We start from the raw sequence: 513,019 nt of genomic DNA on the forward strand, positions 1-513,019 counted from the left end.
GGGTTATTGTGCTATTCTCCGTGGTTCCCTGCATCTACACATTTATCAGTAATCTCTTTGTAAATAACGCCCCCTGCCAATTACTCCATTTTGTCAAGTGTGCTATCTATTGTTAGAACGCTGATTGAGGGGCAGCCCTGGTGGCGCAGCACTTTGGCTCCGCCTGCAGCCTGGGGTGTGATCCTGGAGACCCTGGATCAAGTCCCACGTCGGGCTCCCTGCATGGAGCCTGCTTCTCCCTCTGCCTGTGTCTCTGCCTCTCTCTGTGTGTCTATGAATAAATAAATAAAATCTTAAAAAAAAAAAACCCTGATTGATGTTATGGCCATACAGGAGCCTGCACAGAAGTATATCCTGGCGACTAAGCTGCCAGACTGAGAGCCTATCATATCTTTCTTAAGCCTTTTAGATCCTCCTATCAGTGTTTCTTCCCTTCTAGCTTGCAACTAAAGAACTTTGTGAAGTAAGCAGGGCTATTCAGCCTTTCAACTCCTTTCTCTCACTCTTTGCCTCCATCCATCCTGTTCTTCCTCCCCATCACCACACACATCCAAACCTCTGTTTTCTGCCTAGATAAAATCACAGTGGAAATCATGTTTCTGTTTGATTTGGTTAAATTCCTTTATCATGTTTGAATACTTTAAGAGGAAATCAGTAAGGAAAATGACTCTAACCAAGAACCTAGATTGGGGAAAAGTATTGGGATCACAGATCTCGCCTCAATCAAACCATATAAGCCTAGTAGACCTTAGGCCAGGGCAGCTCCCAAAGAAAGAAGGGATTCCTACAGCAGCTTAGTTTCTGAGTCAGACAAGGGAGTGGAAATATTTGTCTTTAATTGCAGTTACCATTAGAGATTTGCTCTGGGAGACCATTTGTGGCCAGATGTGCCTTAAAATCACTTAGCCAGGCTTTCATCAAGCAATTGCAGCTTCTCTTTGGATATTGGTTCCTTCTCTCCACCTCAAAGTTTCTCTTGGTGTTCTTTTTCTATACAAACAAATGGAACAATTTACACGAGGACTCGATGAAGAAAGGAAGTTTGCTCTGACAAAGTAGTCTTCCGTGAAACCAGAGCATAGAGACTACAAAAGGAAAAATGCTCAGAAACGAAACAACTTTTAGTTTCATCCTTCTGTGGTTAAACCCCAAGAGTCAAAAAAAAAAAAATAGAGGGAAGAAGAAGAAAAAAGTTTTAAACTAATAGGCTGTCAGTTGTCAAGTTTTCCACCCACATGGCTGCCCAGTATTCCTGTGGGAAAATCAGTGGTACTGTCTAGAGAGAGGAAACCATACACTTCTTTTTTATTTCAATTTATTGTTGTCAACAATTCCTCAATACAATAATAATGTTTTCTACATGAAGATTCCCAGCAAATAGATGCCTAAGGAAAGTTACTTTAGGATAATGATTTCGGAGGGGGTGTGAAATCATAAGTCTAGCATGGACAAAACCACGAAGGCATTTGGAAGTAGTAATTCTCATTGACAATAAAGTAAAGCCAAGTGCATTGCAACAGATGGTATGCAAATCAAATCTTGGTATGATACAGTATGGGGGATGATTTTAATTAATCCACTGGAAGTTTATTGAACTGTTAGAATTCCATTTTAGTGAGTATATATTATAATATCCAGTTCTGTGTGATAAAGCTATTTTTTTTCATGTCCCAGCTGACAACCCAAACCATCCTAGTACTATTCAATACTGCTTGGAAACTGTGGATACAATGGATTCCACTGAATGAGAAATACTGTATGACAAAAGATTCATAATTCCTTGTCTGTGTAATAGTCAACGCATTTAACAGGATAATGTATTATGTATAAAATATAGCACCAGTAATTGAATTCCTGTGAAATGTTAACTATTCTAACCCAAATTTGACATATGTTTCAAAATGTTTGGGATATCATCCATTGATTTTTAAAAAGATGGTACTTCCTGGTAAGCAGCAGCTCAGAGTAGAAAGAGCACTGGACCTGGAGTCAGATGCAATGCAGGTTGTTTTCTCTAAACACTCTAATATCCTTTCCAGATCTAATGTTCTATTATCTTTTACTACTGAATCTTGAGAGTTTGATTACTTGAAGTAATCTTGAAATGGTTTTAAAGTTATCATCTTCAGGTATTTTGTTCTTTCTTTTTCAAGATTAGTTTTGAAAATTGAATTTGATAAGGACAGGGGTTGGGAGGAGACAGTTTTGTTGTTTGTATTTTTCACATATCTGCTGTCGAATATTTTATCACTTGTTAATAGAGGTCAGCTCCCTTCTACTCTGTTGACAAGAGTTGGAAAGTGGGAAGGAGATTCCAAAGAGCAGCCACAGTGCTTTCTGCCACAAATGAAGAGAAAAACACTATCTGAGAGACTAGATTGGTGTGGTGTGTTTAAATAACTGGCTCAAATTCCCCGAGATCAAATAGCTTAGAATTTCTTAAGAGAGTTCACTTAAGCAAATGTTGCTTTTGTTCTCAGATTTCCTTCTCCCCAACTCCACTTATGTTTACATCTCCACATGGGTGTCTGACCAATAGGAATCACAAGCTTTAAATTGATCACATCTTGCTCTCCAATCTTGCTTCTCTCTTGTATTCCCAGTCTTGATCAACAATATCACCATCACACCTGTTCTAGCCAAGTTCAAAACCTTGGATCCATTCTTGACTCCTTCTTCTCCCTCATTGCCCACTCCCCAGTCTTGCCCTCTTCAACCCATTTTTCACACTGTGGCTGCCAAAGTGCTCTTTCTAAAGTGTAAATATGATCACAGAGCTTCCCTGCTTAAAATACCTTGATGACACCTTTTCACCTACTGGATTAAATTCAAAGTCCTCTTTCAGTACCTGTACACCTTTCTAGCTCAATCCCCTGCCACTCCTGGCCATTCCTTTGAGCTCCTTACACTCTAGTTACATGAACTGCTCCCAGTTACCCAAACACACCATGGTATTTCGTATTTGTGACTTTGCATGTGAAATTTCCTCTGCTACTTTCTCAGCTCAAGTTACGTTTCCTCATGTTCCCATGGCATTACCACATACTAGTTTTATAACTTGTCATACTAGTTCATAGTTACTTCTTTGCTTGTTTGTCTTCACTACCAGACTGCCAGTTCCCTGTTTTGGGAGAAGATAAACATTGTAGAGGAGATTCAGACTCTGGATGCTTCTAGGTGGCATTTAAGCTTACTTTGGACCCTGAGACACTATGCAATGCTCTAATGCTCACTTTTTCTCCTTGTCCCAGCCCTCCCCCTGGTGGAGGTGTTAAGAAGCAGTGGAATGGTCGCATGGCCAAAGATAAGACAAAGCAGCCTGGCTGATCCACAACCTGGATCTCTATAGTGCTAAATTACTATCTGCCTCCTATCGTTTTCTAGGCAAATGAAACGCTGGCAGTGGGCCTTGGGTTTTGGGTGGCCTGGCAGGAGCTTTCTGTCTTACGATGGATCAGTAGGAAGAGACTGAGATTTCAATCCCCAGAGCTGTAGCTGGGGACCAACATGCCCATCCCTGATGATCTCAATGAACATTATACTGCTGTCAAGCAAATAGCCCAAGAATAATTAACAGGTGAAGATCTTCCTTGCTTTCTCCTTTGCCTGAAGTTGAAAGAAACCTGTGTGCAGGAATGTTTGCTTTTGGATGACCACACCTCAGAGCAAGGAATCAAATGCCAATCACATCCACATGGTAGGTATTCTCCCCAATTGCTGTGGACCCCACCTCCCAGAAAAGTCATAGGAAAGGTCTTCATTTCTATTCCAGAACAATATCCAGTTAGCACTGCTTTCTGGCCCAGTTGAAGATAACCTAGTCTTCAAATCAGTATTATTTAGTTGCCCATTTGAGGCAGCCAGTTCCTCAAGCACCCTTAGATATAGAGTTCTCTAGGTATGGTAGCCCTGAGTGTATTCCAAGTTGATATGATTGGTGGTTCCCAGGGAAGGAACTTGCCAGGCAGGTTGAGAAAAGAAAAAAAAACTTATCGGCCTGATTGGGAGGACTCTCACCTCTAAAAACAACAAAATTTTACAAAACACGATGAGTTTAAAATTATCATAGCAATTCTCCTTCATGGCTCTTGTGAATTTTATCAGATACTATGTTTACACTATGGTGAGACTTCTAGCAGCAAGAACGGGTTTTAGTTTTAAGTCGCGGGGAAAGGAAATTAACATCATCTATTTGTCATCAGGAGAGACTACCTTTGAAAAATCAATCCCACAGTATCATTTTATACATATGTCAAAGGCAAGGAAAGATGATCTGCTGTCTTAGGTGTCCATCTGGCTGTGTCCTGATCGAAGAAAAAGAATCCAGGTACTACCAGGGGTACATGAAATAAACAGAAACAGAACAAGCAGGAGGCCCCCGCACAGTTCTTAGGTTTCTATGTTCAGAGTAAAGATCACCCTCCCCACAAAACGATCATTGATGACATCATTTATGATGCCTTTGCCCTTCAGCTGGCACTGTACAGGCACTGCTTGGTTCTTCACCACGTCTGTAAAGTGCATTGCCACCAGCGGGGAGGTGTAGTTAACCTGTAGGTGGAAGAACAATGAATCCTAAGTGGGAAGAGGGGAGGGGGTGGAGTGGGTAACAGGATAGAAGCGATCAGATATTCAGTGCAAGATGGGATAATCCTCACACAGGGAACTGAGTGAGTCCTATGAGGCCAAGTCGCAAATGGCTAAAGCCACTGACATGCTCTCTCTCTGCTCTGGGACAGTGGGGAAATGGCATGTTTCTCCTGTAAGTCACTGTCAGATGTCTGATTGTCCTCTGGGGAAAACCAGTTCTAAGTCTATGTGATATGATTTTCTGGATATCAAACCACGAATGAAACCAGAACTAGTATCTTTCAAATGTTTCTGCTAAAGATGAAGCCTCACTCTATGACCCACCACCACTACCCCAAGGCTTCACCTGGGAGAAACAGGCAGGTGTGATTATTTGGGTGTAATGGAGTGCAATGACAGTGATTTGTCTGCTCCTGGCTCTGCCGCTAATTAGCTATGTGTTTTGGGCAAGTCACTTTCTCTGAAGCCTAAAATCTCCGTCTGTAAACTGAAGGAGTGAGGCCAGACCATATCTGGGATTCCTTCAGATATGGAAAGGAGCGTTTAAACTAGGAATTGGTAGAGGTAGCACCTGGTCTTGGCCAGCTGCTATTCATCCTGCTGTCTAATGCTGCTCCCTAATTCTCAGAGATTCCAGACAGCCCTTCCTCTGTCTCTGAGCCCTTTCTGACAGCAAAGACTGAAAAGGATACAGGCTTACGTGAGTCAGTTTGCCATAGTAAGGGTAGTAGCGAAGGTCAAAAGAAGCCGACTCTGGGTAGTAATTGATGGATCGGATGTCATTTTCATCGCCTCTCTGTAAGTAAAAGCAGGTGTATGTGGGATGCTGGGTCCCTCCGTGGGTTGAAGCCTGAGCTCAAGGGGCCTGTGCCCCAGGTGAACTCACCATGTGACCCACAACCAACTGTCCCAGGAAGACCCATGAAAGCAGAATGGGGCATAGCTTACCCCACACCTATATCCCCAGAGCATTTCCAGAGGGAGACTGTGCCTTGGTTTTCAGTTCCAAGAATATTGAATGGAAGGCCTAGACTGAGGAGGCCAAACATGCTCAATATAGTTCTGTACTGCTCCTAGGGGACCTAGACAGAAGGGCTCCAGAGGGCTTGCAGTAGCTGGTGCTGCTCTAGCAAGAGGGCCTACCATGCCAGCCCCTCTCCAAGAAAATCATCCTGGGGCTGGCACCCAGTCTTGGACTTTGAGGCAGGTATAAGTTAGAACATGTTTAGTAGGGGTACCTGAGTGGCTCAGTTGATTAAGTGCCTGCCTTTGGCTTAGATGGTGATCCCGGGGTCCTGGGATGGAGCCTCACATTGGGCTCCCTGCCCATTGGGAAGTCTGCTTCCCCCTCTCCTTCTGCCCCTCCACAACCCTTGCTTGTGCACACACGCAATCCTTTTCTCAAATAAATATATAAAATCTTAAGAAAAAGAACATGTTTAATAAATTCCATGCCACAACAACCTTCACATTGTGGGCTCAGTTCTGTTGGAAGTCAGACAGACCGATGCACAGGAATCTGATGTATAGGGACACATCCCATAAGTTTGGCCCACCAAAACTCATGTCTCTGACCACGTTCTCTATAGTGCTTAATTACTATAGAGGCAATCAGGGGGATGAGCAAGAGGGAACCAGGGCTGGAAAGATGAAATAAATAAGTCTAGCTTCATCATATCATGTCAGGTAGGGGACGGACCTTTCTGCCTATGAATTAGGCTTGCCTTATATGGCAGAGGTCTGGGGGCTGATAAGGGACAGACAGTGCATCACTACTAGCAAATCACTCACTGGGGTCATGTGATTACTTCTTTCAACACAGTGTAATCGTTCCTAGTATAATTGGAGCTCTCCTTAATTTATTCTAGTGATTACCTTATCCTGCTTTATTTCCACAAGTGGGTGTTGATTTTGACCAGTTGATTATTATAGAATGTATAAAGACTCTTAATATTTCTTGTTTTCGTTTTAAAGGACAGTTCTCAGCAAGGTTCTATGTCAGCTGAAAAATGGCTTCTACTAGAGAACTATAAGCAGGACTCAAGCTAATTAATATACTAGTTTAAGATTGTGTTGGTCTTTATGATTTACTTACATATTCTTCTAGAAAGCGATGCAGTTCACGTTTGTGAATAATCCGTGGAATCAGTTCCACTAATTTGTAGTCACACCTCACATGTGTGTATATTTACACATACTCATGTACATGTGAACAGAATGAATGTCCTTCGATCTTGTTCACAGGGCAAACCATATCCTGACCTTTCAACATTCATCTTCAGCGTCAGCACCTCCCATGTGGAACTAACCTTTCCCTCCTCAGTGTCCCCACTGCACTTTTCATAGCAGCTGTAATATTTGCCCTGATTTCAGAGACAGAGTCGTATTTATCTTGGCACCCCCAACACCTAGCAAAGTACCTGGTATATCATAAGTGATCAATAAATGCTTGCTGAATGAATGTTGCCTCTTGCTGCTTTCTGATCTAGCACCATCAAGACTGGAGTTTTGAGCTGTATTTCTAGAACTAAGAATGGGATTACCTGGCTTCACACATTAGTGAGACAACTGTCCAGGGCTGGGGGTACAGTGGATGTTATGAAACAGGAGGGAGCTACCACTTCCAGTTTGAGAAGCAAACCCAAGATCTAGGGCTTCTTCCTACAAAGGAGCTAATTGGTGCAGATGAGATAGGAGTTAATGGCCCCTCGAAGGGCAGTTGATTAGCATATTAATGGAGTTCTGTTTATACTTCCCTTGTAGTCATTTGTTATTGCAACACGCAGTGCCACTGGTCATTGCTGCAAAAAGTGAAATTCTGTTTTAAAAGCAGGGACTAATGGCTCTAATGAAATCTGTTTGTTTAGTTCAAAGAAAAAAGTAATTAGAGCTAAAAGCAAAAGTGTAAACAGAATCCCAATTAATGACGTGGCACATTATCATTCCCTGCTGTGGCCCCTAACAGGTTCATTGTTTGGCTTTCACAGGTATAAACTGGCGCGCGCACGCGCACACACACTACACACACACACACACACACACACACACACACGAATTGAATGCTTTCTGGCAAGAAGAAGGCCTGAAGGTACTAAAGGGACTTGTAGTTATGAAAAAATGAACCCTTTCCCTAACCCATAGCCAGTCAGTCATCCATAGTGAAGCCCTTGGAAGGGATGAACCACCTTTTTGCATAAAACCAATGTGCTAGCCATACTCACTCAAAAAGGCACCTTACCTGAACTTTGCAGGACACTTTCACAGGATCCCCAAGCTCAGGACGAAAGCCTACAATCTAGCAAAGGAAAACCAGCATTGTTGTTACTGTCGTCACATCATAAAACAAAACGGATTGGACAGTGAAAATGGGACTTTTCTAAATCCCCCTGAAGCCACCACTTCCTTAGGCATAAACGTAATCTATTTTGCCCTCATAGGAATATCACAAAAAGCAAAATATGCAAAATATCTTCAGAGTTGCGCAGCTCAGCTTACTCATTACACTGTTACCTGATGTTCATACAGAGAACCCTGAAGATGTAAAGAACTTTCTGGTTTGAAGAGGTATGTACTTGGGAAGGCTCTACCACACCTCAGGCATGGCAAGAGAGGAAGAAAATGTATTTCTTATAAGAATTGCCCCTCCCTACTGCCACCATGTCAGTCCCTTGTTGCAAACAGCTCAGGACCTCATTGCTGACAGAGGGCATCAAGGGCTGGTTTGGGATGGGGGAGAAGAGTGGACATAGGAAGTACTCAGGGAGAAAAAGGTATTATTGTTTGATAGGTTTGTCCCATTGTTTGTATTACCGATGCTGTCAGTAAAAGTGACCACACTTGCAGTGTGTGGAGACAGAGCCCAAGAGAAATGGAGTGGCCAGAGCCCTCCTACCCAGCTCATCCACCTATTATCACCGGAGTATCAAAGGCCAGTATACCCGGTTCATCTTTAGAAGGATGCAGGGCTGTCCCGTAGAGTAGCCAAAAGTAGGGTCCTCCAAGCCAGAGCAGTTCTTGAGGAAGGAGCGCTTAAACTGGCAGGCCTTCTTGTCTTCATCCTCATCGCCATCTTGGATGAAGTACTGCCCCGGGGGACAATCTACATTCATCTCCTCTTGAAGACTGTCATTGTAACCTAAGGTGAGCGTGTGGGTGGCAAAAGGGTACGTTAGACAGGTGCTACAGAGGAAGGCCACGTTTCCAGTAGTCCTCCTCCCTAGTTTCCTGTCTGCAGCTTGCTTGTACTCCTCTGAAAGCCCACTTGGCCTGGCCTAGGCTCTGTGACCCGGATCGGTGCCCAAGGCCCTCCATCAATCAGCCTCTCTCCTGGAAACCTTTTGGGCTCATCCCCCTTGGCCCACTTTGATTGCTTCTCCTTCCCTCTGCACTTGGGAATATCTATCGCCGGGTCATGTGCTGGCCACTTTATAACTGCCATTTTCCCTTATTTCTTTTCAGCTATGGCACATCGTAATCTTGGAGGGCTGCTCCTTCTACTCTTGGAAGAGGAATAGGCACGTAGCAGACAGATTTTGGAAGAGGGACTGAATCGTGTCACAGTGGGGCTTATATAAGGAAGTGAAGCTCTTGGGTGAAATCTCTTTAAGGTCAGTCTAGGACACATCTCCTGTGAGGTCCACAAGAGACACCTGATGCAAGAAAATGAGAAGTGTGTGCTGTGGGGCAGGAGGAAGGGAGAGGAAGAGAAAGAGGGAGAAAGAGAAGAAAAACCAGCTTCTGGTCCTTTACAGAGGGAAGTTAGCACCGCAAAATAGAAGCTTAGATTGAGAGACAGAAACCAACGATAAGATGTAGGGTCTCCCCCAAGAAGGTGAGAAGGTGAGATCTTGTCTGTCGAGACCCGAGGCACTCAGAGTTCACGTCACATGTGTCCAAGGTATACACATCGGGAAAGAGAGTTGAAGAGGGCTATCTGGGATCCCTGGGTGGCGCAGCGGTTTGGCGCCTGCCTTTGGCCCAGGGCGCGATCCTGGAGACCCGGGATCGAATCCCACGTCGGGCTCCCGGTGCATGGAGCCTGCTTCTCCCTCTGCCTGTGTCTCTGCCTCTCTCTCTCTCTCTCTCTCTCTCTCTGTGTGTGTGTGTGTGACTGTCATAAATAAATAAAAAAATAAAAAAAGAAGGGGGCTATCTGTGAGCTCACTCTTTGGACTACCAGATAGATGCCATGGAACTGGGCTTTGGAAATTACTACATTATTTCCAATCTGGTGTTAAACGACGGAGTCCAGTTAGTCCTGTTAGGTCCAGCCCTCCTGCACTCATGTTCTTAGCCACTTAGTTTATCAGAGGAGATTGTGTACCTATACGATTTACCAGTGGTGAAACTCCAAATGTACTGCTGGGTCTGCATCTAGACAGGTTGTGACTCCAGTTTAATATTATTAAGAAGCAACTGGGAATTTTAAATCAATTCTGATTATGGTTAAGTCTTTATTTTTCCTTCAACAAAGCTACATTTGATTCAAGGTTTTGTTTTAATTTTTTTTTTTTTAGCACAAGAACTATGTTCAAATAATAAGTTTCTAAATAGAAGCTCTAATCACGTGCTCGTTGTTTCTCTTGAGGTAGTTCCATTAAAAATAATGTGACATGGGCATGACCCTTATTGCAAAATCCCAGTCCTCCTGGGAATGAAATTGATACTCTGGGATGCTATTTCAGAGATGTGTTCCTTTTAAATAGGGCATGCTATCTACACGTAGCAACTAAAAACCCACTGCTTTCCCTAATGTTTTCCATCTCTGTCATTAGGTCAGAATTGGTATTTCTCTAGCTTCTCAGACGGATTTCCTCCGCAGAGATTCTGGCAACATGCTTGTAATAGTTCACAAACAGTTTGAAAGAAAAGAAGATATTGTGCTGGCTATGATGCCCAAAACATTTTTTGAGCTCAAAAAGGAGCAACATGGACTCAGAAAGGACCCAGCTCCCCTCATTTCACAGGTTAGGAATCTGAAACTCAGACTTACCCAAAAGGACACTGAGCATAACTGATAATAAAGCTGAGTTTCTAACTCCTGGTCATAGGGCAGCAAGCAATTACAAAAAGCAGTGTATTTCTCAAGCTTTAAAGTTTATACAGATCACCTGTGGCTGTTGTTCAAGTGCCAGTCCTGATTCCACAGGCCTTGGGGTGGGGCCTGAGAGCCTGCCTTTTTAATAAACTCCCAGGGGATGCTGTTGCTGCAGATCCTGGACTACACTTCCAGTAGCAAGGGTGTCAAAACCACGGATGTGGGTTTAAACACTGGTTCGGCTGCTGGGAGACTTTTATCATGTTACTTCCCCTTTCTGAGCCTCAGTCGCCTCGTTTGTAGAATAGAGATGGTAGATTTTTTTAATGTAGGCTCCACACCCAGTGTGGAGTCCAATGCGGGGCTTGAATTCACAACCCTAGGATGGAGACCTGAACTGAGATCAGAGGTCAGACACTTAATCGACTGAGCCACTCAGGCGCCCTGATGGTGGATTTTTCTATGCATGAAATGACAAGGGACGCCTGGGTGGCTCGGTGGTTGAACGTTTGCCTTCAGCTCAGGGCATGATCCCGGAGTCTCGGGATCAAGTCTCGCATTGGGCTTCCTGCATGGAGCCTGCTTCTCCCTCTGCCTATGTCTCTGCCTCTCTCTCTGTGTCTCTCATGAATAAATAAAATCTTTTTTTAAAAAGACAAAATTTATGCATTTACATAGCGCTTCCCATCACATAAGAGATTGTTTTTCTCTTAATTCAGTGCACATTCTACTGCCCCCTATGCCCCTCCTCCACTCCCCCACCCCCCCCAACGCCCCACCAATTCAGCCAGGAAGGGACAACCAAACCAATCCAACTGGCTTTTTTCCACAAATAATTGGTGCAGCAATGTTAATCCACTGGGGCTCCTCTCTGATAGCTGGATCGATACAGAGCCTGTGTGCTCCGTGTCAAACCTTAACCAAACTGCTCCCTGGTTTTCAGTCTGTGGAAGGGCTTCTCAAAAAACCACTCATTTGTCCTCAAGAGTGTGTCTGATGACCCTACAGAGATAGGCATCTTGCAAACATTTGTTATCAAAATATTGGAGTGACGGTCACCCAGAGATTCTTCCTCTAACTCCCTGCCGGGATGCTATTAAATCAAGACCCCTGTTCTCCTCCATCAAGATGGCCCATCTCTGAGAAAGGAGAAAGGAATTCTCTTACCTTGAAAGAGTATAGGAAGCAGGAATCTTCCCATGCTGGAGAACACTCTTCTTTTCTCATCACTACCCACTCCCATGGAATGATCTTTTATAATTGATCATCATTGAGCCATCTGGATGTGCCCGGAACATAACTAGGTGCCCGCGAATGTTTAAGAAAAAACAAGTTCTCTGCCCTGATGAACTAAGCATCTTAATGGAGAGTTGGCTTATGTGCTTTCAAGACAACATACGATCACAAGCTAGAACAGTTTTGATTGTGTATACAGGTGCTGAGAGGGATGCATAGTAGGGAAAGACCAGGATGGGCTGGGGTTAGTAAGAGTGGGATTTCTGGTGAACTGTGAATTTTGATCCCTCCCACCCCAACCCGTGCACCCAACCCATCACCTTTCCAAAGAGATTTCCCCCACTCAGAAGCACTTACTTACCCTGGAGAAAGCCATTTAGACTAATGACATAATGCTGCCAAGTGTCAGGTTCAGAAACGTTGAAGTTGAAGTTAAGGCTATGGGCGAAGGGTCTAATCATAACTCCTGGCAATGAAAACAAGTCTTGGATATATTAACCCATTCTTGGGATAATTTTTTTGTATCGATTCCCATGAAATCACTACCCGCCCCAGGCAATCAAAATAAAAAGGACCATAATTTGCCAAATACCATTTTACTTTTACTCTTAATGATTGAATCCCTAAGTCATTACTGGGAAGAGCCAAAGTTAATTGAGGCTGAACATGCGGTGCAAGCAGATTTCTCTCCAGCAAATTTGGGCAGCACAGGGCACTTGGGCACTCACCAGGAGGCTTCACCCTCTCGGTGAAGGGCGGCATGTAAGGACTGATGGTCAGGAAGAGCGTGTACATGCAGAGGGTAATCACAGCGGCCAGGGAGGCATAGAAGAAGAAGTAAATGACTAAGATCAGGCCTGCAGAATAATCAGAGATGAGAGTGGTCAGCGCTTGCCGACAAGCTCTGCCTGCCTCCTCACTCGAACTCATGAACCAGAATCCACCCCAACAAATGAGACAGCTTTTATTTTGTTTTTGTTTTTTCACACTCCCCAGATTCAGTATGTCCTTGCTTGTTCCAATTTCACCAATTTGGAATTCATGAGAATTTTCGTGTCGGAGGTCTGATTGCAGTGTGTACCTTTACAGCATCTCCGATGGAAGGGCTTGTGGAACAGATGATGGCCATGAGCAAGATTACCGGGGAGTGGAGTTGAACATACTGCAGAGGGCACATTGCTTGGGAGTCCTCATTAAAGCAGGTGCCCTGAAGAGTCCTAGCGGCTTGGCTCCAGTGATTATATGTGTTTGCAGGTGATGAAAACAGCATTTCTTTTTGCATAGCTTATAATTCAAACTTTTGATTAATTTCCGCTGGACTTGCCTCTACTCTAATCAAGGCAAAGTGAGTCCTCACCCTACTTATTTCAAGTCATATTCATCTTTAGCAAAAGTTTGAGTGGCTCATGCTTTCCATAAAGAACACATGACAGGGAAGGAAGGAGGAAGAAAGTGTACTTCATTATTGGTGCTTGCTACCTGTGAGCTCTGCCTGTGAGCTTGGGCCAGTTCTAGAACCTCTCTATACCCCACCAAGTCCTCACAGGCAAAATGGGAACAAGTCTAGTACTTAACCTCATAACACTGAAATACATCCCTAACAATATCTGAAATTCCGCTTCTGCTTGCATCCTATCCTGACCTTACCATTGCTTTGCTGTTTCATCTTGGACATGCTGCTTGCCTCTCTGGGCCTCAGTTTCCTCATCTGTAAAATGAGGACGACAGTAGGACTTCCTTCTTAGCATTGGACGATGCATCTAAATAGCATAGCACAGAGCCTGGCAGATACCAAGTGCTCTTTAAACGGCAGGACCTCACCACTGTTCTTATTAATATGATTACTGCTGTGGGACCAGAAGCACAGCAGTGTGAATCCCTCCTCCGTGGGCTGTATTGGAATCATGTTTGCCCCAAGATGAGGCAGTGCTGAGTAAGGTGAATGAGCACGAGGCAGCTGCTGAGGACTTTTCAAGTCCTCCTTGGGGCCTTCTCAGGCAACAATATCTGGCTCCACTCACAGCACTAACATGATGTTGGAACGACAGATTTGAACTGCATCACGAACCAAAAACCGGAACAAAGTACATAACTTTGCTGTACCCAAAACTGAATCCAAATATAAATTTTTAAATCGAACCATGAACCAAATAAAATTAACCAAAACGGGGGAGGGGAGAGGAGGGACGGAGGAAGGGAGAAAAAAGATCCTCAGGCATCCAACTGAAAATGGAGCCTTGATGTTTTATAAGGTGAACTGAGGCAGAACTGGGACATGGACACATGAACTCAGCTGGAATCCCTGGAGAAGAAACCGCGCCTGTGTGCCTGCGATACTTGGCTACTGCCCACCAGCTGCCCCAATGTGCTGTGTCCTGGGCCTCCTCCTCCTTCCTAAACCCCCATCCCTGTTCCTGGGGACAGGTCAATGGCTGGAACCCATCCTCGGGGACTAGAAGACTCAGTTTCAGGGATGAAAGGAAAGCAATAGAATACAGGTACATTCCATTGGGGATATCTTCCATCTTGCCTAGGATGTGTGGCTAGGAAGTGTAGAGGAGAGAATGGCACTAGCGGGGAGGGCCCTGAGCCTTACCCAGGAATCTGTGCCCTGAAGTCTGTGATAGGCTAACAAACACAGCTTCCCGACCCCCATCCCCACCAAGAAAGATCAAGCACCATACCTTTCGGAACCCATTGATCCCTCCAACTTTTTCTGCTCTGGATGTTCAGGTTTTACTTGGGTCACTCCTCTAGGTAATCCAGGGGTCTCTCCTGAATACTTTACCCAAGCTTGGATAGACCAGGGTATCTTAGCTATAGTAGATACCCACAATCCACATTCTTTATTCCTCCCACCGAAACATCCCATCAGGTTCTGAGACGCTACCCATCAGGGCCTCGCTCATCACTACGGTTCACGAAGACAGTGTGGTCTGGCAAGAGAACAAACCCCGGTGTTCATCTGACCTGGGCTTGAATCCCAGTGCTGCCACTTAATAACTGTGTGACTTTAGATAAATTACTTACCCTCTCTAAGCCTCAGTTTCTGCATCTGTAAAATGGGGATAATAATATTACTACCTCATATGGTTCTTGTCAGTATCCAATAAAATAACAGATAGTTCCTAAAAATAGAAGTTGCCCAGCTACCAAAGGAAAAACCCAGAATATAATCATAGGCTGGGTGAATATGTTGGTCATGTTTATGTGCAGGCTGGGATAGGGTTAGTAAATGCTCAAGTGGGCACCTAAGTTTCAAGCAAGAGGGCGGCAAAGCATATGCTCGGTGGCCTAGGCATTAACATCACCACATGACCCTTGCCCAGGCATAGCCCAATAGCAGAAGCCTGAGTTCCTAGACTCTCCTGAGACCTGCCATCCAGAGGCCTGGATATGGCCTACCATGCAGTGTCCCCACTGTCATATCTTCCCCAGGCACTTGAACCTTTCTCCTCCATCACTCTCTTTTGGCCTATGGATGATTCTCCACAGGGACAGTGTGGATCAGATCATCTGGTGAAGTTCTAATGGCTGGCTATTTAGGGGTTAAAGTATAGCTTTCTCTCTCTCTCCCAGAATCACACTTGCATTTCACAAGGCCTGTTTTCCCAGTCTTCTTTAGGCAAGGGAGAAACAGCTGTGCCCCCCTTTGGAGCCTCAGTGAGTGTCCAGCATTTGCAGCTTCCAGAACGTTGGAATGTTCCTTGAATGGTACATTTGTTCCAGTTGAGAGCTTGAAGGATAGGCAGGGGTGGGGCTGGGAACTGGGGAGGGGTGAAGGGAGGTGGGTGTTGCTCAGAGCCCCACACCTGCTATTCCTAATTCCAGGAAGGGAGGGCTGGCCGTTTCACCCTGATGGAGCTGAATTAGAAACATAAACTAGGAGGGAGAGAATTCTCAGCCAAAGGAGCCTTTGGAAGGCATGACCATCAACTTTAGCAGCCTAGACCGTGGACACTAGAGGACTCTTATTTCATCCATAGAGTCATCTATTTTGTCCTTCTCCTGTGGGCTAACTGAATGCCAAACCAGCAGCTGCTCCTTTTCTGAGCCTCGTAGAGTGTGGCAAGTGTGAATTTTACCACAGGCTAAATCTCCTGAGGAGAAGGCTCAGCATTAATTGTTCAGGAGGTGAGTAGGACCCAGAGAGTGGGATGCTGGGGAAGTGGTGAAGTTGAAGTGGTGGCAGTGTGTGGTACAAGGTGGCACAGCTAGGGGTGCCATTCTGCCATTGATGGAGCACTACGGGGGGCTCAGCCGTAATCACCAGAAACAACCGCTTTAAACCTAATTTCTCTGTGTACACCGTGGGAGCCTAAAACACACACAAGCCAGCCAGGGCCAAGGGCAGCCCTCCTGGCTTTCCTTTTCTGACATTACTGGGTGAAACGATGAGATTTTATAAACCCCACCCCCTACCCCCAGTCAAGTTAGCGGGGACTGGGGTCTCACATCCTAGAAATAGTCTCTTGCATAGTACAGTTGACCCTGGAACAGTGCGGGGCTTAGGAGTGCTAACCCCCGTGCAGTCGAAAATCTGTGTCTAATTCTTGACTCCTCCAAAACTTAACTAGTAATAGCCAACTATTGACCAGAAGCCTTCCCAGTTACAGAAATAGTCAATTAACTCGTATTTGGTACGTTGCATGCATGATATATGGTCTTCTTACAATTAAGTAAGCTACAGAAAAGGAAATCTTGTGGAAGAGAAAATATATTTACAGCACTATGCTGTGTTTGTGGGAAGAAAACAAACAAACCAACCGCCTGTGTGGAGCAGTGCCATTCAAACCTGTGTCGTTCAAGGGTCAACTGTGCTTTCAACTTGACAATTGGAGCATCTGACGGGGGACCTCAGGCTGATCATATGGGGAGAGACAAGGTAGGGACTGTTGCCCTCATTTGGCAGGTGAGGAAAACCGAGGCTCAGAGAGGGTCAATGATGAGCCCAAGGTCACACAGATAGAAAGTGAAGGGGGTGGGACTTAAGACACCAAAAATAAATAAACACATAACGAAACAAAACAAAAAAAACCTTGTGCTCTTTCAACTCATTCTTACTGTCTCTCTGCATCGCAAATGAAGTTGAGCCCAGTGGCTTTCAGCTCCATAATCCAGTTTGTTTACCTATTTTGGAGTTTCTTCCAAAGGGATCTGCCCGCAGTCCAGGCATTTCCCGAGGCACTGAGCCCTTCACGTGAAATCTAAGAGAAGTTTGCAGACAAGCCCATCCAACGTATGGTAAAGGAGTCCTGGACACCAAGCCAAAAGCAAAGGACACCCGACTGGGGCATTGGGACAACTGGGACTTACTCCAACTCTGACCTGTTCGGGCCAGAGACATCCTTTTCTCCGGGTCCCACAGGTATTCGTTCACGATCTGCCATTTCTGCCACCAGGCATTGCCTGTTGGCTGACCCTGACCCTTTTCCTCCTCCTTTTCCTCCTCTTCTATCTCCTCTTCCTCCTCCTCCTCTTCCTCCTCCTCCTCCTCCTCCTCCTCCTCCAAATCGGGTACCACCATCACCCGAGCCTCTTCTTCAGCTTCTTCCTCTTCATCTGCTAAGTAGTTCTGGTTCACTTCATCTTGATCGTCCTGGAATGGTGACAAAACACAGTCCTCCTTTTGAGAAAAATTTCCAATGGCACATCCCACCAGCGAAAATCAATGAAAAACGACTCGATATTCGGAGATGCTTCAAATTTCCGCTTCCCTGTACACACACCCATTGTTACAAGAGGCACATTTTCTTTCTCTCCACTCTTGGAGGAAATAGCCTCTCTAGGACCCATTTTGACCCAATATTCTTTCCACAGAGGTGTAAGTTTTATTCTCAGCTGCAGGCCTTTGGGCTCTTCCCCTAGGACTGCCTATGTCACCACTCCATCCTGGGGCCTCGACCTCCTGCTTAACTTTGGCTTGTCAGGGCGGAGCTGAGCCCAGCAGGGAGGACGGGGTTGTTTCAGACTCGAGTCCACCATGGCAAATTCTGAGTCCAAGCCAGCTCTTTCGTCTGTCCTGTTTACTTGCAGGAGCTCAACCTGACCATCCCAAGTTGTAGCCAAAAGTAGCCTGGGACAGACAGCAGGAGGAGAGGCCAGAGGCTGTACCCCTCCTCGAAATTTAGACTCTTTTCCTAGCAGAAGCAAATCATAGGGGTTTATTTGCTGCTTCTCTGACTGCTGCCTGAGCTGGCACCTCTGCCTGCCTTAAGCTGGTTGAACAGACTACCTGAGGTCTGGAACCTCAACTGATACTTCCTGAGTCTCCCTCACCCCCACCCCCACCCTATACCCTAGGCAAAAATCCAGGCACGCAGTTAGTGCTCAGCACATATTTGTTGATTGACTGATTGCAGCCCTTGAGATCTGAAACAGTAATCTTCTCTGAGTGGTTCTAAGAAAATTAAGCAAAAAAAGAGAAACCCAGACTTCACCGACGGTATTTCAAATGCGTCCTAGCCCCAGGCAGGAGAGTTGGAGCTTTGCTCTTTGTGGATCTGCCAAGGCTCACTGCAGCAGCAGAAAATGAGGCCACCCTCCCTTCTCTCTGCTGTCCAAATGTGAAGAGTGGCGGGGCCTATGCACCTGTTGGGGTTGGATGTGTCCAGTGCCAGAGGCCAGGGGCTCCATGCTGCCCCCTCCCTGCCTGATTCCTCAAAGGCCGTTTAGAGGACACTCAGCTAAAAATGCTGCCATTAATGGAGGAGGGGGGTGCTCAGAAAATTGGATTGTTCAGGATCAGTAAAAGTGACACAGAATGACAAGGCTCTGCTCTCGGCGTTCAGTCTGCCCAGCACTCTCTCGCTCTGGATCATCAGCACTCTTGAATTGCTCTCAAATTTGTATCAATGTACATCTTTCTTTTTTTTAAGACTTTATTTATTTATTTGGCAGAGAGAGAGCACAAGCAGGGGGAGCAGGAGAGAGAGAAGCGGGCTCCCTGCTCCTTGCTCAGCCCCACCCTGATGCAGGGCTCCATCCCAGGACCCCAGGACCATGACCTGAACCAAAGGCAGACGCCTCACTGACTGAACCACCGGGAGCCCCTCAATGTATGGCTGTCTATCACACACCGTATTAGAACTGACAGGAACCTTGGAGATTCCCTTGTCCATCTGAGGCCCAGAGAGAGGACAGGCCGTAGCTACAGCCACACCGCAGGTTTGTGATCAAGTTGACAGCCTCAGAACCTGTGTGTCTTGTTACCCCGGACCGTGATATTTCTCCTCTGTCACACTGAGCACAAGTGCCTCGAGGTGGTTAACAGATTTATGGAGCACAACACTGTTCGATTCTGTGTTGCTGAGAGATTGCAGGTGTTCATAATCAAGGATTTCTGACCCTGACGTGGACTCACGGTACCAGGCTCAAGAGGATAACCCGTATCACTCAGTGTTGAATGGACTAATAAATGCTCTTCAATCTCTTTCACTCATGTGCGAACACAGGTACACATTTGACCTCCCAGGCTGCACTCTGAGCACCCAGGGGGCAGAGCTGATCTTCCCTAACCCCCCAGCATGGGGACCCACAGCTAGCTAACCAGTGGAGACTGAACAAGCCCCGGTGATAACTGCCAAACTTAAAACCTGAACCCGGGCACCAGGGAAATTGCTCTCACAAAGCTGGGCGTCCTAACTCCAACAGTCTTGTGCACTGTGGTGGGTAATCCTCACGGCCCCCAAACAATCTACTGCAACTGGGGAGCTCAGAGAATTTGAGGTGGAACGGTTTTATAGTCCTTTTATATCTTCTGGACAACTTCCTTTTCTCTCCCTGTCGCCTGCGTGCCTGCCCTGCACCTCTGCTCCACAGGGGAGGCAGCTGGCCTCGGCCTCAACCTGATCTTATTTGTAGATATGAGCTTTCATGATAATCCCATTAAAGATGGCTTGTCATTAAAGCCTTACCCTCCCGGGAAGAATTAACCTTCTCCGAGCTAATTTCCCCATGGCTCTCACACTGCCTGAGCTTCAGGAACCTCAAATATTCTTTTCCCCTCTCCTCTGATTCCAGAGATAGGAGAACGTCATATTGTACAAGAGAGGCACTTTTGTGCAACTATTTAACAGAATCCTGTAGGGAATCCTCTGGTAATGAGAGGGTCTGTTTTTGCCCGTTTCCTAAAGTGGCAGTGCCCTCATGTGATAGCATGTGTGAATGTGCTGGAATATAGTAGTGGGTGTGTGCTGGGGCCATCATGTTGCCCTAAAAGGGAAGAGTCTGAAGGGCAGAGGGTGGCTCCATTTTGAGCACTCTAAATATACAAACATATAAACATATAAACAAACAGTATGACCCAAAGGATAAATTTGTGTCCTGCATTGAGTAACGCTCTGTAAACATTTGAATGGTTGGTTAATTTTAAAAGATAAATTAGCATACAATTAATCACTGCATTAAATAATTTTTAAAATTTGATCAGGTATTCCCTATAAAGGGCAAGATCACCTCCCACGCATTAAAAATCAAGTATTTCCCATAAAGGGCAAGCTCCTCTGATGCACTTGACAAATAACTGAAATGGAACACAACGCTTTAGCAACATTACAAAGAAAAGAAGCCAAGGAAGGAATAGTTCTATGTGTCCTACAGGTTGTGACTGCTCTGAAAGCTGGGAGGGACTCTGGGAATGTGGGGAGAAAAAAAAAAAGACTCTACACGGTGTGGCTGAGAAGTTAAGAGAAGCCCACTGTAGGTTGATGTGGGGTTAGAAGGATTGTGTTTTCCTCTGCTGGCTGTTGACAGTCTCTACTTAACTCCCTGGTTATATAAGCAGCCATTTCCAGAGAAGAGTGTATTAAGCTTTGTTTCCTCCTGGGGCTCAGATCACAGCCCTCTCTGGGGGAGATTTCAAACTACACTCCCTCCCCCACCCCACAACAGGACTGCATGTGGCATATATTAACGATTTAGAGCAAAGTAAATGCAAAGAAACTGTGGGTTCAGAGAAATCTGTAATGCACCCTGGAGATAAATGGCGACAGCAGAGGGGCGTGTGTGTGCACGTGTGCAGGCGTGTGTGTGCCCGTGTGCATGTGTGTGGGGGGTCAGAGTGGGGTGGCCGGCGGGCTGGCAACGGGTGGTGGAGGATCAGAGGGCTAGGGAGTTGCCTACTGCACATATAATAGAAAGAGCACAGGATTAGAAGTGAGGAAACTTGGCGTTCTCGCTGTGGCTCTTTACTAACTTGCAAGTCACTCCTGCGCTCTGAGCCCCAGCCGCCTCCTTTACATAATGAGGGCTTCTGGAGAGATGATGCCTAAGATTCCTCCCAGCTTCTATGATTCTATGATTTTCGCCATAGTTTGGAATTTCTGCTTTAGAAAAAGAGCAGCTGGGTTCCAAAGACGCTCCCACCCCAAGGGATTGAGACAGCTGGGTGGGCAGTGTCTTTCGCTCCTTCTTCCCCTTCCCCTGGCTCCTGGCAAAATCTCCTGCTATCCGACTGAAACCTCTACTCCCAGACTCCAAAAGGTCTGTTTGTTGAGATTCCAGACACCGCCCCCCACCCCACCCTCATCCCCCAAATTTTAGAAGGCGCATATTCTTTGGCATCTTCCCCTTTCCTGTCTTTGTTCCCTGGGAAGAGGGGCTTCCTCCTTCAGTGCAGCAGTTTGGAGTCCAATGGGGATGCCAGGAGCCACTGCTCGATCTTGAAATGATAGGCTTCCTTTAACCTTGCTGTTCCTGCCCAGGCTAAGGAGAAGCGGCCATCAGCCAAGACCTATGCAACCCCCGACCCACCCCACTCAAAAGGGGCAGCAGGATAGTCTGCTCCCCGGGACTCACAAGTCTGTAGCGATAACCGTAAGGAGAGGCCGGAGCCCTTCTGGACCGGAGCTGCCTTCTCATGGCTGTTCAGTGGGCAACGCCTTGGCAGCAGGCGAGGGGTGAGAGTTCTGGAGCTTCTGCTGGTACAGGAGACACTGGTTGCTGGGGACACTTGGCGCCTAGTAAAAGTGAACCCTCCTGGCATGAGCCCTTCCCCAAAATAATCTAACATGCCCCTTTCTCATTGGTTGGCCCATTCCCTGAATCAAAGGAAAGCCCTTATGGAAAAGCAAGCTCATCATTAGAGGGAGGGGGGAGATATTCTGGGTCACGAGGGTGAGAGGGTGAGCGACTCACCACCCCCCTCACCTCATGTCTCCACCCGCCCTCTGCCCTCCTCTAGCGCCCGAGGTACTATGGGCCCAATGGAAATCTTAGGTTGTGTTCTTTTCCATTAAGAGCTGAGTGTCAGCGTGTGCAGGAGGTGGGGTGTGGGTGGGCGTTGGGGGTGAGGGGACATGGCTGGGAATAACTTTCTTTTTTCATAAGACTGATCTCATGCAAAAGGATCTAGGGTGTCGGGAAAGATTCCCTTTGCTCTCCCCCCCCACACACACACACCGAACCACCTACAATATTCCTTATTTGTGTCAATGTAGGAGCCCCTTGAAATGTGGATTATGCATTCTGATTTTAGAGGCCAGGCTCCCGCTTTACCCCTCCCCTCCCCAAAGAGGGTCTTGGACATAAAGAAGCCTTTTGCTAGCCCACGTGACAGAATGGCTCCATCAGTCACTGCCCCTCATGCACACACCCCTTGGAATCCTGGCCACATTTCTGTAGTGGTTGAGATCTATATTTATCCCCTAGCATCAGGGCAGGGAACAGGCCAGAATTTTGCAGTGTCAGTTTCCCAGACATATATAACTCCTGAAGTCAAAGTGGGATCCAACAAAAGAAAAATTAGTAGAAAGAGCCAAAACAGCATATAGCATTTTCGGTCTGTTTGGCCCACCCCACCAGAGCCTGGGTGGATAAAAAGCTTGAATGGAATTTGTGAACAAATCACCCCACCACCACTACCATTATACCCAGGTGGCTGAGAATGTTGCAAATAATGAGATTCTGGGCATATACATAACCAAGAAAACCAGCACAATAGCTTAGATAGATTGACTTATTCATAATTCCAAGCCTAGGCTATTCTGATGAAGACAGCTTCAATAGTGGTTAATTTAAAATAAAGACTCCATTTACTAGAACGTTACTAATTAGGCCTGTTCCCTAACAGAGTCCCTCCCCCTCACCATACCCTTATTTGAAGAGAAAGAGGCCACTGATAAAAGAGAGAAAGAGAGAGAGACAGAGAAAGCTCATTCCTCTTTTCAGATTTTAATAAAAGCAAAATACATTCCAGGGGTTAACCTGATCTCAGTAGATATTGAGCTCTCTCTTTCTCCAATTAAGTCTTTTGTGTGACTCCTAATGTTAAATATGAGAATCCCGAGGCTCTTTGCAAGCCTCAAAAACCAGATGATAGATTAACTGGTCTTATCTCCCTAAAGTAGAAAAGAGCACAGTCATGTAAGCAAGATTTCAAAAAACAAGAAGGGGGAATAGCATTATTCACAATGGGCAAGGCCTGGAAGCAACCTAAGTGTCTGTCTGTAGATGAACGGATAAGGAAAGTGTGAGATACACACACACACACACACACACACACACACACAGGAATATCATTTAGCCATGAGAAAGAAGGAAATCCTGCTATTATCGACAACATGGATGAACCTTGAGGGCGTTTTATGTCAAGTGAAGTAAGTCGGACAGCAAAAGGCAAATACTGTATGCTCTCACTTATGTGGACTCTAAAAAAGCCAAATTCATAGAAACAGAGTAGCATGGTGATTGCCAGGGGCTGGGCAGTGGGGAATTGGGGAGATGTTGGTAAAAGGGTATAAACTTCCAGGTGTAAGATGAATAATTTCTGGGAGAGCTAATGTACAGCGTGGTGACTACAGTTAACAGTCCTGCCTTAGACACTTGAGAGTTGCTAAGAGAGTTGACTTTAAGTGTTCTTACCATAAAAAGGAAATGGCACATATGTGACGTGATGAAGGGTTTTGTTAGCTAACGCTCTGGTGATCATCATTTTGCAGTGTAGAAGTGAATCAAATCACCTTGTACACCTAAACTTGGACAATGTTATATGTCAATATATCTCAATAAAGCTAAAGGGGAAACCCCAATAGGGGGAAGACGAAAGGAGATTTGGAGTAAAGTGATCTCAGGTAACAAAATATTCCTTTCTCCAGAATCTCCCACGCCCGAGCCTTCTGGATAACTTGGGGTCTTGCTATACACTTAGTATAGTTGCAATGTATTTTGACTATAACTCAGGCTGCCTTCTGGAATGCCAGCTGTTGGGTGGGGTAAAATAACAAAATCCCATAGGACCTCAAAGACAGAAATCTGTATGAATTCATACTCAAAAGACTCTAGCTACAGGAGAAACCATTCCTGCCTATTCTAGGGGGTGTGGAAAGCAATCTGCTAAACAGTGCAGCAGGCTGGAGCCAGAAGTGGCCAGCAGATCGGCAAATGAACGGGGCTATGGAGGCAAGGAGAGGCTTTGACAGCAGATTCAACGACAAATGACTCCAGTCTCTCAAACTGTGCCCAGTCCTTGGGTGCAGGTGTGAGCAGCTGCTTCTATTAAGCCTCCTCTCCTGATTGCCTGCGCTGGTAAAACCACATGGTTACTGGGGTGCTGACGGGCACTATAAAACTATGGACTGGGTCCTCCTGTTCCCAAAGGAGGGAAGTGATGGTAGCATTCTTCAGAGAATCTTTGCCTTCACCACGAAGATGGGCTAGTGTCTGACATCTGTTCTGGTGGGTCACTTCCGCAGTGGTGTGTATGTACGGCGGGAGGTGGGGTCCGGAGGGGGAGGGTGTCCCAGAGCCATCAAAGGGCAGCTGTGTGCTTTCCTTACCTAGGGATTCGCTAAATGTTCATGGAGTCTCTGGGAGGTCACGTGCAGTGGGGCTTAAGAGTTTTTTGCCCCTGGAGTCACTCGGGCAGTGCTGGGCACCCTCAAGAACCCCAGACCCTTCCAGCATTAGGGACCTATGGACTCTGGAATCCTGGGTGCCGAAACTCCAGGCCAGCCGAGGGCCTGAGGCTGCCCGTGAATACTGCCCAGTGTAGGGTGTCATCTTCAAAGTGTATGGAGAGGAGGGGGAACTTATTTGGGGCTGCAGAGATCAGAAAAGGCTTCCCGGAATAGGCAGGGTGCGGGTTGGACCTCGAAGGGCTGTCCTTCAGGCTGGAACAGCTACTGCCCGACTTTGCTGATGCCAGTATGGTCCTGGGTGCCCAAGGCTCCCCCTCCCGAACAGCTAGCCTCTGAGTAGTGGCCAGCAGGCATAGCCAACAGGCTCACTGGCTAAGGCCAGAGGCTTTCCTTGACCTGAATGGTCCAGATAATGGCCCCAGATCCCTACTTCGCTGGGTTCCAGGAAGAACCCTTAGCGTATCACATTCCTGAGCAGAGTTTCCATCTGTCGAGTACAGTTGTACAGTGAGAGATGCTTTCATTTCGAGGGACTGAGGGCCATGGGTTTGTGACTCTATAAGCCTAGACCCCTAGGGGGTAAAAATGAAGGCTCAGGAAATTGTGAGGTCCTTGTGGAGATTCAAGCCTATTTCCAGTGGCTAAAAGGCACTAATGAGCATAATGCAGGCAGGAGACGTTGGTTCAAACAAACAACTAATTGGAATTAAGAGAAGAAGTGTGCAGAGGCCCCTAATGAATGGATATGCTAATTGGTCTTCTTTGCTAGCCCCTTGGGCTTTGGCTGTGACATAGACTAGCCTATTAGATGCCTGCTCTATAATAGCTGCTGAACGCTGGGGCCCTTTATCGCCATGGTAACATTGATGTCTAGAGTCTAGCTGAGCCCTGGATCTCTTAATTTACTACTCAGGCGGCTACAATTCTTTGGGTTTTATTATTCCTCGTGCCCCGGGTGCCAGAGTGGCAGTGAATCATGCTTATTCATCCCCTGCACCGCCCACGGTGTCTTTGAATAAGTCAGGGTGTCTCTTACTGTGTGTGATGAGCAGATTATTAAGTTAGAGCCTATTTCTGCTTTAGCTAGACTGGTGCCTCTCAGAAACCCAATGCACCTTCTCTAACTGCCTACTTACCTGCTGCATCAAATGGCTTTTGGCAAGCAGAGTGATGGTACTGCAGTGGACCCGAGGAGGCCCAGCTTCCCCGGAGCCTTGTACTTGCTGGGTGGGCAGGGGGGAGTGGAGCAATATAGTGGGGCAGCCCCGCCAACCAGAGAACGAAGCTCAGGGATGCATGCCCTCGAAGGGAGCAGTCGGAGGCGCAGCAGAGGCTCAGACAGGGTTCTGGCTCAAGGCTGTAGTGCTAGAAGTTTCAGTCCCTCTAGGGTCAGGGCTGGGGCCCAGGTGGCAAAGGAAAGCCCTTGCTCTGAGGAAGGAAGTAGCCCCCAGTGCCTAGCAGGTACCAGGAGGGCGGATTTCCCCTTGTTTTATAAAAGACCCTTGTTGAATAGAAGCTGGTCACAGAGGCCAGCTGCCTCTGAAAGCCAGGTGAGCAACTTTGTCACTGGAGCTGCCCGAACTTTGGTCTCTTGGCCAGGGGGTGACGAGTAGGATGGAGGGCTTTGCCGGGTGACCTCTTCGGAGTCCTCCCACTTTGAAATCTTCTGTGTCTATATATGACGCTGTTTTAACTTATCAGGACACACTAAACTTGGATGATACTTTATATGTACATGTGCTCACTTCAATAGCACATATGCTAAAATTGGGATGATACTCTATATGTGTTTGTCTGTGTCTATCTCCAGCCGTAGCTGAGACTTCACAACAGGTGCAGCGATGTTTTTCCGATATCTCTGCCGCTAGGAAATGGGCAACCTGAAACTAAAGATGAAACTGTGCAATAAACCCCCAAATTACAAGTGGCTTGTAGGAGACGGTCTTGTTTTTTTGTGGGTTTGTTTGTCGTGTCGTTTTCATTTCACTGCAGCATTTGACCAGGCATTCTCTCTTTTTTTTGAGAATGTATTTATTTGAGAGAGAGAGAGAGAGAGAGAGAGAGAGAGAGAGAACAAGTAGGGGGTGGGCAGAGGGAGAAGCAGGCTCCCCTCTGAGCTGAGAAGCCTATGCGAAGCTTGATCCTGGGACCCTGGGATCATGACCTGAGCCCAAGGCAGATGCTTAACTGATTGAAGCCCCCAGGCGCCCCTGACTGGGCATTCTCAGGGAAGAATTGAGAGACTAGGGAAAAGTGTGGGCTACACAAATGTGGAGCGCCTTCGCAAGGCTCGTTTTCTATTTATTGGGAATGGAAGGCGGAGGGCGGAGGGCAGGGGTGAGAGGTTTTCTGGAGCTAACTAGAGTCGAAGAGGTTGCATTTTTCCCCATGACAGGCTGGACAGAGAGCCGGAAACCTAAAGGCGGTCAATCACATGTGCCAAGCACAGAGGGGCTGTTAGGCAACATTGGTCTTTTCCACCAAACCCTGCAAACCTGTTTATGATCAAGCAGCAGCATTTCCCTGCACAAAGGACAGTGATATTAATCCAACCCGAACCTACTCTGGATTCAGCAAGCACCAGTCAGAAATCACAGTGGCTCTCAGCTGCCTCTTAAATCAAAATCAAATTCATTAGCAAGAGCGTACAGTCTCTCCATCAGCGGCCCTGTGCAGCTACTCGCTTGCTGTAAGACCACAGGAATGCCAATTGATTTCTGTGTCGCATCGCCTCTCCACCTTGAAAGAGAATAAGTCCGGTGCCCCTGCTTCCTTACTCTCAGGAATGCTGAGGGCCCAGAAGGCTTCAGAAGAAAATGGTGAGGGAATTCTGAAGTCAGGTGGAATGAGCGCTCATTAGGGAGTATAGCATAGTGCTTAAAAGTATGGGCTCGACAGCTGAAATCAGATTCAAATCCAGTTCCTCCCTGAATAGCTGTGCAACCTTGGGGGAGTTACTTCACCTCTCTGAACCTCAATTTCCCATCTGAACAATCATTGGATTGATATAAAGACCCTTTCTAAGGGCTCTTCTTCACAAAGCCAATGACCTCACCGGTAAAGGGAGCAAGCTCCCTCACGTTGAAAGCGATATCCCCATCTGGCCTACTAGTGTCTCTTGTGCTAGGAATTTGGGGCCAGGCAAGAGGGAGCGGCCACTTGGAGGTGGAGTGGGAGGTGACCAGTGAAGACACGCTCAGCTCAGGCCTAATCTGTATTTGGGAGGTGGACAAGGCCTTTGAGGACCTTCCTTCACATCAGGACATGCAAAACAGTGGTTCAAACTTTAGGGCACTCAAAACCAGTAGGAGCTTGTTAAATATGCACATTCCTAATTACTCCACGGATCACTTACTCATTTCAAAGGAAAAATGTACCTTTACAATGAAAAGTTCTAAGGGCACCTGGGTGGCTCAGTCTGTTAAGCAGCTGCCTTTGGCTCAGGTCTTGATCCCAGGGTCCCAGATGGAGCTCCACATCGGGCTTGCTGCTCAGCAGGGAGTCTGCTTCTCCCTCTCCCTCTCCCTCTGCCTCTCCCCCTGCTTGTGCTCTCTCTCTGTCAAATAAATAAATAAAATATTAAAAAAATTTAAAAATACAATGAAGAGTTCTAGAAGACACCCCTTATATAAGTGATCAAGTTTAGCATCACCAATTACAGGGCAACGGTACGTGGACCTCCCGATGTGATGCACTGGGAAGTAAGCAATATTCCTTCTAGAGTTTTCTTGCCAAAGACGTTGAATATGAATCTAATCATGAAGAAACAATCAGACAAATCCAGATTACAAATGAAACGACTGACCTGGACTCTTCAAAAACGTCGATATGTTTAGGGAAAATAGCCAAAGGTACTATTCTAGAACCTAGATTAAAGGAGACTTAAAAAAAAAAAAAAGACACAAGTGAAATCCATTATTCTTTAAGTTTTTTTTTTTTTTTTTATTGGAGAGAGCACGAGCAGGGGTAGGGGCAAAGGGAGAGGGAGAAGTAGACTCCTCGCTGAGCAGAGAACCCGACGCCGGATTCGCAGCTTGATCCCGGGACCCTGAGATCATGACCTGAGCCTAAGGCAGATGCTTAATTGACTAAGTCATCCAGGCACCCCGAAATCCATGATTCTTAATGGAATCCTGTGTGAACACAAACATCTAGGATGTTTTGGAGGGCTTTTGAAATTTTTCAATATGGGTTTGATACTGGATACTTTATCAATATAACAATTCTTGGATGTGATAATGGTATTATGATTATGCAAGAGAATGAGAGAATGCTCTTATTCTTAGGAGCTACATGCTGAAGTGGCATTTAGGTATAAAGTGACAGGATGCCTGCAATTTAATTTCAAATATGTCTCCAAATACGTACAGATGTGTATTACATATATGTATACGAAGAGGGAACATATGTGCAAATCTAAAACATTAACGATTTCTAGGTGAAGGCTATACTACGATTCATCATAGTTTACTTTCAAATTATTCCAAATGAAAAGTTGGGGGTAAAACATAAATCACTTCTTAGAGCTCCATCCCAGATGTGCTTTCTTCCCCAGCACCTCCGTGTACCTTAATTCTTATACACCTAATATGCCCTCTTTCTTTTTTTTCTTTTTTCTTTCTTTCTTTCTTTCTTTCTTTCTTTTTTTTTTTTTTTTTTTTTTGCCCTCTTTCATAACAACAGGAGATAGTGGGAGTTAAGGAGTCATGAAATCAAGGAAAGCTTCATGAAGGCAGCTACATCTGAACTTGGCCTCCAGGGGTGGGAAAGGATTTTGCTAAGCAGAGATAGCAGAGAAAGAACTTTCCAGAAAGAGGCTACAACTCAAGTGAAACTTGAAGAACATAGAGCAGAGGTCCTCAAGTTTAGTGTCCACAGAGTTATGTGAGGAGCTTGTTTACTGTGCAGATCCTCTGATCCCAACTCCAAAATTCTGATTCTGTAGGTCTGAAGCAGGCCAGGAATTAGGAGGCTTGGAAAGTATGAAGATTACTCTGATAACAGGGTTTGAAGAACATGACTTGGGAAACGCTGACAGGAGCAGTTGCCTATTTCACTCACACAGAAAACTGGCCCTGTCTCTCTCCTGGTCACTGAATCTGTCACAGAAAACCTTCAGAGGAAAGCCCTCTGTACCAGACCCACTAGTCACGGTGGCCCCATGTCCAATACCCTTCTCACCTCCTCCCACTCAGGAAGGCAAATCCAGCTAGTTGTGGCATGGAGGTGACCCTAACTGTGCCAGCAATGAGGCCCACAGTTTGGTGACAGATAAGGTAGCCAGGGACAAAGGGCTCTGCCTAATAGGATTGAGGGTAATAAGCAATCAGACCAGCAACCCATGGAACTGTGCCTATAGACTCTGGAGAGAATTTTCCAGTTAGTGGTAAGAGAAGAATAGAGCCGACTTCCAGTGTCAAGCAGGGACACTACACGAGAGGAGGAGAACAAGATGCTGATGACTGGAGCTGCTTTGGAATCTAGTTGTTTCCCAGGCTATGTGTACCCTCACCATAATCTTCCTTCCCTTGAGGTATCCTGAGTGGATCGACACCATTTCTGACCAAAGGGTGAAATTTATGCACCATCTATGAGGTTCCCAGTTCTTAGAGAATGTCCGATGCCCACACTTAAAAAAAAAAAAAAGAAAGAAAGAAAGCATCTTTAGGGTGTCTTGCTGCTCACCTGAGGAGCGGGCAAGACAGAAATAAGCCAACTATTTCCTTGTCTCTTGTCTCTTCAAGCCAACACCCGTGTCAAGAAAAGAAACCGTGAGCCCGCTTTCCTACGATCCTTTCTATCTTATGGATGCCTGTGTCCCAGAGGTCTCCCTTGCCTATCCTAGTCCTCCTCACATGGTTCGGGATGGTGGCAACCCCAACTTGTGTAGGCCTTTAATGAACTGCTTTCTTCCCGCCACCTCTGGCTCCAACACAAGTGGGGCTCAGCTTGGTAAATCTGTGCCCAGAAGTCAAGAAGTGAAACAATCATCCTCTATTCAGACAAGAGCAACAGCTGCTGGAGGGGGCTGGGGGAGGGATAGCTGAAGGCTGTAGGGAGGTTATTTCCACCACTCGAAACTCTGTCAGTGGGCCATTCAGCCAGGGGGACCAGCCATCTGGCTGGACTCTGGGAGGGAAGGACTAACCATCTCAGGCCTGAAGACACCTACACCATTACATTTTGGATGCAGGGAGATGAGAGACAAAATCATGATCGGGTCAGACTCTGAGACTGGCAGTCCCCAGTTCTTTGCTGTACACTGGTCCTTCCTTCCGCCACTCTTCCGCCCTGCCTTTGTGGAAGGAAGCGTGGCCTGGCTTGGCATTGACTTTGCCCGCCCTTTGTCTCCTGAGGTTCTGTCTTCCAGGCAGGATGACCAGAAGTTGTCAAAAGGAAGCATCCTCACGCTGATGTTCCTGCTCCTCTTCCTCTTGAAACCAGGGCACTGTCCTCTGAACTCACTAAGGTTCCAGGGCAGGGAGATGAGTTCTAGCCCCAGACCCACTATCAATGCACAGTGTGGTGTTGGAATGGACACTCACGCTCTCAGCTTTCTTGAAGGGCTATTATGAGGACAGCAAGTAATCACTTTGGTGAAAGGTGCTAGACACATCATCATGCCTTCTGGGACAGCAGCCCCCTGGGGCTGTGGTAAGTGGGAAAGGCCTCGCTCCTCCACAGCCTCCTGCTCCTCCTCTTCACGCCTGGTGCTGGCAGCTGTTGTTGTAGCCTCAGCGAACAGAGAGAGTGATTGTCTAACATCCCCATGTTGCTGAAGATAAAAAGAGTTTGTAAATAATGAGAACAAAGACCTGTATAAACAAAAGGGAGACTGCAGACTCCTGAGATTAGAAATCCCTACTGACACCACTTTATGGAAAGGGAGGGTTAGAATTCTACAGAATGTGATACTGGGATCTCACCACTGTACACCTCCTGAGCTGCCACCTAGGTGCCTTTGATACAGAGCTCTCAAGGATCCCCCAAAGAGCTAAAACTAGATGGTGATTTATGAAGTATCTAGGTGCTCTTGTTGTCATGCCCTCTAGGAATTCCTGTCCGTTGATAGGAATCTGCCGGACCGAAGCCTGGCTCCTGGGTCAGAGATCAGGGGCTTGATTTCTCACAGCGATACTAGTAGCCAGAGCATAAAGATTTTCTTGTGTCACTTCCCCTTGTCTCCAGATATCCCAGGAGCTTACTCGAAAGGGGCCAGGTGACACCTCTACCTGATGTGGGTTGTGTTGCAGGAGAGTGACACTGAGCTTCCTGAAGCCAAATCTTTTATAATGGGCAGTAAGTATGCCTTTCCTTCGATCCAGAGGGAGACACTGTCTCTTCCAAACCTGTTCACTACACAAATATCATTGAAAAAAATACTCTGGAACGGTGTCAGCTCAGGAGATGCGCAGAAACATGAGGGGTCCACGGGGCATGGTCTCACACCAGTGATCACGAGCAAGTTCTAACCTCTCTGCGTCTCATTAGTTTTCATTTGTAAAATGTAGATCGCAATAGTACCCACTCCTTGCAGTGAAGGGTAGATGAGTTTGTACATGTTAAAGCACCAGACACCCAGAAGATGCTCAGCAGATGATAGTTTCACTCTGCCACCCCGACTGCTGGAAGGCCCTGCTGTTTCACACTTCCTGTCCTGTTCCTGCAGCCATTCCATGGCTGCTGGTGAGAACTTCAGTTTCTTTCTCACCACCTTTTCTCACTCATCTGCTAGTTTCCATCCACATCCTGCCAGGCCTTAAGTCCCACTCAGTTCATTAACTCATTCTTCATTCATTTGACAAATATCTATAGGACACGTACTGTGTGTCAGAGACCGTGCTAGGGACCAAGGAAACAGCAGAGAATGAAAAAGACATGGTCACCACCTTCATATAGTTTGCCCCTCAGCTGGGGAGATGGACCTTAAGCAAACAAAACATTATTGGTCACCAGGGGAACATAATATATGGAAGAGAGGATCATCCCCATTTCCCTCTTGATTGTACTGCCTCATTGAGAGACACTGTCCACATAGGATCGTATCTCTTACCACTTTTCCTTGATGGAGTCACACTTCACTTCTGGGCCCTAACTAGGTGAAAGGTCAATCTAAACTTGTGGACCAGCTAGGATGTAGAACACGGTCCAAGGAGTGGAGTCCTATTACTTTCCAAGACAGGCAGAGACACTGATGAGAGAAAGGAAGGAAGGTCAGGGAAATAAGGCCTCTAGAATCTGCTGAGGACTTGAGAAAGAACAGATCTCCATTGACATTAGCAGAACCATTCTTTAAGAAGAAACACAGCTGCCAAAGGAACGTTTGTTAGCTAATCTGTTAGCCTTCACTCTTAAGGAACTACAGAGTGCCCTCATTTTTCACGATTAATTAGCTCCAGAACCTCCCTCCCTCTCTTCAAAGGTCAGCCTCACCTCTGGCAGGTAAAGAAATGATCATGCACTCCAAACCAGTGAGATACTTCATACGGTTTGCTACCATCCTTCCTCATCCTAGCTGAACAGTTTTTTGCTCCACTAGGATTGTAAGAACCCTGAAGGCAGAAGTCGCCTCCAATCCTTCCCTTCCCAGCAAAGCCTGCATCTGAACAGATGACACAATCTGTTCTATAAATAAATAAAAATTATATATATATATATATATGAATGATAGCATGGACTGGCATGGTGTTTACAAGCAGATTCATGGTTATTTTATTTATAAAATTCTCAGACTTCTCTGGTCAGTCAGTCGTAGGCTATCAACAAAAATATTTTTCCCCAAGTATTTTGTGAGCTTAAACTGGTCTCCCCAGTTTCCCAGATAGAGAGTCAGGTGTCAATTTGAACCAATCCCGTGCTAGTGCAGTACTGCTAGGAATAGAAGCAAGGAAACATTATCCCTAACTCTCATTTTAATCATTAGCTCGGCCTCTTTCTTCATCTAATCCCCTTGATCATGAGTCAGAGACCTTTCCGAGTGGTGTGCCAAGTCTTCTGTCCCCGTTCCTCCCTGGGGCAGGGGGCAAATGGCGATTAACTTCAAGGGAGAGCAGGAGGTCATTACCTCTCAGCTATTGCAACATGGTGGCCCAGGAACAGAGCAACTCTTTGGAGAGAGTGAGGTTGGAGGGAACTTTCAAACGTGGCAGCGAGGAGACTTTCCCAAGAAGGATCAATAGCTCTTTACTTGATTCTGGAGAGGAAGGATGGTGTAATGGGAAAAGCAGAATTTGGGCTTTGACAGTCCAGTGCGCTTAAGTAAGTCTAAAATTAACATATTGACATACCTGACATAACTCCTAAAGACGGTGAGAAACTTAGAGCACTGGAGCTGTAATCACTTCTTTCTGGATACTTCTCCATTTTTAAAAGTTGTGACATATACTTACAGATATTTAAATAGACTTTATTGTTTTAAGTCATTTTTAGGTTCGCAGAAACACTGAATGGAAGATACAGAGAGTTCCCATATATCCCCTGCCCACTCCCCCACTATCAGCATCCCACACCACAGTGGTACATTCGTTACAATCGGTGAACCTACACTGACATATCGTTATCACCCCAAGTCCATAGTTTACATTAGGGTTCGCTTTTGGTGTCGGCCTTTCTGTGCATTTTGGCAAGGGTATAATAATGTGCATCTACGCATTACAGTATCGTGCAGAATAATTTAATTGTCCTAAAAATCCTCTGTGCTCCATCTATTTATACCCTCTCCCTAACCCTTGGCAACTGCTGACCTTTTCACTGTTTCCATAGTTTTATATTTTCTAGAATGTTTTAGAATCATGCAGTATATAACCTTTTCAGATCGGTTTCTCTCACTAAGTACATTCATTTAAGATTCCTCCATGTCTTTCCATGGCTTGAGAGCTCATTTCTTTTTAGTCCTGATAAACAAATTTGACACATAGAATATTATTGTACAGCCTAATGAAAAATTTTTAAAGAGCTAAAGCTAACACCATAGAGAAACTACTACCCAGGTCAAGAAGTAGAAGATTGATGGCACTCAAGAAATAACCTTCTTCCCATGTGAACTTCTAAAAGACAACTAGTCTGGACTCTTCAAAATATCAGTAACAAAAAGAAAAGTTGGAAGGTTTGTTTTAAATTAAAGAAACCTAAAAAGACAAAGCAATAAAATGCTATATGTGAACCTTGTTTTGTTATTGTCCCTGCCCTCCCCCCACAAAAAAGGTTAATAGAAGACTTTCTTAGAGAAATTTGAATATGGAATGTTTATTAGATGATACTATAGAATTTATTCAAGAATGATAATAGTATAGTCAATATGTGGGAAAATGTCTTTATTTCGGGAAGATGCATGCTGAAGTATTTAGGGATAAAATTTCCTGATGTCTGCAATTTATTTTGGGATAGCTCAACAACAAATATATATATAGGAATTCCACTTCCAGCATGACAGTGTGAGGAGCTCTGTAAACCAGCCCCTGATGAAACTGGTGAAAATTATGGAAAAATACATACAATCATTAGAAGTCTCTAGAAATGGGACACCTGGGTGGCTCAGCAGTTGAGCATCTGCCCTTGGCTCAGGCGTGATCCTGAGGTCCGGGATCGAGTCCCACATCGGGCTCCTTGCGGGGAGCCTGATTCTCCTTCTGCTTATGTCTCTGCCTCTCTCTGTGTGTCTCTCATGAATAAATAAAATCTTTTTAAAAAAGTCTCTAGAAATGATCCTAAGGACATTCAGCAAATTAAGAAACATCTATTCAAGAAAGTCTGCTAAAATTTGGTGAGAACATGGGAGTATCTATGGTATTTGAACCAAGACCCATTTTGTCCCTCTCCCTTTCTTAGCTCTGTGAGGAGGAAACTCCACCCCAGATTCGTGCAGCCAAAAACATAAGGCTCTACCTTCTCGTAGCTCCCAGTTGGAGGGCTATTTTCTCAGGAGGGGCAGGAGATGAGCATTTCTCACGTGGCCCTTAGCTACAAGTTGCTGAGTCTAAGATCCAGTGAGTGGGAAAAGGTGCAGGCTTCCTTCCTTTATCTAGCCACCACCGTGGAGGGAGGCCTCTACCTTGGGCATGGCACCACTGAGGATGTGGGGATCCCAAACACCCTTTCCCTGGCTTGTAAGGTGGTGATTCTGTGTTGGGAGAAGCAAGCCTAGAAAACTTGAGAACTTGAGGCTACTGTTCCCTGTTCCACTGAGCACTAAGCTTCTAGAGTGGGAGTGCCACTCAGAGAGAAGTGCACCATTATCTTCACCCTCAGATCCAGAGCCACAACTCAGACACTTTGCTTGGGGGGAGAAGCAGGCCATAAACAGATGTTTCCTGGATTTCTTTCCAAAGGAACTGATTTCATTTGCAACAGAATGTAGAGAAGTTCTAGTTTATTTTATAGATTTTAAAATATTTTATTTATTTATTTGAAAAAGAGACAGAGAGAGCACACATGCACTCATGAGCAGGGGGGAAGGGCAGAGGGAGAGGGAGAAGCAAACTCCCTACTGAGCAGGAAGCTCAAGGTGGGGCTCAATCCCAGGATCCTGAGATCATGACCTGAGCTGAAGGCAGACGCTTCACCGACTGAGCCCCCCAGGTGCTCTGAGGAGTTCTAGTTGAAAGGAGCTCTCAAAAATCGTGGAGGTCAGGATCCCTGGGTGGCGCAGCGGTTTGGCGCCTGCCTTTGGCCCAGGGCGGGATCCTGGAGACCCGGGATCGAATCCCACATTGGGCTCCCGGTGCATGGAGCCTGCTTCTCCCTCTGCCTGTGTCTCTGCACCTCTCTCTCTCTGTGACTATCATAAATAAATAAAAATTTAAAAAAATCGTGGAGGTCATGGAGAAAAGGAATTGGTAGGAGACTGGTAAATTTGTTGAAGCTATATGGGCTAACTAACTATAGTGGAGAGAACCTAGGAAAGATACAGCTGGGAGGAGTGCTTCTGGTGTCAGAACAAATTTCAAAACACTTCCCATGGGAATCGTCCTTTCTGATTTTGATTGGATCGGTCTCTGGAGAAGTTTCTGGCCCTGGGCATTGTTGAAAACAGTAGAGCAGTCAGCTGACAATTATTAGAACTCAACAGCTAGATGTGGTTAGGGAAAGACATAAGGAGAACCCTGTGAAAACCACTGTCATCCCAAGGTGACTGTTTGAATACCCAAATCTGCACTTCTCTGAGGAGCAACGTCAGAGCCTTCACACTGTGGTAGTGGTGGGTGGGGGACAGTCCTAACTTAACTAAGCCAGATGGTCACAAAACAAACAAATAAATACATTCAAATAACAAGCCCTAGAGGGGAAACCAGTACCCAGAGTTTCTATAATATATGATCTAAAATGTCCAATTTCCAACACTAAAATTATGATACATCCAAAGTAATCAAGAAGTATGACAAACACCGTGGGGAGAAAAAGCAGGCAACAGAAAACTCTTGTGACAGTGTTGGGGACTGAACGTTTGTGTCCCCCACCCCAAATTCATAGGTTGAAGCCCTAACCCCCAATGTGATGGTATTTGGAGGTGTGGCCTTTAGAAGGTAATCAGTTTTAGAAGAGGTCATGGGAGTGGGGCCATCATCATGCGATTAGTGTTCACATAACTATTCTCCGCTTACCCCTACCCCTACCACACCATGTGAGGACACAGTGAAAAGGTAGCCATCTGTAAGTCAGGAAGAGGGCTCTCACCAGAACCTGACCAGCTGGTGCCCTGAACTCAGGCTTCCAGCCTCCAGAACTATGAGAAATAAATTACTATATTGTTGAAGCCACTCCATCTATGGTATTTTGTTAGCCTTAGCCTAAGCTAAGACAGATAGTGTGACCAGATGATGGATTGAGCAAAGACTGCAAGGTAACCATTCAAAGAATGGTTCAGGGATACCTGGGTGGCTCAGCAGTTGAGTGTCTGCCTTTGGCTCAGAGTGTGATCCCGGATTCCTGGGTCCAAGTCCTACATCGGGCTTCCTTGCGTGGACTCTGCTTCTCCTTCTGCCTGTGTCTCTGCCTCTCTCTCTTTCTATGTCTCTCATAAATAAATAAAATATTTAAAAAAAACCAGAATGGTTCAAAGAACTAAAGGAAATCATGATTAAGGGAGAAAAAGTAAGGTATGGTGACAACACCACATCAAATAGAGGACATCAGTAAAGAAGTAGAAATTATAAGAATGAAATAGGGACACCCAGCTGGTTCAGTCAGTGGAGCATGCACCGCTCCATCCAGGGCTGTGAGTTCGAGCCCTACTTAAAAAGAAAATCTTTTTTTTTAAAAAAAGAATGAAATATAAATTCTGAAGTTGAAAAGTACAATAACTGAAGCAAGAATTTCACTAGAGGGACTCAACAGTGGATCGGAACTGGCAGAAGAAAATATTAGTGAACTTAAAGATAAAACAATAGTTTATCCAATCCAAAGAACAGAGAAAAAAAAAGAATGATAAAAAATGCAGAGATCACCAACCTACATGCAGTGGGGGTAATAGAAGCAGAAGTAAGAGAGGAAGGAGCAGAAAAACTACTTGAAGAAATAATGGCTGAAAACTTCACAGATTTATTGAAAAACATTCATTTATGCTTCCCAAAAGCTCAATAAACTGAGGAAACACAAAATGAGACCACAGCAGGAAACAAAAGAAGTACAAAACAAGGAATATATAAGGAACTCTTAGAAGTCAATAATACAAAGACAAATGACCCAATTAAAAATTAGGCAAAGGATTTGAATAAATATTTCTCCAAAGAAGAAATGCAAATAGCCAAAAGCACGGTAAAAAAGATGCTTGACATCATGAGTGATCAGAGAAATACAAATCAAAACCACAATGAGATGCCCCTCACAAACATGGAGATGACTGTAATAAAAAGTCCAATCGCAACAGCTTTTGTCAAAGAGTTGGTGAAGTTGGAACACACATATGTAGCTGGTGGGAATGTAAGACAGTGCAGCCACTTCAGAAAACAGGCTGGCAGTTCCTCAATGGTTAAACATAGAGTCACCACATGACCCAGCCATTGAACTCCCAGGTGTATAACCCAAGAGAAATGAACACACATATCTAAACAAAAACTTGTACCTGTTTATAGCAGAGGTATTCATAATAGATAAAAGGTGAAAATAACCCAAATGTCTATCAATTGATGAATGGAGAAACTCAGTGCGATATAGCTATACAATGGAATATTATTCAGTAGTGAATAGGAATGCAGTACTGTCACAGACTGAACTTGTTCCCCTCCCCAAGTTTATATGTTGAAGCCCTGACCTTCAATGTGACTATATTTGAACACAGAACCTTTAAAGAGATCATTAAGATCAAATGGGGTCATACAGGTGGGGTGTCCATCTGATAGGACTAGCATCCTTATAAGAAGAGGAGGAGATACCAGAGATACTGCTCTCTCTCTCTCTGCAGGTACACGGAGAAAAGGCCATGTGAGGACCGAGTGGAAACATGGCCATCTGCAAGCTAAGGAGAGAGGCCTCACCAGAAACCAACCCTGTTGGCACCTTGCTCTTGGACTTCCAGTCTTCAGAACTGTGAAAAAACAAACGTGTGCTGTTTAAGCCGCCCGGTGTGTCATGTTGTATTATGGTACAGCGGACTAATGCAAGGACTGACGCATGTGACAACATACATGAACTTGAAAATGTTCTAGCTGAAAGAAGCTAATTGCAAAAAAACTACATATTATATGATTCCATTTATTTTTTAAAAGATTTTATTTATTCATGAGAGACACAGAGAGAGAGGCAGAGACACAGGCAGAGGGAGAAGCAGGCTCCATGCAGGGAGCCCGATGTGGGACTCGATCCCGGGACTGCAGGATCACACCCTGGGCCGAAGGCAGGCACTAAACCACTGAGCCACCCCGGGATCCCCTATATGATTCCATTTATATGAAATGTCCAAAATAGGCAAAGCGGCAGAGACAGAAAGTGTATTAGTGCTCGCTTAGGGCTGGGAGGTTGGAGGGATAGGGAGTTAATAGCTAAAAGTATGGAATTTATTTCTGAGGTGATGAAAACGTTCTAAAGTTGAATGTGGTGATGGCTGTATGTACCAGCGATCATACTAAAACTCACCAGTTGTACACTAAAAATGGGTAAATTGTAGTGGGAGGTTAATTATATCTCAATAAAGGTGTTAAAAACATATGTATGTATACATGGAGGAAGAGAAAACAAAATGCTAAAATGTTACTGTTACATCTAACTGGAGGGTACATGAGTATTAATTGTATTATCTTTTCCATTTTTCCTATATCTGTAAAAATATCCATAATAAAAAATTGGAAAAAGTAGAAAAAGCCCCCATGTGTGCCTCCCACCTTTCTTCTTCCAAGAAGTAACCGATATCCTAACTTTTGGATTAATCATGTCCTTGCTTTTCTTTTTAAGATTTTATTTATTTATTCATGAGAGACAGAGAGAGGCAGAGACACAGGCAGAGGGAGAAGCAGGCTCCATGCAGGGAGCCCGACGTGGGACTAGATCCCGGGTCTCCAGGATCACACCCGCTGAGCCACCCCGGCTGCCCCAGTCCTTGCTTTTCTTTAGAGTGCTACCACCTACGTTTGAGTCCTTAAACAGTGCAGTTTAGTTTTTCCTGTTTTTCAACTTTATATACATGGAGTCACATAGTACATAATATAGATGACCCTTAACACAGGATTAGGGGCCCCGACCCGCTGCGCAGACTCCCCCAAAACCTACCTACTAAGTCTAGTGTTGACTGGAAGCCTTATCATTAACCAAAACACATATTTTGTATGCTATATGTATGATATGCCGTATTCTTTTTTTTTTTTTTGAAGATTTTTATTTATTAGAGACACAAGTAGGCAGAGTGGCAGGCAGAGGGAGAGGGAGAAGCAGACTCCCCACTGAGGAGGGAGCCCAATGCGGGGCTCGATCCCGCGACCCCGGGATCACGACCCGAGCCAAAGGCAGACGTTTAACCAACTGAGCCACTCGGGCACCCCAATATGCCGTATTCTTAAAATAAAGTAAGCTAGAGAAAAGAAAATGTTATTAAGAAAATCATAAGGAAGAGAAAATACATTTACAGTCCTGTGTTGTATTTATTGAAAAAGAATCTGCATATAAGTGGGCCTGCGCAGTTGAAACACGTTATTCAGGGATCAGTTGTATTTGTTCTTGGCTCCTTTGCATCATTATTAGGTCTGTAAGGTTTGTTCATGTTGTTGAATGTAACTGTAGTTCACTAATTTTCGTTGCTGAATAGTGTTCCATCGTATGGATATATTACACTTTTTTTTTTCTTATCTACTGTCTGCTGATCAACATTTTGGGTGATTCAAGTGTAAAGGCTATTAAAACAATGCTGCTAAAAACACTTCGTATGTGGTTTTTTGATAAACATACGGAAACATTTCTGTTGGGTGTACACCTTGAAGTGAAATCACTGAGTCACAAAATGCATTAGCTTCAAATCTACAGGATAATGGCAAACTTTTTCAAAGTGGTTCAATCAGCCAGCAGTGTGTCAGAGCTCCTGTTGCTCTACAGCCCTGCCAAGTGTTGGTATTATAAGAATTTTTTTAAAATTTAGCCATTCTAGAGGCCCCTGGGTGGCTCAGTCAGTTAAGTGTCTGCCTTCAGCTCAGGTCATGATCCCAGGGTCCATGGATCAAGTCCCGCGCTGGACTCTCTGCTCAAAAGGAAGCCTGCTTCTCCCTCTCCCTCTGTCCCTCCACTCCAGCTCTCTCTCACTCACACTTCCTCACTCTGTCTCTCAAAAAAAGAAATAAAAAAAAGAAATTTTAAAAAAAGAAATAAAATCTTTAGAGACGCCTGGGTAGCTCAGCGGTTAAGCACCTGCCTTCAGCCCAGGACGTGACTGGAATCCCGGGATCGAGTCCCATATTGGGCCCCCTGCATGGAGCCTGCTTCCCCCTCTGCCTCTCTCTCTCTCTCTCTCTCTCTCCTGTCTCTCATGAACAAATAAATAAAATCTTTAAAAAAAGAAGTAAAATCTTTAAAAAAAATAATAAAATTTAGGGCACCTGGGTGCCTCAATTGGTTAAGTATCTGCCGTCCACTTAGGTCATGATCCTGGGGTCCTGGGATCCAGCCCCACGTTGGGCTTCCTGCTCAGCGGGGAGCCTGCTTCTGCCTCTCCCTCTGCCTGCTGCTCCCCCTGCTTGTGCTTTCTCTCTAATAAATAAGTAAAATCTTTTAAAAAACTAAAAATAAAGAATAAATAAAATTTAGCCAATCTAGTGAATATGTGGTGATATTGCACACAATGGTTTTAATTTGCATTTCTCTGATAAAATTGAGAACATTTTTGTAAGATTATTGGTCATTTGGCTTTTCACTTCTGTGGAGTAATTGTTTATGACTTTTAGCCCATTTTTCTTATTTCCTTATCACTTTCCAACAATTCTGTATATGTCCTGGGTCCTAGAACTTTAGTTGGCATATATATATTACAAATATCTTTTGCTACTGTATGGCTCAGTTTTTCATTCTCTTCATGGTGTCTTTCCATAAACCGCTTAATTTTATTGCAGTCAAAGTCATCAATTGTTTCCCTTTACAGCTAAGAGTCTTGTGTACTGTTTCAGAGGTTCATCACTATCCCAAAGTTATGAACATCATCATGTACATTTTAAAAGCATCATTTGGCCTTTTAAATTTAGACGTATAATCTACTTGTAACTCATTTGGGTGTATTCATTGCAGTAAGGGCCCAATTTCTTTCAGTTTTTCCATGTGGGCACCCAATCATCCCAGCACCATTTTTGAAAAGAACCATCTGTGCCGCTTGGCTGTTCTTTGAAGAAGAACTTGCCATCCAGCTGCCCAAGAGTGCAGTCGGCGATGGGCCCCAAGCTGCTTGCTGCAGCTCGCAGATCTGCTGAAGCATTTGAGCAGAAGCCAGGCTCTCCCCGGGCAGCCCCTGGCCCCTGACTGGGCACAGCAGGTGGACTCAGGCCCCATGCCTGTGGCCCCAGGAGCGATTCTTCTGATGAGCTCTCCCAGATGCCGAAACCCAGTCTGAGGTCCTCCGTTCTCTTTATCTTTCACAGAGATTATCTTCTAAGAAGCCTCTTGTCCTTACAACACCTACTCAAGATCTCCTCAGCAGAGCACCTAAGCATAGACACAAGGAGATGTAGCATCTGATCCATCGGGCGGTCAGATAGGAGTTTGAAAATGGGCATTGCCCACCACTAGGCTGTCAGTGTGGCCCCCATCCTCAGTGGTATGTGGGGTATGGACTGTCCCAGGCACAAGAGGGGGCACCCTGGCTAAAACTTTCATAGTCAGTGTCTCGAGGAAAATTTCATTGGGGGGTAACGCTGTGGTCAGTGCAACGATTCAGGGTTTGGGGAAATGGGGAGGGGGAGGGAATCATACAAAGATAGCAGAGTTGGCCAGCTCTTCTTTGGTTGCATTGATGCCCTATAGAAGGATAATGAAAAGGTGAAGGTCATGAAGGAACAGTTGAAATCTAACTGCCAAATCCAGAGTTTCTTTTTGGTAGCTTACACCAAAGTTATCTTGTGCAGTAAAGGAGCAGAAAAAAAAACATGAAGACCAGACTCGGGACGTTAAAGAATGGAGGAGCTTCAAGGATGATTGAATGCTCAGTAGAGACAGGTCCGTTATGCTGAAATCAGAGCCTTGGTTGGGAAGACTGGGGACACATGGGTGAATGACCCTGAACATTTTGGCTACTATCAGCCTGTTCGTGCTACTATAACAAAATACCACAGATTGGGTGGCTTATAAAAAACAGAAATTTACTGCTCACAGAGTTCTGGAAGCTAGAATTTTGAGAGGAGGCTGATGGCATGGTCAGGTAGAGGGCCTTGTTGCAGGCAGCAGACTTCTAGCTGTGTCTTCACATGGAGGAAGGGGCTAGGGAGCTCTGTGGGGTCTCTTTAATAAAAGTACCAACCCTGTCATGAGGGCTCCACTCTCATGACCTAATCACCTACCAAAGGCCCCACCTTCTAATATCATGACATTGGGCATTAGGATTTCAATATGTGAATCTGGGGTTGGGGGCACATAAAGATTCAGACCATATCAGCTTTCCAAACCAACACTGCCAGATTTAGCAAGTAAAAATTACAAATAAAACAATGTCTCATGGGACATACTTATACTAAAAATTTATTTATCTGAAATTCTAATTTAATTGGGCATCCCTCTTATTATCTCTACCCCAACCTCAAGCCCTCTGCCTCTGCACCCTTAGAACCTACACAAGGGCCTCATCCTTCCCCAGTTCAGGGAGTCAAGAGGATTAATACAGTATGGTCCTGAGGGCGAAATAGATAGACAGCCAACAAGGGTATATATATATATATAGGGTATACAGGAGTCTGGGCAAACTATGATCCCTTGCTGAGTCCCTGGATCTGAGAGTTAATTTTCTGAACCCACTGACTGGAGAGATGGCTGGGTCCCCAGAAGGAAGGACTCTAAATCACCATGACAATTATATATCATAATACTAGTTCCAGTTCTTCCCTAACGGGACATATGGCCATTTATGTGGGTGACTGTACACTGGGGAAAGGGGAGACATTTAGAAGACTACTGGACATTAATACCTACGTCCACTGAGCCTGTAGACCTACCAGGTGGTCATTTCCCTGGCCACTGAGTCTTCATTAGGATTGACATTCTTAGCAGCTGGAGTAACCTTTGCATTAGGTCTTTGTCCTGTGGCATAAGAGCTACAGTAGTAGAAAAGCCAAGTCAAAAGCTCTGAAAATGTAGCCCACGGCTGAGATAGTAAATCAAAATCAATACTCCATCCCCTGCCCGGGATTGGGGTATGGCATAGATTGTGTCACCCTTAAGGATTTCAATGATGAAAGAATGGTGTTCCCTATTTGATACACTGGGATAGACCCTGCAGAAACTGAATAGGACTTGAAAGAGGGCTGGAGATGACTGCAAGCTCAAGAAGGTAGAAGCCAATCACAGCTTCTGCGCAAGTCAGTGTACTTTTGCTAGAGCAAATTAATTTGGCTTCAGGTACATGATAGATGGCCTTTGATTGGGCAAATGTGTTCTTTACTATCTCGAGAGAGAATCAGAAAGCGCTCACATTCATATGGAATGTATCACAATATTTATCTAGAGTTTTGCCCAGGGATGTGTTATTTCTCCTGCCTTCTGTCATAACATAGTTCAAAGAAATCTGGTCTCTCCGGACATCCACAGAACATCACATTGATCCATTACATCGATGACCTCACTGTGCTGATTGAGCAGGATGAGCAAGACATGACTAGCACTCTGGAGGCCCTGGTAATCTGGTGCTCCAGATTGTAGGAGATAAAGCCTATGACGTTAATGACGTTTTAAAGAATCCAGTGGTCAGGAGCATGCAGGGAAATCCCTGCCAAAGGAAAAGACAAACTGTGGCATCTTATAATCCCTACCAAAAAGATAAAAAAGCACAGCACCAGGAAGGACCATTTGACTCTTACAGCAAGTCACCCCATACCTGGGAATACCTATCTACTCCATATACCCAGAGACATTGAGGTCCACCACTTTGGAGTAAGTCACAGAGCAGGAACTCTGGGTGGTAAAAGCAGCCCGGCTGCTTAACTCATATGATCTAGCAGACCCTTTGGGGTGGAAGAGTAAGGTGTGAGAAGACATGCATTGTAGAGTTTCTGGCAAGTCCCAGTGGGCTGCAGTTATAAAATGGGGACAGGGTGAAATAGGAATGGAGCTTAGGTAATCCATTTGGACAACTCTTGGTACTTCTTTGCCTTGCTCCATTTCGATTGCGAATAGGCGAGTGCAGAACCCCAAACCGAGGTGTATATGGTTACTGGGGCTCCGATCTCTCAGTAATGAGGGTTTTACTCACTTTACCAAGTAAGCCACTGGGATTAGCACAGGCAATAGCTGGTGGGGAGAGGAATTTAGGAGGGATAGTGGGGAGGACACCACGCATTCCAGTTGTAGTTCTGGGACCAACTGCAGCGACGGGGGCTCTAGATTTTTTTCCCATTAACTTCCCTCTTATAAATTTCACTCAGGAAGAGAGGCATATGGGAAAACTACAAAAACTTGTCCCCAAAGTGCACCTGGGTGGCTCCAGTGGTTGAGTGTCTGACTTCGGCTCAAGTCGTGATCCTGGGTCCTGGAATCAAGTCCCACACTGGGCTTCCTGTGCAGAGTCTGCTTCTCCCTCTGCCTGTGTCTGCCTCTCTCTCTCTCTCTCATGAATAAATAAATAAAATCCTTTTAAAAAAGTGTCTATAATACCTCTTGTATTTTTATATACATGTAAAATTCAGCTTTTAAGTCTCTCTCTCTCTCTCTCTCTGTCTCTCTCACACACACAAAAAAAACATAGGGGCAGTGATTGCAATTTCATTGAATCTATATTTGAAGGAATTGACATCTTTACAATATGAGTCTTCTAATTTATGAATAATATATATCTGTTTTATATAGATCTTCAATGTCTCTCAGTAAAGCATTATAGTTTTCCATACAGAGGTCTTGCATACATTTTATTAGGTTTATTCCCAGGACTTTAAAAAAGATTTTATCTATTTATTTGAGAGAGAAAGAGAGAGAGAGGCAGAGACACAGGCAGAGGGAGAAGCAGGCTCCATGCAGGGAGCCTGATGTGGGACTCGATTCCGGGTCTCCAGGATCAGGTTCTGGGCTGAAGGTGGCGCTAAACCGCTGAGCCACCCGGGCTGCCCCTCCTAGGGATTTTTAAAACTTTTCATTTTGAAATAATATCAGACCTACAGAAAAGTTGAACAAGTGTACTCTATACCCTTCACATACACAGATTGCCCAAATGTTAACAATTTACAACATTTACTTTCTCTTCCCCCATATATTTACTGAAACACTTAAAATTAAGTTGCAGTCTTGATGTTCCTTTACCTCTATACATGTATTTCTTATAAATAGAACTTCTCATATATAACTACAGAACAATGATCAAAACCAAAACTTAACATTGATATCATGCTATTATTAAATATACTAGTCTTAAATTTAAATTTCACCAATTGTCACACTTTAGACTTTTTTTTAAAATTTTATTTATTCGTTTGAGACATACAGAGAGAGAGAGAGAAAGGCAGAGACACACAGTCAGAGGGAGAAGCAGGTTCCATGCAGGGAGCCCGATGTGGGACTTGATCCCAGGTCTCCAGCATCAGGCCCTAGGCTGAAGGCAGCGTTAAACCGCTGAGCCACCTGGCCAGCCCGACATTTTTTTTTAATCTTGCATAATTCCTTATTCTTTGTCTCGACCTTGACTTTTTAGAGAGTACAGGCCAGTTACCTTATATAATATCCCCCAATTTGGATTTTTCTGAAGATTCCCTCATTATTAGATTTAGGTTATACATTTTTGGCAGGAATACCAAAGAGTGATGTGTCTTTTACAATGCATCACATTAGAGATACATGATATTGCTTTGTGCTGTTGCTCATAATGTTTATTAACTGTAACCATTTGGTTAAGGTGGTCCCTAACAGGCTTTTCCATTGTAAAGTTACGTTTTACACTTGGTAATTAGTATATATCTTATGGAAAGAAGCTTCAATACTATGTAGATATCCTTTTTCTGATTAGATTCTCATTCACTGGTTTTGGCATCCATTGATGATTCTTGCCTGAATAAAGTATTGTTATGGTGGCTGCCAAATCGTAGTTTTCTAGTTCCACCATTCCTTCTACATGTATTAATTGGAATTCTACTGTAAGAAAGTAGAATTTCGGGCACCTGGGTGGCTCAGTGGCTGAGCGTCTGTCTTTGGCTCAGGTCATGATCCCAGGTCCTGGGACCGAGTCCCACATCGGGCTCCCCACAGGGAGCCTGCTTCTACCTCTGCCTATGTCTCTGCCTCTCTCTCTCTCTGTGTCTCTCATGAATAACTAAATAAATAAATTTTAAAAGAAAGAATTTCTGTTTGTTTATATCAGTATAGACCCATCAACATTTGTTTTATTCTATGGGTTACATTTCACTACTATCATTATTTTGTTCATCAAATTATCCCATATTGGGCTATTGGAAGTCATTTCAAGCTAGCTTCATTCTTTGAATACCTCCCTATTTTCTGGCACCACAAGCTGTTTCTGCTATCCCAGCCTTGGAATCAGCCATTTCTCCAAGTAGCCCTGATCCCTTTTACTAAGGAAGAGTACTTAGATACCAGGCTCTGGGAATTAGATGTGTTCATTGTTATTAGGGCATTATTACTACTTGGCCTTCTCAGTTGACAGAACCAGAAAATATACAAGTAAAATATATTATGAACCATGAGTTCATACTGATAGCTCTGATTGAAATTCAATACCACAAAGTTCATTCTAGCTTTCTTCTTTTCCATGTTGTAGCTTCAGAATTTTTAACCTTAAAAAAACCCCTACTAACTAAAGTATAGTATTTGTTTACAATTATTTTGTTTGATGGTACATAGTAAAAAAAAATTGCCTTCAAAAGTTTCTGGGGTTAGTTCTCCCTCCACCCCAATCCCTAAAGTTGTTATGCTATTTATTGTTATATTCATTTGTTTCTGTTTATACTCCATTTTGGGTTTCTGCCCTGCACAGAGACACACAAAGAAAAAAGAAAGATTGACTCATACAAGGGGAAATAAGGCAGTCAATAGGAGCTGTCCCTGAGAAAGCCCAAATATTGGAGTTCCTAGAAAAACACTTTATTATTTTTTATAGATTTTATTTATTCATGAGAGACACAGAGAGGCGGGGGAGAAGCAGGCTCTCTGTGGGGAGCGCGAAGTGGGACTCGATCCCAGGACCCTGGAATCAGGCCCTGAGCCAAAGGTAGACACTCAACCCACTAAGCCACCCAGGCATCTGCACTTCATTATTATTTTTAAGTAGGTTCCATGCCCAAAATGTGGGGCTTGAACTCATGACCTCAAGATTGAGAATTGCATGTTCTTCTACCAACTGAGCCAGTCAGACACCCCAGATAAACACTTTAAATGAGATGTTTTAAATATGCTAAAATAAGGGAACTGAAGTCTACAGAACTAAAGCAAAGTCTGAAAATAATGTCTCATGAAGTAGCAATTATCAATAAAGAAATACAGATTATAACGTGAATGGAATAGAAGGTACAAAGGTAAAAAGTACAATAAGAAAATTAAAAATTCAATGAAAGGACTTGACAATAGAATAGAGCAGAGAGAAGAAATAATCCATAACTTTGAAAAGAGGTCAATTGGGATTTTTTAATCTGAGGGGCAGAAAGAAAAATCAACAGAGCCTCAGAGACCTGTTGGACATAACCAAGTGTACGCATAATGGGACACTCAGAAAAAGAGGAAAGAGAGAATGGAGCAAAAAGTATATTTGAAGAAATAATGTCAGAAAAGTTCCCAAATTTCACTAAAAAAAAAGACATGAATCTACTCAGCCAAGAAACTAAACAAAGTAGATTTTCCAAGTAAGAAAAACTCAGAAAGATCCATACCTTAGACACATCATATCAAACTGTCAAAAAACAAAGAAAAAGAAATCATCTTGAAAGCAACAAGAGAGAAGTGACTCATTAGATGCAAAGTTACTCAACAAGATTAACAGCTAATTTCTCATCAGAAACCATAGGTGCCAGAAGGAAATAAGATGACTCCTTAAAAGTGCTGAAAGAAAAAAAAGACTGTCAACTAAGAATTCTATATCCAGCAAACGTTTTCTTGAAAAATAAGGGAGAAACCAAGACATTCCCAGATAAAGAAAAACTAAGGGAATTTATTGCTGGCAGCCCTGACCTACAAGAGATACTAAAGGGAGACTCTCAGGCTTAAGTGAAAGAACACTAGATAGTAACTTGAATTCACATTTAAAAAACTGATAAACCTCATGACCTAGGTAAATATAAAAGACAATGTAAGTGGGTTTTTTTTCTTTATAAGTCCTTGTTTTAATCACCTCTTCTTTGCCCCACTGGTGAAGAATGGATTCCCCAGTGTAGAATTATGGGGATGGCTTAACACATGATATCTGAAAGGCTGACTATAATTTATTAGTCATGTGTACTCACAGTCCAAGGGAGGAGGACACCACCTGCCATGCACTTGAGAACAGAACGAAGGAACAGGGTCAGTGGGATGCAGACTTTCAAGTCTGTATCAAGAGGTGACCCTTGGTTCCCATAAAGGATGTGATTGGCTTGTTTGAATAATTCCACAGGCTGGCAGGGAACTGAGGTCTGGTACTCAGGGATCAGCAATAACTGTGCCAGGTCCCCATGAAAGGAAGTTTTTGTTTTGTTTGTTTGGCTAGGGGACCTTATCCATGGGAGCAGAGTGGGGAGGTAAACTTGTGGTTAGTCTATTTGAGGCTCTCCTGATTTTTACAGCTGTCACGGCAGCACAGAATATTAATTTTAGGACTGACATCACACCTGACCCCTTGAATGTCTTATCAATTTCAACCCTGGTTATGAATGAGATTTTTAGGTAGTAAAAGTGCTTCCCTAGGAAGTGAAATAAGTACTTGACCAGGAGGAAGAGGACCATATGGTGAAATGATGGTCAAAAAACAGGAACTTTAGAGGTATCCCCCTTTATGTCCAAAAAAGGCATTTGAGGGACCCGTGTGGCATTGGTGCAAGGAGTGCATGTCCCCAGAGGCCATGAATTTAGACAAATCAATGCCTGTGACAATAGTGACACCCAGTGGGGGGGGGGTCCATTTGCCACTCTGTAACTTAAATAAGAGTTATCTGAGGAGCCCATTATGCCTTTTGATTAAACCAACTTCCTGGGTCCTATAGGGAAAACTTCACTGAATGCCTTCTTTAAGAGCCAGCATGGTGTACTCAGAAATGAAATGAGTGCCCTTGTCACTAATGGCAATGTAACTCCAAAAGTGATAAGGAATATTCTGGGAAAGCCTTGTATTGTTTGTGGCCTTAGCATATGTAAAGACATGTGACTTTCATTTATATTTTGGATATCTGTGAGGGAAGAGATTCCCAGAGTTCTTTACTTCTAAAGGGGCAACTCTTAAGCAGTGGCCCTGCAAATGACGGGCGTCTGAGTGGCTCAGTCAGTTAAGCCTCTGCCTTCAGCTCATGTCATGATCCTGGGGTCCTGGGATTGAGTCCCGTGTTGGACTCCCTGATCACTAAGGAGCCTGCTTCTCCCTCTCCCTCTACCCACCCCCCACAACTTATGTGCTCTCGCTTGCTCTCTCTCATAAATAAATAAATAAATAAATAAATAAATAAATAAATACAATCTTTTTTTAAATGTGCAAATGATACTATTTGTTGGCCAGGCATCCAATGCTAAAACGACTACCTGAAGTATGGCCAGTTGTAATGACTCTTGGGTGCCATCCTTTTCAGGGACATTCTGGTTAAGGGATGAAAAACCATCAATATTCTACTGAACTCCATCGTGCACGACGGTGCAATGCCATCCACAAAGTGTATGAACTTCCATTATTGGTCACTTGGTTGATCCTACAAGGATCCCTAGGTAGCCAACGGTCTGAGAGAGGTTGACCTCCTCGATAGCATCATGGCATCTGGCGAGTAAGGATAGAGAAGGCCAGCCTCCATCCTGGAGCAAGGAGGTCTCAGTAGCTGTGATGTGCTTGTGGAGTGCTGTTTTCATGACCCAAAGCATAATGGGCAGCTGGTTGTAGAGGGTTATAGGCTAAGGGACTGTGAGGGCCTTGAGTTTCAGGAGATCTTAGTATGTGGCCAGCAAATTACTGCCTTAATAGTATAGTACAGGACTATGAAGAGCAACTTATTTTAGAAGCCTATGGACCACTTATGGTTATCATAGGTTCTCTAGAGATTCTAGGAGCCATGAAAGGAAGCCTGAAGGAGTCTCTGAAGACACTAATAGCAGTGCTTGTTGATCTCAATTTGGACAGATTCTGGAGCTTTTTGTTGGAGACCCATCCAAGGTGGGCCAATTTGTAAGTAACATCAATGAGATTAAGTAAAATTTGTAAATGAAGAACATGGTATCCTCAGAACCAAGAGAAAAAAAATCCTAGGAAATATTGGACTTGTATTAACCTTGTGAGTGCTGAAAGGGTCAACAGGTATGTTCTTAATTGTCAGAGATGGAATAGCCCTCAGTCTGCCAATGAATTTTCAGGAATGTAACAGAGATGGAGGGGCCTTGCACTATGGGTGGCAATGATCTGTCCCCTTTTTGTGAGTTCTTTTATGAGTATTTGTATGTTGTTAATAAATGTGTCAAATGAATCTCCTTGGAGGAGGATGTCATCAATGTCATGTCATGTCTGTGTTTCTAGAGAAAGGTGGGTACAGTTATGATCTGGCTGGCAAAGACTGTGTGTAATGACAAGGCTGCCGAGGCACCCCATGGGTAGCCTGGCAAAGGCGTATTGTGTCCTTTCAGAGGTGAAGGCAAACAGCAGTCAAGAGACAGTTGAAATAGACACTGAACAAAACATATTATTCAAAGCTATAATAGCAAAATATTTCCAAGTTGCTGAGTGGATGAAGTCAGTAATTCCAATAGTCAGTATTGGATATGGGGATCCTAATGGATGGGGCCAGAGCACTGATGTGCAGTTACTTACTATGAGGCACCATTCATTCTTTCCAGGTTCTAGAACAGGCCAAATTGGGATGTTAAATGGAGAAGCAATGGCGATAATCACCTCTTCACTAATTAGGTCTTCTATAATCACTTTTAATCCCTTAGGGCCCTGTTTTAAGTCACATCAGGCCATCTTAACTTTTGTAACTGAGCAATCAGGATGCCTGCGTGGCTCAGCGGTTGAGCACCTGCCTTCGGCCCGGGGTGTCCTAGAATCCCAGGATCGAGTCCCACATCAGGGTCCCTGCATGGAGCCTGCTTCTCTCTCTACCTATCTCTGCTTCTCTTTCTCTGTGTCTCATGAATAAATAAAATCTTAAAAAAATAAGCTGGGCAGTCTATGGCATCTCATTTAGCCAAGCCAGTTGATAAAAGTCGAAGACTTTATACGATTTTAATTTATTACTCACCTGGGTCAGAATGTCTGGGCCTACTAGAGGATATTTTATGGTAATGGGTGCTATGGCCATGGGGAATTTAGGCAAAATAACAATTCTGATCATTAAGGTGAGGCATACCTACTTGTCCTTTATTGTATCTTCAGTAACTCCCTGAAGATTCTAGAGAGTACCTTGTTTAAATTTAATGGGTCCCTAGGTATAACTGTAATTTGAGTCCTAGTATTGATCAAGTCCATGTAGGTTTGCCAATTGGTGCATTTCAGCAAATGTTGACGTTAATTCAGAGCCTATGTTGTAGAGGCACAAAAGTCAATCAGTGCCTTTTTGTCTTTTTGCTATATAAATTCTTTTAGTAAATTTTATATTTCCAATTGTATCATATTGTGTACCTTTATTTCAATTTATTTTTTTTCCTTTCAACCCTGAGGAGTGAGTTCTTTGTTGTCATCAGGGCATAAACAGCAGAATGGCATCGCAGAAGAGCATTGTGTCCACAATTTCGCTATGGCTCTACTCTTTTCCCCACAGGGGCCTCCTTTTTTCCCCCGTATTTTTCTATCTGTAAAAATTCCCTTATAATAATTTAGATTTCTAGGCAAGGAAAGCCTCAACTTTTAGTTTCTGTTTCTGCCCAGTCACCTGTGATGTGGATCTCTCGGTGGTTATGAGGAAAGTTTCAGGGGTTCTGGGGCCTGCCTCATTGGCAGCTGTCTCTTCCTCCAGGGAATGTCAGTCTTCCCAGGGTTGAGGTCTGCATCCAGCAAAATCATTTTGTCTATGGCCTGAATGAGATCCATCTAGTCCTATGATCATAAAATTAGCCCTTTGGCATGCTGGTGAGCAGCAGTGCTAGGCAAAGCCCAGACACCCTGGCCAGGGATTATGTATTGGGAAAGCAATTAAGTACAAAATATTTCTTCCCATTTTAATTTTTTTTAAAGATTTTTAAAATTTATTTGAGGGGCGTCTGGGTGGCTCAGCGGTTTGGTGCCTGCCTTTGGCCCAGGGCGTGATCCTGGAGTCCCAGGATCGAGTCCCACATCAGGCTCCCTGCATGGAGCCTGCTTCTCCCTCTGCCTATGTCTCTGCCTCTCTCTGTGTCTCTCATCAATAAATAAATAAAATCTTTAAAAAATAATAAAATTAATAAAATAAAAAAATAATAAAATTTATTTGAGAGAGAGACAGGGCACTAGAGAGAGAAAGAACAAGCATGAGTGGAGGGCAGAGGGAAAAGGAGAAGCAGGCTCCCTGGTGAGCAGGGAGCCTGATGTGGGGCTTGATCCCAGGATTCTGGGATCATGACCTAAGCAAAGGCAGGTGCTTACCCAACCAAGCCATCCAGGTGTCCTACCCCTTACCATTCTAAAAAATCAGTACCTGGGCCATGGGTTACCATGGATGTGCACCTCAATATCTTTAGAGGGTCAGGAGATCATACGTGACAGTAGCAAGGGAAGTAGCAGCACATTACAGAAACAAAGATGTTACCCTTGTCTGGACAACGATGACTATTAGGCAAACTGGGATGCCATGCTTAATTCTTCCTAGGATGGTGGTCCCCTTCCTTTCCTCAAACCTCACCAAGAGCTGTCTCTAGGCCCTTCCTGGCAGTGCACAAACAAGGTTTGCATGGCCACTCAAGTAGCCAGTGATAATAACCAGGCTAGACACAGTAACCAGAGAGCTACAGCCCATCTTTGGTAGTTGGGACTAAAGTGCCAAGTGATTAGGATACTGTGTGTGCTGCTTTCACAGTTAGAGGCCTCAGAGACCACCTGCCAAATCCAGGCCAAACCCAACAGTATGTCATGCTAGGGTATAGCCAATTAGCAACAATGCTTGTCATGAGGATTAGAGCATTTAGAGAGAGAAGAGCCACCACCAATACCTGGCAAAGACCACAGAGTGCCCCACAAGCCAAAGTGCAAATCCATCAGCAATTGGCAACTCTGTCCCAGACAGCATTTGCCAAATCGTGGAATCAGTTATTTAGCCATGAGCACTTAATTAAAACAAACCAGGTGTCCTTATCATGGTTGGTCTATCCGCTTCATGATGCCAATTGTTTTGATCTCCTCTTCTTCACCCCATTGATGAGGGAGGGATTCTTCCCTAGAATTGTGGAGATGATTGAACATACAACACCCAAAGCTGGACACAGGAGACTGATGGCAGTTTATTAACCATATATACTTAGAGCCTGAAGGAGGAGGGCACTGCATGTCACATAGAGCCACAGAGGGTTTGCACTTGGGATCAGAGTGAACAACCAAGCATTGTGGGAAGCAGGCTTGGTAGTATCAAGAGGAAGGGATGATCCCTGGTTCCCATGGGAAGACGTGATGGGCTAGTTAAAATAATTCTATGGGCTGGCAGGGAACGAAAGCCCACTACTCAGGGATAAGTAGGCACCATGTCTGGTGTCTGTGATAAGGAGGGTTGTTTGGTCAGAGGACCTTATCTGTGGAAGCAGAGGAGGGAAGGAAATTTGCAGTTTGGCCAGTGGAGGCATTCCCAATTTTCCCAGATGTCAAAGCAACTTGTAATATTAACTTTAGACTGTGTGACACATTCCTTTTTTCCCTTTCTGACTTAAAATACAACTGTACAAAGTAATCATGATAAACCTGTGTTGATGGACATATGGTGTCTAAAGAGGTAACTGGTTCGACAATCAGCACAAAGGAGGGAGGAGGGAATGGAGCTCTCTTGGAGCAAAGCTCTTAAATAATATTGGCATTAATTTCAACTTGATTTTTATAGGTTAATATGTTCATTACAGTCTCCAGGGAGGCCACTAAGAAAATAATAGAAAATATAGTAAAAGAAACAATAATGTAATCAAAATGGCAGACCAGAAAATAATCCATTTAACACAAAATTAGGCAGTAATGAGGGGATTGATGAACACAAAAGACATGGAATAGAAAAAACAAATAGCAAAAGAGCAGACATTAATTTCACCTTTTTGATAATTACATTAAATCCAAACAGATTAAACACAACTACCAAAGGGCAGAGATTGGAAGAATGGATAAAAAAGCATGATTCAATTATATGCTGTCTACAGGAGACGTGCTTTGGATTCACAGACACAATTAAGTTCAGAGTAAAAGGATGGAAAAGATGTAGTGAAAACAGTAACCAAAAGAGAATTAGAGTGGAGATTGTAATATCAGGCAAAATAGGCTTTAAGACAAAAGTTGTTAGTAGAGGCGAAGAAGATTTTATAATAATAATAATAATATCAATAATTCAGGGAGATACAACAACGATAAATATATACACACCTAAAAGCCCACCTCCGTATACTTGAGGCAAACAGTGTCAGAATTGCAGGAATGGGACACCTGGGTGGCTCAGTGATTGAGCGTCTGCCTTCAGCTCAGGGCATGATCCCGGGGTCGTGGGATCAAGTCCCACTTTGGGATCTCTGCAGGAGCCTGCTTCTGCTTCTCCTTCTGCCTATGTCTCTGACTCTCTCTGTATCTCTCATAAATAAATAAATAAATCTTAAAAAAAAAAAGACTTACAACAGTGAACAAAACAAGTCCTTGACCTTATGGGGCTTAAATCCTAATGAATGGATGAATGAGTCAATCTTTTAATACTTAAATCAGGCACCACTTCCTCCATCTCTCCTGCCTGGGTGAGGAACACCTTCTCAGTCCTTTCTCGATATCCAGCTTACACCTTTACCACTGCATTTAGTTTTCTGTGCCGAAATTATCTTTTTTTTTTTTTTTTAACAAATCTCTCTCCCCTACTTAATTGTGAAATTGTGAACTCCTTGAGAGCAAGATCTGAATCTTACTTCTTTCCAGTATCTGGCACATAGCAAGTATTCAACGATGGTTTGTTGTGTGCTAGTCATAGTGCTTTCTAACTTTGGATGCCATCTCTGCCCCCCGTGGTCCAACTTCACCTCCAGACATCCCCAAACACATGTACAACTTAATGTGGTTAGGAACACTAGTCAATTGTTTTTTTTCCTGGATTCCAGATTCCTTTCATACATAGGGCCCCAGGGTGGTGCCTCAGACAAAGCCTAGGAGTGTTTCTTTTTTGTTTTTGTTTTTTATTTTAGTGGGGGAAATCCTTGTTTTATTCTTTGGCCTTCCCCTTCTTTTCCTCGAGATAACTGTCTCTCTGTCCCTCTCTCCTTTAATCACGGGCACAGTGGGGATTTCCACTGCCCACCCTGCACATTGTCTCATCTGGGAAATCCTTCCCCAGGGCCAAGAGAAGTAGGAGACAGGATGGCAGCTGCATCCATCTCCAGTGAGGGCAGCTTTTTACCCCATACATGGTGGCGGGAGGTGGCGCTGACGGTGGCTGAATTTTTCCTGCTGCTTCTCTCTTGACCTCTTCTGTTTCTCGCTCCTCTGTCAAGGCCTGGGATTCATGAGGTACTCTCAACTACGCATGGGGAAGAGACTGCTCAACTCTTTCTTTGAGCTTAGAGAGGGCTTTGGGGGACACTATCCATTTTGATCCTCTTGGTCCTGAAAGGCTACCCTTTCCTGTTTTTTTTAAAGATTTTATTTATTTACTTGAGAGAGAGAAAGAGAGCACACAGAGGGAGAGAGAGAAGCAGGCTCCCTGCTGAGCAGAGAGCCAGATGCTGAACTCAAACCCAGGACCCTGGGGATCACGACATGAGCCAAAGGCAAGCGCTTCACCGACTGAGCCACCCAGGCACTCGCCCCCCCCACACACAAAGGTTACCCTTTCCAGTATAAGCCAGGGCCTTAACAATTCCCAGCACTGCCCTCATCCTGGATCAGATCCCCATGGTGATGGTAGAGTATGCTCTAGAGGGGTTGTATGGACATTTTTCAAACCAGGGAACAAAGATCAGCAAGAAATTGTGCCTGGCTCCTTCAACCTCTCTCTGCCACTGGGGAAGCATCTCATACCACAGATCCTGCTGAGGAAGGCCCAACGTCGTCAGCCTAGATGTAAAGCACACTGTGTCATTTGGATGATGGGACATGGCGGTCACCTCAGTCCCTGCTGGATTCCTACCTGTTAGAGAATGTAAGACGGACGACAGAATCGCCACATCAGCATAATAACCTCTGTGCTTCTGATGGAAAAGTAGGCCAAGAAGGGTTAATTAGACCAGGGGACTCCAGTCATTTGGTGAGGAGAGGCCGTTTTTCATTCCATTGAAGCCTGGAGAGCACCTCTGGTGGGGAGGAGAGAGATGGAGGAACATGCATACCTGTGAGTGTGTTGGAGGAGGCTGTCAGGGAAGGCCTGGAGGCTGGGGAGGGGGGCGCTGCGAGTGATGGATCAGAGGGACTCCAGGAATGGGTAACAAGGCGAGGAGGAACTTGAAGGAGCAGACAGGAAAGACCCTGGGGTATGAAGGAGGCTGACAGCAAAGGTCCTGGGAGCAGGGAGGAGCTGGCAATCTGACAGTGATGGCCTCGCATAGGAGCCAGAGAGGGGCTTGCTGGTGTTCACTGCATTTCCTTACTAGTTGATCCAGTGTCCTGGTTGGGGCCCCCTGGGCTGGACTAATAATGTACGTGCCCCACTACAATGCCAACACATCAAACAAGCCACCATTAGAACAGGATCATTTTCCTCCAGGCAGCTGCTTGCTGCAATCATTCTGCTGATTAAATTTCATTCTGGAAAGTACTGCACAGACATTAATCAGGTGTCACAGCCACTCCATCCTATAGAGCCAAAGCCTCTCTGACCTTTAAAAATACACCAAACAGTTGCTAGAACACATCTCCCTGGGGAGGACAGGTCCTCGGGCCAGCCCTCAGAAATCCATGTTGTCCTCGCTGCCCCCGCCCCCCTCCAACCCATCTTCCTCTCAGCTGGAGACAGAAAGGAGTAAGGGAGACCTTCCCGACATTTCTGCCTGGGGGCCTCTGCCAGTCTTCTTCCTTGGCCGTGCCAGCAAGCCCCTGCATATGTGGATTTGGAAGTCTGGAAGGGTTTCCCCCTCTCAAAATAGCCTCCCCACTGGCCTGCCCCACGGCCTGGACATTTTCGCTGGAATAAGCACTCCTCCCAGTTAAAGCACCGTAGTCTCCAGAAATCCCCGGTTTCAACAGAAACAAATCAAAACGGGCTTGTCTGGAGGAAGCATTCATAAATCATCACGGCACCTTTTGCGATCACGTTGCACTTTCCCCTGCTTTCGATGCGCTTTGCCACGTACGATCTCATCTCATGGCACATGAGCCCCATGGGGAAGGTGCTCTTATCGTCCCCATTTTGCAGATGTCAAAATGGAGGCTCTGAGCCATCAGTGTGGTCCAAGGCCCAGGGCTAGAAAGGGTCTCCTGAGGCCGAGCCTTAAGCACCGTCTGTCTGTCCCGCTAACACAAACGAATCCTGGCAACTGGGAGTTCGAAGAACAGACGGGCTTTGATGGTGGTGCAGGCGATGACTGAGATCCTCTCCAAATAAGGCTTCAAAGAAAAAGCCTTTCACGCCTCCAGAAGGCACAGCAGCGGAGACAAGGAGTACCTGGACAAGAGGGGGCACTTGGGGGACGGGGGTGAAAGGGGCAGAAAGCCACCTGATGCCCTTCAATTCGGATGTTGGCATTTGTGCTTCCCTATTTCTTTCCCTCGAGCCCATAGGTGGCACATAAAGTGCCTTACTCTCTAGTTGGGCCTTCCTGCCAGAAGTGGTGGAGAGAGGCTGGGAAGTAAGCAGAGGAGGGAAGGTCACGTATCTTGGTCCCTGGGTGGGGCTGCCCTGGGTGATGGTGCTGGGTCCCCCCAGCCTCTGGCCGCCCACTCTGGTCAGGCGGTGCCCGTTCAAGTGCAGAGCATTCGTATTAAGCTACAGCATCGTACCACTGTACCAGTAATGTAAGACAGTGCCCTGTCCTTAACGCATAATGTCGTTTAAAATGCAGAGGGTAGCAGACTGCAACTTAATTGGAAAGGATGCCTTGGACTGTTCGGGACGCTACAGAACATTTGGCATAGCCATTAAGAACTGTTCTCCAGAGCCCAGGAAACTAATTGCAAATGGTTAGGTAATGCACAGCTGATGGAAAGAAGATTTCCCCTTAAATTGATTCCATGGTATATGTACAGGGATGTTTACTGCAGTACTGCTTGTAACTATGAAAAACTGGAACTAAATTAAATGTCCAACCATGGGGGGTTGGTTAAATAAGTCTGAGACGTTCACAAGATGGAATGTTAGGCAGCTGCTGGGAGGGGGGAGAATGAGGTAAATCTGTATATACGGACATGCTTATCTGCCCATGAAATAGAATTGTTTTTTTTTTAAAGTAAGTTGCAGAATAAGAGTTATGATTCGGTTCCATTTTTGTTTGCTACCTATGTGTGTAATGTGCGTGTGTGTACACGTGTATACTTGCATATGCACAGGAAAAACGGAGAAGTCTGGGAAAAGACACCCCAGACTTCTAATAGAGGTTATCTCTTAAAAGTGAGACTGGGGGAAGCTGAGTGGGGAAAAATTAGAGAGGACGACAAACCATGAGAGACTCCTAGCTCCGGAAACGAACAAAGGGTTGCAGAAGGGGAGGAGGGTGGGGGGATGGGGTGACTGGGTGACGGCATTAAGGAGGGCACGTGATGAGATGAGCACTGGGTGTTATTATACTGTATGTTGGCAAATTGAATTTAAATAAAATATTTAAAACATTTTTTTAAAAGTGAGACTGGGAAGGGAAAGACTTTCACTTTTTAGTTTATACACACTTCTGTGTTGTTTGAGCTCGAGGTGCCTATTTCACTTCTGCAACTGCCGGCTGTTTGCTAAAGGGGAGCAGGCTGGGATCCCTGGGTGGCGCAGCGGTTTGGCGCCTGCCTTTGGCCCAGGGCGCGATCCTGGAGACCCGGGATCGAATCCCACATCGGGCTCCCGGTGCATGGAGCCTGCTTCTCCCTCTGCCTATGTCTCTGCCTCTCTCTCTCTCTGTGTGTGACTATCATAAATAAATAATAAAAAAAAACAAAAATTAAAAAATAAATAAATAAAGGGGAGCAGGCTTTCTTAGACAACCTCTCCTCGTTATAGCAGGATTCTGGGTTCCTGGTCAGAGCCGAGAGGCAGGTCTGGAGTTAGGTGCATTTCATCTTCAACAGAACTTCTTACAGCTCCAACTGAACTGCAAAGCTGTGTTTCTTCTAAACAGGAGGACGCTAAATTGCAACCTTACCAGAGGAGTCCTCGCTAATAAACAAAGGTGCTCATTTTCTCCCCCTCTCTCTTTTGCCTCTCCCTCAAATTCCACCCACCCACCCCAACCCAGGCAGAGTTCCTTTCATCTTCCCAGGCGGGTCAGTCACTCAGAAAAGCGGTTTCCTTTTAGGCAATCCACAGAGTAGACAGCCCCCTACCGGCGTACTTTCAGGGGCATGGAAAGAGCTGGACCAGAAAAAGTACTTGCCCACCTGCCAGCACCACCAAGCTTTACTAATCACACAATGAAAGAGAAGTACAAATTTCCTTGAAAGAGGTGACACACTGCCTGAAACTTGCACTCGGGCAAGGAAGATTGAAAGCAGAGCCGAGTGTGTGTGTGTGTATGTGTGTGTGTGTGTGAGAGAGAGAGAGAGAGAGACAGAGACAGAGACAGAGAGACAGAGACAGAGGGACAGAGACACAGGGAATCAAAGCAGGTAGGTCCTGAGCAGCCCACACTGCCCACACTGCAGGGAGGACAGAGTGCAAGTTATGAAACATTCACAGGTTTATTTAATCTGCTTACAAAATAGAATTTGGAAGGTTTAGGGGGCTAATTTTAAGAATACATGCTCACTGAACATATTTGAAAGACTCAGAAAAGTATAAAAAAGAAGGTAGTCATCTGTAGTTCCATTACCCAGAGTTAACTACATTATCTTTATGGCTTCCCTTCTCATCATTTTTCTCTGTGCATATATACAATTTTAAACAAAATTGAGATTGGGGCACCTGGGTGGCTCAGTGGTAGAGCGTCTGCCTTTGGCTCAGGTCATGATCCCGGGGTCCTGGGATCGAATCCTACATCAGGTTCCCCGCGGGGAGCCTGCTTCTCCCTCTGCCTATGTCTCTGCCTCTCTCTGTGTCTCTCATGAATAAATAAAATCTTTTAAAAAATAAACAAAATTGAGATCAAACTATACAGCCTGCTTTTTCACTCATTATTATGGATATTTCTTTGTCCTTAATATTTGAAAACACAATTTTAACAGCTACATAACATATGCACCATGTGGCTGTGTTATCTAGTTAATTATGTCCCTAATTTGGGGGCATTTCAGGGTTTTTTCCCCAATTTTTCCCTTATTATAAAGAACATTGCCACGAACATCCTTGCACATAAATCTTGGTCTAGATTTCTCTTTCCTTAGTACAGATTCCCAGAAGTGGAATTACTGGGTCACAGAGTGTAAACATTTTTAAAGACTCTGTGGAGCAGTTTGAACTGGGAGCAAATCTATTGATTCCCAGAAACTACTGAACACAGAAATCCTCTCCAGTTCAAACCTGAACCAAGCAGTGGGATGCACCTCCCCCCCAACCCTGCACCTGTGACAATGCCACATCTAATTAGGTGTTTAATGAATGTTTTTGATGGGGATACAGGGAAAGGATGTACTCAGCTCTGTAATTAATTAAAGAAAGGAAACAGGGCAGTTACAGCTTAAATGAAAGCTATTCCGCTATCCCCACCAACCGCCGTCTCTGGCAGGTGAACCAGAATATCCAAACTGTGAGAACCACCGACTGATCCCCCAACCCAGTCCTGTGGCCTTAAGACCACTCACTCTCATCCCCTGCCCTTTTTCCCCCTGATTAAAAAGTCATATGTATGGTGAATTTTTCTGTATGGATTTTCCTTCAATAAAGTTTACTGTATAAAATATGTTAATTATGTCTACCCATTGACCCGTCTCTCTCTAACCTTAACATTTGGTGAATATTAACCTCTGTTAAATTTATTCTACAATTCACAAAAGCATCATTTAGCCTTTTTGAATATCAAGATTTCCCTAGTGTATTCATTGATGCATGCATTATTATTCTCTGTTGCTGTTTTATCCCTTCAAATTAGGAACGTGTGAAATTCTGTGAAAAAACAGACTTTTATCTTAAAAGGAAACCCTCCCTTCTGTAGCAAGAAACAGATGTTTTTCTGAACTACTCTATCAAGAATTTACTGGAAGCATGTATACCTGTAGCATTTCAATGTTTTTGTTAATGTTTCGAAGCAATGTGCTTTGAAATCTGAATCATTTCTTTCTATTCATTGTCATAGAATTCTCCTGATGCTCTTCATCACACATTAGTGATCAAAAATGAGTTGTAATTTCCATTCCTTGCCCCTAAGAGCTAAATAGATATCATAACATAAGTCAAAGGGAGTTTTATTGTGTAAGAATGTTTGATTGACTGAAGATGGATGTTGATGAGGTGTATTTGAAAGCTATTAAATACAACTTACATAGTTTAACAAAAAATGTGTTTTATTATTGAGAAGTTTATTTTTAAAAAGGAGTATTTCATTCTCAAAACAAACCAACCAACAAAAGTATGCCTGGAGAAAAAAAATCAGGAAAATGTATTTCAACCCATAAATTGTTATCTCTGGGGAGTAGAATTGTGGGGGAGACAGTAATTTGCTGCATCATGTATCTCTGCAGTTTGGAGAATTTTTACAGTGTCATGTTTTATTCCAGTAAGCAGAAAAAAAGCAATAGATTAAAAGTGCCATATATTCAACAGTTATTTAAGTCCCTACTATGGACCAGGCATAACTATGTGATCGCTATGGACATTTTGAAAGCTATGTAAAAAGGAGACTTTGGGTACATGCAACAGAGAACAATGATGAATACAATAATGAGAACATCTAAGCAGCTGGAGGTTTCTAAGGTTCTCATGGACGGTGACACTGTGTTGTCTCCCTCCTGGCTCCTAGATCTGTGGTTCCCCCCAGGTGCCTAGTACCCAGCTGAACCCCGATCCAGCTTCCTGACTGGCCCTTCCTGCCTCTGGCTTTAACTAGGTGTGTGTCTTAAGTGCTGAAACATCTCCTTTGCAAGGTAAAGCCAAGAAGAGTGTGAGGATCCACACACATGCTGGACATGTTGATGGTGGGAAGGAACTTTGCCACAAGTATTTTTGAGGACAATCTGGCAATATGCATTAAAAGCCTCAAAAAAAAAAGCCTCAAAAATATTCGGACTTGGGGATGCCTGGGTGGCTCAATCCGTTAAGCGTCTGCCTTTGGCTCATGTCATGATTCCAGGGTCCTGGGATCGACCCCTGGGTCTGCTCAGCAAGGAGTCTGTCTGCTTCTCCCTTTGGCCTCCCCCAGTTCATGCTCTCTCTCTCTCTCTCATAAATAAATAAATAAATAAATAAATAAATAAATAAATAAATAAATAAAATCTTTTAAAAATATTCAGACTTGATGATAGAAATCAGGATAGTGGTTACTTCTGGGGGCGGGGTTACTGGCCGGAAAGGGGGTTCAAGAGAGCCATCTGGGATGTTGGAAAGGTTCAACATCTTGATCTGGGTGGTGGCTACAGGGGTGTATATATAAAAATTTATTGATATGTATACTTAAGACCTGTGCACCTTACCGTACGTATGGTGATAAAAATGTTTTGTTAGAAAATATGTATGTGAAACTTTTGAACCGATGGTTCCACTATAACATTATATCCTATGATAATAAAGATGCGAATATTTAGTTCATTGTGTTATTTATAAATGTTGAAAAACTGGAAACCTCTGAAGTATCCGATAACAGGTATTGGTGATTAAATGATGTTCCGTTCCTTTAAAATCATGTTACCAAAATTTTCTTACTGGTATTGAAAAACATAATGTTTGGTACTTACAGTGTTCGGTCACTAAGATAGGAAAAAAACAGTGACAAAGTAAAGATAAGTACCAAGCATTGTTTTCTGGTGCTGAGATGCTTTTTCCTGGTACCCAAAGAAAATGACCAGCCGACAATGGGAACCAGTCAAGCTCCTTGGGCAAAATCACACCATCAAACGTGGTTCTCCACAGTGAAGATTCAGCTGTTTGTGGCGCAGGTGCTGGGTAGGCATTGACCTAAGGTAGTTTGGAAAATGCAACCCCAACCTCAATTAGGGATGTTTGGACACTTTGAGGTTCTTCATTATGCTGAAGCTCCTTTCTATCTTCAGTCAACTCAAGTGTAGGAACTGAGAGAGGTAGGTGGTGATAACCAGGGTGGACAGAGAATGGCTGGGATGTGTGCGTGTGTAAGTGTGTGTGCTTTTGTGAATAATTGTGTGGCCATCATTCCAAATATGCATGAATGCCTTTATGTGTATGTATCCATGTGGACATGACTCCACCAGCCTACATTTCTCAAATGTGGAATCAGGGAGGCTCTACAATAATTTCGTCAAATTGATCATCAAAATAAGAAGGCGATGGAGTGCTCTGGCTATTCCCAGGGTGAATGTGTTAGAGACAGAACACCATCTGGCATTTTTCTAGTGGTCCGAAGCCTTCTAGGGAGCACTCTCATCATTGGTTTGAAGAAGATGGAGAGAAGCAGGCTGCAGAGCCCCATTGGCAAATGTTTCCTCGTGCTATAAAACAGTTTGCAACCTAGGGCAACACTGTATGCTTGATTAAGCTTGCAATGAAAAGGATTTATTTTAAGCCATTTTAATAATTTATTTTTTATCCAAAGCTAACCAAGCAGTTTTATAGTAGCCTTCGCTGGCTTGAAAGACCTGTTCCTTCATTTAGGTGGCTTTACTATTGGTAAATTTTACTACGAGCCTATTACTGTATAAAATCTACATGCATTTTGACATTAAAAAAATCAGGATAGAGCCCATGAAAAAACTGCCTCTTGCTTTTTAATTGTCCAGCTCATTCAGAGTAAAATACACTGTTTTTTTTTCTTTTCTTTTCTTTTCTTTTCTTTTCTTTTCTTTTCTTTTCTTTTCTTTTCTTTTGGGGGGGGGGAGGAAAAGGGGTCTTTGTGCCAGTCTTGTTTGAAATGTGGGTTGCTTTCTTTCTTTTTTATTTTTTTCTTTTCCAAGCTCCCATCCTAGTCCCTCCCCTTATCCCAGATCCTCTGTCCAAATAAGCACACTATCTCTGGGGAGAAGCCTGCTACTACTCACTGAGCTGCTGCAGCTGCTGCTATGGTCATTGCTCCTGGTCTCAAAGTCATTTTTAACTTGACTGAGAGCCTGCTGTGTTCCAAGTCCCATAAGGTACCCCCAAGAGACATATGAAGGAAATATACAGTATGCAGTTCTTCTAAATGGCCAGCTCCTCTCATACTTTTTCGAAATAGCTTTTAATTTTCACGCAGGATTTGGAAATACAGATGTTGCATAAAGCAAGCCCTCCCTCGCTCGTTTATGGCTTTGCTTGTAAAGGTCAAATTACATAGGCCCTCTGTATCAATTGATGGGTAATGCACCTCTGTCTGTCCATCGACACCAACATGGTAACAAGTTTCTATTTGGCTTCTTTAGGGATTGCGAGCTCTCTGGTTGCTAGAGGGGAGCCAAAATCTCTAAAGAATGTAGAAAGGTGTCTTTTCCAGCCTGTATAAACCCCCTTTTCTCCAAGGTTACTTTCACAGAAACAAAATCAGTTAGTTATGAAGAACTCCTGAAAAATTAATACTGGTTGCAGGAAGTCTTCACATTAAATATATGAGATATTTAGAGTGAAAGGGGTGGGGATAAGTAACCAGAATTGAAGACAAACATAGCAAAAGTATAAGTACAGGACTGCTCCCTGCCTTTGTGGAGCTTACTGGAGATCGACACATGAGCCAAGCATGCTTAAGACACACACCTCTACACCCGTGGGCATCTTGTCTCTATCTAGGACATATATCACAGATTTCTAAACCACATCTATAGTGTAAAGCTGCTAATAATACCTGACACGGCATTCAGCCAGGCCCCTGGGGTGCTCAAGTTCTTTACAAAGGGCTTCCTTTTTAACCTTCAGGAAGCATCTTTTTCTTCCTTTGGGAGATGGGAAAGGGCAAGGGCCCTTGGTTCCATTTCATGGATAATGAAACAAAGCCTCACAGTAGATGAGCAAGCCAGAGTTGGAAAGAACCAAGTTCTCTTCTTCATCCCATAGACTCTTAGGTGAATTTTATACTTGATTTTTTTTTTTTTTTTTTGGCGGGAGGACGTGGAAAGAGGGTTGCCACTACCATCAGGGGAGGTGGTTGGAAGGAGACCTGGCAATAAGAACCTGGGAGCTCTCACTGGGCAGAATGGATGCCTTCAAACAGGTAAATTCCATGGGATGCGGAGCCCACAGGGCTGGGTTGCCGAGGGAACTGCAGCCCACTGTTATCCTCTTCTTCACCTTCCACCTCATTCTGCTCTGCTACTGTTTTGAGGACTCAAAACCACCCTCTGGGCTGACAAGGTAGTGATTCCAGCCCAATATCCTAACGGGGTCTGGAAGGATCAGTTAGGAGGGACTTTGCTGTCCTCCAAGATCAAGAACGTTTCCCCTCTACCCTTCCCTTAGCAATCCACAGCAGATTCTGGCGGCCACAGCTATTTCATTCTTTCCAAAGCTACTTGTGTTTACATCCTGTTGCACCTCTTGGGGCTAATGAATTCCTTAGGTTTTCAATACACCATATAGAGTAATATGTCTTTTCAGCTGCCATGGCAGCAAGAGCACCAACCTGAGGGTCCAACAGATCTAGGTTCAAATCCCACCTCTGCCACTTACTAGCTGAGTGGCTACAGGAAATTTTCGTGCCTTCTCTGAGATACAGTTTCCTCATCTGTAAAATGGGATTATGATTCTTCCTCTTCCTGCCTTGCACGGCTGCTGTGATGAGAAGATGAGATCCTTGACATAAAAGCATCTTGACCAAAGCACAAACTGGGATGGTGCTGATGCAGAGTCATATTTGCTTTAGCTGAATCTCCTTCTAGCTCTTAGGGGGCCATTGGTTCTAGAATTCTCAGACCTGGTGAATAAGGCTGTGTTCCCTCTCTCCATCTCTGCATAATTTTATACACTCTGGTCACATCCCTTCCCAGCCTTCATCTTTCTAGACTAAAGAGTCTGCGTTTGTTTAATCTATCTTCATATGGCAGCCCCTCTACCCTCCCCCATCCCCTTGATTATAGAGTGGCCCTTCTCTGGATCATCTCCAGCTCCATTATGTCATTCTGGAAGCACTAAGACCAAACCTGCACAAATGTGTGTGTGTGTGTGTGTGTGTGCATGCGCGCGCGCGTGCCTGTGTGTGTGTGTTCATCAGCTCTGAACCTCTGACTGTGCCCCCTCCCCAATTATAAATCCTAGAACAGGATGCTTGCCCAAGACCCTCTCTCCAAAGTACAGAGAAGGCCGATTGGCCCCAGGCTGTAGCCTCCCCCTCTTTCTCTGCGCAGCCCTGGCCCCAAGGGGCGAAAACGGCTCCCTGTCTGGCTTGGGAGGCTGGGAGGTGGATAACTAGGATGGGGGGGCCGAGGGGGAGGGAGGGGGGGTCTTGCGCAAGCGCACGCCGCTGCTCGGACCGCCAATGCTGCTGCCTCCCGGAGCAGAGGGAGGCAGAAGACGAGGGAGGGAGAAGAGGGGAAGGGAGGGGGAGGCGACACTTGGGCTGCAGCTCGCAACCAGAGGCAGTCTCCCTCAGCTCTCGGAGGGACGGGGAGCGGCAGCCGCGGAGTAGGATGCTCTGCGGGGCGCCCTGAGCCGGGGGCGCGTGAAGCAGCTTCGGGGGCCGGGGCCACAGGGCAGCTTTCACCATGCATCAGTCCCTGACTCAGCAGCGGTCCAGCGACATGTCCCTGCCCGATTCCATGGGTAAGTCCAGCCGCCCTTCCTCGGGGCGGCGGCAGCTAGGGGTGAGTGCGCTGCCCTCTGGACCACGAGCGCCCCGGCCGCCCCGGGAGCCATGGAGCGGGAAGCGGGGCTAGGTAGGGGGTCCGCGCGCCCCAGCGTCTGGGTGGCCGACCGGGGCCCCAGGGGAGCGGCCCGGGGGGGCGGGGGCGACGCGCGGAGACGGGAGCGCCAAGCTTGCGTCGGGGTACCCGCGCCCCGGAGTGCGGGCGTGTGCGTGTTCGTGTGCGTGTGCGTGTGCCGACAGACTTGCAGCCGGTGGCAAATTCCAGCTGTCTGGGGATCAGAACACTTCCCTGCAACCTGCGCCTTCGCTTTCCATTCGACGCTCCCTGTTTGCAAAGTCCCCGTCACTTCTAAGAGCTCACGACTAACGACAATTAGGAGAAGCAGAGTCCTCGCCCCCTCCCAACTCTGTCGAAGCTGCCCAGAAATTCAGAGCTGCAGTGGGGGGGTGGCAGACTTGCACCTCGCTGATGGGGGGGTGTTGCGCAACCCTGGGGGATGGGTGGGGGGGAGAAGAAAGGAGGGGGGTTGGCGGGAGGGGAATTCCTAAGGAATCACTCAAGACAGCCCATCCCTGCCGTCTGCAGCGTCAGGATCCACATTCCTTGAATTTGATTCCTATTCTGCTCCAAATGCAAGGAATGTGCGTGAGTGTGGAAAAAAAAGTGTGTGTGTGGGGGGGGGACGACGAGTGAGAGCGCGAGAAAGAAAGAGCGAGCGCGAGCCCGCGCATCTTCCGAAGTCGCGCTTTCTCTCTCGGGGTGTATTGGAGGGGGAGGGGGGACCCACCAGCCTGATTAGGTTCAACACTTTTCCTCATCACATCTGGGCCACAGCTACCTCTAGACACCAACTTGGCTGTCCCTTGAAGCTGCTTTTTGGTAGTTACAAACAGAACACAAACCCAGTCCCCCTCAGCTGTTAGGCACCTTCCCAAGCCCTATGATTTCACTGGGCGGAGAAATTAATTTGGAGCCCAGGAGAGCGGGAGGGGATTGTCAAACCATGATCCCACCTAATCTTAAAATTCGCCTCGGATACACTCGAACCAAATCAAATTATGTCTTGCCAACATACTTTACATTCTGCAAATTTCCTCCGTCCCGAATTCCTGCCATCCAATCTGCTCAGGTCTTCTGTGATGAATTCGTGGGAACATCTCTAGAGGAGGGGGCGGGGAGAGGGTTGAACCCCCTATGTCAGCCTGCACAAGACCGAGTCTCAACAGAATTCGTTCACCGGAGGGGCCCCTGAAAGTGTCATCTCCTAGATGGTGGGAAGATCCGTATTTTCAATGGTTCTGCATATTCAGTATAAGAACTTGATCTTTTTTATTTTTAAGAGTGTGGTCCAAATAAGGCCAAGGACTTGGGTCCGAATCCAGAACCCAGCAGTACCAGACTCCCCCCAGCTGTCTAGCACAAGCGCGCGCGTACACACACACAAACACTCACGCACGCGCGCGCACACTTGCACACAGAATGCACTCCTCACCTTGGCCAGCTGTGGCGCCAGCGCAGCCCCAGGCTCCCCGACGCCAGACTGTTGCGCCAGGGAGGGCTGGTGGGGGGGGGGGGGAGCGCGAGGGCCCGCAGCGGGCCACAGCCACCCGCAAAGCCGGCCTCCCGCGCCGGGCCCTCTGCCTGCGGGGGAGTGCGCAGGTTAGGGGGCCAGGGCCTTAACTGTCGCTACTAGGCACACGGCTCTGTGGGTGGGGGAACACGATGAAGAGAGTTCTTTCTTGGGCTCCTAGGGGCCCTCGGCCAATCTTACGTTTCTAGAAAGGTCTGCGCAACAAGAAGCTGAGTGGGTTTTGCCCAGCCCAGACTCCACACTGCGGGCAAAGAATTGTAGATCCCTTATAGACGCGCGAGCCTGCTCCACGCATCCCGCTTTGTAAAGTCCGCAGACCGAGGGCACTAGCGAATTCCTGAGTCGAGTGGTAACCCTGGGTTTCCACAGTTTGGACAGGGGAGTCTCCCCGGAGTTCCCTGGCTCGGGTCCCGCACAACCCAGGCCTGAATCAGTGTCTAGGCTATTTAGGAGCTACTCCCACTTAACTCAGCTTTGGCAACACCACCTTCCCTTGCATGGCGGGGGAGGGGAGTGGAGGTGGGGGTAGTCTTACAGCCCCCAAGGGGCAGCATTTCAGAGGGGATTTCCTCCACCGGCAAGACACAACTGCAGCCCCAACAATAAAATTTAAAACACACAGACACACATTGCACCAAGGTGCCTGCGCGCTAGGCTTGCTGGCCGCCTGGAGAGGGACGGTCCTAGCGGCGCTGGGCAATATGAAGGTGGTAATTGGACTCCAGCGCCCCTACATCCCGCCTCCCAGCAACCCCCTTTTCCCTTTTGGCAACACCGCCCCCAGGCGCTAAGGCATCTCTACTACAGCGGGGGACCCCTCCTTCCCTCCCAAGTAACACATTTGTAATTCACCAGTGGCCTTGGAGGTCTTTGGTCAAAGAACTGCAAAAGGAGGGGGGTCAGGACACCGGATATCAGCACCTTTAAGGAAATGTTTGGGAGATTGGTAGAGCCTTGAGGGTCTTTTGTGGGCAGCCACCTGTTTCCACCTACGTGAGGCTGGGACTTCCTGGGACCCTCCCTGTGTGGCAAAGCTCACTCAGGTAAGCAAATCCTAATCCGTTGAAAAGATGAGCACCCCCCCCCATCCCCGTTAGCCAGTCATCGACAACATAGTGTACAGGACAGGATACTGGGCCCTGGTCCTTGCTGCCCTGTGACAGCGATTACTGCACCCTATTATTAAGGGGGTGACCAAGAACATGCACAGGGTAAAACATCAGTAAGCAGAGACAATCATCCCACCCCCTGGCAACCCACACCTGCATTCCTGTCAGATACATAATCCCCGAACTGGAGTTATCATATGGGTTGTGTACCAGACCCACAATTACAACGGTGATCGTAGCAGTTACAATTAATATGTGTATTGAGTAAGGTATATATAGGAGCTCTGGGACACGAGATAATGAGCAATTAGAGGAGAGTAAGTCTGGTAAGGAAAACTTTTGGAGGAGGTGAGTTTTGAGCAGGTTTTCGAGGGAGGGAGGGACTCAGATTCAAAGACCGCAGTGCAGGTGGGGGCTCTGACCAGGGAGTGGGGGGGGGAACCAGGCTGTATCTGGAAGGGTGGAGACAGCAAATAATTGGGCGCTTCTAGAGCTGAGCATCCTGGTCCTCACGAATCTGGGGTGGAGGTGGGGCACTGCAGAGAGAGAGAGAGAGAGAGAGAGAGAGAGAGGTCTGCAGTAGTTCTGCAGGGAAGCTGCTGGGGGCGGAAGGGGAGCAGGCGAAGCCCATGACAGGATTTCAGACTCTCCCACTGCTGTTGGTTGCAGGGGTGGTGGTGGTTGTTTAAACAGAAATATACTGGGTGCCAAGTTGACAGGCTAGTGAGAGACATCGGGGTTGTGTGACACTAGTTGAACAGAAGGATTTTAGTTCTGGGGACCCCTCAGGTGTGCCCTATTTTTAAAAATCCAGTCTATGAACGCAGCTTATATTTATTCACACAATTCCCCCGCACGCACACGCCTTTTTGCTTAGAAGGGAAGCAATTCTGATACGTTGCCTCTTGTTTATTCAACAAGTATTGACTGCACTCTAGATATCAAACACTGCGATAGGCACTGTTTTCAAGAACCTCCTGCTTTATTTAAATACCTCATGGTATCAGATGGAGGTTTTCGATGGATTGATTGAACAAAATCAGAATCAGATGTTCCTGGGTTCATGAGAACATCTAAGGCAGGCCCCACATTATACCCTGATAAGAACAGGGCTCCCTTCTGCAATGAAACAACCACCAGGAAAATATCCCAAACAGACAAAATGAGCTACCTTTTAGTAGCCTGGACCACGCATTCAGAGAGCAGGTGTGTCTTGCTCTAAGTAGATGAGATTTTAAGTGGAATTGACACTAAAGGGAAATGGAGACGTGATTCTTCACTTTTCAAAAGCATTCACCCCGAGGTTCCTTATGATGGTCAACTTCCCAAGTGCAACTAGGAATAATTTCAACTTACACAATTATAGTCCTTATAGTGTAAAGTAGGGAGTGACTTGGGGGAAGGTGTGAGGGGGACAGAGTAGACATTCAACCTACTGATGACAGAGTTTACTTGAGAATTTTCAAAGCAAATCCTATCTGGAGGAAAGGCCCTGGTAAGTGTGTAGGCTCTTTGCCTGGGCTTCTCAACTGACTGGATTTTCAGTTCAGGTTCTAAAGCAGGGGGGAAAAAATAGATTTTTCAAATGACACCATGTGGTTTGCTGAGTCACTTTTCTGACCTGGCTCCTGTGCTTTTAAGAGCTAGAGTGATATTTGCAAAGGAGACCCAAGAGCTGTGAATAGGATTTAAAGCCACTTGGCAGGAAAGGAGCAGGCAAGTGAGAGCGGAAAAAAATGAGGAAGACCACATGCACACTCCCCCAATTTAGTCTCTAAAGTTCTACGTTTTCCGTGTGAGGCGTTGCGACACTTTTCAGTGTCACAAAGATACCCGTGGTGTCTCCAGATGTTCCCTCACTGTCTTTTGCTAATCTGAGGCAGGGGAAGGCTTAGATGGGGCGAGTGACATCGGAGAAGGCAGGTGGAATGGAAGGCGATGGTGATGGTAGGTTTCTGTTAGAGCCCCTCAGTGGAACCAACTCAAAGATTCACTGCGAAGTGTCTGTCATCAAATAGACGCAGGGACCCTGGTTCAGACACTCATTTAGGGCCTCTGGAGATGCCACCGAAGGATAAACTAACCTTCAGGTGAACAGGAAATAAATCCTGCCCTCCTTTCCCCCTCCCCACCCTGGGCCGCTCTCCCAGCCCTGCTCACGGTGTTTCCTCCAGTCTGCTTGCCATCTGCATCCCAAATAGCCCTCTCTCACGGAGGGCCCTGATGTCACGGATGTCACTAGAGTTCCTTTATGCCCCTTCCCCGCGGAGGCTGGACTCAGGCCCCACTGGAGAGGAGCCTCATCTCCCAACTCTCCCTACCTCTCCTCCCAGGGCAAGGTCTGGCGCTTTAGGTCATAGGTCCCTGTCACCACTGCGGCCCCTAGTACATTTCAATGTGAAATAGTCTTAGAACAGGATCGCATTAGAAATGACCCTGATGAGTCATGTCCCTCACTTTGCAGGCTGACGTCAGGGGAGACCGCCAGCCCCTCCCACCTCCCTGGGAGCCCTCGGCAGGGCCCGCACTGGGCAAGACAAGATGGGTGGTGGAGCGAACCCAGGGTGGCACTCCTGGCTCTCTGCGTCCACAGCGGAGGGCACAGCCCTTCCCTCTGCACACCTGGCCCCCGGGTCTCCCCAGTTGTCTCGTCTCCCTCCCCCTTCCTTCGTCCCCTCTCCCCTCCCTCCCAGTGGTGCAGTCTGGGCTGCTTCAAAGGCGGCTGCTGCCTGGAGGCTGCAGAGAGGCCTCCCAGAATGATGGGGTCCTGGGAGCAGATTCTAGTGGCCTCTTTAGACCCATAAATGCCACTCAAGCCGCCTGGGTGGGCAACCCCATCATAAGGCTCCCCGCTGCTTCATCCTTCTCACTGGAGAACTGGACTCTCTTACTCCCTCCCCCATTGCTTATGTTTACCGAACTCCTAGGTGGGAACTCATCTCTGCTATTTCCTGCTGAGAACCCCTTCCCCTCGCCAGAGAAATGCAGGCAGAGTGTGGAGCGGTGCTTGATTCCTTTAAAAAAAATTAAATTCAAAAGCGAGTCTAGATGCCATTTTTCTATCTGACTTAATAAGCCTGTTTCCGAAAAAAATATTGGTTTGCGCTATCATGTCTGATAAGCACTGAGTAGGAGAACGGGTTTCTTGTCATTTATATTTATGTCACCCTCACATAAGCCCAAATGTGTGTAAGTTATAATCTTTCCCATCTACCTCCCCCGATACATATCTTTGTGGACTAATGGCTTCCAAACACTTACTTTATTACACACATTTGTTATGTGAGAAATCTTGCCAACACACCATTTTAAAGTTTATACATGAGGTGGCAAATGTCAGAAATAAATGAAAAAAAAAAAAATCCCAGTACCTGGCTTGGTTGTGATATTTACACTGAAAATGAAATTTCCTATCTCCAGCTTATGAAAAAACCCTTCTCGGTTGCTTAATGGCTTTAAAATATTTTCATTTAATACCTCCACACGTACACTTCCCATTTATCATATGCCTTATAATTTGGAGTAAAAAAAAACACTCTACTAAGTGGATATGACACATCTTTTATAGAATGCGGAGAGCACAAAAATTTGTTTTCCGTTTTTATGTAACTGGTAAGATTTCTTCTGTTGTTCATTTTCAAACTAGAAATATGTTTTTTTTATTGTAAACATGGCACCTGATGACTGCAAAAAAAAACGAAGCCCCATCCCTTCCCCATAGATAACCCCAGGTACCAGTTGGAGTAGGAAAGGAAGACCTTCCTTTTTTTTAAAAAACTTTTATTTATTTATGATAGTCACACAGAGAGAGAGAGAGGCAGAGACATAGGCAGAGGGAGAAGCAGGCTCCATGCACCGGGAGCCCAACGTGGGATTTGATCCTGGGTAAGACCTTCCTAATTTCTCCTGTAAGCCCATTCCTTCTCTGGCCATAATGAGCAGCTTCAGTTTTTCTGTGTGCTTTCAGGAGCCTTCAATCGAAGGAAACGAAACTCCATCTATGTCACCGTGACTTTGCTTATCGTGTCCGTGTTAATTCTCACGGTGGGCCTTGCCGCAACCACTAGGACCCAGAATGTGACTGTCGGAGGTTATTACCCAGGAGTTATTGTAAGTATAATGGGCATAGGTAGGTCCCAATGGCTTTTTGCCTACCATCTTTCGGGTTCTACTCTGATGGTTTTTAGTTCTGCGGGAGTTTCTAGTGTTTGCTCATTTTTCGTATTTCCCTATGTTTGTGTGTATAGAGGGGCAACTTCTGAGAATCAGAAGAATCCCGGCTCTGTCCCTAATTAGCAGTGTGATCCTGAGCAAGTCACCTCATTCTCTAGGACCTTGGTTTTCTGGTCGAGGGGATGGTACTAACTAGCAGTGCTAACCCTAAGCTAAGGTCCTTTTCTCTCTGGGCATCTGCTTTCCTATATATAATGGGGGTCACCTGATCTGACCCGAAATCTGACCACAGCTCGACACTGTGACGGACAGTACTGATCTCCAAAGTAGTCCTGCATTCCTATCGAGAAAGATATGTGGAATATTTGCTTCTAAAATGTGTGTATTTATTCACTTAGAAGTTTTCTACAGGTTCATAAAACATACACAAATGGAAATTCAAAGATTAGATTAAAATAAACAGTAATTTGCAATACCCTCATACTAACACTAACTAAAATTTCAAAGAACGATTCGCACTTCACTTGAAGTCTTGACATTAAAGGTAGTGGCTATATACATCCTTATTTCAAATAGCCCACTAGATAATTTTGAGTATTTTTGCCTGACTTATCAGAGATGATCAGATGATCATTGGCATCATTTTAAAAACGTTTTTGAGTACAGTTGACACACAATATTATGTTACTTCCAGGTGTACAACATAGTGATTCAACATCTCTATACATTATGCTATGCTCACCACAAGTGTAGCTGCCATCTGTCACCATACAACATGGCATCATTGTTTTTTAATGTTGATCCCACAATGTAGCTGACAGAAAGCTCATCCCAAGACAAGTGTCAACTCTGCCATTTTCTTGTGGCTGGCTTCTGCTTACATTATTAGGGGCATCATCAATTTGTGGCTTCTCAACAGGAGCCTTTCCTAACCACTTGTCCATTTTGTAGGGACTAGTTTAGTTAAAACTAGGTAACACAGTCCAGACACACGTAAAATGCCCCACCATCAACATCAACCTGTTGCTGCTTGGATCTCGCCTTCCTTCCAGCCAGACAGCCCACCTTGTCATCTGACATTCACGACCTGGGGGGGGGCACCAGTGACAGTCTGTTTACTGAATATTTGTAATGCTCAATTTCTTTATTACTACTTTAGATAAATAATAAATAGGAAACAAGTTTTCTTCCAGAGGTCAGTGGATTGCTTTTCACATCCCCAGGGTGCATGAAAACCACCGAACTCTCGACATACAAAACCTCATATTACATCAAATTGTTGCGTTGAGTACTTTAAACATACACAATTTTATTTGTCATTTATACCTCGATAAGTCTGGGAAAAAGAAAAGAAAAACAAAAACAAACACAAACCTCATCTGGATCTACACACGCTGCTGTTGAACCCAAAGCCTAAATCTAGAGGTTGGCTCATATCATATTTCATTTTCATCATATTTCACTATCATATGCATGATTTCCCAGTTCTAATTTGTAATTAATTGTAGAGAGCAGGAAGGAAGTTTAGGACAGTTCTTTTTTGGTTCTTTTCCTTTTTCCTTTTTAGTAGAGCAAAGAGGGCAGATGTATTTATGTTGCTGGTTTGGTGTGTTTTTGTGCTTTTGTGTTTTTGTGTTTTTGTGTTTTTTTTTTTTTTTTTGAAAGGTGGGGTTGGAGAGAGAAGTCAAGGGACAGGAAGGGATTAAAGATGAATGCCTTTCACAAGCCAGGCGCTGTGAGTGACCAAGCCTGACGCAGGTTGCCTAGGCCACCGGGTCCACCGTCAGCCTCCTCAATAGCCCTAGGGAGCCAGGCGAGCCCGCGCTGCGGCGCCTCCCACCTCCCAGGAGCCCAAGGCTGCGGCGCCCCGGGGAAGTTCCTTCGCAGATCTTGGGCCCGCAGGGCTCCCTCCAACCGCCAACAGCAGGTGTCCCACAGACACTGTGCGGTGCCCTCTGTTAACCATGTGACATGAGAACTCACCCAGTCCACTTCCTGTGGTGAGGCAAGAAAACCAGTTGTCAGCAGAATTGGGTTTTATTTTTAAACACAAGCAAGAGGGGTGGGGGTGGTGAGGAGATAAAGGGGAGGTAAGATTGCACTTTGGTGGCTTGGAAAGGCAATTTATAGGGTCTGTATGACTTTGCGTGCTTCAGGTAGCTGCATTTGGTAAAATATTTCTGACGGATGAGCAAAGGCTCAAGCCAAGATTCAGACTCCCCATGGGTGAGGAAAAGGTATTTTCCACGTCATTTCAGAGTAGGAACTCCTCTTCTGGAACGGTGGCTATGAACCCTCTCTGTAGAATATGGGCCTGTGGTTGGCTAGGTTGGAATACACGAACAAAGGATGGAGGGCTCACGATTGTTGTTATTCGGGTACCTGATGTTCAGCTAGCCCGGGAAGTTGAAGCAGTGGGGGTGTGTGTCTGTGTGTGTGCTTCACTAAAAGCTAATCTGGAAATGTTTTGTTTTTTTTTAATCTGGAAATGTTAAGAGGACAACCATCCCTAAAGGACAGTGTGCCCCATGCTTTAACCTTTAAAAATGTGCTCTTAGAGTTCCTGATTGTTTCTTTAAAATGCGTTTTAATTATCAAAAGCAAATGGGGAAGATTGCAGATTGAAAAGGAGGAAAATCCATTTGGGCTTAGAGGTCAGATTGTGTTGTAACAAATAGAGTAACGACCCATGCCTGAGAATCCAGATTTCCCCGGGAATGAGGAGCTTTCACTAATTGAATCATTTTCTTATTAGAGAGGTAGGTACCATATAAGCTCTAAGCCAGTGGTTTCTCCACCTTGGTGTGCACACCAATGACTGGTGGGGGAGCGCAGGGTGGGGGGGGATGCAGACCCCAAACTCCCTATCCCCAGAGATTCTGACTCAGCAGGTTCACGTAGGGCCCAGGAACCCGAATTTCCCTTTGATGAACTAATTTTGATTGAAAAATTAATACAAATTGAATTTGCATTTTAATAAATACCCCTAGGGAAACCGAATTCAGGTGAACCAGCAACCACGTGGAGAACTAAAACCCAATAAATAAAATATGCTCTGTGATAAAACCACAATGAGCATAGGTGGCATTTTCAGATTCCACACTGGCAAATTGGTCACTCCGAATATAAATGATCCTTGTATAGAAATGTGAAAAACTTCAGGCTACTTGGAACTCTGCTGTTTGGGCATTACCTCTGCTGGTTAAATGTGTTAACAGTATGTGAGAATTTAAAATTTCAGAACAGACAAATTAGGGAGGAGTTATTAGATTAAAAAAAGAATTATCATACACACAATCCATTTAAATATTGAGATCTCAGGGATTTTAAAATATAATTATATTTGCACAGCTCAAACTCGCGTGAAACTTTTCTGGGGCATATTTATTTTGCCAAGCAAGATGCCCTTGTATGGTGAGGTGCATTATAATAGAGCATAAGCTGCTCTATCCGAGCTGGAATGTGGTACCACCATTCTAAGACACATATGCACACATGCATCTTTAAAGATGTGGTCATCCATAAAAGCTGAACTGTGCAATTTTTAAAAAATGAAAACCGATAAAGAAAGACAACCTGGCTGGGGATTTTTACAGAAGAGTTTTTGGTGAGCTTTCTGCATAGGAGGCCTAAAAAACAAGAGGCTCGATTGTTGTATAAAGGGCAGGAGACCGAGCCTGCTCCTCCCCAGTAAACACTTTAACCTTAGATCCAGAAGAATGAGGCCTTTAAATGTGTTTCCCCAGCAACCCACAAGATGGGGTTGGCCACCTGATCAGCATGGAAATCCTTTCATTCTCGCACCTTCTCTCCAGCTAAGGCCCATACTAGCCTGGATTTTCTTTCAGGAAAAAAAAAAAAAAAAAGAGTTTCAGCCCCATCTCCGAGGTGGGGGTGTATGTGAGTTAATGGAAAAACTATATCAGAGGTACCGTGGGATGGTAGGAGACTGAGACAACAGGAATCGTTTAAGGCAATAGCACAGAAATTTTCTTTAGGCAAGTGTGGCTTCCGCTTCACATGTGAAGACTCTTGATAAACCCAACAAGTTTACATTAAAGAATTGACTGCTAAGGAAACAGACGGAGCTCTGGATAGTGGGATTTTGTGATTTATTATGAATTAGGCAGAAATTTTGTTCACCCCTTGTTGAAAATCTTTCTAAAATATAAGATCATCCTAAAATAAAGTTCTAAAAAAATAAAATAAAATACAGTTCTTACCTTCGGAAGTACATTTCAAGGATGAGAATCGAATCCAGGTTTGCTAAATAAGACTTCTCGTGCCATAAAGTTCTAACTTTCATTGGCTCCCTGTTGCCTCCTTAGCTTTGTCACTCGGGGGGATCTCTGAAGATGCCCTTGGTCCGGTCTCCCATTCCTCCTTTTTTGCCAAAATTGTCAGTTCCTGGCCCTGAACACACCTTGGGGTTTCCTGCCTTGCTGCTCTGACTTTCATTGTTCACCCTGGTCTGGAATGTCGTCCTTGATCTCTCTCTCTCTGTGTGTTGATCCAAATGCTCTATCTCAACTTAAAGACACGGCTGGGATGTTTTTCAACTGCGGGGTTCCACAAGTGGGGTCTACCATAGACTTCTCCTACTCATGGTTCCTGGAAAATACTTACATCCTCCTTTGTGGCGTCTGTTGGGCCATATTCTTTGGCTTGGTTTATGCAGGTCCACCATCCCTTATCTGAATCTTTGGATAGGATGTGTTTGCGAGTTTAGACTTTTTTTTTTCTATTTTGGAAAGATAATACGGTGCATATCTTATATTATCTAACATCCCAGTGGGGTCTTGAGAAAAACCTCATCATCAGCCCCTTATATTTCTCTAATAAACTGAATTTTTATACTAAGAGGATAAAGATTATAAAATAATCTCACATCAGTTCAAGGTTTTGCCACCAAGTTAGGTACAAAGAAAAAAAACCAAAAACCTTTTGGTTTTAACAGCTTTGTGGATGTCAGGATTATGGGGACGAATTGTGGACCAGTTTACCTAATTATAGCTCCTTGAGTCTCATTGGTCGGGGTATCATACCCCACCCCCAACCTCTGGCCTCCAAATCCCAGATCTAGCGCAGCGCCTGCCGCAGACTAGGTGTCCAACTACCATGTATTGAATGACGAATCCATCTGAACGTCAGCTGGGCGTCTGCAGCAGTGAATGGGAATCGGCAGAAGTTACAGGGCCCAGCCAAAGAGAGCCCTTAAATCTGACTTGGATTTCTAACTATTTGACTTTTTCTTCAACGCATGGAGGGCAGCCAAAACAAAGTAAATTGGTTATTTATTCAGGTAATGGGGAATCAAGATGGAGGTCCAAAGGTCTGCACTTCCCATGATTCCATGCAGTTCTCAGGGATGACCACAGAGCTTACCTTTCTGAGGCCTCAGGAGAGTAAACAGTTGATTAGAAGCAGCTGCCCACTTTCAGGAAATTCTGTTGATTTGTCCTTTTTTTAATTTTCGACCTCTCAGCTCTTCTTCAAATAGGACTTCTCACTCCATCCTTGCCAGGAACGTCTTTCCTGGAGAGGGAGGCGCAGTGATGAAGGCCATTATTCTATTAACACACCACAAATGCAGCAGAGTGGCTGAAAGAGCACCAGCTGTTGGTCAGGGGACCTGTGAACTAGTCCTGTCCCTGTCATTAACTTGCTTTAAGTGGGGATAACTCCATACAATTCTTGAGGCCACCACTTTCCTGTCTATCAAATGGAATGGTATCAGCTCCATTAAACTCCATAGCATTACTGTGACCAAAATGGAGGGCACATGCTTCTTTTTTTTTTTTTTTTGTATATATATTTTTTTACTGGAGTTTGACTTGCCAACATATAGCATAACACCCAGTGCTCATCTCATCAAGTGCCCCCCTCAGTGCCCGTCACCCAGTCACTCCAACCCCCTGCCCACCTCCCCTTCCACTACCCCTTGTTCTTTTTTTTTTAAGTTTATTTATTTATTCATGAGAGACAGAGATAGAGGCAGAGACACAGGCAGAGGGAGAAGCAGGCTCCTGCAGGGAGCCCGATGTGGGACTCGATCCCGGGACCCCGGGACCATGACCTGAGCCGAAGTCAGACGCTCAACCACTGAGCCACCCAGGTGCCCCCCCCTTGTTCTTTAAATTAAAATGCTTTTCAAATGTACGGTGGTTTCAGCAACACTAGTGAGTTCACCAACCTATCATCCAGGTGAGTGAATTCTTTCAGCCATGACTCAAAAGATATTACTTCCCTGCCTGATGAACTCTACCTGCCTTTGACCCCATGTTAAAATGTCTCCTTCTATGTGAAATCTTAGAACTACCATTTATTTAGCATCCTACCTTATGCAAGTCACAGTACATTATTTAAATTTTTTTAAATCTGAGTGTAGTTGACACACAATGCTACATTAGCTTCAGGTGTACAACACAGTGACTCAGTCTCTATACATTATGCTCTTCCCACCACAAGCGTAGCTACCATCCGTCACCATACAACACTATTACAGTACCATTGTCTGTATTCCCTATGCTGTGCATTTTATTCCCATGATTTATTCATTCCATTATTGGAAGACTCTATCCCCCACTCCCCTTCACCCATTTTGCTATCCGCTACTGCCCCCCTGACACAACCGTCAGTTCTCTGTGTTTATAGGTCTGATCCTGCTTTTTGTTTGTTTATTCATTTGTTTTGTTTTCCAGATTTTACATATGAGTGAGACCATACGGTATTTGTCTTTCTCAGCCTGAATTATCTGACCCAGCCTCATACCCTCTAGGTGCATCCACGCTGTCACAAATGGCAAGAGCTCATCCTTTTCTGACAGAGTAATATTCCATCGCATATATATACCACATCTTCCTTACTGTTGTCAATCAGCAGACACCTAGATTGCCTCCATACCTAGGCTATTATAAATAATGCTGCAGTAAACATAGGGATGCAGATATCTTTTTGAATTCATGTTTTCATTTTGGGGGCGGTAAATACGCAGTAGAAGTCACATTGCATACTTTATCTCATTTCATGCTCACGGCAGCCAGTAGTTACCATTGTGATTCCCATTTTATAGGTGGGGAATCACAAGCACGGAGTGGTTGAGGGACTAGCCCAAGGTCACACAGTTTACAGGTAGTGGGGCCAGAGATGTAATACAAAATGAATGATTCTCTTCTCCGATAGCACTGTGTTTCTTCCTTGCCTATGGTCCTTAACCCACAGTCTTGTCTCTCCTTCACTGAACTATAAACTCCTAGAGGGCAGGGGCCATATCTTATTATCGGACACAAGTACTTAGCGACTATTAGAAAGCCGAATGAATCAGACTGGATTAGAATGGGATGGAAAGAAAGAGAGGGAACTGGATGAAGTAACTGGCTAACCTGGGACTTCTAGTCCTGAGTGCCTTGTCTTTCCAGTCAATTCCATGAGGCTTCAGCCCACCTCTTCTGGCCACTACCATCAGGGAGTCATTTGAGACTGCTAGGAATAACCAAAGTCTTCGCTTCTGGTCTGAAGGCCAAGACTGCTTTGGGGGTTCAGGAGACATCAAGTGAATATCTGTGGAAACTGATACACTGCTCAGTCAAAGGACTTCTGTTTCGTGTCAGAAGCTGCCTCCGACTTTCTCTCAATCTCCCCAAGTGGTCCAGGGTACTAGGGTGCAATAAACACAGACTATAAGTAGAATTCTTCCTGAATAATAAAAGCTGTGGAATATATTGGAGGCAAAGCTAAGAGAAAACATGAAGGCCTCTTATGAGCTCAAGCAAACAATGATAGGATTTTCCAGCTCAAATTAGGTTAGAGCTGCTCAAAAGTGAAATGTCTTCAAAAATAGTAATAACCCCCAGAACGGTAATATTTACTGAGTACTTACTGTGTGCCAGGCACTGTGCTAAGTCCTTTGGATGTACCATCCTGGTTTATGCTTGCAAAAGCCCGATGAGATAGCCACTGCTAGATTCCCCATTTCCCAGATCAGGAAACTGAGGTTTAGAGAGGCCAATCAGTCTGTTCAAGAGCTCTTCCACAGACAGAGATGAAAGTAAGCTGGGGTAAAACGCCAGGCTAGTGAGAGAACCAGGCTTTAATCAGTACACTCTATGACAACACATTTCAATTACATTTAAAATACAAGCAGACGGGAGATGGGCATAGTTTAACTGCTGAGTGAGGATGTTCTCAGTAGAGTCCTGGAGGGCAAGGGACATACCCTTCCTTGTGCACTTCAGCTTCTATTTTCCCGAGAGGAGTGGCTGGCCGAGTGGCCCTGCAGAATGAGTCCTTGCAAATTTGCATTCATTCCTTCCCTTCGTTTCCCTTTCCTTCTTGGGTTTCTGAGCCAACTACCCAGTGCCCCTCCACTGCCCCACCACATTCCTGCCAGGCCCTCGGGTCCGTTAGATTTCCAAGTTCAGCTGGAAGGCTTGGGGGCCTCAGATGGAAATGGATGCCCCTGTTAGCCAAGGTAAGGCTGCAGATGGAAACCTGGCCCATTAGTGAGGCCAAAGAGACGTGTAACTACATCAGCGAGCTTGTGTTAAGATTTATTGGACCAGGTTCACCACTTTTTACTTCTTGCATTTTTACCCCCGCCGACAGCCGTTGGCTACTGATCATGTGCAGACGAGCCTGGCCCACTCAGTCCACTAATGGCAGAAGTGAGAGGAAAATGGGACCTGCTACATCGAGCCATCATCCCAGCCACTTAGACAGGGAGATTGTTTTTTCAGGGTTTTACACGGCCATTTCTCTTCACCCTCTAATGAATGCTTTCTGTCCATAAATGAAGCAGAGATGGAAGAAGAGGTGAACAAGTGCTAACGTAAATTGCAGTGGGTCAGCCACAAATACAGGCTTTCAAAAAATAGGTTTTTTTTTTTTTAAGTCTAGGTTAAGGTGCTTGCTGATTTCTAAAGTACTTCCTGGGTTTGATTAGTGTGCCGGATGCATCAGAAATTGCTATTTCAAATTTTTACTTTGTAATCCATGTACCAGAGAGTAGACGGTCTCCTTTCAAAAAAAAAAAAAGATAAAGATCAGAATATAATGCGTGCTTTTCACCGTTTTATGCCTCTTACTGACTCACCAGTCATGCGCTAGGTAATGGATATTGACATTGAAATAGGCAGGCTCTGCAAAGCTCTGGTTGACCTTTACTTTTAGTTTTTGGGCATATGAGTTTCTTTTTAAGTCTGACTCATTTCTGCAAGGAAAAATTGACAAATGGTGGGAGAAATACTCTTATTGAACAGGTCATAGCTGTGTAACAACTGCATGTGGCTTTAGCATCTGTACCCCCAGGTCTTTTTTCTTGTCCTGAATCGTATATCCAGGAGCTGGAATGATTGCATAGTCAGGCTGATCACCTTCCCACATGCTATGTTTGCCATGTTGTTTTGCAGCTCGGCTTTGGATCATTCCTTGGAATCATCGGATCAAACCTCGTTGAAAACAAACGGCAGATGGTAAGTTTGCATCACTATAGAATCACACTCTTCCTCTGACAGAGCTCAGTATTTATATGGATAAGTAACACACTTCTTAAGGTTTCCCAGATCAGAGCCATAAAAGAAACTGCTCCTTTGCCTTTTCTCCTCGGGCTCTAGGGAACTTGTTCTGAAGTGAACCTGTGGTATGGGACTTGTTCCCATCTTGCCTGATGCTCCCTCAGCACCCTAGTTAGTGTCCTTAAGTCAAAGGGATAGAATATTCTGGATCTTGCCCTTTGCTTTCCTCCTCCCTCTCTGAGGTGTAACCTTTGGGGGAAGTTTTTGCAGAGGGTTCCTGCCTTTTAGGATATTACAAACTAAGAGACTTCGATTAAGAGAACAAATACGCTTGGGGCCCGCAGAAGACAAAATAAAATGATGAGACCAACCTAAAGCATTTCCATTACCCAGAGTTCAAAGCTAAGTGTGTTGTAAGTTTCGAAGGAAGAATGAGCGTATAACCCGAGGTAAAACTTAGAAAGTTCTGTGTCCTAATGGGGGTCCCACGAGGGCAAGCTGCTGGATTTCCTGGTACCTACAGAATTGCAAGCACATTGCAGCTTTAGAGGCTTGTAAATCAAGATGCCTGGTGAGTGGTCAGATGGTGGACTGATTAGTCTCCCCTAGTACAAGCCTCTGTGGCATCTAGACTTTGATAATGGGGCCTATTTAACAGCAAGTTTAATCAGATAATGTAATAGCTCCAGGGACAGAGAACTCTAACCATATGTTCTCCCCCAGCAATGTGGGGAATCACCCTCAGGGGAGCGCTCAGAGTTCTCTTCTTCCATTTCACCTGGACTCCCTGCCTCCCCTGCCAGTTGTGTTTGCACTTTGGGCTTACATTATTCAAAATAACGGGGGAGTTTTGATTGTAGAGCTGATCATAGCATAGCTAATAATGCCAATTTCATGACATCGTTCATCCATTATTTACCAATTCTCTGTAGTGCTGTGAAGTGAGATTTATGGGGAGAGGCTTCTGAACAACTCCTGAAGGAGAGAAATATTTCCTCCTAGCCTGCTGAAGGAGAACCTTAGGGTGGCCTTGAATTGGATTTGATTTGGCCCTGGAGAGCAGCTTGATGCCATGCTCTTTCCCCCTCTTTACCCCAGACATCTCAAGGAACAAAAGGACTGATTCTGTCTAGTTCTGAGAGTTGACCCTGGGGCAGATGGTGGGCTTGCTTAGGCAGCACCTGCCCCTGCCCCTGCCCCTGCCCCTGTGAGCACCTTCCCCCACACCGGCTTGTAGCATCACCTTTGTAATGGAAGACAAATTATGAGGAAAATGTATTATTCAACATGACCAGAGTATAGGGCAGTCTGGTTCAAGCAAACATTTTTCTGACTTAAAATTTTTTGTATGTGCTACACATCGCTGATCAGTTCCAGAGGCTTCCACGGCCTTGTGAAATGTCTTTGATATTTAAATCTTAATAGGGTGAATGTTCTTTCTGCAACCATGCAGAAGGCCACGTAAGGTTGTGTGGGGCCTCCAAATCATCCCTGTCTTCATCACTGCCCACTGTGAGGGACTGAGAACAACACTGGACTGGGAGATGGTGGGCACCAGGCTCTTCTGTAGACTGGATGGTGACCCTGGGCACACCAACTTCCCCTCTTTGAGCCTCCACTCCCACAATAAATAAAGTAGGGGGTTGGGCTACATGATATCAAAGGTCCAACATCTTTCTGAGAATGGAGGAGCCACACAAGTCAAATTCCTTCACCGACCGTATGCTCGTTATCAGCAAGCCTCCCCTGGATTTGGTGCTCACAGACTCACTGAGTGAATTTCTTGGCTTGCCCTGAAAATGGAAAAAAATGCCTTCAGTGGCCTCTTCCCTGCCTCCCCCAGCTCCCACTCATCCTGCAAGATTTAAAAAATTTTTTAAAAGATTTTTATTTATTTACCCATGAGACACACACACACACACACACACAGAGGCAGAGACACAGGCAGAGGGAGAAGCAGGCTCCATGCAGGGAGCCCGACTTGGGACTCGATCCCGGGTCTCCAGGATCAGGCCCTGGGCTGAAGGCGGTGCTAAACCGCTGAGCCACCCAGGGCTGCCCTCATCCTGCATGGTTGAAAAAAAGCACCCCGTTGAGTGGCAGGCCAGAGTTGGGCTTTGGTGAGCATTCTCTTGGGGATCATCTAGTCTCCGGGAGCAGCAAGAGTGGAAGGCTAACACTTTTGTTCTGTCCCCCTCACCTCTCACCCCTGCAGCTGGTGGCCTCTATCGTCTTTATCAGCTTTGGTGTGATTGCAGCCTTTTGTTGTGCCATAGTCGACGGGGTCTTTGCTGCCAGACACATTGTGAGTACTTTCAGCCCTGGATTAAAGTGAATGTGCAACACAGCAAGGTTTCATTGAGTGTGTGCCAGGATGTGTGCTAAGCGCTGCAATGGGGACAGAAGAGGGAGAAAACAGGATCCCTGTCTCAAGCTGCTGATAGTCAAGGATACCGCTGGACACACAGTCATCTAGAGATGCCTGCTGGTGTAAACTCTTAAGTGTCAAAGTGCTTTATCTTGGACTCCAGTGGCCAGGGCAGGCTTCCCGGTGGTGGCAAGCACTGAGCCTTTGACATCTGAGTGAGATTTGGAAAGGCAGAGGCAAGGGCACTGGGGCCAGGGGAACGGAAGTGACGTTGAAAGCGAGGAGGTAGGGAGGAGCAGGAAAGTGGATGAGTTCTGGGAGCCTTGGGAGTTTCAACAGCAACAAGAACAGACCATGAGGACAGAGTCACCTTTTCTCAGATTCCTGAACTTTTCTGTCCCTATAACAGGAGTTGGCGTTTAGTGATGTCATTGGGATCCAGAGAAAACCCTAATGCTAGAAACTTCCACTCAGAGCCCAGTCCTGGAGTTTAGGTGCCAAATCCGCAAAGCTGCACCTTGAGAAAGGCCATTTTACTCCTGAAACCCAAACTTGTGCTCTGCTCTGAGAAAGCCTAGGATTCCGGGCATTCCCATGTGGCTCTCTATGGGAGCCCTCGCCCTTCTTTTAGCACTTTTCCATTTCATACTATTCCAGACAATTCTGCTAGGGCTGACTTCTCCATTAGGCACAATAGGCATAGTGCCTATGACCCATAGGACTTTCAGGGTTTCATAAAAACAGTATCATTTCCTTTCAGATGAGTAGAAAAGTGATGAGCTTTTAGGTCAAGGAAAAGTTTTTCGCGTATAAATATATTTGTCTTTAGATCAATGCAGTCATTGAATATAATTAAGATAAAGAAAATATAATTTTCATTTTTTTTTAATTCAGAGAGAGACCCACAAAAGCAAAAGTGCCTAGGTCCCAGGGAGGTCATAACATAGCCCTAATCTGGCCCACAAATCAAAATCCAAAGTGAGCCACTGCAACTTACTGGGCCCCTACAATAAACACAAGTACTCCTTTTATTCGTACTGAATCAGCAAGGAAAATGAAAACATCTCATGAGCTAACTGGAAATGTTTTGTTTTCCAAAACAGTTGATTTGGAGCAAAATTGTATCATCAGAATCTTCTGCGGATCAATGACATTGGCTAATAGTGCAAGTCATCCTGAGGGAATGGCATGAGTATGATTGGATCTGCAGAAGGAGGATCTGCATCATCATTATTTCAATTCCAGCTACCTCTTGGACCCCCCTCTCGGGCATAAGAGTCAGTCCCTCATTTGCCATGAGAAGAACTCATGTGGTCAGTGCTGCCCCACCAGAAGTCTCTGACTTGGTGTCTCTGGAGATCATTTCTGGGCAGGGGGCAGAGTCAGGGGAGGGAGAGAGAGGCTCTTTGCCCAATTTTCTTTTCAGGGCCAAGAATTTAAATGTAGGCCCCGATGTCAGAGCCATCCCTTCTGATTTTAGCCGAGACCAGCCATCTCCTTCATCTTTTTCTTCTTAAAAAGGCCAATGACACATCGGGAATTTGTGACATCCATAAGCCTACCACTCTAGCATAGCAAATCTGAGCATTTCTGCATATTACCCTCCGAGTACACACCTATTTGTGTAGTGTGGTTACGGCCAATCATTGCATGCGTGCTATTTTGTATTCAACAGGAGCCATCTTAATAACAATAATGCCTTGTTTTTATGTAGCGCATTTAGCTTTTCAGTGTGCCTTCCCATCTATTATCTCTATCGAGGTCCCCAGCAATCCTGTGAGATATGTAGGGCAGGCATTATAATCCCCATTTGACAAGGAGTATTCACTCTGAGGCAGTCTCCATGGTAACAGAGGCCTAGTGGCCAAGAAGCCTGCAGTAGATTTTGATGGCATCATGAGCTAAAATGGCTTCCTCCTTTGCCCTCCTCCTCCCACTCCTAATGTGTATTTTTTTAAAAAACAGCTTCATTGAGATGTAGTTCACATCCCATAAAATTCGCCCACTTAAAGTGAACAATTCAGCGGGTTTTGGTATCTTCACTGTTACATGCAAACCATCACCACATCAATTTTAGATTTTCATCATCCCCCAAAAGAAACCCCATATTCTGGACTCTCACCTCCCTATACCCCATTCTCCTCAGCCCTAAGCAACCACTAGGCTACTTTTCTTTCTCTACAGATTTCCCTGTATTAATTAACATTTCACATTAACTGAATCATATAACATTATTGTCTTCTGCGACCTGACTTCTTTTCTCAGGGTTCATCCATGCTGTAACATGTAACAGCACTTAATTTCTTTTTATGGCCTGAATATTCCATCATATGGATAGACCAGATTTTGGTTGTCCATTCACCGGGTGATGGACATTTGGCTTGTTTTCAACTTGTGGCTTTTATTAATAATGCTGCTGTGAACATTCATGTATCGTGTGGCCGCATGTTTTCATTTTCCTGGGGTGTATACCTAGAAGTGGAATTGCTGGGTCATAGGGTAACTACGTTTACGCTTTTTTTTAATGTTTACCCTTTTTGAGGACCTACCAGACACTTTTCCAAAATAGGCGCACCATTTTGCATTCCCACCAGAAGTGTATGTATAAGAGTTCCAATTTCAGCACATCCTCTCCAATTCTTATTATTTTACTTTTTAATTCTAGCCATCCGAGTGAGAACGAAGTGGTACCTCATCGTGGTTTTGATTCGAATTTCCTTGATACTCCTCATGTCTTTGATCACTGGCCTAAGCCAGAGGCAATGGGGAAAAATCCAGTTATATTTACTGGGAGTGTCCTGTAATGATCACCTACCTGTCTCTGCCTCCAGACCCTTTGTACTCCCTACAGTTAGTGGCCTGCAGTAGAGCATTTGATTCAAGGACTTAGAGTCACGCTGGATGAATCTTTAAGAAAAACCTTTCTGCTTACCCTGTGCCTATCCTATGACATCTGCCAGTCCTCACTAACACCCAGAGCGTTTTGAGGAAGAAGGCTTTATTAAGGTATGGCCATCTCTGTTGGCCTGTCTAATGAAAGGCATTTTGGGGCCCTAGCACCACTTTGGTGAGCTAAAGCCAGCCTTTTCTCTTTCTCTTGTTCTTTTTTATAAATAAAAAAAATATATATATATATATATATATATATATATATATATATATATATATTTTAAGTTTTTCTTTTACGTAATCTCCATATCCAACATGGGGGCTTGAACTCACAACCCTGAGATCAAGAGTCTCACGCTCTACCTGCTGAGCCATCCAGGTGCCCCTAAAGCCAGCCTTTTCTGTTGTTGGAGCTCTTCTGAACCATCTTGCCCTGTCCTTTGGCCTGGGGTCATGTGTGCTTCCTCTCAAGACCTACCCTTCTTACACATCCCTCCAAATGTGTCTCATTCCTTCTCTCTCTTGTCTCTTCTTCCCTTCCCTTGCCCTTCCACTAACGTGGCCACCAGCCAGCTGGGAAAGTCACTTTACCTTCCTGTGTCACCGTTGCCTCCTCCTCAGCTGGATGGCACAGTACCCTGCCTCCCAAGCCTAGTCTGCGGCCCGTATGAGATAATGGGTGGCAACTGCCTTAAGGGGGCTGGGCACAGAGTACATGCTTGCCATAAAGCAGTTTTCATTTCCAACTCTTTGCTCCAGAGTTGGTCTCCCTTCCAGATTAAAAAGGTTGCCGAACGGAGCTGAGTGACTTTTTCCCACCTCCCAACTGCCAGGGCTTAGGGCTTGTTCCTCCCTGGGGGTCTCAATGCAGAATAGCAGCCAGAGGCAGCACACGGGCAGCCCCCACGTGTGAACATGTCTGTCTTTGTTTGGGCCGTTGGAGGCTGATTGCTTTTTGCAGAAGCGGGAGCTTGGGAGGGCTACAAGCAGCACATCAAGCCTCCCCTTCCACAGGACAGTGAGGGCCTCTGCTAGTCCCCAAACACGGAAAATAAACCCTGCTGTGAACGAACACATTCCTTTCCTGCCAGACTCCAGCCTCGGCCAACAGGGCAATGTACTTTCAGAGCATCGTACAGACAGGAGGTTCACGTAGGAGCAGCTGATGGAAAGTCCTCGGTCCTTGACAGGGCTACAGGCTGGGAGGCTGGAGGCACTCAGGTGCCAGGAACGGGAGATGTTAAATCATGGGTGGGGAACGGCAGCCACTGGGATTATTGCAAATGGTGAGAAAAGTGGAGGCAGGAGGAAGGGGGCTTTGGCCGCAGACTGCTTGTCCCATCCTCACCTGCTTTTGGCCTCACCTGCTTTTGAGCCCTTACCACTCAAGGGATGTTTGGCATCACCCCAAAAGGGAACAACATCCCCTGACTGCAAGTGTCTGGGCAGCCCTGGATTGTGTCTGTTCTACCCTAAACCCCATGCCTGAGAGCTCCCTCACCAGGAAGTTGCCAAGCCAGGAGGGTAAGTCAACTGTCCTTGAACTCCATGTTAGTTTTCTGTGTTTTAGCAGTATTTTTGGAGTTCATGGTCCTTATCTAATCTGTGTAGCTGAGTGAAAAATAGTTCAGCTGAGTTAAAATCTACAACAGGCTCAGTCGCTGTTCATCCCCCTGGGGCTGGCTTCCTGAGCTCTTTCTTCTGGAAAAGCTGTGGCAGTGACAGAAGGGAGCACATGTCAGCCAGCCCAAGTCCTGTCCTCAGGTGATAACGAGACCTCCTTCTGGGACTATGTTGCAAGAGTTCTGCATCTTGTTCCCTGGGGCCTCTTGGGAGGAAGATGAAGACTAGAAATGAAAGCAGAGAGGAAATGTCAAGAAGCCCATTTCTCAATTTCCTAATTTCTCATTAACCAAGTGGCCCAGTAGAAAGCAGTTGTGAGGACATTTGTATCTAATCCTCAGATTCTCAGGCTCCATAGATGGGCAGTTTTCAGAAATTAACCCAACCCACAGCCTGCTCATGTGTGCGTGTGCACATGTGTGTGTGCGTGTGTCCATGTGTGTGTTTTCAAATCTTTTATTACCCATCAGAGTACTTGCTGCTTTGTTTTCCAAAACCCAAACTCCTTTGGTTTGCTGTTTCCCTTTCCAGGATCTGAAACCTCTCTATGCTAACCGGTGCCACTACGTCCCCAAGACATCCCAGAAGGAAGCTGAGGAGGTGAGCTGGGTGAGGCTGTGTGCCTTACCTTTTGGGAAAGTCTTCTGTTCTGCCTGAAACCCCCTTTCTTTTACTCCTTTTCATGGGCCTAAGGCTTGCTGCTAGGTGTCTGGAGTTGATTTGTTCAGTGGGTCAGAGCACAAGTGCTAATGAGGCCATGGTCATAGGTTGGAGCCTCATGAGACCTAATCAGATTTACTTTGCTCTGTGGCCACAGGCTGCCCCTCTGACCCCAGCAGGCAGCCTCGCAGTATGTGGTTTCAATCCCAAGGGGGACAGATGAGCACAGAGGCCACAGGGCAGGCCCCTCCTCCAGCCCTGCAGATGATGGTTTCGTTGCCTGGACTCGGTGCCCAGCTGGAAGAAAAGCAGGAACCCCAGCAAAGCACTGGGCTTGGACTAGGGAGGCGGAGCCTGGGTCTCCCCGCACCGCCCCCCCCCCCCCCCAGCCCACAAGAGGAACAAGAGGAGTCAGGAAGCCACATGAGGGTAATTGAGAAACCTGGTCCACTTTAAGGCTCTGGGGAGGCCTGTACTGTCGGCCTGGCCCCTCTCATGATGACCCCAATAGGCCAGGCTGCGGAAGCATGACAATTTGTCTCTCTCGCCCCACACAGCTGTCTTTGCGTTCTGTGCCACCTCACACGCAACTACAGGCAGTGGGCAATGAGGTGAAGCATGGCTCTGGGTCATTTTCAGAAAGCAACTCAACCCACCGTCTGCACCCCAACCCAGAGACCCCTTGAATATGAAACTACCATTTGACATAAAATACAATGAGAATGGTGCCCCTGGAGTTCGGCAAAGTGATGGCCCTGCTCCCACGGCACCAGGGCGGATACTTCTATTATGGCTCTGCCTGTCACCTGCCCCCCCTTCCCCTCGATCGCAAATTTACTGTTTTTCTAATTATACTCGGGTCTGAAAGGAGGAGTAGAAAGGTGCGTGTGCCAACAGCTTATCAGAAAGATAGTGCCCGTTTGCTATGAATTGTCTATAACACAGTGAAACACATTCACAAGCACTTCATTGCATCCACATGGGGAAGAAAGTCTGGAAAAGTTCTTAAACGCAAAAGACAGGTAAATGGAAAAATCGATGGTCTCAATTGTTTGCAAACTTGAGATGTGTAAAATGTCATTGCTGTTCTCTTGATTTCGTGGTGATCGCTTTCTTGTGTTAACTTGGTGACTGTAAAAATATTAATAATGACTTCCATAGGTTCACTTGTAACCCTGGTCCCCCTAACCCTATTTTTCCTATAAAAGGTCATAAGTTCCTCAACCAAAAATTCTCCTTCCGCGAGGGTTATGAGGAACCTTACCCAGGCAGCTAGAGAGGTACTATCGTACTTCAGAGTGCATGTGACGGCCCCTCTGTCTTCCTCCCCCTCTGATTCCCCCCCACCCCCTGAGTCCCCTCCCCCACCTGTCCTCCTGTCCTCCTTTCCTGCTGTCATTCGTTCTTCCGTCTGTCCTCCATCCATCCTTCTGCCTCTGCATCCCCGCCCTTCAGGGATGGGGCACCGAGGGCTGTGGCCGAGGCTGGACGGACCCCGGCTCCACGGTACCTCGTCTCAGGCACAAGTTCAGCCAGCCCAGGGCCTGGCCCCATCCCTCTCCCGCCTTGCTGTGTTCATCGGACAGCCATCCTTACCGTCCTCACCGTCTCCATCAGTCACGAACTCATATTTCCAGTCCCAGAGGGTCCTGCCTCCCATCCACTGCCAGCCCATCTCCTCACTGTTCTGTGCCCTCAGGTGAACTGCCCTCACCTCAGCCCTGGATTCTGCACGCCTCGCATCCGGGGCAACACCTGCTTCTGCTGTGACCTCTACAACTGTGGCAAGTACGTGCCGAGCACCCAGGCTCTGACCCCTCAGTGGGCACCGGGAGGGTGGAGCGCGAGGGCACACGGTAGGGATCAGAGAAATGCAAGACATTGGTCTGTCAACAGATTTCAGCTAATAAGCATGACATGCTTTCTCTGTGCCAGGCGCCGTGCTAAGTAAGTGCTTGGGGATATTGGATCTCCTTGACTTCATACCTCTGATGTACGTAGGGTTATCTCCATTTCACAGATGTTGAGAATGAGGCTCAGAGGAAACAGACACTTGGCCCAAGGTCACACGGAACTTGAAATGGTAGAGGTAGGGTCCAAACCCAGTTCGATCTAAGGCCAAGTTCAACAACACTCAACAAATAGTTGCTGAGCACTTCTTCTGGGCCTGGCCCTGTTCTGGACACTGCTGCCACCAGCAAACAAAATAAGTCTTTGGCCTCATGAAGCTTATATTTTATTAGGGAAAACAGTCGATAGCACATGAATATATAATATGCCAAGTGTTGATCAGAGGTCTGAGGAAAAAATGAGCCAGGACTTGTAGATAGATAGTGACAAGGTGAGGAATGTGCACGCTATGTGAGACAGTAGCCAGGGAAGGTCTGTTTGAGGAGGTAACATTTGTGCAGAGACCTGAACGAAGCCAGAAGGCAACCCAAGTAGATACCTGGGGAAAGAGTGTTTCAAGCAGTGGGAAGAGCAAGTACAAAGGCCCTGAGGCAGGAGCAGGGTTGGTGCTGGGCATGTCAAAACCACTTTGGCTCTCTGCCTTCTAATTGCAAAAACATCACTTATTCTTTCTTTTAAAACATATTTAGGTGGTAGGAATATAGAGTCTACCGCTGAGGAGCTCACAGACTAGTAGGCAAGACAGACATGTGAATAACTGATTACATATGACAGAGAGTGAGAAGTACAGTGGGGATCAATGGATATACTGGGCACCCCGGCGACCCAAGTGACTGAAGGTCAGAGTTGCTGGGGGAACAGTGTCAAGGAGGAAGTGATGTGGGAGGTGAAATTTAAAGGGTAAATAGGAAAAAAATAAAAAATAAAAATAAATAAAGGGTAAATAGGGATTTAGGAAACAAACCAAAAGGGAGATAGAGGTGGGAAGGGTATTCCCAGCAGTTGTGAGGTGGAGGCAGTTCTACAGGGGGTAGGAGGTGAGGGCTGAGCTGTAGTCAGAGGCCAGATCATGGCAGGCTCACAGGCCACAGGAATGACTTTGTACTTGACCCTGTAAGCAATTTGGATTTGACCCCATAAGCCACTGAATTGTATAGCATGGAAGATGAGGGCACTGAGAGCCTGGAGAAGGAACGGGGAAGAGAGGAAGTTGTTGGCAGAGTGGGCCTGGATGGAGGGGTCCTCACTCCCACCCCTTACTCTTGGTATTGGGGGCCCTTTCTCTGGTTTGAGGATCAAGATCCACCAGACTGGAGGCAGGGAGGAGAGGTGGGGGGACTCTCACCAGCCCTTTACCTTCTTCCCTAGCACCAGCCTCATTTCCTTAAAAGGTTTGGCGGCGGTGGAAGAGAAACTTAAAGCCTCAAATGAGGTTTGGGGATGATCTGGGAGGTTCAATTATTCATGTTGTAATAATAACTAACACTTGTAAAGGACTTCCCTCCTTAGCAGCGGTGATGGAGAGCTGGCTATAATTGTACTTCCTGAGCTCATCCTTCCAAAAATGATCAAAGGAATGTAAAATAGGTCCTAGGGGAATTGGGGTTATTTTGCTATCTTTGCTTTTGCCTCCCCTTCCCCTGCCTTCCCTGCCGCTGTCCTTCTCCATCCTTCCCCCCACTCCGCCCTCCCTCACCCGCTCACTGCTCTCCCCGCCCCCTCCTCTGGCCTGCTCTCCCTCTTTTCCCACATCCTGGCCTGCTGGGGAGGGGGGGTCTGGGAGCTGGCCAGCACCAGCCTGGCCTGAGATGGAGAAGAGGGGAGGCCCGCGCCGGGAGGGCTGCGAAGTGATTCCTTGCAGACACACCTTTCTCTCTGCAATTTGGTGTGTTTCTGGAAGAGGTTTGAATACAGTAATTCTACTTTAAATTCCATTTAGCTGAGTCCTTAGGTGAATTTCTTTTCCCAAAGTGGAGTCTCGAGCCCAGCTTATCTTCCTGTCAATCTGAACTTGATCTTAACTGACTTTCTTACTTTCTTCAAGCAAGTTAGACCAGTATGGTCTTCAAAGCTCTAAAGGAATTGTATGAGGAGCGGTGCTAAACTCTGGGCTCCCTAGAGGCAGGGAACATGACTCTGTCTTATCCACAGCCCCAGGCCCAGGCACAGGACCGGGCATGGGGAAAGACCTAATGAAACAGGAGCTATATTTGTTGGCAAGTCCCAAGAGGAAGGACGCCCTTTTTACCACGAAGATAAAATATTGCACTAGGCAACTAAGAGGGGTCACAGGGACATTGTCCCTAAAGATCTTTCAAGCGCGGCAATGGTTTTCACCTACCTGATGCCCCGAGACCAGCCCCGGGGATCAGTTGAGGCCCTGCCTGTAGTGCTAAGTTCCCGAAGGCAAAGCCACTGGGAAAGAGTCACTGAACTTTCCATCAGGGAACAGCCCCACTGGGGGTCCTAAACCAAGGCCCTGTGACTAAGAGGCAATAATCCTACAATAGAGGGAAAAGCTTTCCCTTGACCCGAGGCTTTTTCCAGCCAGCACCAAAGAGACCTGAACTCCAGGCCTAAATATAGCTAGCAACAAGCACTCTGACAGATGCGGGGACTTTAATTTTGCCGAGCGTGTATTTGTTTTCCTCACACGAAACCTATTTTTAATCAATTGCCAGCTCCTCCAGTCCATTTCCTGGAAAGGAGGCCAAGAGAAAAAAAAGTGGGAAGAAAAACATCAGGCAGTCATTTGTACAGTGCTATGGAAACAGAGTTCCTACTGTCCCCTCAAACCCACAAACTTTCTTTGACGTCAAGGCAGTGAGGTTTTAATACCAAACATAGATTCTTCCATTTACCCTTGTGCAGGACGGTGGCTTTCTCTAGGACACAGCTCCTCGGCAACTGCCTCTCAGAGTACTTCACTCAGCTCTGGAGAGGTCAAGTCAATATCCCCGGCTTCCGGTGGGTCTCCTCAAGGAAATGGAAGGATATGGGGTGGTTTGCGGACTGCTTCAACTGGTAGAAGGTAGCTTACTTTCAGTCATTCTTCCCTTCAACAAACTTTTATGGAGCTCCAAAAATGTGTGCCAGGGACTGTTCGAGAAGAACAGGTATGGAGAAAGCATAATCGTACCTTTAAGGAACTCATTTTACTGGGGGGGAGGGGTGTGTGGGAAGGATAGCTTAGACCCATACACAGATTCCCATGGTTCAGGCCCCTATGGGGGATGAGCAGGACGATGACCTTGTGCCTCATCCAAGATCTGTCGCCTCCTGCTTTGTTAAATGGGGACTGAAACACAGAGAGGGTATCCGTTTCTCCAGGCAAACCCAGCAAGTTGAGAGAGAGTGAAAGCCCATATTGGGTAATCAATCTCATGATCAATGCCACAATCCGCCTTTGAACTCAGTTACCCATTCACCAGGTACTTATTGATGACTTATAATGTTTCTACTACTGTGCTAGGCGGTGAGGGAGACACAAAAGAAATGTAAGAGATGACCCTCACCCTCAAGAGGTTACAGTTGAGGCCAGACGTTATGTCCACCTTGCTTATAGCCTCAGCCCCCAGCATGGTACTCAGCACTGAGTGGGCTCTCGCTAAACATCGGGTTAAATGACTGAGTGATTGACAGCTGCGAAGGGCCAAACTAAGAGGAATAGACTGTCTGAGGCTGTGGGAGCCCCGGGAAAAAGCCAATGAATGGGCACTGGATTCCTTGAAGAAGACACTAGAGGGATGGGTACGGAAGCTTCGAGCAGCAGGAGAGGTTTAGGAGAGGCAGAGAACAAAAGGCAGAGCCTTCCATGCAGGGAGAGAAATCTGAGCCTGTGGAAGAAGTACCCAGCATGGCCAGTTTTGGGGTTTCTGATGATTCCAGCCTAGCTGGAACGTGGATACCATTTTGGAGTTGGATTATGGCAGACTGAGGAAATTCCGGACCCCTTTTCCGGAAGGTAATGGAGCCATAGAAGGATTTTGAATAAATGGATAATTTAGTTTTAAAAATGTTTGAGGAAACTTAGGTGGGCAGTGGTGGGGTCTGGTAGGAGGGCCTTGCAGTCATGCAGACGGAACCAAGTGGAATTGTGAATCTCAAACAGAAACACACCGCATTACTCTGCTAAACCCTGAACCAGATCTAAGTACCAATGTTCTTTTGCTTCATGGTTAAGTAAAAAAAAAAAAAAAGATATATATATATATATATATATTCTACTGAATATAGCTGCTGAACCTGCTCAAACTAGAACCGAACATATCGTATCTAAAATTGTTGAATATTTTTAAACAAACCACTAACCTATCATGGTGGTGTGTGGTCTGTGCCTTTAAAGTGTCAACGCTTCAAGAACAAGATTTAAAGGTTCATTGCCAGAGGCTGGCTCTTAGAAGGGGAAAAAAAATAGCTACATGTTATGCTGGGGGGCTCTTACTCTGTGGTGGAATGCTGCTTTCATGCATTCTCTTATTAAATCCCCCAGGCTTGGAGAAGTTAAGAAAGTTGCTCGGGGTCAGATAACAAATAAGTGACACGGCTGGGATCCAAATGCAGTCCGACTCAAAAGTCGGCTGTGCTCTACTGCCTGTCCGTGGGTACTCCCAGCCTGCCCTCAGTGTGTTGGGAAGTAAACAAAGATAATTTGGGGGAAGTCAGAAGCTGACTCTCCAGCCTCTCCTGCGCCCCTACAACCCCATACCCACTCTTACCCATGGGGCCTGCCTTTGGACAGTCCTGTCTGTGCCACTTCGTGGCAGTAAGCTATCTTCCATTTCACTGCATAAATCTCTTTATTAATAAGTGATACTCTTGAGAGTGGTTATTACATGTGACTCCCCTCTTATAAGAACACTGGCAGTGAAAAAGGACAAAAAAAATTAAAGGTTAACGTCCAAAGTGAATCGAGGAGGGATTGTTCACACAGGAAGAGACTTTTAAACCTCAGAGATTTTAATGCCTTAACATCCCAATAAACACGGGATATGTTCATATTTTATAACAGAAACAAGAATTTTTGAAAAGGAAACAAATTTTTTAAAATTCTTGAAAAGGAGAATGAAATATGTCTTCTTTTTAAATCCCTCTTTAATGGATCATTTCTCCATCTAGTATCTGATATCCTGGGTGCTATGGAGTCGATGTTATTTTCTACTAAGTTCAGTGAAGAATAAAAGATATGTGCAAGTAATATGAAAAAAAAAGTAGCATGCAATATAAATCTGATTTGTTTGATCATAATTGATAATGATAGGGAACAGAATTCAACAATGATTTATGTCAGTGGCTCTCAGTTTTGATTTAGAGAGGCAGCAAAGTGTCATGGTTAAGTATAAACTCATAGAGGGTCTGAGTTCAGATCTCACCTCTGCTACTTAATGAATTTCTTTCTTTTCCTTTTTTTTAAAATTTAAATTCAATTAGCCATCATATATACTTAATTAGTTTCTTTCTCTGCCTTGATTTTCTCATCTGGATGTAACAGGAATAAAAATAGCCCCTACCATATAGGGTTATTATAAAGATTAAGTGAGTTGGAGTTTGCAAACTGCTTAAGATAGTACCAGGTAATAGTAAGTACTGTAGCACTTTTTGCTATTATAACTGTATTAGTTTTCAAAATTGTAGATTTGATTGACATCTATGATGATAGATATACATATTCTTAGTTAATATTATCAAAAAGAAAACATTTTCCCTGTCACGAGTAATGATTACTTTGGACTTATTGTTTGTTGATGTATGCAGAAAGCCACTGGGCAGTAAGCTTTCTGTGTATCCCTCCTGCTTATGGGTGGTCTGCAGCTATGCCCTTGAAATACTGAAATCCAGTTCAAATTCTGCTGAATTAAGACACTTTTAAAATTTCACTATGGAAGCTTACTATTTAAAACAGTGGGTTTGGGGGCACCTGGGTGGCTCAGTAGTTGAGCATCTGCCTTTGGCTCAGGTTGTGGTCCCCGGGCCGGGATGGAGTCCTACATCAGGCTCCCCGCTGGGAGCCTGCTTCTCTCTCTGCCTTTGTGTCTGCCTCTCTCTCATGGAAAATAAATAAAATCTCAAATAAAAATAAAAAATTAAAATAAAACAAAACTGGGTTTCAGGGTGCCTGGCTGGCCCAGTCAGGTAGAGTATGTGACTCTTGATCTCAAGGTCAAGAGTCGGGGGATCCCTGGGTGGCGCAGCGGTTTGGCGCCTGCCTTTGGCCCAGGGCGCGATCCTGGAGACCCGGGATCGAATCCCACATCGGGCTCCCGGTGCATGGAGCCTGCTTCTCCCTCTGCCTGTCTCTGCGCCTCTCTCTCTCTGTCTGTGACTATCATAAATAAATAAAATTTAAAAAAAAAAAAAAAAAAGAGTCGGAGCCCCAAGTTGGAGGCAGAGTTTACTTAAAAAATAATAAATAAATGAATAGAACAGTGGGTTTCAAATATCAGTGAACTCGTTAACAGTTTCCCATGTCTCACCCTCAGAGATTTTGCCAGATTCTGTGGGACTGGGGCTGGGCCTGGGAATCTGCATGTTTAAGCATCTCTTTCTCAAAGACCTATGCACACACACACAAGGCACTGACACACACCGGCAGGCACACATGCACACAAACACAGATGGTTCTGACGCAGTCTGTCCCATAACCACACTGATTGCAATTCCTCAGAAAAACATTGAAAGCACTGATTTTAAAGAATCCTAAGATAAAATCATCTGTGAGGTTTAAAAGTCTTTTCTTGTGTGAACAATCCCTCCTTGATTCTCTTTGGAGGTTAACCCCTAATTTTTTTTTGTCCTTTTTCACTGCCAGTGTTCTTATAAGAGGGGAGTCACATGTAATAACCATCCGGTGCCAAGGTGTTTGGTCGTGACTTTAATTTTAAGGACCACAGTGTTGGAGATTCATTAGCGATTCCAGTGGCCAAGTTGTAAACTAGTTTGCAACATCCAAGAAGACAGGAACTTTCATTTAATCAGTTCAACAGGTGTGTTTATGTAGCACCAGCTAGGAGTCAGGGACAGCAGTGAACAAAACAAACTGAGTCCCTGCCGTAGAGCTTACATTCAAGTCTGAGGGACAGACAGTAACGAATAAGTGCTAGAGAGCGATTCAAGGAGAACGATGTATTAGTCAGCTTGGGCTGCCATGATAAAATACCATAGACTGGGTGGTTTCAACAACTGGACATTCATTTTCTCCTAGTACCGGAGGCTGGAAGTCTGAAATCAGGGTGCCAGGGTGGCTGGGTTCTGGGGAGGGCTCTCTTCCTGGCTTGCAGACCGCCACCTTTTCCCTGTGTCCTCACCTGGCCTTTCCTCAGTGCGTGCAGATGGAGCGAGATCTCTCTCTTCCTCTTTCTATAAAGCCATCAATCCTATCGGATTAGGGCTCTGCCCTTCTAACCTCATTTAACCTTAATTAGCTCCTAAAAGTCCTGTGTCAGAATGCAATCATGTTGGGAGTTAGGGCTTCAATTTATGAATTTTAGAGGGGGATGCAATTCAGTCCATAGAAAGTAATATGGTAGACGATGGCCGGCCAGGTGGGGTGGGGGTGAGGGTGTCTTTGGACAGAGTAGCCAGGGTCGGCCTCTCCAAATAGGTGAGATTCGGGTTTTATGCAGTAGCTTGGCTTTAGTTCTTTACTGGGATGTTGTGTTTTGTTTCTTTGTTTGTTGCTGTTTTGTTTTGAAAGAGGAAATGCTGAAATCTTTGAAGCCTGAATTCAGAGCCCAGCTTTACCACTTATGACCTGGGCAGGTTCCTAAGCACTTTGTGCTTCAGTTTCTTCATCTGGCAAATGGGAATGGTGATAGTACCTACCTCATAGAATATCGTAAGGATTTGTGGTGCTGTCCAATAGAACTTTTGGCAATGATGAGAATGTAATCTGCTCTGTCCAGCGCAGTAGCCAGCCACTGGGGTGGCTCTTGAGCACCTGAAGTGTGGATGGTGAGCCTGAAGAACTGAATTTTTTGTTTTACTTCATTGTAATTAAACAGTCACATGACTAGTAGCTATCATATTCGACAGCACAGATTTCATGAATTCACATATGTAAAATGCTTAGTTAGCACCGTGCCTGGCATGGAGCAAGTGTCAATATATGCTATCTAGTAGTAAGGACTAAAGCACTTTTTACTATTATACAGGTATTATTTTTCAAAAATCGTAGATCTGATCTACATCTATGATCATAGATGGATAGGTATACATATTCTGTTAGTGATGGTGTCAAGTGTTTCTCTGGTAGGTAGGAGATGGTTTTTTAAATTTATTTTTTGGGTAAACAGCAATCACACTTTGATTTAGTATAGTGCCTTGCTCCCTCAGTGTATTCATGGCTATGGTGTCCCTTACCATAGCTCCCCGCCTGCTCACCTGTCTTTTCGCTGAGCTGCAAGGTAGCCAAAGCCCTAGGGGGGACAGCCTGCTCCCTGGGGACTGACTGGTGTGTGCTTCTCCCTGTCCAGCCGCGTGGAGATCACCGGGGGGTACTACGAATACATTGACGTCAGCAGCTGCCAGGACATCATTCACCTCTACCACCTGCTCTGGTCTGCCACCATCCTCAACATCGTCGGTCTGTTCCTGGGCATCATCACTGCCGCTGTCCTTGGAGGCTTTAAGGACATGGTAAGGAAGGAAGTGCCTTCCCATTCCAGAGGCCCCTGTCAGGGGCCAGGGTAGAGGCTGGGAGGTTGGAGGCAATGGGGACCCATGTTTTCCAGGGAGGAATCAGAAGCAATTGCTTTAAGAATGTAGCTGCCTTCATACATCTCAAGTTGAAGGAGCCAGGCAGTGTCATCAGTGCGCAAAACTTTGTTAACATGAGTTGCGTGTGTTCTTGAGGCACATTCTGCAGGTAGGGATGAGGAGCTGGTGTCCTCAATTCTCCCGTTCATGCTAGTTATGTAAACATAGCCTTTCATGCACCCCCGCCCCCACCCCCCACACAAACACACACTTTTAGTAGAAACCTTTCTGGATAGTTTTTCCCTTGACAGATTTGGGAGAGATGGAAGGAAAGAGGTTTTGTTTGTTTGTTTGTCTTGTTTTAGCTCAGGTAAGGGTAATGCTAGTTTCCCCCTCCCCAGGAATTTCATCCTGGAGTTTCTCCAGAAAGACCCTCTGAGCTCTTCTCTTTCTCCATGTGACGGGCCAGCCCTGGGCTAAGCTGCTTGTGGGGTTTTGTCCTCAACCTTGGCCTCCCTGAGTTCCCTATCCACCCTCTCCACTCCTTGCCATATTTGTGTGCACGCATGCATGCACAAAAGCACCGGGGACTCAGCACCCAGTAAGTGCTCTATAATAGTGGGTTTCTTCCTTCCTTTGCTTTTAAAGCATTTCTAAGCATTTATTTGCTTATTTTTAAAAAATTTTTTTTATTTATTTATGATAGTCACACAGAGAGAGAGAGAGAGAGAGAGAGGCAGAGACACAGGCAGAGGGAGAAGCAGGCTCCATGCACCGGGAGCCCGACGTGGGATTCGATCTCGGGTCTCCAGGATCGCGCCCTGGGCCAAAGGCAGGCGCCAAACCGCTGCGCCACCCAGGGATCCCGCTTATTTTTTTTTTTAAAGATTTTGTTTGTTTGGGAAGTATTTGCTTATTTAACAAAAACCTTGATCTCTAATTGTGGAGATAATAGCCTTAGAGCTATGGTTGTCAGCCTGGCTTCCTATTAGAATAGAATCACCTGAGGATCTTAAAAAGCCCAGCTGCCTGGACCCCTCCTCCAGAGATTCTAATTTAATTGTTCTAAATTGAAACCCGGGCATCAATAGTTTTAAAAGTTCCCGGGGCGGTTCTGCTCTGCAGCCAGGATTGAGTACCTCGGATTTAGGGAAGCGACCCACATGTGTTTAGGGAATTATTTTGTGCCTAAAAGGGGTTTTCCTTTGACCTCAGAAACAAGGCAGGTAGCCCCTAAGCCCCAGGCTGCTTCTGTCCCATTTTTGGGTCCCTGAGGAACAGGAACCTGAGAAGCAGTTTGTAATTTGACCTCGGACTGTCAAAAGGCTAAGCAATGGTAAGTGAAAGGTGGGGTAAACAAGGAAAAAGAAAACACTCAACACAGCAGGAGCAGGTGGAGAGGAAGTCACTGAGTGTTCCTGCCGGTGACTCCAAGTCAAGAGATTTCCTTCCCTGCTCCCGGCCAGTCTGTCTTTTTTCTCTTCCTCTCATACATGCTTTTTTTAAAAACTTTATTTATTTATTTATTTATTTATTTATTTATTTATTTATTTATTTATTTTAGAGAGAGAGAGAGTAAGAGCGGATGGGAGGTGGGTGCAGAGGGAGCAGGAGAGATAGAATCTCAAGCAGGCTGCATGCCCAGTGCAGAGCCCCACGTGGGGCTCGATCTCACGACCCTGAGATCACGACCTGAGCTGAAACCCAGAGTCAGTCAGCCCACTGAGCCACCCGACACCCCTCATATGCACATTTCTTTTTTAATTTTTAAAAGATTTTATTTATATATTCATGACAGACACAGAGAGAGAGAGAGGCAGAGACACAGGCAAAGGGAGAAGCAGGCTCCACACAGGGAGCCTGACATGGAACTCCAACCTGGGACTCCAGGATCCCACCCTGGGCTGAAGGTGGCGCTAAACCGCTGGGCCCATATGCACATTTCTCATTCCCGCACCTCTCCCGGAACTGAACCAGGGCAAGCCGATGCATTCATGAGTGGGGGGCACACCAGCATCAGTAGGACCATTGGAGGGAGGAGGCCCTGTAGGTTTGGGCCTGAGGGAGCTTAGGGGTGAGGAGGCTTCAGAAAAGCTGTTTCTGGGTTGAACAAAGAATGCCCTGTGTTCTTGGAGACTTTCCCCAGGGGACAGGTGAAAGCCGAGGCACTGCATAGAATGTGAGCCACTTTGGCTGGAAGAGAAGCTCTGGGGTTGGTGAGTTGAGGACATGGGACATCGGGATGGGTGTTAAGGGTTCTCTGGAACATTCCTAGTGCTTTCAGACCTCCGTGGCCAAGCTAGCCTGAGGCAGAAATGTAGTGGGCAGTGACTACTCGGTAGCCTGAATTCCTGCAAGGAATTCCTGCAAGGAATCTGTTGACCCTTGATGTACAGGTTTATTTCTGGGCTCTTCACTGTGACTTTTGATCTTTGGTGGGGAGGGGGTTTGTTGAGGGTCTGTCTTGAGAGGTAGCAGTGATGGCACTTTATACAAAGGGCTTTTGCACAATTACTTTCTTTTTTTTAGGATTTTATTTATTCATGAGAGACACACAGAGAGAGGCAGAGACATAGGCAGAGGGACAAGCAGGCTCCTCACAGGGAACCTGGGCGGGACTCGATCCCAGGACCCCGGGATCATGACCTGAGCCAAAGGCAGACGCTCAACCACTGAGCCACCCAGGCGCTCCACACAATTACTTTCTTCACTGCTCACCACTATTACTACCTGATGAGCTAAGCATTACTGCCCCCATTTAACAGATGAGGAAACAGCCAACAGAGGTCAAGTGACTTGCCCAGAACTAAGCAGCAGAGCTGGGACTGGAGCCCAGGTTTGTCAGATGCCAGAGCCTTTGCTCTTTCTACTGCATCCCAGTTGCCCGGACCAACGTTTGGATAGCCCTTTCCGGTTCTACAAGTGCTTCAACACACATTACCTCCTTTGTTTAGTTGCTTTAATTTAGAACAAGTAAAAGCGAGTTGTTTCCAACCATCCAGAGCTTCTTTAGGAGGAAAGGAGGAGGAGGGCCAGGGAAGTACAAATGCTGGGACTGGGAACTCGGTCAAAGGCCAGTGGGGAAAAGGAAAGATGAGAGCAAAGATCAGGGGCAAGGCATCCGGTTCATGAGATGGGAGAGCGAGTGGGAATGGAAAATGGGGTGCCAAAAGGGAGCCATTACTTTGATCAATTTATTAAAATGAGACATGGTGGGATGCCTGGGTGGCTGAGTGGTTGCGCATCTGCCATTGGCTCAGGTTGTGATCCTGGGGTCCTGGGATCGAGTCCCGCATCAGGCTCCCTTCAGGGAGCCTGCTTCTCCCTCTGCCTATGTCTGCCTCTCTCTCTCTCTGTCTCTCTCATGAATAAACAAATAAAATCTTTTAAAAATAAATAAAAGGTGACCGTATCTTACCATTTGCTCCTCATCGGGGTCCCTGGTTTGGAGTCAAATGGGGAGGAGTAAAAGAGGCAGTCTTTTCAAAGTCCGCAATCATCATCTAAGATTAGACTCTGTTTTGTCCAGGCAAGATTGCGTTCACCGTTTCCTGGGCCACCAAGGAACCTCTTGTTCTCCGGAGCTCAGAGTGCTACTGATTAGTAACGGGAGCCTCAGAACTTCGGCACCCCAGAGTTTTAACAGAAGTACACACGCAGCTGTATGCATGCACGAACAGACACAGAGCCCAAATTTGCTGTAAAGTCAGAGTTATCAGCTTAAGACCTCACCAGACATGTATTTGGAACCATCTCTTTTTTTTAAAAGATTATTTATTCATGAGAGACACACAGAGAGAGGCAGAGATATAGGCAGAGGGAGAAGCAGGCTCCATGTAGGGAGCCTGACGTGGGACTTGATCCCAGGACCCTGGGATCACGCCCTGAGCCAAAGGCAGATGCTCAACCGCTGAGCCACCCACGTGCCCCTAGAGTCATCTCTTTTGTTCCTTCCTTGCCCACCCATTTACCTCTTTGTTCCCTCCACCGCTCTTGCCCTGTCCATTCTGTCTATACCCTCTACCCTTGACTCTCCTCTCTTCTGTGGCTTTCCTGTGCTCATTCAATCTTCCTCTTGTGTTGCTCTCTCTGTAATAGTCAACTTCCTTTCAAAGATTATCCTGGGCCCCTGGCCTCGCTGAACACACAAAAATTTTTATAGATAGAGTTTACATTGCCTGATTGTTTCTCCCTGGGTAGGCTTAGTTTATTTGCATAGAAGGACTGGTTTCATTTTGCAAGAGCTGGAGGGCGTGTTTTTAATTGACAGAAGGCCAAGGGAACATACTTTCTGGGATTTCCTGGGGGATGAGGTTCCTTCTTAGAATTCTGGTAGGGAGGTAAGGGCGTTTCCTAGCACTTTCTCTTCTGTAAAGCGATCCAGTCCTTGGAATGGTCAAGAATCTCAGCCCTCTCCCCAACGTGGGAGGAGCTGACAAACATTTCCCTGCCTGTCTGGGAGCTGCATTGTGATGCCTGAGATTTGTAGCTCTTCAAACCTCCCAGAGATGTAAACAGTAGCCCACTCCCAGGAAGAGAGCAGCAGAACTGTGTTGAAACTTGTTAGGAGGAGGATTCCTCTGCCAACACCCCGGCTTGGCTGCCTGTAGCCACTGCCAAAGCCTGCCCACACATTTTCATCACTCCAGAGGAAGCTTCTGCTCTCCGCTAATGTGGAGTAGATACGGACCCGAATCAAGACGCATTGATTTTGCAGACCGTTCTTGGTTATCCACACAAATGGCAGCGGTGTCAATGACACGGAAAACGGGAAAAACATTTACCGTGCACTTTGACCCATATGGCACTCACAAGGTCCTGCTGGGGACAGTCCTGTTTGGGAACCAGTGAGCAGTGGTGACTTCCCTTAGCAGTGCTTTGGCCCAGTTGAGAGCAGGACTCCCCATCACAGCAAGATCAGCTTTGACCCTTGGAGGGCTACACACACCTGAATCATGTTATAAAAATGACATCAAATTCTTCCTGCGTTGTTTTGTGTGCACCCCAAGGGGGATCAATATGCTCCACCTCATCTTTCATGGTTTCTGTGCACTGCTGGGGTTTGTCCCCCCCCATCCCCCGCAGGGCCGGCAAGAAATAAATACCTTTGGCAGTCGCACAGGAGCTCCTTAGCAAGGTTGGAATCCGAAGGAATCCTCACATTTACAAACCCTTTCGATTCATTGCATTTCAGTCACGGCAAGCGCAGTAGCCTGTTCAGCCTTGTCTATGTGACATTTTGTATTTTGGGTCTTATTCTTTTCTGTCTTTTTGGTTCTCCGAAACCACGTAAATGACCGATTTCAACTTTTCTCTAGGTTTGAATTTTTCAAAATAAAAAATCGGAAAATCACACAACTAATTCATATGATAATACAAAAAACAACAAACAAACAAACAAACAAACAAAAAAACAGAGGGCTGCCCGCATGGCTTAGTCAACTAAGGGTCTGACTCTGGATATCAGGTCTCTTTCTTTAAAGATTTCATTTATTCATGAGAGACACACACAGAGAGAGGCAGAGACACAGGCTGAAGGAGAAGCAGGCTCCCTGTGAGAAGCTCGATGCGGGACTCGATCCGGGGACCCCGGGATCATGCCCTGAGCCAAAGGCAGACGCTCAACCATTGAACCACCCAGGTGTCCCTCAGCTCATGTCTTGATTTCAGTATCATGAGTTCAAGTCCCCCGTTGGGCTCCATGCCCATTGTGGAGCCTATTTAAAATAATAAATACATAAAAGAAAAGAAAGGGTCACCATTTACCTCCTGATACTACTCCCCTCCCCAGAGATAACCACAGTTGATGGTCTGTTGTCATTTACAAATACACACACACACACACACACACACATAGTTGTTCAGGTCTTTGTTTTTATGTAAGTCGGGAATCATGCTATATAACATAGTGGAGGTTTTTTGGGGGTTTTGTTTTTTTAAAGATATTATTTATTTATTCACGACAGACACACACAGAGAGAGAGAGGCACAGACACAGGCAGAGGGAGAAGCAGGCCTCATGCAGGGAACCCGATGTGGGACTTGATCCCAGGGCTCCAGGATCACACCCCGGGCCGAAGGCGGCGCTAAACCGCTGAGCCACCGGGGCTGCCAGTCTAGTTTTTTTAAGACTATATTTTTAATTTTTAAAAAAAATTTTTAAGACTATATTTTTTAGAGCAGTTTTAGTTTCACAGCAAAATGAAAAGGCGAGTAGAGAGATTTCCCATGCCCTCGCAGCTCCCCCTCCACACATAGCCTCCCCCATTAACTACATCCCCAGCAGAGTGGTGCACTTATTGTCAACGATGAACCTCCAATGACAAGGCATTATCACCCAAAGTCCATAGTTTACCTCAGGGCTCACTCTTGGTGGTGATTCTGTGGGTTTGGACAAATGTATGACGACATGCGTCCACCATGCTGCTGTTCTACAGAGCAGCTTCATTGGCCTAACAATCCTCTGGGTCCTGCCTCTTCCTCCCTGTCCCCAGCCACAACCCCGAGCAACCCCTGATGGCTTTATTGTCACCTTAGTTTTGCCAGTGGCTCATTGTTGTTGTTATTACTTAGCGATGTCTGCTGGACAACCTTCCCTGGCACTAGACACAGGTCCACATCATGGTCCATCAATAGCTGCATGGTATTCCACAGCATGGACGTGCCAGTTTGTTTAATCATTCTCCTGAAGAGGAACGTTGATGGTGTTTCTGATTTGTGTTCTTTTACAGAACCCAACTCTGCCAGCACTGAACTGTTCTGTTGAAAACGCCCATCCCACTGTTTCTTACTATGCTCGTCCTCAAGTGGCATCGTACAATACCTACTACCATAGCCCTCCCCACCTGCCACCATATTCTGCTTATGACTTTCAGGTATGTTTTGAGAGAAAAAGAACTCTCTCTTACTCTTGCTGCTGTTCATGCTGTCTTGTTCTCTCGCTGATTATGGAACCTCCCAACTACATACAGAGTAGCCAGGCTCTAACCCTGATGGCCTTCAGCAGCCCTGGGTACCAGCGCCTAGCTTAAAGACTCTGGCAAGGCAACAAGGGAGAGATGGGGAGGGTGGGAAGGACACAGGAAACGGAGAGCTGGAAGGAAAGGGGAGAGAAGGAGCGAGGATCGAAGTGTCCCAAATTGCCTTGACCAGCACCTAGGAGAAGACATACTCCTCTAGTACATTGGTAGGGACCCCTGTCCAACTGTGGCTTTTCCCATTCTTCTGCCACAAAAAGAGGCCTAGTCCTGCTCCTTAGCATAAGGGACTCTGGCCACACAAGGGACTGAATGAAATCTGCAATAAGGAAGAAATCCCTTGTTTTTCTCCAGACTTCCTTAACTAGGAAACAAAACAGAGAAACGTTTTTGTTTTTGTTTTGATTTTTTAATAACAGCCCTCTCCCCTTTTCTGCCTTGTGGGTCAGAAATAGAGTTACCGAATTTGTACTCTCCCCTTTTCCTTTTGAGCTGAGACTAAGCACAGAGAAACAGAACGAAGAAAGGCCCTTAATTAAAAGGGATTCATTGTGTGCCGAGCACGGGGCTAGGCACTTCAGGAAAACAAGCAAAATGGTCTTTTCAACATTTACAGTGCTCGTAAACCCTTGGCCATAGAAGAGTGGGATTACACTGAAATCTGGTTAATTGAAAAGTTGAGGACCAAAGGAAATACCTTTAAAAGGAGAAGTGCCCATAATGAATTTGCTTCTACTGACCAGGGGGACATAAAGGCATGACTGTTTGGGGGTGCTTCCAATTAGCCAGCCAGTTTACAAATACAAAGCCCTTGGGCAACCTAATTTCAGCTTTAGATTAACAAAATAATTGAACCCGGAAAACCCCATTTTGTTGAAGACAGCATACTTTTGTTCGGTTTAGATACCGCGTGCAGAGGTCTAGGACTGTATATTGCAATAGTAATATACATACTGTGAACACGGACTTGTTCGCTCTTATAAAATACAGTATCAGAACAAGGAGGTGTCCATCCAAGCTTGGGAAAAAATAATGCTAGAACTTGTTCTAAAGCCTATAGTATTGACAGATAGAACTCATTATCCAAATAGGTGCTACAGACTGGGAAACACAAATCTGTTCAAAAAGGGTGTAGATGGGATGCCTGGGTGGCTCAGCGGTTGAGCGTCTGTCTTTGGCTCAGGACATGATCCCAGGGTCCCAGGATCGAGTCCCACATCGGGCTCCCTTCATGGAGCCTGCTTCTCCCTCTGCCTGTCTCTGCCTCTCTCTCTCTGTGTCTTTCATGAATAAATTAATAAAATCTTTTTTAAAATAATAAAATAAATTAAAATAAATAAAAAAACAAAAATGGTGTAGATAATTTCAGCAGTGACAGAGGCAAAAGGAGTCCTTTAAGAGAATGCAGGGATGGGGCGCTTGGGTGGCTCAGTCAATTAAGCATCTTCCTTTGGCTCAGGTCATGATCCTGGGGTCCTGGGATCCAGTCCTGCATTGGGCTCCCTCCTCAGCGAGGGGTGTGCTTCTCCCTCTACACCCCCTTCATGCTCTCTCTGCCACACACTCTCAAATAAATAAAATATTTTTAAAAAGAGAGAGAGAAAATACAGGCACGTTGAAATTAACACAGGAATAAAAAGTCATCTTGGGGGCACCTGGCTGGCTCAGTCGGTGGAACACGCGACTCTTGATCTCAGGCTTGTGAGTTCAAGCCCCACATTGGGTGTAGAGCTAAAAAAAAAAGTCAACCAGCCCAAGAGGCTGCCTCCATTTATTTATTTATTTATTTTAAGATTTAATTTACCAGGCAGCCCGGGTGGCTCAGCAGTTTAGCACTGCCTTCAGTCCAGGGCCTGATCCTGCAGACCTGGGGTCGAGTCCCACGTCAGGCTCCCTCAATGCAGCCTGCTTCTCCCTCTGCCTGCGTCTCTGCCTCTCTCTCTCTCTCTCTCTCTTTCTCTGTCTCACATGAATAAATAAATAAAATCTTTTAAAAAAAGGATTTAACTTACCACTGAGCCACCCAGGTACCCTGCCTCCATTTAGTTTTTATCAAAGCAAATTATGCCAGTTATATCGATTTTAGGAATTTTCACCTTATAACAAATCCGCAAAGTAGGAACAGTAATCTCCCTGGTGATGGTCCTTGCACACTCTAAGACAGGAAGCCTCTCTTGAGGGCATGGAGATGTTTCTCTGTCCATCCTTCCTCATTCAAACACTACCCCCGGGATGAAAACAAGACTGACAAAGCCAGCAGTGACTCAGGCTCTTGGCTTCGGTTCAGTCACTGTTTCATCTGTGTTCCCATGTGCCAGGCACTGTGCTAGGAGCTGTGGGTGTAAAGATTGATTGCATTGAGAGATCAGTCTAGGGACTTGGGTAGGGGGTGGTCAGAGGACAGCCGTGGAGACAAAAACATCAACAGATGTTGAGTGCTGTGGAAACCCAGAAACAGAGTCCCTGTCCCAAGGAAGGCATCCAAATCTAGCTGCCTAACCGAAACCTACACTGTGGGTTTATAGCACGGACGTCAGGGGTTTGTGGAAGCCTTTACTTGTTAGTAACAGCTCCTATTCATTGAGCCCTTGCTATGCACCAAGCATGGTGCTGAGTGCTTCACATATATCATCCAATTTAATCCTTTGAGGGAAATATCTTGTCATTGCCAGTCTCTTGTCATTGGAGTCTGACTCTAGAATTGTCTTGAAGAATTTTTTGGAGAAGCTATAAATCTGAGCACAGCATAGATCTTTTCCCCAGTTAAGTTCAGGATATTTATATTTTTTACTGATTTAAATTATTGACTTCCTAACCATGACTCAGAAGGGCTCTCTAGGGAGTAAACTCTCTCCAATTAATTATTAAATTACTCCCCACTCCAGGGGCTGCTGGGACATTTCTCATCCCTCTCCCAGTTCTTTCTCTAGGTTTGAACTGTCTTTGTGTTTCCTTTTTGGAGACTTTAGAGTTGTGTGGTGTGGATTTTGAGTAATGTGGGTTTTTCAAGTTTTTCTAAGTTTTTATTTATTTATTTTAATATTTTTTTTAATTTTTATTTATTTATGATAGTCACACACACAGAGAGAGAGAGAGAGAGAGAGGCAGAGACACAGGCAGAGGGAGAAGCAGGCTCCATGCTCTGGGAGCCCGACGTGGGATTCGATCCCCCGTCTCCAGGATCACACCCTGGGCCAAAGGCAGGCGCCAAACCGCTGCGCCACCCAGGGATCCCTTATTTATTTATTTTAGAGAAAGAGAGCAGCACACGAGCAGGGGGAGGAACAGGGGGGGGAGAGAGAGGGAGATCATCTCCAGCAGACTTCACACTGAAAGCAGAGCCCAATCTGGGGCTCGATCCTACGATCCCGAGATCAGGACCTGAGCCAAAACCAAGAATTGGATGCTCAACCGACTAACCCACCCAGGCGCCCTAAGTGATGCAGTCTTAAATTATTTGTTTCCTCCCAGAACTTAAATGGTGTGTTAGAATTGCACTTTCTTTTGTTCACACACTTTCATTCCCTTATAGTTTCATAGGAGGAAATACCAATCTTTACCCAGGAAAGCCAAGAGGATGAGGGAACACCTGCTTGTGTTCCCAGATAAATAGAAGGCAATCAGCAAAACACACACCAACTCTGAGGATAAAACCTCCAGGACTACAGACCCACCCCCCGTCACCAAAAAAGCCAGAGCTTCCTTATGATCTTCTCAGATTGGAACAGGACCCACATTACAAATGACCTTTCTAGACTTTCTTCTGAATGACTTCCCCATTCGAATCATTTCCAAATAGGACTATATATGTGACTTTGCACTTGAAGACTACTGCTCCTTTTTACCCTGAGGTTGATAGAAGGGAGAGGAAAGAAATGGATAGGGTTTTGTTTTAACCCCTCCAAGTCGTGCCCTTACTGGGTAGCTGTCCAGTTAGGAAGATTGGGAAACATTCCTTGTGGTCAGACATGAGCGAAGTCCATGAGCGAGGATGTTGTGAGTGCTGAGCTTAGAGAAACAAGAATCATGCAAACATTGGATTCCAGGGCATCTTTGCTTCACAAGCTCCCCATCCCCCCAGGCAGGAAGGATAGAAATTGAGAGGATCTTTGCTGCTCGCTAGCCTCCCCACTCACTTCTGTTGCCTCCACGTTCACTTCCCTCCCACCTGTACTTCAGTTTTAGCCAAGTAGTCCAAATTCCGTACAGTGAAAAGCATCAGTTTCTACTTCCGCTGGGAAATTCAACCCAGGGTAGTTTTAAGTAAACCTTTCCTGTCCACCTGGTGAATTGCCACGTTTAGCTTAAAACACCAGTCTCAGCCTATGCAAAATGCAAATGCCTCTGTTTATGCTGTTTACTAATGCACATGAGGGTAGATGAGGTTTCACTTTAGCCACCAAAAATGACCCACTAGAAAGTGGGCCCATTTATTTATTTCTTTAAAAAAGATTTCCCTTATTTATTCATGAGAGACGCAGAGACATAGGTAGAGGGAGAAGCAGGCTCCCTGTGGGGAGCCTGATACGGGACTGGATCCCAGGACCCCAAGATCACGACCGGAGCCGAAGGCAGATGCTCAACCACTGAGCCAGCCAGGGGTCCCAAAAGTGGGCCCATTTAATGAAAGAGTTGCTTTAGTCCTGGGTGGGGGGCGGTGTATGGCATGGGTCGCTGAGAACCTCAGAAGGCTGTGGCTGCTCCACCTCAGCTGTTTCTCTGCATTTTCCCTCACCTACCAAGTTTGTCCCTTCTTTTCTCTTTCTTGTCCTTTCTTCTCTCTCATTTCTGATCTCTCATTTTCTTCCTCTGCCTTCCTTTGATCCACTCTTCTCTCCATCACCCCTTGCTTTGCTTTCAAAAGCAAAGAAACAGAGGGGGAACGCAAAGAACCAAGAAAGCCTGGATCTTACCCTGGGGACACAGCATCTTTTGCTGTAACTTCTATCACCTGGTTGATCCCAAAGGCGTGTGGGTCAGCAATCTAGCAGAGAGGGGGCAGGTGAGGGCGACAGATGAGAGCTGTGTGTGTCCTGAGAGGGTGGTCCTCCTCTGATAGTATCATCGGCCTCCTGCACTTGTCCCCCTTCTCCCCTCAGCCTGGAAGAAGCAACTCAGGAAGCTCCAGCTGACAGGAGGCCCAGCAGTAGGCTATTTAGATGCTTTTCATGCTTTGTGGTGTGCAAGGATTCAAAGCTCTGTTCTTCTGAGCTGCCTGTCCCATTAGGAAAGTCGACTCTTAGGAACCAAAACGCACCAGGCCAGCTCCCCAGCTGCAACAAAGCCAAATCCTTCCCAAGGTGCCTGCCTGTTGCTAGGAAACTACGTGCTGGTACTGTGGGTCTTGTACCCACCCCCACCCCCTCACCCCCCCGCCACTGGCCCCAAGGGTGTGTGGACTGCAACCAGTTCGCTCCCTAGCTCTGCCAGGAGCCCTTCAGTTTTATCCTTAAGACTCCAGTATCCTCAAAGGGAAGTGAGAATCATCCCACCCCCACCCTCCGCTTGAATACTTCCCAAACTTGAAAGCAAGAAGTGAGAACCAAAGGCCGTTGTGCCACCCCCTTTTACTATCAAAGTGTACAACTGCCACCCACAGCAGTGCTGCCCACAGAAGCCTTTCAGCACCTCCGGGACAGAACTGCCTCTTGCTGTGCTGCTGGAAACTTGCGCCTCCTGTCTGTGAATAGGAGCACCTCCCGTCCGTGGCTAGGAGCACCTCACAGCAGCCTCCTGATCCTCATTATCCTGTAGTGGCACTGAGATGGGCAGACTCCCACGTCCCCAGGGCACAGAGACTCTTGACCCCACTGGGGACGTTTGTATAGTGACTAGCAAGTCTTAAGGAAGCGTATTTTCCCAGAGGGGGCTGGGAAATTGAGATTTTAGGAGGGAACCAGGCTTTGTCTCCAGTCCACTGACTCAAGCTGTTTTGTCTTTCAAGGCTCTGCAGGTTCTGTGACCCTGTCATTCCTGCACTTGGGGCGAAATAATGGAAGGAGGGGTGGAGGGAATGATGGCAGTGACATCCCTCGTAGGTCCCAACATTATGTGGACAGATATTTCAGTGTCTCGGGCAAGACCTAGAAATCTGGACGGCCCTTTCTAACGAGTGCAGGGGTGAGGACTGGGGATAAGGACACTCAGCCAAATGGTCTCAGGCTCCAGAAAGCTCATGTCAAGCCTGACTCTCGATTGCCCCAGGCCTAGAAAAATGACATGTTCTACTCAGACTCTGGCCAGCTGAACAAAGTAAAGGCATGACCTCCCCCAAACAGCACTTGATCTCTTGAGAAATATTGGTGTGGTGTTGTTGTTTTTCTTTCTAAAAGCCATATTTTAAAGATTATTTATTTATTTATTTAAGAGCATGGGCAGGGGGAGGGGCAGAGGGAGAGGGAGAAGCAGACTCCCCACTGAGTGCAGAGCCCTACAGTGGGCTCTCGATTCCAGGACCCCAAGATCATGACCTGAGTCAAAACCAAGAGTCAACACTTAACTGACTGAGTCACCTAGGGTCCTTCTTTTTCTTTTAATATATTGGTTCCTCCTAAAGCTAAGACACACCAGAAATGTGCAGTTCTCCAGCCCTGTTTGTTGGCTTTATTGTGTTCACCCTTCCTGAGAGCCTAAAACTGGCCTCTGGCCTCCTGCCATCCCTGGGATCAAGTCCCACTTCGGGCTCCCTGCAGAGGAGGGTCCAGGGAGCCTGCTTTTGCCTCTGCCCTTCTCTGTCTCTCATGAATAAATAAATGAAATCTTAAAAAAAATTTTTTTTCAAGAAAATAGATTTTACTTTTAAAAAACATGGCGGGGATCCCTGGGTGGCTCAGCAGTTTAGTGCCTGCCTTTGACCCAGGGCATGGTCCTGGAGTCTTGGGATCGAGTCCCACATCAGGCTCCCTGCATGGAGCCTGCTTCTCCCTCTGCCTGTGTCTCTGCCTCTGTCTCTCAGTGTCTCTCATGAATAAATAAATAAAATCTTAAAAAAATAAAAATAAAAAATAAAAAACATGCCAAGTCCATCTTACATTCTCCTGAGGTTAGGGTCACTCATTCAACATTAATTGAGCACCTAATACGTGTCAAGCACTGTTCTGAGCTCTGGGGGCTATGGCAATGAACAAAGCAAAAACAAGTCAACTCTCCTTGAGCAGGAAAATCCTTAGGGTCAAGGGTATACATGAGCCAGAGAAAGAGAAGTAGCAAATGACTCGTGATATGTCAATTCATTGTTTGTTTTTTTAAAATCTATCTCCTCTCTTTTCAAAGATCACCAAAGTTAGACAATTCAGAGTAAAATTGAATCCTCAGTGTCTCTGCAACCTGACAAATTATTCCTTGTCCTTAACATTGGTATTCTCCCCTCCAAGCCGGTGTGCCTCTCTGCCCTCCCACTTGGGGAGTGGTGGGCTACGGGGGTGGTGGGCTACAGTTATGGTGAAATAGAAATTGTCGGGCTTGGAAGAGCCTAGGTCCAAGAAAGCCCACTTCACCTCTCTGACCTTAGTTTTTGTCTTGTGTTTTGGTCTGTGAGATGAGATGACATATTCTGGTAGCAAAGCCTTTCCCAGATGTTACTGGCTTAACCTCAGATGCTCTTAAAGTCCAAAGAACCCTTCCAAAGACTAGCTGGGATGCTGTTGACATAGCTCGAGGGAGAGGTATTGGAAGCTTGGGCTGTAAACGTGGAAAAGGGAGTTGTGGATTGAAGACACAACGCAGAAGTAGGAGCAACAAGAATCGAGAACTGGATGCAGGGCTCGAGGGAACGGGGAGGAGGATTCCATGCTATCTGCATGGGAGCTGTGCAGTTGGAGTGGCTGGGAGATAGTGGGACCAACCGGCTCATGCTCCTCATGAACTTCGTGAAGTTTAGGAGCATTCTATTGTTCCAAACAGGAGCAAACTTGGTCCATGTTCATTTTTAAATAACGATGGGCCGTGGAGGAATTGCAACCCGGCCCGCCTAAACTGACATTTTGTTTTTATTACACAGCATTCTGGTGTCTTCCCATCCTCCCCTCCCTCTGGACTTTCTGATGAGCCCCAGTCCGCCTCGCCTTCGCCCAGCTACATGTGGTCCTCGAGCGCACCACCCCGCTACTCTCCGCCCTACTACCCGCCTTTTGAAAAACCACCACCTTACAGCCCCTAAAGAGGAATACCTGCTGGCTGTTGAGATTACTGTGGCTTTTGTATTTCTGCTTTAGTGGAAGTGTGTAGGGTACAAAATTTAAAGTGTGATTCTTAATGCATAAAGTTTTACGAAGGCCTGCCAAGCTAGGGAAAGATAGGGATGAAGCTTATTACTTATCGGTGCAGAGCAGGGGTGGCGAGGCTGAACCCAGCACTTCCAAGGGCAGCAGGCACTCTCTAAGCAAGACTGGGGAGCCATTCCCCCATTCCCACAAGAAGCTTGTCCCCGTTTGGACCTGCATTGTTTCCCTATGGCACCACCTCTGTATTCAGCGGCAGCGTGGTTGCCACCTCTTTCACTTTGTCCTCAGACCCTTGGCAGATTGCCACCCTAGCACCTTGGGTGAAGCACCTGGCTTATATATAGGCCCTATCTTTCCCTACCACTAAAGTCAGTCCCTAAGGAAAATTTCCCAGATGGAGCTACCCGGTGGTTCCAATACAGAGAGTTCTGGCTAAGATTTTGTTTGCTTTTGTGTCTGGATGTCGAAAAACGCTGCCTGTATCTTGTACTCCTTTCTTCTCTGTATTGTAAAAATGGCTGTTGTGATCATTCGGCTCAGCTTTCGTTATCAGTACCTCCCAAAGGGAAAAGTGCAATATTCCCTCGAGTCGTGGGGAACAGGATCGATTGTTTAGGATGCACTGAAATACAAAGAGCAACGTGTGAGGTTTTTTGAGTTGATCTGTTACACATCCGTAACTTAGGAGACAGTGGTGGTGCAGTATTACAAAAGACATTTGCTATGGGAGATAGAAATCTTACAGTTAAAATTCGGAATCAAAAATGCTAGATTAGGTTCCTGGGTGGTGATACGAATTGTTACTAATCTTTGTGACTATTTAATCTTCAAATATTGTGCTTCAATCCCAGCAAACCGCACGTATCCCGCACCCCACCCCAAAAGAATCATCTGTATTTTAACACCACTGCTCTTATTGGTCCTTTTTTTTGTTGAGACCAATCATGACAGTGTTCAAGATTATCAAAGTGTTGCAATGCCGCTTTAAGTCTGCAAAACCTCAAAAGTAGCTAACTTGACAAATCTTAAGTGTTACCGTAGATTTAAAAATCCATCTGGCACATTGTGATAGGTGTTTGTTCGGTTCTTTTATTTATGCATAGCTTTAAACCATCCACCTGACGAATTTAACACTTTGGCACCCATGCCTTCACTTCAGAATGAACACTTTCACTGCGATCTTATGTTAACCTGAGAAATGATTGATTTAAAGGAAGACTGATAATCCTACACTTGTATAATGTAAAAAATACAGGGGCTACAGGAGGGTACCTAATTTGACAGTTCTGCAAACACACAGAACACATACTGGAAATTTTTCCGGCCAATTTCGCTACCTCCCGACTTGATGGAGTAGAGGTAGCAGGCAAATGCTGGTGCTCCCATCTACCTTGTAGACACCCAGCCATCAAGAATTATCAAGGCACAACAAGTGCACTCATTGTTCACAGTAAATGTCTGCAAAGCATTCAGTTTAACTTCCAGCATCATGAATGATGCCTCATCCAGAGTTCAAATCGGACAAACTACAATCTCTTTGTGTCATATAAAATTAACTCTTATTTTCTACAGTTCTGAGCATATTACATTCTATTGGATTTCAAAAAGGGACTAATAACCAATTGACTTACTATACAAATACCAACTTGTAATACTCGATGAAATTTTTTTTGCCATTTACACTGTACCTTTTGCTTTAGTGAACATATAGGAGTATTTAATTTTTTAAAAGGCACCATTACACAGTATATCCTACATTTATCACATTTCTTAAAATGTTAAGACTCTGACTCATTTCTATGTATTTTTCTTACTTTACAAAATAACTTGAAACAGAATAGATTTTGTAACACTTAGTTTGAGCAGCTTCTTTTTTTATTACATTGAATTATATAAAGTGCATGTTACCTTAGAAAAATTAATATTTGCTGCTTTACTCTTTTGCAAAACATTTGCTGTAATGAAGGAATTTGTATTTCCAATATGTACCTTGACTGCATTTTGTAATATTTACTGCTTTATTCCTAATTCTGCTTTACAGTATTGAACTGGGCATGAAACATTAAAATATTAATCCAGAACCTGTATAAACTGGATGTTGCTTAAAATCTGTATCACTGCCATGTTGGAAACCCAGACTGCTTTTGTGATGTTTCAAATTAATAAAACTATCGTCCTCCTTATCCACGTATGTGCATCTTCATGGAACCTACAGAAGTATTACAGACATCCTGAAGTAACGGACAGAAAAGCCCACCCACTTTTGACTATGAGCTCAAGGTACAATGGGGATGCAATTAACCAACATATAAAACCTGTCAGAAGATAGAAGAGGGACAGTAAAGTATCCTCCAAAGTAGGAAGGCATTTTGAGACCCAACAAGGAAGCAAGCGAAGCAAGCCATTCCATGCCACTCCACGTGGCTTACAGTTTTACTCAGGATAACTTATTGTTGGGGGGGGGGGTGGTGACGGGGGAATGGAGCAGACCACAATCCAGGCACTACACCGCTATTCTCCACAAAGTCCGGACCTTAAAAAAAAAAAAAGTCTGGACCTTAATCCACAGATTTTATAGAGCATTGTGGTGAAGTCAAAGTGTAGTTATCTAAAGTGTTGCCATCTGTATACCAGAGGGGAGGGGAAGAAATTGTTAACTCTAGTATAGTTGTTTAAACAACTTTAGGAAAGATCAAAACAAGCCTCCTTGTGTCCGGTCAGGGTATATGTTAACCTCCAAGCAGCCTGGAACATGTAGCCCCAAGGGAGGTCATTGCACAGACATGAACAAGATGGAGAGCCAAAGATGGAGTATCATTAGCACTCCTACAAAACTAGTAGGAAATTTCATTTTCTTGTCATCAGAAATAGCCCCAGTCTCCTACCACAAAAACGGAAAAACAACACAATTGTGAAGTCTGTATAATTTCTTTTTTTTTTTTTTTAAAGTAAGCTCTATGGCCAATGTGGGGCCTAAACTCACCGGCATGCTCTACCAACTGAGCCAGCCAGGTGCTCCAGGTATAATTTCTGAAAGATAATCTTATAAAAAATACACTCGAAAATCAGAATTATAACATTTTATTTTTGCCATAAGAAGCTCTACGAACTAATACCAGGTAAATGGTTAATGAAAAGTAGAACTTAAAGTCATATGACAGGAAAGATTGTACAAGTATGAACATTACAGTATTGGGTGGAAATGAACAAGGTTTCGTATGATTGACAGAGGCGAGGAAGCCAGTGCTATTGAATTCACATTGGATCCTTCAGAATACGCATGCCTTGACAATACAAAATACCTTGACCATTTTTAACCATTTATCTTTTTGGTACAATGGAAAAGAGACAACACGGATTCCTCATAGTAGTTGCATGTGGGGGATCAGTACTACCGAGATGATAATGATCATTTAAGATATATTTTAAAGTAAATTTTGCAAGATTGCTATGGCATTTTAAGATCTTTGCCTAGTTTAGCATTTTCACTTTCTGTCATCTCTTTCAACAAATTGCTATTTCAAACAGTTCCAATCCAGAAGGTTTACAGGTAATTTAGCACAGGAGCAAATTTGCAGCCAACTTGAAAGAAAAAAAGAAGGAATTTAATAGCTAGAAAGCTAAGTATGAAATAGGAAAACACCACGGTAAGTTTTAAACAGAATCTTGCTACAGATTTCCAACCCAATAAACAGTGGGAGTGAATGGTTTCAGCCCCAAAGGAGTAGTTCACAAGAATTCTGAACTTTGGATATAGAAACTTCTGAAAAAACTGAAGACCCTGACATACATGCAAGGAAGAGTCTTCTGGCAAAAATACAAGTTAATATTCCAGTTTTCCTTCTCCCAAAAAACTCTAGAAGATATCTTCATTGGGCACAGAGTTTAAGTTTTATACTCAGAATTTGCACAGCAGCAGCAAATAATTACATCCATATTATTCAGAATGGAGAGTTTTCTATTACAGACTCAATTCCTGGTTTGTCAAAATAGCCTGGTAGAAACTCTCAGGTTTTATTATAATCAACTAATTTCCCTAGCAATTAAGTTTGAAAGGTCTGGAAGCTCTGCTGGCCATCAGTATCACCCACACTTGCAGAAGTCCTTATGTCTAACTGGTGAGACAGCATTAATGAAACTCGAATAAATTTCCACTGAAAATATTTGAGTGCACCTTATAGTCAAAGAGTAATGTTGTTACTATCTACCCAGAAAGGAAACAGATATTGTGATTCCAGAGATCAGAGTCTTAAGTTATAAGGTAACTTAAACTTTTCCAAGGATTAGTTCACAAAATGGTTTGAATGTCCAGACTCACAGAACAGAAAACAGACAGATGCACATCATTCTAGCCCTCGGTAAGCCGAAGATTGGGATATTTTTCCTCCTTCTCATATTATTGCAAATACTGAGGCCTGATAACCTCACCTACCAACTGAAACACTGAAACCGTTATCTTCAAATCTAGCTTACCGTCAGAAGAATGATGTATACATGAGAAAATGTGATTAAAGCTTTAAGTTCAAAGTCAAGAAATAGACTATTCTTAAAAATACACAGAGAAAGAAAACATGTTGAATTAAGAAATATTTAAGCAAGGTTACAAAGGACTAGCAACTATGCACAACAATCTTTTTCAGTATCTATTAATTTTTTTTCCTTTGCAAAAAGTAATTTACAGAAGTTCAACACATTAATCCTGTTATAAAGGCTAGGCTATATATTTGTTCCAACCTGCTTCCTTTTAGTATTAGCACTTGAAGGAGTTTTGACTTTATTTTCGAAGTGTTTAAATAGGTGTCCTTTTAAAAGGAAGAAAGGTACACTTATTGTTCTCAAGATAAACAGGAATCGACAAGCCTATATAATATTTCCATATATAGTTTCTGATTGCTATAATATTGCAGCACTTTGCAGATGGAATGGAACTTACTTTAGAAGGGGTAAAAACATAAAACGTCTTGTGAAAGGAAAATACTAGATCACGGATTCAACTATTTCAAATGAAAACTTTTCCTATTAGAAATTCTAAGTAATATGAACATTTAAAAATATATACCAGTAGCCTCCCACCTAAAATATGTAGGAGTCTCATTTATGGAATCTATCATTTATAAAGATTTATACATAATGAAAGATTTATTTGGTGGCTTTCAGATTCAAACTTTGAAATTTCTCAAGGGAATATTTTTAACCATACAAACAAAAAAGGAACTCTCCATTCACTTCCACTCTCTATCGTAAGAACACAGAATTCAAAACAAACACAACAGAACTTTTCCTCTCCTCCTGTCTGCAATACAGAGATTTGTTTTCTATTAACATGTTTGCCCACAGAGACCACACTGCAAAGGTATATATACAGTAGTCCAGCCACCAAAGTCTTTTCCAGACGATGGCAATAAAAGCAAAACTTAACTCTAATTAGCCAAAACTCTTTCTTCAGATGAGACACTTGTCTGCACGGCCATTTTCATGGCAGGAGGGAGGCAGGAGGTTGCTATCCATTTGGACTAGCAGAATACACAATCAAGCAGAGACTTATTCTGAAATTTTCCAGAACAACTTTAGAAGTTCTTGTTTACTTTTTATGCCACATCCAAAACACAACACACATTTATAGTCTCAATATTAAGATAATTGAGAATTTAGCAGTAAAGTGCTAACATGGAAGGGGAAAGTTATAAACTAGGGTATGCTAATAACTCCAGTTATTTTCAAAGAACATTCAGACTGCTTCAAATTCTATTCAGGAAACTATCTCTCCAAGCTTCTTTTCTCTTTGCCTCTTTAAAACGAGCTGAAAGCTAACTATATAAACAGATACTCGTGGGGGGAGGGGGACTTTTCAATCTCTACTCAAAACTTTCAGAATAATTTTCTTCTAAAAATTATCAACAAATAATCCAACTAGACTGCCTTCAGATGACACAGCAGATCAAAGGAACTCATTTTCACCTTGTTTTACAGGTCTTTTGAAACCCCTGCCCCTGAACGCAAACCAAACTTTCTGAGATTTCAAAGTTCAATAAGATTCTGGTATTATAAATTCAAACTCAGTACTGCCATCTGTTACATTCTGTTTAAAAATTGAATCATTTTCCTGCTGAATAAAAATATCTTCCCAGGTCATTGGCTTGTTCTGAGGAGTAGATGTGGTCCCTACTGCAGGTTCTTTTCCAGCATCAACCTTATACCCAATAGCATCATCCTTCATTACAGGCATAGCGCCTGACCTATCAGAAAGATATGCATATTGTCTAATCTGTAAAGACCTGCATGGATGTAAACGGTAAAGCTTTGAGTCTCCAGAAGGATCTTGACTATGAACTGATTTTATGTGTGAAGACATAAACTGATAGTTGATGAAAGATTTGCCACAGGCCAAACACTGGTACCTTCGCTCCCCTGTGTGATGAATTTCATGTTTTGTGCGATATTCTGCAAGAGGAAATACCTTCTCACAGTAACGGCAAGGATACTTCTTCTCCCAAGAATGTATGTTAAAATGTCTCCGCAAGCTTGTCAGACAGACATATGACCTTTTGCACACAATACAGATATAATAGACCCTCCCATCTACTATTAACTCATAGTGATCGTCATGTTTTACTTTCATACGCTTGTTTGCAGGCTCACCACTAGATGTTTTTGGTATCTCATTCTCAAGTCTGGCCTCCCCTTCGTCAGGGTCATCCTTGACAGGGATCACTATGTCATAAGTATCTTCACCGATATTTGCATAAACCTTGCAACCCGTCGACAAGCCTTCAATCTCAGTAGCTGTATCTAAAGTAATGATCTTCTGACCCTCCATTAGATGTTTTGATCCTAAGCCTGCATCATTAGTGTTTCTAGTAATTATATCTGAAATTTTTAGAGAATTGGAAAGTGGTTCTTGCAGAAGTGTAGGAATCTGCATCTTCTGTACCAACGATCCATCAAAAGTGGCATTTTGGGGGATATCGGCCTGGGGGACCAAAGATGTATTACTGACCGCCGAATCTGGACTGGAGCTAATAGTGTCATCATCATCATCTATAATTTCCTCCTCCTCCTCTTCATTGGCCTTGTTTCCCGTTAAAACAGCACTGTTTGGTGTCTGCTGATTCTGCACAAGCAAATTGATTGAAGGAGACATATGATTTGGAAGTGAGGAAGTAACATTTGGTGGTGTAGTAAGTGGTGTCTGATTTAGCAAAATAATGTTGGGAGTCAGATGTGTCGGGGCTGAAGATACCAGCAATTTTTCACTTCCTTGCGTCTGGCTCAGAGTTGCCTGATTCACAGAAGTAGGAAGTTTCTGAGTAGGTGTGAGATTTGGCAAAGGGGGAGAGTTATTACTAGTACAAGGTGCAACATCTGAAATGGCAACGGAACCCGGGCTAGGCTGGACCTGAGCCACTGCATTGGTACTCGGCAAAGTATCCTTTGCAGGCAGAATTTCAGAGCAGAAAATGACGTCATCGTCATCATCATCTGAATCGGTAACAATAATCTTTTTTGTCTCGTAATCTTCAGCAGATAAGGAAAAAGACTCTGTTATAATAGGCATTATAGTGGCCCCGTTATCTTGGGCTTCATCTTTTGATTTTTGTATTTCAAGGTTCTTGTCACTAGAACCAGGAGGTAAGGTTTCTGCATTACCGTCCTGAGATGTACCTGAGATGCTTTTAACCTGTGACAATGGGACACCAAGCTCTGCTATAAATTTAACCCCTAACAGCTGCCCCGATTTAATCAACTCATCAAGTAAATCTGATCTAACACGAACAATTTTAGAACTATAGATATAATTGAGAATTTCAGCAAAGATCTCTGCTCTTATAAAGCTCAGTTCAACAACTTGCCCGGCAACTGAGAAGAGCTGATGGAAGTAAGTACTAGAAGCTGAAAGAATATTCCTGTGGGCCCGGAATTTTCGGTCTTCCACGATAACGGTAACATCACAGAAGAGTCCATGGCCACGTTGCTCATTCAAGGAGTTCAGTAGACTGCCAGAGTACTGAATGTCTGTAGCAGAAATCAGTTTTCTACTCTCCATGCCTGTAAGAGAAAGGGAGGAGGAAGGAGTAGAAGATTAGAAAAAAGAAAACCAAGAAGTACTCTATCATTCAGAATGTAAGCTGCGGCAACATTAAATAGTGTATTCAAGTTTTAACTGAAGTTTGGCATAACTTTTTGGCTTGTATGTCAATTGTTCATACAGGCTGGTTTTTGGACCATGCATCAAATCTCATGACTTCCCCCTGAGAAGAGACAAGCGAGTTTTTAATTGATCTACAGATTTGAACGGTAATCTCTTCCTCTGAATCTCAGATACATGCGTCACCACTGAGCAGTTTTTTTAAGATTAGAATTAATTTTCTTAGTTCCACTTTTGGGTTCTGTCCTCAAGAAGACTTGAGAGTTCAGTTTTAACGGTCTTAAAACTTTAAGAAAACTCTTCATCATGAACACACAGAAGTTATTTCACCTGTAAATGAATGATTTCAGTTCAGAAAAGCTTGCTGTGTGCAATATCTATCCTATACTCTTCCTAAATTTTATCTGGTCTTTAAAAATACATTCAGGGGATCCCTGGGTGGCTCAGCAGTTTGGCGCCTGCCTTTGGCCCAGGGCGCGATCCTGGAGTCCCGGGATCGAGTCCCGCATCTGGCTCCCGGCGTGAAGCCTGCTTCTCCCTTCTCCTGTGTCTCTGCCTCTCTCATTCTCTATGTCTATCATAAATAAATAAATCTTAAAAAAAAGAACATCTTTAAAAATACATTCAAAAGCTACTCCCTGCAGCCAATGACTGAATTAGTGTTTATAAACGCTGCCAATTATTACCTTTAGACTGTCAGTTTTCTTTCTTATTTAAATTGGGGTGCCTCATCTAGATAAACTCTGAAACACCTTTTTTACCCTCTCCCCTTTCATCATCTCCTTGCCCCTTCCCCTCACCTCTCTACTCTTACAATCTCCAGAGGTGAAATGTTAGAGTGCCAAGCGAAGTCAACAGATGGTACTGTGAAAAAAAATAAGACAAAGGAAAGGTCACCATTTCTTAATGCTTATTTGCACGAAAACACGAAACATTTCAATTTGTTGGTAAAGAATTAAGTAAAGAATTATGTGCACTGGTAGCAGAACTTTTTTATACCAGATGTGTTAGTGAAAATGAAAACATAAACTTATTGGAAGAGAACAGACAATTACTCTAGAAAAAGGGATGGGGATGTCAGTAAAGAGCAATGCAGTGTACCACCCCCAGAACATTCTATTTTTGGAAGTCACAGAATATATTCCCAGTAACAAGGCCGCTGAGTTGTTGAAAATATATACATATATTAAATATATACTTAATTTTTATATATCTAATTTTTATATTTTTTTACATATATATGAACAACTAGCTGATAAGTACTTTAAGTAGAGAAACACTTTAATTGCCAACATTCTTTCCCTTTAAAGTTACCAAAATAGTGGCACTGTCGTCACAGTGCTTAAGTTATATACACGTGGAAGGTGGGGCGTCTCAAGCATCTTCGAAATTTTCAAAACTGCAGCTTAAAAACAAAAAAGTAGGCAAAAAGTCTAGAAATGACGATTTGAAACATCCGTTAGAAGGCGTTGCTCGTTTAACAGTACCAAGGAATTCCAGGTTACCACCAAGGCATTCATCAGAAAGGGTGACCTTTGGACGGCGAGCCAGCAACCAGGGCTTCCGAAATACGGGGATTTCGCCAGAAGTCGCTTTTAAGTAGGTAGATAGGTTTTTTTTTTTTTAATGCAATTTTTGTCGTTTGCAAATGGACTCTCGGAACGGGGTAATGCAATAAAACGGACGCGTCCAGGTGACACTGGGAATTGGTTTCATTTTGTTGAGATTCCTCCCGCGTCTCCCCGTCAGGGTGGGCCCAGGAACGCCACGAAGCGCTCTGCACCCACCCCCGAGACCTGCGCCCTGCCTACGGAAAAGCCATTCCGCATCCCTGTGAGACAAACCCTTGACTGAGGGCAGGTGAAGGTGGAAAAGAGAGAAACGCCATCCGCGACCGAAGCGAACCGACACGCGGCTCCCTGCGGCAGCTGAACCCCATCTTCCTTACTCCACCCCCTCTTCCCCATTTGCACCCAGCCGGCTGCAGCCGAGGGCTTTTTTTTTTCACCCCAATTCACGCGAAAAGGCAGCTTCCTGCAAATCCAGATGGAGGTACGAACGACACGGCGAGGGCGGGGGTCCTCGGGCAAGCCGGGGAAAGTAGAAGGTGGCGAACGGGAGGGTGGGGTGCTGGGAGGGGATGAGGCCAAGCAGGCGGCATTGTTGTGCCCTGGGAAGGGGACGGGAGGGGAGGATGGGCCGGGCAGAAAAGCTCTAAATCAAAGTAGGGGCTACGAGGAGAAAAGGAGGCACAAAAAGGCAGGCGGAGGGCTAGGAAAAAGCCAAGTGGGTCCCCGCGGTGGGCTCCCCACGCGCCGGGCCTACCCGGGGCACCGGCTGCCCCTCGGCCCCTGACGGCGGAGGGGACCGCGGCGCGGCCCTCCGGGCTCGTCCCCTCCTTCGCTCCCGGGCCCACACAAAGGAAGGGCCGGAGGAGCGGAGCCTCCGACTCCGCCGCTTCCTGGTTCAAGTGAGGAGAATGCAAACGCAGGCGCGGCCCAGCGACGGAGGCAGCGGGCGCGCTCCCTCGCCCCTCCCGGCGCAGGGCCGGGTCCTCACCTGCTTCCCGGCGCCGCCGCTTCTCCTCGTCGGGCCGCGCGGACGGGTGGGAGCCCTCCAACAACCAGAAGCCAGACTCCGCGGCGATTCGGCTCCTTCTTTAAACGTCGCTCCAGTCTTGGTCGACGTCGACGCGGCTGCCGCCACCGCTGCTACAGCTGCCCCGCGCCGCCGACAGAGGGCACAGCACGGGGACGCAGCGCTGAAGTCGAAGGCGCCCTCCTCCTCCGAGCGCAGTTCGGGTCTTTCCGGAAGGGCCCGAGCTCCTAGCCGCCCCCGTTTCGGCGCCCTGCTCTGCCTTCGGCTCCTTCCGCAGGGGGCGGAGAGAGACTGGGAAGCTCTGGGAGCCTTTCGGCCCTTTCCGGAGGGCGAAAGGGTGGGAAAAAGGGAAGGGAAAGATGGGGTGATGCGGTCCGTCGCAGGCGGCGGGGACGGGAGGGAAGCGAGTCGCCTTCACCGAAATTGGGCGCAAGCTGCTAGGGCGGAAAAACTTTTCGAGACCATATGAGTTTCGCTACTTTTGCAAGTTTGAAACTGCCCGATTAGCCCGGATCTTAGACGATGAGCCACCTTGAAATATAACCGGAATAAATATAATCGGGTCGAACTGATCGACTCTGGATGATTCAAGTTAGACGATGACAAGTTAAACGACATTACAGAAACTATTTTTAAGAAATAAATCTAGGACACTAGACAGTTTTCTTAATTGAATACTAGGCGATGCGGTACTATCTTCATTCCTTCGCTTCGACCAGCGTTTACTGACCACGTGTCTGAGCTATACCAAATCTCCGGCTAGGGGCCGTGGAACACAAAAAAGAGTAAACCAGGGTCTCTCCCTTCCCAAAGAGCTCATTAGATGGGTACACAAATGTCGACCAAAGTGTTTTTGTGCAAGGCGTAGAACACAGAGAAGGAAAGCGCAAACTAAATGTCCCCATTTGAGCTGTATCCTGAAACAGGAATAAATGAACACTTGCACTGTTGATTTATTATTTTTACTTTTTACGTAACATTTCCTCCCCAGGGGGTTTTAGCATCTGACACATAGTCGGTGTTCAATAATTGTTTAATGAATGAATAAATGAGTGAGCCGTGGTAATTTTTTAAAACCCTCTGCTAATACACTTCTGCCTGAGTACCATGATAAATGAAGCAACAGAATGGGTGTTTGGAGAGCAAAATCTCTCCCTTCGGGCTGGTTATTTATCGCATCCAACTACGGAGCCAAAATATTAGCTTTTTTTCGTCAACAATTAAGGCCATCCACTACCTTCATTTTCTTAAAAAAAAAAAAAAAGTATAGGATAATATTGCATCCATTCCCCCAAACGTTAATTTGCATCTGTTTACCTTTCAGCCAGAATCCCTGTGCTTCCTTCCTACAAAAATCTTGCTGAAAATGTCCCTCAGGATATTCCAGAATGAAAAAATCACTATATCTAATGTCCTTCAACCTGAAATCAGACAAGAATGTCACCATCGAACCATTCCTAATCTATTTTACATTCTCCTCAATAAAGTAAAGCCACATAGAAAAATACCACAGTGATTGTATTTTCACATGGAAATAAGAAATACACACGAAATTCCTCAGGCTCTGCAAGATTTCGTATTGTGAGAAAACAATGTGAGAACTATTGCATTATTGGGGTTTTTTCAATTAGGACTTAAAATTATGAGTTTCATTGTTTGATATAAAGACATTTCCAGCAACCCGGGTGGCTCAGCAGTTGAGCATCTGCCTTGGGCTCAGGGCGTGATCCTGGAGTCCTGGGATCCAGTCCCACATCCGGCTCCCTGCATGGAGCCTGCTTCTCCCTCTGCCTGTGTCTCTGCCTTTCTCTCTGTGTGTCTCTCATGAATAAATATATAAAATCTTTAAAGAATAAAAGACATTTCACAGGAGACAGGAGTACACTGTTATAAAAGAAACTAAAGCAGATAGTAGTATTATCCTGGAACTGAGAACTTAAAACGAGTTAGCAGATTTAACCAAACGAGTTAGCGGATTAATGACCGTTTTCCTGAGTCAACCTCGTGCAAAATTTAGGAGGAAAAAAATGTTTTTAGAAACCAGGATGAAGTACTGCTTGAAAATTTAGGATCTATTTACCTTTCAGTAGCTTAGTTGGCTAAAACTAAAATGAGACATATCTTTGAAATACGGATCACAGTGGCAGTAGCTGCATGCTTGATATCAAAGGTTTGTTGATTACCTCTTAGTAAACTGGAAGATGCAATACCATTTCTTTTGTGCCAGCATTGCCAGCACCAGGGTCACCAAGAGAATTGCCTTGCCTTTTTTCTTTTCCTGAAAGGGCTTTATTTATTTTTAAAATTTATTTTTATTTTCTAGGCTTTATTTTTTTATGATTTTATTTATTTATTCATGAGAGACACAGAGAGACAGGCAGAGGGAAGAGCAGGCCCCCTGGGGGCAGCAGCCTCATGTGGGACTTGATCCCAGGACTCCAAAGGCAGACTCTTTGAGTCACCCAGATGCCCAGAATCAGTTAGGTTTTAGAACCCTACTGTCAGTGTTTGCTTGACTTGTTTGAACCAATGAATTCCTTGAGGGCAGCAACTGTCCTCCTCTGTGTTAAAGTGCCAAGATTCTTGTGAGTGCTTAATATATATTCAATTGATGATGATAAAATTTTTTTAACATGACATTCAGGGGTACCTGGCTGGCTCAATGGTTGAGTGTCTGCCTTTGGCTCAGGTAATAGTCTTGGGATCCTGGGATCGAGTCCTGCATTGGGCTCCCCACAGGGAGTCTGCTTCCCCCTCTGCCTATGTCTCTGCCTCTCTCTGTGTGTCTCTCATGAATAAATAAAATCTTTTAAAAAACCCAAAATCTTAAAAAAAATCCTGACACAATAAAAATCCATGTGTTCATATGTTCACTAAATACCTATCATTTAATACCTATTCTGTGCCTGGCAATGTTGTAGGCAGTGTGGGTACAGTCAAAAAGATGAACTCCCAGTCTTCATGAAACTTAGATTTTAATGGGAGAGACATATGATAAACATATGTGCATATGTTATCTAAGTGCATAATATCAGATAGTAATGAATGCTGTGAAGAAAAACAGTGTAAAGGAACAGAGAACGATGAGGGTGCCATTGTAAATAGTGTGGTCGGGAAAGACCTCTCTGAAAAGATGATGTATGAGCAAAGAACACAATAAACTAAGGGAAAGAGCTATGCAAATATCTGGGGAAGAACATTCTAGGCAATGGAACATGCCAATGCCCTTCAAACAAAGATCACCAGGAATACACCCACAGTTGGGTTTATTATTCTTTACAGGGAGGGAGAACAAATACCATAGGGAACTGTGGGGTGTTTCAGTAAAAGGATGTTAAAAAGAACCTATTGTAGTAAGTATTTGAGCTATTTAGCCCCACATCTAAGGAGAGGGGAGTTCACTCTAGATCAGACGCTGTCGGAAAGCAGGAGCAATTTTATGATCGGGCATCTCAATAAATCTTATCTATAGGGAGGGCAGAGGAGAGTGGGAATAAAGCTATAATTGATAAAATAGCAGTCACCTATTTTGGTGTTTTCTGAGTGACACAGTGACCTGTCTTAAAAGCTATGATTAGACAAAATTATAAATTGGTTTTGTTTTGCCTCACTTCATCAGTCTCCTAGTGACTTTGTCTTAGGTTAATGTTGTGTGAGTTTATGTCCAACAGAAGAACATGGCATGCCTGCTCTGCTACCTGCCAGATATCAGGGGCTGCCTCCTGCTTCTCAAACAGCAAGTGAACAGCTTGGAGGAGGCACATTAGTGGCCTTCTCATCTTTAACAAAAAAAAATAGTCATTTAATACTGCATTATTATTGTCATACATATGGGACATACTTATACTAAAATGTTGCTCATTGTTTATCTGAAATTCGAATGTAGGTGGGTCTACTCTTTTTTTTTTTTGCTAAATATGACAACACTAAAATAAACACACTGTCAGCTGTGTAGAAATACTTTGAATACTTTGTGTTTTTTCTTCCCATCCCCCATTTAGACTTTCCTTTTAATTCAGGATAGGCTCAGAAAAAAACATGTAACTCGACTCGAGCCATTTCGATATATGTGTACATGTACACACATATCTATGCATATAGTATGCAAACATACATATACACGCATACACATGAGGCACACTAAGCGCCCAATATTATGTAATATGCTACATACACACAAGCACAGAAAGGACCTGAAACACAAGCAGAATCGGCTGTGTTGTTGATATGGCCATTCTGTGAAATGTATCCCGTGGTCCGTCATCCTTCCCTTGCGGTTATTTCAAGTGTAAGGCTGAGAAAGACACGGTTTTCTATCTAAATGAGACCTGCCGAGCCCCCTACGGAACTGGAAGAATGAGCGCTCCGAGCCGCTGGCAGCGGCGGCTTATTTACACGGATACGCCACCCCTTTCACATGGGCTGGACGCCACGTAGCCCTGGGGAAGGATTTTGCCGACGTACCCGGAACGGTTTCCACGTTTTTCTCAGCTTTAGGGAGGTTGCGCAGCGGCCTTCTGGGAGCCAAGGCAACTGAGACTTTCCCAGGCTCGTGAGAGTGTTCCCTGCTTTCGCGGCAGCGATGGCCCCCCTGTCCCGGTCTGCCTCCGGAGACGGAGGCCTCGGGTTCGGGGGTGGGGAAGCGTCGCAGTTCTTTCCGGAAGAGAGCGGAGCGCAGCCGGCCCGCCCGCTCCCCGCGGGCCCGCTGCTGTCCCCCGCGCAGCTGAGCCGTCGGGGGGGCGGCCTCGCCCCAGGCTCCCCACACCGGTCCTGCCGATCCGTCCGCGGCCTCGCTCTCCAGGGCCCGCCCTGCGCACCGCGGGGCACGCCCTCGCCTCGGCCCCCGCCGCGGAGCCCGCGCGCGCCTGCGAGTTGGGGGCGACGGCGGGGCCTGGCCTCGGGGGCGAGGAGAGAGGGGAGGTGAGTGAGACGGACGCACCTTCGCCCTGAGGAGCCCGCCGGCCTTCAGAGTCGCCTCCATCCTTCATCCCGCTGCTTAGTGTTCGCACTTCTCTGAACCCTTCTTCCTGCCTTGCGCCCGTTTTCATCTTGTTCTTCAGTCCGCCCGCGGTGGCCGCTTATTCGCCCCTTGGCTCCCTTAACGTTCTTCTGTCCTCGGGTGCGCGCCTCCAGTGCCCTGGTCTCCCGCCGCCTCCCATCCTCTAGTGGACATGGCCAAGGGTCGCAGATTTATGTAAAGCATTTATATTCGCGTTAAGTTGCCATTCATGAGCATGTTTTTATACTCCGCTGGACTGAGTTCGTGGAAAGGAGGATTTTATTCATTACAGAATTCACAGCGTCTAGCGCATCCATTGCGTGTTGGATGAGCAGATCGGTTTGAGATAACAGGTATGTAAGTGGAATATGTAGGGAGTTTGGAAGGGTCGAGGTTACGGTTGTCGTTGTTAGTTTTTTGTTTTTTGTTTTTGTTTTTGTTTTGATGATCGCTGTGCCCAGTGTGGGGCTCCAGTTGACAACCCCAAGATCAAGAGTTGCACGCTCTACCGACTGTGCCAGCCAGGCGCCTGGAAACGGGTTTAAATTAGAAAGTAGAACCTTTCTCCAAGAGGTGATTGGATGAGTGTAGAAAAAGTGATGTGCTCTACTGGATTTGAGGCTACCTACAAAGGTTTTGTTAAAAGGGGTCTCACTCTTGGGCGCCTGGGTGGCTCAGGCTGTGATCCCAGAGTTCCGGGATTGGAGCCCCACATCTGGCTCCCCGCAGGGAGCTTGCTTCTCCCTCTGCCTGTGTCTCTGCCTCTCTCTCTCTCAGAAATAAATAAAATCTAAGAAAAGAAAAGGGAGGTCTCATTCTTGACCCAAGAAAGGAGGAGGGTGAGATCAGCTTTCCTCTAATGAAAGTGAGTATTGGAGTGGAAAGGTAGTTTAAGAAAGAGAAGGAAAAGAGTTTTAATTATTGCTGTGTGAGTGTTATGTCTACTGTTTATTGAACGTCAGATACCCCATACTGAGGGCCTTGAATGTGTTTTAAAAAATTAGAAATTTAAAAATCATTACAGGCATTGAGAGTTAGGTTGAAATTACAACAGTTGGGCCATGTCTTGATTATTCCTTTTCTTCCTAGCAGTGGGAGGTAATAAAGCATAGTGAGGAGGCGAGTCTCTGGATTCAGACTGCCGGAGTTTGAAGCTCTGCTTTGCCACTTATTACCTGTGTGGCCTTGAGTGTCAAGAGTTTAGCAAAGCTGCTCCACGGTACTGCTGTCTGGGCATCCATTTGGTTTCGTCAAGTGGCCTGCAGGGACCTTAAACTTACACTAGCCCTGCCTCATGCAAGCACATGCCCTAGATAGCAGCCCTCAAAATCACAGGCAAATGTTAAGTTCCTGGTATGACTTCCCCAATAGCCCTTGTGATCAACTGTTCCCCTGCCTCCCAGTGCCTGTTTGCTCTATAGGTCCCTTAGATAAGATCCCTGTGGGGCTTACCAAAACTCCACTCTTTTGGTTTAAATTGATGGATCTGGCCCTAACCTGGGAACTCCAAAGCCCTACGTCCAGAGACCCTAGTAAAGGCACTTGCCTCAGGTCCCTAGTCTCTATCTGCACTCTGCCCTGACCTCCTTGTGTGGCCTTTGGAGGCATTCCCTGTACTTCTTCCAGGTCTTGTGAGTAATTAACTGCTCTCTTTTAGTTTCTCTTGTGGTCTGGTGAACTTTGGCTCACCATCCTGCACCCTGTGTTCTACCTAACAAATGTTAATTGAACAAAGTCAGAGCATTGGGCAAGTTATTTAACCTCCCTAGTTTCATTTATTCACCTGTAGAAAGGGAATAAAAATAGTGCTGATATTTTTAGGGTTGTTGTAATGAGTTAGTGCCTGGAACAGAATATACATTCCTGTTAGCTACTAGGGTTTCATGCCTGGGAGCAGAAAGAGTAAAAGCAGTTCTGAGTTCGTTCACTGAAGACCTACATCCGAGTTAAATGTTTCAGAACAATGCCCCCAGTCTGTGTCAATCAAACCAAACAGCTTCTTATTTTAGAATTCTAACTAAAAGATGAAAGAACGATTTGCATTTGTGCATGTGGCACATAAATAATTTATCTTACTAGTGCAGATGAAACCAGGCAGCAGTAGAGACTATTTTAATGGTGTCCTGTTTACCTTGTGGGTGAGGGAGGGGTTTCCCTCCTGGCGTTAATGGGGAGGCTGAACACAGGACATCTGACACTGGACAGATGAGATCCATAGGCTGGCAGAGTACTGAAACCTACTACTCAGGGATAAAATCTGTAACTGGGCCCATCCCTTATAATAAAGAGGTTTTTTTTTTTTTTTTTTTTTTTTTTTTTTTGGCTAGGGGATCTTATCTACAGGAGCAGAGTGGGGAGAAGAATCTGCAGTTAGGCCATTGGTTTTCCCAAATGTCAAGGCAGTACATAATAATAGGCCTTAATTTTACGCCGTACACCACAAGAACTGTGTGCCTTTGCAGCCTGGCAAGCATCATTGGTCCCTATAGTCCTCAAATTTTCCAAGAACTGTTATTTGTATGTTTATTTTTAGATTGCTTCTTGAAGTGGGAGACCCTCTCAATCTAACTCTGCATTGTTCTGATTGATACCTTTCCCCCTGAATAAATAAAAATTTATTTAAACAAACCAAATATGTTTATTTTTTTTAAGATTTTTTATTTATTTATTCACAAGAGACACAGAAAGAGAAGAAGAGACATAGGCAAAGGGAGAAGCAGGCTCCATGCAGGGAGCCCGATGTGGGATTCGATCCTGGATCCCAGGATCACACCCTGAGCGAAAGGCAGACGCTCAACCGCTGAGCCACTCAGGCATCCCAAATATGTTTATTTTGTAAGGATTTTTTTGAAAAACCAAACAGACACAAAAGCGGCTAGATTTTGCAGAATTGTGCCCATTTTTTTTTCTTTTCAGTTTGCACATAACAAAAGTTGAAACAGAAGAAATGACAAATAGAGTAAGAACTTTAAAAATTATTTGTGTCCTCCAAAGAGCAACAGTGTACTACTCCTTTTCCAAAAAGAAGCTAAAGGGGAAGCATAGAGTGGGAACAAACTCTGAATCTCAATGAATACAACTTTTGTGACCTGGAACTTTTCAGAGCTCCCTGTACTGCCCTCTACTTCTAATACTTCATTTTTTTAAAATTGTCTTTACTAATTCTCGGGTTTCTGAAAACCAAAGCTTTAACCAGATTCAAATAGATTTCTTTCTCCTTTCATAAATATGTACAAACAAATGAAACTTGTTTCCAAATGTAAAACTGTGTCACATATTACAGAAGACAAATGAGCAATCAGGAACTATGTCATGCAGGAGGCAGAAGAGATGCACTTGACAGCCTCCCCAGGCTGCATTTCTAGCATGGCTACTCAGGCTGGCTGCAGTCTGTACCATTTGCATTATAACATCAATCCTAAGTGTTGAATTTACATTTATGATGAGTTTTTAATAATTTAAAGTTTAAAATGTAAAGGGAAAATAGGACTTAACTGGACCTATTGAATTGGACCTATTTATCTCCAGATAAATAGGCGCGCGCACACACACACGCACCCCATACACCCCACAATTTAGCCACTGAGTTATAATTTGGATGCCTGTATCTTCTAGGAGATTAAAGGGGGAGAGGATTGAAGATTTAGGAGCTCCTGAAGTATGTATATTGTCTACAGAGAATCCTTGTTATGGACTGAATTGTGTGTCTCCCTCCCCCCCCATTCAAATGTTGAATCCTAATTTTCAAAGTGACTGTATTTAGCAATATAGCCTTTAGGGGCACCTGGTTGGTTCAGTCTTGGGTTAAGCTTCTTTCTGCCATCTGTTCGGGTCATGATCCTGGGGTCCTGGGATCATGCCCTGCATCCAGCTCCCTGCTCAGTAAGGAGTTTGCTTTTCCCTCTGCACTCTCCCCCCCAATTCATGCTCATGCGTGGTCTCTCTCTCTCTCAAATAAATAATCTTAAAAAAATAAAGCCTTTAGAGAAGTAATTTAGGTTAAATGAGGTCATAAGGCTAGAGCCTGAATTCAGTAGGACTGGTATCCTTAGAACAGGAAGTGATACCAGATATCTCCCCACCACCTTCCCATGTGTACACAGAGGAAAGGCCATGTAAGGACACAGGAAGAAGTCGCCAGTCTACAGGTGAGGAAGAGAGGCCTTCCAGAAATCAGTCTTTTTTTTTTTTTTTTTTTTTTTTTTCAGAAATCAGTCTTGATGGTACCTTGATCTTGGTTTCCTAACCTCCAGAATGGCGAGAAAATAAATTTCTGTTGTTCAAGCCACCCAGTATATTTTGTTATGGTATTCTTTTACTTTACAAAACAAAAAAATTGTTTAAAAAATAAAAACATGGCATATATCTAAGAATTCAAACATGTTGCTGGTGGATTTTAGGATGCTAAGTGTTCTTTTTTTTTTAAGATTTATTTATTAGAGAGCACAAGCAGGGGGAGTGGCAGGGGGATAGGGCGAAGCAGGCTCCCCACTGAACAGGGAGTCCAATGTGGGACTCGATCCCAGGACCCTGGGCACTTAACCTACTGAGCTACCCAGTCACCCTGCTAAGTATTCTCTCTCTTTTTTTTAAGATTTTATTTATTTATTCATGCGAGAGGCAGAGACACAGGCAGAGGGAGAAGCAGGCTCCATGCAGGGAGCCCGATGTGGGACTCGATCCCGGGTCTCCAGGATCACGCCCTGGGCTGAAGGCGGCATTAAACCGCTGAGCCACCGGGGCTGCCCCTAAGTGTTCTCTTTAAATTATAATTCATGGGGTGCTAATTTCTTCTTCATAGAAGAGTTCAGTGTTAATGATACATTTATATTATTATTATTTTTTTAAAGATTTATTTATTTATTCATTCAGAGAGAGCGAGAGGCAGAGACACAGGCAGAGGGAGAAGCAGGCTCCATGCAGGAAGCCCAATGTGGGACTCGATCCCGGGTCTCCAGGATCACACCCCGGGCTGCAGGCACCGCTAAACCGCTGCGCCACCAGGGCTACCCACGTTTATATTATTTTGAATTTATTTTCTTAGCTAACCCAACGGCAGATTGCTTGCCAGATTTTAGCATTACAAAGGGATTTTTGTTTATTTATTAATTTTTAAAGATTTTATTTATTCATGAGAGGCAGAGACATAGGCAGAGGGAGAAGCAGGCTCCATGCAGGGAGCCTGATGTGGGACTCGATCCTGGGACTCCAGGATCACGACCCAAGCCCAAGGCAGATGCCCAACCACTGAGCCACCCAGGAGTCCCAACAAAGGGATTTTTAAAATGGATATATCAGTATGGTTTGGTTTAGTTAATTTTCCTAAAGTCAGTAATCTCTGAAGGCTTCTTTTTCCTTATTTCTTTCCTCTTTGCTGCTATTCATAAGCATTTTCTTTATTCTCCTTTATTTCTACCCCCTCTACCACTGTGATCTTTGTTCCTAACATGGTGCTTGAACTCACAACCCTGAGAGCAAGGATTGTATGTTCAACCAACTGAGCTCACCAGGTATGCCACCTCTCATCTATTTCTGTGTCTACTTGAGGTTGAGTTGAGATGATGTGCTTTGATGGGTAAAATTTGTGATTTGTGACAGGGTGAGAAAGCATTATCAGAAATTTGTTCTCAAGGGGCACCTGGCTGGCTCAGTTGGTGGAGCATGCAACACTTGTTCTCAGGATTGTGAGTTCGAGCCCCAGGTTGGGCATAGAGCTTACTTAAAAATAAAATCGTTTAAAAACAAACAAAAATCTTGTTTTTTTAAATGTATTTATTCATGAGAGACACAGAAAGACAGAGACACTGGCAGAGGGAGAAGCAGGCTTCCTGTGGGGAGCCCAGTGCAGGATTCCATCCCAGGACCCCAGGATCACAACCGGAGCCAAAGGCAGATGCTCAACCACTGAGCCACCCAGGTGCCCTCCCGCCAAAAAAACTTGTTTTTTAAAAGAAATGCTTTTAAGAACCTGAAATCATAGAATTCGAGTTGGAAGGAACCCTAAAAATAACGTTCTAGGCAATACTTAAATTGTTACAGATGTGATCTCAGAGGAAAAGATTCTATGAAATTTTTTAAAAAACATTTGTTTATTTGACAGAACACAAGCAGTGGGAGTTGGAGGCTTCCCACTGAGCAAGGAGCCCAATGCAGGTCTCTATCCCAGGACCCTGGGACCATGACCTGAGCCGAAGGCAGATGCTTAACTTACTGAGCCACCCAGATGCCCCAAGGAAAATATTATATGATATGGAAATTCCCTTTTTAACAATTATAGAATTTTAATACTCTTTTCAGAATTGTCTACCATAGAATGAAATCTTTTCCTGTAGTGTGTTAGGTTCTTTCTCTGGGGACAGAATGGTTGCTGCTCTGCCCTATGTGCTTTTTACACACAGAATAAAATCATGAAGTCTTCCCTCAGCCTTCTTGTCTCTAGTAATTTTTCATCTTTCCTTATAGTTTCCTACATTTACCCTGTGGCTTCATTCAGACAAAATAAATCACTTTATTTTCTTGAGCAGCTTAAGTTACAGCAAAATTGAGCACAAAATACAGAGAAATCCCATTACCCCCTTCCCTAAACACGCACAGCCTCCTTAGCTATCAACATCCCTCACCAGAGTGGTACTTTTGTTATAATCGTTGAACCCACACCAACACATCATAATCATCCAAAGTCCATAGTTTACATTAGGATTCACTCTTGGTATTGTATATTCTGTAGGTTTGGAGCAGATGTATAATGACATATACTCACCATTATACTATCATGCACAAGAGTTTCACTGCCTTAAAAAAATCCCCTGCTCTGCCTATTTATCTCTCCCTCCCCTTCAACCACTGATCTTTTTTTCTTAAAGATTTTATTTATTTATTTATGAGAGACAGAGAGAGAGAGAGGCAGAGACACAGGCAGACAGAGAAGCAGGCTCCATTCAGGGAGCCTGACAAGGGACTCAATCCCAGGTCTCCAGGATCAGGCCCTGGGCTGAAGGCGGCGCTAAACTGCTGAGCCACTTGGGCTGCCCACCACTGGTCTTTTTACTGTTTTCTTAGTTTTGCCTTTAATAGAATGCCATATGGTTGGAACCATATAGTACATAGCCTTTTCAGATCGGCTTCTTTTGCTTACCATGTGCATCCAAGATTCCTCCCATGTATTTTTTTTTTATTCAAGTATAATTAACGTATGGTATTATATTAGTTTCAGGTGTGCCGTATGATGATTCAGCAATTTTACTCATTGCTCAGCTCAGTAGTGTACTCTTTTTTTTTTTTTTTAATTTTTTTATTTTATGATAGTCACACACACAGAGAGAGAGAGAGAGGCAGAGACACAGGCAGAGGGAGAAGCAGGCTCCATGCACCGGGAGCCTGACGTGGGATTCGATCCTGGGTCTCCAGGATCGCGCCCTGGGCCAAAGGCAGGCGCCAAACCGCTGCGCCACCCAGGGATCCCTCAGTAGTGTACTCTTAATCCCCTTTATTTCATCCACTCCCCCACCCACCTTCCATCTGGCAACTACCAGTTTGTTCTCTGTATTTTTTTAATATTTTATTTTTATTTATTTATTTTTTTAAAGATATTATTCATTTATTTGAGAGAGCGAGAGAGACAGAAAGCCAAAATACCTTGCCTGGAGCCAAAGCTATAAAACACAGGGAGCATCCTTCTTTGGGTGTGTGTTGGTAGGACAAATTTCTAAATTAGGAACAGTTGGTCAGTGGGCATATATATGTAAAACTTTGTTTTTTTTTTTTTTTTTAAGATTCTGTTTATTCATGGGAAACAGAGAGAGAGAGACAGGCAGAGGGAGAAGCAGGCTCCTGCAGGGAGCCAGATGCCGGTCTTGATCTCCAGAGCCCCGGATCATGCCCTGAGCTAAAGGCAAATGCTCAACCGCTGAGCCACCCAGGTGACCCTAAAACTTCAATAGATATGATCAAATGTCCTCCCAAATGATTGTGTCTCTCCTGTGTGTCCCAGTACAACATAGAGAGCTAGTTTGTGCTTGCTTTTGCTCACAAGCTCTGTCTTGTGATGAGCACCATGGCTATTTCCCCCATTGGCAGACAAGAGGGCTGCTCTCTGTGCAAAACTTTTTTTTTAAAGATTTTATTTATTTGAGAGAAAGAGACAGAGATAGCAATAGAGAGCATGAGTGGGGAGAAGAGGGAGAAGCAGGACCCTGAGATCACGACCTAAGGCAAAGACAGACATCCAACTGACTGAGCCACCCAGGCGCTCCTTAAGATTTTATTTTTAAGTAACCTCTACACCCAACATGGAGTTCAAACTTACAGCCCTGAAATTAAGGTTGCATGCTGAGCCAGTCAGGAGCTTCTGTTCTCTGTATTTAAGAGTCTGGTTTTTTTGTCTGTCTCTTTTTTTCTTTGTTCACTTTAATTTCTTAAATTCCACATATGAGTGAAATCATATGGTATTTGTTTTTCTCTGACTTTTAAAAAAGATTTTATTTATTCATGAGAGTCACAGAGAGAGAGAGAGAGGCAGAGACACACAGGCAGAGGGAGAAGCAGGCTCCTTGCAAGGAGCCCGATGCGGGACTCGATCCTGGACCCTGGGATCACTCCTTGAGTGAAAGGCAGTTGCTCAACCACTGAGCCACCCAGGCATCCCCCTAACTTTTTTTTTTAAGATTTTGTTTATTGATTGATTTATTCATGAGAGACACAGAGAGAGAGGCAGACACACAGGCAGAGGGAGAAGCAGGCTCCCTACGGGGAGCCCGATGCAAGACTCAATCCCAGGACCCCGGGACCATGACCTGAGCCAAAGGCAGACTCAACCACTGAGCCACTCAGGTGCCCCTGTTTTTCTCTGACTTAGTTTCACTTAGCATTATACCTTCTGGGTCTATCCATGTTACAAATGGCAAGATTTCATCCTCTTTTATGGTTGAGTAATATTCCATTTATATATATATATATAATATATATAAAGCACATCTTTATCCATTTGTCTATCAGTGGATACCTGGGTTGCTTCCGTATCTTGACTATTGGAAATAACGGTGCAATAAAGATAGAGGTGCATGTATGTTTTCAAGTTAGTGTTTTTGTTTTCTCTGAGTAAAAATGGTAGAATTACTTGATCATATGGTAATTCTATTTTTTAGTTGTTTTTTAAGTAGACTCCATGCCCAGAGTGGAGCCCAATGTACGGCTTGAACTCACGACCCTGATATCAAGACCTGAGCTGAGACCAAGAGTCAGATGCTTAACTGACTGAGCCACTCAGTCGCCCCTCTATTTTTATTTTTTTGTGAACCTCCACACTGTTTTCCATAGTGAGTACCTCAATTTATATTCCTATCAACAGTGCATGACAGTTCCTTTTTCTCCACATCCTCACCAAAAGTTATTTCTTGTGCTTTTTATTCTAGCCATCTGACAGGTATAAATTGATCTCTCATTGTGGTTTTAATTTGCACTTCCCTGATGATTAGTGATGTTGACATTTTATCGTGTGTCTGTTAGCCATCTGGATGTCTTGTTTGAAAAAATGTCTATTCAGATCCTCTGCCCATTTTTTTAAAGATTTTATTTTATTTATTTATGAGAGACGCAGAGAGAGAGGCAGAGACATAGGCAGAGAGAGAAGCAGGATCTCCGCGGGGAGCCCGATGTAGGACTCGATCCCAGGACCCCGGGATCACACCCTGAGCCACCTAGATGTCCCCCAAGACCATTTGTCGAAGAGACTGTCAATTCTCCGTTGTATATTCTTGCCTATTTTGTCATAGATTAGTTGACCATAAAAGTGTGGGTTTAAAAAAAAAAAGTGTGGGTTTATGTCTGGGCTTTATATTCTGTTCTGTTGATCCATGTGTCTGGTTTTGTGCCAGTACCATACTGTTTTGATTACTATAGCTTTGTAGTGTATCTTGAAATCTGGGATTGTAACACCTCCAGCTTTGTTCTTTTTCAAGATTGCTTTGGCTGTTTGGGTATTTTTGTGGTTCCCTACAAATTTTAGGATTATCTATTCTAGTTCTGTGAAAAATGCTATTGGTATTTTAATAGTATGTACATTTTTTGTGCATATTTGTGAATATTTTTTCTTCCAATCCATGAGTATGAACTATCTTTCCATTTGTTAGTGTCATATTCAATTTCTTCTCAAAATTTTATAATTTTCAGAGTATAGGTCTTTCACCTCCTTGGTTAAGTTTATTCCTAGGTATTTTATATTATTTTTAGCGCAATTGTAAGTGGGATTATATTCTTCATTTCTTTCTGCTACTTCATTATTACTGTATAGAAATGCAATGGATTCCTGTATATTGATTTTGTATCCTGCGACCTTAATGAATTCATTTATCAGTTTTAGCCGTTTTGGGTTGGAGTCTTTAAGGTGTTCTTTATATAGTATCGTGTCATCTGCAAATAGTGTAAGTTTTATTTCTTCCTTACCAATTTGTTTTGTTTTTTTTTTTTGTAAAGATTTTATTTATTTATTCATAAGAAAGAGAGAGAGAGAGAAAGGCAGAGACACAGGCAGAGGAAGAAGCAGGCCCCGTGCAGGGAGCCCGATGCAGGACTTGATCCCAGGTCTCCAGGATCACTCCCTGGGCTGAAGGCGGCGCCAAACCGCTGAGCCACCAAGGCTGCCGACTTCCTTCCAATCTGGATGCCTTTTATTTCTTTTTTGTTGTCTGATTGCTGTCACTAGGACATCCAGTACTATGTTGAATAAAAGTGGTGAGAGTGGACATCTTTGTCTCATTCTTGATCTTAGAGGAAGTTCTCTGTTTTTCCCTATTGAGGATGATGTTAGCTGTGGGTTTTTCTTTTTTTTTTTTTAAGATTTTCTTTTTTGAGAGAGTGAGAGAGCACTAGCAGGAGGGAGGGGCAGAGGGAGAAGCAGACTCCCCATTAGCAGGAAGCATGACATGGGACTTGATCCCAGGACCCCAGGACCATGACCTGAGCCCAAGGCAGACACCCAACTGACTGAGCCACCCAGGCACCCCTAGCTGTGGGTTTTTCCACATATGGCCTTTATTATGTTGAGGTATATTCCCTCAAAACCTACTTTATTGGGGGTTTTTATTTTTTAATTTTTTAATTAATTAATTTTTTAAAAAAGATTTTATTTATTCATGAGAAGACACAGAGAAAGAGGCAGAGACCTAGGCAGAAGGAGAAGTAGGCTCCCTCCAGAGAGCCTGATGTGGGACTTAATCCCAGGACGCTGGGATCATGACCTGGGCCAAAGGGAGATGCTCAACTGCTAAGCTACCCAGGTGCCCATTTTTTTATTTAAAATAATTTTTAAAGATTTTATTTATTTATTTATTTATTTATTTATTTATTTATTTATTTATTTATTATTTGACAGAGCACAAGCAGGAAGAACAGCAGGCAGAGGGAGAAGGAGAAGCAGGCTCTCCACCCAGTAGAGAACTGGATGTGGGGCTTGATCCCAGACCCTGGGACCATGACCTGAGCCAAAGGCAGGCACCCAAACTACTGAACCACCCAGACACCCCAAGTTGAGGTTGTTTTTTTTTATCATGAATAGGTGGTGTACTTTGTCCAGTGCTTTCTCTCTCCATCTCTCAAAATGATCATATGGTTTTATTCCTCTCTCGTTAATGTGATGCATCCCATTGGTTTACAAATTTTTAGAAAGATTTATTTATTTTAGAGAGAGAGTGCATGAGCAGAGGGAGGGGCAGAGGAAGAGGGAGACAAGCAGATTCCCCACTAAGCAGGGAGCCTGACTTGGGGTTTGATCCCTGGACCCTGAGATCATGACCTGTGCTGAAATCAAGAGTCACATGCTTAACCAACTGAGCCACCCAGGCACCTCTGATTTGCAAATTTGGAACCACCTTTGCATCCCTGAAATAAATCCCATTCGATCATGGTAAATGACTTTAAAAAAAGATTTTATTTATTTATTTTAGGGAGAGAGAGAGAGAGAGAGACAGTGTGCACAGAGGAGGGAGAGAGGGACAGGGGGAGCGAGAGAGAGAATCTCTCAAGCATACTCCGCACTGAGCACAGAGCCGGACGTGAGACTCCTCCAACAACCCTGAGATCATGACCTAAGCTGAAATCAGGAGTTGGATATTTAACTGACTTAGCTACTTGGGTGCCCTGGTAAATGACTTTTTTAATGTATTGTTGAATTCAGTTTGCTAATGTTTTGTTGAGGATTTTTGCATATCTATTTCATAAAAAATATTAGAATATAGTTCTCTTTTTTGTAGTATCTTTATCTGATTTTAGTATCAGGGTAATACTGGCCTCATAAATGAATTTGGGGGATCCCTGGGTGGTGCAGCGGTTTGGCACCTGCCTTTGGCCCAGGGCGCAATCCTGGAGACCCGGGATCGAGTCCCACGTCGGGTTCCCGGTGCATGGAGCCTGCTTCTCCCTCTGCCTATGTCTCTGCCTCTCTCTCTCTCTCTCTCTCTCTGACTATCATAAATTAAAAAAAAATTTAGAAAAATAAATGAATTTGGAAGCTTTCCTTTCTGTTTTTTGGAATTAATTCTTTAAATGTTTGGTAGAATTCACCTCTGAAGTCATCTGGTTCTGGACATTTGTTTATTGGGAGTTTTTGATTACTGATTCAATTTCAATACTAGTTCAAAATTTTTTTAAAGATTTTATTTATTTTTTCATGAGAGACACACACAGTGAGAGAGGCAGACACAGGCAGAGGGAGAAGCAGGCTCCATGCAGGGAGCCCGACGTGGGACTCGATCCCAGGACTCTAGGATCACACCCTGGGCTGAAGGCAGGTGCTAAACCACTGAGCCACCCAGGGATCCCCTAGTTCAAATTTTCTATTCCTGATTTGTTTTGGAAAGTCATGTATTTCTAGGAATTTATCCATTTCTCTAGGTTGTCCAACTTGTTAGCATATAATTTTTCATAATATTCTACAATCCTCTGTATTTCTGTGATACTGGTCATTATTTCTCCTCCTTCATTTCTTTTTGTTCCCCTTCATTTCTAATTTTGAGTCTTCTCTCTCTCCCTATTTCTTTCCCTCTCTCTCCCTCTTTCCCTCTCTCTCTCCTTCCCCCTCTCTCCCTTGTTTTTTTTTTTTTTTTTTTTTCATGAACCTGGCTAAAGGTTTATCAATTTTGTTGACTTTTCCAAAAACCAGCTTCTGGTTTCATTGATCTGTTCTTTTGGGTTTTTTTTTTTAGTTTCTGTATCATTTATTTCTGCTCTAATCTTTATTATTTCCTTCCTTCTGCTGGCTTTAGGCTTCATTTGTTGTTTTTTTTTCCCCCAAGTCCTTTAGGTGTATGGTTAGGTGGTTTTTTGAGATTTTTCATTACTTCTTGAGGTAGGCCTGTATTGCTATAATAATTTCCCGTCTTAGAACAGCCTTTGCTGCATCCTAAGATTTTGGACCATTGTGTTTTGATTTTTCATTTGTGTCCATGTATTTTTTTATTTCCTCTGATTTCTTGGTTGACTCACTCATTGTTTAGTAGCATATTAGTTAGCCTCCATTGTATTTGTGTTCTTCCCAGATTTCTCTTGATTGATTTTTAGTTTTATACTGTTGTGGTCAGAAAAGGTGCATGATATGATTTCAGTCTTTTTGAATTTATTGAGACTTGTGTTGTGGCCTAACGTGATCTATTCTGGAGAATATTCTGTGTGCACTTGAAAAGAATATATATTTTACTGTTTTTGCATAGAATGTTCTGAATTTATCTGTTGGGTCCACCTGGTCCATCTGTCCTTCTAAGCCACTGTTTCCTTGTTGATTTTCTGTCTGGATTATCTAGCCATTGATGTAAGTAAGGTGTTAAAGTCCCCTACTTTTCCGCGCTACCCAGGGAAGGGTCCATATGGCGTTGTTTTGCGTTCCCATCATAACTTAAAGGGAAACTTTAACAATGTCCGGAGCCCTTGATGTTCTGCAAATGAAGGAGGAGGATGTCCTCAAATTCCTTGCAGCAGGAACCCACTTAGGTGGCACCAACCTTGACTTCCAAATGGAACAGTACATCTACAAAAGGAAAAGTGATGGTATCTACATCATAAATCTGAAGAGAACCTGGGAGAAGCTTCTGTTGGCATCTCGTGCCATTGTTGCCATTGAAAACCCAGCTGATGTCAGTGTTATATCGTCTAGGAATACTGGCCAGCGAGCTGTGCTGAAATTTGCTGCTGCTACTGGAGCCACTCCTATTGCTGGCCTCTTCACTCCTGGAACCTTCACTAACCAGATCCAGGCAGCCTTCCGAGAGCCAAGGCTTCTGGTGGTTACTGATCCCAGGGCTGACCACCAGCCTCTCACAGAGGCATCTTACGTTAACCTGCCTACCATTGCTCTGTGTAACACAGACTCTCCTCTGCGCTACGTGGACATTGCCATCCCTTGCAACAACAAGGGAGCTCACTCAGTGGGTCTGATGTGGTGGATGCTAGCCCGGGAAGTCCTGCACATGCATGGCACCATTTCCCGTGAGCACCCATGGGAAGTCATGCCTGATCTCTACTTCTACAGAGATCCTGAAGAGATTGAAAAGGAAGAACAGGCCGCTGCTGAAAAGGCTGTAACTAAGGAGGAATTTCAGGGTGAATGGACGGCTCCAGCTCCTGAGTTCACTGCTACTCAGCCTGAAGTTGCAGACTGGTCTGAAGGCGTGCAGGTGCCCTCTGTGCCTATTCAGCAGTTCCCTACTGAAGACTGGAGCACTCAGCCAGCCACTGAAGATTGGTCTGCAGCTCCCACTGCTCAGGCCACTGAATGGGTAGGAACAACCAGTGAGTGGTCTTAAGCTGCTCTTCCACAGAAGGAACAGAATGGAAATAAGGTTGACGGAAAATAAACAGTTTCTAAAAAAAAAAAAAAAAGTCCCCTACTATTACTGTATTACTGTCAGTTTTTTCCCTTATGTCTGTTAAGAGTTGCTTTAGATAGCATAGTATTTAGTATTCGGTGCTTCCGTGTTGAGTGCATAAATATTTACAGTTTTATATCCTCTTATTGGATTACCTTTATCATTATGTAGTGTCCTTCATTGTGTCTTGTCTTTTTTTAAGTAATCTGTATGCTCAAAGTGGGGCTCAAACTCATAGCCCCAAGATCAGGAGTCACACACCCTACCAACTGAGCCAGCCAGGCACCCCTGTTGTTGTTTTTTAAAAGATTTTATTTATTTATTTGAGAGAGAGAGTAAACACAAGTGGGGTGGGGCAGAGGGAGAGGGAGAAGCAGACTCCTCGCATAGCAGGGAGCCTGATCCGGGGCTGGATTCCAGGATTCCAGGATCATGACCTGAGCTGAAGGCAGACGCTCAACTGACTGAGCCACCCAGGCACCCCTAGTTGTTGTTTTAAAGTCTATTTTGTCTGGGGCCCGTGACTGGCTCAATCAGTAGTGTGTGCAACTCTTGATCTCAGAGTGATGAGTTCAAGCCCCATGTTGGGCACATAGATTACTAAGAATTAAAAAAAAAATTTTAAATAAAGTCTGTTTTGTCTGATATAAGTATTGTTACCCCAGCTTTCTTTCCACTTGTATTTCCACGATAAAGGTTTTTGTATCCCTTCACTTTCAGTGTGCATGCTGTTAGGTCTGAAGTGAGTATCTTGTAGGAAGCATTGAAAATACAGAGCACCTGGTGGCCCAGATGGTTATGTGTCCAACTCTTGGTTTTGGCTCAAGTCATGATCTGGGGGTTGTGGGATCAAGCCCTGCATTGGGCTCTGCATTAAGTGGGAAGTTTGCTTGGAATTCTGTCTCCCCCTTTCCCTCTGCCTCTGCCCCCGCTTCTCTCTCAAATAATAAAAAAATAAAAATAAATAAAAAAATAAATCTTTAAAAAAATACATGTTGATTTTAGTTTGAATAGGACTTTGTAAACTCTAGAGCTTTATGCAAACATAAGTGATTATTACATTATCATGAAGGTGGTAGACCCTCGAATAAAGTTATTCCAGTATTAGCTTTTAATGGTCCTTGGCCAATCGATATCATTACTGAAATTTTTTGATTCCATATTTTTATACTCCATGGTTCACATTTTATCACTTTTCTGATTCTTACAACTATCTTCTTTAAATTCAGCATTGATGAGCACACACCAGGAGAGGATGATGAGCCAAAGAAAAGCAGCACTTCAGCTTCTACTTCAGAAGGTATTTTTTAAAATACTACAGAGCTTCTTTATTGAGAAGTTAAAAAAAATGTTTATACATAGTTGAACAATAGACTATGCTTTTACTCAAGTTGCCTGTCATCTTGTTCTTTTTCAGTATTTCAAATACAATAAAACTGATCATTGTAATACTTGCTTAGAAGTTAATTTTATATTTGTACCTTGTGTAGAAGAAAAGAAGAAGTCTGGTCATTCGAAAGAAAAGTCCAAGAAAAGGAGAAAGAAAAAGTCCTCTAAAAGAAAACACAAGAAGTATTCCAATGACAGCGACAGTGACTCTGACTTGACACAGACTCCAGGGGTAAGAAGGCCAGCATCACTTTGCAAGCCTGGCTTCCAAACTCGTTTTGCTTGGTAAAACTTATTTCAGAGGAAGGTTAAACACAAAAACAGTAGCCGAGAATTGTTGAGCACTCACTGACTTTATGCCTGGCACCCTGCTCAGTGCTTGGTGTCCATTAGTGCTGTTTATTCCACATAGTAACTGCAGAACACATCTCAGAGTTGGGGAAATGGGGCACAGCAGGTTGCAAGTACTGCACTCAGGCTCACACAGCTGAGATTCACCCCTGAGCAATGTGACTCCACATGGGTTGTGTCTGGCTGTGTAAGGCATGTGGCAGCGAACCAAGGCAGAGTTGGGCTGTGAGACTATGTGGCAGCAAAGCAAGCTATACAGGGCTCCATCAGCCCATGGAGCAGTTCTCTTGTGTCATTCTCACACTTATTGGGCACCTCTGGGCCATTTTCAAAAAGGCACACCATAAAGGACACCCTCAGGCTGGCAGGTGATTTATGGAAGACACTCCCTGTGGGGTGGTGCCTCACAGAAAGTCACCTTTTTGTGCCTTCTGGCTGGTGATTGATAGAGGGTGCCGCCTCTGGGGACACATTACGTAAAGGTGTCTTTTCCTCTGATGTCACCTGGGTTTCCTGGCTCCTGTTGCTCCTTTTCTCTCTCACTGTTGGAAGAATGAACTTAAAAAAAAAAAAAAGATTTATTTATTTATTTATTTATTTATTTATTTATTGAGAGAGAAAGTGCACATGTGTGCAAATGGGGAGGGTGAGGCAGAGGGAGAGAATCTCAAGCAAACTCCTCACTGAGCATGGAGCCTACACACAGGGCTTGATCTCACAACCCATGAGATCATGACCTGAGCTGAAACACAGTCAGATAGTTAACCAACTGAACTGCCCAGGCGCCCCTGAGTGAACTTTCTTAAAGCACAAATGTGAGTACGTCTGTCCCCTACTTAAAATCCTTCAGTACTCTGTAGCTTTCAGGGTAAAGTTCAGACCCCGATTGATCTTTCTCTAATCACACATGCCCTGTCACTCTTGCAGCATCCTCTGTAACCTGAGAACTGCCTTCTGTCTCCTCAGTATTTCATGTTCTTTCTCTTGCTTCTGGCAGTGATACAGAGAGTCCATCTGAGTATAGTGCCGGTCTCTCCCTGCATATGGCTTGGCTTAACTCACTTCAACAATGGTCATGCAGTACTTTGTAATAAAACTGATTTTTTTGAAAGATCCCATTTATTCATTCGAGAGAGAGAGAGAGAGAGAGAGAGAGAAAGGCAGAGACACAGGCAGAGGGAGAAGTAGGCTCCACGCAGGGAGCCCGACGTGGGACTCAATCCCAGGTCTCCAGGATCAGGCCCTGGGCCAAAGGCGGTGCTAAACCGCTGAGCCACCCTGGCTGCCCCATACAACTGATTTTAAAAAGTACTAGCTTAAAGGACACCATTCCTTAACCACCCTCAAGCCAGCCTGATAATGAGACTTCTCCGTACGCCCAGAACACCTCATGTTTCCCTGTATCACTCTGGATTCTGTTTACGTCTGTCTCCTCCATTAGACTGAGCTCTTGGAAAGCATGCCCCCCACCCCAAAGACATAGGTTTTTTTCCCCTTTTCATCATGAAAATATTCAGGAAAGCAAAGGGAATAGTATAATTAATACCACTATTTAGTATTTGTTAACATTTTTTTTAAGATTTTATTTATTTATTCATGAGAGACAGAGAGAGAGAGAGAGAGGCAGAGACACAGGCAGAGGGAGAAGCAGGCTCCCTGCAGGGAGCCCGATGTGGGACTCAATCCCAGGACTGTGGGATCACACCCTGAGCCAAAGGCAGATGCTCAACCGCTGAGCCACCCAGGCGTCCCGTTTGTTAGCATTTTGACATTGTTTTTTCAGATATGGGATTTTTTCTTCTTTTTCTTTTTTCAAATATTTTATTTATTTACTTGAATGAGCAAGAGAGAGAGCACGCATACGAGCAGGGGCAAAAGGAGAGAGAGAAGCAGACTCCCCTTCTGAGCAGGGAGCCTGATGAGGGGCTTGATCCCGAATCCCGGGATCATGACCTGAGCTGAAGGCAGAAGCTTTACCAACTGAGCCACCCAGGCACCACCAAATAAGGGATTTTTGCTGAGGTATCCAAGGTAGATTACAAATATCATACTTTGATGCTAAATATCTCTGTTTGCAGCTCTTTTATTAAAAAAAAGACATTTTCCTACTTAACCACAGTACCATTATCTCACCCATTAGATTAGCCCTGGGTGTTCTGGGCCCCAGGGCCACCAGAATATCCATCTCCATTTGGGCTCCAGAACAAAAATGGCATTATAGGGTCCATCTAAGATTATGATGGCAACATGACCCTTGGCAACAGGGGACATATTTTTGAGAATTAAAACTTTCTGATGGGGATGCCTGGGTGGCTCAGTGGTTGAGCGTCTGCCTTCAGCTCAGGGTATGATCAGGGTTCCCAGATCAAGTCCTGCATTGGGCTCCTCACAAGGAGCCTGCTTCTCCCTCTGCCTATGCTTCTGCCTCTCTCTCTGTGTCTCTCATGAATAAATAAATAAAATCTTTAAAACAAAACACTAAAAAAATGTGTTCTGATGTCTCCAACACTTGGCCCTCCTAGTCTTCTTTTTGTTTTAGTTAAGAGTCTCTTATGGTTTGTCTCCCTTTCTGTTCGCATCTTATTTTATTTTTCCTGCCCTTCTATGTTCATCTGTTTTGTTTCTTAAATTCCACATATGGGTGAAATCATATAGTATTTGTCTTTCTCTGGTTGACTTATTTCGCTTAACATAATACCCTCTAGTTCCATCCTTGTCATTGCAAATGGCAAGGTATCATTCTTCTTTTTTTTTTTTTTTAAGATTTTGTTTGAGGACAGGGGAAAGAAAGAGAACATGAGCAGAGTGTGGGGGTGGGCAGGGAGGCAGGAAAGGGGACAGAGGGAGAAGCAGACTCTGCTGAGCATGGAGCCCCATGCAGGGCTCAATCCTAGGACTCTAGGATCATGACCCAAGTGGAAGGCAGCTACTTAACTGACAGAACCACCAAGGCTCTTCAAGATTTCATTCTTCATGATGGCTGCATAATATTCCTCTGTGTGTGTGTGTGTGTGTGTGTGTGTGTGTACATATATAATAGCCCAGATGTCCATTGACAGATGAATGGATATCTGGGCTATTGTGGCTATTGTGGACACTGCTGCTATAAACATTGGGATGTAGGTGCCCCTTCAAATCACTATATTTGTGTCCTTTGGATAAATACCTAGTAATATAATTGCTGGGTCATAGAGTAGTTCTATTTTTAACTTTTTGAGGAACCTCCATACTGTTTTTCATAGTGGCTGCACCAGTTTGCATTCCCACCAACAGTGTATGAGGGTTCCCCTTTCTCTGCATCCTAACCAACAACTGTTGTTTCCTGAGTTGTTAATTTTAGCCATTCTGACCAGTGTGAGATGGTATCTCATTGTGGTTTTGATTAGTATTTTCCTGATGCCCAGTGATGTTGAGCATTTTTTATATGTCTGTTGGACATTTGTATGTCTTTTGGAGAAATGTTCATGTCTTCTGCCTACTTCTTGACTGAATTTGTTGTGTTTTGGATGTTGAGTTTGATAATTTCTTTATAGAATATAAAGATTATAGTTCTTTATCTTTTTTTCTTTATCTTTTTTTAAGGATTATTTATTTATTCATGAGACATACAGAGAGAGAGGGGGGCAGAGACACAGGCAGAGGGAGAAGCAGGCTCCATGCAGGAAGCCTGATGTGGGACTCGATCCCGGGACCCCAGGATCAGGCCCTGGGCTGAAGATGGCGCTAAACCGTTGAGCCACCGGGGCTGCCCTATAGTTCTTTATCAGATAAGATATTTGCAGTTATCTTCTCCCATTCTGTAGGTTCCCTTTTAGTTTTGTTGACAGTTTCCTTTGCTGTGCAGAATCTTTTTATCTTCATGAAGTCCCAGTAGTTCACTTTTGCTTTTGTTTCCCTTGCCGCTGGAGATGTATCTAGCAAGAAGTTGCTGCAGCTGAGGTCACAGAGGTTGCTGCCTGTGTTCTTTTCTCAGATTTTGATGGATTCCTGTCTCACATTTAAGTCTTTCATCCATTTTGAGTTTATTTTTGTGTGTGGTATAAGAGAATGTTCCACTTTCATTCTTTGCACGTGGCTGTCCAATTTTCCCAGCACCATTTGTTGAAGAGACTGTCCTTTTTCCAGTGGATAGTCTTTCCTGCTTTGTCGAAGATGAGTTGACCATCAAGTTGAGGGTCCATTTCTGGGATTGCTGTTCTGTTCCATTGATCTGTGTGTCTGTTTTGTGCCAGTACCACACTGTCTTGATGATCACAGCTTCGTAGTACAGTTTGAAGTCTGGAATTCTGATGCTTCCAGCTTTGTTTTTCTTTTTCAACATTCCTTTGGTTTTTCAGGGTTCTTTTCTGGTCCATATGAATTTAAGGATTGTTTGTTCCAGCTCTGAAAAATGCTGACGGTATTTTGATAGGGATTGCATTGAATGTGTAGATTGTTTTGGGTAGCATTGATCCTTTGGCTGACACTCAACCACTGAGCCATCCGGACACCCCAATAATTGTTTTTCCAATCCATAAGCATAGAATGTTTTTCTATATCTTTGTGTCTTTCTCAATTTCTTTCATAAGTGTTCTATAGTTTTCAGAGTACAGATCCTTTACTACTTTGGTTAGGTTTATTCCTAGGTATCTTATGGTTTTTGATGCAATTGTAAATGCAATCAATTCCTTGATTTCTCTTTGTGCTACTTCATTATTAGTGTATAGAAATGCAACAGATTTCTGTACATTGATTTTATATCCTGTGACTTTGCTGAATTCATGTATCAGTTCTAACAATTTTGGGGTGGAATCTTTTGATTTTTTTTAAAGATTTTTATTTATTTATTTGATAGAGTGCACAAGCAGGGGGAGCAACAGAGGGAGAGGGAGAAGCAGGCTCTCCACTAAGCAGGGAGCCCGATGTGGGGCTCTGTCCCAGGACCCTGGGATCATGACCTAAGTGGAAGGCAGACTCTTAACTGACTGAGAGCCACCCAGGCACCCTTCCTCTTTTGGGTTTTCTACATGACCCATCATGTCATCTGTGAAGAGTGAAAGTTTGACTTCTTTGCCAATTTAAATGCCTTTTATTTCTTTTTTTGGTCTGATGGCTGAGGCTAGGACTACAGTACTATGTTGAACAGCAGTGACGAGAGTGGACATCCCTGCCATGTTCTGACCTTAGGGAAAAAGCTCTCAGTTTTCCCCCATTTAGGATGATACTCACTATGGGTTTTTCATATATGGCTTTTATGATTTTTTTTTTAATTTTTTTAAAGGTATTTATTTATTTATTTGTGATAGTCACAGAGAGAGAGAGAGGCAGAGACACAGGCAGAGGGAGAAGCAGGCTCCATGCACCGGGAGCCCGATGTGGGATTCGATCCCGGGTCTCCAGGATCGCGCCCTGGGCCAAAGGCAGGCGCCAAACCGCTGCGCCATCCAGGGATCCCTGGCTTTTATGATATTGAGATATGCTCCCTCTATCCCTATACTGCAGAGAGTTTTTATTAGGAAAGGATGCTGTTGGGATACCTGGGTGGCTCAGTGGTTGAGAGTCTGCCTTCAGCTCAGGGTGTGATCCCAGGATCCGGGATCAAGTCCCACATCAGGCTCCTTGCAGGGAGCATGCTTCTCCCTCTGCCTGTGTCTCTGCTTCTCTCTCTCTCTGTCTCTCATGAATAAATAAATTTTTAAAAAATCTTTAAAAAAAAGGATGCTGTATTTTGTCAAATGCTTTTTCTGCTTCTATTGAGAGGATCATATGGTTCTTGTCCTTTCTTTAATTAACGTAGTGCATCATGTTGATTAATTTGTAGATGTTGAACCAGTCTTGTAGCCTAGGCATAAATCCCACTTGGTCATGGTGAATAATCCTTTTCATATACTGTTGGATCCTATTGACTAGTAACTTGGTGAGAATTTTGGCATCCATGTTCATCAGGGATATTGGTCTATAATTCTTTTTAGTGGAGTCTTTGGTCTTGGGATCAAGGTAATGCTGGCCTTATAGAATGAGTTTGAAAGTTTTCCTTCCATTTCTGTTTTTTTAAAGATTTTATTTATTTATTCATGAGTGGCACAGAGAGAGACAGAGACAGACACACAGGCAGAGGGAGAAGCAGGCTTCCCACAGGGAGCCTGATGCAGGATTCGATCTCAGGACCCCAGGACCACGCCCTGAGCCAAAGGCAGATGCTCAACCACTGAACCACCCGGCGTCCCCCATTTCTATTTTTTGAAACAGCTTCAGAAGAGTAGGTATTAATTCATCTTTAAATGTTTGGTAGAAGTCCACTGGGAGGGCCATCTGGCCCTGGACTATTGTTTGTTGGGAGATTTTTTTTTCAAGATTGATTGATTGATTGATTCATGAGAGATACAGAGAAAGAGGCAGAGACAGAGGGAGAAGCAGACTTCCTGTGGGGAGCCCCATGCAGGACTCGATCCCAGGACGGGATCATGACCTGAGCCACCCAGGTGCCCCTGTTGGGAGATTTTTGATTACTGATTCAATTTCTTTGTTGGTTATGGGTGTGTTCAGGTTTTCTATTTCTTCCTGTTTTAGTGTTGGTAGTGCATAAGTTTCTAGGAATACATGCATTTCTTCCAGATTGCCTAGTTTGTTGGCATATAATTGCTCTTAATGTTGCCCTATATTTATATTTCTTAGGTGTTTGTTATTATCTCTCCTCTTCCATTCATGATTTTATTTATTTGGGTCCTTTCTCTTTTTGATTAGTCTGGCTAGGGGTTTATCGATCTTATTCTTTCAAAGAACCAGCTTTTAGTTTCATTGATCTGTTCTTTTTTTTTCTATATCATTGATTTCTGCTCTAATCTTTATTATTTCGCTTCTCCTGCTGGATTTAGGCCTCATTTGCTGTTCTTTCTCCAGCTCCTTTAGGTGTAAGATTAGTTTGTGTGTTTGAGACTTTCTTCTTTCTTGAGAAAGGCTTGTATTGCTCTTAGGTCTGCCTTTGCTGTATCTCAAAGGTTCTGAACTGTCGTGTGTGTTTTTTTTAAAAGATTTATTTATTTATTTATTCATGAAAGAGAGAGAGAGAGAGAGAGGCACAGACACAGGCAGAGGGAGAAGCAGGCTCCAGGCAGAGAGCCTGATGTGGGACTCGATTCTGGGTCTCCAGGATCACACCCTGGGCTGAAGGCGGCGCTAAACTGCTGGTCCACCAGGGCTGCCCTGAACTGTCGTGTTTTTGTTTTCATTTGTTTCCATGTATTTTTTAAATTTTTCTTTAATTCCCCGGTTGACCCATTCATTCTTAAGTAGGATGCTCTTTAACCTGCATTTATTTATGTTCCTTCCAAATTTTCTCTTGTGATTGAGCTCAAGTTTTAACGTATCATGGTCAGAAAATATGCATGGTATAATCTCAGTCTTTTTTGTGACCCAGTCTGATTTGTGACCCAGCATGTGATTTATTTTGGAGAATGATCCATGTGCATTCTGTTGCTTTAGGATGAAATGCTCTGAAAAATCTGTGAAGGGGACGCCTGCATGGCTCAGCAGTTGAGTGTCTGCCTTTGGCTTGGAGCGTGATCCCCGAGTGCCGGGATCAAGTTCCACATAAGGCTTCCTGCATGGGGCCTGCTTCTCCCTCTATGTCTCTGCCTCTCTCTGTGTGTCTTTCATGAATGAATAAATAAAAAAATCTTTTAAAAAAATCCATGGAGGCCACCTGGTGCAGTGTGTCATTCAAAGCCCTTGTTTCCTTGTTGATCTTCTGCTTAGATGATCTGTCCATTGCTGTGACTGGGGTTTCAAAATCCCCTACTATTATTGTATTATTATCAATGTTCCTTTAATTTTGTTGTTAATTGGTTTATATATTTGGCTGCTCCCAAATCAGGGGCATAAATATTTACAATTGTTAAATCTTCTTGTTTGATACTCTTTTATTATGAGTGTCCCTCTTTATCTCTTATTTCAGTCTTTGGTTTAAAATCTAGTTTGATAATAAGGATGGCTATTCCAGCTTTCTTTTGATGTCCTTTAGCATGATTAATGGTTCTCCACCTCCTTACTTTCAATCTGGAGGTATCTTTACATCTAAAATGAGTCTTTTGTAGACTGCATATTGTGATGAATCTTGGTTTTTAAAAATATTTATTTGCAGAGAGAGAGAGCACAAGCAGGGGAACAACAGAGGAAGAAGGAGAAGCAGACTCACTGTTGAGCATGGAGCCCTATATGGGGCTTGATCCCAGGACCCAGAGATCCTGACCTGAGCCAAAGGCAGCTGCTTACCCGACTGAGCCACCCAGGTACCCCTAGGTTTTGTTTTTTTAATCTAATCTGATACCCTATGTCTCTTGATTAGAGAGCATTTAGCCCATTTACATTCAGAGTAATTGTTGAAAGATATGAATTTAGTGCCATTATATTACCTGTAAAGTCACTGTTTCTGTAGATTGTCTGTTCCTTCTATTCTTAATGAGAGCCTTGCTGGATAAAGTATTCTTGGCTGCATATTTTTCCTATTTAGCACACTGAATATATCATGCCAGTTCTTTCTGGCTTGCCAGGTCTCTGTGGACAGGTCTGCTGCCAGTCTAATGTTTGTATCCTTGTACGTTAAGGACCTCTTGTCCTGAGCTGCATTCAGGATTTTCTCTTTTATCTCTGAAATTTGCAAGCTTCACTAATATATGTTGTGGTGTTGACCTATTTTTATTGATTTTTGAGAGGGGTTTCTCTGTGCCTCCTGGACTTGAATGCCTATTTCCTTCGTCAGATTAGGGAAGTTCTCAGCTATAATTTGTTCAAATAAACCTTCTGGCCCTCCCTTCCTTTTCTGGGGCCCCTATTATCCAGATACTATTTTGCTTTATGGTATCACTGATTTCTCAAAGTCTCCCTTGTGATTTAGTGGTTGTTTTTCTCTCTTTTGCTCAGCTACACTTTCTTTCTTTTCTTTTTCTTTTCTTTAAAGGTTTTTACTTATCTGATAGAGCACAAGCGGAGGGAGCAGCAGGGAGAGAAAGAAGCTGACTCCTCACTGAGCAGGGAGCCGGATGCGGGGCTAGATCCCAAGTGCCCAGGATTGTGACCTGAGCCGAAGGCAGTTGGCCAACTGACTGAGCCACCCAGGTGCCCCTCAGCTATTTTCCATCATTTTGTCTTCTACATCATAGACTCTCTCTCCTGCCTCCTTTATCCTTACTGTTAGAGCTTCCCTTTTAGACTGCATCTCTATAATACCATTTTTAATTTTGGCCTGATTAGATCTTAGTTCTTTTATTTCTACCATAACGGATTCTCTAGTGTCTTTCATGCTGTTTTCAAGCCCAGCTAGTATCTTTATAATCGTTTTTTTTTTTTATGATAGTCACACAGAGAGAGAGAGAGAGAGACAGAGACACAGGCAGAGGGAGAAGCAGGCTCCATGCACCGGGAGCCCGACGTGGGACTCGATCCCGGGTCTCCAGGATCGCGCCCTGGGCCAAAGGCAGGCGCTAAACCTCTGCGCCACCCAGGGATCCCCTTTATAATCGTTTTGAATTCTGTTCTGATTTCTTACTTATATCCATATTGATTAAATCCCTGGCAGTGAGTATATCCTTCCATTCTTTCTTTTGGGGTGAGTTTCTCTGCCTTGTCCTTATGTCCAGAAAAGAATAGAAGACAGAAAAGACAAAAATAACACCACCACCACCTGAAAAAGAAACAAACCAGAAGAAAACACAAACAATACAAAATAAGAAAAATCAAACAAGAAGTAAAACAGAACAAAACAATGAACTAGATCCCAAAATAGGAAAAAAAGGAAAAACTTATATATGTTCAAAAATAAAACAAAATATAATGAAAGGGAACCAAATATATATACATATACGTGTGTGTATATATATATACATATATATGAACACTTTTATATAAAAATTAAAAATAATTTAACAATTGAAAAAGTAAGGGGCACGTGGGTGGCTCAGGGGTTGAGCGTCTGCCTTCGGCTCAGGTCGTGATCCCGGGGTCCGGAATTTAAAATTTAACAAAAATCCCTTACCCCTGGACAAGCAGATCCCGGGGTCACATCGGGCTCCCTGCAGGGAGTCTGCTTCTCCCTCTGCCTGCGTCTCTGCCTCTCTCTTTCATGAATAAATAAATAAAATCATTAAAAAAATTTTTTTTGAAAAAATAATAGCTAAAAAGGAAAAAAAAAACAAAACTGAAAGACTAAAGGATAATAAAAGACCATGAATGCTGTATACTGTTTTCCCTGATCGCTGAAGTTCTACAGTCCTGTATGATCATTAACCTTGGTATTAGCCGGAAGCTCCTGCTGGTGTCTGGGGGCGGGGTTTGTTGCACTGATTCTCAGTTGTCCTTGCCTGGGCGGAACTGCACCTTCCTTGCCAGGGGGCCCGGCTCAGTGTAAGCGGCTCCAGATTGCACTATGTGGTGCTGTTTTGCTCTTTGCTGGCTTTCAGCACTGATGTGGGGGATGAATATGGCAGGGCCCCCATCTCTAGCCCCCGAGCTGAAAGTTTGCACCCCCCCACTCTTCAGTGAGCCCTCACGGAAAAGCAGTCACTCTTGTCTCCCTGGTTTCTGCCCACACTCTGTGTTCACCCAGCCTGTGACCAAGCATTTTTATCTTAGGCATGTGACCCAGTGTCGAGTCTCCAAACTTCACAGACTCCTATGGCACAGACCCACACCATTCCTCTCAGGGGAGGGCAGGGGTCTCTGGGCGCTTCTGCCTTTTGCCCGGCTCATGCCCGGGAGAGTAGTCCTGCAAGTGGGCAGCAGTTCTCTGTGTATGGCAACAGCAAGCAAAGTCCGCGCCTAGGCCCGCTCTTTGCACCCAGCTTCCCCACTCTGATGCCTGGGAACCCTGCTGCACTCAGGCACCACTGTTCTTGTGGCCCTGGGGATCCTGAGACCACACCGTCCCACCTGGGATTCCGCCCCCACTTCACTACCTGAACACCTTTAGGCCAGGGACGTCCCCCACAAGAGCAGACTTCTAAACGTTCTGATTTTGTGCTCGGCTACTTCTAATACTTTGTAGTAGCCTTCTTAAGTAGGCTTCTTCCCCTCCACCTAGCCTCCAGTATATCGCTATATCACCTCAGGTTCACATTTTGGCACCTCATACCTTCCAAAAAGTAGTCACTTTTCTAATTTTAGAATTGCAGCATTTCTTATCTCAGATCTCTGATCGATTTTGCAGGTATTCAGGTGATTTGATAACCATCTAGCTGAATTCCAGGGACCAGACACACTTAGGGTCCCCTATTCCTCTGCAGTCTTAACTCACCCCTGTTGTGCCCAAGATTGTGAATCCGAGAAACCACCAAGGAGCCGACACCGATGCAAGTACACGAGGGTTTATTTACAAGCTCGAGCTTGGGTTCAAGTATACTCCACACAGCAGAGCAGGGGCTTGGACCCCTAAGTGGGTTACAGCTGGGTTTTTTATGGGCTGGTCTAGGGGATTTTCAGAAGAGGTGGAGGAATTTTTTTTTCTTTCCAATATGGGGAAAGGGTCGGGGAGTTTCTTAAGATCTGATATGGGATTTCCTGCCGAGGACATTCTGCAGTTTTTCCTGTAAAGTTCAGCTCTTATTCCCAGGGGCCCAAGATGGCTGTACTTGTGCTAATGCTAAACTTGAGGTGGAATGGCCTTAATTTTTCTCGGCCTCCACAACCCCCAACAGTAACCCCTATCTCTGGTTTTGTATGCTTCAGCATTTCTCCCTATCTCGGATTTCTGTGAGCCTCGTCATGCAGCCCCTACCCGTGTCTCCCTTCCTAGTCCTGCATGTCATGGATGGACCTCCAGGGCATGGTGCTAAATTAAGTCAGTCAAAGACAAATATGGTATGATCTTACATGTGGAATCTATTTTTTTTAGAGATTTTATTTATTCATCTTAGAGAATGTGCACAAGTCAGGGAGAGAGGGAGAGGGAGAAGCAGGCTCCCTGCTGAGCCAGAAGCCCGATGTGGGGCTTGAACCCAGGATCTGGAGACCATGACCTGAGCAGAAGACAGATGCTCAACCATCTCAGCCACCCAGGTGCCCCTTACGTGTGGAATCTAAAAAAAATCCAAGGGGAGCCTGGGTGGCTCAGTTAAGCAGCCAACTCTTGATTTTGGCTCAGGCTCCTGGGATCGAGCTCTGAGTTGTGCTCTGCACTCAGTGGGGAGACTACTTGAGGATTCTCTCTCCCTCTCCCTCTGCCCGTCCCTTCATTCATGTTTGCACATGCTCTTGCTCGCTCTCTCAAATAAATAAATCTTTTTTTTTTAAACCCATAAAACAAGAAACCAAGCTTATAGAGAACAGATTGGCATTTGCTAGAGGTGGGAGATATAGGTGAAGAGGGTCAAAAGGTACAAACTTTTGGTTATAAGTCATGAGATATAATGTACGCATGATGACTAGTTAATAATACTGTACTGCATATTTTTAAAGTTGCTAAGAGGGTAGATCTTAAAGTTCTCAGCACAAGAAAAAAATTGTAACTGATGACATGTTAACTAGACTTAAATGATCATTTTGCATTGTATACAGACCATTATAACATTTCATTATGTTGTACACCTGAATCTAATGTATGTTGGTTATGCCTCAATAAAATTATTTTTTTAAAAAAACATTTCAGTTGACCTCACTGTCCACTCATCATCCATTATCCTAATTAACAGAATTTACATTGTATTTAATCCGTCTGGAAGTTTTCAAATTCTAAATTGTGACACTGTGGGCCTCCTCTCCCTGTCTGACTCTTTGCTTTTTCTCTCAGATTCAGGATCTAAGGCCCTTCCCCTGCATGAGTATGTAATTGTAAAGAAGGATTCACATGTAAAGAAGGATTCACATGCACCAGTAGTTAAACCTCCACAAACAGTCGGAGCCCACAGTGGGCTGTCATCCTGGCCAATATTAGGTCCCTGTTCCCAATACTTCATAAAACAGGTCTATTATATTTGCAAAAGAGTTAAGGAAAAGCATATGTTAAGAGTTTCTTGGAATTCAGGCTGTAGAGTTTGAAAGTAGATGAGAACATTTTCTTTCTTTTCAGAACTCCATCAAGGGACCACTACATAAACCCAGCAAAAGCAAGTCACCAAACTTTTTCTTTTCCTCTGAGTTTGCTTTGCCTGTTTGAGAAGGAAGAGGCCTGAGCCTCCCAAGTCCTGGCCACACCTGCCTGGTGAGCCCAGCTGTGGCCTTAGGTTGCAGCACTCAGGGGGCTGCTTTGTTTTTTTTTTTTTTTTTTAACAAGACTTTTTTTTTTTTAATTTATTTATTCATGATAGTCACACGGAGAGAGAGAGAGAGGCAGAGACACAGGCAGAGGGAGAAGCAGGCTCCATGCACCGGGAGCCTGACGTGGGATTCGATCCCGGGTCTCCAGGATCGCGCCCTGGGCCAAAGGCAGGCGCCAAACCGCTGCGCCACCCAGGGATCCCAGGGGGCTGCTTTGTTGAGCTGCTTTTCAGACACCCACTGCTAGAGCCACATCCTGTTTCCAACAATGCATTCACACACGCTCTACAGCAAAGCTAATAATGAGCTCATCCTGATTTTCCACCTGCAATACTTTGATAAAATTTCCCTGTCATCTCAAGTTATCACCGTTTGATCCCATGACACACAAATAAATCATCACTGCTTGAGAAAATGGAAAAGTAAAAAAAAAAAAAAAAGAAAATAGAAAAAGTACTTCAAATTAACATAGGTACAAATCTACCTAAAATTGACAGCCTTCCCCTACCCATCAAACAAATTCCAGAAAACCCACCTGTTTGTAATTGTACTGCCAAAAGCCGGGGGGGGGGGGGGGGGGGCGGGGAATGTCCTTTAGACATTAGAAAATCCTCAAGAAAATACTTACTTATACCTTTGGTAAGAGCTTCATAACATTGAACTTGTGTGGCATCTGCAATCCCTGTGTCAGAACACCCATTTTCACCCTTTTTTAGCAGTGGAAGTTTATCCATTGTTGTGTTTTTTTGCTTTGGTTTTTAGACAAATTTAGGGATGCCTCTCCCTACATTGCTTTACCAAATGCTTAAAAACAACAGGAGGACTTGGACTGGAAGCTCTCTTCCTCCATCAGCCTCAACATGACTAAGCAGACATTAGGCACTCCTATTCTGTGTTCTGTGGACAAATGGCTCCCTTGCACTAGTGCCAACATACTTAGAAAATCACTCATTTTAGCTCAGAGCTTCTGCTTGCTTTTTAATATTTTAAATAATTGAGTAGTTGAACTCTCTTATACGCAGCCGCTTCTCGGTGCATTAATGTTCCAGCATGACTACACAAGAAACAGATACTAGTTTACGAAGGGCTACCATATCCACCCTAAAGGATTTCTGTTAGGAGTTGAGCTTTATTGCAAAAAAAAAAAAAAAAAATTGCTGGCAGCCCGGGTGGTTCAGCAGTTTAGCGCTGCCTTCAGCCCAGGGCGTGATCCTGGAGACCGAGGATCGAGTCCCATGTTGGGTTCCCTGCATGGAGCCTGCTTCTCCCTCTACTTGTGTCTCTGCCTCTCTCTCTCCCCCTGTGCCTCTCATGAATAAATAAAATCCTTCTTTAAAAAATTGCATATGTATAGCACAGGTGTAGAAAAATGGTTCTACTTTCATTTCCTTTAGGAATTAACATTTCCATTGGTAATGGGCAATTTCCATAATCTGGAATTTATCTGATTTTCTATCCCTTAAAGCCCCCAAATTCAAAACTTGTTTTCTGATCATGGAAAACAATAAAAATCAACATGAAAAAGCCCAGGACAAAAGTCCTGAAGCATGTTTTAGAATGGCTGCCTGGCCCAATTGCTTTTCACAGGTTGACTCACCTGCACTGTGGTTTCATTTACACCCATGCTTACTGCAAGCTCCTTTCTGAGAGGAGAAAATCACCAATGCCCGGTATTTGGAGATGTGGATGACATTAAATACACGGAGATTATTTCAGGCTTGTTTTGAGATTTCTATCCCCTTCATGCCCCTCCTCCCAGGACACTTATGTAAATACTCAGTTTGAGGTTTGCTTTAGGGGATGGTTTTGCCTCCCATGCAAAATATAATGTAGGACTAAATAAATCAGTAATCAAGGTACACTTTTTTTAAAAAATGATTTTATTTATTCATGAGAGACACAGGCAGAGACACAGGCAGAGGGAGAAGCAGACTGCCTGCAGGGAGCCCAATCAGGACTCAAACCCAGGACTGCGGGACCATGACCTGAGCAGAAGGCAGATGCTTAACCACTGAGCTACCCAGGTGTCCCCAAGGTACGCCGTTTAGTGCGGTACTTAACGTAACATTAAAGTCATTGCAAAAATAACTTATGATATAAAAATTATCAAAATTTAAATATAGGTAGGACCTGATCCTGTACTTGCTCCACCGTGTCATGCACAGCCCCAATAAAACGTTATTTACAAAACAGGATTCTGACCGATGTTTCCCTACTTCCATTTTTTTTTAAGATTTATTTATTTATTTATGATAGACAGAGAGAGAGAGGCAGAGACAGGAGGAGAGAGAAGCAGGCTCCATGCCGGGAGCCCGACGTGGGACTCCAGGATCGCGCCCTGGGCCGAAGGCAGGCGCCAAACCGCTGAGCCACCCAGGGATCCCCCCTACTTGCATTTAAACCCTGCATGATGGGCAGCCCCGGTGGCTCAGTGGCTTAGCCCCGCCTTCAGCCCGGGGCCTGATCTTCGAGTCCCGGGATCGAGTCCACGTGGGGCTCCCTGCCTGGAGCCTGCTTCTCCCTCTGCCTGTGTCTCTTCCTCTGTGTCTCTCATGAATAAATAAATAAAGTCTTAAAAAAAAACACTGCATGAAAATATTTGCCTTGATGGCCAGTGGGTTTGCCCCCACCCCGGAGTCTTGGGTGGGGGACCCTGGTGGCCTTCGGCCGGCTAGGTGGCTTTTGGCTCTGAAGACGCGGGGCGGGGGGGGGGGGGGGGGGCTTGGCGGGCGAGCACGCGGCCGGGGCGTGGCCACGGTGTGGGCGGGGCGGGGCGGGGCGGGGCGGGGCGGCGGCTGCAGGGCGCTGCCGGCAGGGGGCGCGCGCGGGCCGGGTGTCCTAACTGGCCGCTCAGCGGGCGGCTCCAGATTCCCGCGGGGCGCCGCCCGGGGAAGGGGCTTTGCGGCGTGGTGCGAGCCCGCCGCGGGCGCGGGCGCGGGCGGGGAAGCGGGAGAACGGAACTTCCCACCACGCCCCCGGGCCCTGGGAGACGCCGGGGAAAATGGCTCCGCGCTCGGCCTCGCGGGACGCAGGTCGGTGCAGGGCTGTCGCCCCGAGCTCCTCCAGGGCGAGGGACTGAGAGGTAGGGCTGGACAAGGCGCGGGGCCCCCGGCAGCCAAGCGACGGTAGTGCCGCTCGTCGTGTGGGCTCCGAGCACGACTCTTCCCTTCCGGCCGGTGGACAACTAATAGGTGGGACTCCGGGTGGGGGTCCGTTCGCACCCAGAGTCCGCGAACCCCGTGAGTCGGACGAAGCGATTAACGTGGGGGCTGCTTGATTCCGGTCTTTGCGATAATGAGCTGAAAGCGGAGCCCCTTGGGTGCTCAGATGCACCCTACAAGAAACCCCACACGCCCCTTGAGAAAGTCCCAAGTACTCCACGTTTTTTAGTAGTAAACCCACGTCTGGGTGCAAGTGGCCCCCCTGCCCAGTGCTTAGTGTATTCAAGAACCCTGGCAGTACAAGGGGCCCATCCTTTGACTTTGGACACAGCGGTGGAGTCCGCTGGGCTCCGCTCCGTGGCTGCAGGTGCCCCACAACAGTGCAAGTTTGCCCTTTACTGGGCCTGTGTTGTGGACCAGGGCGAGTTTCCATAGTCCCCTCCACCCCAACTATCTTCCTGAATTCTTGTTCCCCACTGAAAAATGTCAACTAAGAGCCAGGCCAGACTGATGGCTTTTTTTTTTTTTAAGATTTTATTTATTTATTCATGAAAGACACAGAGAGAGAGAGGCAGAGACACAGGCAGAGGGAGAAAAGCAGACTCCATGCAAGGAGCCTGATGTGGGACTCGATCCCGAGACCTCAGGATCAGGCCCTGAGCCAAAGGCAGATGCTCAACCGCTGAGCCCCCCATGTGTCCCCCTTTATGGTTAAAATGTATTTACAGGTACCCTGGGACGTGTTAATATCCTAAATATTGAGAAGGGGACCATGCTGGACAACTGTACCTGGTAAAAACCTGTACAACCACCTTTATCATCGTCCCCTTTTTACAAAAATTTGGCCAGGGTGGGATGGTTCTACCTCACCATAGCCAAGCCACGCCGTGCCTTGATGAAGGAAAGGGTTCTGCTCACGTGACTTGCAGATGTGGCCTTTCTTCTAGCGAGTTGGAAGAGAAAAATAAGGGCAGGAGAGGGAGGCTGAGCCTGCTGTGTCAGCAACCCCGCCATTGAGGGGACATGGGAATTCGATTCAACAGCTCCGTAGTACCTTTATCCTGGAGGCATCAGTTTATCATTTTTGGTCATTAGTTAATTCCCTGTATCAATGCTTTTAAATTTTTCATTTCTTTTTTATTGTAGAGTAAGCAGGGGGAAAGGCCGGTGAGGGAGAGAGAATCTCAAGCCGGCGCTCTGCTGAGTGCGGAGCCCATGGGGGTGGGGGCTTGATCTGAGGACCATGACCGGAAGCAAAAACCAAGAGTCAGAGGCTCAACCGACTGAGCCGCTAGGTACCTCTTAAATTTCTTATTCTTTTATATTTTATGTATTTATTCATGAGAGACACACACAGAGAGGCAGAGACACAGGCAGAGGGAGAAGCAGGTTCCCTATGGGGAGCCCAATACAGGACTCCATCCCAGGACCCCAGGATCATGCCCTGAGCCTAAGGCAGACGCTCAACCGCTGAGCCACCCAGGCGCCCCTAAATTTCTCACTCTTTTTTTTTTTTATGATAGTCACACACATACAGAGAGAGAGAGGCAGAGACACAGGCAGAGGGAGAAGCAGGCTCCATGCACCGGGAGCCTGATGTGGGATTCGATCCCGGGTCTCCAGGATCGCGCCCTGGGCCAAAGGCAGGCGCTAAACCGCTGTGCCACCCAGGGATCCTTCTCTTTTTTTTTTTTTTATCACACTTTAGTGCTGGTGTGATGGAGAGGGGGTAGTGTAAGATTTGTGCACACATCCTTAATGTGGTCTTTGGAAGTCTGTCTTTGAGAGTAGCAGTTATTTGCAGATGATCACACCAAATTGCTTTATATATACTATTTCAGCCACTTTATTTATGAGGGTCCATGGGAGCAGAGGGAGGGAGATTGTTATCCTCCGGTGGTCTGCAACAAGGACAGGACGTCTTGTGAAAATAAGGTCCCTCGTGTAGCCTTCTGCACCTGTGACCTTCGGTCAATAAGCCTCTGCTAGCTGCTGGGTGAAGAGCGCGTGTGCCAGGCTGCGTCACGATGCCCGGGCCAGCCACTGTGCTGTGGGTTCTTTTTTTTTTTTATTTAAGATTTTATTTATTTATTCATGAGAGACAGAGAGGGAGAGAGAGGCAGAGACACAGGCAGTGGGAGAAGCAGGCTCCACGTAGGGAGCCCGACGTGGGGCTCGACCCGGGACCCCAGGATGAGGCCCTGGTCCGAAGGCGGCGCCAAACCGCTGAGCCCCCCGGGCTGCCCTGTGCTGTGGGTTCCTACGGGCTGGAGAGGCGACTGCCCGCCCCGCCCCGGCCCGCCCTCCACTCCCTGTGTGACCCGGGGCAAGTGCGTGCCCCCCGCATCCGCGGAATGGTACCTGCCCGCACCGCCCGCTGTGGAGCGGCGCTAGTACAGACCCGCGGTGAGCACTCCGCCGGCGGCCGGTCCTGCAGTTAAGGAGTCGGCGGGGGCGGGGGCGTCATTCTGTACCAAGGACAAACTGGAACCCGCCAAGGATTCCCTCAAACCCACAAGGACAAAAGCCCGGGAAGACCCCGGGGCCTCGCTCTGCCTCTTTCTGCCTCCAGCCGGGAGAAGGAGCCGCAAGCGGGCCCAGCGAGGCCGAGGCCAGTGGGAGAGACCCTGCGGGAGCTCCACTTGCCTGCGGCCACTGCAGGCCTGCACCAGCCCGGGGTGGGGGTGGCCGAGGTCCAGCGCCACCGGTGCCACCAGCGCCTGGCCTCACACCAAACTTCAGGACACGATGGCTGTTGCTACTTCGCTTTTGCCTCCCCAACCTGCCCTGGTCCTCTGAGGCGGAGGGAACTTTCCAGGTGTTCGCAGAGAAATCCCTCTGGTTTTACGGGACCGGCTGTACTTTGAGCACTTTCCAAAGGACAGAGTCAGAGGCGGCTTTATCACCCAACAGCTGATTTTTACTCAAGAGCCTTCAATGAAAGGCCATACTTTTCGGTTTTGACTGGCATTAAGCTATGGAACCAGAGCGTGGGAAGTACCTCAGCAGCCCACAGCTCACTTAAATTTATTATTTATTCTCTGGAGAAATTAGGGACGCCAGGGTGGCTCAGTGGTTGAGCGTCTGCCTTCGGCTCAGGGTGTGACCCCGGAGTCCCGGGATCGAGTCCTGCATCGGGCTCCCGTGTGGAGCCTGCTTCTCCCTCTGCCTGTGTCTGTGCCTCTCTCTGTGTCTCTCATGAATAAATAATAAAATCTTAAAAAAAAAGACCTGAGCTAAGATTTCTGGAGAAATTAAGTTAGAAATAGGAATATTAATTTAGCTATTTAAGTTTTACATCTAAAAACCTCCTTATGAAGAGAAGCTCTGGTTACTTTTTTTTACAGAGTAATAGAAAACTGAAGGGGTTTTGTTGACAAACTAATCCTCTTGTGGTAGTAGTAATAGCTAATACAAATTTAGGACTTGCTATGTGCTAGGTACTAATGATTTTACCCGTATTCTCTCATTTAATCCTCCCAGCACCTCCAGGCAAGCAGTAGTAGGATCACTCCCACCTAATGATGAAGAAACTGGAGCCTAGAAAGGTTGTGATTTGTGTAAAGACACAGTTCCAGAGCCAGATTTCACACTCAGCCTACACCGTGGCACTACATTCCTACAAAAATTCCCACCAGTCAATAAGTAGAGAGTACTTCAGCAGAAGATGTTCAAACAAGAATCTTTAATGCAGCATCTTTTGTAGGAGCTTAACAATTGAAAAAGCTTTTATGTCTATCATAAGGAACTGATTAAATTGATAAGAGTACATCCACTCAATACAATAGTTAAGCATCTGTTACGAATTACATTGCAGGAAAGTATGCACAGTGTGATCCAATTTTAATAAATATAGCATTTTTGCCAGGATACATATACATTAAGAGGTCTGGAAAATTATGCAGCTAAAATACTAACAACGATCATTTGGGAAGTGGTAGGACTCCAGGTAAATTAAAACATTAAGTTCTCCCAACTTCTCTTATTATAACAATATAACAAAAAAATAGGATAAAATCTTTAAAAATCACACTACTGTCCTTTCACTGAGAGATACTGCTTCCCACTTGAGCTCCAGCCTAGAAATCAGCCCCCAACCGCACTCAAGTGCTCTAAGACTTTGGACTAGTCACTTACCCTCTCTGGGCTTCTTGTTACATATATGTAACAACAAGAAGCTGTTTTCATTTCAAAAGCTCCTCCCAGCTCTAGCATTCTTTGACTTAGCTAATTTCATTCCTAGCAAAGTTCTTAAAAACAAAAACAAAACCAGCATGAGGGGATTTAAATGTTGATCAACAGTTTCTTCACATCTTATCCGGTTTCTTTGGCATATGAAGTTGTTCCCATTCTTTGCTTCCCATCAGTCTTTTGAAAAGGGAATGTTAATGCATTTCACCAAAAATGTGTCAAAGCACTCTAGAAAAATAAGGGTCTTTCCCCCAGAAAGACTATTTTTAACCTATATATTGACAAAAAAAAAAACCCACAACATGCCCAAACAACACACCCCACAATCCAAGCCAACAGAGAAATGAAAGCCATTCACACCCAGACACACTCTCCACTGCCCTCAGTCCCTATTCCACAGCGTTGGCCTCTCCCTTCAGATCACACTCTCCCCCTCCATCTAATGAGAATAACTAGCCTTTCTTCACGGATAGCCATGGGGCCACTGAAACTATTCTCACAGAGAAGTGCAGGCACTCACTGCCCAGCAGAGAGGATGACAAGCTGACTAGTCCAGGTGGCGGGATGATGTAAAACCCAAGGTGGTGACATGGGGTAAAATGGAGCTTGGGGAGGGTGCTGCGGGTGGAGGGGCGTGTGGTGTCCAAGTGGAGGGCAGACTGGAGCATGTGGAGGGCAGTCTGTGAGATGGGGATGGGAACGTGCAGCTTGTGGGGTGCTGTGTCACCAAGACCCGCTTCCACCTCTGCGAGCCCCCCCCCCCCATCTCCTGCACCCACCGCCTGCTGCTCTGCTTAGGGAAATGCAAGAAAGCCCTTGCGTCGCCTTTGAAACCTGCTTCCTTCCGGAAACCCGAAAAATCTGCCCTTTTAGAGGAAAAGTGCCCTATTTCCTGTTTTCCTTCCCAGCCAGGGAAGGGATAGTCTCAGCAGTCTGTTTTATGAAAACAGAAGATATTCTTCAACAAATGTAACATACTGAATATGCATCTTGCACATTCTCGCCCCCTTCCCCCATACCTGGGATCATCTCCCTGAGAGTCACTGGTCTGGAATCTTCTCACCTGCCTGCTCCAGGCTCCCTACTCCACCCCCACCTACTTTCTTAGCAAATACTTTCCCAGGTGGTATATCCACCTAGGAACTATCATTCTGAGGTCTCCTCCATTCATGTCCACCTGCTAGCTATGTGGCAGCAGGTAAATCACGAAAGTACTCCGAGCTAATAACATCAACCTCACAGAGTCCATTCATTTATTCATGCAGTCAATAGGTCAACTGAGCACCGACTCCAGGTGGGTCCTGGGCTACGTGGTGGGAATACATCAGTGAACAAGGTGAACGCCTTCCTTACACTCATGAAATGTGCCACCCAGTTGGGGGCCCAGACAATAAACTAATACACAGATGGTGGTAAGTAAGTGTGTCCACATAAGAAACATGGTACAGGAGAGAATACAATGGATTCAGATGGAGGCTGTGAGCTCAAGAAAGGCTACTCCAAGAGAGGGATGTGAAAGATGAGCCTGAAAGATAAGTATGAATAAACCAGATGAAACGTTCTGGGCAAAGATCCTGAGTTGGAAGGATTTCGTATTTTTGAAAAGAGGCCATGTGGCTGGCTACCGGGAGTGGAGGAGAGAGACCCCACAGAAGTTTGGAGAATTAACCAGGGGACCCTCGATGGATGTGAACACATGTACACGGACATGCATCCACCATTATGGTATCATACAGAGTAGTTGCACTGCCCTGAAAATCCTGTGCTCCACATACTCATCCTCCCCATGACACCTAACCCTTGGCAACCACTGATCTTTTTATGTCTCCGCAGTTTTGCCTTTTCCAGAATGTCCTACGGTTGGAATCCTACAGTATGGAGCCTTTTCAAATTGGCTTCTTTTACTTAGTAAAAATGCATTTAAAGTTCTTCCGTGTCTTTTCATAGTTTGATAGCTTATTTCTTTTTAATGCTAAATAATATTTCACTGTCTGGAAGCACCGCAGCTTATTCATCCATTCACCTACTAAAGGACATCTTGGTTCCTTCAAAGTTTTGGCAATTCTGAGTAAAGCTTCATCATGGAGTTTGTTTTGAGAAAAGTTTACTTAATGCCTTTTAGGACCCTAATGAGCAGAAACAACAAACTAGATCATACCTGAAGGGCAATCAAGAAACCAGAAAACAAATTATTTGATACTCTCGAGTGTATTTAAGAGACATTTGAAGAAGTGATCTTCTTAAGATATTATTAAGAGATACTATTAAGAAAAGCTTACTGCTTTTCTTCTAATACCAGAATATATGGCCTACAAGAGAAAAGAATTTTTTGTTCGATTCCCGGTCCCTAGTCCCTTGAAATGTCAGGTAAATGGTGGACACTCCACTGGGATTTTTTAAATATATGGAGGGATTTATGTTCTCTACAGCATTATTTTTTCTTTTGTAAAGTAACATTGTCATTGAGATACAATGCACATACCCTGATGTTCACCCTGTTAAAATGTACGACTCCGTGGTTTCTGGTATATTTGCAAATTTGCACATCAATCTTCACTATTTCTAGAACATTTTCTTCACCCCCAGAAGGAAATTCAGACCCAGCGGAAAGATAAAGTGGGTTGCATAGGGTAAATACACCCTGGAACAGCAAACCGAGGAGCTCAGGTCAGTGAGCTTACTGTTCCAGCTTGGTAAACGAGGGTAAAGAACAAAATGTCTCTAGCTTGATCACAAGCCTGAAGTACAGAAACCCTAAGAGATGCTATCAATGTCTAGAATAAGGAAACAATGCCCCCAGCTGACTCCCAAAGTCAAACTGTGGTAAGTCTTCGAAGATGAAAAGCACAATCGTATTTTCCAGTGTCTGTATTATCAGAATTGTCCATGTCCCTAGAAATATATTCTCAGTTAAACATATTGCTCGTGCTGGCATTAAATGTGGGGCCTAGTGGCCTATGGAGGGAGAGAGGCTCTTTCAAAAAAAGGAATCTTCTAGCATCAACTCTAGAATGCTCATATTAACAGGATGCAAATGGACCAAAAATCATTTTGACTTAGTTTTGCCATGTGTTCACTGTCTGGTCAGAGGTACATGCCCATGAATTCCTTTTATTTCTCCTCCTGTGCCTGCCTCTGACCCCTTCCTGTCTTATGTCTCATCCTGGCAGCTTGGTTGCTCTGCATAACTGCCAGGTGTGAAGGAAGAATGGCTTGCAATCCTTACTCACTCGAAATTGGGGGAGTCAGACTTCCTCACCGCTGGGAGAAGCTTCCTGCTGTTTCTATTCCTCAGGCCAGCCCGTCAAAGCCTTCGGCCCTAAGGGCAGTTTCCTCAGCCCTACCTAGGAAGGCCCAGTCAGGTGGAAACGAGGAAAGCTCAGGGATTTCTGGCTCCACACTCTCCATTTGTGATCCAGCGGGCACAGCTCACTGCTCCCACTTGGAGGGTATCTAGAGCAGAGCGAGGATGGATGGTGCAAATTATCTGGTACTCTTGGGCTTTCCTGCTCTGGACCATGTCTCCACTTGGGGCTGGACAACGGACCCTACCAGGTGCACCCAAGGTTCCTGAATCAGACTGGAATGGGGCAAACAAGAGAATTTTGTCCCTAGAAAGCCCACTGGTCACTCTGAGTATAGGACAAAGGTCAGTCCTGACAATGGCCTGCAAGACCCAATGTAAGCTGAGCTCCTTCCCCTTCAGTGACCCCATTATGCCTCCGACTCCACCTATCTTCTCACTCTAGCCATACTCATTTCCTTGCTGTTCCTCAACTGTCAGGCCCATCACCACATCAGGGCTTTGGCATTTGCTGTTCCCTCTGTTTGTAACACTCTCCCGAGATATTCTCACGGCTCGCCTTTTTACTGCCCTTTAGAACTTTGCTAAAATGCCACCTGCTTCTTGAGGTGGTTCGTGACTCCCTTAAGTCTAATTATACCACTCTTCCTTCCCTGGTTTATTTGTTCCTTTGCACCACTTAGGATCCTAGGTTTTAACTATGTATTTTCTTTTTTTTCCCCTAATACCAGAATATACGGTCCATGAGGGGAAGGACTTTTTTTTTAGGTTTATTTATTTTTAACTAACCTCTACGCCCAATGTGGGGCTCGGACTCACGAATCTGAGATCAAGAGTCACACGCTCTTCAGACTGAGCCAGCCAGGCATATGAGGGGAAGGACTTTTGTTCAATTCCTGGTCCCTAGTCCCTAGACATGTCAGGTAAGCAGCAGATACTCCATAGATAGTTTTTGAATACATAAGTGCATCTATCCTCTTTATAGCATTCTTTTTTCCTTTGTAAAATAACATTTTTATTGATAGAATTCACATAACATGATGTTTGCCTTGTTAAAATGTACAATTCAGTGGTTTTTAGTATATTTGCAAATTTGTGCCTCAATCCTGACTGTATCTAATTCTAGAACATTTTCCTCACCCCCCAAAAAAACTTTATACCCATTAGTAGTCACTCACCATTTCCCCATTCCCCAGCCACTGGCAACCACTAATCTACTTTCTGTTGATGAACTGCAATATTCTGGACCTTCCTAACAAATGAAATCATTAAATCTATGGTCTTCTCTTGTGGCTTCTTCTACTTAGCATCATGTTTCCAAGGTTCGTCCATGTATCAGAACTTCAATTCTTATTTATATTGAGATAGTTCACATATTTTAAAGTGCATAATTCAGTGGGTTTTAGTATATTCACAACATTTTTGTGTAAACATATGGTTTCGATGTTCTTGGGAAATACACCCAAGCGTTGAATTGCTGGGTCATATGGTAACTCTGTGCTTAACTGTTTGAGTTACAGGAAAAACAGTTTCCAAAACGTCTGTCCTACTTTACACTCCCAACCTAGGAGTGTTTACTCAACAAAAGAGCTGAATCTCAACAAAAACAGCCGATTTTATGGTATTTTAAATTACCCTAGTTTCATCTACCACTCCACAGCTCTGTGGTAGCCTTGAAAAACAACAGCCCACATTTTCAGTACTAGGAGGGTGCAGAGTGGTCCTCTTTTAAGGCCTCATCCCCCCAAATCTTCATTATTTAACCTAATGGATTACTGGAAAACCCTCCTCCAAAGACTCATCTTTATTTGAACTGACGAGAAGCTCGCCTAGTGCTTAAAAAAAAAAAAGAAAAAAAGAAAGAAAGAAAAAAATCTCTTCTTGAGGGCATTGGCCAAAACCATTCACTGGAAAGTGTTTTTTTTTTTGGCGGGGGTGGGGGTGGGGTGGGGGGTGGGGGGGTGGGGGGTGGGGGTGGGTGGGTGGGGATGCCTAAGGCAATAGATAACACTTGAAGGAAATAACAGACTAACCAAGAAGTTTAAAGGAATCGGCTGGGCAACTACATCTCCACAGGAACTTTGAAAAGTTCTGACATATTTCTGGGAATCTAGAAGGCCAAGTACATGCTTAGGGCATTGTACATGCTCAAGAAAGTGTGAGAAGGCCCTATACTTCTCAACTCTGGCTGACCTTGAGGCTAGTGAAGGTTAATACAGAGTTGTAAACTGCCTGATTGATTGATGAAAGCAATACACACACAGAGCCTCTCAGAAATGACGGGAAGATTTATTTGTTCCAGGCATTTAAGGAATATTTGTCCACCACTAGCCAACCACTGAGCTAAATGAGCCAAGACTTCAGTGTCTATATACAAAAACGAATAGAGTCTTTGCAGAATCAATTCAGAAAAGTCCTATACAGACACTAACTACAACAGGCAGCAGCAACATTCCTGTCAGGAGGGGAATCTAATTTCCAGAGTGGCCACATTATGATATTCAAAATGTCCAGTTTTTAATAAGATTTTACGAGGCACACGAAGAATTAAGAAAGTATGGCCCATGTATTGGGGAGAGAGCAATCAACAGAACTGTCCCCAAAGAAGCTTAGGCATTGGAATTCCTAGAAAAAGACTTTCATCAGATATTCTAATATGTCCAAAGAGCCAAAAAGAACAATGTCTAAAATCTAAAGAAAGATTCTACTCCAACACGTAAAGGGCTTGCAAGTCTTCACTCCCATCTTCATAACAAGAAACAACACGAACAGATTAAAAATCCATGACTCTTTCTGGATGCATCAGAGAACTGAGGTCATGGGACAAAGTGTACCCCAAACCCAGAGGAACCAGTGATGACAGACATGACAGATTACAGGGAATACAACTCCGCACATCTGAGGCAGGAACTGCTGGCATCCGCAACCAGAACTTCAACCAGGACTTGGGGAGCTTCAGTGAGCTACGGGTAGCCAAGTGTGAACTAGCCTGAGAGAGAAAAACTCCTGGGGGGCCCCATCTAAGTTAGCCAACCCCTCCACAATCGTGGTGCTTACCCCTAGAATCCACAAAAGGTTTTCTTGATAATGATCAGAACAAACTTGCCTCCTGTTGGGCCAGGGAGAGGCCAGAAAGAACTATTTTGAAAGCAGCCAAGAGCATTCTCCACTACGAAGGTTTACCCAACAAAGGAGAAGCCTGACTGGACTGGGGTAAGGGAAATTAGCTACCTTCTGGCCCCAGGCCCCCTGAGCCTTCCTTCTTCATATGAGGTGGGGAAAGAAAGCAGAGAAACACCTGGAGGGTCTCAGCTGGGGAAGAGGGGGGGATGACGCAGGTACATTCAAAGACTGAGATCTAGGCCTGGGATTACAGAATGCCTGTCCTCAGTCCAGACCTGACCAAACATCAACAGTGCTCCTGGCTAGTAACAGTGCATTATAGCCAAAAAGAACCACAAGGCTCAAATTCTACATACAAAGTGTTTTCTAGGGAAATGAAAGATGCTGGGGAACAATAAGAAAGACACCAGTAGAAACTGAATCCTCTGATACTATAGACACAGGAAACAGTAAATACAGCCTATCTCCTAGCCAGCTAAAAATAGACATCATACCAAAGGCCTATTTACTTCCTAATACCTGATAATTTCCAACTGACTTTCAACAAAAAAACCCTACATGATAAAAGGAAAGAAGAAACGATCTGAAGAGACAAAGCAGGTGCCATATTCAGATATGGCAGAGATTCTGAAATCATCAGAAAGGGAAATTAAAAATAAGTATGGTTAATATGCTGAGGGCTTTAGTGGGAAAGGTGGACAACATGCAAGTAGAGACAGATAATATAAGCAGAAATAGAAACTCTAAGAAAGAATCTAAAGGAAAGATGAGAAACAGAAATGAAGTATACCTCATCTGATGAACCCATCACATGATTCGAAAGGGCTGGAGATAGAATCAGAGCACTTAAACATACGTCAATAGAAATTTCCAAACTGAACTGTAAAGAGAAAAAAAAATTGGAACACAATATCTAATAACTGTGGGGCAAAGACAAAACGTACAGCATATGTATAATGACACTATCAAAAGCAAAGGAAAGAGAGAAAGAAACAGGAACTATCTGACATAATAATGGCTGGGATTTTTCTAAAAGTAATGACAGAAACCACACCACAAATCTAGGAATCTCAGAGAACACAGAGCAGGGTAAATGCCAATATACATATATATATCTCTATATGCACACGCACGTGCGCACACACACACACACAAACCCCTAAGCATATCATATTGAAACTGCATAAAGCCAAAGACAAAGAAAAAAATCTTTTAAAAAGTCAGAAAAGAAAAACACCTTACCTAGAGAGGAACAAAGATAAGAATTACATCAGACTTGCTTCAAAAATCATGCAAACAAGAAGAGAGTAGAATGAAATATTTGAAGTGTTGAAAGAAAAAACTCCCCAACCAAGGAGTCTATATCCAGGAAAATCATCGTTCAGAAGTAAGGGAAAGTAATGATTCTCTTGGTTGTAGTAGTTTGCTAGGGCTGCCCTAACAAAATACCACAAACTAGGTGACTTAAACAACACAAAAATTATTTTCTCACAGTTCTGGAGTCTGAAAGTCAAAGATCAAGGTGCTTTAGTGTTGCCTTTTTGGAGGCCTCTCTGCTTGGCTTGGAGACAGCCATCTCCTCACACGGCCTTACCTCTCTGTGTGTATGTGTGTGCATGAGTGCACGCATCCCTGGTGTCTCTTCCTCTTCCTACAAGGACCCAGTCATATTGCATTAGGGCCCCACCCTTATAACCACATATGACATTAATGACCTTTCTAAAGGCCCTGTCTCTAAATACAGTCATGTTGGGATTTAGAGCTTTGATATATGAATTTTGGAAGGGGACACAATTCAGTCCATAGCACTCAGACTAACAGAACTGAGAGAATTTTTGTCACCAGTCAATGTTAAAAGATGTTCTTCAGAGAGAAGGAACGTGGTACTGGTTGGAAATTTGGACTTACACAAAGAAAGGAAAGGTGTTAGAGAAGGAATAAATGAAGATTAAAATAGAATATTTTATTTCTCTTATTTAATCTAAAGGACGACTGTTCAAAGGAATAACAGCCACAATGTGCGGGTGATTACAGCACACAGGTCAGTGCGATAAATGGTAGCAGCATTACTGACGGGTGGGAGTGGGGAGCTGGGGATACCCACACTGTCCATAAAGTGGTGCGGTGTTATTTGAAGGTGGACCTGGATTAGTTGTAAATTTATGTTGCGCAGTCTAAGTCGAGGGAAACCACTAAAAAATTAAAAAGAAATATAACTGATACGCTGAGAGAGAAGAGAAAATGGAATAATAAAAAATGCTCAATTAAAAGAGAAGGCAGAAACAGGAAGATTAAAAAAAAAACAAAGAACAAGTGCAGCAAATACAAAATTTTGACAAACATGGTAGATAGAAATCCAACCGTAGCAATAATCACTTTAAATGGGAATATGTCAATTAAAAGAAGAGACGGTAAGGGTAGATGAAAAACAAGACCAGACTATATACTGTCTATAAGAAACCCAATTTAAACACAGAAACACACATATATTAAGAGTAAAAGAGTGGGGAAAGGTGTACCACACTGGCACTAAATCAAACAAAAGCTGGAGTACCAATATTAATTTCAGACAAAAAAGGCATTAGAACAAGGAAACTTACCAAGAACAAAGAGGGTATTACATAATAAGGGGGGGGTCAATTCTCTGAGAAAACACAATAATCTTTGAAATATATGCACTTTACAACAAAGTGTCACAATACGAGAGGCAAAAACCAATAATGCAGAGAACAATAGATAATCCACTACTAACGAGAGAGATTTCAGCACTGCCTCTATTAGTAACTGAAAGATCCAGTAGGCAGAAAATCAGTAAGGATACAGTTGAACTAAACAGAACCATCAATCAGTGGATCTAACTGATGTTTTAATTTTTTCCCAGCTTTAATTTTAACTGACAAAATTGTATATTCTTAAAGTGTGCCATATGATTTGATATATGCATATGTTGTGAAATGATGACCACAATTAAGGTAATTTTAACACATTCCTCATCTCACACAGTTACCTCTTCTGTGTATAGAAAGAAGGCTTAAGATCTATTTTCTCAGCACCCACGCCTTGCAGATCTGTTCTTCTCTCTTGGACTCTAGGCTCCTGTCACCACAACGTTCTGCCAAATCTTCCAAGATCTTCCAAGAAGCAGCCAAGCTTGATACCTCTCTTCGTATTTAGTGGAGCCAGAGGTACTGGAGCTGGGCTGTACGTCTTGAACCTGGTATTTGTTCAATCCAGAACCCTGGAACAAACTGGGTCCGAATAATTGATATGAATTCTACACAGCGAACGTAGATTCCAGCAAACTGAAGAAAGAAGGTCGAGACTTCTAAGTGAAATGTTTCACAATAAAGCTGCTTAGAATGAAGAAGGTCTTCCAGAAGCTGTAGGCACAATTTTCCACTTACCTAGGAAGTATTTCCCCTCTAAATGCAGGAAATCATTAATAAATATCTGAAACTTGAAAAAAAAAAGAAACAAAGATAGACTCTCTTAGCAAATGTCAAGTATACAGTACAGTATTACTAACTGTGGCCACCACACCAAACATTAGATCCCCAGACTTTATTTCTCTTTTGACCAGCATCTCATGCCCCCCAGGCCTAAGCCTCTGGTAACCACGATTCAACTCTATGTTTCTATGAGTTTTACTTAATTTTTTTTTAATTCCACATATGAACGAGATCATGCAGTATTTAGCTTTCTCTGTCTGGCTTATTTCACATAACAAAATGCCCTCCAGCTTTATCCATGTTGTCACAAATGACAGCAGATATTTAGATCTCACATTATATATCTCTCTCAGATTTTATATATATTTCTTTATTCATCCATCTACAGACACTTAGGTTATTTCCATGTTTTGGCTACTGTGAATATTTGAATAATACAGCAATGAACATGGGAGTGCAGACATCTCTTCAAGAAACTGACTTCAGGGTAGCCCGGGTGGCTCAGGAGTTTAGTGATGCCTTCAGCTCAGGGCCTGATCCTGGAGACCTGGGATCCAGTCCCGCATCGGGCTCCCTACAGGGAGCCTGCTTCTCCCTCTGCCTCTCTCTCTCTGTGTCTCTCATGAATAAATAAGATAAAATCTTAAAAAAAAGAGGGGGGGGAAACTGACTTCATTTCCTTCAGATACATACCAAGAAGTGGGATCGTTAGATCATATAGTAATTCAATTTTTATTTATTATTTTTTTAAAGATTTTATTTATTCATAGAGACAGAGAGAGAGGAGCAGAGACACAGGCAGAGGGAGAAGCAGGCTCCATACAGGAAGCCTGACGTGGGACTCGATCCTGGGTCTCCAGGATCACACCCCAGGGTGCAGGCAGTGCCAAACTGCTGCGCCACCGGAGCTGCCCAGTAATTCAATTTTTAATGTTTTGAGGAACCGCCACACTGTTCTCCATAGTGGCTGCACCACCCACCAACAGTGCACCGGGTTCCCTTTACCCCACTTCCTGGCCAATGCCTGTTATCTCCAGTCTTTTTGATAGTAGCCACCCCAACAGGTGTGAGGTTGTTGTTGAAGGGACAATTTCCCCCTTCCCCTCTTAGTTCTTTTGGCTGGTTGGCTGAATAATTAAAATGACACAAGATAGAATAATAGGAGAAAAACAGATTTAATCATATACCTATGGGGAATCCACATAAACCTAAGACATTCCAAAGATAGGCAAAATGAAGGATGGATGCCATCCTGAACTAAGGAGAAGTGGGTAGGGCCCTGAGACTTCAAAGGGTAGGAAAGCCATTCACAGGAAGATGAAAAAGAATAAATGTTTGGTAAATGAATATTTGCTGGGCCAGAAAGACACAACAAGATGCAGAGGAATTTTAACAAACAGACTTTGCTGGGCTTATCCCTGTCTACCACACCTACATCACACTTTACTGTAATTATCTAGGATGGTAGCTCTTTTCCTGGAAGAGGTCCTCTTCTCTAAATTCTTTTAGGCAGTGGTAAAGGTAAAAAGGAAGAGGTTTCTTAAAAATAATCAGCCTAAATTAATCCTCATGCTAAAGAGATACATTTTGGGGTGGCAAATTTTGCTCTCCCAAAAGGTGATAACTCATCATGGTTTTTTTTTTAAAGATTTTTTTAAAATTTATTTACTCATGAGAGATGCACAGAGAGGCAAAGACATAGGCAGAGGGAGAAGCAGGCTCCCTGCGGGGAGCCTGATGCAGGACTCAATCCCAGGACTCTGGGATCACGACTTGAGCCAAATGCAGACACTCAACCACTGAACCACCCAGGCGCCCCCTCAACATGGTTTTGATATGCATTTCCCTGATGGGGAATGATGCTGAGAACCTGCTCATGCACCTACCTGTTAGCCATGTGTGTGGCTTCTCTGAAAAACTGTCTACCCAGGCCCTTTGCCCATTTTTTAGGCCATTAGTTGTTTTTTCCCTGTTGAGTTATATGAGTTCCTTCTATATTTTAGATATTAACCTCTTATTGGATATATGGCCTGCAAATATTTTCTCCTCTTCTTTCTGTTGATTGTTTCCTTTGCTGTGCAGAGGCTTTTTAGTCTAATGTGGTCCCACTTGTTTATATCTGCTTTGGTGCATGTGCTTTCTGTGTCACATCCAAGACATCACTGTCAGAACCAACATCAGAGCTTTTTCCCTCAGTTTTCTTCTGACAACAGTGGCAGCCCATGCATGCCCATGCATGTAGACCCAGTCTAGGATGGTTTCTGATATGGGGCCATGGGCAAGCCACCACCAAATCTGCCACTTTGGCATACTCATAATTTTAAAGAAAAGTTAAGAAACAGTCAATGTAAGGATGCTCAGACTGTCCTGTCCCCAAGAAAGCAGGAAACAAATATCCCCTGTGAAAAATACCCTCCTTGTACTAAAAAGTGAAAAAAACATCCTTATGACCAGAGATTAAGACTTTAAAGCCAAGAAAACTGTAGAAACAAACATCGTGCAGGTTTTTTTTTTTCCCCTAATCTACTACCTCAGCCTCAATTCCACTTAGAATTCCCTACTAAAAAAAAAAAAAAAAAAAAAAAAAAAAGAATTCCCTACTAATTAAAGCTCCCTAGCACCTATTTCCTTTATCCCATCAATTTCTTGCAAGTTTATTGTCTCTTTGTCTAAAAAGTATAAAAACTGCCTGCCGTGGTCATTTCATTACTGGGCCTCCATGCCCACATAATGACACTGTTTTTTTTCTCCCATTAATCTGTCTCACGTCAATTTAATTTAGTCCAGCTAGAAGACCCTGAAGGGGAGAGAAAGAATTTTTCCTTCCCTACACTGAATTCCTGATGGCCATCTTCTTGTGGATCCAAGAAGCATATCCACTTGCTCTGGGGTAAAGGACGCGTGACTGACGAGCAGTCTGCTCGTCTGCAATGTCCCCCTATGTCGGTGCAGGAGTGTTTCTTGGTGAGCATCTACGTGAGTAACAGAAGAAGCTTATTAGGAGCAGAATTGATTTTTACCCAAGTGGCTAGTCCCCACAGGGAGGCTTGTTCTACACGCCAATCTGAGTCTTGCCAGAGGCCCCCCAAAATGTCTAGGCCATTAGCCACAATACATAAGTCAGTCAATGAAAAATACAGCAAGCCTCCTTTGTTGACGTGGCAGGGACAGCCAGCCATTCATCCTGTGTGAAGCTCCACCTGTTACACTAAGCATCCCTTACCACACTCAGTAGGGGAAAAGTCTCTCTCAATGTGGATGGCAGCTGCACCCCATTCCTGCTTGTTAGTAGTTAACCAGGAGGGGCAGACAGTGAACAGGCCCGTTTGTAGTCCAGGAAGCCTATATATCTGGGACCTCACTGGGCTGGTGGAGGCAGTACCTCCTTGGAAAATATGCCAGGGAGCCAGAAGGACACTCCTAAGATCTTTTCTTGGAGTTATAAGACCTCATTTGGGCTCAGTTTTCTTCATTCCTGTATGTACCATTTATATTTTAGTACAGAAGACTCTTGAACCACCTCCACCAGGTGATTTGAGACATATGCTTGGATCCGTGACATGACTGGGATTTCTGGTTTTAGGATTATTTCACAGCCATTGATCATGTGCCCAGTATCCACCAAAGCCCAACAGCAGGCCAATAACTGCCCTGAGCTAAGACACTATGACACTGGGGCTCTTTGATTCAACTCCTGATTCACCAGGAGAGGCAGAGGGCCATCACCATGCAGACCCTGGTAGGACCATCTATCAAGTTCCCCATGACCTGGTACGGGCCCAGAGTTCCTTAGTGGGGAGCACATCAATCCCCTCCTTTGAGACCTGTTACTGGGTGACGGGGTCCAGAGCTGTATTTGGAAAAAGCTCTTGCCCAGAAAGTCCACAAGGGGGCTCTTGATCACCATTTTGACATTGCTTTGGTCAGTCAAATTTGTTATTTTTGCAGTCGTCACTTTTTCAGTTCCAAGAAATTTCTCAGTAAAGATCCAGCTTGCGTTGCTGAGCAACGGACCTAACCTCATTCTGAAGCTTAATTGGGCTCAATAACCAGCAGGAGCAGCATGAACAAACCTCAAAATCTTTGGTGAACCATCTCATCATCCACTGTTCCCACTCCCTCACTGCAGGCCCAAAAGACTACCAGGCTGGGCACAGGGCCTCCGCAGCTTCTGTAAGGTTGCTCCAGACAAGTTTTTTATTGACTCATCATGCCAAATCTGTCAGAGCCCAAAGAGTACCTAGCTGAGGAAGAAGAGGGTCTCTGGTCATCCTACCCTCTGACCTCTGGAGATTCTTCTTCCTCCTTAGGCAAAGTGGCTACTGTCAGGCATTCTGGAGGAGGGTGTGTACAGTGATGCACATCACTAGGAGTCACTGTCCTTCATGAAGTTTAATGAGATTACCTCTTTCATCATGGAGGCAAACTAGTCAAGTTCCTAAGGTCTCCTCAGAGCACACTGGACATAGCAATCTCAAAGAGCTCTGCAATTTTTTTATTACAAGCATGAGTCTCAATAACACAATGCACAGAGCAGGCTGTCTATTGGCACCAGAGATCTGCTTAGATCTAAGAACAGTCATTGGATGCAACTCAGTTTACAGAGTCTCTGACAACTTCTGGTCCTGTCATCAGAGAACAGGAAACAGTAGTGAGGGAATTGCTTCTCTGGCTTTCTTATAGTCCCTCACTGTTGGATTTCTAATTTGATCCACCCAACGATTTCAGCCAGGGTGCTGGGAGCAAAGGAGAAGGACCAGTGGTCCACCTTGGAACCAAAAAGCTTATATAAACAATTTGAGGAGTGTCTGGATGGCTCAGTAGGTTGAGCAACTGACTCTTCATTTTGACTCGGGTCATGATCTCAGAGTTTGAGATCAAGCCCCATGTTGGGCTCTGCATTCAGCACAGAATCTGCTGGAGATTCTCTCTCCCTCTACCCCTCCCACTCATGTTCTCTTTCTCTTTCTCAAATAAATAAATAAAACTTAAAAGAAAGAAAGAAAGAAAAAACAATTGCTATCATCCTCTAAGAATGCCCCACGGCCTCTGCTGCCACTTCCTGACACCCATTGGTGAAGTGCCTTGTGAGACCCTCTGATTCTTGCAGCTGACTTGCTAGCACGCTCTGCTAATACCCTATTGGTGAAGTGCCCCATGAGATTTTAAGGCTTTGGGGTCTTTGAAAACAACATTGTGCTTGATCAACTACCCTGCTTGCTGCACATCTTTTTCAAGAGCTGAGCTGAGATAGAGAGTTCAATTGCCAGATTTCAGAGTAACCGGTTAAAACAAAAAGTCAAAATAAAACTAAGAGTTGAGCCTGTAAACACTTCCTTGCATAGTATGACCAGGGGGTGAAGCAGAGAAGGTGCAGACTACCCCACTGTTCCATTTTGTCCCACGGAACGGCTCCAGCAAGGGTCAGATGGATTGGCATGGGAATCCAGGAACGGTTGCACCATGGAGGAAGCCCTGACCAGAAGGCTCTTGACATCTCATGGACCGAGAGGCAGGAGGATGGGAGGATGAAGGGCGAGGAGTGAAAAAGTCCTGAGTACTGAGTGGAGAAAATGTGTCTTTAGGTGCTCTACTGCCCCACATGAAGAGGCTTTAGCAGAAGTGCCTGAGGAAGGCCTCTGCCATAGGCCCCTGAGAAAGCAGCCTCCAAACAGAGGCACCTGGGCTAAGAATGCAGCTAATGCATATAAGAGTGTCGTTGACCAGGGGTCCTGAGTCCAAGACTGCTACTCCCTTCAGAGAATGCAGGATCTTGGCTGTGCAGCAAGTGTGATGTGGAGAAACCAGCCCCCTTCCATGACACCTGTCAAACAAACCTTTGTAACTGCCTGAAAGACCACACAAAAGTTTTTGGCCAGGAGCCAGACTATTTACGCTCTCCCATGGTCCCAGCACTTCCTATGAGAGGTCTTACTGTCCTTGTCCCAAAAGTAGGACACAAAGGAAGTCAGAGCTCTGCCCCTTAGGAAAGCCCTTGCTGTGGGGCTGGGTGTTTCCGGCTCCCATTCTAGAGGTACCGCATGCCCCCTCTACCACACACAAACACAGGGCACACAGGACGAGGGCAGGGCTACCGTTCGGGGCCTGCCGTGGCACTACAACATCCATAGCAGCTGGTCTGATGGGCTTTACAGGATCTGGACAAGGGAGCAAAACAGAGGCTGGTCACCATCACCGACAGTATTCTCAGCTCTGGAGCCACACCTGTTCCTAGAATCTGAGAAAACTTACCCAGCTTCAGGGATGATGTGGGCTCTTTCCAATGCCCCATTTTTTTTATTCTGTCTATTGTGACCAGTCTCTTCATCATCATTATAGGGGAAGCTAATGTTTACTTGAAGACCTACAGCGAGACTGGCCATGTTCTGGGTGCTCTATAGGAATTCCTTCATTTCATCTTCTTTTTAGCCCTGTCAATTCCTATTATAATCCTATTGTTCAGAGGAGGCTCAGACAGCTGAAACAACCCACCTGAAGTCATGAAGCCAGTATGTGGCAGATCTGTGGTTTGCAACCCTGTGAGTCCACGGTTCATCTTCTTCTCATGAGGTCACACTACCTACCCCATTCCTTCCTCCCCACTCCCATGCTCTTACCTCTATGCCACCTCAGCAGCACAATCTCTGTGGCAGTCCTGAACGTGTCTGTTTTCCAGGCAGCGAGCTCAGCATCTCTTCCTGAAAAGAGAGAACACTTAGCAAAGTACTTTCCTTTGTTTGTTGGGAGGGAGACCAGTTGCTTCAACATGGGAAATCAACCACTCCATATACAAAGCACATTGATTAAAGGCAGGGGTTCCCAGCCTTGGAGATTTTATGGACTAAATGAAAAAAAACTGGGTTCTGACACAGATCATGGTCTTTTCATATCACCAATTAAGACCATTTAAAAGAATATTTACGGGGATCCCTGGGTGGCGCAGCGGTTTAGTGCCTGCCTTTGGCCCAAGGCACGATCCTGGAGACCCGGGATCGAAGATCGAATCCCACGTCGGGCTCCCGGTGCATGGAGCCTGCTTCTCCCTCTGCCTGTGCCTCTGCCTCTCTCTCTCTCTCTCTCTCTCTCTCTCTGTGACTATCATAAATAAATACAAAAAAAATTAAAAATAAAATAAAAGAATATTTATACTCCTCCTACTACAAATGACAGTAATAATATGTAAACCTTAAGAAAAAAGGCTATAATGTGCCAGTGTTCTTAATCTTTCGATGAATTATTTGATTTAATCCTCATAAAAATCTTATTCAATAGGCAACACTTTTTTCCCCATTTTGTAAGCAAGAAAATTTGAAGAAAAAAAAAGCACTATGTAAATTCCTCCTGATTCTATGCTGATAACCATTATAGTATACTCTCTATCATCTGTGTTTCTTTTTTTTTTTTTATCATCTGTGTTTCATAAAAGATATCCTTATTTTCCTTAGGTTTGTTTTTAGACTTTTTTTAAAAAAATATTTATTTATTTATTCATGAGAGAGGCAGAGACATAGGCAGAGAGGGAGAAGCAGGTTCCATGCAGGGAGCCCGATGCAGGACTCAATCCTGGGACTCCAGGATCACACCCTGGGCCAAAAGCAGGCGCTCAACCGCTCAGCCACCCAGGTGTCCCTAGACTTTTTTTTTAAGTAGGCTCCTCGCCCAGCACAGTTTGAATTCATGACCCCAAGATCAAGAGCTGCATGCTCAATGGACTGAGCCAGCCTGGTGCCCTGATAAAAAATACCTTTAAAGGAAAACATCAAGGGGAGCCTGAGGGCTCAGTCACTTAAGCATCTGCCTTTGGCCCAGGTCATGATCCCAGGGTCCTGGGACCGAGTCCCGCATCAGCAGACTTCCTGCTCAGTGGACAGCCTGATTCTCTCTCTCCCTCTGCTTGTGCTCGCTCTCTCTCGCGCTCTCTCTCTCTGTCAAATAAATAAATGCAAAAATATTTTTAAAAAGGGACGCCTGGATGGCTCAGCAGTTGAGCGTTTGCCTTTGGCTCAGGGCATGATCCTGGAGTTCCAGGATTGAGTCCCACATTGGGCTCCCTGCATGGAGCCTGCTTCTCCCTCTGCCTATGTCTTTGCCTTCTCTCTGTGTCTCTCATGAATAAATAAATAAAATCTTTAGAAGAAATAAAAATATTTTTTAAAAAGAGAGGAAACCAACAAGCATACAACAGAGGCCCTGATCTCAGAATCTGGGAATAACCAAGGAAAAAGCACAGAAGCTCTGGGTTTGAGCCTTGGGCAAATTAATGCTCTTTGTCTCTGTTTTCTGAAATCTAACATGAAAATATTAATGCCTATTGTGAGAAGAAATGGCCTACCACATACTGGGCCCTTAACCCAGTGACTAGCAAATAAGGACCCCCAGTACATACCACAGGCGAGGCTTGTCATTATTCTTCATCCTGGCACAGCCTTGCAAGCTCATCTTCTGCTGGAAAGAAACAGTAAATGAATACTATAGACTGGTCCTCTTCTTGAGATCAGATAATTACTAGGACTGATTATACTCTCCTTCTCTCAACTGTCTCCCATTTCCCCCTCCTTGCCAGAACGGAAGCAGGCAGAAATGCTTCAGCTTTACATCCCATTGGTTGAAATGGTTGCCATAGCAGCAGTCATACATTTCCCTTCTGGGAACTCTGGGGAACACAGGCTGAAAGACTTCTGGGGCTTCTCCAGTAGCTGCTGCTCTCAACAAATATAAAGGATTGCGAGGAGCGGGTCCTACACACAAAGACCCTGCAGTGGTTCTCCCCGTTGACCACCCAGACTCTAAACTTTACTAGACCCCTGACACTTCCCGTCCCTTCTGCCCATCTAGCCTGTCATCCGGAAGGTAAAGGGAGAAAGGAACTAGAAATGGCCACTGAAAAGGAAAGTCAAGAGAGATTTGTTCCCATGGTTATGTGGGATAAAATCCCAGAATTTTCCTTCTCATGACAAAGCACCGGTTTCCATGGGGAAGTTCTAAAGAGGATCTATCTGTGGATAAAAATTCTGCCTCATTTGCTTGGTATTAGAAGTCACGGATTTGGCACTAAGTCAGTTAATCAAGAGCCATTTTACCAAAAGCCAAGTCACAGAATTGACCAAGTAAACAAACAAGCCATTCTTTGAAGGATCAAGTTACCATATGACTAATTCCCCAAAGCTTACCAAATTTACCAATTTAGCAAAAACTTTGTTTTCTTTCTTTCAGCTTCATTGAGGTATACGTAATCATAAAAATGCACATATTTAACATATACATTTTGATGAGTTTGGACATATGCATACACCTATGATAACATCATCAAAATATTGGGTTTTTTCTTTTTTTTTTTAAAGATTTTATTTATTCATGAGAGACACAAAGAGAGAGAGAGAGAAAGAGAGAGACAGAGGCAGAGGCAGAGGGAGAAGCAGGCTCCAGGCAGGGAGCCCGATGTGGGACTGGATCCCAGGACCACGCCCTGAGCTGAAGGCAGACGCTCAACCGCTGAGCCACCCAGGCACCCCGGGTTTTTATATTTAAAGATTTTATTTATTTATTTAGGGATAGAGAGAGCATGAGCAGGGAGAGGGGCAAAGGGAGAGGGAAAAGCAGACTCCCCACTGAGCAGGGTGCCTGATGTGGAACTTGATCTCAGGACCCTGAGATCACGACCTAAACCAAAGTCAGATGCTTAACCAACTGAGCCACCCAAGAGCCCCGTTTTTGACCTTTTCTGAATATCTCCTGATCCCCAAGTGTTTTACAGATGCTGACAGAAGGACAAAAACAGGTGAGTAGGGGTAGATGGGATGGTACAGACTCTATGGAATGGATAGCAATTATTTCCAGAATGTTCTGGATGTCAGAAAGAAAGGGGCCAAGATCAGGCCTCCTAGATATTACTGGCCTCAGAGAAAGAAGGTTAAGGCTCAAACAAAACTAGGTCTGTGTAAAGAGCTTCTGTGCAACTTATACTTAGCTACTGAAGGTTAAAAAGAGAATTCGACCCTCTTGCTAAAGAGAGATTAGGGGCCACCGATAGATGGCCAGAATTCTGACATAAGCAATGCTGACAGAATACGTAAGATTTAGATATTATTTGCAAAATGATTCACTATAGATATGCTCTTGGATAGGAAGACAGCATATATGTACATATGACCATTTGCTCCAAATTATTTTCTAATTTTAACACAATTTTAATTAAAATGAAAAAATACGCAGGAAAACAAAAGAACAGTCTAAAAAGTACGTAAGAGATTCAAATGACCACATATTTATTAGAACAAACTACGAAACATTAATTAAGACTAATGTTGGCTCCAAAGGGTAATACTTACCAGTGAAACAGAGGGGATATACTGGAGTAGTGACTGACATATATGACATTAACAAATGCCAAAATGTATCATAAGATGATGTAGAAAAAATGTTTTTTTGCTTTTTTAAAAAAGATTTTATTTATTTATTCATGAGACACACAGAAAGAGAGGCAGAGACACAGGCAGAGGCCCCATGCAGGGAGCCCAATGTGGGACTCGATCCCGGGGTCTCCAGGATCATGCCCTGGGCTGAAGGTGGCACTGAGCCACCCGGACTGCCCTGTTTTTTTTTATTTTTAATTATTAAAAAATTTTATTCCAGTATAGTTATCACATAGTGTTATATTCGTTTCAGGTGTAAAACATAGTGATTCAACAATTCTATACATTACTCAGCGCTCATCATGGTAAGTATATTCTTTTTTTTTCTCATTTGAGTCAGATTTAATATCTTACTGGTTTCCACATGAATTTTTTTAAAAAGATTTTATTTATTTATTCATGAGAGACACAGAGAGAGAGAGAGGCAGAAACACAGGCAGAGGGAGAAGCAGGCTCCATGCAGGGAGCCTGATGTGGGACTCCATCCCGGGTCTCCAAGATCAGGCTCTGGGCTGAAGGTGGCGCTAAACCCTTGAGCCACCCGGGCTGCCCTAATCTATGAATTTTTTTTTATAATAAATTTATTTTTTATTGGTGTTCAAGTTGCCAAATACAGAATAACACCCACTGCTCATCCGTCAAGTGCCCCCCTCAGTGCCCGTCACCCATTCACCCTCACCCCCCGCCCTCTTCCCCTTCCACCACCCCTAGTTCGTTTCCCAGAGTTAGGAGTCTTTATGTTCTGTCTCTCTTTCTGATATTTCCCACACACTTCTTCTCCCTTCCCTTATATTCCCTTTCACTATTATTTATATTCCCCAAATGAATGAGAACATCTAATGTTTGTCCTTCTCCGATTGATTTACTCAGCATAATATCCTCCAGTTCCATCCACATTGAAGCAAATGGTGGTAAGTATATTCTTAATCCCCTTCACCTGTTTCACCCTCCACCCACCCACCTCCTCTCTTGTAACCATCTGTTTGTTCTCTATAGCTAAGAATCTGTTTTTTGGTCTCTGTTTTTCCCCTTCATTTGTTTTGTTTCTTAAATTCCACATATGAATGAAATTCTATGGTATTTGTCTTTCTCCAAATGACTTATCTTTTTTTTTTTAAAGATTTTATTTATTTATGAGAGACACAAGAGGCAGAGACACAGGCAGAGGGAAAAGCAGGCTCCATGCAGGGAGCCTGATGTGGGACTTGATCCCGGGTCTCCAGGATCATGCCCTGGACCGAAAGCAGCGCTAAACCGCTGAGCCACCTGGGCCCCTGACTTATTTCACTTAACATAATACCCTCTGGTTCCATCCATGTTGTCACAGATGGCAAGATTTCACTATCTTTTATGGCTGAATATATACACCATACCTTCTTTATCTATTCATTACTGATGGACACTTGAGTTGCTTCCATAATTTGGCTATTGTAAATAATGCTGCAATAAACACAGGGGTGCATATATCCTTTCAAATAGTGTTTTTGTATTCTTTGAGTAAATACCCAGTAGTGCAATTACTGGATCATAAGGTAGTTCTATTTTTAACTTTTTGAGGAATCTCCATACTGTCTTCCACAGTGGCTGCGGCAGTTTGCATTCAATGGGGAAAATGTTTTTTGCTCCCTTTACTTCAAAAAAGAAAGAACTAGACTTCTGAATACAGATATCTTTAGTTAAACCATACCAATAAACTGGAAGATTCACCAAAATAGGCATCTCTTGAAAATATTAAATTCAAATGAGCAGAGATATTGGCCATATCCAAGCTTTGATCTTGTCTTGCTTTTTATTTTTAAATTATATATATATATTTAAATATTTTATTTATTGATTCATGAGAGACACACAGAGAGGCAGAAACACAGACAGAGGGAGAAGCAGGCTCTCTGAGGGGAGCCTGATGAGGGACTTGATCCCAGGACCCCGGGATCACAACCTGAGCCAAAGGCAGATGCTCAACCACTGAGCCACCCAGGTGCCCCTTTTCTTGCTTTTTAACATGTAAGGCTTCCAAACTGCAATGATATTATATGTCCACAGACTTACTACCATTCACTTAGGAAAGGGTGATGGCTTTTTCTCTCTTTTTTAAAAAACTACCAATTTGGGGATCACCTGAGTGGCTTAGTCAGCTAAGCATCCAACTCTTCATTTCAGCTCAAGTCATGATCTGAGGGTCATGGGATCAAGTCCCAAGTTGGTTCTGCACTCAGTGGGGAGTCTGCTGGAGATTCTCTCTCCCTCTCCCTCTATCCCACCAGACACGCGCTTGCGTGCTCCACACCTAAAATAAATAAATAAATTGTAAAAACCAAAAGATATGTGAAAATATGCATGTAACCATTTTCTTCTCAAACTGAGAGTCTAGTTAGTGAACCGAATGGAATATATGATGAATAAATTCCACTGTACCACTTGTCAGCTCTGTGATCCGGGCAAATAATCACTCTCTCCCTGTCTTTATTTTCTCATCTATAAAATAGCAATGATCCTAATTCATGCATATTGCTCAGCATAGTACTTGGCACACAGTAAGCCTGCCAAAAGTTTCAGCTGTTACTATAATCATTGCTCATTTTTTACTACGTGTAAAGCACACCCAAAGCTTCAAGTGTGGAAACAAAACAGTAGGTCACCCAGTCGGACAATTCAAGTGCTGACTGTGCAGTTAGGGAACATAAGAATGACACCCACAAAACCGTTTTCGGTGGGAGGCCATGGGTTACAGCTGTTCTCTCTTAATGTGTGATCCATACTTCAGGCCTCCTCTATGGTTCAGGGAGGGGAGATATCACGGTATAGGTAGGTTGAGACAGGGAAAGAAGAGGAAGAAGGTGAGTGAAAGGAGGCAGAAAATCTGAGAGGAAAAAAGGCAAGACCCAAATGACTGAGCTAGATGAGGAAGGGTTTGGAATGGGAACAGCACAAGCAAAGATGGAGGGTCAGAAAGGAGTAAGCATGTTCTAAGGAACTGCTGTGAGGTTGTAGTATCTAACAGACATCAGTCCAGAGATCAAACTTCGTTGTCATGACTGTAGCTGGAACAGATGAAGGCTCTTAGACTGAATGCATGCTCACTCCTCGGATTTCCTTTAAAGAGTATATAAAACAAAACACAATGCATACTACAGTTTAAAGAACAAAAAGATTAGGCAAAGTAAAAATGATTTTCTTGGATATTGGCTTTTCCTGCAATACATGTATGATCCTGATGAACTGAAGTTCTCTTCTACTGTGATTCTTTTTTTTAAAGAGAGAGATGGGGGGGGGTTGAGGGGGGGACAAATGTAGAGGGAAAGGGAGAAAACCTCAAGGAGGGTCCACTCCCAGCATGGAGCCCAATGTGGGGCTCAATCCTACAACCATGAAATCATGACCCGAGCTGAAATCAAGAGTCAGACGCTTATCTAACTAAGCCACCCAGGCATCCATGTAATTCTATTTAATTGATATATCTATGTACAATACGACAAGGCTACCAGTTATGAGAGAGAATAAGCCAATTTGTGCATGGTGCACAGGAGGGTGTTAACGGAGTTATTCAAAATATCATTTTTATTTTGCCTGTGGATTGAATTTTTCCCATGTTTCCAAGGGGAGGAAGAGTACAGTGAGGTGAATGGACCTGATTTATGGCCTTGGCTGTGGTTGCTGCTCTTGAACAGCAATTCAATGACTATGAAGATTACTTCCTCATCTCTTCACATCCCACATGTTGGTCAGGATTCATAGCTAGTAACTAACTTCCTTGCTTCCAGTTCAGAACGAATAAACACTGAACACTCACTTGAGTGGAGAGTTAAGCAATGTTTTAACACTACAAAATCTATTCAAGCAGCCCGGTGGCTCAGCGGGTTAGCGCCGCCTTCAGCCCAGGGCCTGATCCTGGAGACCGGGATCGGATTCCACATCGGGCTCCCTGCATGGAGCCTGCTTCTCCCTCTGCCTCTGTCTCTGCCTCTCTCTCTCTCTCTGTCTCTCATGAATAAATAAATAAAAATCTTAAAAAAAAATCTATTCACCTAGCAAATCTGGCCATGGTGAGATTCCAAAGTCCAAGGTTTCATATTAATTAAATACCAGAACTGATTTAACACCTAGAAATATTTCTGACTCCCTACTGGAGTTCAGACTTTGATGTGGGTCCATGTAATTCATGAGACATCCTTGGAAATTTCTTATGATTAAGGTGAAGATGTGGCCAAATGTGATTTTGTGTTTCCTGGGGTGTTAGAGTTGGGACCTAGGTCAGGGTGAATCACATTGTAAAACTTCCTCTGAGTCCTGATTTTCCCTCATTTTTCATGAACATTTTAATCCCAATGAAACCTTTTAGGATGACCAGTGGAGTTAAAGGAAGGAAACCCTATTGCTTTGCCTTGTGATGGAGACCTTGGAAGGAGAGTTTAGGGGCCAATTTACATATTAATCTAAATTTACATATGAATTGACTGATTTACAAATGAATCCGTTTCCCTTATAGGTTTTCTTTTGTAAAGCCCAGCTGTTTTAGAGCTACCTCCTTGTGCTCTATTGGCCTCTTCACTGGGGCAGTACCCACCAGTCAGCCCTCACTTATCACCAATGTCCCCACACCCCAACTGGTCTGGGTTCAGCCACTGCCATAGATTTATTTCTCCTCTAGGTCTCTACAACCTTCTTTTCTACTTCTGATTTCAAAACATCCTTTGTTTTTTTGTTTTTGTTTTTGTTTTTGGTCTCCCTAATTCAAGGGGGTACCAGATAGGGACTCCTCCTTATTCTCGGTCTTATCTCCATTATTTGTCCTAAACCAAGATTCTTGGCCTTGAAATAGAAAATTATGATCCAACTCTGCAGTTCTCATAAGAGCCCTAGTTTTGTCTGGGGGCTGTGCTTTGGAGGACAGGGATACCAATTATGCCATCTAAAATCTCTTCTGTCTCTTTATATAACAAGACAGAACATGCTTTCAGAAGGAGTCTTTTGTTTTCCTGGATTCTACAATATCAGTAGAACAGCTTCCAAGCTATTGGCCTGCTTTTCTAAGAGAGTTAATTCAACATAAGTCCACAGCTGGTTGTTCCTTAAGCATTGTACTGCCAATTGGCAGGCACATCTTTGTAAGATTGGGGGAAATTTAGAGTTGTGGAATCACACTTGGCCTTTTAAGAAGAGTACAAATTGCAAGGCTCTCTTAAGGCCTGCAAAAACTAACTCCAAGGTGGATAATGCATGCCTTCAGGGAAGGTTGTTTAAGTTTCTGAGAGGCAAAAAGGTCCAGTACCATGGCTTGGGGAGGGGCCTTGACTCTTCAGCCCTTTAGGTGAAAGAGTTCTGGGCAGGACAGTGTGGTAAGTGCTTAGGATAGGAATCTGGCTGTGAACCTGGGTGTGTTGCCCAAACTGATTGACCTCAACACACAGGAAGGAGGACAAGGCCACCCAGAAGCTGGCCCTCCCTAGGTAGAGCTCTCAGGGCTCTTTTGAGTAGGCCCCTCCACTGCTCTGGGCCTGCATTCCTTATCTGAGGAAGGAAGGAAATGGACCTGATGACTGTGAAGGCCCCCTGCAGTGCCATATACAGTAGACTAGGTCACTGTAACAACTCATTTCAGGGGAATTCGGATGTACCGCTGGCCAAATATCCACAATGGGTTGTGTTATAGGTCATTATTAGGTCCATATCCCCATAAAACAGACATTATATTTGCAAAAGCTGTGGGAAAGAGGGGAACGGAAAGCATCTGTTAAAAGTTTCTTTGAGAAATTTATGCTATTAAGTTTGGAAGTATAATTATTTTTTACCTTTTTCCCCTATGGCTCATTTCCCCTCCAGGACTCAACTGAGGACAATGTAAATCCAAAGGAGAAAAAGCAACTCACCAAATCTTAAGATACTCTCTCACACTCTCAGCCTAAGGTGTACACACACACCTTCTCCCATACCACTATACTAAATTCTCTCAGGAGAGACTGTTTACATTGTTTAAAGGTAAAATGGCCCAGTGCTGAGGCATAGAGCAGAGCCTTGAGTCTGCAGCCCTTTGAGGGAAAGAGCTCTGGGTGGGATGGAAGGGTTAGGCAGTGAGCAGCTGCATCTGGCAGTGTGTACAGTGTCTGAATATGGGACTAGAACCCAAGGGAGGGCACAGCCACTCAGAGGCTGGCCTCCAGATTGCCCCCTTGTGCCCTCTTTTGCAGGCCATTTCTCTGCTATAGTCCTGTGTTCCCTCATCTGTAAAGTGAAAGGAATAGGCTTGATAACCTCCAAAAGTCCTCTGCAGTGCTTGGGCAACACTTCCTCCAGGAAGGACTCCCTAGTCAACAGAGATGGGATGGGGAACAAAGTGTGGGTTTATCCCCTAAGATGACCATCTCCCAGCAGACATATTTACCTTGAGGGCATGAAACATCCCTGGTTACTCTTTGTGACCTGAAAGGCCAGCCAGAGGATGGGCACAGAGCAGGTGTGTCTGCCAATCTGTAGAATATGGACGTGAGAAGCAGTCCAGGTAAGCAATCTTCACAGACCTTCTAAGCAAACATCTGCTACTCTTTTCCAACCTCTCCATTCACCAAATCAAGTAGCAGCTAAGAACAGGACTTTGCTGTCACATGACCTTGAGCTCAAATCATGGCCTTGCTGCTGTGTCACCTTGGCGAGTCAGCTATAGCAGGTGATGTGAATGTCCTACCACAACTCCTCAGCCATATGCGCTGGGCCCAACATCCACCTGCCCCATTTCCTCTGTGGACTGAAGCCCCTCTACCTGTGCATGGAAGGCTGGAAATGCTGGGGAATCAATGCTCCCAGGGACAGCCACCGACCAATAACCATGGGCAGTTGGTGTGTAAATGTGCATTTCTGATGAAGTTGGATAGCATTCAAAGGGCTCAAAAACCACAAAGCTGTCAACCAAGAACCCTACAACCAGCAAAGCTATCTTTCAGAAATCAAGGCAAAGATGCTCCCAGTTACACAAAAACAGAGAAAATTTGTTGATTTCGAATGGAGTGTCCTTGGGGTATAACAGTCTCTTAGGGTCTCAGTGCACCTCTCCCTGCAATGAGAAGAAATGTCTGAAGAACTGGCTCGGGGGCACCTGGGTGGCTCAGTCAGTTAGGCATCTGCCTTCAGCTCCAGTCATGATACCAGGATAGAGCCTCTCTCATCAGGGTCCCTGCTCAGCGGGGAGTCTGTTTCCCCTCTCCCTCTGCATTTCCCCTAGCTTGTGCTCTCTCTCTTGCTCGCTCATTCTCTCTCAAATAAATAACATCTTGGGAAAAAAAAGAACTGGCTCTGATGTCCCCAAGACTGGGGAGCATGAGGGTGAGGTAAGAGATTATTGGAACTTTATGAATCTTCAGGCAGTTACTGCCTCTCTCTGGAACTCAAGTTACTGTTTGTAAATTGAGAGTGTCTGTCCTCTACAAAGATTTTGAACCCAAAGTGCTCAGAGGCCTTATGGGAAGAAGAGGAGTCTGTGAGCCTTTTCTATGACCACTGGAAGATATATATAGATTTTTTTTACCACTGGAAGATATTAACTGAGTACTTACTATGTGCCAGGCACAGATTAAAGTACTGAGTGCTGTCCTCTAGGAAGGAGACAGAGATGAAACAAGAAAGCAAATAACCAAACCCTGGGCGGGGGGGTGGCTTTTAGCTCAGGGGCTCAGAGAAGGCTTCTGAGGAGGTGGCATCCAAGCAGTCATGAATGCTGTGAAGGAGGCAGCCATACAAAGACCTGTAGAGAGAGTATTCCAGACAAAGAGTACAGTAAGTGCAAAGGACTCAAGGTGGCAATAAGGTTGGTGTGTTTTAAAGGCCCAAATGACTAGAACCCAGGGACTGAGAAGGGAGAGGAGGAAAAAAGGCTGAAGTATAGGCAGAACTGGTCTATAGAGATTTATATGATCCTTGATCTCCAATCCCAGAAATATAAATGGTAATTAGTTCATTCACTTCTCAGTACTCGGGACTAGGGAATCCAGGAGGGTAGGGCCCGGCTGGTTTCAGCATTGCTATACCTCCCGTGTCTATCACAGTACCTGGAATACAACAGATATGTAAACAGTGCCTGATGAGTAAATAAATGGATGAATGTGTGAATGAATGTATCTAGCTGTGTCCTTAACTCATTGTTTGACCTTGGCCAAGTATATTTCCCTAACTGGGCTTCAATTTCACTACCTCTTTGATACCCTGCAATGCCTGTTGAATAGTAATCTTCTGAAGTCAGAACCCTCCCTTTATGTGATGGCTGTCATGGAGAAGGCCTTCTTTGAAACTGGCTCATTCCTCCTCCCCATAGACCACCAGGAAAGCATCCAGATTACTTCCTCCAGGCATAATGGAAACACATGTGTGCTTAAATGTGTAGAGCCCAGTCAGTAGCTACCGGTATCCCACAAGCTTGGACCACTAAAGAGGGCCTGCCAGGAAGTGCTCCATATACTCAACTCTTTCCATTGCCCCCTTTTCTTTTCCTTCTACTTTCATTCCTGTGAAGAAAACCTATATGCTCAGATGAGCATCATGCTCCAACCACAGCCCCTGACTCTGGCAGCTGAAGGAACAGGGTACCAGGAACCCTCTATCTGCCATGCTGGGCAGGTAGCAACCCCTGGAAGGGGAGCACAATAGTCCCAACCTAGGCTCTTATCTCCTGCAGTGACTGGCCACTCTCACTCTGTCCTGTCCCATCAGATTCTTAGGCCCAAAAGGTCCCTAGCAGTCACCCCTCAGTCCAACCCACTGGCTTTCATTTTTTTCCCTATTCAGCGAATGACCCTCTCTGCCTACAAGGTAAGGTGTTGGCTTGGAGGAGGAGAGCACCGAGTGGAGGCAGAGGTGGAGGAGGAAAAACAGTGGAGAGATAGAGTCACCACGTGTTCAGTCTGCAGCCTGGCTTCACAGCCTCTATGGATGGAGAAGTAAAGGAGGCCTGGGTGCTTGGCAGCTGGGATATGAGACTAGGACAAACCAGGGGGCACTGTGTGGTATAGAAAGGAATCCAGACCCAGGGAGCACCCAGCCTGGCATCCCAGTATGAGAAATGCAGTCGCAGAGGACTCCGATGTTTAATTTCCTCCCCAGCAGCCATCCTTATGGAGGGGGCCAACTAAACACCAGGCCGGAAGCACACAGTAAGAGCTTTACAGGCAGATCTACTTCCAGTCAGAGGGATCTCAGCAAACAGATCCTGGAAAGTCAAGCCATGTGCATATGGGGCATATGGACTCTGGGCATAAAATGAACTTCACACTTAATATTGTACAGCCAAAAACACCTTACTCAAGCTTTTTTCTTTTTTCTAATTGAAGTATAGTTGACAAATAATATTATATTAGCTTCAGATGTACAACATAGTGATTTGACATTTATAAACATTACAAAATGTCTACCACAATACGTTTATTTACCATCTGTTGCCATACAAAGTTATTAATATAATTAACTATATTCCCAATGCTGTACTTTCCATCCCCATGACATTTATAACGGAATTTTGTCCCTCTTAATTACCCTTTACCCATTCTGCCCATCTCCCCACAACCTCCTCTCTAGCAACCACCAGTTCTCAGTATTTATGAGTCTGTTTCTGTTTTTAAATTTAATGAAACTTGTTTTGTACTCTAAAATGTGACCTATGCTGGGAAATGTTCCAGGTGTACTTGAAAAGAATGTGTATTCCACTGCTTTTGGATGGAATGTTCTGTATGTATCTATTAGTCTGCCTGGCCTAATGTGTCATTTGAAGCCACTGTTTCCTTAGTGATTTTCTGTCTGGATTATCTATCTACTGATGTAAGAGGGGCATTAAAGTCCCCTATTATTACTGTCAATTCTCCCTTTACGTCTGTTCATTTTTGCTTTATATATTTAGGTACTCCTACGTTAGGAGGTTTACAACTGTCACATCCTCTTGTGGAATTGATCCCTTTGTCGTTATGTAATACATTTATCTTTTAATACACTCCTTTCGAAGCCTATTTTGTCTGATACAAGTATTGCTACCGTAGCTTTTTTGTTTCCATTTTCACGAAATGCCTTTTACATCCCTTTGCTTTTATTCTGTACATGTCTTTAGGTCTGAAGTGAGTCACTTGTAGGCAGCATATAGCTGGGCATTGTTTTTTCTACCCATTTGGCCACCCTAAGTCTTTTGATTGGAACATGTAATCTATTTACATTTAAAGTAATTATTTTTTAAGTAATTATTGATAAGTATGTACTTACTGTGATTTTTTTTTATTGTTTTTGGGTTATTTTGCAGTTCTTCTCTTCCCTTGTGGGAAGAGTTCTTCTCTTGCTCCCTTCCCTTGTGGTGTGATGACTTTGTTTAGTGCTTTGCTTGGATTCCTTTCTCTTTTTTTGTGTATGTTATAGGTTTTTGGTTTGAACACATTCTAAAAGCACTATATTTTTATCCCCTCTCCATATTTTATGTAAATGATGTCATGGTCTACATCATTTTGAGTATCCCTTAACTAGTTTTTTTGTAAATTTATTTGTAGTCAATAAGAAGATCATGGGGAATAACTTCCAAAGCCATGACTCCTATTTCTCCTTATATTTGTAGGTATAATTGATTTCACTACTTTTGTGCTTAACCTTCATATTAGCTTTATAAATGATTGATCAATATATTACCTTTACTATCTTACTGTGTGTTTGTTTTCACCACTGCAATCTTCTTTCATAATTTTCTTACTTCTAGTTATGGCCTTTTCTTTTCTACGTAAACAAGTTCTTTTAACATTTCTTGTAAGGCTGGTTTAGTGGTGATAAATTCAGCTTTCCTTCGTCTAGGATTCTCCTTCAATTCTGAATGATAACCATGCTGGGAAGAGTATTCTTGGTTGTAGGTTTTTCCTTTAACCACTTGGAATATATCATACCATTCCCTTCTGGCCTGCAAAGTTTCTGCTAAAAAAATCAGCTAAAAGTCTTATGGGTATTCTCTTGTTGTCCTTTGCCTGCTTTTAAGATTCTCTCTTTATCTTTATTTTTGATTACTTCTTGCAACCCAGGCACCCCTTTAATTTCTAACCTTTTTTTAAAGATTTATTTATTCACGAAAGACACAGAGAAGCAGAGACATAGGTAGAGGCATAGGCAGAGGGAGAAGCAGGCTCCATGCAGGGAGCCCGATGTGGGACTGGATCCCCAGGACCCCAGGATCACACCCTGGGCCAAAGGCAGGTGCTAAACCGCTGAGCCACACAGGGATCCCTGACTCAGAATATTTTAAAGAATTAAAATCATTTTACAAAGTATGTCGAAGATCATAATGGCATGGAAATGGAAATTAAAAACAGAAAGAAATTTGGGCAATGCAAAAATATGTGAAAATTAAAGAACAGCATAAACAATAGATCAAAGAAAAAAATCACAATGGAAATTAGAAGGCACTTTGCGATGAATGAAAATGACAATAAAACATATGAAAACATTGAATGCAGTATTTAGAAGGAAATTTACAGCTGTAAATGTTTACATTAAAAAAGAAAGATATAGGGATCCCCGAGTGGCGCAGCGGTTTGGCGCCTGCCTTTGGCCCAGGGCGCGATCCTGGAGACCCGGGATCGAATCTCACATCGGGCTCCCGGTGCATGGAGCCTGCTTCTCCCTCTGCCTATGTCTCTGCCTCTCTCTCTCTCTCTGTGACTATCATAAATAAATTTTAAAAAAATTAAAAAAAGAAAGAAAGATATCAAATCAACAATCTTAAGAAATGAGAATAAGAGAAAACTCAACCCAAAGAAAGTAGAAAAGGAAATAAGGGTTAGAGCAGAAATTAATGAATAGAAAATTTAAAAATAGAGAAAACCAATGAAACTCAAAGTTGGTTCTTTGAAAATATCAACAAAATTGACATTTAACTAGACTGACCAAAAAAGAAAAAAGAGAGAGAGAGAACATAAGTTACTAAGATCAGAAGTAAATAATGAGAGATTACTAATAATCTTATAAAAACAAAAAAGAATTATAAGAGTATGCCAACAAAGTATGTCAACAAAGTAGATAACTGAGATGAAATGAACAAATTCCTAGAATGACACAAATTAGTGAAACTGACTCAAAAAGAAATAGAGTATCTGGAAAGACCTGTTAGAAATAAAAGAGAATGATGGGGCACCTGGCTGGCTCAGGCAGTTAAGCGTCCAGCTCTTGATTTCAGCTCAGGTAATGATCTCAGAGTTGTGAGACTGAGCCCCACAACAGGTTCTGCACTGGGTGTGGAGACTGCTTGCAATTTTCTCTCTCCCTCTCCCTCTGCTCCTCCCCTCCTCCTCTCTCTCCCTCTCTAAAAATAAAAAGTCATAAAAATTTTAAAAATAAACTATTTACAAGTGCAAATTTTTAGAAGAGTTTATTTATTTATTCATGAGAAACACAGAGAGAGACAGACAGACAGACAGAGGCAGAGACACAAGCAGAGGGAGAAGCAGGCTCCATGCAGGGAGCCTGACGTGGGACTCAATCCCAGGACTCCGGGATCATGCCCTGAGCAGACACTCAACCACTAAGCTACCCAGGCATCCCTACAAGTGTAAATTTATCTCCACACTGCTTTCACTGCAGTTCATATTTTCAGTCTGTTGTGTTTACTTTTTCATTTGTATCAAAATACTTAACTTTGTATTTTTCTTATTTGACCCATTATTTGCTTAAGTATGTTTTTTTATTTTCCACATGTAGGGGCCAAGCGTAAGCCACCCCAAGATACGCCACTTTGGCAGGAAGATTATTTTGAGCTCAAAATAATCAATGCCCAAAGGACTCCGTAAGAAAATTTGACCTTCCCTTTAACTGCCTGAAAGAATATAGAGGACTTCTTCCAGGAAAAGAGTAATCAATATAAAGAACTACATTATAATATGATCTGGTAGACAGGGAGGAACCTAGCAAGACCTCTTTGATTGAAGTTCTCTCTGTGATCCATTATTTCTAGATGGCTAGGCAAACATTTACTTACCAAATATTTATTCTTTTTCATCTTCCTGTGAATTGCTTTTCCTTCACTTTTGATGCAGCCAAGCTACTCATGCTGTTTGACAAAGTCCAGGGATGCAGCCGAGCTACTCATGCTGTTTGACAAAGTCCAGGCATGAGGGTTAATCCTGAAAAATCAGGAGAAGCCACAGCTGGCTCCCACTGATTCCTTTCACTTTGTTTTTGGCTATCTTCAGCATCATTATAATATTAAAGGGGAATTTTCATAAAATAAATATGGAGTCTAAAAATAATCAAAATCTCTAGCATGCTTCTTCTTTTTTTTTTTTTATTTATGATAGTCATACAGAGAGAAAGAGAGAGAGAGCCAGAGACACAGGCAGAGGGAGAAGCAGGCTCCATGCACCGGGAGCCCGACATGGGATTCGATCCCGGGTCTCCAGGATCACGCCCTGGGCCAAAGGCAGGCGCCAAACCGCTGCGCCATCCAGGGATCCCTCTAACATGCTTCTTAGAATAAAACCCAATGCCCCCCACTCTGTGATTCCTCTAATATGAGTAATGCTGAGTTTTTTGATCAGTTAAGGGTAAAAGATATCTGGGAACCTAGCCCAATTAAAGCTATCATTGAAGAAGTGGAATATGAATAAAATGGTTTAAGAATAATGGAGAAAAGGTTTTAGCTAGTTCTGTGTCTCTGTGGGAAAGAATCAAGAGGTCTGGACCTCCATGGTGTCTTTTGAATAAGACAGAAAGACGACAGTTAATTAACCAATGGAACAAATATTTTGATAAAATAGGTTGTAGGTAGGTTGTAGGTATTGTAAACTGACAAAAGAAAGTTAAACACTTCTGCATGTAACCTTTAGAATATAATAACCCATTTCATGTAACCATAGTACCATAGACTTGTTCTTCCACTAGAGTAGGTCACGCTCTGTTTAGCACCTTAGTCTTTGTGTCACGATCATTGCTTTCTCAGGAAATCAATAAAGGTTATGTTAAACTGAAAGGAAAAATATTTATGATAAAAGCTGTTTCTTAATCTTTAGAATGATCTAAGATGCTTGTGATAAAATGTAAAATGTAATTATCTACTAAAAAGAAACTGGGAAAACAAGGCAATGTAAAATGATATAAAAGCCCCTCCGAAATGATCAGGAGGAGATGTATGCACCCTGACTCTGTGGTGTTTGCGTCTCCTCTTTCGCCTATGCCATCCTTTCCTTCAAGAGACCCACCCCAGCTGGAGCAGGACTCCAGCACACTTTCAAGTCCCAGACCGCATTCCCTTCTCCTTAGTTCTAGATGACGTATTTACCTCATTTTGCCCACCATGTCTGTGTGGATTCCCTGTACATTTGCGGTTAAATTTGATTTTGTCCTGTTAATATGTCTCATATCAATTTAATTGTTAGACCAGCTAGAAGACCATTGAAAAGTAAAGTGAATTTTTTCTTCCCCAACAGTTGCCATACTTGGCAGGATAAACTTCCACTGGATATTTGCTCAAAAAATTCTGCAAATCTTTGGGCATCTGACGTTCAGCTAGGAGAAGGTAAGATTTCTTACCATGTCAGTCTCCTGGAATCTCTTGTCTGTTGAGTCCAGTGAAGCAAGAGTGATATTTATAAAATATATATATACATGTGTGTGTGGTATATATATATATCATAATATAATATATTATATTATATATATAATATATATATATATATATTAGCAGGAAAAAATATTTGTGGAACTAGTTCCTAGGGCCTTGGAACTCAGTAAAGAGGTCATTAATGATCCTGTCATTTTGAAATCACTGTTTTCTTCAACAGTTAACATATATCTTTCCAGTCTTTTTCTATGTATAAAATTAAAACAAAAATTTTCACAATCAGCAATAGATATTCCCTTTCTTTAAAGAGTCTTGTATTGGGGCAGCCTGGGTGGCTCAGTGGTTTAGCACTGCCTTCAGCCCAGGGCCTGGTCCTGGAGAAGGGATCAAGTCCCACATCAGGCTCCCTGCATGGAGCCTGCTTCTCCCTCTGCCTGTGTCTCTGCCTCTCTCTCTGTGTCTCTCATGAATAAATAAATAAAATCCTTAAAAAATAAAAATAAAAAAGTAAAATAAATTAAAATAAAACCAGGGTACCTTATGCAGTCACTATGGAAAACAACATGGGGGTTCCTCAAAAAATTAAAAACAGAAATACTCCATGAGCCAGTAATTGTACTATTGGGTATTTACCCAAAGATATGAAAAGACTAATTTGAAATGAGATATGCATCCCTATGTTTATTGCATAAACATTGCATAAGCAATGTTTTATTGCATAAGCATTATTTACAATAGCCAAATTATGGAAGCAGCCCGTATCCATTGATAGATGAATGGATAATGAAAATGTGGTATATATATAGTATAGAGTATTATTCTGTCATAAAAAAGAATGAAATCTTGCCATTTGCAATTACATGGATAGAGCTTGGGAGTATAATGCTAAGCAAAATAAGCTAGTCAAACAAATACCACAGGATTTCATTGATATGTGCAATTTAAGAAACAAAACAAATGAACAATAGTAAAAAAAAAAAAAGATGAACCAAAAAACAGACTCTTAATAGAATAAACTGATGGATGCCAGGGAGGAGGTGAGTGGTGGGATAGGTGAAATAGGTGAAGGGGATTAAGAGTACACTCATCTTGGGGCACCTGGGTAGCTTACTTAAGCGTCTGCCTTCAGCTCCAGTCATGATCCTGGGGTCTTGGGATAGAGCCCCAGGTTGGGCTCTCTGCTCAGCAGGGAGTCTGCTTCTCCCCCTCTCTTTGCCCCTCCCCCAGCTTGTGCTCTCTTTCTCTTTCTTAAATAAATAAAATCTTTAAAAAAAAAAAGTACAGGGCAGCCCGGGTGGCTCAGCGGTTTGGCGCCGCCTTCAGCCCAGGGTGTGATCCTGGAGACCGGGGATCAAGTCCCATGTCGGGCTCCCTGCGTGGAGCCTGCTTCTCCCTCTGCCTGTGTCTCTGCCTCTCTCTGTGTGTCTCTCATGAATAAATAAATAAAATCTTTAAAAAAAGTACACTCACCTTGATGAGCACTGAATAATATATAGTATTGAGTCACCATGTTGTACACTTGAAAGAAATATAACACTGCATGTTAACTATACTAAAATAAAAAATTTTTTTCATTAAAAAATTTAAATTCAATTTAAAAGATACGGTGCCTTATAGTTCTTGCCCAATTGTGCCAAATCTCAGGGGAGTTTGTCATAAGAGATCCCAGCCCATAAGAAACCTTTGTCATTTAAACTTTTGTTGCTTGTTAGTGCTGGAAAACTCCCATTCCATTAGAACCTGTCCAGGGTCACAGATTAGCAGGCCTGTGACTGTAAGCATCTCACATTGCCGTGGAAGACCAAAAATACTGTTTCACTACAGGATCCTTACTACCTACAAGAAAGGCCTTTGTTTTCTTAGACCAACTTTGAGAAGAGAACTTTCTGCATCTTGTTTGGGCTGCATTTTTAATTTTTTACACTGTCTTTAGGTATGCCTCTTATGTCCACAGTTAAGCCTTAAAAAAAGGCTTATTGGTTTAACTCACTATTAAGATTAATAGATCCTACTTGTCAATAGCCAGACAATGGATCCTTTAATTTGGTTATATTTGAAGAAAAACATTTGTTATATTTGACAGGAAAAAAGTTAAAGGGAACTCTCAACTGTCTTAGTATACCAGCTGGCCTTAGGAACCCCATTAACAGGATAGAAATTAGACTTAAAATAAAAATTAATGTCTATATCCAATGTAAATCCCCTTATTACAATCCAGCTCCTCTCCCCTGCAAAATTCACAAGGCCACCAGCCTAATGTTGAGACCCAAAGTTGCTCATGTAAATGCTAAACGCCAGGAAATGAATTGAACAGAAGCCCCTGAAACTGGAAGTAAGGCTCATTTTGCTTGTAATCAGGTTCTGCCAGTTTCAGGCATTCCTATAGAACATCCTTTGCAGATGCATCCTAGGCCCCCCGCCAAAAAAAAATTCCATGTCCTCTGGATAGCAGCAGATCTTTTAAATTATAAAGCCCTTTAACCTCTCCTTTGAGAAGATTTTACCAAATTTAGAGAGGTTAGTTAAATTAAATTCCCAACCACTTGCCCCACCCTCATCACAGAGAAACAGCCTACAAGTGATCAGGTAAAGGCCAATATTCAGGGGCTAACTAACAGAAGCTGAAGTTGAATTGCATACTGAGAAAGAAGGTTTTTGTTAAAACGTTTTAATCAGACATTACAAAAGCATGAAGTCTTTTAATTTCCATTTTGGTCACAAATCTCCCTGATGGAAGCAAGTTTAGTTAAAGAAGCAGGTCAATCTCCAAATAGGCTGTAATCCAGTTTTTTGGGGGAATTAGAAATAACTGTCTTTATCTTGCAAATCTATACAAAACCAGAAATGCAACTCTAGAAACAATTCAAAACCCACCTATCTTTAACAACCCTCAAAACTCGCCTATTCCTCTCAAAATGCTTGTAGATATTATAAAGATCTATTAGAATATTAGACCAAATTGTTCGGTACTTAAGAAAACAGAAAAAAATATTAAATAGCAATTACTTTGAACTCTCAGAAAATAATCTGCATTCTTTCTCTTTACCTTAAAATTATAAATCTTATGATTTTGAAATGTAAACACAGCCTAGAATCACCTGAGACTGAAAACTAGAGGGGAGGGAGAGGCCTCCTAAAAATTAAAACTGCTAAAAAAGGCTCTGGTGCCCACATTCTAGTACCTCTGATAACAGGCAAATAAGCTCCCCAAGAATCACTACCTTGCAGAAAACACAGGTACTTTCTCTGTGCCTTTGTGGTGTAGATTTTCTCCCCCCATTTTCTTAAGACCTAATAACCATTCCTTCAAATGCAAACTTAAAGGAGAAGTTTTTCAGCAGAAATAGAAAGATATTTAGAAACTGGGCCTATAATGTCCTCTCCAAAAATACTAGTACAAACAAAAGCTATAATATCTTTGTATTTGTCTGTTTATGTTGTTTGTCTACACACACACACACACACACTGTAAATGTGAGATATCTTTCTACCTCCCAATGGTATTGCTAAAGTTAATTTGTAAAAGAACTTTATTCAATTGGCTTCTAGAAAATTACACTTATATAAATTTGGTATTCATAAAAATTCACAACAATAAAATAAAGGTATACTCCAAACAAATTTCAGGTTCACGTGATCTTGGAAAATATTCAGTATTAAAGCTAATTTAATATTGTTGGTTTAATGACAATTGACATGTCTTTATAATGTGGGAAGGAAAGGGAATAGAAAATAATTAAATTTCCTTAATTCTTGTAGCCTATGGACTTGTCATTGAAACAGGCAGACCTTCCTCTAGAAACTCAATTGCCTCAATGTTGATAATTTCTTAAGGGCAAAAGGAAATCTTAGCCCGCTCCCCAGGATCCTGTGAGTCTACCTTAACATACAAAAATTCCTTTGGAAGCTTCCTTTATCTCTACCCCCCAAGATATACGTTGGCAATCACCCCCCAAACATATGGCCCACCGACGCGATGAAGAGTCTCATGACTAGGGTTTTACTAGACCTTTCCTAACAATAGCTAGTCCCTTCAAGGTCCTGGAAACCTTGCTTCCAAAATTCCTTAGAGACTCAAGCTATGCCTATGCCCCTACCAACTTGAAAGTATATAATCAGCCACTTCTCATAACCCCAGTACACCTCTTTCTACCCACAGGTCCTCTCCCCGTCCTTTAATAAAATCACCTTTTTGCACCGAAGAAGTCTCAAGAATTCTTTCTTGGCCATCAGCTGCAAACCATTTCCTGCATCATTTAGAGTTATTAGTATTAAATATAAAACTTTTTATTCTGCCTGGGTTTACTTAAAAATCAAATTAATCCATGATACCTCTGTTACAAAATTTCTCAGCAAAAAATAATGGTTGACTTTGTCTGATGTCTAATGAAGATTTTGTGGGTAATCGAAACATAAGGGTTAAGAACAAGTAAATTGAAAAAGGTGTAAATAAAAAAAAAGGTTAAAAAAATAAAAATAAAAAAAAATAAAAAATATAAAAAAAAAGGTTGGTAGGTAAACTTTTTAAATGTTTGCTTAAACTTTTGCTGTTAGGTTAAGTGAGGTGTTAAGTTAAATTCATTAAATATCGACGTCATTTCCAAATAAGATAAAATAAATAAACAAAATGAAGTAAAACATTAATTACTGAGCATAGGTTTATCTACTTTTGTCTTTCCAATTAAAGAGAAACTAAAGGGATCCCTGGGTGGCGCAGCGGTTTGGCTCCTGCCTTTGGCCCGGGGCACGATCCTGGAGACCCGGGATCGAATCCCACGTCGGGCTCCCAGTGCATGGAGCCTGCTTCTCCCTCTGCCTGTGTCTCTGCCTCTCTCTCTCTCTCTGTGACTATCATAAATAAATAAAAGTTAAAAAAAAAATTAAAAAAAAAAAAAAGAGAAACTAAAGATAAATTTGGGTCTGTTAGTAAATATTCTTCATGCTTTACTGAAAGGTTGTACTATGAAGAAGCATAGGTTTCTAGAAATCATGAAATGTATTCATAAATTTGCCAATCTAAAGAATGCTGCTATAACAGTTCACATTTGCTTACTACTTTATTTTCACTAGGAATAAAGGTTTCCAAGGGTTAAGAATTCCAATTAACATATGTGGTTAAAGCTACTAAAAATAATAAGAAAAACAACTCTGTATGAAAAAAAGCTAAGATGTATGTTCTCAGTAAAAGAAAGTATGAGAGCTCCTTTCTGCCCCTGGACGCGGCCGGCTGAGTAAGCATCGCTAAAGTCTCCCTTCCCACTGCCATCACGTCTAAGTCAGAGTCTCCCATAGAGCCTGAGCAGCTGCGGAAGCTCTTCATTGGAGGTTTGAGCTTTGAAACAACCAATGAGAGTCTGAGGAGCCATTTTGAGCAATGGGGAATGCTTAGGGACTGCGTGGTAATGAGAGATCCAAACACCAAGCACTCCAGAGGCTTTGGGTTTGTCACGTATGCCACCGTGAAGGAGGTGGATGCAGCCATGAATCCAAGGTCACACAAGGTGGATGGAAGAGTTGTGGAACCAAAGAGGGCTGTCTCAAGAGAAGATTCTCAAAGACCTGGTGCCCACTTAACTGTGAGAAAGATTTTTGTTGGTGGCATTAAAGAAGACGCTGAAGAACATCATCTAAGAGATTATTTTAAACAATATGGGAAAATTGAAGTGATTGAGATCATGACTGACCGAGGCAGTGGCAAAAAGAGGGGTTTTGCTTCTGTGACATTTGATGACCATGACAAGACAAGATTGTCATTCAAAAATACTATATTGTGAATGGCCACAACTGTGAAGTAAGGAAAGCCCTATCGAAGCAAGAGATGGCTAGTGCTTCATCCAGTCAGAGGCCGAAGTGGTTCTGGAAACTTTGGTGGTGGTCGTGGAGGTGGTTTTGGTGGGAATGACAACTTTGGTCATGGAGGGAACTTCAGTGGTCAAGGTGGCTTCAATGGCAGTCAAAGTGGTGGTGGATACGGTGGCAGTGGGGATGGCTATAACGGATTTGGTAATGATGGAGGCAATTTTGGAGGTGGCAAAATCTATAACGATTTTGGCAATTACAACAATCAATCCTCAAATTTTGGACCCATGAAAGGAGGAAATTTTGGAGGCGGCAGCAGCAGCAGTTATGGCAGTGGCAGAAGGTTTTAATTACTGCCAGGAAACAAAGCTTACAGGAGAGGAGAGCCAGAGAAATGACAGGGAATCTATAGGTTACAACAAATTTGTGAACTCAGCCAAGCACAGTGGGGGCAGGGCCTAGGTGCTACAAAGAAGACATGTTTTAGACAATACTCATGTGTACTGGCAAAAAACTCGAGGACTGTATTTGTGACTAATCGTAACAGATTATTTTAGTTTGTTCTGTAGAAAGTGTAAAGCATTCCAACAAAGGGTTTTAATGTAGATTGTTTTTTTCCACCCATGCTGCTGATTGCTAAATGTAGTAGTCTGATCATGACGCTGAATAAATCTGTCTTTTTAAAAATGTTCTCTGTAAAGTTAGTCTACTCTGAAGCCATCTTGGTAAACTACTCCAACAGTGTGAAGTTAGAATTCCTTCAGGGTGATGCCAGGTTCCATTCGAAATTTATTTGCAACCTGCTTGGGCACAGAAGCCATTGTTTCCACAAACCTTGGTGTGGTTGAACTGACAATTAATGACTTGTGACCTGGAGTTCACCGTTAAAAGGGTCACCCAAGCAAAGTCCTGGAGTTTATTTGGTTATTATGATTGTTGGCACATCTTATGCAATATATCTAAATTGAATTATGGTATCAGATAAAATTATAGATGGGATTAAAGCTTGTGTATCGTCCATTATCATGTGTAATCAATAAGCAATTTAATATATTCTCTTGAAAAATAAAAGTATGAGAAATGGAGATGAATTTTTACTGATTGAAAATAAAGTAAATTTTTCCTAAAGAGAGGCTGGGGAAGAGGGAAAACATAACACAAAATCTCAATGCAAAAAAGAAAGTTGTAAGGGTGCCTGGGTGGCTCAGTTGGTTGAACGTCAGACTCTCAATTTCAGCTCAGTGTTGTGAGATCAAGCCCTATGTCAGCTCTGCACTCAGCACAGAGTCCTTGATATTCTCTTTCTCCCTCTGCCCCTCCTCTTGCTCATGAAAAGGATTCTTTGAGGGTCACTTGGCTGGCTCAGTTGGAAGAGCATACAACTCTTGATCTCGGGGTTATGAGTTTGAGTCCCACATTGGATATAGAGATTACTAAAGAAAATAGATAAACGTTTAAAAGGATAGGGGGATCACCTGGGTGGCTCAGTCAGTTGAGTGTCCCAACTCTTGGTCTTGGCTTGGGTCCTGATCTCAGAGTCATGGGTTCAAGCCCCATGTTGGGCTCCATGCTTGGTATGTAGCCTACTTAAAAAAAAAAAAGGAATATTTGGAAAGTAATTTTATACATGATCAGGACTAACTAAAATTGGAATAAATGAGGTTTTAAAAAATATTTTATTTATTTATTTGACAGAGATAGAGCCAGAGAGCACAAGAAGAGAGAATGGCAGAGGGAAAAAGAGAAGCAGGCTCCCTGCTGCAGCCTGATGCAGGGCTTGATCCTAGGATCCTGTGATCATGACCTGAGCCAAAAGCAAATGCTTAACCAACTGATGTACCCAGGCTCCCTTAAAGTAAGTTTTAATATCAAAAGTATGCTGGTACAAAATTAGGATTTGGCTTTTCTCTATTAAAATAATGTTTTTAAACAGTATTGGCCTACTTTTTGAAAATTATTTATTTTTTTTAGAGAGTGCACGCACAGGCACAAGTGGGGTGAGGAGCAGAGGGAGAGAATCTTCAAGCAGACTCCCTGCTGAGCACGGAGCCAGAAACAAGGCTCCATCTCAGGACCCATGAAATCAGGATCTGAGCTGAAACCAAGAGTCAGACACTCAATCAACTATGCCACCGAGGTGCCCCTACACATTCTTTTCAAGTACACACAGAAAATTCCTCAGAACAGATCACATATTAGGCCACAGAACAAGTGTCAACAAATTCAGAAGATGGAAGTCATACCATGCATCTTTTCTGACCATCATGCTATTAAACTAAAAATCAACCACAAGAAAAAAATCTGGAAAGAGCACAAATACATAGAGGTTAAATAATGTACTACTAAACAGTGAATGGGTCAACCAACAAATCAAATTTGAAATAAAAAAATTACACGGAAATAAATGAAAATGAAAACACAACAGCCAAAAGTCTTTGGGATGCAGCAAAAGCAGTTCTAAGAAGGAACTTTATACCAATACAGGCCTACCTCAAGAAGCAAGAAAAATCTCAATTAAACAACATAACCATATACCTAAAGGAGCTAAGGAGGAGCAAACAAAACCTAAAACCAGCAGAAGGAAGGAAATAATAGATTAGAACAGAAATAAATGATAATCGAAATTAAGAAAATAAAACAGATCAATGAAACCAGGAGCTACTTCTTGAAGGATCAATAAATTTATAAACTTCCAGCCAGATTCATTTAAAAAAAAGGACCTGGGGTGCCTGGGTAGTAGCTCAGTTGGTTAAGCACCTGTCTTCAGCTCAGGTCCTGATCCCAGAGTCCTGGGATCAAGCCCCACATCAGGCTCCCAGCTCCTTGGGGAGCCTGCTTCTCCCTTTGCCTGTCACTCCCCTGCTTGTTTCCCTCTCTCTATCAGATAAATAAATATAATATTTAGGGGGGAAAAAGACTGAAATTTTAAAATCCGAAAATAAAAAGGAAAAATAACAACTGACACCACAGAAATGCGAAGGACTACAAGAAAATGCTATGAAAAAGTATATGCCAAATAAATTGGACAACCTATGGGCAGCCCGGGTGGCGCAGCGGTTTGGTGCCGCTGTCAGCCCAGGGCCTGATCATGGAGACCCGGATCGAGTCTCACGTCGGGCTCCCTGTGTGGAGCCTGCTTCTCCCTCTACCTGTGTCTCTGCCTCTCTCTCTCTGTCTATGAATAAATAAATAAAATCTTAAAAAAAAATAAATTGGACAACCTAACAGAAGTGGATAAATCCCTAGAAACTCATAAACTAGCAGAACTGAAGCAGGAAGAATTAGAAAACTTAAACAAAGTGATTACTAGCAATGAAATTTAATCAGTAATCAAAAAACTCCCAACAAACAATAGTCCAGGTCTAGACAGCTTCATAGGCAAATTCTACCAGATTTTTTTAAAGATTTTATTTATTTACTCATGAGAGACACACAGAGAGAGGCAGAGACACAGGCAGAGGAAAAAGCAGGCTCCATGCAGGAAGCCCAGTGTGAGACCTGATCCCGGGACTCCAGGATCACGCCCTGGGCCGAAGGCATATGCTCAACCACTGAGCCACCCAAGCACCCCTGATTTTATTACTTTTTCTAAGCCATTTTATCTTCCTCACACTCGATGCAAAGAAATAAAATGATTAAAACAGAAATATGTCCTTGTTATTATTCACAATAAAAAAAATCTACTTCATTCCACAGGCCTGGACATATTGTATAATGTGGAACACATTGGCTCAAGTGGATCAAAGTACCATTTTGATTCTGACTCACCAAAAAAGAATTTCATGCATATTTGGTGACTGGACTAGAACCATGGGAGCTGTAATGTATTAAAGCATTTCTTTGGTATCCCCAGATCTCACACTAAATAAGAAAGACCCTACTCAAGAAAAGATAACAATCAGTCTGTCCATAAATTATATCCATAGGCTTCATTTATTTATTTGTTTATTTATAGCATGTGAGTGGAGAGAGGGGCAGAGAGAGAGGGAGAGGGAAAGAATCCTCAAACAGCCTTTGTGCTAAGCATGGAGCATGACTCTGGGTTTGATCCCAGGACCCTGAGATCATGACTTGAGCCGAAATCAAGAGTCAGTGACTTAGCCAACTGAGCCACCCAGGCGCCCAGGCTCTTTCTTTAGTGTAAGATGGAAAAGGGGGCCCTTTCTTGAGTACATGGTACAAGTACTGTTGTGGTCTAAAGATTGCTAGATTCATACTATGTCTGCTATAAGGAAAATAAGGTATACATCAAAACCACTGCCAGATTATGAAACTTACACAACGTGTCTCAATTTTTCAAATAATTGAGCAAGTTCCTTTTCTAGGCTGATAGTCTGGTATTGGCATTGCTGCTGGCTATGAAACTCATCGCCAGAGATAAATGATTCAATTGAACCATCTGGTAGGTGTTATGGTAACAGATGATACTTAAAAGGATTTATTTTAATTTTTAATTTTTTAAAAAAGATTTTATCTGTTTATTCGAGAGAGAGCACGCACACACAAGCAAGGGTAGTGGCAGGCAAAGGGAGCAGGAGAAGCAGACTCCCTGTAAAGTAGGAAGCCTAATATTGGACTCAATTTCAGGATCCTGGGATCATGACTTGAGCCAAGGGAAGACACTTAGCTGACTGAGCCACCCAGGCACCCTAGTTTTTAATTTTTTTTTTTTTGAGAGAGAGAGAGGGAGCAGGGGTGGGCAGAGGGAGAGAGAGAATCTTAAGCAGTCTGCACACTCAGCACAGAGCCTGATGTGGGGCTCGATCTAAGGACCCCTGAGATCATGACTGGAGTTGAAATCAATACTCAGTCACTTAACTGACTAAGTCATCCTGGTGCCCCATTAACAGATGATACTTTTATTTTTTGAAAAGTCCAAGTTCACTCTCTCGGTCTATTGCAAGGGCAAAGTAGATAAGAAACTGAGTATCAAAGAATGCTTTGGAGCATTATCATTGGCTGCGTCAATAACAAGTACTCCATTTCTAACTGACACAGCAGTAATAGCATGGGGCCCTTCAACATGTAGTGATTTTTCAAAGTGTTTAATTTCAATTCCAGTATAGTTGACATACAGTGTTATATTAGTTTCAGTTATACAATATAGTGATTCAACAATCCCATACATCACCCAGTGTTCATCAGGACAAGTGCACTCATTAATCCCCATCATCTATTTCACCCATCACACCCCCAACTTCCTCTCTAGTAACCATCAGTCTGTTCTCTGTAGCTGAGTCTCTTTCTTGGTTTGTCTTTCTCTTTTTTTTTCTTCCCTTATTTGTTTTGTTTCTTAAATTCTACATATGATTGAAATTATATGATATACTTTTTTAAAGATTTTATTTATTTATTTATTCATGAGAGACACAGAGAGACAGGCAGAGACATAGACAGAAGGAGAAGCAGGCTCCCTGCAGGGAGCCCAATGTGGGACTGGATCCTGAGACCGCGGGATCACACTGAGCCGAAGGCAGACAGATGCTCAACCTCTGAGCTACCCAGCTTCCCAAAATTATATGATATTTGTATTCTTCTGGCTGACTTATTTACTTAGCATTATACTCTTTAGCTCCATCCTTATTGTTGTGAATGGCAAGATTTTATTCTTTCTTATGAATAATATTCCATAGTGTATATATACCACATTTTTATCCATTCATCTGTCAGTGAACACTTGAGCTACTTCCATAATTTGGCAATTGTAAATAATACTGCTATAAACATAGGGGTGCATGTATCCCTTTGGATTAGTGTTTTTGTATTTTGGGGGTAAATACCCAGTATTTACCAGTGCAACTGCTGGATCATAGGGTAGTTAGTTCTATTTTAAAATTTTTGAGGAAGCTCCATACTGTTTTGCACAGCGGCTGCACCAGTTTGCATTCCCACCAACAGTGCAAGAGGCTTCCTACATCCTTGCCCAATGCCTGTTGTTTCTTGTGTTTTTGATTTTAGCCATTCTGACAGGTATGAGGTGATACCTCATTGTGGTTTTGATTTGCATTTCCCTGGTGATTAGTGATGTTGAGCATCTTTTCTTTTCTTTTTTTAAAAGACTTTATTTATCTATTCATGAGAGACAGAGAGAGACAGAGAGACAGAGGGAGAAGCAGGCCCCCCACAGGGGCCAATGTGAGACTTGAACCCGGAACTCTGGGATCATGCCCTGAGCCAAAGGTAGACGCCCAACCGCTGAGCCACCCAGTCGTCCCCCTTATTTTGTTTTGTTTTGTTTTGTTGAGCGTCTTTTCATGTGTTTGTTGCTATCTATATGTTTTCCTGGCAGAAATGTCTGTTCATGTCTTCTGCCCCTGTATATTAGATTATTTTTTGGGGGGTGTTGAGTTGTATAATTTCTTTTTTAAAAAAGGTTTTATTTTTTATTTATTCATGAGAGATGCAGAGAGAGGCAGACACATAGCCAGAGGGAGAAGCAGGCTCCCTGTGGAGCCCGATGCAGGACTTGATCCCAGGACCCCAGGATCACCACCTGAGCCAAAGTCAGATGTTCAACCATTGAGCCACTCAGGTGCCCTGAGTTGTATAATTTCTTAATATATTTTAGATACTAACCCTTTATTGGATATATCATTTGCAAATATCTTCTCCCATTCCATACGTTGCCTTTTAGTTTTGTTGGTTGTTTTCTTCATTGTGGAGAAAATTTTTATTTTAATGTAGTCCCAGTAGACTATTTTTGCTTTTATTTCCCTTGTCTTAGGGGATTATCTAGAAAAATATTACTTCAGCTGATGTCATTGAGATTACTGCTTATGTTATCTTGAAGGATTTTTGCGGTTTTAGGTCTCACATGTAGGTCTTTAAACCATTTTGAGTTCATTATTGTGTATTGTGTAAGAAAGTGGTCCAGTTTCATTTCTTTTGCCTGTACCTGACCAGTTTTTGCAACACTATTTATTGAAGAGATTGTCCTTTTCCCATTGGATATTCTTTTCCTGCTTTGTCCAAGGTTAATTGACCATAAAAGTGTGGGTTTATTTCTGGATCTTTTATTATGTTCCATTGATCTATGTGTCTGTTTTTGTGCCAGTACCATACTGTTTTGATTATTACAGCTTTGTAACATCTTGAAGTCTGGAATTGTGATACTTCCAGCTTTGCTTTGCTTGCTTGCTTGCTATTTTTCCTTCTTTCTTTCCTTCTTTTCTTTATTCTTTCTTTTGAAGATTGAAGTTTATTGAAAGGGATCCCTGGGCAGGACAACAAAGGAGAGACCGTCTGCTAGGAGGCGGTGGTGGGCAGTTACAATTAAGGGTGAGGAGTGAGGAGGTATGGGAATATATGGAATTTTCCTTTGTTGGTACCTATACCCAGTTGTAAGCACCCCATTGGGCAACTAGGGCCTATGGATTTTGAGGTGGGTCACCTAATGAGCCTGTGCATTTAGCCTGGTGGTCACCGTGGGCCCTTTTATCTTACTCAGGGTTTCATTGCTCAAACCAATTGCTTAAAAGCAGCCTCTGGATCCCCCCATTATAGATCAACAATGACAAATATTTGGTATTTTGGTGGAGGTCTCATCTTCAGTAGGTGCTTCATGCTGGACAGGGAGTGTGTGTGCTGTCCCTACCTAAACTTGTTGGTCCATCAGGGATTCTGTGAGGTTATAGACCAGAGCATGGTATTATATTAAAATTTTATTTATTGGGGTGCCTGGGTGGCTCAGTGGTTGAGTGTCTGCCTTTGGTTCAGGTTGTGATCCTGGCATCCTGGAATTAAGTCTCACATTGGGCTCCATGTGGGGAGCCTGCTTCTCCCTCTGCCTATGTCTCTGCCTCTCTCTCCCTCTCTGTGTCTCTCATGAATAAATAAATAAAATCTAAAATATAAAAAATTTAAAAATATAATTTTATTTATTTATTTCAGAGAACTGGAGTGTGAGCACAAGTGGGGGAAGGGGCAGAAGGAGAGAATATTTCAAGTAGACTCCCTGCTGAGTGCATAGCCCAACACAAGGCTCCATTCCCCGACCTATGAGATCATGACCTGAGCTGAAACCAAGAGTCAGACACTTAACTGACTGAGCCACCCAGGCAACCCAAATAAGGTATTATATTAATGTGCTGATAGGAAATTTGAGTGAAATTCCCTGTGGCCAGATCCATAGGAATTAGGTGGAAGGTATGTTCTGATAGTGTGGGCTTGAATTCGTGTTGAGTTACCATTCCTATATGGAATTGTTGGATTCACTCAGACATGTAGGAATGTATTTTGCCTGTAGATCAAGATGGCAGCTAGATCTGTGAGAATAAAAGAAAAAAGCAGGGACCTAAAAGAAGCAACGTGTCTGGGCACCAGAGTGCCTCTCAGTTGGTTAAGCATCTGCCTTCAGATCTGGTTGTGATCCCAAAGTTGTGGGATTGAGTCCCACATTGGGCTCCCTGCTCTACAGGGAGCCTGCTTCTCCTTCTGCCTTTCTCTCTTTCTGTCTCTGTCTCTCTGCCTCTCTGTCTTTCATGAATAAATAAGTAAAATATTTGGGAAAAAAAGAAGCAATGTGGCTGATAGTTAGCCAGTGTCAGGGAAGGGCCACAACTGAGTACAAAATGTTCGCAGATTCACTCTGGACAAGCATCTGATGCCAGTTTTACCATATGTCAGGAATGAAGACCTCAGGGGTTTGAAGTGTGAAAGGAAAGGAAAAAGGTCCTTTGCCCTCATGGGTACAGACAGTTCAACATGTTCAACTTCAGACCTTCAGACCAGATCAGGGAGCCACCTTGCCCAGAGATGTTCAGTTGTCTGAGGAGTACTAGGGTTAGACTGCCAAAGGGACAAAAAGAGAAAGGAGAGGGAGGGAGGGATCCCTTTGAAGGGGAAGAGGGGAAATCCCTCACTCTTTCAGTCAAGGGTAGTCCAGCAAGTTTCCCCTAGGGCTTTGGATGCCCAATAAGAAGTAACCTTAGCTGGAATTCATCAGTTGCATAAGGAGTATTAGAATCAGTCCACCAAGGGAAAGTCCTGAGAAGTCATTGGAGAATGCAGGCCCATCTAATGTGGGGCAGCTTAATTAGGGGAAGGCTGATGGTGCAGGAACAGTGAAAAAATTCACCCAAGGCAGAACAAAGGAAATAGATATTTATTGAATACATTGCAAGGGCAGCAGCCAGGACAGCAAAGAAGAGACTGTATGTCCAGCTTTGCTTTTCTTTTTTAAGATTGCTTTGGCTAGGGGTGCCTGGGTGGCTCAGTTGGTTAAGCGTTTGCTTTTGGCTCAGGTCATGATCTTAGGGTCCTCAGATTGAGCCCTGCGGCAGACTCCCTGCTCAGTGGGGAGTCTGCTTCTCCTTCTCCCTCTGCCCCCTCTCCCCTCCCTGCTTGTTCTCTCTCTCTCTCAAATAAATAAAATATTTTTAAAAGATTACTTCAGTTATTTGGGGTCTTCTGTGGTTCTATACAAATTTAGGATTATTTCTTCTTGTTATGTGAAAAATGCTATTGGTATTTTGATAGCATTAAATCTGTAGATTGTTTTAGCTAGTATAGATATTTTAACAATTTTTGTTCTTCTAACCCCTGAGTATGGAATGGCATTCCATTTCTTTATTTTTTTTAATTTTTTCATCCATGGTTTATAGTTTTCAGATTACAGGTCTTTCACCTCTTCAGTTATGTTTATTCCTTGATATTTTTTTGGTGCAATTATAAATGGAATTGTTTTCTTAATTTCACTTTATGCTGCTTCATTATTAGTGTGTAGGAATGCAACAGATTTCTGTACATTGATTTTGTATCCTGCACTTTACTCAATTCATTTATCAGCTCTAGTAGTTTTTTGGTGGAGTCTTTGGGGTTTTTTAATATATAGTATTAAGTCATCTGTAAATAGTGAAAGTTTTACTTCTTCCTTACCAATATGGATGCTTTTATTTCTTTTTCTTGCCTAATTGATGTGGGTAGGTTTTCCAGTACTGTGTTGAATAAAAGCGGGAAGAGTGGAATGCTTGTCTTGCTCTTGACCTTAGGCAAAAAGCTCTGTTTTTTACCATTGAGTATGATGTTAGGCATGGATTTTTCATATAAGGCCTTTATTATGTTGAGGTATGTTCCTTATAAGCCTACTTTCTTAAGAGTTTTTTAAAATCATGAATGGATGTTGTACTTTGTCCAATTCTTTTTCTGCATCTGTTGAGATGGTCATATGGTATTTATCCTTTGTCTTCTTGATGTGATGTATCACATTGATTTATTTGCAATCATTGAACCACCCTTGCATCCTGGCAATAAATCCCACTTGATCGTGGTAAATGATTTTTTTAATGTACTGTTGGTTTCAGTTTGCTAGTATTTCGTTTAGTATTTTTACATCCATGTTTTTTAGCACTTTTGGCCTGTAGTTCTCTTTTTTGTGGTGTATTTATCTAGTTTTGGTATCAGGGTGATACTGGCCTCATAGAATGATTTTGGAAATTGTCCTCTTCTGTTTTTTTGGAGTAGTTTGAGAAGAATGGGTATTAACTCTTGTATTTTAAAAATTCTTTATTTTAGGGATGCCTGAGTGGCTCAGTGGTTGAGTGTCTACCTTCAGCTCATGGTGTGATCCCGAGGTGCCTGGATCAAGTCCTGCATCAGGCTCCCTATAGGGGCCTGCTTCTCCCCCTGCCTATGTCTCTGCCTCTCTCTGTTTCCCTCATGAATAAATAAATAGTATCTTTAAAAAAATTATTTATTTTAGAGGGGATGGGAAGGGCAGAGGGAGAGGGAATCTCAAGTGGACTCCACAATGAGTACAGAGCCTGACATGGAGCTTGATTCCACAACCCTGGGATCACTACCTAAGCCAGACCCAAGAGTTAAACACTCAACTGAATATACCACCCAGGCACCCAAGGTATGAACTCTTCTTTAAATATCTGGCAGAGGGCAGCCCTGGTGGCCCAGTGGTTTAGTGCTGCCTTTGGCCTGAGGTGTGATCCTGGAGACCCAGGATCGAGTCCCGCGTCAGGCTCCCTGCATGGAGCCTGCTTTTTCCTCTGCCTGTGTCTCTGCCTCTCTCGCTGTGTCTCTCATGAGTAAATAAATAAAATCTTTTAAAAAATCTGGTAGAATTTGCCTATGAAGCTGTCTAGACCTGGACTATTGTTTATTGGGAGTTTTTTGATTACTGATTAAATTTCATTGCTAGCAATCACTTTGTTTAAATTTTCTAATTCTTCCTGCTTCAGTTCTGCTAGTTTATGTGTTTCTAGGGATTTATCCACTTCTTTTAGGTTGTCCAATTTATTTTTTTTAAGATTTTATTTATTCATAGACAGAGAGAAAGAGAGGCAGAGACACAGGTAGAGGGAGAAGCAGGCTCCACACAGGGAGCCCGACGTGGGACTCGATCCGGGTCTCCATGATCAGGCCCTGGGCTGACAGCGGCACCAAACCACTGCGCCACCCGGGCTGCCCATAGGTTGTCCAATTTATTTGGCATATACTTTTTCATAGCATTTTCTTGTAGTCCTTCGCATTTCTGTGGTGTCAGTTGTTATTTTCCCTTTTTATTTTCGGATTTTAAAATTTCACACCTAATGCCCACACCTAATGTAAATAGACCTAACACAATAAAACCCACAAGGTCTTCTTGGCCTAGACCATCTAGACCATTTAGACTACCACCCTTTAATCCAAATAAGAACCCCAGAAACTATTTACAGTGGCAGAGAGATGGAAACACCAAACTTTTTAGAGGAAATAAGCCAATAGAAAATAAACCCACATGTAGACCCACTAACCCAATTATTTTAAATACTATCCCATTATAAAACCTAATCCCATAAATAGATATGCCATTGATAGGTGAAAGACAGAAAGCACCAGGAACTTCCCCCCCTACAGGGACTCCATCTCTTTGCTCCATCTCTTTGCTCAACTCCATCTCTTTGCTCTTTACCCATGTTACAGTGCCCACATCTATGGAAACTCCTTTTGTAAATAAAAATATTACATACACTACTATGCTGTTAGACACGGGGTCCCCAACTATGATACAAGGATATCCTGCTAATTTAGAAAACTTTAACAATAAAAGAGACTAATTGAAGGATCAGGAGGAAAATTAGTCCCATAGACATGGGTGCATACACTCTTAACTGATGATATACCACCCATTAAGGATAAATGCCCTGTAGGCCCCAATTTAGAAAACATTCTTAAAATAGATATAATAATATAAGATGTAAACAACAAAGATATAATGATCCCACAGAATACCTTAGCTATACCAAAATGTACTGCAATTAAACTGCCCACCCCATTTAAAATAACAAATACACCCCAATATAATCTAAAGGGAGGTCATATTCATGTTGACAATACTCACGAACTAGTATAGGAACAAATTATTGTTCCTAATATTTTTACCCAATCTTGCCTGTTAAGAAGCTAGATGGATCATATAGGTTTACAGTAAATTACAGGAATTTTTTTTTTTAATTACAGGAATTTAAACAGACATTCTCCCAAAATTGAGGGAACATTCCCAAACATAGGCATGATCATAAACAACAGCACCACTGGATCCAGAACATATGATACAGTGATAGACTTATATGACATTTTCTTTGCTATTTTAATCAATGAGGAAAACCAACTCATGACTGCATTCACATGGGAAGACTGACAATATCAGTTTACTATATTATTACTACAAGGATACCTTTAAAAACCAGTGAAAACCCACAACCTTCTAACACAAGACATCCAGGCCATTCAGGAAAATACAACACATAAATAAACCATTATTTCCTGTATTAATAGGACATCTTTAATTATGGTAATACTGTAGAAGAACAGATTAAGGTCAAAATAGGAATTGAGGGCAGCCCCGGTGGCACAGTGGTTTAGCGCCGCCTGCAGCCCAGGGTGTGATCCTGGAGACCGGGGATCAAGTCCCACGTCAGGCTCCCTGCATGGAGCCTGCTTCTCTCTCTGCCTGTATCTCTGCCTCTCTCTCTCTCTGAATGAATAAATAAATAAATCTTTAAAAAAATAGGAATTAAATTCCTTACACTCAGAGGACAGACAACTAACACACATAAGGTCCACAGACCCCACAGTATAATAAAATTTGTAAACATAATGTGGTTCTCTGAAGGTAGAAAAACACCAAACCTAGTCATGAACCAGAGAGATTGCATAACATCTCCTACCACAAAAGAAGATCATAAATTGATGACTGTTTGGATATTGGAAACACCACATACCACATTAGGGAAGATATTAAAACCTATCTGTTAGGCAGCCCGGGTGGCTCAGCGGTTTAGCGCCGCCTTCAGCCCAGGGCCTGATCCTGGGGACCCAGGATCGAGTCCCACGTCGGGCTCCCTGCATGGAGTCTGCTTCTCCCTCTGCCTGTGTCTCTGCCTCTCTCTCTCTCTCTCTCTCTCTCGAATAAATAAATAAAATCTTAAAAAAAAACCTATCTGTTAAATAACTAGAAAGAATAGGGAAGTCAGATGAACAGAGAGACTCAAGAGGTAGCCTTGACTTATTTGAAAAATGCTGTCAGAACTTTTAATAAATTGGCACTTTAAAAAGAACATGATGTTGGGTTACCATACTTTTGCAGTTCCCAATATCAAAAGCGAGAGTGGAGCCCATAGACCACAGAGAGCTCCCTTATGATAAAAGAAAAGCATGTTCTTAAGGATATGCTAGTAGAATGTACCCAAATTACATCTATTACTGCTAGACATTTGCATGAACCTATGGTATGAGTACCCATGACTATGGCCTTGATGCTTCCTCAACCAGTTATACATAATATGGGAAATAGGACTATGATACTATGGTTGAACCCAAACTATACCTTAACCTATTGCATCAAGAAAAAAATAAGGAACACAATGGGATGTGTAAAAATAAAACAGATAATCAATGTGACAATAAAAGGAAAAAGATATTATTCAAGATATTATTTAAGGTAACCAGAGATTAGGACACCCAAGTGGCTCAGTGGTTGAGTGTCTGCCTTTGGCTCGGGGCATGATCCCAAGGTCCTGGGGTCGAGTCCCACATCGGGCTCCCCTGCGAGGAGCCTGCTTCTCCCTCTGCCTGTGTCTCTGCCTCTCTTTCTGTGTCTCTCATGAATAAATGAATAAAATCTTTTAAAAAAACTAAATAAATCTTTTAAAAAAATTAAATAACCAGAAAGAAAATGACAGCAAATAGGTGGACCCTAGGCTCACCTCTTGCTGCAAATAAAACTAGATAATCATCATAAATACCCCAGAAATTGACTTGGAAGACTGGCAGAAAAAACTCCACAACTAAAGGCAGAAAAGAAGACACACTGACGATGGTAGGAAGCACGGAGATGTGGTCTGGGAGCACCACGGATCATGGCCACTGTGGTAGGGCAAAAGCCAGGGTCACAGAGAAGGGTAATAGACTAGTACACAAGGGAATACACAGGGAAAACGAATCCCCATAGCAACTGGCTTGGCAAGCAAAAGGGGTTGGATTTCTTAAGTTCTTGGGACCAGAGGCACTTAAAGCCTCAACTTTTAAAGGTCAGAAGGCGTGGCTCATATACAGAACAGAAGGCATTGTGCTGCTCTCAGAGAGAAGACAGGGTAAAGAGCCCGCACACATATAGCATGGAAACAGCAATCTGAAGAGCTCCTGGGGCACACAGTGGAGAGGTTATTTACTCATCTTGAGGCATGTCCCAGAGAAGCAGCATTCATGGAGAGAACATGAACTGGTCCAGGAACAAAGGAAGTGATAGGTGCCATTTCCCTCCCCTGTGGGAACCAGCACAGTGCTACCACTTGCTAAGTGACTGGCTTACACCAAGTTCCCCACCCCACACTATGGTAGAATCACCCTTCCCAAACACATTTCCTCAGTGCCAGGGCAGTGGGACCCTGTTGCTCAAAGACTGACCCAAACTCCTGCCACTGTCATGTCTCCTGACCTAGGAATACTGCAGAGCTTCAGTTCCAGTAGCAGTGGTGACAGATCTCATTTCACAAGCAGACCCGAGCACACCTTATTAAAAAACACTATATTCAGGCCAGGGACCAAACATTACCCATAAGAGGCAAAGAGCTTCTGCAGATAATTGGCCTGAGATAAGGCAGCCAGGAAAAACAGTAGAGCGTGCGCACACACACACACACACACACACACACACTGGGACACTTCCAGAAGCCCCAGGCCCTGGGCAACAGGGGATACTACATAGCAAGGCACTACAGGACCTCTTCTTCATAAGGTCATTATCCTCAAAAACAGGAGATGGAGCTGATGTTCCTAATATAGAAACAGGCACAGACACAGACAAAATTAGAAGACAGAGAAATATGTCCCAAATCAAAGAACAGGACAAGGCCATAGCTGGACATTTGGTGAAACAGAAGGCGAAACATGGCCAATAGAGTATTGAAAGCAATGATAATAAGGATATTGACCAGACTTGAAAGAGAGGAAGACATCAGTGAGACCTTTAACACAAACATAAAAAAAAAAAAAACCCAAAGATGAAGAGTGTAATAAACAAGATTAAGAAACATGCTTGTTGCAATGAACAGCAGGCTGGAGGGGGAAGAACAAATTAATGACTCAAGACAGAATAATGGAAAGTAATCAAACTGAATAAAAAAGAGAAAAAAGAATTATGCAAAACAAGAACATACTTAGGAAACTCAGCGACTCCATCAAATGTACTAACTTTCATATAGGAGCCCCAGATGAGGAAGAAAGAGAAAGGGGAGCATGGAGCACCTGGCTGGCTCAGTCAGTGGAACAAGAGACTCTTGATCTTGCAGTTCTAAGTTTGAGCCCCACATTGGGTACTGAGATTACTTAAAAAATAAAATAAAATCTTTAAAGGGAGAGAGAGAGAGGGAGAGAGAGAGAGAGAGAAAGGGGCAGATAATTTATTTAAAGAAATAATAGCTGCAAACTTCCCCAATCTGAGTAAGGAAACAGGTATTCAAATCCAAGAGACACAAAGAACTCCCAACAAAACCAACAATAGCAGACACATACCAAGACACTGTAATTGAACTGGCAAAATACAGTGATAAAGAAAAAAAATGTTAAAAGGAGCAAGACAAAGAAAACAATAACACACAAGGAAAACTCCATAAGACGATTGGGATTTTTCAGCAAAAACTTTCCAACCCAAAATGGAGTTGAATGATATATGCAAGATGCTGAATGGGAAAAATCTGCATCCAAGAATACACTATCCAGCAAGACAATCATTTAGAATAGAAAGAGATACTTTCTCAGATAAACAAAAACTAAAGGACTTCAGGACCACTAAATCAGCCTTTCAAGAAATATTAAAGACAACTCTCTCAGTGGAAAAGAAAGACCAAAAAAAAATGACACCATGAAGGTAGGAAACATGAAAGCAGTAAAAATGAATATTTCTGTATAAATATCAGTCAAGGAACTCACAAAAGGATTAAAAATGTGACACCATATACCTAAAACATGGAGAGGAAAGGAATAAAGAATGGGTTGAAAATCAAATGACCATCAACTTAATATACACTTCTATATGCAGAAGATATATATAAACATAATGGTAATCACAAATCAAAAACCACTAATAAATATGCAAAGAATAAAGAGAAAAAAATTAAAATATATCACAAAAAGAAAAGCAGCAAACCATGAAAAAGACAAGAAAGGATCAGAGAAAATCTTCAGAAATAACCACAAAACAAGTAATAAAATGATAATAAGTATACTTAACTATCAATACTTATTTTAAATGTAAAAAGAGACTAAATGCTCCACTCAAGACATAGGATGACAGAATGAATAAAAAAAAACATGAACCAGGGGTGCCTGGATGGCTCCCTTGGTTAGGCATTTGACTCTTGGTTTGGCTCAGCTCATGATCTCAAGATTGTAAGATCAAGCCCCACATCAGGCTCTGAGCTCAGCACAGAGTCTGCCTGATATTCTCCCTCTCCCTCTGCCTCTACCCCTGCTCACACACTTGCTCTCTCCCCAATAAATAAATAAAATCTTTTAAAAACCCCAAGAAACAAAAAGCATGACCCATTTAGGATAGAGCCTTAATAAGCAACATGAGGAAGAGATAAGATGGTAGCAGAGTAGGAGGACCCTAAGGTTGCCTCATCCCAGGAACACAAGATAACTATCAAATCATCCTAAATGCCCTAGAAATCGACCTGAAGATTGACAGAACAAACAACAAAACTAAAGGGAGAGAGGAGGCCACATCAAAGTAAAAACAAAAACAAAAATCAGACCCACCTATATGCTGCTTACAAAAGAGTCACTATAGACCTACAGACACCTGAAGACTGAAAGTGAGATGGAGAAACATCTATCAAGCAAACAGATGTGAAAAGAAAACTAGAGTAGCAATACTTATATCAAACAAAATACACTCTAGGGATGCCTGGGTGGCTCGAGTGGTTGAGCACCTGCCTTCGGCCCAGGGTGTGATCCTGGAGTCCGGGGATCAAGTCCCACATCAGGCTCCCTGCATGGAGCCTGCTTCTCTGCCTCTCTGTGTCTCTCATGAATGAATAAATAAAATCTCAAAACAAAATACACTCTAAAACAAAGACTAACAAAAGACAAAGAAGGGTACTATATAATCATAAAGGGGACAATCCAACAAGAAGATATAACAATTATAAATATCTGTGCACCCAACATAGGAGCACACAAATATATAAAACTGTTAATAACAAACATAAAGGAACCTGGTAGTGATATAATAATAATAGGGGATTTTAGCACCCCACTTACATCAGTGGACAGAGCATCTAAATATAACATTAACAAGAAAACAATGACTTTGAGTGACACACTGGACCAGATGGATTTAATAGATATATTCAAAATATTCCATCCTACAACAGTAGAATACACATTCTTTTCAAATGCATGTATAATGTTCGCCAGAATAGATCACATATAAGCCACAAAACAAACTTCAACAAATTCAAGATAGAAATTATACCATATACCTTTTCTGACCACAATGCTATGAAATTAAAAGTCAACCAAAAAAAAAATCTGGAAAGCTCACAAATACACTGAGGTTTAATAACATGCTTCTGAGGAACTTGGCTGGCTCAGTCAGAAGAGCATATGACTCCTGATCCCAGGGTCGTGAGTTCAAGAACCACATTGGGTAGGGAGATTACTTAAATAAATACACACAAAAAAATAACATGATACTAAACAATGAATGGGTCAAGTTGGAAATAAAGGAAGAAAATTAAAAAGTACATGGAAACAAATGAAAATGAAAACACAACAGTCCAAAATCTTGAGGATGCAGCAAAAGCAGTTTTAAGACAGACATTTATAATAATAAAGACTTACATCAAGAAGCAAGAAAAGGGCAGCAACTGGGTGGCTCACTGGTTGAGTGTCTGCCTTTGGCTCAGGGTGTGATCCCAGGGTCCTAGGATCGAGTCCTGCATCAGCCTCCAAGGAGCCTGCTTCTCCCTCTAAGTCTTTGCCTCTCTCTCGATCTCTCTCATAAATAAGTAAATTTAAAAATCTGGAAAAAAGGGATCCCTGGGTGGCGCAGCGGTTTAGCGCCTGCCTTTGGACCAGGGCGCGATCCTGGAGACCCGGGATCGAATCCCACGTCAGGCTCCCGGCATGGAGCCTGCTTCTCCCTCTGCCTATGTCTCTGCCTCTCTCTCTCTCTCTCTCTGTGTGACTATCATAAAAAAAAAAATCTGGAAAAAAAAAAGAAGCAAGAAAAGGGGCACCTGGGTGGCTTAGTCAGTTAAGCATCCAACTCTTGATTTCAGCTCATGTCACAATCTCAGAGTTGTGGGATAGAGCTCTGCAGCAGGTTCTGCATTCAGTGGAGTCTACTTGAGATTCTTTCCCTCTACCCCTTCCTTGGCTCTTGTGCCACACCTCTCTCTTGCTCTTTCTCTCTTTCTAAAATGAATAAATTGTTATAAATATGTATTTTTTTAAACAACAAGAAAAATCTCAAACAACCTAACCTTAAACCTAAAGGAGCTAGAAAAGAACAACAAACAAAACCTAAAACCAGCAGAAGGAAGTAAGTAATAAACATTGGGCAGAAATAAATGAAACTTTAAGAAAAATAAAAAAGGTCAATGAAACCAGAAGCTGGTTTGTTTTCTTTTCTATAAAAAGTATTTATTTAAAATACTTTAAAAAGTATTTATTTATTTGAGAAAGAGAGAGCACATGTGCAAATCCGACTAGCAAGAGGGCAGAGGAGACAATCTTAAAGCAGATTCCCTACTGAGTGTAGAGCCGGACTCAGGGCTTTGAACTCAGAACCCATGAGATAATGACATGAGCCAAAACCAAGAGTCAGATGCTTAGTCAAATGAGCCATGCAGGCACTCCCAAGAGCTGGTTCTTTGAAACAAAAAAAAAAAATCAATAAAATTGATAAACCACTAGCCGGAATTATCAAGGAAAAAAGGGATCCAAATAATTAAAATCACAAAAGAGAAAGGAGAAATAACAACTGACACCACAGAAATACAAAGCATTGAAGAGAATATTATGGAAAACTATATGCCAACATATTGGACAACCTAGAAGAAATGGATAAATATGTAGAAACATATAAATTACCAAAACTGGGGCAGCCCGGATGGCTCAGCGGTTTAGCACCACCTTCAGCCCAGGGCGTGATCCTAGAGACCTGCATGGAACCTGCTTCTCTCTCTGCCTGCGTCTCTGCCTCTCTCTCTCTCTCTCTCTTTTTCTCTCTGTCTCATGAATAAATAAAATCTTTAAAAAAATAAATAAAAATAAATAAAATAAAATACCAAAACTAAAACAGAAAATATGAACATACTGATAACCAGCAAAGAAATTGAATCACTAATCCAAAAACTCCCAACATGGGGATCCCTGGGTGGCTCAGTGGTTTAGCGCCTGCCTTCCGCCCAGGGTGTGATCCTGGAGTCCGGAGATTAAGTCCCACATCAGGCTTCCTCCATGGAGCCTGCTTCTCCCTCTGCCTGAGTCTCTGCCTCTCTGTGTCTCTCATGAATAAATAAAATAAAATCTTTATAAAAAAAAAAACAAAAAAAAACTTGGGCAGCCCAGGTGGCTCAGCAGTTTAGTGCCGCTTTCAGCCCAGGGCGTGATCTTGGAGACCCGGATCAAGTCCCACGTCAGGCTCCCTGCCTGGAGCCTGCTTCTCCCTCTGCCTGTGTCTCTGCCTCTCTCTCTCTCTCTCTCTCTCTCTCTCTCTCTGTCTCTCATGAATAAATAAATAAAATCTTAAAAAAAAAAACTCCCAACAAACAAAATTCCAGGACCAGAGGCCTTCACATGCTAATTTTACCAAACATTTAAAGAGTTAATATCTACTATTAAACTAGTCCAAAAATTAGGGAAGGAAAGAAAATTTCCAAATTCCTTCTATGAGGCCAGTATTACTCTGATACCAAAACAAGATAAAGACACCACAAAAAGAGAACTACAAGCCAATACCTCTGATAAAGACAGACACAAAAATTCTCAACAAAATACTACCAAACCAAAGCCAAAAATACCTTAAAACAATCATTCACTATGATACAGTGAGATTTATCCCGTGGTTGTAAGGGTGATTCAATATACGCAAATTAGTCATGAATACATCAATTTAAAAAAGCATATGAACCATATGTTCATTTGAATACACAGAAAAAGCACTAGACAAAATACAGCATACATTCATGATCACAACCCTCAACAGAGTAGGCTTATGGGAAACATACCTTAATAAAATAAAGGCCATATATGAAAAATCCACTACTAATATCATCCTTAATAAGAAAACCTGAGAGCTTTTCATCTAAGGTCAAGAACAAGACAAGCATGTCCACTTTCACCACTTTTATTCAACAAAGTACTGGAAGTCCTAGTGACAGCAATCAGACAAGAAAAATAAATAAAAGGCATCCAAATTAGTAAGAAAGAAGTAAAGCTTTCACTATTTAGAGACAATGATACTATATATAGAAAATCCAAAAGACTCCACCAAGAAACAGCTAGAAATGATAAATTCAGTAAAGTCAAAGGATACAAAAATCAATGTCGAGAAACCTGTTGCATTTTTATACATCAATAATGAAGCAGCAGAAAGAGATATTAAGAAAATATGGGGATCCCCAGGTGGCTCAGCGGTTTAGCATCTGCCTTCAGCCCAGGGCATGATCCTGGAGTCCCGGGATCGAGTTCGGCATCGGGCTCCCGGCATGGAGTCTGCTTCTCCCTGTGTCTCTGTGCCTCTCTCTGTGTGTCTCTCATGAGTAAATAAAATTTAAAAAGAAAGAAAGAAGGAAAGCAAGCAAGCAAGCAATCCTAGGGGCACCTGGGTGGCTCAGTGGTTGAGTGTCTGCCTTTGGCTCAGGGCGTGATCCCAGGGTCCTGGAATCGAGTCCCACATCAGGCTCCCCACAGGGAGCCTCCTTTTCCCTGTGCCTATGTCTCTGCCTTTCTCTTTATGTCTCTTTTGAATAAATACATAAAACCTTACAAAATAGAAAACAATCCCATTTATAATTGCACCAAAAATAAGACACCCAGTAATAAACCTAACCAAAGAGGTGAAAGATCCAATCTCCAAAAACTATACAACACTGACAAAAGAAATTCAAGACAAAAAAAAAATTCAAGACAATACAAAGAAATGGAAAGACATTCGATGTTCATGGATTGGAAGAACAAATATTGTTAAAATGTCTACACTACAGGGTGCTTAGCTGGCTCAGTCAGTAGAGCATGTGACCCCTGATCTTAGGGTCTTGAGTTCAAACCCCACATTGGGCATAGGATCTACTTAAAAATGAAAATATCAGGGTGCCTGGGTGGCTCAATCAGTTAAGCATCTGCCTTTGGCTTAGGTCATGATCCCAGGGTCCTGGGATCAAGTGCCACACAGCAGGCTCCCTACTTGGGAGCCTACTTCTCCCTCTCTCTCTGTTGTTCCCCCTGCTTGTGCTCTCTCTCTCTGTCAAATAAGTATATAAAATCCAAAAGAAAAGAAAAGATAGAAAAGAAAAGAAAAGAAAAGAAAAGAAAAGAAAAGAAAAGAAAAGAAAAAAGAAAAAAAAAGAAGAAAAGAAAAGAAAAGAAAAGAAAAGAAAAGAAAAGAAAAGAAAAGAAAAGGGGTGCCTGGCTGCCTTAGTCAATAGAACATGTGACTCTTCATCTTGGGGTTGTGAGTTCAAGCCCCATGCTGGGTGTAGAGACTACTGAAAAAATATATAAAATCTTGGGACACTTGGGTGGCTCAATCAGTTAAGTGTCTGACTCTTGACTTTGGCTCAGGTCATGATCTTGGAGTTGGGAGATTAAGCCCTGTGTCAGGCTCCATGCTGGGCATGGAATATGCTTAAGATCCTTCTGCTCCCTCTCCCTTTTCCCCCCTCCCCTCTGAAAAAGAAAATAAGAAAGAAAAGAAAAGCAAAACTAGAGGCATCACAATTTCAGATTTCAAATTATAAAGTTATAGTAATCAAAAAGTAAATAAATAAAGTTATAGTAATCAAAACAGTATAGTACTGGCACAAAAACAGACACAACGATCAATGGAACAGAACAGAAAACCCAGAAATAAAACCATACTTTTATTGGCAATTAATCTATGACAAAGTAAGCAAGGATATGTAATGGGAAAAAGAAAATTTTTTCATGAAGTCGTGTTGGGAAAATTGGACAACATGCAAAAGAATGAAATTGGACCACTGCCTTTTACCATGCCCAAAAATAAATTTGAAATGCATTAAATACATAAATATGAGATCTGAAACCATAAAAATCCTAGAAGAAAACATAGGTAGTAACTTCTCTGACATCAGCAACAGCACCTTTTTCCGAGGTATGTCTCCTGAGGCACAGGAAACAAAAGCAAAACTAAACTATTGGGACTACATCAAAATACAAAGGTTCTCTACAGCAAAGGAGACAACAAAACTAAAAGAAAACCTACAAAATGGGAGAAGATATTTGCAAATGACTTGATAAAGAGTTAGTATCCAAAATATATAGAACTGCTGCAACTCAACAACCCAAAAGAAATAATCCATTAAAAAATGGGCAGAAGACATAAACAGACTTTTTTTTTTTCCGAAGGAGACATACAGTCAACGGGCACATGAAAAGATGCTCAACATCACTCATTATTAGGGAAACGCAAATCACAACTACAATGAGATATCACCTCATACCTATCAGAATGGCTAAAATCAACAACACAAGAAACAACAGGTATTGGTAAGGATGTGGAGAAAAAGGAATCCTTGTGTACTATAGGTGAGAATGCAAACTTGTGTAGCCACTGTGGAAAACAGTATAAAGGTTCCTCAAAAAATTAAAAATAGAACTGCCCTACAACCCAGCAATCACACTACTGAGCACTTACCCAAAGAATGCAAAAACACTAATTCAAAGGGATACATGGACCCCTATGTTTATAGCAGCATTATTTGCAATAGCCAAATAATGGAAGCAACCCAAATGTCCATCAACTGATGAAAGGATAAAGAAGATGCAATATTATTCAGCCATAAAAAGAATTAAATCTTGCATAGAGCTAGAATATAATACTAAGCAAAGTAAGTCAGTCAGAGAAAAACAACTACCATGTGATTTCAGTCACGTGAAATTTAAGAAACAAAACAAATGAGCAAAGGGGAAAAAAAGAGACAAACCAAGAAACAGATTCTTAACTATAAAGAACAAACTGATGGCTACCAGAGGGGAGGTGGGGGGAGGAAGGATAGGTTAAATAGGTGATGAGGTTGAGGAGTACACTTGTCATGATGAGCACTGGGTGATGTATGGGATTGCTGAATCACTATATTATATATCTGAAATTAATATAACACTGTATGTTAACTAACTGGAAGTAAAATAAAAACTTTAATAAAATAAAAAGGTAAAATAACCAGAGAAATATTTCACACTGAAACTCTTAAAATAAATTTAGTCAATTTAAATTATACAACAAAAACCAAAATAAACAAACATGGTAGATAAGACTCATAAAGCTAAATAATTTAGCAGGAATTGAAAAGAGAACAAAAAAATTCTATCCCCAAACTTATGACAGCCTTGAATTCTGAGAGTATGTCAATCTTACCTGTGTCTTATATTGTATATTGATATTGTATATACTATACGTGCTTATACCCTCTGGAACCTTATAAAAATGGCTTATAGATGGAAATACAATTCTCAAGGAAATTTAACCGAATGGGTTAAAAAGTTTAATTTGTGGGGCACCTGGATGACTCAGTTGGTTACGAGTCTGCCTTCAGCTTGGGTCATGATCTCAGGGTCCTGGGATCAAGCCCTGCACTGGGCTCCCTCTCTCTGCTCATGCTTCCCTCTCAGATAAATAAATAAAATCTTTTTTTAAAAAAAGCTAATTTGTTCTCATTTGGCAATTGGATATGGTAGTGTATTAAAGAGTTATTTATTTATTTTTATTTATTTATGATAGTCACAGAGAGAGAGAGAGAGAGGCAGAGACACAGGCAGAGGGAGAAGCAGGCTCCATGCACTCGGAGCCCGATGTAGGATTCGATCCCGGGTCTCCAGGATCGCGCCCTGGGCCAAAGGCAGGCGCTAAACCGCTGTGCCACCCAGGGATCCCCAAAGAGTTATTTATTATTATGCTTTTGTCCCTAATATTAGGAATATGGTTGGGACATCTGGGTGGCTCTAGGTTAAGCATCCACCTCCTGCTCAGAGCGTGATCCCAGAGTCCCTGGATCAAGTTCCGCATCCGGCTCCTTGCATGGAGCCTGCTTCTCCTGTCTCTGCCTCTTTCTGTGTCTCTCATGAATAAATAAATAAAATCTTAAAAAAAAAAGGAATATGGTTGCTTAAACTGGTCATTAAACAATGATGTAAAAGAATGTGCATGGGGATCCCTGGGTGGCTCAGCGGTTTGGCACCTGTCTTTAGCCCAGGGCGTGATCCTGGAGTCCCGGGATCGAGTCCCGAGTCGGGCTCCCGGTAGGAGCCTGCTTCTCCCTCCTCCTGTGTCTCTGCCTCTCTGTCTATCATAAATAAATAAATCTTAAAAAAAAAAAGAACGTGCAGCAAAGGAAAAACACTCCTCAAAAATGATTGCCATGTGATTAAGGTTGTAAGTGATACAGAATTAGAAGGTAGATTGATGTCTTTGTGAATTTAGCTTTGTACAGGGCATTAGACCTTTAGGATTAATTAGTGTGTTGATTTGAAATCACAAGTTGGACTGTTATGTATTGTTATCATGTGATTTCAAGTCCACTTGTTTATGATAAAGACAAAGTTTTTAGAAATAACATTGCTTTGATATAAGAATGAAGTAAGTCAGGTTAGGATGTTGTCCTCTCACCTGTTCCCACTGTTAAGAACTCAATAGCTCAGCTGCTGTGGGGCCCTGCTGGGGGCATATCAGTAAAAACATATAAGGAAGCAACTATAACAAGGGGACATTTGACAGTAAATACTGCATTTATGAGGACAGTCCAAGTGTTTGGTCTTAGAGAAGCAACATTCCACTAATCTAAAATAGCTCTCTGACAACCTTGTGGCAATTAGCTCCTGTTTCTGGTAAAAGTGAATCTTCTACAAGCAGTAGCAAAAGCCACAGCTTTGAGAAAAAAATCCTCTTGCCAATCACAATGGTGCCATCAATCCCCAGCAAAACACTCTAACAGAGGGTCATTACTTTTGCGCTGGTGGGTGGGCCTCGGCTTTCAGTTGACTAAGCAGTCTCTCCTGAGTACAACTCCTATAAAGGCACACCTCAACTATGTTCGGACTTTATTCCTTTCATAGAACAATAGTGTGATTAATCTATCATAAATTTAGAGTATGTTATTTCTCTACTCGCTTATGAAAGAAATATTATCCTGCATGCTATTGGCTTGTAAAATTCTCACAGCAAACCTCTTCTAAATAAATTGTTAGCAATGTAAAATTCTCACAGAAAACCTCTTTTTTTAAAGATTTTATTTGTTTATTATTAATGAGAGACACAGAGAGAGAGAAGCAGGCTCCATGCAGGGAGCCCGATGTGGGACTCCATCCCAGGCCTCCAGGATCAGGCCCTGGGCCGAAGGGGGCGCTAAACCGCTGAGCCACCCAGGCTGCCCAGAAAACCTCTTCTAATTAAATTGTTAGCAAAGACAAACTCAGTCTCCGAATATTAATTTGCTTTCCAAAACAAAGTATTACCAAAGTCCCTATACTCAGGGAACTAGTTCCACAGACTTTTTCTTGCTAATCTAAATTTAGATAAAGAAAAGGACGTACCACTCTTTTTTTTTTTAGGACGTACCACTCTTGATTCAATATGCCTTCAGGCAGAGACCAAGCAGATTAAAGTTGTAAAAATTGATAATTTATGCCAACTTGTCAGAAGTCCCAGAACCTCAGAGCTTCAGCAGTCCTAGGGAGAGCAATGTCCATCCAGTTAAAATTTATCCTGCCATCTACGACAACTGTTGGAGAATAAAAATTTCTTCCACCTTTCAAGATTCTTCTTGCTGGTCTAAGAATTAAACTAACATGAGACAGATCAAGAGAAGAAAATCAAAACTATGTACCTACAAGGAATCCACATAGAGTATCCAAACACAGTCAGGCAAAACAAAGTGTATATTTCATTCTGTACTAAAGAGAAACAGATATGGGTTAAGAATGTCAAAGGAAAAGAAAGCAATTCACAGGTGGATGAAAAAGAGTAAATATTTGTGAAACTAATGCTTGCTGGTCCATATAAGAACAATGGGACATGATATGACTTTAAACAAACAGGTCTTGCTAGGTTCCTCCCTATCATACTTAGTTCATATTATACTGTAGTTACCTATGCTGATATTCCTGTCTTGGAACAGGTCCTCTACCTAAATTCTTTTAGGCAATTAAAAAGAAGGTCAAAAGTTCTTCCTGAGCTTTGTAGTTCATAAAAATAATCATACTATAACAATTCACAGCGAAAGACTCATTTTAGGGTGGCAAACTTTGAATCCTTATATTTACAAGACCAAGCAAATAGAAATATATAGTCCAACTAATATAGGAAATAACAAGTGTTTGTGAGGATGTAGAGAAAATGAACCCCTCATGTTTTGTTCATGGGAATATAAATTGATGCAACAACTGTGAAAAACAATATGAAGATTCCTCAAAATATTAAAAATACAAATACCAGGGACACCTTGGTGGCTCAGCAGTTGGGTGCCTCCCTTTGGCCCAGGGTGTGATCCTGGAGTCCTGGGATCGAGTCCTGCATCAGGCTCCCTGCATGGAGCTTGCTCCTCTCTCTGCCTGTGTCTCTGCCTCTCTGTGTCTCTCATGAATAAATAAATAAAATCTTTAAAAAATATACAAATACCATATGATCCAATAATTCCACTAGTGGGTATTTACCCAAAGAAAACAAAAACACTAACAAAAAATATATGTACCCTATATGTATTGCAGCATTATTTATAATAGCCAAGAAATGAAAACCACCCAAATATCATGGGATTGTATTATATGTGGGAATATAAAAAAAAAGAACAAATGAAAGGAATAAACTCATAAACAAAGAGAACAAACAGATGGTTGCCAGAAGGGAAGGTGAGGGGATAGTCAAAATACATGAAAGGGATTAAAAATTACCAACTTCCAGTTATAAAATAAATCAGTCATGGAGATGAAAAGTATGCCATGGGGAATACAGTCAATCATACCGTAATAATACATTGTGACAAATGGTGACTATACTTATCGAAGTGAGCACTGAATAATATATAGAATTGTCAAATCATGATGTGGTACACCTGAAACTAATATAACATTGTATGTCAACTGTACCTCCATAACAGATTTTTAAAAAGAAAAAAATGAAATACATGACCTGAGTTAAATTTGAATTCCACATTAAAAATGAACATACTTTTGGCTAAGTATTGTACGGGCAAAAAACTTTTCCCTTTTAGATTTTTCAGCTGCTTTAATAATTAAATTGATAAAAAACAGATTAACAGAAGAAAAACAAATAAACAAAAATATGAGAATCACCAGGAGTGAGGTATTTGAGGCTTGTGTATCATAACAGACTAAGGAGAAGGGGGTAGGGGCCTAGGGCTTCAAGTGTGAAAAAGACAACTCACAGGAAGATGAGAAAGACAAATGTTTAATAAATAAATGTTTACCATACCATGCAGATAAGGCTTTCTGATATTAAAAGCCATCTCTATTAATAGAAGTCCTCTTCTTACAGGCCCCATATCAAAATTCTTTTAGGCAAGAAAGCTCTTCCTTTGTCTGGTGGTCTCCAAGTCTTCAGCTCCAAATGATCCACAAGCCAAAGTGACACATTCTGAGGTGGGTTATTCTCCCCTTCAACAAAAAATCTTACCTTTAAGAAGACTTCCAGTGCAAGAAAGAACTGAATAGTTTATAAAAGTTAGACTACAATAATTGCAGCCAGCGAAGCTGAGGGCCAGCCTGACCCCCCCAATCCAAATGCAGCAATGTGGCTCAGCCACAACAGGAAGGTACACACAACCCACACAGGGGACAGCCCTGGAGTATATTGATTCTGGTGACCAGGATCCCTCCTGATCACTAAAGGGCACACAGGATGCCTTCCACATAAGGCCACTACTTCTAAGAGCATGAGACACACATAGCTGACTCACTTAATACATAGAAACACAAAGGGTAAGACAAAATGAGAGGACAGAGGAATATGTTCTGAAAGAAAGAACAAGAAAAAGACCTAAGTGAAACAAAGGAAAGCAATTTACCTGACAAAGGGTTCAAAGTAATGGTCATAAAGTCACTCACAGGATTTAAGAGAACAATGGATGAATTCAGTGAGAAATATAACAAAGAGATAGAAAATACATAAAAGAACCATTCAGGGCTGATGAATGCATTAACTTAAGTGAAAAATACACTATAGACGGAATAAGCAGCAAATTAGAGAATAAAGAAGAACAATCAGCGAGCTGGAAGACTGCGTAACAGAAAGCAACCATGAGGAGTAGCAAAAGGAAAATAGAATTTTTAAACAGAATAGATTAAGGTACCTTTGTGATAACATGAAGCATAATAGCACTTGCATAATGGAAGTCCCAGGAGAAAAGAGGAAAAGATAGAAAAATAACTTGAAGAAATAATACCTGAAAACTTCCTTAATCTGGGGAAGAAAAGATACATAAGGTCCAGGAAGCACAGACAGCCCCAAATAAGATGAACTCAAGGTGGTCCACAACAAGACACACAATTTTTTTAAAGATTTTTTATTTATTCATTCATGAGAGACACAGAGAGACAGGCAGAAACATGGGCAGAGGGAAAAGCAGGCTCCTCACAGGGAGCCCGATGCGAGATTCGATCCCTGACCCCGGGATCACATCCTGAGCCAAAGGCAAACGCTCAACCACTGAGCCACCCAGGCATCCCAAGACATGCAATTATTAAAATGTCAAAAATTAAGGATACAAAGAAAACCTCAAAGCAGCAAAAGAAAGCAGTTCCACGTAAGGGGAAAACAGTAAGGCTATCAGCTGACTCTTCTTTTCTTTTTTTTCCAGCTGACTTTTCAATAAAAACTGTGGAGGCCAAGACAATGGGATGATATATTCAAAGTGCAAAGGAAAAAAATCTACAGCCAGAAATGCTCTACTGGCAAGGTTATCATTCAGAATTAAAGGAGAAAGAGTCTCATAAACAAAACGTAAAACAGTTCATCACCACTAAACCAACTATACAAGAAATCTTAAATGGACCTATTTAAGGAGAAAACACAAGGCCATAATTAGAAGTAAGAAAAATTTATTTATTTATTTATTTTGTTTTTTAATTTTATTTATTTACCCATGAGAGACACAGAGAGAAAGGCAGAGACACAGGCAGAGGGAGAAGCAGGCTCCATGCAGGGGAGACTGATGTGGGACTCGATCCTGGTACTCCAGGATCAGGCCCTGAGCCAAACGCAGATGGGCTTAACTGCTGAGCTACCCAGGCATCCCAAAGTAAGAAAATTTCGAAAGGAAAAATTTCACTGGTAAAAGCAAACATATAATAAAGATATGAGTTCCATACCTAAATATGTATTTAGGTAGTATAAAGGATTAAAAAAAACAAAAGTAATAAAATCAATTATATCTAAAAACTTAGTCAAGGAATACATAAAATAAAAACATAAAATATGACATCATTCACATAAAACATGCAAGGGGGGAGGGCAGTGGCCTGGGTGGTTTAGGCCAATGTTCTGTTAAGTGTCTGCCTGTGGCCCAGGTCATGGTCCCAGGGTCCTGGGATCTGCTCTGCATTGGGCTCCCTGCTCTACAGGCAACCTGCTTCTCTCTTGCTCTCAAATAATTAAAGTCTTTTTAAAAAATGCAAGGGGGAGAACAAATGTAGTGCTTTTGAAATGTGCTCAAACTTAAGTGACCACCAATTTAATATATATTGCTATATAGTAAGTTATAAATGAACATCATGGTAATCACAAACCAAAACCCTGGGATATTCAATAAATAAAGACAAAGGAATCCAAGCATAACCCTAAAGAAAGTAATTAAACATCAAGGGAACAGTGCAAGAACAGAAAGAAAAGCCAACTATAAAAACAACCAGAAAACAATGAGCGAAATAGCAATAAATATATATGTATCAATAATTACTCTAGGGGGACGCCTGGGTGGCTCAATGGCCAAGCGTCTGCCTTTGGCTCACGGCGTGATCCCAGGGTCTAGGGATTGAGTCCCACATCGGGCTCCCTGCAAGGAGCCTGCTTCTTTCTCTGCCTTTCTCTGTGTCTCTCATGAATAAATTTTAAAAATAATAATAATAATTACTCTAGGGACACCTGGGTGGCTCAGTGGTTGAGCGTCTGCCTTTGGCTCAGAGCATGATCCCAGGGTCCAGGATCAAGTCCTGCATCGGGCGCCCTGCAAGGAGCCTGCTTCTTTCTCTGCCTTTCTCTGTGTCTCTCATGAATAAATAAATTTTTAAAAACTAAAAAAAAAAAAAATTACTCCTAATGTAAATGAAGTTAAATGCTCCAATCAAAAGACATATGGTGAAAAAAAAGACAGGGTGGCTGAACTGATAAAAAAGAAAAACCAGGGATCCCTGGGTGGCGCAGCGGTTTGGCGCCTGCCTTTGGCCCAGGGCGCGATCCTGGAGACCCGGGATCGAATCCCACGTCAGGCTCCCGGTGCATGGAGCCTGCTTCTCCCTCTGCCTGTGTCTCTGCCTCTCTCTCTCTCTCTCTCTCTCTGTGTGACTATCATAAATAAATAAAATTAAAAAAAAAAAAAAAGAAAAACCATGACCCATCTATATGCTGTCTACAAGAGACTCACTGCAGACCTCAAGACACATACAAACTGAAAGGGAAAGAATGGAAAAAGATATTCCATGCAACTGGAAGCCAAGAAAGAAAAAAGAAACTCTGAGTAGCAATGATTGTATCAGACAAATTAGATATTAAAGACTATAGCTCAGTATCACTAAGTATCAAGGAAATGCAAATCAAAACCACAATCAGGTATCAACTCACACCTGTCAGAATGGCTTAAATGAAAAACAAAAGAAACAGGTGTTGGCAAGAATGTGGAGCTAAAGGAAGCCCTATGCACTGTTGATGGGAATGCAAACTGGTGCAGCTACTGTGGAAAACAGCAGGACGGTTCCTCAAAAAACTAAAAATACAATTACCATATGATCCAGTAATTCCACTACCAGGTATTTACCCAAAGAATACAAAAATGCTAATTTGAAAAGATATAGGCACCCCTTTATTACACTATTATTTACAGTAGTCAAATTATGAAAGCAGTCCAAGTGTCCATCAATGAATGAATGGATTAAGAAGTGGTATCCAGGTGCTTGGCTGGCTCAGTCAGTAGAGCATGTGACTCTTGATCTCTAGCTCATGAGTTCAAGTCCCACACTAGGCATAGAGAGTCTTTAAAATACATATATATATATATACACACATATATAAAAATATACATATTTTATACATATTTTTATTTTAATGCACATATTAAAATATACATTTTATATATGTAAGTGGTGTATATATATATAAACATACACACACACAATGTAATATTACTCAGCCATGAGAAAGAATAAAATCTTATCATTTTGCAATAGTATTGATGGATCTAGGGGTATCTAGGTGTCTCAATTGGTTAAGCATCTGACTTCATCTTGGGTCGTGATCCCAGGGTCCTGTTATCAAGCCCTGTAACAGGCTCCCTCCTCAGTGGGGAGCCTGCTTCTCCCTGTCCCACTTCCCCAACTTGTGCTCTCTCTGTCAAATAAATAAGTAAAAGTCTTAAAAAACAAACAAACAAACAAAAAAATACAAGGGCACCTGGGTGGCTCAATAGTTGAGCCTTTATAATATCTGCCTTTATAGCTCAGGTCCTGATTCCTGGGGTCCTGGGATCAAGGACTCCCACATTAGGCTTCCCACAGGATGCCTGCTTCTCCCTCTGCCTATGTCTCTGCCTGTCTCTCTGTGTCCCTCATGAATAAATAAATAAAATCGTTAAAAAAAAACAATATGGATGGATCTAGAGGATGTAATGCTAAATGAACTAAGTCAGGAAGAGGAATACAGGGACGCCTGGGTGGCTCAGTGGTTGAGCGCCTGCCTTCTGCTAGGGGCGTGATCCTGGGGTCTGGGGATCGAGTCCCCTATCAGCTCCCTGCATGGAGCCTGCTTCTCCCTCTACCTGTGTCTCTGGCTTTCTCTCTCTCTGTGTCTCTCATGAATAAATAAATTTTTTTTAAAAAAAAAAAGGAAGAGAAAGACAAATATCCTATGATTTCATTCATATGTGGAATTTAAGAAACAAAACAAACCAAAAATGAAAAATAGAGACAAACCAAGAAAACAGACTCTCTCCCCTATTGAGAACAAACTAATGGTTATCAGAGGGGAAGCAGGTGGGGGAGATAGGTAAAACAAGTGAAGGGAATTAAGAGTACACTCACCATGAAGAGCATTGAGCAATGTATACAATTGTTGAATCTCTATATTATACACCTGAAACTATACTGGAATTTAAATCAATCAATCAATCAAAGACTGTAATAAGTAAGAAGGGCATTACATATGATAAAAGCATAAATCTAACAGAAAGAAATAACATTTATAAATATCTATACACCTAATATAGGAGCACCTAATTATATAAAGCAAATATTAACAGGCATAAAGGGAGAAATAGACATCCAACAATAATGGAAGACTTATCAATGGACAGATGATTGAGACAGAAAACTGATAATGAAACAGCACCTTTCAATAACACACAAGGCAAGATGGACTTAACAGAGATATACAGAACAATCCACTCAAAAACAGCAGAATTCACATTCTTTTCAAGTGCACATGCAATATTCTCCAGGACAGATCTCGTTAGGCCACAAAACAATTTCAATAAATTTTAGAAGACTGAAGTCATAAGAAGCATCTTCTTTGCCCACAACATTATGAAACTAAAAATCAATTATTAAAAAAAGAACTAGAAAAACAAAACAGACATACTACTAAATGTGCTATAAAACTAAAAGCTAAACAACATGCTACTAAACAACATATAGGTCAATGAAGAAATCAAAGAGGAAATATAAAAAATAACTGGAGACAAATGAAACTGAAAACAATTCAAAATCTATGGGATACAGCAAAGTGGTTCTAAGAGGGAAGATTATGGCAATACAGGCTTACCTCAAGAAACAGGAAAAATCTCAGTCTAACATAAACATACCTAAAGGAGCTAGTAAAGAAGAGAAAATGAAGCCCAAATTTAGCAGAATCAATGTAATAATGACGAATGGAAACAAATAAAATTATAGACCAAAAACATGATATTAAAGGTCAAAGGAATTAGGAACTGATGCTTTGAAAAGATAAACAAAATTGATAAACCTTTAGTCAAATTAAGACAAAAAAAGAGAGGGCTCAAATACATAAAATCAGAAATGAAAAAGAGGTTACAACTAATACCACAGAAATACAAAAGATTATGAGAATACTATGAAAAATTGTCAGTAAATAGGACAAATTAGGGAGAAATGCATAAATTCCTAGAGATAGACAATATTCCCAAGAACAACCAGGAAGAAACAGAAAATCTTAACATAACAATTAGTATAATGGAATTGAATACGTAATCAAAAAACTCCCGACAAACATAAATCTAGGACCAGGGGTATCTGGCTAACCGTTCAGTCACTATAGCTTGCAACTCCTGATGTTGGGGTAGTGAGTTCAATCCCCATGTTGGGTGTGGAGCCTACTTACAATAATAAATAGTCTAATTAATTAATTAATAATAAACCCCCATAAATCCAGGACCAGCTTCACAGGTCAATTCTACCAAACATTTAAAGAAGAATTTTTAAAAAATATTTTATTTATTTATTTGATACAGAGACAAAGAACATGAGTGGAGGAAAGGGGCAGAGAAAGAGGAAAAACACAAAGCAGACTCCCTGCTGAGCAAAGAACCCAACACGGGGCTCGAACCCAGGACCCTGAGATCATGAACTGAGCCGAAGGCAGGCTCTTAACTGACTGAGCCACCCAGGGTAACTTTAAGAAGAATTAATACCTACTTTTCTTGAACTATTCCAAAAATACAGAAGAGGAAAAAATGCCTCCAAATCATTTTACAAGGCTAGCGTTACCCTGATACCAAAATCAGAGAAAGACACTGCAGTGAAAGAAAATTACGAGTCAATATCCCTAATGAGCATACAGGCAAAAATCCCCAACAAAATATTTGCAAAATGAATTCAGCATCACATTAAAAGGACCATTCACTACGATCCAGTGATATTTATTCCAGGGATGCAAGCATGATTCACTATCTGCAAATCAATCACTGAGATACACCACATCAAGAAATGAATGAGAAAAATCATGTGATCATCTCAACGGAAGCAGAAAAAACATTTCATCATATTCAGCATCCATTAATGAGAAGCACTCTCAACAAAGTAGATATAGAAGGAACACACCTCAACACAATAAAGGCCATACATGACAAACAACAACCATTGTACTAATGTCAAAATCTGAGGGTTTTTTTTAAGATCAGGAAGGCAAGGATTCTTTTTATGTAATACATTGCTGGAAGTACTAACCACAGAAATAAGACAAGAAGAATACATAAATGGCATCCAAATGGGTAAAGAAGAAGTAAAACCGTCACTATTTGCAGATGATATAATACTATATATTATATAGTATACTATATATAAAAAACCCTAAAGACCACCAAAAAAACTACTAGAATTAGGGGAACCCTGGGTGGCTCAGCGGTTGGACACCTGCCTTCGGCCCAGGGCGTGATCCTGGAGTCCCGGGATCGAGTCCCACATCGAGCTCCTTACATGGAGCCTGCTTCTCCCTCTGCCTATGTCTCTGCCTCTCTCTGTGTCTCTCATGAATGAATGAATGAATGAAATCTTTAAAAAAAAAAAAAACCTAAAAAAACCCTACTAGAATTAATAAATTAAGTAAACATGTAAGATACAAAATCAATAAACAAAAAAAAACCAAAATCAATAAACAAATCTGTTGTATTTCTACACAATGACAAAATATCAGAAAGAAAACTAAGAAAACAATCCCATTTACAATTGCACTAGAAAAATTGCTTAGGAATAAATTTAACCAAGGAGGTGAAAGACTTGCAGTCTGAAAACAATAAAACACTGATACAAAAAAAAAAAATTGAGGGTGCCTAGGTGGCTTAGTGGTTGGGCATCTGTCTTGGGCTCAGGTGGTGATCCCAGGGTCCTGGGATCAAGTGCTGTATCAGGCTCCCCACAGGGAGCCTGCTTCTCCCTCTACCTATGGCTCTGCCAGTCTCTCTGTGTCATAAATAAATAAATAAATAAATAAATAAATAAATAAATAAATAAATAAATAAAATCTTTTAAAAAATTGAACACAACATTAAAAAATTGATTAGAAGAATTAATATTCTTAAAATGTCCATACTATCCAAATCAATCTACAGATTCAAAGCAGTACCTATCAGAATACCAACAGTGTTTTTCACAGAATTAGAACAAATGATCTGATCCTAAAATGTGTATGGATCTATGAAAGACCTCAATAGCCAAAGCAATCCCTGAGAAAGAAGAACAAGGCTGCAAGTATCACAGTCCCAGATTATACTACAATGTTATAAAATCAACAGTACATTTGTCCAAAAAATACATAAAGATAGTCAATACACATTAAAAGATGCCCAACATCACTAGTTATCAGGGAAATGGAAATCAAAACAACTTGAGGTATCACCTCACACCAGTCAAAATAGCTAAAATCAAAGTCAAGAAATAATAACTATTGCTGAATATGTAGAGAAAAAAAAGGAAACTCATGTGCACTGTTTGTGGAAATGTAAATTGGCGTAACCATTGTGGAAAACACTATGAAAATTCCTCAAAAAGTTAAAAATAGAAGGGTACCTGGGTGGCTCAGTTAGTTAAGCAACTGTATTTGGCTCAGGTCATGATACCAGGGTCCTAGAAGCGAGCCCCACAGCGGGCTCCCCGCTGAGCAGGGAGCCTGCTTCTCCCTCTCCCTCTGCCACACTCCCCATGCTTGTATTCTTTCTCTTTCTCTCAAACATATACATAAAATTTAAATTTATTTTAATTTTTAAAAATTAAAAATAAAAATACCATGTGATCCAGTAATTCCACTACCAGGTATACACCCGAAGAATACAAATACAATAATTCGAGAAGATATATGTACCCCTATGTTTACTGCAGGATTATTTACAAACTCAATATATTGAAGCAACCTGTGTGCATTGATAGATGAATTTTTTTAAAAAAAGATGTGAAATATACATTCAATGGAATATCATTCAGCCATTAAAAAGAAAAAAATCTTCCCTTTCACAAAAACATGGATGGACCTAGAGGGTATTATGCTGCATAAGATAAATCAGACAGAGAAAGACAAATACCATATGATATCACCTGTACATGGATTCTAAAAAACAAAACAAATTCAAAAACAAACAAATAAAAAACAGAAACAGACTCCTAAATACAGAGAAATACTCCTAAATACAGAGAACAAACATATAAAAAACAGAAACAGATTCCTAAATACAGAGAACTCCTAAATACTCCTTCCGCCAGAGGAAAGGGAGGAAGAGATAGAATAGGCAAAATAGGTGAAGGGAATGAAGATGAACAAACTACCAGTTATGGGACGCCTGGGTGGCTCAGCAGTTGAGCGTATGCTTTTGGCCCAGGGCATGATCCTGGAGTCCCAGGATTGAATCCCGCATCGGGCTCCCTGCATGGAGCCTGCTTCTCTCTGCCTGTGTCTCTGCCCCTCTCTCTCTCTGTGTCTCTCATGAATAAATAAATAAAATCTTAAAAAAAAAAAAAGGGACGCCTAAGTGGCTCAGTGGTTAAGCATCTGACTTTGGCTCAGGGCGTGATCCTGGAGTCCTGGGATCAAGTCCCACATCAGGCTCCCTGCATGGGGCCTGCTTCTCTCTGCCTGTGTCTCTGCCAGTGTCTCTGCCTCTTTGTGTGTCTCTCATGAATAAATAAATAAAATCTTTTAAAAAAATAAAATAAAAATGAAAAATAAAAAAAAAACTACCAGTTATAAAATAAATGTCACAGGGGCGCCTGGTTGGCTCAGTGGGTTAAGCGCTGGACTTTCAGTTTCAGTGCAGGTTGTGAGATAGAGGCCTGAACCAGCTCTGAACCATACACTGGGCTCTGCATCCAGCAGGGAATCTGCTTAGATTTTCCTCCTCTGCCCCTCCCCCATCACTCTCCCTCTCTCAAATAAATAAATCTTCAAAAAAATAAATATCAGAGAGGAAAGGTATAGCATACAAAATATACTCAATAATATTATATTTTTGAATGGTGACAGTAACTATGCACATGAGCATTGCATAATGCATTATGTAGAGAATTCTCCAATCACTAAATTGTATACTTGAAACTAGTAATATTGTATGCCAGCTATTTCATATTCTCTTTTTTAAGACTGATTGATTGATTGATTGATTGATTGATTTATGATAGAGAGAGAGGCAGAGACGCAGGCAGAGGGAGAAGCAGGCTCCATGCGGAGAGCCAGACATGGGACTCGATCCCGAGACTCCAGGATCCCGCCCTGGGCCAAAGGTAGGCGCTAAACCGCTGAGTCACCCAGGGATCCTCTATGTCAGCTATTTCAATAAGCAAAACGTAAAAAAAAAAAAAAAAAATTAATGAAAAAAACTGAATGGCCACAATAGCCAAACTGTGGAAGGAGCTTCGGTGTCCATCGAAAGATGAATGGATAAAGAAGATGTGGTTTATGTATACAACGGAATATTACTCAGCTATTAGAAATGACAAATACCCACCATTTGCTTCAACGTGGATGGAACTGGAGGGTATTATGCTGAGTGAAGTAAGCCAGTCGGAGAAGGACAAACATTATATGTTCTCATTCATTTGGGGAATATAAATAATAGTGAAAGGGAATATAAGGGAAGGGAGAAGAAATGTGTGGGAAATATCAGAAAGGGAGACAGAACGTAAAGACTGCTAACTCTGGGAAACGAACTAGGGGTGGTAGAAGGGGAGGAGGGCGGGGGGTGGGAGTGATTGGGTGACGGGCACTGGGGGTTATTCTGTATGTTGGTAAATTGAACACCAATAAAAAAAAACTGAAGATGAAACAAATTAAAAGATAGATATACTATGATTATAGATCAAAAGAATGAATATTATTAAAACTTCTATAATACATAAAGCAACTCACAGGTTGTTTTTCTTTTTTAAGATTTTATTTATTTATTCATGAGAGACACAGAGAGAGGCAGAGAGAGAGGCAGAGACACAGGCAGGGGGAGAAGCAGGCTCCATGGGAGCCCGACGTGGGACTCGATCCCGAGACTCCAGGATCGCGCCCTGGGCCAAAGGCAGGTGCTAAACCGCTGAGTCACCCAGGGATCCTCTATGTCAGCTATTTCAATAAGCAAAACGTAAAAAAATTTTTTAATGAAAAAAACTGAAGATGAAACAAATTAAAAGATATATATACTATGATTATAGATCGAAAGAATGAATATTGTTAAAACTTCTATAATACACAAAGCAACTCACAGGTGGTTTTTTTTATTTTATTTTATTTATTTATTCATGAGAGAGACAGAGAGAGGCAGAGAGAGAGGCAGAGACACAGGCAGAAGGAGAAGCAGGCTCCATGCAGCGAGCCCGACGTGGGACTTGATCTCAGGTCTCCAGGATCAGGCCCTGAGCTGAAGGCGGCGCTAAACCGCTAAGCCACCCGGACTGCCCCAACTCACAGGTTTATTTTTTTTTTATTTTTTATTTTTTTTAACTCACAGGTTTAATTCCATCCCTGCGACCCCTGGGTGGCTCAGTGGTTGAGCAGCTGCCTTCAGCTCTGGGCGTGGTACTGAAGTCTCTGGATCCAGTCCCATATCGGGCTCCCCTCGGGGAGCCTGCTTCTCCCTCTGCCTCTGTCTCTGACTATCTCTCTGTGTCTCTCATGAATAAATAAATAAAACCTTTTTTTAAAATGTCATCTCTATGAAAATACCTATGGTGGGTTTTTTGTTTTGTTTTGTTTTTCTGTTAAGCTTTATTTTAATTCCAGTGTAGTGACATACAGTGTTATATTAGTTTCAGGTGTACAATATAACTCAACAATTCCATATAATCACCCAGAGCTCATCAAGACAAACGCACTCCTTAATCCCCATCACCTACTTCATCCATCCATCCATCCACCCATCCTCTGGTAACCATCAATTTGTTCTTTATAGTTAAGAGTCTGTTTCTTGGATTCTCTCTCTCTCTCTCTCTTTTTCCCGTTGCTCATTTGTTTTGCTTCTTAAATTCCACATATGAGTATATAGCATTATAATCCCTAGCACCATCCATGTTGTTGCAAAGGATTTACAGAATTAGAATAAACCTAAAACTTCCTTGGACTACAAAAGAACCAGAATAGCCAAAGTAACCTTAAGAACAAATCTGGAGGTCTCACAATCCAAGATTTCAAACTGCACTACAAAGCAACAGAGAATGGTACTGGCAAAAACACAATAAATCAAGAGAACATAACACCCCAGAAATTAACTGAAGGTTATACGGTCAATTAATCTATGACAAAGGAGACAGGAATTTACAATGGGGAAAAAACAGTCTCTTCAATAAATAGTGCTAGGAAAACAAACAACCACATGCAAATGAATGAAACTGGATCAGTTTCTTGCACAACACACAAAAATAAACTGAAAATAAAGACCAAAATGAGGAGTGCCTGGTGCTATAGTCCATTAAGCATCTGACTCTCATCTCAGGTCTTGATCTGTGTTCTAAGAGTTCCAGGCGCTGTGTTGGGCTCTAAGATGGGCATGGAGGCTGCTCAAAAAATAATAATAATAAAGGGGTGCCTGGGTGTCTCAGTTGGTTAAGCATATGGCTCAGATCAAGATCCCAGGGTCCTAGCATCAAGACCTGCATCTGGCTCCCCGCTCAGAGGAAGCCTGCTTTTCCCTCTTCCTCTGCAGTGCCCCCACCACCACTGGTGCTCCCACACTCACTCTGTCAAATAAATAAATAAAATCTTAAATAATAACAATAAAATAACGATAAAGTCCAAGATGTAATATCTGAAAGCATAAAACTCCTAAAAGAAAACACAGACAGTAAATTTACAGACATCAGCCATAGCGATAATTTTCTGGATATGTCTCCTCGGACATGGGAAATAAAAGCAAAAATAATTAAATGGGGCTATATCAAACTAAAAAGCTTTTGCACAGTAATGGAAATAATCAACAAAACAAAAAGATGACCTCTAGAATTGAAAAAATATTTACAAATTATATATCTGGTAAGGAGTTAATAATCAAAATGTGTAATAAATGCATGGAACTCACCACCAAAACAAAAATCTAATCAAAACAGGGCAGAGTACCTAAACAGACATTTTTCGTAAAAAACAAAACAAAACAAAACAAAAAACAAAAAACAAAAAAACACTACATATGGCCAATTGACACAAGAAAATAAGTTCAACGTCATTAAGTTATCAGGGAATGCACATCAAAACCACAATATCCAGGATGCCTGGGTGGCTCCGCAGTTAAAGCCTCTGCCTTTGGCTCAGGATGTGATCCTAGAGTCCTGGGATCCAGTCCCAGGCAGAGCTCCCTGCAGGGAACCTGCTTCTCCCTCTGCCTGTGTCTCTGCCTCTCTCTGTGTCTCTCTCATGAATAAATAAGTAAAATCTTAGAAAAACAAAAAAACAAAACCACAATATCACCTAACACCAGTCAGAATGCCCAGGGTCGAAAAGAAAAAAAGTAAGTGTTGCACAGGATGTATCGAAAAGGGAACCCTTCTGCAATGTTGGTGGAAACATAAACTGATGCAGCTGCTGTGGGAAACAGTGTGGACAATCCTCAAAAAACTAAAAACACACGTATCATGCAATACAGTAATTCTACTTCTGAGTACCAAACAAAAACAAAAACATGAATATCGAAAAGATGTATTTACCCTTATGTTTATTCCAGCATTATCTACAATAACAAAGATATAGAATCAACCTACACCTCCACCCAAGGAAGACTGGATAAAAAAGATGTGGTATATAGACACAATGGAATATTTTACTTAGCCATACTGAAGAATGAAACCTTACCATTACTGGTAACGAAGATAGATCCAGGAGGTATTATGCTATGTGAAATGTCAGAGAAATAAATAATACATGATTTTACTTATAAGTGGAATCTAAACAACAAAGCAACAAAGAACCAGAAAGAGAATAAAAAATGTAGAGAACAAACGAGGTTGCCAAAAGGGAGGGGGGATGGGCAAAATAGCTGAAGAGAATTAAACAGTGCAAAATTCAAGTAGAAAATAAATACGTCTCCCAAATGCAAAGTATAGCACAGGGAATATAATTAATGAAAAAATAATAACATTCTATATTAACAGATGGTTAACTACACGTCCATGGTGAGCAATTCCAAATACATATAATTGTCGAATCACTACGTCGTACAACTGAAATTATTAATATACTATTTTAAGTACATTTCAATTAAATTTTTAAAGATAAAAACAAAGAACATAATACATATAAATTAAAATAAAATAATAAATTACATAAAAACAATGATACAATGGGAAATACATTGTAAAAGTAGACAATAATAAACATAAATAATGGGGAAAATACACGATAAAACGAAGTAAAATAAACAAAAATCAAAATTAACTCTATTATAAAAATAAATGATAAAATAAAAATAAACAGGTCTCGTTCTACAATCTGACGCTTAAATTTCACAAATAAAAGAAAAAGCACGAGATCAATCAAGATACATACCAGAAGTGGTTTCAAAAATTGCTATTTCCACGCAAGGATCGTGCAGTCATAGGTGAAGATGGTGCCCCACTGGTCCTGAGAACACACCTCGAGAGGGAGATGCAGGATTGGGGCGAGGGCCCCACAGCTAAGGGCTGAGGCCAACCAGGTCTCTGCAGCCAGGAAGGAGGTGAGTCACGGCGCCGGCTACGCAGAAAGCCAGCGGCTTGGCCGGGCGGGGGGGCGGGGGGGCGGAGGGGCGGGGGGACGGGAGTCGGGGGGCGGGGGCGCCTGGAAGGAAGGCTCTGCTGCTCCCGTCCCGAGGCGAGACCCTGGAACCACGGCGAGCGCAGGAGGGGGCCGCCCGGTCTGGGATCCGGGAGCTCCCGGACGCCTGGGCTCACAGAACCCGCGGCGGCACCACAGCCCAAACCTGGGGGACCGGAGGAGACATTTTGGGTGCACCGGCAAAACTCGTCCCCAGGGCTGGGGTCGTCCTGGCAACCAGAAGGGTGGTGTGTGCCAGTGTAAGTAACCCGGTCGGGCAACAGGTACACGGCCTGGGTTCCGCAGGAACCCCTCTCGCCCCCCAAGTCCGAGTGCACGGAAACCCGGGTCCTTTCTCCGCCGCGGGCTCGGAAGGACCGCCCGCAAGGACGACGGGCCGCGGGGCCGATGTCGCGGAAAGCCGCGGGGCAGCCGGGAGCTGGCGACCGAGCGCCGCCGGGCCCCGCCGCCCCCGGGGAGCGGGGCCGAGGGAGGACGCAGAGCCCGGCGCCGGCCTAGACGCGGGTCTCGGCTCGCGTTCCCTTCGCGGACGCAGGCACCGCCCGCCCGCCCGCCGCCCGGAGGCTGGCGCCGCGTGTCCGGCACCCAGAGGGCGGGCACCGGCCGCCGCTTGCAGAGCACCCGCCGCGCGCGGGGCTGCCGCTTCTCCGAGAGCCCAGTGAGTAGCCCCTCAGAAGTTTCCCTTTCCCGCCCCCGGGGGGGCCTCGGCTCCTCCCCGCGCCTGGGGCTCGGCCCCGCCGGGAAGCCCACCGCTCCCTCCCTGGAGGCCGCCGCCACCCGGGCTTGCAGGGCGCTGTGGTCCGGCTGCGGCGCGGCGGGGGGGAGGGGGAGCCGGGGCCCCGGGGCCCCGGGTGGGCCTTCGGGAGCCTGCAGGCGGGCCGTGGGCGCTTGGGGAACCTCGCAGGTGGGCCCGGCCTCCTGATGGCGGCCCAGGGACGCGGCCGCACGGACGCAGACCCCCTTGCCTTTCCGGATGGACGGCACCGGCCGTCACACGGACTGACCCGGTCCCACACGCGAAATAAATACGCAGAGAACTCGTTCACAACTTTATTGAAGAGACAGAAAGTGCCCTAAAACGGAGGGTCAGTGAATTTGCACTTGTCTTGCATCCACCGAGCAGGCGGCAGGTAGCGCACTGCTCCTGATGGTGAGCTACACAGAATCCGCACGCGCTGCAGAGCGCATTTCCCGTGGGGAAAAAGCGGTCACGGAGGCCCTTTTCGGGGCAGAGGGCTTACAGCAGAACTAGGGATGGTAGGAAAGCCGGACCGGCCACGGGAGGGTAGCCGCACAGAGGGAGAGGTGGAGGAAGCCAGGGCAGAGGAGGCAAGAAGACCACAGGAAAGGATGGCATGAGCGGCTGAGGTGGCCCCAGCAGCAGTGGCTCCTGAAGAACCCATATGCGATTCGGCTCCTGAATGAGGATGGTACGGCAGGGTCCACCCAAGTTAATGACGATGGGGGGGACCAGGGCCACGGGAGGCATGGTTCTGAACCTCACTGCCCTCTGGTGTCTCCTCCACTTGGCCCTCCTGTTCTTGAACCAAACCTAAAATCAGAGAGAGAGAGAGAGAGAGAGAGAGAGAGAGAAAAGTTTAGTACATTGAGCACTGAATGTCATACGGGAAACAACACCGCAGCCCACTCTCTCTCTGCCCTGCACGGTGGAACCTGCACCGGGGAAGCTATTTCCTTCTCGCTAAAACATCCTAGGGAAGTTAGGGACACAGGCCTCCCTGCAGCTCACCCTGACACAGCAGCACCCACCAGGCGCCAGGCCCTGGCTCAGCTCACTGCTCTGACTCTGCCCTCCCACCCTGCATATTGCTCTTGCCCCCTGTTCTCAGCAGCAGGTGTAGCGGAGGAACCGCGCTCCGTCCCTGCTGCCGCTGTTCCACCTGGGATGTCTGTGCCCTCACAGCTGACCACCAGCTGTCCAAGTCACCCCTAGTCACCAGGCAGGTGTCACGCCGCTTGTGGGGGAAGCTCAGGGCCATTCAAAAGTCCTGCTGCGGGGAACAACGCCCACCTTCCACGTACAGAAAATCATCAATAGGGACGCGCTGGATCTTTCCACGACAGCTTTCCCTTAAGGATGGATGGCTAAAGGTTTCATCTTCCGAAACCTCTCCCTAGCTTCAAGAGACGGTATTGTGAGCGAGGCTTGGGCACGGAGGGCCCAGGAGCCCGTGGCTTGTCTGGCTGGGACAGAAGGGAGCCGAGGCGGCGGACGCGACCTGAGTATTTTAGACGTTGGGGGCAATGAATGTTTAGACTAACTAGGACCGGATTTAGTGAAATCCTTAAAATCGTTGCCCAGCCAACGGGCTGAGGGAGAAGAGGCACACCACTGTCGCTGTTGTCAGTTCTGCAGCCTGCAGCCCGGACGTACCCTGCTCCAGGCTCTCCTGGGCTCAGCACCCGGTCAGCTCACTCTGCTCGGGCTACAGTTCCAGCACCCTGGACAGGACCCCCGCTGCCCAGCAGGGCAGGGCTCCCTAGACCCCCTCGACTCAGCCGGGAGGGCCCCTTCCCACCCCTTATTCTTGTTTCTGTTTTTCGCTGAAGGATAATTGACCTACAATATTGTATTCATCTCGGGCGTACGACATACTGATTCCACGGTTCTCTACTCACAAGATGGCTCGCCGCCCTAAGTGGAGTCACCACCCTTCAAGGCCATACAAAAATGATGGCAGTGTTACTGACTATATTCCCTATGTCATACTCTTCATCCCCGGGACTGATTTATTTTTTTTAACTGACCTTGGTACCTCCTAATCCGCCTCACTTGTTTGGCTTGTCCCCCCAACCCCACCCCTCCCCTCTGGCAACCTCGATTTTGTCCTCTGTATTTGAGCCGGTATCTGCTTTGTTTGTTCGTTTCTTTTGTTCTGATGATTCCACACGTATAAGTGCAATCACATGGTATTCCTGGGGTTCCTCGGTGGCAGTTGAGCGTCTGCCTTCGGCTCAGGTCACGATCTCAGGGTCCTGGAGTGGAGCCCTGTGTAGGGCTCCCTGCTTGCAGGGAACCTGCTTCTCCCTCTCCTCCCTGCTCATGCTCTCTCTCACTACTTATTGTTTCTCTCTAATAAATAAACAAAATCCTTTTCAAAAGATCATACGGTATTCTTAAGGCAAGAAGGTGACACTGACATTTTAGGAAGACCGTCAGCCACCGTGTGGGTGAGGAGTCACAAAATGGCTCCTCTCTGACACCTGCCAACTGTGAACCCTACAAATGAAACCTGTGCTTTGGAGGCCACTGTCCTCTCTGCATCCTACTTAACGGAATTTCTTTGTATTTCGTATTAGACATTCCCAATTTGCAAATGTCCCTTGAGACCAGGGGCCTCTACTCTTCTCCGTTGACTCATTTTCCCTCTGCCATCTTCCTGGTTGGCCTTCCTGCTGCATGAAAATGTAGTCTAACAACACCAGTGCTGTGGACCTCATCTTGGGGGATCCAAGTTCACCGGAGGCCAAATCTACATAAATGCAAAGTAGCCTACGTGACATAGTCACCGATACTAGTTCCATATTTCTAATACTGGATTCAGAAAACAACTCTCACTGCAGGTGGGGGACATCCGTCAAAATCGTCTTCGCACAGGGACCCCTGGGTGGCTCAGCGGTTGAACGTCTGTCTTTGGCTCAGGGCGTGATCCCGGGGTTCTGGGATCGAGTCCCGCATCAGGCTGCCTGTGAGGTGCCTGCTTCTCCCCCTGCCTGTGTCTCTGCCTCTCTCTCTCTCTCTCTCAATGTTTAAAAAAAATTGTCTTCACACACTCTATGATCTCAGTTGTATGTGGAATCTAAAAATGAAAAACCCAACCACTTCATAGGAAATCAGATCAGATTTGTGACCACTAGAAGGGGTGGGTGCAGAAACTGCCTGAGGGTGGTCAAAAGGTAAAAACTTGCAGTTTTAAGAGAAATAAGGACTAGGACTAGGAAGTAACATGATGACTATACTGAGCCCTGCCTTATGGGATATAGGACAGTTTAGAGATTCAATTTCAAGACTTCTAGTCACAAAGAACAAACTGTTTGCTTTCCTTTTTTCTCTTTTTCCTTTTTAAATCTCTCTCTCTAGGACATGATGGATGGTAACTAAACCTACCATGGTAATCATTTCACAATATACGTAAGGCAGATCATTATGCTGTACACCTCAAATGTATACAAGGCTGTATGTAACATGTCTTAATAAAACTGGGGAAAATTGGGCAGCCCCGGTGGCACAGCGGTTTAGTGCTACCCTCAGCCCGGGGTGTGATCCTGGAGACCTGGGATCGACTCCCACGTCGGGCTCCCTGCATGGAGCCTGCTTCTCCTTCTGCCTGTCTCTCTCTCTCTCTCTCTCTCTCTGTGTCTGTGTGTGTGTGTCTGTCGTGAATAAATAAATAATCTTTAAAAAAAAACTGGGGAAAACGTGTGCGAAAATTCATGCTGTAGAGTTTGCAAAGGGAGGAGGAAGGACATTAGGTGTTTTTCCTCATTTGTTTCTCATGGGTCCTTTGCCCTTCAGAACCCCGCTGAAAGAGCATTATGCAAGCCCATGGAGGGGAAAATCAACCCGCCCACGCTTTTTTTTTTTTTAAAGATTTTATTTATTTACTAGTGAGAGACACACACAGAGAGAGAAGCAAAGACATAGGCAGAGGGAGAAGCAGGCTCCATGCAGGGAACCTGATTTGGGACTCGATCCCGTGACTCAGGATCACGCCCTGGGCCAAAGGCAGACGCTCAACCACTGAGCCACCCAGGCGTCCCCAACCCACCCACACTCAAGGGTGTCTGTCTTCTCTGAGCTTGCTTGGCCCGCTTGACAGAGCAGAGGGGCCTGGGCCTCCCCAGCCCTGGCCACGCCTGCTTCGCCGCAGCCCAGCCCCTGCTCTCTGGGGCCTGCTTTGCTGGGCTGCCTGGGTGGCCTCCCCGTGTCCACTTCTGCAGCCCCTTTCCTTCACAGAAGTAGACCCTGTGCGTGCGGCAGAGCTAACAAGCCCACCCTGAGTTTTCTTTTCCATTCTTTCCCTCTTATTTCTCTTTTTCCCCCCCAAATTATCCTTTGATTCCACTTAGGCTTTCTGTGGTTTCAATCACCCCTTGATCCATCGAGCCACAAGTGAGCCGTCCCTGACTGAGCCAAGGACAAAGTCTTTCCAATTGCCCCCGGCAGAACCCAGCCTGAGCTAAGAGCCGGTCCCCACTAGTGACCAATTCCACACAATCTCTTCCTAGAAGGACAAAGGACGATAAAAATCACAGGTGTCAGACATTCCCAAACGGAATCTTCACCAGTGCATTTGGTAGTTTCAGAAATTGGAACGTGAGTCACATCCCCGAGGCACAGGTCACGCCTTATGCTTCCACCTGTGTTAGGATGGCTTCCACCTGGTTAGATTGGCCTCCACCTTTGTTAGGTTGGTGGAACCCTGTTTGAACTTGTTGTTTCCGTTTCTTTTGTCTTCTAGACAGATTTCAAAGGTTGCACCGGGGCATCTCCACCATAATGCACAACCTACTGTCTAGCAGTGTTTTCAGGCTGACGCATCCAGGAGTTCCAGAAAATGAAGAAGTAGCCCTGCCACTCTCCACACCTCTTTACCAAACCCTTCAAAGCAATAGCTCTAAAACTAAGTAAATGAAATTTAAAAGCTTTTAAATGCAATCCTTTTTTTTTTTTTTTTTTTTGAATTAAAAAGTGAAATTCCTGGGCAGCCCCGGTGGTTCAGTGGTTTAGCGCCGCCTTCGGCCCGGGGCGTGACCCTGGAGACCCAGGATCGAGTCCCGCGTCAGGCTCCCTGCATGGAGCCTGCTTCTCCCTCTCTGCCTGTGTGTCTATGCCTCGCTCTCTCTGTCTGTCAGGAATAAACAAATAAAATCTCTTTTAAAAAAAGTGAAATTCCCTTCACCTGAATCCTAGAGCAAGAAATCATACCTATAAAACCACCACCACCACCACCACAACAACCAAATACAGCAGGAGTTCCGGGCACTTGCACAAAAAGCCTAAAAGCAGTAATAGTAAAAATAAATACATTTCTGAACTTTTAAAATAAAATGAAAAAAATAAAAATAAGATTAAAACTAAATTACAGTAATTTTATAATTGAAAGATAAAATTGCTTTCGTGTCAATCCTACAACAAAAACATCATGTATTAAAAGTGAACACCAAGAGCAGGAGGCCTAGGCGGTTGTACTTTATGCTACACCCTCCCCATAAGTCTCAGCTTAACTGGACGTAAGGTTCTTGCTTCTCTGCTGTGTCATAGGTGTGACATCTTCCCCGAAGCCAATGCCCAAATATTTGTCAATTCACTCCTTATGCAAACAGCTTATGCTTGTTTTCTGTAGATTAGTCTAATTAAACTCCTTGGTGCATTAATGTGAACGATTTCTACTTCAGACTCCATCTGGATGTGTCCCGACAATGAAGTGTCGCCTAAGTGATGACCCGTTCAGAAGATGCGCTCTGTGTGAGTATGTGTGCTTTTGGGCATTGATTTCTTTATAGTTCTATAAAATACATATGTTTAAGTATATAGTATTATAAAATGTGCTCTGTCTAAATATATTATGTATAGGGACACCTGGGTGGCTCAGTGGTTGAGCCTGTGTGCCTTCCGCTCAGGGCGTGACCCCGGACTCCCGGGATCGAGTCCCGCATCCGGCTCCCTGCGAGGAGCCTGCTTCTCTCTCTGCCTGCGTCTCTGCCTTCTTCGTAAATAAATAAAAATCTTTTAAAATATATATATATATTTACATATATATATGTATATGTAAAATTATGTACAATATCTACTGGTGTCTCCAAGCTAAATGTAAGTAATTTATACGTAAATATATATATGAACTCCATAAATATACCATCATATTATACTGATCAAATAATACACGATGACTATATTCTAGAGAACCATTAATACCACATAATGATCTTACGATATCAACATATTGATGTGCTAATGAATAACATCAATTCATAGTACGTGACCATTGATTCGTATTTTTGTTTTAAGATTTTATTTATTCATTCATTCATGAGAGACACAGAGAGAGGCAGAGATATAGGCAGAGGGAGAAGCAGGCTCCATGCAGGGAGCCCGATGTGGGACTCGATCCCGGGACTCCAGGATCGTGCCCTGGGCCAAAGGCAGGCGCCAAACCGCCGAGCCACCCAGGGATCCCATTGATCTGTATGTGATCCGTAATTAATACAGTAAGGAACACGCTATTGGCTATATTATTATACAGGGATTATATGGCAATTCTATGTTACAGATGACTATCAATATGGGTGATAATTATATGAATTGTATATGACCTCTATAAATGTATTTTATGTTGGCTATAGCAATGATGTCCTACGGATATCTATGGTGTTTATCTGCTATAGGAGATACTCAGGAACTCCAATAAAAAAATATACGGGGAACAAATAAAAAGGAGATACTTAGGAAAAGAAAAGAATATGCTTTTGATATCCTGCATATTTTTACATGTACACTTAACATATCAAATACATATTCTGGGGATCCCTGGGTGGCTCAGCGGTTTGGCGCCTGCCTTTGGCCCAGGGCACGATCCTGGAGTCCCGGGATCGAGTCCCGCGTCGGGCTCCCGGCATGGAGCCTGCTTCTCCTTCCTCCTGTGTCTCTGCCTCTCTCTCTCTCTCTGTGTGTGTCGGTCATAAATAAATAAATAAATAAATAAATAAATAAATCTTTAAAAAATACATATTCTGTATTAGATAAATATATAGGCATATGTTCTACAAATTAAATGTATTTTATGTATTCTATAATTTATGTTACTACATTCCATATATTTCTGCAGTACATATTTACAATATATAAAGTATATGTTAGTATATAGATCTATATTGCGTACAAAAACGGCACATATACTGTATATGATCTATACTTGTGATTATCTTTCTATTTCTATTTTTTTAGTTAGTTAGTTTTTAAAGATGCTCTTTATTTATTCGTGAGAGACGCACAGAGAGAGAGGCAGAGACACAGGCACAGGGAGAAGCAGGCTCCATTCCGGGAGCCCCATGTGGGACTCGATCCGAGGACTCTGGGATCACACGCCCTGAGCCAAAGGCAGACGCTCAACCGCTGAGCCACCCAGGCGTCCCTATTTATACTACATTTAAAAATCTATATAAATATGTGTATTATTCGTCTAATTCAGTGACATCTAAAAGTATACATAGGTACAGTTAATACAAACGTATATGTAGATTTGTATATAAGCGATCCCCTACTATACTAATTTTTTCATTCCTTTTAGGAAATGACATTCCCTCTGGAAATGGGCAATTTCCAAAACCTGGGCTTTAGGTATCCCATGTCCCGTACCCCCCGCCTTCCCCACACCCCCCCCTCCTGCCCCAGACCCAAAAGTTCAACAACACTCCGTTCCCAAATCTAGAAAAGGCAACAAAAACCCAGGAAGGTGAGAAGCTCTCTCTAGGACAACGGTGCCCAAGTCCTGATGCCAGTTTTAGAATGCCTCCCAGCCACTTTGTTTTTTTGAGGTTTACTGACCTGCACTCTGGCTTCAGACACATCCATGAATCTTGCAAGCTCCTGGCTGAGGGGAGAAAATCACAAGTATTCAGTATGTGGAGTTTGGGGTGAATTAAATAAAATACAGTGTATTTTGTTCCTCTCTTTAAAAAGTTTTTTTTTTTTTGGTGGGGGGGGGAAATGTCAGTGGCATTTTTCTGAACCAGTCTCTACACTGGAAAAAGTCACACCATTTCAGGATTTACAGCGAGATTCAGTTGACAGAGAATTTCAGGAAAGCCAAGTGTCGCGGGTAAAGGAGGCACAGTCCCCAAGAACACACGACACTCTGATGCAGTGTCTTTTAGTGTTACCAACTTGAAAATGAAGAAAAATGCCTGAGGAACTACCTCTATGGACTTTCAGTCGTTGCTCTTACCCATTTTATGGGATTAAACTAGAGCCCTAAAACAAGGTGCGGCCCATCCATCTCTCTCTGTCTCCCTCTCTCAGCGATGATCAAGTTGGAGTACATTGCTGCTGGGTGCTAAGGGATGGCACAAACTGCTGTTCATTCTTTGGTTGTGTTTAAAGTGTGGGTATCACTAAATTCCCCCCCCTCCTCTGTCCCCGAGCACGGCAGCAGAAACCATACCACCCCCCCCACACACAACACACACACACACACACACACACTGTTCTGTAATGGCTAGCTTGAGGCTTCCTTTTCTGGGGCAGTTTTCTGCCAAGCAAAATTTAAATTTAATTTCTATTCAGATTTAACTTTTATTTTTTTCAAAGATTTTACGTATTTATTTGAGAGACAGTGAGAGAGAGAGAGAGCAAGTGCACAGGAGCAGGGGCAGAAGAGAGGGAGAAGCGGACTCCCTGCCGAGCAGGGAGCCAGCCCCACTTGGGGTCCAATCCCAGGACTCTGGGATCCTGACCTCAGATGAAGAAGGCAGAAGCCTAACCCATCGAGCCACCCAGGCGCCCTCAGATTTTATTTTCAAAGAATCTCTACAGCCGGTGTGGAACTCCAACTTCCCACCCCAAATCAAGAGTCACATTCTCTACTGCCTGAGCCAGCCAGGCGCCCCCTTTTTCTTTTCTTTTCTTTCTTTTTTTTTTTTTTTTTAATTTTAAGATTTTCAAAGACCTTGAGCAAAATTTCAGAGCATGGAGAATATTCACTCATCCAGACAGTTTTTCAGCTGCAGTATTTAAAAATGTACAACGCGGGCAGCCCGGGTGTGTCAGCGGTTTAGCGCCTGCCTTCAGCCCAGGCTGTGATCCTGGAGACCGAGGATAGAGTCCCACGTCAGGCTTCCTGCGTGGAGCCTGCTTCTCCCTCAGCCTCTCTCTCTCTTTGTGTCTCTCAGGAATAAATAAAAAAAAATCTTTTTAAAATAGGACATAGCTACTTAAAAACAATGTACAAGTTGGTGCAGGGGCCCTACGGTGAGCGTAGAGATTCCTTCAACCCAATAAGATTTTAGAAATCAGCGCAGAAATACTTGAGGACGAGAGGACTGATCAGGATTTCATTCATTCATTCATTCATTCATTCATTCGAGACACACACACACACACACACACACACACACACACACACAGAGAGGGAGGCGGAGACACAGGCAGAGAGAGAAGCAGGCTCCATGCAGGGAGCCCACGTGGGGCTCCATGCCGGGTCTCCAGGATCACGCCCTGGGCGGAAGGCGGCGCCAAACCTCTGAGCCACCCGGGCTGCCCTGCCGCGATCAGGATTTTAAACCACCTTAGTAGGTAGGACCCTAAGCCGGTTGCGCCCTCCGCCCCCCTCGCCTCTCGCCCACGGTGTTCGGCGGGACTTGTTTATGTCACCAGCTGGTGGACGCGCTGGCCCGAGCACATGGGCTTAACTTCCGCCGTCGCCGCCCTGGCCCCGCCCACGGAGCGCTGGGCTCCCGACAACCGCCCCAGGCCGAGCCCGGAGCCCCAGTGCCCAGCCGGCCCCCCGCCGCCTCGAGGCCGGTAGCTTAGACTTCAGCCTCGAGGAGAGAGACGGGTGATAACCGGCCCCGGGCCCTCCCGCTCCCCGGCGCCCCGCGGGGCAGCCGGCTTACCGCGTAGGCGCGCTGGGGTACTGGGTGCGCTGGAACACGCTCTCCAGCTCATGCAGCTGCACGCGGCTGAACACGATGCGCTGGCCCGCCTGCTGCCCGTTGCCCGGCAGGGGACACGCGACGGTGGCCTGGGGCGGCCGCCCTGGCGCTGGGCCCTGGTCGCCGTGCCCCTGGGGGGTCCCGTCGCCCGCCGGCAGTGGAAATCCCGCGGCCTCGTCACCCATTGCCTCCTCGCCGTCGCGCTGGCCTTCACCGTCACGGTCGCGCTGGCCCTGACCGTCGTCACCGTCGCGCTGGCCCTGACCGTCACCGTCGCGCTGGCCCTGACCGTCACCCTCGCCGTCACCGTCACCGTCACCGTCACCGTCACCCTCGCCGTCAGCTGCCTCCATGACCTGGTCTGCTCCCCCGCCGTGGTCAGGTGTGAACTCGGCCGCCGCTCCCTCGTGGGTCAGCGACATGGCCACAGGCTGGGTTTCTGCAAAGGAGGAAAGCCACACGGAGAGATCAGGGCATCGGAGCCTAGGCTGTGGGAGGCGGGAGGCAAGGGGCAGCAGCATCTGCGGGGCGTCGGGCCTGCTCCCCTCGCCCAGGGAACCTTCGTTTCTGGGGCTTGATGGAGGCACGTGTCCCAACCGGCACCGACCCTGCGGCTCTTCCCCGCCCTCGTCGACTCCCGGGCCGAGGAAGCCCATGACTTCGTCCCTGCGTCGGCTCAGAGGCTCCATAGCCCTCGCGCTGTTCCCTGCAGATCCCGCGCGGGGTCCTCCTGGATCCGTGGGTCGGCCGCAGAGAGGTGCCGCGCCGCCAGGCTCCCACGGAGCGGTCCTCGCGCTGTCAGGTTCCCCCCGCTTCTGAGCAGACGGCCTCTCTCTATCTATATACACCCCCTCCGGAGCGGGGCGGGGTGGGCTCGCCGAGGTGCGCATGCGGCTGGGCTTGGTACCCCCCGGGCGGTGCACTTGCAGGGAGAGCTCCGGTGGGGAGCGCTTTCTTTGCCCAGTGCATCCGTCGGTCAATGCCTAGCGAGACAGGTTGAGTCTTCTTCAAGTCCCAGCTAGGCTCATGCGCCCCAAATCTGGGGAGGCTGAGAGGCAGACCTCCCCCTAGCTCTGGAGCCCTTGCAGAAGAAGTGTTGGGAGAATGTCTCTTGGGCCGGCCCTGCGTATCCAGCGGCGGCGACTAGGCAGGGAATAGGCATCCGACGAATGTCACGGGCTCCGAGGTGCCACTTGGAGGTTTTTCTGTGAGGCGCCTCAAGTCAGAGCCCGCCAGACTCCCCCTCCCCCCCCCCTCCCCGCCCCAGACTCCCGGGTACCCGAGAACAGAAGCTTGGGCTCGGCTCTTCTGAGCGTGCCTGGTGCTCAGACGCGCACTATGCACAGAAAACCGAGCTTGCGCCTTGAGAATGTCCGGCGCCTCTAGAATTTGAGTAATTTGAGCCCGTCTCGGTACAGGGCTCCGAACCCGCACAGCGCTCAGGGCGTTCCTGGTCTGCTGGAACTGTACGAGCTCCGGCTTGGTGGCGTTTTTCCCAGGCCTTTGGCTCAAACCTTTGTTTCTCTCATTGCAACCATGGATCCTGAATCCCGTTTGGGCTCAGCGTCTATGCCTCTGCCCAGATGCTCTAGACAAGCATGCATGTATGCCCCTTAGGGTGGGACCCTTGGGATCTGGGTGATGACCCACCCACTTTCTTGCCACCGTTTCTCCCCCACCCCTTTCCCTCCTCCCCTTAGTTTTTCTTCGTGTGTGTGTGTGTGTGTGTGTGTGTTTCAAAGATGTTATTTATATATTCATGAGAGACACAGAGAGAGAGGAGGCAGAGACACAGGCAGAGGGAGAAGCAGGCTCCGTGCAGGGAGCCCGACGTGGGACTCGATCCCGGGACCCCAGGATCGCGCCCCGGGACCGACGACGGCGGCCCTAAACCGCTGAGCCACCGGGGCTGCCCCCAGAGCTGTTTTACAGATGCCCCAGCACTTTTGTTAGTATCCTGAATTTTGAACATAGATTCCAACAACGGGTCCTGTGCCGGACAACGGACTTGACTTACCCTACGTTTACCGCACAGCCTCACTCCTCCAACTCCATTTGAAATCAGAAGCTGGGCAGCCCGGGTAGCTCGGCGGTTTGGCGCCGCCTTCGGCCCAGGGCCTGATCCTGGAGACCTGGGATCCAGTCCCACGTCGTCGCGCTCCCTGCATGGAGTCGGCTTCTCTCTCTGCCTGTGTCTCTGCCTCTCTCTCTGCCCCCACCCCCACCCCCGTGTATTTAAATAGATAAAAGATCTTTAAATAAATTGAAATCAGAAGCTGCCTCATTTCTGTGGGCTCCTAAAACGCATCTCGGGCCCTAGGTGCCTCACTAACTGTGCCTAAGGGGATGGAAGCGCGCCCCTTGCCCCGTGCTCCTGCAGGAGGGGCAAGAAACTAACTACAAAAGGTCTGTGGACCGATTCATTTTCAAAGAGGCGGTAAGGGATGGCAGTAGGACTGCCTCCTCCTGGCTCACACCCAATGTTTCCTCCCCAGGTTGGCCCCTTGTTGGGTGCCACAGGCGCCCACCCCACCCCACGCCCTCTTGGCCCGACTGGACCCAAGGCACAACTGTGGACTTGAGATCAGTTACTGCGTGAGAGACCTACAGGGGTTTTCCTCCTCTTGGTGTTCGACTACCTACGATATCTGTGGCGGCTTCCGTGGCAGGTTCTTTCCTGTCTCAGGGCGCCACGGAGCGTTCACTCCCGGGTGCTCTCCTTCAGTCACTCACGGGAGCCTTGCCATGCATCGCCCTACCTGGGCATCGGTTGTGGGTAGCGTTTACTTGTTAAAATGTTTACTTAACCTTCTTCACACGTCGCACATTTTAAAACCGGAATGGAGCATCATCCTCAGCAAAAACAGCCACGACTCATGGTTCCGTGGGCCGGCGTCATGGGAGGGGGCTCTGGAGCCAGTCGGCCGCAACCTGCACCCCGGCTCGCTCACCCCTTGTTAGCTGGCTAACCTGTGGAGCTGCTTATTCTCACTTTACCCTGGTTTCCCCTTCTGTAAAAGGATAGCAGCGACAACTACCTCACCAGGGTGTGGCCGAACTCACCGAGACGACAAAAATCACATATTCCCGGTGGCCATACCTTGCCCGTCGCACATGTCCGATTTCAGTCCATTTGTGTTTTTCTCATTAACGAGGGTCCGTGAGAGCAGCGAGGTGATGGTCACCCACTGGCAGATGGCAATGAGGACAGCACGCTATCCTGTGACTATCAGGTCTGTCTTTGCCCTACCTGTCTTTGGGGGGGACTTTCTGTTTTTCTGATTTTTTGAAGTCCTCTCCACACCCAGTGTGGGGCTGGGGGCCGGTGACTGCAAGACCAAGAGTCGCCCGCTCCACCCGCTGAGCCACCCGGTCTCATTGTACCCCCCGTAGGCTTCAGTCCATAAACCTCTTTGGCTGCTGTGTTTACAGGGCCCTCTGCCAGGCAGCGTGGGGAGCGTCTCTGGTCCAGACTCCGCCGCCGCCGCCGCCGCCGCCATGCATCCTGCCCCTCCCAGGCTGGGGAGAGACATCAGCCCACCTGAGGGAAAGAAGCAGAGACTGATGGGAGTCCCACCACCTCTAACTGGCTCTGTCTGTGTCCCAGGTAAATAAATCAGCTGACATCTCTATGCGGCGTCCCATGCCGCCCCTCTGTAGCATGGGGCTCCTCGTGCTGGCCCCTGCTCTCCTGAGCTGTGCCATTTCCATTGATTGACACAGGGCCCACGGGGAGGGCTCAGACACCTGGAGCTGACGCTGGAGCTAAGAAGGGGTCAGGACCACGTGGGGTCAGGCTGCACCTGGGCCCTCACCGGGATCGGAGGTGCCGGCCCGGGAGCCTCGCCCCTGCTCCTGAGCGGCTATGACCTCCTGTGAGTGCTCACTGTGCCCCAGGGCCTGGCTCTCAATCCTACTACTGCCCCGAGGAGGGAAGGGGGTTTGGGTGGCTGGGGGCGGTGGAGGCCTCACTTTTTTTTCTTAACCAAGGCAGTGAAGGCCTAGAGAGTGTCCGTGACTTTGACAAGGTGCAGAGCTTGGTGGAGGTGGGGCAGGATACAAACCTCTGAAGAGACTGTTCCTCGCAGCCACGGGTAGAAGCACATTGGGCTTTTGGGGAGCAGTGGGGGTTTCCCTTACACCTCAGAGGGAGTCCAAGTTCCGCAAATGCTAAGCAGGCCGTGCATGGAACCTCAGTGCAAGGGGGTAGTAGGAGCAGCCCCAGGAGGGAAGAAGCATACAGCTCATCTCAGGGGGACCCAGACACAGCCAGGGTGGCTCTGGAGTGTGACCTGGAGAGGAAGCTAGAGAGGTGTCTGCAGAGAACTCTGTAATACTGAGGGGCACGTAGAGTTTACATGTTAGGTGGGGGGGGGGGGTGAATTCAAGGAGGGCTTTGGAACGTGTGTGTGTCTGGGATGATGGTTAACGTGAGAGAGTTTGGGGCCAGGGGGAGCCCTGGCGGAAGCAGTGTTTTAGGATGAGTTTCTAGGAGGCGATTCTCTCAGCTGGTTCTTGGTTCAGTTCCTTGCGGTTAGTGGGGGGGGTGGGTGGGCACCCAGGTCCAGAGCCAGAGTCCCTGCTCGGAGGCCACCGCTGTCCACCAGGTACATCGGAGGTCCCCTTGAGTTTGAATGTAAAATTCTGTGTGTGTAGTGGCATCTGTCTAAGTCACGTGTGCACTTGCATGGGCTCGAGTGGAGACGGTGCCCCTCACCACCCGCTCCCACCTCAAGAAATCTTCTAGGGAAGACCAGGGAATTGAGGAAAGTAAGCAGGCCCTGGACTTGGAGCGCTTGCATCTGGTTTCAGGGCACAGTTTCACTCCTTCCGCTTTCCTGCTATCCGCTCACTATGTGACACTGGCAGGCCTGACTGTCTCTCGCCGCCTCTTCCCCAACCGAAAATAGGGCAACTATTCCTGTTACTACCAGGGTTCACTAAAATAATGGTAATCACCTCACAGAATTCTTATGAAGTACGGAAAGATGGTTTCCCTTTCTCTCTCCTTTCTTCTCTCTTTTCTCTCTCCCCCCTCCCCTTCCTCCCTCCTTTCTTCCTTCCTCCATCATCTACTCCTGTCTTCTCCGTCCCTCCCTCCATTCTTTCCTTTCATCTTCCTCTCCTCTGCCCATACTTCTCTTCTGGCTGTGATCATTTAAAAGAAACTCAAGGGCGGGGCACCTGGCTGCCTCAGGCAGTGGAGCATGGGACTCTCGATCTCCAGGTGGTGTGTTTGAGGCCCCTGTTGGCTGTCGAGATTACTTAACAAACAAAAGCAAAAACCAAACAAACAAACAAAAACAACCTTTTAAGAAATGAGTGAAACTCAAGACAGTATGTCTTTTCATCTCTACACTTTTATAGTATGGAGTTTCCAAAAAACTTAGACACTTCACCTCCATAGCCACAGCGCAATCCGAGCCTCGAAATAGCAGCAACAATCTGTTGGAGGGATGCCTGGGTGGCTCAGCGGTTGAGCGTCTGCCTTTGGCCCAGGGCGTGATCCCGGGGTTCCGGGTTCGAGTCCCGCATCGGGCTTTCTGCATGGAGCCTGCCTCTCCCTCTGTCTGTGTCTCTGCCTCTCTCTCTCTCTCTCTCTCTCCTGTGTCTCTCACGAATATATAAATAAAATCTTTAAAAACAACAACAATCTGTTGGAATCATGGCCCAGTTGCCTACATTTAGAGTTTTCTGATTGCCTAAAAAGTAACTTTTTACAGGTGGTATTTTTAGAATTTAAGAGGCACCTGGGTGGCTCAGTCGGATAAGCGTCTGCCTTTGGCTCAAGTCATGATCTTGGGGTCCTATGGGACCAGTGGAGCTCCCCGCTCAGCAGGGAGCCTGCGTCTACCTCTCCCTCTGCAGCTCCCCCTGCTTATGCTTTCTCTCTCTCTCTCTCCTCTCCTCTCCTCCCCTTTCTGTCTCTCTGTCAAATAAATAAACTCTTTTTAAACATTTCTAGAACTGAAGATTTATTGTGTCTGCAGTGATAAAATATGGAAGTCTTGGGAGGCATCTGCGTGTAGAATTCTAGCCTTCAGGGGGTGAGGGTGAAATCAGAGATAGCTCCAATTTAACTATTACTGCTGATGATTGCAAGTGGCAATAAAGCACTGCAGATTTTGTGTTCTCTGCCCTATCTCAGGGCACCATGGACCCTTCAGGTTTGTTCCAGGGAGCTGTATCATTTGGCTGCTGAATCCCAGTCTGCAGGAGCCTGGTACTGCAGGTTCCTCTGCTATACTGAAGTGTTAAGAGTAAAATTCCATGGATTTTTTTCTTTAAATTATGTCTGTTACATTAGTGCATTATGACAAAATGACCACGGTTAGTGGCTCCATGTGGTGAATATATATATATATATATATACTTAAATATGTGTATGTATGTATGTATGTATCTATCTATCTATATATATAATGGAATATCATTTGGGCTTTAAAAATTAGGAAATGTCATTTATAAAAACTTGAATGAACCTGGAGGAAGTTATTTTGAATTATTAAATAAGCCAGACACAGAAAGACAACCTGCATGATCCCATTTATATATGAAATCTAAAAAAATCCAACTCCTGGGGACCCCTGGGTGGCTCAGTGGTTGGGCGCCTGCCTTCAGCTCCGGGAGCGATCCTGGGGTCCCAGGATCGAGTCCCACGTCGGGCTCCCTGCATGGAGCCTGCTTTTCACTCTGCCTGTGTCTCTGCCTCTCTCTCTCTCTCTCTCTCTCTCTGTCATTCATGAATAAGGAAATAAAATCTTTAAAGAAAAATAAATAAAAGAATTCAACTCCTAGAAGCAGAGTGCAGAATGGTGGTTTTAGGAGTTAGGGTTTAGGGAAAACGTGGAGATGTTGGACCAAGGGTATCAAATTTCAATTATGCAACATTATTACGTTCTGGAGATTGAATGTACAGCATGGTGATTTCGTTAAAAACATGGTCTTGATACTTGAGATTCACTAAGAGAGTGGATCTTAAGTGTTGTTACCAGAAATAAAAGGCAACCAGGGAGGTGATAGGTATGTCAATTCCCTTGATTTTGGCAATCTTTTCACGATGTATACATACATCAAAATATCAACTTGTAACTTTAAATATTTGAAATTTTAATTTGTCTTTTATACCTCAATAAAGCTGAAAAAATTTTTCTTCTTTTTTTAAAGATTTTATTTATTTATTCATGACAGACACACAGAGAGAGAGAGGCAGAGACACATGCAGAGGGAGAAGCAGGCTCCATGCAGGGAGCCCGACGTGGGACTCAATCCCGGAACTCCAGGATCACACCCTGGGCTGAAGGCAGGTGCTAAACCGCTGAGCCACCCAGGGATCCCCGGAAAAAACTTAAAATAGACACAAATAGAGGAGAGGGGAGAAGCTGATAAATAACACCAGGTGAGGGAAGACATTTAAAAGAACATCGAGGGCGCCTGAGTGGCTCAGTGGTTGAGCTTCTTGGGATCCAGTCCGCCTTGGCCTCCACCACCACCACCACCACCCCTCCCCAGTCTGCTTTTCCCTCTGCCTCTGTCTCTGCCTCTCTGTGTGTGTGTGTGTGTGTGTCTCATGAATAAAATCGTTTTAAACATAAAAGAATACCTACAGCAATAATAATAGGAAAAACAGCTAACCATCCTTAGAGGAACTATAGCTAAGTTTATAGAGCGCTTAGGAAGGTCTTTTGTTCTACTCTGCTGCTTTAACTCTCCACCCTCCCCAACTCACAACAAAGAATTCGCATTCATAAATGGTGTTATTATCTCAAGCCAGAGATGTTTGTTCATCATCCCATAAGCAGTGGTCGAGTGCCTCCTTAGTGCCAGGCACTTTGAGTTCTGTGATGAATAAAACAGAGCTCCTAGAGTACACGTGTCATGATGGGCAACTGAATCATGTATAGAATTGTTGAATCACTATATCCTACACTTGAAACTAATAGAACATTGTATGTTAACTATACTGGAATTAAAATAAAAGAACTTTAAAAAAATAGGACTCCTTACTTCCATGAGCTTTAATCTAGTGGCAAAAAATAATTATATATATAATTATATATATGTGTATATCTATATATATATACACACACACACATACTCTGGAAAGATAACATAGAACAAGTAAATTCCTAATGTGGAGGGGATCTGGCTGCAGCATCTGTCACCCCACTGATCACCAGGGTTGATTCGTCTGATCTGGCTGGAAAAAAGAAGAAAGGAAAGAAAAAAAGAAAAAAAGAAAGAAAGAAAGAAAAGAAAGGAAAGAAAGAGAGAGAAAAGAAAGAAAGAGAAAGAAAGAAAAGAAAAAGAAAGAAAGAAAAGAAAGAAAGAAAGAAAGAAAGAAAGAGGAAATTAAAATTAAAATGAGTAAATTCTAGTAGGTGGGAGCTCCCTGGCCGCGTCTGCTCCAATTCGGGAGGTGGCAGGTCCCTTACGAAGGGACTTGAGTAAGAGTGAGGATCTAAGGATCTAGGGATTTATAAGGGCTTGTCCTAGATGGATTGAAGACGAGGAGGAAACCGAGTGCAAGGCAGGCAGAAAACGCCCAAATAGGATCAGTCCAGAGCGGGATGAATGGTGAAGGGGCCTCTGAAGGCAGGCTGGCTCTTGGGGGCCACGATGCCTGCCCTCTCTCCTCGCCCCCGAGGCCAGGCCCCGCCGTCGCCCCCAACTCGCAGGCGCGCGCGGGCTCCGCGGCGGGGGCCGAGGCGAGGGCGTGCCCCGCGGTGCGCAGGGCGGGCCCTGGAGAGCGAGGCCGCGGACGGATCGGCAGGACCGGTGTGGGGAGCCTGGGGCGAGGCCGCCCCCCCGACGGCTCAGCTGCGCGGGGGACAGCAGCGGGCCCGCGGGGAGCGGGCGGGCCGGCTGCGCTCCGCGCTCTTGGAGCAAATGCGACGCTGCCGCTCGGAGTCCCGAGTCCGGAGTCCGAAGCCTCGGGCTCGGGGCGGTGAAAAGCGGCCACTGGAGCCGCTGTTGCCGCGAGCGGTGCCCTGGCTTCCGGGCTTCGATGCCACCCAGATGGATCTGCCCCCCGCAGAGACTTGGGACCAGCGCCGCAAAGTCCACGGGCCCTTAGGGCGGGCTCCTGCCCCGACGGGAGCCGCTGTGTGCATCCGCGCAAATGCGCCACGGAGCCAACGAGATCCCTGCATCCTTCCGGATGCTCAGGAGCCTCTTGGAGTCTACGCTGAACAGGACACCGCGTCTTTTCTCAGCCAGCTGCCCGAAATGACGGAAGGGAAGGGCGATGGGCCACAGGACACTTCACAGAGAGCCAGTTGGACAGGACAGTCAATTCATCAGCTTTTGCATTAAGGTGTGCGCGTGCGTGTATCACGTGTTCCATAATATAGGGTGCGTGCTCCGTCGTGTATAGATGCGTTTGTGTGTGTATATATATATGTATATACGCATGTAATATGCGAATGGCTCAAGTTGAAGTCCAAGTTTTTTCCAAAGGTTTATTATTATTATTATTATTAATTATTATTATTATTATTATTATTATTACTTAATGAGCGACACACACACAGAGGCAGAGACACAGGCAGAGGAGGAGCAGGCTCCGTGCAGGGAGCCCCACATGGGACTCCATCCCAGGTGTCCGGGATCACGCCCCGGGCTGCAGGCGGCGCTAAACCGCTGAGCCACCGGGGCTGCCCGCAAGTTTCTTAATCTCTCCTGAATTCAAAGCAAACTCTCTCTCGGGGCGCCTGGGTGGCTCAGTGGTTGAGCATCTGCCTGTGGCTCGGGACATGATCCCCAGTTCTGGGGATCGAGTTCGCATCGGGTTCCCTGCGGGGTGCCTGCTTCTCCCTCTGCCTGTGTCTCTGCCTCTCTCTGTGTGTGTCTCTCATGAATGAATGAATGAATAAATAAAATCTTAAAAAAAAGAAAAAAGAAAAATCTGAATGGAATGGGGAAAAATTACCAACTATTGAAAATATTTTCTATGGAAATGGCAGTATGTTTATATTACAGTTGCATTATTTAGTAGAAAAATACAGGAGGCTGAATTACATTTTTAAAAATATTGTATTTATTTATTTGACAGAGACTATGAGAGAGAGAGACAGAGAGAGCACAAGCATGGGAGTGGCAGAGAGAGGGAGAGGGAGAAGCAGGCTCCCTGCTGATCAGGGAGCCCAGTGTGGCGATCCATCCCAGGGCCTCAGGATCAGGACCTGAGTGGAAGGCAGATGCTTAACTGCCTGAGGCACTCAGGCGCCCTGAATTGCAGCTTCTAAAAGATTTTATTTATTTACTTGAGAGACGGAGTGCACAAGCTGGGGGCGGAGGGGCAGAGGGAGAGGGAGAAGCAGGCTCCCCACTGAGCAGGGAGCCCAATGTGGGGCTCCATCCCAGGCCCCTGAGATTATTTGACCCAAGCCAAAGGCAGGCAATCAACCAGTTGAGCCTCCCAGGTGGTCCTTTTTTTTTTCTTTTAGATACTTAAGAACATCTTAATTACAGATAAACAACAATATATTTTTCAATAAGAATGTCCCATGCAGAGGATCCCTGGGTGGCTCAGCAGTTAGGCGCCTGCCTTGGGCCCAGGGCGTGATCCTAGAGTCCTGGGATCGAGTCCCATGTCGGCCTCCTTGCATGGGGCCTGCCTTCTGCCTGTGTCTCTGCCTCTCCTCCTCCTCCTCTCTCTCTCTGTGCATCTCTCATGAATAAAATCTTTAAAAAAAAAAAAAAAAGAATGTTCTATGCAATTTTTGGGATATACTTCTACGAAAAGATTATTTGTTGCTTATTTGAAATTCACATATAAGGGAAAGTTCTGCACCTTATCTGCGAATGGAAGTTTACTTCTGGATCTTGAAAATCAACAAGATTAAAATATTGAGGGCAGCCCAGGTGGCTCAGCGGTTTAGCGCCATCCTGGCCCCAGGGCGTGATCCTGGAGACCCGGGATCGAGTCCCACGTCGGGCTTCCTGCGTGGAGCCTGCTTCTCTCTCTCTGCTTGTGTCTCGGCCTCTGTGTGTGTGTGTGTGTGTGTCTCTCATGAATATATAAATACAATCTTTTTTGATTAAAATATTGATGCATTTAGGGGCACCTGGGTGGCTCAGTGGGTTAACCGTCTGCCTTTGGCTCAGGTTATGATGTCAGAGTCCTGAGATTGAGCCCCACGTTGGGCTCTGTGCTTGGCGGGATGTCACCTCCCTCTCCCTCTGTGTGCACATGCGCGCTCTCTCTGTCTCTCCCTCTCTCTCAAATAAATAAGAAATCTTCTTAAAAATAAAATATTGATACATTTAAAATCTTTTGAATTTCTGTTCTTTCATTCTTTTATATAATACCTTTAGTCATAAATGGTAATTGGCATTATGAAATTTCAGGGAATTCATAGAGGTCCAAAGCAGAAAGATCAAATCTACTCACAGCTCAGGAAGAAAAAATACTCTTGGTATTGGTGATACTCAGTCTTGCTTGATATCCTCAAGGATATTCCTACACACACAAGGATAAAGAAGAGGGGTGAATGGACGCACGTATGTATAGAGAGAATCTAATAAGGCTGGAATCATACTGTATGTGCTTTGAGAAATAAAAAAGTATTACAGTTAAATTTTACTGCATTTAGTAGAAGAAAAAGAAACCTAGGAGACTGAAAAAACTGCTGAGCTTCAGGAAATTGTTTCCTGACCAACAAGAGATAATTAGTTCCCTAAAATCCCCTTTTTCTTCTCCAGAGCACTCTGAACTTCCCAATCTGTTACCTTGTCTCCGAAGCATAATATTTTCTTAAGACTCTCCCCGAGATGCCCACTTATCATGAAGAACAGCTACAAAATGTTCCAGCAAGTATGATCAGGTCCTGTGGGGTCTGATTCATCACCAGAGGGCCTCCTGTCCTGGTCACTCAGATGTTTTCGTCCTCAGTGCTCAGAAATTTGAGATCAAAACCAGGTGAGTGAAAAATAAATAATAAAATTTTTAAAAAAAAGAACGAGGCAAGTGGCGTGAGAACTAAAGAAACTCAGAGGGACGCCTGGGTGGCTCAGCGGTTGAGCATCTATCTGCCTCCGGCTCAGGGCGTGATCCCCCGGGTCTGGGATTGAGTCTCGCATCGGGCTCCTTGGGGGGAGCCTGCTTCTCCCTCTGCCTGTGTCTCTGCCTCTCTCTCTCTCTCTCTCTCTCTCTCTGTCTCTCATGAATAAATAAATAAATAAAATCTTTAAAGAAAATAAACTCACAGAGGGGGACACAGAAGGGAGAGAACAAAGCATGTACGAGAGCAGGGCTTATAAACAGAAGTAGAAGGGTAGAATAATGGCATCCTAGGATGCTTAGCTTTTGTAGGTTCTTTTTTTTTTCTTTTTAAGATTTTTATTTATTTACTGTATTTATTTTTTTTTAATCTCTTAAAGATTTTATTTACTTATGAGAGGCACGGAGAGAGAGATTGGGATTCTGCTTGGGATTCTCTCTCTCCCTCTCCTCTGCCCCTCCTTCCACTCATGTTCTCTTTCTCTCGCTCTCTCTCTCAAATGAATAAATAAATCTTTGAAAAATTTAAAAACAAAACAGAACATGTTTTCTTAGGGGTGCCTGGCTGGCTCAGTCAGAAAAGCATGGGACTCTTTGATATCAGGGTTGTGAGTTCAAGCCCCACGTTGGCTGCAGAGAACACTTAAATAAATAAAACTTAAAAAAAAAAAAAGCCCCAAAGCATGTTTTTCATTACGTGAAATGTCAGGCATACGCAAAAGCAGAGAGAATCCCAACGATATGCATTCATCTCTCAGTTTCAACAATTATTCAGAACCAGCCTTGTTTCATCAATACCCTCACCAATTCAACACACTTGCATATGCCCCTGGATTATTTTGATGCAAATCAAGACATCACATAGTTTTCATCTGGAGATATTCCAGTGTCTCTAAAAGAACGAGAATGTGTAATTTCTAATCATGCCTCTTTCCGTTATGCCACGTATGCCATAGGTTATACTGTGGTGATAGGATATTTTATGCAATAATAGTAGTGAATTCTTTTGAAGATTTTTATTTATTGGGACGCCTGGGTGGCTCAGCGGTGAGGTGTCTGCCTTCATGCTCAGGCCATGATCCCGGAGTCCTGGGATCGAGTCCCGCATCGGGCTCCCTGCATGGAGTCTGCTTCTCCCTCTGCCTCGCTTTCTGTGTCTCTCGTGCATAAATAAATAAATGAGAGAGAGGCAGAGACATAGGCAGAGGGAGAAGCAGGCTCCCTGCGGGGAGCCAGATGTGGGAATTGATCCCAGGTCCCCAGGACCACGACCTGAGCTAAAGGCAGATGCTCAACCACTGAGCCACCCAGGTGCTCCTAAAAATAAAATCCTAAAAAAAAAAAAGAAAAAGAAAAAAGAAAAGAAAAAAGTTATTTTCCAAACATGGCTAATTATTTCTCACCAAATAGTTTTTTTTTTTTTTCAGATAGATTAGCCTGGGTGCTGTCTTCAGTCACTTGCATGCATCTTGCAAGCTCCTTTCTGAGGTGAGCAACCCACAAATATTCAGTATTTGGAGCTAGAGGAAATGAAATTCATCATCTTCAGTTCATGCATGCTTTTAAATACCTACTCCCAGTGGGGTGCCTGGGTGGCTCAGTCAGTTGAGCCTCTGACTCCTGATTTCAGCTCAGGTCATGATCTCAGGGTTGTGACATCAAGCCCTGCATCCGGCTCAGGGTGGAGTCCGCTTGAGATTCTTTTCATTTGCCCCTCCCTCTGCTCTCTGGCTCTCTGGCTCTCTCACTCTCTCTCAAATAAACACAAAGATAAACTCAAAATGGATGAAAGATCTAAATGTGAGACAAGATTCCATCAAAATCCTAGAGAAGAACACAGGCAACACCCTTTTTGAACTCGGCCATAGTAACTTCTTGCAAGATACATCCACGAAGGCAAAAGAAACAAAAGCAAAAATGAACTATTGGGACTTCATCAAGATAAGAAGCTTTTGCACAGCAAAGGATACAGTCAACAAAACTCAAAGACAACCTACAGAATGGGAGAAGATATTTGCAAATGACATATCAGACAAAGGGCTAGTTTCCAAGATCTATAAAGAACTTATTAAACTCAACACCAAAGAAACAAACAATCCAATCATGAAATGGGCAAAAGACATGAAGAGAAATCTCACAGAGGAAGACATAGACATGGCCAACATGCACATGAGAAAATGCTCTGCATCACTTGCCATCAGGGAAATACAAATCAAAACCACAATGAGATACCACCTCACACCAGTGAGAATGGGGAAAATTAACAAGGCAGGAAACCACAAATGTTGGAGAGGATGCGGAGAAAAGGGAACCCTCTTACACTGTTGGTGGGAATGTGAACTGGCGCAGCCACTCTGGAAAACTGTGTGGAGGTTCCTCAAAGAGTTAAAAATAGACCTGCCCTACGACCCAGCAATTGCACTGTTGGGGATTTACCCCAAAGATACAAATGCAATGAAACGCCGGGACACCTGCACCCCGATGTTTATAGCAGCAATGGCCACGATAGCCAAACTGTGGAAGGAGCCTCGGTGTCCAACGGAAGATGAGTGGATAAAGAAGATGTGGTTTATGTATACAATGGAATATTACTCAGCTATTAGAAATGACAAATACCCACCATTTGCTTCAACGTGGATGGAACTGGAGGGTATTATGCTGAGTGAAGTAAGCCAGTCGGAGAAGGACAAACATTATATGTTCTCATTCATTTGGGGAATATAAATAATAGTGAAAGGGAATATAAGGGAAGGGGGAAGAAATGTGTGGGAAATATCAGAAAGGGAGACAGAACGTAAAGACTGCTAACTCTGGGAAACGAACTAGGGGTGGTAGAAGGGGAGGAGGGCGGGGGTGGGGGTGAGTGGGTGACGGGCACTGGGGGTTATTCTGTATGTTAGTAAATTGAACAGCAATAAAAAATAAATTAAAAAAAATAAATAAATCTTTAAAATAAATAAATAAATGATTACCTATTCCAGGGGCACCTGGCTGGCTGTCGGTAGAGCATGTGACTCTCGATCTCGGGGTTCGTGAGCTTGAGCTCCGTGTTGTGGGGTTGACTTTACTTTTAAATACATACATACAGGGCAGCCCTGGTGGCTTAGCGCAGCCTTCTGCCCAGGGCCTGATCCGGGGTCCCGGGATCGAGTCCCACATCGGGCTCCCTGCAGGGAGCCTGCTTCTCCCTCTGCCTGTGTCTCTGCCTCTCTCTCTGTCTCTGTGTCTCTCATGAATAAATAAATAAAATCTTAAAAAAAAAAGAAGGAAAACCCTTAAAAAAATACAGACAGACAGAGAGATTTACCTATTCCACCACACTCTCTCCCGGTACATTGTTTTGTAATATTCAGATTGAGGCCTTGCTTTAGGGATGGTTTTTTTTCCTCCACACTAAGGGTTTTTTAAAATATTTTATTCATTTATTAATCAGAGGCAGAGACACAGGCAGAGGGAGAAGCAGGCTCCCTGAAGGGAGCCCGATGTGGGACTCGATCTCGGGTCTCCAGGATCACGCCCTGAGTCAAAGGCAGACCCTTAACCGCTGAGCCACCCATGCATCCCAAAACCTCAGGATTCCTGGTAAATGATACCTTTTGCACAACTTTTTAAAATAAAAAGTAATTATTATTAACAATTTATCAAAAAAATTTTATTTATTATTTTTAAAGATTTTGTTTATTTATTCATGAGACACACACAGAGAGAGAGAGAGAGGCAGAGACTTAGTATGAGGGAGAAGCAGGCTCCCCCCAAGGAGCCTGATGTGGACTCGATCCCAAGACCCCGGGATCATGACCTGAACCAAAGGTGGATGCTCAAGCACTGAGCCACCCAGGGGTCCAAATTATCAAAATTTTAAAGAGAGACGGAATCTGATCCTTCACTTACACAACTGGCCACTCCTTACTCTTCTCACCATGATTTTAGTTAAACACGGTTTACAAAAACCTAGGTAGCATCAGGCTAGCATTTCCCTGCTTGATTGTTTTTTAAGAATTATAAATAAATAAATAAATAAATAAATAAATAAATAAATAATTTTTAGGGGCGGCCCCGGTGGCGCAGTAGTTTAGCAGCGCCTGCAGCCCTGGGTGTGATCCTGGAGACCCGGGATCGAATCCCACATCGGGCTCCCTGCATGGAGCCTGCTTCTCTCTCTGCCTGTGTCTCTGCCTCTCTCTCTCTCTCTCTCTGAATAAATAAAATCTTTAAAAAAATAACTTTTTTATGATTCATTTTTTTAAGGGCAACCTGGGTGGCTCAGCGGTTTGGCACCTGCCTTCAGTTTGGGGTCTGATCTTGGAGTCCCGATATCAAGTCCCACATCGGGCTCCCTTCGTGGAGCCTACTTCTCCCTCTGCCTGTGTCTCTGCCTTTCTGTGTCTGTCATGAATAAATGAATTAAAATCTTTAAAAATAAATAAATAAATAAATAAAAAGAGAGATAGACCCACTGAGTTTATAGCCCCGCAACTAGGGCAGTACTGTAGACCATGGTCTTGGTGGTGATTCTGAACATGGAAATGCCCTTAGCCCTTCACAGCATCTCGGAAATCCACAGGGCAGGACTCGGTCACTTGCATCTTTCTTTTTTAATATTTTATTTATTTATTCATGAGAGAGAGAGAGAGGCAGAGACACAGGCAGAGGGAGAAGCAGGCTCCCTGCAGGGAGCCCGATGTGGGACTCGATCCCAGGACTCCAGGATCACACCCCGGGCTGAAGGCGGCACTAAACCCCTGAGTCACTCGGGCGGCCCTACAGGTTTTATTTTTAAGTAATCTCTACACCCAGGGAGAGGCTTGAGCTCATAACCCTGAGACCTAGAGTCACAGACTCCACGGACCCTAAATGCTTAAAAGAATTTAGATTGAGCACCTGCTTGAAAGAGAGCTATCAGCTTGGATAACTACAGTAGAATAACTAGAGGTGGTTGTCCCTCTAGCAACCTCCAAGTCCTGTTTTTATTTGTTTGTGTTCTACTACCCACCAGGCCCCTAGGATGTTGGCCTACTATGCTAGGGACTAATGCTGCATGTAGGGAATCTCATCTTCAATATCTGTGAGGGACTGAAAATGAAGAAGCTGTAAACATATGTCAGCAGTCCAGATCCCAAAGCACAGCCAATGGCTCATGGTGTCAGATTCCAAATGCAAGTGAACAACTGTCAGATCATATCCATATATAAAGGGAGAAAGGCGCTGATGTTTGGTGAGCAAGAGTGAACACCATGCCTTAAATCTGGGGTCGCTTAGTGCTGAAACTGAGTGAGAAACCTTGATTGAAGAGCCCTTGGAAGGAGAGCTGTGTGCAAGAAGCTGAACCCTTCAACCCTAGTGAGCATTGCCCACATCTGGAAGGCTCCAGGCCCAGGGGAGTGCATGGCTGCCTAGAGCCTGAACTTCTGTGGGATGAACTCTGCATGCTCTTTCTTGCGGGGTAACCCCAATGCTCTGGGCTTGTGTTCCCTCATCTGTAATATGAAGGGAATGGACTGGATGCCTGCAAAAGTCTCTCACAGAAGAGAGACTACTGTGATTTATTCCTTTAACTTGGGTGTCTCCTAGAAGACAAAGAGGTACTTTCTTTGGAAGAGCAGCATAAGATCGTGAGACTGGTTCTCTTTTGTTGCTGAACTATTACAGGGCCCGTGAACATTTGTTTCACTTGCCCAATGAAAGTAGCTTAAAGAGAGTCCCACAAAGGAAAATGAGTACTAGTTTGCCAAGAGGAAGTAACTGAGGCAAGGACTGGCTCTCTCCGGGACGTCTTACTGCCTTGGCTTACTGGGAGTGAGCAGAAGTCTCAAATGAATCCCCAAATAAAAGTAATGGCAAGCAGCATTCCTAGGATGAGGGGCATGTTACCACAGCTCCTGACTCCCAAGGCGTCTACTCAAGGTTTGGAGAATCCCAGTCAACATCCAGGGCTACAGCAAGTCGTTCGAGGCCAAGTTCAGCTTACCTACCAGGAAATGCAGTGAAGGACTCTATTTTTGCTCCATTATTCCACTTCTAGGATTCCAACATTTCGTAGAGGTGTCACATCAGCACCAAATGACTGCATGGTACGTCTGTACATGCCTCCGGGTGCTCAGAGTGTGTCCAATTAGCCCGACACCCCACAATCAGAACTCTGGCATATATATTTCTGTTCTTTTGAAGGCAACTCAGAACAAACTCCATTCCTCTGTTTTGTATACATTTATAGTAATTATTATCGTTATTTAAAATGTCACTTTTCATATATGTTTGGAGGGACCACTTTTTTTTTAAATCAAGAGTCACATGCTCTACCGACTGAGCCATCCAGGTGTCCCTGAGCGACCACACTATTGTATTGATTTTTTTTTTTAAGTAATCTCTAAGGGCAGCCTGGGTGGCTCAGTGGTTTAGTGCTGCCTTTAGCCCAGGGTGTGATCCTGGAGACCCGGGATCGAGTCCCACGTCAGGCTTCCTGCATGGAGCCTGCTTCTCCCTCTGCCTCTCTCTGTCTCTCATGAATAAATAAATACAATCTTTTTTTAAAAAAATAAGTAATCTCTAAGCCCAACATGGGGCTCAAACTCATGACCCCAAGATGAATACTTGCATACTCTACTGACTGAGTCAGGTGCACCCCTACACTCTTGTACTGAGAAAAAGAATTATTTCTGGTCCCCTCCTTGCCCCCCTGGCTCTTTGTTTCTAGTACTTGTAGTTAAAATAGTTGTCTGGAATTTTGATTGTCAAGTACTTGTAAGTTAAATCTCCCAAGGTTCTGATCATGTTTGTTTGAATCAAGATCCAGGTTACATAAATCTAATTTTAATCAAAAAAAGTTTTTTCCCGAAAATAGTTCATGCTTTCCTCCCACTTAATTTGACCATCAACCTTACCATTTTGAAAGTTAGCTGGCATGTGTCGTTTATTGTGGAAAACTGTAGAAAGCAAGACTACATCCAGAACTATTAGATTACATTAAAATGCTAAATCTACTGTACTACTTAAAGGTTGTACTTACAACTTTTCAGCCCCAACCAACATCTATAGGGGTGCTTGGCTGGCTCAGTCAGTAGAGCATGCAACTCTTGATCTTGGGGTTGTAAGTTTGAACCCTACAGTGGGTTATACCCACTTAAAAAATAATAAAATATCGGGATCCCTGGGTGGCGCAGCGGTTTGGCACCTGCCTTTGGCCCACGGCGCGATCCTGGAGACCCGGGATCGAATCCCACGTCGGGCTCCCGGTGCATGGAGCCTGCTTCTCCCTCTGCCTGTGTCTCTGCCTTTCTCTCTCTCCCTGTGACTATCATAAATAAATAAAAATAAATAAATAAAAATAATAAAATATCTTAAAAAACTAACATCTACAAAGACAACCTATCTCAGGTCAATGAAGTTGTTGGTAGCTAGTTTCTTTTTCCTTTTTTTAAGATTTTTTTTAAGATTTTATTTTTAAGTAATCTCTGCACCCGACCTGGGGCTCAAACTTAAAACCCCAAGATCAAGAGTTGCCTGCTCCACCGACTAAACCAGCCAGGCGCCTCATTGGTAGCCAGTTTCTAAAGATTTTTTTTAATAAATCAAAGTTATTTCCTTATATTATAATAATTAATTCTTGTCTATGCCTCTGGGATATTTGAAATGTACATTAAGAGAAATTCTCTTTGGGGGATGCCTGGATGGCTCAGTTAGTTTAAAGTGTCTCTGGGTAACAATAACATCCTCCTTTTTTTGTTTGTTTTTAAAAGATTTTATTTATTTATTCATGAGAGACACAGAGACAGGCAGAGGGAGAAGCAGGCTCCCTGCAGGGGTCCTGATGTGGGACTCGATCCCAAGACCCCGGGATCATGCCCTGAGCCAAAGGCAGATGCTCAACCACTGAGCCATCCAGGTGCCCCTCACAACTGATCACTTTTAACACAGAACTCCATTAAAGGAGCCTCACATTGCTAAAGAGTCCTTAAAACCAAAGGTTGAACTGAGAAGTATGCTTTTTAAAAAGTGGGCCTGTACTCGCTTCAGTAGCATGTATACTAAAATTGGAACAATACAGATATGATTAGCATGGCTCCTGCAGGTGGATGACATGCAAATTCGTGAAGCATTCCTTATTTTAAAAAAAATGGGCCTGGCCTCTTCACCAACCCTTCATTTTTTTTCCTACACTTGGCAGTTTCACACCAAGAAGACAGCATGAACAAAGCAAAGGTATGACTGTTTCTTCACAAGTTATTATTCTAGAATACTGCTCTGGAGACCATCTCCTTACTCATGCTTTGTTGTTGTTTTTTTAAGATTTTATTTATTTATTCATGAGAGACAGAGAGAGAGAGAGAAAGAGAGAGAGAAGAGACACAGGCAGAGGGAGAAGCAGGCTCCACGCAGGGACCCCGATGCGAGACTCGATCCCAGGACTCCAGGATCACGCCCTGGGCTGAAGGTGGCGCTGAGCCACCCAGGGATCCCCCTCTTGCTTTGAACAGTAGTAAACCAATAGGTCCCTTTTCAGTGTTTAACAACAGGAATCAGGGTCCTCTCAAGGATGTGGAAGGTGACAAAATACTTTTGAAGGTATGATAGTCAGCTTCTCAGCTGGGGAAAAATTGATAACATGCTTCTTTCCTAGGCTGGTGGGGGTGGGAGAAAGAAAAGGGAGAAGAGCCTCTTTCTGGCCTTGATGGAATCTCTTATTTTTCTTTTTATTATTATTATTTTTTAAAGGTTTTATTTATTTATTCATGAGAAACATACACAGAAAGAGAGGCAGAGACATAGGCAGAGAAAGAAGCAGGCTCTATGCAGGGAGCACAATGTGGGACTCGATCCTGGGACTCCAGGATCACGCCTTGGGACGAAGGCAGACACTCAACCGCTGAGCCACCCAGGTGTCCCTGCCAGAATGGCTTCTATTCCTCAATCTCCTCCACAAAAAGGATAGGTAGTTAACAGAATTTGAAACATACTGGATGAATGTTTGGTGGCCACCCTCCCATAAATCCCTGGGTAGCCTCTTAGGTTTTCCCTAGATTCCAGTGTTCAACTTGAACATGTCAGCATGAGGGGAGCTCCTTTCCCGAAACAACACTATTCTTTCACTAGGACTCATCACACCTCATCTTGCACCTATTTGTGGTCCTGAAGGGGCAAGGTGGGGATGAAAATGGGGTGAGGGATGGAAGAGAAAATATATGGGTCAGTGCAAGCTTATCATGGGTACTTGGGGAGCTTCTGTGACATGCAGGGCCTATATAGTGATTCAGGGATGTCGCCACATAAAAGGAAGCCTCCTTGTCATTCTGTTTCGATGGCATTTCCTTAACAATTTACGTACATACCCTATTTGCCCCCATTTGGTACACAAAGACAAATGCATGGTGAATTCACTTCTTTATTGACAACGCAACAAACTATTAGAGGAGATATGGGTGGAAGGGGCAGCATAGTTGGCCCAAGTGTCAGTGACACCAAAAGAACCCATCTCCAAACTGGTTTCTGAACAAGGATGGCATTCTAGGGCCCATCCAACATGAGGATGAAAAGGTGGTTCAGGTTGGTAGGTGGTGTGTTTCTGAGCTTTGATGCCCTCTCATCTCTCCTATACTTGGCTCTCCTGTTCTTAAACCAAACCTACAAGCAGAGAGAAAATTAGCAAAATTTAGCATATCGAACACTCAAAGTCATAACAGAAAAAAACCCTACATGCAACCGTATATGCCTTCGAGATTTTTCGTGCAGCACCAAGAGAAGCTGTTTACTCAGGAAAGCTAACACCACATCCCCTCCCTTTAGCTCGTCCTCAGTGAGCACCAGCTACGTGCCAGGTTCTGGAATACGCTTATTGCTTTGTCTCTCTTCTCCTAATTTTAATATTCAAATTTTTTTCAGGTATTGCATGCAGGTCTAGCTTATGAGTTGCACTGGGTCCTTGCTGTTGATCCAATGCCTGGTAACAGGACAAAGAAAGGTCTGTATCCTGACAGCTGATCATTAGCTCTCCAGTTAGCTTCTGCCCCTCCTCACTGGAGAGAATGTCACCTTGTTTTGGGGACAATCTGGGCATTGCAAATAGAGGGCCCTATTTAAAGACATATTGAGGGGAATGGCTCCTTACTTGAAAAGCCTATCATCAGGATGAAGTAAATAATTAACAGGAGGAAATGCATTGGGTTTTTAGACAGATTTCCTTTAAGGATGTCTAAAAGATCATTTGTCCTATGAAACCTCTTGAGAGTTAAAAAGTAGTCTGGCAAGGAAGGCCTAGTCAAGGGGTCCCGTGGAGTTTGTGCTTGTCTAGCTGGGACATGAGAGCTGCTGAAGCCATGAACATTCCCTTGATTTTAGCCTGCAGTGTTAAGGAAAGTGGAGACCAACTTGACCCAAATTAACTAAAATGCTCACTGAGCGCACTGAAGCTCACTGAGCTTTGGCCACCCAGAAGTTTAAGGGAAAGAGACACACCATTGTCGCTGTTGTCAATTTGGCATGCTCCAACCTGCCCCACCCTACAAACCTTCCTGGGCTCAGGACCAGGTCAGCTCACTCTGCTCTGGCTACAGTTCCAGGATCCTGGAGGAGCCGCTGTTGTCCAGCAGGGCAGGTTATCCTAGGCGTTGCTACTCAACCAGGAGGTCCCAATCCCATCCCTTATTCTTCCGGCAAGAAGGTGGAACAGGCATTTTAGGAAGATAGTCAACAATAGTGAGGGTAAGGGGTCATAAAATGGCTCCTTTCTACATATCTGCCAACTACTTTTGCAAACAAACACACAAACAAAACTGTCACACTTTACCATCTTCTTTTTTAAAAAAAGATTTTACTTATTTATTCATGAGAGACACAGAGAGAGAGAGAGAGAGAAGCACAGACCCAGGCAGAAGGAGAAGCAGGCTCCATTCCATGCAGGGAGCCTGACATAGGACTCGATCCCGCGTCTCCAGGACCACACCCAGGACTGAAGGTGGCGCTAAGCCACTGAGCCACCCGAGCTGCCCTACCATCTTGGTATCCTAGTTGATGTGGTTAACATTATATTTAAATCGTTTCAGAAGTTTCCAAACTGCACATTTTAAGTGACACAAAGGGCTTTCTCTCTCTCTCTGAGGCCTCACATTTGCTCTCCTACTTTAAGATTGGTGGTATTAGGGATCCCTGGGTGGTGCAGCGGTGTGGCGCCTGCCTTTGGCCCAGGGCGTGATCCCGGAGACCCGGGATCGAATCCCACGTCGGGCTCCCGGTGCATGGAGCCTGCTTCTCCCTCTGCCTGTGTGTCTGCCTCTCTCTCTCTCTCTGTGTGACTATCATGAATAAAAAAATAAAAAAAATTAAAAAAAAAAAAGATTGGTGGTATTGGGACACCTGGGTGGCTCAGTAGTTGGGTGCCTCCCTTCAGCCCGGGGCGCAATCCTGGAGTCCCGGGATCAGGTCCTACATCGGGCTCCCTGCATGGAGCCTGCTTCTCCCTCTGCCTATGTCTCTGCCTCTCTCTCTCTGTCTCTCTGTCTCTTATGAATAAATAAATAAAATCTTAAAAAAAATATTAGTGGTATTTCTGCAGCATGAATACAGAACTTTGACAAGGGCAGTGTAATAGAGCTCATGGGCGGGGGGGGGGGGGGGTGGAATCCAAGTGTATCAGTGGTCAGATCTCCATAGACATCAGGTAAGTAAAGCCCATAGCTAGCTGTCGTATGGGCCGTACCCTCAATATTGGTTTCACACAACAGTTCTATTTGCAAAACAAAGGAGGAAAATCATGTATTAAGTATCTTGGGGAAAATTCATGCTGTATGGTTTGGAAATATATGAGAACACTTAGTTTTCTCCGATTTATTTCTTGTGGCTTATGTTCCTTTCAGAATGCCGTGGAGAGAGCACTACATAAACCCAGAAAGGAGAAAAAGCTAGTCACCAAACCTTGCATTTTTCTTTTCCTCTGCACATGCCTTATCAGCCTGAACAAGTGCTCCCAACCTCTTTCCAGTTTTTCCAATCTGAGCTAAGCCTGGGGCCCCAGTCTCTGGGGTTGGGATGCCATTACTCAACGGTCAGCTTTGTTGGGCTGCTTTTCAGATATTCCCACCACCAGAGCAGCAACTCCCCTTCTTAAAATATATATATATTTTTTTTAGTAATCGCTAAGCCCAGTGTGGGGCTCAAACCCACGATCCTGAAATCAAGAGTTGCACGCTCCTCCAACTGAGCCAGCCAGGCACCCCTGTAGCAACTCACATGCACTCTGTAGCAAAGCCAATACATCCATCCTGATTTCCTTTCCTTTCTTTTTTGGGCAAATATCACTTTGAAATAGCTTAAATGGGTTTTGGGGGGTCACCTTTTTATCCCATGACCCACAAATTAGTCAACAATGCCCGAGGGAATAAAAGTATTTAAAATTAGCACTGTGAATCTACTCCAAAATAAGGGACACCTAAACCTTAAACAAATCCCACAAAACTCAATTCTTTAAAATAGTATCACCAAAATGAAAAAAAAAATCCTTAAATGTTAGAAATCCTCAAGAGAATATTCACTTATACATTTAGCAGATTTGTAACACTGAATTTGTGTAGCATCTATAAGGCCTATTTTAGCTATATGTAATTCTTCTCTAACCTTTTTTGCCCTTCTTAGGTCAATTAATAATCATTCGATATTGGATTTTTTTTTTGCTTGTTTCATTCTTTTTTTTTATTTTAATTTTTTTGTTTCATTCTTTAGACAAATTTCCAAAGCTTGCAAACTCTCTCCCCATTCTCACCATAACAGGACTGTTCTAGCAGTGTTTTCAGGTTGATACATCAAAGTATTCCAGAAAATTAAACCGTAGAGCTGCCATTCCACACTGCTTTATCAAACACTTAAACATAATAGCAGGACGACCAGGTACTCCAGGTACTCGGACTTTGAAGCTGTCTCACCTCATCAGTTTCAGCACCAATAAACAGACTTTAGTTACTTATATAGTGTGTTCTGAGGATACATTTCTCCCTCACCCCACTGTTTGGAATCCACCCACTTAGCTAAGAAGTTATGTTTGGCTTTAATATAGTACAACGGAATCCTCTCGTAACTTGCTCCTCTGTGCATTAATTTGAAAATTTCTACAGCCAGCCTCAGCCCCAATATGACTCCACACAATATGACTCTAAAGAAGATGTTAGAAGGAGCTAAACTTTACTGAAAACACACATATACATATATATATGTACTATATAGGTATATGGATATACCTATCTATATGCTTGCTATATAGATACACACATATATATACTTAATTTTGTATACAGAATAGGAGAAGCAACTCATTTCTTATTTTCCTTTAAGAAATCATATTCTGGGGCACCTGGGTGGGTGGCTCAGTGGTTGAGCATCTGCCTGTGGCTCAGGTCATGATCCCAGGGTCCTGGGATCAAGTCCCACATCAGGCTCCCTATGGGGAGCCTGCTTCTCCCTCTGCCTATGTTTCTGCCTCTCTCTGTGTGTCTCATGAATAAATAAATAAAATCTTTAAAAAAAGAGAGAAAAAAAGAAATCATGTTCCCTCTGGTAATGGGAAATATCCATAAGCTAGAGTTCATATATCCCATTTTCTACCCACAAAGACCCCCTACAGTCAACTTATTTGCCAATGTTAAAAAAGACAACTGAAACACACCAACTTGAGAATGTCTAGGACAAAAGTGCCCAAGTCCTAAAGCCAGTTTTAGAATTGGCTGCCCTGCCATCTAGGTTTACTGACCTGCACTCTGATTTCAGTCACATCCATGCGTCTTGCAAGTTCCTGTCTGAGGAGAAAAAAACCACAAATGTTCAGTATTTGGAGTTGTGGATAAAAGGAAATGTATCCATATACATTTTATGCTTGTTTAAAAATATGTACCCTCCCCCCTCAACCCCCCCCACCAAGGGTGCCTGGGTGGCTCAGTCGGTTAAGCGTCTGCCTACGGCTCAGGTCATGATCCCAGGATCCTGGAATCAAGTCCCTCGGCAGGCTCCCTGCTCAGCGGGGAGTCTGCTTCTCTCTCTGCCCCTCCCCCCACTCATGTGTGCTCATGCTCTCTCTCACTCTGTGTCTAATAAATAAATAAAATCTTACAAAAAAAGACCCCCTTCAAGTAAACTTTTCTGTCATTCTCAGCTCCAGCCTTGCTTTATAGATAGTTTCCCCTCAAAATTTAAGGTGTCATCAACAACTCGGTACTCAAGATAAACAATTTTAAAGCACTATTTAAAAAATAATAATTAATGCAAAAAATCTATGATGAACAAATTATCACAATTTTACTTATTTATTATTATTATTATTTATTTTTTTAAGTAAGCTCTATGACCAACATGGTGCCCCTCCCTCTAAATTTTATTTATTTATTTATTTATTTATTTATTTATTTATTTATTTATTTTTAAAGTAGGCTCTATGCCCTATGTGGGGCTTGAAGGCTTGAACTCAAAACCCCAAGATCAGGAATCACATGCTCTTTGGACCGAGCCAGCCAGGTACCTCCCCCCTCGAGATTTTAAATGAAAGGATCTAACATTGCAGTTGCAGGAGAGTACCTTATTCTCCTTACCCTTATTTCAATAAAATTTTATTTACAAAAAGCCACCAACACAGACAATAACTGAAAAAATGTATAAATTAAACTACATCAAAATCAAAACCTTTTGTAGATCAAAGTACAAAATCAATAGAGTGAAAAGGCAACCCATGCAATGGGAAAAAATATTTGCAAATCATATATCTGATAAGGAATTAATATCCAGTGTATATTAAGGACTACAACTCAATAAATAAACATCATCCAGATTAAAAAATAGGCAAAGGACTCGGATAGATGTTTCTCCAAAGATTATATACAAATGGGTGTGAAAGACGCTCAACATCAGTAATGAACGTGCATATCAAAACCACACTAATACCACCTCATACTATTAGAATGAGTACTATCAAAAAAACAGAAAATAACAAGTGTTGGTGAGGATGTAGAGAAATTAAAACCCTTGTGCACTGTTGGTAGGAATATAAAATAGTATAGCTGCTAAGGAAAACAGTAGAATAGTTGCTCAAAATTAAACACAGAATTGCCATATGATCCAACAATTCCATTTCTGAGTATATACTGAAAAGAATTAAAAACAGGGTCTTGGGAAGATATTTTCACACGTATGGTCATAGAAGTATAATCATAATAGCCAAAAGGAGCAACCCAAGTGCTCAATAATGAAAAATGGGTAAATAAAATATGGTATACACATGCAATGGAATATTATTCAGTCTTAACAAGGAAGGAAATTGTAGCATATGCTTCCACACAGAAGAACATTAAAGACTGTATGCTTGGGGAATAGGAGGATGGCCAAAATAGGTGAAGGGGAGAAGATACAGACTTCCAGCTATGAAATAAATAAATCACAGGAACTAAAGACACAGCTCAGAGAATGTAGTCAATGATATTGCAATAGGATCATATGATGACAGATGGTAGCTATACCTGTAGTGCACATAGCACAACATATAGAGAAGTTGATTTACTATGTGGTATATTTGTTGTTTTTTTAAAAAAGATTTTTTTTATTTATTCATGAGAGACACACACACAGAGAGAGAGAGAGAGAGGCAGAGACACAGGCAGAGGGAGAAGCAGGCTCCATGCAGGGAGCCCGATGTGGGACTCGATCCCGGTCTCCAGGATCACACCTTGTGCTGAAGGCGGTGCTAAACCTCTGAGCCACTGGGGCTGCCCCTATGTGGTATATTTGAAACTAATGTAATATTGTTTGGCAACTATACTCAAATAAAAAAATTAGTATTTTATTTATTTGAGAGAGGAGGGGGTGGGGAGAGGGACAAGCAAACTCCATGCTGAGTGCAGAGCCTGATGTGGGGCTTGTTGGAAGCTCAAGTGATTGAGCTACCCAGGGCCCCTATTTTTTTTTTTTAAAGATGATACACGGGTGCCTGGGTGGCTCAGTTGGTTGAGTATCTGCCTTCGGCTCAGGTTATGATGACAGGGTCCTGAGATAGAGCCCCACGTCGGGCTCCCTGATCAGCAGGGGAGTCTGCTTCTCTTTCTTCCTCTTCCTCTGCCCCTGCTGGTGTTTGCTCTCTCTCACTTACTCTCTCAAATAAATAAAATATTATAAAAACAAAAAAATTCCAGCTATAAAATAAATAAGTCATGGAAATGAAAATACAACATAGGGAATATAGTCAATAATACTGGAATAACGTTCTATGGTGATAGATGGTGACTACACTTATCAGGGTGAGCACTGAGTAACGTATAAAATTGTCGAATCATTATGTTGTACACTTGAAACTAATACAACAGTGTATGTTAATTATACTTCAATAAAAAACCAAAAGGCTTATAAAAAATTAAAAGACTGTAGGCCATGTAAAATAAACCAGTGACAAAAAGGCAAATAACTGCCTAATTAAACTAATATGAGGTGCTTAGTGTAGTCAAAATCATAGCCAGAAAGTAGAATGGTGGCTACCCAGGACTGAGGGGTGAGGTGGGAATGGGTGTCACTATGTAATGGTAATAGTTTCAGGTTTGCAATATAAAAAGATTTCTGGAAATAGATGGTGGTCATAGTTGCATGATAAGAAGTACTTTATACTACCGAACTGTACACTTTAAAATGGTAAAGACATTACATTTTATGTTAAATGTATTTTACCAAAATAGATAAATCAGGAAAAAATTAATAAATTAGTCTTAATAAAGAATAAAATGGGTCAGACTTGAATATGCATATTAAAAGATGCTCAACAGGGCAGCCCGAGTGGCTCAGTGGTTTAGTGCCTGCTTTCAGCCCTGGGTGTGATCCTGGAGACCTGGGATCAAGTCCCACATTAGGCTCCCTGCATGGAGCCTGCTTCTCCCTCTGCCTGTGTCTCTGCCTCTCTCTCTCTCTCTCACTGTGTCTCTCATGAATAAATAAACAAATAAATAAATAAAATCTTTCAAAAAAGAAAAATGCAAATCAAAACCATAATGAGATACCACTTTTCACATCCTTTGAGATGGCTAACAGAAAACGGGCATCTCACTGGCTCAGTCAGTGGGGCATGAAACTTTTTTTTTTTTTTTCCGGGAGAGAGCACCAGCAGGGGGAAGGGGAAAGGGGAAAGGGAGAGGGAGAGAGAAAATCTTTTTCTTTTTTAAAAGATTTTATTTATTTATTCATGAGAGACACAGGAAGAGAGGCAGAGACACAGGCAGAGGGAGAAGAAGCAGGCTCCATGCAAGGAGCCCGATGCAGGACTTGATCCTGGGGAATCCTGGATCACGCACTGAGCCAAAGGCAGTCGCCCAACCACTGAGCCACCCAGGCGTCCCAAGAGAGAAAATCTTAAGTAGGTTCCACACTCAGCATCCCAGCCACTCAGGCACCCCAAGCGTGCAACTCTTGATCTTGGGGTTGTGAGTTCAAGCCCCACCTTGGATCTAGAGAAAACTTAAGAATAAAACATTAAAACAGCCAGAAAATATCAAGTGTTGGGGTGCCTGCATGGCTCAGTCAGTTTAGCATTCCAACTGTTGATTTTGGCTCAGGTCATGATCTCAGGGTCAGGAGCTGGAGGCACGCATCAGGCTCCTGGAGACTGTGAAGCCTGCTTAAGATTCTCTCTCCCTCCCTCTGCCTCTCCCACTGTTTGTGCACCCACACTCTCTCTCACAAACACAAAAAAAGAAAAAAGAAAAAGCAAATAACAAGTGTTAACAAGAACGTGAAGAAATTAAAATAAATCCTTGTGGACTGCTAGTTAGAATGCAAAATGGTGCAGCCACTATGGAACACAGTAGAACAGCTACACAAAAAATTAAAAACAGGATTACCATATGATCCAATAACTCCACTTCTGGGTATATACCCAAAATAATTGAAAACAGTGACTCTAACTGCAATTAGCACACCCAAGTTCATAGCAGTATTATTCACAATAACCAAACTGAAGTGCCCAATAATAAATGAATAAACAAAATATGGTATTTACAAACAATGGAAAATTACTCAGCCCTAAAAAGGAAGGAAATTCTGAGACATGCTACATCATGGATGAACCCTGGGGACATCATACTAAGTGAAATATACCAGGCATAAAAAGAAAAGCACTGTGTAATTAAATTACTTAAATGAGGCACTTACAATAGTCAAATTTATTAAAACACATAGTAAAAAAGGCGACTGCCAGGGGCAGGGGTAATGGGGGAATAGTGAGTTGTTCACTGTGTAATCCTTTCAGTTTTGCAAGGTGAAAGGAGTTCTGGAGATTAGTTGTACAAAAATATAAATGTAATTAATACTACTGAACTGTACACTTAAAAATGGTTAAGATCACAAATTTAATCTTTATATTTTACCACAATTTATTGTTTTTAAAACTTTTTTTTTAATAATCTCTAAGCCAGGGATCCCTGGGTGGCGCAGTGGTTTGGCGCCTGCCTTTGGCCCAGGGCACGATCCTGGAGACCCGGGATCGAATCCCATGTCGGGCTCCCGGTGCATGGAGCCTGCTTCTCCCTCTGCCTGTGTCTCTATCTCTGTCTCTCTCTCTCTCTGTGACTATCATAAATAAATAAAAATAAAAAATAAAAAATATATATAATCTCTAAGCCAAAGGTAGGGCTCAAACTCACAACTCCAAGACCAAGAGCTGCACGTTCCTCTGGCTGAGCCAGGCAGGCACCCCTATTTTGCTTGTTTTTTTTTTTTTAAGTCTTTTTATTTTTTTAAAGATTTTATTTTGGGCAGCGGGGTGGCTCAGAGGTTTAATGTGGCCTCCACACAGCGGTTTGGCGCCTGCCTTTGGCCCAGGGCGCGATCCTAGAGACCCGGGATAGAATCCCACATCGGGCTCCCGGTGCATGGAGCCTGCTTCTCCCTCTGCCTGTGTCTCTGCCTCTCTCTCTCTCTCTCTCTGTGACTATCATAAAAAAAAAAAATTTAATGTGGCCTCCAGGGCCTGATCCTGGAGGCCTGGGATCGGGTCCCGCGTCGGGCTCCCTGCACAGAGGCTGCTTCTCCCTCTCTCTCTCTACTCTCTGTGTCTCTCGTGAATAAATATTTGGGTTTTCTTTTTAAGATTTTATTTATTTATTCACGAGAGACACAGGCAGAGGGAGAAGCAGGCTCCAGGGAGCCCAACATCGGACTTGATGCGGAGCTGCAGGATCACGCTCTGAGCCAAAGGCAGATGCCCAACTGCTGAGCTACTCAGGTGTCCGTTATTATTTATTTTTTATTTATTTATTTATTTATTTATTTATTTATTTATTTATTTATTTATTTATTTGATAGAGAGAGCACCGGAGAGGGGCAGGCAGAGGGAGAGGGAGAAGCAGGCTCCCTGCTGAGCAGAATGCCCTGCAAGCCAGCTCAGTGCTCTATCCCAGCCCCCACCCCCGCAAGGCAGCCGCTTAACCATCTGAGCCACCCAGATGCCCCTAAAGTCTTTAAGTTTATTTATTTAAGTAATCTCTATACCCAAATGGGGCTCAAACTCATGACCCCATAGATCAAGAGCTGCACCCTCCTCTGACTGAGCCAGTCAGGCACCATAGTTTACCACAAAATTTCTTTTTTTAGAAAAAAAGACACAGAGAGAGAGGCAGAGACATGGGCAGAGGGAGAAGCAGGTTCCCGTGGGACTTGGTCCCCGAACCGGGATCACGCCCCGGCGGAAGGCAGACAGACGCTCAACCATGGAGCCACCCAGGTGTCGCTATGACACATTTTTAAAGTTTTTTACATTTGTTTATTTTTTTAAAGATTTTATTTATTTATTCATGAGAGACTCAGACTGAGAGAGAGGCAGAGACACAGGCAGAGGGAGAAGCAGGCTCCATGCAGGGAGCTCAATGCAGGACGCGATCCCAGGACCCCGGGATCACTCCCTGGGCCGAAGGCGGCGCTAAACCGCTGAGCCACCCCGGCTGTCCCTTTACGTTTATTTATTTAAAGAATCTCTACAGACAAGTGAGGCTCAAACTCACGACCCCCGCCCCACACCGCAGATCAAGAGCTACACGCTCCTCTAGCCGAGCCAACCAGGCGCCCCTATTTTACCACAAGTTTTTTTTTTTTTTTTAAAGCTCATTTAAGTAATCCCTGCTCCAACTCATGACCACCGCCAACGATCAAGAGTCCGGGCTCTCTCAACTGAGCCAGCCCCGGTGCCTCTACCACAATTTAAAAAACAAAAACAAAAAGACTACCCACCACAGTGTCCAGATTTGTTTCACGTAATTACTGTATAAAAATATTTCTCTTGATGCACAGAAGGCATTCTCCCTCCCTCAACCCTTGGCCCTTTTGGTTTCGACAGGAAAGAAGGAGGCTGAGGGGTGGGGGGAGAACCAAAGACACGAAGAAATGAGCCCACGGTCCCGGGAGAACTGGGCACCTCCTGGAACAAGCCTCTTACCTTGTGAGCACATCTGGATATTGAGTGTGCTGGAAGGCACTTTCCAGCTCCTGAACCTGCACCTGTGTGAACTTATTGCGCTGGGCTCGCCGTCTCCTTCGGGGCTGGGGAGCCCTAGCAGCCACCGCCTGGGGTAGCTCTTCAGGTGCCAGCTGCCCCAGCTCCTGGACGCCACCGCCGACCTCGTGGATCCCTTCACCTTCATGGTTCACGATGCCCTCGCGGTTGAAGTCACCTTCGCAGTTGATGTCGCCTTCGAGGTTGAAGTGGCCTTCGTGGTTGAAGTCGCCTTCGAGGTTGAAGTGGCCTTGGCGGTTGAAGTCGCCTTCGAGGTTGATGTCGCCTTCGAGGTTGAAGTGGCCTTCGCGGTTGAAGTCGCCTTCGAGGTTGATGTCGCCTTCGCGGTTGATGTCGCTTTCGAGGTTGAAGTCGCCTTCGGGGTTGATGTCGCCTTCGAGGTTGAAGTCGCCTTCGGGATTGATGTCGCCTTCGAGGTTGATGTCGCCCTCGCGGTTGATGTCGCCTTCGAGGCTGAAGTTGCCTTCGCGGTTGATGTCGCCTTCGAGGTTGAAGTTGTCTTCGAGGTTGAAGTTGTCTTCGAGGTTGAAGTTGTCTTCGAGGTTGAAGTCGTCTTCGAGGTTGAAGTTGTCTTCGAGGTTGAAGTTGTCTTCGAGGTTGAAGTTGTCTTCGAGGTTGAAGTTGTCTTCGAAGTTGATGTCTAGGTTCATATCGCCGTGGAAGAAGTTGATGGCACCTTCCAGGTTGATGTCCCCTTCGAGGTTGCTGCCATCGCCGTGGTACATGAATTTGTCCACAAGGCCTGGATTTCCTTCATCGATGTGGCTGCCTTCAGCTTCTGGTGCTGAACCCTGCACAGATTCACATCTTACTTGCACTTGATTCATTCCCAGCCAGTAGTTGCTGGGGTCATAGTAGTCACCCGGGTCATAGTAACTGCCTCTGGGCAGAGGATCCATGGCTGTGGCGCTGTGGAAGACTAGCGCTTCCACAAACCCTCTGTGGTTGAGAACAGAGGTGCAGTCTGAGGCGGAAGTTCCTCCTCTTTGGCGCCAGGGGGTTTGCGGCAAGTTCTACCCCCACGCACACCCCCTTAGACGATTGCTACTGGCTGTCCTTTTCCCGCCAATTGCAGTGGGTGGGGCTTGCTTACGCATGCAAGTGGCTGGGGTGTGGCCAAAAAATAGAGGCATGATGGGAAAGGTGGGGGCTGGTGGGGGGCTTGGCTGTGTGGAGAAGGGGAGGATCTGATTTACAGTTCAGTTTGCCACGCCCCACTTGACCAGAGTGCATATTCTGTGGAAGAGGCTATACTGGATTCAAACTGATCTGCGGGGGCGATCCCTGGGTGGCGCAGCGGTTTGGCGCCTGCCTTTGGCCCAGGGCGCGATCCTGGAGACCCGGGATCGAATCCCACGTCGGGCTCCCGGTGCATGGAGCCTGCTTCTCCTTCTGCCTGTGTCTCTGCCTCTCTCTCTCTCTCTCTCTCTCTATCATAAATAAATAAAAATTTATAAAAAAAAAAAACTGATCTGGGGGCAATGGCTGGGGTAGGGGTTTGCGGGAAGAGATGAGGGCTATAGACTTCACACTATCTACCGAGCTCTTTTGGAAAAGTTTGGAGAAAGGCTCACGGTTCAGCCCTTTATGTTTGGCAGGCGGTGCACACCACAGTCTAGTAATAAAGTTAAAATCGTTAACTGAGTTTCTGCAAGGATACAGAAAGCACACCCCACCATGTTCCCAAGGGTACCCAGGGTGGGATCCTGGAGCTGGGTTTGCAGAGCTTTCTGGGTAAGATACACTCCACAAAATCCGAGGTGCCCCTTGAAAAAGTTCAAGTACTCCAGATTTTAAGTGATGAAACCACACCAGAGTGCAAGTGTAAACCCCCCAGTGCTTAGTGCACCCAAAAACTGTTGCATTTTACTAGCGCTGCACACCACAGATTATGTATCTTCTGTAGCGTTCCATTCCAGCATCTGTGGTCCCCGATACAACCTCAGCTGGTTCCTGTGCTGGGCTCGGGCAATGAACCCAGGTGAATTTCGACCTTTCCCCCTACAGCTCCCTCTACCCCTCCCTCCTCTCCACTTCCATTCCGAAAATTATCAACCTGATCTTTTGAACAGGAAAAAATAAAATTCATCTCTTTTATTGTCAAATAAAAGAGATGCAGGACGGTGCAGGGTAGGAAAAATTTTGCCCGCTAGCTTTCAAAGTCTTCTAGCTAGTCTAAGAATTAAATTGAGGGCAGCCCTCGTGGCTCACCGGTTTAGAGCTGCCTTCAGCCCAGGGCGTGATTCCGAAGCCCTGGAATCGAGTCCCGTATCAGGCTCCCTGCATGGAGCCTGCTTCTCCCTCTGCCTGTGTCTCTGCCTCTCTATCTCTCTCTCAGAGTCTCTCATGAATAAGTAAATAAAATCTTTAAAATAAAAGATTTTTAAAAAGAAAAAAAGATTTTATTTGGGGCACCCGGGTGGCTCAGTGGTTGAGTGTCTCCCTTTGGCTCAGGACCTAGGATAGAATCCTGCATCTGGCTCCTTGAAGGGAGCCTGCTTCTCCCTCTGCCTATGTCTCTGCCTCTCATGAATAAATAAATAAAATCTTTTAAAAATTAAAATAAAAAGATTTTATTTACTTGAGAGAGTCAGCACAAGCAAAGGGAAGGACAACATGGGGCTCATCCTCGGACCCCAAAATTATGATCTGAGACGAAAGCAAGCGCCAAACTGCTGAGCCACCCAGGCTGCCCTTAAAAAAATGAATCATAAAAAAGTTATTTTTTAAAGATTTCATTTATTCAGAGAGAGAGAGAGAGAGAGGCAGAGACACAGGCAGAGAGAGAAGCAGGCTCCATGCAGGGAGCCCGACGTGGGATTCGACCCCGGGTCTCCAGGATCACATCCGGGGCTGCAGGCGCTGCTAAACTACTGCGCCACCAGGGCCGCCCCTAAAAATTATTTACTTATTTATTTATTTATTTATTTAAAATTCTTTTTAAAAAAATCAAGCAGGGAAATGCTAGCCTGATGCTACCTAGGTTTTTGTAAACCGTGTTTGACTAAAATCATGGTGAGAAGAGTAAGGAGTGGCCAGTTGTGTAAGTGAAGGATCAGATTCCATCTCTCTTTAAAATTTTGATAATTTGGACCCCTGGGTGGCTCAGTGCTTGAGCATCCACCTTTGGTTCAGGTCATGATCCCGGGGTCCTGGAATCGAGTCCACATCAGGCTCCTTGGGGGGAGCCTGCTTCTCCCTCATACTAAGTCTCTGCCTCTCTCTCTCTCTCTCTCTCTGTCTCTCTCTGTGTCTCATGAATAAACAAAATCTTTAAAAATAATAAATAAATTTTTAAGATAATTTGTTAATAATAATTAATTTTTATTTTTAAAAATTGTGCAAAAGGAATCATTTACCGGGAATCCTGAGGTTTTGGGATGCATGGGTGGCTCAGCGGTTAAGGGTCTGCCTTTGGCTCAGGGCGTGATCCTGGAGACCCGAGATCGAGTCCCACATCGGGCTCCCTGCAGGGAGCCTGCTTCTCCCTCTGCCTGTGTCTCTGCCTCTCATTAATAAATGAATAAAATATTTTAAAAAAACCTTAGTGTGGAGAAAAAATACCATCCCTAAAGCAAGGCCTCAATCTGAATATTACAAAACAATGTACCAGGAGAGAGTGTGGTGGAATAGGTAAATCTCTCTGTCTGTCTGTATTTTTTTTAAGGGTTTTCCTTCTTTTTTTTTTTAAGATTTTATTTATTTATTCATGAGAGACACAGAGACAGAGAGAGAGAGGCAGAGACACAGGCAGAGGGAGAAAAGCAGACTCCATGCAGGGAGCCCGATGTGGGACTCGATCCCGGGACCCCAGGATCAGGCCCTGGGCAGAAGGCTGCGCTAAGCCACCAGGGCTGCCCTGTACGTATTTATTTAAAAGTAAACTCAACCCCACAACACGGAGCTCAAGCTCACGAACCCCGAGATCGAGAGTCACATGCTCTACCGACAGCCAGCCAGGTGCCCCTGGAATAGGTAATCATTTATTTATTTATTTTAAAGATTTATTTATTTAATTGAGAGAGAGTGAGAGAGCCAGAGAGCCAGAGAGCAGAGGGAGGGGCAAATGAAAAGAATCTCAAGCGGACTCCACCCTGAGCCGGATGCAGGGCTTGATGTCACAACCCTGAGATCATGACCTGAGCTGAAATCAGGAGTCAGAGGCTCAACTGACTGAGCCACCCAGGCACCCCACTGGGAGTAGGTATTTAAAAGCATGCATGAACTGAAGATGATGAATTTCATTTCCTCTAGCTCCAAATACTGAATATTTGTGGGTTGCTCACCTCAGAAAGGAGCTTGCAAGATGCATGCAAGTGACTGAAGACAGCACCCAGGCTAATCTATCTGAAAAAAAAAAAAAAACTATTTGGTGAGAAATAATTAGCCATGTTCAAAAAATAACTTTTTTCTTTTCTTTTTTCTTTTTCTTTTTTTTTTTTTTTTTTTAGGATTTTATTTTTAGGAGCACCTGGGTGGCTCAGTGGTTGAGCATCTGCCTTTAGCTCAGGTCGTGGTCCTGGGGACCTGGGATCAATTCCCACATCTGGCTCCCCGCAGGGAGCCTGCTTCTCCCTCTGCCTATGTCTCTGCCTCTCTCTCATTTATTTATTTATGCACGAGAGACACAGAAAGCGAGGCAGAGGGAGAAGCAGACTCCATGCAGGGAGCCCGATGCGGGACTCGATCCCAGGACTCCGGGATCATGGCCTGAGCATGAAGGCAGACACCTCACCGCTGAGCCACCCAGGCGTCCCAATAAATAAAAATCTTCAAAAGAATTCACTACTATTATTGCATAAAATATCCTATCACCACAGTATAACCTATGGCATACGTGGCATAACGGAAAGAGGCATGATTAGAAATTACACATTCTCGTTCTTTTAGAGACACTGGAATATCTCCAGATGAAAACTATGTGATGTCTTGATTTGCATCAAAATAATCCAGGGGCATATGCAAGTGTGTTGAATTGGTGAGGGTATTGATGAAACAAGGCTGGTTCTGAATAATTGTTGAAACTGAGAGATGAATGCATATCGTTGGGATTCTCTCTGCTTTTGCGTATGCCTGACATTTCACGTAATGAAAAACATGCTTTGGGGCTTTTTTTTTTTTAAGTTTTATTTATTTAAGTGTTCTCTGCAGCCAACGTGGGGCTTGAACTCACAACCCTGATATCAAAGAGTCCCATGCTTTTCTGACTGAGCCAGCCAGGCACCCCTAAGAAAACATGTTGTTTTGTTTTTAAATTTTTCAAAGATTTATTTATTCATTTGAGAGAGAGAGCGAGAGAAAGAGAACATGAGTGGAAGGAGGGGCAGAGGAGAGGGAGAGAGAGAATCCCAAGCAGACTGTGCGCTGAGCTCCGAGCCCAATCTCACGATCCTGAGATCATGACCGGAGCCAAAACCAAGAGTCGGATGCTCGACAGTTCAACTGAGCCACCCAGGCGCCTCTAAACAACATGTTCTTTAATGGCTGGAGTTACCAACTCAAATGCCGATGAAGGCAGGTAACATAACAGCAAGGAGAGTGGAGACGGGCAAACTGAGGAAGAACACATCTCTTTCAAAGGGGACGGCCTGTACTCAGTCCCAGCTCACTGTGCTGCAGGGGAATGTTGGGCCAAGATGGCCAGATTTTCCGAGTTTTTTTTCAAGATTGGCCCCAACTCCAAACGTCTATATGAAACCTTCCATTTCTTTAACTGTTATAACTAACTGAAATAGGTCTTATTGAAAAGTGTGCCAGCTATCTAAAAGAGGTCTGTGGACTAGAGTCAGGCTGCAGCTGCCAGGTTGCAACCTTTGCAGGATAAGCTAACATTAAACAATTTTCATTGTCTGGAGCAGAAGAACATCATCGAAGAAAGTCAGAAAGAAAGAAACCAACCAACCAACCAACCAACACCTGGGGTGCCCGGGTGGCTCAGTCGGTTAAGTATCTGACTCTTGGTTTTGGCTCAGGTCAGGATCTCGGGGTCATGAGATGGAGCCCCAAGTCAGGCTCCTTAATCAGCAGAGTCTGCTTGAAATTCTCTCTCTCCATCTCCCTCTGCCGCTCCCTCCGCTTGTGCTCTTGCTCTCTTTAAAGTAAATAAATAGGGCACCTCGGGTGGCTCAGCGGTTTAGCGCCTAGCGCCTGCCTTCAGCCCAGGGCCTGATCCTGGGGACCCCGGGATTGAGTCCCACGTCGGACTCCCTGCACAGAGCCTGCTTCTCCCTCTGCCTGTGTCTCTGTCTCTGCCTCTCTCTCTCTCTCTCTCTCTCTCTCTCTCTCCGTGCCTCTCATGAATAAATAAAATCTTTAAAAGATGCATATTGTTGGGATTCTCTCTGCTTTTGCGTATGCCTGACATTTCACGTAATGAAAAACATGCTTTGGGGCTTTTTTTTTTTTTTTAAGTTTTATTTATTTAAGTGTTCTCTGCAGCCAACGTGGGGCTTGAACTCACAACCCTGATATCAGAGTCCCATGCTTTTCTGACTGAGCCAGCCAGGCACCCCTAAGAAAACATGTTCTGTTTTGTTTTTAAATTTTTCAAAGATTTATTTATTCATTTGAGAGAGAGAGCGAGAGAAAGAGAACATGAGTGGAAGGAGGGGCAGAGGAGAGGGAGAGAGAGAATCCCAAGCAGAATCCCAATCTCTCTCTCCGTGCCTCTCATAAGTAAATAAAATCTTTAAGAGATTAAAAAAAAATAAATACAGTAAATAAATAAAAATCTTAAAAAGAAAAAAAAAAGAACCTACAAAAGCTAACCATCCTAGGATGCCATTATTCTACCCTCCTACTTCTGTTTATAAGCCCTGCTCTCGTACATGCTTTGTTCTCTCCCTTCTGTGTCCCCCTCTGTGAGTTTCTTTATTTTCTTTAAAGATTTTATTTATTTATTTATTTATTCATGAGAGACAGAGAGAGAGAGAGAGAGAGAGAGAGAGAGGCAGAGACACAGGCAGAGGGAGAAGCAGGCTCCCCCCAAGGAGCCCGATGCGAGACTCAATCCCAGACCCGGGGGATCACACCCTGAGCCGGAGGCAGATAGATGCTCAACCGCTGAGCCACCCAGGCGTCCCTCTGAGTTTCTTTAGTTCTCACGCCACTTGCCTCGTTCTTTTTTTTAAAAATTTTATTATTTATTTTTCACTCACCTGGTTTTGATCTCAAATTTCTGAGCACTGAGGACGAAAACATCTGAGTGACCAGGACAGGAGGCCCTCTGGTGACGAATCAGACCCCACAGGACCTGATCATACTTGCTGGAACATTTTGTAGCTGTTCTTCATGATAAGTGGGCATCTCGGGGAGAGTCTTAAGAAAATATTATGCTTCGGAGACAAGGTAACAGATTGGGAAGTTCAGAGTGCTCTGGAGAAGAAAAAGGGGATTTTAGGGAACTAATTGTCTCTTGTTGGTCAGGAAACAATTTCCTGAAGCTCAGCAGTTTTTTCAGTCTCCTAGGTTTCTTTTTCTTCTACTAAATGCAGTAAAATTTAACTGTAATACTTTTTTATTTTTCAAAGCACATACAGTATGATTCCAGCCTTATTAGATTCTCTCTATACATACGTGCGTCCATTCACCCCTCTTCTTTATCCTTGTGTGTGTAGGAATATCCTTGAGGATATCAAGCAAGACTGAGTATCACCAATACCAAGAGTATTTTTTCTTCCTGAGCTGTGAGTAGATTTGATCTTTCTGCTTTGGACCTCTATGAATTCCCTGAAATTTCATAATGCCAATTACCATTTATGACTAAAGGTATTATATAAAAGAATGAAAGAACAGAAATTCAAAAGATTTTAAATGTATCAATATTTTATTTTTAAGAAGATTTCTTATTTATTTGAGAGAGAGGGAGAGACAGAGAGAGCGCGCATGTGCACACAGAGGGAGAGGGAGGTGACATCCCGCCAAGCACAGAGCCCAACGTGGGGCTCAATCTCAGGACTCTGACATCATAACCTGAGCCAAAGGCAGACGGTTAACCCACTGAGCCACCCAGGTGCCCCTAAATGCATCAATATTTTAATCAAAAAGGATTGTATTTATATATTCATGAGAGACACACACACACACACACAGAGGCCGAGACACAAGCAGAGAGAGAGAAGCAGGCTCCACGCAGGAAGCCCGACGTGGGACTCGATCCCGGGTCTCCAGGATCACGCCCTGGGGCCAGGATGGCGCTAAACCGCTGAGCCACCTGGGCTGCCCTCAATATTTTAATCTTGTTGATTTTCAAGATCCAGAAGTAAACTTCCATTCGCAGATAAGGTGCAGAACTTTCCCTTATATGTGAATTTCAAATAAGCAACAAATAATCTTTTCGTAGAAGTATATCCCAAAAATTGCATAGAACATTCTTTTTTTTTTTTTTTTAAAGATTTTATTCATGAGAGATGCACAGAGAGAGAGAGAGAGAGGAGGAGAGGCAGAGACACAGGCAGAAGGCAGGCCCCATGCAAGGAGGCCGACATGGGACTCGATCCCAGGACTCTAGGATCACGCCCTGGGCCCAAGGCAGGCGCCTAACTGCTGAGCCACCCAGGGATCCTCTGCATGGGACATTCTTATTGAAAAATATATTGTTGTTTATCTGTAATTAAGATGTTCTTAAGTATCTAAAAGAAAAAAAAAAGGACCACCTGGGAGGCTCAACTGGTTGATTGCCTGCCTTTGGCTTGGGTCAAATAATCTCAGGGGCCTGGGATGGAGCCCCACATTGGGCTCCCTGCTCAGTGGGGAGCCTGCTTCTCCCTCTCCCTCTGCCCCTCCGCCCCCAGCTTGTGCACTCCGTCTCTCAAGTAAATAAATAAAATCTTTTAGAAGCTGCAATTCAGGGCGCCTGAGTGCCTCAGGCAGTTAAGCATCTGCCTTCCACTCAGGTCCTGATCCTGAGGCCCTGGGATGGATCGCCACGCTGGGCTCCCTGATCAGCAGGGAGCCTGCTTCTCCCTCTCCCTCTCTCTGCCACTCCCATGCTTGTGCTCTCTCTGTCTCTCTCTCTCATAGTCTCTGTCAAATAAATAAATACAATATTTTTAAAAATGTAATTCAGCCTCCTGTATTTTTCTACTAAATAATGCAACTGTAATATAAACATACTGCCATTTCCATAGAAAATATTTTCAATAGTTGGTAATTTTTCCCCATTCCATTCAGATTTTTCTTTTTTCTTTTTTTTAAGATTTTATTTATTCATTCATTCATTCATGAGAGACACACACAGAGAGAGGCAGAGACACAGGCAGAGGGAGAAGCAGGCACCCCGCAGGGAACCCGATGCGAACTCGATCCCCAGAACTGGGGATCATGTCCCGAGCCACAGGCAGATGCTCAACCACTGAGCCACCCAGGCGCCCCGAGAGAGAGTTTGCTTTGAATTCAGGAGAGATTAAGAAACTTGCGGGCAGCCCCGGTGGCTCAGCGGTTTAGCGCCGCCTGCAGCCCGGGGCGTGATCCCGGACACCTGGGATGGAGTCCCATGTGGGGCTCCCTGCACGGAGCCTGCTCCTCCTCTGCCTGTGTCTCTGCCTCTGTGTGTGTGTCGCTCATTAAATAATAATAATAATAATAATAATAATAATAATAATACCTTTGGAAAAAACTTGGACTTCAACTTGAGCCATTCGCATATTACATGCGTATATACATATATATATACACACACAAACGCATCTATACACGACGGAGCACGCACCCTATATTATGGAACACGTGATACACGCACGCGCACACCTTAATGCAAAAGCTGATGAATTGACTGTCCTGTCCAACTGGCTCTCTGTGAAGTGTCCTGTGGCCCATCGCCCTTCCCTTCCGTCATTTCGGGCAGCTGGCTGAGAAAAGACGCGGTGTCCTGTTCAGCGTAGACTCCAAGAGGCTCCTGAGCATCCGGAAGGATGCGGGGATCTCGTTGGCTCCGCGGCGCATTTGCGCGGATGCACACAGCGGCTCCCGTCGGGGCAGGAGCCCGCCCTAAGGGCCCGTGGACTTTGCGGCGCTGGTCCCAAGTCTCTGCGGGGGGCAGATCCATCTGGGTGGCATCGAAGCCCGGAAGCCAGGGCACCGCTCGCGGCAACAGCGGCTCCAGTGGCCGCTTTTCACCGCCCCGAGCCCGAGGCTTCGGACTCCGGACTCGGGACTCCGAGCGGCAGCGTCGCATTTGCTCCAAGAGCGCGGAGCGCAGCCGACCCGCCCGCGCCCCGCGGGCCCGCTGCTGTCCCCCGCGCAGCTGAGCCGTCGGGGGGGCGGCCTCGCCCCAGGCTCCCCACACCGGTCCTGCCGATCCGTCCGCGGCCTCGCTCTCCAGGGCCCGCCCTGCGCACCGCGGGGCACGCCCTCGCCTCGGCCCCCGCCGCGGAGCCCGCGCGCGCCTGCGAGTTGGGGGCGACGGCGGGGCCTGGCCTCGGGGGCGAGGAGAGAGGGCAGGCATCGTGGCCCCCAAGAGCCCGCCTGCCTTCAGAGGCCCCTTCACCATTCATCCCGCTCTGGACTGATCCTATTTGGGCGTTTTCTGCCTGCCTTGCACTCGGTTTCCTCCTCGTCTTCAATCCATCTAGGACAAGCCCTTATAAATCCCTAGATCCTTAGATCCTCACTCTTACTCAAGTCCCTTCGTAAGGGACCTGCCACCTCCCGAATTGGAGCAGACGCGGCCAGGGAGCTCCCACCTACTAGAATTTACTCATTTTAATTTTAATTTCCTCTCTTTCTTTCTTTCTTTCTCTTTTCTTTTCTTTCTTTCTTTCTTTCTTTCTTTCTTTCTTTCTTTCTTTCTTTCTTTCTTTCTTTCTTTCTTTCTTTCTTTCTTTCTTTCTTTCTTTCTTTTCTTTCTTTTCTTTTTTTCTTTCCTTTCTTCTTTTTTCCAGCCAGATCGGACGAATCAACCCTGGTGATCAGTGGGGTGACAGATGCTGCAGCCAGATCCCCTCCACATTAGGAATTTACTTGTTCTATGTTATCTTTCCAGAGTATGTGTGTGTGTGTATATATATATAGATATACACATATATATAATTATATATATAATTATTTTTTGCCACTAGATTAAAGCTCATGGAAGTAAGGAGTCCTATTTTTTTAAAGTTCTTTTATTTTAATTCCAGTATAGTTAACATACAATGTTCTATTAGTTTCAAGTGTAGGATATAGTGATTCAACAATTCTATACATGATTCAGTTGCCCATCATGACACGTGTACTCTAGGAGCTCTGTTTTATTCATCACAGAACTCAAAGTGCCTGGCACTAAGGAGGCACTCGACCACTGCTTATGGGATGATGAACAAACATCTCTGGCTTGAGATAATAACACCATTTGTGAATGCGAATTCTTTGTTGTGAGTTGGGGAGGGTGGAGAGTTAAAGCAGCAGAGTAGAACAAAAGACCTTCCTAAGCGCTCTATAAACTTAGCTATAGTTCCTCTAAGGATGGTTAGCTGTTTTTCCTATTATTATTGCTGTAGGTATTCTTTTATGTTTAAAACGATTTTATTCATGAGACACACACACACACACACACACAGAGAGGCAGAGACAGAGGCAGAGGGAAAAGCAGACTGGGGAGGGGTGGTGGTGGTGGTGGTGGAGGCCAAGGCGGACTGGATCCCAAGAAGCTCAACCACTGAGCCACTCAGGCGCCCTCGATGTTCTTTTAAATGTCTTCCCTCACCTGGTGTTATTTATCAGCTTCTCCCCTCTCCTCTATTTGTGTCTATTTTAAGTTTTTTCCGGGGATCCCTGGGTGGCTCAGCGGTTTAGCACCTGCCTTCAGCCCAGGGTGTGATCCTGGAGTTCCGGGATTGAGTCCCACGTCGGGCTCCCTGCATGGAGCCTGCTTCTCCCTCTGCATGTGTCTCTGCCTCTCTCTCTCTCTGTGTCTGTCATGAATAAATAAATAAAATCTTTAAAAAAAGAAGAAAAATTTTTTCAGCTTTATTGAGGTATAAAAGACAAATTAAAATTTCAAATATTTAAAGTTACAAGTTGATATTTTGATGTATGTATACATCGTGAAAAGATTGCCAAAATCAAGGGAATTGACATACCTATCACCTCCCTGGTTGCCTTTTATTTCTGGTAACAACACTTAAGATCCACTCTCTTAGTGAATCTCAAGTATCAAGACCATGTTTTTAACGAAATCACCATGCTGTACATTCAATCTCCAGAACGTATTAATGTTGCATAATTGAAATTTGATACCCTTGGTCCAACATCTCCACGTTTTCCCTAAACCCCAACTCCTAAAACCACCATTCTGCACTCTGCTTCTAGGAGTTGAATTCTTTTATCTATTTTTCTTTAAAGATTTTATTTCCTTATTCATGAATGACAGAGAGAGAGAGAGAGAGAGAGATAGGCAGAGACACAGGCAGAGTGAAAAGCAGGCTCCATGCAGGGAGCCCGACGTGGGACTCGATCCTGGGACCCCAGGATCGCTCCCGGAGCTGAAGGCAGGCGCCCAACCACTGAGCCACCCAGGGGTCCCTAGGAGTTGGATTTTTTTAGATTTCATATATAAATGGGATCATGCAGGTTGTCTTTCTGTGTCTGGCTTATTTAATAATTCAAAATAACTTCCTCCAGGTTCATCCAAGTTTTTATAAATGGCATTTCTTAATTTTTAAAGCCCAAATGATATTCCATTATATATATAGATAGATAGATACATACATACATACATACATACACATATTTAAGTATATATATATATATATATATATATATATATATATATATATTCACCACATGGAGCCACTAACCGTGGTCATTTTGTCATAATGCACTAATGTAACAGACATAATTTAAAGAAAAAAATCCATGGAATTTTACTCTTAACACTTCAGTATAGCAGAGGAACCTGCAGTACCAGGCTCCTGCAGACTGGGATTCAGCAGCCAAATGATACAGCTCCCTGGAACAAACCTGAAGGGTCCATGGTGCCCTGAGATAGGGCAGAGAACACAAAACCTGCAGTGCTTTATTGCCACTTGCAATCATCAGCAGTAATAGTTAAATTGGAGCTATCTCTGATTTCACCCTCACCCCCTGAAGGCTAGAATTCTACGCGCAGATGCCTCCCAAGACTTCCATATTTTATCACTGCAGACACAATAAATCTTCAGTTCTAGAAATGTTTAAAAAGAGTTTATTTATTTGACAGAGACAGAAAGGGGAGGAGAGGAGAGGAGAGAGAGAGAGAGAAAGCATAAGCAGGGGGAGCTGCAGAGGGAGAGGTAGACGCAGGCTCCCTGCTGAGCGGGGAGCTCCACTGGTTCCATAGGACCCCAAGATCATGACTTGAGCCAAAGGCAGACGCTTACCCGACTGAGCCACCCAGGTGCCTCTTAAATTCTAAAAATACCACCTGTAAAAAGTTACTTTTTAGGCAATCAGAAAACTCTAAATGTAGGCAACTGGGCCATGATTCCAACAGATTGTTGTTGTTTTTAAAGATTTTATTTATATATTCGTGAGAGACACAGGAGAGAGAGAGAGAGAGGCAGAGACACAGACAGAGGGAGAGGCAGGCTCCATGCAGAAAGCCCGATGCGGGACTCGAACCCGGAACCCCGGGATCACGCCCTGGGCCAAAGGCAGACGCTCAACCGCTGAGCCACCCAGGCATCCCTCCAACAGATTGTTGCTGCTATTTCGAGGCTCGGATTGCGCTGTGGCTATGGAGGTGAAGTGTCTAAGTTTTTTGGAAACTCCATACTATAAAAGTGTAGAGATGAAAAGACATACTGTCTTGAGTTTCACTCATTTCTTAAAAGGTTGTTTTTGTTTGTTTGGTTGGTTTTTGCTTTTGTTTGTTAAGTAATCTCGACAGCCATCAGGGGCCTCAAACACACCACCTGGAGATCGAGAGTCCCATGCTCCACTGCCTGAGGCAGCCAGGTGCCCCGCCCTTGAGTTTCTTTTAAATGATCACAGCCAGAAGAGAAGTATGGGCAGAGGAGAGGAAGATGAAAGGAAAGAATGGAGGGAGGGACGGAGAAGACAGGAGTAGATGATGGAGGAAGGAAGAAAGGAGGGAGGAAGGGGAGGGGGGAGAGAGAAAAGAGAGAAGAAAGGAGAGAGAAAGGGAAACCATCTTTCCGTACTTCATAAGAATTCTGTGAGGTGATTACCATTATTTTAGTGAACACTGGTAGTAACAGGAATAGTTGCCCTATTTTCGGTTGGGGAAGAGGCGGCGAGAGACAGTCAGGCCTGCCAGTGTCACATAGTGAGCGGATAGCAGGAAAGCGGAAGGAGTGAAACTGTGCCCTGAAACCAGATGCAAGCGCTCCAAGTCCAGGGCCTGCTTACTTTCCTCAATTCCCTGGTCTTCCCTAGAAGATTTCTTGAGGTGGGAGCGGGTGGTGAGGGGCACCGTCTCCACTCGAGCCCATGCAAGTGCACACGTGACTTAGACAGATGCCACTACACACACAGAATTTTACATTCCAACTCAAGGGGACCTCCGATGTACCTGGTGGACAGCGGTGGCCTCCGAGCAGGGACTCTGGCTCTGGACCTGGGTGCCCACCCCCCCCCCCCCACTAACCGCAAGGAACTGAACCAAGAACCAGCTGAGAGAATCGCCTCCTAGAAACTCATCCTAAAACACTGCTTCCGCCAGGGCTCCCCCTGGCCCCAAACTCTCTCACGTTAACCATCATCCCAGACACACACACGTTCCAACGCCCTCCTTGAATTCACCCCCCCCCACCTAACATGTAAACTCTACGTGCCCCTCAGTATTACAGAGTTCTCTGCAGACACCTCTCTAGCTTCCTCTCCAGGTCACACTCCAGAGCCACCCTGGCTGTGTCTGGGTCCCCCTGAGATGAGCTGTATGCTTCTTCCCTCCTGGGGCTGCTCCTACTACCCCCTTGCACTGAGGTTCCATGCACGGCCTGCTTAGCATTTGCGGAACTTGGACTCCCTCTGAGGTGTAAGGGAAACCCCCACTGCTCCCCAAAAGCCCAATGTGCTTCTACCCGTGGCTGCGAGGAACAGTCTCTTCAGAGGTTTGTATCCTGCCCCACCTCCACCAAGCTCTGCACCTTGTCAAAGTCACGGACACTCTCTAGGCCTTCACTGCCTTGGTTAAGAAAAAAAAGTGAGGCCTCCACCGCCCCCAGCCACCCAAACCCCCTTCCCTCCTCGGGGCAGTAGTAGGATTGAGAGCCAGGCCCTGGGGCACAGTGAGCACTCACAGGAGGTCATAGCCGCTCAGGAGCAGGGGCGAGGCTCCCCGGCCGGCACCTCCGATCCCGGTGAGGGCCCAGGTGCAGCCTGACCCCACGTGGTCCTGACCCCTTCTTAGCTCCAGCGTCAGCTCCAGGTGTCTGAGCCCTCCCCGTGGGCCCTGTGTCAATCAATGGAAATGGCACAGCTCAGGAGAGCAGGGGCCAGCACGAGGAGCCCCATGCTACAGAGGGGCGGCATGGGACGCCGCATAGAGATGTCAGCTGATTTATTTACCTGGGACACAGACAGAGCCAGTTAGAGGTGGTGGGACTCCCATCAGTCTCTGCTTCTTTCCCTCAGGTGGGCTGATGTCTCTCCCCAGCCTGGGAGGGGCAGGATGCACGGCGGCGGCGGCGGCGGCGGCGGCGGCGGAGTCTGGACCAGAGACGCTCCCCACGCTGCCTGGCAGAGGGCCCTGTAAACACAGCAGCCAAAGAGGTTTATGGACTGAAGCCTACGGGGGTACAATGAGACCGGGTGGCTCAGCGGGTGGAGCGGGCGACTCTTGGTCTTGCAGTCACCGGCCCCCAGCCCCACACTGGGTGTGGAGAGGACTTCAAAAAATCAGAAAAACAGAAAGTCCCCCCCAAAGACAGGTAGGGCAAAGACAGACCTGATAGTCACAGGATAGCGTGCTGTCCTCATTGCCATCTGCCAGTGGGTGACCATCACCTCGCTGCTCTCACGGACCCTCGTTAATGAGAAAAACACAAATGGACTGAAATCGGACATGTGCGACGGGCAAGGTATGGCCACCGGGAATATGTGATTTTTGTCGTCTCGGTGAGTTCGGCCACACCCTGGTGAGGTAGTTGTCGCTGCTATCCTTTTACAGAAGGGGAAACCAGGGTAAAGTGAGAATAAGCAGCTCCACAGGTTAGCCAGCTAACAAGGGGTGAGCGAGCCGGGGTGCAGGTTGCGGCCGACTGGCTCCAGAGCCCCCTCCCATGACGCCGGCCCACGGAACCATGAGTCGTGGCTGTTTTTGCTGAGGATGATGCTCCATTCCGGTTTTAAAATGTGCGACGTGTGAAGAAGGTTAAGTAAACATTTTAACAAGTAAACGCTACCCACAACCGATGCCCAGGTAGGGCGATGCATGGCAAGGCTCCCGTGAGTGACTGAAGGAGAGCACCCGGGAGTGAACGCTCCGTGGCGCCCTGAGACAGGAAAGAACCTGCCACGGAAGCCGCCACAGATATCGTAGGTAGTCGAACACCAAGAGGAGGAAAACCCCTGTAGGTCTCTCACGCAGTAACTGATCTCAAGTCCACAGTTGTGCCTTGGGTCCAGTCGGGCCAAGAGGGCGTGGGGTGGGGTGGGCGCCTGTGGCACCCAACAAGGGGCCAACCTGGGGAGGAAACATTGGGTGTGAGCCAGGAGGAGGCAGTCCTACTGCCATCCCTTACCGCCTCTTTGAAAATGAATCGGTCCACAGACCTTTTGTAGTTAGTTTCTTGCCCCTCCTGCAGGAGCACGGGGCAAGGGGCGCGCTTCCATCCCCTTAGGCACAGTTAGTGAGGCACCTAGGGCCCGAGATGCGTTTTAGGAGCCCACAGAAATGAGGCAGCTTCTGATTTCAATTTATTTAAAGATCTTTTATCTATTTAAATACACGGGGGTGGGGGTGGGGGCAGAGAGAGAGGCAGAGACACAGGCAGAGAGAGAAGCCGACTCCATGCAGGGAGCGCGACGACGTGGGACTGGATCCCAGGTCTCCAGGATCAGGCCCTGGGCCGAAGGCGGCGCCAAACCGCCGAGCTACCCGGGCTGCCCAGCTTCTGATTTCAAATGGAGTTGGAGGAGTGAGGCTGTGCGGTAAACGTAGGGTAAGTCAAGTCCGTTGTCCGGCACAGGACCCGTTGTTGGAATCTATGTTCAAAATTCAGGATACTAACAAAAGTGCTGGGGCATCTGTAAAACAGCTCTGGGGGCAGCCCCGGTGGCTCAGCGCTTTAGCGCCGCCGTCGGTCCCGGGGCACGATCCTGGGGTCCCGGGATCGAGTCCCACGTCGGGCTCCCTGCACGGAGCCTGCTTCTCCCTCTGCCTGTGTCTCTGCCTCCTCTCTCTCTGTGTCTCTCATGAGTATATAAATAACATCTTTGAAACACACACACACACATACACACACACACACGAAGAAAAACTAAGGGGAGGAGGGAAAGGGGTGGGGGAGAAACGGTGGCAAGAAAGTGGGTGGGTCATCACCCAGATCCCAAGGGTCCCACCCTAAGGGGCATACATGCATGCTTGTCTAGAGCATCTGGGCAGAGGCATAGACGCTGAGCCCAAACGGGATTCAGGATCCATGGTTGCAATGAGAGAAACAAAGGTTTGAGCCAAAGGCCTGGGAAAAACGCCACCAAGCCGGAGCTCGTACAGTTCCAGCAGACCAGGAACGCCCTGAGCGCTGTGCGGGTTCGGAGCCCTGTACCGAGACGGGCTCAAATTACTCAAATTCTAGAGGCGCCGGACATTCTCAAGGCGCAAGCTCGGTTTTCTGTGCATAGTGCGCGTCTGAGCACCAGGCACGCTCAGAAGAGCCGAGCCCAAGCTTCTGTTCTCGGGTACCCGGGAGTCTGGCGGGGGGGCGGGGGGGAAGGGGGAGTCTGGCGGGCTCTGACTTGAGGCGCCTCACAGAAAAACCTCCAAGTGGCACCTCGGAGCCCGTGACATTCGTCGGATGCCTATTCCCTGCCTAGTCGCCGCCGCTGGATACGCAGGGCCGGCCCAAGAGACATTCTCCCAACACTTCTTCTGCAAGGGCTCCAGAGCTAGGGGGAGGTCTGCCTCTCAGCCTCCCCAGATTTGGGGCGCATGAGCCTAGCTGGGACTTGAAGAAGACTCAACCTGTCTCGCTAGGCATTGACCGACGGATGCACTGGGCAAAGAAAGCGCTCCCCACCGGAGCTCTCCCTGCAAGTGCACCGCCCGGGGGGTACCAAGCCCAGCCGCATGCGCACCTCGGCGAGCCCACCCCGCCCCGCTCCGGAGGGGGTGTATATAGATAGAGAGAGGCCGTCTGCTCAGAAGCGGGGGGAACCTGACAGCGCGAGGACCGCTCCGTGGGAGCCTGGCGGCGCGGCACCTCTCTGCGCCCGACCCACGGATCCAGGAGGACCCCGCGCGGGATCTGCAGGGAACAGCGCGAGGGCTATGGAGCCTCTGAGCCGACGCAGGGACGAAGTCATGGGCTTCCTCGGCCCGGGAGTCGACGAGGGCGGGGAAGAGCCGCAGGGTCGGTGCCGGTTGGGACACGTGCCTCCATCAAGCCCCAGAAACGAAGGTTCCCTGGGCGAGGGGAGCAGGCCCGACGCCCCGCAGATGCTGCTGCCCCTTGCCTCCCGCCTCCCACAGCCTAGGCTCCGATGCCCTGATCTCTCCGTGTGGCTTTCCTCCTTTGCAGAAACCCAGCCTGTGGCCATGTCGCTGACCCACGAGGGAGCGGCGGCCGAGTTCACACCTGACCACGGCGGGGGAGCAGACCAGGTCATGGAGGCAGCTGACGGCGAGGGTGACGGTGACGGTGACGGTGACGGTGACGGCGAGGGTGACGGTCAGGGCCAGCGCGACGGTGACGGTCAGGGCCAGCGCGACGGTGACGACGGTCAGGGCCAGCGCGACCGTGACGGTGAAGGCCAGCGCGACGGCGAGGAGGCAATGGGTGACGAGGCCGCGGGATTTCCACTGCCGGCGGGCGACGGGACCCCCCAGGGGCACGGCGACCAGGGCCCAGCGCCAGGGCGGCCGCCCCAGGCCACCGTCGCGTGTCCCCTGCCGGGCAACGGGCAGCAGGCGGGCCAGCGCATCGTGTTCAGCCGCGTGCAGCTGCATGAGCTGGAGAGCGTGTTCCAGCGCACCCAGTACCCCAGCGCGCCTACGCGGTAAGCCGGCTGCCCCGCGGGGCGCCGGGGAGCGGGAGGGCCCGGGGCCGGTTATCACCCGTCTCTCTCCTCGAGGCTGAAGTCTAAGCTACCGGCCTCGAGGCGGCGGGGGGCCGGCTGGGCACTGGGGCTCCGGGCTCGGCCTGGGGCGGTTGTCGGGAGCCCAGCGCTCCGTGGGCGGGGCCAGGGCGGCGACGGCGGAAGTTAAGCCCATGTGCTCGGGCCAGCGCGTCCACCAGCTGGTGACATAAACAAGTCCCGCCGAACACCGTGGGCGAGAGGCGAGGGGGGCGGAGGGCGCAACCGGCTTAGGGTCCTACCTACTAAGGTGGTTTAAAATCCTGATCGCGGCAGGGCAGCCCGGGTGGCTCAGAGGTTTGGCGCCGCCTTCCGCCCAGGGCGTGATCCTGGAGACCCGGCATGGAGCCCCACGTGGGCTCCCTGCATGGAGCCTGCTTCTCTCTCTGCCTGTGTCTCCGCCTCCCTCTCTCTGTGTGTGTGTGTGTGTGTGTGTGTGTGTGTGTGTCGAATGAATGAATGAATGAATGAATGAAATCCTGATCAGTCCTCTCGTCCTCAAGTATTTCTGCGCTGATTTCTAAAATCTTACTGGGTTGAAGGAATCTCTACGCTCACCGTAGGGCCCCTGCACCAACTTGTACATTTTTTTTAAGTAGCTATGTCCTATTTTAAAAAGATTTTTTTTTATTTATTCCTGAGAGACACAAAGAGAGAGAGAGGCTGAGGGAGAAGCAGGCTCCACGCAGGAAGCCTGACGTGGGACTCTATCCTCGGTCTCCAGGATCACAGCCTGGGCTGAAGGCAGGCGCTAAACCGCTGACACACCCGGGTTGCCCGCGTTGTACATTTTTAAATACTGCAGCTGAAAAACTGTCTGGATGAGTGAATATTCTGCATGCCCTGAAATTTTGCTCAAGGTCTTTGAAAATCTTAAAATTAAAAAAAAAAAAAAAAGAAAGAAAAGAAAAGAAAAAGGGGGCGCCTGGCTGGCTCAGGCAGTAGAGAATGTGACTCTTGATTTGGGGTGGGAAGTTGGAGTTCCACACCGGCTGTAGAGATTCTTTGAAAATAAAATCTGAGGGCGCCTGGGTGGCTCGATGGGTTAGGCTTCTGCCTTCTTCATCTGAGGTCAGGATCCCAGAGTCCTGGGATTGGACCCCAAGTGGGGCTGGCTCCCTGCTCGGCAGGGAGTCCGCTTCTCCCTCTCTTCTGCCCCTGCTCCTGTGCACTTGCTCTCTCTCTCTCTCTCTCTCACTGTCTCTCAAATAAATACGTAAAATCTTTGAAAAAAATAAAAGTTAAATCTGAATAGAAATTAAATTTAAATTTTGCTTGGCAGAAAACTGCCCCAGAAAAGGAAGCCTCAAGCTAGCCATTACAGAACAGTGTGTGTGTGTGTGTGTGTTGTGGGGGGGGGGGTGGTATGGTTTCTGCTGCCGTGCTCGGGGACAGAGGAGGGGGGGGGAATTTAGTGATACCCACACTTTAAACACAACCAAAGAATGAACAGCAGTTTGTGCCATCCCTTAGCACCCAGCAGCAATGTACTCCAACTTGATCATCGCTGAGAGAGGGAGACAGAGAGAGAGAGAGAGATGGATGGGCCGCACCTTGTTTTAGGGCTCTAGTTTAATCCCATAAAATGGGTAAGAGCAACGACTGAAAGTCCATAGAGGTAGTTCCTCAGGCATTTTTCTTCATTTTCAAGTTGGTAACACTAAAAGACACTGCATCAGAGTGTCGTGTGTTCTTGGGGACTGTGCCTCCTTTACCCGCGACACTTGGCTTTCCTGAAATTCTCTGTCAACTGAATCTCGCTGTAAATCCTGAAATGGTGTGACTTTTTCCAGTGTAGAGACTGGTTCAGAAAAATGCCACTGACATTTCCCCCCCCACCAAAAAAAAAAAAAACTTTTTAAAGAGAGGAACAAAATACACTGTATTTTATTTAATTCACCCCAAACTCCACATACTGAATACTTGTGATTTTCTCCCCTCAGCCAGGAGCTTGCAAGATTCATGGATGTGTCTGAAGCCAGAGTGCAGGTCAGTAAACCTCAAAAAAACAAAGTGGCTGGGAGGCATTCTAAAACTGGCATCAGGACTTGGGCACCGTTGTCCTAGAGAGAGCTTCTCACCTTCCTGGGTTTTTGTTGCCTTTTCTAGATTTGGGAACGGAGTGTTGTTGAACTTTTGGGTCTGGGGCAGGAGGGGGGGGTGTGGGGAAGGCGGGGGGTACGGGACATGGGATACCTAAAGCCCAGGTTTTGGAAATTGCCCATTTCCAGAGGGAATGTCATTTCCTAAAAGGAATGAAAAAATTAGTATAGTAGGGGATCGCTTATATACAAATCTACATATACGTTTGTATTAACTGTACCTATGTATACTTTTAGATGTCACTGAATTAGACGAATAATACACATATTTATATAGATTTTTAAATGTAGTATAAATAGGGACGCCTGGGTGGCTCAGCGGTTGAGCGTCTGCCTTTGGCTCAGGGCGTGTGATCCCAGAGTCCTCGGATCGAGTCCCACATGGGGCTCCCGGAATGGAGCCTGCTTCTCCCTGTGCCTGTGTCTCTGCCTCTCTCTCTGTGCGTCTCTCACGAATAAATAAAGAGCATCTTTAAAAACTAACTAACTAAAAAAATAGAAATAGAAAGATAATCACAAGTATAGATCATATACAGTATATGTGCCGTTTTTGTACGCAATATAGATCTATATACTAACATATACTTTATATATTGTAAATATGTACTGTAGAAATATATGGAATGTAGTAACATAAATTATAGAATACATAAAATACATTTAATTTGTAGAACATATGCCTATATATTTATCTAATACAGAATATGTATTTTTTAAAGATTTATTTATTTATTTATTTATTTATTTATGACAGACACACACACAGAGAGAGAGAGAGAGAGAGAGAGAGAGGCAGAGACACAGGAGGAAGGAGAAGCAGGCTCCATGCAGGGAGCCCAACGCGGGACTCGATCCCGGGACTCCAGGATCGTGCCCTGGGCCAAAGGCAGGCGCCAAACCGCTGAGCCACCCAGGGATCCCCAGAATATGTATTTGATATGTTAAGTGTACATGTAAAAATATGCAGGATATCAAAAGCATATTCTTTTCTTTTCCTAAGTATCTCCTTTTTATTTGTTCCCCGTATATTTTTTTATTGGAGTTCCTGAGTATCTCCTATAGCAGATAAACACCATAGATATCCGTAGGACATCATTGCTATAGCCAACATAAAATACATTTATAGAGGTCATATACAATTCATATAATTATCACCCATATTGATAGTCATCTGTAACATAGAATTGCCATATAATCCCTGTATAATAATATAGCCAATAGCGTGTTCCTTACTGTATTAATTACGGATCACATACAGATCAATGGGATCCCTGGGTGGCTCGGCGGTTTGGCGCCTGCCTTTGGCCCAGGGCACGATCCTGGAGTCCCGGGATCGAGTCCCACATCGGGCTCCCTGCATGGAGCCTGCTTCTCCCTCTGCCTATATCTCTGCCTCTCTCTGTGTCTCTCATGAATGAATGAATAAATAAAATCTTAAAACAAAAATACGAATCAATGGTCACGTACTATGAATTGATGTTATTCATTAGCACATCAACATGTTGATATCGTAAGATCATTATGTGGTATTAATGGTTCTCTAGAATATAGTCATCGTGTATTATTTGATCAGTATAATATGATGGTATATTTATGGAGTTCATATATATATTTACGTATAAATTACTTACATTTAACTTGGAGACACCAGTAGATATTGTACATAATTTTACATATACATATATATATGTAAATATATATATATATATTTTAAAAGATTTTTATTTATTCACGAAGAAGGCAGAGACGCAGGCAGAGAGAGAAGCAGGCTCCTCGCAGGGAGCCGGATGCGGGACTCGATCCCGGGAGTCCGGGGTCACGCCCTGAGCGGAAGGCACACAGGCTCAACCACTGAGCCACCCAGGTGTCCCTATACATAATATATTTAGACAGAGCACATTTTATAATACTATATACTTAAACATATGTATTTTATAGAACTATAAAGAAATCAATGCCCAAAAGCACACATACTCACACAGAGCGCATCTTCTGAACGGGTCATCACTTAGGCGACACTTCATTGTCGGGACACATCCAGATGGAGTCTGAAGTAGAAATCGTTCACATTAATGCACCAAGGAGTTTAATTAGACTAATCTACAGAAAACAAGCATAAGCTGTTTGCATAAGGAGTGAATTGACAAATATTTGGGCATTGGCTTCGGGGAAGATGTCACACCTATGACACAGCAGAGAAGCAAGAACCTTACGTCCAGTTAAGCTGAGACTTATGGGGAGGGTGTAGCATAAAGTACAACTGCCTAGGCCTCCTGCTCTTGGTGTTCACTTTTAATACATGATGTTTTTGTTGTAGGATTCACACGAAAGCAATTTTATCTTTCAATTATAAAATTACTGTAATTTAGTTTTAATCTTATTTTTATTTTTTCATTTTATTTTAAAAGTTCAGAAATGTATTTATTTTTACTATTACTGCTTTTAGGCTTTTTGTGCAAGTGCCCGGAACTCCTGCTGTATTTGGTTGTTGTGGTGGTGGTGGTGGTGGTTTTATAGGTATGATTTCTTGCTCTAGGATTCAGGTGAAGGGAATTTCACTTTTTTTAAAAGAGATTTTATTTGTTTATTCCTGACAGACAGAGAGAGCGAGGCATAGACACACAGGCAGAGAGGGAGAAGCAGGCTCCATGTAGGGAGCCTGACGTGGGACTCGATCCTGGGTCTCCAGGGTCACGCCCCGGGCCGAAGGCGGCGCTAAACCACTGAACCACCGGGGCTGCCCCAGGAATTTCACTTTTTAATTCAAAAAAAAAAAAAAAAAAAAAGGATTGCATTTAAAAGCTTTTAAATTTCATTTACTTAGTTTTAGAGCTATTGCTTTGAAGGGTTTGGTAAAGAGGTGTGGAGAGTGGCAGGGCTACTTCTTCATTTTCTGGAACTCCTGGATGCGTCAGCCTGAAAACACTGCTAGACAGTAGGTTGTGCATTATGGTGGAGATGCCCCGGTGCAACCTTTGAAATCTGTCTAGAAGACAAAAGAAACGGAAACAACAAGTTCAAACAGGGTTCCACCAACCTAACAAAGGTGGAGGCCAATCTAACCAGGTGGAAGCCATCCTAACACAGGTGGAAGCATAAGGCGTGACCTGTGCCTCGGGGATGTGACTCACGTTCCAATTTCTGAAACTACCAAATGCACTGGTGAAGATTCCGTTTGGGAATGTCTGACACCTGTGATTTTTATCGTCCTTTGTCCTTTTAGGAAGAGATTGTGTGGAATTGGTCACTAGTGGGGACCGGCTCTTAGCTCAGGCTGGGTTCTGCCGGGGGCAATTGGAAAGACTTTGTCCTTGGCTCAGTCAGGGACGGCTCACTTGTGGCTCGATGGATCAAGGGGTGATTGAAACCACAGAAAGCCTAAGTGGAATCAAAGGATAATTTGGGGGGGAAAAAGAGAAATAAGAGGGAAAGAATGGAAAAGAAAACTCAGGGTGGGCTTGTTAGCTCTGCCGCACGCACAGGGTCTACTTCTGTGAAGGAAAGGGGCTGCAGAAGTGGACACGGGGAGGCCACCCAGGCAGCCCAGCAAAGCAGGCCCCAGAGAGCAGGGGCTGGGCTGCGGCGAAGCAGGCGTGGCCAGGGCTGGGGAGGCCCAGGCCCCTCTGCTCTGTCAAGCGGGCCAAGCAAGCTCAGAGAAGACAGACACCCTTGAGTGTGGGTGGGTTGGGGACGCCTGGGTGGCTCAGTGGTTGAGCGTCTGCCTTTGGCCCAGGGCGTGATCCTGAGTCACGGGATCGAGTCCCAAATCAGGTTCCCTGCATGGAGCCTGCTTCTCCCTCTGCCTATGTCTTTGCTTCTCTCTCTGTGTGTGTCTCTCACTAGTAAATAAATAAAATCTTTAAAAAAAAAAAAAAGCGTGGGCGGGTTGATTTTCCCCTCCATGGGCTTGCATAATGCTCTTTCAGCGGGGTTCTGAAGGGCAAAGGACCCATGAGAAACAAATGAGGAAAAACACCTAATGTCCTTCCTCCTCCCTTTGCAAACTCTACAGCATGAATTTTCGCACACGTTTTCCCCAGTTTTTTTTTAAAGATTATTTATTTATTCACGACAGACACACACACACAGACACAGAGAGAGAGAGAGAGAGAGAGAGAGAGAGAGAGACAGGCAGAAGGAGAAGCAGGCTCCATGCAGGGAGCCCGACGTGGGAGTCGATCCCAGGTCTCCAGGATCACACCCCGGGCTGAGGGTAGCACTAAACCGCTGTGCCACCGGGGCTGCCCAATTTTCCCCAGTTTTATTAAGACATGTTACATACAGCCTTGTATAAATTTGAGGTGTACAGCATAATGATCTGCCTTACGTATATTGTGAAATGATTACCATGGTAGGTTTAGTTACCATCCATCATGTCCTAGAGAGAGAGAGATTTAAAAAGGAAAAAGAGAAAAAAGGAAAGCAAACAGTTTGTTCTTTGTGACTAGAAGTCTTGAAATTGAATCTCTAAACTGTCCTATATCCCATAAGGCAGGGCTCAGTATAGTCATCATGTTACTTCCTAGTCCTAGTCCTTATTTCTCTTAAAACTGCAAGTTTTTACCTTTTGACCACCCTCAGGCAGTTTCTGCACCCACCCCTTCTAGTGGTCACAAATCTGATCTGATTTCCTATGAAGTGGTTGGGTTTTTCATTTTTAGATTCCACATACAACTGAGATCATAGAGTGTGTGAAGACGATTTTTTTTAAACATTGAGAGAGAGAGAGAGAGAGGCAGAGACACAGGCAGAGGGAGAAGCAGGCGCCTCATAGGCAGCCCGATGCGGGACTCGATCCCAGAACCCCGGGATCACGCCCTGAGCCAAAGACAGACGTTCAACCGCTGAGCCACCCAGGGGTCCCTGTGCGAAGACGATTTTGACGGATGTCCCCCACCTGCAGTGAGAGTTGTTTTCTGAATCCAGTATTAGAAATATGGAACTAGTATCGGTGACTATGTCACGTAGGCTACTTTGCATTTATGTAGATTTGGCCTCCGGTGAACTTGGATCCCCCAAGATGAGGTCCACAGCACTGGTGTTGTTAGACTACATTTTCATGCAGCAGGAAGGCCAACCAGGAAGATGGCAGAGGGAAAATGAGTCAACGGAGAAGAGTAGAGGCCCCTGGTCTCAAGGGACATTTGCAAATTGGGAATGTCTAATACGAAATACAAAGAAATTCCGTTAAGTAGGATGCAGAGAGGACAGTGGCCTCCAAAGCACAGGTTTCATTTGTAGGGTTCACAGTTGGCAGGTGTCAGAGAGGAGCCATTTTGTGACTCCTCACCCACACGGTGGCTGACGGTCTTCCTAAAATGTCAGTGTCACCTTCTTGCCTTAAGAATACCGTATGATCTTTTAAAAAGGATTTTGTTTATTTATTAGAGAGAAACAATAAGTAGTGAGAGAGAGCATGAGCAGGGAGGAGAGGGAGAAGCAGGTTCCCTGCAAGCAGGGAGCCCTACACAGGGCTCCACTCCAGGACCCTGAGATCGTGACCTGAGCCGAAGGCAGACGCTCAACTGCCACCGAGGAACCCCAGGAATACCATGTGATTGCACTTATACGTGTGGAATCATCAGAACAAAAGAAACGAACAAACAAAGCAGATACCGGCTCAAATACAGAGGACAAAATCGAGGTTGCCAGAGGGGAGGGGTGGGGTTGGGGGGACAAGCCAAACAAGTGAGGCGGATTAGGAGGTACCAAGGTCAGTTAAAAAAAATAAATCAGTCCCGGGGATGAAGAGTATGACATAGGGAATATAGTCAGTAACACTGCCATCATTTTTGTATGGCCTTGAAGGGTGGTGACTCCACTTACGGCGGCGAGCCATCTTGTGAGTAGAGAACCGTGGAATCAGTATGTCGTACGCCCGAGATGAATACAATATTGTAGGTCAATTATCCTTCAGCGAAAAACAGAAACAAGAATAAGGGGTGGGAAGGGGCCCTCCCGGCTGAGTCGAGGGGGTCTAGGGAGCCCTGCCCTGCTGGGCAGCGGGGGTCCTGTCCAGGGTGCTGGAACTGTAGCCCGAGCAGAGTGAGCTGACCGGGTGCTGAGCCCAGGAGAGCCTGGAGCAGGGTACGTCCGGGCTGCAGGCTGCAGAACTGACAACAGCGACAGTGGTGTGCCTCTTCTCCCTCAGCCCGTTGGCTGGGCAACGATTTTAAGGATTTCACTAAATCCGGTCCTAGTTAGTCTAAACATTCATTGCCCCCAACGTCTAAAATACTCAGGTCGCGTCCGCCGCCTCGGCTCCCTTCTGTCCCAGCCAGACAAGCCACGGGCTCCTGGGCCCTCCGTGCCCAAGCCTCGCTCACAATACCGTCTCTTGAAGCTAGGGAGAGGTTTCGGAAGATGAAACCTTTAGCCATCCATCCTTAAGGGAAAGCTGTCGTGGAAAGATCCAGCGCGTCCCTATTGATGATTTTCTGTACGTGGAAGGTGGGCGTTGTTCCCCGCAGCAGGACTTTTGAATGGCCCTGAGCTTCCCCCACAAGCGGCGTGACACCTGCCTGGTGACTAGGGGTGACTTGGACAGCTGGTGGTCAGCTGTGAGGGCACAGACATCCCAGGTGGAACAGCGGCAGCAGGGACGGAGCGCGGTTCCTCCGCTACACCTGCTGCTGAGAACAGGGGGCAAGAGCAATATGCAGGGTGGGAGGGCAGAGTCAGAGCAGTGAGCTGAGCCAGGGCCTGGCGCCTGGTGGGTGCTGCTGTGTCAGGGTGAGCTGCAGGGAGGCCTGTGTCCCTAACTTCCCTAGGATGTTTTAGCGAGAAGGAAATAGCTTCCCCGGTGCAGGTTCCACCGTGCAGGGCAGAGAGAGAGTGGGCTGCGGTGTTGTTTCCCGTATGACATTCAGTGCTCAATGTACTAAACTTTTCTCTCTCTCTCTCTCTCTCTCTCTCTCTCTGATTTTAGGTTTGGTTCAAGAACAGGAGGGCCAAGTGGAGGAGACACCAGAGGGCAGTGAGGTTCAGAACCATGCCTCCCGTGGCCCTGGTCCCCCCCATCGTCATTAACTTGGGTGGACCCTGCCGTACCATCCTCATTCAGGAGCCGAATCGCATATGGGTTCTTCAGGAGCCACTGCTGCTGGGGCCACCTCAGCCGCTCATGCCATCCTTTCCTGTGGTCTTCTTGCCTCCTCTGCCCTGGCTTCCTCCACCTCTCCCTCTGTGCGGCTACCCTCCCGTGGCCGGTCCGGCTTTCCTACCATCCCTAGTTCTGCTGTAAGCCCTCTGCCCCGAAAAGGGCCTCCGTGACCGCTTTTTCCCCACGGGAAATGCGCTCTGCAGCGCGTGCGGATTCTGTGTAGCTCACCATCAGGGGCAGTGCGCTACCTGCCGCCTGCTCGGTGGATGCAAGACAAGTGCAAATTCACTGACCCTCCGTTTTAGGGCACTTTCTGTCTCTTCAATAAAGTTGTGAACGAGTTCTCTGCGTATTTATTTCGCGTGTGGGACCGGGTCAGTCCGTGTGACGGCCGGTGCCGTCCATCCGGAAAGGCAAGGGGGTCTGCGTCCGTGCGGCCGCGTCCCTGGGCCGCCATCAGGAGGCCGGGCCCACCTGCGAGGTTCCCCAAGCGCCCACGGCCCGCCTGCAGGCTCCCGAAGGCCCACCCGGGGCCCCGGGGCCCCGGCTCCCCCTCCCCCCCGCCGCGCCGCAGCCGGACCACAGCGCCCTGCAAGCCCGGGTGGCGGCGGCCTCCAGGGAGGGAGCGGTGGGCTTCCCGGCGGGGCCGAGCCCCAGGCGCGGGGAGGAGCCGAGGCCCCCCCGGGGGCGGGAAAGGGAAACTTCTGAGGGGCTACTCACTGGGCTCTCGGAGAAGCGGCAGCCCCGCGCGCGGCGGGTGCTCTGCAAGCGGCGGCCGGTGCCCGCCCTCTGGGTGCCGGACACGCGGCGCCAGCCTCCGGGCGGCGGGCGGGCGGGCGGTGCCTGCGTCCGCGAAGGGAACGCGAGCCGAGACCCGCGTCTAGGCCGGCGCCGGGCTCTGCGTCCTCCCTCGGCCCCGCTCCCCGGGGGCGGCGGGGCCCGGCGGCGCTCGGTCGCCAGCTCCCGGCTGCCCCGCGGCTTTCCGCGACATCGGCCCCGCGGCCCGTCGTCCTTGCGGGCGGTCCTTCCGAGCCCGCGGCGGAGAAAGGACCCGGGTTTCCGTGCACTCGGACTTGGGGGGCGAGAGGGGTTCCTGCGGAACCCAGGCCGTGTACCTGTTGCCCGACCGGGTTACTTACACTGGCACACACCACCCTTCTGGTTGCCAGGACGACCCCAGCCCTGGGGACGAGTTTTGCCGGTGCACCCAAAATGTCTCCTCCGGTCCCCCAGGTTTGGGCTGTGGTGCCGCCGCGGGTTCTGTGAGCCCAGGCGTCCGGGAGCTCCCGGATCCCAGACCGGGCGGCCCCCTCCTGCGCTCGCCGTGGTTCCAGGGTCTCGCCTCGGGACGGGAGCAGCAGAGCCTTCCTTCCAGGCGCCCCCGCCCCCCGACTCCCGTCCCCCCGCCCCTCCGCCCCCCCGCCCCCCCGCCCGGCCAAGCCGCTGGCTTTCTGCGTAGCCGGCGCCGTGACTCACCTCCTTCCTGGCTGCAGAGACCTGGTTGGCCTCAGCCCTTAGCTGTGGGGCCCTCGCCCCAATCCTGCATCTCCCTCTCGAGGTGTGTTCTCAGGACCAGTGGGGCACCATCTTCACCTATGACTGCACGATCCTTGCGTGGAAATAGCTATTTCTTTTAACAGTATGAAATGTTTTACTACACATGACCAGTAATTAAAATAGTCGAATGTCTTTTCGTATATATTTAATATATTAAACACACTACAATAAAATAACCCCCTACCTCGAACATTTTAGATTCACCTTTCTTGCCATTAAATACAAGGCTCACATGAGAATATAATGAAACATAATGATCCGTTCACAAGCCAAGGGACAGGCAAGCAGCAAATTAATATTTTTTAATATCTTAAACCGGAACAATTTCGTTTTTGAGTTTCATAAGCCAACGACAAGGACTACTTAGAACCTGAATATATAATATATTCCAGTGGTTATGAAATTAAATATGGACTTTGATAAGAACAGACATTTGTTTTTTTCTACTTTTTGGTCAGTTTCAGTTAGCAAATCAATGGAAACGTTTCAACCATAACATTCATTTCATTTTTTAGATCTTCAAGAACCACCTCTCCAGCCTGCCTTGCAAAGGTTCCCGCATAATCATTGCGTTCCTGCGGAAGATTAGCCAACTTCTCAAGAGGAGTGTTTCAGACACACTAGGCTATTGTCTAGATCTGCAGCCTAAATAGTAGTTTTTGAAACTACTTCCTGTTATGTTCCTTGATTGAGATTAAAGTATTCTTTTTCTTTGCGTATTTTAATAGTTTCATATGCTAGAGTTAAACTGGCTATTTTAAATTTTATTTTATTTTTAAAAATTTTATTCTCAAAATATAGTTGATATACAATGATATATTAGTTTCAGGTGTACAATATTGTGATTCGATAATTGTATATTCTGTGCAGAGAATCTGGCTGTTTTTAATTGTAATTATCTGGATTCATCAGTCCTCTGGCTTTAATTGTCTCATCACTATCCTAAGGGATGTAACTACCAGGAGACCTCCGATGGAATGGTGACTTATTACGGGTCATGTTTTTAGTGCTCATTTAAAGTCTTACTTGCGGGACGCCTGGGTGGCTCAGCGCTTGAGCATCTGCCTTTAGCTTAGAACGTGATCCTGGAGTCCTGGGATGGAGTCCCACATCCGGCTCCCTGCATGGAGCCTACTTCTCCCTCAGCTTGTGTCTCTGCCTCTCTCTGTGTCTCTCATGAATAAATAAATAAAATCTTTTAAAAAAAGTCTTACTTGCATTATCTGCATTAATTTCAGTATAAAAAGTGTAAGGCCTAACGTAGCATATGTTTTTAGGCTCTACTTGATGTTGAAATCTGAATAGTAAATCTTATTTTTCCACAGCTAAAAAGATAATAAGCCTTCCACAATTCAAAATTTGAGACAAAATTCAAGAAGAATGAAAAATATAAAAGGATTAATTACAAATTTTAGATTTAGCTCCTTTATACCTTAAGGCTTTTTTTTTTCCTTAAGGTTTTTCTTCTCAGTATTTATTCCATTTTTGGCAGTTTCATCAATATGTACTCAAACAGACAATAATCTAGATTTAACGAGAGTGGGATTGGATTGGGGGAATGCAGTACATAGAAGAGGCTTAGGACATTCAAACTGATGCATTGTCCCACATCTTATTCCACTTGTGCCCTTTATCACAATCTTTCCATAAAGATTTTTTCCCTTATGTTATTTTTGAAAATTGTGGTAAAATTTAAATAACATAAAATCACCCATTTTAAAGTATACAATTCAGTGGCATTTAATACATTCAGTGTTCTCCACCATTACCACCATCTACTCTCAAAGCATATTCATCACTCCAAAATGAAACCCCTTACCCATTTGGCAGTAACTGTCCATCCCTCCCTCCTGCAGCCATTGGCAACCACTAATGTGCTTTCTGTTTCTATGGATTTGCCTTCTGGATATTTAATATTTATGGAATCATACAATACGTGACCTTTGGTGTCTGGCTTCTTTAACTTAGCATAATGTTTTCGAGGTTCATCCACTTTGTAACAACCATTAGTATTTCATTCCATTTTTGAGTTGAATAATATTCTGTTATATGAATATGCCACTTTTGTTTATGCATTTCTCAGTTGATGGAAATTTGGGTTATTTCCACCTTTTGGCTGTTGTGAATAGTGCTACTATATACATTTATGTACAATTATTTGTTTGAATACCTGTTTTCAGTTCTTTCCGCTATATACATAGAAGCGAACTTCCTGAGTCATAGGGTAATTCTCTGTGTAAATTTTTTTAAAGATTTTATTTATTTATTCATGAGAGACACAGAGACAGACAGAGAGAGAGAGAGAGAGAGGGAGAGGGGGAAGCAGGCTTCATGCAGAGAGCCCAATGTGGAACTCAATCCCAGGACTCCAGGATCACATTCTGGGCTGAAGGCAGGCACTAAACCACTGACCCACCCAGATGTCCCTTGATTTTGATTTTGATGAAGTCCAGTTTATGTAATTGTTCTTTTGTTGCTTATGCTTTGGTGTCAAATTGAAAAATCCATTGCCAACTCCAAGATCATGAGTTTTTCCCTGTTCTCTCCTGAAGAGAAGAGGTTTTATAGTTTTATAATTCTCTTTCTCTCTCTCTCTCAGTATATGAGTTTTATATAACTATATATAAATGGGAGTTTTATTTTTTTAAAGATTTTATTTATATATTCATGAGAGACACACACACACACACACAGAGGCAGAGACACAGGCAGAGGGAGAAGCCGGCTCCACGCAGGGTGCCCGATGTGGGACTCGATCCCGGGACTCCAGGATCACGCCCCAGGCCAAAGGCAGGCGCTAAACCACTGAGCCACCCGGGGATCCCTAAATGGGAGTTTTATAATCCTAATTCTTATATTTAGTTTTTTTTCATTTTGAGTTAATTTTTTTGTATATAATGTGAGGTATATTTCCAACTTAATTCTTTTGCATAAAAAAATAAAAATAATTCTTTTGCATATAGATATCTAGTTGTCCATCATTTCCTGAAGAGACAATATTTCCCAATTGAATGGGCTTGGCGCCCTTATCCAAAATCAACTGACCACAGATGTATGGGTTTATTTCTAGTTTCTCACTTCTATTCTGTTGATCTCTATGTCTATCCTTATGCCAGTATGATACTGTTTGGATTACAATAGCTTTGTAGTAAGTTTTGAAATTTAGAAATCTGGGTCGTACAACTTTTATTTTCTTTTTAAAGATTGTTTTGGTTATTTAGATTCCATTATAATTCCATATGATTTTAGAATTCCTTTTCCTTGTATTTTTTGTTGAAAACAAAGTAACAACTTTGGAAATCACATTTTCTCCCCTCTCCTAGGTTTGTTGTTCCTGTTTGGTTGAACAGAATAGAAATACCATACAATCCAGGTTTGCCTATTTAGTGACTTTTTTTTTTTTGTATGTGTGACTTTTTTTAAAGATTTTATTTATTTATTTAACAGAGAGAGATTGAGAGCACAAGTAGGCGGAGCAGCAGACTGGGGAAGAGGGAGAAGCAGGCTCCCCACTGAGTAAGGCCCTGACATGGGGCTCTATCCCAGGATTTTGAGATCCTGGGATCATGACTTGAGCCTAAGACAGACGCTTAACTGACTGAGGCACCCAGGTGCCCTGTGCCTTGCTTTTTTTTTTTTGTAAGATTTTATTTATTGGGGAATCCCTGGGTGGTTCAGTGGTTTATCGCCTGCCTTCAGCCTGGGGCATGGTCCCGGGGTCCTGGAATTGAGTCCCACATCAGGCTCCCTGCATGGAGCCTGCTTCTCCCTCTGCCTATGTCTCTGCCTCTCTCTGTGTCTCTCATGAATAAATAAATCTTAAAAAATATATTTTATTTATTTATTTGAGAGAGAGAGCCTGAGAGAGAGGGAAAGAGAGTGCATGAGGGGGGTGAGGGGAAGGGAGAAGCAGACTTCCTGCTCAGCAGGGAGCTGGATCCAGGACACTGGAATCATGACCTGAGCCAAAGGTAGATGCTTAACTGACTAAGCCCTCAGGCACCCATATTTAGTGACTTTCTAAGCTATTTTTGTAATATCTGTATTCATTTTTTAAAACTTAAGTATAAAAATGAAAAAATATATAAAAGAATAAAATTTCGGGATCCCTGGGTGGCGCAGCGGTTTGGCGCCTGCCTTTGGCCCAGGGCGTGATCCTGGAGACCCGGGATCGAATCCCACATCGGGCTCCCGGTGCATGGAGCCTGCTTCTCCCTCTGCCTGTGTCTCTGCGCCTCTCTCTCTCTGTGACTATCATAAATAAATAAAAATTTAAAAAAAAAGAATAAAATTTCAATATAGTTGACATACAATATTATATTAGTTTCAGGCATTCAACATAGTGATTTCACAATTATATACAGTATGAAATGCTTATCACAGTAAGTGTAGTTATCATCTGTCACCCTACAAAGTTATTCTAATATGATTGACTATATCCCCTATGTTGTACTTTTCATCTCCATGACTCATTTATTTTATTTACTTATTTTTAGGTAAACTCGACCCCCAATGTGGGACTTGAACCCATGACCCTACTAAGTTCAAGAGTCATATGCTCTACCAACTGAGCCAGCTAAGTGCCCTGACTCATTTATTTTATAACTGGAAAGTTCTAGCTCTTAATCCCCATTCACCTATTTTGCCCATGCCCCTGCCTTTTTCCCCTCAGGCAAACACTAATTTTTCTCTGTATTTATGAGTCTGTTTCAGGTTTGTTAATTTGTGGGGGTTTTTTTATTCCACATATAAGTAAAATCACATGGCACTTGTCTTTCCGTCTGATGTTTTCCACTTAACATAATACCCTCTAGGTCTTTGCATGTTGTTGCAAATGGCACAATTGCATTCTTTTTTTATGGTTGAATAATATTCTAGTGTGTGTGTGTGTGTGTGTGTGTGTGTGTGTGTGTGTACACCACATCTTTACCATTTATTGGTGGACACTGAAATTGCTTCCATATCTTGGATATTGTGTATGTGCTGCAACATATGAAGCGAGCACATATCTTGGATGTTGTAAATAGTGCTGCATTAAATATATAAATACAGGGATGCCTGGGTGGCTCAGCGGTTGAGTGTCTGCCTTTGGCTCGGGTCATGATCCTGGAGTCCTGGGATCGAGTCCCGCATCGGGCTCCTTGCAGGGAGCCTGCTTCTCCCTCTGCCTATGTCTCTGCCTCTCTCTCTGTGTCTCTGATGAATAAATAAATAAAATCTTTTAAATAAATAAATAAATATAGAAATACATATATATTTTCAAATTAGTGTTTCATTTTCATTGGGTAAATACCCAGTAGTGGAATTACTGGTTGTATGATATTCCTATTTTTAATTTTTTGAGGAACCTTCATACTGTTTTCCATAACATCTGCACTCTTTGTCATATATAGCCACTGAAGTCTGTGTTCTATTAGCATAGTGGCCAGTTAGTGTTTTGAAATACTTACCATCAAAAAAAAAAAAAAAAAAAAAAGAGGGCAGCCCGGTGGCTCAGCAGTTTAGCGCTGCCTTCAGCCCAGGGCCTGATCCTGGGGACCCAGGATCGAGTCCCATGTCGGGCTCCCTGCATGGTGCCTGCTTCTCCCTCTGCCTGTGTCTCTGCCTCTCTGCCTCCCTCCTTCTCTCTCTCTCTCTGTCATGAATAAATAAATAAAATCTTAAAAAAAAAAGAAAGAAAGAAATACTTATATCAATTCCTGGATTCAAAAATGAATAAAGATAAACAAAACAAAAAGGCAACCTACTGTATGGGAGAAAGATACTTGCAAATGACATATTTGATAAGGGGTTAATATCCAAAATTTATAAGTAACTCATATAACTCAACACCAGAAAAACAGTCAAATTAATAAATGAGCAGAGAGCTTATTAGACGCTTTTCCAAACAAGACATCACTAATCATCAGGGAAATGCAAATCAAAACCACAATATCACCTCATAGCAGTCAGAATGGCTAGTATTCAAAAGATAAGAAATAAGAAGTGTTGGTGAAAATGTAGAGAAAAGAGAATCCTTGAACATTGTTGGTGGGAATGTAAACTGGTACAGCCACTATGGGAAACAGTGTGGAGTTTCTTCCAAAAATTAAAAATAGAAATACCATATAATCCAGTAATTCCACTAATGGATATTTAGGTGAAGAAAACAAAAACATTGGGGCACCTGTGTGGCTCAGTTGGTTAAGTGTCTGCCCTCAGCTCAGCTCATGATCCCAGGGTCCTGGGATTGAGTCCTGCATTAGGCTCCCTGCTCAACAGTCTGCTTCTCCCTCTTCCTCTGTCTGCCACTCCCCCTGCTTGTCAAATAAATAAATAAATTTTTTTAAAGATTTTATTTATTCACTCATGAGGGAGGCAGAGACACAGGCAGAGGGAGAAGCAGGCTCCATGCAGGGAGCCCGATGTGGGACTTGATCCCAGGACCCTGGGACCACGCCCCAGGCTGAAGGCAGGCGCTAAACTGCTGAGCCACCCAGGGATCCCTAAATAAATAAAATCTTAAAAAAAAAAAAGAAAACAAAAAATAAATAAAAATTAAAAAAAGAAAACAAAAACACTAATTTTTAAAGATGTATGCAACCCCATGTTTTTGGTTTTGTGTTTTTTAATATTTCATTTTATTTTTTAAGATTTTATTTATTATTTATTTGAGAGAGAGAGCACACATAAGCAGGCAGAGGGAGAGGAAGAAGCAAACTCCCCACCAAGCAGGGAGCCCTATGTGGGGCTTGATCATAGGATCCCAAGATCATGACCTAAGCTGAAGGCAGATGCTTGACTGACTGAGCCACCCAGGTGCCCCACCCCTATGTTTATTGTAAGACATATGACATATGCCCTCCCATATTTATTGTAGCATTATTTATAATAGCTAAGATATGGAAGTAACCTAAGTGCCCATCAATAGATGAATGGAGGGACATCTGCCTGGGTACCTCAGTCATGTAAACATATGTCTTCCTCTCAGGTCATGATATTGGGCTTCCTGCTCAGTGGGGAGCCTGCTTCTCCTACTCCCTCTTCTGCTCCCCTGTTTGTGCTCACTGTCTCTCTGTCAAATAAATAAATAAAATCTTTTTAAAAATAGATGAATAAAGAAGATATGATAAACACACACACACACAATGGAATATCACTCAGCCATAAAAGGAATGAAATATTGCCATTTGCCATAATATGGATGGACCTAGAGAGTATTATGTTATTAAATATGTCAGATATAGAAAGACAATTACTGTATGACTTCACTTATATGTGTAATCTTAAAAACAAAACAAACAACACATGCACACACAAAAAAAATAGAAACAGAACAAACTGGTGGTTGCCAGAGGAGAGGAAGATGGGAAGATGGACAAAATAGGCAAAGGGGATTAAAAGGTACAAACTTCCACTTATAAAACAAGTAGGGATGCTTGGGTGGCTTAGTGGTTGAGGGTCTGCCTTTGGCTCAGGGTGTGATCCCAGGGTCCCGGGACTGAGTCCCACATCGGGCTCCCTGCATGGAGCCTGCTTCTCCCTATGCCTGTGTCTCTGCCTCTCTCTGTGTCATGAATAAATAAATAAAATCTTAAAAAAAATAAAACAAGTAATTCAGGGTGATGAAAAGCATGGCATAGGGGATACAGGCAATGATATCGTAGCAGTTTTGTATGGTAACAGATGATAACTACACTTAGAGTAGTAAACATTTCATAATGTATATAATGTTGAATCACTGTATTGCATACCTGAAACTAATATAACATTGTCTGTCAACTATACTTCAAAAAACAAGATGAAAAAAGAAAAAGAAGACATAATACTCTCCCAAGGTTTGGAGATTATCTCCATATTCTGCACTCCTTCGATGTTTATTTTTATTTATTTGTTTATTTCTCCTTTGATGTTTAGCCAGACCATTGACAACTCTACTTTTTCTTTTACTTGCTGCTTCCACAAAGCTTGAGAACCATCCAGAAGTGAAAGCTTGTGGTATTCTCAGCTATTTTCTGAGCATGTGTCTACACATGGCCTTCTTGATTCCTCGATATACATAAGGCTTTTTTTTTTTTACAAGCCTTTATTCTTCCACATACCTCTTTTCTCAGTCGTGTGTTTTCCACCCTTTCAGTTGTCTACTGCTTGTCCTGACTGTTGTCTCTTGCCCCAAGATGCTGTGGCCAGTACTTGTGCCTTTAAACGCTCTGGCCAGGGCAGCCCAGGCGGCTCAGTGGTTTAGCGCCGCCTTCAGCCCAGAGCCTGATCCTGGAGTTCCGGAATCGAGTCCCACGTTGGGCTTCCTGCATGGAGCCTGCTTCTCCTCTGCCTGTCTCTGCTTCTCATAAATAAATAAAAATTTTAAAAGATTTTATTTATTTATTCATGAGAGACAGAGAGAGAGAGAGAAAGAGAGAGAGAGAGAGAGAGAGAGAGAGGCAGAGGGAGAAGCAGGCTCCATGCAGGGAGCCTGATGTCTTGCGGTTGAGCCCCACATCGGGCTCCCTGCTCAGCTGGGAGTCTGCTTCTCCCTCTACCTCTTCCTGTTCCTCGTGCTCTCGCTCTCTCTCTCTCTCTCTCTCTCTTAAATAAATAAATAAATAAATAAATAAATAAATAAATAAATAAAATCTTTTTTAAAAAGTAAAGAATTCTAAACAAAATTTGGGTGGAGGCAGTAAATTAGTAAAAGTTACAAGGTCTGTTTATATAGGCTCCTTGGGCCCTGAATTCCCTGTCTCTGATGTTAATAATGTTTGTCTGTCTCCTGGTGCAGATAGGGTGACTTTCACATGGGAGATTTATTCCCTACTTTCTGGAGACAAAGGTGGATCAGAGAGTTGTTCCTTCACTGGGTGTTTATTAACTTGAAGTCAAAATAATCAATATGCCACAGTGGATTAACTTAGGGTGGCCCACCTTGAGCCCCAACACCACAAAGTAGCAGATTCTTTTTATACCAAGCCTCATCTGGTTGTTGTGAGTTTTTAGCTGAATTCTAATGTTCACCAAAAATTGATCTTGACAGCTTTTGCCATCTCAGTTGCTTTTGGGGAAAGATGGAGCCCTGGGGTTCTCTATTCCACTGTTTTCCATTGTATTATAACTTCAGCCTCTCCTTTATGGTCTCTTTACCCTCTGTATATATTCATATATTTAAATTTCTTTAATGCTAAACAAAATTCCTCTTGACTTTGCATCCTCCTTCTGGCAATTCCCCAACATCTCTCTTTTTAACTTCTCAGAAAAATTTTCTTCAAGGAGTAGTTTCTATACCCTCCCTCAGTGGTGATAAATAAAAGTTGCTCCAGACATTTACTAATGTGACTCAGGTGAAAACTCATTCCAGATTGAGATCCACTATATTAACTCTAATTCCAAACATATTTGGATTTAATCTGTTTTCATTTTTTAAAAAAGACTTGTTTATTTATTTGAGAAACAGAGCATAGGAGACAAAGCAAGCACGAGCAAGGGGAGGAATGGGGGAAGGGCAGAGGGAGAAGCAGACTCCACAATGAGCAAGCAGGTAGCCCAACACAGGGCTCAATCCCAGGACCCAGGATGTGTATACACGTACACACGTACACACATACACACATACACAGGTACACACGTACGCGCGTATACGCAAGACATTATATTAACTAAACCAAACCCCCTCTACCCCCCCATAAACTTATATTATTTACAATATACCTATTTGTTTTGTGTCCCGCCAAACCCCAAAAACAGGACTAAGTAAATGTAGCACTCATAAGCCATGTCTAAATTTCATACGATTATAACTCTATTTAATTTAACAAAATAATTTCATACTCCTAAATCTGCAATCTATCTATAGATAGGACTTCCTTGACTCCACCCCCTCCATTCAATTCACAAAAAATCCAAACCCATATTCTCACAACATAATATATAACACCATAAAACACCTGTTAATGTAGCTTAATAAATAAAGTAAGGCACTGAAAATGCCAAAATGAGTCATAAGACTCCATAAACACAAAGGTTTGGTCCTAGCCTTCCTACTAGTCCTTAGTAAGCTTACACATGCAAGCCTCCACGCCCCAGTGAGAATGCCCTCAAAATCACTAAGGATTTAAAGGAGCTGGTATCAAGCACACTCTAAAGTAGCTCACACCACCTTGCTAAGCCACACCCCCACGGGATACAGCAGTGATAAAAATTAGGCCATGAACGAAAGTTCAACTAAGCTATACTAAAGAGGGTTGGTAAATTTCGTGCCAGCCACCGCGGTCATACGATTAACCCAAACTAATAGGCCCTCGGCGTAAAGCGTGGTTAAGATAATACCGTACTAAAGTTAAAACTTAACTAAGCCGTAAAAAGCTACAGTTACCGTAAAATATACTACGAAAGTGACTTTAAAACTTCTGACTACACGATGGCTAAGATCCAAACTGGGATTAGATACCCCACTATGCTTAGCCCTAAACATAAGCTATTCTATAACAAAATAATTCGCCAGAGAACTACTAGCAACAGCTTAAAACTCAAAGGACTTGGCGGTGCTTTATACCCCTCTAGAGGAGCCTGTTCTATAATCAATTAAAAAAAAAAAAAACAAAAACGATAAACCTCACCATCTCTTGCTAATGCAGTCTATATACCACCATCTTCAGCAAACCCTTTAAAGGAAGAGTAGTAAGCATAAAAAAGTTAGGTCAAGGTGTAACTCATGAGATGGGGAGAAATGGGCTACATTTTCTACTTTAAGAACATCTTATGAAAGTTTTTGTGAAATTAAAAACCGAAGGAGGATTTAGCAGCAAATTAAGAATAGAGAGCTTAATTGAATAGGGCCATGAGGCACGCACACACCACCCGTCACCTTCCTCAAGTAAAAACTTCACACATAATCATATTAACTATACCAAAACACGAGAGGAGATAAGTCGTAACAAGGTAAGCATACCGGAAGGTGTGCTTGGATTAACCAAAGTGTAGCTTAACCAAAGCATCTGGCTTACTTACACCCAGAAGATTTCATACATTATGACCACTTTGAACAAAAGCTAGCCCAACTAAACCTCAAACTAAAGTACTACAATATTATAAAACAAAACATTAGTTAAACCATAAAAGTATAGGAGATAGAAATTTTAATTGGAGCTATAGAGATAGTACTGTAAGGGAATGATGAAAGATATTTTAACAGTACAAAACAACAAAGATTACCCTTTTTACCTTTTGCATAATGAATTAGCCAGAAATAACAAAGAGAACTTAAGGTAAGCCCCCCGAAACCAGATGAGCTACCTATGAACAATCTACAAGGATCAACTCATCTATGTCACAAAATAGTGAGAAGATTTATAGGTAGTGGTGAAAAGCTTAAAGAGCCTGGTGATAGCTGGTTACCCAAAACCAGAATTTTAGTTCAACTTTAAATTTACCTAAAAAAATTAAAATTTTAATGGAAATTTAAAATATAATTTTAAAAAGTACAGCTTTTTAGAATAAGGATACAACCTTTCTTAGAGAGTATATATTAATGCTACCATAGTTGGCCTAAAAGCGGCCATCAATTGAGAAAGCGTTCAAGCTCAACAATTAATATGACCTAATTCCAACTATATTAAATTAACTCCTCATATTACTCTGGGTTAATCTATTAAAATATAGAAGCAACAATGCTAGTATGAGTAACAAGAATTATTTCTCCCTGCATAAGTTTATATCAGAAACGGATAAACCGCTGATAGTTAACAATATGATAAAATTAATCCAAAAATAAAATACTTATAAATCCCATTGTTAACCCAACACAGGTATGCACCCAAGGAAAGATTAAAAGAAGTAAAAGGAACTCGGCAAACATAAACCCTGCCTGTCTACCAAAAACATCGCCTCCAGCATCCCCAGTATTGGAGGCACTGCCTGCCCAGTGACATCTGTTCAATGGCCGTGGTATCCTGACCGCGCAAAGGTAGCATAATCATTTGTTCTCTAAATAAGGACTTGTATGAATGGCTACAGGAGGGTTTAACTGTCTCTGACTTCCAATCAGTGAAATTGACCTTCCCGTGAAGAGGCGGGAATAATACAATAAGACGAGAAGACCCTATGGAGCTTTAATTAATTAACCCAAATTCATGGATCTTATTAACCTATCAGGTATAACACACTACCATTTTTATGGGTTAACAATTTAGGTTGGGGTGACCTCGGAATATAAAAAAACATCTGAGTGATTAAAATTTAGACTTACCAGTCAAAATATTATATCATTTATTGATCCAATAATCTTTGATCAACGGAACAAGTTACCCTAGAGATAACAGTGCAATCCTATTCAAGAGTCCATATCTACAATAGGGTTTACGACCTCGATGTTGGATCAGGACATCCTAATGGTGCAGCAGCTATTAAGGGTTCGTTTGTTCAACAATTAAATTCCTACGTGATCTGAGTTCAGACCGGAGTAATCCAGGTGGGTTTCTATCTATTTAATAATTTCTCCCAGCATGAAAGGACAAGAGAAATAAGGCCCACCTTACAAAAGCGCCTTAGAACTAATAGATGGAATAAGTTCAATCTAACCAGTTTATCTCCCCATAAGCCCAAGAAAGAGGGCTTTGTTAGGGTGGCAGAGCCCGGTAATTGCATAAAACTTAAACCTTTATCCCCAGAGGTTCAACTCCTCTCCCTAACACCATGTTCTTTATTAATATCATCTCATTAATTGTCCCAATCCTCCTTGCTGTAGCTTTTCTAATCCTCGTAGAACGAAAAGTCCTAGGCTATGTACAACTCCGAAAAGGCCCTAACATCGTAGGTCCATATGGCTTTCTACAACCTATCGCAGATGTAGTAAAACTTTTCACAAAAGAACCCCTATGACCCCTCACATCCTCTATATCAATATTTATCCTGGCACCCATCCTAGCCCTGTCGCTGGCCCTGACTATATGAATTCCCCCCCCATACCTTACCCTCTCATTAACATAAATTTAGGGGTACTATTTATGCTGGCAATATCAAGCCTCGCCATGTACTCTATTCTCTGATGCAGATGAGCTTCAAACTCCAAATACGCCCTAATTGGAGCCCTTCAAGTTGTTGCTCAGACAATCTCATATGAAGTTACACTAGCAATTATTCTCCTCTCTGTCCTACTAATAAACGGATCTTTTACATTATCCACATTTATCATTACTCAAGAACATATATGGCTAATCTTCCCTGCCTGACCCCTAGCCATAATATATTTATCTCTACCCTAGCAGAAACTAATCAAGCCCCCTTCGACCTAACCGAAGGAGAGTATGAACTAGTCTCAGGATTTAACGTAGAATATGCAGCAGGCCCATTTGCCCTATTCTTCCTAGCAGAATACGCTAATATTATTATAATATATATTCTCACAACAATTTTATTCTTCGGTGCATTTCGTAACCCATTCATACCAGAACTCTACACCATTAATTTCACTATCAAAACCCTTCTCCTGACCATTTCTTTCCTATGAATTCGAGCATCATACCCTCGATTCTGCTATAATCAACTAATACATCTTTTAAGAACAAATTTCCTACCCTTAACACTAGCCTTGTGCATATGACATGTTACCCTACCTATTATCACTGCAATCATTCCACCCCAATCGTAAGAAATATGTCTGACAAAAGAGTTACTTTGATAGAGTAATAATAGAGGTTTAAGCCCTCTTATTTCTAGAATAATATGTTTTGAACCTAATCCTAAGAATTCAAAGATCTTCGTGCTACCAAACTTACACCATATTCTACAGTAAGGTCAGCTAAATTAAGCTCTCGGCCCCATACCCCAAAAATGTTGGTTCATATCCTTCCTGTACTAATTTTTTTTATTATTTATTTATGATAGTCATACAGAGAGAGAGAGAGGCAGAGACATAGGCAGAGGGAGAAGCAGGCTCCATGCACCGGGAGCCTGATGTGGGATTCGATCCCAGGTCTCCAGGATCACGCCCTGGGCCAAAGGCAGGCGCCAAACCGCTGCGCCACCCAGGGATCCCCTCCTTCCCGTACTAATAAAACCCCCCATTCTCATTGCCATCTTAACAACCGTTATAACCGGAACTATAATTGTAATATTAAGCTCATACTGATTATTAATCTGAATCGGATTTGAAGTAAACGTATTAGCCGTCATTCCCCCATTCTCATAAAAAAATTTAACCCGCGAGCCATAGAAGCATCCACAAAATATTTCCTCACACAAGCCACCGCCTCCATGCTCTTAATAATATGAGTCGCTATCAACCTCCTATACTCCGGCCAATGAATAATTTCAAAAATCTCAAACCCTGTCGATCATGACCTGAGCCAAAGGTAGATACCTAACCAACTGAACCACCCTGGCACCCTTCACAGGTACTTTTTAATTGTTTGGGGGTTTTGTTTGCTTGGTTGGTTCTTGTTTCTTGTTTGTGCTGTATTTCTCTATGAAATTTTATCACACAAAAAAAGGAAATTTTATCACATGTGAAAATGCATGTAACCATCACCTCAATTAGGATATAGGACTCTTCTATTCATACAAAGAAACTCTTTGTTGTTATACAAACCATTTTTATTTTTTTCCCTTTTTTAAAAAGATTTTATTTATTCATGAGAGACACAGAGAGAGAGAGAGAGAGGCAGAGACACAGGCAGAAGGAGAAGCAGGCTCCATGCGAGCGGAGCCCGACGTGGGACTTGATCTCCAGGATCTCACCCTGGGCTGAAGGCAGCACTAAACCACTGAGTCACCTGGGATGCCCATTTTTCCCCTTTTTAAAAAATATTTTATTTATTTATTTATTAGAGAGAGAGAGAGAGAGCATGAGCAGGGGGAGGGTCATAGGGAGATGGAGAAGCAGACTCCCTGCCAAGTGAAGACACCAGCATGCAACATAGGGCTCTATCCCAGGACCCCAGGATCATGACTTGAGATGAAGGCAGATGCTTAACTGACTGAGCCATCCAGCCGCCCCACAAACCATTTTTCAGTGCAAATCACACAGTGTAGATGTTTTTAAGGTCATTATCAGGTCAAAAGTTAGACTGCATAAAAGATCATGCTACACGATTTTGTTTTCTCACAGATACCGATGTCACCTGTGATGTTGATGTATACATATGGAAGAGTTTCACTTTTACACATAATCTATGTGTAAATCTATTTAAGGCTGGACATGAAACATTTTATTTGAATTAACCACAATCTCCTTTTAATAAACATTTATTTATTTTTTTTAATTTTCATTTATTTATGATAGTCACAGAGAGAGAGAGAGGCAAAGACACAGGCAGAGGGAGAAGCAGGCTCCATGCACCGGAAGCAGGCTCCATGCACCGGGAGCCGGATGTGGGATTCGATCCTGGGTCTCCAGGATCACGCCCAGGGCCAAAGACAGGCGCTAAACCGCTGCGCCACCCAAGGATCCCTTAATAAACATTTAAAAATGGTTTTTGGTTGGGCCTGTGGTTGTTTTATGATTGTGGTCGTTCCTGTTCTAAAAACATCAATGTTTAAGCTTGTATTCTGTGTTAGATACCATATTATATGTTATATTATATTATATTATTATATTATATTATATTATATTAATGTATGGTAATGGCTCCCTTCCTGGAACAGATGGTCCATCTAAATTCTTTTAGGCAAAAATAAATAAATAAATAAATAAATAAATAAATAAATAAATAAATAAATTCTTTTAGGCAATAAAATAAAATAATAAAATAAAATAAAATAAAGTAAAATAAAATTCTTTTAGGCAGTTAGCAGGAAGGCAAAAAAGAAAAACTTATTGGGCAGCCTGGGTGGCTCAGCGGTTTGGCACCACCTTCATCCCAGGACATGATCCTGGAGACCTGGGATCTAGTCCCACATTGGGCTCCCCCAGGGAGCCTGCTTCTCCTTCTGCCTGTGTCTCTGCCTCTCTCTCTGTGTCTCTCATAAATAAATAAATAAAATCTTTTTTTAAAAAGTCTTCTGGTTATTAAAAATAACTACCTAAAATCATTCACAACCAATGAAACACATTGGGGGGACGGGTAGAATTTGTTCCCCTACACATCCAAACCTAGAAGACTAAAAGGAAAGTTTTCCTTCCTCCACTACGGTACTCTGAGTCAAGAGGACCTCCTTTTCCCTGGGGACCTCGGTGGCAAGTAAAGGAGCCTGCAGGGCAGAGATGGCGGCTGACGCCAGAATCCTAAGCCCTTGGAGCAATCACCTTAGTAAATAGCCAGCCTGCATCTGCCACTGCTACACTTGGATCTGCTATTTTTTTAAAGATGTATTTATTTATTCATCACACACACACACACACACACAGACATAAGTAGAGGGAGAAGCAGGCTCCTCATAGGGAGCCTGATGTGGGACTCGATTCCCAGATCCCGGGATCATGCCCTGAGCCGCTGGGCCACCCAGGCATCCCTGGATCTGCTATTGAAGACATCATCCTAGCCTCTCCCCAGAGAGAGATGGAGACCCTCAACCCTTGGGCTGAGCTGGCTGGTGTTACTTGAGGTGACTACAGCAGAGAAGCTGATATTCCTGTCTCTCCCGGTAAGGACGTTGCCATCCTACTGAACAGATGCTTCAAACCACCAGACTCATTGGGCTTTGACCCTGGCTGCTTCTGGCCAGGCAGACACCTGGTGAGGACACTGCCTGGGAAGAAGTAGAAGCTTCAACTGCTGGGGGAGATGAATCACAGAGGATTACCTGAGGAGGAGGACTGGTGTGCTCTAGGGGAAGGCAGTGAGGAGGACAACTTACCCTTGGCTTTGCTGGTAACCACCCACACAGTGATAAAGACAGAAAAGGTCAAATGGGAGTGCCAAGGGGGGGCTCCCTATTCCCTCCCAACACACACACACACACACACACACACACACACACACGCACACACCCAGGCCCAGGCCCAGGCTGTCTTTCCCTAAGGACCTAACCCTGGAGCCAAGGAAAAGGAGGCTGCCTGGCTACCTGCAATGTTCTGCTGGGGAGGAAGCTCCGCTTAATGGGCTAAAATGAAACAATTGGCAGCCATAGTGCAAAAAACAAAAAGGGCCCCTCACACTTAGTGTGGGAGGCAGGAATTACCCCCAGAGGAGGTTTTACCCTGGTTCATATTGGCCTTGGTGACATGGATGTTTGGGTGTGGAGGGCTGCCCAACTGAAAGGAGGCCTCATGCTGACCTAGGCTGACTCAATGGAGTATCTAAGCTGAAGCCTCTCCCTGTCTGTCACCTCTTTTCCCCTCTCCTGTCTTCCTATTTGGTCCTTCTGCTGCATGAGCATGTTGGCTAAAAAAGCCAGTGTCTTGGAGCTCATTTTGGGGGGACCCAAGTTTCTGGGGGTCAAATGTGCATAAATAACTAAAGCACAAAGCAGGCCCACTGAGGTACAGGCCTACACTAGTTCCGTATTTCCAATACCGGTTTCATAAAACAGTTCTTACCTGTTGTGCCTAATATTGCAAATCCGAGAAACCACCAAGGAGCCGACACTGATGCAAGTACACGAGGGTTTATTCACAAGCTCAAGCTTGGGTCCAAGTATACTTCACACAGCAGAGCAGGGGCTTGAACCCTGAAGTGGGTTACAGCTGGGTTTTTTATGGGCTGGTCTAGGGGATTTTCAGAAGGGGTGGAGGAATTTTTCCATTCCAATATGGGGGAAAGGGTGGGGGAGTTTCTTAAGATCTGATATGGGATTCTCTGCCGAGGGCATTCTGAGCTTTATCGTCTTTCCGATATGGGATTTCCTACCTAGGACATTCTGCAGTTTTTCTTGTAAAGTTCAGCTCTTATTCCCAGGGGCCTAAGATGGCTGTACTTGTGCTAATGCTAAACTTGAGGTAGAATGGCCTGAATTTTTCTCGGCCTCCACATTTCCCTCTCACAGAGGAACCTAAGGAAGGACTCAATCATGGGTCCAGGTTGGTCTCAGAGTGAGCCAGTGGGAATGATTAAACCATGATTCAAACCAACTTTGTTGCTGTTCTCGCTCCCGTCTACGTCTAGCCAAACCTTTTCTGACTTTTGCCATAGGTTCTCGGACTATTTCTGAGTGGTCAGTAAAGAAGCAACACTCCTTGTTTAGGGCAGCACATAACCCCCCTTGATGTAAGAAGACTAAGTCCAATCCCCTTCTGTTTTGAAGGACAACCTCAGACAAAGATGTTAGGGAGTCTTGGTGATGGGAAATAGAGGTTTCTATTCGTTCTAGGTCTAGATCGATTGCTGCTCTGAGACCATTATAGTGGAAGTTCTGCACGGCTAGTGAAGCAATACCTGTCCCTGCAGCTGCTAACCCAATTCCCAACAGCGTGGCAATGGTGATAGCCGAGATGGGCTCTCTTTTATCCTGTCTGTGGGTACCTGCATTGAACCACTGAAGTACCTGCTCATCTGAGTGGTAGATAATTTTAGGAAGTAGTTGAACCAGCACACAGAAACCCTTTGTCTGATTTAGAATCTGACCATGAAAACAGGGGGTTAGGCCTGTAGAACATGCCCACCAACCGTCTTGAGGAGGTAGGTAGTAGTCTAGGCTAGATATAGATCTTGTATCATTACATAGGGGTTGGTATTGAGGTGAGGGGGTGCCTATACAGAGTCCCTGACCTGACATTGATTGTAAGGTGAGTCCTTGAGTCTTTTGATGCCACCTACAGGCATTAGGGTTGGAGGTTGTTCTGTACTGACCTAACATTGCAATTCCTTCATAAAAGGGAGGCTGGATGTCATAACAGAGCCAGCAAGATTGAGTAAGATTGGGTTTGGTTGCACTGTAAGCTTGGTACATTAGGTCCAAAAGTGGGTGCTGAGAGGGGCTGAGGAAGGGAGGATTCTTGTGGGAAGGAGGCCGGGTCGGGAGTGATTGTACCTGCATCAGGGATGTTATTGGATGCAGACAGCATAGTAGGTACAGGGGAAGGCTGTGGTGAGACTGGAGTTGTCTGAGGTTTAGGTGGAGTAGGTGCTAGCTCTGGGTTTGGGCTTAAGGCAGTTTGGTAAGCTCCGGTCTGGAGTTTAACAGTAAGCAGGATACTGGGATTCAATGCAAGGGAAGAATAGAAGCATAGGCCCCAGGTAAGTCCACCTGCCATCTTGTATCTAGTTTGCTGGCCTCCATGAATTTTAGGGTTACCAGTCCGGCCAGTTGAGGGCCCAAATTGGTCCTTCGACGAGGCAGCCTGGAGGCTGCAGGGGAGCACTTTCACCTGTGCGAGACTGGTCTACTTCTAAGCTCTTTAAGGTGCTCACCCCATGCGGAGTTATGTTTAAGTGTGATTAGATCTCCTTTGTAGGGGGCTGTCCACCAAATTTCGCCCGTGGAGACACAGCTCCAACTGGCACAGTAAAAATGAGAGGGACCCCCACATAGTCTTGCCTGTTTTCCTTTTAGATATCCTGGGCAAACATAGAAGTGTTGGAGTGACCAACCTCCATATCTAGGTCCAGATCCCTGGTTTTCATAGACACGGTCTGTGGGTACAGGCAAGTTAAAAGTAAGGTCAGGGAACCAGGCTTGCAGTGGGGCGATTTTTGAGAGGGAATGTATAATTTCCCCAGAACCGTCTACTACCAGCCAGGTTAGGTTAAGTGGTTGATGGGGTTGGTTCTGGCATAAAGAGGACAGAGCATAAGCAACATTAGTGGGGTAAGTGAGAATGACGCAGTCTTAGCTTCAGGGGATTGTCCTTGTCTGGTTGGCCTTTCCATTCTGGCCTGAGAACGGCGTGTGGGTCAGCTGGCTGGAGGTGGGTGTAGTGGACCCAGGGAGTAATCCTGTCGACCTTGAGAGCAGTGAGAGTGGTCAGGATCACGAGGTAGGGTCCCTTCCAGTGAGGTTGAAGTGTCTGGTGTTGGTATCTCTGGACATACACCCGGTCACCCAGCCGATATCGATGGGGGTCCAGGGGTGGCCTGGTCTCATAGAGAGCCCTCAGCTTAGGCCACACCTGTTCATGGGTTCGTTGTAACATTTGGAGGGAGAAAAGGAGTTGGTGATCATCAAACTCAGCAAGCACCTCAGGTTTTAAATTGGGGATAATAGGTGGAGGAAGACCGAACATGATCTCGTAGGGGGTCAGTCCCATCTTATATGGGGAGGTCCTCACCCTATATAGGGCGAAGGGGAGGAGAGTCACCCAGTCCCCACTAGGCTCCAGGGCTAATTTAGTTAAGGTCTCCTTTATTTATTTATTTATTTATTTATTTATTTATTTATTTATTTATTTATTTATTTATATTTTATTTATTTATGACAGAGAGAGAGAGAGAGAGAGAGAGAGGCAGAGACACAGGCAGAGGGAGAAGCAGGCTCCATGCACCGGGAGCCCGACGTGGGATTCGATCCCGGGTCTCCAGGATCACGCTCTGGGCCAAAGGCAGGAGCCAAACCGCTGCGCCACCCAGGGATCCCCAAGGTCTCCTTTAATGTTCTGTTCATCCTGTCTACCTGTCCTGAGCTCTGGGGCCTACATGCACAATGTAATTTCCAATCTGCCCCAAGTACTAGTGCCACTCCCCGTGTTACCCTTAGAGACGAATCCTGGTCCATTGTCTGATCCAATCTTAACAGGAAAACCATACCTCGGTAAGAGGTCTTCCAGCAGTTTCTTGGTCACGGTCTGTGCTGCTTCATGTTTGGTGGGAAATGCCTCCGTCCATCCTGACAAGGTATCTACAGACACTAGTAAATACTTGTGCCGTATTTTCCAGGTTTCACCTCAGTGAAGTGCACTTCCCAGTAGGCTCCTGGGCGGTCCCCCCGGAGCCGGTGCCCGGTTAGATCCATGGGCGGTGGCGTTAGTTAAGTGGCATGCGTGGCAGCCTCTGCCACAATCCGCTCCATCCTTGCTCGAGAGTCTTTAATAGTGATCTTTGCATGTCGTACGAGGCCTCCCATCTCCCTTGTCCCCACGGGAGCGCTCCGACGCATTTTGGACAGGCCAGGCCGTCCCGGTTCCTCTGGCCGGATGATGCTGGAGTCTGCGGCCCTCCCCCAGCCACGCGAGCCCTGGGTCAGAGGCAAGCGTTTGACCCGGCGTAAGCCAGTGTCAGGACAGTTGGGGGTGTCGGCCGGGTGGGAGCCCCCGGATGAGGATCAGGCCGCGTGGTTGTTAAAACCTGGGTCACCGTAAGGGCCGCCTCCTGAGCTTCTGAGTCGGCTCCCGGTGCCCCGGCTCCTGGCGGCTCCTGGCGGGTCCGGACAGCGGATGACGGCCGGGGCCGCGGGCAGCCGGGGGGCCCTCGGGAGTAGGAGGAGCTGCTCGGCGCTTAACAGTCTTTCCCTCCGCTGCCAGAAGCCCTCTCTCCGCAAGGGCTCCGGGGGGGGGGGGGGGGGGTGAGCGCTGGCGGAGGCGGAGGCGGAGGCGGACCTGCGTCGGCGTAGCTGTTGATCCGTTCACCTTCCCCCATGGTCAGCGCCTTGGCCCGGGCATCGCTCTGCCCGTTGAGCCGAGGCTCCGGCTGCCAGTGGCCCTGCCCCGACGGCCTCCGGCTCCGTGGTTACGGCTGCCCCCGCCTACCTGACCCCTTCTCTCTCGGACAAAACTGCTGCCGTCCGTGTACCAGGTGGCGTCCGCTTTTGGCAGTGGCTGGTCCTGGAGATCAGCTCTGATTCCGTGCACCTGTGCCAAAATTTCTTGACAGTCATGCAGAGGGGGGGTCCCAGTCTGGGTTGGGGAGTAGTGTTGCCGGATTCAGGGTTGTCGGTGGTTTGAATAAAATTCTGGTGGGGTTTAGCAGTAGGCTCTGATAATGGGTCAGACGGGCATTGCCAATCCAATGGTCTGGGGGCTGTTTGAGTGCCCCTTCAATAGCATATGCAGTTCTTGCCCCATGACCAGCTTGTCTATGTCCTTGACCATAGTGGCCACCGCAGCAATAATTTTTAAGTATGGGGGCCATCCTGCAGCCACTGTGTCCAGCTTTTTGGAGAGATAAGCTATGGGTCTCTTCCAGGGACCTAAGTACTGGACAAGGACCCCTTTCGCCACCCTGTCTTTCTTGTCCACATATAGGTAGAAGGGCTTGGTTAGGTCAGGCAACCCAAGAGCCGGTGCAGACAGCAGGGTCTGTTTAAGGTCATTAAAGGCTTTGTTCATGGCCATACAAAATTTTGCTGGTGCCTGGTGGCCTCATAGAGGAGTCTGGCCATCTCGGCAAAACTCGGAATCCATAATCGACAGAACCCTGCTGAACCCAGGAATTCACGTACCTGGCGAAAGGTTTGAGGCTGTGGGATCCTCAGGACGGTCTCCTTCCACGCGTCTGTCAACCATCTTTGTCCATCCTTTAATTTGTACCCTAGGTAGCTCACCTCTGTTCTGCAGATCTGGGCTTATTTATTTATTTATTTACTTATTTATTTATTTATTTTTATTTATGATAGTCACACACACAGAGAGAGAGAGAGAGGCAGTGACACAGGCAGAGGGAGAAGCAGGCTCCATGCACCGGAGCCCGACGTGGGACTCGATCCCGGGTCTCCAGGATCGTGCCCTGGGCCAAAGGCAGGCGCCAAACCGCTGCGCCACCCAGGGATCCCAGATCTGGGCTTTTTTAGCTGAGGCTCAGTATCCTAGAGTTGCTATTGTCCAGAGCAAGTCCCTGGTGCCTCGCAGGCAAGTGTCCTGGTCCTCCGCCGCCAACAGGATATCATCTACATATTGCAATAAGGTCAAATGAGGGTGCTCGGAACGGAACCCACCCAAGTCTTCGTGTAAGGCCTCATTGAAGATGGTCGGTGAATTTTTGAATCCTTGTGGTGGTCGAGTCCAGGTGAGCTGGCCATTGATGCCTTTCTCAGAGTCCGTCCATTCAAAGGCAAAGAGGTCTTGGCTCCTGGGTGCCAGAGGCAGGCTGAAAAAGGCATCTTTTAAATCTAACACTGTATACCAAGTTTTGTCTGGAGGCAGGGTGGAGAGGAGGGTGTATGGGTTTGGGACCGTAGGGGCATATCCTCTACTCGCCGGTTGACTTCCCTCAAGTCCTGGACTGGCCTGTAATCGCAGAGTGCGGTTTCCGAACCGGCAGCAAGGGAGTGTTCCAGGCCGATTGGCAGGGCCTTAATATGCCCGAGTCCAGTATCGCCGTATGTGGGGTGTGATTCCCTTTCATGCTACTAGAGGCATGGGGTATTGGCGGACCCTGACAGGGTCTGCCCCCGGCTTTAGTTCTATATATATGACCGGGCGGTGCCGGGCCAGCCCAATTATCCCAGTTTCTGCCCATGCTTGGGGAAATTCCTGCAACCAACGGTCAATGTCAGTCATCAGGGCTGAGGGTATTTGGTGGAGACGATATTCGTCTTCTAAACTCAGGACAAGCACTTCAATCGAGTGCCCCTCCTTATTTAGGATTTTAGCCCCTTCAGGGTGGAAGCGAATTTGTGCCCCCATCTTGGTGAGCAAGTCCCGGCCTAACAACGGGTAGGGACACTCAGGGATGACTATGAAGGAATGGGATTCCTGGCCCATGCCGAGATCCACAGTTTTTCAAGTAGTCCATGAGTATTGTTTGGTGCCCGTGGCCCCTTGCACCCATGAAGTCTTGCTTGCCAATTTCCCTTGGGGTTGTAATAAAACCAAGTGTTGTGCCCCAGTATCCACTAGGAATTCAACAGGTTGCCCCTCCACTCTAAGATTACCCTGGGCTTGGGGAGGGGTGCCGAACTTCGACTCCCCTAGTCATCCAGGTCCTGTATCTCCAAGGTCTTGGCAGGGGCCTTAGATCTTTTGTTAGGGCAGGCTCTTGCCCAGTGGCCCTCTTCCTTGCAAAAAGCACATTGGTTTTTGTTCAGTTTAGGGCGCTCCCGGCGGGGACCAGGGCCATCCTCCTTACCTGTCCCTGAAGCCAGTTTCTTGAGGTGCCTCCATCTTTCTCGTGGGTCATCCATGGTTGTGGCCAGCAGGATCTTGGCCAGGTTTTGAGTCTGCCGGTCACTTAGTTTGGTTTGTTGCTCTTCCAGACTTTCTCTATTATTATAGACTCTTTCTGCTACTATTACTAAGTCCTGCAAGCTCTTCTCTCCCAGTCTCTCTACTCTTTCCAATTTCTTTTTAATGTCGGAGCGGCCTGGTTAACAAAAGCCATGATAATTGCGGCCTTTGTTTCCGGGGCTTCTGGGTTCATAGGGGTGTACTGCCTAAAAGCCTCTATGACTCTCCCTAAGAAGGCTGCTGGACTCTCATCCTTACCCTGTCTCACATCATAGACCTTGGCCAGCTCGGCAGGCTTGCGCGCGGCAGCCTGGAGACCTGCCCCTAGAGTCTGGCAGTGGACCCAGAGTCTCTCCTTACCTTCAGCCGAGTTGTGGTCCCAGGTGGGGAGGGATAAAGGGAAGGCAGCGTTTATGAGGTCTGGGTTTTGAGTCGGCTGTCTGTCCTCTCCCAGGACAGACTTCTGGGCTTCCACGTGCATTCGTTCTCTCTCTTCGGTGGTGAAGAGAACCTGCAAGAGCTGTCGGCAGTCATCCCAAGTAGGCTGGTGGGTAAAGAGAACAGTATCTAAAAGCCCGATTAGATCTCTCGGATTATCAGAGAACTTTGCATTTTGGGTTTTCCAATTATATAAATCACTGGTGGAGAATGGCCAGTACAACATTAGCTGTCCACCAGTCTCGTCGGGGGGTCCCATGGCCTGGAGGGGAGGGGCGGTGGAGTCCACAGCCCCGCTTTAGGGGGTGGGGCCGCCCAGTGGGTCCCTCGGCGTGTCACCGCCGCTGGCCTGCGCACAGGGACTCCCTCATCTGGGAGGGGGGCCCCTTCTGCAGCCCCCGGTGCCTCCAATGGAGGGGCGGAAGGGCAAGGGGGTGTCGGATGCGGTGGTGGGAAAATCAGGTCCTCCGGAGAGGAATCCTGCAAGACCGGATAAAGGGGGCACTTTCCTCTTAGAGTTGGTCTCCTTCTCGGCTTTCCACAGGGCTAGAATCTTGGTAGGTCCTGTTTGGGGGGGGGGGGGTAAAAATAGTTTTAGCCAAGGAGGAGGACTCTCGATCATGTCCTGCCAGACCAGGATGTAGGGCACCTAGTCAGGGTGGCCGTCTGGTTCATCCCTGAAGATCACGGCCTTAACCTGTAAGATAATAGGTAGGTGGAAAGTTCCTTCTCGGGGCCATCCCACGTCAAAGGTCGGCCATTCTGATATGCAGTAAGTCTGAAATTTCCCTTTCTGTAGGTCTGTGCTCAGATTATGAGCCCTTTTCTTAATGTCCGAGAAGTGGCAGAGCATAAGGGACAGGGGTGTAGTTTGTGTCTGCCCCATTATGTCCCCCGTCCACACCAAGGCACAGACAGTTATGACAGTTAACAAATAACACAGTTGGGCAGCCCTGGTGGCTCAGCGGTTTAGTGCCACCTTCAGCCCAGGGTGTGATCCTGGAGACCGGGGATCGAGTCCCACGTCGGACTCCCTGCACGGAGCCTGCTTCTCCCTCTGTGTCTCTGCTTCTCTCTCTCTCTCTCTCTGTGTGTGTGTGTGTGCCTCTCTCTCTGTGTGTGTGCCCCTCATGAATAAATAAATAAAATCTTAAAAAAAAGCAAATAACACAGTCAAACGCACAAACAGTTAACAGTGAACACAGGAACACAGACCAGTGCACAAAACAGTTAACAAGAACACAGTAACAGACAAATGTTCCAGTGCGGCCGCAGAGACAAAACAAAGTAACCCGAAGGGCTGGCAGCCGGCCCTCCTTACAGATGAGGACCCCGTCCCGCTTACAGATAAGGACCCCGTCCTCCAGGCGGGGCAAGGGATGTCTCCTCAAGACCCCCGGTGGACGGCCCACCAGCGCGTCCGCCTAAGCCAATGTCGATCCAATCCAGATTGGAATTCCTAGAGGTAAAAATACAGCTTGGAGCTCTCAGAGAATATGCGCGCAAAAGGTGGAAAAAGTTGAGTGCACCCAGATAGGGTTCTGGAGGTCTCTCGGATCCCGGACGAGCCCCCAAATGTTGTGCCCAAGATTGCGAATCCGGGAAACCACCAAAGAGCCGACACCCATGCAAGTACACGAGGGTTTATTTACAAGCTCGAGCTTGGGTTCAAGTATACTCCACACAGCAGAGCAGGGGCTTGGACCCCTAAGTGGGTTACAGCTGGGTTTTTTATGGGCTGGTCTAGGGGATTTTCAGAAGAGGTGGAGGAATTTTTTTTTTCTTTCCAATATGGGGAAAGGGTCGGGGAGTTTCTTAAGATCTGATATGGGATTCTCTGCAGAGGGCATTCTGAGCTTTGTTGTCTTTCCCATACGGGATTTCCTACCTAGGACATTCTGCAGTTTTTCCTGTAAAGTTCAGCTCTTATTCCCAGGGGCCTAAGATGGCTGTACTTGTGCTAATGCTAAACTTGAGGTGGAATGGCCTGAATTTTTCTTGGCCTCCACATTACTGTGTTTGCAAACTAGAGAGAGGGCTCCATTAACATTTTCTCTTTTTTAAAAGTTTTACTTATTTATTTGAGAGAGAGAGCGCAAGCAGAGGGAGCAGCAGAGGGAGAGGGAAAAACAGGCTCCCCAAGAGCAGGAAGCCTAATGGCTACTGAGCCAGGAGCTAGATGTGTGGCTCCATCCCAGGACTCTGGATTCATGACCTAAACCAAGGCAGATGCTTAACTGAATGAGCCACCCAGGCGCCCCTACATTAACATTTTCTTCACACAAGTTACAGTCTCAATTATATGTGGAATATTGAAAAAACCTCATAGAAAAAGTGATAATATTTATGGTTACCAGACAGGGGTAGGGATGGGGAATTGAATGAAGGTGGTCAAAAGGCACAAATTTGCACTTAAAAATAACTAAGTACTGAGGATATAATATACAACATGCCTATAGGCCCCATGCTGTAGGGTATATATGGAAGCTGTTAAGAGGGTCAGTCTTCAAACTTGTCATCACAATGGAAAAAGCATTTTTCCTTTTGCTTTTCTTTTTTGTATCTCTAGGACATGATGGATGGTAATTAAACTTTGGCTCCTTTGCCCTTCAGAACCCCGCTGAGAGAGCATTATGCAAGCCCATGGAGGGGAAAATCAACCCACCCACACTTAAGGGTGTCTGTCTTCTCCTCTGAGCTTACTTGGCCCGCTTGACAGAGCAGAGGGGCCTCCCCAGCCCTGGCCACACCTGCTTCACCGCAGCCCAGCCCCTGCTCTCCTGGGCCTGCTTTGCTGGGCTGCCTGGGTGGCCTCCCTGTGTCCACTTCTGCAGCCCCTTTCCTTCACAGAAGTAGACCCTGTGCGTGCGGCAGAGCTAACAAGCCCACCCTGAGTTTTCTTTTCCTCTTTGGTTTCTTCTTATTTGTGGTTTTTCCCCAAAATTATCCTTTGACACAATTTAGGGTTTGCTTTGGTTTCAAACCATCATCCCTTGATCCATTGAGCCACAAATGAGCCATCACTGACTGAGCCAATGAGAAAGTATTTGGAATTATCACATGTAAGAATCCAGCCTGAGGTTAAAGTCATCCCTTTCCTAGTGATAAGTTCCATACAATGTCTTCATACTAGAATCACAATTAGGAAGACAAATATCTGGGGTTTTAGAAATTCCTCAATAGAATATTTACTAATGCATTTGGCAGATGCTTAATTTTAATTTGAGTGATGTTCCCAAGGCATTATTCTCACCTAACACTTTCACAGTTGTTAGATGGGTGGAACTTTGTTTGAAATAGTTGCTTTAGGGGCACTTGGCTGGCTCAGTTGATAGAGCACATGTCTCTTGATCTCAGGATTGTGAGCTGGAGGCCTATATTGGGTGTAGAGATTACTTTTTTAAAACATTTAAAAATACGAACGCCTGGGTGGCTTAGTGGTTGAGCATCTGCCTTCAGCTCAAGTCATGATCTTGGAGTCCTGGGATCAAGTCCCACATCGGGCTCCCTGCATGGAGCCTGCTTCTCTGCCTCTGTCTCTGCCTTTCTCTCTCTCTGTCTTTCATGAATAAATAAATCTTTTTCAAAAATTTTAAAAATAGTTCTTTAACTCTGTTTTGTATTATTGACATATTTCTTTCTTTTTTAAAAGATCCTATTTATTTATTCATGAGAGACAGAGAGAGCGAGGCAGATACACAGGCAGAGGGAGAAGAAACATGTTCCATGCATGGAGCCCAGCCTATGCGGGACTCGATCCCGCAACTCTGGGATCACGCCCCGAGCCAAAGGCAGGTGCTCAACCGCCGAGCCACCTAGGCATCCCTATTATTGACATATTTCAAATGTTGCAAACCCCCCTCCCAAATTCCAACAAAACTCACAACTTACTATTCCTCAATACAATATTCCTCAATACAATATTCACCAATGAATTAAAATTTTGAATTTGAGTGATATCCCCAAGCCATACTCTCACCTAACACTACCCCTTTGTTAAGTGAGGAACACTTTCTTGGAAATTGTTCTTTTACTTTCTTTCCTTTACCCAGATTCAAAGTTCACCTGGCTGGTTTTAGCATTGAATTGACAAAAAAAAAAAAAAAAAAGAATTAAAGTGACATGAGGCAGGAGGAAATCAAGTATAATTATGTACTTACAGAGAAGCTACATAAACATAAGAGATTCTAAAGATAGGCAAATGAGGTATATGTCATTTGGAACTAAGGAGGTGAGGGAAGGTGGCTGGGACTTCAAAGGTAAAGAAAACCATTCAAGAAAGATGCGAAAAGGAGTGCCTGGGTGGCTGGGTCAGTTAAGCATTTGCCTTTGGCTAAGGTCATGATCCCAGGATGCTTGCTGGGATCAAGCCCAACATCAGGCATCAGGCTCCTGTTCAGCAGGGAGTCTGCTTCTCCATCTATTCCTCCTACAACCCCAGCCTGTGTTCCCTCTTTCTCTCAAATAAATAAATAAATAAATAAATAGTTTTTAAAAGAAATATGAAAAATTATAAACATTTGGTAAGGAAATGTTTGCTGGGCCACACAGAAAATATGTGACAGAAATTTTAAGAAAGAAAGATTTTGCTAAATTCCTCCTTGTCTACCACATCTAGTTTTTTTTTTTAAGATTTTATTTATTTATTCATGAGATACCCAGAGAGAGAGAGAGAGGCAGAGACACAGGCAGAGGGAGAAGCAAGCTCCTCGCAGGGAGCCTGATGCCAGGACTCGATCCCCACACCCGGGATCATGCCCTGGGCCAAAGGCAGACGCTCAACCACTGAGCCACCCAGGAGGCAGGGAGAGACAAAAAGCTCCACCTGTGCTCCCTGGGCTGGGATTGTCTTCAACACAAAATAGGATGGTACGCTCTGGGGTGACCTGCCCAGAACGCTGTCATTGTCATTTCTTCTAATTAGCCATCATCTACTTACATGTTACAGGATTCTTTAAGTGAGTCAAAGATGGCCTCTGTATATTGGGAGTTTATTATTCACTCCTTCATAGCCAGCCAGGACCTGTTAGCTCACAGTACCTGTCCAGTTGTTGTAAATACAGCCCAAATAAGCAGACCATTAACCATGTAGAGCCTCCCTGCTTTGCATATCCCAAGAAACTGCACTCAACTTCTGCTAGCCATGCGTAAGTTAAATATTTTATTTTTATTTATTTATTTTTAAAGATTTTATTTATTTATTCATGAGAGACACACAGAGAGAGAGGCAGAGACACAGGCAGAAGGAGAAGCAGGCTCCATGCAGGGAGCCCGAATCGGGACTCGATCCTGGGACTCCAGGGTCATGCCCTGGGCCGAAGGCAGGCGCCAAACCGCTGAGCCACCCAGGGATCCCCCGTATTTATTTTTTTAAGGATTTTATTTATTTACTCATGGAGACACAGAGAGAGGCAGAGACACGGTAGAGGGAGAAGCAGGCTCCTCACAGGGAGCCTGATGTGGGACTCAATTCCCGAACTGGGATCATGCCCTGAGCCAAAGGCAGATGCTCAACTGCTGAGCCACCCAGGTGTCCCTATATATTTTATTTTTATTATTAATTTTTTAAAATTTATTAGAGAGAGAGAGAGAGTGATCATGGGAGAGGGAGAAGCAGACTCTGCAGAGCAGGGAGCCCAACTCAGGGCTCCATCCCAGGACCCGGAAATGGAGACCTGAGCCAAAGGCAGACTCTTAATTGGCTGAGTCACTCAAGCACCCCAAGCAAGATAAACTTTTTAATTATAAAAAGCCCCAAGTTGCTGCTGCCCTTCAGAGCTCTGAAACTCAGAACCTCCATGCACTGTGTTGCAGTGATGTCACCTAGACTTACAAGTCCCCTCTGCCATCTGTCTCTCCTCTGGGATTTCCCTCATGTTCCTCCACTTCTGGGGGTGGTGTCGCCCCCCCCCACATTAGCCTTTGGGAGGCCTCAAACTAGAAGGGACTTGCCCCACCTGTCCACCTGTCAAGTCATTGCCCAAAGGAGGTTCCCCTGTGCTTCTGCCTCTTCAGTCCTCGCTTTTCCTTGCTCAGTCCTCAGATTCCTCTAACTTACTACCAAATGGTCATAAGGAAAGGGAAGGATTTGGGAAGTGATCCCGAATTTTTTTTAATATTTTATTTATTTGTTCATGAGAGACACAGAGAGAGTCAGAGACACAGGCAGAGGGAGAAGCAGGCTCCATGCAGGGAGCCTGATGTGGGACTAGATCCCAGGTCTCCAGGATCGCGCCCTGGGCTGAAGGCAGCGCTAAACCGCTGAGCCACCCGGGCTGCCCCATGATCCCGAAATTGATAAGGGATCCACCCACCCAGTCATTAGGCTAGCCGACTGGCAAATAAACTGGCAAATAAACGATCTAGGTCGGGAGTCTAAATTGGAAGTGCCAAAAAATAATAAATATAATAAATTAATTTTTTTTATTGTAAATGCCTCCATCTCAGTTCGGTGTCACATTTCTCTGCGTTGTATTCTAGTGTGTTTTTGTCGTGGTCTCATCCCGTGTCCCAGTCACCTGGCAACACGTAGTGCCTGAGCTGAGCGAATGCAGGCCCAAGGCTGCCTGTTGAAGGAGGGCAGCCTTCCTGGCTGGTCCCCCTCTAGGCCCCTGCCAGACGGAGGAGACCTGTGGACCTTGCCCTGCGGGTGGGCTGACCCCCACCAACCGGATAATGGACTACATCAGGGGAGCTTCCTATGGCTAAGCTGGTGATTCTGAGTACTAAAGGGGAGCGGAATTTGCCACCCCAAAATATGCCTCTTTGGCATAAGGATTATTTTAGGACGATTATTTTTCAGAAACTGCAGGCACAGGAAAAAAAATCTGAAACCTGAGCAGAAGCCGTTTTTTCATAAGAGAGGTTTAAAATCTCCATTTGGAGATTTGAAGGATGGCTCCCTCGAAGAAGCTCGAAGGAGGGGGTGTCTCAGGTACTAGAAACTAATCAGCCAGAGAAGGTACAATTTAAATCTGCATAACAAGTGTATCCTAGTCACAGCACTTCCCTGGAAAACTTCACAAAACTGGCGTCCCCAATTCCCCAATATAATCTTTTGTCTTAAGTTGGAGACGGTAATGTAAGGTGTGGCTGGCACCATTCTGGGGGACTTACTTAGTTTTGGGGGTTCTCTGAAATGTATAGAGGAGGCTCACATCTTATTAAATTTCTGTTTTTCTCCCATTAATCTTCTATTACCTGGAGGGCGGCTGGGGTGGTGCTCAGCTCTTGTGGAAGAAAAGTTTTTCTCCACCTCTCAGAATTTTTTCTGGCTGGCATCGCACACCTATAGGGAATCCACATAAACAGGAGAGATTCCGAAGACAGGCAAAATGAGGTAAACACAGAGTTTTAGCTGTGTGGGTCCACTCCTATGCGTTTTGTTTATTTGTTTAAAGAGTTGATAGCAAAAACCACAAGCCATTTATTCACAACCGCCCAGTGGTCTCCAGGGACTGAGTGTAAGGTCGGGCCAGACATCATACCCGCTGCGCTCCGAGTACGAGCACGGGCGGGGGGAGGGGAGCCACCAGGGCCAGCTGCAGTCCTGGGGCGCCCAGGGCAGGCAGGGCTGCAGGACCCGCGAGTGCTGACTGCTTCGTCCGGGCCAGCGTCAGAGGCTGGCAGCCAGGAGCCTGGACTGAAGATGAGATGAACACCCCGGGAGGTCAATGGTAGCGCTGGCAGGGAGCCCCTGGGTCCCCCAGGCCCCCTGCCGCTGGAGGCCCCCCAGCTGGCTGCGGAATGCAGCAGGCTGCGGGCTGCAGCAGGTTGCAGGGCACCTCCCCACGCTCTGGGCCAGGCTCAGACCCTTCCCCACGAGGGCGCCAAGGGCGCCGGGGCCCACGGCATCCCAGAGCCCGAGTGCGCTCCTGTGGGGCTGCAGCCGCCCGGCGACTGGTAGGGCAGCTGCAGGAGCTCCCCGGCTGCAGAGCATCACCACCGGGACGGGACAGAGCCAGCCCCCCCCTGCCCCTCCCCTCCCCGCCTGGCCGCCAGGCCCGCCTACATACGGACTGTTCTCAATAAATATACATTCAGTACGGTAAAGTATCTTCTCTTCCTTAAAATGTTCTTTTTTTATTTTTTTTCCTTATGATGTTCTTAATAACGTTTTTTCTCTGGCTTACTGTACTGTAAGAACACAGGGTGTGATACATTCATATATATACAAAATATGCATTAATCGCCTGTTAATCAGTAAGACTTCCAGTAAACAAGAGGTAGGTAAATTTGGGAGGAGTCAAAACTTATGCCTGCACTTTAAAAAATTTTAATTCCAGTATGGTTAACATAGAGTGTGATATTAGTTTCGGGTGTACAACATGGTGATTCAACAATTCTATACCTTACTCAGTGCTCACCAAGATGAGTGTACTCTTATTCGTCATCCCGTTTCCCCATCCCCCACCCCCTTCCCCAGTAACCATCAGCTTGTTCTCTATAGTTGAGTGTTTTTTGGTTTATCTCTTCTTTGTTCCTATTGTTTGTCAAAGTCCATACATGAGGGACTCCTGGTTGGCTCAGCGGTTGAGCATCTGCCTTTGGCTCAGGGCGTGATCCCGGAGTCAAGGCTGTGTCTCTGCCTCTCTCTTTATGTCTATATTTTTTTAAAAAATATTTTATTTATTCATGAGAGACACACACACACAGAGAGGCAGAGACACAGGCAGAGGGAGAAGCAGGCCCCATGCAGAAAGCCGGACCCGGGAACCCAGGTTCATGCCCTGGGCAGAAGGCAGGCACCAAACCTCTGAAGCACCCAGGGATCCCCCCCACGCTCTTTTTTTTTTTTTTTAAAGATTTTAATTAAATAATCTTCAAAAAATATTTTTTAAAATTCCATACATGAGTGAAATCATATTGTATTTGTCTTTGTCTGACTAACTTATTTCACTTAGCATAATACTCTCCAGCTCCATACATGTTATTGCAAATGGCAAGATTTCATTCTTTTTTATGGCTAATACTCATATATGTATATATATATATATATATATATATATACACACACACACACACATATATATACACACATATACACATACACATACATATACACACACACACACACACACACACACACACATAGACACATACACCCTATATCTTCTCTATCCATTCATCTATCAATGGGCACTTGGGCTGCTTCCCTAATTTGGTTATTGTAAATAATGCAGCTATAATTATAGGGGTGCAGGGATACCTGGGTTGTTCAGTTGGTTAAGTGTCTGGCTTTGGCTCAGGTCATGATCTCAGGGTCCTGGGATTGAGCCCCTCCTCAGGCTCCTCACTCAGCAGGGAATCTGCTTGTCCCTCTGCCCTCTCCAACCCTCTACCCTCTCCCTCCCCCACTTGCTTGCTTGAACATACTCTCTCTCTCTCAAATAAATAAATAAAATCTTCTAAAAAACTAAAAAAATAAACATAGGGGTGCACGTATCCCTTTGAATTACTGTTTTTGTATTTTGGGGGATACTTCCAGTTTTGTTCTTCTCTTTCAAAATTGCTTTGACTACTCAAAAGTTTTGTGGTTCCCTACAAACTTTAGGATTGTTTGTTCTAGTTCTGTGAAAAATGCTGTTGGTATTTTATAGGGATTGTATTAAATTAGATTGCTTTGGGTAGTATGCATATTTTAACAATATTTGTTCTTCCAACCCAGGAGAATAGACTCTCTTTCCATTTGTTTTTGTCATCTTCAATTTCTTCATCAGTGTTTTATAGTTTTCAGAATACAGGTCTTTCACCTCCTTGGTTAAGTTTATTCCTAGGTATTTTATTATTTTTAGTGCAATTGTAAATGGGATCTTTTTCATTTCTTTCTGCTATTTCATTATTATTGTATAGAAATGCAACAGATTCCTATATATTGATTTGGTGTCCTGCGACCTTATTGAATTCATTTCTCAGTTTTAGCAGTTTTGGGGGGAGCCTTTTAAAAAAGATTTTATTTTTTCATGAGAGACACAGAGACAGAGGCAGAGACACAGGCAGAGGGAGAAGCAGGCTGCCTGTTGGGAGCCCGATGCAGGACTTGATGCTGGGACCCAGGGATCACACCCTGAGATGAAGGCAGATGCTCAACCACTGAGAGTTGGGGCACCTGCAAACCCAGTGGGTTTGGCATCTGACCTCGTTCCATCCTGGGCTTCGAGTCTGCATAAAATTCTCTTTCTCTCTCTCTCTCCCCCTCTGCCCTTCCTGCCCCTCCTGTGTACTTTTTCTCCAAAAAGAAAAAAAAAAAGTGGAGAGAGTGGACATCCTTGTCTTGTTCCTGATCTTAGGGGAAAGCTCTCAGGTTTTCACCATTGAGTATGGTGTTAACTGTGGATTTTTCGTATAAGGCCTTTATGATGTTAAGGTATGTTCCCTCTAAACCTACTTTGTTGAGGGTTTTTGTCATGAATAGATGTTGTACTCTGTCCCGTACTTTTTTGTGGCTATTGAAATGATCATGATGTTTTTATCTTTTCTCTTATTGATGTGATGTATCATATTGATTGGTTTGTGAATACTGTACCACTCTTGCATCCTGGGCATAAATACCACTTGATTATGATGAATGATTTTTTTAATGTAATGTTAGATGTGTTTTGCCAGTATTTTGTTGAGATTTTGTATCTATGCTCATCAGAGATATTGGCCTGTAGTTCTCTTTTTTCTGGAGTGTCTTTATCTGGTTTTGGTATCAGGGTAATGCTGGCCTCTTAGAATGAAAATGGAAGCCTTCCTTCTATTTTTTTGAAAAGTTCAAGAATAAGTGTTTTTTGAAAAGATTTTATTTATTTACTCATGAGAGACACACAGAGAGAGGCAGAGACACAGGCAGAGGGAGAAGCAGGCGCCATGCAGGGAACCCAATGCGGGACTCAATCCTACGACTCCAGGATCACACCCTGAGCCAAAGGCAGATGCCCAACTGCTGAGCCACCCAGGTGTCCCAAGAATAGGTATTAAGTCTTCTTTAAATGTTTGATAGTGGGCACCTGGGTGGCTCAGTGGTTGAACATCTGCCTTTGGCTCAGGGCGTGATCCTGGGCTCCTGAGATGGAGTCCCGCATCGGGCTTCCTGTGGGGAGCCTGCTTCCCCCTCTGCCTGTGTCTCTGCCTCTCTGTGTCTCTCATGAATAAATAAATACAATCTTTAGGAAAAAAATTAAGAATAAATAAAAATAAATGTTTGATAGTATTCACTTGTGAAGCTGTCTGGTCCTGGACTTTTGTTTGTTGGCAGTTTTTTGAATAGTAATTTAATTTCGTTGCTGGTAATTGGTCTATTTAAATTTTCCATTTCTGGAGCACCTGGCTGGCTCAGTCGGTTAAGCTTCTGCCTTCAGCTCAGATCATGATCCCAGAATACTAGGATCCAGCCCCACAAACCCCACATGGGGCTCTCTGCTCAGTGGGGAGCCTGCATTTCCTTCTCCCTGTCACTCTGCCTGCTTCTTCTCTCTCTCCCTTTCTCTGTCAAATAAATAAATAAATAAATAAATAAATAAATAAATAAATAAATAAATAAATAAATAAAATAAAATCTTAAAAAATAAATTTTCTATTTCTTCCTGACTCAGTTTTGGAAGTTTTTATGTTTCTAGGAATCTATCCATTTCTTCTAGGTTGTTCAATTTGTTGGCGTATAGTTTTTCATAATATTCTCTTATAATTCTTGTATTTCTGTGGTGTCAGTTATTTCTCCTCTTTCATTTCTGACTTCTGCCCTCTCTCTTTTTAATGAGTCTGCCTAAAGTTTATCAATTGCATTGGATCTTTTCAAAGGGGATCACGATGAGGAGGAGGACTGGTGTGCTCTAGGGGAAGGCAGCACAATATCACCCTGACAGGAGGACAACTTACCCCTGGCTTTGCTGGTAACCATCCACACAATGATAAAGACAGAAAAGGTCAAATGGGAGTGCCAAGGGGGGGCTCCGTATTCCCTCCCAACACACACATACACACACACAGACCCAGGCCCAGGCCCAGGCTGTCTTTCCCTAAGGACCTAACCCTGGAGCCAAGGAAAAGGAGGCTGCCTGGCTACCTGCAATGTTCTGCTGGGGAGGAAGCTCCGCTTAATGGGCTAAAATGAAACAATTGGCAGCCATAGTGCAAAAAACAAAAAGGGCCCCTCACACTTAGTGTGGGAGGCAGGAATTACCCCCAGAGGAGGTTTTACCCTGGTTCATATTGGCCTTGGTGACATGGATGTTTGGGTGTGGAGGGCTGCCCAACTGAAAGGAGGCCTCATGCTGACCTAGGCTGACTCAATGGAGTATCTAAGCTGAAGCCTCTCCCTGTCTGTCGCCTCTTTTCCCCTCTCCTGTCTTCCTATTTGGTCCTTCTGCTGCATGAGCATGTTGGCTAAAAAAGCCAGTGTCTTGGAGCTCATTTTGGGGGGACCCAAGTTTCTGGGGGTCAAATGTGCATAAATAACTAAAGCACAAAGCAGGCCCACTGAGGTACAGGCTCATACTAGTTCTATATTTCCAATACTGGTTTCATAAAACAACTCTTAAAAAAAAAAAAACTCTTACTGTGTTTGCCAAATAGAGGGAGGGATCCATCAACATTTTCTTTATAGTAACATGTTACCATCTGTTATATGTGGAATGTGAAACAAAAACAACCCCCCCTAATCTCATAGAAAAGGAGATCAGATTTGTGGTTACCAGAGGAGGTTGGGAGGTGGAATTGGGTGAAGGTGGTCAAAAGGTACAAACTTGGGGCACCTGGGTGGCTCAGCGATTGAGCATCTGCCTTTGGCTCAGGTCATGATCCTGGGGTACCGGGATCGAGTCCCACATTGGGCTCCCTGCATGGAGCCTGCCTCTCCCTCTGCCTCTCTCTCTCTCTCTCCCTCTCTCTGTCTCTCATGAATAAATAAATAAAATATTTTAAAAAGGTACAAACTTGCACGTTAAGATAAATAAATAGTGGGGATGCAATGAACGAACAATGCATGTCTATAGGCTCTACTGCTGTAGGGCACATATGGAAATTAGTAAGAGGTTCAATCCTAAAAGTTGTTCTCACAAACATTGTTTTCTTTTTCTCTTCGCATCTCTAGGACATGATGGATGGTAACTAAACTTACCTTGCTAATCATTTCACAGTATATGTAAATCAGATTATTATGCTTACTTGCTAAACTTACACAGGGCTGCATGTCAATTATATCTTAATAAAAGTGGGGAAATTTTTCTACAAAAATTCATGCTGTAGAGTTTGGAAATGGATGAGAACATTAGGTGTTTTTCCTCATTTGTTTCTTGTGGCTCCTTTGCCTTTCAGAACCTCACTGAGGGAGCACTATGCAAGCCCATGGAAGGAAAATCAACCCACCCACACTAAGAGTATCTTTTCCTCTGAGTTTGCTTTGCCTTCTTGACAGAGCAGAGGGGCCTCCCTAGCCTTGGCCACACCTCCTGGGAGCCCTGGTCTCAGGGGCCTGCTTTGTTGGGCTGCCTGTATGGCCTCTCCATGTGCACTTTGCAGCCCCTTTCCATCACAAAATACACTGTGCATGCAGCAAAGCTAGCAAACCCATCCTGAGTTTTCTTTTCCTCTTTTTCTTATTCTTTTTTTAAAATGTTTATTTATGTATTAGAAAGCCAGAGAGAGAGTATGGGTGTGGGGCTGGTTGGGGGTGTGGTCATGGAGGAGGACAGAGACAGAGAGAGAGAGAGAGAGAGAGAGAGAATCTCAATCCAACTCCCCACTGAGTGGGGCTCCATCCCAGGACCCTGAGATCATGACCTGAGCCAAAATCAAGAGTTGGTCACTTAAGTGACTGAGCCACCAGGTGTCTCTTTTCTTATTCTTTTTTTTTGTTTTGTTATTTTCAAATTATCCTTTGAGACAATTTAAGCTTTTTTTCTAATCTCAGACAATCACCCCTTGATGTTATTGAGCCACAAATGAGCCATCACTGACTGAGCCAATGAAAAAGTATCTCAAATTAACTCATGTAAAAATCCAGCCTGAGCTAATAATCAGCCCCCACTAGTGACAAATTCCATATCGGGTCTTCATAATAGGACCACAAAAAGGAAGATAAAAATCAGAGGTGCAAGAAATGTCTCAACAGAACATTGACTAAGGCACTTGGTAGTTAAAGAATTTTGAATGTGTGTGATATCCCCAACGCATAATTCTCACCTAATATTTCCACCATGCAGGGAGCCCGATGTTGGACTGGATCCCGGGACTCCAGGATCACGCCCTGGGCCAAAGGCAGGCGCTAAACCGCTGACCCACCCAGGGATCCCCTCCAAAATTCTTTTGAGCGTACCCCTAAACTATGTTGTGGTTTGTTTTAGCAAGTAGTTACATTACTGACAAATTTATCCTTTTTTAGCATGTCTGTTTCAGTTTTCCCGTTCTTTTAGGGAGAATCTCTTGGTCCAGGCATACACTCTTTCACCCTAAAGTGTGGCCTTTTTGTGGTTTCCCTGGGAATCTTTTATTTTTTATTGGTCTTTTTTTAAGATTTTATTCATTTATTCATGATAGACACAGAGAGAGAGACACACAGGCAGTGAGAGAAGCAGGCTCTCAGCAAGGAGCCTGACGTGGGACTCGATCCCAGCCACAGGATCACGTCCTGAGCCAAAGGCAGACGCCCAACCGTTGAGCCACCCAGGTGCCCCTTTCCCTGGGAATCTTGATGTCTTGTCCAGAGCCCCTAACTTGGGTTGAAAACTCCTGTCTCTGTCTCCACAGGAGCGGGCACAGTTGGACTCCTGGCTCATATCTTTTTTTTTTAAGATTTTATTTATGTATTGAAAGAGAGAGAGTGTGCACAAGCAGGGGGAGTAGCAGGCAGAGGGAGAGGGAGAAGCAGGCCCCCCACTGAGCAGGGAGCCATCATGATATGGGGCTCAATCCCAGAACCCTGGGATTATGACCAGATTTGAAGGCAGACACTTAACCAGCTGAGCCACCCAGCACCCCTGAAAAACGTTTTAAATATCCAGTGGAAAAACCTCCATATTTCCTTTCCAAATTAAATTGATCAAACCACTTTTAAGGAAGAAAGTATCTAATGCTTTATACTTTGATTGCTTAAACTTGAGAAATGTGAGCTTTCCCTCTGGAAGTTAAACTCTTTGGGGGGCTTGTAATGAATGTAAGCATGATAGCAGTATTTTTTACCTTTCTGTTTCTGATAATTATTGTAGAGTATCTAGATAGGCTTGCAGAGAATCAGAAACACTCTAATACCAATCCAGTTCTTTTTCCTCCCTAAAATGCATTCTATTATTTTTTTAATTAATTAAGTTTTTAAAGTAGGCTCCACACCCAGTCTTGAGCCCAATATGGGGCTTAAACTCATGACCTTGGGATCAAGACCTCAGCTGAGATCAAGAGTCAGATGCTTAACCCACTGAGCTACCCAAATGCCCCGTAAAATGCATTTTATTTTATTTTATTTTATTTTATTTTATTTTATTTTATTTTTAAAGATTTTATGTATTTGTGAGAGATACACAGAGAGAGGCAGAGACACAGACAGAGGGAGAAGCAGGCTCCATGCAGGGAGCCCGATGTGGGACTCGATCCCGGGACTCCAGGATCACACCCTGGGCTGAGGGTGGTACTAAACCACTGGGCCACCCAGGCTGTCCCCCTAAGAAGCATTTAATTTTTTAATTTTTTAATTTTAATTATTTTTATTGGATTTCAATTTGCCAACATATAGCATATCACCCAGTGCTCATCCCAGATGGTGTTTCTTTCTTGTATCATTTGATGATGTTGTATTCAGGCAGACATTTCTAAGCAAAGGTAATGCTATTTCCTTCTGCAGCACAGTATTTCACAGAATTGACAAAGTTTGGGACACCTGGGTGGCTCAGCGGTTGAGCGTCTGCCTTTGACCCAGGCTGTGATCCTGGAGTTGTGGGATCGAGTCCCACATCATGCTCCCTGCAGGGAGCCTGCTTCTCCCTCTGCCTGTGTCTCTACCTCTCTCTCTGTGTCTCTCATGAATAAATAAGTAAAATCTTTTTTTTAAAAAGGAGAAGTAACAAAATGAATTTTAAAAGAGTTTCAGGGCGGTGCCTGGGTGGTTCAGTGGTTGAGCATCTGCCTTTGGCTCAGGTCATGATCCTGGAGTTCTGGGATTGAGTCCCGCATCGGGCTATCTCGGCGGGGGAGCCTGCTTCTCCCTCTGCCTATGTCTCTGCCTTTTTCTGTGTTTCTCATGAATAAACTAAATAAAATCTTTTTTAAAAAATAAAAGAGTTTCAGGAATAACCAATGATTTTTTTTAAGTTATAAGACAGGCATTGAAAGCAACATATTCTTTCTTTTCCAAATTTCCCAAATTTCTCACAGCTAATTGCTGTCTGCAAGCACTTAGGAAATCTATAGAAAGAATGTACATGTCTGAGGTGCCTGGTTGGCTTAGTTGGTTGGGCATCTGCCTTCAGCTCGGGTCATGATTCTGGGGTCCTGGGATCAAACCTCATGCCTGCTTCTCCCTCTCCCTCTGCTTGCTGCTCCCCCTGCTTGTGCCCTCTGTCAAATAATAAAATCTTAATAATAAAAAAAAGAATGTACATGTCTATGGGAGTCCTGTCTGCCTGTATGCAATTTCTTTTTTTTTTATTTAAAAGATTTATTTATTCATGAGAGACACAGAGAGAGAGAGATAGAGGCAGAGACACAGGCAGAGGGAGAAGCAGGCTCCACACAGGGAGCCTGACCTGGGACTCGATCTGCGTCTCCAGGATCACGCCCTGGGCCAAAGGCGGTGCTAAACTGCTGAGCCACCCAGGCTGCCCATGTATGTAATTTCTTAAGGAAGGGACTCCTGTAGGGATCCCTGGGTAGCTCAGCGGTTTAGCACCTGCCTTTGGCCCAAGGCGTGGTCCTGGAGTCCTGGGATCGAGTCCCACGTCGGGCTCCCTGCATAGAGCCTGCTTCTCCTTCTGCCTGTGTCTCTACCTTGCTCTCTCTGTGTTTGTCACTCATGAATAAATAAAATATTTTTTTTAAAAAAAGGAAGGGACCCCTGCATATCTGAACATAATTATCTCCCCCTTTGAGGTCAATACAGTGCTCAGAGAAACACGCAGAGAAGGACAGCCCCAGCCCCTCCCAAAAGGGAACATATAGTAGAGGAGCAACTGGCTCTGAAGAAGTCCAAAAGAAGATGCACATGACAGAGTTGTGCAGGATATGGTATGATTGTTGAATCTGATCCATGTAGTCTCTGATTTTGATCAAAATCAGACGCAAAAGTGCTTTATCAGAAAAGCGTACCCATGTCATTGCAGTTTCTGGTTCAAGCTCGGCAGTGAATGCGGGTGGTTCTTGACCTGTAAGCACGTATGTGCAGGGACTGTTGAAAAGACTACTTCAGATGCCAGATCATGTAGGACCAAGTTCAGTGCCTCAACTGCCCCAAACCAAAGTGCCCTTTAGTGGCCACCTGGAGTCAGGTGACTGCTTACCCATCTGAAAACTCACTTTCCAATCCCATTTCCCCATGGGAACCTGCTTCTGGAGAACTTCATTTAAGGGGCTCACCAGGACATTCCCAGGCCTGGAGCCAGGCCTTAATCTGCGCTCTATCCAGCAAGAGGGCTGCTTGTGTCTAAGCAAGTTGACTCTGAAATCAACAGTCTTTGGTGGGGCAAATGTTATTTTGTAATGCTGGCCACTGACTTTGTAAACCTGATGAAATCCCATCATCCTTGGGAATGCTCCAGCCTTTCTTTTTGTGAGCTTGGTGTCTGCGGCCCACATCCTTTAGTTGAGTTAATTTGGTTATTTTAGCATTTAATCAAAAGATAGCCATACTTGGTTGCAACTTGAAGTGAGAAGGTCTTACATGTCGAAGCACCAGCAGTGGCACAGAATCCTAAGGGCTTCCCTGTGCTACAGCATCGGGGGCAGAGCTGGGTGGGAAGACAGCCAACTTTGTCATGTGGTCCACTTCCTTCCAGGTGAAAGAACTAGCGCAACAAGGATCATTTGCGTATCATAAACACGTTCTCCTCCAGTCCTCCCTAGACCTGAAGAGGGTGTGGTGACTTGCTCCCATCCATGCTGCCAGCTGTGATGGAAGAGCAGAGCTCCACCATGGGAATGTGTGGTCACTGTGGTTATGCCTTCTGTACTCTGCGCCAACCGGCCTCCTTGAGGGTCCCTCCATATAAGATGACTGTGGTAGGCTGGGATGTGTGCACTTGACAATCCAGAAAAAAAAAGGGTCTCCTCATCTTGGTGCCAATTTCAACAGATATTTATGCTCTAGGCACTGTTCTAGGTTCTGGGAATAAACTGTCAAACAAAAGACACAAAAACCTCTGACTTCATGGGGCTTACTTTCTACTGGTGGGGACACAAGTAGTAAGCCAAGTAAATAAGGGTATGACAGGATGAGAAGAGCTAAAGGGGGAAAATGGAGCAGGGAAATGGAGTAGAATGTTTCCAGAAGGTCAAGAGATAAAATTTTTAAAAGATTTTTATTTATTTATTCATGAGAGACACACAGAGAGAGGCAGAGGCAGAGGGAGAAGCAGGCTCCAGGGAGCCTGATGCGGGACTTGATCCCAGGACTCCAGGATCACGACCTGAGCCAAAGGCAGGTGCTCAACCACCTAGCTACCCAGGTGCCCCAAGAGATGAAATTTTAGTGAGGGTGGGCAGTAAAGACCCATGGTGAATTGGTCTTGAGTGTAGGACAGAAGAAAATGAGAAGCCTTTACAGATATCTGGGGGCAAGGCTGTGCAGGCAGAAGGAATAGCTAGGTAATTTCTACTCCTGAGCACAGCATGTAGATCGTGGGTGACAAATGAAGACCCATATAAGCCATGTCTATGTTGTTTCCATGGCACATATCTTTGATCAGTCAATAAGCATTTTCCCACAGTCCCCAGATCTAGGCTCAGAATCCTCCTCCCCAACACAGCATGTATGAATTTGCCATTGCTGCCATTACAAATTACCACAGACTTAGTCACTTAACGCAAATTCCTTATCTCCTGGTTCTGTAGGTCAGCAGTCTAGGTAATTAGCTCCGCTAGATCCTCTGTTCACACTGTGGCGTGGCTGAAATCAAGGAGTCAGCAGGGCTGTTCTTTCTAGAGACTTTGGGAATGAATTCACTACCAAGCTGATTCATGTTTTTAGCTAAACTTAGTTTCTTGCATTTTGGGGGCTGAGGACCTCATTTCCTTGTTGTATGTCAGCTGGGAGGCAGTTTTTGCTTCCAGAAACTGCCCTCATTCCTTCTCATGCTTTTCATGTGGCCTTCCTTCAGCCACAGCTGAGGGTGGAGTCCCTCTCACCATCTGCATCTCTCCAACTGCTCCTTCTGCCTCACCTCTATCGCCTCCAGCCAGGTGAAGTTCTCTGCTTTTTTTTTAAGATTTTATTTATATATTTGACAGAGAGAGCACACAAGTGGGGGAATGGCAGGCAGAGGGAAAGAGAGAGGCAGACTCTCTGCTGAACAGGGAGCTCCATGTGGGGCTTGATCCCAGGACTCCAGTATCGTGACCTGAGCCGAAGGCAGACACTTAACTGTTTGAGCCACCCAGGCACCCCAAGTTCTCTGCTTTTAAGATGCTCATGTGCTTAGATTGGCCCCACCCTGCTAGCCCAGGATAATCTCTGTATGTTAAGGTCTATAACCTTAATTATATCTTCCAACTCCTTTTTTTAAGATTTTATTTATTTATTAGAGAGAGAGAGAGAGAGCAAGCAAGCACTAGTCAGGGGGGTGGGTGGAGGGGCAGAAGGAGAGGGAGAGAGAATCTCAAGCATACTCCCCACTGACCGCAGAGCCCAACTCAGAGCTTGATCCCATGATCCCAAAATCACAACCTGAGCTGAAATCAGCCCCTTAACTGACTGGCCCACCCAGGTGCCCCAGCCAAGCCCTTTTTTGGTACTTAACATAGTCACAGGATATGGGGATTTGGGCATGGACATCTCTGGTGAATTATTCCTTTTTTTTAAAGATTTTATTTATTTATTCATGAGAGACACAGAGAGAGCCAGAGACATAGGCAGAGGGAGAAGCCGGCTCCATGCAGGGAGCCCGACCTGGGACTCACACCCTGGGCTGAAGGCAGCACTAAACCGCTGAGCCACCTGGGCTGCCCCCCCACCCCCCTTTTTAAGATTTTATTTGGGCAGCCCTGGTGGCTCCGCTATTTAGCGCCACCTTCAGCCCAGGGCTTGATCCTGGAGTCCCGGGATCGGGTCTCACACTGGGCTTCCTGCATGAAGCCTGCTTCTCCCTCTGCCTGTGTCTCTGCCTCTCTCTCTCTCTCTCTCTCTGTCTCTCATGAATAAATAAATAAAATCTTTAAAAAGAAAGACTTGGAAAATGAAAATTGCCACTAAGTAAAATTTTTGTGCGCAAAGTGTGTGAGGGCATGACTTTTCAAAGTGCTTTCATAACTGTGAATTTCACATTGATTGTTCTGAACATTACACTCAAAGTTAGATGGCTTACGAGGCTCAAATGTGTGAGTGCACACACTCACACACACACTTCTAATTTTGTTCTCAGATCTGCTTATCCTTAGATACAGCACCCCTGATGTGGGGCTCTAGTAATGTAGACATTTTTGTGTTAACCTGAGTAGGTAAATCTTTTGCTGAATAAAAGAAGAATTTCAATGATTTCAATAGAGATATAATAATGTTTGCTTTAGATTCTGTCCCTTGTGTTTGTGACTAAATGGAACCCAGTGATAAGTCCATAATCACCTAACTGAGGAAATCCTCTCTGGGAAACGAACAAGGGTAGTGGAAGGGGAGGTGGGCAGGGGGATGGGGTGACTGGGTGACGGGCATTAAGGGGGGCACTTGACAGGATGAGCACTGGGTGTTATACTATATGTTGGCAAATCGAACTCCAATAAAAAATATACAAAAAAATTCTCATATTTAATCATTTCATGACATACCTCAGACCTTGTGATAGAGTGCAGGTTTTGGCACCAGGTGTTGATTGGGATTTTAAAAAAATAATTTAACATTTTATTTTATTTTTAAAAAGATTTTATTTATTTATTCATGAGAGACACACAGAGAGAGGCAGAGACACAAGCAGAGGGAAAAGCAGGCTCCGTGCAGGGAGCCCGACGTGGGACTCGATCCTGGGACTCCAGGATCACGCCCCAGGCTGAAGGCGGTGCTAAACTGCTGAACCACCGGGTCTGCCCTCATTTAGCATTTTAAATTGCACATTTCAAATATAAGCAATTTTCAGTTCTAGCATGAACATGTAACTACTATACTCTACTTCGAGCATCCGTGTTTGGTTTGTACCTATTGCTTATCAGAAGGTTTGCTAATTATTTAGCTGAAGGACACTTGCTAAGTATTTTTGTTTTATGAGCCACACTAAGTAGTAAGCATGAAATAAAAGGTGTTTGTCATGTTTCCTGCCTATCTCAACCCTTCATGAAGGGAAAGGGAAAGATTAGGGAATGGTTGTACTGGATCTTTTTGAAGTGAGTTTCTCTTTGGTTTTATAGTCCCAATGTTTTTCATTTCCATCATTCTCTCCAGAAATTTGATGGGTATAACAAGAGGAGATAACATGTACTAGCTATATACAATATTTCTGCTGGATATGCTTGAGTTTTCTGTTGAGAGCAAATCCTTAAAAGGATTTTAGTGATCCTGCCTCTACCTGGTTTTTTGTTGTTTGTTTTTGTTTTTTAATGATTTTTATTTATTCATGAGAGACACAGAGAAAGAGGCAGAGACACAGAGAGAGGGAGAAGCAGGCTCCCTGCAGGGAGCCCAATGCGGGGACTCAATCCCCAGACCCAGGATCATAACCTGAGCTGAAGGCAGATGCTCAACCACTGAGCCACCCAGGCGTCCCAAGCCTCTACCTGTTTTAACCAGTATCGTATACAGACTTCCCCAGGCACAAGAATAACTTTGTTGGGGTGTATAAATTGCAGAACATAAATCTGGTGCTTTACAAAGTCCTCAAATTTATTTAGAAATCCCCTTAAGTGTATTACAAGTATTAGTGACATTTTATATAATTTCCTTGAAAATGAATTTCATGATGTGAACATATACCATGTCTGGAAATACTTGTTTTTATATCCTTTCCTTAACCAATTTCTTTTTATTATCAAATCACTTCACATACTCAGGAAAAGTGAAGGAATACTAGGATAATGGTCTTCGTACATCTTTCACCTATATATTTTTTCACCTATATTTTTAAAAAATTAGATGTTGCCATATTTGTTTTCTCTGTCTCCTGAACCTTGTGAAAATTAGTTGTCATGACACTTATAACTATTTTCATCAGACATCTCCTTCAAAAAGGAAATGTTCCTTCATAACCACAATGTTATTGCCACATCTAAAAACAATTAACAATAATATCATAGGGCAGCCCGGGTGGCTCAGCGGTTTAGCGCCGCCTTTAGCCCAGGGCGTGATCCTGGAGACCTGGGATCGAGTCCTACATCCGGCTCCCCCAGGGAGCCTGCTTCTCCTTCTGCCTGTGTCTCTGCCTCTCTCTCTCTCTCTCTCTCATGAATGAATGGATAAAATCTTTAAAACAACAACAACAAAACAATAATGTCATAATAGGGGTGCCTGAGTGGCTCAGTTGGTTAAGCATCTGCCTTCGGTTCAGGTCATGATCCTGACCTGGATCCTAGGATCAAACCCTGAGTTGGGCTCCCAGCTCGGCGAGAATCTGCTTCTTCCTCTCCCTCTGCCCCTCCCCCTGGCTTGTGTTCTTTCTCTCACATAAATAAATAAAAACTTTTAGAAAATATCATAATAGCATTATACATCTAGTCTATATTCATATCTCCCCAATTGTCCCAAATGTCTTTTATAGTTTTTAGAATAAGTATCGTGCATTGCACTTATGTTGTATCGATATTATGTCTCTTCATATTCTTTTAATCTACGACACATCTATTTCCCACCTTTTTCCCTTATGACATTGGCTTTTTGAAAAGTTATCTTGTAGATTGTTGCACCTTCTGGATTACTCTTTTATTATAGTGTCATTTAATGTGTTCCTATATTTCCAATCAACTAAAGGGTAGATCACGCAACATAATTGAATCAGTTCAGGTTAAGCATTTTGACAAGACTTCATAAATGTTAATGTTGTTTCCCCCTTTATAGGCTGGTAGTTTTTATATCTTTTTAAATTTTTTGAACATTAGAGACTGTGACAGTCAACAATGCCTAGCTAGAATTTATTAAGGATAATGTAATTTTATCCCAGGGTATCCATTTTTTAAAAGATTTTATTTACTTGAGAGGCAGAGTGAGCGAGAGAGAGCAAGCACGAGTAGGGTGAGGGGTAGAGGGAGAAGCAGACTCCCAGCTGAGCAGGGAGCCCAATGTGGGGTCGGGATCACCACCTGGGCCAAAGGCAGATATTTGACTGAGCAACCCAGGTGCTCCCAGGGTATCCATTTTTTAAAAAATTAAGTGTACTTGACAAACAATGCTATATTAGTTTCAGGTGTACAACATAATGATTCCACAATTCTATACATTATGCAATGCTCACCATGATAAGTGAGTTGGTATTGTCATGTTTTTAAATTATTTTTTTTTAAGATTTATTTATTTAGGGACTCCTGGGTGGCTCAACAGTTGAGCATTTGCCTTTGGTTCTGGGCATGATCCCAGGGTTCTGGGATCGAGTCCCACATCAGGCTTCCTGAGGGGGGCCTGCTGCTCCCTCTCCCTATGTCTTTGCCTTCTCTCTGGGTCTCTCATGAATAAATCAATATAACCTTTTTTAAAAATAATTTATTTATTTATTTATTTATTTGAGAGAGAGAGAGCATGGGAAGGAGGGGCAGTAGGAGAGGGAGAGAGAATCTCAAGCAGACTCTGCACTGAGTGTGGAGCCCAATGTGGGGCTGGATCTCACAACCTTGAGAGCATGACCTGAGCTGAAACCAGGAATTAGATGCTCAACTGAGCCCCTGAGGTGGTATTCTTTTAAAAGGAAATCTTTCTTTTTATCCCTGGCCCTCTCATCTCTCTCACTCTCCTTCCCTCTAACACTCTGTCTTGTCTTCCCTCTCTCTCTAATTATGGACTCGTATGTTTCAAAAGCCAGTGGATTATTTTTCATTATTTTTTATTAATTTTTAAGACTTTAACATTTTATTTATTTATCTTTAAAGATTTTATTTATTTATTCATGTGAGACACACAGAGAGGGAGAGAGAGGCAGATAACAAGAGGAGATAACATGCAGAAGGAGAAGCAGGCTCCATGCAGGGAGCCTGATATGGGACTCGATCCTGGGACTCCAGGATCATGCCCTGAGCCAAAGGCAGGCGCTCAACCGCTGAGCCACTCAGGTGTCTGTCTCTTTTTTTTTTTTTTAATTTATTTATTTAGAGAGTGTAAAGAGGGGAAGGGTCAGAGGGAGAGGGAAAGAGAATCTCAACCAGATTCTGTGCTCAGCACAGAGCTCAACAGGGGGTTCAATCTCATGACCCTGAGATATGACCTGAGCTGAAATCAAGAATCAGATGCTTAATCGACTGAACTACCCAAGTGCCCCCATTATTTTTCATTCTTTATTTTGATTATTCTCTTTAATGGTCAAGTTGTCCCACATTTGCTATAATATAAATTTCTTTAAACTTCTTGTGATCCCTTCTGGCATGGCCTTATTGGTCTTTGAGCATGTATTTGTTTTCTAGAACAAAGACTTCCTGAGCAACTCTTACTTTTCCTGCCCTAGACCTAAGATCAGCCATTTTACCAAGGAACTCTGGTTTCTTTTTTTGCTTTTTTTTTTTTTTTAAAGATTTTATTTATTTATTCATGAGAGACACATACACACACACACACAGAGAGAGAGGTAGAGAGAGAGAGAGAGAGGCAGAGACACAGGCAGAGGGAGAAGCAGGCCCCATGTAGGGAGCCCGATGCGGAACTCGATCCCAGGACTCCAGGATCACACCCTGGGCGGAAGGCAGGCACCAAACCTCTGAGCCACCCAGGGATCCCGGAACTCTTATTTCTTTCTTTCTTTTTTTAAAGATTTTATTTATTTATTCATGAGAGACAGAGAGAGGGGCAGAGACACAGGCAGAGGGAAAAGCAGGCCCCATGCAGAGAGCCTGACATGGGACTCAATCCCGGGACTCCAGGATCAGGCCCTGGGCTGACAGCGGTGCTAAACTGCTGAGCCACCCGGGCTGCCCAACTCTGATTTCTTAACAAGAAATCGTATCTTAAAACAAAGATCTTTACAAAAATAAAATAAAAATAAATAAAACAAAGATCATGTCAGAAATAAATTATTTTAGAACATGTCAGTACTCATATTTATTAAGTTTATTTTTTAATCTCTATACTCCACGTGGGGCTAAAACTCACAACCCCCCAGATCAAGAGTTGCAGGCTCTTTCTACTTAGGCAGGCAGGCAGGTGCCCCAGCATTTCTATTTAAAGATATAGATTATGAAACCAAGTCAGACAGCGCCCCCTACGGCATCGCAGTTGTAACATAATTATTCTTCATTTACTCCAGCTTTTTGCTTCCTTGATCATGTGCTCTAAATCTATAACTTAGAGTAGCTGAAATAAATAAAATACGTAATATATGTGGCATGTGGCAGATCTTGAAGGTACTAGATATCATGAATCCTGTTTTTTAAATTATAGTCAGCTCCCATTTTAAGGCTGATATCTGGAGAAAATAGCTTAAAATAATTTTATAAGCTTTCTGTATGTAGCTTATTTTGGCAAGAATATGATTTGGCCCATGTTACATCTCATTCCTGGGTCAGATAAGTGAGGACAGGACACCATATCTTTTTTTTATTTTTTATTTTTTTTATTGGTGTTCAATTTACCAACATACAGAATAACCCCCAGTGCCCGTCACCCAATCACTCCCACCCCCGCCCTCCTCCCCTTCCACCACCCCTAGTTCATTTCCCAGAGTTAGCAGTCTTTACGTTCTGTCTCCCTTTCTGATATTTCCCACACATTTCTTCCCCCTTCCCTTATATTCCCTTTCACTATTATTTATATTCCCCAAATGAATGAGACCATATAATGTTTGTCCTTCTCCGATTGACTTATTTCACTCAGCATAATACCCTCCAGTTCCATCCACGTTGAAGCAAATGGTGGGTATTTGTCCTTTCTAATGGCTGAGTAATATTCCATTGTATACATAAACCACATCTTCTTTATCCATTCATCTTTCGTTGGACACCGAGGCTCCTTCCACAGTTTGGCTATTGTGGCCATTGCTGCTATAAACATTGGGGTGCAGGTGAGGACACCATATCTTGTTCCTTAAATGTCTTATCTATATTACTGTAATTATTCCCAGCCTACAGATGACAAAACTGAGAGAGAAGGGAAATGATTTGCCCAAGGTCCCTGTGCCTGCAAGTGACAGAGCTCAATCTTCACCTTATGTCTGTCTGACATCAAGTCCCTGCTCTAAACCGCCATGCTGTGGTGACACTGGATAAATTAACAGGTGTGTGTATAGAGCCTCTACAATATTACCTCTTGGGGGATGGGACAATACAAGAGAGTTTGAGTGAACAAGCCCTACACATGAAGTACTGAAGTCCAGTGTGGGAGACAGCATACATTTTAGGTAGTATAAAAGGAAGACAGTGTTTCTGCAACTTCAAAGTAATATTCTACAAAAGGAGAGTTCCAGAACTGCTGACTGAGACAGGGATGCCTGGGTGGCTCAGTTGGTGGCATCTGCCTTCCCTTCAAGTTGTGACCCTGATCTCAGGGTCCTGGGATGAAGCCCCTGCTTCTCCCTCTGCCTCTGTCACTTCCCCAGGTGCTTGTGTGCGTGCACTCTCTCTATCAAATAGGCAAGTAAAATCTTAAAAAAAAAAAAAAGAACAGACAGATAATACAAAGAATAGGAGAAATGGGCACTTAATAGGGTTATGGTGGTTTGAGAGAATTTATCCTCTCCTAAACTAATATCCCTGACCTGTCACTGCACATACTGTGTACACCAGGTATCATTTGTGTGATGTTTCCCTCATTGTAATCTTTCCTCCTCCAGCCAGAGGAGTTGCTGGGATCTGAGAAGAGCTGTTCTTTTTAAATTTTTTAAATTTATTTATTCAAGAGAGACACACCCACAGAGAGGCAGAGACACAGGCAGAGGGAGAAGCAGGCTCCATGCAGGGAGCCCGATACGGGACTCGATCCTGGGTCTCCAGGATCAGGCCCTGGGCTGAAGGCGGCGCTAAACCACTGAGCCGCCCAGGCTGCCCCAAGAGCTGTTCTTAATAACTTTCAGGCAAGCTTACTCACAGCAAAGCTGGATTCACATCTCTGTAGTAGAGTGGAGAAGAAACAAAGCTAAGCAGAGGAGTCATCAGGAAAGGAGAGACTTTAGAGGAAGAAGACTTTAGAGGAAGAACTTAACATTCTCTATTTTGTCCAGGTGTAAAAAAAAAATGTACCATGTTGCATGATCTTCCTGATTGTTCTACATAGGTACCCATGTTCTTGACAGCATTTGGGAAGATTATATTAAAATTGAGTTAACTCTGGCTGCTCAAGATATGTAAATAAAATGGTTTTCCCTCTTTTGTGGAGTACACAAAGTGTAAACTTGCTGAAAGTTAAAAGCACTATCTTCTCACTCTTCCCATAAAGAAGGTATAAGAATGTGGTTTATATTTTCACTCAGTCCTACTGCTTAAGACATTTTAAAAAATATTTCATTTACTTATTTGAGAGAGAGATAGCAAGAGAGAGCACAAGCGGTGGGGAGAGGGAAAATCATGACCTTGGCCGAAGGCAGACACTTAACAATTGAGCCACTCAGGTGCCCATTCTTTTTTTTTTTTTTTTCAGGTGCCCATTCTTAAGACATTTTTGTACATATTCTGATATAATATAAATTGAACAAATTGTAAGATTTAGGAACTGAACACGAGAGAATATTAATTATTGTAACATACTCCAGACTCTCTAAAAGTCAAATACTCAATATTTGTTTTTTCCTTCCAAGTCTTACCCAAGCAGGGGGTCTAGGGTTAAACTTATAGTCCTTTCTATCTTCAAGCAACACCACATTTCAAGATATCATATCAAAATCATCTCTGTTGGGGGATGTCTGGGTGGTTCAGTCAGTTGAGTGTCTGACTTGGGCTCAGGTCATGATCTCCAGGTCCTGGGATGGAGCCCAGCGTCAAGCTCCCTACTTAGCATGTCTCTCCCCCTATGCTCCTCCTTGCCCCCCCTCCGCATGTGCTTTCTCTCTCTCAAATAAATAAATAAAATCTTTAAAAAAAACTATCTCTGTGAATCTTCTGGGAGTACTCTTTACAATCAGAATGGGAAGGTGGAAGCCTTATTAAAATTGTGCTATGAATTGTTTTATTCTTTTCTCTCAAGACCAGATTCCATTGCCTCCATATTAATCACATTCCTTCCATTTTTAATTTCTGCCTAATTCCCTTAGAGACATGGTTTTACTCTGGCTGATTAGAAGGACCAGGACATGTTGAACTTCTGCTTTGCACGTACTTTGTTTTCTCAGGTTCGGTTATATTGCTAATTTTAATACCATGAATGCTTTGTGGGTCACCTGATGTGTATCAATAACAGAGTCCATTGATTTTGAGCCGAATATAGCATCCAGATGGATGTATAGGCTCAGGAGAATGGCACAGAAGCCCTTGTCATTTTCCTAAGTGATCTAGTTTACATTTCAAGGTGACTTTTCTTTGCTACTGCCCTATCACCCAGCTAGTACTTTATCTAGTCCTACTTTCATCGAGTAAGGACAATTTTAATGTAAACTCCAGCAACCTAGGTTGATGGAGGAATTCTGCTGAAATGGAAGAAAGCTTAATGCCTCCCATGCTGAACTAGAATTTTTTAAAAAGACTTCATTTATTTATTCATGAGAGACACAGAGAGAGAGAGAGGCAGAGACATAGGCAGAGGGAGAAGCAGCCTCCCCTCAGGGAGCCCAATGTGGTACTGAGCTCCAGGATCAGGCCCTGAGCCAAAAGCAGAGCTTAACTGCTGAGCCATCCAGTTGTTCCTAACCAGAATTTTTTTAAATGTTTTTTTTTTAAGATTTATTTATTTATTTGAGAGAGAGAGAGAACACATGCATGCTCAGTGGGGAGGGGCAGAGGGAGAGGGGAAGAGAGAATCTCAAGTAGACTCCTGGCTGAGCTTAGAGCCAGATGTGGGCTTGATCTCACAACCCTGAGATCACGACCTGAGCCAAATTCAAGAGTCAGATGCTTAACCTACTGAGCCACCCAGGCGGCCCTGAACCAGAATTTTTTTTAAAGATTTTATTTATTTATTCATGAGAGAGAGAGAAAGAGAGAGAGGCAGAGACACAGGCAGAGGGAGAAGCAGGCTCCATGCAGGGAGCCTGACGTGGGACTTGATCCCAGCACTCCAGGATCATGCCCTGGGCTGAAGGCAGGCGCTAAACCACTGAGCCACCCAGGGATCCCCCAGAATTCTTTAAAATAAACTGTCCTTTGTAACTAATTCCACCTCTCTTTTCTGTGTTAGCACATACTTGGACATAGCACAATTCATATTTGCATTTAGTTCCAAACCTAATTTTATGTGCTTCTTAAGGCATTTTGTAATGTTTCATAGAAATTGTGCTTATTGCCCTCTTGCTATACGGTCTTGCAGGGAACTATTTTGGGTTCATAGCTAAATCCTTACTTCTTGGTTTTTATTTCTTTTTAATCTTATGGCTTATGGGGCACCTCGGTGGCTCAATTAAGTGTCTGCCTTCGGCTCAGGTCATATCCTGGAATCCAGCCCCGCACTGGGCTCCCTGCTTGGTGGGGAGCCTCTGCCACTGCCCCTGCTTGTGCTCCCTCTGTCTCCTTCTCAAATAAATAAATAAAATCTTTTTAAAAAACCCTAACGTTATGGCTTGCTGAATAGCTTGATAGCAAAAGTAAAGAATTTTTTTGCAATAGAAGGCTGAAGAATCCAGCTACCTGATGGCTTTTTCCTACTCAGTCTTGGAAAATTGAGGAACTGGTATTATTTCAATAGTAAATAAGATTTTTTGGCTGAGTATATGGCAGTTTCTACATTATACCTTCAACTATTTATCTGTAGCTCTAGTTTAACTAGTTGCCCAGTGCTAAATAATCTATAGTTCTAAATCTATGACCATAAGAGATAAGAATCGGGATTGTGAGAAATGGTTTTTCAAACAAATTTCCTGGTATCTTTAGCTATCACTAATAAATTAGTTACCTAGGTACAATAGCTATTTAGAGTGCTAAATAAATAATGGCAAGAATAAATAAATAACAGTAATAAATGACTAGATGAATAGATAAATAAATATAAATAAAATAGTAAGAATTGGGGTGCTTGGGTGGCACAGTCAGTTGGGCAACCAACTCTTGGTTTCTGCTCAAGTCATGATCTCAGAGTGCTGAGATCCAGCCCCACATTGGGCTCTGAACTTGTTGTGGGGTCTGTTTGAGACTCTCTCTCCCTCTGCCCTTCTCGCTCATGCTCTCTCTCTCTAAAATAAATCAATCTTTTTTAAAAAATATTTTATCTATTTAATTCATAAGAGATACAGAGAGAGAGAGGCAGAGACATAGGTAGAGGGAGAAGCAGGCAACTCAAGGAGAGCCTGATGTGGGACTCGATCCTAGGACTCCAGGATCACGTCCTGAGCCAAAGGCAGATGCTCAAAACAAACAAACAAACAAAACAAAACGGCATATGCTCAACCACTGAGCCACCCAGGTGTCCCAAATCAATCTTTAAAAAAATAGTAAGAATTAATATATACTAGTGATAAGAATGGTTTTTAAACTTCCTGCTTCAATTATTCTTCTCAGTATATCTAGCTACCTCTTAGTAAATAGTTTCTTCTATCATCAATAATACTAACTCAGTATCATCCAAAGAAATAAAAGTTGGATTTGGAGATAATGTCTTGATTAACTTCCTGATCTCAAATATTTATTATGGTTATTTTTATTTATCTCTATTTAACTAATTACCTAGGTACCACTAGATAACCATACTACTTACTCATTCATTATTCCACTGGTAATAAAAATGTGTATTTGAAGAAATAGTGTTCTAGGTTATTGGCTTCTACCATTTTTTCTACTTATCTCCACTTATTTCTTGTTAACTAGTTCCCTTGATAAGCTGGTTATCTGTAGTAATAACTCATTATCCCAAAGAGAAATAAGAAGAAACAGTTGAGTTGAATATGTTTTCAACTTGCTGGATTCAACTAATTACTTTAATTATCACAAACTGTAGTTTACTTATTCCCTAGGTGTCATGAATTATCAAAGTACTAATGCATTATCCCAACCGGAAATATGATTAGAGTTGAGAAGCATACTTTTTTCCTTCCTGGCTTACTCTATAGTCATTCTAGTTATCTCCAGTTATCCCCTAGATATCTAATTTTTTAGGTGTTAGTTCTATAGTATCAGTTCTAGGTTCTATAGCTCTAAGGCGATGTTCCAGCAAGGAATTAGAACAAAGTATTGCAAGGCTGTCTTTTTCAGCTTTCAGGCTTCAAATACTTGTTCTAATTATATCCAGTTATCTCTAGTTAACTGATGAGAAAAGTACACTAGCTATCTATAGTACTAACTCATGATTATACCAAAATAAGAACTTAGAGTAGTGAGTCATGCATTTTCAATTTCTCATTTTATTTATTTTAATATAATTTTTTAAAAGTACACTCAACCCTCAATGTAGGGCTTGAACTCATGACCCCAAGATCAAGAATTGCATGCTCTACCAACTACTACCAGATGCCCCCAATTTCTGGTTTTAAATATTTCCTCTGGTAATTTGCAATTTATTTTATCACTCATCTAGGTACCACTATAGAGATCTGATCTATAGTATACATTCATTTTTTTAAAAGTAGGGATCTAGAATTGTTGTGAAGGATGTGTTTTCCAGCTTCTGGGCTTCTCTCAGGTTTTTTTAGTTATCTTTAGTTGTCTCCAGTTCGCTAGTTATCAAGTACAACTAGTGATATAGAACTAACTGCTTATGCTAACAAGATAGAAGAAGTTAGTTATTTTTTAAAGATTTTTATTTATTTATGAGAGACACAGAGCGAAAGAAGAGACATAGGCAGAGGAAGGAGCAGGCTCCCTGTGGTGAGCCCAATGCGGGGACTCAACCCCAGGACCCTTGGTCACAACCTAAGACCCCAGGATCATGACCTGAACCAAAGGCAGATGCTCAACTACTGAGCCACCCAGGTGCCCCAGAAGAAGTTAGTTATAAAAAGAATGTGTTTTCACTCATTGGCTTCACCTACATATCTCTGTAGTTATCTCCAATTAACTAGTTTCCTGGGTACAAGGAGTTATCCGTAGTACTCACTCACTATTCACACTCTAGATAAGAACGTAGTGTTGAAAAGAATTATTATCAAATTCTTGGATTCAACCATTTTTCTTCAGTATCCTGGTTTTGACTCATTATTCTGAATATCATTATTTATCCCTAGGTTACAAAAGACTAAGGTACCACTAGATATATGTAGCACTAACATGTAAAGAGAATTTAGAATTGCAAAGAATTTGATTTTTAGCTTCCTGTCTTCAATTTGTCATTCTTATTATATCTGTTTGTCTCTAGTTAAGTATTTACAAAAGTACAATGAAAATCTGCAGAAGTAATCCATTTTTCCAAGAAGAGATGAGAATTTGTAGTTGGTAAGGTTGTGTTTTTCACATCCATAGGTTTAACTAGTTATTTGTTTTAAGATTTATTTATTGGGGCACCTGGGTGGCTCAGTGGTTGAGCCTTTGGCTCAGGGCATGATCCTGGGGTCTTGGAATTGAGTACTGCATCAAGCTCCTCGCCACAAGGAGCCTACTTCTCCCTCTGCCTATGTCTGTGCCTCTCTCTGTGTGTCTCTTGTGAGGGAGTAAGCATGAGCAGAGGGTACAGGCAGAGAGAGGGAGAGAGAATCCTCAAGTGGACTCCCTGCTGAGCCACCCAGGTACCCCTTAACTTCTTATCTCTAGATAGCCAGAGTTTACACTATATGGTTATATTCCACTAATTATTACTAGCAATAACTCATTCTTTTTTTTAAAAAGATTTATTTATTTATTCATGATAGACACAGAAAGAGAGAGAGGCAGAGACACAGGCAGAGGGAGAAGCAGGCTCCATGCACCGGGAGCCCAACGTGGGATTCGATCCGGGGTCTCCAGGATCGCGCCCTGGGCCAAAGGCAGGCGCTAAACTGCTGAGCCACCCAGGGATCCCCCCAATAATTCATTCTTCCTTTAAAAAATATTTTAAAGATGAGATGTATGTGTTTTTCAGCATTGGGGCTTCAAGAAGTTTTCCAACTATAACTAGTTATCTCTAGTTAAATTTTATCTACCATTCAATGCCTTACTTAGTATTTACCTGTCTTTCCAATATCTTATTTCAAGAAGAAATGAGTTACACTTCAGAAGAGTCTACTTTTCAGCATCCTGATTTCAATTATTTTTCTAGTTTTTTTCCAGTTGTCTTTAAAGTTACCCATTTACCACTAATTATATTACTGTTGCATTTCACTGAGAAAAGATAAATTGAGAAATATGTTTTCAGCTTCCTGCCTTTACCTAGTCATTCAGATAGTATATAATTCTCAATATAAACCAAACACAGGGGGCACCCGGGTGGCCCAGACAGTTAAGCATCTGCCTTCTGCTCAGGTCATGATCTCAGCCCCATGTCAGGGTCCCTGTTCAGTGAGGAGTCTGCTTCTCCTTCTCCCTCTGCCAATCCCCCTGCTTGTGTTCTCTGGATCTCTCTCTCTGTCAAATAATAAATAATATATCTTTTAAAAAAGTAAACCAAACATGATAAATCTAGCTAGTTATAGCACTACTTTCACATTCTAAAAAGATATGAAAATTTGTATGTGAGAATTTTTTTTCAACGCCAACAACATAGCAGTGCATCTTGTTATATCTAGATACCGCTGATAAAATAGATACCTAGGTAGGATTAATTTCCTATTGGACTAATACACTAATTCAACAACAGAAGAATTCAGATGTGAAGATAATTTGTTTTCCATTTCCTGGTCTCATGCCATGATCACTTTATTTCTCTGCTTAACTTGTTACCTAGATACCATTAACTATCTCTTTTTTTAAAGATTTTATTTATTTATTCATGAGAGACACACGAGAGACTCATGAGAGAGAGGCAGAGACACAGGCAGAGGGAGAAGCAGGCCCCATGCAGGGAGCCTGATGTGGGACTCGATCCCAGGTCTCCAGGATCATGCCCTGGGCTGAAGGTGGCGTTAAACTGCTGAGCCATCCGGGCTGCCCCCCATTAACTATCTCTTGTATTAACTCATTATTCAAATGAGATAAGAGGCTAGTGTTGAGATGAGTGATCTTACAAGTTCCTGGATTCACCAATTTTCTTAGTCACCTCTAGTTAACACTAGTAAAGCAGTTGCTTAAGTATTACTAGTTATTTCCAGTACTCATATTTTATTCCAACAAGAAATACGAATGTGGGTTCAGAAGATTATATTTTTCCAACTTGGTGACTTCAATTTATGTTGTACAGATGAGCCAAAAATAGCCTCAGTCTATTTGCCCCTCGGTTATTTTATTTCTTTACTGCTGAGACCCATTACCTCGAAACCCTGCTAGAGGGATACCTGGTTGAGCATCTGCCTTCTCCCTCTCCCTCTGCCTATGTCTCTGCCTCTCTCTCTTTCTGTCTCTCATGAGTAAATAAATAAATTTTTTTTAAAAAAAAAGCTCTATACCCAATGTGGGGCTCAAACTTATTACCCTGATATCAAAAGTCACTTGCTCTACTCACTGAGCCAGCCAGGCAATCCCCCATAACCACATTTTTAGCCGTTTGAAACCCAGCTGCTTTACAGGTTCCATGAAATTGGGTCCAACATTTAGATAAAATAAGCCCTGGGCCATAAAGACCACAAGCCACTGCTGCCCTTTGGTGCTTTTTGAACCAGATACTCTCCAACATGCTGCTACATAACATCATCCAGACTTCTAAGTCCCTCTCCGCTGATTCCCTTCTCCAGCCGGAGGTAACTTGCCTGCCCCTCGCGGCCCGCTTCCAAATGACGGCAACCAAGAGCCTCAGCCTCAGACACAAGTCCCGCCCAAGCACAAAACTGCCAAAGCCGCAACTGTCAGGTTTACACAATAAATCTTGTGTATCCTACTGCCACCTTGTGGTCATATAGTTTTTTTTTTTCGTCAGCCCAGAAATCTCTGGAACATTTACAACTCCTGGTTTACCTAGATCCAACTGGATGCTACATAATTAACTCATTTTATTTTTAAAAGATTTTATTTATGGGCAGCCCGGGTGGCTCAGCGGTTTAGCGCCACTTTCGGCCCAGGCTGTGATCCTGGAGACCCGGAATCGAGTCCCGCGTCGGGCTCCCTGCATGGAGCCTGCTTCTCCCTATGCCTGTGTCTCTGCCTCTCTCTGTCTCTCTGTCTCTCATGAATAAATAAATAAAATCCTTTATAAAATAAATAAAACTTAATCCTCTGCACCTCTGTGTGTGTCTCTCATGAATAAATAAATAAAAATTTATTCATGAGAGACACAGAGAGAGAGAGGCAGAGACACAGGCAGAGAAGCAGGCTCCATGCAGGGAACCCGATGTGGGACTCGATTCCAGGACTCCAGGATCACGCCCCGGACTCAAAGCAGCGCCAAACCGCTGAGCCACCGGGACTGCTCTAATTAACTCATTTTAATTTTTTTTAAGTTTCTTTTTTTAGTAATCTCTACACCCAATGTGGGGCTCCAACTCACAACCCTGAGATCAAGTCTCATGCTCTGCTGACTGTGCCAGATAGGTGCCCCCAATTAACTCATTTTTAGAATGAAGAATAAGACTTTAGACATGAGGGGCACCCGACTGGCTCAGTCAGTGGAGCATCCGACTCTTGATCCCAGGGTCTTGAGTTCAAGCCCCACACATTGGTTGTGGAACCTTTTTTTTTTTTTAAATGAATTGGGACATGAAATTATTATAGTTTTTATTTTTTCTTATTTATGAGAGAGAGAGAGAGAGAGAGAGAGAGGCAGAGACACAAGCAGGCTCCATGCACCGGGAGCCCGACGTGGGACTCGATCCCGGGTCTCCAGGATCGCGCCCTGGGCCAAAGGCAGGCGCTAAACCCCTGCGCCACCCAGGGATCCCTAGTGTAGTTTTTAAACATGAAATGAGGAGCACCTGGGTGGGTCAGTCAGTTGAGAGTCTGCCTTTGGCTTAGGTCATGATCCCGGAGTCCTGGAATTGAGCCCTGCATCGGGTTCCCTGCTCAGTGGGAAGTCTGCTTCTCCCTCTCCCCCTGCTCCTGCTCTCTCTCTCTCTCTCTCTCTCTCAAATAAATAATTTTTTTTAAAAAAAAACATGAAATGATTGTGGTTTTGACCGATTATTCTAGTTATCATGAGTTATCTATTGTTAACTAATAATCTAGGTCCCCCTACATATCTGTGGTACTAACTCATTATTCCAAAAGAAAATAAGAATTTAGATTTGAAAAGAATGTCTTTTTTAGCTTCCTGACATTGAGTACTACTAGCAATTTCTAGATATCTCCTGTAAACTAGTTACCTATGAACCACTATTCATCTCAGATTTGAGTTCTTTCAACATGAAACATAAAGTTAGAAAAATAAGAAATATAGAGTAAGAAGGAAATATTTTCCAATTCAAGACTTCAACTCCTTATACTAATATTTAGGTAATTAGTTACCTAAGTACCATTATGCATCTTCATTATTAACTCATTAATCCACCAAGAGAAAAAAATATTTTTTAAAGGTTTTATTTATTTATTCATGAGAGACACAGAAACACAGGCAGAGGGAGCAGCAGGCTTCTCTCAGGGAACCTGATGTGGGACTCGATCCCGGATCCTGGGATCACACCCAGAGCTGAAGGCAGCCACTCAACTGCTGAGCCACCCAGGCATCCCAGAAAAAAGGAATTTTAAAGTCTGGAAGAATCTACATTTAAGCTCCTAACTTCAACTACTTGTTTGAGATATCTCTACCTATCTCTAAGAAACTAGACATCTAGTACCAGTATCCATAGTACAGAATCATTATTCCAACAATAGGGGCACCTGGGTGGCTCAGTTGGTTAAGCATCTGATTTTGGCTCAGGCAATGATCTTGGGGTCCTGGGATTGAGCCCTGTGTTGGGCTCCACACTCAGTGGGGAGTCTGCTTGTCCCTCTCCTTCTGCCCCTCTTCCTGCTTGTGCTCTTTCTCTCTCAAATAAATAAAAACCCCCAGGGATCATGACCTAAGCTAAAGGCAGACACTTAACTGACTGAGCCACCCAGGCTCCCCATAAATAAATAACATCTTTTTAAAAGATGTTATTTATTTATTCATGAGAGACACAGAGAAAGAGAGAAAGGGAGAGGGAGAAGCAGGCTCCATGCAGGAAAGCCTGATGTGGTACTCCACCCAAGGACCCTGAGCTGAAGGCAGACGCTTAACTGCTGAGGCACCCAGGCATCCCAATAAATAAAATCTTTTTAAAAAAAAGGAGTTGTATGCTCTATCGAATGAATGATTTTTAAATCTCATAGCTTCAAATATTTATTTTTCTGGTTATTTCATGCTAACTCTACTTACTATGGACCTAGATACCACTTAATGTCTACATTACAAATTCATTATTTGAACAATAAATAAGAACTTGGATTTGTGAAAGATGAGCTTTTCAGCTTCTGGTCTTCTCTGTTTTTGTTTTGTTTTAGTTATCTCCAGTTGTTTTTGGTTCAGTAGTTACCTAGATACCTTTAGTTATAGAGAACTAATTTATTATGCTAACAAGATATAAAAGTTAGTTCTGGGGTGCCTGGGTAGCATAGCTTTAAGCATCTGACTCTTGATTTTGGCTCAGATTATGATCTCAGGGTTGTGACATCGAGTCCCATATCCTGTCTTGTCCAGTGAGCCCCACACTCAGTGGGGAGTCTGCTTGAGATTCTCTCCCTCTCCCTCTGCCCCTTCCCCTACTGCTTGCATGTTCTCTCTCTCTCTCTCTCTCTCAAATAAATAAATCTTTTTTAAAAAGTGACTTCTGAGAAGAATGTGTTCTCCAGTCTCTGGCTTCACCAACAGATCTCTAGTTATCTCCAACTAGCTCGTTTCCTGGGTATCAACAATAGACAAGAATGTAGTATTGAGAAGGGTTATCTATCTTCCTGAATTCAACCACTTTTCTTGGGCATCGTGGTTTCAACTTATTCTGGATATCATCATTTAACCCTCGGTTACGAATGACTGAGGTACCACTAGACATCCATGGTACCAATTCATTAGTTTAACAAAGAGAATTTTGAGTTGAAAGATGATCGTATCTCTATCTCCCATTAACTACAAAAGTACAATAATAGCAAATGTTACCGAGCACATCCTCTGTGTGAGGGATGGTACTTGGAGGCTAGGACATTTCCCAAGTGAGTGACTTTAAGCAGGTTATTTAATATCTCTGTGACCCAGTAACATCACCTGTAAAGTGAAGATAATAGCATCTCTAAGTCTATCGGTTAAGGGAATTAAATGTGTTAATGCAAATCAATCACTTAGAACATTACCTGGAACACAGTCAGAACCAGCTAAGTGTGCGTTTCTGTTAGCTCACATAGTCCTCACAGCAACCCCACAAGGTAGGTACTATAATTATTCAATTTTACAGAGGAGGAAACTGAGGCGTAAGAAGAAAAAGCAACTCATCAGATTAGCTAGCTAGCAACAGAAAAGCAAAGCTGGTATACAGATGCCAGGAGTCTGACTCCAAGGGTCTCTGCCCTCATAAATTTGGTACAGCAAACCCACAATTCCTGCCTATTTTTACTTAGATGAGGCTCAATCAGGTATGTAAGATTTTAAGGAAGTGAATCAACTCAACTGAAACTTTTAAGTAAATACTACGTTGCCTGATGTCTTGACAGGCAATGCTCACCAAAAGGGTACAGAAATGACTGGTTCAGAAAGCACTGGAGTAAATCATGGAAATCTCAAATGTGAGAGCATACCACCCGAACTGTAATGGATGTTCTAGCAAGCTAATGCACACCAGGATCCTAACCGCTATAGCTCTCTCATGCTATAATTGATCCCAAGCCCAAACTGATCACAGGCTACCTAGCCAGGCGAGGAGGAGGTCTGCAGAACCCAGCAAGAGCCAGCCTGAGGAGGCTTGATTAGTTAGGGAGCGGTTGTGGGAATGAAATCGCTTGACAGATTTTTCACAGTGAATTCAACCACTTGCTATTGCCAAGTAACTGGTTTTCTACTCACGCTGTGGGAACAAGAGGCACTGAGAAAGTATCCCGATTTGTCATGCACAGTAGGTGATAATTATTATTAATTATAATAATGTGAGGTGAATAGGCCCCCCCCATACTTTTAGGGGCCTATGAAAATGGTTTCATTTATTTTATTAAATGGGTCTGATGGGCAGCCCTGGTGGCTCAGCGGTTTAGCACCGTCTTCAGCCCAGGGCCTGATCCTGGAGTTCCGGGATCAAGTCCCACATTGGGCTCCCTGTGTGGAGCCTGCTTCTCCCTCTGCCTGTGTCTCTGTCTTCTCTCTGTGTCTCTCATGAACGAATAAATAAAATCTTTTTTAAAAATGGGTCTGATGACAATGGTGCTTGAGAAAGTAAAAGTAGGATAAGTCATGTGCATTGTCAAACGTGGGGCCCATTATTAGAAGCTATTCTCCATACTCAGGATACTAACACATTCCCACCTGCAAAACATCCTTTGTGGTGGGCGGGAGGGGCATGGGGGTAATCTAAATTGAATTTATTAATAGATGCTTAATTCTAGAGACCAGAGCTCTGATTGCTGGGGCTTGATGAAAGTAAAAAGAAAGCATAGGGACACAATTAAAAACATGACTTTTTTTAATCATTCATGAAATTCTATGAATTCATTACTCATCCTTGAGAAATGGGTAAAATTGAAAACCATCAAAATAATTTGACTTCTTAAAAATTGGATTGTATGAGTGGAAGGTGTTTATGAGAAGTTGATGGCTCTGGATCTTGTCATCCAAGAGGACAGCACTGAATAGTTAATATGTTCCTTGAGGGAATCAGATGCTGACGTCTTTCTGATACCCGATCACTGCGTGATTGCTGATCTTTCACCGGCATCAGAGTATAAGTTAGCTTTCCTTTGCACCACGTCCAGCAAGTTATTGGGCACTGGCTATATACATATATATTTTTTCTAACTGTAGCCAGAGGGAAGAGGGGCGAGCATGGGCTGTCATTAAGCGGTATTCAACACTATGTAAAACATTTTTTGAAGGTAGAAATAGAGCCCTCAGTCTGCCCACAATCTTTTTTATTTGACATTTGTCAGCTCAGCAAGAGCTCTGGAAGATAGTTCTAGACAAAGGGAGATGGAGGAAGAGGAGGACGGCGGGGGAGGTGAATAAAAAAGTGGAAACTAACCCAAGTCCCCAGCACCCACCCAGCACAAAAACATGTGCGCTTTTGCAGAGGACCTGCAGCCAGAGGCGGGGTAGTGGAGTTTAGCATACAGAGGTTGTAAGCCCCATGGTCGCATCCTTGACCAAAGGAAGGGCCTGTGCTGCGTAAGCATTCTTGGATGCGCAAAACGGTGGGCAGGGTTCTACACTTGTACCATTGATGTGAGTTCCTTACTACATGTAAGTATTTGTTCCTTTCACAAGGGAGGGGTTGGGTTTCTTTTTTTTTTTAAGACTTTATTTATTCATAAGAGACACAGAGAAAAAGGCAGAGACATAGGCAGAGGGAGAAGCAGGCTCCACGCAGGGAGCCCGATGTGGGACTCGATCCCGGGACTCGAGGATCACGGCCCGGGCCGAAGGCAGCACTAAACCGCTGAGCCACCCAGGCGTCCTAGGGGTTGGGTTTCCTACACCGTGCATCTGAGCACCCACTAATGCTCTGCAAACTCAGCCTCAAGCTCTCGCTCCTGAGCGCACCAGGGAGCTTGGTGGGCTCCGCTTTCAGCTCATTATCGCAAAGACCGGAAGCAAGCAGCCCCCACGTTAATCGCTTCGTCCGAATCACGGGGTTCGCGGACTCTGGGTGCGAACGGACCCCCACCCGGAGTCCCACCTATTAGTTGTCCACCGGCCGGAAGGGAAGAGTCGTGCTCGGAGCCCACACGGCGAGCGGCACTACCGTCGCTTGGCTGCCGGGGGCCCCGCGCCTTGTCCAGCCCTACCTCTCAGTCCCTCGCCCTGGAGGAGCTCGGGGCGACAGCCCTGCACCGACCTGCGTCCCGCGAGGCCGAGCGCTGAGCCATTTTCCCCGGCGTCTCCCAGGGCCCGGGGGCGTGGTGGGAAGTTCCGTTCTCCCGCTTCCCCGCCCGCGCCCGCGCCCGCGGCGGGCTCGCACCACGCTCCAAAGCCCCTTCCCCGGGCGGCGCCCCGCGGGAATCTGGAGCCGCCCGCTGAGCGGCCAGTTAGGACACCCGGCCCGCGCGCGCCCCCTGCCGGCAGCGCCCTGCAGCCGCCGCCCCGCCCCGCCCCGCCCCGCCCCGCCCCGCCCACACCGTGGCCACGCCCCGGCCGCGTGCTCGCCCGCCAAGCCCCGCCCACCGCACGCCGCGCTGTTGGAGGGTCTCTGGCATCTAAGCCGGAGCGTGCGGACGTTGAAAGTGAGGCAGACGCCCCGTAAGCCGGTCGCCGCGCGGAAAGAGGCCGGGACTCGTCGGTCGCCGCGGGCTTGTGGAGGCCCACGGCGGCGTCGACAGCGCTCTGGACATGGAGCCTCCGCCCGCGAGCAGCCAAGACGACGCCGCTTACCGCGGCCCAGGCGTCGAGGAGCTCCGAGGAGAACGGCCTGGTGAGTGCCCCCGAACCGGGACGTCGGTTTGGCGAAGTCTAGGAGACGTCCTTTCCTTGCGGGTGGCCAGGGGGCGTGACGCCGCAGCTGCGCGGCCGAATTCGCGGCTCTCGGGTCGCCGTCGTCGGAGGCACCCTGGGCTCCAGTGCCCAGATCCCTCTCAGTCTCTCTTTTTTTTTTTTCCAGATACGAAGCCTGTGGTGATCTCAGTAACCACAGGAGACGTCGAGAAGGATCTCGAGTCCGAGCCTGAGCTGGGGGCAGAGGCAGCCGCAGAAGAAAGCCACGGTGGCGCGGGAGCTCCCGGCCCCGTGGACGACGAAAACCAGAGGGGGGGCGGCGGCGACGGCGGCGGCGACGAGGAGGAGGAGGAGGAGCCCCCGCAGCAGCAGGACGAGGCCTCCGCAGCCGCCGAGGGGCCGCAGCCCCAGGACCCGCAGCAGCGCCTCCTCCGCGGCTTGTTCACCCGGTTGGAGCTGAAGGAGCTGGAGAGCGTTTTCCAACGCGCTCAATACCCTGACGTGTTCGCGCGGTGAGCCGCTCGCTCCGCAGGCGCCCCGCTCTCTAGGACGCTCGGCTCGGCCGGCCGGGGCGCTGCTGGCTCTCTCCCAGGTCTCCCTTCCCTCCAGAGCCAGAGCTACCTAGGGGGCTCGGACTGCGTCCGGGGGGGGCGATGCCTAGTGGGCAGCAAGGGAAATCTTTTCATGCAGTATAGAAATGAGTCGTCAGGAAACTCGGACCACGCCCCTGTTTTTGTAAATAATATTCTGTTGGAGCAGATTGCGACCAGGATTAGGAGTGACAGCAGGTTAAGAGGCACGGTTGTGTGAGTGCAGGGGGTGGATCTTGCCTTTATTTAAAATTTTGATAACTTGGTCGTCCTGGAATTTATTGTGCATTAGTCTTTTAAATACATTGTAATTTTTAATTTTGAGTTCTGAGTTTTTCAAGGTACCCTTAAATTTTGCACACAAAGAAAAATTGTCCCTAAAGCAAGCCCGGACTTGGGTGTTACAGAAACGTGTGCTGGGGAATGGTGGAAAATATGAATTTAAAAACAAGCATAAAATGTACATTGTATGTCTCATTTCATCCACAACTTCAGATACTAAATATTTGCAATTTTCTTCCCTCAGAAAGGATCTTACAATATGCGTGGATGTCTCAGAGACCAGTAAACCTGAAAAAAGCAATTTGCCTGGGGAGCAATCGTAAAACCTGCTTCACGTCTGATGCTTCTGTTCTACACATTCCCAACTTGTTTTGGTTGTCTTTTCCATGTTTGGAAAATAAGTTTTGAAGTTTAGGGCTTTGGTGAGTGGAAAATGGGATAAGTAAACCCTACTTTATGGAAATTGCCCATTACCAGGATTTTGATTTCTTGAAGGAAAACGATAAAAGAGAACCTGCTTCTCCTATTTCCTGTGCAAAATTAAATACAAATAAAGTTTTACTCTTTATGACATATTTAAGGAGTATTTCTGTGTGGAGTCATGTTGGGGCTGGGTCAAATCTGGGAAGTATGCACGTTAGGGAAGACCTAGGTTATGAGAGGATTTGAGAGGGCTCAAGCAGGGGGCGGGGCAGAGGGAGAGGGAAATGGAGAAGCAGACTCCCCACTGAATTCAGAGCCTGATATGGGGCTTGGCCCCAGGATGCTGAGATCATGACAAGAGCTGAAGTCAGATGCTTAACCGACTAAGCCAACCAGGCACCCCTGTATTGTTACTTTAAATATTTAAAACTAGACACAAGTTCTTAGCTAAATACACAAAATAGTAGATTTATAAATATTCAGGCCTTGGGGTAAGGGAATTACTCATAGAGAACATACTATATGAATAATATCTATTTAGTTACACTGAGACTGATGCAGGGAGATAGCTTTTATTTCTTATTTTTTTTAAGACTTTATTTGGGAGAGCATCTGAGGGGGGAAAAGGACAGAGGGAGAGAGAGAGAATCATAAGCAGACTCCCTGTTCAGAGCCCAAAACAGGGCTCCATCTCACAACCCTGAGATCATGACCTGACTGGAAACCAAGAGTCAACTAAGCATCAGACTCTTTTTTTTTTAATTTTAATTATTTGAGAGGGGGAGAGGGGATTAAAGGGAACATGAGCACGGGGAGGAGGAGCCTGAGGATTGGATATCCCAGGCCCCTGGGATCATGTCCTGAGCTGAAGGCAGACATTAAACCCACTGAGCCACCCAGGGGCTCCATAGGGAGATAGCTTTTTTTTTTAGTTTAATTTAATTTAATTAATTTATTATTTTTTAAATTTTATTTATTCATGAGAGACACACAGAGAGGCAGAGACACAGGCAGAGGGATAAGCAGGCTCCATTCAGGGAGCCTGACGTGGGACTGGATACCGGGTCTCCAGAATCAGGCGGTGGGCTGAAGGTGGCGTTAAACCGCTGAGCCACTCAGGCTTCCCCTTAAAATGTTTTACTAATAAAAAATAGCTTCTCCTGATGGAGTTTGATATCTCAATGGTATAAAGAGCCATATGTTGTGGGGTGTTTTTTCTTTTTTTAAAAGGAATTTATTTATTAGAGCATGTGCATGCTTGCATGAGGGGGTGAGGGCAGAGGGAGAAGCAGGCTCCCTGCTCAGGAATGTGGGGATCCATCTCAGGACCTGAGCTGAAGGCAGATGCTTAACTGACTGAGCCACCCAGGTGCCCCTGTGGAGTTTTTTGTTTGTTTGTTTATCTTTTCAGTAATTTCTACACCCAATGTAGGGCTCTAACTCATGATCCCCGACCCCGAAGAAGTCGAGTTACATGCTCTTCTGACTGAGCCAGGCAGGCACCCCAGGGTTTTTTTATTATGAAATTAATTGCTTAATATACTAAACCAGTCTCTTTTTTCCCCCTCTGATTGAAGGGTTGGTTTAAGAATAGGAGGGTCAAGGGATCCCTGGGTGGCGCAGCGGTTTGGCACCTGCCTTTGACCCAGGGCGCGATCCTGAGGACCCGGGATCGAATCCCACGTAGGGCTCCCGGTGTATGGAGCCTGCTTCTTCCTCTGCCTGTGTCTCTGCCTCTCTCTCTCTCTCTGACTATCATAAATAAATAAATAATTAATTTAAAAAAAAAGAAAGAATAGGAGGGTCAAGTGGAGGAGATGTCAGAGGGTATTAGTATATACAAATATAGCCCCCATCACCCTGGGCCACCTTGTGAGCATAATCTTGGATGGACTCTATAATGCCATCCTTGTTCTGGAGCCCAGTTGGAAATGGGTTTTTCTGGAGCCACTGTCACCTGGGCAGCCTACGCTGTCTGTTCTTCTTCTGCCCTGGCTTCCCTTTGGCCTGGCCTCATTTGGCCTGGAATGGGTCCTCAGCAGCAGGAGCCATTTGGTAGTCCCTCTTTACTACGGTATGGTCTCCACGACAGTTTTTCCGAAGAATTTTTCTGCCAGATTCCATTTGTACATAGCACAGCATCAAGAGCACTTCAAATGCCTGTTAAATGAGTGAATAAATGAACAAAGTCAGTCCCCTGTTGGTTTTTTAAAAAGATTTATTTATTTGAGAGAGAGAGAGAGAGAGAGAGAGCGCAATCTGGAGGGGGAGAAGGAAAGGGAGAGAGAGAATCCCAGGCAGGCTCCACACTGGGCATAGAGCCCAGCACAGGGCTTGATCTCATGATCCTGAGATCATGAACTGAGCCAAAACCAAGATTAGACGCTTAACCAACAGAGCCACCCAGGCCCCCCTGTTTTTGAGTAGGGCACATTTTTGTATGTTTTCAGTAAAGAGGTAGATTCTCAGAATATTTGTTTCTGTGCCTCAAATGGGTTTAATAGCATATGGATGGGAATTTCTTTTTTCTTTTTTAAAAATTTTATTTATTTGAGAGAGAGAGAAAGCATGGGGGGAGGCAAAGCATGTGGGGCTCCATCCCAGGACCTTGGGATCATGACCTGAGCTGAAGGCAGATGCTTAACTGATTGAGCCACCCAGGCACCCCTTGATGGGAATTTCTAAGGGTATACCATTCAGACAGAATGGCAAAGAAGCTTCCTTTTTTTAAAAATTTTATTTTTATTTGTTCATGAGAGACACAAAGAGGCAGAGACACACGTAGAGGGAGAAGCAGGCTCTATGCAGGAGCCCAATGTGGGACTCGATCCCAGAACTCTGGGATCACATCCTGAACCGAAGGCAGACGTCCAACTGCTGAGCCACCCAGGTGTCCCTCGATTACTAGTTAATCTAGTTTTAATTTTTCTAGGCTTTATTCCATGCAAATTTGTGCAGCTTTTCAACATTAGATCGAAGTCTTAACTATTAGTGGAAAAAATCGGACCTGTCATCAACTGTATTGGCACACTGTACAAGAACAAAGTCCAGGGCAGCCCCGGTGGCCCAGCGGTTTAAGCGCTGCCTTGGGCCCAGGGTGCGATCCTGGAGTCCTGGGATCGAGTCCCACGTCGGGCTCCCTGCATTGATCCTGCTTCTCCCTCTGCCTGTGTCTCTGCCTCTCTCTCTCTCTGTGTGACTATCATAAAAAAAAAAAAAAGAACAAAATCCACTTTGCGCATTGGTCCTCAAAATAGTACTGAAACATTAGGTACTGTGTGCTAATTACAGAATCAAACTGATCCATTTGACTGAAAGTTTCTTCAGTGAAACTTCCAATCAACATTCTTAAAATAAAAGTCAAAATTTGCGTTCCAACCACTTGATTTCAAACCAAATAGATTTTATGTTTGGAAACAATGGGATGGGACGCCTGGATGGCTCAGCGGTTGAGCGTCTGCCTTCGGCTCAGGTCCTGATCCCGGGGTCCAGGATCGAGTTCCGCATTGGGCTCCTCATGGGGAGTCTGCTTCTCCCTCTGCCTGTCTCTGCCTCTTTCTCTATGTCTCTCATGAATAAATAAATAAAATCTTAAAAAAGCAAAAGAAACAATGGCATGCCTGAGTGGCTCAGTGGTTGACCATTTGCCTTGGGCTCCGGGTGTGATACTGGGGTCCTGGGCTCAAGTCCTGCATCCGGCTCCCCAGAGGGAGCCTGCTTCTCCCTCTGCTTATGTCTCTGCATCTTTCTATGTGTCTCTCATGAATAAATAAAATATTAAAAAATAGAAACACTAAAAATGTGTTTCATTTACAAATACAGAAGGAACAAAAACATCACTGCATCAATCCAGAAAGAATCAAAAAAATTTTGTGAGGACAAGAATACAAAAAATTTAGTCAATTTTTCTGTTTTCTCAGCTGCTTAAATCTCAGTATTTGCAAATATAGCTAAAAGATCCCAACTCCTCAAAACCTGTATTTTTAGTCATTTCCCATTGACCAGTTTGGAATTTTATGTCTTATGGATAGTATTTTGTTTCATTGAGTATGTCTGAGTAACCTGAACAGTTCACATTCTGCAAAGTTTCACTTGATGCTATGAAATCATGGTTAAATGAACACCAGGAAGAAAAAGAGTTAAAGTCAGATCACTATCATAATGCATCACAAAATCAAAAAACTTTAAGTCACAAGATGGCAAAGACAGACTCCATTTTCATCCAAAATTTATGGCATATTAGGAACGAAAATGATTGGAGGTAGCTGCTAAAATAAAAGGTGAATCATCTGAGCTGACTTATTAAATCCTGTAACTACAACCTTTAATTTCCTTGTTAACAAACTTAGTGATAAAAATTCTTTTATACGCTGAGTGAAGTAAGTCAGTCGGAGAAGGACAAACATTATATGGTCTCATTCATTTGGGGAATATAAATAATAGTGAAAGGGAATATAAGGGAAGGGAGAAGAAATGTGTGGGAAATATCAGAAACGGAGACAGAACGTAAAGACTGCTAACTCTGGGAAACGAACTAGGGGTGGTGGAAGGGGAGGAGGGCGGGGGGTGGGAGTGAATGGGTGACGGGCACTGGGGGTTATTCTGTATGTTAGTAAATTGAACACCAATAAAAAATAAATTAAAAAAAATTCTTTTATACAGGGCAGCCCGGGTAGCTCAAGGGTTTCGCGCCTCCTTCAGCCCAGGGTGTGATCCTGGAGACCTGGGATCCAGTCCCACATCGGGCTTCCTGCATGGAGCCTGCTTCTCCCTCTGCCTGTGTCTCTGCCTCTCTCTCTATGTCTATCATGAATAAATAAATAAAATCTTTTAAAAATTCTTTTATACAACTACTTAGCAAGTTACTAAAGGCATGGTACTCATGAGAAGCTAATCTCATTTAATGGGAACACACACAATGGCATGGTTTTTGGAATAGTTTTGCCACTATACCCTAATGTAAATTTATGGGTCTTCCTTGCTAATCAACAGGCTTATTTTTGTCACTGTCTCCCCAAAGAACCCATGTCAATATAAAAGGACGCCAAACTCCCTTGACCTTAAAAGAAAATTAAGCCCGGGGTCCACTCTCCCTTCCCCCTTCCGGGTATAAGATTAGTATAAACCCACAAGGTTAACAGCATATTGCTTCATTGTGGGGAGGGGGTGGAGTTGGGAGGCAAGACACCATGGTGAGGAATAAAATCAATGAAAGGAAGTAGAGGTACAGGAAGCAATAATGTTAAAATAGTAATACATAAAATGGATAACTGCAATCATTTTTTTAAAAGTTTTTTTGAAAGATTTTATTTAGGGCAGTCCGGGTGGCTCAGCGGTTTAGCACCACCTTCAACACAGGGCCTGATCCTGGAGACTCGTGGATCGAGTCCCACGTCGGGCTCCTTGTGTGGAGCCTGCTTCTCCCTCTGCCTGTCTCTCTTTCTCTCTCTCTCTCTACTCTGTGTCTCTCAATAATAAAAATAAATAAAATCTTTTTAAAAAACATTAAAAAATAAGATTTTATTTATTTATTCATGAGAGACACACACAGAGAGAGACAGAGGGAGAAGCAGGCTCTATGCAGGGAGCCCAATGTGGGACTCGACCCTGGGACCCCAGGATCACACCCTGAGCCCAAGGCAGACGCTCAATCGCTGAGCCACCCAGGTGTCCCTGCAATCATTTTCTTGAGAGGACTTGACTTGTGGAAGATAAACTTCTATTGCTGTTGCAAAAAAACATCTGTATGAAGTAGAAACTGGTTTCAGTAATAGTAGTAGAGAATATGTGCTAGAAAGTAGAGGTAATAACTGGATGTAAAATCCTGGCTGCAATTTAAGAGAACAGTCCTAGGTGATTAGGCTGAAGCCAACACCTAATGAGGACGAAAGCCTTGTCTGTGGGGAATTTTGGATGCTACCTGGAGAAATATTACACTGTGGGTAAACCAAAGTGACTTGTTTTCACAAGTGTTGTAAAGTTTCATATAGTGAAAGGTTTTTTCTACATGCACTTCAATTTCACAGCAAGAATGGCATAGGATACCTAAACACAGAAGAGAGCAACTCCTTGACTTTTGAATCATGCATACAATTCAAAATGATTACACTATCATTACATCTAGGGCTTTCTGCAGCTACAAGGTGGTGGTCATGGAGAGCATGGCCCCTGATACTAACATCTAATAAGCAGCCACCCCCTCCTTCTATGTGTGTTCTCTTTTTTGCATTTTTTCTTCATTTTTATTAATCAACTCTGCTATTGTTGCTGCTTCTTAGCAAAACTGGCAAAAACAAAATTGTAATCATTGAACATAGTGCTCTGGCAATCAAGACATTTAAAGCCTTCAATCTTCTGAGGTGAAGAAAGCACTGTGAGACATTTAGAACTCTGATTTACAAACTGGTTGGTCACAAATTTTCCTAGCTTGAAGACTTCCACAACTTTCCTGATCAGATCATCATAGGAGGTCTGACTTAAGTTTGTTTCAAAGCTAACATAAGAAAATTCTGGTTCTAGATTGATGTGAAGAGTCCAATAAGTTCCATCCAATTTCATTCCATTCAATAAATACCCACAAGGATTGAACAATGTGGCGTCAATGACAGAACCTGGTATCACGTCACGAATTCCACTCCCATGAGTGACATCCTTTGCAGTGACATCATCTTTCATGTAGAACTGGTCCATAAAAGCTCACTTACCAGAATTTCCAGGGTTTGATCTGGCTGACTGATTACCCAAGTCTCTGGGAAATCCAAGGTGTACAAGTACCAACATACGTCCCATACAATATGTTGCTTCATTTGGGAAAATTGCATTAAGAAATTCTATTTCTTGGGACACCTGGGTGGCTCAGTGGTTGAGTGTCTGCCTTTGGTTCAGGTTGTGATCCCGGGGGTCCTGGGATCGAGTCTTGCCTCAGGCTTCCGGAGGGAGCCTGCTTCTCCCTCTGCCTATGTCTCTGCCTCTCTCTCATAAGTAAATAAATAAAATTTTTTTTAAAAAAAGGACAGAAATATTTTATTTTCCAGGGTTTTTTTTTTAAAGATTTATTTTTGAGAGAGAGATTGGGTAGGGGCAGAAGAAAAGGGAGAGAGATCAGCAGATTCTGTGCTGAGTGCGGAGCCTGACGTGGGGCTCGTTCCCACGACCCTGAATCACGACCTGAGCTGAAATCAAGAGTCAGAGCTTAACCAACTGAGTCACCCAGGTGCCCCCATTTGCCAGAGTTCTGATTGTGGGGTGCTGTGCTTTTCACTGGGCATGCTCTGAGCACCCGGAGGCATGTACTGACCTACCATGCAGTCATTTGGTGCTGATATGACACCTCTAGGAAATGTTGGAATCCTGGAAGTGAAATAATGGAGTAAAAAGGGGATTCCTGGGTGGCTCAGTGGTTTGGTGCCTGCCTTCGGCCCAGGGCGTGATCCTGGGGTCCCGGGATCGAGTCCTGCATTGGGCTCTCTGCATGGGGCCTGCTTCTCCCTCTGCCTGTGTCTCTGCCTTTCTCTGCGTGTCTCATGAATAAATAAATAAAATCTTTAAAAACAAAACAAAACAAAAATACCCCTCATCCTAGGAATGCTGCGTGCCATTACTTTTATTTGAGAATTCATTTAAGACTTTCCTAACATTCCCTCCTCCCATTAAGCCAAAGCAGTAAAGTGTTCCAGTGAGAGCCAGTCCTTGCCTCAGCCAGATCATCTTTCTTAGCAAGCATATTCTCATTTTCCTTTGTGGAACTCTCACACGAGATTTCTTTTTTTTTTTTAAGACTTTATTTATTTATTCATGAGAGACAGAGAGAGGGAGAGGCAGAGACACAGGCAGAGGGAGAAGCAGGCTCTCTGTGGGGATCCCAATCAGGAACTCCATCCCAAGACCCCAGAATCACGCCCTGAGCCGAAGGCAGACGCTCAACCACTGTGCACCCAGGCGTCCCTCACGAAATTTCTCAATTTGGCAAGAGAGACAAATGTTCATGTTCATGCAGTGAAAGGCTGGCATCCACAGAGAACCAGTCCCAATTGTGTCATGTGGCTCTTCCAAGCCAAGCACCTTTCTCTTCTGTATCCATTTTAAGGGACAAAATCTCAGTATCATCTGCACTGGAAGGGGCTTTCAGGGTCATCCAGTCCACTTCCTTCATTTTACAGATTTGGGATGTAGGCCCAGAGCGGGGGAGTGGCCAGCCCAAGAAGCCATGCAGAGTTCATCCTGGAGATCAGGCTCTCGGCGGCCACGTGCTCCCCTAAGATGGGGACCATCCAGCTCTACACAGCACACATTGGCTCAGGTTCAGTACCTAAGCGCCTACTACCTCCATCCTGCCTACAACTCTGCTCTTCAAAGGGCCGAAGACTCAAAGCTCCCACCAAAGCCTCATCACTGAGTCATTTTACCTCTCAGGAAAAGTAATCAACCTCCCCTGCAGGCATTCAGTCTCCTGGTGTTGACAATTTCATCGCCTTGAGAAAGCGATGCAGTTTGTACCCTTTTCACAAAAGGCTGGAGTGTGCTTCCATTACAACCGCCCTTATTTCCCCCAATTTCCTTTCAAAGCCAAGTTTACCAACCCGTGACACAACCCATGAGCAAAAGCCAGCTTTGCATGTGTATTGAATGAACTTTTTTAGGAAAGCAGGCTAATAGTTTGAAAACTGTCATTAAGAAATTAATTTTCAGGGATCCCTGGGTGGCGCAGCAGTTTGGTGCCTGCCTTTGGCCCAGGGCGGGATCCTGGAGACCCGGGATCGAATCCCACATCGGGCTCCCAGTGCATGGAGCCTGCTTCTCCCTCTGCCTGTGTCTCTGCCTCTCTCTCTCTCTCTCTCTCTCTCTGTGTGACTATCATAAATAAATAAAAATTTAAAAAAAAGAAATTAATTTTCACTTTGAAATTGATCCTTTATGGTTTGTTTTCATCAATGTGACACTTGCTCCTTTTCAGATATCATCATGCAGCTATGGGGAAGGGACCCTGGGTGCAGTGGTATAAATATACTTTTTGAATGCAATGAGCTGTACTCCACCTCCATCTCTGCCACACATACACAAAGGGTAGGTCTTAAGGGGAACGTTTGAATTCCCAACATTTACATGCCAGTATTTTAGACTCTAGAAATACATAAAGGGCTTCTACACACACTCTTGCTTTTAAAATCAAGGGAAACAGAAGATTGATAGTGGTGGCATTCAGGCATAGGTACATAATTGTTATGCCTAGACTCTTCTTTTCTTTTCTTTCTTTTTTAAAGATTGTATTTATTTATTCGTGAAAGACACAGAGAGGCAGAGTCATAGGCAGATAGAGAAGCAGGCTCCATGCAGGGAGCCCGATGTGGGACTCGATCCCGGGACTCCAGGATCACACCCTGGGCCGAAGGCAGGGGCTCAACTGCTGAACCACCCAGGCGTCCCTTCTTTTCTTTTCTTTTCTTTTCTTTTTTTTTTAAGTAGGCTCCATACTCAATATGGGGCTTTAACTCATGACCTTGAAATCAAGATGCTTAGACCCAGGGGCACCTGGGTGGTTCAGTGGATTAGATGTTTGCCTTTGGCCCAGGTCATGATCCAGGGGTCCTGGGATCGAGCCCCACACAGGGCTCCCTGCTCAGCAGGGAGTCTGCTTCTCCCTCTCCCTCTGTGTGCTCACTTGCTTTCTCGCTCACTTTCTTTCAAATAAATAAATAAATCTTACAAAAAAGGATGCCTAGACCCATCCTAAGCACAGCACCCAGACAAAATTAGAGCCGCTATGTGAATTGCAGATTTGAAGCACAACATTCTCTTATTCCAGGCCCAAGGATCTTGGTTTAGGGGGGAAAAGATGGAGGCAAGGAAGAGTCTCTGTCCACTTCTCACTGGAACAAGGAAGGCAAAAGATGAAACAAAGGTTTTTTTTAAAAAGATTTATTTATTCATGAGAGACACAGAGAGAAAGAAGCAGAGACATAGGCAGAGGGAGAAGCAGGCCTCCCGCAGGGAGCCCTATCAGGGACTCAATCCTGGATCCTGGATCACTCAAGGCAGACACTCAACCGCTGAGCCACACCCAGCACCCCACAAAAGTTGTTTTTAAATAGAAAGTGGGGGGGCGCCTGGGTGGCTCAGTCAGTTAAGCATCTGCCTTCAGCTCAGGTCATGATCCTGTGCTCCTGGGATCCAGTCCTGCATCAGGCTCCCTGCTCAGTAGTGAGCCTGCTTCTCCTTCTCCCTCTGCTCCTCCCCCTGCTTGTGCTCTCTGTCTCTCTGTCTCTCTCTCAAATAAATAAAATCTTTTTAAAAAATTAGGAAATGGAAAAGGAGACTGTGGAGACCTAGAGGGGTAAGAAATCAAGGTCAACAGCTGGGCCCAGAGCTATTGATCAGGTTTCTGGAGCTAGGTGGTGAGGGGGCCTGGCAGCTCCGCACTTCCTCTGGGAGGTGTGTATGTAGGGGGGACAGGCACAAGGAGATGGCTCTGACCAGCTGGGCATATAAAAGAAAGGAAAAACAGAACTCAGGTTCATATGCAAATGAGTTCCTTACATCTCCTTTCATAGCCACCACCATAAAGTCAAGCAACAGATCTTTTTCTCACTAGCTTGCCCTCTTTTTAACTCAAATCGTCACCTTAAGGAATTTCATCAGTATTGAAATATTCATAAAGAAGCAGAAAAAGTCAAAACAGGGAGGGGGGAGGGGGGCTCACAATGGGATTGACCTAGTACAGGTCCCTAACTCCAACACCCTAAGAAAAATCCAAAAGGGTCCTATTCTTTTATTTTATGCAGAAAAAAATTCCAAGAATATTCAATGAATTCTCTAGGCCCACCCATCACATCAAAACCTCTTTTCCAACAGGGAATCAGACAACAATATTTCAAGGCAAGGAGCCTCAGTGGCTCAGTCAATTAAGTGTCTGTAAGTGTCCAACTCTTGGTTTCAGTTCAGGTCATGGTCTCAAGGGGGTGAGATCAAGTGAGCACCAGGCTCCATGCTTGGCACAGAGTCTGAGATTCTCTGCCTCTCCCTCTCCATCTGCCCCTCCTCTCAATAGTGTTCGCTCATGTGCATGCACTCTTTCTCTAAAATAAATTTAAAAATTAAAAAATTTCAAGGTGTTAAATTGGTTCTTCGGATATCTATTTAACACAGAGATTTAGGGGACACCTGGGTGGCTCAATGCTTCTCCCTCTGCTTATGTTTCTGCCTCTCTCTCTGTGTCTCTCATGAATAAATAATAAAATCTTAAAAAAAATAGAGAAAAATTTAGACCTAAGGGGTCTCCACAGCCAAACCGGTCCTCCTGTTAGATAAACACATTCTATAGTTTTCAAAACTCCACTTAACCTTTAGCTTAAAAGAGTGTTCAGTCCATTCATTCCAAGCAAGAAACAAGAAAGCTGACCACCATCCTGGTGGAGGTGGGGGTGTGAAAAGATGAGGAAAGAGAGCTCAGAGTTATGCGGTAGCTAAGTAGCAACCAAATTCAAGGCCAGAGATGAGGTCCATTAGCCTCACCCTGCTTCTTCTCACCATTCCTTCCCCTGAGAACCAAGTGAAGACCTTAACCCCTGGGCAATAGACAAATGATTTATATATATATAAATATATATATTATATATAAATTATATAAAAATTATATATAAATTATATATATAATTTATTTAAAAGAGAGGGAGAGCATGTGAATGTGTGAGCAGAGGGAGGGATGGAGGAAGAGAGAGAGAGAATTCCAGACTCCCCACTGAGCACAGAGCCTGACATATGGTTGGATCCCAAGACTCTGAGACCATCACTTGAGCTAAAACCAAGAGTCAGATGCTCAACCAACTGAGCCACCCAGGCACCCCCGACAAGTGATATTTTGAATAACTCTTAATAATCCTTTTTTAAAATTTTTTTTATTTATTCGTCACACACACACACACACACACACACACAGGCAGAGGGAGAAACAGGCTCCCTCCAAGAAGCCCAATGCAGGACTCAATCCCGAATCTTGGGGTCAAGCCCTGAGCCGAAGGCGGATGCTCAACCACTGAACCACACAGATGCCCCAATCCAGTTTTTTTTTAAACAACTTTTCCTTTTTCTTTTTATTGTATTGTATGCATCTTATATATTGCCTTAAATCCTAACAAAGAATAAATGGATAGATGAATGAATGAATAATAAAAAAGGTAGTTTAAAGCATAAAAAAGATAATCCATTTAAGTGGTGCAGGTACAAGAAGAAATGAGAAATACTTGGTTTGTACCTAATGCTTACTCTTTTTTTTTAAAGATTTTATTTTATTTATTTATTCATGAGAGACACTCAGAGAGAGGCAGAGACAGGTAGAGGGAGAAGCAGGCTCCATGCAGGGAGCCCGACGCGGGACTCGATCCCAGGACTCCAGGATCACAGCCCGGGCCGAAGGCAGATGCTCAACCGCTGAGCCACCCAGGTGTCCCTAATCATCTTACTGTTAATCTAGAAATGCTACATATAGATATATTAATGCAAATCCTTAATTCAGTGGAATTATTGGGATTAATGAATTATTGGATTATATGGGATTATTTTGGTTAATGAAATGTTAGGACAAACTGAGAATAAACACACAATTTACATTTTTTTATTTCTTTCCATCTTTTCTATTGAAAAGAAATGTGAAAACATGCACTAGTACATTTTTCTCTCCAATTTCAAGAATTTATTGTGAATTGAATATTTAATTCAATGAATTTCATTGTAGCCACTAGTCAGTTGTGTGATCTTGAGCCTGTTATTTAACCTCTCCCTGTGCTAGTTTCCTTGTCTGCAGGAAAGGCTTAGGGTAATTTGTGCATGTTGCTTAGCTCAGTCCAGGTACACAGTAAGCCCTGTTATAAAATTGTGACTGTTATTATTGCGTATTCGTTGTTGTTACATGTAAACTACCACCTAGCTATGTTGGGGGAAACAAAAGATGTAAAAGACTCAATATTGTGCAAAGGGCCTTGAAATGCCAAAGGAGTATTAAGAGTGGGATGCCTGGGTGGCTCAGCAGTTGAGCATCTGCCTTCGGCTCAGGGTGTGATCCTGGAGTCTGGGATCAAGTCCCACATCGGGCTCCCTGCATGGAGCCTGCTTTTCCCTCTGCCTGTGTCTCTGCCTCTCTCTGTGTGTCTCTCATGAATAAATAAATAAATCTTTTTTAAAAAAAACATATGCTGGAGAGACAAACCATCAGAAGCAGACTCAAATATGGGAGAAATCTTGGAATTTTTTTATCTGGAATTAAAATAACTATGAGTAATATACTAAAGGCTTTCACGAAAAATGTGAACATGCAAGAACAGATGAATAATGTAAGCCAAGAGATAAAAACACTAAGAAAGAATCAAAAGGAAATACTAGAAATCAAAAATACTGTGACAGAACAGAAAAATGCCTTTTTTAAAAAGGTTTTTTAAAAAGATATTATTTATTTATTCATGAGAGACCCAGAGAGAGAGAGAGAGAGAGAGGCAGAGACATAGGCAGAGGGAGAAGCAGGCTCCATGCAAGGAACCCAAAGCAGGACTCAATCCCGGGACCCCGGGATCATGCCCAGAGCTGAAGGCAGATGCTCAACCACTGAGTCACCCAGGCATCCCCTTAAAAAGGTTTTTTATTTGAGAGAGAGAGGAGCAAGGAAGAGAGAATACGAGTCCGGGAGGGGAGTGGCAGAAAGAGAGGGAGAAGCAGACTCCATGCTGAGCAGGGAGCCTGATGTAGGACTCGATCCCAGGACCCTGGGATCATTATCTGAGCCGAAGGCAGAAGCTTAATCAACTGAGATACCCAGGCTCCCCTGAAAATTGCCTTTAAAAAAATTTTAAGTAATATAATCTCTACACCCATCATTCTTCTTTATGTTGTCATCCAGCTTTCCCTACACCATTTATTGAAGAGACTGTCTTTTCCCTTTTGTATATTCTTGCCTCCTTTGGCACAGATTTTTTTTAAGAGAGAGAGAGAGAAAGAGTGAAGAGGGGGAGAGGGAGAGAGAATCCTAAGTAGACTCCACACTCCAGCACAGAGCCTGACATGAGGCTAGATCTCACACCTGTGAGGTCATGACCTGAGCCAAAATCAAGAGTTTGGCACTTAACCAACTGAGCCATCCAGGCGCCCCTCCTTTGGCATAGATTAATTGACCTTTAGGCATGGGTTTATTTCTGTGCTCTCTGTTCTGTTCCATCTATCTGTCTATTTTGATGCCAATATCATACTGTTCTGATTACCATAGGTCTGTAGTACATCTTGAAATCTGGAATTGTGATACCTCCAGTTTTGTTCTTCCTTCAAGATTGCTTTGGCTATTAGGGGTCTTCTGTGGTTCCATACAAATTGCAGTATTATTTGCTCTAGTTTTTTTTTAAATGCTGTTGGTATTTTTTCTTTTTCTTTTTCTTTCTTTCTTTCTTTTTTTTTTTTTTTGAGAGACATGGAGGAGAGAGAGAGTGAGCATGAGCAGGAAAGAGAGGCAGAGAGAGAGAGATAATATTAAGCAGACTCTATGCCCAGTGCAGAGCCTGACTTAGGCCTTGATCTCACACTCTGAGATCATGACCTGAGGCAAAATCAAGCGTGGACACTCAATTGACTGAGATACTCAGGCACACTGCTGTTGGTATTTTGATAGGGACCACACTGAATCACTATGTTGTACACCTGAAACTAATATAACATTGTGTGTCAACCATACCAAAATTTTTTTTAACTTTCCAAAAAAAAAAGAGAGTAATACTGGCAGAGAATTTTTCCAAACTCATGGCAGACACCAAACAACAGATCCAGAAAGTTCAAAGATCATCAAGGAGGATAAATAACAAAAAATACATATTCAAAAATTCTTGAAATCTAGCAATCTTGGGGTGGAGACTTTTGGGTTTTCTATGTAGAGTATCATGTCATCGGCGAAGAGGGAGAGTTTGACTTCTTCTTTGCCAATTTGAATGCCTTTAATGTCTTTTTGTTGTCTGATTGCTGAGGCTAGGACTTCCAGTACTATGTTGAATAGCAGTGGTGAGAGTGGACATCCCTGTCTTGTTCCTGATCTTAGGGGAAAGGCTCCCAGTGCTTCCCCATTGAGAATGATATTTGCTGTGGGCTTTTCATAGATGGCTTTTAAGATGTCGAGGAATGTTCCCTCTATCCCTACACTCTGAAGAGTTTTGATCAGGAATGGATGCTGTATTTTGTCAAATGCTTTCTCTGCATCCAATGAGAGGATCATATGGTTCTTGGTTTTTCTCTTGCTGATATGATGAATCACATTGATTGTTTTACGGGTGTTGAACCAGCCTTGTGTCCCAGGGATAAATCCTACTTGGTCATGGTGAATAATTTTCTTAATGTACTGTTGGATCCTATTGGCCAGTATCTTGTTGAGAATTTTTGCATCCATGTTCATCAGGGATATTGGTCTGTAATTCTCCTTTTTGGCGGGGTCTTTGTCTGGCTTTGGAATTAAGGTGATGCTGGCTTCATAGAACGAATTTGGAAGTACTCCATCTCTTTCTATCTTTCCAAACAGCTTTAGGAGAATAGGTATGATTTCTTCTTTAAACGTTTGATAAAATTCTCCTGGGAAGCCATCTGGCCCTGGACTCTTGTGTCTTGGGAGGTTTTTGATGACTGCTTCAATTTCCTCCCTGGTTATTGGCCTGTTCAGGTTTTCTATTTCTTCCTGTTCCAGTTTTGGTAGTTTGTGGCTTTCCAGGAATGCGTCCATTTCTTCTAGATTGCCTAATTTATTGGCGTATAGCTGTTCATAATATGTTTTTAAAATCGTTTGTATTTCCTTGGTGTTGGTAGTGATCTCTCCTTTCTCATTCATGATTTTATTAATTTGAGTCTTCTCTCTCTTCTTTTTAATAAGGCTGGCTAATGGTTTATCTACAGCAATTCGGTAGCGTGGCAGGATACAAAATCAATGCCCAGAAGTCAGTGGCATTTCTATACACTAACAATGAGACTGAAGAAAGAGAAATTAAGGAGTCAATCCCATTTACAATTGCACCCAAAAGCATAAGATACCTAGGAATAAACCTCACCAAAGATGTAAAGGATCTATACCCTCAAAACTATAGAACACTTCTGAAAGAAATTGAGGAAGACACAAAGAGATGGAAAAATATTCCATGCTCATGGATTGGCAGAATTAATATTGTGAAAATGTCAATGTTACCCAGGGCAATATACACGTTTAATGCAATCCCTATCAAAATACCATGGACTTTCTTCAGAGAGTTAGAACAAATTATTTTAAGATTTGTGTGGAATCAGAAAAGACCCCGAATAGCCAGGGGAATTTTAAAAAAGAAAACCATATCTGGGGGCATCACAATGCCAGAATTCAGGTTGTACTACAAAGCTGTGGTCATCAAGACAGTGTGGTACTGGCACAAAAACAGACACATAGATCAGTGGAACAGAATAGAGAATCCAGAAGTGGACCCTGAACTTTATGGGCAACTAATATTCGATAAAGGAGGAAAGACTATCCATTGGAAGAAAGACAGTCTCTTCAATAAATGGTGCTGGGAAAATTGGACATCCACATGCAGAAGAATGAAACTAGACCACTCTCTTTCACCATACACAAAGATAAACTCAAAATGGATGAAAGATCTAAATGTGAGACAAGATTCCATCAAAATCCTAGAGAAGAACACAGGCAACACCCTTTTTGAACTCGGCCATAGTAACTTCTTGCAAGATACATCCACGAAGGCAAAAGAAACAAAAGCAAAAATGAACTATTGGGACTTCATCAAGATAAGAAGCTTTTGCACAGCAAAGGATACAGTCAACAAAACTCAAAGACAACCTACAGAATGGGAGAAGATATTTGCAAATGACATATCAGATAAAGGGCTAGTTTCCAAGATCTATAAAGAACTTATTAAACTCAACACCAAAGAAACAAACAATCCAATCATGAAATGGGCAAAAGACATGAACAGAAATCTCACAGAAGAAGACATAGACATGGCCAACATGCACATGAGAAAATGCTCTGCATCACTTGCCATCAGGGAAATACAAATCAAAACCACAATGAGATACCACCTCACACCAGTGAGAATGGGAAAAATTAACAAGGCAGGAAACAACAAATGTTGGAGAGGATGTGGAGAAAAGGGAACCCTCTTACACTGTTGGTGGGAATGTGAACTGGTGCAGCCACTGTGGAAAACTGTGTGGAGGTTCCTCAAACAGTTAAAAATATACCTGCCCTACGACCCAGCAATTGCACTGTTGGGGATTTACCCCAAAGATACAAATGCAATGAAACGCTGGGACACCTGCACCCCGATGTTTCTAGCAGCAATGGCCACGATAGCCAAACTGTGGAAGGAGCCTCGGTGTCCAACGAAAGATGAATGGATAAAGAAGATGTGGTTTATGTATACAATGGAATATTACTCAGCTATTAGAAATGACAAATACCCACCATTTGCTTCAACGTGGATGGAACTGGAGGGTATTATGCTGAGTGAAGTAAGTCAGTCGGAGAAGGACAAACATTATATGTTCTCATTCATTTGGGGAATATAAATAATAGTGAAAGGGAAAATAAGGGAAGGGAGAAGAAATGTGTGGGAAATATCAGAAAGGGAGACAGAACATAAAGACTGCTAACTCTGGGAAACGAACTAGGGGTGGTAGAAGGGGAGGAGGGCGGGGGGTGGGAGTGAATGGGTGACGGGCACTGGGTGTTATTCTGTACGTTAGTAAATTGAACACCAATAAAAAAAAAAAAAGAAAAAAAAAAAAAAAAAAAAAACTAAAATTTTTAAAAAAGGAAAAAAAAAAAAATTCTTGAAAGAAGCCAGATGAAAAATAAAAATACCTATACAGGAGCAAGGGTAAGAATCACATTAGACTTCTCTTCAGAAAAATATGCAAGCAAGAATAGAGTGAAGTGAAATATTTAAAGCATTTGACAAGGAAAAATACCATTAATCTAGAATTCTGTATCCATCAAAATTATCCTTCAAACGTGTGGAGAAATGAAGACTTTCTCAAATAAAAAATTTTAGTTTGTCACCAGTATACTTGCTTTGCGAGAAATGTTGTAAGCACTTAGAGACAAGGAAAATAATGTAGGTCAGAAACTCAGATTTGCATAATGAAAGGAAAAGTGTTAGAGAAAGAATAAGTGAAGGTAAGATGAAATATTTTATTCATAATATTATGTTTTAAAAAGATTTATTTTTAGAGGGGAGGGACAGAGGGAGAGAGTCTTTTTTTGTTTTTAAAGATTTTATTCATTTATTCGAGAGAGACAAATCACAAGTTGGGGGGAGAGGCAGAGAGAGAGGGAGAAGCAGACCCCGCACTAAGCAGGGAGCCTGAAGTGGGGCTTAAGCCCAGGACTCTGGGATCATGACCTGAGCTGAATCCAAGAGTCGGATGCTTAACGGACTAAGCCACCCAGGCACCTTGAGTCTTTTTTTTTTTTTAATTTACAAAATTTATTTATTTTAGAGAAAGAGAGCGCAGGGGTCGGGGCAGATGGAGAGGGAGAGGCAAAGAATCTCAAGCAGACTGCACTGAGCACAGAACCCAACATGGAGCTCAATCTCAGGACCCTGAGATCATGACCTGAGCCAAAGCCAATGGTCAGATGCTTAACTGACTGCAACACCCAGGTGCTCCTTATTTATAATATTCTTAATTGATCTAACAAATAACAGTTTGTTCAAAATAATAATAGCAAAAATGTATTCAGTGATTATAGTATACAGATAAGTGAAATGAGTGACAGCAGTGTTATAAAAGACAGGAGAAAGGAATTGGGAACACTGTGTATAAGGTACTTGTGCTACCCGTGAAATTATCTAGTGTCATTTGAAAGTGGATGTATATTGAAAACCACTAAAAAAGATTTCTAAGTGTCACTGATATGTTAAGAGAGAAAACTGAATCATAATCATTATAAAAAGATCAATTAAAACCAGAGAAGACAGGGGCACCTGGGAGGCTCAGTGGTTGAGTGTCTGCTTCTGGCTCAGGTTGTGATCTCAGGGTCCTGGGATTGAGCCCCACACCAAGTTACCCATAGGGAGCCTGCTTCTCCCTCTGCTTATGTCTCTGCCTCTCTCTCTGTGTCCCTCAGAAATGAATGAATGAATGAATGAATAATCTTAGAAAAAAACAGAAGGCAGAGAAAGAGTGGAAGACAAAATAGAAACTAAGAACAATGACAATGAATAGAAAATTATTATAAAAATGGTAGATACTGGGACACCCAGGTGGCCCAGTGGTTGAGCGTCTGCTTTTGGCTCAGGTCGTGACCCCAGGGTCCGGGGATCGAGTCCCACATCAGGCTCCCCGCAAGAACCCTGCTTCTCCCTCTGCCTGTGTCTCTGCCTCTCTGTGTCTCTCATGAATAAATAAAATCTTTTTTAAAAATGGTAGATATTGGGGTTCCCTGGGTGGCTCAGCGGTTTAGCACCTGCCTTCAGCCCGGGGCGTGATCCTGGAGTCCCAGGATCGAGTCCAGCGTCGGGCTTCCTGCATGGAGCCTGCTTGCCCCTCTGCTTGTGTCTCTGCCTCTCTCTCTCTCTTTCTCTCTCTCTCTCTCTGTGTGTCTCTCATGAATGAATAAATAAAAATCTAAAAAAATGGTAGATATTAATTTGAATATATCAATAATTTTAAATGTGAATAGTCTAAATATGCCAATTAAAAGACAGAGACAGTAAGATTTAAAAAAATTTTATTGGGGCAGCCCCAGTGACGCAGCGGTTTAGCGCCGCCTGCAGCCCGGGGTGTGATCCTGGAGACCCGGGATCGAGTCCCACATCAGGCTCCCTGCATAGTGCCTGCTTCTCCCTCTGCCTGTGTCTCTGCCTCTCTCTCTCTAGCTGTGTCTCTATGAATAAATAAATAAAATCTTTAAAAAAATTTTATTGGAGTTCAATTTGCCAACATATAGTATAACACCCAGTGCTCATCCCGCAAGTGCCCCCCTCAGTGCCCATCACCCAGTCACCCCAACCTCCTGCCCACCTCCCTTTTCACTACCCCTTGTTCGTTTTCCAGAGTTAGGTGTCTCTCGTGTTTTGTCACCCTCACTGATATTTTCACTCATTTTCTTTCCTTTCCCCTTTATTCCCTTTCACTATTTTTTATATTCCCCAAGTGAATGAGACCATATAATGTTTGTCTTTCTTCGATTGACTTATTTCACTCAGCATAATACCCTCCAGGCTCCTTCCACAGTTTGGCTATTGTGGACATTGCTGCTATAAACATCGGGTGCAGGTGTCCCGGTGTTTCACTACATCTGTATCTTTGGGGTAAATCCCCAGCAGTGCAATTGTTGGGTCATAGGGCAGGTCTATTTTTAACTCTTTGAGGAACCTCCACACAGTTTTCCAGAGTGGCTGCACCAGTTCACATTCCCACCAACAGTGCAAGAGGGTTCCCCTTTCTCCACATCCTCTCCAACATTTGTGGTTTCCTGCCTTGTTAATTTTCCCCATTCTCACTGGTGTGAGGTGGTATCTCATTGTGGTTTTGATTTGTATTTCCCTGATGGCCAGTGATGCAGAGCATTTTCTCATGTGCTTGTTGGCCATGTCTATGTCTTCCTCTGTGAGATTTCTGTTCATGTCTTTTGCCATTTCATGATTGGATTGTTTGCTGTTGAGTTTAATAAGTTCTTTATAGATCTTGGATACTAGCCCTTCATCTGATACGTCATTTGCAAATATCTTCTCCCATTCTCTAGGTTGTCTTAGTTTTGTTGACTGTTTCTTTTGCTGTGCAGAAGTTTTTTATCTTGATTAAGTTCCAATAATTCATTTTTGCTTTTGTTTCCCTTGCCTTCATCGATGTATCGTGCAAAAAGTTGCTGTGGCCAAGTTAAAAAAGGGTCACCCCTTTCTCCTCTAGGATTTTGTTGTTTCTTTTTAAGTGATTTAAAAAATTTTATTTATTTACTCATGAGAGACACACAGAGAGAGGCAGAGACATAGGCAGAGGGAGAAGCAGGCTCCATGCAGGGAGCCTGACATGGGACTTGATCCCAGGTCTCCAGGATCACGCCCTGGGCTGAAGGTGGCGCTAAACCGCTGAGCCACCAGGGCTCTCCTACTCTAGGATTTTGATGGAAACTTTTTTTTTTTTTCTGATGGAATCTTGTCTCACATTTAGATCTTTCATCCATTCTGAGTTTATCTTTGTGTATGGTGTAAGAGAATGGTCTAGTTTCATTCTTCTGCACGTGGCTGTCCAGTTTTCCCAGCACCATTTATTGAAGAGACTGTCCTTTTCTCAGTGGATAGTCTTTCCTGCTTTGCCAAATATTAGTTGACCATAGAGTTGAGGGCCCATTTCTGGATTCTCTATTCTGCTCCATTGATCTATGTGTCTGTTTTTGTGCCAGTACCACACTGTCTTGATGACCACAGCTTTGTAGTACAACCTGAAATCTGGCATTGTGATGCTCCTGGCTCTGGTTTTCTTCTTTAATATTCCCCTGGCTATTCAGGGTCTTTTCTGATTCCACACAAATCTTAAGATGATTTGTTCCAATTCTCTGAAGAAAGTCCATGCATGGTATTTTGATAGGGATTGCATTAAATGTGTAAATTGCCCTGGGTAGCATTGACGTTTTCACAATATTTATTCTTCCAATCCATGAGCATGGAATATTTTTCCATCTCTTTGTGTCTTCCTCCATTTCTTTCAGAATTGCTCTGTAGTTTTTAGGGTATAGAATCTTTACCTCTTTGGTTAGGTTTATTCCTAGGTATCTTATGCTTCTGGGTGCAATTGTAAATGGGATTGACTCCTTAAGTTCTCTTTCTTCAGTCTCATTGTGAGTGTATAGAAATGCCACTGACTTCTGGGCATTTATTTCGTATCCTGCCACACTGCCAAATTGCTGTATGAGTTCTAGAAATCTTGGGGTGGAGTCTTTTGGATTTTTTTTCTTTTGGGTTTTCTATGTACAGTATCATGTCATTTGCGAAGAGGGGGAGTTTGACTTCTTCTTTGCCATTTAAAAGCTTTTTATTTTTGTTGTTGTTGTTGTTTGATTGCTGAAGCTAGGACTTCCAGTACTATGTTGAAGAGCACTGGTGAGAGTGGACATCCCTGTCGTGTTCCTGATCTTAGGGGAAAGGCTCCCAGTGCTTCCCCATTGAGAATGATGTTTGCTGTGGCCTTTTCATAGATGGCTATTAAGATGCTGAGGAATGTTCCCTCTATCCCTACACTCTGAAGAGTTTTGATCAGGAATGGATGCTGTATTTCGTCAAATACTTTCTCTGCATCTATTGAGAGGATCATATGGTTCTTGCTTTTTCTCTTGTTGATATGATCTATCACATTGATTGTTTTACGAGTGTTGAACCAGCCTTGCATCCCGGGCATAAATCCCAGTTGGTCGTGGTGAATAATCTTCTTAATGTACTGTTGGATCCTATTGGCTAGTAGCTTGTTGAGAATTTTTGCATCTGTGTTCATGAGGGATATTGGTCTCTAATTCTCCTTTTTGATGGGGTCTTTGTCAGTTTTTGGAATTAAGGTGATGCTGGCTTCATAGAACAAGTTCGGAAGTATTCCATCTCTTTCTATTTTTCTGAACAGCTTTAGTAGAATAGGTATTGTTTTTTCTTTAAACATTTGATAGAATTCCCCTGGGAAGCCATCTGGCCCTGGACTTTTGTGTCTTCGGAGGTTTTTGATGATTGCTTCAATTTCCTCCCTGGTAATTGGCCTGTTCAGGTTTTCTATTTCTTCCTGTTCCAGTTTTGGTAGTTTGTGGTTTTCCAGAAATGCATCCATTTCTTGTAGATTGCCTAGTTTATTGGCATATAGCTGCTCATAATAAGTTTTTTAATCTTTTGTATTTCCTTGCTATTGGTGGTGATCTCTCCTTTTTCATTCATGATTTTATTTTATTTTTTAAAGATTTTTAATCTATTTATTCATGAGAGAGACACACACACACACAGAGAGAGGCAGAGACACAGGCAGAGAGAGAGAAGAAGGCTCCATGCAGGGAGCCCGACATGGGACTTGATCCTGGGACTCCAGGATCACGCCCTGGGCCAAAGGCAGGCGCTAAACTGCTGAGCCACCCAGGGATCCCTATTCATGATTTTATTTTATTTTATTTTATTTATTTATTTATTTATGAGTCATAGAGAGAGAGAGAGAGAGAGGCAGAGACATAGGCAGAGGGAGAAGCAGGCTCCATGCACCGGGAGCCTGACGTGGGATTCGATCCCGGGTCTCCAGGATCACGCCCTGGGCCAAAGGCAGGCGCTAAACCGCTGCGCCACCCAGGGATCCCTATTCATGATTTTATTAATTTGAGTCTTTTCTCTCTTCTTTTTAATAAGGCTGGTTAATGGTTTATCTACCTATTAATTCTTTCAAAGAACCAACTCCTGGTTTTGTTGATCTGTTCCACAGTTCTTCTGGTCTCCATTTCATTGAGTTCTGCTCGAATCTTTATTAACTCTCTTCTTCTGCTGGGTGAAGGTTTTATTTGCTGTTCTTTCTCCAGCTCCTTTAGGTGCAAGGTTAGCTTTTGTATTTGAGTTCTTTCCAGCTTTTGGATGGATGCTTGTATTGCGATGTATTTCCCCCTCAGGACTGCTTTTGCTGTAACCCAAAGATTTTGAGTGGTTGTGTCTTCATTCTCATTAGTTTCCATGAATCTTTTTAATTCTTCTCTAATTTCCTGGTTGACCCCTTATCTTTTAGCAGGATGGTCTTTAACCACCTTGTGTTTGAATTTCTTCCAAATTTCTTCTTGTGATTTAGTTCTAGTTTCAAAGCATTATGGCCTGAAAATATGCAGGGGATAATCCCAATCTTTTGGTATCGGTTAAGACCTGATTTGTGACCCAGTATGTGGTCTATTCTGGAGAAAGTTCCATGTGCACTTGAGAAGAATGTGTATTCAGTTGCGTTTGGATGTAAAGTTCTGTAGATATCTGTGAAATCCATCTGGTCCAGTGTATCATTTAAAGCTCTTGTTTCTTGGGAGATGGTGTGCTTAGAAGATCTGTCAATTACAGAAAGCACCATATTTAAGTCTCCCAGTATTAGTGTATTATTATCTAAGTATGTCTTAACTTTGGTTATTAATTGACTGATATACTTGGCAGCTCCCACATTACGGACATAAATATTCATGATTGTTAGGTCCTCTTGTTGGATAGATCCTTTAAGTATGATCCTTTAAGTGTCCCTCTTCATCTCTTCCTACAGTCTTTGGGATAAACTTTAATTCATCTGATATGAGGATGGCTACCCCTGGTTTCTTTTGAGGACCATTTGAATGGCAAATGGTCCATTTCTGCTTTCTTTTGAGGACCATTTGAATGGTAAAAGCCCCCAACCTTTTATTTTCAGGCTGTAGGTGTCCTTAGGTCTAAAATGAGTCTCTTTTAGACAGCAAATAGATGGGTCTTGCTTTTTTATCCAGCCTGAAACCCTGCGTCTTTTGATGGGATCATTAAGCCCATTCACGTTCAGAGTTACTATTGAAAGATATGAATTTAGTGTCATCATAATACCTATTCAGTCCCTGTTTTTGTGGATTGTTTCCTTGGACTTCCTCTTTCTTTTACAGAGTCCCCCTTAATATTTCTTTTTTTTTTTAGATTTTATTTATTCATGAGAGACACAGGCAGAGGGAGAAGCAGGCTGCATGCAGGGAGCCCGAAGTGGGTTTAGTGGGCGGCACTAAACCGCTGAGCCACCTGGGCTACGCCCCCCCCCCCCTTAATATTTCTTGCAGAGCTGGTTTGGTGGTCACGTATTCTTTCAGTTTCTGCCTATCTTGGAAGCTCTTTATCTCTCTTTCTATTCTGAATGAGAACCTTGCTGGATAAAGTATTCTTGGCTGCATATTCTTCTCATTTAGGACCCTGAATATATCCTTCCAGCCCTTTCTGGCCTGCCAGCTCTCTGTGGAGAGGCCTGCTGTTAACCTAATGCTTCTCCCCATAAAGGTTAGGGATTTCTTGTCTCTTGCTGCTTTAAGGGTCTTCTTTTTATCTTTGGAATTTGCAAGTTTCACTATTAAATGTTGGGGTGTTAAACAGTTTTTATTGATTTTAGAGAGGGATCTCTCTATCTTCTGGATCTGAATGCCTGTTTCCCTCCCCAAGGTAGGGATGTTTTCAACTATGATTTGTTCAAATATACTTTCTGGTCCTCTGTCCCTTTCGGCGCCCTCTGGAACCCCAATTAAACGTAGATTTTTCCTTCTGAGGCTGTCATTTATTTCCCTTAACCTTTCCTCATGATCTTTTCATTGTTTTTCTCTTTTTTCCTCAGCTTCCTTCCTTACCACCAACTTGTCTTCTATATCACTCACTCGTTCTTCTACCTCATTAACCCTCATTGTTAGGGCCTCCAGTTTGGATTGCATCTCATTTAATTGATTTTTAATCTTGGCCTGATTAGATATAAATTCTGCAGTCATGAAGTCTCTTGATTCCTTTATTCTTTTTTTTCCAGAGCCACCGGTAGCTTTATAACTGTGCTTCTGAATTGGTTTTCTGACATTGAATTGTAATCCATATTCTGTAACTCTGTGGGAGAGAGGACTGTTTCTGATTCTTTTGTGGTGAGTTCTTCCTTCTACTCATTTTGCTCAGTGCAGAGTGTCTAAAAACAAGTTGTACTGGAAAAAGGAAGGAAAAAGCATCCAGAAAAAGGGGGGGGGGGGAAGGGAGAGGAAACAAACAAAAAACAAAAACCAAGGAGGGGTATCCTCTGATTCTATATACTGTAAGTTCCTCGACTTCCCCTGGAGCTTTCCAGTGCTGATCAATCAAGAACTTGCTCTTCCCCTGTCCTTCTAGCTGGTCTTCTGGGGGAGGGGCTGCTGTGCTGATTCTCAGGTGTGTGCACCTAGGGGAGCTGCCCCATCCCCTGCCAGGTGCACTGCTCAGTGGGAGCTGTTTATCCTGTGAAGCCCCTGCTCCCTGGCAGCCTGCTCTGTCCCAGGCACAGGGTGACACCAGGAGGGACAACCCCACTGGCGGCGGCCACCTCTCCAGCCCTGGAGTCAGCTCTAGCAGGAACTACCGCAGCTCCCAGTCCACAGGGGCCTGGGTGCTCCGGAGGCGGGGGGCGCTGACTTGCAGAGCTTGGGGGCGCCAGGTGACAAGAGTGTCCTCGCTGTCCTGGGTCCTCCCCACCTCTGCCTGTCCTGAGGGGAGCGCCCTATCCTGGGCTGTGTCCCCCCGCACCCTGGGCTCCAGGGCCTGCGCTGCTGGAATCGCGCTCCCGGGGCCGCACAGCCCCCTCCACGAGGAGCCGCCACCTGAGCTGCTCCCGCGACCCTGCCCGGTGCTCCAGCCCTTTATCGTGCTCGGCCCGCGGGGTGCGGGGCGCTCTCCCCGTGGCGCCCCTCCTCTGTTAGTGCCCCTGGGAACATGGGGGCTCCACTGCCCCTCCTGGGATCCTGCCCGATTTCCCTGCCAGCACCTTTCCCTCCGGGGAAGAAGTTAAAGTTCACGGCTCCCCGGGGCTGGGCTCCCCTGTCCTGGGGGCTCTCCCCGCCCGGCCTTAGGCTGTCTCGTCGCGGGGCCCCTCCCCCACTCGATTTATTGATTGATTGATTGATTGATTGATTGATTTTTCTCCATCTACCTACCTTGATAGAAGCGCGAACTCTTCTCACTGTAGCGTTACAGCTGTTCTCTCTTTAAATCTCAGGCTGAATTTGTTAGTTTTCAGGATGATTTGAAAGTTATCTAGGTAAGTTGGTGAGGACAGGTGACTTGGGGACCCTACTCCATCATCTTGCAAGACAGTAAGGTTTGATTAAAAAAAATAAACAAGAGCCAACTATATGTCACATACAAGAAACGTACTTTAGTTTTTAAAGTTTTTTTTTAATTTTTTTTTGAAGATTGTATTTTTAAGGAATCTCTGCACCCGACATGGGGCTCAAACTCACAACCCTGAGATCAAGAGTCATACGCTCCTCTGAGCCAGTCAGGCACCACAGAAACCTACTCTACTTTTTTTTTTTTTTTTGAGGATTTTATTTATTTAGGGACACCTGAGTGACTCAGTGGTTGAGCATCTGCCTTTGGCTCAGGGTGTGATCCTGGAGTCCCGGGATTGAGTTTCACATCGGGCTCCCTGTGGGGAGCCTGCTTCTCCCTCTGCCTATGTTTCTGCCTCTCTCTGTGTTTCTCTCTCTCTTTCTCTTTTTTAAAGATTTTATTTATTTATTCATGAGCAACACACAGAAGCAGAGACACAGGCAGAGGGAGAAACAGGCTCCCTGCAGGGAGCCGGATGGGGGACTTGATCCCCAGACTGGGATCATGCCCTGAGCCAAAGGCAGATGCTCAACTGCTGAGCCACCCAGGTGCCCCGTCTCTCTCTTTTTAAAAAGCATTTTATTTATTTATTTGAGAGAGAGAGCACAATCAGTGGGAGCAGCAGGCAGAGGGAGTGGAAGAAGCAGGCTTCCCACTGAGTAGGGAGCCTGACATGGGGCTCAATCCTAGGACACTGGGATCATGACCTGAGCAGAAGGCAGACACTTAACCAACTGAGCCACCCAGGCACCCCAGAAACCTACTTTGAGTATAAAGACACAGGTGCGCCTGAGTAAGACAGTTGGTTAAGCATCCAACTCTTGGTTTCCACTCAGGTGATGATCTCAGGGTCATGAGATCAAGCCCCACATTGGGCTCCACTCTCAGTATGGAGTCAGCCTCAGATTCTCTCTCCCTCTCCCTCTGCCCCTCCATGCTAATACTAAGCAAAAGAAAGCTAGAATGTCTCAGACAAAGCAAGCTTCAGAACAAGGAAAATGACCAGGGATAAAGAGGGGCACTATGTAACAGCAAAAGACTCAATTTTCCAGAAGACAGCAATCCTTAATGTGTACGTGTTTAACAATACAGCGCCGGGCAGCTCAGGTGGCTCAGTGGTTTAGTGCTGCCTTCAACCCAGGGTATTATCCTAGAGTCCCGGGATCAAGTCCCACATCGGGCTCCCTGCATGGCGCCTGCTTCTCCCTCTGCCTGTGTCTGTGCCTTTGTGTGTGTGTGTGTGTGTCCCATGAGTAAATACATAAAATCTTTAAAAAAAAAAAACCAAAAAACAATACAGTGTCAAAATATGTGAGTCAAAAACTGAGAGAACTGCAAGGAGAAATAGACAAATCCACTATTGTACTTGAGGACTTCAATATTCCCTCTATTACTAAATGAGAAAGACAGGAGATAAAAAAATCAGTATAATTAAATATAATTGAACCCAGAGCATCATCAATAAACCAGATCTAATTGACATTTACAGAAGACTTCAACAACAGCAGAATGCACATTCTTTTCAAGCTCACATGGAGCATTCACTAAGGTAGGTATATTCTAGGTCATAAAACACACTTCTAAATAACACATGGATCAAAGAATAAATCTCAAGAGAATTTGAACAAGTATTTTGAACTAAATGAAAATGAAAACACAATTTGTCAGAATTCGGGGATGCAAATGAACTCGGTGCATAGGGGAACATTTGTTACACTAAATGCATATATATTAGAAAAGAAGAAACATCGAAAATTAGTATTCTAAGTTTCCACCTTAGGAACCTAGAGAAAGAAGAGCAAATTAAATCCAAGTAAGCAGAAGAAAAGATATAAAAATCAGAGTAAAAATCAGTGAAATTGGACAGCCTGGGTGGCTCAACAGTTTAAGCGCCTGCCTTCAGCCCAGAGTGTGATCCTGGAGTCCTGGGATAGAGTCCCACGTCGGGCTCCCTACATGGAGTCTGCTTCTCCCTCTGCCTGTGTCTCTGCCTCTCTCTCTCTCTGTCTCTCTCTCTCTGTCTCTCTCCTCTCTGTGTCTATCATGGATAAATAAATAAAATCTTTTTTTAAAAATCAGTGAAATTGAAAACAATAGAAAAAAAATCCTGGAGGGTATTATGCTGAGTGAAGTAAGTCAGTCGGAGAAGGACAAACATTATATGTTCTCATTCATTTGGGGAATATAAATAATAGTGAAAGGGAATATAAGGGAAGGGAGAAGAAATGTGTGGGAAATATCAGAAAGGGAGACAGAACGTAAAGACTCCTAACTCTGGGAAACGAACTAGGGGTGGTAGAAGGGGAGGAGGGCGGGGGTGGGAGTGATTGGGTGACGGGCACTGGGGGTTACTCTGTATGTTAGTAAATTGAACACCAATAAAAAATTTAAAAAAAAATCAATGAAACCAAAAGTTGGTTATTTGAAAATAGTGATAAAGTGATAACTATCTATAGAGACTAACCAAGATAAAAAGAGAGAAGACACAAATTGCTACTATCAGAAATGAAAGGGGGACATTACTCCTCATTCCACTGACATTAAAAGGACAATAAAAGATTATTATGAACAACTTTATGACCACAAATTTGATAACTTAGAAACAATTGGCCAATTCTTTGAAAGACACAATCTAACAATACTCATAAAAAGAGAAATAGACTATATATCTATTTTATAGATATCTATATATCTATATCTATATCTATTTTAAAATTGAATCACCAATTAGTAACCTTCCAAAACAGAAAGCACCAGGCACAAGTGGGTTCATTGGGGGAATTCTACCAAACATTTAAGGAAGAAATGATACGAATTCTCTACAATCTGGTCTAGAAAATAGAAGCAGGGGGAATGCTTCCTAACTTATTCCATGAGGTCAGCATTGTCTTAATACAAAAACCAGACAATAATACATTATAAGAAAGGAAAACCAAAGACCAATATCTCTCGTGAATATAGATGCAAAAATCCTCAACCAAATATTAGTAGAAAAAATCCAACAATGTATGAAAAGAATTATATACTATGACCAACTGGGATTTATCTCAGGTATGCAAGGCTAGTTCGCACTCAAAGGTCAATTAATGTAATCCATCACATCAAGAGACTAAAGAAAAATGACACAATCACATCATCAGATGCAGAAAGAGCATTTGATAAAATCCAATGCCAATTCATGTTAAAAACTCTCAGCAGGGCAGCCCGGGTGGCTCAGCTGTTCAGCGCCACCTTTTAGCGTCATCTTCAGTCCAGGGCTTGATCCTGGAGTCCCAGGATCGAGTCCCACATCGGGCTCCCTACGTGGAGCCTGCTTCTCCCTCTGCCTGTGTCTCTGCCTCTCTTTCTCTCTCTCTCTCTGTGTGTGTGTCTCTCATGAATAAATAAATAAAATCTTAAAAAAAACTGTCAGCAAACTAGGAATAAAAAAGAAGTTTCTCAACGTGATAAAAGACAGCTATAAAAAACCTACAGTTATCATTATACTTACTGGTGAGAAATTAGATGATTTCACCCTAAGATCAGAAAGAAAGCAGGGATGTCCTCTCTAACTACTCCTATTGAACATCATGCTGGAAGTCCTAGTTAATGCAATAAGACAAAGTAGAATAAAAGGTATGTAGATGGGGAAGGTGGAAATAAAACTGTCTTTGTTCACAGATGGCATGATTGTCTAGGTAGAAATTCCCAAGGAATTGTTTAAAAAACAACAACACCAAATCCTCCTGGAACTCATAAATGGCTATAGCAAAACTGCAGGACACAGGTTAATATACACAGGTCAATCAATTTCCTATAAACCAGCAATGAGCAATTGGAATGTAAAATTTAACACACAACATAATTTTTAAAAAATATTTTATTTATTTATTTATTCTGCCTATGTCTCTGTCTCTGTGTGTGTGTCTCTCATGAATGAATGAATAAATAAATAAATAAATAAATAAATCTTTAAAAAAATCTTTAGAACACAGCAAAAGCAAGTTCTAAGAGAGAAGTTTACAGCAATACAAGCCTACTTCAAGAAATAAAAATCTCCAATAAACAATCTAACCTTATACCTAGAGGAACTAGAAGAACAAACAAAGCCCAAAGTTAGTAGAAGGAAAGAAATAATAAAGATCAGAGTAGAAATAAATGAAATAGAGACTAAGGGGTGTTTGGGTGGCTCAGTGGTTGAGAATTTGTCTTTGGCTCAGGTGGTGAGTCCAGGGTCTTTGGACTGAGTCCCACATCAGGTTCCCCGCAGGGAGCCTGTTTCTCCCTCTGCCTGTCTCCAACTCTCTCTCTGTGTCTCTCATGAATAAAGAAATAAAATCTTAAAATAAAGAAATAGAGACTAAAAAAAAACAATAGGGAAAGTAGTGAAATGAAGAGCTGGTTCTTTGAAAAAATAAACAAAATTTATAAACCTTTAGCCAGACTTGTCAAAAAAAAAAGAGAGGGGACTCAGGTGAATGAAATCAGAAATGAAAGAGAAGTTACCAGTGACACCATGGGAACATAAAGGACTGTAAGAGAGTACTACAGAGAATTATATGCCCACAAATAGCACAATCTGGAAAAAAAATGGATAAATTCCTAGGAACATACAATCTTCCAAGACTGAATCAAGAATAAATAGAAAAGATGAACAGGCTGATTACTAATAATCAATGAAATAATAATGAAATTGAATCTGTAGCCAAAAAACTCCTAACAAACAAAAGTCCAGGACCAGATGGCTTCACAGGTAAATTATACTAAATGTTCCTTTTTTATTGTTTTTTAGTATCATGCCAACCAGAGACGCTGGGGTATGGGTTTTATTATTGGAATCAAAGTGCATGCCTACCAGCCATCGGGCAGGTAGACCAAGCGCTGTTGCAAAGTTGGTTTTTATAGGCAGTAGACGTGAAAGTGTACAGCCTGGTGTCACAAAAGTTGGGTGTAGGTTTCCCATCCAAAACTTTCTTGTTAGAAATTTCTCCAAATCCCCATCCCAAATCATATAATTTCTCCTACTCAATTTAGTCCATAGCCCTCATCCAATGATTGACTGTTTTTACCTAGAAGATACCCAATAGTGTGGTCCACTTTTTCCATTTACATTATGTTAGCATCTTTCCCTTAAATTCTAAAAGAGGAGACTTCCAATAATCTATGGCATTAGTGTTCATGGTCTCATAAGTTGCTTTTTAGGAGGAAAAGCCCAAGAGGCCATCTGACTACTAGTAGACTGGATTCTGAATTTCCACAGCGAACTCATTGTACCCTCAAAAATTAAAGTTCGGGGCAGCCCAGGTGGCTCAGTGGTTTAGCGCCGCCTTCAGCCCAGGGTGTGATCCTGGAGACCTGGGTTCGAGTCCTGGGGCCAGCGTCAGGCTCCCGGCATGGAGCCTGCTTCTCTGTCTCTCTCTCTCTCCTCTCTGTGTCTCTCATGAATAAATAAATAAAATCTTAAAAAAAATTAAAGTCCGTAGAATTAATGTTCATATGTTATTTTATTTAAAAACAGTAGAAAATAGGGCGCCTGAGTGGCTCAGTCAGTTAAGCCTCCGCCTCCAGCTCAGGTCATGATCCCAGGATCCTGGGATTGGGGCATGGGATTGAGTCCCGAGGGGAGCCCCTGCTCAACTGGGAGTCTGTTTCTCCCTCTCTCTCTGACCATCCCTCCCTCTCTTTCTCTCTTTTAAATAAAAAAGATAAAAACAGTATAAAATGAATAGAATAAATATTAGCCATGTATTGCTGAGCTGCCTTATGATGGGACTCGTCTACAGGGCTGGACAAGTAGGGGCACATTAGCGGAGATGAATTTCTGGGGAATAAATAAGCAGTTTTCTCTGGGCCACAGACTTAACTGTGGTGTATCAGGCTCAAGTTATTAACAAAGAATTTGTGCCCTCTAAGTTAACTGGTCAAAATAGGGCTTAGACATCATAGCTCATCACCAGTTTTGATAGATGCTCCTTATTTTGTTTGAGATTAGAGAGAAAAAAATTATGGGGGCGCCTGGGTGGCTTAAGCCTCTGCCTCCAGCTCAGGTCATGATCTCAGGGTCCTGGGATGGAGCCCACCTTGGGCTGCTTCTCCCTCTCCCCTCGCCCCCTTGTGCTCCTGCCTGCGCTCTCTGAAATAAAAATCTTTAAAAAAATGCGTGTGGGGGTGGGTATGCTCCTACACACAGCGCCATACAAACACATATATAGAGAGAGTTACACTAACTTTTGTTATTCACACGGCCGCTGTGGCCTATCGCCCTTCCCTTCAGGTATTTCAATTGAACGCTGCAGAAAGGACAAGCTCCGCAGTCCGGGTTAGATGTGAGCAGCCTCACTCAGGACCGGAAGGATGAGTGGACCCGGTTGCCCCACGACCTCTTTATACCGCTACACCCATCACAGTCCCGTGGGTAGGACTACCTAGGTCGGGGGAAGGGATTTGCCGACGTACCCGGAACTGTTTCCAAGGTTTCCCCAGGTTAGGGTGGCGGCGCCACGGCGGGTCTGGGGACCTAAACCAACCGAGATCTCCCGAGGCTCGCGAGAGCGCCCGCTTCTCTAGCGGCTTAGGGGACCCAGTGCCTGTGATGGCTCCAGTGTCGGGTTCCCGCAGCCCAGAGAGGGAGGCCTCGGGCTCCGGGTCGAAGCGTCGCAGCTCGTCAAAGAGCCCTAAGCCCAGCAGATCCGCCCGCTCCCCGCGGGGCCGCCGCTCGCGCTCGAGCTCTCGCTCGCACTCCTGCTCTCGCTCTGGGGACCGGAATGGTCTCAGCCATCAGCTGGGTGGCTTCAGCCAAGGGTCCCGAAACCAGTCCTACCGATCCCGCTCCCGATCCCGCTCCCGGGAGCGGCCCTCTGCGCCGCGGGGCAACCCCTTCTTTTCTGCCTCCTCGACTGCGTATTATGGCGGCTACTCGCGTCCCTACGGAAGTGACAAGCCGTGGCCTAGCCTTCTGGACAAGGAGAGGGAGGAGAGCCTGCGGCAGAAGTGAGTGTGACGGGCACGCCTTCTCTTGCAGGAGCCCACCCGACTTCCGTGTCTGTCTCACCGTTCATCCCCCTTCAGACTATTCGGTTTTCACTCTCTGCCTCGCGCCGCTTTCAGCCCCACCCCTTTCCCTGTCAACGCCCCCCCCCCCCACTTTCTATCCCTTCAGCCCCTCCCGCCTTCCCTGTCAACGCCGTTTTCAGCCCTTTTCTATCCCTTTGGTCCTACTCCCCCGCCCCCCGCAAGTTCTTCCCACCCTTTTCTGTCCCGTCGGACCCACCCCCCTACAAGACCTTTTCTCCCCTTTTCTATGCCTTCAGTCCCTCCCATGCCTTTTCCCACCTTTTTCTATCCCTTCTGTCCCCCTCAATGCCTTTTTCAACCCTTTTCTATGCCTTCGACCCCACTTCTCCCCCAACCTCTTCCCACCTTTTTCTATCCCTTCAGTCCGCCCCCTGCCCCCCCGCAATGCCTTTTCTAGCTATTTCTATCCCTTTGGACCCACTCCTTCCCAACCTGTTCCCACCTTTTTCTACCACTACCAGTCCCCCCATAACCTTTTTCCCCCTTTTCTATCCCTTCATTCCCCAACCACAACACCCTTTCCCCCCTCCTTTTCTAGCTCTTCAGTTCCCCCCATACCTATTTCAAACCTTTTCTATCTCTTTGGTCCCACTCCCCCTGCAACCTCTTCCCATCCTTTTTTCTATCCCTTCATTCCGCCCCAACACCTTTTCCCCCCCTTTTCTATCCCGTCAGTTCCCCCCCGCCGCCAATTCCTTTTTCAACACTTCTCTATGTGTTCAGTCACACTCGCCCTCCAACCTCTACCCATCCTTTTCTACCCCTTCAGTCCCCCCCATAACCTCTTTTTCTCCCTTTTCTATCTCTTCAGTCACTTTCCACAGCACCTTTTCCTCCCTTTTCAATCCCTTCATTCTCCACCACAAAACGTTTCCCCCCTTTTCTATCCCTTCAATCCCCCCAATGCCTTTTTCCACGCTTTTGTATCCCTTTGGTCCCACTCCCCCTTCAACCTTTCCCACCCTTTTCTATCCCCTTCAGTCCCCTTCCAGTGTCTTTTTCCACATGTTTCTATGCCCTCAGTCCCTCTCCCCAACTAACTTCTTCCCACTCATTGCTATCCCTGTAATCCCACCCCTCCACAACACCTTTTTCTGCACTTTTCTGTCCTTCAGTCCCCCTCCAATGTCTTTTTCCACTGTTTTCTATGCCTTCGGTCCCTCCCCTCCCACTCTTTGCTATCCCTTCAGTACCTCCCAACACCTTTTCTTCCCTTTGCTATCTATCCCTTCTGTCACCCGCCAATGTCTTTTTCCATGCTTTTCTATGCCTTCAGTGCCTCTCCCCCCTCAACCTCTTCCCCCCTCCACTTTTCTGTCCCTTTTAGTCCCCCTTTTACCCACTTTTCTAACCCTTTTACTCCCCCCAGTGCTTTTTTCCATTTTCCAATGCATTCCAAAAATGCATGTTTTCTATCCTTTTGGTCACACTCCCTCTTTTTTTTTTAATAATAAATTTATTTTTTATTGGTGTTCAATTTGCCAACATACAGAATAACACCCAGTGCTCATCCCGTCAAGTGCCCCCCTCAGTGCTCGCCACCCAGTCACCCCCACCCCCTGCCCTCCTCCCCTTCCACCACCCCTAGTTCATTTCCCAGAGTTAGGAGTCTTCCATGTTCTGTCTCCCTTTCTGATATTTCCTACCCATTTCTTCTCCCTTCCCCTCTATTCCCTTTCACTATTATTTATATTCCCCAAATGAATGAGGCCATATAATGTTTGTCCTTCTCCGATTGACTTATTTCACTCAGCATAATACCCTCCAGTTCCATCCACGTTGAAGCAAATGGTGGGTATTTGTCGTTTCTAATGGCTGAGTAATATTCCATTGTATACATAAACCACATCTTCTTTATCCATTCATCTTTCGATGGACACCGAGGCTCCTTCCACAGTTTGGCTGTTGTGGACATTGCTGCTAGAAACATCGGGGTGCAGGTGTCCCGGCATTTCATTGCATCTGTATCTTTGGGGTAAATCCCCAGCAGTGCAATTGCTGGGTCGTAGGGCAGGTCTATTTTTAACTCTTTGAGGAACCTCCACACAATTTTCCAGAGTAGCTGCACCATTTCACATTCCCACCAACAGTGCAAGAGGGTTCCCTTTTCTCCGCATCCTCTCCAACATTTGGTCACACTCCCTCTTAACCTCTTCCCACCCTTTTCTGTCGCTTCAGTCTTCCCCCAACACCCTTTTCCATCCCTTCAGTCCCCCTCAATGTCTCTTTCCACCCTCTTCTGTGTCATTGGACCCACTCTCCCACCAGTCTCTTCCCACCCTTTTCTATCCCTTCAGTCCCCCTAATGCCTTTTTCCACCCTTTTCTATACCTGTAGTCCCACTCTACCCCCCAACCTCTTCCCACTCTTTTTTATCCCTAAGTCCCTCCTACAACACCTTTCTCTTTTTTCAATCCCCTCAGTCCCCCCAATCCCTTTTTCTACTCTTTTCAATCCCTTCAGCCCCCCAACACTTTTTCCCCGTTTTCTATCCTTCAGTCCCCCCAGTGCCTTTTGCAACCCCTTTCTATGCCTTTGGTCATACCCTCCGCCCCCAGTCTCTTCCCACGCTTTTCTCTCCCTTCCTTCCCCTCACACACCTTTTTCCCTCTTTTCTCTCCTTTCAGCCTCCCCCAATCCTTCCCCCCCTTTTTTATCCCTTCAGTTCCCCTCAGTGCCTTTTCCACCCTTTTCTATGCCTTTAGTCCCCACTTGCCTTTTTCCATCCCATTCCATCCCTTCAGTCTCCCTCAATACCTTTTCTGCCTTTTCTATCCCTTAAGTCCCTCTCCCAATGCCTTTTCCTACCCTTTTCTATCCCTTAGTTTCCACTCCTCCTCCGCAACCTTTTCCCAGTCTTTTCTACCCCTTCAGTCTCCACCCCACAACCTCTTGTTCCTCCTTTTCTCCTCCTTCAGTCCCACCCCCCTGCCTGCAGTGCCTTTTTCAACCCTTTTCCATCCCATAGGTCCCCTCCACACACAATGCCTTTTTCCACCCCTCTCGTCCCTTGGGTTTTCCCTCCTCCTCCTCTTCCTCGAGTGGCTTCATAGGGAGCACCCTGGTGTCTCACTGCTTTCTTCTGCCTTCTGGCTTTTAGGGGTTCTCTTCTGAACCTCACACCTATGAGAATTACAGTACTTGCTTGGTTGTGTCATTATTTTTTGTAAGCATGTTTTTATTTCACACTAGAGACTGAGCTCCTGGAAAAGAAGAGACGTATTTTAATTGATCACAAAATTAGCAGAGCCTAGCACTTTGTAGGCGAACAACCGTTGCTTGTTGGATGATCAGACAGGCTTGAGGTAACAGGTTTTGTAAGTGGAAATGTTTCCTACCAAGTTTGGAAGGCTTGAGATTAAAAGTTTAAATTGGTTATTAAAAAAAAAGTTTAAATTGGAGGGGAGAAAAACTTCTGAGACAAGATGGTTCAGTGGAGCAAAAGTGATCTGCTAAACTGTTGATTAAGCTACATTGAAAAAGGTCTTGTTAAATGGTCTCAGCTTGACCATGAAAAATGAGGTCAGTGTGAGATCAGGTGTCCTCTCATGAGTTTTGGAGTGGAAAAGTGGATAGTTTAAGAAGGATTGAAAGGAAATGGATTATAATTATTGCTGTGTAAGTCATAATATCTACAGCTTATTAAGTGTCCTGTCAGGGACTGTATAAGTGCTTTTGTGTTCTCTATGTTAAAAATGAAATTTAAGAATATCACAAGCTTTGAGAGGTGCAATAAGATTCCAACAGCTCAGAGATGTCTCCATAAATCTTTTTCTTTCAGGAATGGGAAATAATAAAGCATAGCGAGCAATGAAGAGGACAGGCTCCAGAATCAGACTGCCTGAATTTGAAGCCTTGCTTTGCTGCCTGTTAGTTGTGTGACCTTGAGCAAGTTTCTTAACTTCTCCCGAGCTTTATTTCTTAACCATTTAAAAAGGGATAAAATTAGTGTCAAGGCTTTTAGAGTTGTAATGATTTAGTTCCTGGAACATAATAAATAGTCCTTGAGTGTAAGCTGTTAGGCCTTCCTGAATGGAAGCAGAAACAAGAAAAACAGAACTGAGTTAGGTTGGAGACCTACCTCTCCAAATTAAATTTTTCATATGTTACTCAAAAAGCAACCAGTTTCCTATTGGACAATCCTCACCAAAAAATGTTGGAACTTTTTGGATGAAATTTGCATTTGTACATCCAGAAGATGAGTTACAGATAAAGCTGGGGGTAGCAGGGATGAGAACTTGACTGTTCTTATAGCCTGTCATACTTCCACCTGTATATATATTCCAAATTGAGTTATAAGTATGACCCTTTTAGGCTTTTCTTTAAGGGGGAAACCTGAGTCTAACTCTGCATGATTATAATACCTTTTCTCCTGAATAAAGAAGTAAAAAATAGTATATTCAAACAATCATACCAATTTATTTTGTAAGAGTTTGTTTTAACAAATGGAATCACAAGCAGGTAAACTTTAAGGAATTGAGCCTTTGTTTTTTGTATTTTATGAGCAAAATTTTTAAAAATGTCACAAACATAAGAAAAATTTTCACATCCTTCAAGAGTACATAGAGGATATAGTCCTTTTCCAAAAAGGAACTAAAGGAACTAAAGGGAAAATGGAGAAAACGAACCCCGTATCTCATTGAGAACAATTTTTGTCAAATAAAACTTTTCTTTCATTTTCAGAGCTCTCTTTATTTTCTATTTCTAATGGTTCATTTTTATTTTATTCCTGAGTTTCTGAAAATGGGTTGACTAAACCAAAAGTAGAGGCTGCTCTTTATTCTCATAATTGTGTGTAAACAAAGAAGTTATTTCCAAATATAAAACTGTTTGTGCCACATATTTCAGAAGACAAAATGAGCAATTAGGAACTATGTTATGCGTAAGGCAGAGGAGATGCACTTGACAAGCCTTTTAGTCTGGATTTCTCGCCCGGCCTCTCAGGCTGCCTATAGTCTGTACTATTTGGTAGTACTATCAAAGAACATCAGATTATAATGAGTATACTTAATTTATTAATTTAAGTTTTAAAATATAAAGGGAAAACAGGACTTAACTAGACTCCTTTGAATTGATTATATATTTAGGAGACAATTTAGTTATGGAATTCTAATTTATATGCCTGTATCTTCTAGGAGATTAAGTGAGAGAGAAAGGATTGGAGAATTGGGAGCTCCTGAAGTATGGGGACTTTCTCCAAAGAATCCAGAACCAGAGTAAGTGATTAAAAAATACACTTTAAAAATGTAACATTTGCTTAAATTCAGAGACAATTGTCAAAATTTTTGTTAAGTGAAGAACTTTTTAAGTATAGCTCATGTTTTTTTTCTCCTTTTTGTGATTTATGATATTCTACCCCTTAAAATTTTTAAACATTGAACATACCTAATGATGAAAACATGTTGCTAGGGATGCCTGGGTGACTCAGCAGTTGAGCTTCTGCCTTCAGCTCAGGGCATGATCCTGTAGTCCCGGGATCGAGTCCCGCATCGGGCTCCCTGCATGGAGCCTGCTTCTCCCCTATGTCTCTGTCTGTGCATCTCTCTCTCTCTCTCTCTGTCTCATGAATAAATAAATAAAATCTTTTTTTAAAAAATGTTGCAAAATAAATAAATAAAAAAATAAAATGTTGCTAATGGATTTTAACATAGTTTTCTTTTTAAATTATAGTTCATGGGATGCTAATTTCCTATTCATAGAAGGGTGCAGTATTAAGACAAATACATTTATATTATTTTGAATTATTTTTCTCAACATAATAGATTGCATATCACATGTTAGCCTTACAAACGGATTTTTTTTTGATGTATGATTGACAAACAACATGGATGGTAGATAGAGTCTTTAGGGTTTCTATATATATTATTTGCAAATAGTGACAGTTTTACTTCTTCTTTACCAATTTTACTACTTCTTTACCTTTTATGTTTCTTGTCTTGTGGCTAGGCCTTCAGTATTATGTTGAATAAAAGTGGCGAGAGTGGTCATCCTTGTCTTGTTCCTGATTTTAGGATGAAGCTTTCAGCTTTTTACTGTTGAGTGTGAGGTTAGCTATGGGTTTGTCGTATCTGGCCTTTCTTAAGTTGAGGTATGTTTTCTCTATATTCACTTTGTATCTTATTTGAATGTTGAATTTTGTCAAATGCTGTTTCTGCATCTATTGAGATTATCATAGAATTTTTATTCCTTTATTTTGTTAATGTGGTATATTAACACAACACACAAAAAATGTTTAAATTCCTTTAATAAATTCCTTTAGGGGCAGCCCGGGTGGCTCAGCGGTTTAGCGCCGCCTTCAGCCAAGGGCCTGATCCTGGAGACCCAGGATCGAGTCCTGCGTCGGGCTCCCTGCATGGAGCCTGCTTCTCCCTCTGCCTGTGTCTCTGCCTCTCTCTCTCTCTCATTCTCTCTTTCCCTCTCTCCCTCTCATGACTAAATAAAATCTTTAAAAAATAAAAATAATAAATTCCTTTAAATGTGTTAATGTTGATTGATTTGTGGATATTGAATTATCCTTGCATTTCTGAAATAATTTCTAATTGAGTATGGTATATGATCTTTTCAATGTATAAAATTTGGTTTGCTAATATTTTTTGTTGCAGATTTTTGCATATACATATATCAGGGATATTGGCTTGTAATTTTTTTTTATTTGTGGTGTCTGGTTTTAGTATCAGGATAATGCTGTCCTCAGAGAGTGAGTTTGTTCTTCAATTTTTTTAAATAATAAATTTATTTTTTATTGGTGTTCAATTTGCCAACATACAGAATAACACCCAGTGCTCATCCCGTCAAGTGCCCCCCTCAGTGCCCGTCACCCATTCACTCCCACCCCCTGCCCTCCTCCCCTTCCACCACCCCTAGTTCATTTCCCAGAGTTAGGAGTCTTTATGTTCTATCTCCCTTTCTGATATTTACTACCCATTTCTTCTCCCTTCCCTTCTATTCCCTTTCACTATTATTTATAGTGAATGAGAACATATAATGTTTGTCCTTCTCCAATTGACAATTCACGTTGAAGCAAATGGTGGGTATTTGTCATTTCTAATGGCTGAGTAATATTCCATTGTATACATAAACCACATCTTCTTTATCCATTCATCTTTCGATGGACACCCAGGCTCCTTCCACAGTTTGGCTATTGTGGACATTGCTGCTAGAAGCATCGGGGTGCAGGTGTCCCTGCGTTTCATTACATCTGTATCTTTGGGGTAAATCCCCAGCAGTGCAATTGCTGGGTCGTAGGGCAGGTCTATTTTTAACTCTTTGAGGAACCTCCACACAGTTTTCCAAAGTGGCTGCACCATTTCACATTCCCACCAACAGTGCAAGAGGGTTCCCTTTTCTCCGCATCCTCTCCAACATTTGTGGTTTCCTGCCTTGTTAATTTTCGCCATTCTCACTGGTGTGAGGTGGTATCTCATTGTGGTTTTGATTTGTATTTCCCTGATGGCAAGTGATGCAGAGCATTTTCTCATGTGCGTGTTGGCCATGTCTATGTCTTCCTCTGTGAGATTTCTGTTCATGTCTTTTTCCCATTTCATGATTGGATTGTTTGTTTCTTTGGTGTTGAGTTTAATAAGTTCTTTATAGATCTTGGAAACTAGCCCTTTATCTGATACGTCATTTGCAAATATCTTCTCCCATTCTGTAGGTTGTCTTTTAGTTTTATGGACTGTGTCCTTTGCTGTGCAAAAGCTTCTTATCTTGATGAAGTCCCAGTAGTTCATTTTTGCTTTTGTTTCTTTTGCCTTCGTGGATGTATCTTGCAAGAAGTTACTGTGGCCGAGTTCAAAAAGGGTGTTGCCTGTGTTCTCCTCTAGGATTTTGATGGAATCTTGTCTCACATTTAGATCTTTCATCCATTTTGAGTTTATCTTGGTGTATGGTGCAAGAGAGTGGTCTAGTTTCATTCTTCTGCATGTGGATGTCCAATTTTCCCAGCACCATTTATTGAAGAGACTTTCTTCCAGTGGATAGTCTTTCCACCTTTGTCGAATATTAGTTGACCATAGAGTTGAGGGTCCACTTCTGGGTTCTCTATTCTGTTCCATTGATCTATGTGTCTGTTTTTGTGCCAGTACCACACTGTCCTGATGACCACAGCTTTGTAGTACAACCTGAAATCTGGCGTTGTGATGCCCCCAGCTATGGTTTTATTTTTTTAAAATTCCCCTGGCTATTTGGGATCTTTTCTGATTCCACACAAATCTTAAAATAATTTGTTCTAACTCTCTGAAGAAAGTCCATGGTATTTTGATAGGGATTGCATTAAACGTGTAAATTGCCCTGGGTAACATTGACATTTTCACAATATTAATTCTTCCAGTCGATGAGCATGGAATATTTTTCCATCTCTTTGTGTCTTCCTCAATTTCTTTCAGAAGTGTTCTGTAGTTTTTAGGGTATAGATCCTTTACCTCTTTGGTTAGGTTTATTCCTAGGTATCTTATGCTTCTGGGTGCAATTGTAAATGGGATTGACTCCTTAATTTCTCTTTCTTCAGTCTCATTGTTAGTGTATAGAAATGCCACTGACTTCTGGGCATTGATTTTGTATCCAGCCACGCTGCCAAATTGCTGTATGAGTTCTAGCAATCTTGGGGTGGAGGCTTTTGGGTTTTCTATATAGAGTATCATGTCATCGGCAAAGAGGGAGAGTTTGACTTCTTTGCCAATTTGAATGCCTTTAATGTCTTTTTGTTGTCTGATGGCTGAGGCTAGGACTTCCTATACTATGTTGAATAGCAGTGGTGAGAGTGGACATCCCTGTCTTGTTCCTGATCTTAGGGGAAAGGCTCCCAGTGCTTCCCCACTGAGAATTATATTTGCTGTGGGCTTTTCGTAGATGGCTTTTAAGATGTCGAGGAAAGTTCCCTCTATCCCTACACTCTGAAGAGTTTTGATCAGGAATGGATGCTGTATTTTGTCAAATGCTTTCTCTGCATCTAATGAGAGGATCATATGGTTCTTGGTTTTTCTCTTGTTGATATGATGAATCACATTGATTGTTTTACGAGTGTTGAACCAGCCTTATGTCCCGGGAATAAACCCTAGTTGGTCATGGTGAATAATTTTCTTAATGTACTGTTGGATCCTATTGGCTAGTATCTTGTTGAGAATTTTTGCATCCATGTTCATCAGGGATATTGGTCTATAATTCTTTTTGGTGGGGTCTTTGTCTGGTTTTGGAATTAAGGTGATGCTAGCCTCATAGAACGAATTTGGAAGTACTCCATCTCTTTCTATCTTTCTGAACAGCTTTAGTAGAATAGGTATGGTTTCTTCTTTAAACGTTTGAAAGAATTCCCCTGGGAAGCCATCTGGCCCTGGACTTTTGTGTCTTGGGAGGTTTTTGATGACTGCTTCAATTTGCTCCCGGGTTATCGGCCTGTTCAGGTTTTCTATTTCTTCCTGTTCCAGTTTTGGTAGTTTGTGGCTCTCCAGAAATGCGTCCATTTCTTCTAGATTGCCTAATTTATTGGAGTATAGCTGTTCATAATATGTTCTTAAAATCATTTGTATTTCCTTGGTGTTGGTAGTGATCTCTCCTTTCTCATTCATGATTTTGTTAATTTGAGTCTTCTCTCTCTTCTTTTTAATAAGGTTGGCTAATGGTTTATCTATCTTATTAATTCTTTCAAAGAACCAATTCCTGGTTTTATTGGTCTGTTCCACAGTTCTTCTGGTCTCCATTTCATTGAGTTCTGCTCGAATCTTTATTAACTCTCTTCTTCTGCTGGGTGTAGGATCTATTTGCTGTTTTTTCTCTAGCTCCTTTAGGTGTAAGGTTAGCTTTTGTATTTGAGTTCTTTCCAGTTTTTGAATGGATGCTTGTATTGCGATCTATTTCCCCCTCAGGACTGCTTTTGCTGCATCCTAAAGATTTTGAATGGTTGTATCTTCATTCTCATTAGTTTCCATGAATCTTTTTAATTCTTCCTTAATTTCCTGGTTGACCCTTTCATCTTTTAGCAGGATGTTCCTTAACCTCCATGTGTTTGAAGTCCTTCCAAACTTCTTGTTGTGATTTAGTTCTAATTTCAGGGCATTATGGTCTGAGAGTATGCAGGGGACGATCCCAATCTTTTGGTATCGGTTCAGACCCGATTTGTGACCCAGTATGTGGTCTATTCTGGAGAAAGTTCCATGTGCACTTGAGAAGAATGTGTATGCAGTTGAGTTTGGATGTAAAGTTCTGTAAATATCTGTGAAATCCATCTGGTCCAGTGTATCATTTAAAGCTCTTGTTTCTTTAGAGATGTTGTGTTTAGAAGACCTATCGAGTGTAGAAAGCACTAGATTGAAGTCACCAAGTATAAGTGTATTATTATCTAAGTATGTCTTTACTTTGGTTATTAATTGATTGATATATTTGGCAGCTCCCACATTCGGGGCATATATATTGAGGATTGTTAAGTCCTCTTGTTGGATAGATCCCCTAAGTATGATATAGTGTCCCTCTTCATCTCTCACTACAGTCTTCAGGGTAAATTTTAGTTTATCTGATATAAGGATGGCTACCCCTGCTTTCTTTTCAGGACCATTTTGAATGGTAAATGGTTCTCCAACCTTTTATTTTCAGGCTGTACGTGTCCTTATGTCTAAAATGAGTCTCTTGTAGACAGCAAATAGATGGGTCCTGCTTTTTTATCTAGTCTGAAACCCTGCGCCTTTTGATGGGGTCATTAAGCCCGTTCACGTTCAGAGTTACCATTGAAAGGTATGAGTTTAGTGTCATCATGATATCTATTCAGTCCTTGTTTTTGTGGATTGTTCTACTGGACTTCTTCTTAAAGGGGAATTTTAAGAGTCTCCCTTAAAATTTCTTGCGGAGCTGGTTTGGAGGTCACATATTCTTTCAGTTACTGCCTGTCTTGGAAGCTTCCATTCTGAATGAGAACCTTGCTGGATAAAGTATTCTTGGTTGCATGTTTTTCTCATTTAGGACCCTGAATATGTCCTTCCAGCCCTTTCTGGCCTGCCAGGTCTCTGTGGAGAGGTCTGCTGTTACCCTAATACTCCTCCCCATAAAATTCAGGGATTTCTTGTCTCTTGCTGCTTTAAGGATCTTCTCTTTATCTTTGGAATTTGCAAGCTTAACTATTAAATGTTGAGGTGTTGAACAGTTTTTATTGATTTTAGGGGAGGATCTCTCTATTTCCTGGATCTGAATGCCTGTTTCCCTTCCCAGATTAGGAAAGTTTTCAGCTACGATTTCTTCAAATACATATTCTGGACCTCTGTCCCTTTTGGCGCTCTCGGGAACCCCAATTAAACGTAGATTTTTCTTCCTCAGGCTGTCATTTATTTCCCTTAATCTATCCTCATAGTCTTTTAATTGTTTGTCTCTTTTTTCCTCAGTTTCCTCTTTGCCATCAACTTGTCTTCTAGGTCACTCACTCGTTCTTCCACCTCTTTAACCCTCTTCGTTAGGACTTCTAGTTTGGATTGCATCTCATTCAATTGATTTTTAATTTCTGCCTGATTAGATCTAAATTCTGCAGTCATGAAGTCTCTTGAGTCCTTTATGCTTTTTTCTAGAGCCACCAGTAGCTTTATAATAGTGCTTCTGAATTGGCTTTCTGACATTGAATTGTAATCCAAATTTTGTAACTTGACTGTTTCTGATTCTTTCTTTTGAGGTGAGGTTTTCCTTCTAGTCATTTTGCTCAGTGCAGAGTGGCCAAAAACAAGTTGTATTGGGAAAAGGAGAAAAAGAGAGGAGAGAAAGAAGGAAAGAAAAGAGAAAAAGAAAAAAGGAAGAAAAAAAGAAAGAGGGGGGAAAAAAGGTGGGGGAAGCAAAGAGAAATCAAAAAGCAAAAAAAAAAAAAACATGGAGGAGTATCTTCTGATTCTGTATAGTTTAAGTCCCTTGACTTCCCCTGGAACTTGTCCGTCTCGCTGGTCTTCTGGGGGAGGGGCCTGTTGTGCTGATTTTCAGGTGTTAGCACTTGGGGGAGCTGCTCTGCCCCCTGCCTGGTGCAGGGCTCAGTGGGGGTTGTTTACCCCGTGAGGCCCCAGGAGGAACAACCCCAGTGGCGTCGGCCAGCTCTGGAAACCTGGATTCAGCTCCCGCAGTAACTATGGTCTGCAGGGGCCTGGATGCTCCAGGGGCGGGGCCACTGATCTGATCAGCTTGGGGCAGGAGCGTCCTTGCTGTCCTGGGCCCTCCCGGCCTCTGCCTGTCCCGGGGGGAGGCCGGATCCTGGGCTGTGGCCCCGGCGCCCTGTGCTCCTGGGCCTGCGCTGTTGGGTTTGTTAGATTTGCGCTCCCCGGGGGGCAGCCCCCTCTCTGTGGAGCCGCCGCCCGAGCCCCTCCAAGCTCTCCAAGCTGCTCCCTGGTCCAGCCGTGCACGCTGCAGCCCTTTAGGGAGCTCGGCGCGCTCTCCCCAGGACGCAGTGTCCCAGGGAGCCTGAGGGCATCCCCACCTTCCTGGGGTCCTGCTGTAACTCCCTGCAAGCGCCTTTCCGCCCGGGAAGATTGGTGCAGCTCCTGCTTCTCCGAGAAGGAGCTCTCCTGTCCTGGGGGTACTCACCCTGGCCTTAGCCCGGCTCCTAGCGGGGCCCCTCCCCCTTGGATGCCTTTTGTTTCTTTATTTCTTTTTTCCCCTGTCTTCCTACCTTGATAGAAGTGCGAACTTAGCATTCCAGCTGTTCTCTCTTTAAATCTCAGGCCCGTTCTTCAATTTTTAAAAAATATTTTATTTATTTATTTATGAGAGACACAGAGAGAGGGAGAAGCAGGCTCCATGTAGGGAGTCCAACGCAGGACTCTATCCCAGGACTCCAGGATCACACCCTGAGCTGAAGGCAGACACCCAACCGCTAAGCCACCCAGGCGTCCCGTCTTTCTTCAATTTTTTGGAATTGTTTAAGAAGTATAGGTCTTAACTCATTAAATATTTGGTAGAATCTACCTGTAGAGCCATCTAGTCCTGGAGTTTCTTTTGTTGGGAATTTTTTGATTACTGATTCAATTTCATTAGTAGTAATCAGTCTGTATTGTAATCTTCCTGACTTGGATGATTGTTGTTTCTAGGAATTTTATTTCTTCTGGAATGTTCCATTTGTTGTCAGTTGTTCTTAGTAGTCTCTTAAGATTTTTTTCTATTTCTATAGTATTGGTTGTAACTTATCCTCTTTCATTTCTGATTTTATTTATATGAGCACTCTTTTTCTTGATGAATCTGGCCAAAGGTTTTATCAATTTTACCTTTTCAAAGAACCAACTCTTAGTTTCATTGATCTATTGTCTTTTTAGTCTCTTTTTCATTTATTTTTCACTCTGATCTTTACTCTTTTCTTCTTTCTACAAACCTAGGGCTTTGTTCCTTTTCTAGTTCCTTTAGATATAAGATTAGATTGTTTATTGGAGATTTTTTCTTGGTTCTTGAGTTAAGTCTGTATAAAAACTTCCCTCTTAGAATTTCTTTTGCTGCATTTCATAGATTTTGTGTTGTGTTTCCATTTTCATTTGTCTCAAGGTATTTTTAAATTTCTTCTCTGATTTCTTCATTGACCCATTGTTTGTTTATTTATTTTTAAAGATTTATTTATTTGAGAGAGAGTATACAAGCGAGAGGGGTAGAGGGAGAGAGAACCTCAAGCAAACTCCACACTGAGCACAGAGCGTGATGTGGGGTTCCATCTCACGACCCTGAGATCACGATCTGAGTTGAAACCAGGGGTCAGACCCTTAACCAACTGTGCCATCCAGGCACCCTGACCCATTGGTTGTTTAATTCCATGTTGTTTTTCCTTTACATGTTTGTGTTTTTCCAGTTCTTATAATTGATTTCTAGTTTCCTACTGTTGTGGTCTAGAAAGGTGCTTGACATGATTTCAGTCTTCTTAAATTTATCAAGACTTGTTTTGTGGCCTAACAAGGGATCAGTCCTGGAGCATATTCCATATGCACTTGAAAAGAATGTGTATTCTGCTGCTTTTGGATAGAATGTTCTGTATATAACTGTTAAGTCCATCTGGTCGAATGTATTGCTCAAGACCACTGCTTCCTTACTGATTTTCTGTCTGAATGATCTATCCACCCATGTAAGTGAGACTCCATACAGGGAGCCTCCTACTATTATTTTTTTGAAGATTTTACTTATTTATTCATGAGAAACGCAGAGAGAGGCAGAGACATAGGCAAAGAGAGAAGCAGGCTCCCCGCAAGGAGTCCAATGTGGGACTCGATCCCGGAACCCCAGGATCACACCCTGAGCCGAAGGCAGACGCTCAACCACTGAGCCACTCAGGCGTCCCCCCTAGTATTATTGTATTACTGTCAATTTCTTCCTTTATGTCTGTTAATACTTGGTTTATGTATTAAGGTGCTCCTATGTTGGGTGCATAGATATTTCCAAGTGTAATATTGTTTTGTTTTTTAAGATTTTATTTATTTATTCATGAGAGACACAGAGAGACAGAGACACAGGCAGAGGGTGAAGCAGGCTCCCTGCGGGGAGCCTGATGTGGGACTCGATCCCAGGACCCCAGGGTCATGACCTGAGCCAAAGGCAGACACTCAACCACTGAGCCACCCAGGTGCCCCCCAAGTGTCCTATCCTCTTATTGGATTGGTCCCTTTATCATATGTAATATCCTTAGTGTCTTGTTACATGCTTTGTCTGATGTAAGTATTGTTACCCCAGCTTTTTGTTTGTTTTCATTTGCATGGAATATCTTTTTTTTCCATCCCTTCAGTTTCAGTCTCTATGTGTCTTTAGATCTGAAGTGAGTCTCTTGTAGGCAGTATATAGATGAGTCTGGTTTTTTGTTCTTGGGGTTTTTTTTTTTTAAATATGTATGTATGTACAAGAGAGCAAGAGAGAGCACAAGCAGAGAGAGAGTCTGAGGCAGAGGGAGAAACAGACATGGGGCTCGATCCCAGGACCTTGGGATCATCACCTGAGGCAAAGGCAGAGGTTTAACTGACTGAGCCACCCAGGCACCCCTCGTTTTTAAAATCTATTCATCTACTGTGTGTGCTTTGATTGGAGCACTTAGTAAGTTTACATTTAAAGAATTATTGAGGGCAGCCGGGTGGCTTAGCAGTTTAGTGCCACCTTCGGCCTGGGGCGTGATCCTGGAGACCCAGGGTTGAGTCCCACATTGGGCTCCCTGCATGGAGCCTGCTTCTCCCTCTGCCTGTGTCTCTGCCTCTCTCTCTGTGTCCTTCGTGAATAAATAAATAAAATCTTAAAAAATAAACAATTATTGATAAAAAATAATTATTGATAGGTATGGACTTGCTGCCATTTTGTTAATTTTTTTTCTGATTGTTTTTGTCGTTCTGTGTTCCTTTTCCTCTCTTGCTCTCTTCCCTTGAGATTTGATGATTTTCTTTAGTGTTATATTTGTATTCTTTTTTTATAAAATATTTTAGTTATTTATTCAACAGAGAGAACATAAGCAAGGGGAGAGGGAGAAGTAGGATCCCTGCTGAGCAGGGAGCTTGATGCAGGGTTTGATCCCAGGACCCCGGGATCATGACCTGAGCTGAAGGCAGATGCTTAACTGACTAAGCCACCCTGGCACTCCTGTATTCTTTTATTTTTTGTTTATCTATTATAGGTATTTGGTCGGTAGTTACCATGAGGTTCATATATAACATTCTGGGTATATAGCAATCTATTTTAAGTTAATGCTCACTTAAGTTCAAATGCATCTAAAAGCACTATATTCCCCCCACGTTTTATGTTTTTGACATCATATTTTATATCTTACTATTTTATGTTTCCATTGACTAATTATTGTAGGTCTAACTGATTTTACTACTTTTGTCTTTAAAACTTCATACTAGCTATGTAGGTGGCTGATTCCCCTACCTTTACTATATGCTTCCTTTACCAATGAGACTTTTCCTTTCATAATTTTCTTCCTTTTTTTATAAAGATTTTATTATTAAGTAATCTCTACACCCAACATGGAGCATGAACTCAGAACCCCAAGATTAAGAGTCACATGCTCCACCAACTGAGCCAGCCAGGCTCCTCTTCTTTCATAATTTTCTTACTCATAGTTATGGTTTTTCTTTTCTACTTAAAGAAATCCCTTTAACATTTCTTGTAAGGCTGGTTTGGTATTAATGAGCTCCTTTAGCTTTTGCTTTTTTTTTAGAAACTCCTTATTTCTTCTTCACTTCTGAGTGATAACCTTGTTGGGTAGAGTAATCTTGGTTGTAAGTTTTTTCATTTTATCAATTTGAATATATCATGCCATTCTCTTCTGACCTATGAAGTTTCTGCTGAAAAACCAGCTTATCTACTTAGGGTTCCTTGGTATGTAACTAGTTGTTTTTCTTTTGCTGCTTTTAAGATTCTCTCTTTATCTCTGTCAACACTTTGTAATGTGTCTTGATCTCTTTTGGTTCATCTAATTTGCGGGTGTTTGCTTTCTGGACTTGGATGTCTCTCTCCTTCCCCATAGGGAAGTTTTCAGCTATTACTCTTTTTTTTTTTTTTTTTTTTTTTTGCTATTACTTCTTCCAATAAGTTTTCTGTCCTTTTCTCTCTCTTCTCCTTCTGGGACCCCCTGTAGTGTGAATATTAGCATACTTGATGTTACCCCAGAGGTCTCTTAAACTTAACCTCACTTTATTCAGTTCTTTTTCTTTTTGCTGTTCGGATTAGGTAGTTTCTATTACCCTGTATTTCAGATTATTAATCCATTCTTCTACATCCTGTTATCTTCTGTTGATGCCCTATATTTTTCATCTCAGTTATTGTGTTCTTTGTTTCTGATTGATTTAAAAAGTATTTTCTGGGATGCCTGGGTGGCTCAGCGGTTTAGTGCCTGGCTTTAGCCCAGGGCATGATCCTGGAGTCCCAGGATCAAGTCCCACATCGGGCTCCCCGCATGGAGCCTGTTTCTCCCTCTGCCTGTGTCTCTCTCTCTCTCTCTGTCTGTATCTCTCATGAATAAATAAAATCTTCAGAAAAAGTATTTTCTGTCTCTTTGTTGAAGTTCTTACTGTGTTCATCCATTCTTCTTTTGAGTTCAGTGAGAATCTTTATGACCATTACTTTGAACTCTTTATCTGGTAGATCTTAGTTTCATTTAGTTCTTTTTCTGAGGTTTTGTCTTGTTCTTTCACTTGGAACACATTGTCTCCTCATTTTGCCTCACAGTGTTTGTTTCTGTGTTTTAGATAGATCAGCTATTGTCCCAGTGTTGGAGGAGTGGCTTTATGCTGCAGGTGTCTGGGGCTCAGTAGTACAAACCTCCCTGGTCTCCCAAGCCAGGTACCCCATGAGTGTCTCCTTTGTAAGCTGTGTGCTCCCTCTTGTTGTGGCTGGTCATGGTTGGTGCCAACTCACTGATATGTAGGGCTGTTTCCTGGTGCAGCTGTCTGTTAGGCCTGGCTGTGACTATTATGGGTATGCTGGTGAGTGCGGCAGGCTTCTGGCCCATCTGATTGACAGGCCTGTTTTCAGCTGATGTGGATATTCTGGTATGTGGGGTTGGCCCTTGGTACAGCTGGCTATAAGGCCTGGTTGCGACAGCTGCATTAGCACTATTGAGTAGGGCAGGCTTTCAGTGCAGCTCGCTGCAAGGTCCAGCTGCAACTGATGCAGACATTCTAGTGTATAGGACTGGGCCTCCAGGGCAGGAGCACATGGGCAAGGGGTGCTGGTGCTGGCTGAGGATGCTGGCTGGGTGGGTAGGGAGCTGCTAGAGAGGAGTGTCAGGCCAGGGTGAGCAGTTCAGGTGAGGGCAGTTTGCTTGGGCTGTGCACATAATGCTAGCACGGTAGATGAGAATGTCAGAAATACTGCCCACCAGTGCTGGACCAGCTAGATGTAAGGGAAGTAAAAAAAAAAAAAATGCCTGCCAATGCTTCTTTCCCTGGAGAATGTTCAGACAGATCTCTGCTCCTCCACACACATCCTTAACTTAGTCTCCTTGGATCTCCTTCATCTCTAACCCAGGTACTTTTCAAACTAATGCCTCTGCATTGGTGTGCCCTTTTAGGAGAGAAGTCTTTATTTCCTACTACCCTCTGGCTCTCCCAGACATAAACCCCACTTTTTTTCAATGCCAGACATCATGGGTGCTCGTCTTTTTGGTGCATGTCCCTCAGGCTGTGGAAGCTGATGTGGAATGCAGATCTCTTATTTCTCAATGAGGGCCTCCACGGTTATGATATCCCTTCTGCTTTTGGTCTCCATGCCAAGGGGGTGGGTCCTGACCAGACTGTCTCTGCCTCTCCTACCCTTCTCAGTGTGGCTTTTTCTTTATATCCTTAGTTACATGTGATCTGTTCTGCTAGTCTTCATTTCATTCTCAGAGATAGTTGTTCTATATGTAGTTGTAGATTATGGTGTGTCTATGGAAGGAAGTGAGCTCAGGATTTTCCTACTCCACTATGTTGATATCCTCTCCTATACTACATTTTCTTCATCTATTCATCTCTCCATATACACTTGGGTTGTTTCCATGTTTGGCTATCGTAAATAAATAATGTTGCAATGAGCATGGGAGAGCATATATCTTTTAAGTTAGTGTTTTTGTTTTTTGGGGGGATAAATACCCAGAAGTGGAATTGCTGGATCATATGGTAGTTATATTTTTTGTTGTTGTTGTTGTTTTTTTATTTTTATTTATTTATGATAGGCACACAGTGAGAGAGAGAGAGGCAGAGACACAGGCAGAGGGAGAAGCAGGCTCCATGCACCGGGAGCCTGACGTGGGATTTGATCCTGGGTCTCCAGGATCGAGCCCTGGGCCAAAGGCAGGCGCCAAACCGCTGCGCCACCCAGGGATCCCGGTAGTTATATTTTTAATTTTTAAGGAACCTCCATACTGTTGTCCATAGTGCCTATACCAATTTACATTCCTACCTACAGTGTGCTAGGGTTCCCTTTCCTCTACATCTTCACCAACACTTGTTATTTCTTCTCTTTTCAAGACTAGCCATTCTAACAGGTGAGGTGATATCTCTTTTTTATTTTGACTTATACAATCAGGGGGTGATTAGTGATGTTGAGCATTTTTTTTCATATACCTGTTAGCCATTTATAGGTCTTTGGAAAATGTCTATTTAGATCCTCTACCTTTTTTTTTTTTTTTTTTGAGAGAGAGAGAGAGCGAGTCAGAGCATGCTTGTGCAGGGGCTGGGGTGAAGAAGGGCAGAGGGGGAGAGAACCTTTTTTTAAAGATTTTATTTATTTATTCATGAGAAGCAGAGACAGGGGGAGAAGCAGGCTCCTCGAGGGGAGCCCGATGCAAGACTTGATCCCAGGACCCTGGATCATCCTGAGCTGAAGGCAGATGTTCAACCGCTGAGCCACCCAGGCGTCCCGGGAGAGAGAATCTTTTTTTTTTTTTCTGGGAGAGAGAATCTTAAGCAGGCTTCATACTCAGCAGGGAGCTCAAAGCAGAGCTCCATCTCACAACTCTGAGATCGTGACCTGAGCTGAAATCAAGAGTCAGACGCTGAACTGACTGAGCCACCCAGGCACCCCTATTACCTTTGTTTTTAATGGGAAATCTAAAAACCATTGCCACAACCGATGTTAGGGTGCTTGCTCCATCTGTTTTCTTCTATGTGTTTTTTGTTTTCAGGTCTTTAATTCATTTTGAGTTATTTTGATATAAGATAGTGGTTCAGTTCTGTACTTTTGCAGGTGGCTGTCCAGTTTTCCCAGCATCGTTTATTAAAGAGGCTGTCCAGGCAGCCTGGGTGGCTCAGCAGTTTAGCACCACCTTTGGCCCAAGGTGTGATCCTGGAGACCTGGGATCGTAGTCCCCATGTTGGGCTCCCTGCATGGAGCCTGCTTCTCTCCCTCTGCCTGTGTCTTTGCCTCTCTCTCTCTCTCTCTGTATGTGTCTCTCATGAATAAATAAATAAAATCTTTTAAAAAAGAGAGGCTGTCCTTATTCACTGTATATTCTTTACTCCATTGCCATAGGTTAATTGCCCATGTATGCATAGGTTTATTTTGGGGTTCTCTATCTGTTCCCAAAGGGATTTTTAAAAAATGAATATACCAATACAATTTTGTTTATTTTCTGGGTTTTTAAAAATATTTTATTTTTTAATTTATTTTAAAAATATTTATTTGACAGAGAGAGAGGAGTGCACAAGTAGGCAGGGTGGCAGAGAGAGGTAGAAGCAGGCTCCCTGCTGAACAGAGAGCCCAATGCGGGGCTTGATCCCAGGACCCTACGATCATGACCTGAGTTGAAGTCAGACGCTTAACCGACTAAGCCACTCTGGTGCCCCAAGATTATATTTTTAAGTACTCTTTATACCTAGCATGGGTCTCAGACTTAAAACCCCAAGATCAAGAGTCTCATGCTCCACCAACTGAGCCAGCCAGATGCCCCTAGTTAGTTTTCTTGTGTTAAATAGTATCTGAAGGCCTAATTCATTTTTTTTCCTTTGGTGCTATTCATAAGGTTCTTCTTCCCTCTCCTCTGTTGCTGAGTCTTCTTTGAGTTGAAACAATGTGCTTGACAGGTATACTTGGGATTTGTTATAGTGATAGCATTATTATTTGAAACTTGTTCCTATAGGTACCTTCAAATATGATCAAAGAATCTGAACTGAAAAAATGAGCTGGGAGGAATCTTAACAAATAATTTTCTAGGCAATACCTAAATTATTCCAAATGTAATTTTCAGATTAAAAGATTATATGATATGAAAATTCCTCTTCTAAGCTATTTTTTTGTAAAGATGTATTTATTTTAAGAGAAAGAACAAGTGAGGGGAAGGGGCAGAGGGAGAGGGAGCAGGCTCCCTGCTGAGCATGGAGCTGGATGTGGGGCTTGATCCCAGGACCCTGAGATCATGACCTGAGCCAAAACCAAGAGTCAGCTGCTCAACTGACTGAGCCACCCAGGGACCCCATCCTTTTTGAAACTATTATAGAATTTTAATAGTACTTCTTTTCAGAATTGTCTACAATAGAATGAAATCTTTTTATATTGTAGTGTGTTAGGTTCTTTTTGCTTTGGGGAGAAAGAATGGTTGCTGCTCTACCATATGTACTTTATACACATAGAATAAAATCATGAAATCTTCCCTCAGTCTTCCTATCTCTAGTTTTTTCCATCTTTCCTTATGGTTCCATACATTTGCCCTGTGGTTTCTTCTGAAAATACGAATCTTACATGTTGCTTTTAGTTTGAGTAGTGTTTTGTAAACTCTAAAGCATTGTACAAATGTGATTATTATGTTATTTTGAAAATGGTATACCCTCAAACTATATACCCTTACAAAGTTATTCCATTGTTTGCTTTTAATGGTTCTTGGACAATTGGTTTCATTGCTGAAATTTTTTGATTCCATATTTTTACACTCCACAGTTCATACTTTATCACTTTTCTGATTCTTACAACCATCTTATTTAAATTCAGCTCTGATGAACACACACCAGTAGAGGATGATGAGCCAAAGAAAAGCAGCACTTCAGCTTCTACTTCAGAAGGTATTTTTTAAAATACTACAGAGCTTCTTTATTGAGAAGCTGAAAAAAATGTTTATAAATAGTTGAACAATAGACTATGCTTTTACTCAAGTTGCCTGTCATCTTGTTCTTTTTCAGTATTTCAAATACAATAAAACTGATCACTGTAATACTTGCTTAGAAGTTAATTTTATGTTTGTACTTTATGTAGAAGAAAAGAAGAAGAAGAAGAAGTCTGGTCATTCGAAAGAAAGGTCCAAGAAAAGGAGAAAGAAAAAATCCTCTAAAAGAAAACACAAGAAGTATTCCGATGACAGTGACAGTGACTCTGACTCTGACACAGACTCCAGTGGTAAGAATTCCAGCATCACTTTGCAAGCCTGGCTTCCAAATTCATTTTACTTGGTAAAACTTATTTCAGAGGAAGGTTAAACACAAAAACAGTAGCCGAGAGTTGTTGAGCACTCACTGACTTTATGCCTGGCACCCTGCTCAGTGCTTGGTGTCCATTAGTGCTGTTTATTCCACATAGTAACTGCAGAACACATCTCAGAGTTAGGGAAACGGGGCACAGAGCAGATTGCAAGTACTGCACTCAGGCTCACACAGCTGAGATTCACCCCTGAGCAATGTGACTCCACATGGGTTGTGTCTGGCTGTGCAAGGCATGTGGCAGCGAACCAAGGCAGAGTTGGGCTGTGAGACTATGTGGCAGCAAAGCAAGCCATACAGGGCTCCATCAGCCCATGGAGCAGTTCTCTTGTGTCATTCTCACACTCATTGGGCACCTCTGGGCCATTTTCAAAAAAGCACACCATAAAGGACCCCCTTCAGGCTGGCATGTGATTTATGGAAGACACTCCCTGTGGAGTGGTGGCTCATAGAAAGCCACCTTTTTGTGCCTTCTGGCTGGTGATTGATAGAGGGTGCTGCCTCTGGGGACACATTACGTAAAGGTGTCTTTTCCTCTGATGTCACCTGGGTTTCCTGGCTCCTGTTGCTACTTTTCTTTCTCACTGTTGGAATGAACTTTCTTAAAGCACAAATGTGAGTATGTCTGTCTCCTACTTAAAATCCTTAAAAAAAATCCTTCAGTACTCTGTAGTTTCCAGGGTAAAGTCCAAACCCTGATTGATCCTTCTCTAATCACACATATCCTGTCACTCTTGCAGCATCCTCTGTAACCTGAGAACTATCTTCTATCTCCTCAGTATTTTGCGTTCTTTCTCTTGCTTCTGTCACTTGATACAGAGTCCATCTGTGTACAGTGCCAGTCTCTCCCTGCATGTGGCTTGGCTTACTCACTTCAATAATGGTCATGTAGTACTTTTGTAATAATACTGATTTTAAAAAGAACTAGCTTAAGGGTAGTTCTCCCTAGGCCAGCCTGATAATGAGATTTTTCTGTACACTCAGAGCACCCCATGCTTCCCTGTATCACTCTGGATTCTGTTTATCTCTTTATGTCTGCCTCCTCCATTAGACTGAGCCCCTAGAAAGCATGTCCCTGGGCCCAAACACATAGGATTTTTGCTTTCTTCATTATGAAAATACTCAAACATTAGAAAGTAAGGAAAATAATATAATACAATGTACACATATCACTTAGATTTTAAGTTTTTAGTATTTTGACATTTGCTTTAAATAGCTTTTTTTGCTGAGATATTCAAAGTAAATTAGAAATATCACACTACTACCCTAAAGATTACTATATATACCTCTAAAAAACAATGACATTTTCCTACTTACCCTATGCCATTATCTCACCCAATAAAAATAATACTCTGTATCACTGAAGACTTAGTGTGACTTTAATTTCTGTGTCCCTGGTACTGAACACATATCCAGATGAGTAGCAATAAATGTTTCAATTAATAGCTTTCTCGGGGATCCCTGGGTGGCTCAGCAGTTTAGCGCCTGCCTTCCGCCCAAGGTGTGATCCTGGAGTCCCGGGATTGAGTCACCCATGTCGGGCTTCCTGCATGGAGCCTGGTTCTCCCTCTGCCTGTGTCTCTGCCTCTCTCTCTGTATCTCTCATGAATAAATAAATATAATCTTTAAAAAATAAATTTCTCTGTAACAACTAATAGGGCAGCAATAGGATATTTATCTACTAAAAATTCTGGGGTTTTAGAGTTAAATTTTTGTTTTTAATTAAAATGTGCTTTAATTTGCAGATGAAGATACAAAAAGAAGATCAAAGAAAGCCAAGAAAAAGGAAAAGAAGAAGAAACATAGATCGTCAGTTTTCTCTTTAATTTTTATCATGGAAAAGTTAAAATATATATAAAATAAAGTAATAAATAATGATAAATAGTGTAATGAACCCCTGTGTAACCATCACCTAGCTTAATAATTTCAACCCTTGGACAATCTCCACTGCCCTCCCATTATTTGAAAACCAATCCCAGGGGATCCCTGGATGGCTCAGCGGTTTGGCGCCTGCCTTCAGCCCAGGGCGTGATCCTGGAGTCCCGGGATCGAGTCCCACATTGGGCTCCTTGCATGGAGCCTGCTTCTCCCTCTGCCTGTGTCTCTGCCTCTCTCTCTCTCTCTCTCTCTCATGAATAAATGAATAAAATCTTTAAAAAAATGAAAACCAATCCAGGTATCATTTTGTCCATAAACCAGCATGTTTCTCTAAAAGTTAGCCATTCTTTTTTAAAAAATCATAATTGTTATTGTGATCAAAAATCACAATATTGTTACTGTGCCTAAGATATTTAGGAATAATTCCTCAATTCTCAGCAGGTTTTTATATAGTTTATTTAAATCTGGATTCAAATAATGCCCATAAATTGTGATTGGTTGATACATTTCTTACATGTCTTTAAATCAGTTGGTTCCCCTTCCCTTTTTTTCTTGCAATTTATTTGTTAAACCAAATCATTTACCTATCGAGTTGCTGATTGTATTTAATTTTTTTCTTTATTTTTAAAGGTTTTTTATTTTTATTTTTTATTTTTTAAAAAGATTTATTTTTAAGTAATCTCTATACCTAGTGGGCTCAAACTCATGACCCCAAGATCAAGAGTTGCATGCTCCACTGTCTGAGCCAACCAGACACACCTGACTGTGTTTTTATGGTGTGCTTTTAACATGTTCTCTGTCTTCTCTATTTCCTATATATTGACAGTAAGGTCTAGAGAATTGATGTTCAGATTTGAGTCTTTGGCGCACATACTTCATAGGTGCTGCTGTGTACTTTGTCAGGAGCCAGATAATGTCTGGTTGTCTCTTTTTGTCATATTAATAGCCATGGATTGTCATTACTTAGATTCCTTATTTCATTAGGGATTACAAAATGGTGATAGTCTAATTCTGGCTTTCTTGCTTGCTTGCTTTTTTCTGTCTTTCTGCATTTATTAGGTAAAATAATTCTATAAGAGAAACCTACCCTCATCAACTATTTGGTTACTCTGAAGTACAGTTTATATAGGAAAGGCAGGTTAATGACTTTTTCTAAAACTTTCTTGGTTTTATGAGTTTTCAAAATAATGAGTTGGACTTTTTAAATATCATTATGAACCCAAGGATTCAAACATAGTTGATATATTTTAATCATTACACTTCAAATTATTGATGCTCAAATTGTTTTTTAAACTGATTTGTTATCTTTTTGCAATGTGAGAACCATATTTCATTGTCCCTTGAGAAATCTTTTTTATAGTGAAACATGATTTGGTTAAATAAGTTAAAAGATCTTTTAATTAGGGGTGCTTGGATGGTTCCGTCGGTTGGGTATCTGCCTTCAGCTCAGGTCATGATCCCAGGGTCCTGGAATCAAGCCCCGCATTGCTCTCCCTGCTCAATGGGGAGCCTGCTTCTGCCTCTCCCTCTGTTTTCTGTTTCCCCCTGCTTGTACTCTCTGTCAAATAAATAAATAAAATCTTTTTTAAAAGTTTTAAGATTTTATTCATGAGAGACAGAGAGAGACAGACACAGGCAGAGGGAGAAGCAGGCTCCATGCAGGGAGCCCGATGTGGCACTCCATCCCGGATCCCAGGATCATGCCCTGAGCCAAAGGCAGACGCCCAGCCGCTGAGCCACCTAGGCGTCCCTAAAAATTTTTTTTAATTAAAAATCTGCTCTAAAAATTTTAGTCAGCTGAGAACTTAAATCATTTTCATCAGCCTTTCATTGCCTAAAAAATGTGAGATTCCCTTTAATGTGGGAGTATTAAGTGTATTTATATCAAATTATAATTACAGGAAGAAATACAAGAAAAAGAAATCTAAGAAGAGTAGAAAAGATTCCAGTGATTCAAGCTCTAAAGATTCCCAGGAAGAGTTTCTGGAGAATCCCTGGAAGGATCGATCAAGTAAGTTCTTCTGGTAGACTTTGACTCAGAACAGATAAAACATTAAATTAACTAGTCAAAATATGAATCTGTTTCTGAACATCTTTCCTGTAGAGCCTGAAGAACCCTCAGATTTAATTGGCCCAGAGGCTCCAAAAACACTTGCCTCTCAGGATGATAAACCTTTGAAGTAAGTTAACAGTGTATTTAAAATATCTAAAGTAGAGGCACCTGGGTGGCTCAGTTAAGCATCTGCCTTCAGTTTGGGTCATGATCCTGGGGTCCTGGAATGAAGCTCCACATCGGGTTCCCTGCTCAGCAGGGAGTCTGTTTCTCCCTCCCCCTGCTCTCTCTCACTCTCTCTCTCTCTCAAATAAATAAAATCTTTTTAAAAATAAATATAAATAAAATATCTTGAAGTACATTCCTGAAAGTACGGCCCTAACTTACCTTTCCAACTTCCAGCTGTATCTCCCTCTATGCCCTTATTTACATGCCAAATTCCAAATGAGCTGAACTAAAACGTCCCTATATTTACTGTGCACTTTCCCACGTCATGCCTTGTTCACCTTATGTCCTCCCCCAACATGCCTTCACTTCTTTTCCCTGCCCTTGTTTCTTCACTACTCCCAATTTCATCCTGTTAACATCCTTACCATCTTTCAAAGCTCTTTTCAAAAGGAGGGGTCATGTGCTGATTCCCAGGACCCTTCTCTCTACAAGTAGATGGGATTCCTACCCCTCTTTAATCTTCTAGTCCTCACGGTATTTTCTCTTTCTTCTGTGCAGTGTTTTTTATATGTTCTGCATTGTATTGCAGTTATGTCCCTATCAGTATATAAATTCCATAAGAAGAGAGATTATTTTTGTCTTATAAGCTCTGAGTTTAATAGGTATTCAAGATGTAGTCAATGAATTGAATCGAAGGGATGATAGTTTTTAAAGTCCCCTCAAATGAAAGTTAATAGATAATTGTTATTGTATAGCATTGTTACTGGTTCTGAGTCTAAAAAGTATGTTAATTTGAGATATGTTAGTTCTTTTTTTTTTTTCTTTAAGGGGTTAAACGGGAAAGGAATTCACTGGAGGCAGAAGCCATAAAGGCAGTGCCTGTAGGGATAAATTAATCCGTAATTGTAAACCATGAATCTAGGCTCACTAACATCAGTTCTTCTGTTATTCCAAAGCATGTCTGTATTTCTGGGTTAGTTATGTAGGTCAGAGTGCAGTGTTCACTAATTAAAGTAATTCATGTTGGGCTTCCCAGCATGCTGCCACTCAGCAACTGTTATTTGTGCTGTTTTCTGAGAGAAAATCTTTTTGTGCTCTCTTTAGATGATATACTTTTTATAATGAACCTTTTCTGAATTCTGAATTACTTTGTAGCTATGGCCATGCTCTGTTACCTGGTGAGGGTGCAGCTATGGCTGAATATGTAAAAGCTGGGAAACGTATCCCAAGAAGAGGTGAAATTGGCTTGACAAGTGAAGAAATTGCATCATTTGAATGCTCGGGTTATGTAATGAGTGGTAGCAGGTAAGTTACTGGCATCAAGATCAGTTTCCATGATTAGATCTTTTCCTTTCTCACTACCAGAATTATATTTTGGTAATTGATTTTCATTAAGTGATCATTCCTTATGAAAAGTAGAGTATAGATTTTGGTTTAATATTGGTTTTATTGGTATAAACATAGTTGTCTAAAATTCCAGGTAAGTGTGCAACTCATCCTCAAAATCAGCTATCTCTCCAACTTCAAAGATCAATCTTTCCAGTGTCCTTTCCTAGTTTGTATTTTGGTACAGGTAGTTTGTCTTCTGGAGGATATAGTTAATTCAGTTATTTATCACTGCCCCATGAGGAATATGGCATTCTGGTAGTAGGAAATCATTTTCATGAGACAGTGTATCCTGTTTTCTGAATTTGCCTCTAGTTTTCTGTAGAGTCAGAGAATGTAGGTTCTAATTATCTGTGGACTCTGCGAATGAAGAGCAGAAAAGGATTATAACAGCATGGGAAAGTAAATATAAAATTGTGGAAGAAAAAGCAAAGTACCAGGAAGAATGAGGAGAGTGAATTAATAGGGCATCAGTACCAAGATCAGACTGAGTTTTAGATTTTTTAAAATGTTATAAACTTTTAAAAGCAGGTAAATACTAAAATAAAGTTGGAGGCAGATATTTGGAGAACCCCTGAAGCACCTCCAGAATCTTGGAATTCTGAGGACCAGCTACAGTAAGACAAAAAGAAATGAGAGTCATAAGCATTGAAAGGGAGGATATAAATCATTTTCTGTGGATGATGTGATTTTTTTTCCTTAGAAAATCCTAAAGAATCTTCAGATGATTCTGAATAATAGAAGGGCTTAATAAATGGTTGAGTATAAGGTTAATACATAAAAATCCATTGCATTTCTATGCACCAGGAAACAATTATAAAATATAATTAAATAAAAAGAAAACATTTATGATAGTATCAGAGAATGTGGAGGACTTAGGAATAAATCTTAATAAGAAATGTCCAAGACCTCTGTAGGAAAAACTGTAAAACATTCTTAAGAGATATTAAAGGGGTGCCTGGAGGGATGCCTGGGTGGCTCAGCGGTTGAGCGTCTGCCTTTGGCTCAGGTCCCGGGATCGAGTCCCACATCAGGCTCCTTGCATGGAGCCTGCTTCTCCCTCTGCCTGTGTCTCTGCCTCTCTCTGTGTGTCTCCCATGAATGAATAAATAAAATATTTTTAAAAATAAATAAATAAAGGAGTGCCTTAGTGCCTCAGTTGGTTAAGTGTCTGACTCTTGGTTTCAACTCAGGTCATGATCTCAATTCATGAGATTGAGTCACATTGGGCCCTGCACTCAGCGGGGAATCTGCTTGAGTTTTTTTTCCTCTCCTTCTGCCCTCCCCAATAAATAAATAAATCCTTAAAAAGAGACATTAAAGAAGACTTAAATGGAGAGATACCATGTTCCTAGATAGGAAGCCAGTATATAAAGTTATCACTTCTCCCCAGATTGATCTGCATATTCAGTGTAGTTCCAGTCAAAATCATAGCAGAGTTTTATGTGAGATTTAATAAGTTGGTTCTAAAATTTATGTTAGACTAGAGGGCCAAGAATGGCCCAGTCACTTTTGAAGAACAGGAAGATGAGATTTGCCCTACCAGATACAAGGACTTATTATGAAGCTTACAGAACTTTAGAAAGTATGGGAGAACAAATGAATTGTTCAGCGGGATAAAATATGGAGCCATGGGGCGGAGCCATCCATATGTGAACTTAGTTCTATGAAACAGATTGCATGTCAGATCACTGGGGAAAGAAGGAACTATTCAGTAAATGGAACAGGAGAAAAATGGTTATCCATATGGAAAAAGATGAATAGAATCCTGCATCACCGTATTTAAAAATCAGTGCAAGTAGGGGTGCCTGACTTAGTCAGTAGAGCATGATCTAGATCTCAGGGTTGTGAGTTCAAGCCCCACACTGAGTGTGGAGCCTACTTAAAAAAAATTTTTTTAATTAAGAAAAAAAAAAAAAAACAGGGCAGCCCGGGTGGCTCAGTGGTTTAGCGCTGCCTTCAGCCCAGGGCCTGATCCTGGAGACCCAGGATCGAGTCCCATGTCGGGCTCCCTGTATGGAGCCTGCTTCTCCCTCTGCCTGTGTCTCTGCCTCTCTCTCTCTGTGTGTCTCTCATGAATAAATAAATAAAATCTTTATAAAAAAAAAACAGTGCAGCTAGAATAAGGGCTTAAATGTCAAAAACAACTTGAACACTCTTAGTATAAAATAAAAGTAGATCTCTAATAGATCTTGGGGTAGCAAAGTGTTTCTTAAGGGAGATTCAAAAAAATGTAGCAAAGTGTTTCTTAAGGGAGATTCAAAAAAATCATAAAATAGTGATACGTTTGCCTAAGTTAAAAGAAACAACTTTTGTTCATCAAAAGACATCTTAAAATAGATAAAAAGGCAAGTTTTAAGCTGAGATAAGATCTTAAAACTGATAGTGTTAAGAATATTTAAAGAATATGTACAAATAACCCAAACTAATAATGGGAAAATGACATAATCATTTGTTAGGAGTAGAAAAATATATGGCCTATACATACATAAAAAAGATGTTCATTATCATTGGAAATGAAAATCAAGAACATGCCGAAATACCATTTTACATCTATTTGATAGACAAAAGTTCAAAGTTCACCCAGGGGCACCTGGGTGACTCTGCTGAGCATCTGCCTTCGGCTCAGGTCATGATCCCAGGGTCCTGGGATCGAGCCCTGCATCAGGCTCCCTGCTCAGTGGGGAGCCTGCTTCTCCCTCTCCTTCTGCCTCTCCCCTTGCTTATGCTCACTCGCTCTCTCTCTGTCAAATAAATAAAATATTTAAAATAATAATAAAAAGTTCTAAGCTCTAACAATACCAAGCATTGGAGAAGATGTAGATCTATAGGATCTCTTAAATATTGCTAATGGTGATATAAACTGGTACAACCACTTTGGAAAATAATCTGACATCATCTTGGAAGGTTGAGCATTTGTATACTTTATGAAGCAGCAGCTCCATTTCTAGATACTCAAGAAAAAAATCTTTCCCATGTATTAGGAGACAGGTACATAGATGTTTTACAACATTGTTCACATAGCACTTTGGGTTCCAAATAAAACTATTCACTGTACCCTGAGCAACTTTACATTGTCATCTCCTTGTCTTTGCATCCTGCTGCTACTCCACCTTCACACTAATCTTAAATGATTCTCTCCTCTTTTCCTTACTCAGTTTTCTCTATTTTTTCTAGATATAGGTCAAGCCTTATCTCAAACTGATTGTGTAGGATTGGATTACATATACATGAGTTGCATAAAGTTTTCCCTCTAAGTTAGCAGACCTTTTGAAGATGATGTAATAATTTCCCTCTGCCCCTGATTTGTTTGCCCTCATGATAAATCTCCTTGAGCTGCTATTGGAAAGTTAAATCCACTCACAAAACTCATCAAAAAATTCTATTGTAGTATTAGACCTTTTGGTTGTTTGATAAATTAGAACCATGAGGAAGTTTTACCCAATTGATGACAACTTAAACCTTTCTTCTGTCCTACTGTCACTTCCCTGAAGGCACATTCTGCATATCACATAGAAAGTTTAATAATTTGCTAGTTTCTGGTTGTTTTAGTAGAAACAACAGAACTAGACTTATGCCCTTAGTATCTGAAATTAATAACATTCATGATGTTGACAGAACATCAGATCATTATTTGAATACCGGAAATGAATCAAAGGACACATTGACAGATAAAATTAATGATCTTTTGAAAATCTAACCCATTACCAAAACAATTTCTATTTGTCAGTTTTTTAAATAGACCATTCTGTATTAAGGATTAGTGAGGAAGTACTATGAGAATAATTACTGAGAAATTAAGCCAAAAATAAAATTATCTCCAGGCATCGCCGAATGGAGGCCGTGCGACTGCGGAAAGAGAACCAGATCTATAGTGCTGATGAGAAGAGAGCCCTGGCGTCCTTTAACCAAGAAGAGAGGCGAAAGAGAGAAAACAAGATTCTGGCCAGTTTTCGAGAGATGGTATACAGAAAAACTAAAGGGAAAGATGACAAATAAGGATTTTCTGATTGTTAAGCAGACATTTTTAACAACAAAAAAAGTCTGGGTTCTATATATACATACAAAAAGATTATGACCTGAAAAAGCTTTACAGTGCTACTGTGCCTTCTATTTAATTCTTTCAGTCCTTCAATAAAAAGCTGCTTATTGATATAATTTTAGCAAGTTCTTTGGGTTATTTTTGGATTGATCATAATAACTTTCTGGTTTAAAAATCCAAATTATGAATGAAATCTTATTGTACTTGGGGAGGTGGCATTGAGAGAAAGTGTCAGTAAGATAAGAAACTTAACTCTCATACCATGGGACAGTGCTACTATTAGCTCTACATGATGCCCGTCCCCCACCCCCACCCCAACTGAACTTGTGGGAAATTATCATTCCTCTGTGTTGAATGTGTTATAAACGGACTTGATAGAAACATACAGGAGGCCACTTTTGTTAACAAGATGGAGGCATTGCTGAAAAAGCAAATCTGGAATTTGAATATTAACTTGTGTAACATATAGTCTGCCCTGGAAGTATTTTGGTTTTTGTCCCTACCTCTACCCCAAATCCAACAAAGAAGCCAAAAAAACAAACTAACCCACGGACTTACTGAGTTGAAAATGTGAACGTTAGTGTTTTAAATTCTTAAAAGGTTACTTAGAAATGGTTCTTCAAATATAAAATATTTGGAAGTGCACTGTTGTGCCAATGTAAGTACATTATTTCCATCTAAGCTATGCCTAGATGATTATTTGAATACTGGAAATGAGTGGGAGTCAACTATGGTTAGGAGTTTAATAGGGCAAAATATATTGAAGCATTGGTTTTAATTTAGTCATTTTATAAAGGATGAAACTAGAATTATATTAAACATATTTTAAGTCTGTCCTTTATGTAATAAGCATATTTCATTTTAAATATTGTTAAACGTTTCAGTTTATTTTTTACATCTGTCCTTCAGTTCAACTTTGTATAGAACCCCTCACTTTATCACTTTTTTATGGCTACTATTGACTTTTAATTTTGTGAGAAATGGAAAATTCTGGGACTAGCAGTTCTCATGATCTTTTTTCTTCCATTATTTTGTTCAGTTTGAGTTGTTAGGTCACAAGAGGGAAGGGAAAGGGGACAGTGGAAGTTTTGGCTGTTTTTGTTAAAAGTTATTTTGAGCTGTGTTATTATGTGTCTAGAATAAATCTAAGTGACCTGGGGGATGGGGAAGTTCTAACTCTGTGATTATAAAATGCCCTCTTTACTTGTAATAGTTTAAAGTGTTTTTTTCCCCAACATTTTAAAATAAAGTAATCATATTTCAAAGTATAGATAAAAAGTTTTACTATTTAACGTATGTTCTAGGAAAGTGTCTACCTTTAACCCACAGCTAAGGTACTAAATAATTTGGCATGTAGCAACATTTATGACCCCTGAATCTGAAGTGATTCCTGTTTATCATCGTTGCTGCCTAACCTGATAAATCTCATTTCCAAAAGGTAAAGGGAAGCCAGGTTCCAAATTTATGAGTTGTAATCCGTCTACTTCCCTGTGTGATAAAACCTAAATTTAAAATCCCTATTTAAGAATTTTGTTCTCTAAGAACACTATTTTTTGTACTGGTTCCTGGAAACTGAATGAGTTTGCACTCTTATTTTCAGTAGGCAAAGCAGTGTAAACTCGGTGATAAAGGATTCTTGTGGGTTTTTATTGGATTCTCCTGTCTCCTCCACAGAGTAGATACTCAACAAATGCTTGTCGAGTAAATGAAAGGAAACATTAACGTATTTTAGAACTTTGTCATTTCTTTCATCAAGGTTTGTTCAGGAAAGATCGGCCAAAGAGCAGCTTCAGTAGCATGTTCTTTGGAAAAGAGGAGGGAAGAATAAAAGGGCTAAAAGTTTTTTATTTTGAGCTCATGAGAGGTACTGCTGCAAATTGTGTTTAATCATCTGAGCCATAAGTCCAATAGGAGGACTATTATATTTGAAATGTATTTTTTTTTCTTCAGGAAGACTTATCTAGTTTCCCACCTCCTTGCCTGTTGTTCTGATAAGATTGCCCCTCCTTTTATGTTTATTGCACAAATGTAACAGAAGAAGGAAAAATTAGGGATCCCTGGGTGGCGCAGCGGTTTGGCGCCTGCCTTTGGCCCAGGGCACCATCCTGGAGACCCGGGATCGAATCCTACGTCGGGCTCCCGGTGCATGGAGCCTGCTTCTCCCTCTGCCTGTGTCTCTGCCTCTCTCTCTCTGTGTGTGTGTGACTATCATAAATTAAAAAAAAAAAAGAAAGAAAAATTACCCACAGTCTTCCCACATCAATTGTCTTTAGTATTCTGTGTTCCCTTCCAGTGCTTGTCTGCATAAATATGTATTCTGACATACATGTAAGTAATCACTCCTAATGTAATCCTGTCTTTGGTGTTTTAAACCTTTGCAGTCAGGTAAGACAGCCCCACAGGGATGATAGGAACAAGCGATGATCTGGTGTGAGGATGGGAGGAAGACCAGAAAGAAGTAAGGGTGGCAACCAGACCTTCCCTGTTTTATTGCCTCCTGTCTTCAAGCCAGCCTGCTGCCGTCAGGTTGTCATGCTGTGTTGTGGTAGGCAGCACGCCCAGTTTCAGAGTATCAGCATATATTATTTAACAGTGAAGCTTAACTCACAGTAAGTGAAAGGGTCTCTGAGCAGGGAAATCCTTAGACTGGTTATATTATGAGCTGTAGAACTGTTGCCAGTTTTCTTTTCCTCAGTTATGCCCGAAAGAGGTGTGTCTGGACTAGAAAATTAGGCTCAAATGGGGGAACAGGCAGCCAAGTATCACTCTCAGTTTGGTCTGGTGGATGAATTTTAGCAAATCTCTAAACTTGGCTTCTGTACCTGTAAGACTCTAAGTGATGTAGACAGTGGTGGGAAAAAACATTTAGAAATGGAAAATAACTTACTGGTTACTCTGCTAATGTGATGGAAGTTGCCAAATGGAAAATGAATGCAAAAAAAAAATACAGCTGGATTGTTTGCCACAAATTTATTATCCAATAAATATTCTGTGGTTTGATGTGCAGTATTGTATTTTTAATACATTTTGATTAGAAATCCAATCCTAAAACATTCTGTAAGACTTAGACACAATTGAATTAGAAGGGAATTGACTCCATTAAAATATTTTTGGCCTCAATAGTGTCCCTCAGCCATTTTTCTCGAAAGCGAGTCTGTCCTGGTCTGCAGAGGAAGAAAAACAAACATGCCTAAACTTTTTAACATAAAACAAAACATTGAGCCAGGGATTCCCTGTTTATTCTGTTACATTTCTAGTGAGCAAGAAGTCTTTTGGGGGTGGGAAGTGCAGATTGTCTCTATTCCATAGGCCCAATCAGTGAAAGGATTAATGAGTTTATATGTAAAGATTCTTTAAAAGAGCTGCTATACAAATAAAGATTACTATATAGGACTTAATTCCATGTGACTGTGAAGTTTCCCGATAGAAACAATAGACACGACCCACTTTGCCCCCACCCTCCTTTAGCAATTAATCCTCAAGTTTCTACTTACTGAAAAATGAGACATTAAAAAAATTTTTTTCTAGAACAATGGCAGAATCTTACTTTCAGCCCATCCTAACGGGGTGAGTGGGCCAAAGAAAAAAAGTGACCATTACATGAGTTATCAGTGGCTATGAGCCTGCTGGGTTCCCAGGATGTGATGAACTTTGCCCACTACCCATTTAAAATGAGTCTCCAGGGGCACTTAGTTGGCTCAGTTAGTAGAGCAGGGGACTCCTGATCTCTGGGTCATGAGTTCTAGCCCCACGTTGGGGGTAGAGATGACAAAAAAGAAAAGTCTCCATTACCTGTGAACTAATGAAAGGCCCTCAAAAATATAAGAGACCTCAATGGGCATATCCTAAGAGAGAAAATGATAACTGTTAGTTTGTACCAATCATACCAACTCATAATTCTTTCCATCCCTACACTTGTTCATATGTATACTCTTAAGTTTCTGAAATTCATCATCCTTATTGGGGATGAATGTAGGTGGTAGTTCTTTGTCACTTCAAATCTCCATTCCTCAAGAGATCTTTTTGACAACAGATACCTGAAGAATCTCTGCAAAATTGGGAACAAGTCAGGAAAGGCTTGTGCTCCTCATGGATAGTCATTTACCTTCTTTACCTGTTCCACTTTACTCAATTGACAGCATTTACCTCTTAGGAGTAGCATAAGAATGAAATCATACAGATAAACAAAGTTTGAAAACATTTTTAAAGCAGCATAGAAGTGTAGGTTGTAATATTGTCTCAGTGGTCCCCACCCATTCTCCCTTCCAAAATTATATTTGGAATTCTGAGCAAGAGCCCTTCTAAGCCCGCAAAGTACGGTCTCTGGTCATGGTCTTGCTTACCTCTAGCAGCCTTACTTTCCAATCTCCAACCTTGCCAGTTAGCAAGACAGCCAATGGCAAGATGTAGATGTATGACCAGAAGTGAGAGCTCCACATCCTTTGCCTTTTTACATTATTTCAGGTTCAAATAGATAAATTTGTAGTGGGCTAGGATAAATACAAGACAGTTGGCTCACTGTGTAGTCCTGTATAAAGCTCTGGAATCAGACAACACCTCAGATAACTTCTGTGAAAGGACGGACGGCAAGGAGGGGAAAAGCTTGTTTACGTCTGCTGTAATCCATGCATTATGCCTGGAACCAGCCCTACTCCTCTGATGATCCTAGCCCTGGATTCATGGATGTTATTTTGACTCCTTTCACACCAGCTATCAACATATTTTATATTCATTGTCTACCCGGTGGCTACACACAGTCATTCCTTCAAGTATTCATTGAGTGCCTATTATTTGCCAGGTGTCATTTTACAGCAAGACAAAAATTCCTGCCTTTGTGAAGCTTACGTTCCAGTAGGGGAAGCAGACAATAACAAGACAATAAATTACACAGACTATCAGAAGGTAATAAAGTGTTAGGGAGAAAAGGCAAAAGCATGGGGGAAGAGAGAGAAAGTGGTGTAGGAGGTGAGAGCAGGATGTGCACATATGTAGGGTAGGGTGTTCCAGTCAGAGGGAACAGCAAATACAGAGGCCCTGAGGCAGGACTCTACCTGGATTATTAATGAGTCGCAAGATCACAGCAGCTGGAGGAGAAGGAGGGAGGGAGGAGGAAGAGGTAAGCAGAAATAATAAGGGACCAGGTCACACAAGGCCTGGTGGGCCCTCACTACTCCAAGTGTGCTCTGTGGGTGGGCCTGCAGCATCAGCACCGCCTGGGAGCATCTTAGCAATGCAGAATTCAGGCCTCACCCCAGACCTGCTGAATCAGAATCTTCCTTTCAACAAAATCTCTAATTTGCATGCAAAAAAAATAATTTGTATGCACTTTGAAGTTTGAGAAACATGTTGGAACGTTTTAAACAGAAGAGTGACATAAATTCGTTTTATAAGGCTCACTCCGGCTGGCAGCTGCTGTATTGAAATCATATATGGTAAAGGTGAGGGTAGAAGCAGAGAGACCAGTTAGAAGGCTATTGAAAAAATAATCTCGGTAAGACATGATGGTGTCTTGTACCAAGGTGGTAGAAGTGGAGCGGTAAGAAATTGTTGGATTCAGGACCTATTTTTGAAGATACGGCCAAGAAGATCTCCTAACGTGTTAGATGAGGGGTATGAGAGTCAAGGATGATACCAAGGATTTGGGCCATGAACTGAGATGAGGTGTCTGCAGGCAGGTCAGGTTGAGAAGGAAAAATTGGAAGCTCAGTTTTAGATACAAGAAGTGAGATGGTTATTAAACACCCAAGTGGCAGAAGTCTGGCCTGGAAATACAAGTTTGGGAAGCATAAGCCAGAGGTGGCATTTAAAGCCAGGAGACGATAAGATCACCAAGGAAATAAGTGTAGAGGACAGGTTTAAGGCCAGTAGAACCTGAGAAGGAATGGTCAGTGAGGCAGGAGGAAACCCTGGATAGTATGTTGTTATGGCAGCCAAATGGAATGTCTCATGAATCGGGGAGTGAGCAGCTATGGCAAGTGCTGCAGATTGGCCAAGCAAGATGAGGACAGAAATAGGACTTAGTTTAACAAAGAAGGGATCATCAGTGACCTTGACAAGAGATGTCTCCATTCTCACTGAAGTCTCATCTAAGCGAACGGGGGAGAAAAGGAAGAACTTACTGGAGGTTTGTTTTTGGTGATCTTGATGGTGAAGTAGGCAGAGGCAGAGACTTGTGCAATAGGTATGTTAGCAGTTGGGTTGCTCCAGTGTACACAGTAGATGTAGTGGTAGCTGTGAACCAAGTCTTCTCTCTCTATAAACTCTGTGCAGTGCACCCAGCAGTCTTGATACTCCCAAGTCTGTTTCACAGAAAAAGGAAAGAGCACACAGAACGAAAGGCAAACTTCTATTCAAGTCCTTTAGGTAAAGGCAACACACAACAGTAGGGCTTACAGCCCTGCTCCTGGCATCCATTTCTAACATTTTAAATTGGGATTCAAACTAGAGTCAACTCCCAATTATCTCCACAAGTGAAGGAGAGAAAAGGCGGAGTGACCTGAAGTGAGTGAATAATGCAACATCACTGGAGATCGGGCTTTGGAACACAGAGGCACACACTCAGATGTGTAGGTACACAAACACACCACATATGTATACACACTGACCTGCCTCCAGACCCTTACTTGGGACGCAAGTTTGGTTAATTGGAGAGTAATTGGAAGTGATTAGAACATGTGTTCTACACACTCCTCTTGGGAGGCCTTATGACTGGAAAGCAATAAGGCTGATTTTCACAAGCTGGTTTTGACAATCAGACTCATTTCAATGCAGCCATCGGTGGTCTAATAAAATAAGTTTAGAAAAGGAATGAGGGCAGCCCCTGTGGCTTAGCGGTTTAGTGCCGCCTTCAGCCGGGGGTGTGATCCTGGAGAGCCGGGATCGAGTCCCACATCGGGCTCCCTGCATGGAGCTTGCTTCTCCCTCTGCCTGTGTCTCTGCCTCTCTCTCTGTCTCCATGTCTCTCATGAATAAATAAATAAAATCTTAAAAAAAAAAAGGAATGAATCAGGCACTAGGATCATCCAGGCCCCTCAGATCCCTATTTATCCCCTTGGAGAAGTTTTTCTCTCCAAAGCACAAATCTTACTAGTGCCTAGGGCCCCACAGAAGTGGCAATGCAGCCCCTATTCTCAGCACAACGTTTGGAAGCTGTAGGTATTCAACAAGTTTGATTCAACTGAACCCCCTTGGGTTGGCGACTGGGGCACAGGAAGCTTTCACATTAAAAAAAAAAAATCCTGAATGAAGATGAAGGTCCACAGAAGGAAGGAAGTGGGACAGTCTAGTGATTTCAGTGGTGGAGAAGGAACAGTAGGAGGGGCATGGCTAAAAGACTTCAGGCCCTCTAAAAAAAAAAAAAAAAAAAAGTAGGTTGGGCTTCTGCCTCAGCTTCCTTTATTTCAAACTTAGACCCAATTCATTGATTCAGCCAGCCAGACAGGAGCACCAGACTCTAGCTTCCTTGGGATCAGGATTGTGTTTTATTCAAATTGTCGTTGCTTTTAATGAAGGAGCCTGCTAACCCTTTGCAGCCCATTGGAACACGTCTTTTCTTTCCAACCTTTTGAAATTAATAGGTTTCTTCAGCCCTAATATTTAGTCTGTCACACAATCAAAGACTTTGTACCATCATAAGGGTCCCTAGAGACCACTCAGGGAAGCCCTTCACTTTGCAGATGAGAGTATTGGGGCCTAGAAATGGGAAGGGACAGTCCTGTGCAACAGCTGGAACTGGGACTGGGACCCAGGGCTCCCAAGCAGCCAGCTCAGTGCTCTCTCCACCCCACCAGATGTCTCAATTCTAAGATTTTCTTCCTCTCAATTTGGTATCCCAAGTGTTTTGTTTTCCTTTGGTGAGTTAAGGCAGCCTTAGACACATTAAATTCAGCTATTTCCATCAGGCCAATTTCCCCATTTTTATCATTGTTCAGGCAGCTGACTCTTATGTAGCTCCAGGGAGTGTGTGTTATTCTTGTATTTTGTAATTTTTACATAACATTGCTTCATATAGTCGCTTCCAGGAAACAATATCTCATTGAGCTACTCTACCATGGATGGCTTAGCCAATTACATATTATTGGACACTCAAAATCAACAGGCACCTGGAAGTATATGCACAAAACTGTTATCAATGGTAAGTGACCCTTGAAGGAGCAGAACTGGGTATTATGGGAGTGGCAGGGGAGCTTTTGTTTTTTACTTTGTGTCCTTTTGCTCACTGGGGTTATTTTTGTATAGTCTTATTTTATTATAAAAATAATTTTAACTGTGTGTTAGGCATTGGGGATTTTCCAAATTTTCTCTTATAAAGAACTTATTTGTGTATTCCTATTGCCAGATTGTGTCCCTTAGAATAAACTAATTGTGCCCATTGGCAATGTATAAGTGTACCTATTCCCTCCCGCAAACACACACACCTTTGGACACCAGGTTTAATCATTCTTATTCACATTATAATACCTTAAAATCTTAAATTTGCATTTTTCACTGATAGTAAAACTCCATGATTTTTGTCACCAAAGAGAACTCTTCCTCCCATGGAGGCCAAAGTATATCAGACTTGTGATCAATGCTTTATTTTGCTGCTTAATCAGAAAGACTTAATCAGGGGCACCTAGGTGGCTCAGTCGGTTAAGTGTCTGAATCATCTCGGCTCAGGTCATGATCTCAGGGTCATGGGATGGAGCCCACAATGGGTTCCATGCTCCGTGCTCAGTCTGCTTGAGATTCTCTGACTCTCCCTCTCCTTGTGCCCCTTCCTCTGCTCATGCATGCTCTCTCTCTTTCTAAGATAAATAAATAAGTAAACTCTTTTTAAAAAAAGGCAGACTTAGGACAAACTGTCCAACCTCTCTGAACCTCAGGGTTTCTTATCTGTAAAATGGGTACACTAATGTAACCTACATGCAGGTTTGTTGTGGGAATTAGATGAGATCATATATGAAGTGCTTAGCAGTACTAATGTGCCATCCCCTGGTGTATGGTGCACCCTGGGAAGTCTGCCATAAGCTTGAGAAAGCTCTCCATCAGAAATGTCTGACATTTTTTTAAAAGATTGTATTTATTTATTCATGAGAGACACAGGGAGAGAGAGGCAGAGACACAGGCAGAGGGAGAGGCAGGCTCCTTGCAGGGAGCCCAATGTGGGACTCGATCCCAGGTCTCCAAGATCAGGCCCTGGGCCAAAGGCAGCGCTAAAACGCTGAGCCACCCGGGCTGCCCAGAAATGTGTGACACTTAGATGGTAGACTTTACTTCTCGGGCTCACTGCATTAGCAGGGCTGGGAACAAGGTGATTTTGTGTCAGTAGCTATATTAGAGCTTTTAACTTTTCAGTTACCTTCTACTTTCTAATCATCTTATCCTCCTAACAGTCCTACAAAATAGGTAAGCTCTTCATCTGTGAACAAATAACGGTATGGAGAGAATAAATCTGTCTGTGTATTCAACACAAATTTATAGAGCATCTCTGTGTACCTGACCTTTCTAGGGGCTGGGGACAGAGAATTGGATAAAAGCGTCTGCCCTCATGAGCCATATGATCTGTAGGTCGAAGAAAGGCAAAAGGTAAATAAGTAAAATCTAGTATCTTAGGTAGAGCTGAATGCTAAGGGAAAATGTAAATCATAGGAGAAAGGTTTGCAATTTTACATGAGGTGGCCAGGAAAGGCCTCAGTGAACACGTGGAATCTTTTTTATTTTTTTTTATTTCTTTATTTTTTTGGAATCTTTTTTAAATTGAGCTATGGTTGGGTCGCCTGGGCAGCTCAGTGATTGAGTGTCTGCCTTCGGCCCAGGATGTGATCCCGGAGTCCCAGGATCGAGTCCCCCATCGGACTCCCTGCATGGAGCCTGCTTCTCTCTCTATGTCTCTGCCATTCTCTCTGTGTGTGTCTCTCATGAATAAATAAATAAAATATTTTAAAAACAAAATAAAACAAACTGGGACCCCTGGGTGGCTCAGCAGTTGGGTGCTGGGGGTCTATCTTTGGCTCAGGGCCTGGTCCTGGAGTCACGGGGTTGAGTCCCCCATCAGGCTCCCTGCATGGAGCCTGCTTCTCCTTCTGCCTGTGTCTCTGCCTCTCTCTCTCTCTCTCTCTCTGCGTCTCTCATGAATAAATAAATAAAATCTTAAAAAATATAAATAAATTGAGCTATAGTTGATATACAGTATCATATTAGTTTCAGGTATACAGCATAGTGATTCAATATTTATGTGCATTGTTTTTTTTTAAATTTTTATTTATTTATGATAGTCACAGAGAGAGAAAGAGAGAGAGGCAGAGACATAGGCAGAGGGAGAAGCAGGCTCCATGCACCGGAAGCCCGATGTGGGATTCGATCCCAGGTCTCCAGGATCGCGCCCTGGGCCAAAGGCAGGCGCCAAACCGCTGCGCCACCCAGGGATCCCCTATTTATGTGCATTGTGAAAAGATCACAATAGATCTGTCACCATACAAAATTATTACAATATGATTATATTTTCCCTGCGGTACTTTTCATCCCTGTGACTATTTTATTTTATTTTTGAAGATTTTAAATAATATCTCCCAATGTGGGGCTTGAACTCACAACCCCGAGATCAAGAGTCACACACACCCCACCAACTGAGCCAGCTGGGCATCCCATGACTAGTTCATTTCCTAACTGGAAGCTTGTACCTCTTAATCCCCTTCCCTTGTTTCCCCCAAATCATAACTCCTCCTCTCTGGAAATGACCAGTTTGTTTTCTGTACTTGAGTCTGTTTCTGTTTTGAAATCTTAGTTCATTTGTTTTGTTTTTTAGATTCCATGTGTAAGTGAAATCATATGGTATTTGTCTTTCTTTAACTTCACTTCACTCAGCATAATGCTCTCTAGGTTCATCCATGTCATCACAAATGGCAAGACCTCATTCTTTTTTTATGGCTGAATGATATTATAGTCCATATATACAAGGCTTCCCTTTTCTCCACATCCTCACCAAGACTTGTTATTTCTTGTCTTTTTGATACTAGCCATTCTGACTGGTGTGTGGTGATATCTCATTGTAGTTGTGATTTGCATTTCCCTAATGATTAATGATGTTAAGCATCTTTTCCTGTGTCTCTTGGCCATCTGTATGTCTCTCTTTGGAAAAAAATTTCTATTCAGGCCATCTGCCCATTTTTTTAAAGGATTTTATTTATTTATTCATGAGAGACACAGAGATAAAGGCAGAGACAGGCAGAGGGAGAAGCAGGCTCCCTGCAGGAAGCCCGACGTGGGACTCAATCCCCGGACCCCGGGATCATGCCACGAGCAAAAGGCAGACGCTCAACCGCTGAGCCACTCAGGCATCCCATCTGTCCATTTAAAAAAAAAATTTTTTTTTGATGTTGAGTTGTAGGAGTTTAGAATATTAACCCTTTGTAAACATATTATTGCAAAATATCTTCTCATATTCAGTAGGTTGCCTTTTCATTTTATTGATGGTTTCCTTTGCTATGCAAAGGATTTTTAGTTTGATGTGGTTGCAGTTGTTTATTTTTATTTTTGTTTTCCTTACCTGAGGAGATGGACCAAGAAAAATATTGCTAAGGCTGATTTCCAAGTGTTACTTCCTGTGCTTGCTTTTAGGAGTTTTATGGTTTTAGGTCTTTAGGTCTTTAATTCACTTTGAGTTTATTTTTGTGTATGGTGTTACAAAGTGGTCTGTTTTCATTCTTTTTTTTTTTTTTTTTAGATTTTATATGAGAGAATGTGTGTGATAGCGTGTAGGCAGTGGGGAGGGGCAGAGGGAGAGGATGTCAAACAGACTTTACGCTAAGTGCAGAGCCTGACTCAGGGCTTGATCTCAGGACCCTGAGATCATGACCTGAGCCGAAACCAAGAGTCGGACACTCAACTGACTGAGCCACCCAGGTACCCTGCTGTTGGTATTTTGATAATTTTCATTATTATGCGTGTACTGTCCAGCTTTCTTAACACCTTTTATTGAAGAGACTTTCTTTTCCCCGTTGTACACTCTTGCCTCCTTTGGCACAGATTAATTGACTGTATAAGTATGCTTTTATTTCTGGACTCTCTGTTCTGTTCCTTTGAGGTATGTGTTTGTTTTGTACCCGTACCACACTGTTTTGATTACTATAGCTTTATAGTATAGTTTGAAATCTGGGAGCATAATACTTCTAATTTGCTCTTCTTTTTTTTAAAGATTGCTTTGGTTAGGGATGCCTGGGTGGCTCAGCAGTTGGGCGCCTGCCTTTGGCTTCGGTGGCTCAGCCTTCAGCTCGCATTGGTCTCCCTGCATGGAGCCTGCTTCTCCCTCTGCCTGTGTCTCTGCCTCTCTCTGTGTGTGTCTCTCATGAATAAATAAAGTCTTTTAAAAAATTATTCCATTCCAGAAGCATGGTATATCTTTCCATTTATTTGTCATCTTCAATTTCTTTCATCGCTGTCTTATAGTTTTCAGAGTACATGTCTTTCAATTCCTTGGTTAAATTTATTCCTAGGTATTTTATTATTTTTGATGCAATTGTATATGGAATTGTTTTTTCAATTTCTCTTTCTGATAGAAACTAGCATGTAGACATGCAATAGGTTTCTGTATATTAATTTTGTATGCTGCAACTTCATTGAATTCATTTATTAGTTCTAATAGTTTTTGGTGGAGTCTTCAGGGTTTTCTACATATAGTATCATGACATCTGTAAATAGTGATGGTTTTACTACTTCTTTACTAATTTGGATGCCTTTTATTTCTTTCTCTTGTCTCATTGCTGCAGCTAGGCCTTGTACTATATGTTGAATAAAATTGGCTAGAGTGGGCATTCTAGTCTTGTTCCTGATCTTAGAAGGAAAGCTTTCAGCTTTTTTTTTTTTTTCAGGATGCTATTAGCTCTGAGTTCATCATATCTGGCCTCTCTTATGTTGAGGTATGTTTCCTCTCACTTTGTTGAGAGATTTTATCATATTTGGATGTTGAGTTGTGTCAAGTGCTTTTTCTGTATTTATTGAGATGATCATATGATTTTTATCCTTTATTTTGTTAATTTGTTAACATAGTATCACACTGATTAATTTGTGTATATTGAAACATCCTTGCACCCCTGGAATAAATCCCACTTGATCATGGTATATGATCCTTTTTACGTATTGTTGAATTCAGTTTGTTAATATATTATTAAGGATGTTTGTGTCTATGTTCATCAGGAATATTGACCTGGAATTTTCTTTTCATGTAGTGTCTGTTTGGTTTTGGTATCAGGGTAATGCTGGTCCCACTGAGTTATTTGGAAGCATTCCTTCCTCTTTAATTTTTTGGAATAGTTTGAGAAGGATAAGTATCAACTCCTTTTTAAATGTTTGGTGAGGGGACCCTGGATGGCTCAGTTGGTTAAGCATCTGCCTACGGCTCAGGTCATGGTCCTGGGGCCTTGGGATGGAGCCCTGCATCAGGCTCCCTGCTCAGCAGAGAGTTTGCTCCTGCCTCTTCCTCTGCCTCCCCCCTCACTCTCTCTCTCTCTCTCTCTCTCTCTCAAATAAAATTGTTTAAAAAAAGGGAATGTTTGGTGAAATTCACTTGTGAAGCCATCTGGTCCCAGACATTTTTGTTGGGAGTTTTTTTCAGTACTGATTCAATTTCATTATTAGTAATTTGTCTGTTCAGATTTTCCATTTCTTCTTGATTCCAGTCTTCAAAGATTGTTTCTAGGAATTTATCCATTTCTTCTAGGTTGTTTAATTTGTTTGCAACAAATAATTTTTCAGACAAGTCTCTTCTAATCATTTGTATTTTTTCGGTGTCAGTTATAACTTCTTTCATTCCTGATTTTCTTCCTTCAAGTGCTCTTTTTTCTCGATGAGTCTTGCTAAAGGTTTTTCAATTTTACCTTTGCAAAGAACCAGCTCTTAGTTTCATTGATCTTTTTTAATGTTGTCTTTTTAAGTTTCTATTTCCTTTATCTTTCTAAGATACTTTTTATTTCCTTTCCTCTACTAATTTTGGGCTTTGTTCTTTTTCTAGTTCCTTTATGTGTAAGATTAAATTGTTTATTTGAGATGTTCTTATTTCTTGATGTGGGCCTATACTGCTACAAACTTCCCTCAGCGTAGAGTCTGCTTAAGTTTCTCTCTCCTTCTCCCTCTGCCTGTCTCCCCTAAAATAAATAAATAAATCTTTTTAAAAAAATTCCCTCTTAGAACTTCTTTTGCTGCATCACATCAATTTTGTATTGTGTTTTCATTTTCATTTGTCTCAAGGTATTTTTTTATTTCCTCTCTGACTTCTTTGTTTAACCATTGATTGTTTAGTATCACATTTAGCCTCCAGGTGTTTGTAGTTTTTTTCCAGTTTTCTTCTTGTAATTTTCTATTTTCATACCACTGTGGTAATAACAAATGCCTGATATGATTTCAGTCTTCTTAAATTTATTGAGCCTTGTTTTCTGGCCTAACATGTGATCTATCCTGAAGAATGTTCCATGTGTACTTGAAAAGGATGTGTATTCTGTTGTTTTTGGATGGAATGTTTTGTATATACATTAAGCCCATCTTGTCTAATGTGTCATTCAAAGTCACTTTTCTTATTGGTTTTCCGTCTGGATGATCTACTGATTAAGTGGGGTGTTCAAGTCCCCTATTATTACTATACTACTATCAATTTCTCCCTTTAGGAACACTTGGTTGGCTCAGTGGTTTAAGTGTCTGTCTTCAGCTCAAGTCGTGATCCCGGGGTCCTAGGATTGAGTCCTATATCGGGCTCCCCGCAGGAAATCTGCTATTCCCTCTGCCTATGTCTCTACCTCTTTCTCTGTGTCTCTCATGAATAAATAAGTAAAATCTTTAAAAAAATTTCTCCCTTTACATTTGTCAATATTTTCTTTATATATTTAGGTGCTCCTGTGTTGGGTACATAGATATTTACAAGTATATTTTCTTGTCGGATTGACCCCTTTATCATTATGTAATGCCCTTTGTCTTTTGCTACAAGTTTTGTTTTATTTTTCTTTAAGATTTTATTTATTTATTCATGAGAGACACAGAGAGAGAGAGATGCAGAGACACAGGCAGAGGGAGAAGCAGGCTCCATGCAGGAAGCTCGACGTGGGACTTGATCCCGGGTCTCCAGGATCACACCCTGGGCTGAAGGCGGCATTAAACTGCTGAGCTACCAGGCTGCCCTACAAGTTTCGTTTTAAAGTCTATTTTGTCTGGTATAAGTATTGCTACTCCAGTTTTCATTTTTCTTTTTCTGCCATTTTCTTGGAATATCTTTTCCCATCCCTTCATTTTCAGTCTGTATGTGTCTTGAGATCTGAAGCGAGCCTCTTGTAGGCAGCATATAGATGGGTTTTGGGTTTACATGTGTTCAATCACCCTGTGTCTTATGATTGGAGCATGTAGCCTATTTATATTTAAAGTAATTACTGGTAGGCATGTACTTGAGATTATTTTAATTGTTTTTTTAAGATTTATTTATTAATTCACAAGAGACACAGAGAGAGAGGTAGAGACACAGGCAGAGGGAGAAGCAGGCTCCTTGCAGGGAGCCCGATGCAGGACTCTATCCCGGATCCCGGAATCACGCCCTGAGCCAAAGGCAGATGCCAACCTCTGAGTCACCCAGGCATCCCATATTTTAATTGTTTTTATAGTTCTTCTCTTTTTCTTTCTTCTCTTGCTCTCTTCCTTTATGAGTTGATTACTTTCTTTAATGTTATGTTTGGATTCCTGTGTCTTTTGTGTGTCTGTTATAGGTTTTTGGATTGTGGTTACCATGAAGTTCATATATAAGACACTATATATATATAGTAGTGTATTTTAACTTAATGGTCTAATTTTGAACACATTTTAAAAAGTGCTACATTTTTACTCCTTTCCTCCTGTTTTATATATAGTCAAAATAATATTTTACATCTTTCTATTTTGGGTATCCCTTAACAAATTATCATAGCTATAATTGATTTTACTGCTTTTGTCTTTAACCTTCATACTAGCTTTATAATTGATTAAGCTGCTACTTCCACTATATGTTTGCTTCTGCCAGTGAAATTTATTCTTTCATACTTGTCTTCTAATTATAGCCTTTTCTCCTTAAACAAGTCCCTTTAACATTTTTTGTAACACTGGTTTAGTGGAGTGGTGAACTCCTTTAGCTTTTGTTTAAGAACTCTTTATCTCTCCTTCAATTCTGAATGGTAACCTTGCTGAGTAGAGTATTATTGGTTGTAGGTTTTTCTTTTCAGTACTTTGAATGTATCATGCTACTCCCTTTTGGCCTGCAACTCTCTGCTGAAAAATCAGTTGATCGCCTTATGGGGGTTCTCCTATATGTAACTATTTATAGTCTCTTGCTGCTTTTAAGATTCTCTCTTCATCTTTTTTGCCATTTTAATTATTATGTGTTTTAGTGTCTTGCTGTGGACCCCGTTGGGTTCCTCTTCTTTGGGGCTCTCTGTGCTCCCTGGACCCAGATGTCTCTTTCCCCAGGTTAGAGAAGTTTTTAACTATGATATCTTCAAATAGGTTTTCTGTTCCTTTCTCTCTCTCTTTTATTTCTGGGACCCCTAAAATGCAGATGTTGGTGTGCCTGATGTTGTTCCAGTGTTACCTTATCCTACTCTCATTTCTTAAGAATTCCTTTCTCTTAGGTGCCTGGGTGGCTCAGTCTAAGTGTCCAACTCTTGATTTGGGCTCAGGTCATGATCTCAGGAATGTGACATTGAGCCCTATGTCGGGCTCCACACTGGGTGAGGAGCCTGCTTGGGATTCTCTCTCCCTCTGGCCCTCTCTGCTTGAGCTCTCTCTCAAAAAAAAAAATAAAAATAAAAATAGTTTCTATCTCTTTGTTCAAGTTTTCATTGAGTTCATCCATTCTTCTCCCAACTCTTGTACTTTGTGAGCACTTTTATGACTGTTACTTTGAACTCATCAGATAAATTGCTTATCTCTGTTTTTAGTTCTTTCTCTGTAGTTTTGTCTTGTTCTTGTTCCTCTCCTCTCCTCATTTTGTCTGACTCTTTGTGTTTGTTTCTGTATATTAGGTACATCAGCTGGCTCCTGGTCTTGAAAGTAGTGAGTGGCCTTATATAGAAGGTGTTCTGTGGGGCCCAGTAGTATAATCACCCCTTGTCACCAGAACCAGGCCCCGCTCCAGGGGTGTTCCATCTGTAGGCTACATGCCCTGTCTTGTGACTCAGCTGTGACTGCTGTGGGGGCACTGGTGAGTGAGGCTGGTTCTTGGCCCAGCTGGCTGCAATGCCTGGTAGTGATTTTTGTGGACATGCTGGTAGGTAGGCCTGGGCCCCCACCTCTTCAGGGTATAGGTTGCTTTGGAGGGACACTGGTTTTGGCCAAGGCAACGCACCAGGTGTGGGCAGGGCAGGAGCTGCTTTAGAGGGGCACCTACCAGGGTAGGTCTGCAGGCAGTGCCAGGGTGGAGTCAGTAGTGGTAGCAAGGTAGATGGAGAATGTCAGAACTGGTACCCACCAGTACTTTTGTTCCCACAGAAAGTTCCTACAGATCCCTGCCCCTCTGGCACATAACTCAAAAATTAGCCGACAAATCTCCTTCACATAATAGCCCAGGCACCTTTCAAACCACTGCCTCTTTGCTTGGTCTCAGAGAGAGTGATAGTGTGTGGGCCCTTTAAGAGCAGAGTCTTGGTTTCCTACAATACTCTAGCTCTCCCAGAATTAAGCAGCTCTGCTGATTTTCAAAGCTCCTGGGATTAAGCCCTGCTGATTTTCAAGGCCAGATGTTATAGGGGCTCATCTTCCTGGTGCAGATCTCCAGGGTGGATAGAGCCCAGATGTGAGGCTTGAACCCCCCACTCCTCAGGGAGGACCTGCACACCTGCAATATCCCTCCCATTTGTGAGTTGCCGTGCTGGGATTTAGTTCCCAGTTTTGTCTCTGTCCCTGCTACGCTTCTTAATGTGGCCTTTTCTTTATATCTTTAGCTGTGGAAGAGCTCTTCTATTAGTCTTCAGGTCATTCTCAGAGTGAGTGAACAGGCGACATCTTAACAAAGATCTCAAGAGAGGTAAAGCATGAACCATGAGAACAGATCACAGGGGAGAGGGTTCCAGGCAGAGAGCACTGCAAGTGCAAAGGCCCTGAGGGGGGAGCATGCCTGGCAGTAGAACAGGAAGGAGACAGATGTGGCTGCAGTGAGGAAGGTGAAAGGGGAGAAGGTAGTAGGCGATGACTCTGAGGAATAAGTTGGGAGGGAGGAGGGGACTCAGATCACTTCAAGCTCTGTAGGCCATTGTTAGGACTCACTTTTGCCTTTTACTCAGAATAACTGGTGGCATTGTAGGGGGAACTTTTTCTGCTTGTTCTATGTCCCATTCCAGTCTGATTCACAAACTCTGGGTGCAGTAGGCAGAAGCTTTTGCCCAACTCCAAAGGGAGCCATTCTCCAGAGCAAGAAGGTCCAAGAGTAAGTAAATACTTTGCACCATGCATCTTCATTATGCTCTAGATACCCCTTGTAATTGAAATGTGTCTGCTGGGGTATAAGAAGGTGTGGAACCACCTCATTTCCACCTGACAGAGCCTTCCTAGGGCCTTGGGAACTGCCCTTGGGGCCTCGGCTTTGATGGGCTGGCCAGAGAAACTGAGACAGCAGGAAACTTCTCCTAGGGGTAAGGAGTTTGCCTCTACCTGTTTCAACTTTTTTCTCTCCTGAGGAAATACAGTGAATAGGGATTTCAAGCCATTTTTTAATCCACCCCACCAGTTATGCAAAGCAACCCAGGGCCTTCTCTCTAAAGCTGCCAGGATAAGCCACACAAATGGGTCAGAGCCAGGCACAGGCTGAGAAGAAAAAGGAATTCACAGGCACATTCATCATAGTGTGCGGTCTTTGTGTCCAAAACTAAATCAAAAGGATCCATCGGCATCCCCTCTGTGAATATGACTTCGAAAGTTAGTGATAGAGAAGTCTTGTTTTGGAAGAGCAGCTCTCGGGATCCCTGGGTGGCGCAGCGGTTTGGCGCCTGCCTTTGGCCCAGGGCATGATCCTGGAGACCCGGGATCGAATCCCACATCGGGCTCCCGGAGCATGGAGCCTGCTTCTCCCTCTGCCTGTGTCTCTGCCTCTCTCTCTCTGTGACTATCATAAATAAATAAAAATTTTAAAAAAAAAGGAAGAGCAGCTCTCTCCTTAGGCCATGAGGCCCCCAGTTAGAGTACCAGCATGGGAAACTTGCTTAACTGGGAATATCGGATTTTCTGAGGGAGATGTAAGGTTAGGATGATACAAACAGGGAAATACGATTGTGCCTTTGGCCTTCAAACTATACCGTGTTGATTTTGGAACCCAGATGGGGACAATGTTTACTTATTTAGTCACCTTTGAAATCATCTCGGGTTTCTGGATTTTAAACTTTTCATCAAATAATCATTTTCGTTGCTCCTCACCCTTGTATGCCAATCTGGAGTGGTCAACTAACTTACCAGAACGAACTCCTCAATTTGTTCACGGCCCCTTTCTGCCGTGAATTCACCGTGTGTGATCCAGTTGATGTTTTTGATGGGGTTTTCAGCATCTGCAAAAAAAAGTTGAGAATATGTTAGTCGCCTGGTAGTGTGGCATTGTATAACGAGACAGTCCTCCAGGTCACCAAGCAGGGTTACTACCTTCCACGGTCTTAACAGCAGTAGTGACAACGTTCTTAGCTAACTCTAGAGCTAGTTCGTTCACATTGGCATTATCTTCTGTCTCCTGGCTTATAGGACTTTTTTCCACATCCATGTCCTGGATTTTGACATGTTTAGTCTCATCCATTTTCTTTTGCCTGGAAGAAGAAACTCGAGAAGTTATCTCTTGCGCATGTGTGCATGTGTGTGGGTACACACTCATTTAAGTGCAAAGCACCCCTTGAAGGATAACAAGACATAGGAAATGGTTGTTGCTTCTAAGGGGCAACAAGGGCTGAGGGGTGGGGATAGGCGTGAAGCCTTAAGGTTTATCCTTTGTGCCTAGCCTCAAAGATCTATTCCTGAAAACCAAGGATTTTCGGATTCTTATAACCATGAACAGTTTAATCAAGCTGTAGTAGAATGAATCCTAACTTCTTTGGAGTTCTAACAATATTGATCTCTATTTGAGCTTTTTTTTAAAGATTTTATTTATTTGAGAGAGAGAGTGAGTGTGCACAAGCCAGAGAAGAGGCTGAGGAAGAGAGAAAGAGGGAGAAGCAGACTCCCTGCTGAGCAGGGAGCCCTACATGGGGGCTCCATCTCAGAACCCCATGATCATGACCTGAGTCCAAGGCAGATGCTTAACCGACCAAGCCACAGGTGCCCCTCTAGTTGAGTCTTTAATAGAACCTCAATCCCTGCTTAGGTGACTGAGGGCATATGGCTCTTTTTTTTTTAAGATTTTATTTATTTTAGAGAGAGAGAGAGAGAGAGAGAACCCGCACAGGAGCAGGGGGAGGGACGGGAGGAGAGGGAGAGAGAGAGAAGAAAAGCAGACTCTCTGCTAAGTGCAGAGCCAGTGACATGGAGCTGATCCCACAGTCCTGAGATCAGGACCTGAGCCAAAATCAAGAAGCTGACGTTTAACTGAGCCACCCAGTTGCTCCAATTTTAATTCACTTTAAAGAGCCATGTGCTCCAGGGCATCTGGGTGGCTCAGTCGGTTAATCATCGTCCTCTTGATTTTGGCTCGGGACCTAATCTCAGGGTCGTGGAATGGAGCCCTGCATTGTGCTCCCTGCTCAGCCGGGAGTCTGAGATTCTCTCCCTCTCCCTCTGTCCCTTCAGTTTTTTCTCTTGGAATCTCCAGATGTATAAATTATTTCATCTGCCAGAAACTATCATTTTTTACCATCTTTTTTTCCCAAAACATATACCTCCGTAAGTATTCTCTTTGATTAACACTTCCCAAAAAATGTTCAGTGAAAGCGAAGATAACGTGCATCCTTTTCTGTCTGACTTCAGTGGGCATGCTTTCTGCTGTTACATCATAAAGTTCGATGCTGGTTTATGGCGAGAGATTTATCACCTCAGAAAATTATTTGTTTGCTCCTGTTTTAGTAGGAGGTTTATCATAAATGATCGCTAAACTTTTCCAAATATTTTTTTTAATTTTTTTTATTTATTTATGATAGTCACAGAGAGAGAGAGAGAGGCAGAGACACAGGCAGAGGGAGAAGCAGGCTCCATGCACTGGGAGCCCGATGTGGGATTCGATCCCGGGTCTCCAGGATCGCGCCCTGGGCCAAAGGCAGGCGCCAAACTGCTGCGCCACCCAGGGATCCCTCCAAATATTTTTAACATCTATTGAGATTGTGAAACACATCACACCGCTAGGACTCTGCACGTCTTCCATCTTTTTCCTCGAGTCTTGGATCCTCTTTCTTTCCTGGCTATTACTTAAGTCTCTTCACTTATGAGAAATCACTTGTAGCACAGTTATGCATCCCTGCAGACAATCCTTACATGAGGGGTGCTGTATAAAAGTGGGACTCTCAGGGCGCCTGGGTGGCTCAGTCAGTTAAGCGACTGTCTTCAGCTCAGGTCATAATGCCAAGGTCCTGGGATCCAGCACCGCATTAGGCTCCCTGCTCAGCGGGGAGCCTGCTTCTCCGTCTCCCTTCCCTCCCCCTGGCTCGTGCTTTCTCTCAAATAAATAAACAAAATCTTTAAAAACAAAAATTTTTAAAGTGAGTATCTCTCTCCAAAGGGAGCTCGTTATTCTTCTATAAATAGCAACTCCCAATTTTGAGGTGTTTAATGTGCTTCGTTTCATTGAACTCCCCCTCGGCGCATGGGATGGTGCACTGGGCACCTTCCGTTTGCCCTTTCAGTTCCCCTCCTCCTTGTCTCCCCTGCTTTCTGCCCTGGAAGGCTGACCTGATTGGACTGCATCAGTGGGCTCTCCCATGCCCTCTGGCTTCCAAGAGGTTCCACACAATGGGGAGACCAGGCTGAGGGAGGAGAATGAGGGCAAGTGATATACTGCAGGGTCCCCTGTGGCTGGCTGTGTGGCATAGGCCCCACATGTCCCAGGGCAGGTATCTCTCTTCTCTGCCTGGTAAGGACAGTTATCGTCTCTGCCCAGCTCTGTGGCCCCTCTGTTGTAGCACGGGGGAGCTGCCCTTACCCCTATTTCCCTCCTGTCTGCCCACATCTTCGTAAATACCCCCTCCACTTAACACTTCTTTACCTACCCCTACCTTAGTATGCCAGGTTTCCTGCTGGGACCCTGAGTCACAGAGAGTCTCTTGTTACCAAGTTCATGCCCAGACCGTCTGGCTCCCTGGCCCCTGCACTCAACTACCCCGCTCTCCTCCCTCCAGGATTCACAAAGGGTTGTGGGGCCCTGTTCTCACTTTTCCATCTGAAGTCCAGAATATGCTCCCTGGCTTTCTGTGAGCCTCCTTCCAGAAGAGTCAGCTTTTGTTCTCTCACTCATTGTTGGTTCCGGGTTGTGGTGGGAGCTGTGGAAGGCAGCCCAGTTCCTGTGGCCAGGAACAGATTGAACAGCCTTTGAAGCATTCGGTCATGCTGACTTGCACTCATCTGGGTGTGCATATTAGCACTTTAAGCTTGATTTGCATCTGCCTCAGTTCCCTGTTGCTGCTTCAGGGGGTGGGGAGTGGACAAGCAATCTACTGGGGGAGGATGGAACCTTCCCAGGCCACCCATCCCAGAGAGTGAGGAGAGCCTGAAGCGTGGCCAATGAGGGAATCCCAAGGCCCTTAATCCTAAAGAACTGACTCCCCAGCCTAAGGGCTATGCCAATTTGACCAACAGCGATTGGCTACAAAGTCTGTAAAGACAAAAACGGAGCTTTTTGCTAAATCGGTAAATTTAGTAGGCTTGGGTGAGTTAACCATACAGTACCTTGATCCTTTAAAAAATGAATGGCCCACTTGGCAACTTGGTCATTTAGTGACTTGGGTTTCAGCAAATTGCCCCTTGATGAATTGGGTAGAAGCCAAATCTGTGACCTCCAAAACCAGGCAAATGAGGCGGGGATTTCATCCAAGGAAGGACCTCCTAAAACCTTCCCTGGGGAGCCCTGTATTCCAGCAGGAGGGGAGGGAAGAGGAGCTGGGCTGGGGAAGCAGCTCAGGTTGTGCCCTCCCATGTCTGTGGGCACAAATCATTCTTAAGCGCCCCTCCACCTGGCCTGGCCGAGTTCTCTTCCTCCCCTTCTTCCTAACGAGAGGCCAGAAGTAAGGCACCGCTGGGGAGGGTCAGGGGTGCGGTCAAGCCTGGGGGTGTGGGTGACAACTGGGGAGAAGCAGTGCAAGGCCTTTTGTGGGGCCCTCCCACCCTCACAGTACCCGGTACCTGAGTGACCGGATCCTTGTTTGGAACAGTCCTGGCCGAGGAAGCCCCAGAAGGAGACTCCCAGCTGCTTCCCTCTCACCAGGGCCCCAGACAGAATGTTTACAGGCGCTGCCCTGGCAACAGCCATTTCCTCCAATGGGAGGCAGAGCCTCCATGTGTCCACCTGCTTCTGTCAGTCCCAGCAACAGTGGGACCTCCACAGGGAGACGTACTGTAGGGTCCAGCCCGGCTTCTCCCTGGCAGGGGAGCTGGCAGGGCCGGGCGGGGAGGGACAGTGACGATAAGCCTCACAGGGGTAGTGTCAGGGGCCCTTTTCCGGGCCAGCCACCGGGCGGAGGGCAAGGAGTGGTATTTTCTTTTTTAAAAAAATATTTTATTTATTCATGAAAGACAGAGAGAGAGAGAGAGAGACAGGCAGAGGGAGAAGCAGGCTCCATGCAGGGAGCCCAATGTAGGACTCGATCCCGGGTCTCCAGGATCAGGCCCTGGGCCGAAGGCAGATGCTCACCTGCTGAGCGACCCGGGCATCCCAGGAGTGGTATTTTCAATACAGGGGCCCCGCTGAGGCCCCGAGAGTGCTGACCTGGTGCTGGCTGGCCTCCTGACTGAACTTCTTCCTTACACCCGAATTCCGAGGTTAGGACCTCCCCTGTGTGCTTGGTTGTTTTCAAAGATGTCTTTTATGAATCTAGGATGAGCTCCCAACGTCATGGGTATCAGCACAGAACCAGAACAATTTACTTCGTATTTCTTCATCTCCTTGTCTACAAAATGGAGATAATAGTGCCTGTGGAATAAGGATTTTTATGAGGGTCCGATCAGACGATCTTCATGTGAAGACAGCAGTGCCTGGTGCATCATAAGCTGTCAGATGGTTTTTCTAGTTTTGTTATTAATAGCAGTAATAGTATTAAGTGTTCTTTTAAATGGTGCAATTGAAACTTGTTGGCCTTGGGGTGCCTGGGGGGCTTAGTTGGTTAAGTGTCTGCTTTGGGCTCAGGTCGTTATTCAAGGTTCAGGATCGAGCCCTGCATCATCGGGGCTCCCTGCTCAGCAGGGAGTCTGCTTCTCCCTCTCCCTCTCTCTCTGCCCTTCCCCCTACTTGTGTGCACGCTCTCTCAAATAAATAAAATATTTTTTTTAAAAAGTTGTTCGCCCTATGTTAAGACGCAGTTTTATTTTATTCATTTGATTAATCTGTGAAATCCCTCCATCTCACAACCCCTGCTTTTGACCACTGTGCTTTGTGTACAAAGTGCTTGGCTTTTCACCCTAAGACAATCAATCAGTCTCGATCCCAGTGAAGAAAGGAAAGCGATTTTCTAAGTGTCCTTCTTATCCAGGACTAAATGCTGAGCTCGCTGCCTGGAAGACACCACACGTGTTGTTGTTAAGGTCTTATGCACAGAACCTGCTAGTTCAATGGTGGAGTGCGGTGGGGGCTGGGGCTGGAACGGAGAAGGGTGGAAGGGAGTAGTGTGGCTTATAGGAATTCAGCCTCTATTCCCAAACAAAGGGTTTCACAACCTAGCTCTACCACAGACTGGCTTTGTGACTTTCGGTAAGTTGTTTCACGTCTCTGAGCTGCATGTGTATGATAGGGATCTTAATAGCAGTCACTTCAGGGGAGCCTGGTGGCTCAGTCAGTTGATCATCTGCCTTCGGCTTGGCTTGTGGTCTCAGGGTCCTGGGATCGAGCCCCAAGTCAGGTTCTTGCCCAGGGAAGAGTCTGCTTCCCACTCTGCCCCTCCCCCTCAACCCCCCACCCATGCTCTCTCTCAAATAAATAAATAAATAAAATTTAAAAAAAAATAGCAGCAACTTCATACCACTGATAAGATGAAACAAGGTGGGTGGCCCAGTAGTTGAGTGTCTACCTTCGGCTCAGGGCGTGATCCCGGGGTCCTGGAATCGAGTCCTGCATGGGGCTCCCCACAGGGAGCCTGCTTCTCCCTCTGCCTATGTCTCTGCCTCTCTGAGTGTCTCTCATAAATAAATAAAATCTCCAAAAAAAAAAAAAAAAAAAAAAAGGATGAGATGAGGTGATTCACAAGGAGCTTTCCGAACAAGAAAAGACACTTTAAGTGGGCAATAAACATTAGCTACCACAATCAGGGTGGTAAAGACCAGCCACAACAGAGAAAATCAAAAAGTAGAGGAGTCAAAGAGTCCACCGCTTCCCCAAAGCTGGGCAAATTTGCCTGGGACAAGAGGGACAGGTGTGTGTTGAGCTGTCACTGTTTAGGCCCAGTGCCCAGCAGCCAAGCCAGGAAGAGGACTTGTGTGACACTGTCACCGGAGAGCATACCCGCCCCAGAGCCACAAATGGTCTTGGCTACGATGACCTGCCTCCCTTCTGCTCCCACACAGCCCATCAGACCAGGCTGTGAACTTTCTAGTGCTACAGCAGGCCTAGACCCACAGCTCCGCGCCCCGGAATTTCCTAGGAGAGACCCAAGAGGGGGAGGGCTAGGCTCCCCAACAGATGCATTCCAAAAGGGCAGAGCTCCAGCTTCCTCTGTGTCAAGCTTTTGCAGGTGAAGGCAGCGGCACCTTTCCTGAGAAGCTGTGGGCCTCTGGTGAGAGGTGTGGGGTGAAGACCAGGCCTGGGAGGGCGAGCACTGGGGTTCTTAACTGCCTGGAGGAGAAAGACACAAAGGCAAGTGACAAGAAGCTCCTTGTAGGCAAAATGTGTTCATGGGGGAAGCCAGGAGAGATGGCATCTCTTTGGGGTGCCTGGGTGGCTCAGTGGTTGAGTCTCTCTGCCTTCGGCCCAGGGTGTGGTCCCGGGGTCCTGGGATCGAGTGCTGCATCGGGCTCCCTGCATGGAGCCTGCTTCTCCCTCTGCCTGCGTCTCTACCTCCCTCTCTCTGCGTCTCTCATGGATAAATAAAAATCTTTAAAAAAGAAGAAGCAGCAGCCGCCCCTTTGTTTTTTTTTTTTTTGTAATTTTTATTTATTTATGATAGTCACAGAGAGAGAGAGAGAGAGGCAGAGACACAGGCAGAGGGAGAAGCAGGCTCCATGCACCGGGAGCCCGACGTGGGACTCGATCCCGGGTGTCCAGGATCGCGCCCTGGGCCAAAGGCAGGCGCCAAACCGCTGTGCCACCCAGGGATCCCCAACCGCCCCTTTGAATCGGAAACTTAAACTCCGTGGCCAGCGCTGACCTGCCCTGGCCCTGCGCTCTCCACCCTGAGAGGCCTTGGAACCCAGGCCGCCGAGGGCCGCTCCTGCAGGCGGCGCCCTGCTCTGCTGCTCTGGCTCCTCCTGGGCGCAGGCGAGCGCGGCCCCCGGAGGTGCAGGGGAGGAGAGCGGGGCTGGGGGGTCCGTACAGGGGAGGAGAGCGGGGCTGGGGGGTCCGTGCAGGGGAGGAGAGCGGGGCGGGGGGTCGGTGCAGGGGAGGAGAGCGGGGCTGGGGGTCGGTGCAGGGGAGGAGAGCGGGGCTGGGGGTCCGTGCAGGGGAGAAGAGCGGGGCTGGGGGTCGGTGCAGGGGAGGAGAGCGGGGCTGGGGGTCGGTGCAGGGGAGAAGAGCGGGGCTGGGGGGTCCGTGCAGGGGAGGAGAGCGGGGCTAGGGGGTCCGTGCAGGGGAGGAGAGCGGGGCTGGGGGTCGGTGCAGGGGAGGAGAGCGGGGCTGGGGGTCGGTGCAGGGGAGAAGAGCGGGGCTGGGGGTCCGTGCAGGGGAGGAGAGCGGGGCTGGGGGTCGGTGCAGGGGAGGAGAGCGGGGCTGGGGGTCCGTGCAGGGCCGGCGCGGCCCCTCGTTCCCGGGAAGGAGCCGGGGCAGCAGGTCCGAAGCCCCAGGCCCACGTCCCCGCCCCGCCCGGGAGCCTCCGCTCGGGGCGCCCTGCCGGTCGTCGGAGCCCGCGAGCCCGCCCTCCTGCTCGGACAGCAGCCTGTGGGCCCCTGAGAGATCGGGGAGCCTGGGCACAAAAACGTGCCACCGCCGGCGCGGACGGGCCACCAGAGCGTGCCCCGCGGCCCCAGGGCCTCTGAGGCCGCCTGGCCGGGCGCACCTCGGGGCGCGGGGAGGCACCTCGGCTTGCCCTGCGTGTGGGAAGTGGGGGTGAGTGGGCCGAGGACGCTGTGCTCACCAGACAGTTGCTTAGGAGACCAGGTCTCTTAGGCCGCTTCTCCCGGGAGCACAGCTGGGGAGGCCCCGAGGCAGAGGCGGTTCCCGTCGGAGCCACCCCCAGGAGGGGCGCTCTGGGGGAGCCCACACCCTGGGCCTGCGTGTCCCTTCAGTCATTTTCACTCCCTCTCGGTGTCTGCCTCCCTCCTGCTCACCTGGTGGCCCCTCACCGGGCTTCTTCTCACCTGCTATCCTCCCTGAGTCTGCCTAGCAAGGCTGGCCATGGCCCTGAACCCTGGCCAGGTGCCCGCACCGTGGTCAGGTGAACCCGGTCAGCCGGCTGCCTATCTTAAGCCCCCCGGGGTGCACAGGTGGCAGGCACTGTGGGCAAGTGAAGGTGAGGAGAAAGCCCCCCCTTCACCCAGTGCACCCCTTCTGGTTGGGAAGACAAGGCACGCCCATGTGAAAAGAGAACTAGCGAGGCATGTTGGGTTTGGGCAGGTCCTGGGCCAGTGTGGCTGCAAGACCTGGCTCCGCGTCTAACAGGCTGCCCGGCTGTCCTGGGAAGGGGTAGGGGGAGGCCGGAGCTGGGGGCCTTTCCCGAGCTGAGGCCCTTCCAACAACAGTAAAGGCAAGGACCCGGAGTACTGTGCTGGTCGTGTGGTCTGTCCCGGGTGGGCGGATCCCTGAGTCACGAGGTCCCGGAGACCTCTGAACCTACAAGCCCTCCGGGAGCACACACGTCTGCCATGGACGGGGCGGGCGCCTCCTTGAACAGCGCCTCGCTCAGAGCTGTCCTCCGACAGCTGGACTTCTGACGGCGCCTGCCTGGATTCTCATCCCCAGTCGGAAGTACAGTGGGCCGCTCTTCCAGGCCCTGGATGCAAACTCCAGCCTTGCTCGAGCTGCCTGAGCCACCCTACCCCCAAGTAGAGCCTCTTACTGGTAAAGAGGGGACTGGGCTGCTAGGGGCCACCTGTTTTCTGGCCTCCAGAAAGCAAAGGTATTAGGCCTAGAAGGAGAAATCTCTGTGGAATGAAACCGATGTTGCCCAGCCAGGTGTAGGTGGCACACAGGCTGGGGGCTGGGGGCTGGGCAAGGTGGACCAAAGAAAATCTTAAATACATGGGAAAGATGTTTGTTTTCTTGGGGCAGTCATGTTCGGTGTTCCACTGTCTTCCCCCTTTTCTGTTGTCGTTGGAATTACAATTCTTCGGGGTCATAATTGAAATCGCATGCTTATTTGGTTTTTTTTTTTAGATTTTTTAAAAATTTATTTATTCATGAAAGACACAGAGAGAGAGAGAGGCAGAGACACAGGCAGAGGGAGAAGCAGGCTCCGTGCAGGGAGCCCGACGTGGGACTCGATCCTGGGAGTCCAGGATCATGCCCTGGGCCAAAGGCAGATGCTCAATCGCTGAGCCACCCAGGGATCCCTCGCATGCTTATTGTGAATTTTATTTTATTTCTCTCTGACCCAAATGTAACTATTGGTTTCTTCATGGTTTCTGGAACTGCAGAAGAACTGCCAAGAAACAAGACAACAGAGGAAACAAAATGTGTTGCAACTAATAAAGCAACAGTTCCCTGGGTTTACACAAGTAAGACCTGCTAGGCCATCTTCTCATGTGATGCCCTGAAAAGAACAATTAGGTCTCCAATCCTGAACCAAGATTTGTGGGAATCCCAAAAGCAATGATTTGGCAAAAGAGCCTTTGTTGGTGGCAAAGCATATTACAGCCGACAGCATCAGACACAGAGGGTACACAGATATGCCAGAGAAACGCTTAACAATTAAAGAGGATGCAAACATAGCATTAGATTTATTCTTTTTTTTTTTCTAATTATTCATGAGAGACTCAGAGGGAGAGAGGCAGAGACACAGGCAGAGGGAGAAGCAGGCTCCCTAAGGGGAGCCTGATGCAGGACTTGATCCCAGGACCCTGGGATCACGCCCTGAACCTAAGGCAAACGCTCAACCACTGAGCCACCCAGGCGTCCCAGAATTGGATTTATTCTTTATGGGAATTTCCTTGTCTTTTATCAGCAATGCACCAAAATGTGAAGGTTGTAAGAACATTCTGAACCCCAGCTCAGTACGCTATAGGGTCTGTTTCAGCTTTGTCTAGAAAGCAAAGGAAGAGAGTGCCCTAAAAGAACTCTCTAGTGAGTGCAAACCTCAGAGATGCGGTATTTGGCCAGGGCGGGTGTGAGAGTGAGTGAGAGGGAGGAGAGGAGCGCTGCACAAGCACACACACCAGCCAAGGAGCAGAATGCCAGACTCTGGGTATCTAAAGTCCACATCGACATATCTGGGAAGAAAAATCTCGAACTGTTCCATATGTAACTGTTCTTGTGTCTCACAAAAGCGCAGGAGAATAATTTGTGTTCTCAGGACACATCAGGGTGATAGGAAATCTTGAAAAGCAAGTGATGCCCAGCTCTCAGCCCCCAGCCCCTGTCCTTATCCAGAAGCTTCCTGTTGAGGGCGGGCTAGCTTCAATCTTGTCCACTTGGGCAGCCCCGGTGGCTGGCTCAGCGGTTTAGTGTTGCCTTCAGCCCAGGGTGTGATCCTGGAGACCCAGGATCGAGTCCCACATGAGGCTCTCTACATGGAGCCTGCTTCTCCCTCTGCCTCTCTCTCTCCCTCTCTCTCTCATGAATAAATAAATAAAATCTTAAAAAAATTTTTTTTCCACTCATCACCTCCCTGCAGAAGGGAGCAGGTGGCAGCTGCCGAGAGAGGTTCTCACAGTGGCGTGAAGCTGGATTCTCCTCTCTGCTTTCAGAAAATACCGGCAGAGCAATCAGTGTCTTCACTGAACTTTGTACTGCCTGTTGTCTTTGCCTGCCCTGCCCTGGGAATACCTTAGTGGTGATCATTCATTCTAAGAGGGAACCCCAGGCTGCTGCACTTGGTTATGCCCTGGGTTATGCCCCGACATCCCACTTGGGTAAGTGCCTTTTGGGGACCTAGGAGTGGACTGGGCCGCTCTTCAGGGGGTGCTCACAGGGCCAGCCACGATCCCTTCCACGTGCACAGGACTGCAGTTACAAACCACTTCCCGCACAGGACTTCTCAGGGTCCCCGATACCCGGGGCCGCAGGCAGGGCACATCCTATCCTCACCTGGGCGACGGGGGGCCTGAGGCCCAGAGCAGGGAGGCGACTTGCCTAAGGCCGCACGGCCCGGGAGGGTGGGGCCCTCCGAGGCTCAGGTCAGCTCCTGGGGCGGGCGGTCCCGAGCCGCAGAGAAGCCTAGAAGCCCTGCTGGCCTCTCCCACTAGGTGTCAGCAGCGCCTCATGGAAACTGTGTAAACTCCGCAAGTGCGCCCCGGGGCAAACTCGCCGCTGGAGAAACCCGCTTCCGGCCGGCGCGTGCCCGGCGGCAGCTCACTCCCGCCTGCTGCCCTGCGGGGAGGCGGGCGCCCCGAGGGGGCTGGACCAGGCCCTTCCGGCTTCCCTCTGCCCTAGTTCTGCACCCCCGGCCCTAGGTCTGTCCTGCGCAGCCGCGCGTCTGTGTCCCCAGCCAGGCCGTGTTCACTGCGTGCAGTGGCCCCCCTCGGTTGTTTATCTCGTAAAAGGCTTAGTGTGGGCATCACCTGGACGCTTACCCTAAGCCCTTTCCTCTCCCCCTCCCCCCAACCGCCGCCCCCTCCCCCGCAGAATCGAGCCCTTCTTGCTCCCCGCACCTTCTGCAAACTTCAGTTCCTAGCGCCCCTCACCCCATCCCGTCGCTGTTTCACCCCCTCCTCTGAGCTCCTGAAGGGCTGGCTGAGTCTTCTCCAAGCTGAAGCCTGGAGCCTGGCGTGTAGCGTTTGCTGAGCGGTGTTTATTGAAGCAAACCCCAAAGAACAGCTCAAGGTACACTGCATTGGGAGTCAAAACCCCAGGAGTCCAGGCCCACTTCTGCCACTAGTTGGCTAAGTGATCGCTTCCCATCCCTGAACCTTGGTTTCCTCATTTGGGGAATCGGAATTTGGACTAAATGTCTAAGGGTCCTTAGAAATTGGATTCCTGGGGCGCCCGGGTGGCTCAGCGGTTGAGCGTCTGCCTCCGGCTCAGGGTGTGATCTCGGAGTCCCGGGATTGAGTCCCACACCCAGCTCCCTGCAGGGAGCCCGCTTCTCCCTCTGCCTGCGTCTCTGCCTCTCTCCTTCTGTGTCTCTCATGAATAAATAAAAACCTTTAAGGAAAAAAAAATTAAAGACGTGCCACCCTGGCGCGTCTGGGTTGCTCCGTACACTAAGCGTCTGCCTTTGGCTCAGGTCATGATCTCCAGGTCCTGGGGTGGAGCTCCACATCTGGCTCCCTGATCAGCGGCAAGTTGGCTTCTCCCTCTCCCTCTGTGATCTCCCTCAAATAAATAAATAAATATCTTTAAAAAAAAAAAAAGACAGTGAATAAAGCCAAGTGAGTGGTGTTTCCCAAGCATCACTTCAATCTTTTTTTTGCCAAAAATAGACTTATTTTTCAGAGAGCATGCGGGTGCGGGGGGGGGGGGGTGTCGTGGCAGGACAGTGGGAGAGGAATCTCCAGACTGCCAGCTGAGCATGGAGCCTGATATGGGACTGGATCCCAAGACCCTGAGACTGTGACCTGAGCCGGAATCAGGAGTTGGAGGCCCAGCCATTGGAGCCACCCAGACGCCCCACATCATTTCAATCTTAAGAGCAGAGGGATGAGGGGGGATCAGCAGCCAGACCACCTCTGTCAGAGCTGATATAAGAAAACACTTCTGGCTGATTGCACTTGCAAAAAAAATCAAGAGAAATACAGGCTACAAATCACCACTATAATCTTCAAGCTACAGTGTTTGTTTGGTTCACTCTTTGGCAGCAAAGTATAATAACGAGGCCACATTTGATAGCAGGTGCCACAGACCAGGGAGGCGAGTTATTCAGGCCCAAATGCTGAACCTGACCAACTGATTTCTGTCATTTTGTGGCCCTTCACTAGACAGCCCAGAATCCATTTAAGGAGATACTCTTAGTGGATGATCCCCAGCTAGAGTCACAGTAGACAGACAATAGACCTAAAAATCCAGAGACTGAGGGATAGATTAGGTGTCAGTGTCTTCCACATCCTTATCTGTACTGCCTGCCCTCTTCCTCTCCAGAACTAGTTCTAACAACTAAGGGAGGCCTGTGCACAGCTAAATGCAGACTAGAGGTGTATACAGTTTGAAATCACGACTGTGGCTTTCCTCGGTTTCATCACAGGACGGCACGATGTAAAGAAATGCTCAAAGTATGAACACCACCTCCCTTTTCTGTAAGCCCTGCCCTGCCGCATGAGTTCAATGGAGCGCATCCACTGCAGGTATTTTAGGTCACCAGCCCATCAAAGGTTAAAATGGATAAAAGATGGGAGATAGTGACTAACAATTTAGTTTTCTCACCTAGAGGTCCTGTGGTCACCTGGGGGGGGGGTACACACACACACACACACACACACGGGTATTACTGTCTCTCTAGGAGTTAGACATTTTCAAATCTTTGTACTACTGGGTTATGTCTAGTGTTGAACATGTATCTTTTTTTAAGATTGGATTCATTTATTCATGAGAGACACAGGAGACAGAGACAGAGACACAGGCAGAGGCAGAAGCAGGCTCCATGCAGGGAGCCCGATGTGGGACTCGATCCTGGGACCCCAGGATCACGCCCTGGGCTGAAGGCAGACGCTCAACTGCTGAGCCACCCAGGGATCCCATGAACGTGCAACTCTTTATTTCAAGTAGTCAGTACACTCGTTTGAATAAAATGATTGCTGTCACTGCTCTCCACTAAAACAAAAATCAACACTTCAGTGAATCCTGTGTTAGATGCAGAATGCATGAAAGTTGAAGGTACAATCTCAGTTTTAAAAGCATTCCACTTGGGGGCACCAGGCTGGCTCAGTGGGAAGAGCATGCGACTCGTGATCTCAGGGTCATGAGTCTGAACCCCACATTCGGTGTAGAGATTACTTAAAAAAAATAATAATTAAAAACCTAATAAAAGCATTATACCTGGAATTTAACACAATAGGAATCATCCAGAAAAAGAACCAGAAAAAAAAGGACTACTTTTTCTGTATTCTCCTAGCAATCTCTGAAGGAATGATGTCTTTTTAAATATATTCCTATCTATTCCAATAGTAACAACTGCCATTTATGACACGTTGGGCAGTGGGCACAGGGACAGGTACTTGCTGAATAGAATAGATCTATCTATAATTTTAAGCCTCAGTTGCCTTCTATTTTTTTTTTAAGGTGATAAACCCACATTGGGTGAATGGCTTGAGCTTGTATAGTACCCATGGAAAAAAATAAAGAAAGCCTTAGATTTTACTTTTTGTTTTTATTATGTACTACATTAATACACTGCATAACTTTCTAGAAGGGGTAGATGAACCATAACCGAGGTATTTTTCATCAATCAGGAAAATGCTTCCTTAATCGATATTCTCCAAACCCTGAAAAACAGTATAAAAAGGAAAATGTGAGAATTCTGTTGCCACCACAGATGGACAAGTACAGACATACCTCAGAGATACTGTGGGGTCACTTCCAGACCACTGCAGTAAAGTGAGTCAAAGGACTCATTTTCAGTTGTCCAGTGCATATAAAAGTTATGTTTACACGATGCAGTAGTCTATTAACTGTGTGATAGCATATGTCTAAAAAAATAATGTACACACCTTAATTTTAAAGTTCTTTAGTGGGGGATCCCTGGGTGGCTCAGCAGTTTAGCGCCTGCCTTTGGCCCAGGGTGTGATCCTGGAGTCCCAGGATCAAGCCCCACATCGGGCTTCCTGCATGGAGCCTGCTTCTCCCTCTGCCTGTGTCTCTGCCCCTCTCTGTCTCTATGTCTATCATGAATAAATAAATAAAATATAAAAAAAATAAAGTTCTTTAGTGCTAAAAAATGCTAACCATCATCTGAGTTTTCAGTGAGTCGTAAGCACTGATTGCAGATACCACAGCAAATAAAGTAATAATAAAAGGTTTGAAATATTTCAAGAATCACCAAAATGTGACACAGAGACATAAAGTGAGCAAATACCGTTGGAAAAATGGTGCCAATAAAAAAAAAAAATGGTGCCAACAGACTTGCTCCATGCAGGGTTGCCCCAAACCTTCAATGTGTAAAAAACACAGCATCTGTAAAGGCCAAAAAAATGAGCTATGCCTGTACTCTTACTGCCAGTGTCATCAAATGGCATTCTCTATTAAAGAAAGTACTTTCACATCCCACATTTCTCTAACTGCAACAATAAACTGAATTTTATAATCACCGAAGTAAAAAGAACGACCTATGATGATTTCTAGTCTCTATTTTCTGACAGCACCAAACATCCCTTGATATGTAAAGTCTCCCCCCTCCCAGCAGAATTAAGACCAAATTACCATCTAGATCCTTCGGAGATTAAGGACAGTAAGGTAAAACCATCAAAAAAATAAGTAACAGCCACCCCGAGGAAGATACTATTAACCTCATTCTATTTTTTTTTTTTTTTACAGATGAACAGATGGAGACTCAGTTTCAAAGGAAGGAAGGAAGGAGCAGAGTCAGAATTCAAGGTCAGGGACCCCCAACTCCCTAACTCTTGCCCCACAAGCATGACACTGTTTATACCGAAGATTCACTCTCTCTGTACTTAGTTCACAACCAAATACTTCAGAAACTAGAGAGTAAAGATTCATCAGGGATGACATTTCTTCCAAGTGTTAAAATAACACAGTCCAGGTATTTTGTTTACGATTGTAGGCAGAACCGTCTTAAGAGAAATGAAAACTGCCTAGTCCTAGGAGCCACTCTATAGAAATTCTGATTTGGAATCTTCACTTTATCTCATATGGCCAGCTGATTCTGATGGTTATTCTTGGACCACACTGAGAAATACTGCTTCAGTTGAATAGATCTCTCAGCGTGTTCATTAGGTGATTCTCAAATAGCACTGTAGGGAGAGGCAGATCAGCTAGGTTGGGTCCTTACAGTGTTATTTCATCACTCAGACCCTGTTTTCTCATCTATAAAATGAAATTAATATTAACCTAGATTCACTGTGAAGAATAAATAAGGAGAAAATATTAAAATAACTATTTTTTTTTTTTACAAAAAATAACAGAGATGGACTCCTACAAGATCTAAGAACATATATCAGGTTTAATCATATGAAAATGCTACCGCTTGGCCATTTCTGACCTACAAAAACAGCAATTCCACAGGATTTAATAAAATTTAAAATCATAGTAATCATAGTAATAACATATGGTATTGGGTGCAGGAACTGGCAAACAATGGAGTATAAAAGAGGGTATTCATGAAAGAAGATCATGTGAATATGGAAGTTTAGTTTACTAGAATGGTATTTCAAATAAAAAGTGGATTGTTCTATAAGTGCATAATTGTGACAACTGACTTATCTTGGAAAAAAGTTAAATCCTGTGATTTCACATTATACCCCCAAAATGACCTGTAGATGGGTCAAAGCACTAAATGTAAAATAATAATAATAATAATAATTGGAAAAATCTTGAGTAGTGAAGCCATTTGTAAGCAAGACATAAAACTCAAAATCCTGAATGACAAAATATGATAAACTGAGCACCAAAATTAAAAACTATCTGATGAAAGACATCATAAAGAAGACAGAATGGTAAAAAAGATTTGCCCCATATAAAACAGACAAAAGATTAATAACCATAATAAAGAACCCCCATAAAAAACAGCAACAGAACAGGCAAAGCCCATATGTAGACAATCCACAGAATAAAAAATACAAATGATCATTAAGACAAGACAAATGCAAATGAAATTAGCTCTGTAAAACATCTGGCAAAGCATTACCAGAACCCATCTCAACCCTGACAGATGATTAGTATCAAAGCCATCTTACCTTTGACACATAGTAACGATTAACTCCAGAGACTCGCCTATCTCTTTGCATCAAACTCCACTGATATGGATAATAGGCAACCCTTTTTTCCTACAATTAAAAGAAATTATTGCACAATGTTTATGAAAATGAATGACCCAACAGAAAGCTATCAGAATTTATAAGTGACACTCTAGAAAAATGGGATCATCATTGAAACAAAAAACAAATTAAGAGCAGATCCTAAACATTTTTTTAAATTGAAGTTCGATTTGCCAACATGAGAACAGATCCTAAATAAGACCGGACTATTAAACTTCAAAATTAGGATGGTAACCATGAGTTCTTATACTTTCTATTTTAACCAGCGCCTGTTTTTTTTCCCGTTCCTCCTTCCCTCCCACCTCCCTCGCCCTCCTACCCCCCGTTTTAAAGACGTGACTACTTGTTTCCTTTTGGGACGCCAATGAGAAGAAACAACAGCGGTAGATCACACGTGAAGATCACAAAACCAGAAAGCGAATACATTATAACCTGTAGTCAAGCGATAACGTGAAGGGCTAGGAGGAGAGGAAAGTTACGGTCCTGATGTGAAAAGCAGGATCTTGCGGCAAATTCCTAAAGGCTTGGGAAAAAGGGTGGGGGATAAAAAATGTCAAGGTAAAAACTTAATTAAGGGTAGGGAGGCTAAAAGCCGAGAAGCTACCAAGATGTGGATGTGAGAAATTACAATTTTAAAAAAAGGATCAGAGATCCGAGGGAGTGCAGGCAAGACTAAAGCGACGCCCAGGAGTTGGCCCACCTTCTTATCTACCTTTCCAGTTCTCAAACCTGCTCTGCCCACTCTTCACCCAACAACTAGCTGCTTCTTGCTAGAGTAGAATGTGGTTTCCGTCGGGTTTCGTTCCGCAAGCCTCCGCTTTTAGGCGACACGAAGACAGCTCGACAGCTCCTCCGGACCCCAGTGGCCTCCCGCCGCCCGTTTTGTAACGCCAGTCCGCGGAGTCGGCCGTCGGGCCGGAGAGGCCGCCTTACCTTGCCCCCGTTAGTGAACCTGTGGATGTGCGCCGTGGCTATGCCGGGGATGACCAAGCACACGGCCATGACGCCGATCCCGGGCAGAATCTCGAACCACATCGCACCGCGGTTGGCAGGGCCAAACCCTTCCTTCCCCACCCCCGGCAAAGGTGACCGCGCCTCGGCTCCTTCCCAGTAGGCTCCGCGGCGGCCTCCCTGCGGGGCGGGGCCACGCACGCCCCCGGGAGGATGCGACGGGGGCCCGCGGGGCTCAAGAGTGGCGCGCGCTCGCACCTTGGCGTTTTCGTCCTCGCGCAGTCAGCTTCGGGCCGCCCAGTTTGTTCCGGGTGGCGGCCGAGCGCGCTACGTGCTGTGACGTGAAGAGGCCCCGCGTGGCCGAGCGCGCCATTGCCTTCTGGAGCTCCAGACGCTAAGATGGCAGAGCAACTTTCTCCGGGAAAGACCACAGACCAGGTGTGCACCTTCCTCTTTAAAAAGCCTGGTGGACGAAAAGGGGCTGCAGGCCGCAGAAAGCGCCCGGTCTGCGACCAGGAGCCTGGAGACAGCAGCAGCAGCAGCGACGAAGGTAGCACTGTGGTTCGCCCCGAAAAGAAGCGGGCGATCCACAATCCAATGATACAGAAGACTCGTGGCAGTGGTAAACAGAAGGCGGCTTACGGCGACTTGAGCAGCGAGGAGGAGGAGGAGAAGGAGGAGGAGAACGAGTCCGAGAGTCTTGGCGTGGTATACAAGTCCACCCGCTCGGCAAAACCCGTGGGACCGGAGGATATGGGGGCGACTGCTGTCTACGAGCTAGACACGGAGAAGGAGCGTGACGCACAAGCCATCTTTGAGCGCAGCCAGAAGATCCAGGAGGAGCTGAGGGGCAAGGAAGATGACAAGATCTACCGGGGCATCAATAATTATCAGAAATACATGAAGCCCAAGGATACGTCTATGGGCAACGCATCCTCCGGAATGGTGAGGAAGGGCCCCATCCGAGCTCCCGAGCATCTACGTGCCACCGTGCGCTGGGATTACCAGCCCGACATTTGTAAGGACTACAAGGAGACTGGCTTTTGCGGCTTCGGAGACAGCTGCAAGTTCCTCCATGACCGTTCAGATTACAAGCACGGGTGGCAGATTGAACGTGAGCTTGATGAGGGTCGCTATGGTGTCTATGAGGACGAAAACTATGAAGTGGGAAGCGATGATGAGGAAATACCATTCAAGTGTTTCATCTGTCGCCAGACCTTCCAGAATCCAGTTGTCACCAAGTGCAGGCATTATTTCTGCGAGAGCTGTGCACTGCAGCATTTCCGCACCACCCCTCGCTGCTATGTCTGTGACCAGCAGACCAATGGCGTCTTCAATCCAGCGAAAGAATTGATTGCTAAATTGGAGAAGCATCGAGCTGCAGAAGAGGGTGGTGCTTCCGATTTCCCAGAAGACCCCGATGAGGGTCCGATCCCCATCACTTAATTTTCCTATTATTCTCACACCTCAAAATAAATCTTTGTTTGGAAATCTTAATTCATCATGTCCTTCCTTTCTAGAGAAAGTGAAAGGAAAAGCCGGGTGGTGTAGTGGGGTCCTGGATGGACGGCTTGTAAAGCCTCCAGGTAGGTACAGTCTGGATTTTTACCTGTTATATATGCTGCCTGGGTGTAACATAACCTTTCAGAACCCTTTGGCATAAATTCAGGGGATGGGAGAAGTTCGACAAAAGAGCTAGCTAGAATTTGCTTAAAGTCAAGCAGTAATTGAAAGCAAGAACTGAACCTATTATATCACATTTCTGTATCACTTAATAGTTTAGGAAAGTACCTCCATGCATTAGCTCGATTGCGAGCCTGTACTACTTCGAAGTCGGCCCCAGTTAAGCTGTGCGTTTGGGGGGTGGGGGGTGAGTGGGAGAATTGTGGGGGGGGGAGCTAGTAGATAGCACCCAAGTGCATGTATGGGAAATGGTCCTTGCTCTCTTTAAAAGCACAATAAATAAATAAATAAATAAATAAATAAATAAATAAATTTTAAAGAAAGAAAGAAAAAATAAAAGCACCATAGGTAGCCACCCTTCCATGAATGATTGAGAAGGCTTATGCTATGCTGCCCAGTATGATAGCCACTAGCTTCATGTGGCAGTTGAGTACCTGAAATGGGGCTGGTAGCCACTGTATTGGACCCTGCAATTCTAGACTGAACTTGTAAGCCAAATTCAGAGGGCAAAAACCTAGCATTTGATAATCCACTGTCTGAAATGGTGTTCTCACAGACTGTAAGACAGCTGATCATGTTAACCTATGTGCCTGTCTTCCCAACGAGTTTGTGAAGTTCTCAGTGACTAACCCAGGGCCCGGCACATAACAAAAAAATAAACCCAGAGATGTTTAGAAAGGGATATTGGGGCCAAAGCGTTGAATCCAGGCTGAGGACCTTTGACTATATCCTGTAGGTAATGAGATAGCAGAGATTTAGGGAGGGCAACACAATCAGACTTTTTTTTTTAATGTTAACTGTGGTTGCAGGCTATCGGATAGATTATAGGAAAATGGAAGACAAGAGGCAGGGAGGCCGGTTAGACCAAATGATGAATAAATTTTTATTGACCTGATTAGTATTTGTCCTGATCCCAGGACACAGATGCAATAATAAGTTGTGGGTTAGAGTTTTTAAATTCACTCATTAATCCACTCAAATATATTCTCTGAGCACCTCTTCTGTGTCAGGCACTGTGCTTGGCATAGAGGATATTAGCAAACAAGATAGACGGAGCTAGACATCAAACAGTGACAGGTGTGGGGCATATGAGTGGCTCAGTTGGTTAAGCATCTGACTTTTTTTTAAAGATTTTATTTATTTATTCATGAGAGACACAGAGAGAGAGGCAGAGACACAGGCAGAGGGAGAAGCAGGCTCCATGCAGGGAGCCCGATATGGGACTCAATCCCGGCACTCCGGGATCACACCCTGAGCTGGATCAAAGGTAGATGATCAACCGCTGAGCCACCCAGGCGTCCCAAGCATCTGACTCTTGATTTTGGCTCAGGTCATGATCGCAGCCTCCCAGCTCAGAAGAGATCTGCTTGAGTGGTTTAGCGCCTATCTTCAGCCAGGGTGTGATCCTGGAGTCCCAGGATCAAGTCCCACATCGGGCTCCCTGCATGGAGCCTGCTTCTCCCTCTGCTTGTGTCTCTGCCTCTCTCTCTCTCTGTGTGACTATCATGAATAAATAAATAAAATCTTTAAAAAAAAAAAAGACTGAGCCATCCAGGCACCCCTGTTTAACTTTTTTTTCCCTGTTTAACATTTTTTAAAACATTTTTTTCTTAAGTGAAATTCACATAATATAAAATTAACCAGTTTAAAGTGAACAGTCGGGCATCTGGGTGGCTCAGTTGCTTAAGCGTCTGACTCTTTATTTTGGCTCAGGTCATGATCTTAAGGTCGTGAGATTGAGCCCCACATTGGGCTCTGTGCTCAATGCAGAGTCTGCTTGTCCCTCTCCCTCTGTACTCCGCCTGCACACCCTGTCGCTTGCTCTCTCACACACACAAATGAATAAATAAAATCTTAAAGTGAACAATTCAGTGGCATTCAATAGATTCACAGTGTTGTGAAACTATCACCTATACATATATCCAAAACATTTTCATCACCCCCACAGAAAACTCTACCCGTTAAGCAAATGTTCCTCAAATATTCCTCATTTTCTCCTCCCCACATCCCCTGGCAACCACCAATCTGCATTCTGTTTCTATGGATTCAGCCATTTGAAATATTTCATATAAACATAATCATACGATATGTAATCTTTTGTCTGGCTTCTTTCACTTAACAATGTTTTCAAGGTTCATCCACATTGTAGCATGTTTCAGAACTTCATTTTTGAGGCTGAATAATATTCCTTTATCTGTATAAACATCAATTTTCTTTTTAGCCACTTATCTGTTGATGGACATTTGTGCATTTTCCACCTTTTGGCTATTGTGAAGAGTGCTACTCTGAAAATCGGTGTACATATATTTACTTGAGCACTTGTTTACAATTCCTCTGAGTATTCACCCAGGAGTAGAATTCCTGGGTCATTATGGTGAAGCCATATTTAACTTTTTGAAGAACTGCCAAATTGTTTTCCACAGAAGCTGCACCATTTTACATTCCCACCAGCTATAGAAGAGGGCTCTAATTTCTCCAAATCTTTGCTGACATTTGTTCTTTTCCCCTTTTTTTAAATTTTAATTTATTTATTCATGAGAGGGGAAGAGACACAGGCAGAGGGAGAAGCAGGCTCCCTGTGGGAAGCCTGATGTGGGACTTGATCCCAGGACCCCAGGATCACAAACTGAGTTGAAGGCAGATGCTCAACCACTGAGCCACCCAGGTACCTGTATTTTCCCTTTTTAGTCATCCCAGTACATGTGAAGTACCACAGTTTGGATTTGGGCTTCCCTAATGACTAATAACAATATATGCAAGTATTTTCTCCAATTCTGTGGAGGTTTTACTTTATTTTTGGTATTCTTTACTTTTTTTTTTAAGATTTGTTTATTTATTCATGAGAAACACACAGAGAGACAGAGAGGCAGGAGCCTGACATGGGACTCGATCCAGAGCTGAAGGCAGCGCTAAACTGCTGAGCCACAGGCTGCCCTGTTTTTTTTTTTTATTTATTCAGGCATCCCGAAATTAAAACATTTTGTAGGGGGATCCCTGGGTGGCTTAGCGGTTTGGTGCCTGCCTTTGGCCTGGGGTGTGGTCCTGGGGTCCCGGGATCGGTCCTGCATTGGGCTCCTTGCATGGAACCTGCTTCTCCCTCTGCCTGTATCTCTGCCTCCCTCTGTGTGTATCTCTCATTAATAAATAAATAGAATCTTTAAAAAAAATAAAACTTTTTGTGTTTCAAAGAATACCAAAAAGGACGCCTGGGTGGATCAGTGGTTGAGCGTCCGCCTTCAGCTCAGGGTGTGATCCCAAGGTCCTGGGATTGAGTCTCATACTGGGTTCCTGCGGGGAGCCTGCTTCTCCCTCTGCCTATTTTTGTGTCTCTCATGAATAAATAAAAAAGTTTTTTTTAATTGGGAAATGTAAGTAAGCCTTCCTAATATTTTGGATATTCTGGATCTCTTATAATTCTTTATGAATTTTTTAATCAGCATAATTTCCACAAATAAATTAGGGGAGATTCTGAGAGAGATTGCATTGAACCTATACAACAACTTAATAATACTAATATTAATTTTCTGATCAATGAACACAGGGTGTTTTCTATTCGTTTTGTCTTTCTAAGATTTTGAGAGAGAGAGAAAGAGCAATCGTGCACACGTGTGCATGAGCAGGGGAGGGGCAGTGGGAGAGGGAGGAGCAGACTCCCCACTGAGCAGGGAGCCTGATGTGGTTGATCCTAGGACTCCAAGACCATCACCTGAGCCCAAGGTAGACACTTAACCAACTGAGCCACCCAGGCTCCCCTCTATTCATTTTAATCTTTAATTTCTTTTTACAAATGTTTTTAGTGTTCAGATTATAAGTACTGAACTTCCTTTATTAGCTTTATTCTTATTTTTCTATATTATTTTTCTAAAGATTTTTATTTATTTATTTGAGAGGGAGAGAGCACCAGTGAGCAAAGTGAGGAGAGGGGCAGAGGGAGCAGACTCCCCACTGAGTGGGTAACCCAATGTAGGGCTCTACACCAGGACCCTGAAATCATGATCTGAGCTAAAATCAAGAGTCAGATGCCTAACTGACTGAGCCACACAGGTGCCCCTATTCACATTTTTTTGAGTTATTTCCCTAATGGCAGCTCTAGGGCTTACCATACATTTCTTAATGTATCATATTCAGCTTCAGATTTATACTAATTCCAGTGAGATACACAATATTATTCCTACATATCTCTATTACCTTGTGCCCCCCTTTTGTAAAGATTTTATTTATTTATTCATGAGAGGCACACAGACAAAGAGGCAGAGACACAGGCAGAGGGAGAAGCAGGCCCCATGCAGGGAGCCTGATGTGGGACTAGATCCTAGGACCGTGGGATCATGACCCGAGCCAAAGGCAGATGCTCAACAGCTGAGCCACCCAGGTGTCCCCCTTGTGCCCCCTTTTGTGATATTGTTAAAAATATTACATCTAGGGGATCCCTGGGTGGCTCAGCGGTTTGGCACCTGTCTTCGGCCCAGGGCATGATCCTGGAGACCCGGGATCAAGTCCCATGTCGGGCTCATTGCATGGAGCCTGCTTCTCCCTCTGCCTGTGTCTCTGCCTCTCTCTGTGTCTCTCATGAATAAATAAATAAAATCTTTTAAAAAAATAAAAAGAATTACATCTGTAAATGTTACAAACTGAACAATACACTGTTATATAATTTTATGACTTTTAAAGGAGCTAAGGGAAGAAAGGAGAGCAAGTATATATATATATTTTAAAGATTTTATTTATTCATGAGACACACACAGAGAGAGATAGAAGCCATAGGCAGAGAGAAGCAGGCTCCATGCAGGAAGCCTGATGTGGTACATGCCCTGAGCCAAAGGCAGATGTTCAACTGCTGAGCCACCCAAGCATCCCCCCCCCCTTTTTTTTAAAGGAGAGTAAGTATATTTATACCTTCTCTTATAGTAACCTTCTTATTTATCATTTCTGACTCTTTATTCTGGTAGGTTTGAGTTGTCATCTGAAGTCATTTAGTCAAGCCAATACATCTTTGCCCCACCTACCTCCTTTGTGCTGTAACTGGCAAATGTATTAGATTTCTATATGTTAGAGGCCCAACAATCCATTATTTTTTAAAAAGATTTTATTTATTTACTAGAGAGAGAAAGCATGAGCAGGGGGAGGGGCAGAGGAAGAAGACAACTCCCCGCTGAGTAGGGAGCCAGATGTAGGGCTGGATCCCAGGACCCCGGGATCATGACCCGAGCTGAAGGCAGATGCTTAAACAACTGAGCCACCCAAGCGTCCCCCCAACAATCCATTATATACATATTATTTTATATAGTTACTATTTAAATCAGTTAAGAGGGGATGCCTGGGTGCCTCAGGAGTTGAGTATCTGCCTTTGGCTCAGGGTGTGATCCCAGAGTTCCAGGATCAAGTCCCACATCAGGCTCTCTGCATGGAGCCTGCTTCTCCCTCTGCCTGTGTCTCTGCCTCTCTCTCTCTCTGTCTCTCATGAATAAATAAATAAAATCTTAAAAAAATAATAAAAGGTTATATAGAGGCCTTAACGAGGATCGGTCACATATCCAGTCCAGAGGATCTCAACAACACATTCTCAACACTATGTCCTTCAAATGGCTCTGACTTTAGGCAGAATGTACAATCCAAAGACAGTCATCCAAAGACAACTCCAATTGCCTGGGTCCAGCTCACTCAGCTCACAAGTCAACTTGCAGTAATACCCTCAATGAGCTCCTCTAACAATTTCCTTTACCTGTGGTTCTTTGGTTTTGGTATGGATCTTAATTAATGTCTGAGATCACTTTATTTCAGCCTGAACTGCTTTACTATATCTTGTAAGGTGGGCCCTAATCCAATGTAAGTGGTGTCCTTGTAAGACCAGGAAATTTGGAAGCAAAACAAACACTAGGGGGCACCTGTACACAGAGAAACAACCACAGGAAGAACAGTGAATGGTGGTCCTCTGCAAGCCAAGGAGAGAGGCCTCAGAAGTAACCAAACTTGCTGATATCTTGATCTTGGATTTCTGGCCTCCAGAATTGTGAGAAAATAAATGTATGTTGCTTAAACCATCCAGTCTGTGGCATTTTGTTATGGCAGCCCTAGCAAACTAATCTAAGCCCCTATAGTGAATTTTTCATTTCAGTTACTGTACTTTACAATTCTAGAATTTCCATTTGGTTCTTATTCTTATATAATTTCTATCTATTATATTTTCTTCTTTTTAAAAATCTATTTTCTTGAATTACATTGTCAGAGTACCTTTCTTTAATTATGGTTTCCTTTATTTCCTTGAATCTATTTAAAATGGCTATTTAAAAATTTTTTAAAAATATTTTATTTATTTATTTGAAGGAGAGGGAGAGAGCACAGTGGGGAGGAACAGAGGAAGAAGGAGATGCAGGATCCCTGCTGAGCAGGAAGCCCAATGCAGGGCTCAATCCTAGGACCCTGGGATCAGACCTGAGCTGAAGGCAGACACTTAACCGAGTAAGCCACCCAGGTGCCCCTACTTTGTCTTTTTTTTTTTTAAGTTTTATGTATTTGAGTAATCTATACACCCAAGTGGGGCTTGAACTCACCACTCTGAGATCAAGAGTCACATAGACTTCCAACTGAGCCAGCCAGGTGCCCCTAAAATGGCTACTTTGAAGTCTTTGTTAAATATGACACCTGGGGGTATCCCTGGGTGGCTCAGCGGTTTAGTGCCTGCCTTTGTCCCAGGGCGAGATCCTGGAGTCCTGGGATCGAGTCCTGCGTAGGGCTCCCGGCATGGAGCCTGCTTCTCTCTCTGCCTGTGTCTCTGCCTCTCCCTCTCTATCATAAATAAATAAATAAAATCTTAAAAAAAATAAATATGACACCTGGTGGGCGCATGGGTGGCTCAGAGGTTGAGCATCTGCCTTTGGCTTAGGTCAATGATCCCGGGGTCTTGGGATCAAGTGCTGCATCCCTGCAGGGAGCCTACTTCTTCTTCTGCCTAAGTTTCGGTCTCTCTCTTTCTGTCTCTCATGAATAAATAAATAAAATCTTAAAAGAAAAAAAAGAATTGAATAACTCTCTGGTCTCTAACTAAAAGAATGAACTTTAAAATACATACATGCTGGGCAGCCTGGGTGGCTCACCGTTTCAGCTCTTGCCTTCTGCCTAGGGCATGATCCTGGAGTCCCGGGATCGAGTCCCACAGTTGGGCTCCCTGCATGGAGCCTGCTTCTCCCTCTGCCTGTGTGTCTCTGCCTCTTTCTCTCTGGATCTTTCATGAATAAATAAATAAAGTCTTTAAAAAATAAAATACGTACATACACACAATACCTGGTTACTCTCATAGGTGGTTTTTGTTACTTGCTTTTCCATACCCGAAGCCCCACCCCCCTGTGTGGGTTATACTTTCCTCTTTCTTTTTCTTTCTTCTTTCTTTCTTTCTTTTCTTTCTTTCTTTTTCTTTCTTTTTTTCTTTCTTCTTTCTTTCTCCTTCCTTCCTTTTCTTTCTTTTTCTTTCTCTCTCTCTTTCTTTTATTCATGAGAGACACAGAGAGAGAGAGGCAGAGACACAGGCAGAGGGAGAAGCAGGCTCCATGCAGGGACCCCGCTGTGGGACTTGATCCCAATCCCAGATCCCAGGATCACACCCTGAGCCACCCAGGCATCCCAACTTTCCTGTTTCTTTGCATATCATATCTGTTGGAAACTGGATATTTTACGTCATGTACTGACTCTTAATAAAGGTTCCCCGCCCCCTCTTTCAGGTTCGTTATTATTTGTAGTAACTGGCTGGATTATTTAAGTCTGTTCTTGCTACCACCCTCCCACCTGCCACAAACACACCCGTGTTAAGCCTATTATGTTGTTTATCAAGGGGTGTGGCCTTTGGTGTGCCCACAGTCACCTTGAGACAACAGTGGTTTTGACAGGCTTCTCTTTGCCTCTTTTCCTGACTCCCCCCAAATGTTAAACTCCACTAACTGCAGGATTGCTCTATTGTTTTTCTTTTTTTTTAAAGATTTTATTTATTTATTCATGATAGACACAGAGAGAGAGAGGCAGAGACACAGGCAGAGGGAGAAGCAGGCTCCATGCACCCGGAGCCTGACGTGGGATTCGATCCTGGGTCTCCAGGATTGCGCCCTGGGTCAAAGGCAGGCGCCAAACCGCTGCGCCACCCAGGGATCCCTGCTCTATTGTTTTCAACAATGCCCTGGGGGGCATAAATTGTGGGATAGACTAATTCAATCAAACTACAGTTCCTTTGAAGGAACAGTTCCAGAAGTCAGTGTTAGATTTGTTTAGACCTGAGGAGGGCTCCTCCCGGCTGTCTCTACCCATTTCTCTTGCAGATTAACTGGCCTACAGTTTAGTTTATATCTCCACTAAATCTACCAATCTCCCAATGGCTTTTCACCACAATCACCATTGTTTTTGAGAATACCCTTAAATTTGGGAGCACCTGACCAGCTTAGTTGGTAGAGCAAGCAACTCTTGATCTCCGGTTGTGAATTTGAGTCCCAAGTTGGGGATAGAGTTTACTTAAAAAAAAAAAAAAAAGGCAAGGGCACCTGGGTGGCTCAGTTAAGTGTCTGCCTTCAGTTCAGGTCATGATCCCAGGGTCCTGGAATAGAGCCCTGCGTTCGGCTCCCTGCTCAGTGGGGAGCCTGCTTCTCCCTCTCCCCTCTGCTCTTGCTCTCTTGCTCTTTCTCCCTCAAATAAGTAAATAAAACTTAAAAAAAGGCATTACAGAGAATATCCTTAAGCTTAAATTTCCTCATCCTATGTTGCCAATGAAGTCAGTTCTTCTGGGACGATATTAGGAGCTGTTTGTGACCTACTCCCCCAAGGAAAAATCTCCAAGCCAAGACAAAGGAGTTGGGGGAAAGATGAATGACTTGCCTCTCAATGAAATCGCCCCTTTAAGGACCTGAGTGCTAGGAGGGAGAGGGGCAGTAGCCTCAGGTCTTCTCAGTGAGGAACCACTTTACCACCCAAGACAGGGTGATCAGGGTCCTAGTATTGTCAGCACCATGCTTGTAGCTGGTGTGCAGGGCTGCAAGAGCATCTCACTCCAGGGGTCCCAAACCGACCAGGCTTGGCCACTCACTGCTGATAAAATCCAAAGGCAGAGAAATGTGTAGTAGTGAAACAAGAAAGGAATTTATCTTAGTGAGGCCAAAACCAGGAAGACAGCAGACTAGTGTCTCAGAGACTGTCTCCAAAGTGCTGAAAATACTCCCACGTTTGTTAGGAAAATGTGGGGCAAAGGTGGGTGGTTACTTGCAGGCAGGCGGTGAAGGTCAAATCCATCATTATCATGGAGTCAATCATGGGCGAGGTCTTGCTGGCTCAGAGCAGTCTGCATGTTGGGATGAGAGAGGTGTTAGGATGATGTGAAGGTTTTCACCCAAGCAACTGGAAGGATGGAGATGGCATTAACAGATCTGGGAGATGTTGGGGGAAGAGGCTCAGGAGGACTTCATTCTGGCTGTGTTAAGTTTGCTAGGCCTATTAGACCTCCAAAAAGGGAGCTGTCAGGATGCAGCTGGATCTGTCAGGAACCCAGAGGAAAGTTCCGGGCAACAGGTGTCCTTGCAGATAGAGTGTTTAAAGACCTGAAACTGAATGAGCTCCTTGAGGAAATGAATGCACAGAGAGGCAGTTGATGGCCCTAGCCCCACGGCTCTCCAACCTCCACATTCTAGATGATGGAGAGAGGAGCCAGCAGAAGGCAAGGACTTTTGAGATCAAAGAGAAATCAGGAGAGTTTGGTGTCCTAGAAGCCAAGGGAAACAAGTGTGGTAAGGAAAACAGAATGATTGACTAAGCCAGATGCCATTGAGAGGTCCAGTAAGGTAAGTACTCACCACTGGATTTGACAGCAGGAAGGGAGGCCATCGATGACCCTGGCAAGTATGGATCTTGAGGCTTGGAAGCAGGGTGAACTCTATTGAAGTGAGTTCAAAAGGCAGTGGGAAGTAAGGAATTTGAGACTGTTCTATTTTGGCTCTCTTCACTGTCTCATTCCCCTATAATTCATCCTGGAAACTGCCCTCAGAGATTGCTCTAAAATGCAAATCTCATCATTCAACTCTGCTGTCTAAAATCCTTCAGTGATAGTTGAAACAAGATTGACAAAATACAAATAATTGTTTTTATTTCGGCCTCTTTATTTTGTTCCATCAGTCTTAATGTGTCTGCCAGGTTTTTTTTTTTTAAGATTTTATTAAAAAAAAAGATTTTAAGTAATCTCTACATTCAATGTGGGGCTCAAACCCACAACCCTGGTATCAAGAGTCACATGCTCCAACTAGGCCAGCCAGGCACCCCCATTGAGATTTTAATAGGGATTGCATTGACTCTGTAGATTGCTTTGGATAACATGTATATTTTAACAATATTCTTCCAATCCATTACCATGTGATATCTTTCCAATTATTTGTATCTTCAATTTCATCAGTATCAGTGCTTTGTAGTTTTCAGTGTACAAGTCTTTTACCTCCTTAGTTAAGTGTATACCTAAGCGTTTTTATTTCTTTGATGACATCGTAAAATGGGATTGTTTCCCTAATTTCCTTTTCAGGTAGGTCACTGTTAGCATATAGAAATGCAACTGATTTTTATATATGTCAATTCTGTATCCTGCAACTTTACTGAATTAGGGTGCCAAAAATACACAATAGAGAATGGATAGTGTTCCCAGTGTTGTTGGGAAAACTGGACAGCCACGTGCAGAAGATTAAAATTGGACCTCTATCTTGTACCATACACAGAATCAACTCAACATGATTAATGACTTAAATATAAGACTTGAAACTGTAAAACTCCTAAAAGAAAATATAGGAGATAACATCGTGACATTAGTCTTAAAAACGATTTCATGGGTATGACACTAAAAGCACAGGCATCAAAAATTAAGATAAACACAAGTGGGACTACATTAAACTCAAAGACTTCTGTACAACAAAGGAAACCATCAACTGGGTGAAAAAGCTACCTAAGGAATGGGAGAGAATATTTGCAAACTATATCTCATAAATGGTAAATTTCCAAAATATATAAAGAAAATGTATAACTCAATAGTAAAAAAAAAACACATCTAAATTAATAACCCGATTAAAAAATGGGCGAATGACTTGATTAGACATTTATCAAAGATACACAAATGGCCAAAAGATTTATAAAAAGAAACACAACAACACTAATCATCAGGTAAATGCAAATCAAAACCTTAATATCATCTCAAACCTGTTAGGATAGCTATTAACACCGATAACACCAAGTGTTGATTGGCAAGGATATGGAGAAATTGGAACCCTTGTACACTGCCAATGTAGCTGGTAAGGAAAACAGTATGGAAGTTATTTAGAAAATTAAAATAGAACTACAATATGATCAGAAAGCTTACTTCTGGGTATTTATCCAAGAAAATGAAAATCAAGATCTCAAAGAGAGGGATGCCTGGGTGGCTCAGCAGTTGAGTGTCTGCTCTTGGTTCAGGGCGTGATCCCGGAGTCCTGGGATCAAGTCCCACATCGGGCTCCCTGCATGGAGCCTGCTTCTCCCTCTGCCTGTGTCTCTGCCTCTCTCTCTCTCTGTGTCTCTCACAAATAAATAAAATCATAAAATAAAATTTATTAAAAATATCTCAAGGAGATTAGCACTCCTATGTTCGCTGCAGCACTATTCATAATAACCAATCTGTGGAAACCACCTAAATGTTCATCAACAGATGCGTGGATAAAGAAAATGTATATATGTGAGAATATAGGGAAACCTCATTTAAAATGGAATCAGGCTTGGGACACCTGGGTGGCTCAGCAGTTGAGCATCGGCCTTCAGCTCAGGGCATGATCCCGAGGTCCTGGGATCGAGTCCCACATCAGGCTCCCTGTGGGGAGTCTGCTTCTCTTTCTGCCTATGTCTGCCTCTCTGTCTCTCATTAACAAATAAATAAAATTAAAAATAAAATAAAATGGAATCAGGCTTGATCTTGGAGTTGAGTTTGAGCCCCACATGGGGTATAGAGATTACTTAAACAAATAAAACTTTAAAAAATAAAATAGAGTCAAGAAGCCAGAAGGGGAATCCCTCATGCCACTACCACTCCAGACCAATTATGGACCTCAACAGGAAGAGATGCACCTTGCTAATCATATTAGTTTACTACTCCAGCAGGAGGAAGGAAGATTCTATATTTGAACATCAGGGGCAGCTGGGTGGTGCAGTCACTTAAACACATTCAATTCTTGGTTTCTGTTCAGGTCCTGATCTCTGTGTCATGAGATCAAGTCCTGTGTCGCACTCTGTGCTCAATGAAGGAGTCTGCTTAAGATTCTCTCTCCCTCTCCCTCGGTCCATCCTGCTCATTTTTTCTCTCAAATAAATAAGTCTTTAAAAGAAACCTACATTACACTTTCAACTCGTAGTTTACTCCAATGGACTTTTTGTTTATAACAGCCCCTCCCAACTCTCCTCTTTCCTCTGTAAAAGAGTGCTGTTCTCCTTTGTTCTCTGAACTTGCCCATGGCTTTTCCTATAGCTTGCTTATCTCAAACTGCAATTACTCTGCTATTCCTGAATAAACCCATTTGCTGGTAAAATAATTGGCTGTTTTACTTGTAAGGTTCACAACCTACATATTGTAAAATTTTTAGCAGCATCTGTCTTCAATCTACCAGATGCCAGTAGCACTCCCTTGGTTGTGACAACCAAAAACATTCTTCAGCCTTTGCTAAATGTTCCCTAAAGGGCAAAACTGCACAGTCAAGACCACTGGTCTAGGTATACCAGACAACTAGCAGTTCCTAACATGAAATGCTATTTCATACCTTTGATAATTTGCATAAACTGTCCCCTTTGCCTGGAATCTCTTCCCTCTCTTCTGCCTGATAACTTTTGTTAATGGTTCAAATAAATGCTTAAAGCTACTGTTTCCTGTGTTCATTTCATTTTGGTAGCTCCAATGTCTAATACAGTCCCTGGCATAAAATAGGTGCTAAATAAATTGTTTGCTGAAAGGATTAATCATCATTAAGAGATTTTTATTGAGCTCCTTGTGAGCACTGATTTTTATAAAAGGTACAGAAGGGATCCTCACTCTAAAGTGGTTTACAATTTAATGGTTACGATAAAAACTGTTAATTATCCCCCATTGTCCCATCTCTCCTTTTGTCTTGAATAAAAACAGCATTGATGGCTGCCTAGTAAAAACATTTCCCAACCTCCTTTACAGAGTTAGTCCTTGACAAGTGATATAAGTGGAAGTGGTATGTGTCCCTTAAAAGAAGGGACATGTTCACCTTGCTTTCTTCCTTTTGGCTGGATTACAAATCAAGTGGCTGGAACTCAAGCTGCTATTTTGGACTATGAGGCAAAAGCCTCAGGCTAAGAATGGCAGAGCAACAACAATAAAGACCAAGGGTGTATCCCTGATGAACACAAAACCACCATACTCACCTTGGACTTCATATCTTCTGACTTTATAGCATAAAGAAATAAACTTTTATCTTGTCTAGAACATAAACTTAATCTCAAGTAATTAATTACTAAC

At 44.1% G+C, this 513,019-nt stretch overlaps 11 protein-coding genes, 3 long non-coding RNA genes, 1 other non-coding gene and 4 pseudogenes across 30 annotated transcripts; 9 read left to right on the forward strand and 10 right to left on the reverse strand.

Annotated features, from left to right (window-relative positions):
* Positions 1–1,288: 1,288 nt before the first annotated feature.
* On the reverse strand, positions 1,289–21,919 carry ATP1B4 (ATPase Na+/K+ transporting family member beta 4). Of its 2 annotated transcripts, none has more exons than XM_077887451.1 (8): positions 21,662–21,919; positions 17,192–17,462; positions 12,592–12,720; positions 12,225–12,329; positions 8,529–8,725; positions 7,829–7,885; positions 5,291–5,386; positions 1,289–4,551 (listed from the first exon to the last, which is right to left on the reverse strand). In XM_077887451.1, exons 1-8 carry the CDS (start codon positions 21,722–21,724, stop codon positions 4,390–4,392), a joined length of 1,080 nt encoding a protein of 359 aa, XP_077743577.1. In that variant the 5' UTR covers positions 21,725–21,919; the 3' UTR covers positions 1,289–4,389. The 2 variants fall into 2 exon arrangements, with proteins under 2 accessions (XP_077743577.1, XP_077743576.1); XM_077887450.1 differs by having other exon boundaries at positions 17,180–17,462; positions 21,662–21,918.
* Positions 21,920–68,275: 46,356 nt separating this feature from the next.
* TMEM255A (transmembrane protein 255A) lies at positions 68,276–120,487 on the forward strand. Of its 2 annotated transcripts, XM_077888267.1 has the most exons (10): positions 68,276–68,531; positions 75,243–75,385; positions 84,856–84,918; positions 87,176–87,265; positions 92,372–92,440; positions 93,709–93,780; positions 94,200–94,288; positions 102,883–103,045; positions 109,837–109,980; positions 118,082–120,487. In XM_077888267.1, the coding sequence occupies exons 1-10, from the start codon at positions 68,474–68,476 to the stop codon at positions 118,238–118,240; spliced, it is 1,050 nt and encodes a 349-aa protein (XP_077744393.1). In that variant the 5' UTR covers positions 68,276–68,473; the 3' UTR covers positions 118,241–120,487. The 2 variants fall into 2 exon arrangements, with proteins under 2 accessions (XP_077744393.1, XP_077744394.1); XM_077888268.1 differs by lacking the exon at positions 93,709–93,780 and having other exon boundaries at positions 68,277–68,531.
* On the reverse strand, positions 76,589–83,630 carry LOC144308353 (uncharacterized). The gene is made up of 3 exons (XR_013374830.1): positions 83,328–83,630; positions 80,834–80,983; positions 76,589–77,443 (listed from the first exon to the last, which is right to left on the reverse strand). It is a non-coding gene; the product is annotated as an uncharacterized LOC144308353 (long non-coding RNA).
* Positions 120,488–121,369: 882 nt separating the features above from the next.
* ZBTB33 (zinc finger and BTB domain containing 33) lies at positions 121,370–129,307 on the reverse strand. 3 transcript variants are annotated; one of them, XM_077888265.1, is made up of 3 exons: positions 129,010–129,307; positions 127,251–127,314; positions 121,370–126,350 (listed from the first exon to the last, which is right to left on the reverse strand). In XM_077888265.1, the coding sequence occupies exon 3, from the start codon at positions 126,346–126,348 to the stop codon at positions 124,330–124,332; it is 2,019 nt and encodes a 672-aa protein (XP_077744391.1). In that variant the 5' UTR covers positions 126,349–126,350; positions 127,251–127,314; positions 129,010–129,307; the 3' UTR covers positions 121,370–124,329. The 3 variants fall into 3 exon arrangements, with proteins under 3 accessions (XP_077744391.1, XP_077744392.1, XP_077744390.1); XM_077888266.1 differs by lacking the exon at positions 129,010–129,307 and adding an exon at positions 128,776–128,858; XM_077888264.1 differs by lacking the exon at positions 127,251–127,314 and having other exon boundaries at positions 129,010–129,303.
* A 4,184-nt stretch (positions 129,308–133,491) lies between these two features.
* Positions 133,492–163,249, forward strand: LOC144308092 (uncharacterized). 2 transcript variants are annotated; one of them, XR_013374738.1, is made up of 3 exons: positions 133,492–133,968; positions 158,759–158,906; positions 159,575–163,249. It is a non-coding gene; the product is annotated as an uncharacterized LOC144308092 (long non-coding RNA). The 2 variants fall into 2 exon arrangements; XR_013374737.1 differs by having other exon boundaries at positions 133,495–134,400.
* On the forward strand, positions 147,884–148,912 carry LOC144307655 (small ribosomal subunit protein uS2 pseudogene; annotated as a pseudogene).
* A 13,540-nt stretch (positions 163,250–176,789) lies between the features above and the next one.
* On the reverse strand, positions 176,790–255,016 carry LOC144308714 (uncharacterized). The gene is made up of 5 exons (XR_013375064.1): positions 254,272–255,016; positions 189,478–189,536; positions 187,709–187,789; positions 181,047–181,098; positions 176,790–180,944 (listed from the first exon to the last, which is right to left on the reverse strand). It is a non-coding gene; the product is annotated as an uncharacterized LOC144308714 (long non-coding RNA).
* A 565-nt stretch (positions 255,017–255,581) lies between these two features.
* LOC144308712 (uncharacterized) lies at positions 255,582–265,952 on the reverse strand. Of its 3 annotated transcripts, none has more exons than XM_077889608.1 (4): positions 265,820–265,952; positions 265,174–265,651; positions 263,108–263,153; positions 255,582–256,090 (listed from the first exon to the last, which is right to left on the reverse strand). In XM_077889608.1, the coding sequence occupies exons 1-4, from the start codon at positions 265,899–265,901 to the stop codon at positions 255,776–255,778; spliced, it is 921 nt and encodes a 306-aa protein (XP_077745734.1). In that variant the 5' UTR covers positions 265,902–265,952; the 3' UTR covers positions 255,582–255,775. The 3 variants fall into 3 exon arrangements, with proteins under 3 accessions (XP_077745734.1, XP_077745733.1, XP_077745732.1); XM_077889607.1 differs by having other exon boundaries at positions 265,772–265,952; XM_077889606.1 differs by having other exon boundaries at positions 265,174–265,952.
* Positions 265,953–285,216: 19,264 nt separating this feature from the next.
* On the forward strand, positions 285,217–285,323 carry LOC144309257 (U6 spliceosomal RNA). The gene has a single exon (XR_013375316.1). It is a non-coding gene; the product is annotated as a U6 spliceosomal RNA (small nuclear RNA).
* A 1,254-nt stretch (positions 285,324–286,577) lies between these two features.
* On the reverse strand, positions 286,578–327,750 carry LOC144308711 (uncharacterized). Of its 6 annotated transcripts, none has more exons than XM_077889604.1 (7): positions 327,621–327,750; positions 321,021–321,090; positions 304,880–305,096; positions 302,009–302,069; positions 297,645–298,513; positions 290,946–290,991; positions 286,578–286,834 (listed from the first exon to the last, which is right to left on the reverse strand). In XM_077889604.1, exons 5-7 carry the CDS (start codon positions 298,445–298,447, stop codon positions 286,718–286,720), a joined length of 966 nt encoding a protein of 321 aa, XP_077745730.1. In that variant the 5' UTR covers positions 298,448–298,513; positions 302,009–302,069; positions 304,880–305,096; positions 321,021–321,090; positions 327,621–327,750; the 3' UTR covers positions 286,578–286,717. The 6 variants fall into 6 exon arrangements, 5 of the variants coding, with proteins under 5 accessions (XP_077745730.1, XP_077745727.1, XP_077745729.1 ...); XM_077889601.1 differs by lacking the exon at positions 327,621–327,750 and adding an exon at positions 327,284–327,546; XM_077889603.1 differs by lacking the exon at positions 327,621–327,750 and adding an exon at positions 321,863–322,795.
* On the reverse strand, positions 308,809–352,339 carry LOC144308832 (uncharacterized; annotated as a pseudogene).
* On the forward strand, positions 315,583–326,394 carry LOC144308709 (uncharacterized). Of its 3 annotated transcripts, none has more exons than XM_077889598.1 (4): positions 315,584–316,264; positions 316,385–316,862; positions 318,884–318,929; positions 325,971–326,394. In XM_077889598.1, exons 1-4 carry the CDS (start codon positions 315,934–315,936, stop codon positions 326,283–326,285), a joined length of 1,170 nt encoding a protein of 389 aa, XP_077745724.1. In that variant the 5' UTR covers positions 315,584–315,933; the 3' UTR covers positions 326,286–326,394. The 3 variants fall into 3 exon arrangements, with proteins under 3 accessions (XP_077745723.1, XP_077745724.1, XP_077745725.1); XM_077889599.1 differs by having other exon boundaries at positions 315,587–316,216; XM_077889597.1 differs by having other exon boundaries at positions 315,583–316,862.
* On the forward strand, positions 337,690–338,645 carry LOC144309335 (18S ribosomal RNA; annotated as a pseudogene).
* Positions 352,340–393,748: 41,409 nt separating the features above from the next.
* LOC144309012 (uncharacterized) lies at positions 393,749–395,462 on the forward strand. Its single transcript, XM_077890022.1, has 3 exons — positions 393,749–393,995; positions 394,182–394,527; positions 395,132–395,462. Exons 1-3 carry the CDS (start codon positions 393,914–393,916, stop codon positions 395,208–395,210), a joined length of 507 nt encoding a protein of 168 aa, XP_077746148.1. The 5' UTR covers positions 393,749–393,913; the 3' UTR covers positions 395,211–395,462.
* A 6,106-nt stretch (positions 395,463–401,568) lies between these two features.
* Positions 401,569–403,639, reverse strand: LOC144308833 (S-adenosylmethionine decarboxylase proenzyme 1 pseudogene; annotated as a pseudogene).
* Positions 403,640–428,553: 24,914 nt separating this feature from the next.
* Positions 428,554–463,566, forward strand: NKAP (NFKB activating protein). Its single transcript, XM_077889450.1, has 9 exons — positions 428,554–429,104; positions 434,324–434,404; positions 450,558–450,628; positions 450,819–450,959; positions 452,785–452,848; positions 454,819–454,928; positions 455,022–455,097; positions 456,294–456,443; positions 460,349–463,566. Exons 1-9 carry the CDS (start codon positions 428,707–428,709, stop codon positions 460,521–460,523), a joined length of 1,266 nt encoding a protein of 421 aa, XP_077745576.1. The 5' UTR covers positions 428,554–428,706; the 3' UTR covers positions 460,524–463,566.
* AKAP14 (A-kinase anchoring protein 14) lies at positions 456,595–484,001 on the reverse strand. Of its 2 annotated transcripts, XM_077889451.1 has the most exons (7): positions 483,844–484,001; positions 482,877–483,005; positions 480,175–480,332; positions 479,992–480,083; positions 466,686–466,865; positions 464,359–464,411; positions 463,522–463,730 (listed from the first exon to the last, which is right to left on the reverse strand). In XM_077889451.1, exons 1-7 carry the CDS (start codon positions 483,996–483,998, stop codon positions 463,646–463,648), a joined length of 852 nt encoding a protein of 283 aa, XP_077745577.1. In that variant the 5' UTR covers positions 483,999–484,001; the 3' UTR covers positions 463,522–463,645. The 2 variants fall into 2 exon arrangements, with proteins under 2 accessions (XP_077745579.1, XP_077745577.1); XM_077889453.1 differs by lacking the exons at positions 463,522–463,730; positions 464,359–464,411 and adding an exon at positions 456,595–456,884.
* A 10,234-nt stretch (positions 484,002–494,235) lies between these two features.
* On the reverse strand, positions 494,236–498,019 carry NDUFA1 (NADH:ubiquinone oxidoreductase subunit A1). The gene is made up of 3 exons (XM_077890253.1): positions 497,812–498,019; positions 496,798–496,887; positions 494,236–494,370 (listed from the first exon to the last, which is right to left on the reverse strand). The coding sequence occupies exons 1-3, from the start codon at positions 497,911–497,913 to the stop codon at positions 494,350–494,352; spliced, it is 213 nt and encodes a 70-aa protein (XP_077746379.1). The 5' UTR covers positions 497,914–498,019; the 3' UTR covers positions 494,236–494,349.
* A 65-nt stretch (positions 498,020–498,084) lies between these two features.
* RNF113A (ring finger protein 113A) lies at positions 498,085–499,326 on the forward strand. Its single transcript, XM_077890252.1, has one exon. It carries the CDS (start codon positions 498,229–498,231, stop codon positions 499,273–499,275), a length of 1,047 nt encoding a protein of 348 aa, XP_077746378.1. The 5' UTR covers positions 498,085–498,228; the 3' UTR covers positions 499,276–499,326.
* Positions 499,327–513,019: the final 13,693 nt, after the last annotated feature.

This window comes from Canis aureus, chromosome X, assembly GCF_053574225.1.
Source record: "Canis aureus isolate CA01 chromosome X, VMU_Caureus_v.1.0, whole genome shotgun sequence".
In the NCBI taxonomy this organism is placed as follows: Eukaryota; Metazoa; Chordata; class Mammalia; order Carnivora; family Canidae; genus Canis; species Canis aureus.

What these genes read in the sequence shown, in the direction of transcription:
- ATP1B4 (XM_077887450.1), bottom strand. Translation starts at nt 21,724, where the DNA reads ATGAGAAGGCAGCTCCGGTCCAGAAGGGCTCCGGCCTCTCCTTACGGT. An exon ending in TCTAAATGGCTTTCTCCAGG is followed by an intron (nt 8,726 to 12,224) that starts GTAAGTAAGTGC and finishes CGCTCACCTTAG; the next exon opens with GTTACAATGACAGTCTTCAA. An exon ending in AAGTGTCCTGCAAAGTTCAG is followed by an intron (nt 5,387 to 7,828) that starts GTAAGGTGCCTT and finishes TTTTACTTACAG; the next exon opens with AGAGGCGATGAAAATGACAT.
- NDUFA1 (XM_077890253.1), bottom strand. Translation starts at nt 497,913, where the DNA reads ATGTGGTTCGAGATTCTGCCCGGGATCGGCGTCATGGCCGTGTGCTTG. An exon ending in GGTTCACTAACGGGGGCAAG is followed by an intron (nt 496,888 to 497,811) that starts GTAAGGCGGCCT and finishes TTTTAATTGTAG; the next exon opens with GAAAAAAGGGTTGCCTATTA. An exon ending in ATCGTTACTATGTGTCAAAG is followed by an intron (nt 494,371 to 496,797) that starts GTAAGATGGCTT and finishes ACTGTTTTTCAG; the next exon opens with GGTTTGGAGAATATCGATTA.
- RNF113A (XM_077890252.1), top strand. Translation starts at nt 498,229, where the DNA reads ATGGCAGAGCAACTTTCTCCGGGAAAGACCACAGACCAGGTGTGCACC.
- AKAP14 (XM_077889451.1), bottom strand. Translation starts at nt 483,998, where the DNA reads ATGGAGGCTCTGCCTCCCATTGGAGGAAATGGCTGTTGCCAGGGCAGC. An exon ending in ACAAGGATCCGGTCACTCAG is followed by an intron (nt 483,006 to 483,843) that starts GTACCGGGTACT and finishes TCCTGGCCACAG; the next exon opens with GAACTGGGCTGCCTTCCACA. An exon ending in TCTGGACTTCAGATGGAAAA is followed by an intron (nt 480,333 to 482,876) that starts GTGAGAACAGGG and finishes TTCTTCTTCCAG; the next exon opens with GCAAAAGAAAATGGATGAGA.
- NKAP (XM_077889450.1), top strand. Translation starts at nt 428,707, where the DNA reads ATGGCTCCAGTGTCGGGTTCCCGCAGCCCAGAGAGGGAGGCCTCGGGC. An exon ending in GAGGAGAGCCTGCGGCAGAA is followed by an intron (nt 429,105 to 434,323) that starts GTGAGTGTGACG and finishes TGTATCTTCTAG; the next exon opens with GAGATTAAGTGAGAGAGAAA. An exon ending in CTCTGACACAGACTCCAGTG is followed by an intron (nt 450,960 to 452,784) that starts GTAAGAATTCCA and finishes TTTAATTTGCAG; the next exon opens with ATGAAGATACAAAAAGAAGA.
- LOC144308711 (XM_077889600.1), bottom strand. Translation starts at nt 298,621, where the DNA reads ATGGATCCTCTGCCCAGAGGCAGTTACTATGACCCGGGTGACTACTAT. An exon ending in TATCCAGATGTGCTCACAAG is followed by an intron (nt 290,992 to 297,644) that starts GTAAGAGGCTTG and finishes TTTTCTCCTCAG; the next exon opens with ACAGGAACTTGCAAGACGCA. An exon ending in TGACTGAAATCAGAGTGCAG is followed by an intron (nt 286,835 to 290,945) that starts GTCAGTAAACCT and finishes CTCTGCTTGTAG; the next exon opens with GTTTGGTTTAAGAACAGGAG.
- LOC144308709 (XM_077889597.1), top strand. Translation starts at nt 315,934, where the DNA reads ATGCGCACCTCGGCGAGCCCACCCCGCCCCGCTCCGGAGGGGGTGTAT. An exon ending in TACCCCAGCGCGCCTACGCG is followed by an intron (nt 316,863 to 318,883) that starts GTAAGCCGGCTG and finishes TTCTCCCCTCAG; the next exon opens with CCAGGAGCTTGCAAGATTCA. An exon ending in TGTCTGAAGCCAGAGTGCAG is followed by an intron (nt 318,930 to 325,970) that starts GTCAGTAAACCT and finishes CTCTGATTTTAG; the next exon opens with GTTTGGTTCAAGAACAGGAG.
- LOC144308712 (XM_077889606.1), bottom strand. Translation starts at nt 265,901, where the DNA reads ATGGAGCCTCTGAGCCGACGCAGGGACGAAGTCATGGGCTTCCTCGGC. An exon ending in TACCCCAGCGCGCCTACGCG is followed by an intron (nt 263,154 to 265,173) that starts GTAAGCCGGCTG and finishes TTCTCCCCTCAG; the next exon opens with CCAGGAGCTTGCAAGATTCA. An exon ending in TGTCTGAAGCCAGAGTGCAG is followed by an intron (nt 256,091 to 263,107) that starts GTCAGTAAACCT and finishes CTCTGATTTTAG; the next exon opens with GTTTGGTTCAAGAACAGGAG.
- ZBTB33 (XM_077888265.1), bottom strand. Translation starts at nt 126,348, where the DNA reads ATGGAGAGTAGAAAACTGATTTCTGCTACAGACATTCAGTACTCTGGC.
- TMEM255A (XM_077888267.1), top strand. Translation starts at nt 68,474, where the DNA reads ATGCATCAGTCCCTGACTCAGCAGCGGTCCAGCGACATGTCCCTGCCC. An exon ending in GTTATTACCCAGGAGTTATT is followed by an intron (nt 75,386 to 84,855) that starts GTAAGTATAATG and finishes GTTGTTTTGCAG; the next exon opens with CTCGGCTTTGGATCATTCCT. An exon ending in ATTCTGCTTATGACTTTCAG is followed by an intron (nt 109,981 to 118,081) that starts GTATGTTTTGAG and finishes TTTATTACACAG; the next exon opens with CATTCTGGTGTCTTCCCATC.
- LOC144309012 (XM_077890022.1), top strand. Translation starts at nt 393,914, where the DNA reads ATGGAGCCTCCGCCCGCGAGCAGCCAAGACGACGCCGCTTACCGCGGC. An exon ending in GCTCCGAGGAGAACGGCCTG is followed by an intron (nt 393,996 to 394,181) that starts GTGAGTGCCCCC and finishes TTTTTTTTCCAG; the next exon opens with ATACGAAGCCTGTGGTGATC. An exon ending in TACCCTGACGTGTTCGCGCG is followed by an intron (nt 394,528 to 395,131) that starts GTGAGCCGCTCG and finishes TTCTTCCCTCAG; the next exon opens with AAAGGATCTTACAATATGCG.